Raw genomic sequence first — 525,430 nt, forward strand, 5'->3', positions numbered from 1 at the left:
CTGGGAGGGAGCCCGGCCGCGCGCGTCCGCCTCGAGTGCATCCGGCCCGGTCGAGGTGCTGAGGCTCGGCCCCGCGGCTTCCCCAGGCTCGCCCGAATACCCGCCAGGCGTCGCAGCACTCGGCGTGCGGGAGCCTGCGCGTCCTCCGTCTCCAACTTCAGCCCTGTTTCCTCGCAGCCTGCTGTTGCCCGCCGTCCTCCGTCGCACGTTGGCAGAGGCCACGGTGCTGGTGCTCGCTTCGGTGGTGCCAGTGGCCAAGCACCCGGATATCCTGCTGGCACGGAATCAAATGGGGAATGGTGAATGAAGGCGAAATAACCGGCACGCGCCCGGAGTCGTTCGACTAAATCATCACAAGTAATTACAGAGCCGCCTCTAAGGGTTGATGTCCTGAAAGCCACGTGCCAATTGACCAGTGGTGGCAAGGCTAGATGTAGATCGCAGGACAACACTGTGTCACTGGCCAGATACTGTGGTATAAGTTGAGAGATCCCAGGCATTTTTTACTTACATGTAAATATCCTTTTAATAAATTCTAACACGTAGCCGCAGTATTTGCACAGAAATTAATTGGTGGCTGAATGCAGTGTGTAGATTTTTTAGTTTGATAATATTGATTTAGTGTCACACTCTCACAAGTTACAGACTTGACTTCTAGAAATAATAGTTTTTATTAGAAGGTCTCAGAACTTTAATTTCAGGAAGTTATTTTGGGTAAGGTGAGTGCCTATAATTAAATAATTTGAACCTCTTCCAAGAAGGTTGAGAAATTCTCCTGCCATTATGTCATTAGAAATAGTTTCTGCTTTCCCAGGGAGAGGGATTCTCCTCCTCCCACTCACTCCACCTATTAGGCTCTGACTATCCCTGCCCTCAAGATGCCCACAGTATTAATGGGCCAGAGAGTGGGGCCCACCTTTAGAGTACAGAGAAAAGTGCTGAAATAGAGGCATATACAACATGCCCTGGGAAGAAGAAACAAGTTCACTAGGACAGCAGGAAAGGTGTTAAAAGTGATCCTGTTGAGATAGATTGTAATTAAAGAGCAAAATACCAATAGGCAGGAAAACTGTCCTCAGATGAGGATTTTAAAAAAAAATTGGTAGAGAAGTCCATTTTAGGAAGAGAGAAAATGAGTAAACAGGAGATGGAAATGTGTAAAGATGTATTTGGTAAACAATTGATAGCTCACAGAGTGCAGAGTAGGAAGGTAAGTGATTGGAATGGAGTTAGAAAGGGAACATAGGACCAAATTGTAAAGGCCTTGAACGCCAAGCTGGAGATTATATTTTGTAGGCATAGGGGAATATGCAAGACTTTTAAGCAAGGGAGTGACAACATCAGAGCTGTGCTTTAGAAAGATAACTGGGAAGAAAATTAAAGAGAAGTTGCCAGCTGTCAGAGACCAAAGGCCAGGTAAACAATTAGAAGATGATTGCAGTTAAGTGAGAGAATAAGGGCCAGAACTAGGACTGTGGTTCTGGGAATTGGAAGGAAAGGGATAGATTTGAACAGGATTTCAGAAGTAGGAAAATAAATTAAAGCACTTCATTTGAATTCCTAGGTCTGCAGGACATACCTATATCAAATCATTATGTTGTACACCTGAAACTAATACAGTGTTCTATGTCAATTATACCTGGATAAAACGGGGGAAAAACTGTTACTTAATAAAAAAATGATAATATTTAAAACGGAATATTCATTAATGTTAATTTATTTTCTTTGCTTCTCTGGTACCCAAATTAATTTCTTGGTTTTTTTATCCTCACCAGAGGACATTTTTGCATTTTTTTTTTTTTTTATCCTCACCTGAGGACATTTTTCCATTTTTTGTTCAGGTAGAGTGGGAGGGAGAGAAAGGAACAGAGAGAGAGAGAGAAACATCGATGTGAAAGGAACACATCGAGTGGCTGCCACCCGCACAACCGACCAGGGCCGGGGGCAAACTGCAACCGAGGTACGCGCCCTTAGCGGGAACCGAACCCGGGTCTCTCAGGACCACAGGCCGACGCTCTAACCGCTGAGCCAAACCGGCCAGGGCCATTTTTGCATTTTTTGTTCAGACATAGTGGAAGGGGCAGAGAGAAACATCGATGCGAAAGGGACACATCGAGTGGCTGCCACCCGCACAACCAACCAGGGCCGGGGACAAACTGCAACCGAGGTATGCACCCTTAGTGGGAACCGAACCCGGGTCTCTCTGGACCGCAGGCCAACGCTCTAAACACTGAACAAACCAGCCAGGGCAATTTCTTGTTTGTTGACTACAAAATGTATAAATTGCAAACTATTTACCATAAATTATTACTATCACTAGAATGTTTTTGACATGTAGATGTCAGTACATAGCCCATTATGGATACCAATAAATGGTGATTATGAATTTGTTATTTTTGAAAGATTAAACTTGTTTATTAAATTCTTACATATACACCTAATGATTTTATCCTGCATCTTTGACTAGTTTTAAGATTTCCTATGAATTCTCAAAAAGATGCCTATGATGCCCTGGCCAGTTTGGCTCAGTGGTTAGAGCGTCGGCCCGAGGGTTTGATTCAAGCCAAGGGCACATACCTCGGTTGTGGTTTGGTCCCCGGCCCTGGTTGGGGTTGTGCTGGAGGCAACCAGTTGATGTGTCCCACTTGCTTTGATGTTTTTCTCTCTCCCTCCCTCCCACTCTATTTGAGGATAAATAGAAAAATATCCTCGGGGTGAGGATTAAAAAAAATAAAAATAAAAAAGATGCCTATCATATTTCTCCTTCTCTTACTAGTTAGTGACCTAAATTTTAAGTTTGCTCTTTTGTAGGGAAAAAAAGATGCCTATCATAGCACAATATAAATAAAATGTAGTAAATATACATAAAATATATAATTAATAGATATATAATGAGTTTTCCATTCTCTCTTTTCTATGCCCCAACCTTTTAATCACCTATCCCAAAGATTCTTAAAAAGACAAAACAAAACAAAAACCTTACAGAAAAATAGTGAGAGTATTCCAGGCAACAAAATAAATAGTCTCTCACCACCTTTATTTCTAATCCACGTAGGCTGAGATGACCAAGAAATTCTTTTCTTAACATACAGATTATTAACACTCAGTTTTAGTTTACCCCAACTCTGTAGTACTTTAAAAATTTTTTATCTTAGGACTTCCGGTCAAGATGGCGGGTAGGTAAACGCAGTATCACATCCTCCCACAACCACATCAAAGTTACAACTAAACTACAGAACAACCATCATTCAAAACCGCCTGACATCAAGCTGAATGGAAGTCCTACAACTACGGAATTAAAGAAGAAGCTGCATCGAGACTGGTAGGAGGGGCAAAGGCGGAGGGGCGACGGGTTGGTCTCACACCCACGTGTGGCGGATAAAAATCAGGACACCTCAGCTGGGAAGGTCCTTCCTGAGGACTGAGGGGTCCCTGTCCCACACCAGACACCCCACCCAGGTTCCAGTGCCAGGAAGAGAAGTCCCCATAACTTCTGGCTGGAAAAACCAGCGGGAACTGAGGCCCAGGGAGACTGAGGCAGTTGGAGCCCCAGGCAGCTCCTTAAAGGGCCCGCGCATGAACTTATCAGACTCACTCCCTCTAAGCTTGGAGGGGAGGCAGCTCGAGGGGTGCCAGAGACATACACGGAAGAACTGAGCTGTTTGGCATTAAAGCGAGGGCTGGAGAGGCGGCTTTCTTTGGGACAAACGTGCTGTCAGAGGCCTTTGTTCCTTTGGTGAGCCCTTCCCTGGGGCAGCAGACAGCCGCCATATCTGGGACTCCAGCAACCTGGCTCACACTGGTAGCCCTGCCCTGGTGATTCTCTGAGGCTCTGCCCCACCCAACTTTCAGGCCCACCCAAGCTGTTGCCAGTTGCTTAACCATAGGATTGGCCTGTCTTGGATCCTGCTTCAAGTTTTCCTAAATTCTTTTTTTTTTTTTTTTTTAATCCTCACCTGAGGACATTTTTCTATTTTTTGTTCAGGTAGAGTGGGAGGGGGAGAGAGGAAGAGAGAGAGAAACATCGATGTGAAAGGGACACATCGAGTGGCTGCCACCAGCACGACCAACCAGGGCCGGGGACAAACTGCAACCGAGATACATGCCCTTAGCAGGAACCGAACCCAGTCTCTCGGGATCGCAGGCCGATGCTCTAACCGCTGAGCCAAACTGGCCAGGGCGAGGTTTTCCTAAATTCTTTCAAACAAGCAGCATCTGGTCTCAGATAGCCCCATACCTCTCGTTAAGTAATACACAGAAACAAACACAGGGAGGCAGCCAAAATGAGGAGACAAAGAAACACGTCCCAAATGAAAGAACAGAACAAAACCCCAAGAAAAGAACTAAGCGAAATGGAGATAAGCAACCTAACAGATGCTGAGTTCAAAATACTGCTTATAAGGATGCTCAATGAACTTAGTGAGAACCTCAGTGAACTTAGTGAGGGCCTCAAGAGCATAAAAAAGGACCAGTCAGAAATGATGTATGCACAGTCAGAAATGAAGGAGGCATTAACTGAAATAAAGAATAATTTACATAGATTCAAAAGTAGAGTATGTAAATCCAAGAAGCAAACCATTGATTTGGAATATAAGGAAGCAGAAAACGCCCAATCAGAACAGCAAAAAGAAAATGGGGGGGAAATGAGGAACATCTGTAATAAATTCAACAATAAAGATTTTTAAAAAATAGAAAATAAATTTTTATTTTATTGTTGACAGTATTCAGATATCTCTCACGTTCTCCCTTTTTGCCCCTCCACCCAACCCCTACCCCACCCCAGACCTTCTCCATGCTATTGTCTGTGTCCATGGGTTATGCATATATGTAGTAATTTTTTAAATCATTTTTTTCTTTCTAAGGTTTTCCTCCTTTATCTGTTAACATCTCTTATTCCAGATCCACTTTTTCTATTCCTAAAATCTGATTAATTACTTTTTTTTTTTTTTTTTTTCACAAAAATGATTGGAGCCCTGGCCGGTTTGGCTCAGCGGTTAGAGCGTTGGCCTGCGGTCTGGAGAGACCCGGGTTTAGTTCCCGCTAAGGGCACATACCTCGGTTGCAGTTTGTCCCCGGCTCTGGTTGGGTCGTGTGGGTGGCGACCACTCGATGTGTCCCTTTCACATCGATGTTTCTCTCTCTCTCTCTCTCTCTCCCCCTCCCACTCTATCTGAACAAAATATCAAAAAATATCCTCGGGAGAGGATAAAAAAAAAAAAATGATTGAAAATACAGGTGTATATCCAACACAGAAGACTTTTTTTTTAAGTTTAGCACTTGAAATCTCCACCCACATCTGCCCATTCATCATTCCAGACATTTTGGTAGGTGTTGATTTGTCCCTAATATTTTTATGTTTGCAACATACTAAACTCTCCAATAATCAGAATGGTTAATTTAATTTCCTAAAGAGCATACAGTGTTTTTATAAACTTTAGCTCTTGGTGAAAATATTTATAAAATGTATTTGCAATATTTTCAAATGTATGTTTTTGAAAGTACAGTAGAACAAACAACTTATTCTCTTCGGGGGCTTTTTTTGTTGTCAAAAATACATAACATAGCCCTGGCCAGTTTGGCTCACAGGTTAGAGCATCGGCCTGAGGACCAAAGAGTCGTGGGTTCAGTTCGGGTCAAGGGTATGTACCTCAGTAGTGGTTCATCCCTGGCCCTGGTCGGGGTCGTTCAGGAGGCAGCCAGTCGATGTGACCCTCTCACATTGATGTTTCTCTCTCTCTCCCTTTTTCTCCCTCCCTCCCACTCTATCTGAAGATAAATGGAAAAAATTTTCCTCAGGTAAGGATTAAAAAAACAAACAAACATAAACTTCACCATATTAACCTTTTTAAAAACCTATATTTTGTGTGTGTGATTATTTGAGGACTTTGAAGACTTAAGATCATGTTTTAGAAATGAACAGAGAATTGTAGAACTAGAAGGGGTTTAGAAATCATTTTATTAATTAACTAATTTTATGAGAACCACTTCATTTATTAGTCTGGTAAATTAAGCACCAATTGTGCTAGATTCCCTGGAGATACAGTGTTATTAAGGCATCTGCTTTCAAGATGCTTATATTCAAATCGTCACTGAGATTGCCATTAAATGCTATCATTCTTCTAGGCTCCTAGATTAGATGAGTGAGTGTTATCTTTTGAATTTTCCTTCTCTGAGTTCTCTCACCCATTATTCTTTATTCCCACTGCCACAACCCTAAACCAAGTTCAGTTGACAAGGAAGGAGCATTCAAGGACATGATTGAGGATTTGTTTATGTTATAAACTAGGATTTCAGAGTCACAGGTGAATCTGTACAAGAAACCTATAATGGCTGCTTCAACTAAAACAATTCTTTTACCTTTTAGTTCCATCATAATCAGTTTCTGCCTTAGAAAACCAATGTTACTGTCAGTGGGAACAAGGATATAGCCTCCACTCCAATCAGCTTGTCTTTCGTTCATAGACCACCTCGATCATTAATTCAAAGGCTCCTCCCCCTACCTGGAACACTGGCTTTCTTTCCTTCTACCTAACTATATCATGCCCCATATTCAAGGTTCATGCTTTTCATAAAGTACCTAATAAAATGAACACCTGGGAAAATATTGCTAGCACTCTGTGGAATTGAGTCCTCTGGTGACCACAAATTGAGCACCCACCTTCTGTGGGGCCAAGAAAATAGATTTCCTGCCCTGGTGGGTTTGGCTCAGCGGTTGGAGCATTGGCCTGTGGTCCAGACAGACCCGGGTTCGGTTCCCACTAAGGGCATGTACCTCGGTTGCAGTTTGTCCCCGGCCCTGGTTGGGTCATGTGGGTGGCAACCACTCGATGTGTCCCTTTCACATCGATGTTTCTCTCTCTCTCTCCCCCTCTCTCCCTCCCTCCCTCCCTCCCTCCCACTCTATCTGAACAAAAAACGAAAAAAATGTCCTTGGGTGAGGATTTAAAAAAAAAGAAAATAGATTTCCTGAGATTTTTTTGTGTGTTTGGGGCAAGTGATAGATTAGGGTGATCCTTCTCCAATGGCTAAAGCTTTAATTTATATACTCAGAAACATTGTAGACATATTTTTACCTTTAGAGAAAACTAGTTAGCTAGCAGTGAGAGAAAGTGAAACTGCCGTATGGGTAGCAACAGAAACCAAAGGTTCGAAGACTCCTAACAAAGTTTGAGCCCCTCATTCCAGTTGTTCTTAAGGGCCACTTCTGCAGCCCCATTTTTGTTAGTATTGTTGTTAATTCTCACCCGAGGATATATTTCCATCAATTTTTAGATAGAATGCAAGGGAAGGAAGGAAAGAGAGAGAGAAACATTGATGTGAGAGAGACATATTGATTGGTTGCCTCCCACACAACCCTGACCAGGGCCAGGGATTGAACCTGCAACCCAGGTACATGCACTTGACCAGGAATTGAACCTGCGATCCTTTAGTCCTTGGGCCAACACTCTAACCACTGAGTGAAACCGGCCAGGACAGCCCTGCCTTTCTTGACACTTGACTGTTCAATCCTTTTTTGGATTTTATAAGCCAACAAATTACCTTTCTGTTTAAGTTTGAGGTTGGGTTTTTATTTTTCAAATAAAATATAATCATGCAGGTGGTTATAGGCATAATTAGAACCAGAAGCCAAATCTAATTGCTGATCTACAGCTTTGCCAACAAACAATGCTGCTGTTCCTCAGAGGCAAGGACTTTCTAGTTCTTTGTTATTTCTACTAACATAGTGCTGGGAGTCAAGGAGACAGTGAACAAAGAGTTGATGGGTAATGTAAATCAGCCATCTTCAACTGGTGTACCGCAAGAATTTTTAAAACATGCAGTACCTGACTATGTAGTCAAGGGCACTGACCCTCTTTTCCCATAGATTGTCAAATAAAACATGACTATAGCCAACACGACAAAAGCCATCTGGTATGAATGAGTAAAAATTCTTTCTTTTTTTTGGTCAGATCAGCAAAAAACAGAATATATTTTTTGGTGTGCCTCAGAATTTTAGTAATAGTTTATGTGTGCCATGAGGTGAAAAAGGTTGAAAGTTGCTGCTATAAATGTATGCACTTCACTACTATGGAGAGAATACTATCTTGAGTCAGAAGAGCTAGACCTGCCTCTATGAACTTAGGCAGATAAATTACTTATGATCTCAGAGGTATAATCCTTATTGCAAAATGGGAAGAACAACAGTCTCATCTACTTTATAGGATTATGGAAAGGCTAAAATGACCTTATATAGGTGAGAAATTTTTAAACTATAATATGAATTAAGAACCACAAACAAAATTGTAGTGATAATAGGAAATTGCACTGAGAGTGTGCTGAGGACAGACTACACCTTGGAAGTTTTATTTAAAGAACTGAATCTGATACCTTACAATCATCTTAACATCATTCATATACCCATTATTATCTCAAACTCAGCATATTCAGAAATAATGCCGCCGTCTTTATACTTCTGCCTTCATTCACCAGTCCCTCAACTCTCTTCTCCACAGTGCTTTCAAAACTGAAAAACAGCGCTGAACAGTTTGCTCAGTGGTTAGAGTGTCAGCCTGAGGACCAAAGAGTCTTGGGTTCAATTTCTGGTCAAGGGCACATATTTGGGTTGCAGGTTTAATCCTCAATCCCAATCAGGGTTGTTGGGGAGGCAACCAATCGATGTGCCTCTCTCACATCCATGTTTCTCTCTTTCTCTCCCTCCCTTCCACTCTATCTAAAAATCAATGGAAGAATATCCTCAGGTGAGGATTAACAAAAACAAACAAACAAAAAAATGAAAAGCAAATTTGATCACAGTTCTACCCAGCTTAAAGTCCTCCAGTGTTTCCCTTTTGCCTTCCGGATAAAATTCAGGTTTTGCCTTGGCATTCACAAAGGACTAAGTTTAGGTCTCTTAGGGTACATTAGGAAAAACAGATGATTGAGGTGTAGTTTACTCAGAACTTTGGTTTTACAGAGGCTGTTTGGCAACCTACTTGGCTTTTAGTTTTTTTCTCCCACTCCCCATGAGGTATGTGAGCTGGGGGGACTTTCACAGACAGAGTGAGGTGAAGCCCGGTGCTATTCAGGCTTCACATAGAAGATCTTCATCATCCTGACCTTGCCTCTCTCCTACCACTGTCCTGATACCCTCACTCTGTATTTATTGATTCTGAAATGGAGTTCCCTGAATATTTCATGCTCCTTAGTGCCTCCGTGTGTTGGTTCATATCATTTCTGTGTTGATCTCACTTCTCTTTCTCACCTGGCTGAGTCTGAAGACTGTCTCCTACACTAGACAATAAATTAGCTGCAAATGAATAGTATTCTTGATTTCTGTATTCCCAGCACCCAAGTGTTTACTGAATAACTGAATGAAGAAATACTAACAAAATAGCTTTGGAAATCCATTCCTATAGAACTCCCTAGAAAGATACTAAAGTGTAAAGAGATTGAACTTGATAGTTGAACTTGATTATTTAGCTTTGGCTCATTCCCAGCACAGCTGCAGGTTATAAGAGGTCATTCCCTTGTCTGATCCTTAAGCAAGTCTTTGAGGAGACTTGATAATCCTTAGAGATGGCACAGGTTCTAATCAAACCAATGTGTCCAGTGGCTACTTTGTAATAAATTCTTTGGAATTATTTGACTTAAATGATCACTAAGAGGCAACAAGAAAGGGAAACTTTTCCTTTTTGGATAACCAATTTTGATAAGAAAGATAACATAAATTGGATCTTATGAGACATGTACTATTTGATGTGCTTTACAGATTGTAACTAATTTAATTTTCACAGCCTTGTAAAGTATATGTTCTTTCTGTCTTCATTATGCATATGAAAATTTAAGGCACATGCCTGGCCGGTGTGGCTCAGTGGTTGAGTGTCGACCCATGCACCAAGAGGTCGCCAGTTCAATTCCTGGTCAGGGCACATGCCCAGGTTGTGGGCCCAATTCCCAGTGGGAGCATGCAGGAGGTGGCCAGTCAGTGTTCTCTCTCATTGATGTTTCTGTATCTCTTTCCCTTTCTCTTCCTTTCTCTCTGAAAACAATAAAGAAAAAAAAAATTGAGGCACAGAAACATTAAAAAATATGCTCAAGGTCACAGAGCTATTAAGCAGTAGAGCTTGGTTTCAGATAGCCTACACTCTTACTACATTATGCTTCATTGCCTCCCAAGAACTCTTAAAATCACCAGTTCAATTTTTGCTATTCCCTTATTATCATCATTATTTAGAAAATTTCATCTTCTGCCATATGGTAAACAACATCCAGTTGTCTTCTGAGTCTGCAAGTCTCACATTATATTAAGTTGATCATTAAGATATAATGAACATACATTACACAAAATGTTACATAGAGCCACAGAGGAAATAGAATAGTTTTCAATTCATTTTAATTAAAAGAATAAATATTGAGAGCTTTCCAAATGCAAGGCAGTCGACTAAGAGCTAGAGAAGATACACAGAGGAATAAGGCACTGTCTTATAATCTATAAGGAAAGGTAAAAAATGTACAAAACTTCCTGTAATAAAAGACAACTGTGTCAAATGCTTTAATGGAGGTATAGACATAGTGTCCAGGAATAATAATGGAAGACATTAATTCCCAAATTAAGAATAACATTTGTGTTGCATAGAAATTCAGAGTAAGGAATTTTGTAAGAAAAACATTCAAGGTACATAAAGATAAAATGGGCAAACATTATGAGACTAGAAAAAGGAAAACAGGTTTTTAGAAACAGTTTAAAGGGTTCCTGGGATGAAGAAGAGATAAGGTTATACCTTAATGGAAAGAAAAGCTATGCTAGGGAATTTGGACTTTATTGTGTGTGTGTGTGTGTGTGTGTGTGTGTGTGTGTGTGTGTGTGTGTGTGTTAGGATATTTTTCCATTTATTATTATTTTTTAGATAGAGTGGGAGGGAGGGAGAGAGAGAGAGAAATATCAATGTGAGAGACAAATTGATTGGCTGCCTCCCACAGGACCCTGACTACATGACCCCCACAGGGGTCAGGGATTGAACCCACAACCCAGGTATGTGCCCTTGACTGGAAATTGAACCCGTGACCCTTCAGTCTGTGGGCTGACACTGTAACCACTGAGCCAAACCTGCCAGGGTTCTATTTTATTCTTCGAAAGAGCATAAAAGAGTAATAAGAGTGCAAAAGAATGCTGAGATTAGAGTAGTAATCTTTAGGAAGATTCATTTGCTAGCAAAGTGAAAAATTAAATGAAATCGGAGGCTGAGGAGGCCAGTTAATAATGGGCAAGGATGAGTTTAATGAGGGTCTGAACAAGAGCAGTGACGATGGAAAGAAGGTGGCAGATGTAAGATATTCAGTTAGGATGAAATAATGTGAAATCCATTTTTTAAATGTCATATTCAAAGACAGATTACATCAAATAAAAAACAAATCTGAAAGGATTATCCAGGTGAAGGCGGGGGAAACTGTTGCAATAGGGAGAACCCTGGGACCTTAAGACCTGTGAGCATCAAGAGTTGGATGAACAAGGAGTGAACAAGGCCCGAAGGAACCAGGTTAGAAATTTGGGATGAAAGGATGGTGTGATGAGAGGTAGATGAGAGAATTTTTACCCTGAGGCCAGCTTATTTTCAGGGAACTGCCCTAAGGAGTGGCTGTGCTGGCTCAGGCTGATGGTGGACCAAAGGTTAGGGTCATGGGGAAAGGAAAAAGGCATACTCAAAGTTTGGTTAATATCATTTTTTTCCTGTTGATCAGTGGGGACAAATCAGTTCAGTCATTTATGAGACAAGGAATGGGAATTTGGCCCTGGCTGGTTTGGCTCAGCGGTTGGAGCATCGGCCTGCAGTCCAGAGAGACCCGGGTTCAGTTCCCGCTAAGGGCATGTACCTCGGTTGCAGTTTGTCCCCAGCCCTGGTTGGTTGTGCGGGTGGCAACCACTCGATGTGTCCCTTTCACATCGATGTTTCTCTCTCTCTCCCTCCCACTCTACCTGAACAAAAAATGGAAAAATGTCCTTGGGTGAGGATGATGAAAAAAAAAAAGGAATGGGAATTTGGAGGGTCTGTGTCTGGCTTTGTCATAGGTAAATACGCCAAGAATCTTATCTGCGTCATATGAGGCAGAGTGGTTCCTAGTAGTAAGCTATTTTCACAAATGGGTGCATAGACTTCTTAACCTTCAGGTAAAGTTCAACATTGTCAAGTAAAATAAGGAAGCATGCCCTGCCTGGTTTGGTCCAGCGGTTAGACCATCAGCCCAAAGAGTCATTATGGGTTCAATTCCCAGTCAAGGGCTTGTACTTCGGTTGCAGGCTCCATCCCTGGCCTCATTGGGGTCATGCAACTGGTTGATGTGTCTCTCTCACATCAACGTTTCTCTCTCTGTCTCTCCCTACCCCCCTTCCACTTTATCTAAAAATCCATGGTGCCCTGGCTGGCTTGGCTCAGTATTCAGAGTGTGGGCCTCCAGACCAAAGAGTTGTTGGTTCAATTCTTGGTCAAGGGCATGTATCTGGGTTGCAGGTTCTGGGGTTGTGCGTGAAGCAACCAATCAATGTGTTTCTCTAACATCCATGTTTTTCTCCCTCTTTCTCCATCCCTTCCTTCCACTCTATCTGAAAAATAAATAAATAAATAAAAATCAATGGAAAAATATTCTCAGGTGAGGATTAACAACAAAATTTAAAAATAAGGAGGCATTACTATACACTCAGATTTCTTTTTAAAATTTTTTAATTGATTTTTTTTTTAGAGAGAAAAGAAGGGAGAGAGAGATAGAAACATCAATGTGAGATATACATTGATTGGCTTCCTCTCGCACGCCCCCTACTGGGGATCGAGCCCACAACCCAGACATGTGCCCTGACTGGGAATTGAACTAGGACCTCTCAGTCCATGGCATGATGCTCAATCCACTGAGCCACACAGGCCAAGCCACTGATATTCCTTTTGAGGAGTGAAAGGGTTAGTATCCTTTGAATGTCAAGCCCAAACCTATCTGAGTTTCATTTCAACACCTAGACATAGTTATTTACTCTGACACACCCACATCTAGTGCATATAGGACAAAAACTTCAGTATTTAAAATTTACTTGGATCATAGTCATTTTATTGTTTTAGAACTGATTTTATTACTATTTATTGCCCTGGAATAGTCACTAAGAATAGGAGTGGTTGCCAGATACTAAAATTGTTGCTTAAAGGTAAACAGCAACAAGGATAACAACAAAAGTTGGCATGAAGCAACCTTAGATTTTCTCAACGTGAGGCTGGTGTGGACAAAAAAGGTACCACGTACTAAACCTGACAAACTCTGGAGGCCTGCATGGTGACCTTACAAACTCAGAGACCTAAAGCAACCACATGGAATGGTCTGAAATGAAAACTTCCTGGCTGGGTAATCACATTCTAGTTCACTATCTTCCTTGCAAAGGTTAATCTTTAATTGAGCCTGTCTATCATCTATTTGCACCTAAAATAACATACCTTTGGAATGTCAGAGTAATCTCCTTTTCCAGACCCCTCAAGGCACAGTCTCCTACTAGAGCACTAGACCCAGAGATCAACCTCTCACTGTTATCTTGTTGCTGGCATACCATCTTTAAGTGCTGTAAATGTTAATTGATTAACTATCCTATATCCACCAATGTAAAAGAAATATGTGTCTCTCCATTTTTACTCTTTATTCATTCTCTAAGATACCTCCTCCCTTTGCTTTTTCCTGCCTCCCTAATCTACCTCCAATGAATTTTACATAACCCACCCCTTAAGTTTCCTCCTTTGATTGTAATGTATAAAATAAGCAGCAAAACTGCCATTCTCTAGAACATTTTTTTAGTCTGTTAAGATTTTGCTTCCTGGCAGTTGTCAGTTGGGCTCAAATAAACTCATAAAAATCTTCTACAGGAGAAGCTGATATTTAAACTATCAAATCAAGAGACATATCACAGCCCCAGACAGATTTTCTCCTTGACCAAGTCTGAGTTGGGCTCCTTGAGCCCTCTTCTCAATTAGGTCTCAAATTTGGGATCTGTCCTCTACTGCTTAGTCCAGTTTTGGCTAGAATCCTGCTGAGTCAGTTTAGTTAAAATCACCCACCGGTGGTTCTGATCACCCTCTATATCAGATCAAATTCACCATCCTGCATCCTTGAAATCTTTTTTTAATCATTTATTAAATTTTTCTACATTTGACATACATCATTATATTAGTTTCAGGTGTATACACCAGTGACCAGACATTACATAATAAGTAATCACCTCAATAAATCCCACACCCATCTCTGGCCTATTGAGTTGATATAGCAAGAATTTCTCTTAGGAATTTTTCCATCCACTGATCTCTGCTCTCCTCCTTGGCTATAAATCCCTCCTCATCCTTGCTGTATTCAGAGTTGAGCCCACTCTTTCTCCCTTACTGCAAAACCTCCATCACAGTAGTCCCTCTTGAATAAAATCTTCCTTACCATCTTAACAAGTATCGTGAAAACATTTTAACACCACAAATAAGTTCATGTGTAGAACAGAAGTGGGATAGCACTTCAAAAGCAGGTTTCGCCCTGGCCGGTTTGGCTCAGCGGTTAGAGCATCGGCCTGTGGTCCAGAGAGACCCAGGTTGGGTTCCCGCTAAGGGCACGTACCTCGGTAGCAGTTTGTCCCTGGCCCTGGTTGGTCGTGCGGGTGGCAGCCACTCGATGTATCCCTTTCACGTCGATATTTCTCTCTTCAATCTCTCCCTCCCATTCTATCTGAAGAAAAAATGGAAAAATGTCCTCTGGTGAGGATAAAAAAAAAAAAAACAGGTTTCTATTGCTTTCTTACCCCAATGTTGTTGTTTTTTTGTTTGTTTTTTTAATCCTCACCTGAGGACATTTTTGCATTTATTTTCAGATAGAGTGGGAGGGAGAGGGGGGGAAGAGAGAGAGAAACATCAACATGAGAGAGACACATCCACTGGTTGTCACCCACACAACCCCAATTGGGCCAGGGACAAACTGCAACCAAGGTATGTGCCCTTAGCGGGAACTGAACCCAGGACTCTCTGGTTCGTGGGCCAACGCTCTAACCGCTGAATCAAACTGGCCAGGGCCCCCCAGTGTTTTTCATATTGTTTTGATTGTTTGGTAAACAAGATTATTTACTTTCATGTATAAAGTATGAGTGCTATTAATTCATACCATTTCCAATACTGTCTGAGGAAAACAAAACAGTCTTTGGCTTCAAATCTTCCATTTTTTAAATATATTTTTACATTACCTCTACAACTAATTTTAGCCACTTTAGATTTTCAAAAGTAGGTGCGTTTTCATCCGAAAATATATTTAATTGAAGAAGTTAAATGACATACTTTTATATATTGAGTTATCAAGAATACCACAATATAGTCCTAGCTGGTTTGGCTCAACAGTTAGAGTGTCGCTCCAGGGACCAATGAGTCATGGGTTTGATTTCGGTCAAGGGCAGGTACCTAGGTTGCGGTTTGTCCTTGGCCCTGGTCAGGGTCATGCAGGAGGCAACCAGTCAATGTGTCTCTCTCATGTTGATGTTTCTCTCTCTCTCTCCCTTTATCTCTCTCTCTACCTGAAGATAAATAGAGAAATATTCTTGGGTGAGGATTAAAAAAAAAAATTAGAGCCATCATGATGGGGCTGTACTTCATTATACCTAAGCAAAGGCTATGACACATTTGCTAGAGCTTACAGACTCCTGATGTGCAAGCACCTGAGATTTTAGTAATATCTGGGTATTATTGTATTTATGGTGTATACTGATAGTGAACCTAAGGTCAAGGTTCTCTTCTGTTTGCAAGTAGGAGAACCCAGTTCAAACTAGTTTAAACACAAAAGGGCTTTTATTGGCTGTGTAACTGGGAAATGCAAGATTGTTTCCAGCTTCAGCTACAGCTAGATTCATCTCAAATGATGTCATTGGAATGCTGTCACACACCCACTCCCAGCATTTTTATCTCCCTGTTCTTGGCCTTATTTCCCTGCAGATTTTCTCCAAATGATGGTGAAGATGGCCATCTGCAGCTCGAAGCTGGCAATCCCAGCAACATAAGAGAGCCTCTTCTTCAACATTGTGGGCAAATGTCCTGAAGAGGACTGTGATTACCCCTGCTTGGTCTCTCCTCATGGCCAATCGCAGGTGCCACAGGTATGCAGTACCATCTGTTTACTCCTAAAGTGATGGTGGTGGTGGTGGTGGTATATGTGGAGGCGTATGTATGATGAAGAGGAAGTATGGAATTAGCCCCATCCAAACCACAAAAAATGGAGTCCTCACAAGAAAATGGAGTAAATGTCTCCTGGGTAGTAAAAAGATTTTAACTATGACATTCACTACCAATATTAAAATGGCCTGTCATGACCAGCATGTTACATTTGTTGCTCACAAAAAAATAAATTTCAGATCCTCAGTATACACTTATTGTTCAAATTCTTTTTTTTTTTTTTTTATCCTCACCCGAGGATATTTTTCCATTTTTTGTACAGATAGAGTGGGAGGGAGAGAGAGGAAGGGGGAGAGAGAGAGAAACATCGACGTGAAGGGACACATCGAGTGGCTGCCACCCGCATGACCAACCAGGGCCGGGGACAAACTGCAACCGAAGTACGTGCCCTTAGCGGGAACCGAACCCGGGTCTCTCCAGACCGCAGGCCGACGCTCTAACCGCTGAGCCAAACTGGCCAGGGCTATTTTTCAAATTCTTAAACTTTGGAATCATCTCCAAGAAACTGAGCTTAGAAAGTACTCAGCAATGTTATATAGTTCGAGGATCAGCTCTATTAACAGAATTTCTTAAGAAAGTTATGTATTGCTCTGGCTGGTTTGGCTCAGCAGTTAGAGCATCGGCCCGTGGACCAATGAGTCACGGGTTTGATTCCGATCAAGGGCATGTACCTTGGCTGCGATTTTGTCCCCGGCCCTGTTTGGGGTTGAGCAGGAGGCAAATGCTCAATGTGTCCCTTTCACATGGATGTTTCTCTCTCTCTCTCTCTCTCTCTCTCTCTCTCTCTCTCTCTCTCTCTCTCTCTCTCCCTCTTTCTTCCTCCCACTCTATCTGAACCAGACTACTTAATTTAAGTAACTCCGCTCTGACCAGCAGTTTTTACACATACAAATCCTGACTCATCTAAACACCATGGCCTTAGGAAACCCAGAGGAATGATAAAGATAAAGGGGTTAGTAGTAGCCTTGGGAAACCCACAAAAATCATAAAGAGGTTAATGATTGCCCTGATCTTTGTAACAGCTCCTCATGCCCCCTATTGTATCAGTTCCCCTCTTAATGACACCAAGGTGGCATCAAGAGGATGTGGTCTAGTCGTTAGTCTTTATAAATGGACTGCAAGAATGTTTGGGGCTGGCCCTGGCCAGCTTGGCTCAGCGGTTAGAGCTTTGGTGCTCGGACCAAAGAGTTGTTGGTTCGATTCTGGTCGAGGGCACGTATCTTAGTTGTGGTTCACCCCAGGCCCAGGTCTGGATCGTGCAAGAGGCAACCAGTCAATGTCTCACATCGATGTTTCTCTCTGTCTCTCTCTTCCCTCCTCCCACTCTATTGAAGATAAATGGAAAAATATCCTCGGGTGATGATTAAAAATTTTTTTAAAAAAAAATCAAGCTAAGAATGTTTGGGGCTGTTGATTTGGGAGACTATGCCCCCACAGCCTGCTGGTGAATACAATGCAGTTGGGGTCGAACTGCAACCAAGGTATGTGCCTTTCCAGAATTGAACCCGCAACTCTATGGCTCGTGGGTGGATGTTCCAACCGCTGAGCCAAACTGTCTAGGGCTGAAGTACTCATACTTTTAAGTTTTCTTCCTTTTTATTTTAATTTTTGTGTGTGTGTTTGGTTTTTTTTTTACTGATTTTTAGAGAGAGAGGAAGGGAGGGAGGGAGAGAGAGAGAGAGAGAGAGAGAGAAACATCTATTGGCCACCTCCTGCATGCCCCCCACTAGGGATTGGGCCCACAACCTGGGCATGTGCCCTGACCCGGAATCAAACTGGCAACCTCTTGGTGCATGGGTTGACGCTCAACCACTAAGCCATACCAGCCAGGCAAAGTTTTCTCATTTCTTAACATCTCTTATTCTAGCTTCCTATATTTTGGTCACTGAAAGAAAATTTATTTAGACAATGAAAGATCCTAAAATAATTCAGTAGTACCTCTCTTGAAGAAAAACTGGTTTAGAGAATAAAGTGAATCTGTCACATCACTTTTGTTTAGAGTTGATATTTAAAATTGTTAGTTATGAAGTACGTGGTACATATAGAAACAGCCTGTCGATAAAATATATTTTAAAAAACCTCAGCCAGTGTGGCTCAGTGGAATGAGCATCACCCCATGGACTGAGAGGTCCTGGTTCCATTCCTGATCAGGGCACATGCCTGGTTGCAGGCTCAATCCACAATAGGTGGCGTGCAGGAGGCAGCCATAGATGTTTCTCTCTCTTATTGATGTTTCTATCTCTCCCTTCCTCTCTCTCTAAAAAAATCAATAAAACCCTGGCCAGTTTGGCTCAGCAGTTAGAGCGTAGGCCCTCAGAACAAAGAGTCTTGGGTTTGATTCCTGGTCAAGGGTATGTACCTTGATTGCAGGTTCGATCCCTGGCTCTGGTTGGGGTCATGTGGAAGGCAACCAATCAGTGTGTCTCTCTCACATGGATGTTTCTCTCTCTCTCTTCCTCCCTTCCGTTCTGAGTAGACATCAATGGAAAACGTATTCTTGGGTGAAGATTAACAGCAACAACAAAAAAAACATAATTGGTCCTGGCAGGTTTGGCTCAGCAGTTGGAGCATCGGCCTGTGGACCAGAGAGTCCCAGGTTCTGTTCCCGCTAGGGGCACGTACCAAAAATAAATAAATAAATAAATAAAACATAATTGTAAAATTTTAGAAACTTATAGCCCAGAGGAACCATAGGTTGGATTCCTTTATCATTGTTGCCATGAAAAAGAAAAACAAGTGAAAAAGGTATATTATGAAAATAAAGGAAACATAAAATTTTAAATATTTAATTGCCACACTAAAGAATTAATAATGTGCCCTGGCCGGATTGGCCCGGCGGTTAGAGCGTTCACCTGTGGTCCAGAGAGTCCCTGGTTTGGTTCCCGCTAAGGGCACGTACCTCCGTTGTGGTTCATCCCCAGCCCTGGTTGGGATTGTGTGGGTGGCAACCACTCAGCGTGTCTCTGTCACGTCGATGTTTCTCTCTCTTCCTCCCTCTCTCCCTCCTGCTCTATCTCAAAATAAATGCAAAAATGTACTCGGGTGAGGATAAAAAAAGAATAAAGAATTAATAATGTGTATTTGTGTGTGCGTGTGTGGTTTTTTTGGTTTTGTTTTGTCTGGGAACAGTTGTTTTACTCAATTCTCAACAGGTTCCTCTAGGTCCTTGTATGTCAGTTCCATCACCTTGCCCACATACCGTGAACACTTTATCTGCAGATACACCCCGAAACAGGCACACACCCATAGGCAGCTGGGGTGTCTCTGGTTCAGGTCCAAGCCTTGCTCTTCCTGCTTGTGTAACTTTGGGCATGTCCCAGCCTCTCTCAGTCTCAATTTCCCATCTGTGAATAGGGAGCAGAATCTCCACCTTGCAGGGAACTCCGGGGCACAGGTTCATTGCACAGTCCTTCTGGTTTCCTACCTTCTTTTCTCCTTGGTCCTAGCAGCCATTTTAAGCACTAAGGTAATTCCTAAAAGCTGATTCCTCATCCCCCAAGGGTGTATTAGTTTTTTATACTGCATAACAAATTACCATAAATTTACTGACTTAAAACACCACCCATTTTCTATCTCACAGTGTCTGTGGGTCAGGTGTCTGGGTATAGATTACCTCATCCTCTGCTTGGTGTCTTCCCAGGCTGAAATCAAGGTGCTGGGTGGGGCTATATTCTTATTTGAGGTTGGATCCTTCTCCAAGCTCACTGGTTGTTGGCAAGATTCTGTTCCTATAAGTATAGGATTAAGGTCCCCATTTTCTTGCTGGCCGTCCATAGAGCACCCCTCTCAGATTCTAGAGGTCACTCTCAGAACTTCATCATGAGGTCCTCTAACAATGTGGCAGCTTACTTCTTGACAGCAGGCTGGAGAACTTCTCTCCAGGCTGCTATGAAGCACAGAGAGACTCTAATAAAATGCAGCCAAGAACTAATTATGTTTTTAATTGGAGTTGTGCAAGGGTTCAACACCTGTGTGATAAACTTTCTGTATTGAATTGATTAGGTACCATACGTGCATTTAATTTAACTTGAGAAATACTGCTCCAACTCCATATAGTACATTAGTTTATACTTTTTTGCCAGTAAATTGAAACATATGCAATTAAAGGTGTCAAGTGTTACTACAATATTCTTATCATTCTGTGTCTATTATTAAAATAGTTTTAGAAAACATTTCTGATGCCATTTAAGAAAAGAACTTTGGCAAGTGAAGACTCCCATTTACTTTTATTCCTTTGGTTATATACAGTCACATTCTAGTGAGACTTAATTGTAATTTTCTATTAGTATTTCACATTTGTTGAACACTGTAAATTGGAAAATTTTGGATATTATTGGAGTATCCAAACATTGAAAATGCTGGAAATTATAAATTGTAAAGGATAAAAAACTTAGTCATGTCTCTCTGATCACTGAGTTTTGCTACTAGAGGAGTGAAAATACTTCAAGTCATGTTTGTTCAAAGAACCTAATGTTTATTGGAATAAAACTATGTTGCCATGCATATTAAAAATAATTGGGCTGAGATATTAACTGAATTTCATACCTGTTCAAAAATGTATCCATTAAATGCTGGTAAAGTTGTTGGCCTCACCTCAGCTTAGTCAAAAGCTAAAAGGTTAATTCAGTTCAGCTGTCTCTTGTCAAGTATTTGTTTTCAGTAATTTAGGCAAATGACCGGAGAAAGGAATACACAGCTTTAAAGGATTAGAGTGGTGGAAATAGATGTTTCATGTTTCAAAGGATGCTTTCAATCGCTTTTACTCTTTATAACTTAAGCTGCTTATTTTGTTTGACATGTTTTTGTTTTTTCAGTGACTGCTGTTGATAGCACCTCTTTGTTTTGGCTCTGCTTTTTCTTTCTTTCACTTACTTTGTGGACTTACTATCTTTTGTAATGTCAGCCTTTCCTCACCAATGCACCCCCACCTGGCTTTAAAATTTTTTTTTAATCCTCACTCGAGGACACTTTTCCATTTATCTTCATATAGAATGGGAGGGGAAAAGAGAGAGAAATGTCAATACAAGAGAGACATCAATTGGCTGCCTCCCCCGTGACCCCAACCGAGGCTGGGGACCGAACCGCAACCCAGATACGTGCCCTTGACCAGAACTGAACTCAAGACTCCTCTGTCTATGGGCTGACACTCTAACCGCTGAGCCAAAACCCACTTGGCTTTTGACATTCCCTTTCTGTTGCTCACACTGGAAGGCTAAGTTTGTTATTGTTTGTTTGTTTGTTTACTTTTTTATCCTCACCCGAGGACATTTTTTTCCATTTTTTGTTCAGATATAACGGGACGGAGAGAGGGAAACATCGACGTGAAAGGGACACATCGAGTGGCTGCCACCCGCATGACCAACCAGGGCTGGGGACAAACTGCAACCGAGGTACATGCCCTTAGCGGGAACCGAATCTGGGTCTCTCTGGACCTCAGGCCGACGCTCTACCGCTGAGCCAAACTGGCCAGGGCTGTCTGTTTATTAATAGAAACTTCAGCCAATAACTTGAGGGCACAGGTGAAAGAAATATAGTTGTAATGACTCCATGGTTACATTCATTGTGCCTTCAGACCTCCTGGAAAGAGATACAAAGCCTCTGGTCTAATAGACTCTCTCTTTGGTGTGTGTGTGTGTGTGTGTATGCAAATATATCAGAAACAGAAATATAGATGTGAAATAAAATCTTCACACAACAAAAGCACACACATCTAATTAATGCCAGCTTACTATAGAATATCATGTCTTTCTAAACAGCATGTTAAAGAAAGGCTTATCTCATATGAAAAACTAAGCAAAACATCTGGGATGGCCCTGGCCAGTTTGGCTCAGTGGTAGAGCATTGGCCCAAGGATCAATGAGTCACAGGTTCGATTCTGGCCAAGGGCACATACCTTGGTTGTGGTCACGCAGGAGGCAACCACTGACGTGCCCCTCTCATGTCATGTTTCTCTCCCTCTCTCTTCCTCCCACTCTATCTGAAGATAAATAGAAAAATATCCTCAGGTGAGGATTAAAAAAAAAAACATCTGGGATGGGTTTACTAGATGTATTACCAGCGTTATAATTCTTCCTGCACATTAGTTTTATTTCAATGTTTATGAGGGCATATGTGTGAAAATGGGCTGTTACGCAATCATTAAAGTTTATACTTGTGAATTTATTATCTTATATATTCAAATATCTTGACTATTTATAAATGTATTTTACAAGTGAAAAATGAAGGAAATTTATCTTACATATGATTTCTTTTTTTTTTTTTTTTTTTATTAAGAGAGAGAGACAGAGAGAAAGAGAGAAACATCAACGTGAAAGGGACACATTGAGTGGTTGGTTGCCACCCGCACGACCAACCAGGGCCGGGGACAAACTGCAACCGAGGTACACGCCCTTAGCGGGGACTGAACCCGGGTCTCTCTGGACCGCAGGTCAGTGCTCCAACCGCTGAGCCAAACCGGCCAGGGCTCTTACATATGATTTCATCTATATGTTGTAGGCAGCGGGAACAGCACCAGATGTTAGACCCATTGCATCAGACTGAACGTGGGGTCAGCAACCTTGGTACTGAGTTCTGGCTAGGAAAGAATTCAGACCTAAGACTCAAACTATAAGAGAATATTTATTTGGAAAATCATAGAGGTAGAGAAGTAATTTGTAGAAGAAATGGGTTTAGAAAGCAAGTTATAGAGGTAAAGGAACGTGCCCTTGGAGCTTGGGAGTGAGGAAGATCATGGTAATGTGCCTGCAGGCACAGAGGAGGGGGAAGGGAAAGATTGGCTTGCAGCCTGGAGGGAGAGCAAGCTCTGTCCTGTCCCTGGGGTTTTAAGGGTGGAGATTTTATGGGAGGTCCTAGGGGAAGATCTCGGTAGAATATTCAGCAGCTTTCCAGGTGTGTCCTTTCAGGGTGAGGTCTCCATTGATTGATTGGTCAGTGCCAGGGCAGGGGGTCATTAGTCAATGCATCTGGTCCTGAGGCAGCTGTGTCTGGTTTTGATGCTTTTCTGGGTCTGGAGCTGAAATACAACTGAGGCCTAAATGTTATCTCTACGGAGGAAAGTTCAGGGAATCCAAACTGCAGGACCAGTGATATGTCACAGGAGGAAAGGTCACCCCCTACAATTGTCCTTGCTAGGCATCCAGGACACCCTGGATGACCTTCTGTACCTGGCCCATTGTCCTTGCTCTGCTTATGTCTGTCTAACTGCCTACCACATATGTAAAAAAGTGGATAAAAAAGATGAAAAGAGCCCTGGCAAGTTTTGCTCAGCAGTTAGAGCATTGGCCCGTGGACCAGAGTCATGTGTTAGATTCTGGTCAAGAGCACTTACCTTGGTTACAGTTCTGTCCCCAGCCTGTGGGAGACAGCCAATCGATGTGTCTCTCACATGAATGTTTCTCTCTTTCTCTCCCCACCCCTCCACTCTTTCTGAAGACAAATGGAAAAATATCCTCAGGTAAGGATTAAGAAGAAAAAGGTGAGAAGAAATTTCAAAGGTTATAGTCCATTTGCAATAATTTAACATTTTATATCTAGCTCTCAAAAAGTTTACTCCTTCTGAAAATGAAATTTTACCCCACAGCTTTCTCAGAAAATGAAAAAATGTACTAAATCAAAGTGTGTAAACTTTAATGAAAGAATGGTCTCCAAACTTTTTTGCATATTCTTTATTTCTACATTATTGTAAGGTAGCCAGGCGCCGCCAGTGGGAGGTGGGAAGAAACCGAAGAGCCAAACAGCCAAATAAGCAGAAATCAGGCTTTATTGGGTACACTCCGGGCGGGTTCACAGACTCCGGGGGTCGAGTCCGAGAAGCCGCGCCCGATGCTGGGGTTTGCGATTTATATATCTGCGCCTATGGCAGCGGGAATTTGTTGTTAGGGTTAGGTCCTGAGGGGCTATGCATGGGGGCCCCTGGAATGTGAGTCTATTGTCCCGGAGCAAACAGTTCCTGGACTAGGACAGGAGAATGGGACAGGAGTTGATCTATGAGTTCGGGGCAAACAGTTCCTGAAACAGGTGGGAGTCTAGGTTGGGTAAGCGAGGTAATGGCTGAACAGTTTGCCTGGCGCCAGTTCCCAGGCTATCGGACAATTATATGTGTGTATTACTGTACTAATATATAGGTACGTTATACAGTACAGACTTTTTTATCCTCACCCAAGGACATTATTATTTTTTTTTGCATTTATTTTCAGATGGAGTGGGAGGGAGAGAGGAAGAAAGAGAGAGAGAGAAACATCGATGTGAGAGAGACACATCGAGTGGCCACCACCCATACGACCCCAACCAGGGTTGGGGACAAACTGCAACCGAAGGTACATGCCCTTAGCGGGAACCAAACCTGGGCCTCTCTTGTCCACGGGCCGACACTCTAACCGCCAAGCCAAACCAGCCAGGGCTATTACACAGACATTTTAAAGGATGAAATAAAAATGTAAATAGACATTTATTTAATAGTTTCTTTCCATACCCTAATGGATTGCCTTGCACAGTCATGAAGTACGCATACCAGATTTTGGAGACCATTGCCTTAGAAAACTGAAAAATCAAATAACTGGGGGTATTACCTTTATTTACAGGCTTTGTTCTTTTCCATTAGTTTATTAAGTATTTATTGATTTTAGAGAGAGAGAGGAAGGGAGAGAGAGAGATTTGTTGTTCCACTTATTTGTGCATTCATTGGTTGATTTTTGTATGTGCCTTGACTGAGGATAAAACCCACAACCTTGGCATATCGAGATGATGTTCTAACCAACGGAGCTACACAGCCAAACCTCTCCATTATTAAAAATAAATAAATAAATAAATAAATAAATAAATAAAAAGATTTGAGAGTAAATAGTAGAAAGAAAATGAGATAAAAAATTTGCATGCCTTTGATGCTAGATTTTTGCATTCAGTTTTTGAGGATTGTGTTTGCTCTTCAGGTTCAAATGATAGCATTTGCTACTTAACCTTATGTTTCATAGAATTTTATAGGAAAGGCTGGAAGTGTACATGAAACTGTCAGGCACAGCCCACAAAGTAAGGAAGTGGGCAGAGCAAGGATAGGCCATGTCCAAGACTCACTATAACACATAATCTTGAACTCTGTCATTGTGCAAAGACAAGCACTACTGCTTATTATAGGTTTGTAGGACACTATTTCTCAGAAATAAGCAAATCATTCAAGAAATTCAAGCAAGATCTCAAAAGATATTTCCAATCTCTGTAGTCTCTATTTTAGGGCAGGCATACAGAAAGAGGATGGGAAATTAATATTGAGCCATATACAGGAGAGAAAAATTTAATGTCCCTGAAGAAAAGCAATCTTGTTCACTGATATAAGAAAATACTGGGGAAATTCCAGTCAAGATGGCTGCTTAGGTAAACACAGTATCGCGTCCTCCCACAACCACATCAAAGTTACAACTAAACTACAGAACAACCATCATTCAAAACGACCTGAAATCAAGCTGAATGGAAGTCCTACAACTACAGAATTAAAGCAGCAGCCACATCCAGACTGGTAGGAGGGGCGTAGACGCGAGGGGTGGCGGCACGGGCTGGTCCCATACCCAAGTATGGGGGATAAAAATCAGGAGGCTCCTGCGGCTGGGAAGGTCCTTCCTGAGGACTGAGGGGTCCCTGTCCCACACCAGGTGCCCCACTCAGGGTTCCAGTGCAGGAAGAGAAGTCCCCATAACTTCTGGCTGGAAAAACCAGCGGGAACTGAGGCTCAGGGAAGCTGAAGCGGCTGGGGCCCCAGGCAGCTCCTTAAAGGGCCCACGCGCAGACTTATCGGACTCTCTCCCTCTAAGCTTGGAGGGCAGGCAGCTCCACGGGCGCCAGAGACACACAGGGAAGAACTGAGCTGTTTGGCACTGGAGCGAGGGCTGGAGAGGGGGCTTTCTCTGGGACAAACGTGCTATAAGAGGCCTTTGTTCCTTTGGTGAGCCCTTCCCTGGGGTGGCAGACAGAAGTCATATCTGGGACTCCAGCAACTTGGCTCACACTGGTAGCCCCGCCCTGCTGACTCCCTGAGGCCCCGCCCCCACCCCAATCAACTTTCAGGCCCACCCAAGCTGTTGCCAGTTGCTTAACCATAGGATTGGCCTGTCTTGGATCCTGCTTCAGGTTTTTCCTAAATTCTTTCAAATGAGCAGCATCTGGTCTCAGCTAGCTCCATACCTCTCGTTAAGTAATACACTGAAACAAACACAGGGAGGCAGTCAAAATGAGGAGACAAAGAAACAGGTCCCAAATGAAAGAACAAAACAAAACCCCAAGAAAAGAACTAAGCGAAATGGACATAAGCAACCTAACAGATACTGAGTTCAAAATACTGCTTATAAGGATGCTCAATGAACTTAGTGAGAACATCAGTGAACTTGGGGAGGGCCTCAAGAGCATAAAAAAGGACCAGTCAGAAATCATGGATGCACAGTTAGAATTGAAGGAGGCATTAACTGAAATAAAGAATAATTTACACAGCTTCAATAATAGAGTACGTAAATCCAAGGAGCAAACCATCGATTTGGAATATAAGGAAGCAAAAAATGCCCATTCAGAACAGCAAAAAGAAAAAAGAATCCAAAAAAATGAGGGTAGTGTAAGGAGCCTCTGGGACAACTTCAAGCGTGCCAATATTCGCATCCTGGGGGTGCCAGAAGGAGAAGAGCGAGAACAAGAAATCAAAAACCTGTTTGAAACAATAATGGCAGAAAACTTTCCTAACTTGGTGAAGGAAACAGACATACAAGTCCAGGAAGCACAGAGAGTCCCAAACAAGATGAACCCCAAGAGGCCCACATCAAAACACATCATCATCAAAATGCAAAAGGTTCAAGACAAAGAGAGAATCTTAAAAGCAGCAAGAGAAAGGCAGCTAGTTACCTACAAGGGAGTTCCCATAAGGCTGAGAGCTGATTTCTCAAAAGAAACTTTGCAGGCCAGAAGGGAGTGGCAAGAAATATTCAGAGTGATGAAAAGCAAGAACCTACAACCAAAATTACTCTATCCTGCAAAGCTGTCATTTAGAATCGATGGACATATAAAAACTTTCCCAGACAAGAAAAAGTTAAAGGAGTTCATCACTACAAACCGTTATTATATGAAATGATGAAGGGTCTTTTTGAAGAAAAAAATAAAATGTATGAACAAATAAAATGGCGATGAATACATATCTATCAACAATGGAATCTACAAACAAAATGAACAGGTAGAACAGAAACATTCTCATAGATACAGAGAATATTTTGTTGGTTGCCAGTTGGGAGTGGGGTTGGGGGAATGGGTGAAAAAGGTGAAGAGATTAAGAAGCACAAATTCATTGCTAGACTGACAAACCTCAAAGGGAAAGGGGTTGGAGGGGGGTGGGAAGAGATAAACCAAAGAGCTTATATGCATAACCAATGGACACAGAGAATAGTGTGGGAAAAGGCGGGAGGGGGGCGGGAGTGGGGAGGAGGGGGTCAATGGGGGAAAAATGTGGAACACATTTTATTTTTTTATCCTCACCCGAGGACATTTTTCCATTTTTTACTCAGATAGAGTGGGAAGGAGAGAGAGGAAGAGAGAGAAACATCGATGTGAAACGTAAACATCGAGCGGCCGCCACCCACACGACCCAACCAGGGCCGGGGACAAACTGCAGCCAAGATACATGCCCTTAGCGGGAACCGAACCCGGGTCTCTGTGGACCGCAGGCTGACACTCTAACCGCTGAGCCAAACCGGCCAGGGCATGTGTAATACATTTTACACTCAAAGATAAAGATTTAAAAAAAAAGAAAATACTAATAGTTTATGAACTATTAAATTTATATTTAATAAACCTATCAATGTGAAGTCAATATGCTAAATACAAAGGATCAGGTAGGTAATAAACTGAAAGAAATACACAGTCATTTTCTGGTTTTTATTGAAAATGTTTAGTCCACATTTGTAGTGTGAACACATGAATAAATTTGTGGATGTAAAAAAGGGGTTGATGGAAAGTAACCTCCCGAGGTGATCTGATCATAAATTACCAACTGGGCAGGTCATGGTGGGTAGTCATGCCTCAGACATACAACTTCTTTTACTAAAAGGTTTATTTTTACCTTAAGCCCTGTCCAATGTTTCTGTGCATCTAAGTTCACATAACTTTGCCATAACCACTCTCAAGAGAGCACATAATTTTATTAACTGTCCTGTAATCCAATCCCCACCTTATTTCTCCTATCTCCCTGTATTCCCTCCTTAATTTCAAATGCATGAGAAGCTGCTGGGGCGGGGGAGTGGGAGCAGGAGGAGAGTGTTAGCGGGGAGGCGGGGGTGTGGGGATGGGGAGAAACATCTGTAACAAAAATAAAATAATTAACAAAAAAAGAGTCTGGCAGGTGGGGCTCAGTGGTTGAGCGTCAACTCATGCACCAAGAGGTTGCTGGTTTGATTCTCGGTCAGGACATGCCCAGGTTGTGGGCCTGATCCCCAGTGGGGGCATGCAGGAGGCGGCCAGTAAATGTTCTCTCTCATCAATGTTTGCCTCTCTTTCTCTCTCTTTAAAATCAATAAAGGGAAAAAAATATTTTTTATAAAAAGAAGAAGCTGAAAAACTTATTCTCTGGAGCATTTGAGATCTTGCTCCCTGGCATTGTCATCAGTTTAGCTCACATAAATTCTTATAAACATTCTCTACAGGTTTGGATATGTCTTCCGTGGACAGAGTATCTCTAAGTCTAAGTTAAATGAATAATGAACCACACTTCACTTTTTAGACTTTTAGTCAAAATTATTATTATTATTATTACTATTATCCTTACCTGAGGACATTTTTCCATTTTTTGTTCAGATAGAGTGGGAGGGAGAGAGAGAAAGAGAAACATCGATGTGAAAGGGACACATCGAGTGGCTGCCACCTGCACAACCCAACCAGGGCCGGGGACAAACTGCAACCGAGGTACGTGCCCCTAGTGGGAACCGAACCTGGGTCTCTCTGGACCGCAGGCTGACACTCCAACCACTGAGCCAAACCGGCCAGGGCTTATTATTTTTTAAAAGTATGTTTTTACTGATTTTTGAGAGAGAGAGGAAGGGAGAGAGAAATAGAAACATCAATGTAAGAAACAAACATCAATCAGCTGCCTCCTGCACACCCCCCACTGGAGATCGAGCCTGAAACCTGGGCATGTGTCCTGACAGGGAATCAAACCTCAGTCCACGGGATGACATTCAATCCACTGAGCCACACTGGCCAGACTTCCAAGACATTTTAAAAGGAAGGCAATGGAGATAACTCAAAAAGAATTTGCAAAATGAGATAATAAAAATTGGGGGGTACCTGCTCTAAGTTGGAGGGAGGGGCTGTTCCAGGATTCTGGAGCTACCTAGGAGACAGCCACTGCCACAGAAAGGGAGAGAAATTTCTGCCTTCGCCCCTCCTCCCCTTTGACCTTTCACCAGTGCTTCCCAATGACCAATCCTATGGGGCAGTCAAGGGAGTTTGGGAAAAGCAACTTCTTGTGATAAGGAGCAGAGTAGGGAAAGGGCAAGGAATAGATCTGAGAGCAAGCCGTAAGAGAAGAGGCACACTATTACATCTTTTTGCTCTTTTGCTGAAATTTCTCAGATTCACAGTAATTTGTGATGGGCTTTTTAGAAACAATAGGATATGTGAAATTGTAGTAATAATAATTGTTGAGTTGATTTAAGACTAATGAGAAAACAATTAGAAAATAATACATTCTAGCTATATCTGAACTTAAATGCAGGGTTGTTGTTTATATTTGAAATATCAATTCATTTTGCATCTTCAGTAAATAGTCAAATATTTTTTATAATTTTATTTGCCATTAGTGTTACCTAACTAATGTATAAACAAATATCTCTGAAGACTGGAATTAGGCCCTGACTGGTTTGGCTCAGCAGTTAGAGCATTGGCCCGCAGACCGAAGCATTTCGGGTTCGATTCCTGGTCAAGGGTACGTACCTGGGTTGCAGGTTCGATCCCCGGCCCTTATCTAGGTTGTTTAGGAGGCAACCAATTGATGTGTTTCACATCGGTCTCTCTCTCTCTCTCTCTCTCTCTCTCTCTCTCTCTCACCCTCTCTTCCTCCCTTCCACTCTATCTAAAAAAATCAATGAAAAAATATCTTCGGGTGAGGATATCTTCAGGGAAAAATATCTTTGGGTGTTGGTGTTAACAACAACAACAAAAGACTGGAGTTGGTTTTCCAGGAGAATTTAGTCTTAAATGTTGAGTACCTATTTGCCAGAGGTAGAAATTCATTCTTACGATATCGAAACAACTTTTGGGACAACTGGTATAAACTGGGGAACAGTTTCTTTGTTATTGTATCGTTAATACCATACTATATTCAGTTATCCACTGGTCAGGGAATTGTACAATATTACAGAAGCACAAATTAGGCAGTGGTGATGAGCTCTTTTAATTATTTTCTTCTAGGTGGACCATTCTCTAGAAAGGGAAAAAAATTCTGTGACAACATTTTTTTAACTTTCCAGTCTGTAGATCACTTCAGGGGAAGAAAGGGGAAGTAAAACAGGCTTGCATTTTACCTGTCCTGCCTGTTTCCACTTCTCTCTGTAGAGAAAATTTCTCTGGGAAGAGGGGGACAATGCCCTTTGACCTACTTCCTTTATCAGTTAGATCACTTTAAGATACTAGAAGCAGGTGAATGAGGATGGGATTGAAGGTTGGTGGTAGAATGCAGGAAGAGATGAGTGAAATAGGAGAGTGTACAAGATCTAGTGGGTTCATGTTTTGACGGGAACCGAACCCAGGACTCTCTGGTCCACAGGCGGATGCTCAACCGCTGAGCCAAACTGGCCAGGAGTGGGTTCATGTTTTGAAAGTCAAGTGATGAATTTGTGTTTAGAAAGTTTTCATGAAATGCAGTCTAAATTAAAAATCTCTAAAAGGCAGAGACGTTTTATTCAGCTTGCACAATTATTTTTTCAAGTTTTATGTTATTTGTAATTTAAAATTGAGAATTTCATTTAAAAATCTAAATTCTAGCTTCTCTTATAAACTAGGATGCTCTGGCCACTCTGTGCTATCATTCCTGTGTGGCAAACTTTTGCTGGAGCAGGCCCTTTCTGGTTCTCTACATCCAGCTTTACCTAGTTCAGATGCTAGAACAAGACCCATGGATGTCACTTGCCTGTCCTCCATACGCAATTAATCCTTTTTTCTTCTCTTTATTCTAGACAGGCTAAGGATTTGCACTAGCTCTTACCCTCACATTCTGTCCTTTCCTGTTGAATCAGCTTCTATTGCACTAAGAGTTCACTTGTTAAGTCAGTAGTTACATCAATGAAACCCCCAGCTCAGAAATTCCAGTAAATAGTCCCATGAAGCATCATCTCAAATTCTTTGTGAAAGAAGGGATGTTTGAAAGTGATCGTGTGGCCCTGGCCGGTTTGGCTCAACTGTTAGAGTGTCGGCCTACGGTCTGGAGAGACCTGGGTTTGGTTCCCACTAAGGGTGCGTACCTTGGTTGCAGTTTGTCCCCAGCCCTGGTTGGTCATGCGGGTGGCGGCCACTCTATGTGTCCCTTTCACGTCGATATTTCTCTCTCTCTTTCTCCCACTCTATCTGAACAAAAAATAGAAAAATGTCCTTGGGTGAGAATAAAAAAAAAAAAAGAAGAAGAAAGTGATTGTGTGATTACATGCACAAACATACCTTTGCCTGCAACTAAAAGAACTTGCATTGACTTGAAATAAAATTAGACTATAAAACCAAAATAATTTTAATAACTAGAGTAAAAGGAAAATAATAATAAATGTTAACTAGCTAAGGTTAAGTCCTCATGTTGTAAGCTTACTTTCATTCAGTTTTTCCTTTTGTAGCACTTACCCAGTTACAAGTTGTTTGATTCCTTGCACTTATGCCAGACCTTAAGGTCCTGATGGCAGGGATTCTGTCAGTCTTTTATATTGCCATATGCCAAAGTTAATAGCAAAAAGGCTCACTGATTCAATAAACAGATAAAAATAGATCAAGAAATGTTTTCGCAAAGCTGTAGTCATCAAACATAAAATGATTTTTCAGATTCCTAGCAACTAGGATTAAGGGAAAAGCAGCAGACCAATGTAGCGTGTGGCCTGTCCAATATTTTAGGATTAGCCTCTGTCCCAGAATTCAGTGTGGAAAAAAACAAAGAAACAAACACTCCACCTTAAGAAAGCCACTCTGCATTCCAGGCTGTTAGTGCTCTGAGGAGCGGAGTGACAGGGTCCGCATCACTGCCCCGGGCTTCAGGACAGGACTTAGGTCTCCTGGAGGAACAGTCATAGAGGTACTCGTTTTCAGATGGGAACCCAGATGATGAAGAATAGAACACAAATCTTGTTACTTGCAATGAGGGTTTAGGAGATGGCAGGATCTCATTACTAGTCTTGGCCAACAAGATTAGAATAAGACACACTTAATTTGTAGGAAGTGACCAGAGCCAATGCACCAAATTTCCTACCTTCAGAATTAGCCCAACAGTCTAGGGAGGGGCAAGAGTGTGGTGGCTGGAGACCTCGAAAATAGAGCAGTGATTTTCAACCTTTTTCATCTCATGACACACGTAAACTAATTATTAAAATTCTACAGCACAGCCCTGGCCAGTTTGGCTCAGCGGTTGAGCATCGGCCTGCGGACCAGAGAGTCCTGGGTTCGGTTCCCGCTAGGGGCATGTACCACAATAAATAAGTAAGTAAATAAATAAATAAAATAAAATAAAATAAAATTTTACGGCACACCAAAAAATATATCTTTTCCTGATCTGACAAAAAATAGGTATAATTTTGATTGAGTTACAAAAAATAATAATAGTAATTACCTACCTTTTTTGCTCCAAAGTGACTTTTTAAAAAATCAGGTGCCTATGCTTGTATATAAGGATTTCTAGTACCAAGAATTAACCAGTCAGACACAACCTTATTATGTGAGGTAACTGGTAAGATACAACTCTGTTATATGACCTATATATTTATAGTTCAAGACAGGACATTCACAGCAAACAGCTATTGTTGTGTTGGCTGTTGTCATTCTTCTTCTTTTTTAGTGTTTTTGTCAATCTTTTAGCAAGAGACAAAGGGAGAGGGAGAGAGAGAAAGAGAAACATCAATGTGAGAGAGAACCATCGATTGACTGCCTCCTGCACGTCCCCTACTGGGGATCAAGCCCACAATCTGGGCATGTGCCCTGATCAGGAATCGAACTGGGATCTCCCAGTCCAAGGGATGACGCTCAATCCACTGAGCCACACCAGCCAGGCATTGGCATTCTTTTATTTGACAATCTAAGGGAAAAGAGGTCAGTTCCCCTGACTAAATAATCAGTTATTAAAAATTTTTTTGTTTTAAAAATTTATGTGGTATACCTGTTGAAAATCATTGGAAAAGAGAATCAGGAGGGCCATTAAAAATCCTACTGGGCCATCTTCTCTGAGTTTTGTACTTGTAGAAATTGCGATGCCTCATAAAAGCCAAAGCTGCACCTCCCAGTTGGCCCCTCCACCCAGCCAGGGACCTCAGATGACAGCTGTGCCCAGGCCAGCACCAGCAGCTCCGCTGCCAGCAGCAGCTCCACCATCTGCTGTTGGCTCACCTGTTACTGCACCCTAGCAGCCAGGTCTAATGGCCCAGATGGCAACCATTGCAACTGGTATGGCTGTGGGCTCTGCTGTCAGCCACACACTAGATCATGCCATCACTGGGGGGCTTCTGTAGAGGAAGTCATGCTGAGCCCTCAAGGCCTGACATCACTTACCAGGAGCCACAGGGAACCCAGCTGGCATGCCTACCAGCAGCAGCAGCAGTTTGGCCTGTGTCACTATGAGATGAAACAGTTCTGGAGTGTGCCCAGAACCAGGGTAGCCTTGAGCTTTGTGAGGGTTTCATTGAGGTGCTGAAACAGTGCAGATTTGCAAATGGGTTCGCCTAATCAAAGACATGGAAAATCACCTCTTGGTTTGAGGCTGCAGGCTTTCCATCCTAGAACCATGGCCCAATTTGTCCATAACCTCACTGCTGTGACTTACTCAAAGCCTTGATTGGCCACTAGGCCAGGGTTGAGCTGGTTCCTTCAACCCCTGTTGAGATCCCTACAGCTATTTAGAGCTTGAAAAAAATAGTCAATGGTCCGGCCAGTATAGCTCAGTTGTTGAGTGTCGACCCATGCTCCAAGAGGTCGCTGGTTTGATTCCAGGTCAGGACACATGCCCAGGTTGTGGGCCTGATCCCCAGTGGGAGCATGCAGGAGGCAGCCAATCAATGTTCTCTCTCATTGATGTTTCTATCTCTCTCTCCCTCTCACTTTCTCCCTCTCTAAAATCAATAAATGAAAAAAAAAATCAATGTAGTTTCAAACAACTCACAGTTAAGGAAGTTCTGCTGAATGGTGGCCACCAAGTTGTGGATGTGGTTTTATGTGTGTGAGATCATGGGCAAGTGTGGCATAATTGGCTATAATGTTTGAAAACCCATCTTTAACGTCTGTGTGTGTGTGTGTGTGTGTGTGTGTGTGTGTGTATGGGGGGGGGGTATTATTTGGATGATCTTGGACCATGAGTGATCAGAATGGTATTTGAATTAAAAAAAAAAAAAGGCCCTGGCCAGTTTGGCTCAGTGGTTGGAGTGTCAGCTCGTGGACCAAAAAGTTGCAGGTTCAATTTCAGTCAAGGGCATGTACCTCAGTTGCAGTTCAGTCCCCGGCCCTGGTTGTGGTTGTGCAGGAGGCAGCCAGAGTCAATGCCACATCGATGTTTCTCTCTCTCCCTTCCTTCCTCCCTCCTATTTAATGGAAAAAATATCCTCAGGTAAGAATTTATTTTTTCATTTTTAATTATATCTTTATTGTTGAATGTATTATAGATGTTCCTCATTTTTCCCCCACTGACCCCCTCCTCCTTACCCCAACCCCCCTCCTGTCTTTTTCCACTCTGTTGTTTGTGTCCATTGGTTATGCATATATGCATATAAGTTCTTTGGTTTATTTCTTCCCACTCCCCAACCCCCCTTCCCTTTGAGGTTTTTCAGTCAAACAACCAATTTGTACTTCTTAATCCCTTCACCTTTTTCACCTATTCCCCCATCCCCCCTCCCACCTGGCAACCAACAAAATATTCTCTATATCTATGAGAATGTTTCTGTTCTGCTTGTTCATTTTGTGTGTACATTCATATGTTGATAGCTATGTATTCATTGCCATTTTGTTTCATATTTTTCATCTTTTTCTTCAAGAAGACCCTTCAACATTTCCTATAATAATGGTTTGATGGTGATGAACTCCTTTAGCTTTTTCTTGTCTGGGAAACTCTTTATATGACCATCGAATCTAAATGACAGCATTGCAGGATAGAGTAATCGTGGTTGTAGGTTCTTGCTTTTCATCACTCTGAATATTTCTTGCCACTCCATTCTGGCCTGCAAGTTTCTTTTGAGAAATCAACTGACAGCCTTATGGGAACTCCCTTGTAGGTAACTAACTGCTTTTCTCTTGCTGCTTTTAAGATTCTCTCTTTGGCCCTGGCCAGTTTGGCTCAGCGGTTGGAGCGTCGGCCTGTGGTCCGGAGAGACCGGGGTTCGGTTCCCGCTAAGGGCACATACCTCGGTTGCAGTTTGTCCCGGACCTGGTTGGTCGTGCGAGTGGCAGCCACTCGATGTGATCCTTTCACGTCAATGTTTCTCTCTCTCTCTCTCTCTTCCTCTCCCTCCCTCCCACTCTATCTGAACAAAAAATGGAAAAATGTCCTCTGGTGAGGATTAAAAAAAAAAAAAAAAAAAAGATTCTCTCTTTGTCTCAAACCTTTTGCATTTTGATGATGATGTGTCTTGGTGTGGGCCTCTTTGGGTTCATCTTGTTTGGGACTCTCTGTGCTTCCTGGGCATGTATGTCTGTTTACTTCCCCAAGTTAGAGAAGTTTTCTGCCATTATTGTTTCAAATAGGTTTTTGATTTCTTGTTCTCTCTCTTCTCCTTACCCCCAAGATGTGAATGTTGGCACGCTTGAAGTTGTCCCAGAGGCTCCTTACACTATCCTCATTTTTTGGATTCTTTTTTCTTTTGCTGTTCTGATTGGGTGTTTTTTGCTTCCTTATATTCCAAATCGATGGATTACTTCTTGGCTTTACCTACTCTAATATTGAATCTGTGTAAATTATTCTTTATTTCAGTTAGTGCCTCCTTCATTTCTGACTGTGGATCCTTCATTTCTGACTGGTCTTTTTTTATGCTCTTGAGGCCCTCACTAAGTTCACTGAGGTTCTCACTAAGTTCATTGAGCATCTTTATAAGCAGTATTTTGAACTCAGCATCTGTTATGTTGCTTCTCTCCATTTTGCTTAGTTCTTTTCCTGGGGTTCTGTTCTGTTCTTTCATTTGGAACCTGTTTCTTTTTCTCCTCATTTTGACTGCCTCCCTGTGTTTGTTTCTATGTATTACTTAATGAGAGTTATGGGGCTAGCTGAGACCAGATGCTGCTCATTTGAAAGAATTTAGGAAAACCTGAAGCAGGATCCAAGACAGGCCAATCCTATGGTTAAGCAACTGGCAACAGCTTGGGTGGGCCTGAAAGTTGGGTGGGGCGGGGCCTCAGGGAATCACCAGGGTGGGGCTACCAGTGTGAGCCAGGTTGCTAGAGTCCCAGATATGGCGACTGTCTGCCGCCCCAGGAAAGGGCTCACCAAAGGAACAAAGGCTTCTGACAGCACATTTGTCCTGAAGAAAGCCCCCTCTCCAACCCTCACTCCAATGTTAAACAGCTAGTTCTTCCCTGTATGTCTCTGGTGTCCCTCGAGCTGCCTCCCCTCTGAGCTTAGAGAGCGTGAGTCCAATAAGTCCATGCGCGGGCCCTTTAAGAGGAGCTGCCTGGGGCTCCAGTCACCTCAGCCTCCCTGTGCCTCAGTTCCCGCTGGTTTTTCCAGCCAGAAGTTATGGGGACTTCTCTTCCTGGCACTGAAACCCTGAGTGGGGTACCTGGTGTGGGATGGGGACCCCTCAGTCCTCAGGAAGGACCTTTCCAGCCGAGGTATCCTCCTAATTTTATCTGCCATATATGGGTGTGGGACCAGCCCATCTGCCCCGCCCCTCCTACCAGTCTCCATGTAGCTGCTGCTTTAATTCCGTAGTTGTAGGACTTCCATTCAGCTTGATTTCAGGCGGTTTTGAATGATGGTTGTTCTGTAGTTTAGTTGTAATTTTGATGTGGTTGTGAGAGGACGCGATACCACATTTACCTATGCCACCATCTTGATTGGAAGTCGGTAAGGATTTTTTGAAAAGAAGGATATGTCAAAAAAGATATGAGTATTGGGACTACCGGTCAAGATGGCGGCGTAGGTAAACGCGGTATCGCGTCCTCCCACAACCACATCAAAGTTACAACTAAACTACAGAACAACCATCATTCAAAACTGCCTGAAATCAAGCTGAATGGAAGTCCTACAACTACAGAATTGAAGCAGCAGCCACATCCAGACTGGTAGGAGGGGCGGAGGCTCAACAGGCTGGTCCCACCCCCAAGTGTGGCGGATAAAAATCAGGAGGCTCCTGCGGCTGGGAAGGTCCTTCCTGAGGACTGAGGGGTCCCCGTCCCACACCAGGTGCCCCGCTCAGGGTTCCAGTGCCAGGAAGAGAGTCCCCATAACTTCTGGCTGGAAAAACCAGCGGGAACTGAGGTTCAGGGAGGCTGAAGCGGCTGGAGCCCCAGGCAGCTCCTTAAAGGGCCCGCACACGGACTTATCAGACTCTCTCCCTCTAAGCTTGGAGGGGAGGCAGCTCCACGGGCACCAGGGACATACAGGGAAGAACTAAGCTGTTTGGCACTGGAGCGAGGGCTGGAGAGGGGGCTTTCTCGGGGACAAACGTGCTGTAAGAGGCCTTTGTTCCTTTGGTGAGCCCTTCACTGGGGCGGCAGACAGCTGCCATATCTGGGACTCCAGCAATGTGGCTCACACTGGTAGCCCCGCCCAGGTGACTCGCTGAGGCCCCGCCCCACCCAACTTTCAGGCCCACCCAAGCTGTTGCCAGTTGTTTAACCATGGGATTGGTCTGTCTTGGATCCTGCTTCAGGTTTTCCTAAATTCTTTCAAACAAGCAGCATCTGGTCTCAGCGAGCCCTATACCTCTCATTAAGTAATACACTGAAACAAACACAGGGAGGCAGTCAAAATGAGGAGACAAAGAAACAGGTCCCAAATGAAAGAACAAAACAAAACTCCAAGAAAAAACTAAGCGAAATGGAGATAAGCAACCTAACAGATGCTGAGTTCAAAATACTGCTTATAAGGATGCTCAATGAACTTAGTGAGAACATCAGTGAACTTAGGGAGGGTCTCAAGAGCATAAAAAAGGACCAGTCAGAAATCATGGATGCACAGTTAGAATTGAAGGAGGCATTAACTGAAATAAAGAATAATTTACACAGCTTCAATAATAGAGTACGTAAATCCAAGGAGCAAACCATCGATTTGGAATATAAGGAAGCAAAAAATGCCCATTCAGAACAGCAAAAAGAAAAAAGAATCCAAAAAAATGGGGGTAGTGTAAGGAGCCTCTGGGACAACTTCAAGCGTGCCAACATTCGCATCTTGGGTGCCAGAAGGAGAAGAGCGAGAACAAGAAATCAAAAACCTGTTTGAAACAATAATGGCAGAAAACTTTCCTAACTTGGTGAAGGAAACAGACATACAAGTCCAGGAAGCACAGAGAGTCCCAAACAAGATGAACCCCAAGAGGCCCACACCAATACACATCACCATCAAAATGCAAAAGGTTCAAGACAAAGAGAGAATCTTAAAAGCAGCAAGAGAAAGGCAGCTAGTTACCTACAAGGGAGTTCCCATAAGGCTGAGAGCTGCAAAGAAACTTTGCAGGCCAGAAGGGAGTGGCAAGAAATATTCAGAGTGATGAAAAGCAAGAACCTACAACCAAAATTACTCTATCCTGCAAAGCTGTCATTTAGAATCGATGGACATATAAAAACTTTCCCAGACAAGAAAAAGTTAAAGGAGTTCATCACTACAAACCGTTATTATATGAAATGATGAAGGGTCTTTTTGAAGAAAAAGATAAAATGTATGAACAAACAAAATGGCGATGAATACATATCTATCAACAATGGAATCTACAAACAAAATGAACAGGTAGAACAGAAACATTCTCATAGATACAGAGAACATTTTGTTGGTAGCCAGTTGGGAAGGGTGTTGGGGGAATGGGTGAAAAAGGTGAAGGGATTAAGAAGCACAAATTCATTGCTAGACTGACAAACCTCAAAGGGAAAGGGTTTGGGGGGTGGGAAGAAATAAACCAAAGAACTTATACAGACAATAGTGTGGGAAAAGGTGGGAGGGGGGTGGGAGTGGGGAGGAGGGGGTCAATGGGGGAAAAATGTGGAACATCTGTAATACTTTTACATCCAACAATAAAGATTAAAAAAAGATATGAGTATTGCTACCCCAGCTTTTTTTTTTCCTTTTCATTTGCTTAGAAGAATTTTTTCCATACCTTCACTTTCAACCTCTGTGAGTCTTTTGTTGTGAGGTGGATCTCTTGTAAACAACATATGTATGAGTCATGCTTTCTTATCCAATCAGATACTCTGTGTCTTTTTATGGGAGCATTCAAGCCATTTACATTTAAGGTGATTGTTGATATGTACTTATTTATTGCCATTTTTGTTTAGTGTGGTTCTATTTTTCTTCCTATTTTTCCTGCTAATTATAGCATTCCTTTTAACATTTCTTGCACTGCTGGTTTGGTGCTAATGTATTCCCTTAGCCTTTTTTGTCTGGGAAGCTCTTTATTTGACCTTCTATTTTGAATGATAGCCTTGCTGGGTAGAGTAGTCTTGGATTCAGATCCTTATTTTTCATGACCTTTATTACATCATACCATTCCCTTCTGGCCTGTAGTGTTTCTGTATCCTAAGTGAAACAAGCCAAACAGAGAAAGACAAGTATCATATGATCTCACTTATTTGTGGAATATAATGAACATAACAGTCTGAGGAATGGGGTAGTCCCAGAGATGTGGAAGTGGGGTACAGACTGACAATCCCCAGAAGAGGGGGTGGTGGGTGAGAGATAAACCACAGAACTTATATGCATATATGCATGAACAATGGACATGGACAACAAAGCTGGGGACAGGGCGGGGAGGGAGGGGAAGGGGTGAATCAGTGGGTGAAAAAGGGAAACATCTGTAACAGAAATAAATTAATTAATTAAATGAAAAAAAGAAAAAGGAAATCATCTCTCAATGTCAAGTTAATTTAGTATAAAAATATAACTGATAGTGAAAGTATAAAACTAGCAGACAATAGTGTGGTGAAAGTAAGGTGGTTGGGAGTGGGAACCGGGAGGGGGAAAAAGGAGTGACATCTGTAATACTTTCAACAATAAAGATTTAAAACAAAAACAAAAGAAAAAAACCTAGCAATTAAACCTCTCCTCTATCATTAATAGTTTCCTTGCCTCAGAGAAGCAATGGAAGAGGGTGTTCTTACTGTATAGAAGTTCACTGAGATGGCATTGTGTTGAGGGTGGGCGAATGTTTGTATGGCCTCCTTAAACCAGCTTTTGTGATGTTATTGTTTGTGAATCATTAGAATAAAGTTATTCCCCCCCCCCAAATTCTGTGCAATAGTTATTTCATCTCATGAGGTATCTTACTGTGCCATAGTGATATGGGAAAATTATGGAAAAATAGTAAAGTTTTGGAGGGAAGGGAGACATGCTGCAAAAAATGCTTTAAAACCTCAAATTCTTGATGTAAGCAATGGTGAAAAATGCACATAGCCCTGGCTGGTTTGGCTCAGCAGTCAGAGCATTGGCCCGTGGACCAGGGAGTCAAGGGTTTGATTCTGGCCAAGGGTACGTACCTTGGTTGCAGTTCGTCCCTGGACCTGGTTAGGGTCGTGCAGGTGGCAACAAATTGATGTGTCTCTCACATCAATGTTTTTCTCTCTCCTTCCCACTCTGTCTGAAGATAAATGTAAAAATATCCTCAGGTGAGGATTAAAAAGAAAATGCGCTTAAATTGCTCAGTAAAACTAGATGCCCCTACCCTTCACTGCTGTGCTGCACATTCATAGACCCCTTTGGGCGCCCTCTGGTGGCACACTAATCCTCAGTGATTACTGAGTATTTTCAAGAACTTCACTGAAGCTTTCATTGAAAATAGATTTTTGGCAGACCAGCCTAAAAAAATAAAATCAAATTAATTAATCCAAAAATATATCCATGGATATAGGAAACCTGATGGAAGACAGAGGTGGCCTGACAAATCAATAAAGAAATACAGTGTGGCCGATGTGGTTCAGTGGTTAAGCGTCGACCCATGCACCAAGAGGTCGCCAGTTCGATTCCCAGTCAGGACATATGCCCAGGTTGTGGGCCCAATCCCCAGTGAGGGGCATGCAGGAGGCGGTCAATTGATGTTCTCTCTCATCAATGTTTCTATCTCTCTCTCTCCCTCTCCATTCCCCTCTCTCTAAAAATCAGTAAAGAAAAAAAAAAGAAAGAAAGAAAGAGTAAATGAGAAAGGAGAGAGAACTTTTACAATAGAATACTAACTAAAAAATGTAGAAGAAATGAAGTTAGACACTATAGTGGTTGTTAAACCATGGGTAAGCATATGACAGAATATTTACATAGTATCAAAGTACTTCCCCACCAACTACTTAATATTTGTATAGGGAAAAATATTAACTTCACAATGAAGAAATGTGGTGGCTGCTACCTTCACCTAGTGATTAAAGTTAAATAATATTAACAATTTCAGGACAATTTGACATCATGTGTCTCCTGATATGATCCTTTAAGAAGGATATGGCATAATTTCTGTGTTATTCTTTGAATAACCTGAGTGTAATTATGATGAAACAGACAAATTCAAGTTGAATAAAAATTTACAAAATATTTGGCCTGTACTCTCAACACTGAGGAACTGTTCCAGATAATAAGAGACCATTGAGTCATCACAACTAAATACAATACGGAATCCTGGAATGGGTCCTAGACAAGAAAAAAAAAATATGTATGAAGAACAGTATTTGGACAATTGAAATTTTATGTGGATTTCAGATTATATAATAGTGTAATATCTGTGTTAAACTTTTTTATTTAGATGATTGTAATGGTTATGTAAGAGAATGTCCTTGTTCTTAGCAAATACATAACTGTTTAGGGGTAAAGGGCACAATTGCCCTCTCTATACCTGATAACTTAATTTTAAATGGTTCAGATAGAAAAAATAAATAAATGATTCAGATAGAATATACATACATATGTATGCATGCATGCGTACACGCAGACAAATATATATATGTATATATGTGTGTGTGTGCAGAGAGAAAGAGAATGATAAAGCAAAGGTTACAAAATATAAATAATTTGTGAGTCTGGTGGATATATGGGAATTTCTTTTACTATTCTTGCAATATTTTTATAAATGTGTTAATTATGTCAAAATAATTTAAAAGGGTATTTACATTACCGGCCTATGTATGTATAAGTATACCTACATGTTTGTGTTTATCTGCTAAATTCAATGGCTCGCTGTTATTGTAAGTGTAGGAAAAACATGAGCTCTTAGTGTTAAGTTTGAAACGGTGATACTTATTCTTTTTCTTTTTTTTTTTTATCCTCACCGAGGACATTTTTCCATTTTTTGTTCAGGTAGAGTGGGAGGGAGAGAGAGGAACAGAGAGAGAGAGAGAGAAACATCGATGTGAAAGGAACACATCGAGTGGCTGCCATCCGCACAACCGACCAGGGCCGGGGACAAACTGCAACAGAGGTACGCGCCCTTAGCAGGAACCGAACCCGGGTCTCTCTGGACCGCAGGCCGACGCTCTAACCGCTGAGCCAAACCGGCCAGGGCGTGATACTTATTCTTAAGAACAAACCCTTTCTACTGATAATTCCCACCATTCTCTATTCCTCAAATTTGGTGGTTGTTTTATTTAAGAAATACTGAGAAGTTGGGAAAAGATAGCCCACGTTATTTTCACCCTTAATTAAAACTAGCAAGGCTCGCCCTGGCCAGTTTGGCTCAGCGGTTAGAGCGTCGGCCTGCGGTCCCGAGAGACCCAGGTTCGGTTCCCGCTAAGGGCACGTACTTCGGTTGCAGTTTGTCCCCGGCCGCGGGTGGCAACCACTCGATGTGTCCCTTCATGTCGATGTTTCTCTCTCTCTCTCCCTTCCTCTCTCTCCCTCCCACTCTATCTGTACAAAAAATGGAAAAATATCCTCGGGTGAGGATAAAAAAATAAAAAAATAAAAAAAAAAACTAGCAAGGCTCATGTCCAAGATGTACTCAGTATTAACTTTGCCTGGCCATAACTTCAAACTGTTCATGAAGCAATTTTATCTCTGTTGACCTGCTACTAAGGAATTAACATAATCCAAAAAAGGACAATGTGTGTCTGGTGTGAAAAATCTGTCCACAAAAATCTACAAGATTCAATAGGTGGAAATGCTTTATAATCCTGAATAATTATGAAGCATTCTTGTTTTTATCATTATCAACATTATACATGCATTTTGCCTAAAGGGTCAAGGAATTCAGCCTGGCCAGTGTGGCTCAGTGGTTGAGCATCGCCTCATGCACCAAGAGGTTGCTGGTTCAATTCCCAGTCAGGGCACATACCCAGGTTGTGGGCCCAATCCCCAGTGAGGGGCATGCAGCCGGTGGCCAGTCGCTGTTCTCTCTCATTGATGTTTCTATCTCTCCCTCTCCTTTCCTCTCTCTCTAAGTCAATAAAGAAAAAAAAAATTTTTTTTAAGAAATTCGACAAGTTGTGTTAAGAAAAACAGTAAAATCCAGCCCTCCTTACCCTCTCTTCAGAGACAACCCCTTTCATTTCTTATAGATGATCATTTTGATATTTACTGTCATGTCTAAACAATATGCTTAATTGTTATTTCTTGATATTGTCTGTTTTATAAATGACCTGTTTCTTATATGGAAGATGGGGAACTAACTCTCTTTGCTCTTCCTTCCCCACCACATAGGTGTTCACCCTTCCCCTCCTTCTATCCTCCTCTGGCCCCCATTCATCGAAAAGTGTTCTATCAAAATTTTGGTTAGCCCTGGCCGGTTTGGCTCAGAGGTTGGAGCATTGGCCTGAGGTCCAGAGAGACCCGGGTTCAGTTCCCGCTAAGGGCATGTACCAAGGTTGCAGTTTGTCCCCGGCCCCGGTTGGGGTTGTGCGGGAGGCAGCCACTCAATGTGTCCCTTTCGCGTCGATGTTTCTCTCTCTCTCTCTCTCTCTCTCTCTCTCTCTCTCTCTCTCTCTCTCTTCCTCTCTCTCCCTCCCACTCTACCTGAACAAAAGTGGAAGGATGTCCTCGGGTGAGGATAAAAATAAAATAAAAATAAAGTTTTGGTTAGATCAATATTGAGGGTTTACATGATTATGACTGTATAAACACTCTTCACAGCGGAGACAAGCAGTATGCCATGATTCCTTATTCTGAACATGTCTTTATTGTCCCTCGTGTTAATAATTTCAAGTTTTTAAATTGGTTTAGTTTTTTATGACTTATCACTAATTTCAGCCTGAAATTCTTTGACAGTAGTTTGAATCTCCTTTCAAGAGGTTCTAACACATTAACTATTCTATATTTCACCTTCCAAAAAAAGGCTCTCACGGTACCTGTGATCTACAGTCTGAATGGGTTTGGTCTGGTGCCTGGTGACAGCTGTCATCCTGGACTCTCCCTTCACTACCATCCAGGTGAGTCCTTTCATCTCTGCTTATCTAAACCTTCTGTTTCTTGTGCTGTCAGTCGTTTTCATTTTTAGTTATTCTTTTGTGTTAGCAGAGCACATTTTCTAGTAACATCCTAAGAAATAGATAAAGGAGTTTTGTTTTGGTTGTCTTTTGAGTCTTTGCATGTCTGAGGGTATCTTTATTCCTTCCTCGTACTTGACTTGTCAGGAGTAGGACCCTCACCAAAGACAGAAATAAGAATAAGCGAATGTGGATGTGAAAAACTTGTAGGAGAGTTAAAGTCTGAAAGTTCAGGAGTGGATTCCTGACTGTCCAAATACACGTAGTAAAATGAGATGTTGAAACAGGAAGAAACTGAAATACCTTTAACTGGCAGGTTTACATTTCTACTCCACTGTCCTCCATCTGAAGAATGAGAACTCAAGAGGATGTTTAAGTCAGTCACAGAAAATAAGGAATGTTGTATTTCTGTATATCTGAGTTTGTGAAAAGTTAAACCCTCTATGTACATTTCTTTTACTTTTTCTTCACCTAGAGTGTCTTTGGCTTTTATAATCAGGAAAAACAATATTGGTGCTTCCATTGGTGCTTTTGTGGCAAAATGCTGTGGAAAACTAAAGGAAATATTGTAGGGGAGCATGTCTAAGGTATTGTTCTCAACACAGACCCAAGGAAAAGCCCTGACACTGAAAATCTACCTCTGTAAACAGAGGCCAAAGCTGGCCACTCCAGTTTGGTAATTAATAGAGCTTATGAAGGGAAACTTACATAGAAGGTAGGAGGTACGTCTTGGGCAGCTGCAAGATGGAATGGATCCCTGTGCTGCTTAACAGGCAACAAAGAATTATATAGGGAAAAGGGATAGTCACGCGTACTAGTATGTGAATACTAACAGGTACGGGAAATTATTTTACACACTTGACCAGGTCAGGACAATGGCCTGTCTCAGGAACCAGCAGGTGGTGGGAGGTAGAGGAAGGGTGCTGATTTATGTCAGAATGAACATTGATCATAATCAGACAATCTCTAAGTGGGTTTTGCAGTAAGCAATCTCCATTCTGGTCTGGCTCCAGCTCCAGGTCAGACAATGGTCAAATCATGGAACCATTTCTCCTTCTAATCAATGGAGAGAGAATGAGCCTGATAAATGGGATGGTCAGGCCCTGGATGGTTTGGCTCAGCGGTTAGAGTGTCGGCCTGCGGTCCAGAGAGACCCGGGTTCGGTTCCCGCTAAGGGCACGAACCTCGGTTGCAGTTTGTCCCCGGCCCTGGTTGGTCGTGCGGGTGGCAACCACTCAATGTGTCCCTTTCACATCGATGTTTCTCTCTCTCTCTCCCTCCCACTCTATCTGAACAAAAAATGGAAAAATGTCCTCGGGTGAGGATTAACAAAAATAAATAGATAGATAGATAGATAGATAGATAGATAGATAGATAGATAGATAGATAGATAGGATGGTCAGTAAGGGGATCATACTATTGAACATGATTTGACACTTTCCCGAGGTGTCTGGCCCTGTGCAGAAAGAATTGCCACACTTTTTCAAAGTGCAACACAAGGACATAATAACTTTATTTTGCCACTTGTTTTCCTCAGAGACTTCATTCTCACAGGCCCACTTCTCACTCTCCTGTCTAAAAATGTACAGAGCAGGAACTATGGAGTAGCTATTCCCCATTCTGATGTCAGGATTGTAGCTATTGAGAAGATATTTATCTAACTTTGTTGAGGTTTATTTTCCTTAACACTATTTTTTTCTTCTGGATTCTATAATTGCTTTTTTAAAAAGCCTACTTACTGATGAAAAGTCTATGTCAATTTGATTATTACTTTTTTAATAATCTGTTCCCATACTCCTACCCTCCCACCTCTCATCCTCAGTAGTTTTAAAGATTTTTGTCAATTATCTTTGATTTCTGCAGTTTAACTTCAGTGTGTCTTAGTGTTGATTTTCTTCTATTTATCCTGATTGAGACTCACTGGAGTTTTTCAATTTTAGGATTCATGTCTAGGAAAATGCTCCACCATCATGTCTTTGAATATTGCTTCTCTCCCATTCTCTCTACTTTTTCTTTGTAGAGTTTTTACTAAGCACACATTCTATTTTTCTTTTTCTTTTTAAGACTAGTTTATTGCTTTTTTATTTTTATTTATTTTTTCTTTAACTTGTTATTTTTGAATGTATTACAAATGTCCCCCCTTTCTTGCCCCATTGACTTCATCCTCCCCAATCCCGCCCCCCTCCTGCCTTCCCCACACTATTGTCAGTGTGAACAAATCTTCCAGGTTGGGAGGGTGGGTGTTCTAGTGAAAACATGGCCTAGTTGAAAGGGTAGGGCTATAGCATCATGCAGATCTGAGTTTACAGGCTGACTTGAGCAGTGACCTTGGGCAATTTACTTCATCTCTCAAGTTTTCAGTTTCTTCATTAGCAAAGTGGATACAATAACACTCATCTAATATAGCTGCTGAGAGGATTAAAGTGATCATAAAAGCTAATAGTAATTGAGTATTTACGATGTATTCAGTGCTCTTCCAGTGCTTCACTGGATTATCTCTTAATGTATGTGAAAGTTTTAGTCCAGTGCCTGACACGTAGCAAATGTTCACTAAATGTAGCTATTAGTCTCATGTAAGTTAACTAGGCTTTGATCTGCCTATGACATCCTTTATGCCCACCCCACCCCACCCCTACCATCACTCCTGCAAGCCTCTCCTTGAACAGAGCAGTCAGAATCCCGGCTTTAAAGTCGGATTCCATGGATTCAAATCTGCCACTTTCTAGCTGTCTGGCCTTGGACTAATACAGTCAGTTCTTTCCTGTGAAATGAGGATAATAGTGAAATGAGGTCATGGGTCTAAACTTTCAGTTGAAGTTAAAATGAGTTAATTCTTAGAATGGTGCCAAATACATTGTAAATCCTGAGTAAGTCATAGCCATTATTTTTTAAAATGTATTTTTTATTGGTTTTTTAGAGAGAGAGGGGAAGGGAGAGACAGATAGAAACATCGATCAGCTGCCTCCATGATCTCCTACTGGGGGATCGAGCTGAGCCCGCAACCTGGGCATGTGCCCTGACTGGAAATCGAACTGGGACTTCTCAGTCCATGGGATGATGCTCAACCCACTGAGCTACACTGGCCAAGCACAATTATTATTATTATTATTATTATTATTATTATTTTATCCTCACCTGAGGACATTTTTTTTCCCCATTTTTTTGTTCAGATAGAATGGGAGGGAGAGAGAGGAAGAGAGAGAGAGAAACATCGATGTGAAAGGGACACATTGAGTGGTTGCCACCCGCATGACCAACCAGGGCCAGGGACAAACTGCAACCGAGGTATGCGCCCTTAGCGGCAACCGAACCCGGGTCTCTCTGGACCTCAGGCCGATGCTCTAACTGCTGAGCCAAACCGGCCAGGGCACAATTATTATTATTATTTGTGTGTGTGTGTGTGGTACGTGTCCCTAGTGGAAACCGAACCCAGGACTCTCTGGTCCACAGGCCTACGCTCAACTAATGAGCCGAACTGGCCAGGGCTATTTTTATTATTACTAAGAATTTGATATCTCCTTAAATTAAAAAAAAAAATCTCAATTTGAGCTAAAATCTGCCTCTCTTGTTATATACCAAATGGCCCTACTTTTGCCCTTTGGAGTGGCACAGGAAAAATCTGATTCTCCTTTTACAAGATAGTACTTGAAATACCTTTTTCCCCTCTGGAATAAACACCTCGGTTTCAAATATTTTTCATAGGCATGGTTTTGAGTCCCCTCACCATCCTGACAGCCTTCTAGCCAGCGTGCCTCAGTTTGTGACTCCTACGGTGGGAACGCTACCCTCCAGGCATTGTCTGATGAGCCTGGAGTACTCTCACACTTCCTTCTAATGAATATTGCATATTTGTTTAAACTATGATAAATTTCAGCTTTCTATTATATATAGCCAAACTCATTCCTAACTGGCATAATGTTCATTTATGTTAAATTTTAGCTCTCTTGCCCTGGCCAGATAGCTCAGTTGGTTAGAGCATTGTCCCGATAGCCAAGGTTGCTGGTTTGTTCCCCGGTCAGGGCACATCTAAGAATCAACCAATTAATGCATAAAGAAGTGGAACAACAAATCACGTTTCTCTCTGTCTCTCAATCGATTTTTAAAAATTTCAGCTCTCTTATTTTGCCTCATTATTTTAGCCTTCTGAATCTGGATTCCTGGACTGCCATCTCATATATTATCATGCCTTCTAGTTTCATGTCGTTTCCAAGTCTGATGGACAGGCTGTCAAAATCATTCAACGAGAGAATTCCTTGGTAATCTACCTGTGTGATATATCAGTTCAATTGGTACTTTTGGGTAGTGTTACTGTCAATTACCTACTGTGTTCTGCCTGTATGAATTTTATTCAAAATTACCCCTCTATTGGGGTTTTTGAGGAACCTCAAATATTCTCATCTGAAATAAACCTATTAAAACAAAGAAAAGTAAATTAAGTGACTTATTAATTAAAAATTAAGCACCTTAATAATTAAAGAGTAGTAATAATTTTTTAGAGTGACTGTTCTGGTGACAAGAAAGTTAATGAACATTGAGAAAAGGAGATACTTATAATTAGTCTATAAGCTACGGGGAGGATTAGTAAAAAGACACTGATTGCCACAAGCTTCCTTTGAACTCTTAGCCTAAAACTTACTCCTCCTTTATTTACTCAAGCTATGAAAAAGAGGAAAGCACACCCAATCTAGTTTTTTTCTCTTTTTCTTCATCCATAATATGAAGGAACTAACTAATCAACCGATAAATAAGGTTACGGCAGGAAGGAAAAATGAGCCTGAGATACCATGGGTCACATTGACTTACATGATTTTGCACACAGTGAGTCCCCAGCAGTTGGAGTTCATCACATTGGAGGTCTATAGGCTACAGATAAAATATGTAAGGGCTTCAGGGTCTGACCCCTGACTCTTCCTGAGAATTCACAGAAACTACATTGGGAAATCAAGAAAAACTCAGAGGGAGGATCATGGAGATTGGTTCAGTCATGCCTTCCTGAAATTGATCTTCTACATTGCTGTTAGAGTGCTCTAACTGAAAGGTAAATGTGACCATGTCTCTCTAAATTTTAAAATATTTTGTGCTCGTCCTCCCCATCGCCCAGTGACTTAACATGGTATTCAAGGTACTTCCTGATCTGGCCCTTGTTCAGTTCTCTCTCACTTTCCTATTGCATTTTGTTTCTTGATCATGCCTTTGCTCATGTATATTCTTTTTCCAGAAGATAGCATTTCTTTCCATTTTTTACTTTCTATCTTGTTAAAATTTATGGGACCTTTGCAATCATCTGTCTCGATTTGTTCCTTCGTTATTGGAGGAGGGAGAAAATGAAGGTATATCAGAGCAAGTTTGCTATATTTGACCAGAATTGGTCAGTACCTGAAGTAGATTGTGATAAATTAAAGATACATACCATAGTCTTTAGAGCCACCAGTAAGAAAACAACTTAAAAATAACTTAAACATGAACAAAGGAATTAAAATGATACACTGAGGAATATTTGTTTTAATGCAAAAGAAGGCAGTAAAGTTGGAACAGAGAAATAAAAATTGCATAAGACATAAAGAAAAATAGAAACATGACATAAATCTAACTGTGCAAGTAATGACATTAAATGTAAATGGATCAAGTACTCCAATAAAAACTCAGAGATATAAGCCCTGTTCAGTTTGGCTCAGCAGTTAGAGAGTCAGCCTGCAGATGAAAGAGTCTCGGGTTCAAATACAGTCAAAGGCACGTACCTTGCTTTCGGTTCAATACCGGCCCTGATCAGGGTCATGCAGCAGACAACCAGTCGATGTATCTCTCTCACATTGATGTTTTTCTCTCTCTCTCTCTTCCCCGCTCCCACTCTGTCTGAAGATAAATGGAAAAGTATCCTCAGGTGAGGATTTTTTTTTTAAGTCGGAGATATATACGGCTGGCCAGTGTGGCTCAGTGGATTGACTGCTGTCCCAGGGACTGAGAGGTCCCAGTTTAATTCTCGGTAAAGGCACATGCCTTGTGGGCTCGATTCCTGGTGGGGGGCATGTAAGAGGCAGCCAATCAATGTTTCTATCTCTCTCTCCCTAACAAATCAATAAGAACATATTTTTAAAAAACTAACATAATAACTAGACAGAAAATCAGCAAGGTTATAGAAGTTTTGAACACTACTAACCAACTTGACCTAAGTGAAATCTATATATTTCAACCAAACTAAAGTAGAATTTACATTTTTTTTCAAGTACATGTGGAGTATTTTTTTTTATCCTCACCAAAGACATTTTTCCATTTTTTGTTCAGATAGAGTGGGAGGGAGAGAGAGGAAGAGAGAGAGAGAGAGAAACATCAACGTAAAAGGGACACATTGAGTGGTTGCCATCTGCAAGACCCATCCAGGCCAGGGACAAACTGCAACCAAGGTAGGCGCCCTTAGCGGGAACCCCTTAGCGAGAACCGAACCCAGGTCTCTCTGGACCGCAGGCTGACGCTCTAACTGCTGAGCCAAACTGCCCAAGGCTGGAGTATTCTTCAAGAGAGAACATATGCTAGGCCAAAAAATAAATCTCAATACATTTGTAAGGATTGAGATCATACAGAGTGTGTGTTCTCTGAGCTCAACAAAATCAAATCAGAAAGAAGTTTGGAAAACCCACAATGTTTGAAAATTAAACAAACATTTCTAAATAACCTGTAGGTCAAAGAAGAAATTACTAGGGAAATTAGAATGTATTTTGAGCTGAATTAAAATGCCACAACGCATAACAATTTATGGGATGGAGCTACAGCAGAGAAAAATTTACACGCTTATATACCTATATTAGAAAAGAAGAGCAATCTCAAAGTCAAGAATCTACATTTCCTCAAAAAAATTAGAAATATACAAGTAAATAAGAAATGACCACAGGGAACATTTTAGGATGATGGGAATGCTCTGAAACTGAATTGTGATGATTACACAATTCAGTACATTTACTAAAATCTGGTAAAATAGGTGGATTTTATGTTATGTAAACTATACTTCAATAGAGTTGTTTAAAAAAATAAATTCAAGCCCTGATCAGTTTGGCTCAGCAGTTAGAACGTCAGCCCACAGACCAAACAGTCGTGGGTTTGGGTCCGGTCAAGGGCATGTACCTCAGTTGCCGTTCGTCCCCAGCCCTGGTCAGGATCATGTGGGAGGAAACCAATCTTAGTGTGTTTCTCTTTCACATAGATGTTTCTCTCTCTCTCTCTCTCTCTCTCTCTCTCTCTCTCTCTCTCTCTCTTCCTCCCACTCTATCTGAAGATAAATGGAAAAATGTCCTCAGGTGAGGATTAAAAAAATAATAATAATTAAAAATAAATAAATAGGGATTTCCAAAATGGCAGCAGAGTGAATGGAAGCTACACAGACCGTCTCCCATGACCAAACTGGAATTACAACTAAAACACAGACAAATCGATGGGAAAAAGCAACAGAAAAGCAACTTGCAAGGACCATATAACCAGGGACACTGACTCGATCCTGGTAGGATTGCAAAGGCACGAGACGGGGGCTGGGAGCCCATGGTCAGCAGCTCAGCAGCGGCCTTAGCTGTGAGCAGCGCCCTCGGGTTACACTCCCAAGCGGCTCCACAGCGCAGAGCCAGGACAGAGGCTAAAATAGCCACAACCACTCACCTTGGGCACCCGCAGAGGGAGGGCAGACTGGACTGGAACTGTGTGGGCACACTCAGGATTTGGAGGGCGCTCAGAGCTTTTGCTGAGTTGCAGCCACGCAGGACGGTGGCCATATTGCTCCTTCCCAGGGTTCTGGGGAGAGGCAGCAGCCCCTCCCTCGGAGATTCAACCCCACCCTGTGGGCCTTTGAAATGCAAATTGAGGCTCATTAACAACCAGTATCTGCCCCACCCTCGGGAAATTGCCTTATGCTGAGCACCTGAGGGAGTTTTTCAATCAACTGACAATCTAAAACTCTTCAAGGAACCTTGACTGATAGCCTCCAGGCAAAAAGCTAGAGGATAACAGTACCATTCCTGGGCGAGCAACTCTAACCAGGAAAGTAAGACTTGACAGTGGTGTTTAACGTGAGTCCTCCCTTGTTCATCTAAACCCAGGAGAGGGAGCCACAAACAGCAGAACACCAATACCCACAGGAAAACTTGGCAGGCTCCAAAGCCCACTGTGATAGCCAGAATGGTGAAACACAGAAACAAAAGCCAAATGGAAGAACAAGGAACCTCCACCAAAGATGATATCAATGTGGAGCAGTTAGGCATGTTAACAGAGCTAGAATTCAGAGCCATGATCTTGAGGAAGCTCAACAGCATGAGTAAGGACATAGAGATGCTGAAAATAAACCAATTGGAAATTAAAAACCACCAGGAAGAGATCAAGAGTGACATATCACAAACAAAGAACACATTAGAAGGTCTAAAGAGCAGAGTAGAGGAAGCTGAGGACCGGATCAGCGAATTAGAAGACTCAACCAATTAGAAAACCAAAAGGAAAAACGATTAAAAAACAGGAAGACAGCTTAAGAGAACTGTGTGACAACTGGAAACGTAATAATATTTGCACCATAGGAGTCCCCGAAGAAGAAGAAAATGAGCAAGGGATAGAGAATATATTCAAAGAAATAGTGACAGAAAACTTCCCTAATTTGGTGAAGGAAGAATGCATTCAAGTTCAAGAAGCACAGAAAGCCCCAAGTAAGAAGAACGCAAACAGGTCCACACCAAGACACATAGTGATTAAAATGCCAAAAATTAAAGACAAAGAGAGAATCCTAAAAGCAGCAAGAGATAAGCAACAGGTTACCTACAAAGGAAACCCCATAGGGCTCTCAGCTGACTTCTCAGCAGAAACACTACAGGCCAGAAGGGAATGGCATGAAGTAATCAAGGTCATGAAAAACAAGGATCTGAATCCAAGACTACTCTACCCAGCGAGGCTCATTCAAAATACAAGGTCAAATAAATAGCTTCCCAGACAAAAAAGGCTACGGGAATACATTAGCACCAAACCAGCACTGCAAGAAATGTTGAAAGGACTGCTGTAATTACTAGAAGAAATAGGAAGAAAAATATAACGACACTAAACAAAAAATGACAATAAATAAGTACATATCAATAATCACCTTAAATATAAATGGATTGAATGCTCCCATAAAAAGACACAGAATATCTGATTGGATAAGAAAGCATGACTCTTCTATATGTTGTTCACAAGAGACCCACCTCACAACAAAAGACTCAGATAGGCTGAAAGTGAAGGGATGGAAAAAAATTTTCCAAGCAAATGGAAAGCAAAAAAAGACAGGGGTAGCAATACTCATATCTGATCAAATGGATTACAAAATGAAAGCCATAACTAGAGACAAAGAAGGCCACTACATAATATTGAAAGGATCTATCCAACAGGAAGATATAACCTTGATAAACATATATGCATCCAATATAGGAGTACCAAAATATATTAAAAATCTTTTGGAGGACTTCAAAGGAGAAATCAACAGCAATACAATCATAGCAGGGGACTTCAACACTCCGCTGACATCACTGGATAGATCCTTTAGACAAAAAATTACCAAGGAAATGGAGACTCTAAATGAAGCACTAGACCAAATGGATTTAATAGATATTTACAGAGAATTACACCCCAAAACTACATTCACATTCTTCTCAAGTGCACATGGGACATTCTCAAAGATAGACCACATGTAAGGACACAAACTAAATCTCTACAAGTTCAAGAAGATTGATCATATCAAGCATCTTCTCAGATCACAATGGCATGAAACTAGAAATCAATTGCAACAAAAACATGCAAAGGCATTTGAACACATGGAGGCTAAATAGCATGTTATTAAACAATGAATGGGTTACCGAGGAGATCAAGGAAGAAATGAAAAACTTCCTGGAAACCAATGAAAATGAACACACAACAACACAGTATCTGTGGGATGCAGCAGAAGCAGTTCTGAGAGGGAAGTTCATAGCACTACAGGCCTACCTCAAGAAACAAGAAAAAATTCTAATTGACTGTCTAACCTCGCAACTTAAAGAATTGGAAAGCAAACAAAAAGAAAACCCCAGAGCAAGTAGAAGGAAGGAAATAGTAAAGATCAGAGCAGAAATAAATGACATAGAGACCAAAAAAACAATTCAAAGGATCAATGAAACAAAGAGCTGGTTTTTCGAAAAGATAAACAATATTGATGGACTCTTAGCTAGACTCACCAAGAAACAAAGAGAGAGAACCCAAATGCACAAAATCAGAAATGAAAGAGGAGAAGTAATAACTGACACCACAGAAACACAAAAGATCGTTAATAGCTACTATGAACAATTATATGGCAACAAATTCGACAATCTAAGCAAAATGGACGAATTTCTAGAAACACACAGTCACCCAAAACTGGACCAGGAAGAGATAGAAAACTTGAACAGACCAGTAACAACTAAGGAAATTGAAGAGGTAATCAAGACTCTCCCAGCAAACAAAAGCCCAGGCCCAGATGGCTTCACGGGGGAGTTTTACCGAATATTCAAAAAATAACTAACACCCATTCTCCTCAAACTATTTCAAAAAATTCAAGAAGAAGGAAGACTTCCAAACTCATTTTATGAGACCAGCATAATTCTAATTCCAAAACCAGAGAAAGACACTACAAAGAAAGAAAACCACAGGCCAATATCCCTGATGAACATAGACGCCAAAATTCTGAACAAAATACTAGCAAATCGGATCCAGCAATACATCAAAAAAATTATTGACCATGACCAAGTGGGATTCATCCCAGGGATGCAAGGCTGATACAATATTCGCAAATCAATAAATGTGATACACCACATAAACAAAATGAAGAATAAAAACCACATGATCATATCAATAGATGCTGAAAAAGCATTCGACAAAATCCAGCATCCATTTCTGATAAAAATGTTCAGCAATGTGGGAATAGAGGGATCACATCTCAACATAATAAAGGCTATATATGAAAGACCTACAGCCAACATCATACTCAATGGGCAGAAACTAAAAACATTTCCCTTAATAACAGGAACAAGACAGGGATGTCCACTTTCACCACTCTTATTTAACATTGTACTGGAAGTATTAGCCACAGCAATCAGACAGGAAGAAAAAATAAAGGGATCCAAATTGGAAAGGAGGAAGTGAAACTGTCATTATTTGCAGATGACATGATATTATACATAGAAAACCCTAAAGACTCCATCAAAAATGAACTAGACTTAATAAATGAATTTGGCAAAGTAGCAGGATACAAAATTAACGTCAAGAAATTGACAGCATTCTTATACACCAATGATGAACTCACAGAAAGAGAAACTGAAAAAACAATTCTATTTACCATCGCGGCAAAAAAATTAAGATACCTAGGAATAAACTTAACCAAAGAAGTAAAGGACCTATTTGCAGAAAACTACAGGACATTGAAAAAAGAAATAGAGGAAGATATAAAAAAGTGGAAGTACATACCTTGTTCATGGATTGGAAGAATTAACATCATTAAAATGTCCATATTACCCAATGCATTCTATAGATTCAATGCAATCCCCATCAAAATACCAATGACATATTTCACAGAACTAGAAAAAATACTTCAAAAGTTTATATGGAACCAAAAAACACCCGGAATAGCAACAGCAATTTTGAAAAAGAAGGACAAAGTAGGTGGGATCACAATACCGGATATCAGGTTATACTACAAAGCGACTGTAATCAAAACAGCCTGGTACTGGTATAAGAACAGGCATATAGACCAGTGGAACAGAATAGAGAATCCAGAAATGGACCCAAGGCAATATGTTTTGTGTTTTTTTTATCCTCACCCGAGGACATTTTTCCATTTTTTTGTTCAGATAGAGTGGGAGGGAGAGAGAGGGAAAGAGAGAAATATCGACGTGAAAGGGACACATCGAGTGGCTGCCACCCGCACGACCAACCAGGGCCGGGGACAAATTGCAACTGAGATACATGCCCTTAGCAGGAACCAAACCCGGGTCTCTCTGGAATGCAGGCCGACTCTCTAACCGCTGAGCCAAACCAGCCAGGGCCCAAGGCAATATGTTGAATTAATATTTGACAAAGGTGGCAAGAGCATAGAGTGGAGTCAAGACAGCCTCTTTAATAAATGGTGTTGGGAAAATTGGACAGCTACATGCAAAAAAATGAAACTAGACCATCAACTTACAACATACACAAAAATAAACTCAAAATGGATAAAAGACTTAAATGTGACCCGTGAATCTATCAAAATTCTAGAAGAAAATGTAGGCAACAAAATTTCAGACATCATACGCAGCAGAATTTTCACTGATATATCACCTAAGGCAACAGAAACAAAGGAAAAAATGAACACATGGCACTACATCAAACTAAAAGCTTTGCACAGCAAAAGAAACAATCATCAAAATGGAAAGGCAACCCACTGTATGGGAGAACATTTCCAGTGATATATCAGATAAGGGGTTAATTTCCAAAGTATATAGAGTACTCATACAACTCAACAAATTAAGTCAAAGAACCCAATTAAAAATGGGCAGAGGAGCTGAATAGACACCTCTCCAAACAGGACATACAAATGGCCAAGAGACATATGAAGAAATGCTGAACATCACTAATCATCAGAGAGATGCAAATTAAAACAACAATGAGGTATCACCTCACCTGTCAGAAAGGCCGCCATCAATAAATCATCAAACAAGTGTTGGCGAGGGTGTGGAGAAAAGGGGACTCTAGTGCACTGCTGGTGGGAATGCAGACTGGTGCAGCCACTATGGAAAACAATATGGTGCTACTTCAAAAATTTTTAAATTGAACTTTCATTTGACCCAGTGATCCCGCTTCTAGGAATATACCCTAAGAAGCCTGAACCACCAATCAGAAAGAATATATCTACCCCCATGTTCATAGCAGCACTATTTACAATAGCTAAGATCTGGAAACAGCCCAAGTGTCCATCATTAGACGAATGGATAAAAAAGCAGTGGTACATATACACAATGCAGTACTATGCAGCTGTAAGAAAGAAAGATCTCTTATTCTTTGAGATGACATGGAGAGACCTGGAAAGTATTAATCCTAAGTGAAACAAGCCAAGCAGAAAAAGACAAATACCACATGATCTCTCTTATATATGAAATATAATAAATATAACAGTCTGAGGAATAGGGTAGACCCAGAAACACGGAAGTAGGGTACAGACTGACAACCTTCAGAAGAGGGTGGTAGGGGGTGGGAAGCAATAAACCACAGAACTGATATGCATTTATGCATAACCACATGGACAACAAAGCCAGGGATGGGGCAGGGGGGAGAGGGGGGAGATGGGGAGGTGGGTGTCAATGGGGTAAAAAAGGAGAAACATCTGTAACAAAAATGAAATTAAATTTAAAAAAATAATAAAATAAAAATAAATTAATTAATTCAATTACTCATCAGTTTTTCATATACTAATAGAAGTAATGTCAACAATAATGATGTTATTGAGTTCTTGCTATGTTCTAGGCACTGGTCTAAGCAATTTACTTAACCTTCACAACCACCTATGAAGTAGGTAATATCCCATTTTTTAAATTTTTTTAAATTAAAAAAAATGTTTTTATCCTCACTGGAGGACATTTTTTCGTTTTTTTTGTTCAGTTAGAGTGGGAGAGAGAGAGGAAGAGAGAGAGAAAAACATCGATGTGAAAGGGACACATCGAGTGGCTGCCACCTGCACGACCCAACCAGGACCGGGGACAAACTGCAACTGAGATACACACCCTTAGTGGGAACCAAACCCGGGTCTCTCTGGACTACAGGCTGACACTCTAACTGTTGAGCCAAACTGGCCAGGGCTTATTATCCCATTTCTAAAAGAAGAAACTGAGTCCCAAAGAAGTTAAGTAACTTGCTCATGCAGCAAATAAACTGGTAAGCCAGGATTCAAATCTAAGCAGTTGGTCCCCATAGTTATGTTCCCACCTCTCTGTTAATGTAAATCAATATTTGGTGATGTTTTTAATGTTCCAATGAAGCAGCATCATTGTGATTCTTACCTGAAGTTGAAAAATATACACTATCCCAAGTTTGGTTGTATAATGCAGGGAGGAATATATTATTTTTCAATTTTAGAATAACAGTAAAAGTACTTCATCAGTCTTCTAGACACTAATGAAGAATAGCTTCCACTTTCTTTTTCTTCCAGTAGTATGGCAGTAGGCATATATATATATATATATACTGAAAAGATAATGGGCTTTAGAATGGAAGTAACAGATTTGATCTCTGATTCTGTTACTTAAGTTATGTAACTTTTTTGGAGCCTCCTTTTTCTTACCCATAAAAATAGATTCCACAGTGCCTACACATCAGAATTGTGTGTATTAAATATGGTATGAGTTAATGTACATGAAATCTTAGCACAGGTCTTGCTCGTATAGACACTGGACAGTGGAGCTTTCTTTAGCCATCAGTATCAGTGTCCTTTTATGCATCCAAACGAGTCGTGTCTTCTAGAGAAGGGCAGGGCAATTCTCTAGGACTTCTCAGAAAGACTAAGCTTGAACGAGAACAAAGAACAATATCAAACTTATGGATAACTTTACTTGTTAAGTTATATTTGCTCTAGGTTAGTATATTAAAATATAGAATTGAGAAAATCCTCTTCCTCATGCACATATCTTACCTAGAAATCTTAACTATAACCCTCTTCTCCCATGATGGACGCTAACCAGACTCTAATCCTGACCTCTAAGAGATATTACTTCACTATTATCTCCAAGTTACTTAAATTTTTTTTTCCTTTATTGATTTTAAAGAGAGAGGAGGGGAGAAGGAGAGAGAGAGAAACATCTATGAGAACATCGATTGGCCGCCTCCTGCATGCCCCCCACTGGGGACTGGGCCCACAACCCTGGCATGTGCCCTGACCAGGAATCGAACCAGTGACCTCTTGGTGTATGGGTTGAGGCTCAACCACTGAGCCACACCGGTTGAGCTCCAACTAACTTTAATGGGTATGATCAGAGCTTCTCCTAAAGTGTAACTACTGTCAGACACCTCATTAGAGTTCTAGTGGAGGGAAAGAAGGTGGCTGGGAACAAGTCTTGTTGCCTTGCCCGGACAGGTTCTGTGAATGCCGCATATTAACTAATATCCTGCTGAACAACTCTGTGGGGCCCTGGTCACACAAGTCACTGAGAGCCTTTTTAATATAAGTGTGGGAAATGTCACTGACCTTTATTTAGAGGAAAAAACATTTATGAAGGGACAAATTTTAAAAAGCATATTTTTTGTCAATGACAAATAGAAAAGGTTTAGTTCATGTTTGGTAAATTACTGAAGTATTTTGTCCACTGGATGTCACTGTTGCACTTGAAAAATAAACATGGTCTTGCACTTTTAATAAGGTTAGGTTCTTTCGTCTTTTTTTTTTTTTTCTTATTTTCACCCTGAAGACATTTCTACAGTTATCTTGAGATAGAGTGAGAGGGAGAGAGGGAGGAAGAGAGAGAAGCATCAATGTGAGAGAAACACATCAACTGACTTGCCATCCACACGACCCCAACCAGGGCCAGGGATACTCTGCAACCGAGTTACGTACATGCCCTTAGCAGGAACCGAACCCAGGTCTCTCTGGACCACGGGTCAATGCTCTAACCGCTGAGCCAAACTGGCTAGGGCAGGTTATTTAATTTATTTAGTCTTTGGATGGCATATTTCTTTTCCTCCAACAGAAGAAAATATCACCAGATGACCTGTTCTAATCTTATCTCAAGAGAAGTTCCTTCAGAGGGAAATGGGGAAGGAATCTATTGTACAGAATTTAGGGCTTGGCCAGACCTTGAAGCATCCAATGCCTGCTGAGGAATGAACCCTTTCAAAGCCAGGTCTAGGGATGAACTTTTCATTTTTCTGTTAGCCTGTTCATTTGGGGGCAAGAGGTTCTTTTGACAAGTTCTCTAATGCACTGTCCTGTTTCCTACCCAGAACCAGCTTTTTTCGGAGGATGGAAGAGCACTTCTCCATTATTATTTCTCTCTTTCACATTTCAACCCTTTTTGCGACCCAAGTCCTCAAATCATAAAGTATAATAATTATTTCCACTTAAAAAAATGATAACACTAAACATTTCTTTATTCGAGAAATTTACAAAGGTAAGTCAGAATTTTTGTTTCTCTTTCCGTGTTGTGTTTATTAACAAAATAGAAACAAAAATCCCACCAGTATATTCCTTTTGAGCCCCTGAATGTTTCCCTGTCCCTGAATTTATGCTGAAATAGAGCAGATGGAAGCACAGTGGGATCTGACACACATGCTACACAGAGAGCAGAGTCGGGCTGTTCACGTTTTCCACGCAGATGCATGAAAGCAAGGACGCAAGGAAGGAAGGAAGGGAAAGAAAAGTGACAATCCTTGATGTGTGGCTGACACCATGTGGCTCATTAAGCCTTTTTTTTCTTTTTTTAAACCCTCACCCAAGGTTATTTTTCCATTTATCTTCAGATAGAGTGGGAGGGAGAGAATGAGAGAAATATCACATCCACTGGTTGCCTCCCGCATGACCCTGACCAGGGTCAGGAACTGAACAGCAACCGGAGGTACATGCCCTTGACCAGAATCGAACCCGTGGCTCTTTGGTCCACCCTCCAACACTCTAACCACTGAGCTAACCGGCCAGGGTGCTCATTAAACTGTTTTGAGGAGAAAGTTAAGCCCCTGGAAAAGAAGCCACTCTCCACATGTCACTTTAATGATCTTTAGTTTAAGGACTCCTTTACTTCCCATGTGAGGGTTCAGTGTAATGAAGAAAAACGGGAAAGCAACTTTGGAACTTCTATCAACATTACATTCTAGCTGCAAAAGACTGAGTAAAAGTTTAGAGATTCTCCACAACTGATCTTCTATTTGCCAATTTTTCCTGCCCTAAAAATGACTCAAATTAATTAATTAAGCCCACCCAGTGTTTCTCAGTGGTTGAGCATCGACCCATGCACCAAAAGGTCGCTGGTTTGAGTCCTGGTCAGGGCACATGCCCAGGTCAGGGCACATGCCCAGGTTGTGGGCCTGATCCCCACTTGGGGGCATGCAGGAGGCGGCCAATTGTCCTCTCTCATCAATGTTTCTATCTCTCTCTCCCTCTTCCTTCTCCCTCTAAAATCAATCAATAAAAAAAGTTTTAAAAAAATATTCCCAGATGACAAAAGAAAATACAATGGAAATCTTAAAATATTTTGAATTAAATATAACAAAAGTATAACAAAATTTGTGGGCTATAGCAAAAATAGTGTTTAGAGAGAAAATAGCTTTAAGTAGAATGTTAAAATAAAAGAAGGTTGAGCCCTGGCTGGTTTGCTCAGTGGTTAGAGTGTCCACCTGCGGTCCAGAGAGACCCGGGTTCAGTTCCCGCTAAGGGCACGTACCTCGGTTGCAGTTTGTCCCTGGCCCTGGTTGGGTCGTGCGGGTGGCAGCCACTCGATGCGGGTGGCATCACGTTGATGTTTCTCTCTCTCTCTCTCCCACTCTATCTGAGCAAAAATGGAAAAATGTCCTCATGTGAGGATTAAAATAATAATAATAATAATAATAATCTCAGCAGACACACAACGAAGTCTAGGAGCTTTATGCGTCTCAGTGATTGAGCCCTTGAATGTCTCCCTCACAATGGCAGGATCCTTGTGAAAGGTTTTTACCCTTAGTGTGCTCGCTCAATCTTTTTTAACTCTTAAGTAATTATAAAAAAATTTAAGGAAAACACTAACAGCATAACTGCTGATTTAATTTCCAATGTTAAGGTATTTTGCTAAAATCACATCATATTTTCTGACTTGAGGAATAAGGTTTTCTTTTATATAGTGGCATATTAGCAACCCCAAGAAAAGCCAGTGCATTAAGAATTAAGGTCTGCTCTTGCCGGTTTGGCTCAGCGGTTGGAGCATTGGCATGCAGACCAGAGAGTCCCGGGTTTGGTTCCCACTAGGACATGTTCCAAAAAAAAAAAAAGAATTAAGGTCTTCCTAATGATACGCTTAATATTTCTGAATGCCTCATGAAATACCTCTGATGCCTCATTCCAGATGATAACAACCATACTTCTAACATATAACACTGAGAATTGTTAGTAATGAATGATATGTCAAAACATACAAACAACGCAAACATCAAAATCTGTTTTAAAGAAAATAATTACACTTAGTGGAAATAAATTCTTAAAGAGTCAACTAAAGCTTTTACAGTGTCTTTAAGTATAGTTTTGTATAATATATCCATAAAAATGCAACAAGAATAGGTGCCTTCTTTGCTTTTATCTCCATATTTTCTGACATTTTGCTTTTTAGCAGGAGCCTAGCCCGAGATTCTTCTGTACAAAGATCACTGGTATTAGGATTCTTCAGGCTGGGTTTCCAACTCTTTCGCCACAGATCACTGAGATTCACTCCAGCAGAGTCCTGCAGAAGGACATCCAGCGTATCCAGTCAAATGTATTCTAACTCTTCTTTGGGGCTAGACCCCTAATCCTTGTGCCGCCAGCAGGCTTGCCTTCTGCCAGCGCTGCTGCCTGCTGCCTGTGGGACTCTGGTGAAATAAGAGCATGAAAGTGACAACTGGCCGTGGTAGCCATGCTGCTTATCCTGCTTGGAAAGTCATCTTCTTGCCTTTAACAAACTTCTTCATGTCTCATCCAGGGACTCGTCCCAGTGAAGAAGAGTGCTTGCAGCCAGGTCTCTCTCCACTTCCTCTGCCACAGTGTTTCAGCCTCTCCGAGCAGCAGGGTCTGCAACCCTTCAGCGTTCACTTCCTTGCTGTTAGTGCTGCCTCTTTAATTCCACAGGTGGAAAGGTGTGTCTGAAATTCTTCTGAGCCATGAGGATTCTCTGTAAATGCCAAGCAATTGCTCTCTGTTGTCCCAGCATGTCCTTGTACACAGAACAGCACCTTAGAGATCGGAAAAGATGCTGTCTCCACATTGCTGGACTGGTCTGTGATTCTCACAGAACCTTCTGGAACATTTGGCACATACAGAGTAACAGGAAAGGGGTACTGACTGGAAGACTTCATAGTTGCCATTGCCTATACAGCCTCCATCCACTTCATTACGTGGGGAAGGAAACTTCATACATCCCAAGAAGGTCAGTTTGTTAAATAAAACACTATCTCTTCAGGTAATCCACTTGGAGAAGATGGTCTGGATGTAGAAATTTCGGTATTTGATGGATCCACAATTAACTGAAGAGATGGCTTATTTGTTTGGCTGGCTGAGACATGTCCAAGTAAATGGTCCAAAATCTCACTGGAACTTTGAAGACTGCTTTGCCCTTTCTCAGAATCTCTCAAAATCTCCTCCATGGCTTTTCCAACTGTTCATCACCATTAGAAACTATCTTCAGTTCAGGTTTTCCATCATCTTTTGTAGAGGTATCTTCTGCATACTGAGAAACCAAAACACTGTTCAGTGTAGTCACAGAATCTGATGACCCAGTAACCCTATGCAATGAAGCTCTGATCTCCATTTCAGTCCTGCAAATGTCTCTTCCCACATCCACCTGACTCTGTATTCATGGGTAGACACTAACTCGGGTCGGAATCGGTCTAGTCACAAGGAAGGCCAGATCTTGTGTTTGTTGGGAGAAGAAATGTCCTTTCCCTTTTACTCTAGCTGGTGCAATGAGTGGATGTGAGTCCTGTGGTTACTGCAGCCATTTTGCTACCATGAGGGAAGCCAGCCTGAGGATAAAGCAAAAACAGTTTTGCCATCCCTTGTGGCAGGTGTCTGAAATTCATCTCACCATCAGCCTTCTTCAGTTTGGAGCAGCAATCCTTGGTTGCAGTTTGGTCCCGAACTTTGATTGGAGTCATGTGGGAGGCAGCCAATCAATGTGTCTTTAATGTGTCTCTCTCACATCGATGTTTCTCTCTCTACTCTCTCAATCTTTTTTTAAATAATTTTTTTTTCTTTATTGATTTTAGAGAGAAAGGAAGGGAGAGGGAGAAAGAGATAGAAACATCCATGAGAGAGAACATCAATTAGCCTCCTCCTGCCCCCCCACTGGGGATTGGGCCCACAACCTGGGCATGTGTCCTGACCAGGAATCAAACTGGCGACCTTTTGGTGTATGGATCGATGTTCAGCCACTGAGCCACACCATCCAGGATGCTCTCTCAATCTTATATCCACATCATTAGCCGTTTTGATTAAGTAGTCTAAGTACTTTTGATGATCAATCATTTCAGACCCATTCTTTCTTTTTGCCCTTGGACTTGACAGTTTCAGACTACTTTTGTTTCCTAGACCAAAACTTAAGATACTGGCCATCACCCCTAATCCCACTTCTCTTTTATTTATTTATTTATTTATTTTATTTTATTTTTTAATCTTCACCCAAGGACATTTTTGCATTTATCTTCAGATAGAGCAGGAGGGAAAGAGGGAGGAAGAGAGAGAGAGAAACATCGACATGAGAGAGATACATCGAGTGGTTGCCACCTACACGACCCCAACCAGGGCCAGGGACAAACTGCAACCGAAGTACGTGCCCTTAGCGAGAACCAAACCCAGGACTCTCTGGTCCACAGGCTGACGCTCTAACCGCTGAGCCAAACCGGCCAGAGCCCCACTTCTCTTTTAATCTCATCTCACAAGGCCCTAACCTAGTCCAAAGCTTCAGGCCCAGTTTTTGTTTAAGAAGGGATTTGGGGAATTTCAATTCTGTTTGACTTTGCCTTTTTAAATGAGTTTCTGACTCTTGCCAGGTTAGTTACTGTCTTCTCAGGTCTTGGTCTATAATAACTTATTTTTGTTTTTTTGTTTTCCTCCTCAAACTATTGAATAGCAGATTATATAATGAAAAAAGCACTTGTACCCTGGCTTGTCTTTCCTTTTTTCTTCATAGGCACGTGTGTGGCACAAAACTTTTTTATCTTAGTTTTATAATTGGTCACATAGAAAAAATAATATCTAATATCTACATTTTATTTTTATTTATTTATTTTTTTTATCCTCACCTGAGGACATTTTTTGAAATATTTTGTTCAGATAGAGTGGGAGGGAGAGAGAGAGAGAGAAACATCGATGTGAAAGGGACACATCGAGTGGTCGCCACCCACATGACCCAACTGGAGCTGGGGACAAACTGCAACCGAGGTATGTGCCCTTAGCGGGAACCGAACACGGGTCTCTCCAGACCACAGGCTGCCGCTCTAACCGCTGAGCCAAACTGGCCAAGGCTAATATCTACGTTTTAAATTGTGTGTTTTCTACTCTCTGAGTGGAGGAAATCTGGCTAAGGTGCTTTTTGGGTGATTGTTGTAGAAAGTAGTATAGCAGAGTAGCTAAGAACATAGAGAGCTTCACTGCCCTATACAGTGGCCAGAATCCACATGGGGATAATAAGCACTAAAAATGAAGCCACAGTTGAATATAATTGAAATATAAGCTGGGATATCCTTTAAATTATAATCAATGTAATAAACCAGTGTAATTTACCATGTTAACAGACTGAAAAACAAAACCTGTGATACTCTCTCAATATATGCAAAAACATTTTAAATAAAATCCAACATCCATCTGAGATTAAAACGGAACTCTTAGAAATTAGGACTAAAAGAGAACTTTCCTAACTTAACCAGGTAAAGAGCACCTACATAAAATATACAGCTAATATACTTAATGGTGATTGAATGTTTTTCCCTAAGTGCAGGAACAAGGCAAGGATATCCACTGTCACCAGTTTTCTCAACATTGTACTAGGGGCTCTAGCCAGTAAAATAAAGCAAGAAAAAAAACCCACTACAGATCAATATGTTTATGATTTTCTTCAGCATATGTTGAAGTATTCATCTATTTTCATTAATATGTTTTCTTAAAACACATACTTCCCATTTTTTTACAGAATCTTAATGATTATTGAAGTCATTGAAATATTATACACTGGCTTTAAAAAAATGGCAGTGGAGTGAAAAGATTATCTCCCAGGACCAAACTGGAATTACAACTAAAATGAAGAAAAGTAATCTGGAATAACCAACTGAAGAGCAGCTGGGGAAAACCCTTATAACCAAGGACATAAAGAGGAGCCCAAATTGAGACTGGTAGGAGGTACTGAGGTGCAAGAGGGCTGGCAGGGCTCCCTCAGGCAGCAGCTGAGGGCCACCTTAGTTGTAAATAAGTTCCCTCTGAGAAGTCGGGGTTTTAACCACAAGCCAGCTCCCCAACACAGGGTGGCGGTACAGGGAGAGGCACCCACATAACACATGGCTGAGAAAATACCAGAGCAGAGGTTCTGTCCAGCACGGAGAGACGCTGGGAACACCAGCCCTTCCCTGAAGGGCCAGCATGCTAAATTATAGCTACAGCCACTTACATTAGTCTCTAGTAGAGGGAGAGTGGACTGGACTGCATGAGAAGAGTCGGGGATTTGTGGCACTAAGAAGAGATCTGGAAAGAAGACCATCAGGAGCCCTATGCTGAGTCATTCCTCCACACTGAAGTAGCCATTTTTCTTAGGCAGCCCATTCCCAATAGAGTGGCTTTAGCCAGGGGGAGAAGCAACAGCCTCTTCCTTTGGAATTTAACTATGCCCAGCCAGAGAAGTGCAACCTAAGGCTCATTAACTTCCAGAGACTACCAACAAGCCAGTAGGCAGAGATGAGTTTCTGAAGGCTTTGAACCTTGGACCTGGCTCTTGGTTGTTGGGTTTTGTGGCTCTGGGGACTGAACTATGAAGGCTGAAGCCTGGATCCCTGTGTTGAGCCATTAACCCATGCTGCAGGAAACATTCTTCTCAAGAAGAGTTCTCCCATCAAAGCACCTATAACCCAGGAATGTGGGGGAAGCAATGGCCCCACCCATTGGAGTTTAACCCTGCCCAGCTGAAAGGAGTCAGCCCCTTTCAGCCTGTGAAAGTAAGACCAGACATTGGTGTTCAACTGGTCCCTTCCATACTCATCCAAACCCAACAGAGAGAGCCACAATCTGGAACATTGACACACACAGAGATTTTGGCAGGTTCCAAACCCTGCTCAGACAGCCATAATGGTGAAACAAAGAAACAAATCCCACATGAAAGAACAAGAGAATTCTACAGAAGAAGGGCTAAATGAAATGGAGATAAGAAAGTTATCAGTGTAGAAGTAAGAGTAATGATTATGAGAAAGCTCAACAGCATTAGTAAAGATATAGAAACAATGAAAATCAACCAATTGGAAATGAAAAACAACCAAGTAGAAATGAAGGATAACATAGCAGAAATGAAGAACACACTGGAATGAATGAATACCAGCAGATCAAAGGAAGCTGAGGATTGGATCAGTGAAATAGAAGACAAGGTCGAAAAAAATCACTCAATCAGAGGACCAAAAAGGAAAAACCATTAAAAAATAGAAGGACATTTTAAGTGAGCTGTGGAACAATATAAAACATAACAACGTCCACATCATAGGGGTACCAGAAGAAGAAAATGAGCAAGGGTTAGAGAATGTATTTGAAGAAATAATGACAGAAAAGTTCCCTAACTTGGTGAAGGAAAAAGGCACACAAGTTCAGAAAGCACAGAGAGCCCCAAGCAAGAAGAATACAAAGAGGGCCATGCCAAGAGACACCATAATTGAAATGCCAAAAATTAAAGACAAAGAGAATCTTAAAGGCAGCAAGAGAAAAGCAACAGGATACCTACTAAAGAGCCCTGATAAGGCTTTCAGCTGATTTCTGAACAGAAACAGTACATGTCAGAAGGGAATGGCATGAAGTATTCAAGGTAATGAAAAACAAGGATCTGAATCCAAGACTACTCTATCCAGCAAGGCTATCATTCAAAAGAGACTGTGATATAAAGAGCTTCCCAGACATTAAAAAAAAAAAGGCTAAGGGAATATATTAGCACCAAACCAACACTGCAAGAAATGTAAAAGGGACTGCTGTAATAAGCAGAAGAAATAGAGAAAGAAGCATAGGAATAATAAATTAAAAAGGCAGTAAATAAGTACATATCAATAATAACCTTAAATGGATTAATGATCCAATCAAAAGATGCAGAGTAGCTGAATGAATAAGAAAGCATGACTCATATATGTGTTATCTACAAGAGACCCACCTCACACAAAAGACTCACACTGGTTGAAAGTGAAGGAATAGAAAAAAATTTTGAAGCAAATTGAAATGGAAAAAAAAAAGCTGCGGTAACAATACTCATATCTGATCAAATAGACTTCAAAATAAAGGCCATAATAAGAGACAAAGAAGGTCACTACATAATATTAAAAGGGTCGATCCTACAAAAGGATATAACCTTGGTAAATATATATACACCCAAAAAAGGAGCACCAAAATATATTTTAAAACTTCTGGAGGGCTTCAAGGGAGCGATTGACAGCAATACAATTATAGCAGGAGACTTCAACGCCCTGCTGACATCATTGGATAGATCCTCTCGACAAAAAATTAACAAGGAAAGAGAGACCCTAAACAACACATTAGATCAGATGAATTTATCCCTTTTTTTATCCTCACCAGAGGACTTTTTTCCATTTTCATTCAGATAGAGTGGGAGGGAGACAGAGAATGAAAGAGAGAAACATTGACATGAAAGGGACACATTGAATGGCTGCCTCCCACATGATCCCAACCAGGGCTGGGGACAAATCACAACTGAGACGCGTGCCCTTGGCTGGAATGAAACCCACGACTCATTGGTCCATGAGCCAATGCTCTAACCGCTGAGCCAAACTGGCCAGGGCCAGATGGATTTAATAGATATTTACAGAGAATTAAACCCCAAACTGCAGAATACACATTCTTCTCAAGTGCACATGGGACATTCTCAAAGATAGACTGCATGTTAGGACACAAACTAAGTCTCTACAAGTTCAAGAAGATTTAAATCATATCAAGCATCTTCTTAGATCACAATGGCATGAAACTAGAAATGAATTACAATAAAAACACTCAAAAACATTCAAACACATGGAGGCTAAATAGCATGTTATTAAAAAATGAATTGGTTACCCAGGAGATTAAGGAAGAAATAAAAAAAAACTTCCTGGAAATCAATGAAAATGAACACACAACACAAAATCTATGGGATACAGCAAAAGCAGTCCTGAGATGGAAGTTCATAACATTATAGGCCTGCCTCAAGAAACAAGAAAAATTTCTAATAGGTTATCTAACCCTCCAATTTAAAGAACTAGAAAGTAAACAACAAGAAAAACCAGCTGATTTGGCTCAGTGGTTGAGCATTAAAATATGCACTAAGAGGTAGCCAGTACGAATCACAGTCAGGGCACATGCCCAGGTGGTGATCCCAATCCCTGGTGGTGGGCATGCAGGATGTGGCCAGTCAATTTTCTCTCTCATTGATGTCTCTATCTCTCTCCTTCCCCCTTCCTCTTTCTCCAGAATCAATAAATATTCTTTTGAAAACAGAAATATTCTTCAAAAATAAAAAATAAACAAACAGAAAGAAAGAAAAACCCAGAACAAGTGGAAGGAAAGAAATAATAAAGGTCAGAGTGGAAATAAATGATGTAGAGACTAAAAAAATAATTCAGCTCTGGCCATTTTGGCTCATCAGTAGAGCGTCGGCCCTCAGACAAATAAGTCATGGATTCGATTCCAGTCAAGGGCACGTACCTCGGTTGCGGTTTGTCCCCAGTCCTGGTCAGGGTCATGTGGGAAGCAACCAGTTGATGTGTCCCTCCCACATCGAGGTTTCTTTTTTTTCTTTTTTTATCCTCACCCAAGGACATTTTTGCATTTATCTTCAGATAGAGCAGGAGGCAGAGAGGGTGGAAGAGAGAGAGAAACATCAACATGAGAGAGATACATCGACTGGCTGCTACCTGCACAAACCCAACTGGGGACGGGGACAAATTGCAACCGAGGTATGCGTCCCCAATGCGAACCAAACCCGGGACTCTCCCATCCGCAGGCCGATGCTCTAGCTGCGGAGCCAAACCAGCCAGGGCTCACATTGATGTTTCTTTCTCTTGCCCTTTCTCTCCCTCTCTCCCCCTCTGTCTGACGATAAATAGAAAAATATCCTCCAGTGAGGATTAAAAAAAATTTTTAAATAATTAAAAAGATCAATGAAACCAAGAAATGGTTCTTTGAAAAGGTAAACAAGATTGATGAACCTTTAGCCAGACTCATCAAGAAACAAAGAGAGAGGACCCAAATAAACAAAATCAGAAATGAAAGAGGACAAGTAACAACTGACACAACAGAAATACAAAGGATTGTTAGAAAATTTTATGAACAATTATATGCCAACAAATTGGACAACCTAAGTGAAATGAAAAAATTCCTAGAGTTACACAGTCTCTCAAACTGAACTGAAAAGAGTCAGAAAACTTGAACAGACCAATAACAACTAAGGAAATTGAAGCTGGAATCAATACACTCTCAGCAAACAAAAGCCAGTTTCAAAGGGGACTTTTACCAAGCATTCAAATAATTAACACCTATTCCAACTATTCCAAAAAATTCAAGAGGAAGGTCTGGCCAGTGTGGCTTAGTTGTTGAGTGTTGACCCATGCACCAAGAGGTTGCCAGTTCAATTTTTGGTCAGGACACATGCCCAGGTTGTAGACCCGATCCCCAGTGGTGGACATATAGGAGGCTGCCAATTGATGTTCTTTCTCATCGATGTTTCTCTCTCTCTCTACCTCTCATTTCCTCTCTATATAATCAATAAAGGAAAAAACATTTTTTTTTTAATTCAAGAGGAAGGAGGACTTCCAACCTCTTTTTATGAGACCAGCATAATCCTAATTCCAAAACCAGATAAAGACACTACAGAGACAGACAACTACAGGCCAATATCCCTGATGAACATAGGTGCCAAAATCTTTAACAAATATTAGCTAAATTGGATCCAGCAATTTATTAATAAAAATTATTCACCATGACTAAGTGGGATTCATCCCAGGGATGCAAGGCTGGTACAATATTTGCAAATAAAAAAATGTGATACACCACATAAACAAAGTGAAAAATAAAAATTATATGATCATATCAATAGATGCTGAGAAAGCACTGGACAAAATCTAGCACTCATTTTTATAAAATCGCTCAGCAAAGATGGTTTAGAGGGATCATATCTCAACATAATAAAGACCATATTATGAAAAACCTACAGCCAACATCATACTCAATGGGCAAAACCAAAAAGCATTTCCCTTAAGAACAGGAACAAGACAGGGATGCCCACTATTGCTACTTGTATTCAACATAGTACTGGAAGTCTTAGCCACAGTGATTAGACAAGAAGAAAAAATAAAAAGCATTCAAATTGGAAAGGAGGAAGTGAAACTATCATTACTCACAGATGACATGATAATATACATAGAAAACCTTAAAGACTCCATAAAAAAAATTACTAGATTTAATAAATGAATTTGGCAAAGTAGCAGGATACAAAATTAACATCCAGAAATTGATGGCATTCTTATACACCAATAATGGACACTCAGAAAAGGAAATTAAAAAAACAATCCTATTTACCACTGCAACAACAAAAAAATAAGATACCAAGGAATAAACTTAACCAAGGAGGTAAAAGACCTGTTTGCAGCAAACTACAGGACATTGAAAAAAGAAATAGAGGAAGATATTAAAAAGTGGAAACATATACCATGTTCATGGATTGGAAGAATCAACATCAATAAAATGTCCATACTACCCATAGCTATTGACAGATTCAATGCAATCCCTATTAAAGTACCAACAGCAAATTTCACAGATCTAGGAAAAATACTCCAAAAGCTTATATAGAACCAAAAAGACCCCAAATAGCCACAGCCATCTTGAAAAAGAAGAACAAAGTGAGAGGGATCACAATACCAGATATCAATGTATACTACAAAGCTATCATAATCAAAACAGCCTGGTACTGGCATAAGAACAGGCATACAGATCAACAGAACAGAACAGAGAATCCAGAAATCTACCCAAGACATTATGTGCAATTAATATTTGACAAAGGAGGCAAGAACATACAATGGAGAAAAGACAGTTTCTTTAATAATTGGTACTGGGAAAATTGGACAAGTACATTAAAAAAAATAAAACTAGACCACCAACTTACACCATACACAAGAATAAACTCAAAATGGATAAAATACTTAATTGAAACTTGTGAAACCATAAAAATCCTAGAAGAAAATGTAGACAGAAAAATCTTAAACATCACACGTAGGTCAAGATAAATAAAGGAAAAAAATTAATAAAAGGGACTACATTAAACTAAAAAGCTTCTGCACAGCAAAAGTAACTAGCATCAATATGAAAAGGGAACCCACTCTCTGGGAGAATACATTTGCCAATGATACATCAGATAAGGGGTTAATATCCAAAATATATAGAGTATACATACAACTCAACAAAAGGAAGACAAATAATCCTTTTAAAAATGGGCAGAGGACCTGAATAGACTCTATTCCCACCAGGACATACAAATTTCCAGGAGACATATAAAAAAATGCTCAGCATCACTAATCATCTGAGAGATGCAAATTAAAACAACTCTGAGATATCACCTCATACCTGCCAGAATGGCAACCATCAACAAATCCTCAAACAACAAGTGTTGATGAGGGTGTGGAGAAAAGGGGACTCTAGTACACTGCTGGTGGGAATGCAGACTGGTGCAGCCACTATGGAAAACACTATGGTGTTTCCTCAAAAAATTAAAAATGGAATTGCCATTTGACCCAGTGATTTTACTTTAGGAATATATCCTAAGAAGACTGAAACACCAATCAGAAAGAATATATGCATCCCTATGTTCATAGCAGTGCTATTACAATAGCTAAGATCTGGAAACAACCTAAGTGCCCATCAGTAGATAAGTGGATAAAAAAGCTGTGGTACATTTACACAATGGAATACTATGCAGCTATAAGAAAGAAAGATCTCTTGCCCTTTGAGATGACATGGAAGGATCTGGACAGTATTATGCTAAGCGAAATAAGCCAGTCAGAGAAAGACTAGTACCACATGATCTCACTTATTTATGGAATATCATGAACAAAATAAGTTGTTGATCAAAATAGATCCAGAGACACAGAAATAGTGAAAGATCGACAAACCTCAGAGAGAAGGGGGCTGGAGGGGCTGGGAAGAGATAAACCAAAGAATATATATATATGTGTGTGTGTGTACATACACACACATATATATAAAACAAATGGACACAGACAATAGTATGGGGAAGCAGGAGCAGGGTGGGAGCGTAGAGGAGGGGGTCAATGGGGAAAAGGTGGGGGGGCATCTGTTATAACTTCAGCAATAATAGAAAAAAAATTATACATTATTTTTAAATTAACTAAAAAATCATTTTTTTTGATAATTTTTATATTTAAGAAATCAAATTTTCATGGGAACCATGTTTATATTTTTTATTAGTTTATTCTTGTACCTCACAATGATCATCATTATTTTGATTTATAATGGCCTGCCAATGGCAAAGAGATTTATGGATAAATGTTCCAAATAAGTATAATGGGTTTTAAAAAATAAAGCTACCAAAGTATGATTTTCAAACTAATCAGGTGTCTAGAACAAAATATCACAGGAAGAGGGTTAGATTAGATAAATTCACCATCTGTTTTACAGTGTTCAACTGTTATCATAGAAGAGAAATGGCCAGAGGAAAGTCATAATTATTAATAAGTTAGAGCTTAGCAACTCACTTAAAACATACCAAAAATATCGTTTAATAATAATGCATACATAGATTTCTAACTGAACAAAATGATAGGCGGCTGCCCAGGAAAAATAAAGGGAATAAAACCCATTGCTGTTGAAATTCAAGGTGTTTAAAACAGAATTTTAGCCCTGGCTGGTTTGGCTCAGCAGTTAGAGCATCGGCCTGCGGACCAGAGAGATCAGGGTTTGGTTCCCGCTAAGGGCATGTACCTTGGTTGCACGTACCCGGTTGGGGTTGTGTGGGTGGCAAACAGTCGATGTGTCTCTCTCAAGCCAATCTTTCTCTCTCTCTCTTCCTCCCTTTCTCCCGCCCGCTCTATCTGAAGATTAATGCAAAATGAGGATTAAAAATAAATAAATTAATTAAATAAATAAATAAAACGGAATTCCTGCCCGGTCGGTGTGGCTCAGTGGTTGAGTGCCAACTCATGCACTAAGAGGTCACTAGTTCAATTTCCAGTCAAGACAAATGCCCAGGTTGTGGGCCCAATCCCCAGTGGGGGGCATGCAGGAGGTGGCCAATCCATGTTCTCTCTCATCGATGTTTCTATCTCTCTCTCCCTAAAATCAATAAAGGAAAAAAAAAAAGCCACCAGAATGCTATATAGCACTCCAGAGATAATAGTCTAATGGTAACCCCTGCCTCCATATTGAGGGAGAGGAAAAAATAATATAAGAAATAAGCTCAGTTATTTCACATGTAGATTTTTAAAAATTAAAAGCACAAATTATGAAGTTCTTTATTTTTTCATAGTGCAAACTCAAATTGCCTCCACTACCACAAATTATCCAGTCGAATTTCCCACATTTGGGGAAACGCAGGGGTCAGCACATCTGGAGCACCTTTGGGACCATGGCATCTCCCCTGCCAGGTAAGTGTGATGAAGTTGTAAGATATGATATGGCATGAAATAGTGATGAGTAGTCAAGTGTTCAGGTAAAAGTTTAGGCAATGCAGATAGTTTAAAAACAAAAGGTAAATGATGTTTAATGGTTTTGTTCCATTTGTGAAAATTCACTGAACTATGTAGTTATGATATATGATATATTTTTTCTGTATTCATATTTTTTTCAAGAAAAAGTTGTTTCTGAATTAATCATATGTACCTCTCTTTCATGAATATTAAAATATTTATTAAACATCCACCTATAAGCTCTGCTCTGCCAGATACTAAAGGAGGTAGACTACAGACGTAGTCCCAATCTTGTACTTTGCTTTCTCAGTGGATAATGTATGTGAAGACAGACATGTAACAGATGAGGACATTCAATGAGCTGACCACTGATGGACACAAGTGCTCCCTATCTCTGTGTATGTTAAAGCCACAGCTAAATTCCAGCACCTTTTTCTTACAGCATCTGTTTATCCTTTGTCCTTGAATCATTGTCTGTGGATCATTTAGAAGTAGTATCTGTCCGGATTCACAATTCCCTTTCCAAATCTCATCAAATTAACAAAAGTTTACTTATTTATTTTTGTTGATTCTCACCTGAGGGTAGTTTTCCCATTGATCTTCAGAGAGTGGAAGGGAGGGAGAGAGAGAAGAGAGAAACATCGATATGAGAGAGACATATGGGTTGATTACCTTCTGCATGACCTTGACTGGTGCCAGGGATGGAGCCTGCAACCCAGGTAGGTGCTTTGACTGGAATCAAACTCCTGATCCTTGGGTCCGAGGGCCGATGCTCTAACTGGCCAGAGATAACAACAACTTATTAATGGCATACAATGTACTTTATACGCTTCCTTATCTCTTAAGCCAAAGTTGCTAAACTTCAGTCTTTCACATACTATCTTCACAACTTTTGCAATATCATCATTATACCAACTGGGCTATTGTTTAAAAATTAATGTTAAGTTGACTCATATTCTTTTTTATTGTAATACCTACTTAACCTAGCCCTAAGCATTAATATCCATGGAATTGCAGATTTGTTTTTTTAAAAAGATGTGTGTGTGTGTGTGTCATCAACTAAAATAATCATGTAAATCCCTCAGTGGTATGCTAGCTGCACTTGAATAACCACTGTGTTAATCGAGTTAGCTTTGCTATCACCTGGTAAGAATGATAAATGTATCAACATAGAATCCTGCCCTGCAGAACATAAGCTGCTTTATCCTCTATCTCAAAGGTAGCCTTATTTTTGTAATCTCATAAGTAGACACATCCAAAGATACTTATAACATAGGGTATTTAAGGAAGTCTTCTGAATTTCTTAATTTAACTTGCTCATATTTCACAGATTAAAATATCTCTTTCAGAAAATTCATCTCTGGGTTTTTCTTTGTTTAAAGTTCTTTAGTTTGATTTAGTAATAACTGAAATTTACTCTGATAATGATGCAAGTATATTGCTGTCTCTTAATTTTTATCATGCAGAAGAATAGTGTCAAACATAGTATTTGTGGAGTTTAAATAATAAGTAAAGGAAAGAATTGGACCTGGAGAATAAATAAGACTCTCTGTTTATTTATTTAGCAAATGTCTACTGAGTACGTATTATGTGCCTGATCTTTTTCTAGGTGCCGAACATGCATCAATAAAAAAAAAATTATTTAAAACAGCTAAAACCACTATTATTCATACATAATTTTTATAATACAAAATTTTATAGGAAAGTTTTAAAGTAAATGTAATCATTATCTTTGAGATACTCTCACAGGTGATTTTTGGTATCTCATTCCTTGAATATTATTCTAATTTTGAAAATCTCCAAATATTTTCATTAAGAGTTTAATTCATATTCATAATTCTTATTTTAAAAGTTATTAATTCTCAGTATTTATGTGTTATAAAGTATTTATGCATTTATGGAAAAGTACAGACAATAATATGGCTTTATTATTCCACTTGTTCAAATTAAAAACATTGGGGTCACTGACTCCTTTTACTTACTATGCCTCACAATTTTTGCAATATCATTATATCAATTGTGCTATATAAATAGATAATTAGATAGATAGATAGATAGATAGATAGATAGATAGATAGAATTTATTGGGGTAATGTTGGTTAACAAAACCATACAGGTTTTTTTTTTATTCTCACCTGAGGACATTATCTTCAGAGAGAGCAGGAGGGAGAGAGGGAGGAAGAGAGAGAGAGAGAAACATCGATGTGAGAGAGACACATCGACTGGCTGCCACCCACACGACCCCAACCAGGGTTGGGGACAAACTGCAACCGAGGTACATGCCCTTAGCAGGAACCAAACCTGGGACTCTCTGGACTGTGAGCTGACACTCCATCCGCTGAGCCAAACCGGCCAGGGCAAAACCATACAGGTTTAAAGTTTACAACTCAACAAAACATCATGTACATACTGCATCATGTGCCCATCGTCCAAAGTAAAGTCTCTTTTTGTCCCCATTTATCCCCACTTTGCCCACCTCCACATACCCGCCCACCCTCCTTCCCCTTTGGCTATCACCACACTATTATCTGTGTCTATGTGTTTGTGCTATTGTTTTAAAATATACTTTAAAATGGACTTCTTTTCCTGACATTCTAATACCTACTTGATTTCTCTCCTTCACTCATATCCCTCAAAATTTTTTGGTTGTACCTTCAAAATGCATCCAGAGTTCTAACGCTTCTCATCACTCCCAGTACCACCATCTGGGTCCAATACACCATCATCCAGTGCCTGAATTATTGCCTCGCTGTGGATCTGCCAATTTCTATCTATGCCCCTCACATTCCATAGTCTGTCCTCAATGCAGCAAGCACCCAGAAGAATCTTGTTAAAATGTAAGTCAGACAACACAATTCCTCTGCTCAAAACACCACAAGGAATTATTGCACACAGAATAAAAAACAGAGTTCTTAATAATCTAGTTCTACAAGTTGTCTGTGTTTTTGTATGTAGTTACGGTAGATAAATGTTCACTGTTAGATGATACTCTATTATAAGAAAATAACTCATTTTATTCATCCATTCTTTCATTTATGGATATTTTGGGGCCTTTCATTTGTTTTATTTATATAAATAATGTTGCCACAACAAGAAATGCTAAGGGAAAATTTTTAAGGGTGGAGGAAATGATATAAAATGTAAATTCAGAAGCACAGGAAGAAGTGAATAACTCTTACTACATTTATGGTCAATTGATTTTCAACATGGGTGTCAAGAAAATATGATGGGGAAAAATAGTTTTAATAGATGAACGCAAAACTCATTTCAATGTAAGAGCTAAAACCATAAAACTCATAGACAAAAACCTAGATATCTTCATGGCTTTAGATTAGGCTTTGGTCTCTTGATATGACCCCCAAAACACAGCTACAGGAAAATAGCTAAATTGGACTTTATAAAAATTAAAACCTTTGGTATTTTTTTTTCTTTTTTTTTTTATCCTCACCTGAGGACATTTTTCCATTTTTTATTCAGATAGAGTGGGAGGGAGAGAGAGAGAGAGAAACATCGACGTGAAAGGGACACATCGAGTGGCTGCCACCCGCACAACCCAACCAGGGTCGGGGATAAACTGCAACCGAGGTACATTCCCTTAGCAGGAATCGAACCTGGGTCTCTCTGAGCCGTAGGCCAACGCTCCAACCGCTGAGCCAAACTGGCCAGGGCAAACCTTTGGTATTTTTAAGAAAATTATCAAAAAAATGAAAAGATAATATATAGAATGAGAAAGAAAATATTTGCAAATCATTTATTAGCTAAGGCACTTGTATTCTGAATGATTAAAGAACTCTTACAATTCAACAATAAAGACACAAACAACCCATTTTGTAAATGAGTGAAGTATCTGAATAGAAATTCTGCAAAGATATGCAGATGCTAATAAACACATGAGATGTTCAATATGCAAATCAAAACCACAACGTGAAAATATGAAGAAATTGGAGCCCTCATACATTGCTGGTGGGATTATAAAAATGGAACGTTATTTTTCTCATTTATAAAGTAAAAATGGTACCTCTTTGTTGATAATTTATATCTTCAAACAATAACAACAAAATCCAAATCTTTGGCTTTCCAAAAATATCTATAAGAAAATAAAAAGTCAAGTCACAGACTGAGTGAAAATGTACGATAGTACATAAATCTGATAATAGACAATATAAAGAACTCAGACAATAACATGAACAATCGCCCTGGCCGGTCTGGCTCAGCAGTTAGAGTGTCCACCTGCGGTCCGGAGAGACCCGGGTTCGGTTCCCGCTAAGGGCATGTACCTCGGTTGCAGTTTGTCTCCAGCCCTGGTTGGTTGTGCGGGTGGCGGCCACTCGATGTGTCCCTTTCACATCGATGTTTTCCTCTCTCTCTCTTCCTCTCTCTCCCTCCCACTCTATCTGTACAAAAAAAAAAAAATTAAAATAAATAAATAAATAAAAAATTTAAAAAAATAAAATAAATAACATAAACAATCTAATAAAAGTGGACAAAATAGCCCTGGCCAGTTTGGTTCAGTGGTTAGAGCATAGGCCCATGGAACAAAGAGTTGTGGGTTTGATTCCAATCGAGGGCATGTACCTCTGTTACAGTTCGTCCCTGGCCCTGGTCAGGGTCGTGTGGGAGGCAACCAATCAATGTGTCTCTCACACCGATGTTTCTCTCTCTCTCTCCCTCCCTCCTGCTTTATCTGAAGATAAATGAAAAAATATCCTCAGGTGAGGATTTTAAGAAAAGAAATGACCCTGGCCGGTTTGGCTCAGCGGTTAGAGCATCAGCCTGCAGACCAGAGAGTCCCGGGTTTGGTTCCCACGAAAGGCACGTACCTCGGTTGTGGTTTGTCCCCACCTGGGTCGGGGTCATGTGGGAGGCAACCAGTTGATGTATCTCTCTCACATCGATGTCCCCCCGCCCCTTCCTGTTCTATCTGAAGATAAATGCAAAAATGTCTTCTGGTGTGGCTCAGCGGCTGAAGTTTGAACCATGCACCAAGAGGTTGCCACTTCGAGAAGTTGCCAATTTGATTCTCAGTCAGGGCACATGCCTAGGTTGTGGGATTGATCCCCAGTGGGGAGCATGCAGGAGGCGGCCAATCAATGGTCTCTGTCATCAGTGTTTTTATCTCTCTCTCCCTCTCTCTCTAAAATCAATAAAGAAAAATTATTTTAAAAAAAAGTTGATGAGGGCTGGGGAAAAGGATTAAGAAGTACAAGTTGATAGTTACAAAGTAGTCAAGGGGTTGTAAAGTACAGCATAAGGAATATAGTCAATACTATTGTAATAACTATGTATGATGTCAGATGCATACTAGACTTATTGGGGGGGGTTCACTTTGTAAGTTATATGAATGTCTAACCACTATGCTGTACACCTTAAACTAATACAATATTGAATGTCAACTATAATTGAAAGAAAAAAAAATTTTGTTTTTTTTTTATCCACAAGGACATTTTTTTGGTTTTATTTTTGTTCAGATAGAGTGGGAGGGAGAGAGAGAGAGAGAAACATTGACGTGAAAGGGACACATCAAGTGACTGCCACCCGCACGACCCAACCAGGGCCAGGGACAAACTGCAGCTGAGGTACATGCCCTTAGCGGGAACTGAACCCGGGTCTCTCTGGTCCACAGACCGATGCTCTAACTGCTGAGCCAAACCGGACAGGGCGAAAGAAAATTTTTTTTAAAGATTGATGATACCAAGTATGTAATTGGAAATTTTGTACATTGCTTGTGCTTTGAAAAACAATATTAGAACTTTTTAAAAACCTAAGCATACATCTACTCAATGTCCCAACAAATTGCATTTCTAGGTATGTACCCAAGAAGAATGAAAACATATGTTCACAGAAGGACTTGTACAGAATACAGGTGGGGCTAAAGTAGGTTTATGGTTGGTTGTATGGAAAATAATACAAAAATTAATAAATAATAATATAATAATCAACTCTGTGTTTTTCGTACTCACAACTGTAAACATGCTTTTGCTCACCCCTGTATTTACAGCAGATGTATTTATAATAACCCCAAATGGAAACAACCCATTGACAATCATCAAATGTGATATTTTCATACAGTGTTAAATTAATTAGCAATAACAATTCATTTGAAAATGAATCTCAAAAACATTATACCGAGGGAAAGAGCAAACACAGAAGGATGCATGCTGTATGATTTATTTTTATGAATTCTCGAACAGATAAAACATGTCTATGCTGATAGAAAACAAAGGAGTACAGAAAAATTTTGGACAAAATATTTGAACAAATATAACTTCTCTAGTCAATAATATTATAATAATTATGTATGATGTCAGATGCATAGTAGACATATTGGGGGGATCACTTTGTAAGTTGTATAAATGTCTAACCACTATGCTGTACACCTGAAACTAATATAATATTGAATGTCAACTATAATTGAAACAAATTTTTTTTAAAGATTGATGATACCACGTATGATACCAAAATGCTTATATTTTGAATGGGGAAGTGGTAGTTCAGGTACATACATTCATTAAAACTCATTGAGGGACTTCCGGTCAAGATGGCGGGTAGGTAAACGTGGTATCACGTCCTCCCACAACCACATCAAAGTTACAACTAAACTACAGAACAACCATCATTCAAAACCGCCTGAAATCAAGCTGAATACAAGTCCTACAACTACAGAATTAAAGCAGCAGCCACATCGAGACTGGTAGGAGGGGCAGAGGCACGAGGGGCAGCGAGCGACTGGCTGGTCCCACACCCATGTGAAATCAGGAGGACACCTCGGCCAGGAAGGTCCTTCCTGAGGACTGAGGGGTCCCCGTCCCACACCAGGTGCCCCACTCAGGGTTCCAGTGCCAGGGAGAGAATCCCCATAACTTCTGGCTGGAAGAACCAGCGGGAACTGAGGCTCAGGGAAGCTGAAGCGGCTGGAGCCCCAGGCAGCTCCCTAAAGGGCCCGCGCACGGACTTATCGGACTCTCTCCCTCTAAGCTTGGAGGGGAGGCAGCTCGAGGGGCGCCAGAGACATACAGGGAAGAACTGAGCTGTTTGGCACTGGAGCGAGGGCTGGAGAGGAGGCTTTCTCCGGGACAAATGTGCTGTCAGAGGCCTTTGTTCCTTTGGTGAGCCCTTCCGGGGGGCGGCAGACAGAAGCCATATCTGGGACTCCAGCAACCTGGCTCACACTGGTAGCCCCGCCCTGCTGACTTCCTGAGGCCCCGCCCCACCCCACCCCACCCAACTTTCAGGCCCACCCAAGCTGTTGCCACTTGCTTAACCATAGGATTGGCCTGTCTTGGATCCTGCTTCAGGTTTTTCCTAAATTCTTTCAAACAAGCAGCATCTGGTCTCAGATAGCCCCATACTGCTCGTTAAGTAATATACAGAAACAAACACAGGGAGGCAGCCAAAATGAGGAGACAAAGAAACGGGTCCCAAATGAAAGAACAGAACAAAAACCCAAGAAAAGAAATAAACGAAATGGAGATAAGCAACCTAACAGATGCTGAGTTCCAAATACTGCTTATAAGGATGCTCAATGAGCCCTGGCCAGTTTGGCTCAGCGGTTAGAGCGTCGGCCTGCGGTCCAGAGAGACCCGGGTTCGGTTCCCGCTAAGGGCACGTACTTCGGTTGCAGTTTGTCCCCAGCCCTGGTTGGTCGTGCGGGTGGCAGCCACTCGATGTGTCCCTTCACGTCGATGTTTCTCTCTCTCTCTCCCTTCCTCTCTCTCTCTCCCACTCTATCTGTACAAAAAAAAAAAAAAAGGATGCTCAATGAAGTTAGTGAGAACATCAGTGAACTTAGTGAGGGCCTCAAGAGCATAAAAAAAGACCAGTCAGAAATGGATGCACAGTCAGAAATGAAGGAGGTATTAACTGAAATAAAGAATAATTTACACAGATTCAATAATAGAGTACGTAAATCCAAGAAGCAAACCATCGATTTGGAATATAAGGAAGCAAAAAACGCCCAATCAGAACAGCAAAAAGAAAAAAGAATCCAAAAAAATGAGGATAGTGTAAGGAACCTCTAGGACAACTTCAGGCATGCCAACATTCTCATCTTGGGGGTGCCCGAAGGAGAAGAGCGAGAACAAGAAATTGAAAACCTGTTTGAAACAATAATGGCAGAAAACTTTCCTAACTTGGTGAAGGAAACAGACATACAAGTCCAAGAAGCACAGAGAGTCCCAAATAAGATGAACCCCAAGAGACCCACACCGAGACACATCATCATCAAAATGCAAAAGGTTCAAGACAAAGAGAGAATCTTTAAAGCAGCAAGAGAAAGGCAGCTAGTTACCTACAAGGGAGTTCCCATAAGGCTGTCAGCTGATTTCTCAAAAGAAACTTTGCAGGCCAGAAGGGAGTGGCAAGAAATATTCAGAGTGATGAAAAGCAAGAATCTACAATCAAGATTACTCTATCCTGCAAAGCTGTCATTTAGAATTGATGGCCATATAAAGACTTTTCCAGACAAGGAAAAGTTAAAGGAGTTCATCACCACCAAACCGTTATTATATGAAATGATGAAGGGTCTTTTTGAAGAAAAAGATAAAATATATGAACAAACAAAATGGCAATGAATACATATTTATCAACAATGGAATCTAGAAACAAAATGAACAGGTGGAACAGAAACATTCTTATAGATACAGAGAACATTTTGTTGGTTGCTAGATGGGAGGGGGGTTGGGGGAATGGGTGAAAAATGTGAAGGGACTAAGAAGTACAAATTCATTGCTAGACTGACAAACCTCAAAGGGAAAGGGGTTGGGGGGTGGGAAGAAATAAACCAAATAACTTATATGCATAACCAATGGACACAGCAATAGTGTGGGAAAAGGCGGGAGGGGGGCGGGAGTGGGGAGGAGGGGGTCAATGGGGGAAAAATGAAGAACATCTGTAATACATTCTACATTCAACAATAAAGATTAAAAAAACAACTCATTGAACACTTAAAATCTGTGTGTTTTATTCTAAGTGAAGCATTCCTGATAAAGTTTACTTTTAAAATAATGATACTAGAAATGTACATATGAGTTATATACATTTTTGTACATGTTACATACATATACATTGTATATATATCCAAGATATACATGATGTATACCTGGAAGTGGAAATCCTTTGTCTTAGAGTTTGCAAATTTTTAGTTTTACAAGAAATGTGAGATTGATCTTCAAAATGATTTTACCAACTTACGCTTGTACTAGCAATGTATGGGTTCCTATTGATCCATATCCTCATCAAGAACTTTGTAGTTTCCGATTTCTAGATTTTGCCAATCTACCAGATAAAAATGTTACCTCATTATAGTCTTAATTTAAATTTTTCTGATTAATAACAAGGTGGAACATTTTCCCCGAAGTATTGACAATTTGGATTTTCTATTCTCTAAAGTTGTAATTCAATTATTCTATCCATTTGTCTACATTTTCTCAATGATTTTGTAGAAGTTCTATATATTCTTATTTTTGTGACTTGTCATGTATTGAAAGTATCTTCTTTCTATGACTTGTTTTTTTCCTTCTTTAATGGTGTCTTAGATAAACAGAAGTTCATAGTTTAAATGTGTTCTCTTCCCTTTATGGTTAGTGCTTTTCATGACTTTCTTCTTTAAGAAATAATTCCAGCCGTGGCTGGTTTGGCTCAGCTGTTAGAGAGTCGGCCTGCGGTCCAGAGAGACCTGGGTTTGGTTCCCGCTAAGGGTGCGTACCTCGGTTGCAGTTTGTCCCTGGCCCTGGTTGGGTTGTGTGGGTGGCAGCCACTAGATGTGTCCCTTTCATGTTGATGTTTCTCTCTCTCCCTATCTCTCCCTCCCACTCTTATCTGAACAAAAAATGTCCTTGGGTGAGGAGAAAAAAAAAAAAAGAAATAATTCCAGCATAACTACTCATAACTACTCCCTTAAGCATTAAGCACCCAGGACAGTGAGGTTCTGGCCCTCATCAAACGATCTTGGAAGCTGAGTCTTGAGTCTGTTGACCACAGAGACAGAGATTTGGTCAAACTAGAGATAACATATAAGCCTCACTTGTTTCTCAGCTCCAGGCCCAGAAAAGCAGTAAGGCCAGGCAGGGAGACATCAGGACCTGCTGTGATGACTAATGAACCCCCAGCCCTGGCACTGACCAATCAATGGAGACCATGACCCTGAAAGACAGACCTGGAAAAGCTGATGAATATTCTATTGAGATCCTCCCCTGGGATAAAAACCCTCAGGATGGAGGACCCAGCAAGTCTCAGCCTCTCTCTCTCTCTCTTTCTCTCCCTCTCTCCCTCCTCCTCCCCACTCTTTCTTTCTCTGAGGAAGATGATAAGCAGTGGAAGCTGTAAGTGCCAAACAGCCCAAAGCTGAAGGTACAGCTGTCCTCATGCTGGTGGAGGCATCTCATTGCAACTGGAAACAGGAGGCAAGTCCTTCTCCCCTTCTGCCTTCCTTTCTCTCTCCTATTAGATATTGCCATTTTTTCCCCTCTATATGAAGTTGAACCATTTTGCGTTCTTAACAACAACATATAAGAGTGTTTTTCTATAGAGCCACATGAAGAGAGTGCTTTGTCAAACTTCTGAATTTTGGCCAGACTAATAGGTACTAAATGATATGTCACTGTAGATTTATTTTAGATTTCTCTTATGAGGTAGAACATTGTCTCATATGTTTGAGACCCATTTATGTATCTTTTTCTGTTAATTATTTGTTCATGTCTTTTGCCCATTTTTCTATTGGATTTTGATAATTTTATTCATTTTAAACATACAATAGGGCTGTTAGCCCTTTGTTTGTCATATAAGCAGCATTTCCTCCCAGAATGTCACTTGTCTTTTGACTGTGCTTATCAAATTAACAACAGAAAAAAATCATGTTAGTGTAGTTTATATTCATGTATTTATATATTAATTTTGAGGAAAGTTGACATCTTTGATTTTATTTGTCTTACCTACGAACAAGGGATCCTTCAAGTTGACTACTGTGTCTTTCAAGAATGTGTTAATGGCCCTGGCCGGTTTGGCTCAGCGGTTAGAGCGTCGGCCTGCGGTCCAGAGAGACCCGGGTTCGGTTCCCTCTATGGGCATGTACTTTGGTTGCGGTTTTTCCCCGGTCCTGGTTGGGTCGTGTTGGTGGCGACCACTCGATGTGTCCCTTTCATGTCGATGTTTCTCTCTCTCTCTCTCCCTCCCACTCTATCTGAACAAAATATCAAAAAATGTCCTCTGGTGAGGATAAAAAAAAAAAAGAATGTGTTAATGATTTTCTCATATAAATTTGCATAGCTTTTAAGTTTACTCTTAAGTATTTTACCTTTCCATTACTTTTGTAAATGGGGTTTACTTCTGCAAAAAGTCTTCTATCTTATTGTTTAATATGTATAAAGGGTATTTTTGTATGTTAATTTTAAAGCTAGCAACACTACTAAGTTCTTTAATGTTTGTGTTAATTTTAACATGGATTCCTTAAGTTTTCTAGGTGTCTTCTCATAACACCAGCAAATGTAATTTCACTTTTTCTTCTCCAGATTATGCCTTTAATTAAATTGTTTTGTCTTATTACATTGGCTAATATCCATTCAAATAATAAGTTATAGTGGAGATAGTGAGCATCATAGGGTGTCTCTAATGTGTTCTCTGTGTTAGGAAGTATTTATCAATTCCTATTTTATTGCATTTAAAAGCAAACACAGAAATAGATATTGAATTGTATCAAAGGCCTTTACAACACCTGTGGAAATAATCTTATAATTTCCCCCTTATATCTATTAATATGATAAATTATATTAATGGTCTTCTTAATATTGAACTATCCTTCTTACATTCTTAAAATAAATTCATCTTGGTCATAAAGTTTGTTTATGTTTTAGTTTTAACAGACTTTATTTTTATTCATTTATTTATTTTTTAATATTTATTGTTGAAAGTATTACAGATGTTCCCCCATTTTTCTCCCATTGATCCGCTCCCACCCCCCTCATACCTTCCCCCACACTATTGTCCACTATTGTCTGTGTCCATTGGTTATGTATACGCATATAAGTTCTTTGGTTTATCTCTTCCCACCCACCCACCCACCATCCTGCTTCCCCCTCTGAGGTTTCAGACTTTATTTTTTGAAGCAGTTTTAGGTTCACACCAAAATCAAGAGGAAGGCAAGGAGAATTCCCATATACTTCCTGACACCCCTACACACAAAGCCTCTCCCACAATCAATATCCTCCACCAGAGTGGTACATTTGTTAAAATTGATGAACCTACACTAACACATCATCATCATCCAAAGTCCGTAGTTTATCTTAGGGTTCACTCATGGTGTTGTACATTCTGTGGGTCTGGATAAATGAATAGTGACATTTATCCATCACTATGATATAGTACAGAGTATTTTTACTGCTCTAAATATCATCTTTGCCCTGCCTATTCATGCCTTCTTCCCCCAAACTCCTAAAATGACTAATCGTTTTTACTACCTTCATAATTATGCCTTTTCCAGAGTGTCATATAGTTGGAGTTATAGCCTTTTAAGATTAGCTTCTTCCACTTAGTAGTGTGTGTGTGTGTGTGTGTGTGTGTGTGTATTTATAATTTCTCTGTGTCTTTTCATGGCTTGATAACTCACTTCATTTTTAGTGATGAATCATATTCCATTGTCTGGATATACCACAGTTTATTTATCCATTCTATTGAAAGATGTCTTAGTTGCTTCCAAGTTTTGATGATTATGGATAAAACTGTTATAAACATCCACGTGCAAGTTTTAAGTATTCAACTAATTTGCATATAGTTTTTAAAATGTGCTTTTGGATTCTGCTTCTAATATTTAAAGAATTTTTTTTAAGTGTGGGTATTTTATTTATTTATTTTTTATCCTCACCCGAGGACATTTTTCCTTTTTTTTTTTTTTGTTCAGATAGAGTGGAAGGGAAAGAGAGGAAGAGAGAGAGAGAGAGAGAGAGAGAAACATCAATGTGAAAGGGACACATTGAGTGGCTGCCAACCGCACAACCCAACCAGGGCTGGGGACAAACTACAACCGAGGTGCATGCCCTTAGTGGGAACCGAACCTGGGTCTCTTGGGACCGCAGGCTGACACTCTAACTGCTGAGCCAAACCTGCCAGGGCTGAAGAAATTTTTTACATCTATATTAATAAGGGAGGGTGGTGCAGTCTTTGTTATATTTTGGAATTGAAGTTATACTGACTTGGTAAAAACAATTTGGGAGGTTTTTCTCTTTTTAAAATGCTCTGAAACAATGTATGTAGCGTTTAACTATCAGATCTTTGGGAATATAGAAGTATGTCCTTGTGAACCAATCTGGGTGTGGTACGTTATTGTGTGGGTAGTTATTTGATATATTTCTTTATTTCTTTAATAAAATGGGTTTATCTAGGCTTTATATCTTTATTAAGTTTGATTTTGGCTTATTGCAATTTCCACTAAACCTAAGTTTTCAAATATATTTTTATAATACTATGAAAATAATTACATAATACTATGCAATTTTGTTTCATATACTATGTAATTTCTTGTTTCAATGGCTATATTTCTCTTATCATTTCTTACTTCAAACATTTCTGTGTTCTTCCTTTTTTTCTGGATTAGGTTAATTGTTTTTTTTTCAAATAATTAGTGTGTTGATTTATATATTGGTCTTATTTTTCTCTGTATTTGACCTCATTGATTTCTGCTTTTATTTTCTTCCTTCTGTTTTCCTGCTTTTGCCTTTTGTGTAGAAACTCTAATCCCTTTGTAGTCATTCTTTTATTTTCATTGTATAGAAATTTGAAAGCTATAAATTTTTTTCTCTAATCACTGATTTTTAATAGACTCTAATATGTATTGTTTCCATTATCATTTTAAAGAAATTATTCAAGTTCAATTTGTATTTTATTTTCCATTTCATCTAACACTTTTTTAGCAAACTTTAAAATTTCCAGGTGGAAAAAACTGTTTTCTGAATGTGTTATCAATTTCTAGTTTTATTATAGTATTTAAGTACTATTGTTTAATTAAAATACTGTTTGCGCCCTGGCTGGTTTGGCTCAGCAGTTAGAATATGGGCCTGTGGTCCAGAGTGACCTGGGTTTGGTTTCCATTAAGGGCGCGTACCTCGGTTGCAGTTTGTTCCCAGCCCTGGCTAGTCGTGCGGGTGGCAGCCACTTGATGTGTCCCTTTCACATCGATGTCTCTCTCTCTCTCTCTCTCTCTCTCTCTCTCTCTCTCTCTCTCTCTCTCTCTCCCTCTCTCTCCCTTCCACTCTATCTGAACAAAAAATGGTGAGGATAAAAAAAACAAAAACTGTTTGCATTATTCCTACTTTATTCTATTGAGGAGTTCTTTGCGATATAATTAAAGCTAATTTTCATGATTGAATCCATATGTGCCGGAAAAGAAAGTATATTCTATATATTTGTTTTTCTCCCTAGGGTCTCCTATTGCTTCTATTCTCTAGTTTTGAGATGCAAATTTCAATATATCCATGAGCTCAACTTTATTTATTATGTATTTTAGTTTTTATCTATTTCTGCTTAATTTGATCCATTTAGATCTAAAACAGTTAGATTTATTGTTTTGTTTTATTTTACTATAAGCTGAGAATGATTAATTCAATGCGAAACTAGAGAGCAAAAACAAACAGTAAGGTATACGACAGGTTTCCTCTAAATGATAGTTATTTCTGCCAAAAACTTTTCTAGGTTCTAATCCAGGGATTGCTACCACTAGTTTTATGCCTTTAGGAATATAGTTTACCCTAAGGCCTCAATCTTCTCCTGTGTAAAATGAGGTGAGTTATAAAATTTAAAAAATCCAATACTTTAATTTACTATTTTAACAAGAGTACTTTTGAAAATAATTTTAATAACAGCTGTCATTTGTTGAGTCCTTGTTGTATGCCAGGCTCCATGCTTAGCACTTTACATATATGATTTCACTGATTCATGGCATTTGTTTTAACTTTTCTTCAAACTCTAGAATGTGGAGCTCTGACTCAGTTGGCAGAAACTTGTTGTATTGGTTCAGTATTTTAGGAGACCATCTACTGCATAAATTGGCAGTGCACACTTGCATGTTGTTGGACATAACTTTCTATTTGAATCAGGACAATGGTCAGAAAGATCACATTGGTCAAGGGAGCAATTAGCCACTTATTTGTGTTAGTTTCCAGGTTTGGCAGGAAACAAGACCAGAATGAGATAAGGAGCTCAGGCCTTCACAGGGTGTGATTGGACTCTTGGACAAAGGAATGGAGCTGTTTTCCTGGCCAGCTATTTTCATCCCAAGCTTATACAAGTGCTCCAAATGTAGTTAAAAAAAAAAAAAATACTGTAGCAAAAGTTTGTTCCTTGAGGTCCTGAGAGTTAGTAGCATCCAAACAAGGAGAGTTTACCTTTAACCCAAACTCTTTTTGTCTTTAATAGTAACATTGTTAATAAAATAGAGGCAAGTGGAAAGATGGTCTCATCTTGCTTCAGATTAATATTATACCTGTCTCTTTGGGTAAAGGTACTTTGTGTTGTTCTTTTTTTTTTTTTTTTATTTTAATTTTTTAAAAAATGTTTTATTCCTTACCTGAGGATACTTTTTTTATTTATCATCAGATAAAGTGGGAGGGAGGGAGGGAGGGAGGGAGGGAGGGAAAGAAGGAGAGAGGGAGGGATGGAGGGAGGGAGGGAGAAAGAAAGAGAGAGAGAGAGAGAGAGAGAGAGAGAGAGAAACGTCCAATGTGATAGAGCCACTTCGACTAGTTGCCTCCCTCAAGACGCCAACCAGGGCCCAGGACGAACCACAACTAAGGTACGTGTCCTTGGCTGGAATCGAACCCGTGGCTCATTTATCTGTGGGCCGATGCACTAACCGCTAAGCCAAACCAGCCAGGGCCTTTTTGTTGTTCTTAACTTCACTTTTTCATCCAGCCAATCATTTAACATTATTATCTCCTATTACTGTCAGGGTTGATGAGTACATGATACTAGTGTTAATATTCCTCCTTCTGTGCCCATGGCAGAGACTCAATTATTAATCACCTTGTATTCTCTCTTGCCAAACCTTGATGCAACCCCACAATCCTTCTCAATGTGGCATTCAAGTACAAGAGCACAAGAGTAGAATTTGCTCCCAGGATAAAATCTGTTGCCTTTCTATTTAGACACTACAGATACAAAGACAAGGAACCACCCAGCCAATGTGGCTCACTGGATAGAGCATTGTCCCATGGACTGAGAGGTTCAGGTTTAATTCCTGATCAGGGCACATGCCTGTGTTGTGGGCTCGATCCCCAGTAAGGGCCATGCAGGAGGCAGCTGATCAATGTTTCTCTCACATTAAGGTTTTTATCTCTCTCTCCCTTCCTCTCTCTCTAAAAAAATCAATAAAAACATTTTAAAAACAAACAAAAAAGCAAAGACAAAGAACCCACAAGGAATGTAACACAATTCTAGTTCAGAGAAATCCATGCTGTAACATAGGAGTTGCTGCCTAACTTAAAGAGTGAAGAATTTAGTTCCTTTAATGGCATGAGGATGTCCAACTTACTTGAATGCCTCAGACCATGTTTTTTCTCCTACTCAGTACAGTGTGGCACTATGTATTAAATGTCTGCTTCAGTAGTTGTCACCATATGCCACAGCATGTTTGTATACCAAGTCACAGATGTTTGTGTATCAAGTCACAGATGTGCTTCCAGTTTTTTCCTTTTATCTTCAGATAGAGTGGGAGCTAGAGGGAGAGAAACATCGAAGTGAGAGAAACATATCGATGGCTGCCTCCCACAGGACCCTGACCAGGGCTGGGGACTGAACCACAACTGAGGTACAAGTTTTTGGTTCACAGGCCAACGCTCTAACTGCTGATCCAAACCAGCCTGGGGCCTATGTCTGTGTTTTGGTGCATGGGAGAATGTGGGCACAGCTGGGTTCATGGTAACCCTTACTCTGCCAGTCAGAGATGTAAGCATATAAGCCATCCATTCACATGCTCAGTGTTGTGTTTCAAAAGAACCAGGTGTGTCTTTATTTGGCTTAGTATTACATTTTATTTTCATTTCAAAGCGTGGAGAATCTGCTTCAGTACTCAGTCTAATTTGCTGATTTAAAAGTAGGTATTAATTTAATATCCAAACTGGCATGGCTAGAAGACACCACATGGCTTGGGGACATCTGAAAACATTTTGAGACATTTTATTCTGAATTCTCTTAAGTGCACTAGATACAGTATGGAACAACAACCCCTTCACTTTGAGGACTTGTAGCATAGATACCTAGAAGGGAACAATAATTAAGAAATTATTAATGTTTTCTTCAGAGACCGTTGCCACAATACCTTTGCAGTATTTACCGTAAAGGAAGCAACTGATATAAAATGGAAATGAAAAGAATGAATAGAACAGAGAAGGAAAATAGCAGACAGTGTTTTGTAGATAACTCCATGAACCCTGGAGCCCAACTTCTCCTCAAAACTGGCTCTTTGATTTGCATGTATTGTATCAGTTGAAGTGGTCTTTTCAATGAAAAGACATCCCAGGACCAGAATGGTCCTCTTGTTTTATAGACCTTTGCTGTGATCCAGGCCATTAATAATAAATAATGCAAATGTAGGTAGATCAAGAAGAGAAATTATACTATCAGAGCGATTCTCTTGAAATACAAAGAATGACATGTAGACTGGTAGTGTGCTGTTTTGATAAGAATTGAGCTATTGATCATCAGTAAAATGTGCATTTAAAATAATTTACCTGAATAATCTTGGTACTCACAGAGGTACAAGTTTTTGAAATAACTGTCCTAAGCTTGAGTACAATTTACAAATATTTTTTCATTAATGTACATTAACTAAATTCATTATCCAAGCTCTCATCTCTTTATCATTTAGTTTGAGTCCTAAGCACTAAATTTAATTAAGTAATTCAAGCAAGATTCTTTAGCCATACAGTATACATTAAATTGGACCTTTAAGAATCTGATTGCGATACAAGCTCAAGTGATAAATATTTTGAAGTCACTGCTTCTTTATGTAATAATAATGAGTTGATAAAATGCCTTTCGTTTAGGACCTCGAGTGCCTTAGTAACACTGTGGTAGCACAACAGGGAAGTGGGAGGTAAGTGATGCCATTCGGAGTCCAAAGGCATTGAGTAATTTGCTGGAAAATCACACTGGTACCTGCAGGAGTATTCCCAAGGATTCAGTTTCCGCTGAATTCCAGTCCTGGAATTTGTATATCAAGTTATAAGACAGGCTCTTTCCCACTCCCCAGCGTCCAGTGGGAGGGAGGGACCCAGTAATCAGAGTTAATAAGCGCCTCCCCTTCCCTCCAGGTGACCCAGAAGTCTGGACCACGCTATCAGAGTTACTGATCCAGATCCTTAAAACCAACTAATCTAAATTCCTCATTTTACAAAGGGTACACAAAGGTAAATGACTTGATTAAAGTGTGATGGCTAATTAAAGATCTGCTCTTACCTGCACACCCCCCCGCCCCCCCGCAAGACCCCGAAGTCCAGGGATGTTAGCAAAGTTCCTCATTGAAGTTATCCAGAAAAGCTTATTTGAATGAGTCTGTGGCTCTCCCCCAATCCCCACCCCCTCCCTGGTCGAAAACCTGCTTTCTGAGTTAGCTTGTCCCTCACCGAAAGAAAGTTGCCTGCCCTGCGCTGCCGCGGGGCGTGCGGGGGAGGCGGGCTGCTCCGCCCCCGGCGCTCGCGGGCAGGCTCGACACTGGCCGCCGAGCGGCGAGCGCGGGACTCGGCGGCCCACGGCGGGCGGGGAAGACGCGGGGCGTGGTTTGCAGCTTTCCGAGCGATAAGGAGGGGAGCGCGCTCTGCTGTGCCCCGAGCCTTCGGCTAGACCGAAAAAGCGAGCGGGAGACCGAGCAAAAGGGGCGATCGTTGGAGCAAAGCCAGCGGGGCGCCAACCTGGGCTGGCCCCAGCCCGCGCCTTCGCAGGGACAGCAGCGGGTGAGCGCGGCCGCGGGGCCCCAGCACCCTGGTGCGCCCCAGAGTGAGCGGGCTGAGGTGGGGAGGAAAGGAGAGCGGGAGGGAGGGGAAGGGGCGGGGGCGAGGGAAGGTAGGTGCTCGAGCCGGGGGCGGGGGCGGCGGGAGACGGGAACCGACCCGATGCCAGGGTCCGAGCCCAGCCACGGGAAACTTTGCCGGGTGGGGAGAGCGGGGTGAGTGGAGGGCGCCGCGAACTTGTCAGCGGGCGGGGCGCTCCGGGATTGGAGCGAGCGCCAGCGGGTGGCGTTTGTCTCTCTGGCTTCTTTGTGTCACCTCCGGGCCCCAGCCCGCCGGTCCGCGGGGCTGGGAAGGGGCCTGTGTAGAGGTCTGCGCAGGGGTCTCGTCCCCGATTTCTCCCTTCGCCGCTGTTGGGCCCAGGCCCCAGCGCTCGGGGTCCGCTGATTGTTTTCGTCCTTCGCGTCACGCCTGGGCGGGAAAGATTTTGAACGCCGCGTGAGAGAACGCCGAGAGCCGCAGAGATTGCCAAACCGTGGGCGGCGTGAGGCTCGCCCGGGACCCGAGGACCGGCGGGCGGGGGCGCACCCAGGCTGGAGAGGGCGCCGGGACCCGCGGGCCCCGGCACTCGAGGAACGCGGCGGGCACGGCAGCCTAGCGCTCGGACGGCTCGGATTATAATTCCATTTTGATTGCTTGGGGTCTTTGTTGTCTGAAATTGCCTTGAGGGTCTCATGGTAGCACCTTCTCCTCCTTAGGTTATTTTTCTTATGTTAAAACAAAAATAGCGCGGGGCATGGAGAACTTGTGGGGAATCGGGGCCGCTCAAAACAACATTTGTCACTTTATTTGATGGAGGTTGAGAAGTCCTATGTAACATTTGCCTTTGTGGACGCCTGTTATTTCCGAAAGTTATTATTTGCTCCTCCCCTAGTGGAAGGGAGCGTCTGAGCTAGCTGCCAGCAGGCACGATTGTGTGCGAGCAGCAGCAAGTCTGAGCCAAACCGAGCAGGTTCTTTCTAGCCGCTCAAAACGTTTGCATCACCCTTTTCTTTTTTAAAGTTTGATTTCAGGCAACTTTCATATACTCTTCTAAAAGTTTCCTTAGCTACGAAGCCCCCTTTGTAGGTATTGTGTTAGAATAGGCTCAACCATGTTTAGGGTTGGGGATTACAATTCTTTACCTCTCGGGTGCTATTGAGACATTGTAAACTTTGGGGGACAGTGTTCACGTTTTATGAGATGAAACATCAGTGTGTTTTTATACTTGCATGCGTAACTCCTTGCGTTTTCTTTCTGGAAAACTGCTGAGACTCCCAAGGGCCTTACTCCCGCCCATCCATTCACACCAAGAGAGAAGGGAACAGGTGTAATTAATCCTCATTAAGTTTTTTCGTGGTGAGGACTTTGGATATGTCAAAATAAGTAAAAACGGGAAATTCTTAGTTTTTTGTCCATATGTTTGAGTTAAGTATCTTTATGGGAATTCAACAACAAAAGCAAACCAGTGTGAGTCAGTTTGGCCTTGTACATTAAGATTGTTTTAAAAAAAACATGTGAATAAGTTTACCCAATTAAACATTTTACAAGCACTTCAATGCATTAGTACTAATTGGATTTGCAGGGTATTGCAGTCTGTTTGGAGAACTGAATCACAGGGTGTTTATTCTAGGTAGTGGCCTCAGTAGCGTGGGTGAAAGTTTAATGTAAAACTCAAAAATGGAATAAGTCATGTCTTAAGTAAGGGAAAGGGTGAAAGCAATTGGTTCATTGTGTCATTACTCATATGTTTTAAATACAGATTTTTAATAATTTCACAAAGTTATTCGTTCATTTACTGAAACAAGCTTTTACTATATGCCAGCCACTGTGCTGGACTCTGGGGTGCCAAATAATAATACCTTTTATGGAATGCTTATTTTATACCAGTAAATGCTTTACATTCATCTAATAAATATTTATTGAGTGCCTGCAATGGACTGTGTGAGGTGCTGGAGTTATAACACACAGGAGAGCTGTGGTTCCAATGCTTATCTAGTGGGTAGACAGGCAGGACATAAAAAAACATTACCAAGCTAATCGCAGGTTTTAGGATGTAAATCAGATCTCAATGGCTTCCCATCACCTTCTGATGGGAAGTGGCCCTCAGAGTTTACCCCATCTGGTCCTCCTCAGCCCCCCATCCTATCACCTTTTTAATCTTACATGCTGTTCTTATGCATATTCTATAGCTAAAACTAGCTTCCTTGCTTTTGAGGACCTTTGGACTTGCTGTTTCCTCTGCCTGGAATGCCTCCTCCCCTGCCTAGTCCCCAGATATAGAAAACTATATCTGTATAGTTTTCTCTTACTCCTTCACTTTTTTTTTTTTTTTTAAGATATCTTTTTAAAAAAATTTTTTAATTGATTTTAGAGAGAGAGAAAGGGAGAGATAGAGATAGAAACATCGATGAGAGAGAACATTGATTGGCCGCCTCCTACATGTTCCCCACTGGGGTTCAGGCCCACGACTAGGGCATGTGCCCTGACTGGGAATTGAACTGGTGACCTCTTGGTGCATGGGTCGATGCTCAACCACTGAGCCACACGGGCTGAACCCCTTCACTTTTTTACTCAAGCAAGTAAAATCCTCAGCAAGTCTTCACTAAACCCCAGATTTAAAATTACAACCCCCCACCCCACCTTTGTAACTCCCAGCCCTCCTTTCACAGCTTATTTTTTTCTTCACAGCACTTATGACCATCTAACTAATGTACTCCATAGTTTATTCTTTGTTTATGGTCTGTCTTCTCCCACTCGATTGTATACTCACTCCATCAGTACTGTTGTATTCACTGGTGTAGCATCAGAATCTGGAACAGTGCCTGGCATACAGTAGGTCCTTAAAAACTATTTGTTGAATGAATGTTGTTCAGTGGAAAGAAGGGGCAACAGAATGCTGAGACAGAGTAACCAGGAATTCCTATGTTCATTGTGAAAAGGCTTCTCTTTGGAGGTGTCATTTAAGCTGAGACTCTGATAAGAAGGAGCTAGCCATGTTGTTGTGGGGTAGGAGGTTGTGGAGAGGACAGAGGCATGGAAGAAGATCAGCAGAGAAGGTAGCATGAGTCAGGAAGGAGCTCTAGTGTGTGGATTTATTGGAGTTGAGGAATGGTCCATGTGGCTGAGCACTGACAACCGGAGGGAGAGAACTCTGTGAAGGTACAGTGGCAGTCAGGTGAAAGATCATGCAGGGCCTTGCAGGCCAAGATTTGGATAAATTTACATTGAATCCTCATATATATACCTTATTATCTCTGTGTTGTCGTTTACAAAACTAGACTTCAAGGAGATTAAGTAACTTTAAAAAAAATAATATTTTTTCTTTATTGATATTAGAGAGAGAGAGAGGAAGGGAGAGGGAGAAAGAGATAGATAGAAACATCGATGAGAGAGAACATCGATTGGCCACCTCCTGCATGCTCCCCACGGGGGATCAGGCCCACAACCTGGGCAAGTGCCCTGACCGGGAATCGAACCGTTGATTTCTTTGTGCATGGGTCGATGATCAACCACTGAGCCATACCACCTGGGCAAGATTAAGTAACTTTCTGAGATTACACAGTAGGTGAATAGCACAGCCTAGGGTAGGGAGCCAGATTTTCAGACTTCAAAGCACTTACATTTGACCACATTATGCCAACAACAGAAGACATCATCCCCATTCTGATGGAGCTGTTCCTCTAGTGGGAAGATAAGCTATTGCAGTATACATGTGGCACACTATAAAAGATGTATTCCTGCGAGGCTATGGTAGGAGGAAAGCACTTGGTTCTGCCCGGGAGCAGGACTGACCAAATTGGAAAAAACAATCAGTTTTCTTTTTTAAAAAATTATTACTATAAAATATTTAGATTGGCTACATTTTAATTAAAAAGTAATGTTAATGTCAAATGCCTATTCTTCAGGGCTTCATTATGTTCGGTTTTTTTCCCCCTCTCCCTTGCTTATTTCATGCCCAGCAATGACCTATGTCATATGCCCTTTTTCCTGCTTTTACCAAATAAAGGACAGTGTCTGGAATAGTGTAAAATCATGACTGTATAATGGCTGTAATTCTTCATAAATTGCAGGTTATGTTCTTCATTTTTCTTCCCCTGTGATGAAAAAGATCGTCAATTCTTTGACAGATAACTTAAATATCTGCATGCATTAGGCAGCATAGGCTAACTGTTGTAACAAACAATCCTGAACATGGTTATGTAAGAGTGTATTTTCCACCCTCCCAGGAGTTCATTATTGGTGTTTCTGGTAGGACTGCTCTCTTGAGCAGCTCCAAGCAGTGACTCAGGGACCTATGTTTCTTCTATCTTGTGGCCCCTCCACAAGGAGTTTTCATGAATGTATAAATGTTGATTCTGGGGGCTGGGAAGTCCAAGATCAAGATGCTGGCAGGTTTGGTTCTGGGGGACTGTTTTCTTGGCTTGCAGATATGTTCTCACGTGACAGAGAGAAGGTTCTTCCTTTTTGATTATTACTATCTTAAATTGTCTACACTTTTCAGTTTTATATGATGATTTTTAAAACAGCTCTGTTGAGTATACTTGGCATTCAGTAGTCTGCACACATTGAGAGAGTAAAATTGTTAATTTTTAAAAAAATATATAGACCTGCAAAATCATCTCTCCCTTTGGCCCCTCTCTCCACCCTTTATCCTCCTTCCCCAGATAACCAGAGATAGCTTTCTGGCCCTGTGTATGGGTTGAAGTTCACTCTATTGCAACCAGGAACATTTGGCAATTTCTGGAGACGAGATCATGTCTGGAGATGATGTCTTGAGTGTGTGTTGAGGGGGGATGTTTGCTATTGGTGTCTAGTGGGTAAAAGTTGGGGATTCTGCTAAAGATCCTACAATGAACAGGAGAGAGCTTCTCAATGAAGAATCATTCAGACAAAATGTCAGTAGTGCCAGGGCGGAGAAATTCTAGGCTACAGCTTTATCAATTTTATTTACCTTCTCAATGAACTAGCTATTGATTTCATTGATATTCTCTATTGTTTTTCTATTTTCTATTTAATTGATTTTCACTCTTATCCTTATTATTATTTTTTTTCTTACTTTTGGTTTAATTTGCTCTTATTCTAGTTTCTTTAGGTCATTGATTTGTGACCTTTCTTCTTTTCTGATGTAGATGTTTAGGCCTGTAAAATTTCTCCTAAGTACTACTTTATTGACATCTCACAAATTTTGATCTGGTGTCATTTCAAAATACTTAAAATTTTTTTTAAAAATTTACTCTTTGACCCTGAGCCATCTAGAAGTATATTATGTAGTTTTCAGATATTTGTGGGTTTTCCAGAGATCTTTCAGTTGTTGATTTCTAATATAATTCCATTCTTGCCACAGAACATACTTTGTATGTCTTGAACCCTTTTACATTTATTGAGAATTATTTTGTGGCCCAGAATACAATTTATTTTGATAAACGTTTCATGTGTACCTGAAAAGAATGTGAATTCTAATTAACTATGTCAAAGGAACATACTATCAACATGACTTGTCACTATTCATGTTAACCAGTGGCTGCAGCAGTGTTTTCGGGTTTCGCACTGTAAAGTTACTCTTTTCGCTCCCTTCTGTACTGTACTCTTTGGGGAACGAAGTCTCTGTGTGCAGCCCACTCTTAAGGAGTAGAGAATTATGCTCCATCTCCTTGAAGGGTATTGCATTTTTATCCAATGTGAAAATCTCGGCCTTTAAATTTGGATGTTTAGACCATTTATAATGATTATTGATATGGTTAGGTATAAATCTTGCTATTTATATTCTGTTTTTCTCACTTGTTGTTGGTTTCTTTAGTCCTCTTTTTGTTTCTTCATTTGGATTTATGGGATTTTTATCATTCTATTTTATCTTTTTTTGGCTTATTAAGTATTCTTTATTTTTTATTTTAGTGGTTGCACTAGGATTTATAGTATATATCTTTAACTTATCAGTTTACCTTCAAGTGTATTATATCATTTCATGTACAGTATGAAAACCTTGTAATAGTGTATTTCCATTTCTTTTCTTTTGACCTTTGTACGGTTGTCATACATTTTGTTTTTGTTTTTTTCTGTTATGAACCCCACACTACATTATTATTTTTGTTTGAGCAGTCAATTATTTTTTAAGGGGATCTAAGTAATAAAAATGGAGGCATATATTTACCAATGAAGTTACACAGGCTATAGTTTTATTTTACTGTTGTTAAATGAAAATAACAATCACGTACTGAGGTTATTGGATACATATATATGTAGAATTAACTTTAAAGAAGTAGAGAAATTCTTGGCTGGTGTGGTTCAGTGGTTGAGCATGCACCAAGAGGTTGATGGTTTGATTCCCGGTCAGGGCACATGCCCAGGCTGTGGGCCTGATCCCCAGTCGGGAGGCATGTGAGAGGCTGCCAGTACATGTTCTCTCGCATTGATGTTTCTAGCTCTCTCCCTCTCCCTTCCTCTCTCTCTCAAATCAATAAAGAAAACAAAAATAAAGAAATAGTGAAATTCAGAAATCAGAGTCTGGTTCATTTTCTTAAATGAAATTCACTGAATTATCATTGAGTAGATCATTGCTGTGATAGAAAATACTTCAGGATCCTATGGGGTATTACAACATTCAGAACACCAGGACTTGGAGAACTTCAGACAGGCACTGCTGAGTGTGCTATGCTTCCAGTCTTTCCTCTGAGTTACATTAGGAGACGGGGGGTGGAGGGGGAGAAGGAACCTGTCTGCCCCTGCCAATGTCCGGACCCTGAGAAACTTTGAAAGATGAGTTTGAAAGCATTTCTTTCTTTTGATGGTGTGTGAGATGAAAAACACTCAGTAATGGCTCCTCAGGTCAAAGTAATACATTTGACAAAAGGGAGCCTCAAGCTTCTGCTTGTTAGTGTTCATTCATTGGAAACTGTGGTGTGAGGTGCAGTTCTTGGCTTTCTAGAATTTGTCTTCTCCTTGTTCCTCTGGTTCCAGTTGACTTTTAGTCTTCCTGTAGGTGCTGCTGTCAATGAGAGCTGCTCTCCATCAGGGTATGTAAACGTACCTCTGTTCTGAATGTTAATACCTGTACATTGACAAATACTCAACTGTAAATGAATAGGGAAACTCAATTCATTCAACAAGTTAATTTATTTTGTAAATATTTACTAAATTTGGGCTCTGGCACAATGGTGGAAATTGATGTCCCTTGCCCTTGAAAAGACTAATGATTGGTAAGAGAAAGGTCCACAAGCAGAGGAACACGCACTTCAGTGTGGTAACTGTGATCACTACAATGGAGACACACACAGGGTGGTGGGAATAAGCTAAGAGCAGTGGTTCTCCAACTGTGGTCCAGGGACCAGCAGCAGCAAACCTACTGAATCAGAACCTTGAGGGCGGTGCCCAGCAACCTGTGTTTAACAAACTTTCTGAGTGATTCTGATGCGCACTCAAGGTTGTGAAACCACCAGCATAGAGGCTTAGATGATCTCTGAGATTTTTTCCCAGCTCCTAAAATCTATGAGTACGGATAAGAAATGTGCTATTACCCTGGCCACTGTGGCTCAGTTGGTTGGGCATTATCCCATGCACCGAAAGATTGCTGGTTTGATTCCTGGTCAGGGTATGTCTGAGTTGTGGGCTTGAACCCTGGTAGGGGGAGTGCAGGAAGCAGCCCATCATTGTCTTGCTCTCGTATGGATGTCTCTCTCCTTCTTTTTCCCCCTTTCTCTCTCTCTAAAAATAAAAAAAAAATTTTTTTTAAATGTGCTATTTCCTCCATTGTACTGTTGAACAAATTCAAAAAGAGTCTGGAGGCTTGGCTAGAAATAAACGATAAAGGTTTATTCAAGGGTCTTAGGGTTTGCAAACCAGAAATGCAGTTAGGCAAAAACCAAGATATGTTCTGAAGAAGAAAGAAAAGCAAAGAGTTCTTATAGTAAAAAGTACATCCATGAGAAGAATCAGTCCTGCATTTTTAGCCTCTGGATTGGTAACCCTTTAGGTGATTACTGGTCTGGATACATGAACATTCTTTCCTTAGATTTTTAGGGGGTAGGTAGCCAGAGGATTATCTGAAGGTTTGGTATATCCAGGCACTGATGTAGGATTGGAAAGTTCAAAAGTTTACGTTCCCAGGCTCATTAATACAAGAATAGAATTATTTCCTCATAACTCAACCTACTTGATTTTAATAATTTAGCAGCTTGACTATAGTGACTCCATTTACTCTGTTTCTCAGTGCTTTAAGAGCAGTGTTGGCACCAATGAAGTGTCATGTAAAACAATTGCTATGTGGGTAAAACAGAAATTGGTGAAGTTATACCTGACACTGGAGAAATAGTAAATTAGATTAAAATTTTTTATTATGAAACATTTTCAATATATTCAAAAGCAGAAATAATAATGAATGATAGAAATAATAGTAAATGAGTACATTTACTCTTATGTAAACATTACCCAGTATTAATACTGATCAAATCCTGCTCATTTAGTTTTACCTATATCCTCACCTATCCTTGCATGCTAGATTATTTTGAAGTAAATTCTACACATCATATAATTTCATTTATCAATAATTAGGTTTTAGTCCGGCTGGTGTGGCTCAGTGGTTGAGTGTTGACCCGTGCACCAAGAGACTGCCAATTCAGTTCCTGGTCAGGGCACATGCCCAGGTTGTGGGTCTGATCCCCAGTGAGGGGCATGCAGGAGGTGGCCAGTTGATATTCTTTCTCATCGATGTTTCCCCCTCTGTCTCCCTCTCCCTTCCTCTCATTCTAAAATAAATAAAGAAAAAAATTTTTTTTTAAATTTGATTTTAAATTATTTGAGCTGTTATGGTGCTAGATATGAATTTGAAACTGAATCGTATCTGGGGAAAAAAGAGAAACATCTGTAACAAAAATTAATAAAATAAAAAAGAAACTGAATCACAGCTTTTTTATTTTTATACAATAAATTATAAAGTTTATCTGGACTTTATTTGCACAAAAAATGAGTAAAACAAAAGAGTAATGTCACTTGTGTACATATATTTCTATTAGCATAAAATTCATTAAAAATAGATATACCGGTTATAACAATGAAAACATTGTATTAAAACATTTTAATTTTTTGGTTAATCCTTACCTGAGGATATATTTTTTTTTCCATTGCTTTTTAGAGAGAGTACAAGGGAAGGGGGGGGGCATCAATGTTAGAGAAACACATTGATTGGTTGCTTCCTGCACCCGCCCTGACCAGGGAACAAACTGGCACCCAGGTAGGTGCCCTTGACTGGGAATCGAACCTAAGACCTTTTGGTTCAGGGACCGACGCTCTACTACTGAGCCACACTGGCCAGGGCTTATCAAAACATTTTATGTACCATCATAATGATAACAATATATACATTGTGCTTATAAATAATATTCTAGAGTAGTAAGAAAGAATATATACCCATACATTGCCAAAATTGAAATATTGTGCCAGAAGGAGAAACATAAATTTGAAAGGCAAATTTGGGGAAGGGAGATGTTATAAGTTTTTGCAGTTTTCTAGGCAAATTTTAATACATTAAAAATCTACATTATAGCCCAGCCGGTGTAGCTCAGTGGTTGAGCGTCGACTCATGCACCAAGAGGTCACCAGTTCAATTCCTAGTCAGGGCACATGCCCAGGTTGTGGGCCTGATCCCCTGTGGGGGGCATGCAGGAGGCAGCCAGTCAGTGTTCTCTCTCATCAATGTTTCTATCTCTCTCTCCTCCCTTCCTCTCTCTCTAAAATCAATAAAGAAAAAAATTTTACATTATAATAACCCATCATAAATTCTCATTATTCATTTCAGCAATTATGTTACCTCATTTGGAAAGAAGAGGTATTCAGCATTTAGGGAGGAACAATACATCTTCTAAAAAAAAAATCTATTCAGTCAACATTCTGCACACAGTTTGTTCATCAAGGTTAGAGATAACCTGTTAGTTGGAGCTCAGGCTATCAGAGTTCATATTTGGAGAAGGGGCAGATTCATGTACACAGACATGCTACCTGTTTTCTCCCACTCTTTGCAATACAACTTATGATATCCTGAGGAAAAACCGTGTGTGTTATGACTGAAATGTTTATTTTTGGCTGTGACAGTCTGACACGTTAATGGGTCATACCATAGATGTTAGCTACTTTTCTTTTTTTTAATCCTCACCCAAGGACTTTTTCTCCAATTTTGGTTCAGAGAGAGTGGGAGGGAGAGAGAAGATGAGAGAAGAGAGAGAGAGAGAGAGAGAGAGAGAGAGAGAGAGAGAGAGAGAGATGTGAAAGGGACGCATTGAGTGGCTGCCTTTGGCACGACCCCAACCAGGGTCGGGGATGAATCGCAACTGAGATACGTGCCCTTGAGCGGAATCGAACCTGCGACTTACTGGTCCATGGGTCGATGCTCCAACTGCTGAGCCAAACTGGCCAGGGCTAGCTACTTTTCATTTTAAAAATGCTAATTGCTTAGAAGTAATTTTTACCTTAAGTGTAAATTACAACAAAAGAAGTAAAGCTGAGCCCTGGCTGGAGTGGCTCATTGTTTGGTGTGTCATCCTTTACACTGAAAGGTTGCAGGTTTGGTTCCTGGTCAGAGCACATAGCCAGATTGCAGGTTCTACCCCTGGTTGGAGAGCATACGGGAGGCCACCCATCCATGTCTCTCTCTCACATTGATGTTTCTCTCTCTCTGTCTGTCTCTCTCTCTCTCTTTTTCCCTCTCTTACTCGCTCTCTTAAAAAAATTGTGTACATAAAGCTTCAAATGTTAATAAATATTTTTAAAAAGGAGTAAAACTGAAATAAGTCAGAGAAAGATAAATACCATATTATTTCATTTATATGTGGAATCTAAAAAAACCAAATAAACAAAGCAGAAACAAACTCATAGATGGAGATAACAAACTTGTGGTTGCCAGATGGGAGAGTGTTTGGGGGCTGGGTGAAAGGTGATGGGATTAAGAAGTACAAATTGGCAGTTATTAAAACAGTCACAAGGATGTCAAGAACAGCACAGGGATTATAGGAAGTAATATTGTAATAACTATGTATGGGGCCAGGTGGGTACTAGACTTATGGGGGAGGCAGGAATCACTTTATAAGTTATATAAATGTCTAACCAGTGTGTTGTATACCCGTAACTAATATAATATTGAATGTCAACTATAATTGAAATAAAAATAAAGTTTTTTAAGACTCTTCCCCATGCCTCCAAAACAAGTAATTACATAAAAAACCACCCACAACTCAAATGCATTTAAGCCATTAGTGCTATGATAGGTTATAGCCAATGTATGATGACATTGATAGGATAATGCATGCTAGAGGTTTAAAAAAAATTTTTTTTTTCTTTCTTGATTTTTAGAGAGAGAGGAAGAAAGAGGGAGAGAGACAGAAACATCGGTGAGAAAGAACATCGATTGGCCCCTCCTGCATGCCCCCCACTGGGGATTGGGCCCACAACCTGGGCATGTGCCCTGACCGGGAATTGAACCAGTGACCTCTTGGTGCATGAGTTAATGCTCAACCACTGAGCCACACCAGCTGGACCATGCTAGAGTTTTTAGTTCAAAATTTTGAGCAAGTTATTCTGAGAAAAAATTTTTTTAAAGGAATGACTCTTATAAATTATGTTTATAAAGAGTTAAAGGTGTGTTTTATTATCCGCACTTGTATGCTAACAGAAGAATGTTACTAGCATTCTCTTGTTTGAATATCCTTTGTAGTCACTTATTATAACAAGCTACAGCTCAGTTGGGTCATAATTAACTTTATAGGTAGTGTTTAGTCCAGAACTGACTAGATATCCTTCTGAGCCAAATGAAAGGAAACTCCCAAATGCTTATAACCACAGGCTGATGATTTGATTACAAGACTGTTGGTGGTGGTTTCTGAGGCTTGGAAGGTAAACTCGCTCCTGTCTGAGTCATAGTGTTGTCTCACAGTTGACTGTGTTTTCTTAGCAACTGCTGCTGATTTCAGGCTTGAGCAGGGAGAGTCTGTTTTGAAATGATCCAACATATTCTTTCAGGTTATATGTGCCTGTTAAACCATGTAAACTTACTGTTAATATTGTGTGTTCCACAAAAAGGAAAGATTTAATTGCAAATAACTTTTCAAGGGTTTGGGGGTGGAGGTAAGGAGAAACATAAGTAAATCTGGGAGACTGTGGACTTGCTTGTTTATCCCCCTGGACTAGAACAGAACCAAAATGGCTTCCACGTGCTGGCAGGATAAATATAATATCCTTGATCTTGATAATTACCTTGTGTCAGTATTTATGGAACAGGAGAATTTTAGAAATGTCTGTGGTATAGTGTAATGGTTAAGAACATAGCTCCTGGAGTCAGACTGAGCTTGGTTCAAATCCTGGCTTTACCATATACTAGCTGTGTCACTCGGGCAAATCACATAACCGGTCTGAATTTAGGAGTGTTATGAGGATTGCTGAGATAATACAGGTAACAGACAGTACAGTACCCTCAGTCGAACACTGCAGAACACAGTAATAAGTGCTAGTTATTACATTCAATTCAGGGAGTGGGGAACAAGGGCTAAGTGCTGGGTGTTCAGGGGTGATCAGAAATGATCAGATGTGGCCTCTGTTCTTCAGGAACTGGGGGAGATCACCTTGTAAACAAACTACTTTACTATGATGCAGAAGAAAAGAGGTGCCAATGGAAGTGCAAGCAGAGTGCTGTGGGCGCACAGTAATGGCCATTGATGCCAACTTTGGGGAATTAGGGCCAGTTTTGTAGAACATTGACATCTGAGCTGGGCATACAGCTCCATCTAGGATAATGAGTAGGGCTTTCATGGGTGGAGGGTGGAGGAGTGTAGGTTGCATGCTGAAGAAGAACAAAACTAAGGCACAGGGCTTATAGCAGGATGTGCGGGAGAGCTCAGGATAGGTACTTTATGGTTAGATCTTGGGGAGTTTTGCACACAAAAGTGTTTGGACTCTATCCTTCTTGTCACTGGGGAGCCAAAGCAGGTGCTTGGTGTGAGCTCTATTTCATGATAATGTTCTGAAAGATGAATTGGAGTGTCAAAGAGTCCAAATACAAGGATATTTTCAGAAATCCAGGTGAGTGATGGAGAACAGAGTTAGAGGGCATTAAAAGAAAATGGAAGAGAGAATTCTCAATCGGTGCCAAAGACAATGTTGGTGCCATTACTTAGGGAGAAAAAGGGGGAGAAAATGAAGATTTGGCCATGGGGTGGACTGACGGGTTCTTGGAGCTCAAAGATTAGCAGACATGTAGCTGGTGATTGGAAATTTAACATTCAGTTTGCACCTGCTGTGCCTCAGGGTTTATGCTGAGTATCCTCACAAATCACTGTTGGAAGCAAATCATATTTTTATTGATGGAGAAGTAAAGGCTCAGCAGGGGCCTGATATTATTTAAACATATATCTTAATTTCAAAGCATTTCTCACTTTTATTTTTCTCTTTACTCTCTTTGGAGCAAGAGGAGAGCGAGAGCTAGGAAGAATGAATGAGTACTGAAGGCAGCAGGCTGCTCTCTGGCATTTTCCATCAGTTTCTACACTTAGGCTCCCATTACATTTTCTTTGCCATGAGGAGAGAGAAGAACCCTCTAACTGGGAGGTTTGAATTTGTTACCTAAGGAATGTCGAGGGAGTTTCATACTCAATCTTAATTCTCCAGTTCTGGTGTTACTTTCCTTTTAGAGCTGCATGGAGGGTGAAGTCCTTCAAGATTTTTTTCTCTTGCTTCTGATGAAATGGAAACATTTGGGTAGGAGTGGGTAAAAACTTTATAAAATGAGCCTTGTTTTAGTTGAATTGAAGAGGATGAGAAGGGCAGAGTGAATGAAGCTTTTCTCCTTAGTGTTATCCCCTTTGTTAGACGATGAAATGTGGAATGTAAGGTCAAGGTCATGGATGCAGATAAAAATTAAGTCTGGCAAGACTTTGATCATTTCTTAAAAGTTATTTTTATTATTACAAAAATCCAACAACACACATACAACACATATTTAAAAAGCAAAAGCCCTTCCTCATATTATTTTCACTTTCCATTTCTGCAGTCTCGGTCCCTAGAGATAATCATTATGGATGGTTGTATGTTTATCCCATTTGAATGTTTCAGAACACTTGGAACCTTGGCAAAATAGTAATTATGCAATGTAGTTAGGATTTGTGCTTTTTCCTTTTTAGCCAGACATTTGGTATCGGTACACTATTGAGGTTTTGTAAATATGGGTTCTTTTAGACTTTCTGAAAGTCCCATAAACATTAACTATAACTTCAGTTAAGTGGTCTTGATCACCTTTCAAATCAGTGACATACCTAGGGTTAGAATTTAGAGACTTTGGGCTTCTTATGTGTTGCTAAAATCAGTTCTGTTAGTTAATTTATTACACAAGTTTGCCACTTAACTGCCATTGCAACAGTGGGCAAAAAGCATGTTTCATGTGATTTTTTTTGTACAGAGGAGAAAGGACAGAATTTAAATGAACATAGGCCCACTTTAGTTTGGTCATTCTGTTAATATGTCAATTTCTTCCTATGTTGAGTGATCATACAATATGTGTCCTGGTAAGTTTCTCTGTAGAATTATAGGATATATGAGTAGATTCGATAGATCTTGCCTCTCAGGAGGTTTCTCTTAAGGACATGGAATGTGGAGCCTGCATAATTCTGTTCAAGCAGGTCTTCCCGGTAACTTGCAGTTTGGTCTTGGGCAAGTTGCTTAACTTCTCTGTTTCCCCAAACAGTGTAGATGTATCTATTTTATGGACTTGTGAGGATTAAAGAGATGGTACATGTGAAATGCTAGCACAAATTAAACACTAAATAAATATTAACTCTTCTTATTACCGTTTTATCATCATTATCAGATAAAGAACCTACAAGTTTAGTCACCTATATAAAGAGAATTTATCTGTTCTTACTTTCAAGCTAAAACATTTTTATTACCCTGTAGATTATCAGAAGAAATAGGCAAATATTGAGATAATGCTTTTAATCAGATATAAATCTCAGTACTATACTGAGTCAGTCAGCTTTTTTTTTTTTTTTTTTAATCCTCACCCAAGGACAGTTTTGCATTTATTTTCAAACAGAGTGGGAGGGAGAGAGGAAGGAAGAGAGAAACATCAATGTGAAAGAGACACACCGAGTGGTCGCCACCCACACGACCCCAACTGGGGCCAGGGTCAAACTGCAACCAAGGTACGTGCCCTTAGCGGGAACTGAACCCAGGACTCTCCGGTCCACGGGCCGACACTCTAACCACTGAGCAAAACTGGCCAGGGCTGTGAGCACAATTTTAAGATCTGATACAAGATCACATCATCTCAGGGAAAGAACAGAATGCACTTCTGTGTACTAAATTACCTTTGTTGTTAAAACAGAGGTAAATGACTCCATTACAGATTTGTCTGGATTAAAACAAAACTATTTCTATCTACTTCTGAGATTGCTTTTTCTTTAATATATCTTCTAGTTCATTGAAAAAGTTAGAAATTATGTACTCTCCTTGAAGATAAACTTCCAAAAACATGAATAATCCTTCTGACCTCTTACCGCCAATAACTCAGATTACAAAATTCTTAAATTTTCTTTCTATGTAATTTCAGACTACAGCTTTGAGAGTTCCAAGAAATATTTTTCCTTTCTCTTAAAGCCTTCTCCCTGGAAATATTTCTGACCTGTCCCCAGTCCCCAAAACACATACCATAACCCCCCCCCCACCAAAAAAAACCCCTGACAAACCTCAGAGGGAAGGGGGATGGGGGTCCAGGAAGAGAAAAACCAAAGAACTTACATGCATATAGGCATAACCAATGGCACAGACAACAGTGTGGTGGTGGGGGAGGGGGGCCAATGAGAGGGAAAGGAGGGACATCTGTAATACTTTCAACAATAAAGATATTTAAAAACAAAAAACACCACCTAAATTGATTTATCCCCATCATTGAACAATTAGAATACTCCCCCCAAAATGTCTTCTGCATACCACAATATTTTCCTGAGGAGAATCAAAACTAGAACCACGGAAGGATCTCAAGAAGTAGGGCCACCAGTCGATGTGTTTCTCTCACATCAATGTTTCTCTCTCTCTTCCCTCCTCTCTCCCTCCTGCTCTATCTGAAGATAAATGTAAAAAAAAGAAAAGAAAAAAAAAAATTGCGCTGCCCTGGCCGGTTTGGCTCAGCGGTTAGAGCGTTGGCCTGCGGTCCCGAGAGACCCGGGTTCGGTTCCTGGTAAGGGCATGTACCTCGGTTGCAGTTTGTTCCCGGCCCTGGTTGGGTTGTGTGGGTGTCTCCCCCCTCCCCCCATCTGAACAAAAAAATATCCAAAAATGTCCTCTGGTAAGGATAAAAAAAAAAATTGTGCTTACAGGAATGGCAAATATGTATCTTTAGGGATAACTCAGAAACAAATAATTCTGGTTGTTTCTCTTAAAGTGAGAAATTTGTGTCATGTTTAGAAATGAAATGGAAACTAGTTTGCAAGCTCTCTAGCAAGTCTCTAAGGAAGCCTGGGGGAGGGGATCATTTCACAAAGCTCTGCTATTTCAGAAATCAAATCCGTTTTTCTGAGACACCAGCTATTTCCATAGCTTGATTCAACAACTTTTTAAACAGTTGAATACCTGTTAAAGAGTTGCACTGCTGGCTGGCACCCTAAAACATAACAGCTTCTACACTCCCTCTACCCTCCCTCCTTGTATTTTATTATTGAAAGTCAACTTCCAGCCTGATTTACTTTCTAGGTAGTGGGTTGGAGGTGGTATCTGTTTGTCATCTACAGTGCACCAGGCATGTTACCCAGTCTGGGCCAGGCATGCTTCCCACATCGGATAGCTGAGGAGAGATTTACCCAGGGTCACAGATAGCATGCAGGCAAAGCGGTCATGAACACTAGACTGTAAGCTCCTTGAGAGCAGGGATCCTTGTTTTGTTTTCTGCTGTGTCACAAGTACCTGGAACAATATCTAGTGCATGATAGGCACTCAATAAATATTTCTTGAATTAAAAAAAAATAAATAAATAACAGCTTCTAAATTATACCACAGTTAATTTTTCATCTGTTTTTTTTTTTTTTTTTTTTTTTCCTCATCTACTTTCCCACTTACCAGTCAGCATGCTAAGATTTAATGGTCAGGTAAGACTGGGTGTTAAGTACTTAGTTAGAATTCCCATTTTATCAGTAAAGTTGCACAGTAATGGATGGTTCTTTGGAAGTAAAGAGTTAAAGAAAAATACAAATTCCAAAAAGACAGAAAAGTACTCTAATTTTGAGATTTAAATTTTTAAGAAATTCCTTTAGAATAGTTTCCTTAAAATTCTAGTATAAAAACTGTAATCTGAAGTAATTAGAGGAATGCATAAAATTTTTAATTGATTTAATTAAAATTTTTTATTTATGCTTTTAATTTTTTAAAACATAGTTTTCAGTGACAGTTGACATATTATATTAGTTTCAGGTGTACAACATAGTGACTAGACGTGTATATATCTTATGAAATGATCACTTTAAGTGTAGTACCCATCTGACACCATACATAGTTATTACAGTGTTATTTTTTATTTTTATTTTTGTTAATCCTCACCTGAGGATTTTTTCCACTGGTTTTTAGATAGAGTGGGAGGAGGAGAGGGGGAGAGAGATGTAATGTGATAGAGACACATCGACTGGTTGCCTCCCTCACAATCCCAACCAGGGTGATGGAACCTGCAACCCAGATAGGTACCCTTGACGCTCTTAACTGCTGAGCCAAACCAGTCAGGGCTTATTTTTTAGTTTATTTTTAATTTTTATTTATTTATTTTATCATCACCTGAGGACAGTTTTGCATTTATCTTCAGATAGAGCGGGAGGGAGAGAGGGGGGGAAGAGAGAGAGAGAAACATCAATGTGAAGGAGACACATCAACTGGTCGCCAACCCGGGTGGGGACAAAGCACAACTGAGGTATGTGCCCTTAGCGGACACCGAACCCGGGACTCTCTGGTCTGCGGGCTGAAGCTCTAACTGCTAAGCCAAACCGGCTAGGACTTATTTTTTATTTTTAAACATAGCACCTTTAAAAACAAAATTTTATGTACTAGATCTATGATCTACAGATTAAAATCTACAATGATTTACTGAGTAATCTAAGTATTTGCTAGTTTATTTACTTTGTGCACTGTGCAAGTCTTGGTCAATAATTAAATAAAGTTGGATTGTAGGGACTAGAGTAGGACTCTTTAAGAGCAGTTCTTGGGGGAGTAAGAAATAATGGTCATTCATGGGAGAGAGAAAACATTGAGTAAGTACAATGCCTCTTGTAACATACCAATTATACATTATAATCCTGGATTTGTCCCAGACAATTTTATGCTCTTTAATATATGACTAATGTTAATGGTCTCAGTTTCCCCACCTCAGGAGTTATCACAATTATATAAAATAACCACCCCGGCTGGTTTGGCTCAGCAGTAGAGTGTCAGTCCATGGACCAATGAGTCCTGGGTTCGATTCTAGCCATGGGTTGCGGTTTGTCCCCGGCCCTGGTCGGGGTCATGCAGGAGGCAACCAGTTGATGTGTCCCTCTCAAGTCACTGTTTCTATCTCTCTCCCTCTCTCTCTCTACCTGAAGATAAATTGGGGAAAAAATATCTTTGGGTGAGGATAAAAATAAATAAATAAATAAAATAACCTACAAGCACAACTAAATACAAGGGTGCTTTGTCTTGGATCAGTTAAACTGCCCCCTTTTTACTGATATTGATTCTATTTCTCAAGCCTAGCCAGCCTACCCTCAAAGGTCTACCATCCTCAAAAAGGAGAGCAAAGGAGACGGTGTGGTGGGATTACTTTAAATGTACCTGCGCTATCCATAGTGAGTCAGTAAGCCTGCGCTCATGTATGATTTATGCCTTGTACAGTGACAGTAGTGATGGGTTGTTATTAGAGTCCAAAGTTCAACACCCATTGCGTTGAATTCAGTTCAGAATTTTAGGACTGAGTGATGTCCAAATCCTCTTATTTCACAGAATAGGAACCAGGATTCAGGAGTGGCAGGGTCCCACAGGTAATGAACAAATGAACAGGCAGAACCAGGAATAAAACTAATCTCTAGATTCCAGGTTCAAAGCTCTTGCTGCTGCTGTTGCTGCTACTACTGCTGTGTGTGGGTGATATTTAAATTGTTGATTATTATTTAAGACCTATGGGAAAGTATTTCATCATACAGTATTTATGTGTTTTAGCATCCTACTTAAAAAACAAAATATTTATAACACGGTGTGACCCTTTCTTCCCCCTCAGAGGTAGCTGATGTCTTGAATTGGGTGTTTTATCATTCTCAGGTATTTCTTTACAATTTTGTTGAGTATGAATGTTAAGGGTGATTTTCAAAGTCTTTAACAACTGATAGTGCCTGGGCACTGCCACATGTAATGGGTGCTGACCATTAACAATGGATCCTGCCAGGTCATGGTGTACTGGCTCAGTATCAGGCCCGCCATGGGTCCGTAAGCAGTATTTCTAAGATTCACATCATTCTGTATGTATTCTTCTGCAAGTTGCTTTCTGTCCCTTCGACTTTATTTTTGTGAGATGCATCCATGTTGATATGTGTAACTCTGATTCCTTCATTTTCATTGTTTAATATTCTGTGTGTGATTATGCCACAGTTTATTTGTCCATTCACTTGTTTTTGGATATTTAATTTTTTTATGTCCTCTTCTAGGACTTGCCTGTTTTGCTTATTTTTCTATCAGGTTATTTGTCTTTTCTTTATTGATTTTCAAGTATATTATTTCTGTATATTCTTGGAAACTATTATTTAATAAACAAATACTCATTAATATTTGTACTTGTGTCCCATAAAACCTATCATAGCTTTGCCTTTCCAATATATTGGAGCTATATATGTCTGTTTGCACTTGAAAAGGGAATTTCAATATCCTCTGATCAGACTAATATGAAGTACACAGTGGAGTCGTCTGAGTGTTAATATGCCTATGACTGTCAATATGAATGGATTTAAAATGGACTTGGCAGTCTTTGCATCCTTTTTTTTTTTTTTTTTTCCTTTCTATTTATCTTCAGATAGAGTGGGAGGGAAGGAGAGAGCTGGGGTGGAGAGAGAGAGAGAGAGAGATAGAGAGAGAGAGAGAGAGAGAGAAACATTGATGTGAGAAAGACACCCCTGGTTCACTGGTTGCCTCCTGTATGACCCTGAGCAGAGTCGGGGACAAACCACAACTGAGGTGCGTGCCTTTGACCAGAATCGAATCCGAGACTCATTGGTCCGGGGACCAATGCTCTAACCACTGAGAAAACCGACCAGAGCAGTCTTTGCATACTTGATTGTAGAGATTGGTTTAATTTTCCCATACTTACATGGTTATGCAGGTAAAGGGGTTGACTTTGTCATACTCTAAAGTGTGGGAGGAAAGCCTGTATGGGAAATTATAAAATTCTCCCCCCTCCCCCCGCCGTCACTAAATAAGACTGGATAATGGATGGCACCCTTGCTACCTCAGTGGCCTATGGAGGGGCCACAGATTGTAACAAACTATAAAGTGAGTGGGAGGACTCAGGCCATTGCTCAGGAAGTTCCTTTCCAGAACTTTATTTATTTAAACTCTCTGGGTTGTTGATGTTTTGGCTATCTCCTCCTTTTTCCTCCAGTGAACAGGGACTTGACAGAGATACATGTTAGGCTATTTATCTTTTGTTGACCACTTGTATCTCTTTCTGGCAGGTTATTGTTTCAAGGGCCTTAACCACCAGGATTAGGACAGTTAAATCTTTCCTGGGTTTGGAATGTAATCTTCCTATTCATTCTGCTTTCCTGGTTTATTTGCTTTCCTCTCTCCCTTCCTTGTTTCTTTTTACTTACAAATCACTTGCATCTACTAGACAGTCATCCTTCAGAGCATCTAACATTTTGTTCATTTCAATTTTTTAAAACTTTTTGTTGTTGTTGTACAAAAGGACATAAACATTTTAAAATACTTTAGTAGTAGAGGTTGCCTTTTCCCGGAGCATCGCTTCCGGTTCCCCTTCTCCTCCCCGCATTAATAGAACAGATCCCACAAAGGCGGTAGACTTCCCTGCAACCCCACCCTCCTCCTCTCCATTCCCACCCTCCCTGCTCTGTAGGCCTCTTTTGTTGGGAGCTAACAAGTACTGTAATTTGCTGGATGTTGCGGTGAAGGACAGGCCAGGAGTTCCTGGCAGAATTTCTGTAACCTGCCTGAGCTCTCTTCTCTAGCAAATTACTGATTAACTAGTGTCTTCTGTCTTGGGAATAATTAGAACTTTCAAGTTAAGATTGTTGTCCAAAAGAAAGATGTTTATTTTTAGAGGCAGAAAATATTCTGAGCCCATTTGTCATAACTGTTTTTTTAAAGAAACAAAAACTATGAACTTTAATCCCAAAGCAAGAACAAAAATCTTCCTGGAAGAATTAACAGTATGTAAACATTTTGAAAAAAAAAGCTGTATTTTTATTTTAGCTTTCTGTATTTGCTTAGTCAGAATTAATATTGCCACAGTTCTGAAATTCTCCTTTTCTTTGCATGTCTTGCCATATAAAATTGATTTCATGACATAGAAGATAAAAAATGTCAAAGGGGAAAATTGTTTAAAGAAATTTTGTTAGGCCTTCACCGGTTTGGCTCAGTTGGTTGGAGTGTTGTCCTGTGCACCCAGGGTTTGATTCCGAGTCAGGGTGCATACCTGGGTTGTGGTTTTGATCCCTGTTCAGGGTGCATATGGGAGGCAATCGATGGATGTTTCTTTCTCACATCAATGTTTCTTTCTTTCTCTCCCTCCCTTTGCCTCCCTCTAGTCCCCTTTCACTTCCTCTCTCTTTAAAAATCAGTAAACATATTCTCAGGTGAAGATTAAAAAACGAAAGAAAGAATTTGTTAGTGCAAAGGGCATGGTGTTAACACAGTAGCAGACAGTCCTCAGAGATGGTTCATGCAAATTAATTTTGATCTTCATAATCGCATGAATGAAAAGAAACCTTTCAAGTTTTAGGTGTTTTTTAAATTTTTTTTATCCTCACCTGAGGACATTTTTCCATTTTTTGTTCAGGTAGAGTGAGAGGGAGAAAAAGGGAGAGAGAAGAAGAGAGAGAGAGAGAAACATTGACGTGAAAGGGACACATCAAGTAGCTGCCACCCGCACGACCAACCAGGGCCGGGGACAAACTGCAACTGAGGTACGTGCCCTTAGCGGAAACCGAACCCGGGTCTCTCTGGACCGCAGGCCAGACGCTCTAACTGCTGAGCCAAACCCGCCAGGGCAAATTTTAGGTTTTTTTTTTTGAAGTCCTCACCCAAGGATATTTTCCCATTGATTTGTAGATAGAGTGGGAGGGAGGGAGGAAGGGAGAGAGAGAGAAGCATTGATTGGTTGCCTTCCACAAAACCCCAACAGGAGCCAGGGATTGAACCTGCAACCGAGTTACATGCCCTTAACCAGGAATGGAACCCACGACTCTTTGGTCCAAGGGCCGATACTTAAACTGCTGGGCCAAACAGGCCAGGGCAAGTTTTTGATTTTTAAAGGATCCTGCTTTCATTTTTTGGGGGGTAGTTTTCACTTTGTGAGCCCAAGTTGCTAGTAATAAGGTGGCATAGGATGTAAATAAATTCCCAAGAAGGGACTAGCAGCACTGACCTTCCCACAGGATCTTTGTGACCAGAACCCTAAACCCTTTAAAGACACAGAAGTCTATTTAAAGGTTCAAATAACAATGACAACAATCTAGGGCTCTCTTCCAGCCCCATCACTTCCTCCTTCTAATGGGAAGTTGAGCCTGGGGTGGAGGAGGTACGGTGGTGTCACCGGACCAGTGCACTCCAGTTGTCACCTGCTTTTGTGGAATCACAAGTTTTTATGGGACTTTGTACAGTGGGATGGAGGAAGTGAAAGTTCTTCAGCGGATTTAGATGAACAGAATAGAAAAGAAAATTGAGACAATTAAGAAACACACAGCAGCCAGAACATGGGGAAATAATCTTATATCTTAATAACAAGAAAAACTTTCACAATATTAATGTTTACAGTAAATGTGTTTTTTTTTTTTTTTTCCGGTTTTTGGTGTGGATCTTTAAGCAGGTGTATTTGAGGGACTACCAGCATGTTACCAAGGTGATGCTTGACTGCTGAGGTGGAGGAGCCGGCTCACGCCCTCTCCAGGGTCCCAGAGCTCCCAGACCATGCCTGAGACCTCAGCACCGAAGAGGATCTCTGGCCAAAGTGCCTGTTGCAAAGGGTGTATCCTAGAGGACTCCTCTGTTGGACTTTCCTGTGCTCTAGGGAGGTCTGTGGATCAGGCTGATCCCAGTGATTCTGGTTTACACTGTGCCTGAGTGTCTTACCTGTGTCTTTTTTTTCTTAAGTCAGTCCCAAGAATTTGCTTTGGATTAATCTTAGAAATCTAAAATGTTTCATTTTTTGAGTGTTTCTTCTTCCCTTTTTCCAATAGGATCTCATAAGAGGGCTCACACCTAGGGGCCTGGATTCTCCAAATAGTCCCAGTGTGGATGCCTCTTAGGTAGACCCTGAGCCCCTAAGGACTTGAAATAGACCAAGGCCTGATCTCATTCAAATCTTGGGGTGTTTCCAGCAGCCTTGATACACTAGAGTCCTCATGGAGCCCTGCACACCCTGATGCCCTGACATTGGGAGTTCTTGATGGGACCCCGGATAATGAGTACCCCAAACCCTCGTGCAGCTGCAGATGCTCAGGTGCATTTAGTAGGGCCTACCTGTATACTGATTCCAGGGCTCCAGGAAACTACATCTCATTATGAGTGCAACTGGAGAATACTCTGTTCTTGGTTCCTAATTCCAGTGTGCTAGGCTGTGTTTCATATCCTATCATATGAGGATATGAAAATATCCTCAGGTGTGGATTGGATAGCTATGGATTGAGTTGATTGCTTAAAACCTATATAATTTCAGTAGTGGATACCATTATATTTGAATTATTTCTCAATAAAAAAAAAAAAAACGCAACAAAATATATTCCTTTGAATGCTTTGGTAAAAATGATCTTGTATGGTCAGAGAAACTTAGATAATATAGTGAGTGACTTGTTTAAGGCCCCCCAGTGAGTTAGTAAAAGAAAAGGGGATCAGAACCACTATCCCTGGGTGCCCAGTCTGTTACTTAGTCCAATAAACCCGTTATTGAGGATTAACATCCACTCAGAGCCAGAAATAGACCAGTTGAGCCCTAAATCAGTTTTCATCATTGGTCTCTAAGGATGAGGGATACATTAATTTGCTGGACAATTGATATTCCCTTAGGATAAGAGATAAACAAAACCAAAATTGTCAGTCACGAAAATAGCACAGTAAATTATGTTTGGGTTTGGAAAACTTTCAGTCCTATAAATAGACTGTAGGAAGCCCTCAGGGAGAGAAAAAAGGTGCATGATGGCTATTTTCATATATAAAAACAGACCCAATGCAACTTGGAGAAAAAAGAAAGGTCTGTAACTTTAATCAAAATAAAAACTATGATTCATAACCGAAACTTCGCTTTTTATTACCACTCACAGCCAAGAGTTGGTAAGTTGGTAGGTCAAAAGTTTGGCAGGAGGATTTTTGGGAAGAATTTGTACAAACAAGGTTTCTGAAAGTTCTCATTTTTCCCCGCTTAGAGGTGGTAGGTTTGGTCGCCTACCTTCACACTTTGCCTTAATAGAGATTAAGGAAACCATGGAAGTAGAAAGAAGAACTAGTTCTACATTTTAATGTTGTGATTGGAATAGAGTTACAGAATGCTTCAGAATATCTACAGGTGTAAAGTGACAGCTCTAATTTTCTGGGCTAATCATGGTATTGATAAAAGCCAGGGACTGGCCCTGGCTGGTTTAGCTCAGCAGTTAGAGTGTCAGCCCGCAGACCAATGAGTCGCAGGTTTGATTGCAGCCAAGGGCACGTACCTCAGTTGTGGCTCATTCCTGGCCCTGGTCAGGGTCGTGCGGGAGGTGACCAGTCTATGTGTCCCTCTCACGTCTATGTTTCTCTCTCTCTTCCTCTCTCTCCCTCCCACTCTATCTGAAGATAAATGGAAAAATATCCTCAGGTGAGGCTTAAAAAAATAAAAATAAAAAGCCAGTGACTGGAGTTTGGTATTTACCAGTGATGTTTGGGATCAAAGAGGCATATTTCCTGTTTCATAATGAATGTGTATGTGTTTTCCTTTGTATGTATGCCTTTGTTTTCTTTCTCTTTCTCTCTTTTTTTTTGTTAATCCTCACCCAAGGGTATTTTTCCATTGATTTTTAGATAGAATGGAAGGGAGGGGGTAGGGAGAGGGAAAGGGAAATGTTGATGTGAGAGAGACACATCAATTGGCTGCCTCCCGCACAACCCCAACCGGGGCTTGGGATCAAACCTGCAACCCAAGTACCATGCCCTTGACAGCGAACCGAACCTGTGACCCTTTGATCTGCAGGCCAATGCTCTAACTGTTAAGCCAAACCAGCCAGGGCTTTCTTTGCTTTCATATTCTCTGCGTCTACCTCTTTTCCTATGCCTCTCCAACCATGCTGTTTTATGATGTCTCAAGGTGTGGCTTTCAGCATTTTACAGGCTGGGCCATTGAATTGGCACACACGGTCTTCTTTGGATCATGAGTATGTGGGTGAATATAAAATGGCACATGTGGGAACTTAAATGTGACTCTCTACCCTATGGAGCTGGCATGTCTAGACCTCAGTGGTCTGTACCTGATACACCTATACTACCCGATGGAGCCCACAGCTCCAGTAACAGCTGTGCCATGGGGGCGATGCAAAACCTTATGGTGAGAGTGCGGGAGGTATGGGGTAGGAGGATTGGTTGGTTATCTAGACAGTCTGTTAATATCACTTATAGTTGGGGCTACACTGGAATCATGATAATGATTTGCTGACACCAATTCCCTTGGGTTTTTGGCCTTTCAGTTTCTGTTGTGGAAGACCCTTTTTAAAGCAGCAATTAAGAAAATTTAGGCATAACCCGTAAGTATCTGACCCAACGCATTAAGTAATGCAGTCTGCTTCATTTGCTCAGTGCATGTTGTTGGTTCTTTTAACATATAAAAGACCCCAAATCCTTGAGGAATCTACTTTTATGTTAAGGACAGAAGGAACTGATGGATGTGCAGATACTAATATGCAGGCAGTAAAAGGGCCCTTCATTTTGGGATGATAAACCAAAGGGAAAAAAGGCCTTTGGTCTATAGCCAAGGATTGTAGGGCGGGGAGGATTCTGTTACATCAGGAGTAATGGAAGTCTCTGACTGCAGAGCAGGGAGCTTGAGAGCCTTCTGACAGACCTTTGGGTCTTTTGCTTATTTAGAAGTAATAAAACTGGAGAAAGAATGACCTTGCCCTCAAATGTATGTAAGAAAAGTCTGTTCTGGCCCTGCCGGTGTGGCTCAGTGGTTGAGCATCGACCCATGCACCAAGAGATTACTGGTTCGATTCCTGGTCAGGGCACATGCCCGGGTTGTGGGCCAAATCCCCTGTGGGGGGCATGGTGGAAGTGACCAGTCGATGATCTCCCTCATTGATGTTTCTCTCTCTCTTCCTCTCTCTCTAAAGATCAATAAAGAAAAAAAAATTTAAAAAAAGGAAAAAGTCTGTTCTGTACCTGAAAGATGCTGAGGAGTTTAGAGTACTGTTGCCTCATAAATCAAGAAGACTGTAATGGGAAAAACTGAGTTAGGGTTAATTTGTTTCAATAATAAAAGATATGGAAAAACCTCCCTTCATTCCAGTTTTATCAGAAGATTAAATTTTTTTTTTTTAAATTCTCACCCAAGGATATTTTTCTACGTATTTTCAGATGTAAGGGGGGGGGGGAGGGGAAGAGAGATAAACATTGATGTGAGAGGGAGACATCGATTGGCTGCCTCCCACATGACCTGAATGGAGCCAGGGACCAAACCGGGGACTGAACCCTACTGAGGTACATGCCCTTGGCCGGAATCAAACCTGTGACTCTTTGGTCCATGGGCCAATACTCTTAACTTCTGAGCCAAACCGGCCAGGTCCAGAAGATTTTTCTTGTTGCAAATATGTCTCCCCTGTCAGGCAGGGAAAAGAGACCTAACACCACTAAAAATTACCTTCTGCAGTTGAGAGGCCATCTACCCCCAGAGTCAGCCCCGGCGCATGCTCACCTGGGGTAGAGGAAGGAGAGCGGCCGAGCCCCAGAGATCCACAGAGGGGTCCATCCCCTGAATTCTGACAGTTTCCTTTCCTCTAAGAAAGACTCCCCAGGGGGCTAGTGCATCCTAGAAAGGAAGCAGGGGAAGGTGGAAAAGCCAATTCGACATAGACCAGTTAATTGCTTGCAGAGAGAAAATAGAGAGTGATAATATGTAACTCTACTGAGCAGCAAGGGGGGTCCAAAGTTCATCTTCCAAGGTCTCAGACAAAGGAAAGTGAAATGTTTTCAGAAATGAAAAGGCCGAAATATTTCTCTGTTTTCCCTTTAGTACTCCACTGATAACATATTTTACAAATACCACAAGATGTAGTTCTTCAGTTAGTTAGTGTGGAAAACAGTGCAGAATTCAACAGACTCGGACAGGTTATTATGAGAATTCACAGGTTTGTTAGTACCAACCAGTGATGGACGTCCCAGGGGCACTGAAATGACTTAAGTTTAGTATTTATTTTTATTTTATTTTTTAAATCTTCACCCGAGGATATTTTTCTATTTATCTTTAGGTAGAGAGGGAGGGAGAGAGAGAGAAAGAGAAACATCAATGTGAGAGAGACACATCAATTGGTTGCCCCCTACACGACCCCAACCAGGGCCAGGGGCAAACTGCAACTGAGGTACATGCTCTTGACCAGAATCAAACCCCCGACTCTTTGGTTCAAGGGCTGATGTTTTAACCTCTGAACCAAACTGGCCAGGGCAGGTTTATTATTTTTATTTTTTATTTACTTTCATTTTTTTGATCCTCACCTGAGGATATTCTTACATTAATCTTCAGATAGAGCTGGAGGGAGAGAGGGAGGAGAAAGAGAGAGAGAGAGACAGAGACAGAGAGAGAGAAAGAGAGAGAGAGAGAGAAAGAAAGAGAAAGAGAGAGAAACAGAAACATCGACATGAGAGAGACACATCAATTGGTTGCCACCTGCACAACCCTAACCGGGGCTGAGGACAAACCTCAACTGAGGTATGTGCCCTTGACTGGAATTGAACCTGGGACTCTTTGGTCTGTGGGCAATGCTCTTACCACTGAGCCATACTGGCCAGGACAGGTTTATTATTCTTTTAAAAACATGTTTTTATTGATTTTAGAGAGAGAGAAAGGGAGGAGGGAGGGAGCGAAACATTGATTGGCTGAGTCCTGCACGCCTCCCGCATTGGGGACTGAACCTGCAACCTGGGCATGTGCCCTGACCAGGAATCAAACCTCATGGTGTTTGGGATGACGCTCAAGCAACGGAGTCACACCAGCCAGAGTCAAATATTGATGTTACTAAAAGAGGAAATTATATGATTCCTTGAAAAGTGTACTTACTATCTTATTTGGGGATTATATGAAATAGGGCTTGAGACTGGATGCAGGAGTGAGACAGGTACAGCTCTGGGACCCAGCTCACTGGCTAAGCCACTTGAATAAGGTGCTCTGCCCCTTACCCCAGCCTTTGTTTCGTCTGTAAGCTGGTGATAGTAGGATCCCTGTCAGATGTTTTATGAGGCATAAATGCATATGTATGTAAAATGCTTAGTGCCTCATAAGCACTCTATTTTATCCCGAGTTAGGTGTTATTTATTGATAAATATACTTCAGTTTTTCTTTATTCATTTATATTTTAAACTCCGTGTCAAGCACATGCTTTCTTTACTCTAATTTTTTTTACAGTATAAAGGTTAGAAATAAGAAACAATTGTCCTGGCTGGTGTGATTCAGTGGTTGAGCATGCACCAAGAGGTCGCTGGTTCGATTCCTGGTCAGGGCACGTGCCCAGGTTGTGGGCCCAATCCCCAGTGGGGGGAATACAGGAGGCAGCCAGTTGATGTTCTTTCTCATCGATGTTTCTATCTTTTTCTCTCTCTTCCTCTCTCTCTAAAAATCAATTTAAAAAAAATTTTTTTTTTTAAATCCTCAACCGAGGACGTTTTTATATTCATCTTCAGATAGAGTGAGGGGGAGAGAGGGGAGGAAGAGAGAGAGAGAAAAACATCAAAGTGAGAGAGACACATTGACTGGCTGCCACCCACATGACCCCAACCGGGGCCGGGGACAAACTGCAACCGAGGTTCGTGCCCTTAGCAGGAACCGAACCCGGGACTCTCTGGACTGTGGGCCAATGCTCTGACTGCTGAGCCAAACCAGCCAGGGCAAATGAAAATATCTTAAAAAAAACAAAAACAAATAAACAATTGTTTTTTTTTCCCCTCACCAGAGGATAGAGTGGGAGGGAAGGAGAGCAGCGGGAGAGAGAAACATCGATGTGAGAGAGATACATTGATTGGTTGCCTCCCACATGACCCTGAAACCCAGGTACTCGCCCTTGACTGGGAATTAAACCCGAGACTCTGGTCTGAGGCCAATGCTCTAACCACAGAGCCCAACCAACCAGGGCAGAAACACATTCCCATGTAATAAAACTTATTTTATTTAGCCTTCTGTTCTTTCAGTGGAACTGTACACATTGAGTAAATGCAGATGTAGAGAGGCACACTCTATTGACTGGGTGGATCCTCACTGTGATCTTGTCCTTTCAACCATGTTGAGTGTATGAGTTGAGCCTCAGGAATTATCTGCATTCCAAGAGTTCCATTTGTACATGAATCTTTGTGAGCAGTGTTTTGGCCTTTGATATTTGGAATGAAGCTTTTTGTGGATATTTTATAATAACGATCTGTGTATAACCAAATTCAGTTTCAATAAACACAGAAAAGGGCAAAATATATTTGATATAGGAGGGGTTATAGTCAGCTTTAGATTGCCTTTGTTTTATTCTTTACTTGTACTTCCTGGGGGATGAGACGAGAAAGACATGTTTTCACTTACCAGCATAGCCAAAACTTTCATGAATGTAATTTGTCTAAAGTGGGTCTTCCTGTATGTAGATCTGCGTCTTTAACTTTCTCTAGCGGTTTTCTGCCATGACTGAGGAATGAGATGACCTGTATTACCTCATATAGTATTTAATGGAGAGTAACTAGACCCAGTGTACTTAGACTGCTAATTCAGAGCTTCAGAGTTTTTAGGTTATTGTAAATACAAACTTCATTGTATTCTAGTTATGAAGAAGTGTCAGTTAATAATAAAGGCTGAAAATGTAAAAAAAGAAGAAAGGAAGTTATATTAGACCAGAGCCTGATGTTTTCTGCAGTGAAATGTAAATGTAGCCCTGTCTCTGTTGCTTAAAGTATAGAAGCTAGTGAATTATTTTGAAATGAAAAAATTAGATTGCGATATCAGGAAGAGACTCTTGTGAAGGGATACTGAGTGGTGGTAGATGGCCCAGTGGAGAGGCGAGGGGTGGGTCCCTTCCTGTCCTCTTAGCCTGGACCTTGAGATAGAAACAGACACGCAGGTCAAAGTTCACAGAAGAGACACAGGCAGGATGTCAGGGCCAGAGAGCAGCCTGAGCGTCTTCCCACTCCTAGACCATGACAGACAAGGCACAACATTGAGGGTAAATTAAATGGAGAGAACAGGCCCTGTCACGGACCACAGTGGAGGTAAAATTTTTAGGATTAGAGAGCAAGAGGGTACAGAGCCTTGTGGGAGACGGGGGAAGTGATTCAGCACATTCAGATAGGAGGTACCTGGTGGACGCTGCTTAATGATTTTATACCTCCCTCCCTCCATTTTCTCCTTACACATTTGTTTAGTAGCTACTTTGCATCGGACTTGGTGTTTGGTGCTGTGGCTACAAAAAGAAATGGTATGCTCAAGGAGCTCACGCATGTGGAACTGACAATTGTGATGGTGGTGTGGAGTCTGAGGTGTGGGCTGCATCGTGAGCACAGAGACAGATCACCTCACTCCAGTAGGAGAAAAGCAGGTGCAAAGACAGAAAAGTGAGAGAGCACTTGGGACATGCAAGAGAGCGTCCATTCACTCGCTGTGTTTGTGGCCTCGGGCCTATGAGAAGAGTGTCAGGAGATTAGGGATTAAGTAGGAAGAGCCTTGCATGCTGTGCAGTTGATGAGGAACCTTTGAAGTATTTTAAGCAGCAAAATAAAATGACTAGACCATGATTCTAAGAGCTCGCTGTAGTGGACACTGTTGTGCCGTCCAGATCGCCCTTTAACGAGGGGCTTGTCACCCAGACTCTGGGAGTGTTTTCAGCCTCATCCAGAGCCTCAGTGGCAGTGTACCACCTCCCCAGGGTTATGCCCCTTCCCAGGGGTGGGGTGGGGATGGAGGGTCCCACATCCAGTGAGTGATGAGGTGAGAGTGTATGGGCCAGGCCATGCAGGCCCAATTTAGGACAACGCTAAGGCCCGTTTACTCTCCAGAGCTCACTGTGGGTTGAGAGAGGTGGTTTGGGAGCTTGCTTTGCGGGTCAACTTCTTCCTCTACCTAACCTTGCTTCCTGCTGGGCTCCAACCAGCTCAGCCTTTCTGAATTCCTGTCCCAGTGAGGTTGCCAGGCTCCGTCTGGTGTTCCCCTGGAGCGCTGAAGTCTGCACACCCACTCCAGGTGGAACGCACAGGCAAATGTGGGCTCATTTCCCTTTGCGGAATGATGACACTCTACTGCCTGACACTCTACTGCCTGTGCAGGCTCAAAGTAATTGTGTCCACTGTTTCCTGAAACTTTCTAGAAGACAGTTTACCCAGACCCAGTAACTCGTCTTGGCCGGAAGTGAAGTCACCGGCATGCTGCAGGTTGTTGAGGTAGAACCGTTCATTATGCAGTCAGCTGCAGGTTCCTTCCAGATATTCAGCTCACATCTATCAAACACTTAATGGAAGTTGAGGGACCACCACATTCCCAGAATAAGCCAGTTGAATGGACGCTGATTTTCTTAGTTTTCCTGAGCACCCCCACCCCTGTGCCCACAGGGGACCCTGGTGCTGTATAGTGAAGTGGCTGAGCCCCTCAACCACCTGCGCTGTGCTAGCACAGACATTTCCCAGGATGCAATGGCCGTAACACACCCCTGCCTCTATCTCAGATGAGATTCCAAATACACTGTAGGGCGGACTTACACCTACAAAGGCATGCATACAGGCAGACACACGAACTTATCACCTCTGTTCAATGCCCTTGGCTGAGGGAGGGGCTATGACTAACACCCCAGAAGGAATGTGTGAGTTTGTGTAATTGAGAGCTGGTGGTACTTTTTTTTTGGCTTCATGATCTTCAGATAAGGATTATTTTGTAAGAATAATTCCTGTAAGGCAGGGTAGAATGCAGGCTCTGTTGTCCACTTGTTTATTACATGGAATTTTCTTCCTTATAAACAAAATCATAGACTTTAATTTCAAGAGGTAGATAGAATAGAGGTGATTTTAAAAATGCATTGTGATGTATGGGGCCAGGTGGGTACTGGAAATATGGGGAGGGGGGCTTTGTAAAGCATGTGATTGTCTGACTACTATGCTGTATACGTGAAACTAACACCAAATAGTATTGAATGTAAACTGTAATTGAAAAAATATATTAAAAAAAGAATATAGCCCTGGCCAGTTTGGCTCAGCGGTTAGAGTGTCAACCTGAAGACCAAAGAGTTGTGAGTTTGATTCCTGGTCAAGGACACATACCTGGGTTTCGGGTTTGATCCCTGGACCCAGTCGGCTCATGTGGGAGGCAACCAATCAATGTGTCTCTCCCACATGGATGTTTTTCTCCCTCCCTCCCTCCCTCCCTCCCTCCCTCCCTCCCTCCCTCCCTGTCTAAATGTCAATGGAAAAATATCCTTGGGTGAGGATTAAAAAAAATTAAAATGAAAAAAGAGGGGATTCCAAAATGGCAGCGGAGTGAATGGAAGCTACACATCTCCCAGGACCAAACTGGAATTACAGCTAAAATACAGACAAATCGTCGGGGAAAAAGCATCTGAAAAGCAGCTTGCGAGGACCATATAACTAGGGACACTAACTCGATCCTGGTAGGATTGCGGAGGCGCGAGAGGGGGACTGGGAGCCCACATTTGGCAGCGGCCTTACCTGTGAGCAGTGCCCTCAGGGTTAAACTCCCAAGCGGCTCCACAGTGCAGAGCTGGGACAGATGCTAAAATAGCCACAGCCACTCACCTTGGGCTCTGGCAGAGGGAGGGCGGACTGGGCTGGAACTGTGTGGAGACACTCAAGATTTGGAGGGTGATCAGAGCTTTTGCTGAGTTGCAGCCACACAGGACCATGGCCATCTTACTCCTTCCCTCGGCTCTGGGGAGAGGCAGCGGGCCCCTACCTCAGAGATTCAACCCCACCCAGGTGGGCCATTGAAAGGCAAATTGAGGCTCCTTAACAACCAGCATCTGCCCCACCCTCAGGAAATCCCCTTACACTGAGCACCTGAGGGAGATTTTCATTCAACTGGGAAGCCAAGGCTCTTCAAGTAACCACTACTGGTAGCCTCCAGGCTGTAGGATAACTGAACCATTCCTGGGCTAGCAACTCTAACCAGGAAAGTAAGACTTGAGAGAGGTGTTTAACGTGGGTTCTTCCTTGCTCATCCAAACCCAGGAGAGGGAGCCACAAACAGCAGAACACCAACACACACAGGGAAAATTTGGCAGGCTCCAAAGCCCTCTGTGATAGCCAAAATGGTGAAACACAGAAACAAAAGCCAAATGAAAGAACAAGAGACCTCTACCGAAGATGAGATAAATGAGGAGTAGTTAAACAAGTTAACAGAGCTAGAATTCAGAGCCATGATCTTGAGGAAGCTCAACAGCATGAGTAAGGACATCAGTACCATAAGTAAAGACATAGAAATGTTGAAAATCAACCAACTGGAAGTTAAAAACCACCAAGAAAAAATCAAGAATGACATATCAGAAATAAAAAACACATTGAAAGATCTAAACAGCAGAGTAGAGGAAGCTGAGAACCAGATCAGTGAATTAGAAGACCGGATCAGTGAACCAATCAGAAAAATAAAAGGAAAAAACAATTAAAAAACAGGAAGACAGTTTAAGAGAACTGTGGGACAACTGGAAACATAATATTTGCATCATAGGAGTCCCCGAAGAAAAAGAAAATGAGCAAGGGTTAGAGAATATATTCAAAGAAATAGTGACAGAAAACTTCCCTAATTTGGTGAAGGAAGAATGCATTCAAGTTCAAGAAGCACAGAGAGCCCCAAGTAAGAAGAACCCAAACAGGCCCACACCAAGACACATAGTAATCAAAGTGCCAAAAATTAAAGACAAAGAGAGAATCCTAAAAGCAGCAAGAGATAAGCAACAGGTTACCTACAAAGGAAACCCCATAAGGCTCTCAGCTGACTTCTCAGCAGAAACACTACAGGCCAGAAGGGAATGGCATGAAGTAATCAAGGTCATGAAAAACAAGGATCTGAATCCAAGACTACTCTACCCAGTGAGGCTCATTCAAAATAGAAGGCCAAATAAAGAACTTCCCAGACAAAAAAAGGCTAAGGGAATAATACATTAGCACCAAACCAGCACTGCAAGAAATGTTAAAAGGACTGCTGTAATTAGCATGAGAAATAGGAAGAAAAATAGAACCACACTAAATAAAAGTGGCAATAAATAAGTACATATCAATAATCACCTTAAATGTAAATGGATTGAATACTCCCATAAAAAGACACAAAGTAGCTGATTGGATAAGAAAGCATGACTCATCTTGTTGTTTACAAGAAACCCACCTCACAACAAAAGACTCATGTAGGTTGAAAGTGAAGGGATGGAAAAAAATCTGCCAAGCAAACGGGAAGGAAAAAAAAGCTGGGGTAGTAAAACTCATATCTGATAAAATGGATTTCAAAATGAAGGCCATAACTAGAGACAAAGAAAGCCACTACATAATATTGAAAGGATCTACCCAGCACGAAGATATAACCTTGATAAACATATATGCACCCAATATAGGAGCACCAACATATATTAAAAATCTTATGGAGGACTTTGAAGGAGAAATCGACACCAATACAATCATAGCAGGGGACTTCAACACTCTGCTGACATCACTGGATAGATTCTCTAGACAAAAAATTAGCAAAGAAACAGAGACTCTCAATGAAGCACTAGACCAAATGGATTTCATAGATATCTACAGAAAATTACACCCCAAAACTGCAGAATTCACATTCTTCTCAAGTGCACATGGGACATTTTCAAAGATAGACCACATGTTAGGACACAAACTAAATCTCTACAAGTTCAAGAAGATTGAAATCATATCAAGCATCTTCTCAGATCACAATGGCATGAAACTAGAAATCAATTGTGACAAGAACATGCAAAGACATTTCAACACATGGAGGCTAAATAGCATGTTATTAAACAATCAGTGGGTTACCGAGGAGATCAAGGAAGAAATGAAAAACTTCCTGGAAACCAATGAAAATGAACACACAACAACACAAAATCTATGGGATGCAGCGAAAGCAGTTCTGACAGGGAAGTTCATAGCACTACAGGCCTACCTCAAGAAACAAGAAAAATTTCTAATAGACTAACCTCACAACTTAAAGAACTAGAAAGCAAACAAAAAGAAACCCCAGAGCAAATAGAAGGAAGGAAATAGTAAAGATCAGAGCAGAAATAAATGACATAGAGACCAAAAAAACAATTCAAAGGATCAAGGAAACAAAGAGCTGGTTTTTCAAAAAGATAAACAAGATTGATGGACCCTTAGCTAGACTCACCAAGAAACAGAGAGAGAACCCAAATACACAAAATCAGAAATGAAAGAGGAGAAGTAACACTGACACCACAGAAATACAAAAGATCGTTAACAACTACTATGAACAATTATATGGCAACAAATTCAACAATCTAAGCAAAAAGGACAAATTTCTAGAAACACACAGTCTCCATAAACTGGACCTGGAAGAGACAGAAACTGAACAGACCAGTAACAACTAAGGAAATAGAAGAGGTAATCAAGACTCTCCCAGCAAACAAAATTCCAGGCCTGGATGGCTTCACCGGGGAGTTTTACCGAACATTCAAAAAAGAACTAACACCCATTCTCTTCAAACTATTTTAAAAAATTTAAGAAGAAGGAAGACTTCTAAACTCGTTTTAGGAAGCCAGCGTAATTCTAATTCCAAAACCAGAAAAAGACACTACAAAGAAAGAAAACTACAGACCAATATCCCTGATGAACATAGACGCCAAAATCCTGAACAAAATACTAGCAAATCAGATCCAGCAATACATCAAAAAAATTATTCACCATGACCAAGTGGGATTCATCCCAGGGATGCAAGGCTGGTACAATATTCTTTCGCAAATTAATAAATGTGATACAGCACATAAACAAAATGAAGAATAAAAACCACATAATCATATCAGTAGATGCCGAAAAAGCCTTCAACAAAATCCATCATCATTTCTGATAAAAAACGTTCAGCAGTGTGGGAATAGAGGGATCACATCTCGACATAATAAAAGCCATATATGAAAGACCTACAGCCAACATTATATTCAATGGGCAGAAACTACAAGCATTTCCCTTAAGAACAGGAACAAGACAAGGATCCCCACTTTCGCTACTATTATTTAACATAGGACTCGATGTCTTAGCCACAGCATTCAGACAGGAAGAAAAAATAAAGGGATCCAAATTGGAAAGGAGGAAGTGAAACTGTCATTATTTGCAGATGACATGATATTATACATAGAAAACCCTAAAGACTCCATCAAAAATCTGCTAGACTTAATAAATGAATTTGGCAAAATAGCAGGATACAAAATTAACGTCAAGAAATTGACGGCATTCTAATACACCAATGATGAACTCACAGAAAGAGAAACTGAAAAAAACAATTCCATTTACCATCGCGGCAAAAAAAATTTAGATACTTAGGAATAAACTTAACCAAAGAAGTAAAGGACCTATTTGCAGAAAACTATAGGACATTGAAAAAAGAAATTGAGGAAGATATAAAAAAGTGGAAGCACATACCTTGTTCATGGATTGGAAGATTTAACATCATTAAAATGTCCATATTACCCAAAGCAATCTATATATTTAGTGCAATCCCCATCAAAATACCAACAACATATTTCACAGAACTAGAAAAAATACTTCAAACGTTCATATGGAACCAAAAAAGACCCTGAATAGCCACAGCAATCTTGAAAAAGAAGGACAAAGTAGGTGGGATCACAATACCGGATATCAGGTTATACTACAAAGCGACTATAATCAAAACAGCCTGGTACTGGCACAAGAACAGGCATATAGACCAGTGGAACAGAACAGAGAACCCAGAGATGAACCCAAGACATTATGCTCAATTAATATTTGACAAAGGTGGCAAGAGCATACAATGGAGTAAAGACAGCCTCTTTAATAAATGCTTTTGGGAAAATTGGACAGCCACATGCAAAGAAATGAAACTAGACCATCAGCTTACACCAAACATAAAAATAAACTCAAAATGGATAAAAGACTTAAATGTGACCTGTGAATCCATAAAAATACTAGAAGAAAATGTAGGCAACAAAATTTCAGACATCATACACAGCAGAATTTTCACTGATATATCACATAAGGCAACAGAAATAAAGGAAAAAATGAACACATGGAACTACATCAAACTCAAAAGCTTCTGCACAGCAAAAGAAACAACCATCAAAATGGAAAGGCAATCTACTGTATTGGAGAACATCATTGCCAATGATCCATCAGATAAGGGGTTAATTTCCAAAATATATAGAGTATTCATACAACTCAACAAAAGGAAGGCAAAGAACCCAATTAAAAAATGGACACAGGAGCTAAATAGACACCTCTCCAAACAGGACATACAAATGTCCAAGAGAGATATGAAAAAAATGTTCAACATCACTAATCATCAGAGAGATGCAAATTAAAACAACAATGAGGTATCACCTCACCCCTGTCAGAATGGCCACCATCAACAAATCATCAAACAAGTGTTGGTGAGGGTGTAGAGAAAAGGGGACTCTAGTACCCTGCTGGTGGGAATGCAGACTGGTGCAGCCACTAAGGAAAACAGTATGGTGTTACCTCAGAAAATTAAAAATTGAATTGCCATTTCACCCAGTGATCCCACTTCTAGGAATATACCCTAAGAAGCCTGAAACACCAATCAGAAAGAATATATGTACCCCCATGTTTATAGCAGCACTATTTACAATCGCTAAGATCTGGAAACAGCCCAAGTGTCCATCAGTAGACGAATGGATAAAAAAGCTGTGATACATATACACGATAGAGTACTATGCAGCTGTAAGAAAGCAAGATCTCTTATCCTTTGAGACGACATGGAGGGGCTTGGAAAGTATTATCCTAAGTGAAACAAGCCAAACAGAAAAAGACAAATACCACATGATCTCACTTATTTGTGGAATATAATGATCATAACAGTCTGAGGAATAGGGTAGACCCAAGGACGTGGAAGTAGGATACAGACTGACAACCCTCAGAAGAGGGGGTGGTGGGGGGAGGGAAGAGATTAACCACAGAACTTATATGCATGTACACATAACCAATAGACATGGACCACAAAGCCGGGGACAGGGTGGGGGTGATGGGGAGGAGGGTGTCAATGGGGTAAAAAAGGAGAAACATCTGTAACAAAAATAATGTAAAATAAAGAAAGAAAATAAATTCAATTTAAAAAGAATACATTGTATGAGTATTAGATGTGGTCAGTTATTAAGTGCAATGTTTGTTTACCTACTGGAAATATATCAATTTATATTATATTTTGGATTATATTTTGTCAGTATGTGTCTAAAATGTTTGTCGGAATATTTTGTACTTATTGAGGTAGTCTCATTAATGTTTTTTTATTTTTATTTTTTTAAACTTTTTTTAAAAAATAAATTTATTTTTTTTGTTACAGATATTTGTCCTTTTTTACCCCATTGGCACCCCCCTCCCCACCCCACCCCTACCCCATCCCCAGCTTAGTTGTCCATGCCCATTGGTCATGCATACATGCATATAAGTTCTGTGGTTTATGTCTTCCCCCCACCCCCCACCCCCTCTTTTGAGGGATGTCAGTCTGTGGCCTACTTCCATGTTTCTGGGTCTACCGTATTCCTCAGACTGTTATGTTTATTATATTCCGTAAAGAAGTGAGATCATGTGGTATTTGTCTTTTTCTGCTTGGCTTGTTTCACTTAGGATAATACTTTCCAGGTCCCTCCATATCATCTCAAAGGATAAGAGATCTTTCTTTCTTACCGCTGCATAGTACTCTATCGTGTATATGTACCACAGCTTTCTTACCCATTCGTCTACTGATGGACACTTGGGCTGTTTCCAGATCTTAGCTATTGTAGATAGTGCTGCTATGAACATGGGGGTACATATATTCTTCCTGATTGGTGTTTCAGGCTTCTTAGGGTATATTCCTTGAAGCGGGATCACTGGGTCAAATGGAAGTTTAATTTTTAATATTTTGAGGTCACACTGTATTCTTTTCCATAGTGGCTGCACTAGTCTGCATTCCCACCAGCAGTGTATTAGAGTCCCCTTTTCTCCACACCCTTGCCAACACTTGTTGTTAGATGATTTGTTGATGGTGGCCATTCTGACAGGTGTGAGGTGATACCTCATTGTTGTTTTAATTTGCATCTCTCTGATGATTAGTGATGTGGAGCATTTCTTCATATGTCTCTTGGCCTAATGTGTTTTTTAAATGGTATGGACTATGCTCTCATTATTAAAGAATTTATAAAGAAAACCCTGACAGCACTAGCTTGTTTTGCTCAGTGGTTAGAACGTCGGCCTGCGGTCCAGAGATACCCGGGTTCAGTTCCCGCTAAGGGCATGTACCTCAGTTGCAGTTTGTCCCCGGCCCTGGTTTGGTTGTGCAGGTGCCAACCACTTGATCTGTCCCTTCCACGTCGATGTTTCTTTCTCTCTCTCTCTCCCTTTCCCATTCTATCTGAACAAAAAATGGAAAAATGTCCTCAGGTGATGATTTAAAAAAAAAAAAAAAAAGAAGACCCTGACAGCATGGAAATAATCACTCTGAGAAAACTGAAAACGATTTTTCAATAATAAAGATACTTTTCCTCTAGTTTCCATATTGTCAGAGAATGTTGTATAATGTGAGTGTGACCTATAGTCATTTAAGGTGATACTGGGAACTTATCCATTAGAAGGCAGATTTGATCTGGCCAGATACCCTCTGTGGGTCCATGGGGAAGGTGTTACTTGTGGTTGTGGATGAGAACACAGCTGGTTGTCCTTCAGGAGGACCCAGAAGCTCAGAGCCCCACTCTGGCCTCGCTGGCACTAGCAGCCAGACTGGAGATTGATCACAACTCGGCACAGCTCAGTAGCTGACCTGGAAGATATATAACTTCTAGAGCAGCAAGGAACCGTTTTTTTCTTCATTCCTGGTGTTTGGAGTAATGCTTAGAAAGTGGTAAAATGGTTGGATTTGGTACTTCTGGGGACTATGAGTCATGCTTTTTATAGCATCCTAAAATCACAGATATATTTAGCCAGAAGGGCTCTTAGAGAATGTGTAGCTCTACCCTGATGTTATGGATGAGAAAACTTAGGATTCAGATGTGTGAAATGCATTCTCTGTGCTTGGGCTAGAACGAGGACTAGAACCCAGGTCTACCAAACCGCTAGTCCAGGAGTTTTCTGTGTCATGGCATTGCCTGCTCACAAGGCCGTCCAGCTTCCCAGACTACCCTTAGTGAGGCGGAGGTAATGCAGGCCAGTGTGCGGCTGACCTGTGCTGGTCCTGGCTTCCCTTGCTGTGGGCGGGGATCTCGGTGTGGTCCAGCTCAGATGAGTCTAGGTTCCTGTTACTGCTGCTCATTCATCATGCCTGTCCTACTAGAAATTAGTGTCATAGTATAACTCAATTAATTGATTTAATCTGCATAGAACAGAGCTGAAGCAGAGTGGTAACAATGGCCAAGAATCAAATAAAGTGAGGGAATATGTCTCCTTGTTTTGGGAGTCATTATTCCAAGGTCTTGCTGACCACCCTGCATAGTGCCTGAAGCAGACAAGCTGTACATTAATACACTTTGGGTAAATAATAACTGAATGAAGGCTGAACAATAATAGGACACCTTTCTGTTTTTGTTTTCTTTTTTGACAAGTTTTAGGAGACACCATGATATTTATGGAGATTAATAACATGGAAATGCTGATGCTTAATATCAGCAGGATAAATAATTTATTTGTGATATTATTGCAACTCTGTACAAACAAAATTAAAAAAAAAACCTATGTTAGAGATTTAAAATAGTCTAAAAAATTCACCAAAATGCTAGGAATGATGGTATTTGGATGGCTTTTAAGTTTTCTGTAACATTAAAAATTAATAAACCTTATTTTATAGTACAAAATCCTCTTAAAAGTAAATTAAAATGTGTATTCCATTTTATAGAAAATAAATTTGAACTATAGTTCAGCCTTTTGTCTTTACAGGATGAGTAATTTCGATTTAAAGGATTTTTTTTTCACTCTCTAAAAATACCTGGATCTGTTATTGGTGGAAGTCTATCGTGGTGGTGGATTGGAGGAACACATTTTTGCACCTATTCATGGTTCATAATTTGACAAGATTTACTTGTCCTGGGCAGCCTTCTCATCCACCAGTTTACATTTGCTAGATTCTTCCTGCTTTAGCCGGAAAACTTTGAGGGTATGAAGTTAAAAATTGCTCCTTTCTCATTTATGTCCGTTACGGCAAGCTTTGCTTTTTCAGATTCCCCAGGTGGTTAGTTATTGTTGTTGTTTAAGCTTCCCAAGCACTCTGCTTCTGTCTCTGGAAAACCTTTCCTACCTACTCATCAGTGTATCCCCAACGCCTGGTAGATATGATACATTGCCTGGCAAGTAGGAAGCACTCAACCAGTGTTTGTTAAGTGAATAAATGAATATGGTCGCATCTAGGAGTCTCAACTCTCCTTGAATTTGATTCCTGTTTTTGTATTTATCTTAAGACTGAGGATTAGGATAAAATTGGGTGAGAAAGCTTCTAAATTAATCAAGAAACTTAGCAACCATGTATATGTGATTGAAGGCTGTAGTGGCGCGTGGTCATCATAAGACAAAATGGACCCTTAACCTGAAAAAGGTTGCTTTTGCTAATTCCCAGTGTGAGTGGACACAGTTCAAGAGAACCATGGGTATCTGGCCAAGCAGCAGCTGGTACATCTGTTGATAAAGGCATGTGTAATTTGGGTGGATTATAGGAGTGCAGGCCAAACGGAAAAAGCAAATCACTCAGCCTTTGCCCATTTTTAATAGTAAATTTATTTGAGTGTGAGAAGACTTCTGTAGCTGCCACTGAAATTGGCAAGTATTATTCTGAAGAAATAGTACATTTCAGAAACAAACTTCTCATCTTAACAGCCAACATATTTTTTTGGCTGTTGTATTTGTTGGCAGAAACTTCAAATACAGAAATATTTCTTTTAAATATCCTGGAGAGACTAGTGTTTGGAAATTTAACAAATCCTTCCTCAGTGGGGAAATGCCACCACCAGAAACATGTGTAAAATGCTGGCACAGTTATGTTACCTGAAACACTTGACAAAAACATTGTTATAATCACAGTGAGATTCTGCAAATATTTCCCAAACATTACAGTCATGTCTGGTTTAAGAATTCTGCCAGTGTACATGCAACTGTTTCAACCACAGCTCAGTAGTTCAGCTTTGTAAATTTAACAGAATTTCTTCGTCCCCCAACCCCCCTTTCTTTCCCAGAATAGTTTGGGATTGAAGTTCCTGTGAAACCTTGCAAACCCAAGAAAAAAAGCATTACAAGTAGAAACAGGCATTTTACCTTAAGTACATATAGGAAGACAATTTGAAGGCAATTCAGTTTTCCTATAGTCAAGAATTATGGCCATTTGGGAGAAAAAAAATCTTGTTAAATGGAAGAAAAGGGAACAGTTTAAGTGGAGATACCTAGGGACAAAATTATAACTGTCCTTAAAACAAAATCCTGCTACTTGAAAAGTCCTGAGTTTAAAAATTATTTTTTTCATGTGTGTATAAAAAAAGTCCTTGTATGCTTTGAGTCTTGGTTTGCTTGCTTATTTATTCATTTAGGTGTTTTAATTTGCTCATTTTCTACTTTATTCACAAAAGATTTAATATGACCAAAACAAATATGTATAAAACCAGGTATTATATGTTAATAAGAAATAAAAACAGCCCTGACCAGTATGGCTCAGCTGGCTGGGCGTCATCCCATGCACTGAGGTCCCCGGTTTGATTCCCAGTCAGGGCACATGCCCGCGTTTTGGGCTCCATCCCTGGTAGTGGGCATGCAGGGGTGGCCGCTCCACGTTTCTCTTTCTCTCCCCCTCTCCCTTCCTCTCTCTCTCTAAATATCAGTAAAAAAATCTTTAAAGAAAGTTCTTTTTTTTTTTATCCTCATCCGAGGATATTTTTCCATCTTTGTTCAGATACAGTGGGAGGGAGAAAGAGAGAGAGAAACATCGACGTGAAAGGGACACATTGAGTGGTTGCCACCCGCACAACCCAACCAGGGCCGCCGGGGACAAACTGCAACCGAGGTACGTGCCCTTAGCGGGAACCGAACCCGGGCCTCTCTGGACCGCAGGCCGACACTCTAACCGCTGAGCCAAACCGGCCAGGGCTAAAGAAAGTTCTTTAAAAAAGAAATTAAAACAAAAAACAAGCTAGGGAAAAACAAACATACTGAGGACCTACATAACTGCTACAGTTTGACCTCGAAATTAGCTCTGCGTTTCTGCAAAGTGAAAAATAAAAATTAAGTATGTGGTTCTTATGTTCAGTAAGAAAAACAACAATAAAAATAAAACAACAACAAAAACAAAAATCCAACCTGTTTCTCCAAGGAAATAAAGAATTTTTTAGCACTAAATACTAAAAAGAAAAAGAAAAAAAACGTAGGGAGCTGCGTTCAAGGGGGAGCTGAGACTTGTAGAATGTGTCCTCAACAACATTGCTGGTCTTTTCATTTATTTATTCACTCTTAACCTTTCCTCAAACATTTACTATGTACTTACTATGTGCCATACACTGTGCTAGATGGTAAGGATACCACAGCAAACAAGACAGGGAGCTCAATGTCTAGAATCTGAAGATTACCCAGGGCCAAGGGATCTACTCCAAAGGGACAGGCGGGCCTAGTGGTGGAGTGTCTAATCACTGGGTTTCTCCATATCAGCTGGCATTTCACGTTGCCATTCAGGACCTACAGCCTCTAGGTTGATGCCAGGGATGTTTACAGTATATTCCAGCGTAAATGCCAGGAAGAAGCTAACAGGAACTGGGCTATGGGAGGCAGGGCTCCAGCCCGCTTGGCTGGGGCACAGGGCTGAGGTTATTCCTGGAGTGAGGACCAGAGATAAGTGATCTCTTAGTTACACAGCTACTTCTTTGGGGAACAAGGCCAATTCCCCGTAAAGCCAATTTACTGAATGGCAAGCTGGCCTAATTACTTATTTCTATTCATTATTTGGAAAGTTTAAGCAATTCATGTATGATACAATGATTTTTAATAGCCTTTTGAAGACTTATGTGATGTTTAAGGTATTTTCTTTTTGTTGTAGTGTGCTGCCATTTTATGGAATATACAGTTTGTATTTGCCCTGCTGTGATGGGAACAGGCTGGGGCAGAGAGAGAGAGAAAAACACCTTGCAGAGCCTAGATTGCTAATCTACATGAGAGAAGAGGTTGAGGGGCAGGGCATGGGGACATCGGGAAGAGGCAGAGTCAGAATATATTCACAAATTGTATAATCATTAATAATTTATATTCTTGAGTGCAAAGAATTCTTAGGGATATATTTTTTCTTATGAATAATAATAAGGCAATTTATTATGCCCCTCAGTACCCACTCCCTCTCCCTCTCACTATTCCACACCCCACTGAAGGCATTGCTAATCTATTGCTTCTAGGAAAGACTCCATGGGGTCAGGGTCTCCATGGGAATGAGGACAGGTGACATAACTTAGTACAAGACGATGGGGCAGGGGCAACAGAAACTGGCAGAAATGATAGAGTAGGTTGCAAAGTCATTCTTCGTGTTTTAGGGGTGATAACCATGTTGTCTACACGTTAGATCTCTTCCTAGACCTTAGAACTGGAATCTAGATGTCTTCAGGTGACTTGGCATTGAGAAATATTTTAAAAATCTTATTTACTGAAAGTACATCAATTTCCATTTTCCAATAGTAAGTTTTTCTTTCTCAGCAATGAGCAATTTGCATTTGTATCTCATTTTGTAATTTTCAACATGCTACATGTTATCTCATCTTGTCCATACAGAAAATCTGAGTAAATTTAACTCACTTATTTGTACCCTCCCTTATTCCAGAGAAAGTATGAAGTAGTTTACAGAGAAACATAAAATTTAATAGAATAAAAAAATAAATGAGGACATTGCAGTGAAGAAAAAATAAGGGTAGGTGAATAAAGCCAGTAGAAAAGTAACTTGTTTTCCATAAAGTTATTTGTAGTTGCTAGAGCTGGGCTATCCACCCCCCACCCCCCGCCAAAAAACAAACAAACAAACAAAAAAAAAACGAAAGGGAAACTTTGTTTATAAAAATAACATGGTCATTAGATTAAAAGAATAAATGCTCAGGGCCACAGTCTCTCTTGGTACTGGGACAGAGAATTTTCCACAGTGTGTTCTCATAAAAGGAACACTGTGTGGCTTGCAGACTGTACTCCTGAACTCCTGTGGAAGAAGTACACGGTAGACTGTTTCCTAGAATAACCTGCTTGGTAAGGCTTACGGGATTATACCAAAATGCATTTTAATAAAAGTAGTTTTCCGAGAGGGTAAAACAATGCAGTTCAGGTTCACAGCTCCCTGATGGTTGGACAGGATCCAAAGACAACATCCAGGAATGAGTGGACTCAGTCTTTCAGGCATTTCTCCATGAATATTATTTCTTGTAATCCAATGTTTTTAAATATGCAGAAGAGACTGTCAGGTTAGATACTTTGCCAGGAAACTGAAAGGCTATGAGTTGGCTTAGACAAAATCATTATCCTCATTTCACAGATGAAGAAACAGGACCTTGGAGAAGAGAATGATCATCCAAGGCTGTGTGGTCGGTCAGTGGTGGAACCAGGACCGACACCAGTTTGTCTGACTCTAAGTCTGTGACTCTTTCAGCCATTTCATCTCTTTTCTCTAATTTAAGTAGAGTTCTGTTACAGTTTGAAAGTGTTAAAAATGAATATTTTCAATATCTACATTGTACTTGCTGCTTAAATGTTAAATACTTAGAAGAAAGAAAACATTCACCATTGAGCTGAAGTCTCATCCCCTCTGAATTTGGTGGGTTTTATTCCTGAGCACATTTCTGTTTTGTTTTGTTTTTTACCTCATATGTATGTTTGTGTTTAAAATTTACAGAAAGTACATAAGTGAGTCATAGTATATCAGTACTTTTGCACTACCCCCACGCCCAATTTATAGTTTTGATATATAACCATATTGATACTGGTTGTTCATTCATTTTATTTTATTATTTATTTATTTAATTTTTGTTACAGTTTATAGTTTTGATATATAATCATGTTGATACTGGTTGTTCATTCATTTTATTTTATTATTTATTTATTTAATTTTTGTTACAGTTTATAGTTTTGATATATAACCTTGTTGATACTGGTTGTTCATTTTATTTTATTATTTATTTATTTATTTATTTAATTTTTGTTACAAATGCTTCTCCTTTTTCCCCTATTGACACCCTCCTCCCAATCCCACACCACCCCAGCATTGTTGTCTATGTCCATGGTTACACATACATGCATATAAGTTCCGTAGTTTATTTCTCCTCTCCACTCCCATACCCCTCTTCTGAGGTTTGTCAGTTTGTACCTTACGTCTATGTTTCTGGGTCTATTTTGTTCATCAGCTTGCTTTGTTCATTATATTCCACAAATAAGGGAGATCATGTGGTATTTGTCTTTCTCTGATTGGCTTGTTTTGCTTAGCATAATGCTCCCCAGGTCCCTCCATGTTGTCTCAAAGGGTAAGAGATTTTTCTTTCTTACAGCTGCATAGTACTCCATTGTGTATATGTACCACAGCTTTTTTATCCACTTATCTATTGATGAACACTTGGGCTGTTTCCAGATCTTAGCAATTGTAAAGAGTGTTGCTATATTCTTTCTGATGGGTGTTTCGGACTTCTTAGGGTATATTCCTAGAAGTGGGATCACTGGGTCAAATGGCAGTTCAATTTTTATTTTTTGAGGAAACACCATATTGTTTTCCATAGTGGCTGCATCAGTCTGCATTCCCACCAGCAGTGGACTAGAGTCTCCTTTTCTCCACACCCTCGCCAACACTTGTTGTTTGATGATTTGTTGATGGCAGCAGCCCTCTGGCAGGTGTTGTTCATTCATTTTAGCTGTGGAATAGTCTTCCCTTTTATGACTCAACCACCCACAGTTTATCCTTTCTCTTACCAATAGGATTTGGTTATTTCCCGTTTTTGTTTTTTTTTTGTTAATTCTCACCTGATTAATTCTCAATGATTTTTACATAGCGTGGAAGGGAGGGCAGGAGAGAGAGAGAAACATTGATGTGAGAGAGACACATCTATTGGTTGCCTCCTGCACGATCCCCACTGGGGCCGAGGATCAAACCTGCAACCCAGGTATGTGCCCTTGACTGGGAAGCGAACCCGTGACCCTCCTCGGGCCCATGCTCTAACCTTGGAACCAAACCAGCCAGGCCTGCAGAAATTTATTAAGTCACCAATGGCTGCTGCTCCTGTCTGAGCATTCGTGTGATGCGGAGGTCTCCTGGGAAACCTGGCACCCAAAGTGCTGTTTGGGTCCCTTTGTAAGCAGTGCTGCTCTACCTGCATGGGCCTTCACTGCCCTCTAACTCCCTGCATGTCTCTCTGGTTGGTTGGTTCGGATTCTTGTCCTTGGCCTGTTCTAAGCACCATTTGTTTCTTTTAAAAAATATTTTTTTCTTTATTGATTTTAGAGAGAGGAAGGGAGAGGGAGAGAGATGGAAACATTAATGAGAGCGAACATCGATTGGTCCCCTCCTGCATGCCCCCCCACTGGGGATTTGGCCCACAACCTGGGCATGCGCCCTGAGCCGGACCTCTTGGTGCATAGGTTGAGGCTCAGCCACTGAGCCACACAGGCAAGGTAGCACCATTCATTTCTTAAGTGCCCTACCTTACGCTGGCTCCCCCTGCTCCCAAGAGATGACCTCACTTATTATTTTCCTGAGAAAAAGAAGGTCATCTGATGAGAGCTCCCTAAATCCTCTCTCCCAAACTTCTCAGTATTTCCACCCAGAAGAAGAATCAATGTGTTTTGCAGACCACATATTCTTTATGTAATGAATGGAGGTATATATTTTTAAAAAGCTTCTCAGACAGCCAAAGGGAGCTTTGTCTTACTAGGAGCTACACCATCTTCAAAATCACTCATTCAAATATCCCTCTTCTAGCGTAATTCCTACTCTCACTGTAACGGTCCTTGATCAATCGGTGTGCGCCCTCATGCTGTCTCTTCACTCCTTCCTGTCTTTGCATCCTCTTTTTCCACGTCACCCCTCCCCTCCCACTCCCACGCTGCCTGCCTCTCCCAGAGCCCGAAACTTTCCTGCATTACTCTGCGTGGCTACCCTTCTGGGAACTTTCCTTTATTTCTCCTAGGTTCAATATCCAGTCTCTGTGTTTCTCATTTTTAGTTTAGTTTTCTATTTTGCAAAATACTTTTTTTCCTCTTGTTTTATTTTCTTATTTTGTTGGGACAACTCTTCCAGTAGCTCTCTAAGGGTGAGTGCACAGTATATAACTTTTCTGAAGTCTTGTATGTCAGGAAATGACTTTTTTCTATGTCTCACACTTAATACATAGCTGGGCATAGAGTATAGGTTGAAAATAATTTCCTATCTCATTTTTAAAAACAGTGGTAAAATATACATAACAAAATTTACCTTTTTTTTTTTTATCCTTACCTGAGGACATTTTGCATTTATCTTCAGATAGAGCGGGAGGGAGAGAGGGAGGAAGAGAGAGAGAAACATCCATGTGAGAGAGACACATTGACTGGTTGCCACCCACACGACCCCAACCAGGGCCGGGGACAAACTGCAACTGAGGTGCATGCCCTTAGTGGAACCGAACCTGGGACTCTCTGGTCCACGGGCTGGTGCTCTAACCGCTGAGCCAAACTGGCCAGGGCCCAAATGAACCATTTTTAAGTGTACAGTTTGCTGCATCAAATCAGTCAGGAAACCTTGTTGGCACCATCGTTAGCATATTTTCAGAATCTGACTACTGATCAGTGCTCCTGCACTCTGGTCCCTGCTATCATCTGGATTACTGTGAGACCCTTTCCTCCCAGCATTTTATTATGAAAATTCTCAAACACACAGCATAGTTGAAAGAATTTTACACAAATACTCAACACCTAGCTTTCACCTTTAACATTTTTCCCAACTTGCTTTCTCATTTATTGATTATCCAGCCCTTTGTCCATTATTCTATAATAACCTTTTAACTAGTCTCCCTGCTTCATTCCTTGTCGTATCATTTGTTCTCAGCACATCAACCTGGGCAATAATTTTGAAACATAAGTGAAATGGTATCAAAACTCTGGTAATGTCTACCTGTTTCACTTCTACCAAGTTGGCAGTCTTTATGATTCTAAAAGGGAAAATTGCCTTGGAAACTTTCAGATTTCTGTGGAATTGTGAGTGCATACTGAATTTCTGTGCAGTGTTATAGCAGTTGCATCCCTGAGGATGAGACCGACCTTTGTCTTTTGGAGGGAAGAAACTGTACTGCTTGTTCAGGAGGCTAAAATCTTTAAGCATCTGTTCCTGCGGAGGAGGTTTTCTTGCATTTTGCTCTCCATTTGAGCATGTGTGTGGGCGTGGATGTTTATAAACGAGACTAAATCTGATTTCATAAGGGCTTTCTAAAATTCTGTCCAATAGAATATGACTTTTTGCTTTGATATTATTAAAAACCTAATGAATAAAGAAAAGCTAGTGAAGTGTCTTAGCAGCATGCAGAACAAAATTTTTTTTTTCTTTTAATTTTTTTTCTTTATTGATTTTTAGGGAGAGAGGAAGGGAGAGGGAGAGAGAAACATAGATGAGAGAGAACATCGATTGGCCGCCTCCTGCATGCCCCTCACTGGGGATTGGGCTCACAACCTGGGCATGTGGCCTGACCAGGAATCGAACCAGTGACCTCCTGGTGCATGGGTCGATGCTCAATCACTGAGCCACACTGGCCAGGGCAGAACCCAAACTTTGAAATCTCTCTTTATAAAACTTTAACATATATCTCTCATTATACATTGTCAGGTAAAGGTGTAAAGTGGAAGAACTTGTTGATTCTGTTTGTAACTGATACTGTGAAGCCCTTTATGACTTTAAAATCCAGTTCATCTTATGGTGTCATTTCCGGAAACATTCAGTTGTTAGCAATTTTTCTTTTGTTGCCTACTTTTGCCAGGTCCTCCAGGTGCCTGTTTTGTGTTTGTTTTGACTTCTTTTTTTTCATTATTAGAGGATCTCCGGAAAAGATGTGATCATCTTTGGCTGTCCATTCAAATGTAAGAGTGAGGAATGTAAAAGCCAATTAGTGGAATTTCACAGTAGGGTTATTTGGCAGGGAACATACTTTTCTCTAGGGGATCCTCAAATAGCAGTATCTGGAGGTCTTTTCTAGGATGCCTTTTGTCTTCTCCAGAAAAGGATGCTTTGAAATCTGACCTGTGGGCGGAGCTAGGGTTCTGGGGAAATAGGTCTGGTGGCCAGTGCTCTTGGGATAGGTAAGGGCTGGGGGCCCTACTACTGTGTCCATGCAACCTTGTCTAAAGTCTTGCTGTCAGCCCTGATCTCCAGCACATTCATTTTCAGACCTATGTCTCATCCTTAGCTTCTGCAGTATCTCTTGCTTCCGCATCCCAAACCTCTCAGGGTTTCTTCAAAGATAGGGATGGGGAAGCGGGAGTTAATACGAAACACTGGAATCTTTGGTAGCAATTTAGGAACAAAGTACAGTGATACCTCGGTTCTCAAACGCCTTGACTTTCGACCAAATCGGTATTCGACCAGGAGATTCGAGAAACTTTTGTCTTGGAATCCGAACAAATATTTGGAACTCGAACTTCCGAGATGAGCCGAGTTCAGCCGAATGGCGTTCATTCGGCCCAGCGCGCCTTGCTTGCGTCATCAGTGTGAGTGCAGAGAGAGAGTCACGCTTTGTGGAGAGAGTCACGCTTTACACTGAATTTAACCCTTAGACATACTGTACACTTTTATTTCTTGTTGAGACTTATGTTTTTCTACATATTATATACAAATTAGGCCAGTAAATAGGCATTTTCTGGGGCTTGGAACGAATTAATCCAGTTTCCATTATTTCCTATTGGGTTTCATTGCTTCGGTTCTCGAACAATTTGGTTCTCGACCGTCCTCCTGGAACGAATTATGTTCGAGAACCGAAGTATCACTGTAATGGAGTCACAGGGAGAGGTGATAACAAAAGGAATGAAGAGACATGCATGGGGGGGACCCCAAACCATTGTTAGTACTTTGAACTTAAAGATGCCATCAAGCTTTTTAGGAGGCTGGTGACACCGTGGTAGCAAAGGCAGGAGACTTTGGCTGGGGAAATTATGAACTGTAGAAAGTTTGAGCGTGGAGTGCAAGGGCAGAATATCTAGGTTAAAATGTGCTGATGGAAATTAAAATAATTACTTCCTGAGTACATGCCTTCTAGATCTACGCCGATTTAACACGTCCGATTTTGTAGCGTTGGAAGTTTTCGTCCTGAAGTTTTTTCATTCTTTATCTAAGAATTGTGGCTAGCTTTCATTTTAACTGCTGATTAAGAAATAGGATAATCCTGATAAATTATTTCATAGATTATAATACATACCATTTATATCCTGTAATACCTCTCCCTGAGTAAGGACTCAGTACATGTTAGTTGTTACTGCAGTGCTTCGATTTCACGTGCTTTTTCATGGAATTCCTACAACCCCCCCATAAGTGTTATCATCCCCCCTTTGCTGGCAGTGGGCATTGCAGTTCGGAACGTTTGGGACTTAGTCAAGGCCAACAGACAGCTCTTGGACAAGTGGCTGCATTCACTCAGCTGCTTTTATCATGGTTGAAGTGGGTGGTTTGGCGGCACTGTTGGTATTGGCCAGTGACTGACACGGCTTCATTGTGAGGTAGCTTGATAGCGAGCACAGCGGTATTACATCCAGAGAGCTGCTACATGTTTGTTTTCCAAAAGTGTAGTGAATAGATCGGATTGATTGTTCTGGCATTTTGTGGCGGTCATTAGAAAAATAAAGCGCCGGAAAGGAGACAATAGAGTAGACTTAAAAAATCATCTGGTCTGGGAATTGGTGGCAATTGCTTCTGGTTAAATGATGATGAAAAAATAAGTAATAACAGAGTCAGGAAAAGTTAATGGGAAAAAGATGAAGAAACTTACTGTGTGTGTGGCACCGACTTTATTCTGTGAGCTCGTAAGCAGATCAGTGTTAATAGTTGTCAGCTGCTAGGAATAGCTCTATAACTTAACTGACAGGAGGGAGATCCTTCAGATTCCCTGGGTGGACCATAAAGAGCATGATACAGCAACAACAGTGGGGAAAAAAGGATGAGGGAGGCACTCCAGGGAAAAAGCTACCATTTAAATCACTCCGTTAAACAATAACCTGAACGTCCTTACTGCGTCCTGCCGTGGTACACTGCTTAGCCTTTGAAGATAAGATAGATGTCTCTTTCTCCCTGTTGCTTTATACAGTGATTGTTGAGTGCTACGACCCTGCCAGGGCTTGTTAGCAAACTGTGTAATAGTGAGAAAATAAGAGCCTCGAAGAGCGACCAAAAGACTTTCAGGAGTCTTTACCAGAAATTTTTGACAAATTCAGAATTTTTGTAATTTTATTTGTGTCAAGAGAGTGTTTTTGTTTTTGTTTTTAAATGAAGATACAGTTATACAGGTTCCATAGCATATGGATCAGAGAACTGCTCCTGAACCAAATAATACCTTTGTCCTTATTTTGTTAAATAAAAAAGTTTTCTTTTTAAAAAAATATTTTTTCTTTATTGATTCAAAAATTTTTGAAATATGTTTTTATTGATTTTTTTTTTTTTTTGAGAGAGAGAGAGGAAGGGAGAGAGTTGGAAACATCTGTGTGAGAGAGGAACATTGATCGGCTGCTCCCTACTGGGGATCAGGCCTGCAACCTAGGCATGTGCCCTGACTAGTAATCAAACGCAGACATTTCAGTCCATGGGACGGCACTCAGTCCACTGAGCCACACCAGCTGGGTTCTTTTTTGGTTTTAGAGAGAGAGGAAGGGAGAGGGAGAGAGAGACAGAAACACTGATGAAAGAGAACATTGATTGGGCGCCTCCTGCATGCCCTCTGGGGATTGGGCCCACAACCTGGGCATGTGCCCTGACTGGGACTCGAACCAGTAACCTCTTGGTGCATGGGTCGATGCTCAACCAATGAGCCACACCGGCTGGGCAAAAAACAGTTTTCTTAATGCAGCAGAAATATGCATTCATCTGAAAATTTTAAAATGCAGATAAAACGAAGAAAATAAAAACCACCCATAATTTTATTTATTAGAAACAATATTCAAATTTCATTTTGAGTTGACAATTTTCTAGTCATAGTAATGCAAAGTAAATGCCAAGATTTCTTTAAAAAGGGGAAATTCTCTAGTGTTTGAGGTTTTAGAGATACCAGAGGCATATTAAGATGTATTACATAAGCAAACCACAGTCCTTTCAAAATAGCTTATGCCATTTTTAGACATATGTATATTGGTTTAATCAGTGGTTCTCAACCTTCCTAATGCTGCAACCCTTTAATACAGTTCCTCATGTTGTGGTGACCCCCAACCAAAAAATTATTTTTGTTGCTACTTTATAACTGTAATTTTGCTACTGTTATGTCTTAGGCGACCCTGTGAAAGGGTCATTCGACCCCCAGGTTGGGAACTGCTGGTTTACATGAATTTTAAAAATGCAATTACACATGATTCCACTTGATCGTAGGCTCTCCAGTGCCACTGCATGAACCCTTCACCCAGTCTTTGGTATGTGCCTGAAGATGGTCCCTTATTTACTTTTAGGAATAGTCTCATTTATTTCCATTCTAAAATAAATGATATTTGTTACATAATTGTGTGTAACTTTTATTTGAAGAGGAAAAGTGAAGCTGTGAGGACGGACTCTTCTGTGCTGTGATTCCACCTAGAAGGCCGCGCTGTGCCCGGAATGCAGTGAGTGGATGGCCCTGGAGATTTTGGTTGATAGACAGCCCTTTTGGTTTAGCCAAGCCCTCATTCCTCTTTCTGCTTTCACACTCTTTTTTTTTTTTTTTTTAATCCTCACCCGAGGACATTTTTTTGTTGTTGTTCAGGTAGAGCGGGAGGGAGAGAGAGGAACAGAGAGAGAGAGAGAAAAACATCGATGCGAAGGGACACATCAAGTGACTGCCACCCGCACGACCAACCAGGGCCGGGGACAAACTGCAACTGAGGTACATGCCCTTAGCGGGAACCGAACCCGGGTCTCTCTGGACCGCAGGCCGACGCTCTAACCGCTGAGCCAAACCGGCCAGGGCTGCTTTCACACTCTTTTTAGCTTCTCAATTCAGACCCTGGGAAATCTCTCAAAACATTCTTCTCTACTCTGTTTCAGTTTTTCCTGGGCCCTATTTGGCAAGTAAATTCCTCTCCAGAGATTACTCACCAAAGACAATTGTGTTGGAAATGTCATCCCAAGTTTTCTTCTGTAGCGTGTTTTGATAAGTGATTGTACCAAGACAGTATTTGGGTCAATAATGTAACGCTTCTAATTGTTGAGTCAGTCTTCAAAGTTTGGTTTTACTTTTGACGGACATTTTTAGAAGGCCTAGGATATTCTTTAATAAATAAAAAATTATCTTGTTAACTTGTTTGCTAATAAATTTTCATTAAAAGCAAAACTTAGATAAATAGTTATTTTTAAGGTCTAGACCAATTTTTTTTTTTTTTTTTTTTTTTTTACTAATATAATTATTTTAAACAACTTTAATATGCAATATAGTGATTCCCACACATTAGTCTGACACAGCACAGGAACATTTCATTTCCTTTCTAAAAAGTAAAAAAAATATTTTTTTGTAATCTTCACCCAAGGATATTTTTGCATTGATTTTTAGAGATGGAAGGGAGTGGGTGGGGAGAGCAAGAAAGAGAGAGAGAAACAAACATTGATGTGAGAGAGACCCATCAATTGGTTGCCTCCCATGTGACCCCAACTGGGGCGGGGGGTTGAACCTGCAACCTAGGTATGTGCCCTTGACCGGAATCAAACCTGAGACCCTTCGGTCTGAGGGCCAACACTCTTAACTGCTGGGCCAAAGCAGCCAGGACCAGGAACATTTCTTGATTTTCTGGTTATCATTTTATTGTCTATTGTTCTGTTTTTATTTATTTTTTATTTTTTTATTTTTTCCTCACCCGAGGACATTTTTCCATTTTTGTACAGAGTGGGAGGGAGAGAGAGGAAGAGAGAGAGAGAGAGGGAAACATCGATGTGAAAGGGACACATCGAGTGGCTGCCACCCGCACGACCAACCAGGGCCGGGGACAAACTGCAACCGAGGTACATGCCCTTAGCGGGAACCGAACCCGGGTCTCTCTGGACCGCAGGCGGACGCTCTAACCGCTGAGCCAAACCGGCCAGGGCTGCTTTTATTTTTAATATAAATACACTCGATACCTTGTTTTTGATGAATACTGAATGTCAGTGAGTGGTGTTTAGAGATATTATTAAATTCAAAGTTTCTGAATAATGCTAATAGGACTATTTTGGGTGAAATTCTGGTTTATAATAAGTACACTCCTGACAGTCACATCTGATTCCAGCTTCACATGATGGGCACTTCTCCTTTGTTTCTGTGGCACCTTCTACCTGCATCTCTAAGAGGATTTTGCTCAGCATTCTATTCATTTGTTATTCGAAGAAGATGGAATTGCTTGAAAGCAGGGTCTAGCATATATAAATATTTGTTGAGTAAATGAAGGACAAAAAAATAAAGAAAGAAAAATAAAGAAATCTGACTCAGTGGTAGCTAGCTTTATGAGGTACCAACCTGTATTGGTCAAAAGCATAAAATCTGAAGCCAAAACCACCTGGGTTCAACTGGTAGCTCCATCACTGATTAACTGTATGTCCTTAGACAACTGCATGTGACATTTATATGTCTCAGTTTTGTCTTTTCAAATATGGGGATAATTACAGTGCTTGACTCATAGAGTTGTTATAAAGATTAAAGGAGGTTATATGCAAAGTTCTTAGAATAGAGCCTGTATATAGTAAGTGCTATAACAGCATTTACTACTATTATTATTTTTTGTTTGTTGGTTGGTTTACTTTTTTTTTTTTAATCATCACCTGGGGATATTTTTACGTTTATCTTCAGACAGAGTGGGAGGGGGAGAGACGAGAGAGAGAGAGAAAGAGAGATGTGAAAGAGACACATCAATTGGTTGTCACCCACATGACCCCAATGGGGCTGGGGACGAACTGCAACCGAGGTACGTGCCCTTGGTCGGAATCGAACTTGGGACTCCTTGGTTCGCAGGCTGATGCTCTAACTAACCTCTAATCCAAACTGGCCAGGATTGTTCATTGGTTTAAATAGCCCTGGAGTGGAATAGAGGGTCTCCATAGGAAATTCACTCTGGAATTCAGTTTTTCTTCCTGTGTGATGAAGTACTTTGTCTTCCCTTTGGGTTCAGGAGCCCTTGGGTATGGAATGGGGAGTGGAGGTCCTCAGTACATCAAAAGCTAAGGACATGTGTACCTTGATCAGTATTCAGGCTGCACAGGCTCACTTAAACAGCTTTTTATTTTTGTATAGAATCCTATCAATTTAGTATAGTAACACTGTTACCTCAGGCAGGCTCTGATTCATTTTAATTCACGGGATAAAACAATTAATTATTAATTAATAAATAGTTTATTTGGTAGATAAAATCTTTTTTTCATCCTCACCCGAGGATATTTTTCCACTAATTTTTAGATAGAGTGGAAGGGAGGGGGGGGGAGTAAAGGGGGGGAGAAACATCAATATGAGAGAAATACATTGATTGATTACCTCCTGTAGACCCCAACCGGGGCTGGGGATCGAACCTGCAACCCAGGCACATGCCCTTGACTGGAATGGAACCCAAGCCCTTAGGCCCACAGGCTGATGCTCTAACCACTGAACAAAACTGGCCAGGGCTGGTAGGTAAAATCTTTAACAAGTGATCTGTGGGAGAGATAAAGAAAGAAATGTGTAGGTGGAAAGACAAGTACTTGGGAAGATAATTGACTCTAATAGATAACCCACAAAGACATTCTTTTTGATATAGTTGTTTCTTTTTTTAGTTTCACTTTGTAAGATATGCTGGGTCAGCTCTTACTGTTTCCAGTAAATGGCAACATTCATGGAGAAGAAAAGGAATTAAATACAATGTTTCAAAGAAGAGCCTTGCAGGGTGAAGGTTGACAATAAAATACACAGAAACACCTAAGATACCAGTTTGTGTCAACTTGACTTCCTCTAGACCAGATATGGAATCTAACTGCGTAGCTTCTCTTTGCACCATGAGTTTAGAATCCACAATGCTGGCTTATTTGGAGTTCTGCCAGCAACTCCAATGAGCATGAATAGGTCACAGGGCAAAATCTTGATTATGTTTCAAAAAAGAAGGCGTAGTCACTTTGTTCCTTGTGAAGGAAGGAAAACTCACTAGAAACAGCTTTCTTTTGGAGGTCAGTTTTTGGTTTCTGTTGTTCTCTGGTGATGTGTGTTCACACGAAATGCAGAACTGCAGAGTTACTAATGAGTACTTCTCCCTTTCACTTTTAGTTCACTTCTTTAACTGAGATGGACATGATATAATCTCCATTGAGTTGAAGGATGGCATCCAGTTCTGTGCTTCCCACCGAAGATGAACAGGTTTCCTTGGGCATTGATGATCTCCATATTTCACTGCAAGGTAATTGAGATTGGGCCCCCACCCATGTCTGCTGTGGGAACCCTCATCGATTCATGAATCATGTTGTTTTCTGTCTCTCTTAGGTATTTTTCTAATTGTAGAACCTTTCAATATGCTACCTAAATGTTGTATTGCTTTCTCAGCTCTTTAGAAAGTAAGGCATGCCTGGAAGGAATTTGGTATCTCAGTTTCTCATTCTAAGAGTATGAATTTTCTTTGTCTTGTTTTTTTTTTTTTTGGGGGGGGGGACAGTAAAAATTAAATAGTTACCAGAGTTTGCTTGGCATTGTTTACACTTGTTTTGCATCTTTACATATAGCCTCTTTTATTCATTCATTCATTTAAAATTTTTTCAGTTACAGTTTACATTTAATATTGTGTTAGTTTCAGGTGCACAGCATAGCAATTAGACAACTATACACTTTACAAAGTGTTCCCCCCTGATATTTTCAGTACCCACCTGGCACCCCATACATAGTTATTACAATATTATTGACTGTAACTATCAATCTGTACCTCTAAATCTCTTCACCCTTTTTACCCAGTCCCCAAATCCCCCTTCCCTCTTTTAAATATACACCCTATTTTGCACTAATAGAAAAGAATGTAATATAGTGAATGATGATGTTTCAGTCATGTGAATTGTAAGTGCTTCTTGTGGAGTTTGGCAGTATTTGTTTTGTACTTTGAAAATTCATTAGCCACTAGACTTTCCACCTTTGATGATAAAGCAAATCTTGGAGCTGAGTAGTTAGCTAGTATAGAAGAAATAATACTATGGCAAGTTTTTGCAAATATTTATGTAGCAAATATTTAAAGTACTTTTAAGATTTTGAACAGTATTATGCAGCATTCTCGAAATGTTACTTAGAAACCATAGGTTTTGAGTCATTTATTATTTTAATTTAAATTTTATTTATTAATTTTTTTCAATTCTTACCTGAAGCTATTTTTCCATTTATCTTCAGATAGAGTGGGAGGGAGGGAGAGAGGGGAAGAAAGAGGGAGAGAGAGAGAAACATAGACACATCCACTGGTTGCCTCCTGCATGACTCCGACCAGGGCCGGGGACGAACCGCAACTGGGGTACGTGTCCTTGGCTGGAATTGAACCTGAGACTCTTTGGTCCATGGGCCGATGCTCTAACTGCTAAGCAAAACCAGCCAGAGCTATTTATTAATTTTTAATTGAGGTATAATTGACATAAAACATTGTATTAGTTTCAGATATACAACATAAGGTTTTAATATTTTATATATTATAAAATGATCACCACAGTAAGTCTAATTAATATACAACACTGTACATATTTACAGAATTTTTTTCTTGTGGTTTGCACTTTTAAGAATTACTCTCTTAGCAACTTTCAAATATGCAATACAGTATTGTTAACTCTAGTTTCCATGCTGTACATTACATTTATTTGAGATATTTATAAGATCCTCACATGACTTTCTGATATTTTCTTTTAATTAAAAATGTGTTTTTGTCCTGGCCGGTTTGGTTGGCCCGTGGTCCGGAGAGACCTGGCTTTGGTTCCTGCTAAGGGCATGTACCTCGGTTGCAGTTTGTCCCTGGCCCTGGTTAGGTCGTGCGGGTGGCAGCCACTCAATGTATCCCTTTCACGTCAATGTTTCTCTCTCTCCCTCCCACTCTATCCGAACAAAAAATGGAAAAATGTCCTCAGGTGAGGATTTAAAAAAAATGTGTTTTGAATGATTAGATTACTTGACTTTGAGGTCAGTAGCTATTGCAATAGACTAAACCTATATGTATCAGACTTGTAAAAATAATTATCATGTAATTTATATAGAAACATATAATATGTTGAGAGGTGGTACTTCAGGTGAGAATTCTTAAAATTCTCAGTAAGTACTTTTTATTTTTTTTTATCTTCACCCGAGGGCATTTTTTTTGTTCAGATAAAGTAGAAGTGAGAGAGAGGAAGAGAGAGAGAGAAAGAAACATCGACCTGAAAGGTATACATCGAGTGGCTGCCTCCCACACTACCCAACCAGGGCCGGGGACAAACTGCAACCAAGGTACGTGTCCTTAGTGGGAACCGAACTCGGGTCTCTCTGAACTGCAGGCCGATACTCTAACCGCTGAGCCAAACCAGCCAGGGCTAGAATTGTTTTTTTAGAGGCAGATAGATGCCTATTTAATTTATAATGCCTACTTTATTTTTGCCAAAACTTATCTAAGGTGAAATAATTATGGCCATACTCTGACTCAGAATGATATGCTCAAGAAAAGATTAAGATGTCTGCATTGAAATGTGGTGATTCATTGTTGATATGTTATGAAAGCAGATATCCCACATGTGCAGGACCTACCACGGATCAGGCCTAAGGAATCAGGAAGTGCTTTGCTGAAATTCATAGAGCAGGACAATAAACAAGTGACTTCATCTTTCTTTTGCTCATCTTTTATGTGGTCTTTAGAAAATGTTTCTATGAAGGGATTTTTGAGGGCCCATTTTGTAGGAAGATATTTGTGTTCTCTTAGTCTAGTGAGGAGAATAGCCTTGAAATGGTTGGATTGTTGCAGCAAGAAAGAAGTTGCATTTGTGAATTTTAACAGGTTAATGTAAAAATAGAATTCAGTGCATTTCCTACTATGGATGGTCCATGTTTTATTTTATTTTTTCACTTTTTTTTTTCCGTCCTCACCCAAGGACATTCTTCTATTTATCTTCAGATAGAGTGGGAGGGAGGGAGAGAAAGAGAGAGAAACACTGACACGAGAGGGACACATCGATTGGTTGCCTTCTGCACAACCCCAACCACAGCAGGGAATGAACCGCAATCAAGGTACATGCCCTTGGCCAGAATCGAACCCACGACTCTTTAAATCTTTCATGGAGTTCTTAACCTGGCAGAATAATAGATCATCTTTCTCTTTTATCCTGAGAAAAGTAGTAAATGCATATTTTGTCTGAAATGACATTTCTCCTAAGATCTTCAGGTGGGAAAGGTATGTTTAGGGAACAATTCTTTGAAATATTGGATTAAGCCTCACCAGTGTGGCTCAGTGGTTAAGCATTGGCCCATGGACCAGGAGGTTGGTAGTTTGATTCCTGGTTGGGACACAAACCTGGGTTGTGGGTTTGATCCCCAGTGGGGGTGTGCAGGAGGCAGCCAATTGATGTGTCTCTCTGATTGATGTTTCTGTCTTTCTCTCCCTCTCTCTTCCTCTCTAAAAATCAACACAAACATATTTAAAAAAAGCATTGGATTGATATGATTAAAAAAATAGTAAGGGGAACAAGATGGATACATACCACAGAATTTTGAAGTTGGAAAGGACTTTCTTTGCCATTCAATTTCATTTGAGACCAATATAGGAATCCTTTCAGAAGTATTCCTCATACTAAGATCCTTGAGGGAATTGAATTCAAACCCATGAAGTTTGGGGATTTTGCTTTTAGGCAGTAGGTAGCCATTGAGTCTTGAGAATGAGACTGTAGTACATGGATAGAGGTCAGGGTTGTGCGTTAAGGATATTAATCTGTTTTGGAGGTAGAGGAAGACTTGTGAAAGGCGAGAAAATGGAATTGGAGTAACCACTATGAAAGCTTTGCAAATATCTGGATGTTAGACAATATTTGCCTGGATTAGAGTTATAGCGATTAATATGAAAGTATGGACAGATAAGAAAACCATTAAGATGGATGACTCAATAGGACTTTGTAACTATTGAGGTTTAGAAGCTGAGTTGCTTAAGATAGTAGTGGTAGCACATATAATGTCCAAATTATTAGCTGTCTTTTTATTTAGTCTGTTTTCACTTAGCATTTTAATAGTATCAAATAATAAGGCCATTAAATATTATTTTATATCAGTGTGCTTAAAATAAAATTTTGTTGATAAAAGATACTATTTACAAAGAAACTCATGAGAATTTCCTATGTCATGGAAACAATAAAGGCATGATACAGGTGGAGGACCCATTTAAGTCAAATTAATAATAAATAATTTCACTGATTGGTTGACTCATCTTACAATATTTTCTTTTTAAACTTCTCTTTATTATTGAATGTATTACAGGCATCCTACCTTTCTCTCCCCCATTGACCCCTTCCTCCTGGCTCCCACCCCACTCCCGCCTTGCCCACATTATTGTCAGTGTCCATTGGTTATGCATATAGTCTTTGGTTTGTCTCCTTCTACCCCCCTTCCCTTTGAGGTTCATCAGTCTAAAAACCAATTTGTACTTCTTAATTTCTTCACCTTTTTCACCCATCCCCCCAATTCCTTCCCATCTGGCAACCAAAAAAAGTTCTCTGCATCTATGAGTCTGTTTCTGTTCTGCTTGCTCATTTTGTTTATAGATTCAGTTGTTGATTAATATGTATTTATTGCCATTTTATTGTTCATATTTTTGTTCTTCTTCTTCTTCAAGAAGACCCGTCAGCGTTACATATAATACTGGTTTGGTGGTGATGAACTCCTTTAGATTTTTCTTGTCTGGGAAACTCTTGATATGTCCATCGATTCTAAATGATAGCTTTGCAGGACAGAGTAGTCTTGGTTGTAAGTCCTTGCTTTTCATCACTTTGAATATCTCTTGCCACTCCTTTCTGGCCTACAGTTTCTTTTGAGAAATCAGCTGACAGGCCTATGGGAGCTCCCTTGTAGGTAACTGCTTTTCTCTTGCTGCTTTTAAGATTCTTTCTTTGTCTTTAACCTTTGGCATTTTGATGGTGATGTGTCTTGGTCTGAACCTCTTTGGGTTCATCTTGTTTGGAACTCTGCTTCCTGGACTTGTATGTCTGTTTCCTTCACCAAGTTAGCGAAGTTTTCTGTCATTATTTTTTCAAATAAGTTTTCAATTTCTTGCTCTCTCTGTTATCCTTCTGGCACCCCCATGATGTGAATGTTGGTATGCTTGAAGCTCATTACACTATTCACAATTTTCTTTTTTTAAATTCTTTGTTCTGATTGGGTGTGTTTTGTTTCTTTATATTCCAAATCGATGGTTTGCTTCTTAGCTTGACCTCTTCTAGTATTGATTTCCCTATAAATTATTCTTTATTTCAGTTCGTGCTTCCTTCATTTTTGACTGGTCCTTTTTTATGCTCTTGAGGTCCTCACTAAGTTCCTTGACTTTCTTAACTAGGTTCCTTGAAATTCTCTCTAAGTTCCTTGAGCATCTTTATAACCAGTGTTTTGAACTCTTCATCTGTTAGATTGCTTATCTCTGTTTTGTTTAGTTCTTTTCCTGGAGTTTTGTTCTGTTCTTTCATTTGGGTCATGTTTCTTTGTCTCCTCATTTTGGCTGCCTCCCTGTGTTTGTTTCTATGTATTAGGTAGAGTTGCTATATCTCCTAGGCTTTGTATGGTGGCCTATATTGTAGGTGTCCTGTAGGGTCCAGTGGCACAACCTCCCTGATCACCCCAGCTGGGCCCTCAAGGTGCACCCCTGGTGTGGACTATACACACTTCTGTTGTAATTGAGTCTTTTCTTTCTTTTTTTTTTATATCCTCACCCGAGGACATTTTTCTATTTTCTGTTTAGATAGAGCGGGAGGGAGAGAGAGAGAGAGAAACGTCGATGTGAAAGGAACACATCGAGTGATTGCCACCCGCGCGACCCAACCAGAGGCAGGGACAAACTGCAACCGAGGTACGTGTCCTTAGCAGGAACCGAACCCGGGTCTCTCTGGACTGCAGATTGACGCTCTAATCACTGAGCCAAACCGGCCAGGGCTGTAATTGAGTCTTGATTGCTGTTGGGACATCAATAGGAGGGATTTACTCAGGCTGATCAGCTGCAAGGACTGGCTGTGCCCACTGACCACTGGCATCTGAGTCCCTTGGAGGATCAGCTGTGCAGGGGCCCACCACATAGAGCAAGATTTACTTCAGCAGGGCTTTGGTACCCACTGAGGTGGTTGGGTGGTGGTACTTCCATGTGGTCTGAAGCTGTCCCCTGGGTGTGTTGGCTCTGGAGCATGGTCAGCCACTGCCTGTGTTCCACCCAGGACCACCACGCATAAGGTACAAATTGATCTGCAGATGGCTGCTTCTAGTGCCAGGCCTGGGGCTAGTTAGCTAGAGGTATGGGGCTCACTGTGACCAAATGCTGCTTGTTTGAGAGAATTTAGGAAACTCTGAAGCAGGATTCAAGACAGGCCAATCCTATGGTAAAGCCACTGGAAACAGCTTGGGGAGCCTGAAAGTTGGGTGGGGCAGGGTCTCAGGGAATCACTAGGGTGGGTAAACAGTATGAGCCAGGTTGGCGGAGTCCCAGATATGGAGGTCGTCTGCCTGCCCCATGGCGGAAGGGCTCATGAAAGGAACAATGGCCTCCACCAGTGTGTCTGTCCAGGAGAAAGCTGCCCCTCTAGCTCTCACCCAGATGCCAAATGACTCAGTTCTTCCCTGTATGTCTCTTTCAAGTTGCCTCCCCCACACTGGAGCTCACAGAGAGCTAGTCTGAGTAAGTCTGTGCATGGGCCCTTTTAGAGGAACTGCCTGGGGCTCCTTCAGCCTCAGCCTCCTTCAGCCTCAGTTCCCGCTGGTTTTACAGCCAAAAGTGATGGGGACTTCTCTTCCTGTCACTGGAACCCTGAGCTGGGAGCCTCGTTTGGGATGAGGACCCCTAACTCCTCAGGGAGGACCTTTACAGCCGAGGTGACCCTCCTGATTTTTATCCGCCACACGTGGGTGTGGGGCCAACCCCTCCGCCTCTGCCCCTCCTACCAGTCTCCATGTGGCTTCTTCTTTAATTCCGTAGTTGTAGGACTTCCATTCAGCTCGATGTCAGGTTGTTCTGTAGTTTAGTTGTAATTTTGATGTGGTTGTGGGAGGAGGCCATGCTGTGTTTACCCACACCGCCATCTTGACTGGAAGTTTCATCTTGTGATATTTTAAATGAGAACTATGGCCATTTTGAACTCTTTTTGGACACTTTATATATTTCAGATTTAAGTGATTTCTTTTGAATAGGAAAATATAATAAAAGACAAAATAAATTTACCTAACAGAAACAAGTCATCTTGTTTAAAAAAATGAGGTTGGGCTCTGGCCGGTTTGGCTCAGTGGTTGGAGCGTCAGCCTGCGGACCAGAGAGTCCCAGGTTCGGTTTCCACTATGGACATGTTACCCGCCCACCCCCAAAAAAGTTGGTGGCCTGGTCGGGGTCGTACAGGAGGCAACCAGTTGATGTGTCTCTCACCTCGACGTTACTCTCTTCCTCCCTCCTTCCCTCCCTCCGACCTTCCCTTCCACTCTAAAAAACTCAGTGGAAAATTATTATTATTTTTTTATCCTCATCTGAGGACATTTTTTCATTTTTGTTCAGATAGAGTGGGAGGGAGGGAGAGAGAGAAACATCACCGTGAAAGGGACACATTGAGTGGCTGCCACCCGCACGACCCAACCAGGGTCAGGGACAAACTGCAACCGAGGCACGTGCCCTTAGTGGGAACTGAACCCAGGTCCCTCTGGACCGCAGGCTGACGCTCTAACCGCTGAGCCAAACCGGCCAGGGCTGGAAAAATATTTTTGGATGAGAATTAAGAAACAAAAAAAATGAGGTAGGCCTGTGCTGTAGAAAAACAATCTACGTATTGAATGTTATCATTAATTAGACACAGGCTAGGAAGGGGTGTGTATTCTATTACCTTTACCACCACACGGTTAACTTCCATGCAGTCCTGCCAAAATGCTGGTGAATGGTTAACTGCCTTCATGGTTAACTGTATAAAACTATGTTTAGCCCAGTCACTGTGTCATTTCAAACAATGCTCATATGTTTTATTTAGTGCCGTTATCGTCTAGATGACATATTTTAAAAAATTAAAAAACCCTTCTGTGCCCTCTGGGTGGATATCATTACTTGGTAGGGCTCAGTAGTGAAATGTGAGTCTCTCTGGTTAGGTTATTCCTCTATTTAAATTTATTTATTATTTATGACTGTTCATCTGAAGGGAGGCTTTCAATTTATATATTATTTTTAGTAACATTAGCAATTATTTGTGTTCAGTGGGTTAGATTAGAGCATAATAATGTGATGTGATGTTTCATTTTATTCAGTTATTCAGTATGTGCCATGGGCTGGATGTTAAGGGCACAAAGACAAATAGGTTGAGCACCTTCGAATCATTCTTACCAGACAAGTTGACGTTTTTAAACTATTCAGGATCCTATTCCTAGTTTTGGTATCCGAGATACGAATTCAAAATATGACTAAGAAGTTATCTGGAATATCTTTTCATATTTCAGTTTTAGGGAGGTGAAGAATAAGAATGGACTCTATATAACATATTATTTGCAAGGTGAATTACAGATTCTTTTCACCGTAAAAAAAACAAACATTTTGGTAAAACTTTCTGGAGTTTGTCGTCCCTTTAAATTACCCCCTGTAATTGTTCCTTAACCTTGCGTTTCTGCTCTTATTTGGACATTACCTGCTTTAATCGGCCTTCTGAGCTCCTCCAAATGTGTGTGAAGTGCCCTGCATAGGATACTCTTGCGTCTTTTTTGCCAGTGAAGTTTCAGACATATGTTAGGCTTTCAATAAACAAATGTATAATGAGTAAATTAGTGGCTATTCCAATGTTAGAAATATATAAAATTTGAAGAACTGTTCATCGTTCAGGAAGATCAGTTAGAATAGAAACGTGAATTTCTTTCAGCACGAAGCAGGGAGGCATGTCTGTGGTGTTTGGGGGCCCACTAGTTCTTCAGTATCGTGTTTCTGAGAGAAATTGTGTATGCCTTATGACAGTAAGTGAGGGAAACCATGTGAAGTCGGAGAAAGAGGAACAGGATTAATAGAAGGCTTCTGGGTGGAGCTTCTGCCCAGTCTGGAATCTTGGTGGAAATGACTGAAGAGTAAGAAGAGGACATGTATCAGCAGGCATTGTTTTGGCTTTCCTATTCAATTTAGACTGCTTAGTTATTATGAATAAAAGCAAATCATCTGTGGGGTCTTTTTTTTGGCTAATTAGGTGATTATTACACCCACAAGAAATAATCATGTTATAGCTTCACTGGCTATCCATGCTGTGAATAGCATGGTTGTCCCAACACAAAAGCTTCTAGAAAGTCCCTGATATCACAGTAACAATTAATATATTTTTCTGGAAGATTATTTGCCTTGCTATTGTAAAGCTTTATAATCTTAAAAATATTTCAGTTGTCTTTCTCTAACTGGCTTATTTTGCTGATCTCACTTATAAGTTGACTCTAAAGAACAAAATAAACTGAGAAACAAATTAGGTCCAGAAGCATGGATGCATGAAACAGACAGACAGATCTCAGGGGGTGGGGGGGGGGAAGGGGACAGGAAGAGATTAGGCAGACAACATATATGCATGTATGCATAACCCATGGACACAGACAGTAGCATGGGGAAAGCCTGGGGTGGGGCAGTGGTGGGATGGAAGGGGGCAAAAGGGAGAAAATGACAGACGTTTGTAATACTGTCAACAATAAAATAAAATTTATTTTTAAAAAAAACATTTAGAGTATGGACATTAAAAATATGTATGTATTCCAGCTAAATAAAAAATAAAATAAGAGCTCTTTGAACAGTGGTGTTTGCACTGTATAGTGTTTTTCAGAGAAAATTTTTTTCTTAAGTTGTACATAGTGTTTTGGCTTCTGGGAATTTTGCTTCTGTTTTTTTCCAGGAGTTTGGGGATAAGCTTACGTTATTCTGGGTCAGTTACATTTTGAAAACTAGGGCAAGATAAATCCAGGGTCATTTAGACTCCTGTTAAAGTAGGTTAACAAAGATCTCATTCATTCCTTATAGAAATCAGAATCCTTTTTAATTAGCCCCTTAGGAATACGAGATTTTTTCTGAGCTTTTGTGTATGCATATGTGTTGGGAGGGGGTGTAATTATTCAGAGCTTGAAGTAGTATATTAGGAAAAATAAAACTCAAAATAATTTTCCCTTAAAAAGAGGAAAGTAAGAAGTCAATATAATAGATTATTTATAAACACTGGATAGGTTTAGTGTGTGACTTTACACTCTAAAAATTGGAGTTCATTATAAATGTGCCTCTTCAAGAGATTACTTTCCTCATCTGATTTCAACATTAGGGATTACAATTTCTCTGAATGACTGGTTTTCTAAAACATTCAGGGAAATTTTAGTAAAAGATAAATTACATTTTTTGTTCTTAATGTATGTGAGAACTGATGTTGACTTTGATCAGGTATTTGTAGAGTCCTTTTGAAGTGGTAAATAAAAGGATATGAATGATTTATCAGAGAGACGAAAAGTTTGAAGTTCTAAATGTGTATATCATTGGAGGAGAGACATGAGATTCTGGCAAATGGTCTCTCCTGGTCAATGACGGTCTGTGCAGTGATGCATGTTGAATGAGCATAGGCAGCAAATGTTAGAAGAGGAGCCACACACACTTACTGTCCACCTCTAGGGTGGAGCAGCACTCACTGGTTATGCCTCCGTCTTTTCAGTCTTTACTGCAGAGGGGACCACCAATCACATTAGCAGCGAGGTGTTATAAGAGGAAGAGCGCCTGGCTCAAATACAGAGCAGAAAAGCCCTTCTCAAATACACAAAACATTTAGGATCTTTCCAGAACATTGGGCTGGTTGGCTTTGTCTTCAGTTGAGCAAGATTATCAATAGTGGGAACTAGTTCTGCTGTGTATCTCTGTCTGCCTCGGTCTGAATGTTTTCTCCGCAGAACTTCCAAGGGGCCTGGTATTTTCAAAGCAAAATATTTCTAACATTCAGGTAAACTCATACAGCTTCATCACATAATTTGGTTTTCATGAGTACAGGTAAATCTATTTATGGATTTGTTTAGGCAACATGTGTTTCTGAGGCCCTATCCTATATTAATTACTGTTTAGGTTAAGAGAATACTGAGGCTAACAACTCCAACAAGTTTCATGTGTCCATGATGCTTGCATTGAATTCAGACAGACAAAATAAATTATCAAGAAAAATTTCAGCACATGGTAAGCTATATGCAGGGTTGAAGATGGATTTACATGATAGCGTCTGGGTGTCTTTAGATTGGGTGGTCAGAGATGTCCTTCCCGAGGAGGAGCATTTAAGGAGCCTTTGAGTAACACAAAGGAGCTGCCTGGCAAAGAACAAGAGAAGAGCGTCCCATTCTGAGGTAATAGCTCAAGGAAGGGCTCGAAGACAGAAACACATTTGGTGAAATCATGGAGCAAAGGAAACCTGGTGGCTGGATTGTGGTGGACCAGGGGTGGCCTGAGCTGGTATTGGAGAGCAAGGCAGGGCAGGGCTGAGTGAGGCAGGGATTCATGAGCTCTAAGCTGAGGTGTGTGGACGGGAATGATTGGCAGATGTTAATCAGGGGAGTAACATGATCTTATTTATGTTTTCCAAAAGATCACTCTGGCTGCTAGGTGGTGAGGGAGTTATCTGGGAGCAAGCGTGAAATAGGAAACGTGGTAGAATGCATGTATTATAGTTCAGTTTGATATCATGATGACTTGGACCAGTGTGGTAGCAATGGGATAAGAACTACAGATTAAAAAAAAAAAAAAAAGATCTTTGTGAACACTGGGAATGCTCACAAATAAGGAATGATTTCTAAATTTTGCCTTGAGCAACTGAGTAGTTGAGCAAAGAAGAAAACGGGTAGATGAATAAGTTTGGGGGAAATCAGGAGTTTATTTTGCCATGATTGATATGAGACGCTTATCTGGTCATCCAAAATGGAGGTGTCAAATACACAGTTAGATGTCAGGATCCAGAGTTCTAGGAAGAGGTATAGATTGGGGATTCATCAGCATATGGCTGGTATATTTACATTTAAGGCCACAGACTGGATGAGGTCACCAATGGCATGTGTAGCTAGAGCAAACTTTTGGGGTCTTTCAGTGTTTAGAGGTCAAACATAAAATGAGGAGCAAGCCAAGGACACTGAGGAGTAGCCAGGGAAAAGAAGGAAATCCAGATGGCGTGGAAACCTCTGGATGAAAGTGTTTGAAGAAGGTGGTATGGTCCGAGAGAAGTGGCCACTGGATTGGGCTCATAGAGTTAGCTGGTGGCCCTGATTCGGTTAGCCAGACTCAGGTGGTAGAGATAGTGGCCTGACCGATGGGTTGAGGAGAGAATGGGTGGGAGGTGAGGAAGAGGAACCACTGACTCAATCAATGCTTTTAAGACATTTTGTCATGAAGGAGAACAGAGATACCAGGCACTTGTTGAAGGGAAGTGTAGGATTTTTTTAAGGTAAGATATATTCCTCCATTACTTGTTATGCCTTTTCTAAGTATAAGTTAATTTATGCTTAGAACCCCATTCATTTATTTTTGTTTATTCATTATTCAACAAGTGTTTCAGAACACCTGTTGTGTACAAGGCACTATGCTGAACATATGGGATGGCACATGCTGACCTGAAATGTATGTTCTCATTACAGGGGTACAAACAAGTACATAGACTAGTACAGTATCATATGATGTGTGCTTCAGGAGAGGGAAGACATGGTACTATAGAAGATCAGATTAGGGTCGGGACCAAACTGCAACCAAGGCATGTGCCCTTGACTGGAATTGAACCTGCGACTCTTGGTCTGCGGACCGATGCTCTAACCCTGAGCCAAACCAGCCAGGGCAGAGGACATGATTTCTAAGCTTAAACTCAAGTGTGTTAGCAGATGAGCAGGGTAAAGATGGGAAGAGTGCTCCAGGTAGTGGTAATAATATGTAAAAGCCGGAAGCTGAAGCTGAACAAACTGAATGTGGTACATTCAAGGAAGTGGATGGTCGGTGAGACTGGTGGGTAGAGTCTGCAGGAGGATGGTGAGAGATGAAGCTATAAAGGCTTATGCAAATACAGGGGGGCAGAAGTAGGTTTACAATGGTGAGTGTGCGAATCCGTCTATTCTTGTATTACTATTTAATTGTTGTATTATTTATTTGTTACAATTGTAAAACTACTTTTGCCCACACTGGTGTATAGGGGTTTGAAAATTTTCCTAAGACCAAGGAGATGCAATTGAAGGATTCTGCGTAGAGACACATTCAGAACTGGTTTAAGAAGTCACCTGGGCTGCTGTGTTGGGTGTGGCCTTATGGGAATGAGTCTGAAGACAGAAAGACTAAGTTTTTTATGGTGGTCCAGCTGAGAGATAATGTTACCAGTAGGAATAGAGAGAAATGCATATTAAGAGATATGTAAAAGGTACAACTTTCAGGACTTTAACATTTTTTGTTTTATTTTATTTTCAGCTTTATTGAGGTGATTAGCAGGGCCTTTAGATTGGGATTGATAACATGAGGGAGAGGGAAGCATCAAGGATGACTCATGTCTGTTCTCAAGCAAATGAGTGGATGATGGAACCATTCACTGGAAAAAAATGCAGGAGATCAACTTTGGTTGGGAAGGAGTTGGTTAGAGTGATGACCCAGTTCTGGAAATGTTGAGTTTGAAGTGTCTATGGAGTAACTGAATAAAGATACCCTGGAGATAACGGGGTATATGGACACGAAGCCCAGGAGAAACTGACACCCGGCTGAAGGTAAAGGTTTGGAAGTCATTAAAATATAAATGGTAATTTTTTTCCCTTAGAGTAGATGAAAATACTTAGAAAAAGAGAAGGGCATAGGCAGAACATCAGACACAGGGAAAAAAAAGTCACAACATTGCCTGAGGAGGGGTGTCAAGACAAATAGGAAGACCAGGTGACTGTGGTGTCACGGAATCCGAAGAGGGTAAGGATGTGAGCAGTATTAGAAGTTTCAAGATACCCAGTGAGTTCTGAGAAGTACCCATGGGGTTTGCCATGGGAATATTAGAGGTGGCATAGGTGAGATTAAAATAGAGTGGTTGGGGTAGAAGCCAAGCTTTTAGTGGGTTGAGAAGTGAATAGTAGCTAAGTAAGTGAAGACAGCCAGTGTAGACAATTGTTTCAAGAAATTTGGGTGTGGCTCAGTGGTTGAGCATTGACCCATGCACCAAGAGGTCACCAGTTCGATTCCTGATCAGGGCCCAGACCCAGGTTGTGGGCCAAATCCCCAATGGAGTGTATGCAGGAGGCGGCCAATCGATGTTCTCTCTCATCTATGTTTCTGTCTCTCCTTCTCCCTTCCTCTCTTTCTAAAACCAATAAAGAAAAAAAATTTTTTTAAATTTAAAGAACATGAATTTTGGCATCAGGCACATCTGGAATTGAATTTCTCCTCTGCCAGATATGAGATCTAGAGCCTGGTGGTTGGGACATAGTAGGCTTTCAATAAATATTGAGTTACATTATATTAATATTTGAGTTTGTTATATCATCACAATTTTTGTCAGGCCCTTCCTGTTCCCTTATGTTGTCTCAAGAATAAATCACCCAGGTAAATTTGCCCAATATCTTTAGAGAGGTATTTCTCAAAGTGAGCTTTGTGAATCCCCGAATCAGGCTCTCTGGGAATTAAACTCAGAACCCTGCACTTCATGCCCCTGAATAATTTTCAGCCATTCAGAATGTAAGAATCCTAGATTTGTAATCACAGCACAGATCTCTTCAGCTTATCTGGTAGTTTTGCATTCAGAAGTTGGAGGTGCTTGGACTGCTGCCCTAGTGGAAGGTGTTCAGGCTCATATGTCTTGATTTTCAAAAGACAAGCACTCACAGTTCTATGTAGTAGATAAAAGGTAGGAAGGAGTAAGAAATATGTGTTAAAAGAAATGTAGTTATTTTTTTAATTTATTTGTCCCACAGGTATTTATCGAGAAACTCAGATGAATCAGAAGAGGGATGAGAAAGAGGAGAGACAAATAGCACCCGAGATCTTAGGCATTTTATCTGCATTGTGAGCTCATTCTCATGTGCCAGAAATATAAGATTTGCTTAGTCAGAGAGCCAGGAGCTATGTTGGCCAGTGAGGTTGGAAACAAAAGCCTCAGTGTGAAAATCTCAGGTGTTCGCACAAGGGTGTGGTTCACTCATGTGGCAACACGAGGTGCTGGATTCACATGCTGAGGCCCAAGTGGATATCATTTGGTGTATGTCATATATTTTCCTACCTAAGCACTCAAACCTCTACATTGGTTAGGGACAAATAGCAACAAAGCTCCACTCCCTCCTCCACCAGCCATTCAACCAGTCATTCAACAAATATTTTCTGAATCTATACAACATGAACTGCACCGTGGTAGGTGCTGCAGACAATATGAGGAACAAAATCAGACTTGATTCTTGTTTTCATGGAGCCTATTGGCTAATGAGGAGACAGATATTAGCTAATATTTTTGGGGAAACAGCTTTATTGAGATATAATTCAAGCCCTGGATGGGTAGTTTAGTTGGTTAGAGTGTTGTCCCAATATGTCAAGGTTACAGGTTTGATCTCCTGTCAGGGCACATATAAGAATCAATCAATGAATGCATACATAAATGGAACAACAAATCAATGTTTCTCTCTCTCTCTCTCTCTCTCTCTCTCTCTAAAATCAAGAAAAAAATATATAATTTGAGATGTAATTCACAAATTATACAACTCGCTCATTTAAAAATGTAGCATTCAGTAGTTTTTAGTCTATTCACAGACTTGCGCAACCATCACATTTATTTTTAGATCATTTTTATTACTCCAAAAAGAAAACCCATATACTTTAGCTGTCATTCTTAACACCCCCCCTCACACTTGGCAAACACTGGCTTACTTTCTGCCTCTCCAGATTTGCCTATTCTGGACATTTCATACAAATAGAATAATATAATATGTTGTATTTTGTGACTGGCTTCTTTTACTTAGCATGATGTGTTTGAAGTTCATCATGTTGTAGCTGATACTTGTTTGTGTAGATTAATCTTTTCCATGCCTGGGATTGCAGCTTTTTCTGTGAAGGGCCAGGTAGTAAATATTCCAGTCTTTGAGGTCCACGTGGTCTGCATAGTTTCTGAACCTTGTCAATTTAGCATGGAAACAGCTACTGGCAGTATGTAAACAAATAAATGTGTCTGTGTGCCAGTAGAACTTTATTTACAAAAATAGGCTGTAGGCCAGATTTAACCTTTGAGTGAGTTTGTTGACCTCGGATCTACATCAGTGTAAGTAGTTAATTCTCCTGATAGCTCTGTGAAGTTATTATCCCCATTATATAGAAAAGACTAAGGCACACAGCTAATAAGTGGCTGATATGGGATCAAACCCAGGTAGCTGGCTCTAGACCCAATGCTTTTAACCTTGACAATGATTGCAAGTTGAGGCAAGTGCTAAATACAGGGCAGAAATTCATGATTCTGTGAAAGCAAATAACAAGACACCTTGACTTTGGTTTCCTTCAGGATGCAACAGTTGAGCTGGGACCTAAGCACAAGGAGAAGTTAATTAGGTGAAGGGAGGGTGGGCAGGTGGTACAAATGACTGTGGCAGAGGGAACATAGTTCATAAAGGCCCTGAGAGAAGACAGAGTGACAATCCTGGGCTGGGGGGGGGGGAGTGGTGTGTGCTGAGACCATTGAGATGCTCTGCTTTGGACCACGCAAGGCTTCCAAGGCTGTTAGGGGTTTTGCTCTTGATCCAGAGCAGAGAGAAACCATCAAAGGGTGGAAAGGGTAATACAGTCGGCCCTCGTTTATCGCGGTTAATCAGTTCCAGACTCTACCACAATAAATGAATTTCCGTGAAGTAGGATTCTTTCTTTATAAATCAAATATTTTCGCAGTTAGAGAATAGAAAACCTGTTTATGACCTAAATACGGTTTTTAACATTATTAGAGCCCTGTAGACATGAAATAACACCCTTTAGTCACCATAACACTCATGTTACCCAATATATTAGACAAAATAAGAGAAAATAAGACAGACATTACAAATATATTATTATAGTACATTTAATTACACACACAGTTCTTACACACAACCACTAACCTATGAAAATAGTGCAACTTGTTCGATGATGAAGTGATGAAGATGAAGAGATGTACTGCATAGCAAAGAAGAGCAAGGTTGCTTCCGATGCATAGCAATATAGAAGCGTGTATGAGAGAAACAAACTTGCCTGAGGCTGAGCCTATCAGTGGCCAGGATAGGAAGAGGATAGGATAGCCAATCAGTGAACAGCACGCTCTGATTGACTTGGTTTCACCACACTTGATTTTTTGGAAAAAAGTTATTGCGCACACACACACTAGGAATGATCAAGCAGTTGCATCTGGCGTTGAAGGATTCCTGGGGTGCTCGAATACATAGGCCTATAGTCCATACGTACAGTAATTTTAATTGTAATTGTAATACAGGGGTGTATAATTGACTCAGACAACCGAGCCCGTGCTGTATCATTTTCACTGTCTCGATCAACTTTTTAATGAATATATTTGAAAACACTGCGATAGGGTGAAGCCGCAAAAGTCAAAGTGCGAAGTGGTGAGGGACGACTGTAGGTTCAGATTTACTGGTTGAAGTAGAAAACAGATTGAAGGGAGTGGAGTAGACCTAGTTGCTCACAGAAGTTCTAGTCCAGGACAGAGCTGATGGCGGATGGTGCAGGAGGGCTGGGGGAAGAGAGATGTAGAGAAGGAAGTGGATGCCAGAGCTGTGTGGAGGTAAATTTGGCAGGGTTTGGTGTTAGGCTGTTCTTAGGGACGATAAACGATGGTGGTGTCAAATCCAAGAGATGGAACCATGAGTGAGGACAGGTTTAGGGAGTGAGGAAAGTAGAGTTTGATTTTAGCCCTGGAATGCTGAGTTTGACAGACAGGATTCTTGGGGGAAAATATGTAAAATAAAAGAATTTTGAGGTTGCAGACTGTGCTTATAAATTACTTTAGCTAGGATTTACCATCTAACCTCACTTTTCTAGTTCAGTACATGGGATCTCAGTCTTGGTCCTACAGTATGTATTTTTCTTTCTTACTTACTTGCTTGTTTTCTTATGGTTGAGGGCAAAAATATGTATTATAAGTTGTCTCCCTGCTTTCTCTGCTAGTTAATAGTCTGCCTTTTGTAGTTAAGTAACAGGCCTTTTCCTGTTTATTCTTCAAATATTTTAGCCTTTTTTTTTTCTTTTACTGTGTGTGCCTGTATGTTTTTATTCCCTTATTTTGTTTTTTCATTTATTTCTGTTTGTTATCATCTCCGCGAGAAACAATAGAAGAGGTGGCCTTAATATTTTTAGTTCCCTTTCTTCTTGATTGAGATTCTTTGGGGTGGCTGTTGGAACACATGGCCAAAATGTGTTGCATTGTCTTCTGAGTTTAGTTGTCCTTACTGTTGTCTGTCCCAGGGCATAGCGAGTTGGCAGTATTGTTTTAGTGTATGGCAACAGGGTCTCATTAGTATGTACCCTTTTGTTCAAGACATTTTATTAGTTGAAGCAAGAAATTGCTCAAGAGGCATTTAAACAAGGATTAGAGTAAGACATAGGCCAAGTAACTGTTGCCAGTACATTCTTTTCCATAGAATCAAACAAATCAGTTTGATTCTCCACACTTTTAATATTTACTAAGTCTTTGAATCAGCAAATATTAATCGAGTGTCTCTTCTCTACTTGGCATTGTGCTTAAGGGGATGCAAAAACACCAAAACACAAATGTTTAAGGTTCATACATTGGGTATGAGAGAAACCATGTGCAGGTATATGATTATTAGAACAACAGCAGCGCCCTGGCCGGTTTGGCTCAGCGGTTAGAACGTCGGCCTGCGGTCCTGAGAGACCCGGGTTCAGTTCCCGCTAAGGGCGCGTACTTCGGTTGCAGTTTGTCCCCGGCCCTGGTCGGTTGTGCGGGTGGCAGCTACTTGATGTGTTCCTTTCACATCGATGTTTCTCTCTCTCTCTCTGTTCCTCTCTCTCCCTCCCACTCTACCTGAACAAAAAATGGAAAAATGTCCTCGGGTGAGGATAAAAAAAAAAAAGAACAACAGCAGCAAGTGGTAACCATAATATAGAAATAAGGTGTTGGGTTATACATATAGCGATCCTTTAATAAAAATACAGGTAAAATTAAAATAATATACTACTTTTATAACTTGCTTTTTTCACTTAATATATCCACATCAGCACATATATGTCTACTTTGTTCTTTTTTTTTTAATCTTCACCTTATCTGAGGATATATATATTTTTTTATCCTCACCTGAGGACATTTTTTTGCATTTATCTTCAGATAGAGCAGAAGGGAAAGAGGGAGGAAGAGAGAGAGAAACATTGATGTGAGAGAGACATATCGACTGGTTGCCACCCACACAACCCCAACCGAGGCTGGGGACAAACTGCAACCAAGGTACATGCCCTTAGCGGGAACTGAACCCGGGACTCTCTAGTCTGTGGGCTGACACTCTAACCGCTGAGCCAAACTGGCCAGGGCTAAGGATGTTTTTTTAAATTGATTTTTAGAGAGAGAGGAAAGAGGAGGAGGAGAGAAAGAGAGAAACATTGATGTGAGAGAAAAACATGAATTGGTTGCCTCCTTTATGCTCCCCAACTGGGACTGAATCCTTAACCTGGGTATGTGCCCTGACTGTAATCGAATCTGCAATCTTTCGGTGCATTGATGTTCCAACCAACTGAGCTTAGGTCCCTGTGCTGTCTCAGTGCCTATTCTAGTTTGGCTAGAGAAATATATGAGTCAATAAAGGATATGAGTAAAGAAGTCATGGGAGATGAATCAGGAAAAAATAGATTGGAGTCAAATTATGAATGACCTAGAATGTTAGGCTGAGAATTTATAATTTATTCATTACGAATTAGGAAATGATCAAAAGACTTTAATGAGAGTGAAAGGTCAGAGGAATGAATCTGGGGCAGAGTGCAGTAAGTCTGTTGTCAATAACCCAATACTAGAAAGGGAAGAAGAGGAATTCCTGGATAGAGCAGGTTGTCAAGTGTCTTCAGAGACCTTATGCAGTAGAGAACATTCTTGGAGAGGCCACATGGTAATAATGCATTGCTCTATGTTTAACTGAAAACATAAACCAGTGATTCTCATCCTGAGGTAACTGCTTGTGCCCTCTTACTATCAGGGAGGACTACTGGAGTCAACATTTCAGATGCACTTCTGTGAAACTGGACCTTTCTGAGACCCAGTAACCACGGTAGTTTTATAATGAGCTTTATAATGAACTTAAAATTCATCCTCTTTAATTGCACTTAACTCAGCGTTTTTATTTAAATTCCCTTCCAGCTAACAAATAGGAGTTGCCAGCTCACAAAAGGGAGATTGAATAAAAACAGAGTCACAGATTACATGTATTTTTATGGTAATGACATGTAGAAAAAATCTTTTTCTTCCATGCCTCATTTCTCAAATTCAGTCAGATACTTTCTAAGAATGATTATGAAGGATACTTGTATGGCCCAAATAAAATTCACTGAGTATATTTTCCTACATTATATGTATTTTCTATTTGCCTTAAAAATCAGCATAGAGAATTCCTCTTTCTCTATTTCTTGGCATTTTAAGACACTTCGCGTTTAAATAGATTTTATTCCACCCCCCCCCCCCCCCCCCGCTTTTCTGTCCCTAACATCTGCTGATTAAAAGGTCCTATTCTCTACATGCCATTTTGAGAAGAGTTTTATTATTTTATTAGAAAGTTACCCTGGGAATCAAAAAATAAAATCCAACAGTTAAAAAAAAAAAATCTCTCCCACTCAAATTAAGTAGCTTAACTTAACTATTTTTTCCTCCAGTGGATCCCACTTTTAAAAAGAACAAAAGATGACTTATCCTGCCGTGGGGTGAGCTCTTTGGCTGTGGTTCCTGTTGAATTAATACTGCTTTCAGGGATCACCAGTGTGAAAGCATGAGAGACGTGCGTCAGGGACAAACAAAACGGCACATTCAAGACCATTTAATTGAGCGGCTACAAAGCTATTTAATTGTACCTGGGACATCTTTGTCTGGCATTAGCAAAGGGCCCTTGTTAAATTCTAAGGGTTCTGATTTCCAGGATGACTAGGTGTTAAGTTTGGACAATGAGTTAGTTAAAGGCGAGTTTCCTTTCTACATTTTTTCCTGAAGGTTTCATTTGTGCTCTGTTTCTTTTGCTAACTGGAAAGTACCAGGTGGCGATCGGATCTGATTGCTCCTCTTAGTGTTTTTTTCCTTGTTTCTGTTAGATTTTAATCAAATTAGGACAGGGATAACTTAAGATTTTCATTGGAAAATTTTGGGTTATTTTAAATATAAGTTTATGTCTCTGCTGGGGTGGGGTGTTCCTCAGTCCAACCTCATATTAAGTTGGATGCTCTAATTTGAACAGCCCAGTTAGGGTTGTTCTGCCTGTTTTTCTGCATGTTTATTAAGCCTAGAAAGTTATTTCCTAGTCCTCAGTTTGCTCAGTACTAAGATCCCTTCTGTCCAGCATCACATGGAAGTGAAATGATCCCTCATCTTGGAAATTGTTCAGAATGACTGAGGTGTGCAGGTGGATATGGAATACTAAAGCTCCTTAGGCACATAATGCTCTTCTTATACTCAGTTTTGTGCCAGCATTTCACCCCCTCCATGGTTATTTAACAGTGCCACCTCTTTACCCCTGAACCCTCCAAAGTTACTGCACATTCTATCTCCTGGACCTGGTAGTGTTCCCGATTAGTTTCTTTTGAAACTCTGTCACCTGGAAAGAAAAATCTCTCTTGGTCCCTTAAAGGTAGAAAGAGAATGATCTTTGTTTTGTTTGATTCGAATCTCTGCTTTATTGTTAGAAAAATGATAGGTCCTCCCTGCTTTTTTTTTTTTAATTTGGTTAATCTCCCCCCCAAGGATATTTTTCCATTGGTTTTTAGATAGATTGGAAAGGAGGGAGGGGGAGAGAGGGAGAGAGAGAGAGAGAAACACCTGCTGGTTGCCTTCTCCCGCACAACCCCGATGGGGGGCCAGGGATCAAACCTGCAAGCCAGGAGTGTGCCCTTGACTGGGAATTGCACCTGACACCCTCCGGTCTGCAGGCTGATGCTCTAACCACTGAACCAAACTGGCCAGTGCCCTCCCTGCTTTTATACATGGTGTTGAGTAGTGTATATTATGTGCATGTAACTTGATCCTGGGATCATTAAAACTTGTTCTCTAGTTTTTTTCTGTTGAGGAACAAAGTAAGCCCTCAGTACATTTTTTTATAAGCTTTGGTACATGTTTAAAATGTTTGCCTTATCTACTGATACTAGAGGAAAAAAAACAGTGAAAACATATCTCAGAGATTCCAGAAGATTTAGTAACATTTTAAATTATAGGACAAAATTGTATTTGTAATTCTTTTCTTAAGTGAAATTTATATAGAATAGAAATAATTCTGAAAAGCCTGAACTATCCAGTTGGCTTCTCAGGACTGAATTCAGTTCAGCGAACAATTATTGAGCACCCTACAGTATAAAAGTCACTGAGCTATAACTAATTTAAATTGATAATACAGAAAAAATGAAATGGGTTTATTTTTTATTTTTTTATTCCTTACCCGAGGATATTTTTCTATTTATCATCAGATAGAGTGGGAGGGAAGGAGAGAGAAAGACAAGAGAGAAATATCGATGTGATAGTTGCCTCCATGTCACACGACCCGACCAGGGCCGGGGACAAACCACAGCCGAGGTGTGTGCCCTTGACTGGAATTGAACCCGTGACTCATTGGTCCGTGGGCAGACCCTCTAACCACTGAGCCAAACTGGCCAGGGTTGAAATGGGTTTAGAAAGATTAAAAAAAAAAAAGATTCGGTGACACCAAGTACAGTTTTAGTATCTAATCAGTCACAATACTTGCTAAAGAATTGTAAATACCCTAAAATTCTACTTACTCAGATTCTCTTCTGTCCCTCAACCTGAAGTCTCATCAGAGTAAAACAATTTTTGAGAACTCAAAATAATGTCATCACCAACTATCTCAGTCTATTACAACTGTTAGATGGAGATTTGTAGGAGAATGGGAAGAATCAAAGGAAAACACGGTATATAATTAGAAGGTAGAACAGACAACTTTCACAAAAACAAGTGTAAACACTTACAGGTAGATTTGACCTCAGCATAGTAAACAAAATGTACCAGTAATAACTACTAAAATTATTATTCTTCCAGTAAATATTTATTTAGAACCGACTCTGAACTAGACTCTCCCAGACACCTGGAATATATCACAGGCAAAAACATCTTTGCTTATGTGGTGTTCACTTTCTTTTGGGAGACAAGCAAGACATTAAATAATATATATACTATATATATAACTTACATAGACTGTTAAAAGGTGATAAGTACTATGGAAAAAAATAGAGAAAACAAAGAGGAGCAGGAGTTGGGGATATTGCAGTTTTTAATAGGACTGTCCAGATAGACCTTACGGATGGAGTGCCATCTGAGTCAAGATTTGAAGGAAATGAGGGAGTTAGGCATGTATGTCTAGTATAGAAGCCCTATGGTGAGAATGTGTCTGGAGAATTTGAGAAAAACAGGGAGGTCAGATTAGTTGGAGTAGAATGAACAAGGGGGAGAAGTTGGGGGGCAGATGGTGTCTGGACTAAAGCCAACATAAGGAGTGAAGTGAGGAGCCCTTGCAGGGTCTTGAGCAAAGGAGCTTCCTGATCTGAGTTAACATTTCAGCAACATCACGCTGATGATTTTGTTGAGAATAGTATTAAGAGTTCCCTTAATACTATTCTCAACAAAATCATAGAAGGCTGGAAGCAAGGAGACCTGTTAGGAATATATTGCAGTAATCCAGGTGGAGGTGGATGTGACTTGGACCTGAGTGGTGAGAGGTGGTCGTATCCTGGATATATTTTTAAGGTGGACCCCAAGGATTTCCTGAGGCGTTGGATACAAAGTGTGAGAGAAGGAGAGAAGCCAACTTGACATGTAGCAGGAACATGGATGGGGTAAGATCCTGGGAGCAGGACAAGAGAGTGATCATTTGTATCCCACGCTGCTGATTGCTCCGGGAAGATGAAAGCTGACAATCGACCAGTGGTTTTCGTGATTAGTCATTGATGACCTTGATTCATGGTGATCTTGATGAGAGAGTAGTTTCAGTGGAACAGCGAGGGCCTGGTTGGTGTGGGTTCTGTTAATAGAGAAGGAGGGGACCTAGGGACGGTGAACAGAAACAACTCTGCTTGAGCAGTTTTGCCACAGGGAGCAGCAGGCAAACGAAGCACTAACTGAGGGGGAGCTGGGGCCGAGGAGGTTTGTTTCTGTTATTGTCTCCAGATTGGTGAATTAATTGCATGGATCTAGACTCATGGGAATGGTCCAAGACAGAGAGGAAAAAAAGAGGATGATACAGGAGAGAAAGGAACAAAATATCCTTGAGCAGCTTTAAAGGGTTGGGATCCGATGAATGAGTGAAGGGATTGGTTTTAGGTGTGAGCAAGGCTAGTTCATCCATGCTGACAGGTTGGAGGCAGAACGCTGTGATAGGTTATTAGATGAGGGAGTGGATGATTCCTTAAGTGTTCCGAGAAGCAATGTCTCAGCTAAGTCAGGATGGGAGAGTGGGTGTTAATTAGAATCGTTTGAAAAAAATGTATGAAGAGTATGACCCCTTCAGTCCTTGGGCCGATGCTCTAACCAGCTAGGGCCTGGGGTTTTTCTTTAAATACTGCATGGTGTTGGCTTATATTGCAAGTCTTCCTGGGTTACGAACTCTTCTCTTTGCCTGTGGTTTCTTGTATAGCGCTGTTAAGGCCATGTAGAGACTTAATTCTTTTGTCAGTAAAATGTATTAGAAACCTTTGTGTCTTGTCAGCTAACTTGTGGCTTTAAAAAATAACTCATATCAACAAGCTATTTCCAAAATAGCTTGGATGAACATCTGAAATTTAGACTAAGTCTTTGAAGGTCTGTAAAATTGTGAAACACGGACACATATCAGAGTGACAGACCTTTGAAGCTTTGATTTGTTCAAATGGTATCTGAGGCTTGTTTTATAACTGCTATTGTCCTTTTTAAATAGCTGAACAGGAAGACACCCAGAAGAGAACCTTTACCTGCTGGATAAATTCACAGTTGGCAAAGGTGAGGAAAAAGAGCAAATTCAGCTATAAATTTATTTAAATTACTTCTCCTACTGCCTTAGTTTGAGTCCCCAAAATAGCACTGGTGACATGTAAAAGGTTGAAAGCATGTGCTAAATGTCACCTTGATCTTGTTTTCATGTATTTGTTATTCTTTCCTAATGCACAGAAAAGGTATACTTTTGTTAAAGACATGGGAGATGGTGTTATAAAAGTATTTAAAGCAACAATAAATCTGCTATCAAATGAAATAATAATTATGATTCATACAAATTGAGTATTATGCATTAGACACTGTCCTGTTATTCAAATGTATAGGTGCTCTTTGATTTATGGGGTCCATCCCAACAAACCCATTGTAAGTTGAAAATATTGTGTTGAAAATGCATTTAATACACCCAGCCTACCAGACATCAGAGCCTAGCAAAGCCCACTTTATTTATTTTTAATCCTCACCTAAGGATATGTTTGTTGTTGTTGTTTTTAATTGATTTTAGAGAGAGGAAGAGAGAGAGAGAGAGAAAGAAACATCAATGTGAGAGAGAAACATCGATTCATCTATGGTTTCCCAGTATACCCCCTCACCAGTAATCATACCTGAAACCTGGGTATGTACTCTGACCGGGAATCGAACCTGCCACCTTTTTGGTGTACAGAGCAATGCCTAGCTCACTTTAAATGTACTTAGAACATTTACACTAGCCTACAGTTGAGCATAATCATCTAACATAAGGAATACACTATGTAGTATCAGTTATTTACCTTCATGATCTCGTAGCTGACCGGGAGCTGTGACTCACTGCCGCTGTCCAGCATCATGAGAGAGTATCAGATGCATATGGGTAGTCGGGAAAAGGTCAAAATTCCAAATTCAACATATGGTTTCTCCTGAATGCGTATCGCTTTTGCAGCATTGTCAAGGTGAAAAATCGAACTCGAACCGTCATGAATTGAGGACTACCTGCACTGACTACTGGTTTCACAACAGCTCTATGAGATAGACAGTGTTGTTCCTTTTTGCAGAGTAAGGCAACGGAGGCTGAGAGCTAAGGTCACACAGCTTGTAAGTGAGGGTGCTGGGATACAAATTCCAGGTAGTCTGGACCCAGAGGCCTTGATCTTAATCACTGTGTTAGTCTGCCTCTCAGTGATGCCAAGTGCCTGGAATAACCTAGATACAAAATGCATGAGTCTCTTCTCACAGGCCAATACAAGGCTCGTAATTCTAAAAAGGGTACATTCATAAACAGGTTACTGTAGAAATATAATCTGCTTCCCAAATGGGTCACTATTGGCTGATTCTAAATGTCTGGAATGCCACCTCTACACACAGGTTTAAAGCTGTCAGTGAAAGCTCAAATAGTGTTACTGGAAATTTGCCATGAGATAAATTAGGTTCGTGACTTTTCTTATTGTGTTTGATATGGAACTTTGTATGTTTTGTATCATTCTGTTGATTAAGAAGAAAATCACATGCCCGGCTGGTGTGGCTCAGTGGTTGAGCATTGACCCATGCACCAAGAGGTTGCTGGTTTGATTCCCGGTCAAGGGCACATGCCCAGGTTGTGGGCCAAACCCCCAGTGGGGGGCATGCAGGAAGCGGCCAGTCGATGTTCTCTCTCATCGATGTTTCTATCTCTCTCTCTCTCTCCTTTCCTCTCTCTCTCTCAAATCAATAAAGAAAAACAATTTAAAATAAAACGGAGAAAATTGTTACCAATTCTTAGCTTTTGCAAGATATAATGCACATTTGTGAGATTCTTACAGGTACCGTGGTTTTGGACTGAAGTTTGAGATTATTTTTCTTGTGACCTTTTGCAGCACACTCCTCCCTCAGTTATATCAGACCTATTCAAAGACATTCGAAAGGGACACGTCCTCCTGGACCTGTTAGAAGTACTTTCAGGACAACAGTTGGTAAGCTCTTAAAATGACATTAAGAAACTTTTTGTTGACTTTTAAAATAAAATTTATATTTCTGAGGAATATATTTTGCTGGAATTTTATAGCCTCGAGATAAAGGATCTAATACATTCCAGTGTAGACTCAATATAGAACATGCCCTGACATTCCTGAGAAGCCGATCAGTGAGTATGAATTTCACTTGGAAATTTATCGGAGAGATTAATACTGCGAAATATTTTCTCCTTTTCACCTGCATTTTTTTTTTCTTTTCCAGATCAAGCTAATAAATATTCATGTTACTGATATTGTAGAGGGGAACCCATCCATTATTCTTGGCCTGATTTGGATAATTATACTGCACTTTCATGTAAGTAGTTCAATGATATGAAAATTATTTCCGTTCTAATTACCACAGTATGAAATAAGTGTAATGCGGTGAGTGTGACTTGATGCCAGGTTCATTCCTGGGCTTCTTCCAGAAATAGGACATGCTGGAGATCTTGCCAGGTGGAAAATATAAGCAGCTCTTTGTCCATTTATGTTATTTTTGAATTGAAAATGGAAAACTGAATTACCATGACATCCTGAATTATCAATGATATCAACACCAGCCTGAATAGAACCTGTCATGGTAAATTTTTCCTTGTTATTGTTTATTTACTTGGATGGAAAAGAGAGTAGTAGAAAGCTCCCAGAGTTTTAAATTCTTGAAAACTAACCCACTAAACTTTGTAAAAATCTCCCCATTTTTGAGGACTCTTGCCCAGACTAATAATCCTGCAACATCCAGTTCTGTTCCAAGACTAACTCATAGGTTTATTTCATTCCACAAATATTTTTGAGCACCAACTATGTGCTAATTTTTGTGCTAAGACACCAAGAAAATGACAGTGAATAGGACAGTTATAATCCTGGCTTTGTGACACTTACTCTTTCAGGTCTGGGATTCTGAATTAGTGCAGGTTTTCTGCAGCTTATCACGAAAGTCCCATGTTTCGTATCTCCACAATTCCTTTAAAAATAACTTAAAAATTTTTGTGGGCAACAAATGCTTGTTTTGGAAAGTAACATATCTTATATAAAATTTAGAACATGTAAAATGAGACTGTCATTTCTGGATACCTACGTTTGTAGTTATCTTAGAATAATGTGCATGAGGGTAATGAAAGGTAAATTCAGGATTGTGGTTTTCTCCCTCTCAGAAAGGAGAGAAATGGAATTGAAGAGGAAAAGACAAAAGGCTTAAACTTTATCTGTGTTTTATTTCTTTAAAAAAGAAACAAATGTAATAAAATGTTAAAATTTGATAATTCATAGACATTTATATTATTTTCCATTTTCAGGGCATTTGAAATATAATTTAAAATTCTAATATATAATAAAAAGAAAATATCTTTAATTCTAGTACTTATAGATAACTACTGTAAGTAATTCGTTGTGAAGTCTTCATTATATATGTGGCAGGAATTAACATATGTGGCAGGAATTAATATACATATATGTATATTTTTTAAATGAGGTCATACTCTTCATACTTTTTCAACCTATTCTAATTAGCATCCTTTTTTTTTTTCTTTTTTCTTTTTGTTAATCCTTACCTGAGGATATTTTTTCATTGATTTTTAGATAGAGTGGAAGGGAAGGAGGGAGGGAGAGAGCGAGAGAGAGAGAGAGAGAAACGTCAATCTGAGAGAGACACATCAATTGGTTGCCTCCTACATGACCCCAACCAGGGCCAGGGACTGAACTTGCAACCCAGGTACATGCCCTTGACCAGGAATCGAACCTGAGACTTTTTGGACCGCCAGCTGGTACTAACCACTGAGCAAAACTGGCCAGAGCTAATTAACATCCTCTTGAAATTTTTATATATACATATTTTAAATATGTTTTTATTGATTTTTTTTAGAGGGAGGGAGAGACAAAGAGAGAGAAAGATGGATGTGAGAAAGAAACATTGATCAGCTGCCTCCTACGCACCCCCTACTGGGGATTGAGCCCAAAGTCCAGGCATGTGTCCTGACCAGGAATGGAACCAGGACCTCTCAGTCCATGGGATAATGCTTAATCCACTGAGCCATACTGACTGGGCTGAATTTATATATATTTTAATAGAAGCATGGCATTCTATTTTAAAGTATTGTACTTCAGTAATGAACAGTCAGAATGCTCACAATTTTTTTGTGACTGCAAGTAATTCCATAAAGACTACCTTAAGATAAAACTTTTGCACATAATTGTAACTATTTCCATAGACCAAATTCCTAGAAGTGGGATTGTTGGGTCATAAGGTTTGCAAAATTAAAGCTTTTTTCTTGTTTTGTTTTAATATTGTAAATAAACATTTGTTGAAGTATAACACACAAATCATCCATGTAACCATACGACCAAGATAAAAATACAGAACACGGCCAACATCCCAGAGTGCCCAGGTGCTTCTCCCAGTCACTGCCGTCCTTCCCTAAAGATAACCACTACTTTGATCTTTGTCATTGATTAGTGTAGCATCTTTAACTTCATATAAAAGGAATTATAACTGAATTCTCTTGCATACACTAGATTCTCTCTTTTTTTTGTCCTCACCTGAGGACATTTTTGCATTTATCTTCAGATAGAGCAGGAGGGAGAGAAGGAGGAAGAGTGAGAGAGAAACATTGATGTCAGAGAGACACATTGAGTGGCTGCCACCCACACGATTTCAGCCGGGGCCAGGGACAAACTGCATCCAAGGTACATGCTCTTAGCAGGAACAGAACCTGGTCCTCTCCGGTCCGCGGGCCAACACTAACCACTCAGCCAAACTGGCCAGGACTAGATCCTCTTTTGTGTGCGACTTATTTCACTTAACATCTTGGCCATGAGATTCATCCTCTTGAAGGGTGTTGCTGATGGACATATATTTTGTTGCCAGTTTTTAGCTATTATGAATAAAACTACTAGGAACATTCCTGCATGTGCCCTCAGTTCTGTTGCATATGCTCTGTCTAGGAATGGAGTTGCTGGTCCATAGGGTGTGTAATCTTCAGCTTTAGAAGGTACTGCCAAATAGTTTTTCTAACTTGTTCCGATTTGTACTGTCACCAGAGTTTGAGAGTTCTTTGCTCTAATCTTAATACTTGACCTTAAGATTTTATTTTAGCTATACTGTTTTGTGTAATGATTTATGGATGTTTTAAAATATATTCTGTGTACACATCCTTGTTGGGTGTATATAAGCCGCAAATATCTTCTCTGACTGTATGACTCCCCCTTTTAATCTTTTAAGGAACAGACACTCATAATTTCAATGTAGTTCAAAGTTATCAACTTGGGGGGTGGTTCCTAGGAATTTTATGTCCTTTAAAGAAACCTTTTCCTTTGCCTTCGCCAACATCATAGCGATATTTTCTTACATTATTTTCTAGAATAGTTCTGTTCATTAGGACTTGCTGTAACGATGGAAGTGTTCTGTAGCTGCACTGTAGAAAGCAGCAGCCACTAGCCACTGTGGCTATTAAACACTTGAAATGTGGCTCTTATGACTGAGGAACAAAATTTTAAATCTTATTTAATTAATTTAAATTTAAATAGCCACATGTGGCTAGTGGCTCTCATTGGACAGCACCGTCCTAAAAGCCAAATTGCTCTACATTTTACATTTAGATTTATAATTTTTCAAGGGCGAAGTGAGTTTTGGGGGGTATATTAAGTTAAAGCAATCACAATTTACTTTTTTCCATAGCTGTTCAGTTGACCCAACACTGTTTACTGAAAAGACCATCATTTTCCTACTGTACTGTAGTATTACCTTCATAAATCAAGTAACCACACGTGTGGCTCCGCTGTCAGACAGTCTATGCTGTTCTGTTATTTATCCTTGCACCAATATTCTATTACATAATTTCTGTGGCTATGTAGTAAAATTTGATATCTGATAGTATGGTTGTCCAAATTGTTCTTCAAGATTATCTTGGCTACACTTTGCTCTGTGCATTTTCATATACATTTTTTACTGAGATGTAATTGACATATACCATTGAATAAGTTTAAAGTATACAACATGTTGATTTGATATTTATATATATTTTATAAATAGATTATTAATTTACATACACAATCTACTGGAATTTTTTCTTGTACTGTAATTTTAATGGGATTGTATTGAATGTGCAGAACAATTTGGAAAAAGTTGACATCTTTAAAATATTTTACCTTTTAATCCATGAATATAATATTTTCATTATTCTGTTCAAAATACTTTTCTAATTTTCATTATGATTTCTCATTTAACTATGGGTTCTATGACAAGCTGTTGCTTAATTTTTAAATACGTGGGTCTTTGTTTTTTATATCTTTGTTGCTGATTTCTAGCTTAATTCCCACCTGGTCAGAGAATATAATCTTTGCTTTCAGTTCTTCGAAATTGTTGAGGCTTGCTTACTGGCTCAACATGGTCAATCTTAGTAAATAATTTATATGCACTTGAAAAGAATGTGGATTCTGCCATTTTAGGTACAACGGAGAATGCCAATCAGTTGACATTTGTTCATTGTGTTGGTCATATCTACTATTATTGGTTGTCTGGTGAATCTGTCAATTATTAAGAGAAGTATATTTCTGTGTTTGTGGATTTATCACTTAAAGTTTTTCGCAGCTATTATATTACCCTCCAAAAAATCTGAACCAGTTTTCGTGTTTACCAGCAATATGTGAATATCCAGTTTTTAATATTCCCACCATTACTGGTTGCTAACTTTTAAATTTTTTTGACCATGTTATATGTGAAAAATTGTTTTCTTGCTGTGTATGTTTAGATTCTTAAATGGTGAATGAAGTTATTTTCATATACACAATGGTATTTTTTTCTCTTTCCTGGGACTTAACTGTCCATGTGTTTTGACTTTTTTTCCTTTATGCATATTTATTACTTAATGGTTTATACTCAAAGATAACATTTTAATTGACCCAATCTCTGAAGATACTCTGGACTAGGAGCTCAATTTAGTTCTGTCAGTGTAGATTGACAGATGTTAAGCAACAGTAAAACACTCTGTAAGCACTTTGCAGGGGTGAATAGATGCTGGCCCTCGATGTGGAACGCCATGCCTGACGAGGGCAAAGAGTGACCCAACTCCGCTGCAAGAAATGCAGGGTGTAGCACCAGATGGTAGATGCCATTATTTGAGGATTTGGCTAGTTCTCATTTCACCACAAGTGAACTGTCGCTAGTATATGATATTTCTTAGGTCTTGTTTTGGCTGACGGTTTTGCCTCAGTGCTGTGCTAAATTATGATCCCGTATACGTTAACTATTACTATGTCTTCTTTAGATTGAGGAACTTGCCCAGGCTCTTTCTTGCAATTACAATCAATCTTCTGTGGATAATGCGAGTGTGGTTGAGACATCTCCTACCTCAAGTCCTCCAGCTAAGAAATGCTCCAAAGCCCAAGAAAGGTGGCAGATGTCTGCAAAGAAGGCTCTCCTCTTGTGGGCTCAGGAACAGTGTGCCACGTAAGTAGTTTGGTACCATCAGAGGAGACGCACAGGGCAGCTGTACCCACCAACACAATGTTACTGACCTCTATGTCTGAAATTCAGGCCAACTGGGTGTAACACCACCTGAACACTTCCCTCTCATAAAAAGGAATACTCACTACCCCCTTTCTCTCGGTGCGTCTTCCAAATGTAAAGTACATGAGCTCAGCCACTCCTTCTTTTGAAGACCAGAAGGTGGTATCACCTGGTGACTTACCTCACTCCCATCCGCATGCATAGGTGGCCTCTTATGGTGTGCAAACAAAATGGGTTTTCAATATCCTTGTCTTTAGGCACAATTCCCATATGCATCTGGAAGGTGGGCTTAGATTAAAAAGTTTTACCACACTAAGAGATCTTTAAAAGCCAAGACTATGTCCTAATTGATTGTGTATCCTTAGAACTAAGCATAATGTGAGTTCATAGTAAGTGCTCCATAAGTGTGCGCTGAATGGATGAATGAACAAATAAGTGACTAGCTAACCAATTTATAAAATTATCTCCTGGAACTGTATGTGATGACATTAAAAGACCACAGTTCCCGTTGTTTAGAAACTCAGAGCTCAGTTAGGAAACAAAGAGACAAGAGAGTGTACATTTTTTAAAAGGGGGTGATGAAGGGAAGTTAGCACTTAAAATTTTTTTTTTTAAACAAAGAAAGATTTTTTTTTAATCTTGGGAGACATTTGCTTTTTCATTTTAACCAACTCCTGGGATGGAGGTTAGGAGAAGTGAAGAGTTAGGAAGCAGGAGAACTCACCACGAGAAGAGCTGTGCACTTCAATAGGCGTTCCTTGTCACATCGTAGTGTTGTCTGCATAAATGGATAAATATTTTCTAAGCCCTTTCAGAGAATGTTGGGTTTTTCAGTAGGTCCTTCCTAGTGAAAGATGAAGGTGTCATTCATCCTCTGTTCTGTGAGGGACTCAAACATATGTATGTATGCCCTTCCTCTATTTTCAACTATAGAGTTTATGCTAAACCTACTAAGATGTAGTAATTAATTATTAAGTAATTCATCAGGAGCTTGTCCTACGTTTGGCCACCATTGGTCATGTTATTAGGTAACTTTTATTTCCATGTTCTGTGATTATCTAGGACTCAGATATATGGCTGTGTTGTAAGAAACATTACGTCTTCTTATATCTGAAGGAGATAAGTGGGGCTCCCACTTGAGACTTCCTACCAGATCCTACCGGTCACCTGGGAGCCTGACCCCGCCCTTGCTGAGACCTGGCAGCAGCATGTTCTTTGTGGCACTGGTGTCTGCTCCTCAGTGCAGAGCTGACCTCGTAGCCTGGTGCTTTATTGAGTACGGTGCCTGCCAGTTAGCACTGAGCTGGCTCGACCTCTCAGCTCTCTGAAGGTGGTCTGGCCCTGCCCTTAGCCCAGCCCCTGTCCCTTTAGCTGTCACTTTAGTTTAGTGTCTAAGTGCACACTCTGAAGCTGGAATACCTGAATTTGAGTCATGGCTTCCAGCCCTTCTAACTGGTGACCTTAGACAATTCATGTTTGCATTTACTCAGTCATAAAATGTAGACTATAATAATTCTTTTCTTTTAAAAGCGTTTGGAACAATTTCTGGACACAGTAGATATCTCATAAGCATTTGTTAGGACAAAAATCACAAACTACTATGTCGTTTATCATGGTCATAATTTAGGCTTTGTTTCTTTGCTTCTTTTTCTTTTTTTTTTAATCCTCACCCGAGGACATTTTTGTTTGCATTTATCTTCAGATAGAGCAGGAGGGAGAGAGCGGGGAAGAGAGAGAGAGAAACATCGATGTTAGAGAGACACACTGAGTGGTTGCGACACACACCGGGGCCGTGGACAAACTGCAGCCGAGGTACGTGCCTTTAGCGGAAACCGAACCCGGGACTCTCTGGTCCACAGGCCGATGCTCTAACTGCTGAGCCAAACCGGCCAAGGCTAGGCTTTGTTTCTTAAGGAAAGCCCAGGTCGTCTGAAGCAGCCTTTCTTGAGTAGCTTTTACAATTTGATTTATACCTTAAATTAGTCCACTGAATTTTCTTGTGTTTTTTATAGGATATTAAAGGAAACTATAGTTGTCCTGGAATATTTCCCATACTTTGTAGGCAGCTATACTGTTTCATAATATCTTCATCCCTTGTCAAATACAAAGTAATGATTTCCTTGTTAGATAGATAGATAGTTTGAGTAATTTGATATATATTAAGCACCTTTATATACCAGCTGTTGTTTGTGGGTTGAGTCTACTATGATGGACAAGAAAGACAAAGCACCGTAGTGGGGGAAGCAAGTGAGTAAATATGATAATTAGTTGGCAGTAAGATTGGGAAGGACTTACAGTGAGAGCATCAAGCATAGGAACAGGGTCATCTGTCTTAGGTGGGTATGGAGCAGCTTTCTGAGGAGCAGACCTTTGAGCTGAGGCTTCAGGTGTATGACGATCTGGAAGAAAGAGCTTTCTGCCAGAAGGGTTAAAAAGAGCATGACTTTGGGGATATAAAGTACAGCATAGGAAATATAGGCAATGAGATTGTAAAAACTATGTATGGTGTCATTAGGGTACTGGAAATATCAGGGGGAACACTTTTGTAAAGTGTATGATTGTCTAACCTCTGTGCTGTACACCTGAAACGAATACAAAATAATATTGAATATAAACTATAATTGAAACACACACACACATACATTTATCAAATGCCCGCCTCCAAAACAAAAGAGCATGATTATTGAAAAACAGGAATGAGGCCGGTGTGGCTAACACATTGTAAGGAAGGGGAGAGACAAAGGCGGGAGAGGGAGGCAGGGCAAGAGCTTGTAAAGCTTTGTGGGCCCAAGTGAGAGATGGTGTTTTACATACAATGACAAACTACAATGCCACCCCCCCCCCAATTTTGTTATTGTGGTGAAATACACATAAGATTTACCATTTTTTTTAAGCAGAAAAGAGATTTATTTTTAAAATATGTTTTTTAAGATTTACTATTTGAAATGTATAGTTTAGTGGCAATAAGTACATTGTTGTGCAACCATGACCACTGTCTAGCTCTAAACTTTTTTCATCTTGCTAAACTAAAACTCTTTTATCTATTAAGCAACTTCCCCATTTCTCCCTCTCCTCAACCTTTGGCAACCAGCGGTCTACTTTTTGAATCTATGAACTTCACTATTTTAAGTACCTTAAATGAGTAGAATTATAAAGTATTTGTCCTTTTGTAACTGGCTTATTTCACCAGCATAATACCTACAAAGTTTATTCATATTGTAGCATGTGTCAGAATGTCCTTCCTTTTGAGGGCTGAATAATATTCCAGTGTATGTATACACTACATTTTGTTTAACCATTCATCTGCGATGACCAGTTTTGTTTTTTTTAAATCCTCACCCAAAGATATTTTCCACTTATTTTCAGATGGAGTGAGGGGTGGGAGGTGGAAACATCGATGTGAGAGAGACACATCAATAGCCTGCCTCCCGCACAACCCCAACTGCGGCCAGGGACCGAAACTGAACTGAAGAGTTCTTGTATCGACACCTTAACTGCTGAGCCAAATCGGCCAGGGCTGATGACCAGTTTTAAGCAGAGGAGTGACAAGGTCTATGTATCCAGTGAGCTATTGGCCACTGTTTTGCCATAATATATCATTTAATTTGTTCCATTGAGGAGGAAAATTGTTTCCCCTTGTGACAGGAACTTAACTATATGTAGAGGTTCAAAGTCAGTCCTGAGCCAACAGATTGTTGAGTGAGGAGCGTTAAACTTGAGTATCGTTGTCACTTGGCGGGCTTTGAAAGACACAGACTTCAGGTCCACCTCTAGAGTTGACTCAGTAGGTCTGGGGTGGGGCCTGAGAATTTGCATTTCTAGCATTTGCAGCCTAGGTATTGCTGCTGTTGCTGGTCCAGGGGCCACACTTTGAGAACCAATGTTCTGGAGTATTGTCAGCCTCATCAAACTTGGCATTTAACTTCAATTAGACCACAAGATTAAGATAAATCATTTTCCCAGGATGAGTTATGATTTATTTGATTCACTCAAATTTGTTTTAATTACTGTTGAAGAGAGTGGGGTTGTATTGATATGTTCTTTTAAATAGTATGTATCATGTTTTTGTCCTCTTGTGATAGGCATGAGTCTGTCAGTGTGACCGATTTTAAGTCAAGCTGGAGAAATGGGATGGCTTTTTTGGCTGTCATTCATGCCTTGCGACCAGACCTGATTGACATGAAGAGTGTGAAACATAGATCCAACAAAGACAATCTGAGAGAGGCCTTCAGAATTGCAGAACAAGAATTAAAAATTCCCAAATTGCTGGAACCAGAAGGTAAAGAAGCTTCTTTTTTTAAAACAATGTCAGGTGTGAAGTTGATTTAAAAATATTAGTATCTATATAGAAGCAAACAGGACAGCATAATCTTTTAGTCCTGGAGAGTCTAACGTAAACTCTTTACTACATTTTGTGAAATTAAGAATTTCTGCCAGTTAGTTAACTTCAGTTACTCTTTGCTTCCTCTCTGTACTGTACTCTTTATGTGGACGTCTCTGTGTGCAGCCCATACTCTGGACAGTTATATTCGCCTTCCTTGAAGGCAGGTTATCTAAAGTTACTTGGAATTCTGCACAGGAGGTTTGTCTGTTCTCCATTTATTTATTTATTAACCATTTATTTATATCAGTATGGACTCATGGATATTTTATACTTTGGGTTGTATCGAATACCACTTTATTGCTCAAATTAAAAAAAAAAATTTTAAACCTCAAAGTTTTGGTCATTGGGATCTCTTTTAATAGTATCCTGTGCTCTTTTGACACATCTTCATTAATGTGGTGTTTGCTTGTTTGTTTTGGGGCATGTACTTACTTTTTAGCACTGTCAGGTTCTCTGAGCTTATCTTGTGTATTTTCTACCCTAGTCCTGGGGTCAGCCACTTCTCTAATGACCCCTGGTTCCTTCTACTGGAGAACGGTGTGCTCATTGCTATGGATACTTAGCCTTTTTGGACTTCATTTGTTTTTAGGAGTTGAATTAGGTGATATTTCTACGTTCACAAGGATTCCATTTCCCTATATATCAGATTTGCCATTAGTCTGGTCCCATGTTGCTTGTTATTAATTCTTAACTTTTTCTCTCAGATCCTGGCTTGCTTCTTTCTTTCTTTTTCTTTCTTTCTTTCTTTCTTTCTTTCTTTCTTTCTTTCTTTCTTTCTTTCTTTCTTTCTTTCTTTCTTTCTTCTTTCTCTCTCTCTCTCTCTCTCTCTCTCTCTCTCTCTCTCTCTCTCTCTCTCTCTTTCCCTTCTTCTTCTTCTTCTTCTTCTTCTTCTTCTTCGTCGTCGTCGATTTTTAGAGAGAGAGGACGGGAGAGGGAGAGAGAGACAGAAACATCAATGAGAGAGAATACCGATTGGCCACCTCCTGCATGCCCCCCACTGGGGATTCGGCCCATAACCTGGGCTGTGCCCTGACCAAGAATTTAACTGGTGACCTCTTGATGCATGGGTCAGTGCTCAACCACTGAGCCATACCGCTGGGCTCTTTTCTTGTTTTTATTATTAATATTTTTTCTCTTCAATTTTCACTAATTATATTTGTTACAGATGTTTCTCCCTTTTTCCCCCCTAGACCCCCCCGCCCCAGCATTATTGTCTATGTCCATTGGTTATGCATATAAGTTCTTTGGTTCATCTCATCCATTCCCCCCACCCCCCTACTCTGAGGTTTGTCAGTCTGAACCATACTCTTTTCTATGTCTCTGGGTCCTCTTCGTTCATCAGCCCTCCCTGTTCATCATATTGCACAAATAAGTGAGATCACGTGCTGAGCCAAACCGGCCAGGACGAGTCTCCAAATCTTTATTATTAGTACAAAATTTGTTGTCTATTTTAATGTGTGAAAATAACTAGACAATTAATAAAATAGCTAATATAATAAAAACAAATTTCTACTCTGTGAATGATTGCCCATAATTCATTTTAAATAGCTTAAATAATAGATAAAGAATGTGAAATATATCATGATTATTTATGCAAACCAAATACCATAGTCATATTTGAATGAGAATTATCTTTTGACACAATTTTGTTAAAACATTTAATCATTATGCATAGCTTCATATAGAATGAATTAAAATATAGCTAGTTAAGCCCTGGCCGGTTTGGCTCAGTGGTTGGAGCATCAGCCTGCGGCTCAGAGAGACCCCGGGTTCGGTTCCCACTAAGGGCACGTACCTCGGTTGCAGTTTGTCCCCAGCCCTGGTTGGGTTGTGCGGGTGGCAGCCACTCAATGTGTCCCTGTCACATCGATGTTTCTTTTTCTCTCTCTCTCTTCCTCTCTCTCCCTCCCACTCTATCTGAACAAAAAATGGAAAAATGTCCTCGGGTGAGGATAAAAAAAAAAAAAATAGTTAAGCCAATATCATTATTTTATGTATCTCTTGATATTTATATGCTTATTGCCTTGAATTTTATTGTTTGTCTAGAAATTAGACTTACTTTCTCCTTTAGCTGACTGAGTGTACTCGTTGGGTCTTTGTATAGTGTGCAGTGTTTGCTGTTTGTTTTTCTCCTAACTGGAAGCTCCTTGAAGGGAAGATGTCTTAAGGCTCCTGGCATCTACTCCAGTGTCTGTCATCTGCTCGATGAGTGATTAAAGGGATGGAAGGACTGAGCTGTACAGTAGGCCCTTCTTGGACTTGCATTTGTTGGCTCACTATAAATATTTATTGAATTGAGTTTAACTGAATTAATAAACAGAAGATTTTTTTTTTTTTTTAATAATCTTCATTGATTGTTTTGGGAACATACCAAAAGACATCCCAAAATTATTTGTTCCTTTTGTCTGTGACATATTGCAATTCTTTCATTGTGATTTTGTGACCTACCTAACTTATTATATGTCTGAGGAAGTTCTGCACTTAAAGAATTTATAATTTTTTTTTTCCAATTTTTGTTTAATTCAGCATTTTCCAAATTTATTTCACCATGGGTTCTGTCAATGCAACACAGAAGTTGGCCCATAGAAGGCTTTCAGTGAATATATTTGCTCCGTGAATGAATGATTAAAATCTTGCGGATGTCTTGAGCAAGTCTTTCTTATGGTGCATACTTTTGGAGAAGCATTGCCGAGTACATGCTGAGACGAGTGTGTCAGGATTCCAGCTGCTTTATGTTTCTGTACTCCTGGCGGAGTTTCTGTACTGTGTCTCTGGAAAGAGGAAGGCTTTCTTTTCTCCTTTCCACCCTCTCTCCCTGCTGCGCTCTCCTGCATACCATATGCATAGTAGTCACTGAGGCTGTGCCTGTTCAGCTGCCAGGACTGAGCTGGCTGTTTGACTCTTCGCCACTGCGGTTTCAGAGCAAGGGCGAGTGACCAGAGGTTGCCTGGCTGGTTGACTACTTCGGTTCATTTCAGGGCTGGTATGACATAGCCTGTTCTTGAGTATTAATTACAGTAAATCACTTCTATATCTTAGTGATAGTGTGGCATATCTTGCAGATGTGGATGTTGTCAGTCCTGACGAAAAGTCAATCATGACCTACGTGGCACAGTTTCTTCAGTATTCAAAGGATGCACCTGCGACTGGAGATAAAGCCAAGGTATGTCTATAAGTACAAATCAAGCTTATGTTTGTCATACCCTACTAATGGTTTAATTTTTTAAATTGAGGTAAAATTTGCTTATAGAACTTAAATGTGCAGTTTTAGGGGTCTTGACAAATGCATATACAGCATAAACCTTACTTCAATTGTGATGTAATACATTTCTATTACCCAGAATGTTCCACAGTGCCTCTTTCCTGTCTGTAGTCCCCACCCATGCAACCAGTATTCCAGTTTCTTTCACTATAGTTTAGTTTTTTCAGGCTTTTTTTTTTTTTGGTTAACTTTTATAAGAGTTTACTTGTGCCAAACTGACAACAAGTATCAGGGAGCAAGATCTCAAATGCTCTTGTCTGTTCTTAAGTTGAAAGTGGTAATTTATTAAACTTTGCTGAATTACCTAAAGGAACTTTAGATAGACCCTATATGGTACAAATTAAATTAGCAGGCTTTTAAAAATTCTAGCACTATCAAATTTTTGTTTATTCTAATTTTTTTTTATTTTTTTATACTGTATTAAGATAGAGTGAACCACCTCAGTAGCTTCTGAGGCTAATGCATTTCTCTATCACCACAATTACTTTAGCAAACCTGGTTCCCTTCACTCCTGCAACATGTTTATTCTAATTTTTAACAGCTTTATTGAGGTACGATTTACATACCATAAAATTAAACCATGTAAAATTACAATTCAATGATTTTTAGCATATTGACAAGGTTGTGCAACCATCACCACAATCTCATTTTACCATATTTCTATTTTACCTGTTCTTTATTTCTATATAAATTGAATTATGTAGTTCATAAAAGTGGAAGCATTGTGTTCTACTCTTAATTCTTATTTGTTGAGATACTTTTGAATTACCATCAGATTGCCATTTAATTATTCACTTTTTTCCTTTGACTTTTTACACCATTTATGCCATTCTGGAGAAAGGAGAGGGAGGGAGGGGACTGGCATATTCAAGGAAGGCAGGCAATTTATGGGTAGAGGTAAAAGAGCAAATGTATGGTAAACAGTTCTTGCTGGGCCACCCAGAAACAATGGGATACAGAGGGGAGTCTAACAAACAGGCTTTGCTAGATTTTTTTCTGTCTGCTACATTTACTTTTTGTGGTGATGCTAAGGTGATGAGTTCTTCCTTTGAACAGGTTTTCCTATCTGAATCCTTTAGACAGGTAAGTGGGAGAGTCAAAGGTTCTTTCTGGATCTTGTTTCTTATTAACCAGCTTAAAATCAATATGACATAAGGCATATTTTGGGGTGGCAAAAGTTTGACTCCCCTCAGTTGGAAAGCAGTATTCTCAAATCCCTATTATAAATAAGTAACATAGAATAGTGTTCTCTAAAACTGAAGAACAAGGGAAATGGATAAGGCAGAAAAAAATAGGGGGCTTGTTTGCTATGTTTTGTTTTGTTTTTGTTTTAGCATATAATCTTCAGATGCTAGTTTCAGTTCATTTTAAAATTTAAGGTGTTATGTTAACAAGCAGATCTTCTCTTTGGCACAATGAATCACTGGTGTGTACTGATTGCAGTATTTCGCTGATATTTGAAGTTGTTCATTTTATTGTTAAAAAAAAAAACAACCAAGTCCATTTAGTATAGAGTTTTAAATGCGTGTGCCTGTGTGTGCGTGTGTGTGCGTGTGTGAATTTCAGGAGAAGATGAAAGATGCCATGGTCTGGTTAACTCTACAAAAGGAAAAACTGCAGAAGATACTAAGGGATTCAGAAAATGAGACTTACTGTAAAAAGTATGAAGTAAGTATGATGTTTGTTTTTTAAAAATATATTAACTCATTTAATTCTCATCAGCAGGTATTACTATTATTAATGCCAAGTATGTCTTTAAATGCCCATGTATTTGTAGTTTACTTTTATGGAGTAAAGGATGTTTTTAGTCTGTTTTTAGAAAAAATCTTTCAGAGTTAATTATTTAAATACTAAGTTAACAAGTTTTAAGGCTGAATTCTAAGACTTTCAAATTTTTTTTTTTTTTTTTAATCCTCACTTGAGGACGTTTTTCCATTTTTTGTTCAGATAGAGTGGGAGGGAGAGAGAAAGAGAGAAACATTGACATGAAAGGGACACATGGAGTGGCTGCCTCCCTCACGACCCAACCAGGGCTGGGGACAAACTGCAACTGAGGTACAAGCCCTTAGCGGGAACTGAACCTGGGTCTCTGGACCGCAGGTCGACACTCTATCCGCTCTAACCTGCTGAGCCAATCCGGCCAGGGCTAAGACTTTCAAATTTTAATGTGCGTATGAATCACCTGGGGGATCTTATTAAAATGCACATTCAAATTCAGTGGTTCTGGGGGTGGGCCTGAGATTCTGCATTTTTAATAAGCTCTCAGGTGGTACTGATGCTGCTGGGTTCAAGAGTACTTTGAGTAGCAAGGTTTTATTTATTTATTTTTGTTGTTAATCCTCACCTGAGGATATTTTTCCCATTGATTTTTAGAGAGAGTGGGGTGGGGATGGGGGGTGGGGGATGGAGGCGAGAGAAATATCGATATGAGAGAGACACATCGATTGGTTGCCTCCTGCACATGCCCCCACTGAACCACACTGGCCAGGGCTTGAGTAGCAAGGTCTAGAGAGCGAAGATTGGCAAACTGGTCTGTGGACCCCACCACCTGTTTTTGTAAATACAGTGTTATTGGAAGATTGCCACGACCATTAAAGGATTGTCTGTGGCTGTTTTCATGCTACAATGCCAGAGTAGAATAGTTGTTACCAAGACCATTGGTCCACAAAGCTGAAGATATTTACTCTCTCGCCTCTACAGTAAAAAACTTCCAATCCCTGGTCTAGAGCAGAACATGCTTTCTAGAATGAGTAATGAATGAAAGAAAAGTCAGGAAATCGGGAATGGGGCCATCCTACAATTACCAACAGGAACCAAAGTGAAGGTTCCACAGTCCTGTTTTCTTAGAGCCCACTGTCCCTGTAACTCTGTGCTCCCCAGTTCTACTCCTGAGTAAGGCGGAGATGCTCTTATGTCCCTACATAGCACTTGGCCCCTCCAGGCCTCCATTTCTCTCTCTGTTAAGTGAGGAAGTTGGATCAATCCAGCCTTTCCAACACTGACATTCAGTGGATTGTGTGACCTGCCCACCACACCATCCTTTTTGGTTTGGAGCCATTGGGGAAGGAAGGGCTCAGACATTCTCACCTTTCTTCCGTCTGACTGCGCAGACTTCTTGTTCTTTTTCCCTCTTCACTCTGCTACGTTGTTCATTGACAGGATGCGCAGCGTCCAGTGAAGTCCTTTGCTCTCTCATGTCTTTGATTTACTAATCTACCACCGATTCAGCTTTTTTAATTTTTATTTTTATATCCTCACCTGAGGACATTTTTTCCATTTTTTTGTTCAGATAGAGTGGGAGGGAGAGAAGGAGGGAAGGAGGGAGAGAGGGAGAGGGAGGGAGAGAGAGAGACAGAGAGAGAAACATCGATGTGAAACGGACACATGGAGTGGCTGCCACCCGCACGACCAAACCAGGGCCGGGAACAAACTGTAGCCAAGGTACGTGCCCTTAGCGGGAACCAAACCCGGATCTCTCTGGACCGCAGGCCAGCGCTCTAACCGCTGACAGGGCCCAATTCAGCTTTAACTAAAAGGCTTTATGAAGTTAATAAATATCAGAAAAAATTAAAATAATTATCCCATGCCTGACTGGTGTGGCTCAGTGGATTGAGGGTCGTCCCATGGACTGAAAGGTCCCGGTTTGATTCCTAGTCAGGGCACATGCCTGGGTTGTGGGCTCAGTCCCCAGTAGGAGGAGTGCACATTGATGTTTCTATCTCTCCGTTCCTCTCTCTCTAAAAAAAAAAAATCAATAAAAACATATTTAAATAAATAAGTAAATAAATAAATAAATTTTCTTCAGTTTGCTCATAAAATTTAATTTAAAATACTGCCAATAATGGTAGATAATGTTTTATGGAATTGATGACTAATGCATCAGTATTTCACACAAATATGAACCAAGAAAAGTTTTTTTATTAAAAATTTTAGGGCAGAGACAAAGTTTTTTTTTTTCTTTATTGATGTTAGAGAGGAAGGGAGAGGGAGAGAGAAAGATAGAAACATCGATGAAAGAGAACATCGATTAGCTGCCTTCTGCATGCCCCACCCCTGCTGGGGATTGGGTCCACAATCTGGGCATGTGTCCTGACTGGGAATCGAACCGGCAACCTCTTGGTGCATGGGTCAGCACTCAACCACTGAGCCACACTGGCTAGGCTAGACAAAGTCTTTTCTAGTCTGTATGAAATCACTTGAGAAGAATTGGTTCAAACTTAGTTAATCATAAGCACCTCAAAAACCATTTATACATGATGACTGCTGTCATGTAATTCTCACTTTCTCTCATTTTTTTGTGAGTACATATTTGGGAAGGACAAACAAACTCACATTTTTCATGTGGCATCCTGACTTGTCCTTTAGAGCTGAGTGTCCTTGCCTCTCCATTCCAGTAGAAATCCAATAGTACTGACGTGAGACCAGTCTGCGACCTATGTCACTATGCCAGCACCTGAATTATCAGGGTGCACTGAAGAAAAACTGGGTCAGTGAAGGGATCCTGAATTTAGGGAATTTTACCTTTATCTAGGTAAAAATTTAAATATAACCTATAGCTATGGACCTTATAACTGCAGGTTACATTTTGTAAACAAATTTAAACATTTCAGTCTTTAAAATATTCTTCTAATTGTAGGGCCTGCTGTCCTTTTTGGAGTCCTTCAGTGAAGGAAAAAAACCAGTTTTGGACATCCTGTTGATGAAAAGGAATCTGGATGAGCTGACTGAAGATCAGTTACAGTTGCGAAAAACCTGGGACGGCCTCAACTACCAGGTTACTGTGTCATGTTGATTAGAACATTTTCATGGGGCAAGTTTGGTTGTTGGAAGAGAACTTCAGATTTCCATGAGGAATTCTGTAAAAGACAAAATAGATGTTTCAACAGAAAGTTGGGAGAGTATTCTTATATTTTCTACATGGTCTCATCTGGGTAGTGACTAATATTTAATTAGAAATTTATAGTATTCCACTTAGAAAAAATTGCATACTTATCCAAAGTTTTTATATTTGCCATCAATTCTTGGCTTGTCATAGCAGATGATCTATGTTCTGATTCACCTGCAGCTTCCCTTCTACCATGGACCAGTGTCTTGTGTCATTATCAATAGGTGTTCAAAGGAGGTCAGGACAAACCCAGAGAGAATGTGTAAGGATGAATGTGTGTATGTGTGTCTGAATATATCTGTGTGATTTCAGTCATTTAAAGTTTATTGTGTTATGGCCCAGGATATGTTGAATACTGGTGCACATATTATTTGCACTTGAAAAGAGCATTCATTTTGTAAGTTATTGGATATAGTGTTCTATAAATATCAATTATGGTAGTTGATAGTGTTTAGATTATTGATGGCCTGACTTGACATTTTGTCCAGTTTTATCAGTTGCTATTGAATCCTTCCTTTAATTCTGTTAAATATTGCTTTGTGTATCTTACACTTTGTAATTAGGTGTATACATTCATAAATGATTGTTATATCTTCCTGATGAGTATCTTATTTTCACATTGAGATATTTCTGTTTATCTCTGGCAATATTGTTTTTCTTAATGTCTACTTAATCTTGTATCAGTGCAATCATTATAGTTTTCTTATGGTGATTGTATGGGACATCTTTTTTCATTTACTTTCAACCTGTTTGAGTCTTTGTATTTAAAGTGCATTTTTTTTTTTTTTGATATATGTAATTTTTATTTTTTTATTTTTTTTTATTTTTTTATGAATTTTTATTTTTTTGTTACAGATATTTTACCTTTTTACCCCATTGGCACCCCCCACCCCACCCCACCTCCCCTCCACCCTGTCCCCGGCTTAGTTGTCCATGTCCATTGGTCATGCATACATGCATATAAGTTCTGTGGTTTATCTCTTCCCACCCCCCCACCCCCCATGCCCTCTTCTGAGGGATGTCGGTATGTGCCCTACTTCCATGTGTCTGGGTCTACTGTATTCCTCAGACTGTTATGTTCATTATATTCTGTATATAAGTGAGATCATGTGGTATTTGTCTTTTTCTGCTTGGCTTCTTTCACTTAGGATAATACTTTCCAGGTCCCTCCATGTCGTCTCAAAGGATAAGAGATCTTTCTTTCTTACAGTTGCATAGTACTCCATTGTGTATATGTACCACAGCTTTTTTATCCATTCGTCTACTGGTGGGCACTTGGGCTGTTTCCAGATCTTAGCTATTGTAAATAGTGCTGCTATGAACATGGGGGTACATATATTCTTCCTGATTGGTGTTTCAGGCTTCTTAGGGTATATTCCCAGCAGTGGGATCACTGGGTCAAATGGAAGTTCAATTTTTAATTTTTTGAGGTAGCACCATATTGTTTTCCATAGTGGCTGCACCAGTCTGCATTCCCACCAGCAGTGTATTAGAGTCTCCTTTTCTCCACACCCTCGCCAACACTTGTTGTTTGATGATTTGTTGATGGCGGCCATTCTGACAGGTGTGAGGTGATACCTCATTGTTGTTTTAATTTGCATCTCTCTGATGATTAGTGATGTTGAGCCTTTCTTCATATGTCTCTTGGCCATTTGTATGTCCTGTTTGGAGAGGTGTCTATTCAGCTCCTCTGCCCATTTTTTAATTGGGTTCTTTGTCTTCCTTTTGTGGAGTTGTATGAGCACTCTATATATATTGGAAATTAACCCCTTATCTGATACATCATTGTAATGATGTTCTCCCATACAGTGGGTTGCCTTTCCATTTTGATGATTGTTTCTTTTGCTGTGCAGAAGCTTTTTAGTTTGATGTAGTCCCATGTGTTCATTTTTCCTTTATTTCTGTTGCCTTAGGTGATGTATCAGTGAAAATTCTGCTCCGTATGATGTCCGAAATTTTGTTGCCTACGTTTTCTTCTAGAATTTTTATGGATTCACGGGTCACATTTAAGTCTTTTATCCATTTTGAGTTTATTTTTGTGTATGGTGTAAGTTGATGGTCTAGTTTCATTTTTTTGCATGTAGCTGTCCAATTTTCCCAACACCATTTATTAAAGAGGCTGTCTTTACTCCATTGTATGCTCTTGCCACCTTTATCAAATATTAATTGAGCGTATTGCCTTGGGTCCATTTCTGGGTTTTCAGTTCTGTTCCACTGGTCTATATGCCTATTCTTGTGCCAGTACCAGGCTGTTTTAGTTACAGTCGCTTTGTAGTATAACCTGATATCTGGTATTGTGATCCCACCTACTTTGTTCTTCTTTTTCAAGATTGCTGTGGCTATTCGGGGTCTTTTTTTGGTTCCATATGAACTTTTGAAGTATTTGTTCTAGTTCTATGAAATATGTCGTTGGTATTTTGATGGGGATTGCATTGAATCTATAGATTGCTTTGGGTAGTATGGACATTTTAATTATGTTAATTCTTCCAATCCATGAACAGGGTATGTGCTTCCACTTTTTTATATCTTCCTCTATTTCTTTTTTCAATGACCTGTAGTTTTCTGCAAATAGGTCCTTTACTTCTTTGGTTAAGTTTATTCCTAGGTATCGTAATTTTTTTGGAGCGATGGTAAATGGGATTGTTTTTTCAGTTTCTCTTTCTGTGAGTTCATCATTGATGTACAAGAATGCCGTCGATTTCTTCATGTTAATTTTGTATCCTGCTACTTTGCCAAATTCATTTATTAAGTCTAATAGATTTTTGATGGAGTCTTTAGGGTTTTCTATGTACAATATCATGTCATCTGCAAATAATGACAGTTTCACTTTCTCCTTTCCAATTTGGATCCCTTTAATTTTTTCTTCATGTCTGATTGCTGTGGCTAAGACTTCCAGTACAATGTTAAATAAGAGTGGCGAAAGTGGACATCCCTGTCTTGTTCCTGTTCTTAATGGAAATGTTTTTAGTTTCTGCCCATTGAGTATGATGTTGGCTGTAGGTCTTTCATATATGGCCTTTATTATGTCGAGATATGATCCCTCTATTCCTACATTGCTGAGCGTTTTTATCAGAAATGGATGCTGGATTTTGTCGAATGCTTTTTCAGCATCTATTGATATGATCATGTGGTTTTTATTCTTCATTTTGTTTATGTGGTGTATCACGTTTATTGATTTGCGAATATTGTACCAGCCTTGCATCCCTGGAATGAATCCCACTTGGTCATGGTGAATAATTTTTTTGATGTATTTCTGGATCCGATTTGCTAATATTTTGTTCAGGATTTTGGCGTCTATGTTCATCAGGGATATTGGCCTGTAGTTTTCTTTCTTCGTAGTGTCTTTTTCTGGTTTTGGAATTAGAATTATGCTGGCCTCATAGAAGGTGTTTGGAAGTCTTCCTTCTTCTTGAGTTTTTTGAAATAGTTTGAGGAGAATGGGTGTTAGTTCTTTTTTGAATGTTCGGTAAAACTCCCCCGTGAAACCATCTGGGCCTGGGCTTTTGTTTGCTGGGAGAGTCTTGATTACCTCTTCAATTTCCTTAGTTGTTATTGGTCTGTTCAAGTTTTCTATCTCTTCCGGGAATAGTTTTGGGAGACTGTGTGTTTCTAGAAATTTGTCCATTTCGCTTAGATTGTCGAATTTGTTGCCATATAGTTGTTCATAGTAGTTGTTAACGATCTTTTGTATTTCCGTGGTGTTGGTTGTTACTTCTCCTCTTTCATTTCTGATTTTGTGTATTTGGGTTCTCTCTCTTTGTTTCTTGGTGAGTCTAGCTAAGGGTCCATCAATCTTGTTTATCTTTTCAAAAAACCAGCTCTTTGTTTCATTGATCCTTTGAATTGTTTTTTTGGTCTCTATGTCATTTATTTCTGCTCTGATCTTTACTATTTCCTTCCTTCTACTTGCTCTTTTTATTTGCTTTCTAATTCTTTAAGTTGTGAGGTTAGACAGTCAATTAGAAATTTTTCTTGTTTTTTGAGGTAGGCCGGTAGTGCTATGAACTTCCCTCTCAGAACTGCTTTCGCTGCATCCCATAGATTTTGTGTTGTTGTGTGTTCATATTCATTGGTTTCCAGGAAGTTTTTAATTTCTTCCTTGATCTCCTCGGTGACCCATTCATTGTTTAATAACATGCTATTTAGCCTCCATGTGTTGAAATGTCTTTGCATGTTCTTGTTGCAATTGATTTCTAGTTTCATGCCATTGTGATCTGAGAAGATGCTTGATATGATTTCAATCTTCTTGAACTTGTAGAGATTTAGTTTGTGTCCTATCATGTGGTCTATCTTTGAGAATGTCCCATGTGCACTTGAGAAGAATGTGTATTCTGTAGTTTTGGGGTGTAATTCTGTGTAGATATCTATTAAATCCATTTGGTCTAGTGCTTCTTTTAGAGTCTCTGTTTCCTTGCTAATTTTTTGCCTAGAGGATCTATCCAGTGCTGTCAACGGGGTGTTGAAGTCCCCTGCTATGATTGTATTGTTGTTGATTTCTCCTTGGAAGTCCTCCAGAAGATTTTTAATATATTTTGGTGCTCCTATATTGGGTGTATATATGTTTATCAAGGTTATATATTCCTGTTGGATAGATCCTTTCAATGTTATGTAGTGGCCGTCTTTGTCTCTAGTTATGGTCTTCATTTTGAAATCTATTTGATCAGATATGAGAATTGCTACCCCAGCTTTTTTTTGCTTTCCATTTGCTTGGAAAATTTTTTTCCATCCCTTCACTTTCAACCTATGTGGGTCTTTTGTTGAGAGGTGGGTCTCTTGTAAACAACTTATAGATGAGTCATGCTTTCTTATCCAATCAGCTACTCTGTGTCTCTTTATGGGAGCATTCAGTCCATTTACGTTTAAGGTGATTATTGATATGTACTTATTTATTGCCATTTTTGTTTAGTGTGGTTCTATTTTTCTTCCCATTTCTACTGCTAATTACAGCACAGTCCTTTTAACATTTCTTGCAGTGCTGGTTTGGTGCTAATGTATTCCCTTAGCCTTTTTTTGTCTGGGAAGCTCTTTATTTGATCTTCTATTTTGAATGATAGCCTTGCTGGGTAGAGTAGTCTTGGGTTCAGATTCTTGTTTTTCATGACTTTGATTACTTCATGCCATTCTCTTCTGGCCTGTAGTGTTTCTTGTGAGAAGTCAGCTGAGAGCCTTATGGGGTTCCCTTTGTAGGTAACCTGTTGCTTATCTCTTGCTGCTTTTAGGATTCTCTCTTTGTCTTTAATTTGTGGCATTTTAATTACTATGTGTCTTGGTGTGGGCCTGTTTGGGTTCTTCTTACTTGGGACTCTCTGTGCTTCTTGAACTTGAATGCCTTCTTCCTTCACCAAATTAGGGAAGTTTTCTCTCACTATTTTTTTTAATATATTCTCTATCCCTTGCTCATTTTCTTCTTCTTCGGGGACTCCTATGATGCGAATATTATTACGTTTCCAGTTGTCCCATAGTTCTCTTAAGCTGTCTTCCTGTTTTTTAATAGTTTTTTCCTTTTGTTTTTCTGATTGGTTGATTTTTTCTACCCTGTCTTCTAATTCACTGATCCGGTCCTCAGCTTCCCCTACTCTGCTTTTTAAACCTTCCAATGTGTTTTTCATTTCGGCTATGTCATTTTTTATCTCTTCTTGTTGGTTTTTAATTTCCATTTGGCTTATTTTCAGTGTCTCTATGTCCTTACTCATGCTGTTCAGCTTCCTCAAGATCATGGCTCTGAATTCTAGTTCTGTTAACATGCCTAATTGCTCCACATTGATCTCATCTTCGGTGGAGGTGTCTTGCTCTTTCATTTGGCTTCTGTTTCTGTGTTTCACCATTTTGGCTATCACTGTGGGCTTTGGAGCCTGTCAAGTTCTCCCTGTGGGTGTTGGTGTTCTGCTGTTTGTGGCTCCCTCTCCTGTGTTTAGATGGGCGAGGGAGGGCCCACGTTGAACACCACTGTCAAGTCTTACTTTCCTGGTTAAAGTTGCCAGCCCCGGAACTGTACTGTTATCCTCTAGCTTTTTGCCTGGAGGCTAGCAGTCTAGGTTAATTGATGAGTTTTGGGTTGTCAGTTGATTGAAAAACTCCCTCTGGTGCTCAGCCAAGGGGCTTTCACGAGGGTGGGGCAGATGCTGGTTGTTAGTGAGCCTCAATTTGCATTTCAATGGCCCACAGGGTGGGGTTGGATCTCCGAGGGAGGGGCTGCTGCCTCTCCCCAGAGCCCTGGGAAGGAGCAATGTGGCCACAGTCCTGAGTGGCTGCACTCAGCCAAAGCTCTGAGCGCCCTCCAAATCCCCGAGTGTCCCGACACAGTTCCAGTCCAGTCCGCCCTCCCTCCGCCAGAGCCCAAGGTGAGTGGCTGTGGCTGTTTCAGCCTCTGTCCCGGCTGCGCTGTGGGGCCGCCTGGGAGTGTAACCCGAGGGCGCCGCTTACAGCTGAGGCCGCTGCCGAGCTGCCGAGCTGCCGACCCTGGGCTCCCAGCCCCGTCTTGCGCCTTCGCAAGCCTACCGGGATGGAGTCAGTGTCTCCCGTTGTATGGTCCTCCAAGCTGCTTTTCTGTTGGTTTTTCCCATCGATTTGTCTGTGTTATAGTTGTAATTCCAGTTTGGTTCTGGGATACGGTCTGTGTAGCTCCGTTCACTCCGCCGCCATTTTTCGGTTCTATCTAAAGTGCATTTTTATAGGCAACATATAGTTGGATCTTTCTTTCTATGTACGCTGATACTCTGCCTTTTAATTGGAGTGTTTAGTTAGTTAATAGTTAATGTACTTATTGATAGGGTTCACTTTAGGTTACCATTTTATTCTTTTTTCTTGGTTTATTTTCTCTGTTTTTTGTATTTCTATTTTTTTTCTTCCTGCCTCATTTTAGATTATGTTAATATTTTTAGAATTCCATTTTAATTTATCTATTGGCTTTTTGGCTCTAATCTTTCTATCATATTTTTAGTGGTATTACAATATACATTATAAAATTTTTACAATCCACTTAGAGTTATACAAGTTGTATAACTTTAAAAACAGAAATTTGCAATTAAATTGATTTATTTATCTCATTTTTATGCTATAGTTGCTTTATATATATATATATATATATGATACAAACATGTGTTTTAAAGTCCCCAACATCATGTTATATATTTTTGCTCAAAACAGTCATATATTAAAGAAATTAGTCCAGCCGGTGTGGCTCAGTGGTTGAGCGTCAACCCATGCACCAAGGGGTCGCCGGTTCAATTCCTGGTGAGGACACATGCTCAGGTTGTGGGCCAGATTGCCAGTGTGGGGGTATGCATGAGGCGGCCAATTGATGTTCTTTCTCATTGATGTTTCTATTTTTCTCTGCCTCTCATTTCTTCTCTCTCTAAAATAAATAAAGGAAAAAAAATTAGCTTTTTATATCTATCTAGATATTTACCATTTCCAATGTTCTTTGTTTCTTCCTAGAGATTTGAGTTTCCATCTGAACTTACTTTATTTCAGCCTGAAAACTTTCTTTAACTTGTAACACTGGTCTTGGGTAGCAAATTCTTAGTTTTCTTTGGTATCTAAGTATCTTTATTTTGACTCTATTCTTTCTATTTTCTATTTTTATTTATTTTTTGACATCTTTATTGTGGGATAGTTTACATACCATAAAATTCATTCATTTTCAATGGATAATTAAATTATTTTTGTGAATTTACAGAGTTATAACACAGATTGCATATGATCTGCAAGTCAAAAATGCTCTTTGGCCCTGGAAAAGTTTGCCAATCCCTGCTCAAGTCTCTTGGCCATCAGCAGCGATGGCCTGTTTTAGAATACAATTTTTATTTTAAGTATGAAGAAGGAAGATTTATTTCTGTAATCCCACCACCCAGAGATAGCCCCTGTATAAACTTGAAATTCATTTTTTTATTCAAATACATATTTTCTTAAATAATGACAGAGTTATATTGTACATCACCCTTTAGGAGTTGCTTTTTCACTTAATTATCATGACCATCATTCTGTGCCAGTTAATTAGTAGAATACATTTTCACACCATTTATGAAAACTGTTAAATAGGTGGCGTAAAAACGCTGCCCTGTCAGAGCACCTAATTCCGAGAAGTGGTGCAGCTCCAGAAATCTCCCCACCGCGGCCCTGCTCACTGCCTTCTCAGCTCGTGTTCTGATCACAGCTTTGGCAGTGACCCTGTGAAGGACGGAGCTCTCTGTTACAAATGCTCGACAAAAAAAAGGGATATTGTCTTTATAGTTCAGACTGTCCCAGGCCACAGAGACCTGGCCTAATTTTCTAAATATGATTTGGAAAAATTACTCCAAATAATGAGAAAAACCATAAAAAGAACTTTTTTTTTTTTTTTTTTTTTTGCAAGATTAAGTGCTGCAGATTGCTAGCAAGTTCAAAATCCATTCCTTAGGTAGAATGCAGCCCATTTTCTTGGTATGGGAAAATGGGACGTATTAATTTTAAAGTCATCAGGCGTGCCCTGGCCGGTTTGGCTCAGGTGTTGGAGCATCGGCCTGCGGACCAGAGAGTCCCGGGTTCGGTTCCCACTAGGAGCACGTACCAAAAAGTAAAAAAAATAAAGTCATCAGGCGTATAAAGGAAAATACCAGCTAGATAGTCCTGGTTCAAGTAATTGAGAACACAGATTCATTTTAAGCCTGTTATACGGAATAGCAATATTATGTTATTTTGACCTGACAAGATCTTACAGAAATTTTCAGCCAAATTCAAGAGTAATTTCCAACAATGAGAAAGAAAGGGCGGAACCATGTTATTATCTATGTTAAGTGAGAAAAGAAAGGATTGAAAGGTAAACATGCCTTTTATTTTTCCTCTTCTGACTGCTACCTAGAGGACAGCCCTGACTCCCAGCACACATGTGGCTTCGTTCCAAAAATATGCAGCTTTCCTTTAGTTGTGAAGAGAGTAACAGTTGAATTAGAGGTATTATTCATAGCCTCTCTTTAACTCAATCATTTATCAGTTTTCTAATTTATTTTTATTTTTTGGCAAATGCACAAATAATTTAGATATAATAAAAGTACATGCAACTTGTTTATATTAAAAATTTGTAATGAAAATATTTTTTCATTGTTTTTTTAATTGGAGGTTAGTGGTATATCATTAATGATTTAAGATTATAGGGTTGGCTTTTGCCATATACCTTTGTGATAAAATAGACTTGCAAGACAATTAAAGCAAAACAAAATACTGCAAACTTATTTATATGTGGAATCCAAAAACAATGTGAAACTCAGAAACAAAGTAGAAAACGATTGCAGGGACTGGAAGGTGGGGAAATGGGGAGAGGATGGTCATAGGGTACAAACTTTAAGCTAAGATGTATGAGGTCTGAGGGTCTAATGTAAAACATGGTGACTATAGTTGATAACACTGTTTTATTATATCATTGAAATTTGCTAAGATAAGTAGAACTTAATTGGTGTCACTAAAATTAACTAACTAAGTAAATAAAGCGATGGATGTGTTAATTACCTAGATGGTGGGAATCACAATGTATACATATATCGAATTACCACAGTATACACTTTAAATATTTTACAATTTTGTCGATTATACCTCAAGAAAGCTGAAAGAACAAAATGCAAAAACTATAATATTTAATGCTTCTATTTTATGAATTGTTCCATTTGACTGGTTTAGAGGAGACTAGCTTTGTCCTCATTTAACATCTTTATTCTTGGCTAGTTGTTTAAATGTTTTATTTTTTTTTAATATTCTCCTTGCATATAGTGGGTACCCAGTAAATGTTTTTGAAGGAATGATGAATCAGATAACCCATATAATATACAAACTTTGCCTATTTTCTCTATAAAAACAACTTTAAGAATAGTGGCATTGCTTTTATTAGAAATATAATGGAATGAGAAAGGACAGAATTAAAACTCATACTTTCATTGGAGGAAATCATTTGAGTGAAACAAATTTGATTTTTGCTTGATCTTCACAGGGGTGTCTTTGAAATGAGAATATAAAAAACACCGTAAAAGAACCATGTGAATTCAGATAAAAGGCCACATTTTTACTGAGGTCATCAGGATAGGTGGTGGCCTCGGAGCTGAATTTTTATTTTACTGGAGAATTCTGGTCATTAGTGTGTAGTTCATGTTCTTCCAAAGTTTTCCCCTGGCCCCTCTGCCTGGCTTTATTATATTGCTAACCACACTTTACTGTAACTATGTACTTGTCTGCTTCCTCCACTAGGTGGTCCGGGCAAGAGCTGTAACTTTTATTTATCTGGTTGACCCTCAGATGTAGAGGATTGTATTAAACTTACTCTCTTTTGTGGCACATGGATCTGGGCCAATCCCAACTCCTGTTTTCATTCACTTGTTTAATTGTATGTCTATTTCCTTTACTACCTATCTCCTCCTTTCATTCTCTTTTCTCCTTAGGTCACCACTGTGATGCGCTTAATGTGTGTACTTTTATTTTATAATAAAAGTATTTTATACTTTTATTTTTTTTCTTATTGATGTTAGAGAGAGAGGAAGGGGGAGGGAGAGAGAAATAGAAACATCGATGAGAGAGAACATTGATTGGCCGCCTCCTGCATGCCCCACACTGGGGATCTGGCCCTCAACCTGGGCATGTGCCCTGACCAGGAATCTAGCCGGCCACCTCTTTGTGCATGGGTCAACACTCAATCCACTGAGCCACATCAACCGGGCTATACTTTTATTTTATGTTTTTGAAAAATTGTGTGTCCATGTATTTTTAAACTGCATAAGTTGATGTTACATGTTAGTCTGTTTCTTACTTTCATTTTTAAGCACATATATTTAAGGTGCTTCCGTGTTGCCCTGTGTGCACATGTAATTTGTGTCTAGCTGCTGGAAGTGCCCTATGGTATGTGATCACCACATGTCCCCAGTCCACTTCAGAAGCCTTCTGTATCTGTATCCCCGGCGCTTAGCACAACAGATTATACATAACTGTTTGCTTGGTGAATGAGTGAATGTGTGAATGATTTTTGAAGGTGCTTAGTAGGGGGAAAATCCAGGTAGAAGGGGCAGCAAGAGGGAGACCTGGGAGTGCAGTCAGTGTTTGAGGGAATCTGGAGTTGGCATTTCTGTGACGTGTGCAGGTAGGGAATGGTGGGACGGCCGAGGAAGAAGGTTGCCTGCATTGTGGGAGGTTTCAGTGAAGGACAGATAATCAGGGGATATGTAGAGATATCTAATGTGCACATATAATTAGGGCACATGAGGAAAATAACCTATAAATCTGTTTGCAAGGTGTAGTTGTAATGTCAGAGAACATAGAGAATACAACATTTGAATCCGTGGTCTTTCAATACAGTAGTCTACCCATGCTTTGGATGTGCTTCAAATATTTCTAATTTTCCTCTCATAACTGACTGGGGATTTACTAAAATGTTTGGTTTTATCCTTGTGCCCTCTTCTCCTGCAGCTTTTTTTTTTATCCTCACCTGAGGACATTTTTCCATTTTTTTATTCAGATAGAGCGAGGGAAAGAGAGGAAGAGAGAGAGAGAAATATTGATGTGAAAGGGACATATCAAGTGACTGCCACCCACACGACCCAACCAGGGCCGGGGACAACAGCAACTGAGGTACATGCCCTTAGTGGGAACCGAACCCGGGTCTCTCTGGACCACAGGCCGACACTCTAACTGCTGAGCCAAACTGGCCAAGGTGCTCTCCTGCAGCTTTTAAACAAATTACCTTCTTGATCAGCAGGTAGCCAAATGACATTTAGAACTAAGAAGTTTCTCCCTGGCTGGTTTGGCTCAGCAGTTAGAGTGTCGGCCTGCAGTGCAAAGGGAACCCAGGTTTGGTTCCCTCGGTTGCAGTTTGTCCCCGGCCCCAGCTGGGTCAGGACCGTGTGGGAGGCAGCCACTCGATGTGTCCCTTTCACAACGATGTTTCTCTCTCTCCCTCTCTCTCCCTCCCACTCTATCTGAACAAAAAATGAAAAAATGTTCTCGGTGAGGATAAAAAAAAAATGTTTAAGAAGTTTGCCCATTGATAAAGATTTCCAAGACTAATGGAGCAGAGAAACTTGAAAGAATTAAACATAATATGTGTGAGGAAATAAACTAGAAGAATGTCTACTGAAGAACATGTTCCCCCCTTTTTTTTCCAGATTAATGTGTGGAAAACAAAGCTTAATGATGACTTGCCCTCCCCCCTCCACCAGGTGGAAGTGTGGCTCCGGGAGGTAGAGGAGCTAGCAGATGCCAACCCTCCAGCCTCCCAGGACTACTATGAAGCCATAGCTCTAATGGAAGAGAAAAGGGCTTCATTCACGGTCAGAAAAGAAGAAAGACACATGGAAAAATCTATACTTTGTTAGGACGGTTCTTGAGAGAAACTTTCTCCTAGCAGAAAGGGAAGGAAATAGTGTGGATATTTGAGGATGGTTTAGAATTGTTCCCTTGGGGATATATGGGACCTGGAAGATACCTTCACATTCTGCATGAGCATTGTGCTAGTTTACGGTGAAAACAGTAACAATAGAGTCAGTGAGTTCTAAAGCTACAGAAAGTCTGAGAAAAAAAGGGGGGGACACTGGTTTAAAATGTGGGGGATTGGGTTTTCACCAAGATAGCATGAAGAATTTGGTATATGAGATTTATAGCATTTGAGCACATGAAGGAATGGAAAATACATCCAAAAGCAAAAGATTTTAATAATACTTTCACCAAAGAAACTGCAGTCTGCCTCTCTGTAAAACTGGTCTAGTTTAAGACATTTATGATGAAAATATTTATTCACAAAATCTTAGTTAAAAAAAACTTTTTATGATTTTTTTTAAAAAAAGATGAAATGCATGAACAGAGCAAATGAGATGAACAAACCCTCAGTTACCATGTTTGGCAATAAATCTAGTTCATATCATGTTAAATTTCTTTTCAGAGTCTCATGGATAAATGTGACTGTCACTCAAACACTCTCCAGGCATTTGAAAATAGAGATGAAAACCAGTTGCCATTGGTACCAGCTTACAAATTGGAGGAAATGAAAAGACGGTCTGTAACACTACCCCTCACAACTCTGATAACCATTCCTGTTTGAGAACCAAATGGTGTAATAGGGACCAGCAAATAAGATATTCAGATAATTTGTGACAACTATTCTTTAAATCTTGATAACAGTACCTTCCTGTTTGATATAATAGTAACATAATAGTAACTAACAGACTTTCTCTTTTTTGAAAAATTTTTTTTCTTTATTGATTTTAGAGAGAGAGAAAGGAAGAGGGAGAGAGAGATGGAAACATCGATGAGAGAGAACATCGATTGGCTGCCTCCTGCATGCCCCCCACTGGGGATCAGGCCCACAACCTGGGCATGTGTCCTGACCAGGAATCGAAACGGCTACCTCTTGGTGCATGGGTCAATGCTCAACCACTGAGCCACACCAGCTTGACCAGACTTTCTCTTTTTATTGGATGGTAGGATGCGGTGGTAGAAAAAGTTCTGGACTTTCAGTTAGAAACCAAGCTCCAGCCCTGGCTGGTTTGGCTTAGCGGTTAGAGCATCGGCCTGTGGTCCAGAGAGACCCGGGTTTGGTTCCCGCTAAGGGCACGTACCTTGGTTACAGTTTGTCCCCGGCCCTGGTTGGGTCATGCGGGTGGCAACCGCTCGATGTGTCCGTTTCACGTTGATGTTTCTCTCTTTCTCTCTCCCTTCCACTCTATCTGAATGAAATATGGAAAAATGTCCTCAGGTGAGGATAGGAAAAAAAAAAAAGAAACCAAGCTTCATATACTGGTTTTAGCCAAGTCTGTCTTTCTGAGCATGTTTCCTCAATTGTAAATATAGGGTAATGATGATCAGCCTTTTCCTATCTCACAAGGACACTGAGTGAAATGGGAGGAGGTCCATGAAAGCACTTTAAAATAAACACTAATACTACAAATATAAAGATTATTTAATTAATGGTTGTCCACATCATCTTCTTTTTTCTCATTATTTATAAGTAACTTATTAGAATGATAATAAGGTATTTGCCTTAATGGAAACACTTTTTAATATGTAAATGTTGAAGTTATAGTTGCATTATGTTATACAGAACTTTTCAAATGTAAAATATTTTGGAGATTAACATTTTATGATAGGATTTTAATAGGATTATAATGTCTTCAGAAAATGCTGTTAGATGTTTTCACCTTAGAAATAGATTTTATATATCTAGCCACATTGTTTGTTTTATTTTATTTAAAAAAATTGAGGATGCATCTAAGTAACGTGTTTAAAAGGAAAAGCTAGAGCCCCAGTGTTTTTTAAAATGACACATAGCTCACATTTGGTCCATAATACTAAGTTAAATTCTAAAACCTGCACTATTTTCCAGAATCAACAATATTTCGGGGGAAAAATTCATTCCACTTCTAGAATTTCAGTACTATAAGTGCTCAGTCCTTGGTTTGCTAGATGAAGTGAAATCAAAATTGAATGTTTGGAACATCAAATATGGGAGCAAAGAATCTGTGGAATTACTTCTGGAAGATTGGCATGTAAGCTTAGAAAACTGTTCTCCATGTCTGTATGCTGGGTTTGCATTTTACTGGGCACATTTCCCTTGACCTTTCAGGTTTTCCGATGAGTTGTTGTTGTTTTTGTTTGTTTGTTTGTTTTGATAACTTCCATTAGTTTAAATGGAGAAAAGAATTACAGGTGGTTAAACCTCATGAAAGAGTAAGAGAGAAAAAGTGTTATTTACTACAACAGGGGAGATTGAGTTAACCAAGCAAATTCACATAATAAAGTTTCAATGTGATTTCCATGAAAAACTTCTATTTTCACTTAGTGGGCATCTTATTTAATATTTTTTTTCCCACCCAGATAAATGGTTTTATCCAAATATTATTTTTTCTCTTAGAACATTTTAATCTTAGCCTTTCAGTTTTTTGTTTTTTTTTTTGTTTTTTTAGTTCTTTCTGTTTTCTTTTCTTCTTTTGCTCAATTTAGCCTTTCAGTTTTAAGGGTGGGAAAAACAGTACATTTTTCATTGAGGCCTTTTTTAGGAGACGGCTTAGCTCTTGAAATCTATAGGCGAAAATGTTGCAAATGATTTAAATGTAAGTGTGGTCATTAGTAAATTAAAACTAAAGTACCCTAGGAATATTTCTACAATCAGGCCTTATCATTGTGCTTTTTTTTTGAAATGGGGGTGGGGGAGACAAAAAGAAAAATCCAAGGTTGTAAATTTAATTGCAAAAACTGAAAAGCATGAAGAGAGATTTGTTTTTAAATATGTTTTAAACACTGTACATTCTCAAATAGAGAGCATTATTTTAAATTAGACTTGACTTTGCATATTTTTCATTCATTTGATTATTCATTTTTCCATTTAAATCATGTAATCACTACGTAATAAGTGTACAATAAATATCAGTTGTTAATTAACTTTGTATTTTTACGTAGCATAATTTGCTTATATAGGACATATAATTTAGTTATAAGTAATTGTAATTTCTCATATGTTTTTGCAAGATGGATGGTATCTATTTGTAACATTCTAATATATATGTAAATAAAAATTAATATTAATAAAAATACGTGAAACAGGAGAAACTAATATAAATTATGCAATATTAGTAAATATGTCAGGTAGGAGATTTTGAAATTGCTATAAATACTTAACATGCCTTTTCCCACTAGAGGAAAACCATTAATGAACCACATCACCACATTAAGATAAACTTTTCAGGTTTTATACCTATATAATGTTCATACTCATGTTTACATCTCCTAGAACTTAACTCTCTTCATCAACTATGCTTCTTTCCCTACCCAAAGGTAGGGACTAACATTAGTTAGTCCCTAAGTGTTTCATCAATGTTTATATGTTTATATCTGGATTTCTTGGCACATTTTAAAAAGTATAAACTGTCAATATGTTTTTTTCCTCCCCCCCAGAAATTTATTGAAGAAGAAGAATTCCTAGCTCAACTTGAAACTTCTTTTAAAAAATGTGAAGAAATTCATAAGAATTTAGGTAAAGCTATAGTTACTTTTTTGATGGAATGCTAACTTAAAAATAGCATTTTATCTCTTTCACTTTCTTTATATCTTAATATTTTATTTTTTTATCTTAATTTTTTTTATTAATTGATTTTTAGAGAAAGAGGAAGGGACAGAGAGAGAGAGAAACATCAATCAGTTGCCTCCCATACTTGCCCTGACTTAGGATCAAACCTGAAACCTAGGTGTGTGCCCTGACTGTGAATTGAACCCGAAACCCTCTTGGTGTATGGGACAATGCTCCAAACCAATTGAGCCACCTGGTCAGGGCTACGTTAATGTGCTATGTGCACGTGTTCTTTGGAAAATTCTTATATTTACTTTTTTTTTTTTTAATTGATTTTAGAAAGAGAGGAAGGGAGAGGGAGAGAGAGAAATATCGATGAGAGAGAACATTGATTGGCTGCCTCCTGCATGCCCTCCACTGGGGATCGGGCCCACAACCTGGGCATGTGCCCTGACCAGGAATTGAACCAGTGACATCTTGGTGCATGGGTCGATGCTTAACCACTGACCCACACCGATCGGGCTTGTATTTACTTTTAATATTGTCAGAGTACATATTTATTTTGCCACTGTTGATATGCAAATAGTTTTCTTAACAGCATTTTATTAATAAAAAACTTTTCTAAAATTACTTTTTGTTTTAACATTATAGGTAGAGAATATCAGAATATGCATGAACAATATATGATGATGGAACATAATATTTCTGCATGTAGAGAAAGCATATATAATGTGAAGTCTACGCTGCAAAAAGTTCTGGCATGCTGGACTACTTACACGGAAAAACTTCGCTTCCTAAAGGCTTGTTTTGAGGAGACAAAGAAGAAACAAATTACAGAGGTATTTGCAGTCTAAATAGCACCTGCTCAATTGTACTTTTTTGTTTTGTTTGGAGATCCTCATTTTCACTCCAAAAGTTAGATGCCAGGGAAGAGTAAGCGCAACTATTGGGAAATTCTCCAAGGTCTGGAAAGAGTGTATTTTCTTTCTAATAAAACTGCCAAAGGAAGTCTTCTCCTCATTTTAGGTTTGAAACACACACACACACACACACACACACACACACACACACACACACAGAGCTTAATTGCGGTATCATTTACATACACAGTAGAGCTTTTGGAAGATATATTACTACATTTGTTGAAAGAAAAGACTTGGAGTACTGGATATCATATAGACATTTAAAATAAATAGATGTTTGAAAAATAATTTTTCTATTCAGTACTTTTCCTTTTTATTTAATTTATTGGAGTGACACTGGTTAACAAAATTAAACAGATTTCAGGTGCACAATTCCACAGCACATCATCTGTACACTGTGTTTTGTATTCACCACCCCAAGTCAAGTCTCTGTCCACCACCATTTACCCCCATCCCCTGCCCCAACAATTACCACACTGTTTTTTGTGGCCATGCTTTTTTCTCTTTTTCTTTTCTGCTAAATTCTTTTACCCCCTCCATTCAATACTTTTGAGCTCTAAAACTGAGTTGTGTTTTTTTTTTTATCCTCACCGGGGACATTTTTGCATGTATCTTCAGATAGAGCGGGAGGTATAGAGGGAGGAAGAGAGAGAGAGAGACATCGATGTGAGAGAGACACATGGAGTGGTTACCACCCACACGACCAAAACTGGGACCTGGAACAAACTGCACCTGAGGTACGTGCCCTTAGTGGGAACCGAACCTGGGACTTTCTGGTCCATAGGCTGACGCTCTAACCACTGAGCGAAACTGGCCAGGGCAAACATTTCTGAGATTCCAGAGGAGGAAAATCAAACTACCTCAGACTTCTGTGGAGAGATGTGGAAGAAATTTTAGTGTAAGTTATTATTATTTTCATTTGCTATTCCCATAACAATCTGCCTTATGATTATTCTCTAAATACTTTTTTTTCTTTTATTTAATTTCCTCTGTTGCAAATGAATATAGATAGCCTCTCAGACTAAATAATTTCCAGGTAGAGACTAAAATTACTTAACACAAAATAGACTGTTTACATGACAGTAAAATTTGTATAAATGTGTGAGTACAAAGAATATTTGAGCCCAGCCGGTGTGGCTCAGTGGTTGAATGTCAACCTATGTACCAAGAGGTTGCTGGTTCCATGGCATGAGCCCCGGTTGCGGGTCTGGTCCCCAATGGGGGGCATGTAGGAGACGGCCAATCAATGTTCTCTCTCATCAGTGTTTCTATCTCTCTCTCCCTCTCCCTTCTTCTCTCTGTAACATCAATAAAGAAAAAAATTTATTTAAAAAAAAGAGTCTTTGAAGGGTTAGTGAGACATTACTTTTCCTTGTCACCCATAGTAAGACTAGAAAAGCACATTTTTGGCTTCAGCGGTTTTTCTGTTTTTAAAGTTTTTTCATTAAAATTCTCATAACTCTGAGCAAAATGACACTTTAAGCCTTGCAGTTCCTAAACTCTGTGCCAAGGTGCTGTGGCTGCCAAAAAGACTTCTTTAAAATTAAAAAAATATTTTAATTTAAAGGTAATTTAAATTTTAAGGGAGACACAACAAGACTTGTCTGTTCGACATTATGCAAATTACTACTGAGATATTTGGACCTGACTACTGAAAAATGAGATTTTTTTTTTATTAATTAATTATTTTAATCCTTACCTGAGGACAGTTTTACATTTTCATTATCTTGAGATGTAGAGTGGGAGGGAGAGAAGGAGGAAGAGAGAGAGAAACATCAATGTGATAGAGACACATCGAGTGGTTGCCACCCTCACGACCCCAACAGGGGCCGGGGACAGACTGCAACCGAAGTACGTGCCCTTAGCAGGAACCGAACCCGGGTCTCTCTGGTCCGTCGGGCGACGTTCTAACCGCTGAGCCAAACCGGCCAGGGCTAATTAATTTATTTTTGCTACAGATGTCTCTCCTTTTTCCCCCCTGGACACCCTCCTCCCCTGCCCCCCAACATTGTTGTCTATGTCCATTGGTTATGCATACATGCATGTAAGTTTTTTGGTTTATCTCATCCCTCCTCCCCCAGCCCCCTCCTCTGAAGTTTGTCAGTCTGAACTATACTCCTTTCTATGTCTCTGGGTCTATTTTGTTCATCAGCTTTTTTTGTTCACTATATTCTGCAAATAAGTGAGATCATGTGGTATTTGTCTTTCTCTGATTGGCTTGTGTTGCTTAGCGTAATACTCCCCAGTTCCCTCCATTTCATCTCAAAGAATAAGAGACTTTCTTTCTTCCAGCTGCATAGTATTCCACTGTGTATATGTACCACTTTTTTTTTTATTTTTAATCCTCACCCAAGGACATTTTTGTATTTATCTTCAGATAGAGCAGGAGGGAGAGAGGGAGGAAGAGAGAGAGAGAAAAACATCGATGTGAGAGAGACACATTGAGTGGTCACCACCAACACTATCCCAATCGGGGCTGGGAACAAACTGCAACTTAGGTACATGCCCTTAGTGGGAATCGAACCCAGAACTCTTTGGTTTGTGGGCAAACAGTCTAACTGCCGAAACAAACTGGCCAGGGCTGTACCACAGCTTTTTTTTCTTCTCTTGCTCATTTTTATTTATTTATTTTTTTAATTTTATTTTTGTTACAGAGTTTTCTTTTTTACCCCATTGACCCCACCTCCCCATCTTCCCCGCCACCTCCCTGGCTTTGTAGTCCATGTCCATTGGTTATGCATACATGTATATACGTTCTGTGGTTTATCTCTTCCCACCCCCCACAGACTGAGGGTTGTCAGTCTGTACCCTAATTACGTGTTTCTGGGTCTACCCTATTCCTCAGACTGTTATATTCATTATATTCCATATATAAGTGAGATCATATGGTACTTGTCTTTTTCTGCTTGGCTTGTTTCACTTAGGATAATACTTTCCAGGTCCCTCCATTGTCATCTCAAAGGATAAGAGATCTTTCTTTCTTACAGTTGCATAGTACTCCATTGTGTATATGTACCACAGCTTTTTTATCCATTCGTCTACTGATGGACATTTGGGCTGTTTCCAGATTTTAGCTATTGTAAATAGTGCTGCTATGAACATAGGGGTAATATATTCTTTCTGATTGGTGTTTCAGGCTTCTTAGAGTATATTCCTAGAAGCAGGATCACTGGGTCAAATGGAAATTCAATTTTTAATTTTTTGAGGGAACACCATATTGTTTTCCATAGTGGCTGCACCAGTCTGCATTCCCACCAGCAGTGCACTAGAGTCCCCTTTTCTCTACACCCTCACCAACACTTGTTTGATGATTTGTTGATGGCGGCCATTCTGACAAGTGTGAGGTGATACCTCATTGTTGTTTTAATTTGCATCTCTCTTATGATTAGTGATGTTGAGCATTTCTTCATATGTCTCTTAGCCATTTGTATGTCCTGTTTGGAGAGGTGTCTATTCAGCTTCTCTGCCCATTCTTTAATTTGGTTCTTTGTCTTTCTTTTGTTGAATTGTATGAGTACTCTGTATATTTTGGAAATTAACCCCTTATCTGATGTATCACTGGCAATGATGTTCTCCCATACAGTAGGTTGCCTTTCCATTTTGATGGTTGTTTCTTTTGCTGTGCAGAAGCTTTTGAGTTTGATGTAGTCCCCATGTGTTCATTTTCTCCTCTGTTTCTGTTGCCTTAGGTGATGTATCAGTGAAAATTCTGCTGCATATGATGTCTGAAATTTTGTTGCCTACATTTTCTTCTAGAATTTTTATGGATTCACGGGTCACATTTAAGTCTTTTATCCATTTTGAGTTTATTTTTGTGTATGGTGTAAGTTGATGGTCTAGTTTCATTTTTTTATATGTAGCTGTCCAATTTTCCCAGCACCATTTATTAAAGAGGCTGTCTTTACTCCAGTGTATGTTCTTGCCACCTTTGTTAAATATTAATTGAGCATATTGCCTTGCGTCCATTTCTGGGTTCTCTATTCTGTTCCACTGGTCTATATGCCTGTTCTTGTGCCAGTACCAGGCTGTTTTGATTACAGTCGCTTTGTAGTATAACCTGATATCTGGTAATGTGATCCCACCTACTTTATTCTTCTTTTTTAAAATTGCTGTTGCTATTCGGGGTCTTTTTTGGTTCCATATAAACTTTTGCAGTATTTGTTCTAGTTCTGTGAAATATGTCGTTGGTATTTTGGTGGGGATTGCATTGAATCTATAGATTGCGTTGGGTAATATGGACATTTTAATGATGTTAATTCTTCCAATCCATGAACAAGGTATGTGCTTCCACTTTTTTATATCTTCCTCTATTTCTTTTTTCAATGTCCTATAGTATTCTGTAAATAGGTCCTTTACTTCTTTGTGTACCACAGCTTTTTTATCCACTCATCTACTGATGGACATTTGGGCTGTTTCCAGATCTTAGCTATTGTAAATAGTGCTGCTATGAAATTAGGGGTACATATATTCTTTCTGATTGGTGTTTCAGTCTTCTTAGGATATATTTCTAGAAGTGGTATCACTGGGTTATATGGCAGTTCAATTCTTAATTTTTTGAGGAAATACCATATTGATTCCACAGTGGCTACACGAGTCTGCATTCCCACCAGCAGTGTACTAGAGTCCCCTTTTCTCCACACTCTTGCCAGCACTTGTTGTTGGATGATTTGTTGATGGCAGCCATTTTAGCAGGTGTGAGGTGATACCTCATTGTTGTTTTAATTTACATCTCTCTGATGATTAGTGATGTTGAGCATTTCTTCATATGTCTCATCCATTTGTATGTCCTGTTTGGAGAGGTGTCTATTTAGGTCCTCTGCCCATTTTTTAAATTGGGTTTTTTTCTTCCTTTGTTGAATTGTATGAGTATTCTATATATTTTGGAAATTAACCCCTTCTCTAATATATCATTGGCAATTATGCTCTCCCATACAGTGGGTTCCCTTTCCATTTTGAATTGTTGTTTCTTTTGCTGTGCACAAGCTTTTTAGTTTGATGTAGTCCTGTGTATGTATTTTTCCCTTTGTTTCTAAAAATGAGAACCTTTAATGAATTTTTTAAATAATATGTTTTATTGATTTGTTTTGTTTTTGTTTTTTAGAGAGAGAGGAAGGGAGAGAGAGATAGAAACATCAATGTGAGAGAGAAACATTGATCGGCTGCCTCCTGCACAGTCTCTACTGGGAATCAGGCCACAACCCAGGCATGTGCCCTGACCGGGAATCAAACCTAGACCTCTCCATGGGGCGACACTCAATCCATTGAGCCACACCAGCCAAACAAAAATGAGAACTTTTAGATCATTTTGCTGACCTGGGAAATCATGAAATTTTACTGAGACATTAAAAGAGCCATGAGGTGAAGAAGTTTGAGAACCTTTGTTCTAAACTCATCAGCTACTTAGAATGGTAGATCACATGCCTCCTAAAAATCCAGGAAAAGGAATGTTGCTCTTTCCAGCTAGTGCTCAGGGATGAAGAGCTAGATCAATAGGGATGGGAGAATCCTCTGAAGGGGGAGGGAGGGTTGGATTCTCTGCAAGAAGCCTCGCTTTTGTTTACAATCAACCTTGCTAAAGATTTGTTTGTAGATAATAGACAAATATTTTGTCACTTGTTATGTAGATCCCCTCTGAGACATTATCCCAGTGGAATCATGGACATACTATGCTAAACGAAGTGGGAAATTTCTTAATTCAAGTCAGCAATGATGAATTTGGATCATCTATTTCTAAAGAACTGAGAAGGCTGAATAAAAGATGGAGAAAGTTTGTTACAAAAACTCAGCTTGTAAGTTTTTGGATATTTTTTATTCTTTTGGTAACAGCTTCTTTGAGATCCGAAGTCACGTAGCATGCAGTTCACTCAGTTACAGTGTTTCACAGTGGTTTTTAGTACATTTAGAGCTGGGCAAGCATCACCATAATCAATTGTAGAACATTTTCATCACCTCATAAAGAAACTCTGTACCCATTAGCAGTCACTCCCCACTTTTTCCCACCCTCCCCAGCTCTAGGCAAAGGCAAATCCACTTTATGTCTCTATTTTGGACATTTCACATAATCAGGATCATATAATATGTAGTCTCTTGTTTCTGGCTTTTTTCACTTAGAATAATCTTTTCTTTCTTTTTTTTTTTTTTTAATCCTCACCCAAGGACATTTTTTGATATTTTGTTCAGACAGCACGGGAGGGAGAGAGAGAGAGAGAAACATTGACGTGAAAGGGACACATTGAGTTGTTGCCACCCGAACAACCCAGCCACGGCCGGGTACAAACTGCATCCGAGGTACATGCCCTTAGCGGAAACCGAACCCCAGTGTCTCTGGACCGCAGGTCGACATTCTAACTGCTGAGCCAAACTGGCCAGGGCAGTATAACATTTTCAAGGTTCATCCATGTTGTAGCATATATTAGTGCTTTTTCATTCCTTACTGGCAAATAATAGTCGCCTATATGAATATACCACATTTTATTTATTCATTGATCAGTTGATGCACATTTGGCTTCTTTTCGCCTTCTTGACTGTTATGAATAATGTTGCTGTGAACATTTGTGTACAAGTTTTTGTGTGGACACATAACATACAGCTTTCTAGTTGAATTTCTTTTACCATTAATGAATAAAGTTAAGTCATATATTTAAATTATGAAATTATTTTTTTCTAATTCTTAATTTGAGCCTGAGATGTTTTATGGAAAATGCTTATATTTTAAAATATATTGAATATATTATGTCCATTTACTGTTGGTAATAATATATCTTAACATAAAAAATATATAAGCATTAAATTTCATGAGATTAATTTTTTATAGGAAATGAAACTGCCACTTATAAAAAAGCAGGATCAGCCTATTTTTGACATTGCTGAATATATTCAGCCATCTAAAGAAGGAAAACCAACAACTGTTGACTCTTCAACAGATATGCCATTAGAACTTCCTGAAAATCACAATCAGAATATAAAGGTAAAATAGTCATACTTTATTCCATTTGTATACAGAAATAATTTATCTTGGCTGTTTTTCTTTTGGAGAAAACCATATTGTTGACACATGGTAAATATGATTATTAGATAATATTTAATGTATAATAATTTTCTACAAAAATGCTTAAGTGGTTCCCTTCATGAAGTAGCCTTTGAAGTCCTGGGTCCCTCGCTCAGGAGGAGGAGTTTCCCAGACATGCCAAAGCAGTCATGAGTTCTCAGTGTGGAAAGGGAGCTGATATTTTCTTCTGATGACTTCTGACTAGTGCTTAGATATTGTCTAGCTTTAGACTAAGGCTCTAGCCTATGTCTTGCTTCCTTTCTGTAAAATGGGAGGAAATGTAGTCTTTTTTTTTTTTTTTTTATCCTCACCCGAGGACATTTTTCCTTTTTTTTTTGTTGTTGTTGTTCAGGTAGAATGGGAGGGAGAGAGAGGAACAGAGAGAGAGAGAGAAACATCGATGTGAAAGGAACACATCGAGTGGCTGCCACCCGCACAACCGACCAGGGCCGGGGACAAACTGCAACCGAGGTACGTGCCCTTAGCGGGAACCGAACCCGGGTCTCTCAGGACCGCAGGCCGACGCTCCAACCGCTGAGCCAAACCGGCCAGGGCAGGAAATGTAGTCTTTATTTGTTGCTTTGTTGGGTAATTTAGAGGATAATTTTTTATTATAGATAAGAATATGGAAAAGGAACAAAAACATAAAAATAATACACAGGTATTATGCCTGTGGTTTTGGAAAGTGCCTCCTTTTTTTTTTCTCCTTTATTGATTTTAGAGAGAGAGGAGGGAGAGGGAGAGAGAGATAAAAACATTGATGAGAGAGAACATCGATTGGCTGCCTCCTGCATGCCCCCCACTGGGGGTTTGGCCCACAACCTGGGCATATGCCCTGACTGGAAATTGAACCGGCGACTTCTTCGTGCATGGGTCAACACTCAATCACTGAGCCACACCGGCTGGGTGCAGTGTGCTTCTAGAATAGGAGAATAGAGAATAGTATATTCTTCTAATACTTTTAAAATATGATCTGGTAAAAAACAGCTTTAAGAATGTATCTATCATGTAAATCTATAGCATATCAACTCACAGGATATTGAGAGATTATTAATGGGAAAAGACTTAATTGTGTTGAAATTTGATTCTGTCTGTTCTTGAGAATGTTTTGCATTCACTATTGCCAATAACTGTATTTAGATAAATTGTATACTGGTTTAGAAAAACGTGTATGGAATCAATACCCTAATTTTATAAGATTTCATTTTCTTATATATAAAATAGAGAAAATAGTAAATAGCTGATAGGAATAATACTATCATTAAGAAAATATCTGTGAATAAACCTTTTAATATTCAAAGTTATAACTCCTATCATAAAATGTTATTATCATTGACCAAAAACTAAGTTCTTAAATCATTAAAATATGTTGAATTAGCACTCTTTGGGGAAAAAAAGAAATAACTTTTTTAAATTGAAAATTATTTTATGATGTAAACATTGTCCTTAGTGATAATTTTGAATGTTGTAGGCTGGGGAAGATGGTGAAAAAGAAATTGAAGAATTCACTGGGCAACTAAAAGTAGCTGAAGAGGTCGAAAAACTCACTGGAGGAGTGGAAATCTGGGAGGCAGAAACCAAATCTGTTTTGGATCCTCTGAGACATCAAGATGATATAGATAATTCAGTGAAAGCATCTTTGCAGGTATGCACGTGAACATATTAAAAGGACAGCTTTCATGGTTGTAGACATGTATTAAGATAAATGAAAAGTTTTAGAGTAAAGAGTTACATGACTACTGTTTGAATTTTCTTAGTTGGGAGTTTTTTAAATAGCATGGATTCTCATTCCTGAATCATTTGCTGTGCTTTTGCTTGAAGACAGAGGATAGACTGGAAGATGGTTAATAATACCTTATGTGAGGCTAAGTTCTTGAATTAATTTTCCCATCTACATAGTGGAGATTAAAATATTTTCTTGTATGAGAGGGTGATGAGAAGATAAGTGAGTTCAGTATCACATAGCTCAGTGCAGTATCATACAATCTGTGCTTTCAAAGCTCATTCACTGATTAAGCCACTTTTCCTCCTTGACGCAGGGAGGGTGACGGATGTTGTTAAAAGTATTCTGTCTTCATTTTCAGGCAGGCGACTCATTGAAAAGCAATGAGGCAAGATTGTATTTTAATATCACTGAGTTCTCCTGGGAATAAAATTACAATTGTGGTTTTACTGAGTTCCAAGCTTAGCTATAAAAATCTATAGAGCATGTCATAAATTGCAACAAGATAGAAAGTTCCCGGAATAAAGGAACATTTACGTAATTCTTTTAAGCCTACATTTCTGAAATGGTGTATATATAACATTTTACGTTTTCATTGTTTATCAGAATGATACTTTTTATTTCTTTGAAATATTATATAAACTTACCTGTGCCATCTACCAGTGGTTTTCTAATTTAATTTTTATATTTATTTATTGGCTATATCTGGAGTTCATTTTAGTAAAAGAAATGACTGAGAAATGAGAAATTCAGTATTTAAAAAATATTTAAAAAACTAACAGTGAACATGCAAACATGCTAGAATATACTTCTATTAAGAAGCAATTAAGTAGATCTTTGTTGTAAAGTGAGAAATGCAGGTTGCCGAACTGTTTTTAAAAGTTGCTTTTTTATACTTTATGCTTTGATACCCGTAGAAACATTTATATAAGAGTATACAAATAACTCTGTCTTGATCCTGCATTATGCCCAGCTCTTAGCACATTTCCTGGTACATAGTAGACATAAAGTACTTTTTATTTATATTTATTTTTATCCTCACCTGAGGACATTTTTACATTTATCTTCAGACAGAGCAGGAAGGAAAGAGGAAGGAAGAGAGAGAGAGAGAGAAACACCAATGTGAGAGAGACCCATCGACTGGTTGCCACCCACATGACCCCAACCGGGGCCAGAGACAAACTGCAACCGAGGGACAAATGTGCCCTTAGCGGGAACCGAACCTGGGACTCTCTGGTCTGTGGGCCGACACTCCAACTGCTGAGCCAAACCGGCCAGGGTGATATAAAGTAGTTTTTAAATGAATGTGTGAATGGTTGATTAAATGACAGCTAAGGGAGGGATGGGGAAGAAGAGGAACTTTATCTTTATGTACTTACTTTCTGTGCTTATTCAAGTTTTTTTACATGAGCTTTTGGTACTTTTATAATTAAAAAAGGTAAAAAGTTGAAATTATAAAAGAATGGACTCATTTTAGACATTTAAATACTGCATTAAAGTATAAAGAAGAAAATAAAGATCACCATAATTCCACTGCTCTAAAATAAATGAGATCATCAAACATAGTTGATATCATACAGTACAATTTCTATTTTATTATACCCATGCCACCTTTGAGTGTAAGTAAAAAAAATTTTTTTTGCTAATTTGATAACTGAAAAGTGATACCTCATTATTTTAATGCGTACTCACTGTGTTTGTTACATGTAAGAGTCAATTATTAAATATTCATTAGCCTTTCTTTTGTGATTTCTATTTTCTGAGTTTTCTTTGGGATTTTAGTATTTTTCTTACTGAATTTATAAACTCGTTGAATCATGGCCCATTATCATTTGTGTAGCAAATATTGTTACCAAGTAGTTGACTTTTAGGTTTTTCTATTTTACATAGAAAATGTTTATGTTTATGTTGTCTGAAAAGGCTCTCCACACACAGAGCAGATCAGTTTTCACAGATAATCTCTTCTTTTTGTAGTTTTGTATTTTATATATAACTTTCTGATGTATCTGAAATTTATTTTTATATGTTGTATAAAGCATGGTTCTAAAAAAATTATTTTCCAATAGTCATTTTCTCCAGTAACATTTATCGGATTCCCTTGTGATTGATTTGACTTACAGCAACTTAATTTTAAGGTTTATTACTACTCTCTCAACTTCTTTTCTCTCTATTGGTATTGTATTACTTCTAGTCTTTTTTTTCTTAATCCGCACCCAAGGATATTTTTTCATTAATTTTTAGATAGAGTGGAAGGGAGAGAGAAGGGGGAAGAGAGAGAAAACCATTGATGTGAGAGAGCACATTGATTAGTTGCCTCCCACATGACCCCAACTATGGCCAGGAATCGAACCTGAAACCTAGGTACATGCCCTTGACAGGGAGTTGAACCTGAGACTCCTCGGTCAGTGGACCAGTGCTCTAACTGCTGAACCAAACTGGCCAGGGCTCTAGTCTTTATTTTATTGAAGTGCTCAATATATAAAGAATAATCTATGAAAGACTGTGTTTGCTTAGAATCTGAATATATAAATATAAAATTTCAAGATGAAATTTAAAAATAACATTCTTTAGAATATAAATTTGCTTCATTTTGGATTAGTAATTAACCTTTTGTGACTGTAGGTGAGATTGTTAAGGTGAATGTTTAACATATAATCAGAATGTTCATTGTGATCTCACTTTAATTTGTTTCAATAGCATCTTCTTGCCAAAGGCTCTATGTATGAAGAACTTGTGTCCAGAATAGAAGACTCTCTACAAATGGATGTACAGAGTATTTTAAGCCAGGAGTCCCTCGAACATGTTCTCACAGCTGGGCTTCAGGCAAAGATTCAAGAAGCTAAAGAGAAAGTTCAGGTCTCTCTTTAATATTCCTATTCAGTGAATTTAGTCTCTAAAACCAAGCAGTCAGTGGGAGGATGGGGAAAGGGAGGGGGGGGGGCTGCCTTGTAGTTTGGAAATTGTTTTTATCTTCACCCGAGGACATTTTCCAATATTTGGAAATGTGTATATAAGTTTTATGTTATATTTTATTTCTTTATAATTTAGAACATATTAGAAAAATATCAATTAATAAATAAGATAACACTCTTATGTCCAGTGGGAAAATGGAAGGGGCAACACAAAGAAGTATTTGTTAGCTTATGAATTTTCTCAGAAGCTGGGACAAGTGTTAAGGTGAGAATTTTTTGTCTTCACAGATCAACATGGTAAAATTAGTTGCAGTGTTGAACAACTCGAGTGATGTCTCACCAGATCTGAATGCCCGGGCGAAGGTGGAGGCATCCCTGAAGGAACTTGAATCATACATTACGAGAGCTGAGCAGGTACTTGGCCAAAGAGAGAGCCGGAGTGGACTCATTTCAAACTACAAGGTGAGACTCTTTCAACTATCAAATGTAAGGTATTTATTATTAGCCAACTATCTAATTTGAAGTCAAGATGTTTCCATTGCTGTGATTATACACAAAGTTATTGTACTTTAAATTTTTCCCCAGTTTTATACGCTGTTCCCCAGAGACTCTTAAAAATCAACATTAAAATGAAGAATTTTTAAAAATTCACTATAGTGCTCGCTTCGGCAGCGCATATACTAAAATTGGAACGATACAGAGAAGATTAGCATGGCCCCTGCGCAAGGATGACACGCAAATTCATGAAGCGTTCCATATTTTAAAAAAAAAATTCAATATACTACTGTAGATCTGCCAATAGACTCAGTGATATAGTGTAAAGAGCACAGATGACTCTGTGACATTGAACAAGAATTTTATTTCTCTGGCTTTTTTAATCAATAAAATAAAATGGGCATAATTCTAGCCCTGTCTGGCTGCCAAATGTGTTGTTAAGGCTTTCACTGAAAATCAGGCACATGAAGACACTTTGAGTAGTTACAATTTTTCAGCTATAGGGTAACATTCTTATTAAAATGATACAAGTTATTTATGGACATATGCATATTGGTAGAGACCCAATATATTTTGTATGGAGACAGTTTTAGGTTGACTTTTCATGGTTTGATAGGCAGCTTAAGATGTATCCGACTCAGAGACTCACTATTAATGAATGCAGTGGGAGGTACTTGGGGAAGGGGCGGGGATGGGAAGTACTTGGGCCATTGGAACAGTTCAGTAATAGATGTTCTTTTCTTCATTCATTATTCTAGAGTTAACACACTTCTTGAACATACATTCATTCATTCATTTATTCATTTATATCCTCACCGGAGGACATTTTTGCATTTATTTTCAGATAGAGCGGGAGGGAGAGAGAGGGGAAGAGAGAAAGAGAGAAACATCGATGTGAGAGAGACACATCGAGTGGCCGCCACCCATACAACCCCAACTGGGGCCGGGGACAAACTGCAACCGAGGCACGTGCTCCTAGCGGGAACCAAACCCGGGACTCTCTGGTCTGAAGGCCGATGCTCTAACCGCTGAGCCAAACCGGCCAGGGCCACTTCTTGAACATTTAAAATGAGCAACGCATTTTGTGGGAGAGAGAGATGAAGTAAAGCAATACAGCTCCCAGTGCTACTGCTCCCGGTTTTATTGGGGAAAGAGCACCTACTGGAGCCTCTCTCTGCCCACTGTGGCCTCCTCTGTTTTTTTCTGGGCCTCAACTCTGTGTCGGTTTTCAGGGTTGATACCCGTACTGGCCCTGTCACCGGCCTTTTCAGTGTTGCTTTTCCCACAGGCATCTCATGTGTTTATGCTTTGCTAACCACCAGCTTTGGCCAGTCCCCCGTCCTTTCCCCCCACTTTTACTCCCAGGTGGCTGAGAGTGCTGAGCTGACCTTAAATCACTGGTTCTTTTAAATGATCACCAGGCTGGATTTTAGGAGGACAGATGTGGTCTGCTCAGGAAAGAGAGAAGGAAAAGGAAAAGTAGACGCTCTGGGCCCTTCTCGACCAGAGAGAAGAGTTAGAAGGGTCAGTTCTCACCCCATTTTCCTCTTCCTGCCCACCTTCCTTTTGGAATCTGAGGCCATGGAGGTTTTTTTTTCCTCTGGCATTTAGTGAAGTTGCTCTGTTTTTATAGCAGACACAAGGATCCTGCCTCCCAGATACTCCCTGAGACCCCTGGGACTCCAGGGACACACTGGGGCAGTGGGAACCCCCACCTTCATATAGGGTTAGAATATCCCTCTGCCTCATACATACATCTAGAAATCCAGGGGCCTTAGAGAAGGTCCCTGGGGCTCAGCATTGTACCTTTTCTGCAATAGGCCTCTAATAAATATATAATGAGTATAAGGACGGATTTCTACTCTGCTTGCTTTCTCCCCAAATATTACTTTTATCTTGTTTCCTTATAGCTTTCTGCCTCTTTCACAGGCCCCAAACTATTTTTCTTCTGTCATTCTCTAGTTACCTAAGCCAGGATTCTCTTCTTATAAAGTGTTGCCAGGTAATACTCAATAAGAGCCAGCAAGACTTTTCCCTTCCCTATCCACTGCCTCTCCTTCCCCACGATGGCACTGCCAATGTGGCTGGCCCTGGGCAAACTTAGAAGTCCATGGTAAGGTGATGTTGCCTTCTTGCAGCATTAAATGCTTACATACAATGATAAATATCTGCCATACTAACCCTACTGTAAATTGTTTTTTATTGCAACACTAATCTCTAATATATGCTGGTAACCTCTTCATATTGTTTACTTAAGAAGTGTGGTCATCTGCTCAATACTGAAGAGAACTTTAGAGGAAACCTTGTCAGTGGCTCATTGCCCTGCACAATAAACCTTTTAATTATTTACCAAAGGGGTAACAAATTATTTTGAATAGCATAAGTATGAAGTCTCAAATGTGTAACTACATTTAAATAAGAAATATTCTGCAATATTTTTTCCAAAGAGATTTCAAGAAATGCAAATGGGCTATCAACCCCAATTTACAAAGAGAAGTTTCCCAAAGTCTTTAAACAGTATTCACAGAGTCCTGTTCCTAGTTCTACCTGTGAAAGATCTACTCAAATCAGCTTGGAGGACGTGGCAGTAGAACGAGGAGTTCATGTTCTTGTTTGCCTCTTTTTTTTATATGTATATATATAGGAAGCACTATTAATTTTTAATACTAAAAGTCTGGCCAAGTATTTGAAAGCTGTCGAAGAACTGAAAAATACTGTAACTGAGGATGTGAAGCTGTCTTTGGAAGAAAAGAGCAGAGATGTCTGTGCCAAGTGGGAGGTAAGGACATGTGTATGTGTCTGGGGCTTGTGCTAATACATGTGACCCTGGATCTGTTTGTCATCAGAGCCATTCTTGATTATCTCTCCCTGGAACCCCCCACCCCGACTTACAGAGGGCTGCTGGTTCTGGGTCCTGTAGCAGGTGGCTTCTGTCTGTGTTCAACCAAGGACAACACTGGAGATTATAAGGAGATTGGATGGGGGTATGGAGGTGAGGGGGGTGGGGAACAGGATAGTCCAAAGACTTTCTTGTCTTCTCTTTCTTGGCCAGCGTCTCTGGCGGCTGTGTTTCCCCTTAGCTGCAGGTTCCATGGTTCCAGCCTCTTGTTGGTGACCCTATGGCCTGGACTCCACTGAAGCTCCCAGCCCAGCGGTGGTAGTAGCTTTCTGCTGGTGCTGCTCTCTGGGTTGCTTTACTGTGCCCTCCATGGCTTTCATCTCTTATGTAATCAGTTCCCAGCATGTAATTCCCTCTGAGTTAAGTGTTTAGTGTTTTCTGGTTTCCTGGTTGGATCCTGACTGAGATAACATATTGACACTCATACCCAAAGTTTCAGCAAAATAGGTGTAGACTTTGGTGGCAGGCAGACTTGGATCCAGCGGCTGTGACCCTGGGGAAGTTGCTTAACTTCTAGGAGCTTCACTGATAACATGGGAATAATCCCACTGACTTGGCATGATTGTTGCAAGGGTTTATGTAAAGTACCTACCAGAGATTGTATTCAATAAGTGGCATTTATTACTGAATATGTCTTTTTGGGAGTATGTGTGCATGTATATATGAATATGTGGAGCGAGGGAGAGAATAAAGTAATATAATTGAATATCTACTGTTAAAGATCCTCTTAAAACACATTAAAATAAACCTTATTTAGAACAATTTTATATTTACAGAATTATTACAAAGATAGTATGAGAGTTCCAGTATACCCCATGCCCAGTTTTCCCTGTTATTAACATCTTCCATTAATATAGTACCTTTGTCACAATTAATGGACTAATATTCATATACCTTAATAACTGAGTTTACACTTTATTTGTAGTTCCACAGTTTTTCCCTAATGTGCTTTTTAAGTCTGTTCCAGAATCCCATCCAGGATACACATTATAGCATCTTGTTATTTCTGCATTGGCTTAGATGTGTGTTTTATAAATATTTTCTCCCAGTCTGCAGCTTGTCTAATTCTCGTAACAGTGTCTTTCCCAACTAAAACACATTCTAGTTATTGGAAAGGGTAAAAATATATACTTATGGGTCTGATACATTTTAAAAACATCCTTCCCAAAGACACAAGGATGAATCAGAATTGTATAAGGTCTATTTCTATCATTTGCTACAAGTATGTTTATTGTGTTTTTAATGAAAACCTTTCAGTTTGCTCCCATGGTTAATATGTGTCTTTTTGTTTACAGTCTCTTCATCATAAAATGGGTTTGTATATTCAACAACTGAAAATAGACATTGAAAAAGGAAAAATTAGTGACAATATTTCAAGACTTGAAAAACAAATAAATAAAGAAAAGAAACTAATTCGCAGAGGAAGGACCAAGGGTCTCATCAAGGAGCATGAAGTAAACCACCTGTTTTCTATTTACATTTTGTCATCATTTTGAGGTTTTCCTTAAAGGGTTGTGTTTGTCTTTGGCCTAGGATTAAATCTGCTCTGAAAATGATTTCAGCTGCTTTGTTCCCTGGGGATTATCCCTTGTGCAGTTCAAGTTCTAACTAGAGCCTACGATTCTTGCTTTCTAGAAGTGAACACAGTTTAGCACTGAGTTAATCTAATGGTTCATGGCTTCCCTTGATCTGTTTCAGTGACCCCTGTCCTTGAGTCTGGTGACAGACTGTTGCTGAAGTACCCACAGTTGCTTTTGTAAGGAGGGCTCAGTGTCCTCAGAAGTACAGCTTTTACGAAAGTTCAAATGAGGATGTTCACCAACTGGGGCAAATCTAATGGTTTCAGTCCCCATCCTGTTTGGTTGCTTCCATGTATTTGACAGTCCTAACCCCTGTTTTCATTTCTTTTTTCTTTCTTTCTTTTTTTTTAATCCTCACCCGAGGACATTTTCCCATTTTTTGTTCAGATAGAGTGGGAGAGAGAGAGAGAGAGTGAAACATCGATTGAAGGGGACACATCGAGTGGCTGTCACCCACACAACCAACCAGGGCTGGGGACAAACTGCAACCGAGATACATGCCCTTAGCAGGAACCGAACCTGGGGCTCTCTGTACCACAGGCCGACGCTCTAACCACTGAAACAAACTGGCCAGAGCTATTTTCATTTCTTGAATTCAAACTTTCTCCTGCTGTGGCTCTTCTAATGTCCATTTCTCTTGCCCTTTTCTATTTTCTTTTCTTTCTTTTTCTTTCTTTTTTTTTTTTTTTTGAGGGCTGGGCTTCTTTGAGTGTACTTCACAAATTTCCCTTTTCAAAAAATTTGAGTTATCTTACTGTTTTAGCTTTGAGAGTCCCTGCTTTTGGCTAATTTCATGATTGCTCCAGGCGATTTCATGCATTCTGGGGTTTTGGCTGCCCTCTCTACAGGGATGGCGCCTGATTCTTTTTTTTTAATCCTCACCTGAGGACATTTTTGCATTTATCTTCAGATAGAGCGGGAGGGAGAGAGGGAGGAAGAGAAAGGGAGAAACATCTATGTGAGAGAGACACATCCTAGTGGTTGCCACCCACAAGACCCCAACCAGGGCCAGGGACAAACTAACCAAGGTATGTGCCCTTAGAGGGAACCGAACCAGTGACTCTCTGGTCCGCGGGCCGATACTCTAACCACTGGGAAAGCTGGCCAGGGCTGATTCTTGATCTCACACCAAGTCCTATGCCTTGAGCTTCAGGCTCTGTCCCTAACTGAGGCACACCAGTGTTCTTTAGAGTCCTCACATTCAGCACGTCCAAACACGAACCAATATTTCCTCTCAAACGCTTCTGCCTCTTATGTACCCTGGTTTTGAAAGGCTTTGCTGTCTCAGAATCTCCTTCCTCTCCTTCCCACGGTCCCATCTGTTTCTCTTCAGAACAGCTGCTTTTCCATCCTTTCCATCAGTGTTGCCTGGGTTATTTTTTCAGCATGATGAAGGTTGCGTCATCTTCCAACCCCATCACCAGAGCGACCCCTTTGAACCACAGATCTTGTCACCAGCTCTCAGGACTTCTCCAAACTCCTTAGGAGGCCTTTCAAGTCCTTCGCCATCTGGCCCCAGCACATGCCGTCAGCCTCTCTTCTTCTCCGCCATGCCCTCCGCACACAGGACTACTGTCCTTTCAGAACATCTGGAGCTTCTCCCTTCTTGGCTGCTCCTTCCGCTAAGAATGTCCTCTCTTCCCCTGTACCCTCAGGACTCCTCACTCTGCTGTCATCTCAGGTGGTTCCCTCATGTGAGCTAGGCTTTCTCTGACTCCTTAAGGCAGATGGTAGCTCTGACCTGTCACTGCTGTAGGGAAGGAAACAGTTTCCCCTGACCCCCTCTTGGTCCCCGGTTGGGTCTGGAAATTAAACAGATAAAGGTTAACGAGGAAAGCGTACACGTTTTATTGAATTTTCACGTGTTTATGAGAGCCTCCACGAGAGATTGAAGTCCCGAAGAAGTGAGCAGAGCAGGCAGCTGATAGCTTTTAGACGACAAGAAGGAACATTAGTGTAGAATTGACGAGCAGAAGGGTTTGGGCTGGGGTGCAGACAGTGAGGAAGTGACCAGAGGACAGAGGTTAGTCTAGCAAGGGTGGTGCACACATTCTCTGGTGCCACGTCTGGGCTGAGCAGTGTTTAGCTCCAGTAAAAGGAGGCTTTAGCCCTGTCTGGTTTGGCTCAGCAGTTAGAATGTCGGCCTGCGGACCAGAGAGTCCTGGGTTCGGTTCCCACTAAGGGCACATACCTCAGTTGCAGTTTATCCCCAGCCCCGGTTAGGATCATGTGTGTGGCAACCAGTCGATATGTCTCTCTCACATGGATGTTTCTCTCTCTCTCTTCTCCCCTCTCTCACTCCCACTCTATCTAAGATAAATGCAAAAATGTCCTTGAATGAGGATAAAAAAAAGAAGCATCCTAAAAAAAGAGGAGGCTTTATTTCCCATCTCTAGGCAGAAAATGGGAAGCTTTTTCTTTGTTTACTACTTCTTCATTTTTTTTAATAACACTTTAATATTTTATTGATTTTAGAGAGGAAGGACGAGGGAGAGAGAGAGAGAAACATCGAGGTGAAACAGGAACATCAGTTGGTTGCCTCCTGTATGCACCCAACCAGGGATTGAACCCACAACCTGGTATATGCCCTGACCAGGAGTCAAACCTGCCACCTTTGGGTGTACAGGACGACACCCCAACTATCTGAGCCACACTGGCCAGGGCTGTTTACTGCTTCTTAACCGCCTTCAGCTCAAAATAATTTTCGTGTCAAAAAGGTGTATTTTGGGGTGACATATTCTGGTTTCCACATTACTGTGGCAACCCCTTCAGGGCCGACTGCCTCATCTTTGTTTCTCCGTGCCCATCACTGCACCAGGCACATGGTGGACCGGCTCACAAAGATCGTGGTGTTCAAGTCACACACATCTGGTAGTGTCTAATCCTCATGGACTAATTATGTAAACTCATTTGAAACACATTTCCTGCTTTATTTTCTCAATTAGGCCTGCTTTTCTGAGGGAGGCAGCCTGTGCCAGCTTGATCACCACATGGATGTCCTGCGGGAGCTGTGTGAAGAGCTGACTTCACAGAAGAGTCAACAAGAAGTGAGGAGGGTGCTCAAAGATTATGAACAGAAGATCGAGAGACTTAGGAAATGTGCTTCCGAGATTCACACGACACTGCAGCCCACAGTGGGAGGCACGTCGAAAAACAAGTTAGTGCCTCCTAAGAATAGCTACCGTCAGGGATAAACTAGATAAAGCCTCTTGCAAAATGAAATAACATTGAGTCTTATTATGCCTTCTCCTTCAGGCTTCATTTTTCCTCCCTCCGTTTCAATAGGCATTTGTGCTTCCTTCCTAGGGGGACCGTGAACACATCTGAGAACGGAGGGAGGAATGCCCACAGTGAGGTGCCATCTGCAAACTCCGATGATCAGACATCAACCAAAAAGGTGATCAATGTGCATAATGTATTTTATTTATTTATTTATTTATTTATTTATTTATTTATTCATTTATTTATTTATTTTTAAAGACTTAGTGGGACTTTTTATTTTTATTTTTTATTTTGGTACGTGCCTTTAGCAGGAACCAAACCTGGGACTCTCTGGTCCGTAGGCTGATGCTCCAACCACTGAGCCAAACCGGCCAGGGCTGCATAATGTATTTTTGAAGTAAACTCAATGAAAAAGGCCAAGTGTGTGATAATCCACTTCTCATTAATTAAGTGATGGTTTTAATTATCTGATAGTTCCCAGCAGCTGAGAATTCCCACTTAAATCATGCAAGGTTGCTTTTCAAAGAATTAGAATGAAGTAAAGCTATAGCGAGCATAGCAATTTTCCATTGAGGGTACAAACAGTTTTTGTTTTAAAAACAGGGATCATTTTGAACCATTGGGAATACATATTGACTGTGCATATTACTATTGAGGGTATAAGAGGTTAAGTTTTTTGTATATGTTTTTTTTGTTACTACTCATTAGAGGATGTTTTTCCATTGATTTTTTTAAGTAGAGTGGAAGGGAGGGGAGGAGGGAGGGAAAGAGAGAGAGAAACATTGATGTGAGAGAGACACATTGATTGGTTGCCTCCCACATGACCCTGACTAGACATGGGGATTGAACCTGCAACCCAGGTATGTACCCTTGACCGAGAATCAAACCTGAAATCCTTTGGTCCTCAGGCTGATGCTCTAACCACGGAGCAATACTGCCCAGGGCTCAGAGGTGAAGTTTAATCAGTACAGATGCCCCAGTGTCACTGAGATGAGCTAGTTCATTTCCCATTTGTCTTTCTCATTAAAATGTCTTTTACTCTCCTTGGGAATTGAATTTTCATTTAGAATCCTAGGTAAGTGGACATGTACTATATCACAGCCTGAATGGCCTGTCAGAAGGCATGGGAGCCCTGGCTGGTTTGGCTCAGCGGTTAGAGTGTCAGCCTATGGTCCAGAGAGGCCCGGGTTCAGTTCCCGCTAAGGGCGCGTACCTTGGTTGCAGTTTGTCCCCGGCCCTGGTTGGTCGTGCGGGTGGCAGCCACTCGATGTGTCCCTTTCACAACGATGTTTCTCTCTCTCTGTCTCCCTCTCTCTCCCTCCCACTCTATCTGAACAAAAAATGGAAAAATGTCCTCAGGTGAGGATAAAAAAAACAAAACAAAGAAGGCATGGAAAAGGAACAAGGTGTATTTGTTTTCAGACCTCTGCTTCTGTATGCTAGGCTTTTGTTTACTTTTGACGATCCCTATGTGGTCGCAGTCAGCAAGAGTATGTAGAGATTGGAGACCGCCTTGACCTGCTGACATACCAAGTAGAAGGTGAGACTCGGAGTAATAAATCTCCTCTGTGCCGTGGGAAGACCTTTCTCTGAGCTGAGAGGCCTCAAATAAATTGTATTATCTTCTGGTATGGCATATAAAGAATCAGTAATATGCTTTTGTATCAAAAAGTGTTTATCTGTTCTAGACAATTAAGTATATTGAAGATATTATGTTTACTATTTTGCATATTTGTTTAGGCAGTGGCATCAGTTGAGAATTTGAGCGTGGAACCAGAGTGGAAGCCTGAACAGGAAGAAAACGTGGAGAAGGATAAAAAGAACCACAATACATCTATAAATAGTTTACTAGAGAGGTAAACTTTTTAAAACAACTGTAGAGTCCACCAAAAATCTTTCATCAATGCAAACATGTTATACTTTATTAAATTCTTATCCTTTAATCATAATTTTTGCACGTGGTCCAGTAACTGCAACAGAAATTCCCTGGGATTTTCTTCTGCATAATTGACAGTAATTGAAATATTTTTTTGTATTATTTTTTAAATGAAGTAATGTCACATTTAATTTTTCCCAGGTATGATACACACAGAGAAACTCTTGAACTACACCTGCAAAGCAACAAATTTAGGATTACTTCTGATTTCCCTACTGATAGGGAAAGGAGCAGTACTTGTCTGCAGGATAAACTGAAAGAGCTACAGGTAATTATTGAAAACATTATTAGAGTTTATCTTTTATTAGAAAGTAATACCACCATGAAGTGCTGATTTCAACACTTTTGTTGAGGTCCCATATGCTAGATGTTTCCACGAACTTAGTCGGATTGCATGTCTAATGACACCTGATTCCAGAAAGAGATTTGCACCCAGGAAAGACTTTGGTTCAGGGTCCTAATTTATTGCTCATCCTCTAATCTGATACACTGGATATTGTGGCTCGCAAAACTTTGGATTGTGCTTGGGAAGGGAATGAGGGCTTCAGGTGACTTGGTCAAAACAATGTGGTCGAAGGCAATTCTAACCAACACTGCTTGCTTTAAAATTAAAAACCAGTGACTCCAGCCCTGGTGGGCTTGGCTCAGCGGTAAGAGCGTCGGCCTGCAGTCCAGAGAGACCTGGGTTTGGTTCCTGTTAAGGGCGCGTACCTCGGTTGCAGTTTGTCCCCGGCCCTGGTTGGTCGTGCGGGTGGCAGCCACTTGATGTGTCCCTTTCACGTCGATGTTTCTCTCTCTCTCTCTCCCCCTCCCACTCTCTATCTAAACAAAAAATGGAAAAATGTCCTCGAGTGACGATAAAAACAAAAACAAAAACAAAAAACCAGTGACTCCAACTATTTTCCAGTTGTTCTTCATCTTAACCAAATTGTCACAATGTCTATCTGATGCTATTGAACAATAAAGACGTGGCAGGCACTGGTGGGAGTTTTCACTCTAAGTGATGGATGGTCTTCCTGGACAGCATCCGAGGAAGTAGTGCATTTGATTCAAGAGCTACGGGAAACACAGTCCAGCTAGTGCATCAATTGTACATTTCACAAATAAAAGTCTTCCTTATTTTGAAGATTATCTGTGCATTGCAACGCAACACTTGTATGTTTGGAAGTGCCTTAGAGTGAACCCTCACAGAAAACCCATCAGGCAGAGAAAGCACTGTGGTGGGTGGGTCCTCGAATACCCTCCCATATTTTCTAGTTTCTTTCTTCCTTTTATGATGCCATTTCCGGAGTCAACCTCTGCAGATTGGCTCTGCTCTATTTTCTCTCTGAATAAGAAAAATTTATATGTTAAAATCTGTTGTTCAAATGATGGATTTAACATGTTTTCAACACAATTAAAAAACTGTCTTAAGACCTTACTCCAGGGACTGAATAATGAGTTGGTTAGAAAAGCTATACTAATCCTTGGGGAAAGTGAAGAACAAATTATACTGGTGAGTCTGCATTAAAATCTGTAGTAATGCCTTTTTTTTTTTTTTTTCTCAAGAATCAATATAAGGTGCTGAAATGGTATAGCATTTTTAGTTGTTTACCTATAAATCATAAATAAATTTTATTCACTTCTCGTTTGTTGGAAATAATTTGGTTCACTCCAATTTTCTATTAGTTTAGGGAGAAACAAAGATTTATTATCCAGAGAAAATAGAATGTCTATTCTCACAACTGTATGTGTCTTTCTGAATTGTATTCTGTGCACCCAAATTAGGGGAAGGAAGTTTGGATTTGGATGAAAGCCATATGGTTGACTCCCTGGACTTCATTAAAAGGGTCCTCTGACAGCACAGTTAGTGTCATTGTTCCCTGATAGATCCTTTACTTACTGATGGTTGGAAAATATTTTTTTAATGTATTTTTGTGTGAAATTTTGTGCCCACAGTTGGTGGCTGTCTCATTTTGTAAGAACAGAATAATTGTGTCTATTAACCTGTAAGTTGATAAATAAATTTATGTGTTTCATCTAGGTCTTAAAAGATGAAACTGACGCTTGCTGGAAAGAGTTTGAAATCACGTCATTGCAGTTAGAAGAGCTTGAAAGTGACATAAAGAAGCCTTTTCTGATTAAAGCAAGAGACAGATTAAAGGGAAAAGAAAGAGAGTTTCAGATGACTCTTAATACCAGGTATAATTCTGAGATCTATTAATAATGAATTTACTATATTAAAAATTTTTTGTTTGTTTGTTTTTGTTGATTTTTAGAAGAAAGAGGAAGGGGGAGGGAGCGATAGATAGAAACATCAATGAGAGAGAAACATTGGTTGTCTGCCTCCTCCATGCCCCGTACTGGGAATGGAGCCAAAACGCAAGCACATGTCCTGACCGGGAATCAAACCAGTGACCTCTCGGTGCACAGGTTGACACACGACCACTGAGCCACACCAACTGGGAAAATTTACTAAATTTTTAAATGCCATTTTAAGCTAGGCTAGTACTATGCTAGTATGTTACTTTATTTAGCTGTCACAACAACCCTAAGAGAAGCTGTCATTATGATTGCCATCTTACTGATGAGCAAACTGAGAGGGTGTTAAAAGAATCTAACCAAGCCACACCACTGGCCAGAGACTTACATGGAATTTAAAGTCTGTTGAGCCGGGCCAGTGTGGCTCAGTGGATTGAGCGATGTCCCATGGATTGAGACATCCTGGTTCAATTCTCAGTCAAGTCACATGCCCGGGTTGAGGGCTCGATCCCTAGTGTGGGGTATGTAGGAGGCAGCTGATCGATGTGTCTCTCTCACATCCATGTTTCTATCTCTCTCCCTTCCTCTCTCTCTAAAAAATCAACAAGAAACATATTTTTTTTAAAAAAGAATGCTTGTATAGGAAACAACTCATTCTTTGGCATTTTGGATCACTGGGTTTGGGATTTAATGTGATGATCTGTACATATCATTGTATGTGTTTTTATCAGACAATTATTTTCTGTTCTTGGTTAAGTAATGGCGCTTAGGTGTATTGTAGGGTATCTTTCTGCTGTTTTTCCCTCACATCTGGTTTATTTTTCACCTAGAATGAAGTCTTTGGAGACAGCGCTACAGATTGTGTTACCTGTGGAGAAGGAATCGCTCCTTCTCTGTGGCTTAGACCTGCTTCTCCATAAAGTGGCTGTTCAAGAGTTTCACCTTACTGATGCTGATGGCATTTGTCAAAACCTGAGGGTAGATATACGTCCTCACAGTATATTCATAGAATAATCAATTCCTTGGAGATTTATACATGTTTATGCATTTTTAATTATATGTCAGCATGTATTTAGAATATAAGCCATGACAGAAAAATCTTCAGTAATTTAGACTTGTTATTTATTTCTCAACTCTTTAATTCCTTTCAAATTTGAAAGTAGGTACTGTGTAGTATATAACAAGGTATTTTCTTTGAATTAAAAATGAATGGTTCTGCCCTGGTCGGTTTGGCTCAGCGGTTTAGAGCCTCGGCCGGTGGACCAGAGTGTCCCCAGTTCGGTTCCCACTAAGGGCACATACTTTGGTTGCAGTTTGTCCCCGGCCCCGGTTGGGGTCATGTGGGTGGCAACCACTCGATGTGTCTCTCTCACATCGATGTTTCTGTCTCTCTCTTTTTCTCCTTCTCTCCCTCCCGCTCTGTCTGAAGATAAATGCAAAAATGTCCTTGGGCGAGGATAAAAAACAAAAACAAAATGAATGGTTCCTGCCTTGGCTGGTGTGGCTCAGTAGTAGAGTGTTGCCTGTGAACCAAAAGGTCATGGGTTTGATTCCCAGTCAAAGGGCACATACCTGTGTTGCAGGGTTGATCCCTGGCCAGGGTTGCCTCCCTGGCGCATGTGGGAGGCAACGAATCAATGTGTCTCTCTCACATTGATATTTCTCTCTTTATGTCCCCCCCCATTCACTCTCTCTCTAAAAAAAAAGTGGAAAAAAATATCCTCCAGTGAGGATTACCCCAAAAAACCCCCCCAAAACCAGCAAGAACAAAAATGAAGGATTCCTCATGAATGCCTTCTCCAATGACTGAAATTTTAAATATCATGCTAGACTTGTATGCTTATATGGGCATATTCCACAGGTTACTTATTCCAAATCCCATCATAAATAAAAAATAGTTAAGTTTTATTTTTCCGATTATAAAGAGATATCTCAACAGTCCAATCTCTAATTATTTTCACTGAAACAATAGATTTATGTACTTGTTTTCTTTTGGGGATTGAAACCTCAGGAAGAAGGCTATCAGATGATAAAGTTCCTGGACCATCTGGTCATTTATAATTAAAATGTTGAAATTGTCAGCCTTGGTTTAGCTGAAAAGCAGTTTTCTAGATTAAATCTAGTTATATAACTTGAGATTAGTTTCTGCCATGCATTCTTTCTTTTTTTCTAGCTCAGTCTTTTCAGCTTTTCTTACCTTAATTTTAGGATATCCAAGATTCCATAGCAAAACAGATAGACATATGTAACAATTTGGAGCGGTCAGGCAACTCTGCATTGAAGAAGAACTTGCACCCACCTGATCTACATGCAATGGAGACCATTGTCCTGAAACACAGATCACAGCTCGAGGAAATGGACTGCAGGATCCAGAGCAGTAAAGATGCCCTCAGGGCTCTGGACGAGTTTTTGGCTTCTCTGCGAACAGCTGCACTCCCTGTCCAGCTTGGTACAGACCCTGCAGCCCCAGATGCACAGGGGGTACCAGGAAATACTTCGACAGTAACAAATAAAGAGGGAGGAATTTACCTGATGAAAGAAAAGGCCAGACATTTGGATAAACGTTTGAAGATGCTTGATATAAGCTTTAAAGATGCTGAACGGGATGAAGACACGTCCTGTGAAAAACTTCTTGGTGCTCTGTTCAAACCTTTACTTGAGACACGTGGCTCTGGTGGACAGGAAGAATTCACTGAAGAAGACAAATTACTAGAGACTTGTATTTTCAAAAATAGTGAACTCCTGAAGAATATTCTAGATGTGCACAGTCAAATCGGTAAAATTGGTCTGAAGGACCCGACTGTTCCAGCTGTAAAACAACGGTAAGTAGTGTTTCCATCAATCTCCATCCAAGGTGACGCTTCTCTGTGTTTTCAAATATCTGTTAGATGAAACAGATAGGTCCTGTCTTTCTGTTTCTGTTCCATTCCTCTCTGCTCTGCATTCTTTTCTGTAGACTTTTTAGACAGGCTTCCTTCTTGTTGATATTGTTCCTCTACAGAATGTTATATAATTCTTCTTTAAAGTTTTCATTCTCATGGACAAAGGGAACTAGGATATGGATAAAGCACAGGAGTTGCTTCAGTGTTGCTTTAGTGCTGTGTATTTATCATGGTGCTCTCTTGACAGGGGAAGGCCTGGGCCTCTCCGCATTTGCTAATGAAGAAACAAGTGGAGCAGGTGCACCTGCCTCACCTCGTCCCTACGACTTCCTTTGTTATTTGAGTTCACCCTTCCTTCCATCAGGATTAGGGTGGGGAGTGAGTGGGAGGGCATGGGATTGAGGTAAACTGTTGATTTTAGAGACAGCAGAATTGGGGTAAACTAAGGTTAGCAGCCTTTGACATGAGTGCTGCTACTTTAATTCTGCCATTTAGAGCCAGCTCTCTGTCCTGATAATGACAATGTTAGGAAGAGTCACTTTGGTGGAGCTCCCCTCCCTCAGTAAATCTCTCCCACTTTCTGTCTCCTCCGCTTATCTCTAGTCCTTCAGGTTCAATGCTCTCTGGAGGCTCTTCCCTCTGCGATGTCCCTGTGACCCAGTCTCCACGAGACTTCCATTCCTACAGAGCCCCGGTTCTTCAGGAGCTGTTGAATTAAATACTGAGTTATTAATTCATTGTTGATAGATGTTTATATTAGATTTAGAAAGATTAAGTACATAAATATTAATCTATAAATGAAAACTATACATTTATAAATGATAAATTTCTTTCATTTTATGTAGCAGTTAACAAAATAGATAAAAATTTTTGCCCCTCAGCGCTTATTTATTTATTATTTTTAATCCTCACCTGAAGACATGCCTTTATTGATTTGAGAGAGAGAGAGAGAGAAACATCAATCGGTTGCCTCTCGCATGTACCCTATCTGGAGATTGGAGTTGGCATTAACTGAAGTGAGAGAGACTGAATTCAGTTGATCAGGTATTGAATGAAAGATCAGGTGTGCTCAGTTCTAGAAATGATAGATTCAAAATACGTGTTCGACTTTCAAGTATGGATATCAGTACAACTTAAAAATAGATGGCGTCAGGAGCCGGGAGAGAGGTGGGTTACAGTTACACATTTGAGAGTTGCTGGCATTTTGGAATGCTATTTAAAGCCACGAGTAACGTGAGTTCTGACAGACAAGTGAAGAGGTCAGTGTTGTCACTGGGAGCAGAGGGGGGCGTGGGAGATGAGGAGGGACAAGCCAGAGATGCTGAAGAGTGGTTGGGGTAGTAGAAGGAAAATCAAGAGTCCTGGAAGCCCAGCCAGAAGGCCTTTCAGCAAAGAGGATGTAAGCAACTGTGTCAAATGCTGCTGATGAGTGAAGGAAGAAGATTGAGACTGGAACGTGGATTCAGCAAAGTGCTGGTCACTGGAGGCCATGATGAGCAGTGTTCCGAAGAGCCTTAGGGAGTGAAAGCCTAATGGGAGTGGATTCAAGAGAAATCAGAAAAGCAGAAGTAGAGACAGGGAGAGTCTGATAAAAGCAATTTAGACCTCTGTGAATGGAGTTGATTCCTCCAGGATTAGCTTGCACATGAACACTCTTAGCTCATATGACTCTTTGTCTTGATATGGGAGAACTTTTTGTACACAGGGTAGGCATACCAGTTTTCCCTGCCTCCTTGGACCCCGCACCCCTCCTCAGAGCCTGTAGTGCTCTACCGTTTATCTCCTCTCCACACCGTGCTCTTGTTGACACACTCGTTTACACACACATACTCTTTCTCTTTCTCCTCACATGCATCTGCACCCCCTTTACAAGTGTGTTCACCACAGAAAAATGTTACTGTTTTTGGTTGTGTGTACTTAATTTAATAAAGCACCATATTAGTATTCTGGAAATGCAAAGAGCCTCCTGCACTCTGTAATAGAAATGTGTAATTTTTGTCTTCATAAACCTCAGGAGGACCAAGTACAGTTGGTGTGCTCCCCAAATTCCCCGTATTTGTATCACATCACATTGGCTAATGGTTGACTATAATCTTTTCTCTTTCATAATCAAGGAAAAAATCACTAATCAGACTGGATAAGGACCTAGATGACTATGAACAAGAGAAGAAACACTTGCAAGAAATGGTCAGTTCCCTCCCACAGTTCAAAGATGGCAGAGAAACAACTCTGAAGAAGCAGTGCCAGGATACAGCCCTCTTGTGGGAGAACACAAAAGTTTGCATCATTGAATGGTAAGGACAAAAATCCCTCCTAAATCTGCAAAACGATGTGTAGCACAATTAAAACACTTTCCCGAGGACCTGGTGGAGGAGTAGACCGGAGTTTCACATTGGAAGCTCACGGGGCCAGTCTGGGTAGACCTGGAATCACAGATGTGGCTTGAATGCATTGGTTATCTCAGAAGGATAACAAGCACAATTCGCTTTCTATTGCTGCTGTAACCGGTTACCATAAATGTAGTGGCTTGAAACATCACAGACTTAGATTACAGTTCAGAGGTCAGAAATCCCAAAACAAACTTTGTTTATTTCTGGAGACTCCAGGAGCGAATACCTTTCCTTGCCTTTCTGTCATTTGGAGACCTCTTTCTACAGTTCGTGGCTGGTGTCTCTTTCTTCCATCTTTAAAACCAGCTGTTTGGCATCTTCTCATTTCCTTCTCCCTGCCTCCTTCTCCTCTGCTTCTCTTGTCACATTGTCCTCTCTGACCCTCCTGTCTCGCAGCAATAAGGGCCCTTCTGATTATAGTTTGCCCACTTGGACAATTCAGGATAATGTCCCATTTTAAGACCCTTAACATAAGCACATCTGCAGAGTCCCTTTTGCCATGTCAGGGAACATAGTCATAGGATCCAGGGATTAGGATATCAACGTAAGAAACATTCAGACCTGTGAAGAATTTTTGTGAGTTTATTTGAACCCAAACTGTCAACAGTTGTTGGGAAGCAAAACCTCAACGGATTGAAATAATGTTCCAGAGAATGGCAGTTTTGCGCCTTATTTTATGCATTACAGTCAAAAGAGGAGACATAAGTGGGTTACATGAAATCCATGGTGATAGATTAGGTTGAAGGCAAAGGGGGAGGGGGCTCTGGGATTAGATAAAAAGTAAAACTGATAGACACATGCTGCTTTTGCATAGGTGGGTACAGGGTAGTTAACAGTCAACAGTTAACATGATAATAATGAGGGGAGCCCTGGCTGGTTTGGCTCAGCGGTTGGAGCATCAGCCTGCAGACCAGAGAGTCCCAGGTTTGGTTCCCACTAGGGGCACGTAATTAATAAAATCACTATTGTAAATAATAATAAAGTGAGATTTGTGGTCTTTGCCCTGGTGCATAGGTCGTGCCCTGAGGGGTCTGGAAAAAGGAAGTTAGCCTGACATGCCAAAGGTGTGTTATCATAGATGCAAAAAGACAATAGGCTCACTTAAGGTGAAAGTTGACCTTTGTCAGGGAAAATACCAGTCTATCACATGACTACCTGCCTTAACCTGCTTTTAGTTAAAAAGTTTTAATTTTAGGCCATCTTTTGTGGCTATTTTAGGTCTTTGAGTTTGCAAGGCTGCTAAACAGGCCTCCTGAGCTTGTCAGGTTAGCATGTGGCCCCTTTTCGTCCACAAGGACATGGACATCTTTGGGGGTTGGGGCATTATTCTACCACACCACCTTTCTTGAATGGCAGGTGTTTGTTGCCTGTCAGTTGCCACCATCTCTCCTGTAGAGCTAAGGCGAGACTTCCTGTGTGACGGCCCTTACCTACAGTCCCAGGTGGCAATTCTGCTGAACCTTGCCTTCCACGCCTTCTCCCCCTTACTCTCTGCCTGGGGGTGGGAGTGGTCAGGACCGATCCCTATCCCTGTACCGTCCAGGCCAGGGGTTCCACTTGGGCCAAGAAGCGGGAGGTGTTAGATCACCAAGGGAGGAACGCACGAGGCCAAAGTGATGCTGGACTAGAATTTTATTTGGGGCATCTGCCTAGCAGGCAGGCTCAGTCCAAACAGGCGTCAGCCCTGAACTGGCCGGGGCTTGCCATTTATGTGGAGTTTTTTGGGCAGGCTCTTTTGGTGGGCTCCTCAGCTGTTTCAGGAACAAAGACCTGGCAAACAGGTTATAGGTTGCTCATCCGTAACTGCAAAGGGTCTGGTTTCCATACCAGTGGCGGGGGGGATGTGGGGGGGTGGCGAGGTGGAACAAACAGAATGTTCTGATGAGCAAACACAATGAAAGGCCATATCTACAGAGACACCCCCATGGTGTGGTGCTCTCTGGCCTAACAGCAGGTTCTAGTAGATTAGAGGACAAGAAGAGAGAGGTCAGGGTGATCTTAACTGTCTCACGCCCTATTCAGCATGTGGTTCAGCAGCTCCTACTGGATCCCCCTCTTTGACTCATTCCCTCTTTCCCCTGAGGCCAAGTGGCAGATCAATAAAAAGCTACGGCTGCTGTTAGTCCCTCAGCTCTCTGGTGATTTCCCCGAACTCTGCTGTCAGTCAGTGGTCTTCTCACCTTGGAACTCCCTCTGCGTACACTTTTCCCTGGGACCTGAGTGTATAGTAGTCAGGATAAAGCCTGTCTGTGGTGTTTGATCTAGTCTACCCTTCGATTTTACAGAGGAAAGAATTGAGGTTCTGAGACCTCAAGTCACTTATCCGAGGTGTCCTGACTGACCCATAATCTGTACTGTACTTTTTAAAATGAACTAAATCTAGAATGAGTTAAATAGACATAAACAACTTGTGACTTGCTTGGAGATTGAAATAATCTCCAAAAATGATTCTAGGGAGGCAGTTTTCCAGGATGTCTCTTGGTTAAGGATGGAATTGAAATGCTGATTCCTTAAGATTATGGATCGTGTGTTTCTTTCTGGAGCATACATCTGGCGACTTCTTAATATTGATCAGGTGGAAATACTAACCCAGTGGTTATCTTAACCATCCACCTGCCAGCTAAATCTATGTGCCATAGTTCTTAGGTTAAATTGGTAAAACTATTATAACGCTTCAAGAAGAAAACTTTCTATCACTTACTTATTAGTCATTATTGTAGGATAGTTAGAAAGAGAAAGAATGGCTTTGTTATTTTCAGACATTTAGCTGTTTTACTTTTTTTTTTTTTTATAGCCTTGACCAGTGTGAAAGAGTTTTGGAGCTCTTAAAGCAGTATCAGAATTTTAAAAGCGTCTTGACAACTTTGATTCAAAAGGAAGAGAATATCATCTCCCTTCAGGCTTCGTACATGGGGAAGGAGAACCTGAAGAAAAGGATAGCAAAGGTGAGTCCGAACTCCAGAGGGAACTCTGCACGGCCTTGCTCACAGCCTGGCGATAAGGAGGATGTCATAAATGGAGACATTTTCAAAACTTTGTTTAAAAGAAGTTACCAGTGACTCTGTTTTACCAAATAGCTAAGAATTTATTGAGCACATCAGCAGAGCTTAGAACAAAAGAGCCCCCAGTGGATGCTGGGTCACTTCTGTTTGGGTTTGAGACGGGCTGAGAGGCTGTGTGGTTCTGTTGAGTCTGGGGTGGCCCCTGCTCTCTGTCTGTGAGGTGGTACAGTCTGTGTGTGCACTGACCTTCTGCCGGAAGGAACCTGGGGTGTCACTGACCTTCTGCCAGAAGGAACCTGGGGTGTCCCTGCAGTCTTGAGGGAATGAAGGTGGTGGGAAAATCCCCTGTTGTTAGTGGACAAAGGAAAAATTACGACTTTATGAATTCGCTTTCTGCAGAGGTGGGTGAGCTGACCTCCAGATTGTTCTGTCTTTGTTCACAGCCTCACCGATCACAACTACATAGTCTAAGACGAATAACATTTTTGGACACTAGGTGTCATTATTTTCTATGATTTCATGTGGCTGTCAGTCAGAGTGTCAGAAAGTGAGATAGTTAGAAAAGAGTACGCTACACTGTGCAGTCATTCACCAGAGCGCTGTTTGCCTGTTGGTTATGAGCGCGATGCCACAGTCCCGGCAGACGGTCAGAGCACCTGTGAAACTTCGTCTACTTGACTCAGCTGGTTGTTAGAAAGCAGTTTTATTGAACTTCCCAGTTGCTGAGAGTAACATCAGTAGAAGCTTACATAGACCAGGTTCTTGCAGACAATTTATTCCTGTCCCTGAAGCTGCCATGACACAGATGAGGAATAGCTCGTCAGGGACCCACCTTCTCAAACTAATTTCTTGAAACTGACCAATCAAAAAGAGGCTTGTTTAGATACTAGTTTCCTATGAGACTGAATTGAGAGAGGCCACCAAGACCATGAGTAGACAGTCAGTTGGAGTTGCTCAGATGCAACCTGTCTGGTGCTGTCCAGCAAAGATAGCTACTGGGTGTCGTGGTCTCAGAGTCTAGGAGGATTCTGTCCTCCTTCCAGGGGCTTTAAGGAGCTGTGGTTCCCTTGGTTCTCAGAAAATCCAGCTTGATCAGCTGTTCAGGATCCTCAACCTTGTGTTCCAGTCCATGCAGTTACTCTTCTGTGCCTCTGATACCAGTTTCCTACCTGGTACTCCTGTTTCAGAATCAGGGTTTCTGTCTTAGTCACAGACCCTCAGTCCCTGCCTTGTGTCCTGACCAGGCGTATCCAGCCCCTCTTGCTTGCAGCAGTTCTTGTTTGAGCTAATTAATCCTCCTTTGTCTTCAAGTCCTATCTTTGTCCTATTAAATGGGATCCTGTTGTCAGCAAAAACTCTGTCTGTCCTGTTTGGCGAGGTAGCACAGGAAACGTGCTGAGCAGAGTGCTGGGACTTAACCTCTTACTGAGGGCCAGTCATGATGCCCCTCTGTGTGTGCGTTATAGGGGAGGAAAAACTTTCCTCTGCCCTCAAGGGTTTTTTCAGCTGATCTGATCAAACCGACATGAGACACAGTTGTAAGAGAAAAATAACACATTTGATACATCTGTTTGGGAACCCTGCCTACCTGAGACAGTCAGCGATCCCACAAGCGTGAGAGGTTCAGAGTCAAAAAGGGAAAATAGGTCCATAGGACATTCTGGGCTAGGGATGGGGCAGGTGCCTTGGGGACTTTAAAGGGTTATTGCAAGATGATAAGTAGAAAAGACATTCACTAAACAGAAGTTTACTCTGCCCAGTAGATAGGTCAAAAGAGGTCATTGTTGATAATCTCTTTCTATGGGCAGGCCCCTAATTCAAGTTTATGTAGATAGTTAAGGGAGGGACAGATGTTTTTCTTGAGTCCCTCCACTAAAGTTGACTTTAGCTCAAAATAATCCACATGCCACAGAGGCACACTTGGGGTGACTCATTCTAAACCCCCATATGGCCTATCTGCAGTTGTCAGTGCTCCCTCTTCTCAGGCGCATGAACATTCCTCCCACCACCGGTAACTATATAACCAGCCCTGTAACTGTAAACTGTATGCTTTCCGATCAGTAAAACTTCCTTCCATCACCTTCAGGCAGGCGGCCCCTCTCCTGGGTGGACTCCCTAGTGAAAATCTAAGTCCAGATATTGACCTTTCTGCCATCATTAGTGCCTCTGTGGCTGTCGTCTCTGTTTGTTTGTGCTTTTGTAACAAAAATACCATAGACTGAGGGGCTTATAAACAACAGAAATTTATTTCTCACTGTTATGGAGACAGTTCTCACTGTTTATAAGATTCTGCTGTTGAATCGCCCCTCCCCCCCCCATTTGTGTTCTTACATGAGAAGTATATTCATTCCATCCCATCAGTCCCCAAAGTCTTAACCCGCTCCATCATCAATTCTAAAATCTAAGTCCAAAGTCTCATCTGCAAATCATCTAAATCAGATGTGGTTGAGACTCAAGGTACATTTCATCCTGAGGGGAGCTTCTCTCCGACTGTGAACCCATGAAACCAAACAAATTAGGAAAGAAGAAAGAGGTGGTGGGTCCCAGGTAAGACCAAAACCTAACAAGGCAAACAACATTAAACCTTAAGGCTTGAGAACAATCCCTTTTAGCCTGATGCTCTGCCTCTAGGCCCACTGGGATGGCCACATCACCTTCTTGGCTTGACTGGATGACCACCGCCCCCAGTGGCTCTCCAAAGGAGTCCCTGCAGCTCTCCTGGTCTGAGGTCCTACACCCTCAGTGACCCTGGCCTGAGGTCACACACTTGTGGCTGTCTTCTCCCTGTGTCCTCACATGGTGGAAAGGTCAAGATAATTCTCTGGAATCTCTTTTATAAGAGCACTAATCCTGTTCATGAGCACCCCACCCTCATGGCTTAATTATTTCCCAAAGGCTTCACCTCCTAATACCATTACATTGGGAATTAGGATAAGAGCTTCTTAGAGTTTTTTATTAAATAATATTTAAACTTGTGGCTTGTTGTTTTAACCATTGATGAATCAAAGAATGAGGGCTTTTACTAAGTTATTTCTATATTTAGTATGATTTCATGTATGTTAATATTTAGTAATAATATCATTCACTTAAACATGCCATCATAGATGGAAGTGACTACTAAAATCAATTTTAGTCCAGCTGATGTGGCTCAGTGGATTGAGCATCGCCCCATGGACTGAGAGGTCCTGGTTCAATTCCTGATCAGGGCACGTGCCCAGGTTGTGGGCTCAATCCCCAGTAGGTGCCATGTAGAAGGTAGCCAATGGATGTTTCTATCTCTCTGTCCCTTCCTCTCTCTCTAAAAAGTCAATAAAAACAAATTTAAAAAATCAATTTAAATTTTTTTTATTTTTTAAAAATAACTTTTTTGCCTTTTGAGAGTCAATGAAATGAGCACTCAACATTGCTGATGAAAGCGTGTATTGATACTTCCCTTTTGGAAAACACTTTGACAATGTTATTGAATAACCTTGAATATCTTTCTACCATTTGAGAAAATATATTCTAGGAATCTATCTTTAGGATAAAATATATATATTTTTTAACTTTTTTTTTTTTAAATGTTCTTATTGATTTTTCTTTATTTATTTATTTTATTTTTAGTTTTTTAATCCTCACCCGAGGACATTTTTCCATTTTTTTGTTCAGATAGAGTGGGAGGGAGAGAGAGGAAGAGAAAGAGAGAGAAACATCGATGTGAAAGGGACACATCGAGTGGCTGCCACCTGCACGACCAACCAGGGCTGGGGACAAACTGCACCTGAGGTACATGCCCTTAGCAGGAACCGAACCCAGGTCCCTCTGGACCGCATGCCAATGCTCTAACCACTGAGCCAAACAGGCCAGGGCCTTTAGGATAAAATCTTAAAGATATAAAATTCTTAATGTCAAAAATAGTCATTGTAGCACTTTACAAATTTACTAATTTCCTTCTTTCTTTAGTGGTCTAACCATATAGCCTTCTGCTCCAATAAATGACTTGCCCCAGAAGCTGAAAAAAAAAATTGAAATCAGAAAAATTGTTTTATCTACAAACAGGATTATCATGTAGGCTTTGCACTTTTAAGTTGTACTACTACTTAATAATAAAAATATTAGCCCTGGCCCTGGCCAGTTTGGCTCAGCGGTTAGAGCATCAGCCTGCGGTCCCAAGAGACCTGGGTTCAGTTCCCGCTAAGGGCATGTACCTTGGTTGCAGTTTGTCCCCGGCCCTGGTCGGTCGTGCGGGTGGCAGCCACTCGATGTGTCCCTTTCACATCGATGTTTCTCTCTCTCTCTCTCTCTCTCTCTCTCTCTCTCTCTTCCTCTCTCGCTCTCCCACTCTACCTGAACAAAAAATGTCCTCGGGTGAGGATAAAAAAAAAAAAAAAAAAAATTAGCCCTGTCCGGTTTGGCTCAGTGGTTAGAGCGTCGGCCTGCGGTCCAGAGAGACCCGGGTTTGGTTCCCACTAAGGGCATGTACCTCGGTTGTAGTTTGTCCCCGGCCCTGGTTGGGGTCATGTGGGTGGCAACTACTCGATATGTCTCTCGCACATTGATGTTTCTCTCTCTCTCTTTCTCTCTCTCCCTCCCTCCCTCCCTCCCTCCTGTTCTGTCTCAAGATAAATGCAGAAAACATGTCCTCTGATAAGGATTAAAAAAAAAAGATACTGATGATAGTGATAACTTTAACCATTGATGCCTTGATTGTTGTGTGCCAAGTACTTTGCATATCATTTCATCCTCACGATAACCCTGTAAACTACGTATAACAAAACAACAAGTTATCCTTGTTATACTGGTGAGAAAACCAAGGCTTAGAAAGCTTGGGAAGTAACTGTAGCTGGTTTAATGTTAATAAAATGGTGTTATGAAAAGAAGAAAGAATTTTCAACCCTGACTCTCCAGTTTTCATAATTTGTTGTGGGACTGTCAAGGGATACATATAATAAAAAAAATTTTTTTAAAGACCAAATGGTACCACTTTCTGCATGTGTGTCCAATACCCCAGCAAGGGCTCTGGTGAAATAATGGGTTCAAGCATACAGGCCAGCCTAAATGTTTATGAGGCCTTTATGTTGACCAGATCCCAGTTCAGATCTTGGAATCTTATCACCCTTTGTTTGGCTGCACAGGGGAGCTCAGATATTGATGCACTGACCTTGTTTCTTCATCTCCCGTGAAGAGAGGTGCATAATGGTGGTCTCAAGGGGCTGTACTTCATCTTACCCAGCACCAATAAGGAAGCAACACGAAGCAGAAAAAGAACCACATCCATGTGTTGAATCTTACATGCATGCTGATTCAGCTCACTGGTAAATGTGGTCCAATTTATATCTTGAAATTTGGACAGTCATATTAGCAACATTCTCTGTAAAAATTGGGGAGGGGGAAAGAGGGGATAGAGGTTAAGTAAATTACCCAAGATTATATGGCTAATTAATGAATGGTGGAATTATTATTTAAGCCCAGGTCTGTCTGACTGCAAAGTCATGTTTCAGTCATCATACCAGTGCCTTCCCTGAAAACATATTTGCAGTATGTATATGGCAGAAGTAAAAATTGGTTAAACCTTGCTTCATCTGTACCCCTTTCTCAACTGTAATGGTTAGCTCACAAAGGATATTTTTAAAATTAATAAAATAATCATCTTTAGGAAAGATATGAAAGTCCAGACTTTATTATTATTATTATTATTGTTATGTTGAGAATCTTAAATCTAGCATATGGGCACTTCATCTATTTGCTGAAATAATATATTATTTTGTATAGAAGACATAGAAGTTCTGGTACACTGGTATTCAATTTTCCCCCCAGACACTTTTTAAACAGGATAAAAGCAAATTTTAGTACTGATTGTTAACACAAATTTGAGTTCATTTGTGACGACCTAGGTGCTGTCTTCAGAAACCATCAATTTCTATAGCATGTATTGTCATGATGTTTTGCACCAGTGGCTGAAATAGGATACCACTGAGAACATTTGTTCTTCAAAACCATAGAAACCTGGATGTTTATCTAGGATATGGTGCCAAATTTCTGCTCTTTTTAATGAAAGACAGTGTAAAAGTAAGCCTAGAAGGTTAAACTGTCAGGGGACTATTAAAGTTTGGGAAATGTCAGAGGGGACCTAGTTTTCTTTATTTTCCCTCTTCCATTCATTGTAGAACAAAACCTGCAGTTCCTGTCAATGCTAAAGCACCCTCTCCTGCTCTTCCTTGTCTCTTCACCTGCTTTTGTCAGTTTAACAGCCACGTTCTCTGAATGTAATAAGAATTAGGGTGGCTATACATATATATTTTCAAATATGATTTTATTGATTTTTTTAGAGAGAGAGGAACAGAGAAGGGGAAAGAGAGAGAGACACATCTATTGCCTGGGATTGAACCCGCAACCTGGGCATATGCCCTTATCAGGAATTTAACCGGTGACCTTTTGGTTCATGGGACAACACTCAACCAATTGAGCCACACCAGCTCAATGGAAAAAAAGAAAAAAAAAGGGGGGGGGGAAATATATATATATATATATATATATATATATATATATATATATATATATATTTCATTTAATTGAACAAACATTTATTATTCTGCAATGCAGAGTCCTAAACTAGGAGGAAAAACACCTAGTTTGCATTTCAACTCTTGCAAATGTATTAGTCAGTGTGAAGTCCAGAGATAGAAACCTCTCAGTAATTTTTTTCATCAAATTTTTTAATTTTTTAAATTAAACTTTTTATTTTGAGATCCTTGTAGAGTTGCATGCAGTTATAAGAAATAATACGGAGAGAGCCTGTGTTCCCTTTTCTAGGTTTCCTTAAGGCTAAGCTCTTACAATTTTGTCATTTCAAAAATCTGATGTAAATGAAATACAGATCGTAACCTTTTGGTATTGGCTATTTTCACTCAGCATAATTCTCTGAAGATTCTTTCAAATTCTTGTATGTGCTGATAATTTGTTTCTTTTTCTTGCTGAGTTCATTTAACTACTCACCATTGAAGAATATCTGGGTTGTTTCTAGTTGTGGGCTATTATGAATAAAGTTGCTCTAAACATTCAGTAGGGAGTTTTGTGGGAACGTAAGTTTTTATATCTCAGGGATAAACACCCTGCAGCATTGTTGCTAGGTTGTATGTTAGTTTATCTTTTGTTTTTAAAGAAGATGCCAAACTAGTTTCTAGAGTGACTGCACCATGTTACATTCCCACTAGCAATGTAGGAGGGATCCAGTTTCTCTACATCCTTCCCTGTATTAGATATTGTCAATTTTTCATTTTAGTGATTCTGATAGGTATGTAGTGGTATCACATGATGACTTGAATTTGCATTTCCCTAATTGCTTATGATATTGATCTTGTGCTTGCTTGCCATTTGTACGCTACCTTTGGTGAAATACCTCTTCAGATCTTTTGCCCATTTTCTAACAGAGTGATTGATTTTTTTACTGTTGAGTTTTGGGAGTTCTTTACATATTCTAGATACCAGTTATTTGTCAGATGTAGTTTGCAGATATTTTCTTTAAATTTTTAGTTTGTCTTTTTATTCCCTTAATGGGGTGTTTTGCAGACAGAGCAAAAGTTTTTAATTTTGGTTAAAGTACAGTTTATCAATTTTTTTCTTTCTTCAGTTGTGCTTTTGGTGTCAAAATCTAAGAATTCTTTGACTAGCTCAAAATCCAGAAGATTTTCTCCTTTTTTTTCTATAAGTTTTATAGTGTTTTGGTTGACATTTAAGTCCTTCATCCATTTAGAGTTTGTTTTAGTAGGTGTGAGACTTAGGTTAAGGTGCTTGTTTTTGTCTATAGATGACTGCTCCAACACCGTATGTTGAAGAGGCTCTGTTTCCTCTGTTGAATTGCTTTTGCACCTTTGTGAAAAATCAGTTGGGCATATTTATGTGAATCCATTTGTGGGTTCCCTCCTCTTTTCCATTGATCTGTGTGTCTATTCCTTGGCCAATACCACATAATCTTGATAAAACCTCTATCTAATAGCACATAATCATGATAGATTTTAAATTCTCACTTTGTTATTTTTTCAAAAGTTTTAGCTATTCTAGTTTTTCTACCATTTCATATAAATTTTGTAATAATTTTGTCTATATATACAAAATAATATTACTGGGATTTGATAATTGCACTAAACCTGTATGTCAGGATTTTGAGGGGGGGAATTGACATCTTTACGATATTGAGCCTTTTAATCCATGAACTTGGTATTTCTCTACATTTATTTTGACCTTCTTTACTTTCTTTTATTAGCATTTTATAGTTTTTAGTATATAAGTCCTATGCATGTTTTGTTAGATTTACACTCAAGTATTTAATTTTTTGAGTCATTGAAAGGGTGTTATATGTTAAATTTCAGTGTCCATGTATTCATGTCTAGTATATAGAAGAACAGTTGATTTTCATATGTTTATCTTGTATTCTGCAACCCTCCCTGAACCTACTTATCAACTGCAGGAGTACTTTTGTAGATTCAGTGGGCTCTCCTATATAGATACTCATGTCATCTGCAAACGGGATAGTTTCTTGACACAGGAGATACGGGTCTCCTTATTATTGCTGGTTGGGAGTAACAGTTCTGGCTCCTCACTAGGCCTCCACTGATCACCCCCTGGCTCTTCCTTACAGCTCCCTGTGTGGCCTCAGCTGCCATCATGTGGGCAGGTGCCTTGTTACTGCCCAGCAGGAAGAAAGTCCTGGCCCTCTCCTTGGCCTTCTCTGACATTGGGTGAAGGTGGGGTTGCTCTTGCAGCCTGGTGATGGTGGAAGTCTAGGCTGTACACGTGATCTTTGCTGATATGGTGGGGGTCTGGCTACATTTTTTTCTATACAGTCGTCCCTCGCCACTTCGCACTTCGATAGAGTGAAGCCGGGAAAGTAGAAGCGCGAAGTGGCGAGGGACGACTGTGTATAAATAAAAAATCCTACTTCCCGGGAATTCATTTATCGCAGTGGAGTCTGGAACTGATTAACCACGATAAACGAGGGCCAACTGTATTTGTCTTCATTGAGCGATTATTTTCTAAAAGTTTTCTGTCTTGTTAGGTTGTCCCATTCCTGGTACTTTGGCCGAAGAGAGCAGGCCTTTCTTGGGACTTTTTTGTCTGTTGTTACCAGATGCTGGCTTCTTCAGCACACAGTCTGGGAAGTTGGAGGGAAAAAGAAAACACAGAGAGTGCACCAGCAGGTTGTTCCTTAGGAGCGGATGCTGCAGCCGCTCTTCCTTCTTAATCTCCACTTTTTAGTCTTCTGAAAGTAGTTTTGTATGTGATGTGTAGGGTTTTAAATTTATTTATTGGGAAGAATAGGGAAAAGTATGTCTACTCCATATTCCCAGAAATAGAAGTCCTCCTAGGGTGCATACTTTTTAGATTTTTATTTATGAGAAATTTATTTCCAAATTTTATGTAGTCATTAAAAATGTTTGTGTAAGCCCTGGCTGGTTTGGCTCAGCGGTTGGATCGTCAGCCTGCAGACCAGAGAGTCCCGGGTTCGGTTCCCACTAGGGGCACATACCAAGAAAAAAAGTTTGTGTAAGATTGAGTGAACATTGAGTGAAATGTTTGTTATATTAGTCCACACTCAAATTTCATTTTATAGTCTAAGATCATTGACCTTTTCATAAAACAGTGTTTCAGCTTTCATGTTAGAAATGATGTTGGAGTTAGACTCATGGAAAATTAAGCTGGAAGTCATATTAAAGATGTTTTAGAGTTCTGTGTGTTTTATTCAGATGAGAACATTCTTTTCTTTGACATTACAAATATGATTCCTATTGGAGGAGTCTAGGAACTGTCATTTTTTATACCATTGAATGGATGTACTTTTTTTTGATAGAATATTATTCCCCATGAACAAAAACCATGGTTTTAGACCATATTTTATTATGCAGAGTGGGAACAAAGTTGGTTGTAGAATTACTGTTAAACTAGATGGTTAGGATTATAAAGTCTTTTTATTGGTCAAGTGGGACAATAAAAGCCAATAATAGAATCATGTTTCTTACAGTTTGTCTATGTCAGGTCAAAACATGTTTTATACCTTTCATACAGATTGAAATTGTCAAAGAAGAATTTAATGAACATTCAGAAGTTGTAGACAAGATTAACCAAATCTGCAAAAACCTACAATTTCATCTAAATAAAATGAGAACCTTTGAGGAGCCTCCTTTTGAGAAAGAGGCTAATGTTATTGTGGACAGATGGCTTGATGTAAGTGATCATTTAATTGACTAGAAGTTCTGTTCTGTAACAATTAAATTGAATTTTTCTGTTGTATTTTTAGTATTTTTTATCTAATTACAAAAACCAAAGTGCTCATGGTAAAAATGTTCAAATAATATAAAGTTTATGACTTAGGAATTACCTTCACACCCAGAGTTTTAGGCAGTGCTAACAAATGGGTCTTTGATTTTCTGGATGTAAAAGTGCAAGCCTAACTTATTTAAAATAAACTAGTTAATATGTTCCTTATTCATAAAAGATATTGATGTTCAACTATGTAATTACCTAATACATTTCTAGTTGAGAACTAATGGTTTATTACAAATTAAGAATTTGTGTTATATTTTCATCTGGTTTTTTAAAATATGTTTTTATTGATTTTTTTTTTTTTTTTTTTTAGAGAAGAATGGATATATATATATAGAGAGAAAAACATTAATGTGAGAGAGAACCATCAATTGGCTGCCTCTTGCACACCCTCCACTGGGGATCGAGCCTGAAACCTGGGCTTGTGCCCTGACCGGGAATCAAACTGGGACCCCTCAGTCCATGGGACGACACTCAGTCCACTGAGCCACACCTACTGGGCTCATCTGGGTTTTTAAAAACACCTTTTATTTATTGTGGTTTAGAAATTAGGAAGGCTATTGCTTTCATTGCACATAACATGAAGCATATCAGCTAAGATTTTTTGTTTTTTTGTAGAAAAGAGAAGTATATGATATGTTAAAACAAAATTTTTGTTGATTAATAAAGCAAAATAGCCAGTAAAGGTAAACAGATTTTTCTCTGGCCTTTGTTTCTCAATGGTTAGACCATCAACTCTTGGACTGAAGGGTCCTAGGTTTGATTCCCAGTCAAAGGCACATACCTGGGTTGCAGGTTAGATCTCCGGCCCCAGTAAGGGTTGTGCGGGAGGCGACCAATCGATGTCTCTCTCTTGAATACATGTTTCTCCCTCTCTCTCCCTCTCCTCTCTTTCTTTTTTTCTCCCTCTCTCACCTTCCCTCCGTTCCTCCCACTCTCTCTAAAAATCAATGGAAAAATATCCTCAGGTGAGGATTATTGGGAAAAAGAAAGGTAAATTTTATTTAAAAATAGTGTTTGAGCCCAGCAAGTGTGGCTCAGTGGTTGAACCTCGACCCATGTACCAAGAAGTCGCTGGTTCGATTCCTGGTCAGGGCACATGCCCAGGTTATGGGCCGGATCCCCAGTGGGGGGCATGCAGGAGGCGGCCGATCCATGTTCTATCCCATCGATGTTTCTATCTCTCCCTCTGCTCTAAAAATCAGTAAAGAAAAAAAATTTTTTTTTTGCCCTGGCCAGTTTGGCTCAGCGGTTAGAGCGTCGGCCTGCAGTCTGCAGAGACCCGGGTTCGGTTCCCGCTAAGGGCACGTACTTCGGTTGCAGTTTGTCCCCGGCCCTGGTTGGTCGTGCAGGTGGCAGCCACTCGATGTGTCCCTTCACGTCGATGTTTCTCTCTCTCCCTCTCCCTTCCTCTCTCTCCCTCCCACTCTATCTGTACAAAAAATGGAAAAATGTCCTCAGGTGAGGATAAAAAAATAAAATAAAATAAAATAAATTTTTTTTTTTAAATAAAAATAGTGTTTGACTGAAACAATGGTTTTCATACTTTTTACTACTAAATGTTAATTATGTGTTAAATATGGCAGATAAATGAGAAAACAGAAGACTACTATGAAAATCTTGGTCGAGCTCTAGCTTTATGGGACAAACTTTTTAACTTGAAAGATGTAATTGATGAGTGGACTGAAAAGGTCCTTCGAAAAATGGAATTACATCAACTCACTGAAGAGGAAAGAGAAATTCTGAAGGTAACTGAAAAGAGATCAAATATATGCTCTTTTTTAAAAAATTTTTTTACACATTTTAATAAGGAGTTTGCTTTCTTGAAATGGGGTAGAAAAATCACAAAGAAAGCTTATTTCTTTCATTATTCCTTGAGTGGGACCTGAACTATGTTGTATCCTTTATGATATGTGGGAAGGTGTTAGCAAATATAATTAATCTGGGGTTCACAGACACCCAGGGGATTCATAGATGCAATGACCTTACATGGGAGAAATTGTATCTTTATTTTCATGAATATCTAAGTAAAATGTATTTGTTCCAATTATAAATATGGTCGATAAACATAGTAGCATAACAAAATCACAGGTATTCTGAAATCATTATCTGGCTGTTGCAACTATAACTATTATCACTACTTTGAAAGTATGTCATTCAATAGATCTACTAGATGTTGTTATTCAAGGTATTAACAGAGAAACATACATATTACTGTAGTATAAGTATGTTATTTTTAATACATTGATAACTGTAACCCAACGTAATTTTTTTCTTTATAGTTCTACAATATTTATTTTATATTTTATTTTTAAGATATTATTATTCAACAGGTCCATAGGATTCACCAACCTGCCAGAGTGGTTTATGGTATATAAAAGCTTAAGAACTCCTAACAGAAGTCCCATCAAAATTCATAGTTGTTCTTAAGTTAGTTAGTAGGCCCCTTGATTAGGTAAACTTTTCCTAAAGGGCCAGATAATAAATATTGTAGGCTTGTAGACCATATGATCAATATCACAGATGCTCAACCCCTGATGTCTGTAGTAGGAAAACACAGTTATAGACAATACTACACAAGTGCTTAAAGTATCTGGGTACCAATAAAACTTTATTTATAAACACAGACCACCAGCCCTTAGACAACTTCTGATGTAGATCGTGATTATGGATGACCTTTATAATTTGAATTAAGCAGTCCCTCAAAAATATAGAAAGCACATGAGGCTGAGTGTCAGCATATTTAAAGAGCTTCACAAAAGGCTAGTTTTTAAAATAGTCATCACAGGTTTTGCCATTTGGAATTAAAGTTATATTTTTTTTAACTCCAGGAAGAGATTTTTTCTAATTGTTTTGTTTGTTTCCATATTATTTTGGATATATAAAATCACTTTCTTTTGTAAGGTCAAAAAGAGTGATTCAGAGTAATATAAAAATGTATGTATGTGTGCATGATGGGTGTACAGTATGCCAGGTCTAATGTTTCAAATCTTGTTGTATTATTCTAATTTCTCATTTAATTTTAAATTCCAATATCTATTTTTGTGCATTTGGAAAAGATTTCCAAAATATGTGGAGATTTATGAGTTTCCTGGGTTCATGATGATAGCCATGAAGTTAAAGCTATGGATTTTCTAAGTATGAATGAGTTATCATTGTGCTCCTTAAATTTGTCTTGAAGTATAGGATGTTTAAAAATGTTAAGGATTATAAACTGCCAGCGTGTTGTTAAAATTCCACCAGTGAGTAGTACTGTGTGTATGTGTGTTGACACATTTATATGTACAGATCTATGAAATGTAGAGACTTTCGGCAGGCCCCGAATGCTGGAATGGCCTAAGCCTGGTCACTCTCTGTTGTCGTACAGCTAGGACCCTTCACTCAGTTGTAATGTTTGCCTTATCCATGAAGGCACCTGGGTTTGTAACTCCCAGGGCTCTGTCAAAAAACAAGTGATTAGGGGCAATCAAAGGCTCTCTCATTTTCTGTGTATTCACAATAGCAATCATGGGTACCAGAAAATAAGGTATACAATAAAAATATGTTTTTTATTAAAATTATGTGTTTTAGGCAGAGTTACAAGTCCATGAACAAAAACCTTCAGAATTTTCTCAAATAGTGGCTAAAATACAGTTTCTACTTCAAAGCAGTGAAATACCTCTTGAATTGCAGGTAAGGAATTTTTATTTAAAAGTCGCAATAAAAGTACTCTAAAGTAATGTTCATAAACCAGAATTCGAATCTTAAACCTAAAGTAAACTCAGGGTCATTATTTAATTCACCTTTGTTCAATTCCTATATTAAGTGTAATCAAATTTTTAGTTGTCATCATAGTTTATCATCTTTGTTCCACTTTTAGAATGGATAATGTTATTTTTTATATCCTTTAATTCTTTTTTATTTATCCTCGAGGACATTTTTTCCTTTTTTGTTCAGATAGAGCGGGAGGGAGAGATAGGAAGAGAGAGAACCATCAATGTGACAGGTACACATCGAGTGGCTGCCACCCACACGACCCAACCAGGGCCGGGGACAAACTGCAACCGAGGTACATGCCCTTAGCGGGAACCAAACCCCGTTCTCTCTGGACCGTAGGCCAACGCTCTAACCGCTGAGCCAAACTGGCCAGGGCTCTCCTTTTATTCTTTTTTTTTTTTTTATCCTCACCCGAGGACATTTTTCCACTTTTTTGTTCAGATAGAGTGAGAGGGGGAGAGAGAGAGAAACATTGACACGAAAGGGACACATCGAGTGGCTGCCACCCTCACGACCCAACCAGGGCCGGGGACAAACCGAAATCGAGGTACGTGCCCTTAGCAGGAACCGAACCTGGATCTCTCTGGACTGCAGGCCAGTGCTCTAACCGCTGAGCCAAACTGGCCAGGGCTCTCCTTTTATTCTTATTTTACTCATTTCACAGGCCTGTTGTGCAGAGGGAGAGATATCCCTGTGAGTCCATGTGAAGGAACAAGGGTCTCCTCATGAGTTGTCTGTCACGGGTGTAGGAAGGAAAATACAGCTCCAGTGACTAGAAATCCAGTGTGGATTTCTGTTGTGTGAAGACAGTTTTATGAGATCAAAGTGCATAGTGGCTGAATAGAAATGTTCATGTAGCTGAATATGAGTCAGGCTTCCTGGATGAGGTCCTGGTGCTGCCACCCATTAGCCGTCCGATCTTGGGCAACCTACTTAACCTTCTTAAGCCTGTATATTTGCACCTTAAGTGCTTAACATGATGCTGTGTACATAATAAACATTCAACAAATGCTGGCTGTGTAATTTTTTCTATATGTTTTCAAAAGAGTGCTGTGAAGTAACACTTCAGTTGGTATGCTAGATAAAACTGGTTTTAGGGGAAGGATTCAAATTAGTCTCTTATAAAAAGTCAGAAGTTCAATTTCAGTTTTCATATTACTCTTTTTCTTTAAAGGCACCATTCAGATGGTCGTATCAGTGATGTAGAACAATGAAGAATTATAAGTAGAGCAGAATTTATTTCATATTGAAATGAAACGGTCTCAACTCATTTTCTAGCAATGTGGTTTGTCTCAAAATCTAGTTCAATAAAATCTGTAATCGCACTTAACATGTTTCATGATTTCAGGTCATGGAGTCCTCTATTGTGAACAAGATAGAACATGTAAAAATGCTTTTAACTGGAGAACCCAGCTGCTCTGCACTGAGTGCAAACACAGCTGAGCTAAGGGAGGACCTCGACCAAGCCAAGACCCAGATCGGGGTGACCGAGTCCCTCTTAAAAGCCCTGTCTCCTTCCGACAGCTTCGAGATCTTTACAAAACTAGAGGTACTTCCCAGCTTCTTATCTTCTGTGGTTCAGATTTATTTTCACACTCATTTCTGATGGCTTTGACCTCTTGAGGTTAATAAAAATAGTAAAAGTGAAAGCTTGGGGGTAAAAATCTCAGAAAAGCAATTTATGTACATTTAGCAGTTGCACCTGTGACTTGCTCTGTGGACAGTAATTATTTGCTATTAAATTACCTTGCATTTATACATTTACTGGCTGAGAGAAAGCAAATCCACCCAATAGAAAATCATCTGTATTTTTTAAAAAAACAATGCAGATCTAATATGTGTTGTATAAATTGAGCTCATTTGAAGACTTAATAATGGTTGTTTATATATTTAGGAGATACAACAGCAGATTCTACAGCAAAAGCACAGTATGATATTACTTGAGAATCAAATAGGTTGTCTGACTCCTGAACTCTCTGAATTGAAAAAGCAGTATGAAAGTGTCAGTGATTTATTTAATACCAAAAAAAGTGTTTTGCAAGATCACTTTTCTAAGTTGTTGAATGGTGAGTACATTGTTTCTTCTATTGTTTTTGAGAATTTTGAAGTATGAATAAATGCTATGAACACAAAGGCTATCTAAGCTTTGCTTAGAGATGGTTGCACAGATTATATTTGAAGAACAGGATTGATTGATTAAGGATTTATTCAGATAAATCTTTTGGGGGGATGCTCTTACTAATCTATGCATCTCATAAATAACATCTATTTCTTTCACGTGCCAAATCTTTATTTCACTAAGGAAAGTCATCACTGTCCTTGTGTTTGTTCACTGTGGTGAGTGGGTCTGGGGATGTGCCTGTGAGCAGGCTGCCCTGCTGGTGTGTTTGGGTGTCCTGTATGCTTGGAAAGGAGGGTTGGTATAGAGAATACACTGCGATTACTTTCTAGACTCTATTAGCCCTCAAAACTGGGTTTCAACTTACTACTCTACACAATGATTTGTATCCAGGGCAGGGGAAGCATGTTTCAGAATCTCTCACTTTAACTAGATCTATAAAGCCTTTCTTGAATGATACAGCTTTCCCCTCCCCCTGCAGATCAGTGCAAGAACTTCAGTGACTGGTTCAGCAACATTAAAATAAACCTTGAAGAGTGCTTTGAATCATCAGAAACAAAAAAGCACATGGAAGAAAAGCTACAAAAACTTTCTGTAAGACATATAAATTTCAATCAAAATTTATCAAAACTAAAATACTAGAGGCATAGAACTGTATTTAAGTAGATAGGGTAATAATTACTTTGACTTATTCATTTGCCTACATAGAGAAATATTTCCAATTAATCTGGCTTCTCACAAGTATTTTGAAACTGTTTACTGGGTAATGGGGCACATGATTTAAACAAGTTCTGTTTCTCACTTATTCTAAGACACTGTTTATTTGACTGTTTGCTGGTGAATTCAGTTGTGTTAAAGTCATATTTGATAAAAAGTAAAAAATTTATCTAATTTGGACTTCGACATTCTTTTACATTCTTGAAAGAGGTCTCTTGATTTTTTATGTCTTTTCAGGCATATTTCTTTTAAAAATTGCAGCTGAACTTGAATACACTGCTGGTCAGAGTGTAATGGAGGGTGGTCTGAAATAAATGGCCAAGTGCCTGCACATTTACAGTGCACATCACACCCTTAACTCGTGATCACTTTGGGGTAGATTACCTAGTGCTGTAGTTTTTATAAGGCATGCTGTCAAGCTATTGATGGTATTTAATATTCTCTGATTTGTTGCTTTGATGATACCATTCTTCATTGATAGAACTGCCTTCTATTTTTTAAAGTTCTGACTTTATTTATTTATTTTTATATTTTTCTTTATTGATTTTAGAGAGCGAGGAAGGGAGAGGGAGAGGGAAATAGAAACATAAATGAGAGAGAACATCAATTGGCCGCCTCCTACATGCCCCACACTGGGGATTTGGCCCACAACCTTGGGCATATGCCCTGACCAGGAATCGAACCAGTGACCTCTTGATGCATGGGTCAACGCTCAACCACTGAGCCACACTGGCTGAACGTGACTTTTTTTGTTTGCATTTAACTTTGCTCATTGCATGGTGCTCGATAATTGATGCTCAAACTTTTTAACACAAATATTGAAATAAAATTCAGATTTGGACACATTTAAATAGAGACGAGTCTGTTTAGTTTTACATATTGATTACAGAAAGGAACAAGTATTTAGAAGAAGTTGTAGTATAGCCAGGCAGAAAACATGCAGCTTCTCTGGTCTTAACTTCTACTGACCTTCATGGGGGCACTTGATTCTTTTGCTTGATACCATTTTCAGAAATTCAGATGTGTACACACATTGTAGAACTAATAATACATCTTCTTTGGCTCATTTGCCATTGAAGTTATTTATATCTCCATAGGCTTTCTTTTATATAAGATGTTAAAAAGATGGTGTGTCTGTGTACTGGCTTAGAAAGTGCCGTCGGGTGGCAGAGACCATACTTAGACTTGCCAGTAGGGCATAACTGATGTTTGTCTTTTTAAAGGATTTCTTGACTCTTGAAGGACGAGGCAGTGAAATACAGCAGGTGGGAACTGTACTGAATCGTGTAAAGAAGCATCTGCCCAAAGCACATGTTAAGGAGCTGAACAGTTGGATCGTAAGTCAAGAAACTGAATTAGAAAAAATGGAGTCTGCATGCCAGGTGCGAGCAACGGAGCTGGATGGCTGCCTGCAGCAGCTGCTGAGGTAGGAAATAAAGTGGCATCTAAACACATCTCCTAACCATGTCTGCATAGGTACCCTGCCTCCGTACAGCTTAGCACGGGTACACGTAATACACACAGAGTTCACACATAAAGTGCATACCTTCCCCTCTGGGTTTGGCTCTAGGAAGACAGAAGTTTGGAGAACCCTTTAAATTATTGAATGTGGGAAAAGTTTAGGGGGGGGGTCTGAAATGTTTGTTTCTGGTTCTCTAGGATACCTTTGTGTGGCTCACTGGTTTACAGAATGGCACTATAATACAAGCCATTATTATTCAGATTTTAATGTTATAAATTAAATTTTCTCCAAAGAATAACAGAAACATATAGTAAAAACCTGGTTGGTTCCCAAGATTTGTGTCAACCTTCTCTTCAGAAACACTTGTTGCTTATTTTATATTCTGACATATATAATGTTCTCTTAGACTCCAGGATGACCACAGAAACCTGAGTAAGTGGTTGACTGATCAAGAAGAGAAATGGAAAGAACTGGAAGGATCAGGAGAGAAAACTAAGTTGTTTTGCCAAGCTCTCGTGAGAAAGAGGTATAACTGATCTGTTACACAATTTATTTCCTGTGAATACGGTTTCTGACATGGTGTCGTGGCTCCTGTAAACTGTCAGTCATGTTTGGAATTTACAGAGAACAGTTCGAATCCATGGCCCAGTTGAACAGCTCTTCAAAGAAATGTGGGCTTACTGAAGAAGAAGAAATAATACTGGAATCAACACGTTTGATTGATAGATACCAGGCACTGTTGAGACAAATATGTGAAATTGAGGAAGAGGATAAGTTGCCTTCTGACGAAGACCAGAGCTTTAATGATCTTGCACAAGATGTAATTCATTGGATAACAGGGATTAAAGAGTCCCTTATGGTTTTGAATTCATCTGAAGGCCAAATGCCACTTGAGGAAACAATCCAAAAAATAAAGGTATAACCATGGAAACTAAATTTCAGAGGTCAGAGTGAACTCTAATTTTGAGAAGATTTAGAGGGAAATGGCCAAGATCTGTTTCTTAATGGAAAATGGAATCACTATAGAACAGTTGACGATGGTCAGATAATTGACCTTCCAAAAGAGAAGGGCTGTGATGGATCCAAAATTATTTTCATGTAGAGGGAAGAGAGAAAGTAACTCCTCTCTTTATGAGGGCAATGCCCCGTTACTGTCCATCTTCACTAGTGCAGAGGAATTGAAATAGAGACAATAAGTTGGAGCTGTGGCAGGTGGGAGTTTGCTAGGGTGTAAAAAGGTATCAGCACAGCAGAGACATCAGCAGTGTCCAGGGCAGGGCCGGAGAGGAACTCCTTCAGAGTGGAGCCGTAGGGTTCATAAAGGCTATCAGATACTGAGTGGGTTGTGGAGGGCAAGGAAATCTCAGTCTCCCTTCTGCTCACTTTTTATCTAAGGGAGCTTCAGTAAATATTGCTAGTTTAAAATGTAGGAAAGAAGATACTTAAAAGAAAGTCGGGAGAAGTGAAATCATGTTAAGCGAAGCATCATTGTTAGAGGAAGAAATGGTTAAGAATAGTGAGCTGTAAGAGTTGGTAAGACTTAATGAAGTCATCAGAATCTTTTGGGATTGTATATGAAAGGTTTCTAGAGAACGTGAATCTGGAGTAGTTTCCAAGAAGAGCAGAACATGATACTTCCGAGAAAAGGAGAGAAAGAGAACAGGGAATGGGAATTAATTGTGCCATGGTGGAGAGACAAAAGTTGACAGTAGGGACACTGCATATTCCTGTGGGAAGCCATAGTCTCATCTTGTTGTATAAAAATGTCTTGTTCAGGTTGTTACCTAACTTTCCATCTAGAAATAACAGAGTAGATAGGAAGGTGAATTTGCCAGGGTTTTTTGTTTTTTTTTTTTAATCCTCACCCGAGAACATTTTTTTTTTTTTGCATTTATATTCAGATAGAGTGGAAGGGGGAGAAGGAGGGAGAGAGAGAGAGAAACATCGAGGTAAGCGAGACACATGGAGTGGGTGCCACCCACACGACCCCAGCCAGGGCCGGAGACAAACTGCAACCGAGGTATGTGCCCTTAGCAGGAACCGAATCCCGGACTCTGCCGTCCACAGGCTGACGCTCTAACCGCTGAGCCAAACTGGCCAGGGATGCCAGTTTTTTTGTTTTGTTTCTGTGGCATATAATTTATTTCAAGGCAGTTGAAAATCAAGAGGAAGTCAGGGCCCAACTGGTGTGGCTCAGTGGATTCTGTTTCATCCCATGGACTGAGAGGTCCTGGTTCGATTCCGGTCGGGGCACATGCCTGAATTTTGGGCTCAATCCCCAGTAGGGGGTGTGCAGGAGGCAGCCGATGGATGTTTCTCTCTCGCATTGATGTTTCTCTCTCTCTAAAAAATCAATAAAAACATTAAAAAAAAGGAAATCAGGAATGCAGTCAGATCAACCTGACAAATGTTTATTGAGAACCAGTCCTGTGGCTGGAGATATCTTTGTCTTTTGGGCTTATACATAGATAGAAAGCAGGCAGACAGCTCTTGGTGGTTAAGTAGTGGAGCGATTGAGAAAAAAAACACACAGACAAAAGAGAGAGAACTCATGGACATGGTCAACAGGGTGGTGATTGTAGAGGTGGAGGGGAATGGGTGGAAGTGGTAGAGGGCACAGAGGGGATAAAAGGTGATGGGAAAAATTAATTTAAATTTTAAAAAATGAAAGGGCAATTTTGAAATCTAATCTGCAGTTAAAATCTCAATATAATTTTTATAAATAGAGATTGTATGTACTATCCTTTAGAAATATGAAAGGGATTCTAAAATTTTTTTTAAATTTAATTCAGGAAATCATTTTATTAAAACCTGAAGGGGACGCTAAAATACAGAGGATCAGGAGTAAGGCTTCGAACAGTAAGGCTCCATTGGATTCAGAGACCGTTACTGATATCGAGAACCAGTGGGTCAACACCCTCCATTTAGCCAACACGTATCTAAGGTAAAGGACATGTCTTCACCACTCCATGGATTTCATGGCACAATGAAGCCATTACAAGTATGATTTGTCTGCTTCCTGGATTCAGATAGAGTATCTGTTGGAAAGAAGTCAGTAGGTCAGGGACATCCAAAATGTCAGAGGCTGAAACGAAGAGGAATAGTTCTCTGGATCAGATATAGAACACACTGTCATACCTCTGTGGCAGTGTTTACTTTGTTTGGTACATCAACCCATGGGGTTCTCGGCAACAAATTAACATCATCTGTCATTACGCTTTTAACAATCCACTTCTACACTGAAACTCCCTTCCAGCAGACAGCCTCAGTATCTGCATGGTATTAGTGTAGAATAATTAATGCTTTTAAATATGTATTCTCAGAGACTCTTACATGTGCAAACACTGGTAAATGTCTAAAGTCAATGGACATAATTCTGGTGAAAACTCTTAATTCAGACCACATCTTAAATGATAAGTTTGATGGAAATGTGAATTTTATATTTTTCAAAGAGATCATCAGATTAAAGCTAAATTCAAGATATAAAAAGAATAAACTAGTCAGTTGGCCAGTATACTTTTTACTTATATGAAAAAGAAAATCATAGAGTAATATAATTACATTTAATTATAATAAAAACAAATAGTTTGAAATCTAAATTATTTAGTATGTATTCTCCAGTCAAATTATATAACAAAAGCAATAATTTTTTAGTAATACAAATAATTTTTGTCTTATTTTCTGGACTAAACTTAGTACTGTTTAAAATGTTATAATGCCAAAAAGCCTCTGTAGGAATAATGTGTGTTAGTGTTATTTTAATGCTTTCTTATTATAGTGTATGCTGTATTATAATATGCAAAATGCTATTCTGTTTGCTAACTGTCATTTCCTTTGTAAAATATATTTTTCAATTTAGCCATCAAGAAAAACTTCTACTAGAAGGAGAGAAGTATTTGCAAAGCAAAGAAGATCTGAGGTTAATGCTCACAGATCTAAAAAAGAAACAAGAAGCGGGCTTTGCTCTGCAACCTGGTTTGCAGGAGAAGAAAGCACAGTTAAAAATTTATAAGAAATTCCTCCAGAAAGCACAAGATTTGACATCCTTGCTAAAGGAGCTAAAATCTCAAGGAAATTACCTCTTAGAATGCACTAAAAATCTCAACTTCAGTGAAGAACCTTGGCTAGAAATAAAACATCTACATGAAAGTCTTCTTCAACAACTACAGGTGAAGTGGTGAAAATAAAAATATAAATGATAGTCGTAATCATGAAAGATTTGTATACAGAACATTTTTTTTGTTCTTTTGGTAAACCAAAAGTTTTTATTTTTAAATTGATTTTAGGGAGGGAGGAAAAGGGGGGGTGGAGAAAGAAACATGGATTTGTTGTTTCACTTATTTATGCATTCATTGGATGATTCTAGTGTGTGCACTGATCAGAGATCAAACCCACAACCTTGGCATATCAGGATGATGCTCTAACCAACTGAGATACTGGGCCAAAAAGCTCCAAAAGCTTTTTAAATCTAATTGATCACTTTTAGATAAAATTATTAACTCCTCAAGGATGAAGGAATCAAACCAGTCAGTTTTGCTAGAAGAATCCATCATATATTATTAGATGATGGTGTTATTTCTCTCATTGGAGTTCCCCTCTTCAGGAATAGGAAGAGTTAAGATTTCTTTTAGACATCTCTACAAAGGTGATTGTTTCAGTAAATTCATACATCATTCTTATATCCATCTATCTGTATATTGATACATCTCTGTATTCATCTATCCATCAATCCATCCATCATCTATCATGATAGTTCGTATTCCTTATTCTGTATAAAACTTCTTATCAGTGTCTCTCCTTCATGTCTTTCTACATGATCTGCAGTAAAAGAGGTAAGAGGTGAAATGTCAACTTGTCACGAGGGAATGTATTCTCTTAAGAGAATTGTTTATAATTCTTTGCACATTGAGAGACAGCTTCAAGGTAGGAATTATCTGGGTAAGAAATCCCACTTACACAGAAGAGTTGTGCAGGGGTGAAGATATATACCCACTTGGCGGTAAATTGTTTAGTTTAATAGTTGCTACTTTTCTGATTAAGTGTGCACCTACTTTCTTATTCCAGGAGGAGAACCTGAAGATGGTTTTGCTCTTGAGTTAGGATTACTTTTTCCCAGCACACAATTTTGGAGTTTGAATCTTATGAATGGAATTGGGGGTTAGGTTGATTTCATATAGTCTCATTTGTAAGTGTGGGTACTTGGTTTTAGTAAGAAGGATAATTAAGGGACGTGCTTTATTATGGATGTTTGTGATTTGATGATATAATTTGTAAGCATTTTATTTTGTAAGCCTCTTGACAAATAAATTGTCTTCAGGAATAAAAGGAAGGCAAAGAAGCATGGGGGAAAGGAAGTGGTTTCAACAAGAGTCGCTATGGGGAGAGAAGGGAGGTTTTACAGTGAAATATCTCAAACACTAAATTCAAAAAGAATTCTGGATGATTATGGCCATATTCCTGTTTCAAGATGAAACCTCATAAAACAAGTATTTATGAACAATTTAATTGTTACCTGAGTGAGAAAATTCAGAGAGAAATAATTCATATATTGTCAATGGTTTTATTTTTAGGATTCTGTGCAAAAATTGGAAGGTCATGTTCAAGAACACCACTCATACCAGGTTTGCATCACAGACCTGAATACTGAATTGGACAATATCTCCAAGGAATTTGTTACTTTTACTGACAGGCCTGTGGATCAAGTAGAAGTTGAAGAAAAACTGAAGGAACTGCAGGTATTAAACAATGTCCAGAAACGATAGACATTTAAAAAACTCAATTTTAATTATAACTGTACTAATCAATGTCTTTAGTTTGAAATTCAAGTGTTATTCAGATTATTATTAGGTAAAGTTCTGACTAGTCATTAAAAAAATGAGAATGTTCTTCTTTAGTGACCAAATCCATTTATAACTTGTGTTATAGTGGTTCCTGCACTAGGGACCCTCAGGGATGATTTCACGTGACATTCTGTAGCTTCTGGAGATCCTTGTTTCAGAGATAACACTGTGATTCTAGGAGAGATTGGCAAGGCCAAGGATGAATCTAATTTAAGACGCAGGGGGAAATGTTTCAATTTTGCATTCTTCATTATGGGTGGATAGCAGCTGTGTAATTTTTATTAATTTTTAGACTCATGGGCTGCATTAAAGCTTTCTCCCAGATGTAGGGCTTCCAAAAGTCTCACGCTAAGTCCAACAACACCTAGCCTTTACCCACATTCTCAAAGCACAGTCTTTGGATTCTCACTGTTTGCACAGACAACATAAACAGGCCCAAGTGGTGTCTTCTAGAAGAAAACAAAGTTCCTCCTTTCCTAATTCCTGACTGGATAGCTCATGGGGTGAGTCTCAGGGCAGCACTGTTGGCATGAGCTTGGGAATGTCTCATCTTTTCCTTTTAGGGACTTGGGAATCAAGCCAGAGTTCTCAAGAATGGCCTGCCATTAAGACAAGCCGACCTCCCCTTTTAGCAGTGATAATTTGACACTTTGAGGCCTCATCATGTCCTAGGTACTGTTTGAGTGCCATAGATACTGAGAAAAGTAAAAGATATAAGCTTCACCCTGAGGAGCTCACGCTCCAGTTGAAAAATTAAAGACTTTTGCTATACATAGATGGAACCACAGAGGCCATCGCGGTCCGATCCCTCAATTTATACTTAATAAGCTGAGTTGTGGCAAGGTGAGGGACTTACAAGGTCAACCAGGTTAAATGACAGAGTAGGGGCTACACCTCGAGTCTCTGACCCTAGTCTGGTGACTACTTTTTCTGACTCTCCTCTAAACATCTCTACATGATTGTCTGAACAATTATTTGTAGTCCAGCACATCCAAAAAGTAATTCATCTTCTCTTTTCCTTTCTCCACCTGTGGGGGCTCTCCGTCTACTCTATGCTTTGACTCCATCCACATCTCCACCATTTCTCAAGGCTTTCAGGTCAGAAACCTGATATCTTTTCTCGGGCTTTCCAATCTAGTCAGACATCAAGTGTTATCTCTTTCATCTCTGGAATAGCTCTATAATTCGTCCCTCCCCTGTTGCCCTTGTTACTGCTAATTTAGAACAGGCCCTCATCTCACCCATCTGCAGTAGGTTCAGATGGGCTCCCTGCCTGCAGGTCGCTCCCTCCAGTGCACCTTCCCGGACCTCTCTAAAATGCAAATCTAGAACTCTCTCCTTTCGGTTTAAAATATTTCAGTGGCCTGTGCATATTCGTTAGCATAGATCTTTTCACATTCAGTTACAAGTGTCGTGTTTAGGTCTGTGTCTCTCTCACTGGACTATAGGAACTTGAAGGGACTGGATTTTTACTCGTCTGTGTAACTTCAGAACCTATCAAGTACTTGCTGTTAGTTGAATGAATGAATGGTTTCTGTGTGTTCTGTTAAGATAGTGACTAATAAATCCTATGTTGTTCACCTAGTAACTTTAGGCTTACTCTATTTCGATTGTAACATCAGCACCTGCTATAGAACCTCAAATTACTTTTGAGTCTAGAGTTCTCATATTAGCTCCCTCATGCATGCATACATTTAGTAAATGTTGATTGAGCTCCTTCTACGGCTGAGATGTTGCGCTAGAAAGATTGCTTTAAGCTTTGCTCTAAATTTTAAATATTAACACTAGATTCATGTGGGCACATTTTAAATGATTTTTTCAATGTTTTGCAAATAGTAGGCACTCATTATTTAGTGTTTTGATTATGTCAAAAGGCTGTATCTTGAATTAAATATATACTCAACAAGTATGTATTGACTACTTCCAATATTCCAGGAACTGTGTTGTGAAAATGTGTTATGTCTTATAAATTTTTAGTTACATATAAAATCTGTTTGAGAATTTGATCTGGGTTGCTACCTTGGTTTAAATTTTACCCAAAGTTTCTTTTTAGTGATATAAATTGATACATGTTTTTATACTTCCCACTAGTGAAGCAGATTATGCTGTTATTTACAAGTCAATTAACTCTTGTGACAATCGAACAGAGATACTTCTTGTGACAATCTTTTCTCCACTCATAGGAACTAGAGAATAGACTCCGTTTACAAGATGGCACATTAGAGAAGATTTTAGGGTTAGCGAAATCCATCAAGCAAAATACATCTTCAGTGGGACAGAAGATTATTAAAGAGGATATAAAATCACTTAAGTGTAAACAAAAAGATTTGGAAAACAGGCTTGAATCTGCTAAGCAGGAGATGGAAAATGATCTCAACAGCATTCTCAAATCAAAATGCTCCACAGAAAAGAAAAAGGTTCCTCTGCCAGGCAGAGAGAAGCAGGTCACTTCTGATGTGCAGGAGTCCACTCAGGACGCAGCTGCAGTGGAAAAGTTGGGGGAAGACTCGGAAACAAACAAGGTAAGTGCTTATGATTGCATCTCCGAGACATCGCGTCTGAGAATGAAGAGGTGTTGGGATTTGAAAAGAGGGTCGTGAATCAAGCCTTCTGATTTCATAATTAAACCCTCAATGTGCTGGCTATTTGTGTTGCCCACTTATAAAGAGAGCCCTTAGAAAACTGTCCAAGATTTCAGTGGAGAAATATTACTGTTCAGTCTGTTAAAATGTCAGTCATCAATTTAGGTTTATTATTCTCTTTGATGTGTAATCAGATATGGTTTCTTGGGTCAAGAGCACAAAGGCAGATTTAAAAAGGCATATGAAAAGAAAATGAGCTTTACCCGTTTGCTTAGAAAAAATTCCAAGAGCCCTATTTTTTTTTTTTTTGGTTGATTTTATAAATGAAATCAGAGACTGTTTGAAAGCCTAGATCCCTTTCTTTTTCTTCTTATGTTAACCCTATACTGCAAATGTATTTTTAAATGTTGTCAGATCATTTGGTGTGAGAATATCAACATTCAGGATCCTAGTTTTCCCCGGGGAGAAGAAAGAAGAACAGTGGTTTTGTTTTCATTCTAAACAACCAAATGGGTGCATGTTGCTGTGGCTGTTAAAGTGCTTTCTTACCGCTTAGAAATGACAATGGAAAAGGTGCAAAGAGTCGTGTGGGAAACTGAATGTGGAAGGGGCTACCTGGTAGGCAGCATCACAACCAGGGTCTAGTGAGACAATAGCAAAGGTTAGACCATTCTGGTGTGAGTTCTCATCAACAGCAAGGGAGAGAACGCGCCCTTCTGTTGTCTGCCTACAACACAAGTGCATGGGGGATCAGAGGAGCCAGATCGGGTTCTCCAGAGAGTGTAGTACAAGGTTGCATGCCAACGGAACATCTCTCTGGCCAGGAGAAAAGACTTAAATCCCACTGTTAGATATAGCTAAGGAGCCCTGGCCGGTTTGGCTCAGCGGTTAGAGCATCAGCCTGCGGTCCCAAGAGACCCGGGTTCGGTTCCCACTAAGGGCACGTACCTCGGTTGCAGTTTGTCCCCGGCCCTGGTTGGTCGTGCGGGTGGCAGCCACTCGATGTGTCCCTTTCACGTTGATGTTTCTCTCTCTCTGTTCCTTTCTCTCCCTCCTCTACCTGAACAAAAAGGAAAAATGTCCTCAGGTGAGGATTAAAAAAAAAAAAGATATAGCTAAGGAAATATGTCTTAAAGGATTAAGAAATATGTCTTAAAGGATTAAGGGTCCTGTAGATGAGACTGTGGATGTATCTGTAAAAGAAACTTTCTTACCAGAATTTAAACATCAGTAGTTAAGTAAAAAGACCTGAGGACTTTCCGTCCAAATACATGACCTTGCTAAAGGGAGTTGTTTAGTAACCTTAAAATTAGCTTCTTAGATCCACTTTGGCTCTGAACCCCCAAAATTCAATAGACTATATTGAAATCTAAATAAAGGTAATCCAGTAATGATTTTTAAAAATTTTATTAAGGCCCTGCCTGGTTTGGCTCAGCAGTTAGAGCATTGACCCACAGGCCAAATAGTCGCGGGTTCAATCCAGTCAAGGGCTCATACCTCCGTTGCTGTTTGGTTGCAGGCCCTAGTCAGAGTGATGTAGGAGGCAACCAATCTCTCTCTCTCTCTCTTTCTCCCTCTCTCCACCCCCCCTCCCTCCACCTCATCCCCCTTCCTCCCAGTCTGTCTGAAGATAATGGAAAAATTATCTCGGGTGAGGATTGAAAAAAAAATTTACAGTTGGCCCTCGTTTATTGCAGTTAATCAGTTCTAGACTCTACTGTAGTAAATTAAATCCTGTGAAGTAGGATTCTTTATTTCTAAATCAAATATTTTTGCAGCTAGAGAATAGAAAACCTGTTTGTGACCTAAATACGGTTTTTAACATTATTAGAGCCCTCTAGACAGGAAATAACACCCTTTAGTCACCATTACACTCATATTACCCAATATATTAGACAAAATAAGAGAAAAATAAGACATATTAGATGTTACAAATATCATATTATTATTATTGTACATTTAATTACAAACACACAGTCCTTACACACAACCACTAATCTATGAAAACAGTGCAACTTGTTCGATGACGAAGCGATGAAGATGAAGAGATGTGCTGCATAGCAAAGAAGAGCAAGGTTACTGCTCCTCTGAAGGCACGACCTCAGTAGGAGAGTCTTCAGGTGGTGCAGTATCTTCAGCAGGTGCATCATCGTCTTCTTCCACTGAAGGAGCACTAGGAGTAGGCAGTGGGTGTCTGGGTGCACGGCTGAAGAACATCGTGATAGGCAGTTGCTGGCACTGTCTTTTCATATAATGAGGAGGCTTTTGTAGGGTTCTGTTGCTCCATCAAGTGCATTCCATAACCGCAATGCACACATCATTTGTGGGTCCCATTCACCAATCGTGTCCTATACTACCTTAATAGTTCTCACGACTTGCGAGAGATGCTAAAGTGTAAGGCCAACTTCCTCCTCCTGACACCCAGGAACCTCTGGCTGCTCTTCCTCCTCCTCACTCGCAGACTTAATCATCTCCACCAGATCCTCGTCAGTTAAGGGATCTGAATGTGTCGCCAGCAGCTCATCCACATCATCGCGGTCATATCCGTGAAACCTTCTCCTCCCAGCATCCGGGCTAGCCTGCCGTATCCACTGCCGAGTTGCTTATATCCTCTGGGGTGTTGTTCACGGAGTCCTCTGCTGCAGCTGGTCAGCAGAGGCAGCTTCTCCGTGGAGAACGACACTCCACGTGATACCTCTTCTGGAACTTCTCAAACCAACCCTTGCTTGCCATGAAATCCATGAATGTTGCAGAAGAGGGTCCTGCTTGAGGTTCGTCTGCCATAAAGCGCTGATAACGCTACCTCGCCTTCTCCTGGATGACCCACAGATCCAACAAAATGTTTGTCTTGTGGCTGCCGCTGATCCAAATGGCTAGGGCAGACTCTGTTTTCACTATAAACTTATTACGACTTGTCACGATGCGCTTTACTTCCTTGTTGAAAGAGATAGTAGCCATTGCATGGATATTTTTTTCATCTTTACGGATGGAGCAAATGGTAGACTCGTTCAAGTCGTAATGGTGGGCAACCTCCGCGATTTTCTTGCCATCTGTGATCATATCCAATAGTTTCACCTTCTCCTGGATGGTAAGCACCTTCCTCCAGCACTTAGTTTCATCGTCAGAAGGCTTAGAAGAAGCAGCACGTTTAGGAGCCATCGTGGATCTTAGATAAAAGTTCTCAGAAATCGCAAACACTTACAAGAGCAAAGATGCTTTCGATGTGTAACAATGTAGAAGTGTGTATGCGAGAAATGAACTTGCATGAGGCTGAGCCAATCAGTGGCCAGGATAGGAAGAGGCCAGGATAGCCAATCAGTGAACAGCACGCTCTGATTGGCTTGGTTCACCACACCCGATTTTTTGGAAAAAAGTTATTGCCCACACACAAGGAGTGGTTGAGGAGCTGCACCTGGTGTTGAAGGATTCCTGGGGTGCTCGAATACATAGGCCTACAGTCCATACAGTCAGTAATTTTAATTTTAATTGTAATACGGGGTATATAATTGACTCAGACAACCGAGTGCACACTGTATCATTTTCACTGTCTCGATCAACTTTTTAATGAATATGTTTGAAAAAAACCGCGATAGAGTGAAGCCGCGAAAGTCAAGTGTGAAATGGCAAGGGACGACTGTATTAAGCTTTTACTTAATCTTGAATGAAAGTTATTAATAATTTATGATACTTCATTAGAATGATTCCCCCCCCCCCCCCGGAGATGTAGGGACTTAAGTTTTTATTATATATTGAATTTATTGGTTAATAAAAGTATAAGTTTCAGGTGCACAATTCTGCAGTACATCATCTGTACACTGTATTATGTGTTCACCACCCCAAGTCAAATCTGCTTTCATCATCATTTATTTCCCCCATACCCTCTTCTACCTCTCCCAGCCCTCCTTTCCCACTGGTAACCACCATAGTATTGTCTGTATCTATAAGGTTTTTGTTTTTGTTTGCTTAATGCCTTTACCTTTTTCATCTAGCCCGCAACCCCCCCACACACACAGCCCATGACAGCTGTCAGTCTGTTCTCTATCTATGAGTCTGTTTCTGTTTTGTATGTTAGTATATGTATATTTTTTATCCTCACCCAAGGACATTTTTGCATTCATCTTCAGACAGAGCAGGAAGGAGAGAGGGAGGAAGAGAGAGAGAAACATCTCGACGTGAGAGAAACACATCAATGTGAGATAGACACATTGACTGGTTGCTACCCACACAACCCCAACCGGGGCTGGGGACAAACTACAACTGAGGTACGTGCCCTTAGTGGGAACTGAACCTGGGACACTTTGGTCCTCAGGCTGACGCTCTAACTGCTGAGCCAAACCAGCCAGGGCTGTATGGTAGTATATTTTGTTCGTTAGATTCCACATATGAGTGAAATCATGTGGTACTTGTCTTTCTTTGACTGGCTTATTTCACTTAGCATAATGCTCTCCAGGTCCATCCATGCTGTCGCAAAGAGTAAGATTTCTGTTGTTGTTGTTTTTTTTATGACCAAGTAATATTTCATTGTGTAAATGTATCATAACTTTATTATCTACTCATGTACTGATGGACACTTGGGCTACTTCTAAATATTGGCTATTGTAAATAACGCTGCAGGGAACATACAGGTGCATATATTCTTTTGAATTATTATTTCAGGTTTCTTTTGATAGATTCCCAGGAGTGGAATCACTGGGTCATAAGGCAGTTCCATTTTTTTAAAAAAATATTTGTTCTTTGTTGATTTTAGAGAGAGAGAAAGGGAGAGGGAGAGAGAACCTCGATGAGAAAGAACACTGATTGACTGGCTCCTGCATGCCCCCCACTGGGGACTAGGCCCACAACCTTAGCATGTGCCCTGACCGGGAATCAAACTGGTGACCTCTCGGTGCATGGGTTGACGCTCAACCAGTGAGCTACACCGGCCGGGCTCATTTTTAATTTTTTTGAGGTAACTCCATACTGCTTTCCACAGTGACTGCACCAGCCTGCATTCCCACCAACAGTGCACAAGGGTTCCCTTTTCTCCACATCCTCTCCAACACTTGTATATTAATTTATTGATAATAGCCATTCTGACAGGTGTGAGGTGATATCTCACTGTGCTTTTAATTTGCCTTTCTCTAATGATTAGTAACATTGAGCATCTTTTCTTATGTCTCTTGGCCATCTGTATGTCCTCTTTGGAGAAATATTTATTCAGATTCTTTTCCCATTTTTTTTATTTTTAATATGTTTTTATTGATTTTTTTTTAGAGAGAGAGGAAGGGAGAGAGGGAGAGAAATGTCGATGTGAGAGAGAAATGTTGACCTGCTGCCTCCTGCACACCACCACCAGTGATCGAGCCTGAATCCGGGGCATGTGCCCTGACCAGGAATCAAACTGGGACCTCTCAGTGTATGGTAAGATGCTCAGTCCACTGAGCCACACCATCAGGGCCTTTGCCCTTTTTTAAATTGGATTCTTTGTTTTTTTGGTGTTGAGTTTTACTAGTTCTTTATAAATTTGGATATTAACCTCATATCAAATGTATCATTGGCAAATATGTTCCCCCATTCAGTGAGTTGTCTTTTCATTTTGTTGATGGTTTTCTTTGCTGTACAAAAAAATTTTAATTTGCTGTAGTTCCATTTGTTTCTTTTTTCTTTTGCCCGGAGTGATATATCACAAAAAATATTGCTATGAGAAATGTCTGAGATTTAGTGCTTATGTTTTCTTCTAGGATTTTTATGGTTTCAAGTCTAACAGTTAAGTCTTCAATCCATTTTGAGTTGATTCTTGCGTATGTTATAAGAAGGTGGTGTAGTTTCATTTCTTTGCATGTATCTGTCCAGTTTTCCCAACACCATTTATTGAATAGACTATATTTACCCCTTTGTGTGTTTTTGCCTCATTGTCAAATATCAATTGACCATAAAGGTGTGGGTTTATTTCTGGGCTCTCTATTCTGTTCCATTGCTCGATATTTCTGTTTTTATGCAAATACCACACTGTTTTGATTACTATGGCCTTATAGTGTAGTTTGATATCAGGTAGTGTGATTCCTCCAACTTTGTTCTTATTTTTTCAAGATTACACTGGTTATACAGTGGTCTTTTGTGGTTCCATATAAGTTTTAGGAAAAGTTTTCAAATAATTTTCACAGGTCTGGATTGCAGGAAATTAGTTTTAGTTCTATAGAAACATTTTATTTTTTTACTCTTTTATAACATATATCTTTTTTTCTGAATCTGTTCTTCTTATTTTGTCTACTCTAAGTACTGGCTCTATTTACTTAATTTTATATAATATTAGACTATGTAAGACCAAGAGAAATTTTAATATTGAACCACAGCTAGTAAAAGGAATCAAAATATGCATGGAAAAATATATAAATATACAAGTATAATGTGACATATATAAGACAACTTAAATTACTTAGGCATGGTTTTCTATGTAATGAATACATAGAACACATAAAAGCACAATTTACTGAAATACAAATCTAATCAAGAACATTGGGATTTAGATAATAAGCACTTAATCCATTAAAAACATTTATTAAGACATCTTTTGTGCTAATCGTTCTGCTGGAATATAGGAATACAGGTGTCACATTTTATAACCTAACATTAAATAAATATCTAATTAATGTTCATTTCATATACCGTTTTGGAATCTAGAGGGACTTTTCTGAGATTATTTAAAATTGCCTCAAGAAAGATTTTTAGGAAGTTTTTATTTTCTTTAACAGATTTCATTTGATTGTAGACTTTTCTTGAAAGTGTGCTTGCACTTTTCAAAAATTGCCATGACAGCAAGTATGTATTTGTATCCACTGCCAAGAGTTCCACTTTAGATGAAATGTAGGGGATATTTTAGATCTAGACCTTTGGCTGACTTTTTCTTTAATATCAAAACTCTTAAGGCAGTCCTGGCCGATGTGGCTCTGTTGGAGCATGGTCCCATACACCAGAGAGTCTCAGGTTCAATTCCTGCTCATGGCACATACCTAGGTTGCAGGTTTGGTCCCTGGTTGGGGCGCATACAAGAGGCAACCAATCGATGTTTCTCTCTTACATTGATGTTTCTCTCTCTCTCCCTCTTTCTCTGCTCTGTCTCTCTCCCTCTCTTTCTAAAATCAATGAACATGTCCTCGGGGTGAGGATTGGAAAAAAAAAATTAATACTGAGGCAGACTTCGAGGCACAAAATGTAGTCTGAAGAGTATGGGTGCTTATAAGCCAACATTATACTGGATATTTCTATAGGTATTAATTATAGGATGTTTTAAGTAGGGGAAGGTGGAACTGTCTTCCATCTCTTCCTTTTGTATAGATATTGATGATTTATGATACGTCATAAGATGATTTAAAAATTTATTATTGCCCTGGCTGGTTTGGCTCAGCGGTTGGAGCGTCGGCCTGCGGTACAGAGAGACCCAGGTTCGGTTCCTGCTAAGGGCACGTACCTCGGTTGCAGTTTGTCCCCGGCCCTGGTTGGGTCGTGCGGGTGGCAGCCACTCGATGTGTCCCTTTGCATTGATGTCTCTCTCTCTCTCTCTCTTCCTCCCACTCTATCTGAACAAAAAATGGAAAAATGTCCTCGGGTGAGGATAAAAAAAAAAATTATTCAAACATATATAGGTTAAGTGAAGTAACAAATTAAATGATGAAAAGTGAGGACTTATTCATCTCTTAAGATTTTAGGTGTTCATTAAGTACAATGATGAAGAGGAAAAACAGGTAAATCAATAGATTCTTAATTTATTATTTTTCTAAAAACACATGAAGCAGCATTATATCTTAACAGGTATTGAATGATCTTCCTTGCCCCATCCTTCCCAAATGTTAACCTACATGACTTCATTGCACCTAAAAGAAAATCTTTTCTCTATAATTACTTCTTTAATTTTCTTGTCATTACGTTAGTATGACATGTTGTTAGTATGTCTGAATCCTTTTTTGTTCTTTTCAAAAATTTCTGAGCATTTATAATTTTATTGTTTAAGAAGGCACCTACAGAGAAATCCGGAAAGGCAGATGATCACAGAAACAGGCACACGTGCAAGGCATCCAGCTGTGGTGGGCGACCAGGAACATAGTGAGTTAATACTAGAATGAGAAGGAAAACCGCATATTGGAGAAAGAGTATTTAGTCATGGGGTAAATGATGTCTATTTCTGGTGCTGTTTATCCTGGTAACATCTCAGTAAACATTTTTTTGTCATGGAACACATAGTTGGGCCATGTGTGAACTCTGTCTTTGAAGTGTGTGTACTACTTCACTCCTTTTGGGCAGCATGCAAATCATGCTTCTCATTCTGAGGTATTTTTCAGAATCCAAGATTCATTCCTGTACAAGACAAGTGATTATTTATGTATTTGTTTGTTTAATTTTTATCTTTATTGTTGAATGTATTACAGGTGTTCCTCATTTTTCCCCATTGACCCCCTCATCCCAACTCCCACCCCCTTCCTGCCTTTTCCCACACAGTTGTCTGTGTCCATTGGTTATACATATAAGTTCTTTGGTTTATTTCTTCCCAGCCCCTGAACCTCCTTCCCTTTGAGGTTTGTCAGTCTAGCAACCAATTTGTACTTCTTAATCCCTTCAACTATTTCACCCATTCCCCCAACCCCTCTCCCCTCTGGCAATCAACAGAATGTTCTCTGTATCTATGAGAATGTTTCTGTTCTACCTGTTCATTTTATTTGTAGATTCAATTGTCGATAGATATGTATTCATTGCCATTTTGTTTGTTCGTATATTCATCTTTTTCTTCAAAAAGACCCTTCAACATTTCATATAATAACGGTTTGGTGGTGATGAACACCTTTAACTTTTTCTTGTCTGGGAAACTCTTTATATGGCCATCAATTCTAAATGACAGCTTTGCAGGATAGAGTATTCTTGGTTCTAGGTTCTTGCATTTCATCACTCTGTATATTTCTTGCCACTCCCTTCTGGCCTGCAAAGTTTCTTTTGAGAAATCAGCTGACAGTCTTATGGGAACTCCCTTGTAGGTAATTATCTGCTTTTCTCTTGCTGCTTTTAAGATTCTCTCTGTCTTGAACCTTTTGCATTTTGATGATGATGTGTCTTGGTGTGGGCCTCTTGGGGTTCATCTTGTTTGGGACTCTCTGTGTTTCCTGGACTTGTATGTCTGTTTCCTCTACTAAGTTAGGGAAGTTTTCTGTCATTATTGTTTCAAATAGATTTCGATTTCTTGTTCTCTGTTTTCTCCTTCTGGCACCCCCAAGATGTGAATGTTGGCATACTTGAAGTTGTCCCAGAGGCTCCTTACACTATCCTCTTTTTTTTTTGGATTCTTTTTTCTTTTTGCTGTTCTGATTGGGTGTTTTTTGCTTCCTTGTATTCCAAATCGATGGTTTGCTTCTTGGCTTTACCTACTCTACTATTAAATCTGTGTAAATTATTCTTTATTTCAGTTAGTGCCTCCTTCGTTTCTGACTGGTCCTTTTTAATGCTCTTGAGGCCCTCACTAAGTTCATTGAGCATTCTTATAAGCAGTATTTTGAACCCAGCATCTGTTAGGTTGCTTATCTCCATTTTGTTTAGTTCTTTTCTTGGAGTTTTGTTCTGTTCTTTCATTTGGGACCTGTTTCTTTGTCTCTTCATTTTGGCTGCCTCTCTGTGTTTGTTTCTGTGTATTGCTGAATGAGAGGTATGGGGCTAGCTGAGACCAGATGCTGCTTGTTTGAAAGAATTTAGGAAAACCTGAAGCAGGATCCAAGACAGGCCAATCCTATGGTTAAGCAACTGGCAAGAGCTTGGGTGGGCCTGAAAGTTGGGCAGGGCGGAGCCTCAGGGAATCACTAAGGCGGGGCAAACAGTGTGAGCCAGGTTGCTGGAGGCCCAGTGGCTGTCTGCTGCCCCAGGGAAGGGCTCACCAAAGGAACAAAGGCCTCTGACAGCACGTGTGTCCCAGAGAAAGCCCCCTCTCCAGCTTTTGCTCCAATGCCAAACAGCTCAGTTCTTCCCTGTATGTCTCTGGTGCCCCTCGAGCTGCCTTCCCTCCAAGCTTAGAGGGAGTGAATCTGGTAAGTTCATGTGCGGGCCCTTTAAGAGGAGCTGCCTGGGGATCAGTTCCCGCTGGTTTTTCCAGCGAGAAGTTATGGGAACTTCTCTTCCTGGCACTGGAACTTTGAGTGGGGCGCCTGGTGTGGGGCGGGGACCCCTCTGTCCTCAGGGAGGACCTTCCCAGCCGAGTTATCCTCCTGATTTTCCACCACACATGGGTGTGGGACCGGCCTATCTGCCTCCACCCCTCCTACCAGTCTCAGTGTAGCTGCTGCCTTAATTCTGTAGTTGTAGGACTTCCATTCAGCTCGATTTTAGGTGGTTTTGAATGATGGTGGTTCTGTAGTTTAGTTGTAACTTTGATGTGGTTGTGGGAGGACACGATACTGCGTTTACCTACCCGCCATCTTGACCGGAAGCTCAAGACAAGTGATTTAAATAGTGTACATGGTATTAACATTTGTGAGCAATATGCATTTGCGAACATTCTCCAAAGTCCTGAAATCTGAGGCTTAGACACCTTAGAAAACTTCTAGCCCAACTTGCATTTCAGGTGAGGGAACTGAGTAAGCGACATTAATTGGCCAAATTCTCGTGATAGCAAAATTAGAACTAGAACCCAGGTGTCTTCTACCTATCTGACGCACAGCGGTTACCCCACCATTTTATCGATTGTGTTATGTGGCTTATTGATTGCAGTTTAATATGCTAATAAGTTACCTGACCTTAGTGGACCCTTTATTGATTTTTTGTGGGTGTTTGAACCTCCTCTAGTCTTGTTAAACCCAACAAACCCTGTTCCTAATATTCCTGGCGGATGTCTGGTCAACAACAGGTTGATTGGCAGGTCCTCAGTTTCTTTCCACTCTTCTTCACAGCCCACTGTTAAGCTTGACAGTCGAACACAAAAATTCTCATGTTTTTTCATTAATATGAATTCATCTATACATCCATTAAGTAAAAATTTATTGAACGGTCAGTGAGAGTGCAATGGGGAGCAAAAATAGCCGTGGTCTCTATTCTCATAGAGCTTCCAAGTCTAGAGGAGGAGACATACATTAATCAACTGATTAACTAATGAAAGATTAAGTATAGGAGCTAAAGGAAGGAGCACAGTTCCGTGATCGTCTCTAATAAAGGAGTCTGCCCTGAACTATAGCCAGGGAGAACTTCTCTAAAAAGACAACATTTGAACTGAGATTGGAGTTAAATGAGCTCAGGACTGGGTGTCGGGACATTCTTGACAGAAAAAGTAGGATTTTCTCTTATAGTGGGAGAGAGCATGAACAGTCAGAAACTGAAAATAAGGCCACTGCTTAGAGGGTGGAGGGCTGTATGAGGCCTGAGAGGTAGGCGAGGCTGGCTGAGTTGGCAGTGGAGGTCGCATTAACATTTTAGACCTTCTGCTCAGATAAAGATGCAGCCCCTGACAGTGTTGACCTGCCTTTCGGTTTTGTCTCTAATGCTGATGATGGATGCATATGCTTAGAATTGGTTTTCACTACTTCATATTGAAATGCTCTAGAGAGGAAAAAAATATATTCTGTAGAATTTGTGTGACACTGTCCTACTGTTGGTTGGCAGGTTACAAGTGATAAAGTTGGGTTTATCACGATCTCAGAATTATTATAGCCGTGGGGCCATTGCTCTGAATGGCACAAGGGATAGTGAAGCAGTTATGGACTTACCTCTTTTGGTTGTGCTGATAGGTTTACTAATCCCGAGACAATGCTCAGTTGTTTAAAACTCAGTATTAAAGGAAAAAAATTTTTTTTGTGTGTGTGAGCTAATCAACACGGTGATAAAAATGTCATGGTCCTGTCCTTTAGGAGAGTTCATAATATTCTTTCTCTCACCTCCCATTTTTTAAAAAAAAAAATGTTTTTATTGATTTTTTTTTTTTTTAGAGAGAAAGGAAGGGAGAGAGAGAAACATTGATGTAAGAGAGAAACATCTATCAGGTGCTTTATGCCTGGGGATTGATCCTGCAACCCAGGCATATGCCCTGACCAAGAATCAAACCAGAACTTCTCAGTCCATGGGACAATGCTCAATCCACTGAGCCACACTGGCTGGGCTCACCTCCCATTCTTTGCTAAACAGGCCAAACTCTAAGGAAAGATATGTGGATGAAAAAAATAAATATTTATTTATTTGTTATTATTTTTTTGTTAATCCTTACCTGAGGATATTTTTTCCATTGGTTTTTAGAGAGAGTGGAAGGGAGGCAGGGTGGGGTGGGGAGAGATGGAGAGACAGAGAGAGAGGGATAGAGAAACATCGATGTGAGAAAGCCATTGATTGGTTGCCTCCCACACACAAGGTTTAAACCTGCATCTCAGATACGTGCCCTTGACCAGGAACCCATGACCCTTTGGTGTGTGGGCCAATGCTCTAACCACTGAGCATATTGGCCAGGGCTTAAATTTTTTTTAAAAGTAAACATAGTTGGCATTGTAACTCAACCAGGCTTTTGACAGAATGGTACATTTATTATTAACTTTGAAAGTTCTGTTTTTGTTCAGAGGATCAATATGTACACTTATTACACTGTTTAAAAGTTATATTTTGTCTTAAATTTATGCTAATCATAGTTTTTGTTTTTTAAAGAGACATTCCAGCAACATTGAAAAGGGAAAGAATCAGGAGTCCCAGAACTTAGAGTTGATAAGGGCTCATGAGAGGCCCTGCATTGGGATGGGTCCTCCAGTAGACGCCTTTTGGAAACCTCTTGCACTGGGGGAAGGTAGACTAGAACATCTCTAGCCAGAGAAAGGACCAGGATTAGCTTATTCTTTTTTTTTTTTTTTTTTTATCTTCACCCGAGGACATTTTTGCATTTATCAGACAGAGTGGGAGGGAAAAAGGGAAGAAGAGAGAGAGACAGAGAAACATCAATGTGAGAGAGACACATTGACTGGCTGCCACCCACATGACCCCAACCGAGGCAGGAACAAACTGCAACCAAGATATGTGCCCTTAGTGGTAACCAAACCCAGGTCTCTCTGGTCCGCGGGCTGGCGCTCTAACCACTGAGAAAACTGGCCAGGGCAGGATCAGCTTATTCTGACAGCAGATGGGAAGAAAGGGTCTGTCTTGAGAAATCTAAACCAAATCGATATCTCAAATATCTTTAGAGTCTAAATCTATAATACTACTTGCATTGTGGAGCAGTTCAAGTCAAGAAATTAACATGAAATTAATCTGTCCAAGTATGTATGTATGTATGTATGTATCTGTCTCCCTTCCTCCTTGGGGTACTTGGAAGAAGCAAGCAGGAATCCACACAAAGGGGTCACTTTTACCAATCAGGCCAAAGGAATTCCCACAGTGGAATAAAAAAAAAAAAAATCTGATAACTGCATTCGTATCAATCAATCAATTCATAACGCACATTGGAACACTCAGGTACATTGAAGAGTTCTCATCACTACAAATGAGAGGAATTACTACACTAAGAAAGTGAGATAATGAAGCAGTCAGGAAGACACTATACAATAATATGTTTTAAAAGATTAGTGATATAAAAGAAGGATTTGAAATCACAAAGAAAGAATAAACTACTTTGAGAAAAAAGGGAAGATTTGCAAAGAATTATATGAAATTTCAATAAGTAAAAAACTAGTCATTGAAATTCATATTACTATGGCCAGGTTAAGCAGCAAACTTGGCACAGCTTGAGGCTAGAGTATGTGATGGAGAAAATTACCCATAAGCCAACACAGAGCATAAAGAGATGGAGAATAGGAAAGAGTTCTTAAGAGACCCAGAGGCTTTACTGAGATGGTCTATCACAATTTTGATAAGAGTTATAGGAGGAGAGAATGGAGCAAAAATAAGGCTGGGAATTTTCCAGAATTGAGGGAAAATATGAATCCCCAGATTCAGGAATTAGAGATTTGAACAGGCTAAATAAACATAAATTATTGCATAACTACATTGTAGTTAAATAGTAAATCACCAAAGCCTGAAAGTAGAATCTCAGAGGCAACCAGAGAAGAAAGAACAGTTGTGCTGCCAACAGATTTCTCAACACCGAAAGCCAAAAGGCAATGCAAAAGCATCTTCATGGGACTGGGAGAAAAATAGTCAGCAACTTACACTTTGATAGCCAGCTAAACTGGACCATCATTCTAGAATGTGGTAAAATACTTACATTTTCACAGAAACATCATCCTAAAAATATATTACAGAAAAACTTAAATGTGAAGAGAAAAACTTTAAAACCTTTGCCAGAAAATATAAAAAATATTTTTGTGATCTCAGGGTGTGTGAAACTTTCTTAAACAAGCTTTAAGAGCAGAAGCCAAAACAGGAAAAGATTGATTAACTTGACTGCATTAAAACATTATCTTTTGTTCAACAAAAGATACCTCGTACAAAGTTTAAAGACATAAAATATCACAAGTATCTCAATACAAAGTAGGCAGTGGAGATGCAAAAGTAATTCACAGAAGGTAAGACCCATATGGCCAATGAGCACATGACAGATAGCTCAGTCTTGTTAGCAGTCAGGAAATACCTTTGAAACAATAATGATATCAATTTCACATCCATTATATTGGCAGAAATTAATGTCTATTAGCACCAAATATTGGAGAGAATTAGGGATAGTACAAATTCTTTTACCATGCTAGTGGGAATAAAAACTTCAATTCAGTTTGGAGAAAAATCAATTAGTATGTATTGATAATGAAAAGGAGCATATTCTGTGACTAGGTCAAGGAAAATATCCTAAAGAAGCTCACTCATTTGTGCGAGAAGACCTCACAGGGTGTTTATTACAACAATATGTATAATAGGAAATATTGGAAAAATGTTATTGTTCACAGTAGGCTGACGAATAAATAAGTCACATTAATGCAAAAAGCAGAACAGTACACAAAGCTATAAGGGCTGTACCAGGTTTATGTATGTCAACTTAAATAAAAACTCAAAACATGCTGCTGAGTGGTAAAATGACACATTATAAAATGATACGTGATTCCAATTTTATATGAATTAAAAATACATAAGACAATACACAAATACTAAGATGTGTATTAAAGTATGAACATGTATGTGTGGACTTTAGTGATTCTGGGGGAGAAGAGATGATAAACGGATGAGGATTGGGCTTTATATTATATTTTTAATATGGGTAATGAGTATCTGTTGTATTTCATTTAAGTATGTTTGAAATAGCTCATAATTTAAAATAAAATATTTCAAGTAAGCCCACAAAATCAAAATAAAATATAACCATGGGTGAGGAGCAAAGGATAACTGCTTATGAAAGAATCTTTCCAGGAGCCAATCACGATCTTGCCTCTGTGTTCCAACCTCTCTGGCATGAGCAAAGGAATGTTACCTTTTAAATTTGAAATGTTCGTTTGAGGGATTCTGTTGGGTTTTCTTCCAAGGTGGAAAGATGGTGTTTGGTGTTGGTAAACAAATGGTGTTTTGCAGTAATGTCACGTTTTTCAGGATGCTTTCTCTGACCACTAAGGGCAGATTACAAATGATGTGTTACAAATGTTGCTAGTTCTCATCACTCATCCATCAGGTAAGAGAGATCAAGGGCTGTGAATTCCTAGTAGATAATTAGTAGTAAGTAAAGTTTTCTGAGAGTCTAGACCTTTAGCTCTTTGCTCACATGTGCAGTACGGGGATTCTCTTAAGTGACAGTAACCATCAGGTGGCAAAGGGCAGAGTCCACCCCTTATACCGTGGCTTGTGGGGAAAAAGCCCCCGTCAGCGATGAAGCCTGTGGTGGGGCACCTCTCCTTTCCTCTCACAGTCTTCCCAGATCTTTCCCCCTGAGACGTCGCCCTCCGTAAACCACAGTGAATGGTTGAACTGGAGGAAATTTCCAAAATCATTTCAATCACTTGAAGCTGTTTTAAAGAAGTGACTTGTGCCAAGTGCCAACTACGTACTTCAAAACAAGTAACACTGGTCAGCTGAATTTTTTTTTTTTTTTAACCAGTTAGTAATGGTGAAGCTCCAAATGGTATCTGTTTTACTTAAATGAACTTTTCATTTTAGAATAGTTTCACACTGATAGAAATGTTGCGAAGATAGTACAGAAAGTTCCCATGTATCCCTTACCTAGGCCCCTATTGTTAACATATTACATTACTATCTGGACAGTATTTTTAAAACAATAAATGCATCTTTGTTTGGGGATGTGGACACATTTTATTCATAAACTAGCTACCTCAAAGATTTTACTGACATGAAAGTATATAGCAGAATTAAATGATATTTCATTTATAAAGTAACTGGAAAATAAAAACTAACACCTTCGGAAAATTGTGGAAATTTTTACAATTACTGTCATATGGTGCCGAGTACATGTAAGTGCTCCAGAAATATTGGTTGAAAGAATGAATAAATGAGTGCAGATGCTGTCTCTACCCTATTGAGAATCTCCAGTTCTTAGAGCCCTCAGAAAAGATTCATTTACTCTATACACAACCCGTTCTGCCTTACTCAGGCAGAAATTCTTACTAATTGATATAAGGCATAATTAATTCATTCTTAGTATCATGAAACCTTGGTGTTTCCTCTCTCTATCCACTTATTATTTTAAACTATCAACAGGTAACACTGAATGCCTATTATTTGCCCTGCCCTCCGCATCATTTTGAATACTAAGTATAAACTTTGGAACTTTTCCTTTTTCTATATCTGTTTTCTTTTTTTGACTACATAGATTATACCTCTGTGTATAATTGAGCATTGCTAGATCCTATACTATCTCAAAAAAAGTTTAATTTTTCTTGGGATACCAACATCGACATTAAATATTGCATAAAAATGGTCTTTGGTAGTGTTCAGATATACTTTTTTAAAAAAGTATTTGAACAGAAGAAAGTGCACTGCTTTCATCAAGAAAAATAAAAGTTATTTATTTGGAAGGTAGACTATTCAACAATTAATCTTTTTTATGTTTTCAGAATTCAGCAGTGAAAATGCTTTTGTCAAAACAACTTTCTCTTGATGTTCAAGAAAGCGTAAACAACACTGAAGATGAGCAGAGAGTCAATGAGCTGCAAAATCAACCTTTAGAATTAGATGTTATGTTAAGAAATGAACAATTAAAAGAGATAGAGGTACGGAAACAAGAAAAACAGCATGATTGCATCATTTATCCAGTGCAATACAATGTATTGTAATTACCAAAAACTTGCTTTCACAGAGTGAAAAGTCTCATTTAACCTTTGCTTGATGATCAGTTTGGTAACTATATAATTGTGTACTAATCAGTAAGTTGTATAAATCTTTCTATTTAAAAAGTGGAAAAGTTTAATGAACATTATTGTTCTTTCTGTTTCACAAAGTTCCTAAAAACTTACTGATTCAGTAACAAAATTTAGAGATTCTGACTTATCATTCCTTTCTTAGTCATAAGTATTTTTCTGATTCTGACAAATTCCATTCATTTTTCTAATTATCACAGTACAGGGTACCATTTCTTTGTTTTTACAGCTCTGTTTACATAGCTGTGTTTATGTACTTATAACCATGTAAACTTATCTAATAGGGCAGTGTATCACCATGTTTTTTAAAATGACTCCTATAATTTTAACTAAGCTTACATAATAGTAAACATGTATCTAAGACAGGAAAGGGGATAATGTATGTAAATAATAGAAATAAGATAAATCTTCCTTTCAACATTGTAGAACCTTTTAACACAATAGGCTGATCTAATTGCTATTAAATGCTAAACCAATGGTACCGAGTCCAGATTTTAATATAATTCAAGTGAAAAAACCTTTTCAATGTCAGGATTTAACTTTGTATGTAAATGAAATCTTTAAAATATCTTCTTGGGATTGAGTACGTTATTGGAAGGAAAGAGGATGGGAAAGAAAATTAATGAATGAAAATTGTATACTTACTGAAGTCTTTGACTTGTGTTTAGGAATTATATACACAATTGCAAGCAAAGAAAGCAGCCATCGAACCACTGGAACAAACTGAGTCTCTCAACAAAGCAGAAGCAAGTGCCTTGGCTCTCCACCGTGCAAGGGCGTCAGTGCAGTGCTTGGACCGTCTGCTTCAGTCACTTAGTACTTTGAAGAAAAAGAAAGCAAGCCAATACCGTGTCCTTGAAGATTTTCAGGAACACCTTGCTGCAGCTGCATCCTCGCTGAAAGCCTTGTTAACAGAAAAGGAAAGTCTAAAAGTGTAAGTGTAAGAATTTAGGACTTGCATTCATTTTATTTCAAACATGGGCTCTATTACCATGAACAGGCCCAGGGTTTTACGAATTGATGCTACAACGGATGTTATGATTTTAATACTACAGTATGGAACTTAATTCCATATGGAAGCCATTAAAGAAAGCTCTGTTGCTTTCATGCAAAAAAAATTTATATTAGTTATATTAATTATATAATTAAATTACATTAAGTTTGTAAGTTAATTTGTTAAGCGTCTAATTCATACAATAAATACCTGCAAAATATGTTAAAGTTCTGTGGCATACAGTATTCTTTTTGTCAAGAATTTATTCTAAACTATGGGATGAAAACATTTACGTATATAATTGTTTAGTATCAGCGTAATTGGTTTACATTGATTGGAACATATTTTATATATGTATTGTACTGGTTTCTTTTAAAACAGATGTACTCCTTTGGGCTTTGAAAATGACGGTGAATGGTTCTAGATATAGTTTTAGTGTGGAAACAATTTTTTCATTATTAGTATGTACTTTGTGCAAGTACTTTACAGGTTACAGAGTACTTTTACATACACTGTCTCCTTCACTCTTTTTAAAAAACTTTCTTCTCTATTATTTTTTTAGAGAGAGAGGAAGGGAGAGGGAGAGAGAGCGAGAAACATCGATGAGAGAGAACATCTACTGGCCGCCTCCAGCATGCCCCCCACTGGGGATTTGGCCCACAACCAGGGCATGTGCCCTGACCAGGAATCGAACTGGCGACCTCTTAGTGCATGGGTCAGTGCTCAACCATCTGAGCCACACCGGGCTGTCCCCTTCACTCTTTGCTCTTTTCCTGTGGTACTGATTTTTTATGATACTCATTTTATAGACGAGCTCTCTACCTTGTCACAAACTAATTGAAAGTCATAGTAAACAAGATTCTGATTTTATTTTAAGGACAGAGTGACTTATAGACAGTCTAAGCTTGTCTTTTGTGAATTCAAAACAATTTCTATTTGATAACGTCAAACCTCGAGTTGATATATAATAAATATTAACAAGCTCCATTTTTCTTTGTTTTCTAGGGGACCACTGGACAGTGCAACCTATGTGGTCAAAATTCAAAAATTACTGGCATCAATAGAAAAAGAGAAAAATTCTTTAAGCAAGATGAAAATTGAATGGGAAGATTTATCAAACTGTCTGAATGACATGGATAAGAAGTTATTGGAAAGCCAGGTCAAGCAACTTGAACAGGAGTGGAAACAAGTAGAACAAGTGGTTCAAAAGAAGTATTCTCAGCACATGATGGAACACGAGGAATTCACATACCTCATGAGTAATATCCAAGACCTGGCCATTTCTCTGCAGCAGCAGCAGCAGCAGCGTCTCCGGTTAAGGCTGGGCTCTCCGGAAGAACGGGAAGGGAACCAAGGCGTGGTTGCCTTGGCCACTGAACTCCAGGCTATTAAGCATAGATTTTCTGTTTTAAAGGGGCAGGCTGAACTTCAGATGAAGAGGATTTGGGGAGAAAGAGAAAAGAAGATTTTGGAAGATGCAATAAATAATTTGCAGAAACAGCTGGAAGCTTCGGAGCCATTAAACATAGAAGTGGAAAATGAGATCAAGAAATGTGAAATAAGGAACAAGGTGAAAGAGACTATGTTATGGGTGAAGAATCTGTTAGGTGAGCTCGTTCCTACCATTTCCCTTCTACCAGACCACATTCTTTCACAGATCAGAAAATGCAAAGTGATGCATGATGGCATCCTGGACAAGCAGCGGGCGGTAGAGTCACTGGTGGAAGAGGTCCCAGAGAATATTCCTAACCTGACCGCACACGAGCATGATGAATTAAATAACCTCCTTCGGGACTTACAAGATCAATGCCAAATGCTTGTTTTAAAATCAACTCAAAGATCACAGCTGTTAGAATTTAAATTGGAAGAAAGAAGCAAATTTGTTACAGAAATAGGGAAGGTTCAGCTTTCACTTCAAGGAAATGAAATACAGATAATTCCCAAAATGGAAGCAACCTCCACAGAAGCTGAACTGGAACATCAGTGTGTCACACTGACAACGTCTCAGAAGGAATTGCAAGAAATCGAGAGTGTAATCTCATCACATCTTCAGGAACTAACAAACAGCTGTAAAGATCTAAGTGTGTTCGAAAGATTATTTCTGGATAATCAGTTGAAAAATCTGAAGACTAGAGCCAATAGAACACAAAGATTCATTCAGAATAAATGTAATGAAGTAGAACACAAGATAAAAATGTCCAGAGAATTTCATGAGCAAACATCTTTGCTTCAGAAGGAGCTCGATAATATACAACACAATGAACTGCTACTAAGTCAAGAAATAAATCAGGATGTTAAAGAGGTGTCTCATAGTCTTCATGAGCGACTCAGTGGTGTTCAGTCTAGCATCCGACAGGTATTGAAACTCAAAGAAGTGTTTGACTATCTGGGACTCAGCTGGGATTGTTCCCAACTTGACATGTTACAGTCTCAAGTATTTGAAAAAGAAAAAGAACTTGAAGAAAAAATTAAGCACTTGGACACATTTATGGCAGAATATGGCAAATATCAAGCATCACTAAGTAAATTGAGGGCGATGGATTTGCAAATTAAGAAAAGGGCCGAACCAGTACTAAAAAGCCCTGATATTTCACCAGAGAGCCGTCTGCTCAATGCTCAAATTTTGAATCAGAAACTCGAGAAAGCCATGTGCTTATATCATGAGATAATAAAGAAATTAAATGAAAATACGGCCTTTGATGACTCCTTCAAAGAGAAAGAAATACTGCAAATAAAACTGTATGCAGAAAAAAATGATAAGTTACATAAGGTTCTCCAAAATATACTGCTAGAATCCCAACCAAAAGAGATGGATGAAAAGAGTTTTCAGGACAAACTGGAAAATTCCTTACATGTTTTAAACCAAATAAAATCTCAGTTACAGCAGCCTTTCCTTGTCAATTTGAAAATTGAACATATTCAAAATGAAATGGATACTTGTGAAGCGTTTCAAGAACAAGTTCAGGCAGAAATGTGTAGCATTAAAGCTGTAACTGTTATTGAGAAGCAAAAAGAGGAAATCTCTTCTGAAGCTAGTGATTTGGAGACAAAATTACGTGACATTGAAGAGTTTCACATTCAGCTTAATGCAAGTATTGATTTGCGTGCAGTAAGTTTTTTTTTTTTTTTTAAATTAGGTGGTTGATGCATCTATTTTTGTTTCATGATTTTATGTTTAGCTCTAGTTAATATCAGCACTTCTCAAAATAGTACAGGTTTTACAGGGAAATTCTCCATAGGAAAATAGCCGTTTGAACAAATTGCTAAGAGCCAGTTTATAATCCCGATTCATTCTACATCTAAATACAATGCCCTATCATTTGGAAAAACCAAGTTTGACACCTTTATTTCTGTATCCCTAATAACCTCTGTTACACAAAGCAAAGCTCTGTTGTTTTTGTTAAAGGATATGTTTTTTGAGGACCTGAGGATATTTTTTTATTGATTTTTTTAAAAGATAGAATGGAAGGGAGGGAGGGAAAGAGAGAAAAAAAATCAATATGAGAGGGACACATCCATTGGTTGCCTCTCCTATGACCCTTACCAGGGCCAGGGATCAAACCTGCAGCCCAGGTACATGACCTTGACTGGGAATGGCCCCTCAGTCCTTGGACTGACTTCTAACCACTGAGTCAAACTAGCCAGGGTGAACAAAATTTTTTGTTTGTGTTCTAGAGCTAATAGGGCACAGTGGGAGAAATATAGTGTAGAGAAAAGAACACAAAATAATATTTACTTAGAACTTATTATGTACTAAACATTTTACCTTTAATCATCATAGCAACTCTGTGAAGTGGATGTTATTATTAGCCCCATTTTAAAATCGGGAAATTAAAGTTCAGAAACAACCATTTTCTCAGGGCCTTGCCACAGTAACAAAACCAGGATTCAAGTTGAGATATGATTTTAGAGCGTGGGTCATCAAGTTAAGGCCCAGGGGCCAAATCAGCCCATAGCGCCTGATATTGTAAATCAAGTTTTATTGGCACGCTACAGCCCTGCCCCATTCCCTTACGGATTGTCTGTGGCTGCTTTTGTGCTACAACAAAAGGACTGAATAGTTGTGATAGTCCAGATGGCCTGCAAAGCCTCAAATACTTCGTCTGACCCTTTATAGGAAAAATTTGCTGGCTTCTGTTACAGAGTGACTCCTACATACTCTCTCCTTTCCTGCATTAATAGGGTAGATATCTTGGGTATCATTGGAACACACTGTGCTAATATAATGCTTTTTACTGTTTTCAGAATTGTCACATTAAATTTACAGAATGCAGAACTGAGCTCCCTTTTTTAATTCAGTGAATTATTAGATAATATATTTGCATGCTTTGATAGATACAAATTCTTTAAAAATTTAAAGTCATATTATAAACCCTAACATGCTCTTTAAATTGGAACTTACCAAATGTAGAGCAAATTGAGTACTTTCCTACTTAATTTATTTATTGAGGTATAATTGACATATAATATTCCTTTGGTGTGTACACATATTAATTCTGTATTTGTACGTATTGTGAAATGATCATCATTAATAAGTCTAGTTAACATCTGTCACCATACTGAGTTACAAAATATTTGTCTTGTGATGAGAAATTTTAAGATCTATTCTCTTGGCAACTTCAAATATGTAATACAGTACAATGCACTATAGTTGCCATGCTATAATATCCCCAAGACTTAACTTATTTTGTAACTGGAAGTTTGTAGCGTTTGACCCCTGCTTTCCTCATTTCAGCTCCACTCCCATCTCTGCCTCTGACAACCAGAAATCTGTTCTCTGCATCCTTCTCTACTTGATTTTAATACACTTTCCAGAAGCAATGTACATATGTATGATTATGATTATACTGTATGATTAGAGCTGGACTGGAAGGGACCTTTAAAGTTATTTACTTCATGCCCTGGCCAGTTTGGCTCAGTGGTTGGAGTGTCCATCTGCAGACCAGAGAGTCCCGGGTTCGGTTCCCGCTAGGGGCATGTACCAAAAAAATAAAATAAATAAAGTTATTTACTTCAACTATTTGTTATTTCAGGGAGAAGACATTAAGTGATGTGCTCAAAACTAGTTTGTTGGCATAACCATTAATTTAAAAACATAAGAGGTCTGGGGTTTTTGTTTATTTTTTTTTCATCTTTTTTTCACAAGTATTAATTAAGGTTCTTATACATTAAGTACGTTCCATTGTTTAACTTATGTCTCATATAAGAGTTCTAGAGCAAGAACATATATCATTAGACATGATTCATAAAATTTATTTTTGTATTTAGATTAGATTTCCTTAGCACATCTGGCAGCAATTTTTCTTTATGTAAACATTTTTAAACAACTAGTTCAACTGAAAGTATGAGATGCTTATGAGTTATATATTATGAATATATATATATATAGTGTTGTATATTATGAATACAACACAAAAATTCAAGAATGACAAAAATCCCAGAAGTTTGACAGTTTTGTTACAGCATTTCATCCCCTTTTTGCCAGAATATCTTGAATGATGCTTATGAAAACTTGACATGCTACGGTGAGGCAGTCACCAGGGCAATGGGGATTATCACCGCCCTCGAAGCCATCATTGCATCCCGTAGAGTAGACCTGGATCATCCAGGAGAATCACTGGCGATGCCTCACTGCAAACTGGAGGAATTAGAATCCACAATAGCAGACATCCAGGACCTCACCGAGAAACTGGGGACTGTGTCCAGCCCTGAAGCCAAGCTACAACTTCAATGTGCTTTACAGGACTTAGTTTCTAAGAACTCAGCCCTGAGCGCGGCGGTCAAAGTAAAGCAAGCAGAAATAGAAAGGTAGGTACTTCTTTCGAAAGGTAATTCTTTAAGAACATAAAATATAGGTTTCTTTACAATTAACATGTACATATTAGAAATAATTTAGACAATAGGGAAAAGTTATAAAAACACTATCTAAAGGAAACCATAACAAATATTTTATTGTATTTGTTTATTTACTATTGAGTGCATGCAATAGAATGTTTGTAAAAGTCTACATACAGTCAAGTAATTTTTTCCCCCCTAACTCACTAGGTGTCTCGAGAATTACAAATGCTATGAAAAAGTTAAAAAGAAAATTGGCACTAATCTCAACCAAATGGAAACAGTTCTTGTGAAGTCCATGTCCCCATTGCCAGTGTCTTACAAAGAAGCTTTAGAACGCTTGGAACAGAGCAAGGTAATAGTACTTGCAAATCTCCGGTAAGGCCGGTGTAAGAAATGTCAGAAAGCTGGTGGGGGCAGCAGGGAATGTGGCTGGGTCTGTTATGATCCACAGACGTCTTCAATCTGACTTGTACGCTCAAAATTCTCCCAACCAAAAGCCAAGGAGAAAAATGAAGCAATGGTTCTGAGAGATGTAATTAATAGTTGGGTTCAGAGGATAGTCATCTCCCTACTAGCATACTGTTCTTATTGATCACTCTTTCATAAGCTTTACCTTTCATATTCTTTTTCTGGACATTATTGGATTGATGACATAAAATTTAATGCAGCTGTTATTAGTGCTAAATTCTGGTTACTTCTTATACTCAATTACCAAGCAGTTTTAGTTTTTTCTTATTTTTATCTGTTAAAATCTATGGCATTATGTTATTTGGATTTGGATGAGAACATTCTGAATTATCTGTGCTTAACATCCACCCCCCCAAAAAAAACACAAAAACAAAAAAAATGAAATAAAGCCTTGGTGGTTGATACAGTACATATAATGCAAATTAACTAGTAATATATGACACGATGTAATAACAAAATGAACTTTTAGGATATTTACCTTTGAAAACACATTTTTTCTTGGAAAAAATTGGTTTGTGGGTCATTATTTGTCCCCATCGTTTCAAATTCACGCGCAATACAATAATACATAGGTAATTCTCATCTGTCTCCAATGGGCTTTCAAAAGGACTGAAAAATAGGTCATGAAATATTTGTGGGTGATATAAAATCATTTATTGTTCAAGATTTTTAAAAGTGTATAACTTTCAGACATTCTATTCCTCCTATCTCTCTTCTTTCTTAAGGCCCTGGTGTCAAGTCTTACATCAGCTAAAGAAGAGTTCATGAAACTACGACGGGTCCTCAGACGCCTGAGACCCGCAGTCACAGAGAATGACGGCCTGGGTTTGCTCCGAGCCCTGTTGGCTCTGTGGGAGAAATGGCTGCGTCTGCTGGAGGCTGCGAAGGAATGGGAGATGTGGTGTGAAGAGCTGAAGCAGGAGTGGAAATTTGTCAGTGAAGAGGTGAGTGCTTCATTTTCAACAGTCAGACCATACACTTTTCCTAACAAGCATCTTTAAATTGTTTTATTACTTTCATTTTGCTTTTATATACAACAGGTCTTCAACCTCCATCATTTGTTTATATCACATATGTGTAACACATAAATGTTTATAGGGGTCACGTACAAGTAAAATAACCTCCAAGAAATGATTCAAATTGTTTTATAATGGTGGGATATTTTTTTGGTATCAGACAATTCTTAGTGACAAGTGACTACTTGTTCATTTGAGCTTTAAAATGTTTATTGTACAGCAAAAGTCATACATAGTTCTAAACTCTTTACATGTATAATAATTTATCCTCACCAGAATCCTATGAGATAGATATTTTTATAATCCTCATTTTATTTAGAGGAATGTGAGACAGTGAAATTGAGTAACTTGCCCAAGTTCATAAGTAAGTAATAGAAGCAAATTCAAATTTATACTCTGGGGTTTAATTGCTAAACTATCAACTTAAATGACATTTACACACCAAGTTGATGTAAGATTTAAAAATAGCTTTTATCCATTTAGTAAAAACTGTATCATCTAGCCCTAGAGGTGTGGCTCAGATGGTTGAGCATTGTTCCATGCACCAAGAGGTCCCTGGTTCAATTCCGGTCAGGGCACATGCCCAGGTTGCAGGCTCAATCCCCAGTGGGGGGCATGCAGAAGGCAGCCAATGGATGTTTCTCTTTTATCAATGTTACTCTCTCCCTCTTCCTTCCTCTCTCTCTAAAATCAATAAAAACATATTAAAAACAAAAATTATATCATTTAAAGAGCTATACATACAAGATCCTGTTAACATATTTGTACGTTTATATGTGACAAAATGAATTTTTGTCTTTAAAATGTCAATAGTTTTCCCTGGCCAGTGTGGCTCAGTTGGTTGGAGTGTCGTCCCATACACCACAAGGTGTCAGGTTTGATTCCCTGTCTGGGCACATACCCAGGTTTCTGGTTCAATCCCAGTTGAGCATGTGTGGGAGGCAACCAATAGATGTTTCTCTCTCTCTCGCTCTTGCTCTCGCTCTCGCTCTCTTTCCCTCCCTTCCTCTCTCTAAGATCAATACAAATAAATAAAATTAAATGTCTGTATTTATACAATAATTCAGTGTCTTTATGGAATAAATGTTTCGCCTAAGTAGACTTTTAAGAACAACTTCTGTTTACATTTACAAATTAAACATCAATTTAAAGCTTGATTCATTTTCCCTCATAAAATCTTACCATATGTTTTCTTAAACAGAACTTGCTTGATTTAATTATTCATTTCTGGTTGTTCAGAATCATCATTTTGTGCTTCAGTGATCATATTGCTAGAATAAAGTCATATCTTCAAAGATAATGGGAGGCATAAAGCTGGCTCTTTCCCCCTTACATCGGAAGTCCAAAAGGCATTTTCTGTATTAGTTTCTCTTTCTTCCGGTTACAAGATGTTCAGTCTCCTTCACTGGGCTTACTTATGGTTCAACTATAGTTTTTTCTCCCTTTCTAGATTCTACTTTATAATTGACTGTGAACCTAAAATTTTATAACCAATTTTGTTAGAATTATGTGTCCAAGGAAAATTATCCAGGGGCTGCAAAGCCTCTTGTAGGTAAAAGATTAGATGCATAATCTTTGCAGCAACTGTTTTCCTGATTTGGACTATATTCACTCTTTCTGGTGTAAAGTTTGTTGACAAATTTTTTTATTGATTTTTTACGGAGAGAGAAAGGGGGAGAGAGAGGTGGAACATCAATGTGAAAGAGAAACACTGATCGGCTGCCTCCTGCACGGCCCCTACTGGAGATCGAGCCCACAACCCGGGCAAGTGCCCTGACTGAGAATTGAACGGGGACCTCTCAGTCCATGGGATGATGCTCAATGCACTGAGCCACACAGGCCAGGCAAGTTTGTTGAATTTCGACAAGCGCATACGGTCATATGACCACTAACAAAATCAAGATTTAGAACATTTTCATCACCCCAAAAAGTCTCTTTGTGCCCCATCATAGGCATCTCCTTCCATCACCTCTAGCCTGTGGCAACCATGAATCTGTTTTTACATTTCCAGAATGCCACATGAGTGGACTTGGATAATTGTTGGTCTTTTGAGTCTGGCCTCTTTTCACCAAACATGATTCGTGCAAGATTCATTCATGTTGCTGCTTGTATCAGTAGTTCATTTCTTTTTATTCCTGGATAATATTCTACTGGGCACATGTATGATAGTTTGTTTATCCATTCCCAAGTTGGAGAATTGCCTGGCTTTTGAGTAAAATTATTGTCCTAATAAAAAGTGTTCTTTCCTCCCTGGCCAGTTTGGCTCAGCAGTTAGAGCATCAGCCAGAGGACCAAAGAGTCACATGTTTGATTCCAGAGAAGGGCACGTACCTCAGTTGCGGTTCATTCCTGGCCCTGGTCAGGGTCGTGCGGGAGGCAACCGTTTGATGTCTCTCTCTCTCTCTCTCTCTCAATCTCTCCCCCCCCCTTTCTTCCTCCCTCCCACTTTATCTGAAGATGAATAGAAAAATATCCTTGAATGAGGATTTTAAAAAAAATTATTTTTCCCCCTTGTATTCCTCTCCTTAATCATTTACCAACTCACAGCAGACAGCCGAGCCTAAGACAGGGACTTGCAGGCAGGTGGCTTATTTTGGAAAGTGATCCTAGGGAATAGGAGTGGGGGGCTAGGAGAGCTGAAACAGGAAAGGTCAGAGCTTCGAATTGCTTTACTCTTATTGGGTCCTGGTTGCTGCAGTTGCCCATTTGTGGTTCTCACCAGGCACAGAAGCACCAAGAGATGCTCCGTTAAGCCCTGGTTTATAGACATAGTTCTTTCAACCTGGATGCATATTGGAATCCCTAGATGTACAATTACCTCTGCCAACAGAACTGTTCCTTTCTTTGCATTCTGGTTCTTTGTCAGAGAGGCTGCAAAACAACCCCATGGAACCTTTTTCTCAGTCCCTGGTGGAAATACAGCTGGCTGCATGAGAACCAGGACTTCTGTACAACTGAATTTATGTTTGAGGGGACAGAAAGCACAAATACCGTAACAGGTCCTCTTGGAAAGGGGCCAGTCTACACCTGCACCCATGTATTCTAGCAGCTGGGACTTAACTGGATTACATGCCTCAAGTGGCAGGGTAGCTTACAGCCCAGCCCCAGGACAATGTCTTCTTTTTTCCAGACCCCCTCAACACTGGCAGCATTCTGATGAATGGATCTGAGCAATATCCAAATGTAGCATATACTGCCTCCAAAATCCCATAGTGCAGTGCCTCTGAACAACTTGATCTTTATTTTATAGAGGTTTTGCCATGCCCCTCACCATTGGACCCCTCAGAACTTAACTGATGCTGGAATTCCTAAATTTTCATAGGTTTTATTTCCTAAACCCTAGCATCCAGGTCCCTGTTCATCACTTGCGTTAGCATGATATCATAAATGTAGTTGACCAGTATGATGCCCAATAATGTCAAGATTGCAAGATGCCTGGCTCGAAACATAGAGGAGGGTCCACAGCACTAGGGCAGACGTGATAAATGGGCGGTGCAGCTGAGGGGAGAGCCAGAGGTTTGAGGAGACGCAGAAGCAGGATCTGCTTGTCTGCCCTCATTCTGAGTTCAGGGCTGATAGAACTCTAATTTCCATTTTTGTGATGGATTAGGAAACACATCTCTGGGTTCTGCACATAGCTGTTGGAAAGTACATGATTAGCATTTCAGTAATGCGGGCTGCTTTTTCTTTGGTGGTAGGGTAATGAGGACATAGTGGGCTTACTTTTTTGAGCATAGAGGGATCAGATGTGAAAGAAAAGGAACTGTAAAAAGTATCCAGTGGTTGCCCAACCTCATAGTTAGTGGGTGCAGTTTGCTGGAGCTCATTCTAACTACCTCATGGGTGTCTCAGGAGAAGAGATTGCTTTATGCAATTGAAGTCTGAAGGGGAAATTATTTATGAAAATACTCAACATTGTTTCCTTCAGCTCACAACAGCAGTAGTACTTCATTTTAGTCACACATCTACATGGCCCATAGCTGGGAACTATGGGATTCCGGTAGTGGAGGTATAATATTCCGCACTGTAAAAAGACAAATGTTATTTCAAAGTGGAATATGGCATCAGGAGCTGGTGTACAGACATTGTGGTTGCCAAGGTACGTTTCCAGTTCCGAAATGGTAAGATTGTATTTTACTTATTTCAGTTCTCCCTTCGTGTTTGTTGAATTAGGTTGAACGAGAAGCAATTATTTTAGATAATCTTCAAGAAGAGCTCCCTGAAGTTCCCAAAACAAAAGAGGCAGCTACCACGGCGGAGCTCTCTGAGCTGCTAGACGGTCTGAGCCAGTACGAAGAGAATGTGGAGAAGCAGCAGCTGTTCCTGACCCTGCTCCTTCAGCGCATAAGAGACATCCAGAGAGTTCCCGAGGGCTTGGGCGCTGCCGGCACTGTCCCTGCATTTCAAGAGATCACATCTATGCAAGAACGAAGCAATAAGTAAGATTTTATGAAAAACTGTTAAGGAAACATGTTTGACAGCTCAGGTTTAAAATTTAGAAAATGCTGAATTTCAAGAATATAAAATATAGGATAATGACAAATGAAATGATACAATTGAGTTGAGTCAACACCGATAGGTATAGAAAGAGATAGAAAAGATTAATAATGATCATTAAAACAAGCACTTGTTCTTCATCTTGGTATTACTGAGGACAAATACACTTCATTTTGTTTTTCTGTTTGCTGTTTTTCCAATTTAGTAATGCATATTTATTATAGGAAGTTTCGAGAATGTGGGACATTACAAAGATTGATATAAAACCCACCATTAACTTTACCACTCAGCATCGACCACTGCCAATCACTTCTTTTTCATCACTTTTAACTATGATTATATATATGTTTTATTGATATTTTTTTTACAGAGAAAGGAAGGGAGAGAGAGAAACATCAGTGTGAGAGAGAAACATCTGTTGGCTGCCTCCTATATGTCCCCTACTGGGGATGGAGCCTGTAACCTGGGCATGTGCCCTGACAGGGAATCGAACCAGGACTTCTCAAGCCCTTGGGATGATGCTCAATCCACTGAGCCATACTGGCTGGGCAACTATGATTGTATTTTTAAAGAAATTGCAAACTTAGTACTATACTATTTGGTATTCTGTTGAATTATTTATCAGCATATCATGTCTGTTGGTCTATGCATAAATGCTTTCTAAAACATAGCTGTATAATTTTTCATCTTGTCGATATGCCATAATTTATTTAACAAGGCCACTTATATAGAACCTTTAAGTTATATGTGATCTTTTTTTTTTTTTTACTTTTACACTTCAGTGAACATATTTATACTACAATCTGTCTGCATCTATAATGAATTCATTAAGAAAGATGCTGAGAGCCCAGCTGGTGTGGCTCACTGGTTGACCATTGACCCATGCACCAAGAGGTCGCCAGCTCACTTCCCGTTCAGGTCACATGCCCAGGTTGTAGGCCCGATCCCCAATGGGGGGCATGCAGGAGGCAGCCAATCAATGTTTCTCTCTCCCTTTCTCTCTCTGTTTCCTTTCCTCTCTCTCAAATCAATAAAGAAAAAATACTTTTAAAAAAAGATGCTGAGAAATAGTCATTGGGTCAAAGGATATAGTAAATTTACAGCTAGAGACACTTACCAAATAGCTCTCAGGAAAGATTTTACCACTTAAACTCCTCTACTGATACTGTGGCTACATTCACAACAAATGGAGTGGATAAGATAAAAAGGCTAGTGGGGCCCTGGCTGGTGTGCTTGATGGTTAGCGCATCAGCCTGCAAACCAAAGAGTCCCGGGTTCAATTCCCCATCAATGTTTCTCTCTCACATTGATGTTCCCGCCCCTTTCCATTCTATCTAAAAAAATCAATGGAAAAGTATCCTCTGGTGACGATTAACCAAAACCAAAAGGCTACTGGGGTTGTCTATCCTCCAGAACCTACCCATGTCTCCATTCACACCTCTAAGTCATGTTCAGGGGAACTCAAGGATTATATGAGGAAAAAAAGGTGGAGATGGCAAGTGTTACGTAAAGTGGGAAAAGAGGGTATTTTGGGATTAAAGTTTTAGAGAGGTTTTTGAGTGAGTGATAGAATTTGATATTTATTAGTATATATGCAGTATATAAATCATTGAAACTGGCACTTTTCTCTCAGAAAAAAATCTTTTGTGAGCTATACAAACATTGTGTTAGTTGTTGAAATACGATTATTTCACAGATGTGCAGGGTAGAGGAACAATTTATTTATTTATTTATATGTAAAATTATCTATATTGTTGAAAGTATTACAAATGTCCCCCCTTTATTTATTTTATTTTTTATTCTGATGTTATAATTTAGGCTTTTTCAGAAAGCTCAAAAAAATAAGGAATTGATGCAGAATGAAATCCAAGAGAGACAATCTTTCATAAAAGAACTAATTACATTGAAGAATTTATTTCAACAGACCATATCTTCTTTCCAAAATATGGAATTACAAGACTGCCCAGAAAAGGCAGAACAGTTTGAGGTAAGTCAGAAATGAACTTGTGAATGTAGCTGATACAGGTTTGTAGTCTTGCATCCAGAGTCCTTGGGACAAAGGTAACTCAGTGAGTAGAGTGGAGGGAGATGTCCAGAAGCAAGGAAAGCACGTGCTAAGGCCCTGTGGCATGGTGTGGGCAGAGCCACAGCAGAAGATCAGTGTGGATAGAAAGCAGAGAGCAGGGTTGAGTCCAGATTGGGAAGTAGGCTTGTCTGGACCAAGCAGCCCCTTTTAAACCATATTTGTAGTGTGTTCGGTGAGTAAGAGCCTCAGACCACTCTTGAGTAGCATGTTAGACAACTCACATTAGTAGGATGTAATAACTTCCCTCTGATAGAGTGGAACTGCTTTTACTTCCAACACTTCTGACAGCAAATGTGTGCCCCCCTCCCCAAACACACACATACACACCAACCTATTCTCCAAATTCCTGTACACCAACTGGGTGTCCTATAGTTTGATTCAATTCTGACACTAACTACCAGGAGTATGGACCCCACAGGTTAAGGGCTCAGTCCCACAAGACTGCCCCCACTTCACACACCAAATGGCATGTCCCAGGCCTCTGGTACTTCTGCCTGAGAGGCTGTATGTCAGGGGTTCTTATAGTCCCCTCCTCAAGTTCAATAATTTGTTAGAATGGCTCACAGAAGTTAGGCAAACACTTTATTTACTATTACCGATTGATTATAAAGGATACAGCTCGGGAACAGCCAAAGAGAAGAGATGCATAGGGCAAGGATGAGGAAAGGAGCTGGAGCCTCCATGCCCTCGCTGGATGTGCCCCTCTCCTAGCACCCCAAGGAGCTGGTTGTTTAAGGGATTTTTATGGTGGTTCTGTTATGTAGGAATGATTGATTAAATAATTGTTCATTGATGATGAACTTAGCCTCCGACCCCTCTCCCCTTCCTAGTGGATAGGAAGTAGAGCAGAAATTTTGTTCCAACTGTTACCAAACTAAAGGGGTTGATTCACCTGCACACACACAGCCCAATCAAACGTGGACGTGAGTTTGCAGCAAAGAAAGTAAAGGTTGATTAGTTAAGGGAATGGCGCCAGGTGAGCATTGCTCTGAGCCTGGCTCCCGGATGGCTTCTGGGAGGGGTTATATGGGGGGAAATCATCCATCATGGTGATTAAGGGAGTTAGGGTCCTGTTTGGGGTTGTGGTCTTATTGATTAGTCTGCAGTAGGGTAGGGGTAGTGGACCATTGCATCTGGTCCTGATGTCGGCCAGGGCATCACTTCCTCTGGTTTTGCATGGGTGTGGTCGGGGGAGAAGGTCCGCTTTTCTGGGTCTAGAGCTGAAACACAGCTGACCCCTAGGTGTTATCTTTAGTTTGTCTAACTGTCTCTGTGGTCAGAGACTCAAGGCTTTGTTCCTAAGATTATTTGATGCCGACAAGAACCTCAGTGTTGCCCTGGCCAGTTTGGCTCAGCGGCTGGAGCATCGGCCTGCAGACCAGAGAGTCCTGGGTTTGGTTCCCGCTAAGGACAGGTACCAAAAATAAAGAACCTCAGTGTCCTGCAGGCTTAATGACAAAGGAGAGGGAAGGGGATGAGTCAGGGTGCTCCTAGGCTGGACAAGACCAGTTTGAATCAAAAGGAAAGAAGAAAAACCGGTCAGATTAAAGAAATGACATTTCTGTGCCATGACAAGTGGTTGGTTCCTCTGAGAACCAGCCCCCATCCTGAAGCTGTCTAGGGACACCCCAAAAGTTATCTCATTTGCAGAAACTCAGGTTTTGGTTGAAAATAAATAACCAAAGATACTACTTTTACCACATTTAGGAAATGTCAAGAGTTTTAGAAGCTTTGCCAGAAACCAGGGATGAAAACCAAATGGATATATTATATCACAGTATCCCAGGGGCTGTGCACATGCCCTCGTGTCACTGGGAAACTCATTTTTCAGGGTCATCTCTTATTCTGGTCCAATGATAACAGGCAAAATGACTTTGGGAAGTTTCTTCAAAAGTCATATGCGGTTGTTAATCGGTTGGTTATCAATGTTGAAAAAGGAAACTTACTCTCCCTCCCAGACACAGTCTCCCTGGGGAAGCAACCTATGTGTGGCTCTGAATGAAGACCTGTGCTCCTGGACTCGGTCTAGAAAAACAGGATGACCTGTCCCTCAGACCCCACCTTGTCTGCCTGGCATTCTTCTTTCCCTTTCTCTAGATTAGTTCTCTGCGTGGTGGAGTCATTCATTCTTCAGGGCTGTGACTCCACCCATTAACAGGGATAGCGCTGCTCAACAGCTGCTCTAAAAACAAAACCAACCCCAAAAAGCCACAGCAAAGTCAAAAAGTATTTTTCCACTTGATCTTTGGGAAACTTTCCCAAACAAATGAGTTTCTCCTTTATAATTAGTGCAGGAGAACGTAGATCAGATTTTGTTTCTAGGCCACAGCCAATGGACTGTTTGTTCAGGTTTCTTTTATCTCCTGAAACCCACATTCTTTGCACGGAACTGGAACCCTCCTCTTTGAGAGAAGCTGAGCTCTGCTGGGCTGTCTAATTACATGAAAGCAGACACTTCTGCTTCAAGCATAAGAGCTTTTAGTGGCCTTGACTCATTGTGATGATAATGTAGGAAGAAGCAGAAATGGCAACAAGTTAATAACAACAAAAAAAACTTCTTTGAAACTTTTTGCTACTTGCAGCTTTTTAGATCAAGGATGCCACTGAGATACAGTTAAATCCCAGAGGTACTTTAGAAGCAGGAGATGTTGTAATGTCTTTTCAGAACAATGGTTTGACACTGTGAAGAGAGATCAAGTTTAATTCTTACAAATTAGAAAGCATCATCTGACCAAGAGGAGTATCTCTCAGGCTTAATCAACTTGTATCAATACTGAGGTTTTGTGATGCAAAACGTGCTCATTTAAATCATAAGGATGTGCGGGGAAAGCGGCTTTTATTTTTGGAGTTAAACTCTTCCCCCATCCTGTGAGTATTGAAACTCTCTTGATGTTTTTAGGAGCTTCAAAGCATTTTTAAGAAAGGGAAGCTAACTTTTGAGAATATTATGGAAAAGCTCCGAATCAAGTATTCTGAAATGTACACCATAGTTCCCGCAGAGATTGAATCCCAGGTGGAAGAATGCAGAAAAGCTTTGGAAGACGTAGAGGAGAAGGTAATAATGTTTGTACTAGTGTTATTATTTATGGAGTTGAATGAATACAAAGAAGAAAATATTTAATAATTATATTTCTATTTGCCTTGATTCCTGCTATAATTTCTCATAAAGTTTGGTTAAGTGGTAATTTTGTGTATTAAATACTAAGGTGAAATTGCTCTAAAAAGTGACATAAAAAACAGAATTAGGTAATCTGTTTATTTTTTTTTTAAGTGTCATGATGCTTAGTTTTTCTCTTGCATTTAAAAAATAGTTATGGATTATCTCTCATTTGACTTTTTAAAAAAGAAAATGACAGTCACTTTAAAATTTTGGACATTAATAATACTTTGTTTTAAAACAAATTTCCTGTGTACATTTTGAAACAGCAAAAAATACAAATTTCACAAGTCATTAGGAATAGCACTTAACACATGGTCTTTCTAATGATAGTGGTAGCACAATTCTCATAAGTCATTTCTAGGCACATCTTGATACCTGAAAGTCCAGGTTAGAGGGGTGGGCAATGTTTCATGGTGTAGGTATAGGAGTTTAGCAAGGCATTGTTATTGAATTGTAAAAAGACAGCCCAAATCCAACAGAACAAAATTCTGTTTGATTCAGCGTTCACGGAAGGATTTTTTGTATTGCTTTTTAAAGCCTAGAATACCTCTAACTTAGTAAATAAAATAGATATTAAATGCACACAAACTAAGATTTCAAATTTAGTTAACTTCTGTGCAGATTTCTTAGGAAAATCTAACCTATGTCAAAAGCATGTAAACTCCTAATATATACTTATAAGAAATCATGTTGATTTAGCACACTAAATATCTGTTATGAGGTACTTTCCCAGGAATCACGTACTATTGATTTTATTTTAAGAGAATACTAAATGGTTTGAGAGAAAACTAAATTTGTTCTTGTGAATACTTCATGTGAAAATCCCTAACGAAGTGAATTCATAATCAAAATTCGTCCTTTTGTTGTAGACCAATGAGACAGACCAGACTCAGACTCCGAACTGGGTTCAAATTAAGAGAGCTTTATTAGCCACACTGCGACTGTCCCATCCTATGCAGAGAGAGCAACCTCGAGTTCTGGGGGAGGGCTGCTTATATGCTTATATAGTTGTCTTAGCCCTAGTTAAGAAATTGGGCTAAAGGTTTGTGAGCAAGCAAGTAGGTACAGAAGCAGGTATCTGTGGTTAGCTGTTATGCCTGAGGGATGAATTAACTATACAATGGGTTAACTCTGGCTGATGTGTATCTTCTTCCTTTCTTAATGGAAAATTTTTTACTGTATATTCACATATCATGTGTTTGTCCTTCACACTTTGAATTTAAGGTTGAAAATTTCAACTGCAGCTTATGCATTTGTTGCAAACAGTAACTGATTTTATTGTGTGATGTGTCTAAAGGACCCAGGCAGCAGGCGCAGGCAGTACCATTCTGTATGATTCAGACAGCAGCGTGTTTCCCTGAATCACGATCTTTCCTAATGTTCCTAAATGATGTACGTTAACTGCCAGTGGAATAACTGCCCAGAATATGAGAAAACTTTATTGTGTGGTAATTGTCACATAGCAGTGAAAAGTTACAGCAATAAAAAACCCAACACAGGCTTATTTCCCCCTCAAATTCTTGACTGTGGTATATAGCCTGTGAAATAAAAACATTTTATAAAATTATCAACAGATTGATGTAAAAAGAGGCTGGACTCTGGAGTCTGGCAATTCGGGGCTTCCAGGGATAAGTTTAACCACTACCTGACAAGCAACCTTAATTTAAACAAGTCATTTAGCTTGTGTTTGGTTTCTGCATCTGAATACTATTTTGGGGGGATGTTCTAGTCTCAGTGGTTATCCAGATATAGTGGTTTTTAAAAGAGTTAAAGGATTAAACAAAGGCATTAAGTATTATTTCATTATTGAGTGGTTGTTGGTAGAAAACCTTATCAACATAGCCTAAAAAAACAATAACCATGAACACAAACTAATCAGGTATTTGAAAAATAACACATTCAACATTCATTTATTATCTTTTCTAGCCCAAGTTATTTTTCTTAAGAAAATCATTCAGGTAAAAAATTACACTGTTCAGCAGCTAGATTTCTGATTGTTATGAAAACACACTAGACACATTCACACAGAGAAAACTAAGCTCTGTGCATCCTCAAAGTCATTTTACCCTAATGACTATTAAGGTGGGAATTACCTTTTTTAAGTAGCTTGAAAATAATTTTAATTTTATTGAAAACAGTTCTGTACAGAGGATTATCTCATAAAATGGAGAGACTATAATAAATAAATTTATCTCAGGAATTCTTTCATATTGTTTGCTCCATTGGGTATGTTTTTTTGTTTTTGTTTTTTGTTACGTGCCCCTAGCGGGAACCAAACCCAGGACTCTCTGGTCCGCAGGCCGGCGCTCCAACTACTGAGCCAAACCGGCCAGGGCTCCATTGGTTATGTTTCAAACAGTCCACTCAGTAGTTTTGTCGAGCATAGCATGTATCTATAAGTATATACTGTGGATTATATTCAACAAACTTGTATTGGTTGGCTTCCTTTTCTCTCTTTTTTTCTTTTGGTACGTGCCCCGTGTGACTAACCTTTTTATCATTTGAACCTGTGACTAGACTACAGAAAACGTCTCTAAACCAAATGTGTCTGTCTCCCATTGTTATAGATTAGCAATGAAGTCTTGAAAAGTTCACCATCATATGCAATGAGTAGAAAAATAGATGAAATTAATAACGGGCTTCATAATGTTGAAAAAATGTTGCAGCAGAAAAGCAGAAGTATTGAGAAAGCTCAAGAAATTCAAAAGGTAACATTCTCCTTTAAATTTCTTTGGCATTTGGTATTCTCCTGTTCGTCCGTCATCACAGGGTGTGCGCTTTGGAATAATCTGAACTGCAGAGATCCTAACCCAGCTCTCCAGGGCCCCCTTTACTGAGGTATCACCTGCAAAAGCACGGTATAGAAGGTTGCGTTTAAGAATTGTTGTCTGCCCTGCCAGTGTAGTTTGGTTGGTTGAGTGTTGTCCCATGTACTAAGAGGTCATGGGTTTGATTCCCCATCAGGGCACATACCCTGATTGTGGATTTGATCCCTAGTAGGGGTGTGTATGAGGCGGCCACTCAGTGTTTCTCTCTCTCCCTCCCTTGACCTCTCTCTCTAAAATCAATAAAAACATTTAAAAAAAAACAAAAACCAATGCTATTGGAGATTTTCGCATTAAAATAAAAAAGAATTGTTCTCAGTTTTTTTATGGTAGAAATATACTCTACCCCCTGAGAGCCTATAATTGTGAACTGGCCTTTTCATTAGTAAAGGAGTGTAAGGATCTTGGTAAGACTGATATAAAAATATTATAAATAGCCCTGGCCAGTTTGCCTCAGTGGTTAGAGTGTCTGCCCACAGACCAGAGAGACCCAGGTTCGATTCCCGCTAAGGGCACGTACCTTGGTTGCCGTTTGTCTTCTGCCCCGGCTGGGGTCATGTGGGTGGCAACCAGTCGATATGTCTCTCATGTCGATGTTTCTCTCTCTCCCTCCCTCCCTCTCTCTCTCCTGCTCTATCTGAAGACAAATACAAAAATGTCCTCGGGTGAGGATTAAAAAATATATACATATATTATAAATAAATGTAAATATATAAAATAAAGGTTAACATGTTTCTGTGTTAGAGCATTTTTTAGAGTCTTTGGTTTTGTAAAGTGAAATAATATTGGGGAATAAAATATGGAACATTTATGAAACTTACTTGATTAAAGAACATTTTACCTGGCTGGTATGGCTCAGTGGTTGAGAGTTGACCTGTGCACTAAGAGGTCGCCAGTTTGATTCCTGGTTAGAGCACATGCTCAGGTTGTGGGCCACATCCCCAGGAGGTGGCTAGTCGATGCTCTCTCTCATCAATGTTCCCATCTCTCTCTACCTCTCCCTTCCTCTCTCTCTAAAATCAATAAAGAAAAAAAAATTAAAACAACAACATTTCAATAGGATGTCAACTGTAATTAAAAAATAAAAATACTCTGTTAGGTGAATAAAAATACAATAACAATAAAAATATTTCAATAGGATCTGAATAGTATTAACTTTTCTTTAGACTGCAAGGGGAAACAGGAAAATAGAAATTCCAATTTTATTTTCCTTGTAAAGTGTCTTAAGAAATAAAGTATTAGGTAAAACTACATTAACATAATATTGCCCCTTTCACTCCCAAGTAAACTCTGCATATAGAGAATATCTTATTCTAGTCTACATTTTAAGGAACTGTCCTGATATGAATGGAAACTTTTAAAAATAGCTCAGAATATGGTTCACTAATGGGCAACATTTTGGACTCTTAATAAATAGAGGAATATAATTTAAGCAATCAGATTTCCCCATTTCTAGAAATTACATTCTTAAGCAAATATTAAGTAAGAATTCACAATTTTACCTGTAAGATATCCTCTGGCCAGACAAGTCCAGGTTTGAATCCAACCTATCAGTTTCTTGAGCCAAAAGCAGTTGCTACTATTACAAGGGGCTAGAATTTGCTGCTACTGCATTAATCCTGAGTTAGAGCAGATACTTTCTTTTTTTTTTTAATCCTCACCCGAGGATATTTTTCCATTTTTTGTACAGATAGAGTGGGAGGGAGAGAGAGGAAGGGAGAGAGAGAGAAACATCGACGTGAAGGGACACATCGAGTGGCTGCCACCCACACGACCAACCAGGGCCGGGGACAAACTGCAACCGAAGTACGTGCCCTTAGCGGGAACCGAACCCGGGTCTCTCCGGACCGCAGGCCGACGCTCTAACCGCTGAGCCAAACTGGCCAGGGCAGAGCAGATACTTTCTTTTGGTTAGTTTTATTTTTGTATTTGATAAAAATTGTCTTCTAGAAAGTACGTGTATGCACTGGTGTAAGTTTAACTAGAGTCCTTTTAGACATAACATTAACTCATCACTCTTGAAAGATTAGGGTTGTGTTGACCTTGTTTGGTGTCATTCATCTCTGGAAACGGCCAGGTCTTTCTGCTCCCTTACAGCTAATATGTACTGAAATGAATTAATACTGTTAGAGTTAAGAGGCCTCAGGAAGAGCGTTTTTTAGTCTAGGTCACAAGTGACTGCTGGGCATACGTGAATAACTGTGACTGGTGTTTTGGTGGCATTTACAAGTGCAGTTAGTGTGTGAACACTAGGAATAAACACAATATGCCATGACACCTGCATTCAAGTTGACTTATGATCTCTTTCTCCAGAAAATATGGGATGAGCTGGATTTCTGGCATTCCAAGCTCAATGAGCTGGATTCTGAAGTTCAGGACATTGTTGAACAGGATCCAGGACAGGCGCAGGAATGGATGGATGACTTGATGGTTCCTTTCCAGCAGTATCAGCAAGTATCGCAGAGAGCAGAATCTAGGACCTCACAGTTAAATAAGGTGCGATGGTAATACGTGGTAACTACACATAGCATGTAGTGGTATTGAGATGGATTTAAAACAAATGTATTCAGAAGCATCCATTTTCCCTCACAGCCACGCATAAGGTCCAGGTGGGCACCGAGAGGACAGATTTCGAGGTTGGCATAAGCAGGAAGTCTAACTGGGCAGCATAAGCAAGTATCCAAAAGTCAGACCCCAGCACAGCATTTCTGGTAGGCAGTCTCTCGAGTCCAGGGAGGGAGCCAGCAATAAGAAAGAATGACATTTGGAAAAAGACACCTCTCTTTCCCTTCTAAATGTGGGTTGTGAGTGGGTGACCGGTACATATGACTTAACTAGCATGGGACAGGGTCCTGGTGTCGGAAGAACTGCAGTATTATAGGACAAGTCCCTGTGTAGCAGGACAAAATAGAATTCTGGTTTTCAGAATGAAGCATACAGTGGGAACCAGGGTAGTTGCAAGGCTAACTCAGAACCCTTGCTCAGAACCGTAGCTTTGGGGTGGAACTTCTTATGTCCTTACCAGCTGTGATCAGGATTAGTCTTAAAAGTTGAAAAGATCAAGCCCTGGCTGGTTTGGCTCAGCAGTGGAGCGTCGGCCTGCAGACCAGTGAGCTGCAGGTTTGATTCTGGTCAAGGGCACGCACCCCAGTTGCGGTTCTGTCATGTGGGAGGCAACCAGTTGATGCGTCTCCTTCATGTCAGTGTTTCTCTCTCCCTTTCTCTCCCTCCCACTCTATCTGAGGATAAATAGAAAAATATCTTCAGGTGAGGATTTAAAAAAAAAAAAACATTGAAAGGATCAGAACTGGAGTCGGGGTGGGCAAGTCCCTCTAGCCATGGGGAGTGGAGCCTTGCAACTAACAGCCACGAATTCTTCATTCAAGAAATCATTCAAACTCAAGTAGAAGACATCACTCAGACTAAGTTGGGTGCCACCTCTCTTTCATAGGCTACCATTAAGATGGAGGAATATCATGACCTTTTGAGGAGTACTGAGGCTTGGATAGAAAACACCAGTCGTTTGCTGGCTAACCCTGCTGACTACTCTTCAAAGACACTGAGCCACTATGCCAGCACCCTTCAGGTAAGTGTTCCTTTGATGGTTCCTGGGTGTCATAGAATCTGCATAATGATCAGTGGCTTAGCTAACCATCATGGTGGCCCCCACACACACACCTGTACCCCTTTATCTTGAAAAACCACCTTATCCTCAACCATGCCAAATGGCGGAAGGAAGTATGGAAGAGTGGCAGGCTCTAGACAGGGATTTTGGAGACCAGGATCTTGTTCTCTCGGTCCTGATAACTACTACATGACTTTTTGGGTAATTTACTGTACCCTCCATGGGCCCCAGTTCCTCAATCTGTGAAGTGAGAATGTCACTCCGAATGGTGATGGTTTTGGTTGGCAGAATTCTAAGATGGCCCTTAGTATTCTTGGCCTCTGGTCCCCTGGTGTACATGACCTGTATCATCCTCTCCCCTGAGAGTGGGAAGGATTATGAGTATGTGATGAAATGGTCACTCCCTCGATTAGGTTACATTATCACATTGCAAAGGTAATGGGATACGCACTCCCATGAATACATGATTAATCATGGTTATGTGATTATAAGACTGCCTGGTAGCAGACTGGAGAGAGACTATCTTACTGGCTTGAAGAAGTAAGCTGCCATATGATGAGAGGGCCATAGGGCTAGGATCCCAGGGGGGGCCCCTAGAAGCTGAGAGTGGCCTCCAGTCAACCACCAGCAAGAAAACTAGGATCTGATTCCTAGAACTGAGTTCTGCCAACAGCCTGAGTGAACTGGGAAGAGAAACTGTGCTCCAGATGGCACCTTGATCACAGCCTTATAACATTTTGAGCAGAAGGCCCACCTACTCTGTTCCTGGACTCTTGAACTATGGAACCTATGAGATAATAAATGTTTTATTTTGAGCTGCTAAGTTTGTGGTAATTAGTTACACAGCACTACAGAACGAATCCATGCTTCCTTCCAATTCTAGCATGCCGTCGTTCCAGATCCCCGTCCTTCCTGGTGCTCCCCAGGGCCCGGTGTCTCCACGCTAGCTTACAAAGACAGAACAATTTGCATGTATTTTTCTGCTTGAGGCCATGACCGCGAGTTCTTCCTGGTGCCACATATTGGCTTACGTTTTATGATGAAGGCATATTTCACTTCTATTGTACTAGTTAGCCATGAGTAAGAATCTCTTAGAAAAAAGTTTATCCTATAACAATTCTTAGAGTAATCAGACCTCAAAGTAGATCCAACTGCTTTTTACATCTTTAGAATAGCACAGTGTGTTCCTAAGTGAACAACTGACATCCTGCCTCCCTGATATTTGAGATATTTTTCAACTATGGCAACAGTTATAAAGATGTTACCATTTGTTTGTTTCTTCCCCCTTGCCTGTGATTTCTGCCCCCACCTCTTGGGTTGACTTTCCACATCCCCCTTTATTTTAAATTTCCTATATTTTTTTTTATCATTTTAAAGAGTTTGCAAAGACATAAGAGAGAAATGATGCCTTTTCCCTCAAATGTTTATTATAAGTTTTTTTTTAGGCCTTTTATTTTGATTTTTTAAATTAATTAATTAATTTTTATTATAGATGTTTCTCCTCTTTCCCCCCAGACACTCTCCTCCCTATCCCCCCCACCCCAGCATTGTTGTCTATGTCTATTGGTCATACATGCATATAAATTCTTTGGTTTATCACATCTCCCCCCCCCCCCCCCAGCTTATGTTGTTTATTATATTCCACAAATAAGTGAGATCATGTGATATTTGTCTCTCTCTGATTAGCTTATTTCACTCTACAGATCCCTCTGTGTCATCTCAAAGGATGAGATCTTTCTTACAGCTGCATAGTTTTCCATTGTGTATATGTACCACAGCTTTTTTATCCACTCATCTATTGATGGACACTTGGGCTGTTTCCAGATCTTAGCAATTGTAAATAGTGCTGCTATGAACATGGGGGTACATATATTCTTTCTGATTGGTGTTTCAGGCTTCTTAGGATATATTCCTAGAAGTGGGATCACTGGGTCAAATGGAAGTTCCATTTTTAATTTTTTGAGGAAACACCATATTGAGTTCCATAGTGGTTGCACCAGTCTGCATTCCCACCAGCAGTGTATTAGAGTCCCCTTTTCTCCACACCCTTGCCAGCACTTGTTGTTTGATGATTTGTTGATGGTAGCCATTCTAGCAGGTATGAGGTGATACCTCAGAGTCATTTTAATTTGCATTTCTCCGATGATTTGTGATGTTTTTTATATGTCACTTGGCCATTTGTCTTTGTTTTTTGGTTTGGAAATTTTTTTTTTTCTTTATTGATCTTAGAGAGAGAGAGAGGAAGGGAGAGGGAGAGAGATAGAAACATCGATTGGCCGCCTCCTGCATGCCCCCCACTGGGGATCAGGCCCACAACCTGGGCATATGCCCTGACCGGGAATCGAACCGGCGACCTCTTGGTGCAGGATTGACAGTCAGCCACTGAGCCACACTGGCCGGGCACTCTTGGCCATTTGTATGTCCTTTTTGGAGAGGTGTCTACTTAGGTCCTCTGCCCATTTTTTTTTTTTTTTTTTTTATCTTCTCCCGAGGACATTTTTCTACTTTTTGTTCAGATAGAGTGGGAGGGGAAGAGAGAGAGAGAGAGAGACAGAGAGAGAAACATCAACATGAAAGGGACACATCGAGTGGCTGCCTCCCGCATGACCCAACCAGGGCCGGGGACAAACTGCAACCAAGGTACATGGCCTTAGTGGGAACCAAATTCGGGTCTCTCTGGACCACAGGCCGATGCTCTAACAAACTGACCAGGGCCCTCTGCCCATTTTTAAATTGGGTTCTTTGTCTTTCTTTTGTTGAGTTGTATGAGTACTCAGCCACAGCAGTCTTGAAGAAGAAGGACAAAGTAGGAGGGATCACAATACCGGACATCAGGTTATACTACAAGCCATTGTAATCAAAACAGCCATTGTAATCAAGAACACGCATATAGATCAATGGAACAGAACAGAGAACCTGGAAATTGACCTAAGACATTATGCTCAATTAATATTTGACAGAGGTGGCAAGAGCATACAGTGGAGTAAAGACAGCCTCTTTAAAAAATGGTGTTGGGAAAATTGGACAGCTGCATACAAAAAAATGAAACTAGACCACCAACTTATACCATACACAAGAATAAACTCAAAATGGATAAAAGACTTAAAAGTGACTCATGAATCCATAAAAATCCTAGAAGAAAATATAGGCAACAAAATTTCAGACACCACACGCAGCAGAATTTTTACTGATACACGCCTAAGGCAAGGAAACAAAGGAGAAAATTAATACATGGGACTGCATCAAACTTAAATGCTTCTTCACAGCAAAAGAAACAATCATCAAAATGGAAAGGGAACCCAGTATATGGGAGAGTATAATTACTAATGATACATCAGATAAAGGGTTAATTTAAAAAATATAAGATTTTTTCAAAACACTGTACAAGACTGAACTGGGGCAAACACAGTTGAACTTTTCTACCTTCTACTGACACAAATGTAAAAGTGTGAATGAAAGTATCTCTTATTTGCTGGCCTTCAGAGCTAGAGCTGAGTAGATCTCTAGCCTACATTCAAGGGAGCTTAGGATGATAAGAGCATGAATAGCAGGAGATGGAGATCACTGGGGCCAACTTAGAAGTTTCCTGCCATAAGCCATTATGAGCAAAGCTGCTATGAACATTCATATTTAAATCTTTGTGTGGATATATGCTTTCATGTCATCTCATTAGATAAATACCAAGGAATACAGTTGCTGGCTTTTATGGTAAATATTTAACTAGATAAGAAACTGCCAAATTATTTTCCAAAATGGCAGTAACATTTTTCCAAAATGGCAGTAACATTTTTCATTCCCACCGGCAGTGTGAGTTCCAATTTCTCCATAGTCTGGTTTGCACTCAATATTATGTCTTTTAAATTTTAGCCTGACATAGTGGTATCTCGTGATTTAAATGGCATTTCTCTAATAACTAATGCATTTCTCTAATTACTAATGATTTATGTATTTGAGAGTGTTTTCATGTGTTTATTTGACATTTGTACACTCCTTTTTGAAGTGTTAGTTCAATTTTTTTTTTGCCTATTTTAAAATTTTTTCTTTGTCCTTTTATTTTTGAGTTGTAAATTTATTTTAAAAATATTCTAAAAACCAGTCCTTTATTAGATAAGTGATTTACAAATATTTTCTCCCAGTCTGTGACTTCTTTTCCTCATATTGTCTTTCAGAGAATACATGTTATTAATTTGATGAAATCTAATTTATTAGTATTTTTCTTTCATGGATTATTCTTTTGTATTGTATCTAAGAAATCTTTAACCCAAGGTCACAATGACTTATTCCTATCTTCTAGAAATTTAGTTTTAACTCTTCCTTTAGGTCCATTTAGGACCATTTAGGTCCATTTTGGTCCATTTAATCCATTTCAGGTTAATTTTTGTACATAGTATAAAACAAGAGTCAAGGTTCATTCTTTTTTCTAGAGGGATATCCAGTTATTCTAGCCCATTTGTTGAAAACAGTCACCATGGAATTACTTCGGTGCTTGTTGAAAATCAGTTGACCCCCATGTATGTGGGTATATTTCTGGGCTCTCCTGTTCTGCTGATCTGTCAGTCTGTTTTTGACCAATGTGACAAAGTCTTGATTGCTATAGTTTTTATGGTAAGTCTTAAAATCAGGTAGCATAAATTCTACAATTTAGTTCTTTTTTCATATTTTTTTTTGCATTTCTAAGTCTTTTGCATTTCTTAATTGATTTTTTTAGAGAGAGGAAGGGAGAGAGAGATAGAAACATCGATCAGCTGCCTCCTGCAACTCCCCTTCCCCCACTGGGGATTGAGCCTGCAACCCAGTCATGTGCCCTGACTGGAAACGGAACTGGGACCTCTCAGTCCATGGGATGAGGCTTAATCCACTGAGCCACACCTGCCAGGTGCTTTTTATATAATTCTTAGAATCAGCTTGTCAATATCTACGAAGGTCTGTTGGAATTTTGAGTGTGACTGCATTTATTCTGTAGAACAATTTGGTGAGAATTGACATTTTACCTATATTGACTGTTCTAATCTGGGAACATAAAGTATCTGTTTGTTTATTTTTGTCTATTTAAACTTTCTCTCAGCAGTGTTTTGTAGTCTTCACTGTGCATGTCTTGCTTATAAATTGTTCAGTTTATCCCTAAGTAATTAATGTTTTTGATACTATTGTAAATAGTATTATTAGTAAATAGCATTAGTTTTAAGTTTTGTTTTGCTTAAAGTTTTCTCCTTCTAGGATTTTGAATAAGGCCAATATAAAATTGTAAGTAAGCTGATAAATTTGAGAGGTTTATAACTAGAATTCTAGTTGCATAAGTACATTTATTTTTTCATATCAGTTATTTTTAATGGAATTACCTACTGGAAATGTTCATCCTACATTAGCAGGTTGGACATTTCCAGTAGGTGGCTGAGATATTTTGAAATCTTAAGTTTGAAAGTTAATACATTATAGTCATTGAAAGAAAATTGAGGAATGTCTAAGTAGTTCTAAAAATGGATGTTTTTCACTTCTATTTGGTTATATCAGATTCAAGTCTTTTAGTATCAAGTTGTTCAAGTTGACTCAAGCTGTAGGGGCTACTGACGGAGTCAGTGGCCCCTGAGGTGTGGCCCACAGAGGCCCTGACACGAGGACAGGGGCAAGTCACGGGAGCGCCCTTTATTTCTCGTGCCCACTTCATTTACCTGCTTCTCTCAAACTCACCTGCCCAAAATTACAATTCCCACCAATCAGAAAGAGCCCGAATGGCTTTCTTGGCTCCAGTTCCACTTTCCAGAGGGGTAGACTGCTGGTTGGTGTTCCGGGTCCTGTTCGCGATGGCTGGAGGAGCAGGGCTGTGGTAGCAGAGGCTGCTGCAAGCCCACCCAAATCGGCAGACGCCCTGGAGTCATCCCCTGCCGCCAACAGTAGTGTCCAGTGTTTTATTAGGAATCGGAAAGTGACCAGGAGTTGGATATGTTGAGAAAAGTGTACTTTTTCTCTGATTTGAATTTTAATAAACTTTCAGTATCTTAATGTCCCCCCCGCCTTGTTTCCTATTATCTAGATGGCTTTGGAAGATTCAGAACAGAAACATAATCTTTTACATTCAGTTTTCACGGATCTAGAAGATTTGTCAATAATTTTCGAAACAGATGATTTAGCACAGTCCATACAGGAGCTTAGTCGTCAAGTAGCAGCTTTACAACAAAACATCATGGAAAGCCTCCCACAGATCCAGCGAATGGCTGATGTAAGTGGGCACTATGAAGATGTGATCTCTTATCTTTAATTTATATTTCATTTAGTAAATTAGAATTATACTGCTAATCAACAACTAATTATAGAAAGACGTTGATCTGGTACTGTTTATTTTTCATTTATGTTCATATTTCTTGAATTATTTTTTACTTGACTTTGCAACCCATAATACAACTACAACAAAAAACCATTTCCCCATTCTCAGTCCAGGAGTGGACTAAAGGGAAGAATCCTGCCCTGGCCGATTTGGCTCGGCGGTTAGAGCATCGGCCTGTGCACTGAAGGGTTGTGAGTTTGATTTAAGGTCAAGGGCAAGCACTTCAGGGGCAGGTTCGATCCCTGGCCCCAGTTGGAGTTGTGTGGGAGGCAACTAATCAATGTGTCTCTCACATTGATGTTTCTCTCTCTCTCTCTCTCTCTCCTCCCTCCCCCCCACCTCCTTCCCACTCTATATGAAAGTCAATGTAGAAATGTCCTTGGGTAAGAATTACAAAATAAATACTGGGAAAAATCCTGATCAAATAAGCTCTATGTTTTCTCTTTTTCAGAGAGGAGATATTGTTGATTTAAAAGCACAGCTTAGCAAAGAGGCAATTAAAACAGATAGCCTTCCAAGTCTTCACCAATAGCAAATATTTATTGAGGGTCTGCTGTATGCCAGCCAATGGATTTTTAAAATAATTTTACTTATTTTAGCTTGAAATGTGCAGTATTTATTTAAGGATTGGGTACCATGGCAAAAGCAGTTCTGGTTAGTCTTAATTATTTACCTTTACCTTCTTAGTTACATTCCCTACACCACTCTTACGTAGCTTCAGGGAATAATAATCATTAAATATTCTTGGTTAGTGATGCTTATTCCAAAGTTTTTAAATGCTTCTACAATTTTTGATGGAAACTATTCTAAAACACTGTATGCTTTCATATACCTTTTTCAACATAAAGTGTAGAAAATAATTTCAATATCATTGAACTTTTTCTTATAATTTGGATATATCACTTGTAAAGTTACTGTACTTACTGCTTTACTTGTTTACAGTTATGTTTGTCCTGCTTGGCCAGTGTGGCTCAATGGATTGAGCGTTGTCCTTTGGACTGAGAAGTCCTGGTTCAATTGCTGGTCAGGGTACATGCCTGGGTTGCCGGCTTGATCCCCAGTAGGGGGCTTGCAGGAGGCAGCTGATCAATGTTTCTCTCTCACATCAATGTTTCTATCTCTGTCTCCTTTCCTCTCTCAAAAAAATCCATATAGTTATGTTTGTCCTACATTGAATGGCTCTAAGCTGCTGTAGTTTGAAACCCTCAGTCTCTTTCTGTATAGTGATATCTGTCCCCTTCATTAACTGAACCTTTTTGTTGCTACAGTGTATCAGTCTTGAGATCTAAGAGAAAGGCCTAAAGGCCTCTTACAGTGTGAATGGACTTCAGTATGTAGCCTTAATGGCACACATTGCGGCATTTTCACAAGGTTCTTGGCCAGATTCCAGAGGTTGACATTGATGAGAGAATAACCACTGAACAAATGATTTATTGTTTAAATTAATCTGAGCAAGTTATAAAGTAGTTGAGTGACTACTTTGCATGGCAATAAGCGCATTAGGGTATTGGCAGGAAAATCCTGTCCATTTTCCAGCTCCTTGTCTGTGTGTGTTTCCCAAGGGTGACTTTATCATTTTACTTAAAGTCATCAGAATTTTTTAGATGCTAGACCCACTTGTATTCAAATGTTTAAACACATTCCAAAGATAATTCTAAAGTGATTGTAGATCATTGTGAATTTACAGCTCAGCCGGTGTGGCTCAGTGGTTGAATGGCGACCTATGCACCAAGAGGGTTACTGGTTCGATTCCCGGCCAGGACACATGCCCTGGTTGTGGGCCCAATCCCCATTGCGGGGCATGCAGGAGGCGGCCAATTGATGTTTTCTCTCACTGATGTTTCTGTCTCTCTCTCTCCCTCTCCCTTCCTCTCTCTCTCAAATCAATAAAGAAAAAATTAATTCAGATGTATACTACAGATGGTCCCCAATTTACAATGGTTTCACTTAAGATTTTTTTGATTATGAAATGCATTCAGTAGAAACAATACTTCAGGTTTTGAATTTTTATCTTTTCCCAGCTAGCAATATATGATAAGATATTCTATTGTGATGCTGGACCATGGCAGTGACCGCCCGTCTCAGTTAGCAACCCTACAGTGTATTCATTATGTCAGATGATTTTGCCCAACTGAAGGCTCAAATAGGTGTTCTGAGCACGTTTAAGGCTCAGTTATGATGTTTAGTAGGTTAGGTGTATTAAGTGCATTTTTGACTTTCCCATTTACAGTGGGTTTATCAGGATGTAACCTCATCCTAGGTCAAGAAGCATCTGTACTTTTGTTCTCACAGTATAAGTAATTGAAAATTGGCTTTATGAGGACCTTTAACTCAATAATGTGTAAGCAATGCTTTGTAGTGTGGTGTGTTATTAATAGAATAACATTTTTTATCAGAAACGATCAACATGATCTGAGTAGCACTTGTTTAGTTTTTAAGAGCTGTATAAATGGCAAACATATTTTGGTTAAATATCAGAATAGAATGAATGGCAATAAATTGTCTTATAGATTATTAACATACAGCATATACTGCATGAGCGTTTTTGTTTCTGAAACTCTAGGATGTGGTTGCTATTGAAACTGAAATAAAATCAATGGAGAAAAGAGTTTCAAAAATCAAAGCTATCCTATTATCAAAAGAAATATTTGATTTTTCACCTGAAGAACATCTTAAGCATGGAGAGGTAAGCTTGGATTCATTATTTAAAGTATTTTTCTCATACTACTAACTATGCTTACTTTTAGATGTGTAATAATACGATGTAATAAACAGTATTTAATCTTGCAAGAGTAAAGCACAATAAAGTTGAAAGAGATATTATGACTGTAAATATCATGTTTTAAATCATATAGTACTATCTATATAAAGACAGTTTTCCTATAGGTTATTTTTTCATTTACTTTCTTCCAACAACTTCGAAGTTTAGAAGTTTTGCCTTCAAGTCAAATCTAGTTGTTTAATAGTCCAAGAGCTTGAGGCTCTGAGTCCGGAGAACTGAGTCCCAGCCCCAGCTGAGCTGCTTACTGGCGCTGTGACTTTGAGCTGTTGGTTAGCATTTCCTGGATTGTCTTTCATGTCTGCATATTGGCCTTGCAGAGATCATGTTGGACAATTGTAATGTATAAAGAGGCCCTAGCACTAAATAGGACACAGATGTTGATTCTTCCCAGTGGTTAGCAGCATGTGCTTTGGGGTCGAGCGGCCTAGGTTCTCATCCCAGCCCCGCTTTTTACAATCTGACCTCACCTCGGTCTTCTGACTTCTGTGAACCCAATTTCCTCACCTGTGAAATGGAAGTTCTGATACCTAATTCAATAAGGTTTTTTTTGAGAACCTCCCCTGTGGGAAGTCCCGTGCTAGGTGCGGCTGCTACAAAAGACGCAGTACCTGCTGTTACATAGCTCACCTCCTGGTGACAGTACACAAAGCAAAACACAGTTCTCCGGGGTGGGGGTAGGGTGGGGAGCAGGAAAGGGTTATCTAAGTGCATAAATTAGTGCTAGGAGGTTACCCTTACCCAGGCATTTTTTTCCTGAGAATTTTAACTACCAATCATAAGTGATACAATAATCCTTTTTCAGTCTGAGCTAAGGAAATGTTTTAAAAATCAAAACTATAGATTAGAGCCTAAATTATGCACTATTATAATTTTAAATAATTAGATTTAACAGTGGACATTTTTTTCACTTGTGAACCATGCTTATCTGATATAATCAAGGTCATACTTGAAAATATACATCCTATGAAGAAAACCATTGCTGAAATAATGTCTTACCAAGTGGAACTGAGGTTACCCCAGACAGGAATGAAACCTCTGCCTGTGTTTCAGCGGACAAATCAGCTTTTACAAGATATTAAACTGTTGGAAAATGTGACTCAGGAACAAAATGAGTTATTAAAGGTGAGTTGTTTATGAGGACAGCCAACTTATTGGATGACAATATTCAGCAAAATATTTTTGTTTCAGTGGTTGGGTAGATCAGATTCCCATGACAATAAGATGCTGCCTGTGTTTCTTCTCTTTGGTCTCTTCCAGTACTGTGTCCAGGAAGTGGCATTTGATATCAGAGTGTAGATCTTCTTGTCACAGGGGGCTAAGGTTGTTTCTCAGTTCTTACCTTGTTCTGGTTGGAGACATTAAGGCATAGCTATGGTCTGTTTAACTCCATTCTCGTTATTGCAGACCTACACAAGTAAATGCCGTGGGACGAGGTTCAAACTTGAACAGAGTATTTGCAATCCCATGAGGCCGACAGACTCAGACAGTAATCCTACCCTTAATGATCTCTTTTTGTATCTCACTTTCATATTAATCATCTCATTTTGTTCTCAAACATTGGATACAATAAGAGTAGGCACTTTACCTCCTTACTTTTACCTAGGAGGAGTCTAGTGTCAGAAGGTAGATGGCTCGGTAAAAGAACACTGAGTTAACTTTTGTTGAGATTCATTTATGTACAAATAAGATAAGAATTTGAGTTTCTAGATTTTGGCCTCTTCTTTTAACTGATAACCTCTTTTAGTCTTTCCCCAGATTTTTTTTTGTCTTTTTTTCCTTAACATTTTGTTTGATTTCCAGTCTCAAGTCAGGCGTCATCAATAGATAGAAATTGCATTTCACTTTGGTTTGTATTCCTCAATCAACATCCACTCTCACAAAGAACAGAAAGTTGCTGCCCTGGCTGGTTTTTCCCAGTGGTTAGAGCCTTGGCCTGCTGACGGAAGGGTTGAGGGTTCGATTCCCGGTCAAGGGCATGTACTTGGGCTGCAGGTTTGATCTCCAGCCCTGGTCTGGGTTGTTTGGGAGGCAACCAGTCAATGTGTGTCTCTCATATCGATGTTTCTCTGTCTCTCTCTCTCTCTCTCTCTCTCTCTCTCTCTCTCTCCCCCCTCCTCCCTCCCTCCCTCCCTCCCTCCCTCCTTCCCTCTCCCCCTCCCTTCTTCCCTTCCTCCCTCCCTCTCTCCCTCCCTCTCTCCCTCTCCCTCTCCCTCCCTCCCTCCCACTCCATCTAAAAATCAATGGAAAAATATCCTCAAGTGAGGGTTAACGACAACAAAAAAGTTGCTCAAGAGCCTTAAATTCCACAGACTTTTCAGCCCTCTTGGTAGAACCCCCTGCTTGCATTTCCAGATGGGTCAGGGTAGAAGAAACGTTTTGTTTCCCCTTTTTCAGAGCTACCACCTGATCATAGGAAGAAAACTATTTCTTTCTCCCTCTTAAATTTCATTCACATTTAGATGGCCACTCTGTTCTCCTGAGATTTTGAGGACACTGTAATCTCTGGTTTGAGTCTTAACTCACATAGTCTCTGGCCTGGCTACTGATCTGACATTATTTCCTAACACCCACTGGGAGAAAAAAATCTGGCCTCAGTGTACTAATTTTTAATAATATAAAGAGAGGAAAAGAGAAAGATGTAAGATTTGATATATAATTTTTAATTTTTTTGTTTTATTTTGGTCTCCTGGCCAGGAAAAGAAAATAACAGTCCTAACTATGCTCAAAAGTGACTTCTTTAGAAGATGAAAGGGGGGCCTTGGCTGGTCTCGCTCAGCAGTCAGAGCATCAACCTCAGACTGAGGGGTCAAAGGGTCGATTCCCGGTCAAGGGCACTTACCTGGGTTGCAGGTTGAATACCTGGCCCCTGTCAGGGTTGTGCGGGAGGCAACCGATCGACCTCATATCAATGTTTCTCGCTCTGTGTGTGTGTGTCTCTCTTCCCCTCCTTCCCACTCTCTCTTAAAAAAAAAAAAAATCAATGAAAAATATATCCTCGGTTGAGGATTAACACTATCAACAAAAAACGATGAAAGGGGAGAATAGAAGACAAAGTAATATTTTATGCCAAGTTAGATATCAAACTGTACTGCTACAATTTTCCATCTTATTGTGTTGGTGGAAATCAGATGTCATCTCATATAATTCAAAGCTAAGTAAACCAGTGGTCACGAAAGCATTAGAATACGGTACGTTTATTTTAATTCCTCATTTAGATATTGGAGGTACCATTGTTGTGGAAAGACAGATTACTTTTGGGAGGGGTAACGGGATGTTGCTCATTATGGAGGACTGGGGAACAGGTGTGTACAGGGAACATAGTTATTCATTTCCAGCCTGCAGCTAAAAGTATGGTTAAATATTAAAGAAAATACAAGGAAGAATTCTGTGTTGGCCAGAAACTTTGTAGTTTAAAAGACATTTTGCTTCATTGTGAAGCATACCAAGGACATATCTAGACTTCTTTTGAAGTCCATTTCTCTATTTCATCATGCTTTGATCAGATCACTTGGTCCAGAAATAGCTTCGAGCTCCACTGCTCGCTTAACACTGATTCCACGTATCGTTCTGGTTAGTGTTGCTTTATTCTTCCAACTCAGACTGCTCTCGAACCCTCAGTTTTTTACTCATAAAATGTACAGTACTAATCCCAGTGAATACCAGGTGAGGATGTGGCTGGAATGGGAAAATTTGTCATGTCTCAAATTAAGTTCTCTTCTTACTCTGATTCAGTGATGTCACCCTTTTGTGGAAAGCCCCACATAGAAAATGTTTTTAAATGTATTTATAAAACTTAGCAATTTTATTTAAAAAGTGTTTTTTTTTCTTTATTGATTTTAGAGAGAGAGATAGAAACATTGATGAGAGAACACTGACTGGCCCCTCCTGCATGCCCCACACTGGGGATCGGGCCCACAACCTGGGCATGTGTCCTGACTGGGAATCAAACTGGAGACCTCTTGGTGCATGGTTCGATGCTCAACCACTGAGCCACACCGGCCGGACAAACTTAGTAACTTAATATTAACCTGCCATAAAATGCTTCCCAGAATAAGCCCACTAGACTGGAGCAAGGGTGTGTCTAGTTAGACCTCTACTCCAAACACTGCACAAGGTGCCCGGGCATCCAGTAGAGCAAGAAGATCCGGTGCCAGATTTGCCAGTGTTGCCCTCTGTGTAGGCTGCCATTTCCTACTGAAATCTATGTGGGTGCATATTTGCTGTAATTGGTTGGAACTTGTGTTGGGGCTGGACATTGGAAGCAGCCCATTGATCTGTTAATTAGATATGACAAAGATTCTTCTTTTGGGGGGGTTTATTTTATAGATAGTCATAAAACAGACTAATGAATGCGACGAGGAAATAGAAAATTTGAAACAGATCCTAAATACGTATTCAACTGAGCTGTCCCGTGGAGGTATGTCACCAGCCCAAGCTGCCACTGTGCCACAGGTGAAGGTATGTTTCTTTCATTCATTCATTCTGCAGCCCAGCAGTTCGCGCAACGGTCACTTACTAAGCTGGTGGTGTCTAGAAGCTTGTGTGATGGTATAGTCTATTCTATTCCCTACTTTTTTTTTCTAATTGAAGGTATTCTATGAGTGTATTTACTTTCCGTTCCTATTTTATAAAATATGTGACCATAATTATGGTAATAGAAGGCCCTTCACGTTCTCATCCTCAGCTTGGTGCAAATTGGTCTGAATTTGCTCTGGGACAGAAGCTCATGTAACACAGGATATGTGGACAGCCTGACTTTCTGCTGGCTTTCTGGGATGGGGGTCATGCAGTGTGGGCTGGCCTTAGAGGCACGGACCCTGGGCGCTGCTGTAATGAAGAGCTCCCTATGCTATACAGTCTCTCCGTGTGCCATAACTCAGAGTGTCAGGTGACCCAGTTACAGTGGTGGCATGTAAATCCTCTACTGCTTGGAGTTTTGTGCTTTTTTTTTTAAGGTTTTTGATTTTGAATCAGAACAACTATAAAGAAAAAACCTTTTACAGCAAGGATTATAGAGAGCTGCTTTTTCTCCAGCCATTAAGTTCAGGCAATTGCTCTGGTATTCAAAGCCAGGTTACACCGCGTATTAGCTGTGAGTCCTAGGGCAAGTTACTTAACCTGAGGGGTGAAGTACAGAGGAATCCAATGGACTCAATAAGGCAGACTGAATAATCAGGAATCAATATTCTGAAATGTCAGATTTCTGTTTATATTAAAAGATTTAAGGAACCCTCCCAAAGAGCTTTAATTGATATAAATTGTATCTACCAATAGCAGAAGAAATTAAAACACAGAAATGTAAAAATATTTTAGTTTATTTTAAAATGACAATAGTAAACCCAATACATGTTAATAGAAACAACATAGTTTTGTGGAATAAATTGTATTTTCCAAAAAGAAAAGATAGTGAGAAGTGAGACACTGTTTCACAATTTTGCAAATCTCTTTCCTGTCTGGCTCCCCAGGTTCCCATCGGCTGCTGCAGTCTGTCTGCTAAGCTGCGTAGTTTTGTTTCAAGTGTGTGAAACAGGCTAACCCCTCAAGACATGTACATAGAAAAGGGACTGTTTAATGACCCTTCTGAATAATTGTAGATAGTCTTTGAAACCATACTAAACTCCAACAGGTAGAAGTTACACATTCAGAATCGGAAGCCACGCCAATGAACTTTTCAAAGCTGGTCTGTAGGTTTCCAGCTGTGAGCATGCAAAACAGAGTTTATTCTTGTATTATTACTTATTAATTATTGCATTATTTTCCATTCAAACAACTGTGAACCTACCTTTGCCCCACCCTTCCTTTGCATGGACCTTTTCACCATGTGTGACTTGATGACATCCCACTTGGTCATTTGGAAAATGTTGTTTCACTAGTTACGCAGCCTCTCCTAATGTTTACATACTTCAGTAATTGATATTAACAATTTTGCAGTTTTTAACATCGATCTTTTTAGGAAAATCTTTTAGTATCTATCTATCTATCTATCTATCTATCTACCTACCTACCTACCTACCTACCTACCTACAGTTGGCCAGCTGTTTCTTTCAAGTAAAAATAGTGTTCTATGAAAAAACATATCTGCAGTTCCGCTTGAAACTCAAGTGCTTTTCCTCAACCCTCATACTCCGGTATGTGGCTGAGTGCCCTAAGCATGCTTACCACTCTGTCACACAGAATAGAAAAAATACGTTCTTTATCAAGGATATTCTTAAGTGAAACTGGCTTTTATATATATATATATATATTATTATAAGTACATGACAGTGAAGAATTTAATAACTACTAAAATAGTTCCTTAAAAAAATCAAGTTGTTGCCGCCCGATTCGTACAAGATGCCAGAAGTTTTATCCACCATTGCTTTTGCGGTGAAAACTCACACACTGAGAAATGTCAACACAGTAAAGAAGGCAAATCACTTCTCAGTATTATTATAACGATGACCCTGGCCTCTTGAGTGTCCGTGGGGGCCAGCTGAGGTGGCTCTGTTCCTCCAAGTGTCTGTCGTTCTGGTGGCTGTGGTATTACTTTCGCTGGTAGGCACTATTCCTGCGCAGCTTAGTGTTCACGCATATTTAGTTCAGTCGTCATTACAAAGTGATCACAGGAAGTTTAACTTCGGACAGAAGGAAGGTGTTGGTGTTGGAGTCGGTGCAGTGGGGGGGGGGGGCATGGGGGCCCGTGTCAGGAAGTCCAGGTCTGCTCTGTCACCAGCTGCAGCTCCGGAAAAATCACCTCCTTTCTCTGGACCTCAGAATTCTCACTTACAGGAGCAGACATGGTACGTTTCTCTGTCCATAAAATAATGAATGATTCTATAACTATCTGTAGGATGGGTGGATGGAACAAGGGAATGAGGAACAAATGAATAGGGGTCTAAGGACTCCATAGGGAACAAAATTCGCGTGCGTGAAGGTTTGCTAAACAGCAGGATGTCTCTGATGCAGCGCTTACTGCAAAGAGCAATGCCTTTCCGGGGGCTAGAGAGGAGGATGCCAGGCTAGAAGACACCTGCTGTTTCTTCCAAATCTATAATTCTGTAATCCCCATAGACAGACGGGGGCATCTGCATTCTACCGTGTATGAGAAGTTTTATTCCCACACAGCCATCATGCAAAGTTTTCAAGTACTGTTATAAAGCTTAGAATCATCGGCCTTTCATTCCCATAGCAAGTTACACTTCACGGTACCTTTGTTTACGTGTTCCCATTTGATAGGAAGCTTTGGCCATGGTAAAATCTGAATGAATTCAGAAATATTAAAGAAGGCTTTAAAAGCAATAGTAAAAGTGTGAGATTTCTTACCTTGTTTTCCAGTGGTTCCCAAATGATAGTATGCTCTTGGATCTCCCGGGTGCTTGTTAAAGTGCATATTCCCAGGCCCTGACCCCGTGGATTGTGGCCAGTCAGTCCCTGTGGCTACTAGGGCCGTGGCTACCAACCATGGGCATACATCACAGTTACCTATGGAGCTTACCCCCAGAGATTGACTGGCACGGTCAAGGTGAGGCCAGGGCATTCTATAAGGAAGCTTGTAAACCCTCCACTGGGAAACACAGCAGGATGCAGAACTATACTGTTCCAGAGAGCAGCTCCTGACTGCGAACCAGCAGCACAGACAAACCTTCATCGCGTGAACCCACCGAAGCAGCCTCCTGCAGGCACGTCAAGGCCTCAGACGTCCTAAAGCGATGCAAACATTGTCTCTGCACAGGGAGAGATCGAAGGTGTTGAAAAGCAGATTGTGAGTCTGAACCAGAAAAAAGAAGACCTGTTGGTGGACTTAAAGGCTGCTGTACTAAACCTTCACCGGCATTTACAACAAAAACAGCAAGAATTAGAAAAAGAAAAGGAAATGCTGTCAGCAGGAGCATCAGAAGAGGATGGAGTGGCCGAGAGGGATGTTTCTGAGCGGAAGGTGGGTATGACTTTTGTTAATGTCGGCCCCACAGTCCAATAAGAGCTTTAGGTGGGTAGTATTTTTCTCCTGAAAAATGTATGGCATCTGTGTCCATGGCCAAGAGTAAAGAAATTTTAAAAAGGGAACTCCTCTCCTGAAGGTGGTTCACTAGTGAATGTCATTCTTCAGGGTGTGTCTGTACTGGGACTCAACAGAATTCTTATGCCTGAGTTTCCTAAGGAGCTGCTTCTGAAATTTCACAGGCAGGTGGGTGGGAGCCACCCTTTGAAAACCTTCTTACTGAGAACAGCCCATTACAGACTCCCAAAATGAGTCCAGCACCTCTCTGAGCCCACTCTGCATCCAGGTCAGGGAAGCACACTTTTGAATTGTTTGATAAGGAGCCACACGAAAAGGATATAAGATTTGACTGAGTCATGATAATGGGCTGGATGAGCTGAAGTTGCCAGACCCAGAGGGCTACTCGTGTAGGCGGTCATCTTGGAGAAAGTGAATAAAATATTAGCTACATAAAAATGCAGCCCTGCCCTGGCCGGTTTGGCTCAGCGGTTAGAGCGTCCACCTGCGGTCCGGAGAGACCGGGTTTGGTTTCCGCTAAGGGCATGTACCTCGGTTGCAATTTGTCCCCGGCCCTGGTTGGTCGTGCGGGTGGCAGCCACTCGATGTGTCCCTTTCACATCGATGTTTCCCTCTCTCTCCCTTCTTCTCTCTCCCTCCCACTCTGTCTGTACAAAAAATGGAAAAATGTCCTCGGGTGAGGATAAAAAAAAAAAAAATGCAGCCCAGCCTGGCCCCGGTGATGCGGAGTGGCAGCTTGGCAGTGCGTGTCTGTGTTGTGCCTTTCAGTTGGACAGAAGAGGCTCCATGTCCTTCCTGCCAGCAGTCGAGGAAGAGGCGGAGGAGAGCTCCCTGAAGAGTCAAGTAAGGAGAACAGTTTCCTCGTTAAATTGTGTGAGAACTGAAACCTTCTACAAGGAGGTCAATGGGAAGATCTTGAAATGAGTGAGAACGTAAAGATTTTTTTAAATTAATGCCTTTATTTTATAAGGAGGATAGAAGTAGTTCTTCTTTGTTATTAACATTGTTTAAGTGCCTCTAATCCTACTTCCCACCCGCGTGGGATAAATGTTGGCGTAAAGGAGACGATGAGGTTCTTTGTCCTTTCCTGACTTCCGAGTACTTTCTCTGAAGTTTCGAGAGTGTGCTGTTTGGTTGGCACTCCTGCTGTGCTTTTTAGAACTTCGGTTTTTCATATTTGAATTACTTTTTTAGTCTAAAACAGCAGTGCCAAGGACACGAGATGTGTTAGCAACTAATACAAATCCTTACTATTTCATTAGAATTAGTTGAATGAGACATTTACAGTGCTCTTTCCTGATACTGATTTCCATTTCGTGCTTTTAAAAACTGAAGTTATAATGGGTCTTGTGCCAAAAGGAAGAAAATTATAGCAATTTATAGTTTTGTCTCAAACGTGACCACCAGTCATTCTTTCTGTTCATTTTATAGAATAGCAAACAGCTCCACTGTCACACAGAACCACCTGCTGTCCTCTGGTGTGTCTCTAGGACCTGGTGGTGCTGAGCTCAGGTTTACCATGCTCTGACCACCAGACAGCTTTGTAGTCTGAGTACACCCTTCTCTGCAGAAAGGGTTGTGAGAATTGAGGGGGACCAGGGGCCAAGAAAAGAGTACATGTCAGTGTGATTCTAATTTGAGCCCTGTATTTACCTTTGAGTTGTATGTTTATGACATTCTCTGTTTCTGTTTGACAACAACAGCAAAAATACACTTTCATCAGGCTGTTCTATTAAAATGAGCATTCCAGCCTCCATTTACCAAAGCAGATTAAATTCCTAAAGCAGTTTTAGAGATCCCCTTTGTGTGATGTGAGCCGACTCCCAACTTTTTTTTTTTTGTTAATCCTCACCTGAGGATATGGTTTTATTGATTTTTTTAGAGAGAGAGGAAGGGAGAGAGAAACATCAGTGTGAGAGAGAAATATCAATCGCTTGCCTTCCCATATGTACCACGACCAGGGATCGAACCTGCAACCTAGGTGTGTGTCCTGACTGGGAATTGAACCAGCACCTTTTGGTGCATGGGATGACGCTCCAGCCACCTGAGCCACCTGCCAGGGCTGACTTCTAACTTTTCAAAGTGCTTTGTAGGCTACAGGAAGAGCAACCCTGTTTGGAGATGTATGGTTTAGTTAGCCAAAGAAAGATGAAAATAGGGAGCAAGTGGAATTAAGAGCTGCAGTTACGCTGCCTGGGAAGCTGTGTTTTGTGTGAAAGGGATGAGTAGGATGCTGGTTATGATGGCAGAAAATCGCTTCCCTCTGCTGATCCGTGGATTACTGTGTTAGAACGGAGACAAGAAAACAAAGCCATCTTCTGGGTCTTGGACTTTACTCTGGAAGCATGACAAGGACATGGAGGAAGATACAGCGTCCTCGTCCTCTGGAACGATCATTCAGGTAATACTGGCCCTCACACGTGTGTGGGAAGGGGGATTGGGATGATAAGGGTTAGTAAGTCAAGGAGAAGAATTTCTTATTTGAAAGAATGCTTAGGAAAGAAACCTGCTTGGGCTGGAAATTTTGAAAGCTTCTCACCATTACCTCTCCACAAATGCAAAGACAGCCGAGTACTTCCTTACCATTTATTTGCGTTTCTGTTTTGCACTCAGTGATAATTTTTCCGAGGAAAACTCAATATGTGACAATCCAGACAGACAAAATAGATAACTCAGAGGAGCACCTTAAAAGCTCACCATAGTGTTTCGGAGCATTTAACACACCTCTCTTTTGGGAGTAGTTGTGGGAAAGTTCTCTGCATAATCCTCTGTTTGAACAAAGTGGTATATAAGAGAAATGAATTAATAAGTTTTTTGTTGCTAATGACCTTCTGAATCTTCTCCAATCTCTCAAAACAGAAGGCAAATGCCCTCACTTTAGAAAATCATAAGCTGATGTGAACATGATGCTTTTCCCTTGCTCCTGAAACATGTCTTTATCCTTCTGACCCATGCACCTGCCCACCCCTGCCTCCTGCTCAGCTCCAGCCCTTCCCGCCAGTCCTCTCATTTCACTGGCCCTGGGCTCTGCTTGTACCGCATCTCCAGTCTCTGTTTTTGGCCAGGGTCCTCCCCTCTCTACCTCAGAAGAATTCAGTTTTCCCTTTCCTCACAAGATCCTTTTTTCATGCCCCTACCCTCCAGATAAGCCGAGTGTCCCAGAGCCCAGACTTGTAGAAGCTGCTTTGTATCCCTGCAGGGCCCTTCTCTACATCTGCCTGTAGACTTCCCGCCTGTCCACCAAGGCCCATCTCAGTGTCCACCTCCACGAAACCCTGACTCTTCCCCGTTGTTTGCCCGTAGTGTTCTGCGCCTCAGTTATGACCTGCCACGTTTTTATGCATACACTTGACATGGTTTCATAAATGGCAAGAACTCTTTTCGTGTCTTGTACTGTGCTCAGTTGATACTTTAGTGCATTGACTTTCTTGATCTTGCTTCCCAGGTCCATCACTGTGCTTCTTCTCATTTATGGCTAATTGTCTTTACCTGATGCTCCTCACCCTTGGCCCCTTTTGTAATCAAGTTTTTACTCCTGGCGATATTTAAATTGCCATTGACTTTTGGAGCATCGATTTATGCCCTTTTATTAATCCTAATCCTTACTGATCTCTCCAGCATCAGACATTATCAACTACCTCTTCTTGAAATGCAGTGGTCTTTGGACTTTCCTAATTCTGCACTTTCTTGTCTCACCTACCTGCAGCCCCTCCTCCACGTCCTTTTGCCCCATCCCTGTGATGGTAGGCATCCCCCAATGTTTCATCCTCTTCCTTCTCTTTTATAGCAACCCCTCCGCCGCCCATTGATTTAGTAGTCACTTCTATGTCAGGGACTCCCAAATCAAGTATCTAGTCTTGACTTTTCCCTTAACTCTGTTTCATATTTCTATATTACTGATAGATTTCTCTTTTTGTTATCTAAATTTTTTTTGTTAATCCTCACCTGAGGATACTTTTTTCATTGATTTTTAGATAGAGGGGGAGAGCCCTGGCCGGTTTGGCTCAGCAGTTAGAGCATCAGCCTGCGGTCCAGAGAGACCCGGGTTCGGTTCCCGCTGAGGGCATGTACCTCGGTTGCAGTTTGTCCCCGGCCCTGGTTGGGGTTGTGTGGGTGGCAGCCACTCGATGTGTCTCTCTCATGTTGATGCTTCTCTCTCTCTCTCTCTCTCCCTCTTTCTCTCCCCCTCTATCTGAAAATAAATGCAAAAATAAAAAAAATAGATGGGGAGAGAGAGAAAGAGAGACATTGTTGTGAGAGAGACACATCGATTGATTGCTTCCTGCACGACCCTAAATAGGGCAAGGGATCAAACCTGCAATGTGTCCTCGACCAGAAATTGAACCTGTGATCCTTTAGGTCCACAGACCGACACTGAGCCCAGCCAGGTCAGATTTCTCTTTTTGGATATATTTTGTCATCTCAAACATATTTTTACCGTTTCCTTCAAACTTGTTCTTCCTCCTAATTTCTCGGTGTCTGTCTTTTTTTCGATCCTCACTCAAGGATATATATATTTTTTGCATTAATCTTCAGTTAGAGCTGGAGGGAGAGAGGAAGGAAGAGAGAGAGAAACATTGACGTGAGAAAGACACATCAATTGGTTGCCACCCGCACAACCTCAACTGGGCCGGGGATGAACCACAACTGAGGTACATGCCCTTGTTCAGACTCAAACCTGGGACAAGTTTCAGAGTCGTCTTAGATACCTCATTTCTCTTGCCTTTCTTGTCTTATCAATGGTCAAGTGATATCCAGTCAGTCTGGACATCTTCTCCCATTATTTTTGCCACTGTCGTATTCCAGGCAATTATTACTTCTGTAGCCTTTTGGAGTAACTTCTCATTGGGTTACAGCCTCCAGTCATTTTTTCTAATCTGTCTTACACATGGCTTTGTACGGATGGCTTTTCATGAAACCACTGACAATCTGCAGGCTTTCGTGATTCTGATTGTGTACTGAGTAAAATGCAGACTTCTTACCCTGGCAGTCCAGACTTTTCATGATTCCCACCTACCTTTCCAGTTTCCCCTGTAGTTAAAAGTTCAGCCAAGGTAGCTAAACCCAACTTTACTTTAGTTCTTGGTCCATCTTTCTAATAGCAGGTACTGTTTTCAGTACAAGGAACTGAAAAGTAACATTCTGTTATGAAATTCTGAATGCTTTATACTATATGTTATTGTTTAATAATGGCAAGCATGAGTGAGGTAGATTATATTCCCACTTTAAAGATGAGGTAAATGATACAAAAAAAAGAGAAAGAAACAAGAGAAAAGAAAAAAAAGATGAAGTAAATGAGACTCAGTATCTAGGTTCACTTGTCCAAGATCATACAACCTTTAAGTAGAGCAATCAGATTGGTTGAGACAATATCCGTACTTTTCCCACCCCATTATATTAATTATTTGTGTATATGACATTTTCCTATTTTTCAGCCGTGGTTAGTCTAGTAAGTGGAGGTGCTGGATCAAAGTATACGTCCATCTAAAATGTGACACACATCCAACTGTCCTCTAGAAAGACCCAGTTTTACTCCCACCTGGAGTGCACAGAATTGAATATTTTTCATCTTAGCCAGATTTAGTTAGTAGTTTAAATTAAATTTATATTCTAGGAGTGTTGCATATCTGTTTAAGTGCTTATTGGCTTTTATATTCTTTTGTGAATTGTTTATTTTTGCCATTTGACTGGTTTTCTGTGGAGGGGCTGATGCTTCCCTATTTGATGTATAGGAGTTATTAATATATTAGGGATATTACTACTTTGAAAGTTGTTATCCAGATCTCTTATTTCTCTTTCAGCATAGATTTTTAGTGTGCACTATTATTATTATTTTACTTTATTATTATTTTTAATCCTCATTTTCCATTGATTTTTTTCAGACAGAGCGGGAGGGAAAGAGAGAGAGAAAGACAGAGGAACATCGATGTGAGAGAGACACATTGACTGGTTGCATCCCACACAACCCAACCAGGGCCGGGAATCGAACCTGCAACCAAGGCACGTACCCTTGACTGGAATTGAACCTGCAACTCTCCAGTCTGTGGGTCAACGCTCTAACCGCTGAGCCAAACCAGCCAGGGCTATTTTTGTTGTTAATACTAACATTCATTCCTTTATTGTCATGCTTTAAAAGTCCTTCCCCATTCCTATATTAGAAAAAGATTCAGCCCTGGCCGGTTTGGCTCAGCGGTTAGAGCGTCGGCCTGCGGTCCTGAGAGACCCAGGTTCGGTTCCCACTAAGGGCACGTACCTCGGTTGCAGTTTGTCCCCGGCCCTGGTCGGTTGTGCGGGTGGCAGCCACTCGATGTGTTCCTTTCACGTCGATGTTTCTCTCTCTCTCTGTTCCTCTCTCTCCCTCCCACTCTACCTGAACAAAAAATGGAAAAATGTCCTCGGGTGAGGATAAAAAAAAAAAAAAGTCCTGAGAAAAAGATTCACTCATATTTTCTTCAAGATTTTTTATGATATAACTTTTACATTAAATTGTTCAAAGTGAGAAAAAGATCTAGTTAATATTTTTCATGAAATGCCTGGGTAGTTCTTCCCAAGTTTAACAAATTCACCTTTTCTCCCATTAGTTGAAATGTAGCCTTTATCATATAATTTAATTTTCATAATCACCTAAATACATAATTCTCTGGATTCCTTATGTGCTCCTCATAAACTAGAGGACAAACCTGAAGAAGGTGATTTTTTTTTTCCTAATGAACAAACTTTTTCTGAATGCACCTGACTTCTCTGGACATTTCTACAAGCAGGTGATTTGTGAAATGAGCAGGTGCGGGAAGAATGAGTTGCATGGCCATAGAACAGGACCTTTTCTGGACCTCTGATGCTTTTCTTCACAGGAGACGGCTGGGAAAATTAGCACGTGTGATAGCTCCATGGCACAGGTCCTTGCACCAGACTCACTAAACACGGAGCAAGGCTCAGCGTTTTCTTTGCGCCCCAACCAAACAGAAGGGGTAAGTCCCTGTTGGTAACAAGCCAGAGCTCACGTACCTGAGCTCCTAGAGACGGCAAGCTTTCTATGTTTTACAATGCCGCGTATTTCAAGCCCAAAGTTCTTTGTGAACCTTAACATCTTCGTATGTGTTGTCAAGTGGAAGAACCGGAAGATTTGCCAGCAGATGTTCACATGACACTCACCATTTGTCAGAGTGAACTCGTCTCTCCACTAACCACTACTTCTTTTTTCTGTGGTTACTACTTATGGGGGCAGTGAAAGTGGAGGGGAGTTAATATTGATTAACAAATGCCCATTATGTAAGAGGCACTTATATTTGCTGTTTAATCCTCAGATTAAATAAGGTAGATTAATACCTGCCATAAGTTTACAAATGAGGAAGTCAAAATTCAGGGATTAAGAGTCTGGCTGGTAAGTGGAGGAATAAGGAGTCCAACCCAGAATATTACAGTCGGCTTTACTGATTTGAATATTTAGTACTGAAAGATGTGAAACCAAGATAGGTTTGGCCTCACACAATAAAACACCACCAGCCTGTTCCAGCAGCAAGTCTAGTGTCTGTGCAGCATGACCAGGCAATTGTGCATTTTATAAAAAGAGCACATATGCCCAGCTGGTGTGGCTCACTGGTTGAGCGTCAACCCATGCATCAAGAGTTCACCGGTTTGATTCCTGGTCAGGACACAGGCCCAGGTTGTGGGCCCAATCCCCAGTGGGGGGCATGCAGGAGGCAGGCAGTCGATGTTCTCTCTCATCAGTGTTTCTGTCTCTCTCTTCCTCTCTCTTCCTTTCTCTCTAATATCAATAAAGAAAAAAACTTTTTTAATTAAAAAAAAGCACATATGTGTATATGTGTGGCAGGGGGAGATATGCATATGTTTTTTAGAATTAACTGTGAAATATTTAGTAAATTTAAAGGGTTGGCAATTTGGCATAAAATATGCACAGCTACGGCCAGAAAATGAGCTTATATTTTAAATGGATCCTGTTACTTAGATTAGTGATGTGTTGATGCAGGAATCGAGCCGTATGACCTTCATGAGAGGCTAACTTGGATCCCCCTAGAAGGTGGGCTAAATTATGTCAAGAATGTGTCCTTGTAGACTCTAAGGCATCATGAAATCAGGGATTAAATTTTGGTTCTACTTACTAGTTGGGTGGCCATAGGCAATTTTTATAACCTCTCTCAGCCTTAGTTTCCTCATGTGTCCATCAGGAATGATAATGAGCTCGTGGTGTGTGACGCTCAGGTGGTCTGTGCGTCACACTGAGCACGATCATGGCTCATCATAATCCAATGGAGGGTTAGGTATTATGACTTTACAGTCATGCTATAGGGGTGATGTGATTCTGTCACAAATACTGTGATGATACTTTTTTAGCCCCCCAAGATGTGTAATGATAAAACATTCATTTAAATAATGTCTGTTTTTAGAATTTGGGGCTATCATTTAGCAGGGGAGCTATTGTGGAAAAAACTGTGGACTCAGACTTAAAAGATTGCAGAGCTGTGTGACCTTGGGCAAGTACCTAGTGTCTGGGCCTGAGCTCCTCAGAAGCCATGTGGTGATGGAGGAGGTGTGTGACTGGTAAAACGTTAAATGCACTTGGGTTTCTTTGTCTATAAAAAGAGGCGGATAAGCTGATTACTGGCCAGTTCCCCAGGGCACCTTCAGCTGTTAATGTTCTATGGTTGCACATACTCTTTTTCTCTTCTGTTTACCTTTGTATTTTTTGTCAGGTTCAAATAACTAGCAAATAAAGCCCAGCTTAGTTATGGAGCTTCCTGTTTCTTCATTAATTCAGTGAATTAGTAAGAAAGCAAAGAAACTAAATCTTGTTTTAAAAAGGTGTGTGGCGTATGGTGGGTACTCAAATAATATATATTTTTATTGATTTTAGAGAGAGGAAGGGAGAAGAGAGAGATAGAAACATCCATGAGAGAGAACATCGACTGGCTGCCTCCTGTATGCCCCTCACTGGGGATTGGGCCCACAACCTGGGCATGTGCCCTGACCAGGAATCAAACTGGCAATTTCTTGGTGCATGGGTCGATGCCCAACCATCCAGGTGTGAAATAATATATATATATATTTTTTTTTTTTTAATAAAGTTTTTTATTCCTTTTTGCTTTTTTTTTTTAATCCTCACCTGAGGATATTTTTGCATTTATCTTCAGATAGAGAAGGAGGGGAAGAGAGAGAAAGAGAAACATCAATGTGAGAGACATATTGGTTGCCACCCATACGACCCCATCAGGGGATGAGGATAAACTGCAATCGAGGTACGCATGTCCTTAGCAGAAACCAAACCCAAGACTCTTCAGTTCACCGGCCAACACTCTAACCTCTAAGTCGAACTAGCCAGAGCTGAAATAATATTTTTAAATAAATAAGGAAGGTGGATGATAAATCTGTTATACAGATATATTAATATTAATAGATTGTTATCTCAGGTAACTAAAAAAAGGATTCCATAATCTTTGCCACTAAGACAAAAGCCCTATCTGAACTCTACGAAACAATCAGATGACTAGAAATTGGTGTCTGGCAGCAAAATCACACAACTGTTGCTTTTTTTTTCTTCTTTATTGGTTTTAGAGAGAGAGGAATGGAGAGGGAGAGAGAGACAGAAACATTGATGAGAGAGAACATTGATTGGCTGCCTCGTGCATGCCCCCCACTGGGGATCGGGCCCACAACCTGGGCTTGTGCCCTGACCGGAAGTCAAACTGGCCACCTCTGGTGCATGGGTTAATGCTCAACTACTGAGCCACACCAGCCGGGCACAGCTGTTGCTTTTTTAAAATGAAGATTGAAAAAGAAATTTAAAATAGGTAAAGCCATGTATAAAGCTAAGTATGCGTGAACTGCAGAAAAAACAAGGGAACACTTTCTTAAGAAGGTGATTCTTGAACAAAATATTGATGAGAACTGGGGAAGAGTAGCGTTTAGGTAGGAAGAGCGAATGTGACATTTATAGATGGTCACGGGGAACAAGTATAACCCAGAGACACTCTCGCCAACACAGCTTTCGTGACGCTCATTGGTATGTAAGAAAATGAGTGGCATTGTCGTACACTGCGTGTTTCTGTTACCACTTGCCAGTTTTGTTTATTTCAGTGGTACTAAAAGTTCTATGTTTAAACAAAATCCCTCAAACATTGGGAAATGTGCATTTGAGTTGACTTAGGGTGTACGTTTGTCAGTAACTCCCATTAGAAGTTTGTCATTTGGCCAAAACCGTGCTTTATTAGATGCTCGTGTGTAGTTAGCAAAGTCTTATATAGAAAACACTGTATTTCATCATAAACGTAATGAGATACATATTGATCAATAATTTTGTAGAGCAAAACACAAATCCTTATTCCTAAAGGAAATTTTTCAGAAGGGTTGATATACTCTTTCAGTATTTTGGAAAAGGATGTGGGAAGCAAATATAGTTTTACGTCAGATCATGTTTTACCTCCAAATTGAAAATATCTATTATGGGATTATTAGAATTTTTTCATCTGTTATCTAGAAGAAATTTTTCTGCTGGATTAAGAGCAACCTTGTTGTTTCAGTATGAAAAGAAAACCTCAAACTTTTTTATACTCTACTACAAGCAGCTGGTTCTTAACTCAGTAACATTTGAGTTGAGGTGAAAATTAGTTTTAGGGGTTCCCTCTGAAGGGTAGGAGGAAACTTTCCAGATAACCTCACTGAAGCTTATTACTAGACTCAAGCTATTTTTAATAGATATGTAGATGAGTAACATCATGTATGTTAGGGGGTAAAAAAACAAAACAAAAATATTTTATAATCTAACTACCTGAGAAGATATTAAAAGGCTGTGTACATTTTCTTGTTTGCCAGTCGGTGTGTAAAGATCTTTTTGTTTGACTAGAGCGCACAGCAATGTAAGCATTGCGCAATCATGTCTCACACAACTTTAAATACTGGCCAGTTCGCTGAAGTGTGTCAGACACACACCCCCACATGCACACCCTCTCACAACACTCACCTGTCTCCTGGGGCTGCCGCTGAATGCACTGGGAGTCTGTTTGCGTCCTCTGTGGTCGGGAACACTGTACCTGTATACCTGCGGATCGGCTGCTTGGAAACCTGGGGCGCCAGGTCACGTGATTGTTGCTATGAGTGTGGAGGTGCAGTTTTCTTTTCTTTCTGTGTGTGTGTGTGTGTGTGTGTGTGTATGTGTGTTTCTATTCTTTTAACTGGGGAGATGCTGCAAGTTCACAGGTCTTTGTGAGCCCAAATCTGAAAACTTTGGACTTCTGACTTTTCACTACTGGATTATCTGTGGATTTATCTTAGGGTGCCACACCTCCTATCAAGGCTACAGCCCTGGGCTTTTCTGCCGAGCAAGGAGCTTTTCATTCCACTGTGGAGAAACCTAGACCTGAGCCTGCTGAAGTCCTCCATGCCTGCAAGACCCAGGTGGCCGAGCTGGAGCTGTGGGTGCACCAAGCCAGCATGGCATTTGAGCCGGAAACATTAAACGCAGACATGCAGCAGGTGGTGGAACAGCAGCTGGTAGGGTGCCAGGTAAGGCTGATGGGTCGGAGTTCAGGGCTTGCCTCTTCACCAATCGCCTGGTCTCTTGGCCAGTTTCTCTTAAAGCAACAGTGTGCTTCTGTTACTCTGACCACTGCATTTATCGTGGCCTCAACTTTCTGTTCTCAGGGTAATTATTTGAAATGACTCATGTAAAACAGAGTATTTGGGAAACAATAATAGTGGATAAGAGTTCAGAATCTAGAGTCTCCATCCAGGTCTGTCACATTAACTGTGAATTTGAGGAAGTGAATTTCTCACCTCATTTTCTTCATAAGCAGGTGTCTTAGGACTTTGCCGAGATTACATGAGCTGTAAAAACCATGTCGGGGGTGTAAAGGATAAAATGGTGTTTAATAAATGCTGTTATTTTTATTCGGGATAGTAAGTTCTTTGAAATTGTATTCATCAGAAATGAAACCGAAAATCCTGATTTGCAAGATTGCAGATACAGCATAAAAGGGCTTTGCCGCCCTTTTACTATGACTACTCCTGCTGTTCCCTGGGAGGGGCAGGAATAGAAACTTCCTTGCCTTTAGTCACTTTGAGTAACATGTGCAGGCTCAGCCTAAAGGTAGGGAATCCCTATATCTGTAGCCCTCCGGGGAGGGATCAGAATGGCAGTTTCACAGCAGCATAGTCAAGGGTCCCAACAGCTGAGACGCCTTCCCCAACAGTGCTGAGACCAGCCTTGGACCACCGTCTCTGCCTGATTGGCGCATTTGTGTGCTGCAGTGGTCCCCAAGGATAAGGACATCCTCTCAAAGTACCCCATATCACTGGCCCACTCATAGGGAGCTTTTCCCACTATAAAGCCTATAAGGGGGTGGTGGATAACACACCCCAGCTCCAAGTCAGACACACTTCCTTTTTTCATTCAGGCCCACAGTCTTACAACATCCAGTGCCTGCCTAGCAGGGGACCCAGTTAGGCAGGCTGACCTCCTTCCCTGGATGGCTATGCACCTCTGACCCTAATAGTCAGCTCTCAGGGGTGGGTTCACCCAAATACTGTCACTGCCACCGTGCCTGTTTGAGGAGGTGTGAAAGTCTGCACTTGACTTTAGCCAAAAGGCTGAGTGATGAGGTATGGGAGTCTAGAAAAGACCATGCTACAGCACAGAACAGCGCCGTGCTAAACTGAACCTGTGGCTTTGCACATGCCGAGGACCAGCCTCTTGAGGTCATCCAGGGTCAATTTGCCAATTGATTGTCCTGCTGACTGGGCGGACCTCATACTAATTCCTTGATTATCACTGAAATTCCTGCTTGGACCACTTGTGAGTTCAAGGATTTGGGGGCTGTTCAAGGAAAAGATAAGACCACAAGGTGGCGGTAGCACACTAGGAGCTTTATTTGGGCAGGATCTTGGTGGACTGGGACGTCCCTCACCGCAGGAGACCGTGGGCTTAGAGGCATGGAATGGAGGTAGGGCCAGCACCAGGAAGGGGAAGAGGACAAGGACTCTCGGTGGGTGGGAATCCAGAGGAGTCGTGTGTGTCTAGGTAATTGCTGAGAACTCTGAAGGGCAGCACAGCTGAGGTCTTTATTATTATTATTATTATTATTATTATGTGTTAATCCTCACTTAAGGATATTTTTCCATTGATTTTCAGATAGAGTGGAAGGGAGGGAGGGAGGGAGAGAGAGAGAGAAACATCAACGTGAGAGAGACGTCGATTGGTTGCCTTTGCTCTAAGAGCTGAGCCAACCAGCCAGGGCGAGGCTGGGGTCTCTTAGAGCCCCGAGTCTGTCTGACCCATGGCTAGCCAGTGTGGGCTCTAGCTTTGTATTGGCACCAGTGGGATGTGAGGTAGTGGTCCTGGCCTGCTGTGAACAATTAAACAACATAGGGACCATCTTTGGCTTATTTACCTAACACCATGGCACATATAGTTTAATATTGAAACATACAAAGCCTCTCAGTGGTCTGTAAAAATGCTAAGTTCTCAGTGGGAAAATGTCCAGAGGACAGGTGCAAACAGACTAGTCAAGAAAAATTATGTATTAGGTAATTTGAGAAGAAATGTTCAGCCTTGATTATTAAAAACGGGTGAATCAAAACAGCCGTTGTCTGGTTCCTACATCACATTGGCAAATATTATATCATCCCGGAAAACTCTGGGGAAATTATTGGTTCAGTGTTTTGGGAGGTCAGCTGTCAGCACATAAAATGATCATCTTCTTTGACCGTTACTTTAAATTTATCCTCTGAAAATAACCCAAAAAGGAGAAAAATGTTTATGGCAGTATTAATTACGAGAGTGAAGAACTGGAAATAGGTTAAAGGCTTAACAGTATTCCTATTGTTAAGTGAATCATGGAATATCAACTTGTAACTGTTAAAACTGGAATCATGAAGCATATGTATGTAGACACATGAAAAAGTAGATAGAAAATAGCTAAGTGGAAAAACCGAGTGCAAAATTATGTTACACTGTTGTTTACAGCCGCTCTAAAATCTGAGTACATATTATTTAAGCTTAGAAGAGTCTATGTAGGATACAAGTAGTTTGCTTGGATGGAGGAGTTATAAGGCATACTATTTGAACATTTGTTTTAAGGTTAGAGTTTTTCCTTAACTTTCTCTCAAAGAACTAAACTTGTTCATAGTCACGCACTGAGTTTTTAGCACAGATGATGCCAGTGCTGGGGGGTGCGTTCGAGGGCTCCCACTGCACTTGTGTGCCCAGCCAGTTGGCATGACTGTTTGGGCTCTGGAGCCCCAGAACAGGGCAAACTTGATCTGTCCAGGGGGAATACAATGACAGTGACTAATCGGGAAACTTATTTCATCCAGCTGAGTTATTTTTAGACCCATGTGTAAGTTGGCCAGTTGTATCAATGACTTAGTGTTTTAGTTCCAAATTATTTCCTCTGTGGTCTTCTGATATTTTGTAAGCTTATTTGGCTTGAGAAAGAAAAGAAAAAAGAGTTCTGTGGAATTCTATTTTTAAATTACTACTCAACACTTGCATTGCAACAGAAAGAGGTTAGGAAGGTGGGGAAAAAAATAATAGTTGGCACAGACTATGTATCAAGCACTGGCCAAAGTACATGGATTTAACTCTCACTCGTCAAAGTGACCCCAGGAGGTACATTCTGTTATTATCCCCATTTTACAGATGATTAGAGGTACACTCATACAATGTGAGGTGCCTGAGTTTACCTGGCTACTGAGTCTCAGGGTTGGGATGTGAACCAGGTAGTCTAGTTCCAGTGTCTGTGTTCTTAACCACTATGTTGTGCTGGGTACATTCAGCTGTGTTTTCTAAAGTGATTGTAGAATCACTTATTTTAGAGAATGACAGCTGCAGTTTGGGATTGGTTTGGTTGCACCCCTGTTGAGAAGCACAGAAATTATGTGGAAGTTTTTTTTCCTCCCACAAGGTCCCTTCCAACCTGTGTTTCTGGGACTTCTTATACATTTAGATAGAGAAAGTGAATCTAACTGATATTGGAATATACACTCTTTCAAGACCAAAACTTGGAATAATGACATTATTTTCTTTCCTAGGCTATGCTAACAGAGATTGAGCACAAGGTTGCCTCTCTGTTGGAGAATTGCAAAGATCAGGGCTTGGGAGATAGTGGAGCCACTCAACAGGAAGCCGAAACACTTGCCTTGAAACTGAAAACTGTGAGGTGCAATTTGGAGAAAGTCCAGCTTATGCTTCAGGAGAAATACAATGAGGACCAGGTAAAATATGCCTGTGTATAGACATGTATGCAGATATACGATTACAGTAGTCCCATCAGAAGGATCCCGGGGTGTAGATGCTGAAAAGCTACAGAGGAATTACACTAAGAAAGAAAGAATTGAGCCTCTTCAAACTGTAAAGGACAGTTGCACTGCCTTTTGTTACCGGTTTCATTTCGCTGTGCACTTTTCATATCTAGATTGTTCTTAGTGATGGCATGGGTTTGGTTTGGGTTGGTTTGATTGGCTTGATCCTTGTAGGCAATGAGGTCTGGTGTAAGCCTTCTTCATAAAAGAAGGATGCATTTTAAAGGCATTTTGTGACTCTAATGGACTGGAAAACAAGGCCTTTATAGAAAAGATTAGCATTTGACATCAGAAACACAAAACTGTTTCTAGGGTACTTTTGTTATTCATTTACAAATAGTTACATGTACTGATCACACTATCATATAGTTAAGGTGTTCTTGTGACTTAAAAGCATTCTGTGTTTATAAATACAAATGTACATCTTGTGAGTAGAGTTTTACTATGTAAGACTTGCTCCCATACTTATGTGGCGGCTATTCCTACGTGGAGGGTTTATATTCACAGAAATAAGACAAGTGGCAGATACATGAGCCATATGGTCCCCCGTTTATCCTAATAGTTTCCTTTAAAAAAAAAAAAAATCTATGTTGTAGACGTAAGGGAAATTTTAATTTACAAACATAATACTATTTCGCCTTTTGATTTATTTATTTTTTTTACTTTGTTCTTAAGGGGGAAAAAAAAAATAGATTTCCAGGCTTTTACTAATTGATTGGATGAAGTAAGTTGATGAAATGATAAGATGATCTCTTCCTCAAACATAGTGGTTTTTGAAGTTGTTATGAAATAAGTACATTAAATCATAGTATGTAATTATATTGAAGAACAGAATGCACTCATTTACTTCATGTAAAATGTTTCCATTCTATAGTCTCATGATCAGAATTGAAATGACATGAGACCTCTTTTTAAATAAGGAATCTACCCTCATACAATTTTTTGCAGCATTCTACCATTCTAAAGAAACCTTCTGAGCATCACAAGGTTCTCCAACCAGATAACCTTTCTGAGTTTGACTCTGTTGTCATGGAAAGGCCACAGTTCAGCAGACACAAAGATTTCCAGCAACAGCAGGTAATGTGAGCCCCTAATAGTTGTGAGGATAAGAATATAGGGAATTTGCCCTTGGAGTGCGTTCTGTGTGCCAATGGAAAGTGTGGTGTGTGGTGATCCTGGGTGTGCAGCAACTCTGAGTTTTGCTTTCGTCGGCCACAGTTGCGGACTTTGGCTACTAACTTGGCTACTTTGTTACCTTGCATCTTATATCAAACAAAGAACGTAGCTTCAGAATGAACTTAGCTGTCACTGCATCACCTCTGGCCCTATTTCAAAATGTGTTGGTATATTTTTGGTGACTTTCTATGTGTGCTCTATGTATAAACAACACTTGGTTGTTGTGTGAAATATTTTAAGAAAGTGTTTGAAAGCTAAAAGATAGTATGAACAAACTAGCAAAAAAGAGAAACGGTAAATAATGATTTAGGACGGAGTTCAAATTCAGATGATCTGAACAAAAGAAACCCTTGGGTAGTAACTGAAAACCTTTATTGATTAGACCATTTGAATAATATTTAATTATAGGTACTGGAGTTGAAACCAATGGAACAGAAAGATTTCATCAAATTCGTAGAATTTAATGCTAAGAAAATGTGGCCCGAGTATTGCCAACAGGATAAAGTTACAACTCAGAAATCATCTGTGAGGTAAAATATTTTTAAAGAGTTGGACATCCAGCCCTGGCCGGTTTGGCTCAGCGGTGGAGCATCGGCCCGCGGTCTGGAGAGACCCGGGTTCAGTTCCCGCTGGGGGCACATGCCTCCGTTGCGTTTGTCCCTGGCCTTGGTTGGGTTGTACAGGTGGCAGCCACTCGATGTGTCCCTTTTGCGTCGATGTTTCTCTCTCTCCCTCTCGCTCCCCACTTTATCTGAACAAAAAAATAGAGTTGGACATTCAGTAGTTGGATGGTTGGGAGAACTAAGAGTATTTCTTGAAAAACATTGTTTGAAGGTAATAACATTTTTGTATGTTGATTCTTCTTTGCACCTGTTGTTTTCTCTTGAAAGCAGGGAGGCATCTAGCCCTGAAAATGATGCTTCAGACTCAGTCTTGTCAACCCGGGGCTGGAATGGGGAGAAGTGGCAATATTTACATCACGAACTCTCAGCAAAAATACAGCAGCCTCTCCCTCAGCGTGTGGAGCCTCAGGTCAGTGTGTTACTGCACGCAGGGTAAATAGGCATGTTTACCTTGGAAAGTCCAACATGCATTCGTTAAATACACAGGGATGTTCTGCGTTATGAAGCAATTTATTTTCAGAAAGCAGAGATGCCAAGTGGGTTTTTCTCTTGGCTGCCCCTTCCCACCCTCCTGAGAATCAGCCTTACTTAAGTGCCCCTCCTTTTGCTTCTATAGCACCCTGGAGTTCCTTGATCATAGCTCTTACTATACTGTGCACCTGTTTATTGGCTGTGTTCCCCATGGGATGGTAGGAGAAGAAAGACCGGGTCTGCCTGATTCACATTTGAATGCCTGGCACAGCACCTGGAACTCATAGAATCTCCATTACTGTGTATCAAATGAATGACGTGTGGACAAAAAAGGGGCCACATACTGAACCGGATGGGCTCGGGGGAGGCCAACGCGGTGGCTTTACAAACGTAGTAACTATATGGGATGGTCTGAACATATCTTTGGAATGTCAGTCTCCTTTCCCAGACCCCTCAGGGCACAAGCTTCACCAGAGCACCAGACAGCAGAACCCCTCATGGTTATCTTGTTCCCCGGATACATCTCTGTGTGCCGTAAATGTTCATTGTTAACTGTGCTCTACCCACCAATGTAAAAGAAGTGTGTGACTCCCTGTTTTGCTCTTTATTCAATCCCAGAGATTTCCCCACTTTGCTTTCTCCCACCCCCTAATCCTACCACCAGTGAATTCCACATTACCCTCCTTACATCTCCTCATCTGATTCTCATGTATCGGATAAGCTGCAAAACTGCCCTTCCCTGGAGCATTTTCTCAACCCAGTCAGATTTTGCCTCCCAACAATTGTCAGTTTGGCTCAAACAAACTCAAACATTTTCTACAGGTTTGGGGACGTTTCTTACATTTACAAAAAGAATGAACAATATACTATGTAGAAAATACTTTAAAAAATAATGCAGTGCTATATGCATGTCATCCATTCATCAAAAGAGCGTTTGGAATCTGCAGTGTGCTGGCCCCTGTGCCAGCAGGATCTGTCCATTGGTACTTCCACCACACACCTTATTGGTGCCATTTCTGGTTTTTCATTGCTGTGCCGACTACTGCTGGATCTCCCCTAGACGGGGGACCCCGGGCAGGAGCATCGTTACTCACGGCAGTCAGGCTTCTGCCTTCAGCCTGGCACTCAGACTCCCCAGGCCACGGTTACTGATGACGTCCCAATTCCCCCGTCTGGTGGGAACTTTTCAGTTCTCCTCTCCTGCAGAGAACCTTATTCGACCAATCAAAGTTGAATCAAACTTGTTGGTAGGGCTTTAGTCTTGATTTCCCGTTCTATACCTGTGACATGTTTAGCGTTCTCTTTCCAAGAGGAGAACGCCATCGGTAGTTCTTTCCCCAAGCAGAGCCCTCTCTCACCCACCCTGTTCTTTTATGTCAGTTTTCCCATTTGAGAAAGATAGTCACTCAGAATCATTCTCCCTCCTGAAGTCACAGCTCATTTTCAGTACTTACTTAGCTTTTCAACAACAAAGTCAAGATACAGATCTGCCCCTGAGGTGACTATGTTTTATTTTAAGAGTTGTCTGTATACCAGGATTTTACTAGTAAATGGGAAGAGAAGCAGCTAACCTGCTAACATGGATAGCATTGCTACTAAGTTGAAAGATTAGTGATTTTTCTAAATATAGCTTGTTTTTCCTTGTTTTGCTGTCTAACTCCCCCAAGTGTCTAAGTGAAGCCTGTCATGACTTTTCCAGCTGTCCAAAGTGTTTAAAATTTCATTGTTTTTTCTTACAAACCAAGAAGGTGACTTGGAAGGTAGCATGCTGATGCTAAGGCATTTGCTATTTTACATTAACACCAGCAACATCTCAAATGGTCTCTCATAGTGTTTTCCCTACTAAAAATAGGTTGCCACAGATATGAGTACTCTACCTAGTGTGAGTGTGTACAACTTTAGATACCCAACAACTGAAGAGCTGAAAACTTACACCACCCAACTTGAAGACCTGCGTCAAGAAGCAAATAATCTTCAGACACAGGTAGCGGCTACACGTTATCTATTTTTCTCATTGCAGTAACAAAAAAGGGACATGTGGGCTTGTAACTTGGTCATAATTTTCTTTACAGACAAATAAGAAAACATAATGGAATGGGTCTTAGAACTGCGAATAGAATGTATCGCTCTTACCAACTCTGACAGATTTAGTAGTGGCTGCCAAGCACCAAGTGCAAGTGCTTCTGAACCTGAGCCCAGGATTAGTAGGAACGAGGATCATGATTGATTAGTGCTGTCTGCATGGTGCTCTGGGGTTGGAAGGGCGAGGAGGGAGAAGGGGGAGGGATCTGCAAGGTTTCCAACCTTGAGTAGGCAGAATGCTGAGTAATGTAGGTACCTGTGAGAGTCCAAATTAGGGTAATTACTAGCTCCTAAATCACTTGTAACTGGTCAAAAATTCAAGGTGATCATGGGCAAAGAAATAGAGGTGGTTCCAACAGCTTGTGCTAAAACTGACCTGTGGCCCTTACACTCCTCAGGGCATAATTGTACAACCTTAGCCCCCCCGCCCCGCCCCTATGGAGTTCTACACCTAAGGGTGGCCTTATTCTTATAATCAGCCCATAAATGACACTTCTAACTCCCCCGTTTCACAGCTCATCCCTTTCCCTTTAACCGAGGTGTAATTGACATACAATGTTACATTAGTTTCAGGTGTACAACATAATGATTTAATATTTGTATATATTATGAATTGCTGACCATAATAAGTCTAATTAACATCCATCACCAAAGTTACAATTCTTTTTCCTTGTGATGAGAACTAAGATCTACTCTCTCAGAAACTTTTAAATATGTAATAAATTATTGTTGACTAGTTACCCCTCTGTACTGTCCTTATTTTTCAGATGTTATACTTCTTTCTAATCAACCCCTTCAGCTTGCTTGAGTTCTTTCCTTTCTCCAGGCCATGCTTGATTTCCTTGACCTTCGTTCTCCTACCTTAAAATGAGGGAGGCAGGAGCAGGGGAGGAGGGGCAGTATGATTTCTCTGGGACCACACTTCCACGTGGATGACCCCACTAGCCAAGTCCTTCATCTTGTGATTTACCTTTTAATTCAGCTTCCTACCTAACACTGAGTTTCCGTTTTTTCTTTCTTCATTTTAAAAACAGGCACAACAGTAAGCCTCTGGCCTGTTCTACCCCTGTACCAGCTACAGATGCTTGCTCGGCCTCTGAGGGGAACAGAGTTGCTTAAACTTGTTTCTCTCAGAGTTGACATTTTAATTTTATTTATTCTCCTACATTGTTCACAAAGTGTTTGAAATGATTAATTATAAAAAAGGGTAACATCAATTGTAAGCCGTAATGGGAACCAGGGGTAATATAGGCAGAGAAGTCAAGGAATCCTAATGATTTTTTTTTTCTTTTCTCCTCTTGATTCAGGAAAACATGACAGAAGAAACATATATACATTTGGATAAAAAATTATTTGAACTATTTCTGACCCTCAGTCAGAGCCTTGGCAGTGCGGAGGAGATGCTGCAGACTCCTGGGCTCTTCAGAGAGGATGTTTGTGCCCAGCAGGTGTACTACGAGGTGGGGAACTTGCACAAGCCCATGTACTGGTCTTTACCAGCCAGCCCCCAGTGTAAACCAGAGCCGAAGCCTCTTCCCCTCTGAGCTCATTCGCTGCCTTCCTGCCTCTCCTCTTTGCAGGCACTGGCTCTTGAGCTGAAGAAACTTTACTTAGCTATGAGCGACAAGAAGGATGATCTTTTGAAAGCCATGACGTGGCCTGGCAGGAATGCCAGCTTGTTCCCCGAGTGTTTGGACAACCTCCAAGTTTACCTGGAGCACACGCAGGCTACCGCTGCGTCCAGAAGCAAGTCCCTGAAAGCTGGCCTCGACTATAACCGCAGTTACCAGGTGGGGTCCGGCGCTCGCCTGTGTGGGCACTGGTTTAGGTTACAGCAGGCACCCCTAGTTCCCATGAGCTAAGGAAAGCGGCGAGGCTTTCTTGCTGCGAAGGTCTTTTGGTTCTGCTGCTCATGGTTGGAGACCATTCGAAAGCCAGGACCTTCCCAAATTCTCGGGTATGAATTTATGTTAAGCTGAAGTACTCTTTCTATCCTGTACTCGGTGCGTGTTGTGTCGGAGGATTTCTAGGTAAGAGGGAGCCATCAAAGTTTTTTAGCAAAGAAACGGCAATTTGTGTATGAGTTATGTAGACTCGTCCGGCAGTTGTCTCGTGGACTGGAGGACAGACTTGAAGCAGGCAGACTAGATGAGAAGTTACTAAAATTGTCAATGAAACAAAGAAGCACAGCACCTCTTGTGGAGGAGTCTTGCCCATAAATCCAAACCTGAACCTGATAAAGCCTCCAGAACTTAAGTAAAATAGACACAGGGAGAAGAACGTGTTAAGCGTCACGGTGGGAGTGCCGTCAGCCAAATCCAGACGGTGGGAAGCTGTGCAGAACAAATGATCCGGTTTCTCCCCACTCTCGCAGAATCCAAGAAACAGAAGAGAGGAGGGGGAGGGGGAGGCGGGGGAGGGCGGGGCAAGCCTGCAGGTTACAGGAGACTCGGGATCCCTGTTAATGCATTGCAACCTATTGGGCCTCATTTAGATCTCAATTCAAGTAAACAAAACAAAAATAAATTATAGGCAATTAGAGAAATGTGAGCCCTGTCTGGACTGTTAATAATCCTAAGGAATTGTTATTGATTTGTGGTATTTTTAAAGGGAGGAGACTTGATCTTTTAGAGATACATACTGAAACATATACTGATGGAATACTGTGATCTCTGGGATTTGCTTTGAAACAATCTGAGGGAAGAGAGGTTACATCGAGTCAGGAGGGCTCCAGGGAGACACAGAGGAGAGATGAGCAGCCACAAGTCAGTTAAAGCTGGATCGTGGCGATGCAGGGATTTCTCTATTTTGGTGTATGTTTGCAATTTCTGATGGCATACAAATTAAAGGACAACTGAATCTTTTTTAAAAAGTTATTATTGAAGCCCTAAATGAAATTTTCACTGTTTCTTGGATTTCTCTTTTTGTACAGAATGAAATAAAGCGATTATATGATCAACTTATTAAGAATAAAACATCTTTACAACAGTCTTTGAATGAAATTAGCGGCCAGAGTATTGATGAACAGCTTCAGGTAATCAAGTCAGCATCTGCCTTCACCGCGGACCGAGAGTCTCGGGTTTGAGCTGCGCTTCTGAGCCGCCTCCCTTGCAAGAGGTGGCAAGGCTTCAGTCAATAAATAACAGTGAAAACACTGATGTTGGCCTTTAGAAACATCTCTTCAGTAGTACTTTGTGAAGTGTAACTCAGAATAACAGACCATTGTCACCTGTCACCTGGGCAAAATGATAAGTGTGTGCATGCTGGGAGGTAGCACCCGTACCCTGTTGGTAGGGATGCTGGCCTGGACTGACTCAGAGTTCAGAGTTTTCAGCGTAATTTATTCAGCAAGTATTAACCGAGGACCTACTGTGTTTAGGCACTGCTCTAGGTGCTGGGATGCACTGATATGAAGGAAATAAGCGTATATAAAGATAAATGTGTATGTAGATATTCAAGGATGGACCAGGCAGCACTGCTTGAATTAAAAAAAAAACCTCTGCATAGCCCACAAGTTCTTTAAGAACAGACTGTTACAAGCATAGTGTGCAGCCTTGTAATGGCAAACCATGTGTCTGGAAGGAGCCAGACATGTTTGTGCTGATTTTAGATGCTGAGGGTCTAAGTGAGCCGTGCAAACTGCAGAATAGAAGGATGTGTGCAGTTCAGTGTGTTTAAGGACGTGCACTTGTGTCCCTGCTGGTACGTGATGAGAACGCATTAGGAACCAACTGGCAATTGTGGATCTGGGGGGAGAGCTGGAGGTGAGGGAGTTTCGAAAAGTGGGTCTTTCATTTTCCCTTCACTCTTCACTGTTTAATTTTTAAACAAATATATACACTTCCCTAACTTATTTAAAGTGTTTTCCTTTTTGCATTGTCTCTTTAGAAAGCAGATGCATATACAGTGGAGCTGCAGAACTCTGAGAGCCGAGTAGCAAAGCTCAGAGCCGAAGGGGAGAGGCTTCATTTACCTTATGCTCTGCTCCAAGAGGTTTACAAATTAGAGGTATGTCTGAGCAGAAAACATTCAAGCAGTGAATTCTTGTGATTCTTTATAAGGAGTAAAATATTTTTCCTCCTGCCAAGGGAGTTTAGATTTGTTCCTTTGATTACGTTCATGGTTGGATGAAAACGTGCACACCTGCTCCTTCTTTTCAGGATGTGCTTGACAGTATGTGGGGTATTCTGAGAGCCAGGTACTCAGAACTCAGCAGCCCTTTCATCACTGAGAGCCAGCAGGATGCTCTGCTACAAGGCATGGAGGAACTGGTGAACACTGGGAAGGACAAGCTTGCTCGTGACCACTTGCAACAAGCGAAAAGTAAAGATGCCTTACAGGCTCAAATACAGAATCACAAGGTGAGACACACGGGTCGGAGCATGTTTTCATAGATGAAGTTTCTCTAAGTTTGAACAGAGAGCATCCATTTTCTTCCTTGGGGAAATATACTTCATTCCTTCTTTTAACAGACGTCTATTAGAATGCGTACTGTGGCTGGAGCCCTGCTAAGCTCTAAGAATATGATGGAGAATGAAAGCAGACGCAGTTCCTTAACATTTGTAGAACTTTTAGTTGATGGTGAAGACATTTGTCAAGGAGTCAGTCAGACAAATTTAAAAATAAAATTGGGATACATGCTTTGAGAGCATTTAATAGAGGAAATTTAATTTGGGAGGTTAGAAAAGGCTTCCTGAGAGCTGAGATCTAAAGACATGTTATTTAAATATATAAATGTATAGCTAGTATAATGTTACAGTAAACCCTTTAGCTTTTCATTTATTTCATTAAACAAAATCTCATGATCACCAACAAAAGACGTGCAGTGACAATAAACTATGTAAGACTTAGTTCCTTCCTCCAACAAGCCTAAGTCAAGGCCTTTGATAAGTAGACCGTAGTCTAAGAAATTCAGAGGTAAATATGTATAAAGGATGGAGGGGAAGAGGTGAAAATAATATCAGTTGATGGGCCCTGTGCTAGCTGCTTCTTAAACTCTCCCTGTATCCTTCATGGGGAATCAGAGAAGGGACTCACCTAGAGGTTCCTCCAGGTTAGAGAGCACAGCTCTTATAAAGGGAGAAGAACCATGTGAAAGAAAACTTTCCCCAGTAAAGGCTCTTAAAGTGCCATTCTGGGGGCCTTTATATACCTGGATCCCAAAAGGTCCCATTAACAAATTCCCTTTATTTAGCCATTTTATTGAGTAGAAGTTAAGAGTCAGAGTTTAGGAACCCCGGCTGTTGAATATGTGGGCTCCTTGGGATAACACATCTATCTATCCAACTTATTGTCTTGAAATTAATCAGCCATATTATTATCTACCTTCTTGTGAAGTTTCTTAAACCTTAGAATAACCAATTTAGGAAGATCTCACTGGAAATTCAAATTAACTAATAATGGTTACCCTTTGACATGGACTTTTTTATGGAAAATATTACTTAGGATGGTTTTTCTTTATGATTTGTTAAAATGGCATTAATGCTCAAATATTTAAGGGACACGTGGTTTTCTTTTTGTTTTCTCGTGTGTTTTACTCTACATGGCTATCCTGGGATTTGGTGTTAAAAAAGCAAATGTAGTAGTATAAAAAGTTAAAGTAACTTGGTTTTGAAGATTTTACAGTGCAGAAATATTAAAACCTCCATTTCACAGCTTTTTTTCCAGAAGCTTGCTGCTGACCTGCTATTAATCCAAACACAGTCCCACAAGATGCCTCCTTCTTTATTGCAAAAGAGAGAGACATCTTGGGCAGAACAAATGAAAGAAGTTAAATTACTAGAAGAAAGGTCACTCCAGTGTGGGCTAAAGCTGCAGAGTTTGTTGCAGGTATTTGGGTTACATAAACTTTGTACTCCGCCAGGAATTCCGGATTGTCAGTCACTACATTAGGTGTCAAACACAAATATCTAGATGACACCAAGCAGTGATGAAATGGGAACAACAGTGAGGAACGTGGAACTGTTCTGGTTCTGACTGCTCCTCCCTGGATGGAATATTAGGTGAGGTTTCTCACATGTCAGTTAGGGATGGCACAGCATCTTTCTACCTTCGAGGTTTGTGAAGTGCACACAAAGCAGCACGTTGAAATCCTGAAGGAGACCATTTGGATGAAATAGTCACTGGTTCAGAAACTGCACTTCCTGAATCAGATGATCTTTCTGTTGCTGAAGCGGATTCATGACAACCTTGTCCAGATTCCAAGAAAAAAATTAATCTCTTTCTTAATTTTAAAATTTTCTCCTGTAACTTTTTAAATGCAGTGGATGCTAGCACCTGAAGGAAATAAACAAAAAGCAAGGAAACATTCAATTATATAATGTGATATGATATGGTGTTATTTTATGCTACTAAAATTTTCTAGTTAGTGTGTCAGATGGATATTATAATATTTCATGGCATCAAAAATAAGACTTTATGATCCCAGTGAGTGCCCCTAATAGTCAAGTGACCCACTATTTCAGTATATATGAGAATTAGCAACATATACTATTGAGTGTCCATAAGTTGGCTCTGTGATGTGTGGAGACCCTAGAAGGGGGCTTCTGTGGGAACAGAGAGCCAGGATAAGACACGATTCTGACGAAGGCGATACTGCGCCTCCAGATGAAGGGTAAGCAAGCCACCACCACCTCAAACGGTGAGAGGATGCTTTAAGCACCATGGTAGGGTGATGTTCGTGGACGGGGTGGGGGCAGGCAGGAAGGAAGCAGTCTAACAGGAGCTTCTGTTGAGAAGCTTTCAAAGTGAACCCTTTGCTTTTGCAAATGCAAGAAGGGGTTCTCTCGTGTCTCAAAAGCCTCCGCTATGGTGTCTGCTGAGAATATCATTTTAACATAATCATTCCAGTCCCAACTCAGTTTGACGAGACAAACGTAAAATGCTAATGTCAACTGGATTTTTTTAAAACCTTCTCCACAATGGCAGTGGGATTTCCATTAGACACTAAGCTCTTAACTAGAGTGGGTTATGTCTCTCAGAACCCCCTAGAATCTGTGCTTTAATTTTATGTACGTCTCAGAGTTCATTTTCAGTTTTATGATTAATTTTGTCATAGTCTGGATTTAAGTAAGAGGTCTCCTATTGTGGTTTTATGTTCTTGATTCTCTAGAAATGGGAAGAATTTGATGAAAACTATGCATCTCTTGAGAAGGACCTGGAGATCCTTGTATCTACATTGCCCTCTGTGAGTTTGGTGGAAGAGACAGAGGAAAGATTGGTGGAAAGGATTTCACTTTATCAGGTACTTTGCTTCTACTTAGGCTGTCAAAAGCATGGTCTGTAGTACTTCGTGTGTGTATGTGAGTGGTGTGGGATTTTGAACTTTAAACATTTTCTTGTGTAACTTTTAGTACTGTTATCAAAGTGTGTGTCTCAGATTTTGATGCCACAGAAAAGATAAAGCCTTAAAATCATTTTTGAGTGGCACTGAGAACATGGCCGACAAGGTGAAAACGAGTTTCAAAATCTCAAGTTTTGCCCTGCCTGGCGTTGCCCAGTGGTTAGAGTGACGGCCCGAGAACTGTAGGGTCACTGGTCCGACTCCAGTCAAGGGCATGTACCTGGGTTGCAGGTTCAATTCCCAGCCCCAGTTGGGAGGAACTAATTGATATGTCTTTCTTACATCGATGACTCTCCAGCCCCTGTCCTCCTCCCCCACCTTTCTCCTAGTCTCTCAAAATCAATGGAAAAAATGTCCTTGGGGGAGGATTAACAATAACAATAAAAAACTATTAAGTTTTCACTTTAGATTGTAAGTAAAGAGAATCTGAATTATGTGCCCAGAGGTAGTTATCACATACCAAGTTTAAAACTTCAAAGCCAGGTTCGTTGCCTGAGTAGACTGGATGGGAAATGAAAGTGTGGCATACTTGGGAGGGTCCTGCCATTCCTCAGAGGCATTTAAGCTCCTGCTGGAAACATACTCCAGAGGTTCGAACGCTGTTCAGTTCTCTAAACACCTAGGAAGCTACAGCTGACCTCTTGGCCATCTTGTTGTATGGAGCCTGTCTCTAAGGTAAATAAATGTCAGTCTTCCGTAGGCAGGCAGCTGCCGTTTGGATGTTTGTTAGCCGAGGGAGACAGAAGGTGCACCTGCACAGCTCAAAGAATGCAGTTGCAAACAGATAGCATTTTAAACCTCATTCTATTAAAAAAAAAAAAACCAGTTAAAATTAGCCAAACTAATATAAGCCTGATTATTTTCCAAGAAGTGACTATATCCCTTAAAATGTAACCTGTGATTCTATTAAAAATGAAATCATTATTCTAAGACATTTAAATAAATTTGCCAGACTAAAAGACGCCTTGTAAAGCCACCTTCTCGCAGACTTCTCAGGGTCGTTTTCGGCCTTGTGTCTCGATGAGTGCAGGTCTGTGGATGTGGAACGTCGGTGTCAGTGGTGTGTCCTCGAGTCAAAACAGACCTGTGTTCCAAAGCTGGCTCGGAACCACACGGGCCGAGTGACCAGTGCAGTCTGACTCCATGTACGAAACGGGAAAATTAAAACTTATCAGGGATGCTCTAAAGATGGACAGTCTCCCACTGAAGGCTTAGAAAATTAGAACCTTTCTCTTTTTTTAAACTAATGTTGGACATTTTATTCTAGCCTGCAGGCTGGGGCAATGGGATGGGGAGTCACAAATGCGAGTGACAGGAAGGACATTGGAAGTAAAATTTTGGGCTTTAAAAAGGCTTAAGTCAATTGGAAAATGGCAAAAGTTCTACTTTGATCATAATTTATTTTTAAAGATTAAATTTAAATAGCTGTCAGGATAAATGTCATTATCTGAACCCAGCAATGGAAGATAATTGCCTTAGACAGAGTTCTCTTCAGGGGGTCATTGTGTTCACAGTTGTGGAGAATTTTATTTTTCTTCCCAATAAGTTTTGTTAATGATGTGCTGTCTGCTTTAAGTTAGTCTCCTGACGTCTTCATTTCTCCCTTACTGAATCTTGACATTTAGAAGACTCTGGAAATGAAGTTTTCCCTCCTAGTTGGGTCTAAAGGATAATAAAGAAATATTTTCTTATTGAGCCCCTTCCTATCTAGGCTGCAATATAGCAGGCTCACAGGGACCAGGCAGGAGGACAGAACTAGGCCCCTGAGTGGTCTGTAGTGAGGGTGGTGGGGACTGGGCGGAGGGGGCTGGAGAGAGCAGGCTCTTCGGCAGGAGGCTGTGGCTGCCCCATGTCACCCCACGAGAATACAGACCCCGGTGGCTCGATCTTCCAGTTTTCCCAGAGTCGCAGGAAACCCCGATTTCTATGTAAAATTTCCTACGTTTTCAAAATAATCTTCAGGTCACACAAAACCTGTCTACAAACAGATGTGCCCCGTATGTAGACTGCTGGCTTTTTAAATTTTTAAATAGGTCTGTGAATTTGTTTTCTGTGTATATGGCTAAGTCTGTAGATTTAATCTGTGCAGTAGAAATACATTAGTCGGAAACTGTCATTGTGAAACGTGATCAATAAACCATCCATCCTGTTTGTCTAGCCAGACTGCAGGGTTCTTGAGGGTTAGGAATGGGGTCATGTTTCTTCAGTAGACTCGACTGTAGGTCTTTTATGAAGTGTCTGTGAGTAGATTGCTTGTTTCATTTTGAAATAATTCATTCTATGACTTGACTTTTATTAGCAAATAAAAAGAAACATTGACGAGAAGCATGCCCGGCTTTACCAGACTCTGAATGACGGCAAACGGCTGGCGGCGTCGGTGCGCTGTCCTGAACTGGAGGGCCAGACCGCAAGACTGGAAGAGCAGTGGTTGTCCCTGAACAAAAGAATCGACCATGAGCTGCACAGGCTGCAGACGCTGCTCAAGCACCTGCTCAGGTGTGTTTTCCGAGGGATCGACTGGCGTCACATTTTGCTGTGGAGAAAGACCTCAGGGATTCTGAAGCCCCTGGGTTTCATGACCTGGTTCCCATTGTACAGTTTCTTTCTGACCATCTAAGGGAGCCAGGTCCCTCTTCTGGGCTCCATGGGATCTGGAGGCTCGGATACTGGTGTGCTAGACTCAGGTTAATATTATAATCAGTTCTGTGGAAGCTAGGAATTACAGAATTATACACGTGACCTTTATGGCATGATATTGCTCTTTCCTCTTCCAAAAGTTTTTTTTTTTAATCCTCACCCGAGGACGTTTTTCCATTTTTTGTACAGACAGAGTGGGAGGGAGAGAGAGGAAGAGAGAGAAAGGGAAACATCGATGTGAAGGGGACACAAACTGCAACCGAGGTACATGCCCTTAGTGGGAACCGAACCCGGGTCTCTCCAGACCACAGGCGGACGCTCTAACCGCTGAGCCAAACTGGCCAGGGCTCCTCTTCCAAAAGTTTTAAAACTTAAGAGAAATTAAATAATTTTAACTAACAGGATAGTTTGAGAAAGACTTTGGAGTTCTTCGGAGACTTTTTTTGCTTAGTTGATAAAATCTAGAATCCCTTGGGGAAAGGAGAGAACATAGAACATTTAAACCTCATTCTCCTCCCTCAAGGGGCTGTCTTAACCTAAGGAAGTTTAAAAGTTACAAAAGGGAATTTGCTTGGGTAAACTATCAGATAAATATGTTGGCATCTGGGCAACTGAACTTTGCTGTTACATAACTTATACAAACGCTGATTATATTTTTACTATTAACACATCTATAAGGGGACATTTGATGGATAAAAATCTGTCCTTACCCTATGCGTTTACTTTTGTGTAGCTTTAATAAGAAATTTTAAAAAGAATGTTTTAGGCTTTAAAATGCCTCTTTCTTCTTGATTAGTCATAATGGAGAGAGTCATAAAAATGCCAGGAGCATCAGGTTTGAGATAAAATGATACACTCCTTATAAACATGATGATTTTCTGAATAATGGGGCTGATGAACACAGGAACACATACAGTACAATAAAAAGAAAATATGCAGGTGATGCACATCATCAAGAGTGTTTCTAATTTTCTTTCTCTCACTTTGCTCTTGGTAGTTATAACAGAGATTCGGACCAGTTAACCAAGTGGTTGGAATCTTCTCAGCAAACTCTGAACTACTGGAAAGAACAGTCTCTCAATGTGTCTCAGGACTTGGATACAATCAGAAGCAACATAGACAGTTTCTTTGTAAGTTGTAATAGAATATGCTCAGATAATAATCGGTCAGAAATAAATATCGGGAAAATGTTCAGGGCTGCTGTGATAGTCTCCGTAATCGTTTGTGGATAAGGAATAAGATTGTAGCAGCTGCATTCTCCAGACACAGAACTATTTGTATATACTGCTTATTTATGCATTTATAATAATGAAGTATATTTTTATTTTTATATTTTTTTTCTTTATTGATTTTAGAGAGAGAGGAAGGGAGAGGGAGAGAGAGAAATATTGACGAGAGAACATCAATTGGCCGCCTCCTGCATGCCCCCTACTGGGGATTTGGCCCACAACCTGGGCATGTGCCCTGACCAGAAATTGAGCCAGTGACCTCTTGGAGCATGGATCGATGTTCAACCACTGAGCCACACCAACTGGGCATGAAGTATATTTTTAATTGACCCTATGACATATATATAAGTTTAAAACTTGCTCTGAGATGGGGTATGTTTAACAAATGAAAATAATAATAACTCTCCTACCCCCACAAAAACCAGAGGAGTATTAAGTCATAAATGTTAATGTTAATAAACACATAGTTTTAAATTATATAGACCTGATATTTCTTCTAAAATGTTGTTATTCTAGCCATGGCTGAGTAGCTCAGTTGGTTAGAGCATCGTCCCCATAGACCAAAGGTTGTGGGTTCAATCTCTGGTCAGGGCACATACAAGAACCAACCAATGAATACATAAATAAGTGGAACAACAAATTGATGTTTTTCTTCCTCTCTAAAATCAATACATTTTTAAAAAAATGTTATTGTCCTATTGTTTTGAGATGTTTCTTAAAGGAAAGTATTACTTTTGCAATATAAATTATAGTCCAGCCTGTGTGGCTCAGTGGTTGAGCGTTGACCCATGCACCAAGAGGTCACTGGTTTGATTCCCAGTCAGGACACATGCCCCAGGTTGGGGACCTGATCCCCAGTGGGGGTATGCAGGAGGCAGCCAATCGATGTTCTCTCTCATTGATGTTTCTATTTCTTCCCTTCTTCTCCCTTCCTCGCTCTCTTTAAAATCAATAAAGGGAAAAAAATTTTTTTAATTACACTTTTGAAAACTTTAAGTATTTTCTCTTTGCATTTTTCATATTTTATAGCTATGATTCACTTTGGTATTAAAATATAGATATTTTAAAATATACTTTAAAAACCTATAAGTGCACAGGAAAGATATCAAATATATTAACAATTTGTTGCATTTAGTTTATTTAATATGAACTTTGTTGTGCCCCATGCCTTCTTTTTTAAAGTTGAAATAATGATTTGTCTTTTAAAATATTAATCCAGTAGCTTGTAAGCCATTCAAGGGGCAGGAGTTTCACCTTTTTGGTTTCCTTCCACATGTCTAATGTCTGGAACAGTGTGTGACCCTTCATAGGGAAAGTGCATTTGTGACACGCTCGTGTGTGCGCACGCGCTCACATGCACACACATACATGCATATACATCCACATACAGATATTATTTGAGTTGAATCCAATTATTTTGTTTTGGACTCTAACCAGTTACTCTGGCTCTTGGCTACCCTGTTCTATATTTAAGTTTTTAAGGGTTCTAACTTTTAAAACTGTCTCCTCTAGGAGTTTTCAAAGGAACTCGATGAAAAGTCCTCCCTGAAGACCGCGGTTCTAAGTACCGGGAACCAACTTCTTCATCTTAAAGAAGCGGATACGGCTGCACTGAGAGCTTCGTTAGCACAGTTTGAGCAGAAGTGGACAGTGCTCATAACTCAACTTCCAGATATTCAAGAAAAGCTTCACCAGGTAAGTATTTAAAGACCCAGCATTTAAATTAGCATTCACTTGTTAGCTCACAACTATTTTAAAATTCTTTCTTTGACTCAATAATTTACATTGACACTACCTATTTTTCCCTGGCACCACTGAATATAGGTCTTAATTACTGGACTCTCCTCCAATGGGATCTTTCTTGAGAGAGAAATCAGGCTTAATTACTTTATTTCCCAGTTTATCTGCACCACTGTGTTAGTTTGTATGAAGGTCATTGTCATTGTTTTGGGGTCGTTTAGTCTCAGCCTGAATTCTGGGTTTGTTTTTGTGAGCAACCTACATAATTATGTAGCATGACCTTTTATCAGACCAGATAGCATCTTCAGCAATGCCGTGATTCATTTTGTTAACTGCAGGTAATTAAATGGAAATCATTTTGTCCTTGTAGCTTCAGATGGAGAAATTGCCGTCTCGTAAAGCAATCACAGAGATGATTAGCTGGATGCACAATGTGGAACATCAGACTGCAGGTGAAGACTCCGAGCCTTCACTGAGAACCGCATCTCAAGTTAAAAACCGTCTACAGAAGTACAAGGTAATTATCCGAAAGGAGCCAGAAGTCTTATTTCATCAAATAAGAAGGCAAGACGATCGGAGGGGAAATTCTAAACAAAGAAAAACATGTCGGATATAATTTAGAAAAACTAATTCGGGGGGGGGGATGGGGTGCTGGATGGTTCTTAAGAAAGAGGATTTAGTAGACTTGTTCTTACTCTGCTTAACTTCCCGCAATAGCTCTCATCACCCTCGGACAGTATTCAGTCGCCTGTCCAGCCTCCTGGTCTCATTCCCCCATACAAACTCCGGGCTCGGCCTGAGCACAGTGACTTGTGCTCCCTCAGCTGCGCTGGTGCTCTCCCTTCTCATGCTTTTCTACATGCTCACCTTCGCCGACACCCCCGTGCCCCCCACTTACCTGTAGAAATCCTCCTGGTCATCCTTCAAGAGTCAGCTCAAGTATCTTCTCATTTGGAAATCTACTCCTGACTCTCCCTGCTGCATTAGTTTACTTTCAGGGATTAGGTGTCTCCACGGCACTATCAGTGGCTCCTACCAAATGGTATTATAATTATTTGCTTGGTTGCCTGTCTCCCCCCCTTGACAGCTTTTTCAGAGCAGAGGCTGTGCTTCACCTCCCTGAAATAGCACACCTAGCCCTGTGCCTGGCAGCCAATAGGTGTTAAGTAACTGAGCTTTGAATAAGAGAATAAGTTGATACAGGGAAATCAGTGTAAGGAAAAGTTGATATCCTACCAATAGATATGAATGTGGCTTTGTCTGTGATACTTGATTTCAAGTAGATTTAAGTAATATTGAACAAGCCACACAGAAACATTTATTGTGTGCCAGGCATAGTGTTCGCCCCTAGAAATAGAGATGAATGAAGACCCTGGTCATTGTTGCTGGCTCAAGCCTCTGGTGGGCAGAAGATGAATGGCTTAATCACAAACATGATGTTGGCAAGGATTTTATTTTTGTATTCTATCCCATGCTAACTTCATGAGTAGCAGAATCTTTAGAGGATCCATGGTAATGTATTCTTGCAGACTCTAGTAACCTAGCATGTAACACCTGGTTTTCCCCTTTGGATATCTCCTGAGGAAGTTCTGGAACTTGCCAGAATAAACTCAACAAGTTGCAGGCTTGACAGAAATGTGTTTGGTCCTAGGTGTCTTTAGGGTTGCTGTATCACTTAAAGTCATCCAACCAGGCAGCCAAGACCATCCCCAGAGAAACATAGAAGCTGCCTAAACTGGTCAAGTTCCCTGAAGGTGTTCTGGGTGTTCTGGGAGTCTTAACTTCCGCTTTCCCCCGCGTCATTTCCACGAGCCCGCAGGATGGCTCTGAATTCCCGGGTAGCTCTCAGGTAGCCCCTCACAGGAACCCTCCATTAGTCCCTGGGTCCTGACTGTGGTTCAGATGATGCAGCCACCACACTGTGCTGCCTATGACTTTTCAGTCTTTTTGGAAGCAGTGAGTCCGTCTGTTCCCAGGAATGTGGAATTTCTAAAAAGCCTCTCCACTCAGATAAAGCAGACCACTGATGGGGGAGGTTTGAGAAGGTAGACCAGAACTCCTGACAGGTGCCCCTTGGTTAGTGGATGAGAGCTCGGAGCCTTCTTGAGTGCACCAAAGGGGAACTCCAGTTCATCTCACCATCTTGTTTGTTTGTTTTGTTTTAGGAGTTTCGAATGGAAATGGACTATAAACAATGGATAGTCGACTTTGTTAACCAGTCATTACTGCAGTTAAGCACCTGTGATGTAGAAAGTAAGCGCTATGAAAGAACGGAGTTTGCAGAACACCTGGGAGAGATGAACCGCCAGTGGCACCGGGTACACGGAGCACTAAATAGAAAGGTGTGCTCTCACCTCATTCCGATGCAGGGTGTGGCTTTTGCAAAATACCACTCTCTGAAAAACTTGCAAAGACATTCACATAGTTCATTTCCAGTGTGGCCTAATGATCATCGTGATAGCCCTTAATATGTTTTAGCATTCTCCATAAGAGAGTATGAAAGTAGTTCTTTGGAGATTTCTTAGTGGAAACTTGAGTTAGGCAAGTGAAGAGGATAAATTTTTATTTAAGATGTCAAGTATTATGTGAGGCTACTAACTGGTCAGAGATTTTGACATTTTCTGTGAAAGTAGATATTCAAAAGCGGCAAAGTATTTCCATTTGAAAAAGATTATAAAAAGGAAGAAAAATGTATGTGGCCTTTTTTGTAGATTTTTATTTCATGACTGAAAAGATTAAGAGAACATATTCCTGGAAAAATATTTAATCTTTGTATGTAATTGGTAGGGACAATCAGTTGATTTCTTTATTGTGTAGAGAATGCATACAAATGGATTTATACAATTAAAGATTCAAGTATGTGATAAACAAAAACATGAATTCACAAAAAAGAAAACTATAATCAACAAATTGTTATCAGACATTTAAAATAAACATTAATGTAGCATTACCCCCTTCTTAAATTAGAAGAATTTAATAAGATAAAGATAAAAGCCCAAGGCTATCACATTCACACATTTCAGATAATGGCTTAAATACCCTTTTGGAAAATATTCAGAAAATTCAAGAACCATAATTATCATCTTATCTGTTTTATCTCTTAACCCAGCAGTCCACCTCTTAAACATTTATCATATATAGCCTCTCAAAAAGGGAAAGATATGTGCACAAAGTATTAAATTCACAATTATACTGGGGAAAGTTGAATGCCTTAATTTTCTAACTACAGAGGAATAATTAATCAAATTATACTGTGTCCATTCAATGAAATATTGGGCAGCCTTTTAATAAAGCAAGCATCCATGACATATTAGAAAACAAATACAAATTTTACACACACACACACACACACATATGCATATGTAAATATATAATATTGTATATGTATGTATAATATATAATATTGAGTGTTAGCATGATTTTATTTTGTTCAGATATTATAGAACTTTTTAAAAAAATCTTTTTTCTTTATTAATTTTTAGAGAGAGAGATAGAAACATTGATGAGAGAGAACATCAATTGGCCATCTCTTGCATGTCCCCCACTGGGGATTGGGCCCACAACCTGGGCATATGCTCTGACCAGGAATAGAACCTGCACCTTCTTGGTGCATGGGTCGATGCTCAACCACTATGCTACACTAGCCAGGCTAGAACTTTTTTTTTTATTAATCCTCATCTGAGGATATCTTTCCATTGATTTTTAGATAGAGTGGAAGGGAGAGAGGAAGAGGACGGAGACACATCTATTGGTTACCTCCCACCAAACCCCAATTTCCATTTGGGGCCAGGGATCGAACCTGCAACCCAGGTGCATGCCCGTGACCGAGAATTGAACACCCAACCTTTCGGTCCACAGGCCAACACTTTTTAACTGCTGAGCCAAACTGATCAGGGCCAGATATTATAAAACTTTAAAACAGACAGCTTTCTTAGCAGATTAGGGTTCATTTGAAATGTTAGAATTATTTTTTAAAGAGGATTTAAATTCTGTTTTCTGATTTGTAAATTTCTGTTACAAAAGTTATTGGGAAATCTTACACCTACTAAAAATCTCAGAAGAAAAATATGCTATTTAAAACATCATATCATGACATTTACATTTTAAAGCATGTGGCTTAAAATAAGAACTGGTCTTATTCAACACTTGTAGATACAACATTTAGAACAACTTTTGGAAAGTATCACTGAGAATGAAAACAAAATACAGATTTTGAACAACTGGATGGAGGCGCAAGAGGAGAGACTGAAAACTTTGCAAAAACCTGAAAATGTGGTCTCGGTGCAGAAGGTGCTCCTGGATTGTCAGGTGAGCCGAAGCACCTGCCCAGCGCAGGGTGGGCTCTCCAGTCCGCGCAGGGCGAGCCGTGGTCGCTTCTTGGGACTTGCCTCCAAATCCCCATGTACTCACTTTTTTATGCCAAACAGATCATTATTCATGGTTGTTTTCTCCATGGTAAAGAGAACAAAGTATTTTTCATAGTTATTGATATTCTTAAGAGGTGTTAAGGAAAAAATGTTCAAAGGGAATTTTGACGTAGATGTTTTCTAATTGTTGCATCTTTTTAACTGTTGGTTTTTTGTGTTTTTTTTGTATATTGATTTTTAAAGAGGAAGGGAGAGGGAGAGAGAGACAGAAACATCGATGAGAGAGAACATCAACTGGCTGACTACCTCCTGCATACCCCGTACCGGGGGACCGGGCTCACAACTCGGGCACGTGCCCTGACTGGGAAGTGAACTGGTGACCTCTCAGTGCATGGGCCGATGCTCAGCCACTGAGCCACACTGGCTGGGCTGTTATGTCTTTTTTCAAATGTACCAAACATTCACAAAATGACTCCAAAATTTCACTGATTTGGGGTATTTCATACTGTTTCTCCAGAGGACTGCTTGTCCTTTGGAACCACTGTCTAAATCACATTTGGGCTTGAGGATGTTGGCCGTGCCCTTTTTTGTTTAGTTGTCTGTGGGATGCCCTTGCCCAGATGGAGGTTAGTCCTCCGTCCGCGCTGCCCTGATTGTGCTCCTCCCTGTCCCTGTGGCTGCGGATGGCGCAGGGTCTGCTGCTCTGCACCTTCTGCCTGGAGCTGAGCACCACTCGTCCGACCCACTTCTGCTTAGAAAGTTACAGAATGGTGCTGGATGATACCGGAGCAGCGGCGCCACTCTAAGAGAGCTCTCCCATGGTCCTGTCCTGTCCTGACTTCCCACTAGCCACTCCACTTTAGCATTTTTGTAGACACCTCAGACCCAACATGGCTCGTGGCTGGAAGCCTACATCCCACAGCTCAGTGCTCCGTCCCCGACAGGCCACCCTGGTTTCACTTGAGTTCCAAGCTGTGCACAATGTGGGGTATCGTCACTATTTTCCAGTTGAGAAAATGCGAAGTTGGGGGTTTAATGAACTTAAATGCCTGGTCCAACAGCCAGTACAGATGGACATGGATGGGGACTGTGTCTGCTGGATGGACTCTTTTCCACTTTACCATGATGATAAGCACTTGTTATCAAGACGCTTGTGATGAACAAAAGAGACCCAGAGACATAGAAGTAGGGTTCAGACTGCCAGACTTCAGAGGAAGGGACAGTGGGGAGGGAAGAGATGAACCAAAGAACTTAGCATATAAGCATGACCAATGGACATAGACAGCAGTGCTGGGGCGGGGTGTGTGGGGATGGGAGGAGGATGTCAATGGGGGGAAAGGGAAAAACATCCGTAACAAAAATAAATTAAATAAAAAAATAATAATAAATAAAATCTAGACCCCTATAATAATTGAAATTATTGTAAAAAATTCATATTGTAATGTGACTTTATATTGTAATAGTTTATTATAAAAATGGAATTCAGAGAGTGTTATGATTAATGCCTTTGGTGTAATGTTATTTAATAATATACTCTAATATCATTTTTCCTTGAAAAGAACAAACTCCTATCTCTTACACCTTATTGTTTTGTGATGTTGTACATACGAAAGCTATTTTCTCTTGCCCGTCTAGGATATAGAAAATCAACTTGCCGTTAAATCCAAAGCTCTGGACGAGTTGAGACAAAGTTCCCTGACTTTGGAGAGTGGGACATTGCCGTTGCTAGAAGATACGGCATCCAGAATTGATGGGTTATTTCAGAAGAGGAGCAGTGTCACCAGCCAGGTACTAGGATTCATTTGAAGTGCGCCAGTTCTCTTCATGTCCATATTTTATCTTATTTGTTCTTGTTTAATCACGGAGAATTGCTCTGTACCAAAAGCTGAAAACTGGCTGAGAAAAAATACTGAAGTAGAGAAAAGCATGTCAAAGCCTCCACACTTTTTTGCACTGGATACTTAGAGACAAAGCCACCAATTCCAACATCACTGGCAGTCTAGAAATCCACTTGGTTATCTTTGTTTTGTCTAATGTAGTCACACAGCCCAACCATACAGCATCTGGCTTTGTGTCCTGGCCAGATGTGCGGGAGCAGCTGTGCAGGAGTGGCCGAGTCCCTGCCGCCAGGGAGATGCCTCAGGGAGAGGCTGATCCTGCCTCCAGTGCCGTGTGAAGCTAAAAGCATGGTCAGCATAGGGAGAACGGCAGAGGTAGGGAGAAACAGCACCTGTGAGGAGAAAGAACAGAGGAAGGTGGAGGACAGCGGGTCATTTACCCCTCCCAGGAGGAAAGCTCCAAAAGAGAGAGGACAGGCATCTCCAGACATTGCGACCTTGATGTTTCCCCACTACCGGAGGGAGAAAAGTGTAAATACTAACCAATTATAGGTGTGTCCATATTTCCCAGAGAGTCCTTATTGTGTATTATTTGTCGTCTACTCAAGTCTTTGTTTAACCACTTGTCCCAGGAGGGAATTAGGAATAACCTGTACGAATAAAATTCACAGGTGACCTGCAGCCTAATGCCTCCCCCAGAACCCAAGCAAGAACATAGGGGTTAAGCTTAACATCCCTTGTGTGTGAGTCATTTGTTAAACGTGTCTTGAGTGAGGCACTAGACTCACTGCAGAGGGTACAAAGAAAAAAGGAAATAAATGTGTCTACCCTTAAAGAGCCCACAGGCTACTGGAGGAAACACTTGAACAGATCATTACAACACAGTAAATTACAATATAATAAAACTGTAGAGGGCAAAAAAGATTAAATGAGATAATGCATGTAAAAAACATGCAGGTAGAACTAGGTAAGGATAAACATAGATAAATGGAATAGAATTGAAAATGCAGTAATAAACCCTCATTTTATGGTCAATTGATTTTTGACGAGGATGCAAGACAATTTTAGTGGAGGGGGAACAATCTTTTCAAAGAATACTAGGACCACTGGATAGCTACATATAAAAGAATGAAGTTAGATTCCTACATTTACATTATATACAAAAATTAATTCAAAATGGATCAAAGATATAGATGTAAGAGCTAAACTACAAACTTAGATGGAAATATAGGTATAAATCTTGATGACCTTGGATTAGACAATGGTTTCCTAGACAGAACAGCAAAAGCACAGACAATACCCTCCCCACCCAAAAACCAGATAAACTGGACTTCTTCGAAATTAAACACATGTTTCAAAGGACACCATCAAAAATGTAAAAAGACACCCTGGCCAGTTTGGCTCAGCGGTTAGAGCATTGGCCTGCGGTTCAGGGAGACCTGGATTCGGTTCCCGCTAAGGGCACGTACCTTGGTTGCAGTTTGTCCCCGGCCCCAGTTGGGTTGTGCGGGTGGCAGCCACTTGTGTCCCTTTCACGCTGATGTTTCTCTTTCTCCCTTCCTTTCTCTCCCTCCCACTCTATCTGAACAAAACATGAAAAAATGTCCTCGGGTGAGGATATAAATAAATAAATAAATAAACAAACAAACAAACCCATAGAATGGGAGAAAAATATCTGCAAACTATATGATAGAAGACTTGTATCTAGAATATACAAGGAACTATTACAGCTCAGTAATCAAAGGACAGATAACCACATGAAAAAAAAATGAGCAAATTATATAAATAGACAGTTCTCTTAAGAAGATATACAAATGGCCAATAAGCACATGAAAAGATTCTGAACATCATTGACTCAGGTAAATTCAAATCAAAACCACGATGAAATCACTCCATACCTACTAGGATAGCTATAATAAAAAGTAAGGTGACCACAGGTATTAACAGGGACATGGATGGTGAATGTGAAATTGGGCATCTGCTTTGGAAAACAGTCTTGCAGCTCCTCAAATGGCCAAGCATAGAGTTACCATACGACTTAGCATTTTCACCTCTAGGTATCTACCCAAGAGAAATGAAAACACAGCTGTATCAAAAACATGTTCACAAACGTTCATAGCAGTGGGATTCATAATAGCCAAAATGTCCATCAACTGATAAATGGATACAAAATGTGGCATATTCATACAATGGAATATTATTCAGCCATAAGAAAGAATGAAGTACTGATACAAGATACAACATTGATGGCCTTGAAAACATTATGCTACATTGAAAGAAGCCAGTCACCAAAGACCACTTGTATGATTCCATTTTGTGAAATATCCAGAATAGGCAAGTCTATAGAGACAAACAGTAGATGAGTATCAGGGGGAGAGGGGGTGTGTGAAGAGTGGTTGCTAATGGGTATGGGGTTTCTTTTAGGGGTGATGAAAATATTCTAGAACTAATTATAGAATAAAGCTATTTTTAAGTAATACAGAGGACACAAACCCTAGATCATCTGTCTATAAGAGCAAGGGCTTTGCATTCTCTGCCTGAATAATGATCTTGGCAGCACCACTATCTGTCCTAGTGTCCTAGGCAGGCACTTAACCTCTCTAAGCCTCAATTTTCTAGTCTATAAAATGGAAGTGATGATACCTCCTCTTATTTCTACCTTGGCAGTGATGCCTCTGCAGCACTCGATGAATGCTGCCCCACTGGCTGAGTCCACTTCTAACATTTTGAAAACATTCCTTGTTTCTAGTGCAATGAATGGTGCTTAATGATCTTTTTATCCTCTCCTTCAGACCACATGTGCCATTTCTTCTCTATGAAGCTATATCCTAAGCGGTTACCCTTAAGAGCACCAGAAATTGCACCAACTTTTCATTTACTCATAGATTGAGTCCTTGTCCACTGTTCTTTCCCTGGGCTGTTCCTCCCTAGGCTGACCTCTCTCTATGGTGATCCTTCTGGTCTCTGAGCTCGTTTCCATTCATCTGTTCTATTCTGCGGCCTGAACCTTGGCAGTGCCTTGGGTGCCAAGTGCCCATAGGCGCTTTTGTGTCACAGCTACCCCTGCCACCTAGACAGGTCCCAGCTTCCCAGAGGTACATCTGTGAGGAGTTTCCTTCCTGTCTCCCTTTCTTTCTTCCAATCTTTTCTTTTTAAATATAATGCCTCTGGGTTTAAGGAAGCCTCCCATTCACCATGAATTTGCAGTAACCCCTGTAGTTGTTAAGCAGAGAACAGAGGGCCTGAACCTGGGCTTTCGTGGCTACATCCAAATCTTGACCTCATACTACAAATAAAGACATCTGGTGGGGCCAATATAGTGATCACACTTTATTTCTAATCAGATCCTTATTTTAAATTGGGATATAATTTGCACCATAAAACTCACCCTTTTGAATATACAACTCAATGGTTTTTAGTATATTCACAGAAATTTGCTACTACTATCACTGCTATCTAATTCTAGAATATTTTATTCACCTCAAAAAGAAAGCCCCATACCCATTAGGAGTCAATTCCCCTCTTCCCCTATACCCTAGTCCCTGGAAACCGCTAATCACTAAGCTGCTTTCTGTCTCTTGGATTTTTCTGTTTGAGACATTTCATATTAATGGAATCATACAATATGTAGTCTTCTATATCTGTTTCACTTCGCTTAGCATGTTTTCAAGATCATTAATATTATGTAGCATGTATCAGAACTTCATTTCTTTTCATGGAGGAATAATATTCCATTGTATGGATATATCATGTTTAGTTTGTCCATTGATGGACATTTGGTTTGTTTCCACTGTTAGGCTATTATGAGTCATGTTGCTATGAACATTTGTGTACATGTTTTTGTGTGAACATATACTTTCAGTTCACTTGGGTATATATCAAAGAGTAGACTTGGCAGGTCATATGGTAATTCTATATTAAACTTTTAGAGGAGATGCCAAACTGTTCTCTACAGCAGCCGCACCATTTTATGTTCCCACCAGCAGTGCGTGAGGGAGGGTTCCAGTTTTTCTACTCATTTACCAACACTTGTCTGTAACCCATCCTAGTGGATGTGAAGTGGTATCTCATTATGGTTTTGATTTACATTTCTCCGGTGACTGTGGGTGTCACTCATCTTTTCATATGCTTACTGGCCATTGTATATATTCTTTAGAGAGATTCAATCCTTTGCCCATATTTTAGTTTAGTTATTATTGACTTACATGTTTTTTATGTAACATATTTATATATATTTATATATTCTCGATTTTATCTGAGGTCATTAAAATGCTTCAACCTTCATCCTTTAATGATCTTGAACACATTAGTGATTAGAATATGCCCACTGTTGCATTTCCTCCTAATTAGCACTTGCCTGTCATTTTGGCCAACCACGTTTCGCTCCAGTTTTGCTTTGCTCACTAGTAGTGATCAGACTTAAGCGCCATCTGACACAGGTAACATTTTGCATTTACAACGCTTTTCAGCTTTCAGAGCATTTTCACATACACTGTTTTATTTATTTATTTTTGTTTATGATCTCTGTTTTGTGGATGAGAAAACAGACCCAAGGGTTAAATAACTTATCCAAGGTCAGAAAGCCAATAGACTGTCTCTGGAGTGTATGCACAGGTTCGATTCCTCACCCCGTGTCCTGTCCGTGGGCTGTCCCTCCCGAGGCTGAACGCTCTCCGTGCTGAGCCTTCTGGTCTCTGGGGTTTTCTGTTACCTGTTCTGAAACGCAGCCGTCTTTGGTAGTTTCTGTTCATTGACCTAACCTTCCCACCTTCAGTTAATCACTGAAACTCCTCCAATACCTGCCGATTAAAATGCCTAAATGGTAGTTAGAGTCCTTGGAAAGGAAAAAAATGATGACGAGACAGCCTCTTCATCAATGGTTTTCTAAATACGCTTCCACTTTTCGCGTAGGTCGATGAGCTCAAGGCCTCCATGCAGTCCGTTTTGCAGGAGTGGAAGATTTATGATAAACTCTATGATGACGTGAACATGATGACCATTCGATTCTGGTACTGCATGGAGCACAGCAAGCCTGTGGTTTTGTCATTGGAGGCCCTGAGATGCCAGGTGCAGAGCCTTCAGGTAAAGAACCAGGTCTCGGTGTAACACATCATTGGCAGATAATCTCCAGTGGAAGCAGACACAGTAATGGACACCATTGCATTCGCCCTCTCGACAGAAAAGCACAAAACATTGATGCTGTTTTAGACACCAGCATCAAAAGTACAACTTGAAATTCCAAAATGAATCACATGCGCCAAATAAGTGAAACTTAGTATTTACATTGAATATTTCTTCATTTTTAATGTTCCTATTATTTTACAACATAAAGGTTTGGGGTTTGGGTGGGCGTTTTTTAAGTACGCTTTTAAAAGTTTGTGTCTCAAATAAAAGAATGTCTTCTCAGTTGTTTTCTTCTTCACATTTCTAATCGTTCATCCCCGTCCTATCGAGGTTTGTGTTGTTATCGCGATATGCAGCAAATATTAAAAAGCTGCTGCCGTCTTTGAAATGAGCCAGGCCATTCTGGAACTGACATCCCCTGCTCTGTTCTCTTAGTCTCTTCAAGACGAAGCTGAGAGCCGTGAAGGACGTTGGCAGAAGCTCCAGGAGGTTATTGGAAAACTCAAAGGTTACTGCCCCTCGGTTGCTGAAATAATTGAAGAGAAATGCCAACAGACTCACACAAGGTACTTATCGCATCAGGTACCATTGGAATAATAGATCAGATGTCTTAATGACATGTGGTAAATGAAGTGTCGTGGGCCTTGGAAAGTCTAATCTTCTTAATCATCCAAGATGACTGGTTTCATACTATTCTGGCCTCTACTGTTTGGAAGGATGAATCCATGCATGATTTGATGTTGTGAAGGCTTTTACCTGCCCTGTTCAAGCATTTGGTATAATCAATCTAGAAATACCATAATTATAGCCCCAGAGTAGAAAGCTACTATTTTCAGTCTAAATACCCAGTGTAATCCTCAGGGACACGAAAATCCCAAGCAGAAACAGACTAAGGGGTGGGCCAGATGGGCAGCCAGTTCCACTGGAAACATAAGATTGAAGACATTCATACTACAGTTGATATTTCTTGCCAATCACAAATTTTGTAATTTTTGTTGAGAATTATAAAGTCAGTGAAATACTCGGAGTTGGACTTCTGTTTATATATTGATGGTGCAATTAATGAAAAAGGCCTTTAACAGTGTTGTGTTAATGATCCATCTGCTATTAACTTGCCGGGGGAGTGTGTACATCGAGCTTTTGCTGCAAGGGAAAGGATGGGATCAGGACTCACTCGAGTTGTCCTGACAGGTGGACCCAGGTAAACCACGACATTGCAGACCAGTTGCAGAAGGCCCAGAGTCTGCTACAGCTCTGGAAGGCCTATACCAGTGCTCACACTGAGGCTGTAACGAGGCTGGAACAGCAGGAAGCCAAGTACCACCAGCTTGCAAACATCAACATGTCTGGAAACAACCTGACAGAGATCCTGACCCCGGCCCTGCGGGACATAAAGGTGGGTGCAAGGCCCATTGGTCTTAGTTCCGAGGGCTGAGACCCAGGGACTGGACAGACGGGTGGGTCAGGATAGGTGCATGAGCAGGCTGTGCAGGACACGGGCCAGGTGGAGGCTCAGAGGACACGTCCAGGCATCAGGTCGCTGGATCGGGGACACCTGACCCTACCTCGTTCCAAGTCTCCCCTTTCACTCTAGCAGGTAAATCTCTAAAGCAAAAGTCTCATGCAGCCTGGCCTGAGTGGATCAGTGGATTGAGCATCATCCCATGGACTGAGAGGTCCTGGTTCGATTCCCAGTCAGGGCACGTGCCCAGGTTGTGCAGTAGGGGGCATACAGGAGGAAGCCAATCCATGTTTTCATCTCTCTCTCCCTAAAAAAATCAGTAAAAACATATATTTTTTTAAAATCTCATGCAAAGTTTTAAATGAAAGCAAAAGTATCTCAACTGATTGTGGTTATCTAAGAATAATAGATGTTGAATCTCTTGCTTTGGAAATAATCATGGAAAAAAAAGATAATTATGGACTTGCCTCCATGTTAATGTGGCTTTTCTGTAGTTATAGTTATAACTATAAATATAGTGACTATATTTAAGAGCTGTATAATTTCCACTGTGGTTTTATCTTATTATGTTAATAAAGGCCCCAAAAGTAAGCTTTTTCAAATTTTAAACTGGATGATCAGCTACCTTTTGTGTCTTCTGATACTATAGGACAGACCAAAAATTATTAACCAATTTAATGAGAGACAGGAATCCGACAGATATGATCTGTACTTCTTTTTTTTTTTATCCTCACCCGAGGATATTTTTCCATTTTTTGTACAGATAGAGTGGGAGGGAGAGAGAAAGAGAAACATCGACATGAAGGAACACATCGAGTGGCTGCCACCCGCACGACCAACTAGGGCTGGGGACAAACTGCAACCGAAGTACGTGCCCTTAGCGGGAACCGAACCCGGGTCTCTCCGGACCGCAGGTCGACGCTCTAACCGCTGAGCCAAACTGGCCAGGGCTGATCTGTACTTCTGATCAACTTCTACCTGATCTGTCATTTTAAAAAGAAAACCAAAAGACACATTCACACACATAGTATTTCCAAAGTAGCCTCAAAACCAGAGTCTCATTGTTTAATGAGATTCTATAGTCTCTGCAAATAAATGCATTTATGTTGCGGAGTCTCAGAGGATAAGGTTGCACTGACCCTTAACATGGCATCAAAGCAGATTCCTAAAGTGTCTGATGATTAAATAGAAAACACAAGACCCACCCAAGTGATCTCCAGATTCTAAAAACTAGAAGCCCCAGTTCTGCTGGTCAGTGTTCTCCTAGAACTGGCAGGTTTCAGATCAGCACCAATGATGTGTGTCATGTAAAGAAAGCTTAGCTTTTCCAGCTCTTTGAGATAAATAATAACAAAAAGCCAAGCCCACAATTTCCAGGCAGAAATTCTTCTAGATGTTGATGGAACACAGGGGCTGGGGATCCTTGCTGTGAAAGGGGGAGAAAATGTTTTGGGCTCACTTTTTCTTATCCAGGAGCTGCAGCAGGATGTACAGAAGACCAAAGAAGCCTTTCTCCAAAATGCCACTCTCTTGGATCGACTCCCACAGCCCGCGGAGTCTGACACCCACGTGCTCCTCTCTGGTCAACTGCACTCCCTCCAGAGGGCTTCCTACTTGGAAAAGATGCTGCTTGTGAAAGCAAATGAGTTTGAGGTTCATCTTATTTTTTCATTTCAGTTGTACTTGCGGACATTTCCCCACTACTTACTCTCAATTCCTTGTATCCTATGAAGTAGTAGTAATCCACGCATTGAGGACTGTTCCTTGGGGCAACTACAGAATGAAGCTGCCCCCCAAATATGTGCCATTTGATGTGATTCTTCAAGTATGTAATTGTTCTGTCAGCTGGGCAATGGGCAGATCTTAAGCAACCATTTCTTCTTTATGGGCCATGTTAGTGCAAGAAGTCATGTGTTTCATACACTGTTCAGATCTCAACAGTTCTTTAGACCTCCAAGTGGGGAAACTGCGTCATGGGCCATTTGTTCTCTGCGTTCACTTTGAAGAGCCGTTGTGCCCTGTCACAAAGCTGCATAGAAGGCCATGGAAGGCCGGTGTCACATCTCAGTAGCAGGAGGGGGAAATATGTAGCAGGGCTGAGGGTCAGAGTGTACTGACCTTCCTCTGGTGGCCCCCTCGGGCAGGTGAGCCTTTCCTCCGGAAGGCCAGGGCTTTGCCAGAGGCACAGAGGGAATATCCGGAATCTGGATAGTGATGTGCTGCTGGGAGTTGAAAACTTGACCTGTCAGCAGCTCCCAAGGTTGTGCTTAATTCTGTTCGGTAGGCACATGAACATTGTTTCTAATGAAAATTTCTTTTGTTCTAGTTTGTTCTATCACAGTTTAAGGATTTTGGGGACCGGTTGGAATCTTTGAAAGGTCTTATTATGCACGAAGAAGAGAATTTGGATAAACTCTACCAGCAAGAAAAAGAAGATAATCCTGACTCATTCCTGGTATTGCCAGTATTTATCATTTCTAAGTGCTCAAACCCAGCATAGGATAAAAAAGAGTTGTGATATAAAAGATAAAAAGAAGCTAATTACTGTCGCATTATAGAATCTGTTTGTATCATAACTCTTACACACAGTAATTTATGTCATTCATTCTTGCCCTGTTTTTCCTAAACTCTAGAAAAGTATAACAACATAGGGATCTATTGGTAATAATACACAGAAATTTTAGTAGGTGTTTAACTTTTGATGTCTTTACTAATTAGCTTCAGTCAACTTGAATAATCTAAGAATTGGCTGTTGTGATTAAATAAATTTTTCTGGTTAGTTAAAGATCACAAGTAAGATACCCTAGCCCTGGCTGGTTGGCTTAGCAGTTAGAGCATTGGCCCACGAACCAATGAGTCGCAGGTTCGATTCTGGTCAAGGACACGTACCTTGGTTGCGATTCGTCCCCGGGCCTGGTTGGGGTCTTGCGGGAGGCAGCCACTTGATGTGTTCCTTTCACCTCGACCCCCCCCCCCCCCGACTCTATCTGAACAAAAATGGAAAAGTATCCTCCGGTGAAGATTAAAAAAAAGTAAGATACCCTTTTAGACTAATTGCATATATTTCATTTACTAGTTTAGTAAGGTGAGTAGAGTTAACATAAACGAATGGGAGATTTAAAGACTGCTGGATCCTGCGTACTCCTAAAGTACTAATCCTCGTAACGTAGATCGGGAGGCAGGAGCCTGCGGCCCCCTCTCGGCACCCACTCGTCCCCTTTCATTGATGTTTGGTTCATTGGAATTTTCATGCTACAACGACAGAGGTTGAATAGTTGCAACAGAGATCATATGAACCATTAAGGGCTTAAATATTTATGATCTAGCCGTTTACAGAAAGTTTGCTGACCCTGACCTAGACTGTTACAGCCGAGGTTGTAGTGACAACGTGGGTATCACAAAGGATGTTTGCTTAACATATTGTTGACCTAGAAGCTGTCTCTGGAATATCATTTTAAAAATAAAGTCCTGATGAGTTTGTATTCTTATATGATTTTAGAGTCTACCAAAATACAGATGTTTAAGGACTATGCTTTACAAAGGTTATTTTAAGGATTAAATTTCCATTTGATTAGTAGGTAAACTGCATGATCTGTTGAAGGTCAAGTTGTTGGCAGACCAAATGAAATTTGAAAGTCCAGAATGGGTCCTTAAAAAAAAGCCCTGGCCGGTTTGGCTCAGCAGTTGGAGCATCGGCCTGTGGTCCAGAGAGACCCAGGTTCGGTTCCTGCTAAGGGCACGTACTTCAGTTGCAGTTTGTCCCTAGCTCCAGTTGGGCCAGGGCCGTGTGGGTGGTGACCAGTTGATGTGTCTCTCTCACATCGATGTTTCCGTCTCTCTCTTCCCCCCTCTCTCCTTCCCGCTCTATCTGAAAATAAATGCAAAAAAATTGCCCTCAGGTGAGGATAATAAAAAAGAAAAAAAAGCTTGTTTTCACCTTCCTCAAGCAAGACAAAATCTGAGATCACTTTCTGTTTGCTGGGCTGTTGAGGTTCTGGCCGTGTGTGCACCCTGTTGTTCTAGAGAAGCCACAGGACGGAGACCTGGGTTCAGGCCGGGGCCAACACTCACTAGCAGTTTGACTGGGCAAGTCCTTCATACACGGAGGCCCAGTTTCCCCTCATCTTTGAGATGAGGATGGTGCACGGGATCTCTGCGACCTTCCCATCGTGTGGAAATCTGTCGTCCACAAATCTGGAATTTGTGTTTGTTTCTCCAGAATCATGTGCTGGCACTGGCAGCCCACCTACCTGATGCTGAGCGTCTGAATGAAGTGAGCCTCAAGCTCCCGCTCAGTGACATGGCTGCAAAGACACTGCAGGCTCTGAACCGGCAGTGGACTCGGGCCACGGCGACCGCGCTGGAGCGCTGCAGGTCAGACAGCCGTCTCCACGGTTCTGTTTCCGTTTCGGTAAATGAACGGCTTGAACTCAGTAATGCCATTCTTATACCGCTCTGTTTTATTTGTTTTTTAAACCTTTACAGTGAGCTTCAGGGAATCAGATTAAATGAAAAGTTTCTTTACTGCTGTGAAAAGTGGGCTCAACTCCTAGAGAAGGTGGAAGAGATGCTCAAGATAAATGTTGCCGACAGCCTCCCAGCCCTCCTGGAACAGCAGAAAGCGTATGAGGTAAACCTGTCTGCCAGCCTGGCGGCCCTCACCCTGGGCAGGAGTCAGGGAAAGACAGACCTAAATAAAATACAGAGAGGACCTGTCTTCTGTGGTCAGGTGATTGCATGTAAAAGTCTAACATTCCATAGTTTTCGAGATTTTGTTTTATTGCTGTATTTTATTAATGACAGGACTAGATTTTCTGCAGTAAGTGGAATCTTCTAGCACAACCTCACTTCCACTGAATGCAAACATCATACCACTTGACCACAAGCCTGTTCCAGGACTTCAACTCATCTTTGCATTTTCACTGAACAACACTCTAAAATATGGAAGAACCTGGTCTTATTATAATTGTATGGCTAATAACTTCACAGAAGAGCTTCCCCACGCTTGTGCTGATGTATATTTGGAAGTACTCCTGGTGGGCCCTGGCCTGTGTGGCTCAGTTGGTTGAGCATTGTCCCATGTACCAAACGGCCACCTGTTCAATTCCCCATCAGGGCACATGCCCAGGTGTCAGGTTCAGGGTGTCTACAAATTGATTGATGTCTCTCTCTCACATTGATGTTTCTATCTCTCTTTCTCTCCCTCTCCTTTCCTCTCTCTCTAAAATCAATAAAAACATTAAAAAAAAAAAAAAAAGAAATACTCTCAGTGGTTATAGGCAGACCCTGCCTTTCACAGTGGGCATGCTTAATTCACTGGAACTTCTTAACATAACTGATGTGTCTGCATTGTCACACAATCCAATGAAATGAAATCCACCCAGCCAAAAAGCTTAGTGACCTTGGATAAATTACTGAACTTCTTTAACCTTAGCTTCCATCTCTTTAAATGGATATTACAATAGTATTTAAGTCTAAGTTTGAGGAATAAACAAGATAATGCAGGTTTTCCACAGTGCCTAGCAAATAGCAAATGCCCAATAAACAGACATTAATCATAGTTATTGTTGGATCTTTTTCCTTCTAAGATTATATTTATAGGTGCAACTGAAGTGACGCTTGAGTATTTTTTTGCAGTTAGGCTCAAATAATTTGAAAACTGATTGCCTCAGGTGTCCTCTGTGAGCTTAGATTTTAATAGTAGATATCAGGTCCAGATTTATAAAGTGAATTCTACAAGCTGATATTTTATATTTTAATTCATACACAGATGTTAGAAGCTGAAGTTTCTATAAACCAGATGATTGCTGATTGCTATATCACCCAGTCCTTACAACTCTTGGACACAACAGAAGTAAAGAAGAGGTAGGCTGTCTGGGGGGTGTGTGATGGGGGTAATGCATTCGGGGTAGGCCTTCCATCCACCGGGTGACTCTTGACCACGTCAGTACCCTGTGGCCATGTCAGTTGATAGACCACCACAGGGTCAGTCTTCTGACAGTATTTGAATGGAGTCTTGCTATGTGGCCATAAAAACATGGTGGTACTCTCCCCTGCGGTAGGTGAGTGGGGTTAGCAGACCAGACCCACTCGCCAAGTACAGTTAACTCATTTTTTTATTCCAAACGAGTCATCTATAGGATGTTTTCTTCTCTACCTTCAGCCTCATGATGATTTTCTATTTAAAAAATAATTCTGGCCCTGGCGGTTGGAACATCAGCCTGCGGACCAGAGAGTCCCGGGTTCAGTTCCCGCTAGGGGCACATACCAAAAAAAAAAAAAAAAAGTTTAGAAAATAATTCTGGCCCTGGCTGGTTTGGCTTAGCGGTTGGAGCGTCAGCCTGTAGTCCAGAGAGACCCGGGTTCGGTTTCTGCTAAGGGCATGTACCTCGGTTGCAGTTTGTCCCCGGCCCTGGTTGGTCGTGCAGGTGGCGGCCACTCAATGTGTCCCTTTCACGTCGATGTTTCTCTCTCTCTCTCTCTCCCTCCCACTTTATCTGAACAAAAAATGGAAAAATGTCCTCGGGTTTGGAAAATAATAATAATAATAATTCTGTAAGTGCTGCTGTTTCCAGCAATTAGCTTTGTCACAGTTGTGACGGAACCCCCTATGCTGTGTATATGGGGTTGGGATCACTGGGCAGTGCCAGTCCAGCTGAGCAGAGCCCAGAGGGGTCCTGGCCCATTGAATACTTCTCCAGATGTCCTGGTAGGGATAGATTTTCTCCCCATCGTCTCCATACACCTCTGTATCTTTCAGCATAACTGAGAAATATAAAGCCCATTTCTTTCTAGCTCTGAAGTAATAAAATCAAGCCAGTTGATGATCAACTAGTTTGGATTTGCTTAGTACAGCAAAGCATGAATTTCCCATAATAAATAAAAAGGGCCTTGTTTTTCATGTGAAAGGGGTCACTTATCAGGAAAAGAACTAATCGAGTAGTTGCCGAAAACATGTTTTTATTACTGAAATTACATAAAGTATAACCCTCAAGTAATAAATAACGTTAGCAGGTGCCTGACTGTTCATCTCTTTCCCACCTGTCCAGTGTGTAATTTTCTGTACAGCATTTGGCATACTGGGTGTTTAACAGCTTGCATTTGTTTAGGGAATGGCTGTCATGCATGCTGGCAAAGTACCCGGGTCATGTGCAGCTATCTTTTGCTAAAACGTTTTGCCAGCCACACACCGCCTCTGCTCTGATTCCAAGTTCCCCATCATACTTAAGTTAAGCGGTGCTAAGATTTCAAAAAGTTTGTCTGTCATATAAATTGTGCATATCAATAGCACATCTGAGTTTCTATGATGTTGTGATAGTTATTTTTTCTACCTGTTCATGTCTGATTCTCTCACCATCCTTTTTTCCTCAAGACCGGAATTTGTTTCGAAGTTCGCGAAGCTGAAGGCCCAGTGGCAGAGCGCTGCCCGGAGCGTCCGGCAGAGGAAGAGCGCGGTCGCTGGGCTGGTGAGGCAGTGGCAGCGTTTCAGCACCTCCGAGGAGGACCTGCTCCGCTTCCTCGCCGACACCAGCCACCTGCTGTCTGCAGTCAGGAGCCAGGACTGCTACGGTCTCTGCCGAACCAGGAGTCTGATCCACGAGCTGAAGGTAGTGCGCGCACAGCAGCAGTGGGGGTCCCAGGGTGGGCATTCGTGGAAGACGTGCATTCACTCCAGGTTTTATGGTTACCATGATGTCATGGTTCAGGTGTGCTTTCTGCAATGGGAGACCAGACGGCTAGGGTCCCTAGCCTTGCAGGGTCGGAAACCCAGTCTTACCCATCCACCCAGAAGGAGTGAGGCTCTCTTGGGCTGTGGGAGTAGGGATGGAGTAGAGATGGGGGGGTTGGGGTGACAGACTCACCCCACCCAAGGTTTTATGCTACAGAGCAATGTATAAATTGGCCACCAGTGTGGTAGTTTACAGTGGCACTCTTGTTTACTTGTGAAGGGCCGATTTCATTTAGGCAGCAGAGTTTTCCATCAGAAAGTGGCTTGACGAGCACGGGACTAGAGTGATTAGTCGGCAAGTCCCAGGGCACGTTCCACGGAGCTACGGAATCACTCTCTGGAGGTGCAGCTTCGACGAAACACCGGCCCTCTGAAATCCTGTGCTTTCCTCATTCACTGTCAGTCCCCACCTGGGTGCCCGCCCCTGCCAGCCACTGGTCTGTGTGCGCGGAGAGAGGGCGCCCATTCTCCCGGGGCCGGCAGGCCGGTTCGTGAACAAGAAAGGAGTCGTCGGTCTGATTGGAGGGGGCAGTCAGACAAATTAATAAATAAGAAAATATCAGATCGCAATACGGGATCTGTACGTAATTAAAACAGGGCCAGTGGTGGAGGGGCTAGGTGCTACTTTAGATTGGGTGACCTCTGGGATTGTGACATTTGAACGGGAACCTGAACGACGAGGAGCCAGCCGAGGAAGGAGCCTTTCAGACAGACGGAACGGCTTTCCCAAGATCCCCACGATGAGAACACGCTTATCAAAGCAGAAAGAAGGCTAGTGTGACAGGAGCATAGCCAGTGAGGCCAGTGATAGGTGGATTTGAGAAGCAGGCAGGGAGGGGCATTTTGTAGGCAAGGGTGGTAGCTGGATGAGTCTCGGTGTAATGGGAGATTGTTGAAGAGTTTCAGTTGGAAGAGGGGGCAGCACGATGCTGTTTGTATTTTTTAAAGATCCTCTGGCTGCCCAGAGGAGGGTGGATTGTGGCGGAGCCAAAGGAGAAGAAACCCCAGTGCATTTCCTGTCCATTGCTGCGTAACAACCATCATTGCTACTGTCTCTCAGTGCTGGGGGTCTTCGGCACTCAGCTAGGGGATTCTCGCTTAGAGTCTCAGGCAGTTTCAGTCAGACAATGGCTCGTGCTGGACTCCCTGAGGCCCGCTCACTCTCATGTCTAGCATGTAGCTGGAAACACTCAGATAAGCTGGAAACTGGGGCACCTGGGGTTCCTTGGGCATCATTCCCTGTGATCACTCCACAGGGAAGCTTCTGGTAGCCAGACTTCTGACATGGCATCTCATGGCTTCGAAGGCATATGTCCCAAGAAAGAGAGATCCAAGGGCAAGCTCTACTCCTCTTAGACCTAGCCTTGGAAGTCACGGATGTCACCTCCACCATCCTCTCGTTTGCCAAGGCCATCACACCTGCCCACTTGGGGCTGCGAGGAGGGTTGGAGGCACGCCACCTGACGGCCAGTGACGAGGTTCTGGGAGAGCATGTGGGACAGGGGATGTGGCTGTGAACTTCTTGTGAAAAACAGTCTGCCAAATCCAGCTAGGCTGTTTCAGTGCTCCCAAGAGGATAGATAAGACAAGGGTGATCACAGTGAAGATACAAAGGGATATGTGTGTAGGTGGCATTTATAAGACCTGCTAATGGTTTGGACATGCACGTAAATAAGAATCTAAATCAAGATGACTCCCGGCTCCTGGCGTGAGCACCATGACGAATAGGGTGCTGTCGACCAAGTCAGAGAAGACTGGGGAGGAGCAGGTATTTTGACCAATCAAGTTGAGATGGCTGAAACAAGTTACTTGTTTTCTTTTTTTTTAGAATAAAGAAATTCATTTTGAGAGACGGCAAACGACCTACATGCTCACCTTGGAAGCTGGGGAAGAGTTACTGAACACAGCTAACCTGGAAAGTAAAGAGTCTGTCGGCAAGAGGATCAGTCGACTTCAGGACAACTGGAAGGACACAAAGCTCCAAGTAGGAGAGATGATTAAACACTTCCAGAGCGTCATCGAGGTAAACGCACCATTTGCCTTCCCACAGGGCACCGAAGTGCAGTCCGTAGAATTTTGTTTGTAGTGTGACAGTGGGAATGATTATGGGGTGATACTGTGAGTTCCCCAAAGGACCTTGAGTGCTGCTGCTCCGTGAATCATGCCAGTTACTTAATGTACCATAATAATAGCATTGAAAACCTCAATATTGAAATATATAAATACTTGAGGTTCTATTTTACATTTACTCTTATGAAATAGGGAACTTATTTTTTAAAAAAATTTTTTTAATCCTCATCACCCAAGGATATGTTTATTGATTTTAGAGAGGAAGAACATCAGTTAGTTACCTCCCAGACCCCTTAACTGAGAATCGATCCCAAAACCTGGGTATTTGCCCACAACCTTTTGGTGTACGGGAGGCCACCCAGCCAGGGCAAAACAGAACTTACTAATGTTCAGTGGAAGCTCCATACACAAACTTAATGTTCCACATACAGTCTGTCCTTGGGGTATAGTATATGAAAATAAACAGCAGTACTTCATCTTTCTGTTATCATAAAATGCATTTTTGCATATGAGCGAATTTTAGAGGTAATTTATGATTATATCTTTAAGAACTGAAAGGTTCTTCTGAGTCATTAGGAAAATCATTATTTTGTTAGGCTAAAATACCAAGTTTTTAAGCTGCTTTGAACCTAGACCCTACACTGCTGTGCCCTTTGAGGTCTTGTGTGGTTGTGATGGTTTTCCTCTCTCTCTTTAGTGTGAAGTTGTCTATTTTTACTTTTCATTTCTCTGAGCATATCTACCCCTTATAGCCCAGTCTCCTCTCTAGACGTGTGTGTGTGTGTGTGTGTGTGAGAGAGAACCAGGTAACCAAGCTTATGAGAGATGTTTTTCTGAATAAAGAATAAGTATGTCCTGAGTTAGGGCCTGAGCATCTCTCCTGTGAACAAAGTATCTGAACTTTCTTTGACGTACAGACTGCGAGGTTCTTTCACCAGTGAACGTTTGTTGCACACCTGCCACGTCTGCAAGCATGATGGTGACATGCAGTTACCTGTTTGCTGGGGGAGATGAGGATTCTTCATTTTGTTTCTCTATCTGTTCTCTGCCCGACCAGTGTGGCTCAGTGGGTTGAGCATTGTCCCATGACTGAGAGGTCCCAGTTCAATTCCCGTTCAGGGCACATGCCCAGGTTTCAGGCTTGATCTCCAGTGGGGCATGTGCAGGAGGCAGCTGGTTGATGTTTCTATCTCTCTCTCCCTGTACAAAGATCAGTAAAAAACCCACATATTAAAGTGAACTTTTCCAAAATTAAAATAGAAATAACATTATATAGATCAGAGTTATGGGAAGAGAGGAAGAAATATAGTTGACTCTTGGACAACATGAGTTAGAACTACACAGGTTCACTCATTTTTTCAATAAATATAGAAGGCCCTCTGTATCCCTGGGTTTTCCTTCTGTGGATTCAACCAACTGCTGATTGAAAACTATTTTCTTTTTTTTTTTTTTTTTTATCTTCACCCGAGGACACTTTTGCATTTATCTTGAGATACAGCGAGAGAGAGGGAGGGAGAGAGAGAGAGAGAGAGAAACATCGATGTGAGATAGACACATCCAGTGGTTGCCACCCACACGACCCCAAACAGGGCTGGGGACAAACCGCAACTGAGGTACGTGCGCTTAGCAGGAACCGAACCTGGGACTCTCCTGTCCGCAGGCTAATGCTCCAACCGCTGAGCCAAACTGGCCAGGGCTGAAAACTATTTTCAATCTGTGGTTGGAAATCTGTGGATACAGAGGGTCAACTTAAGTTACGTGGGGATTTTCAACTCCGCTGGATGGGAACCCCATCCACCATTACCACACCCCATGTCATTCGAGGGTCAACTGTATTTTGAAGCAAAAGCCAACCAACCCGATGGTTGAAATGAGCCACACGTGAATGCAAAGAGGTGTCGAACCAGGCTGGTGTCGCATCTGCCCTTTCAGACCATGGTCTGTTCAGGAAAGGAACGAGGTTTCTGTGTGATTTACAAAAACATTTAGCAGAGCAATTATATGGATTAAATGAGTTACTCTGGTTCTACAGTTCATTCTTAAATAGCAAAGTACTTACCAATTTTAACCCTGTTTTCGAATAGACCTGGGACCAGTGTGAAAAGAAAATCAAAGAGCTGAAAAGCAGGCTGCACGTTTTGAAGGCACAGAGTAAAGATCCTCTTCCCGAGCCTCATGAGGACCTCCAGAAAGAGAAAGAGCGGACAAAGGTACTGAAAGCTGAGGTGGTCTCAAGATCTCCCTTAGTTGTTTTCTGAGAAGCTAAAGTATCTGTTTGCCCTTTAGTTTCTGTGTTGGAACCAAGTTTTCACGTTCATTTGGAAAACTTTTTTTTTTATTTTTTTTATCCTCACCCAAGGACATTTTTCGATATTTTGTTCAGATAGAATGGGAGGGAGGGAGGGAGAGAGAGAGAGAGGGAGAGAGGAACATCGACGTGAAAGGGACACATCGAGTGGTTGCCACCCTCGTAACCCAACCAGGGCTGGGGACCAACTGCAACTGAGGTACGTGCCCTTAGTGGGAACCGAACCCCGGGTCTCTCTGGACCAGAGGCCAACACTCTAACCGCTGAGCCAAACCGGCCAGGGCTAGAAAACACTTTTTCTGTCTTTTATCTAACAAAGCATCCTGGTCTCTAAAGGAATTAGAACCTGTGCTTTTTGAGATCCATGTGTGAAAATGAGAGACTTTTGCAGAAATTCACTTCTTAGGATCTGGAGGGTTTGCTCCTCAGGAGCTCTGTCTGTCTGGTTCTCCTCTGTAATGTAAGACATGGCCTCTTAGATAACCTTGAAATCTGTTCCCTTATCTAGTGATCTTGTCTTTGAAATGAGAGTAAGGTATGACTAAAGAATTCCTTTTTTAAAAGCCAATAGGTTGAGTTTTTGCTCAATTATAACATTTTTATAAAATCTTCCAGACTGTATTCTCCCTAATTGATATCACACTAGCAAAATTTCTGCATATTTTAGGCCTCTGCAGACAAAACAGAGGAATTTGCATCAGTAATATTTTCAGGTCAGAAATTTCTTGTGTCTCTTCCCTATTTGCAGGGTTGGTGTTTAAAAACACATCAAAGCCACCCTGGCTGGTTTGGCTCAGTGGTTGAAGCCTCCGCCTGCGGTCCCGAGAGACCCAAGTTCGGTTCCCACTAAGGGCATGTACCTTGGTTGCCGTTTGTCCCAGGCCCGGGTTGGTTGTGTGGGTGGCAACCACTCGATGTGTCCCTTTCACGTCGATGTTTCTCTCTCTCTCTCTCTCTCTCTCTCTTTTCCTCTCTCTCCCTCCCACTCTATCTGAACAAAAAATGGAAAAATGTCCTCAGGTGAAGATTAAAAAAAAAAGCCCTGGCTGGTTTGGCTCAGCGGTTAGAGTGTCGGCCTGCGGTCCAGAAAAGTGTTCCGCTGCAGTATCTGCTCTCATCCAACTTTACTAGAATTGTGAGGCTAAAACTAGGTAACAAACATTTTAAATAATGATTTTTTGATAAAGATGTTTTTTCCTAATCTCCATGCAACCTTTAAAAAGAATTCTCCAGACCACTTTATTAAACGTAAATTCTTGTCTGCAGCTTGTATGGTCATACCAGTGTAGATTTTAGAGCATTGAAAAATCAATCAGAATTCACACACACACTTTTATTGTTGCCACCCCTCAGCCTTTTTCCTAGTGTGAATAAGTAGTTGCTTCTTTCAGGAACCTGTAGATAGGTGTGAATGAATGGACACCCTTGAAATGTGCCCGAGTATGAAGAATTGTAAACACAATAAAAATGACTCGGGTGTGCTGGCTGTTTCCTTTTACTTCCGCTGTTGTGAAAGTAATTTTCTTGATTAAGTCCTGGAATTCAAAAAGTTTAAATTTGACAATTTATTTAAAAAAATAAATGTCTCCAGGGCTGGAGGAAGTTCTCTGCTAACCAATCTCCACCAATTATTAGGGAACAATTTATTTTTTGTCTCATTATGTTTAACTTTCTTTTCTAAAGTTAACCCAACTAATTCCCTTTGAACAGAAGCTGTTGCTATATGGTAGCAACACTGCATTTCTTAGGTGTTTTTAAACATGGGAAGTCACACTCTACATTTCCATGACATAGTTGCGGAATTAAAAATGTGTGTGTGATTGTTGCATTCCTCTAAACAAAGGTAAAGACCGACAGGACTTTAAAGTAGAATTAATCATATAAAAATCTGAGCTACCTGAGAAAATGAAAATAGAAGTAGAAAATAGTTTTCCTTTGAGAAGAAGGTGGTGAAGAACCGGCCAACCGCAACTGCAGACGCTCGCCCGGGGCTGTTTCTCATTCAGGAGGTCCCGCCCCCTTCCGGGTCTCCCCTCCCCCCAAGTCCAATCAAAGGATTAGCCTACAGGTTTGGAAACAACAGCAGTTTGAGTTGAAGGTTTTGTTGTTGTTTTTTTTCCTCCCCGTTGTGTTTAAATGCAGGAACTGGAGAAGTCTTTGGCCAACTGGACCCAGAACTTGAAAGAACTTCTCACTATGAAAGCCGACCTAAGCCAGCACATTCTGGTGGAGGACGTGATGGTTCTGAAGGAGCAAATAGAGCATCTGCACAGACAATGGGAGGACCTCTGCGTGAGAGTAAGTCAGCTCACTGCAGGGCACGGCCATTCGGGAGGTTACTGAAACGTCTCTGAAGGCCCGGCAAAGTAGAAAGAAGCTTAATTTCACTGAACCGGAGGCCCTTTTCCGCTGGAGCCCGGCCGGCTGCTGTTCCTTTGGTGGCAGCAACACGGTCTAGCAGGTTTGACCCTTTGTTTCTCCAGCACTCAGGGCTGGGACTTGGCACATTTTTAATGAGTCTTTTAAAAAATCATGTTAAGTGTGTGCGGAGGACAGGAGGAGGCTGCAGTATGATTCCCCATGTGGGCTGTGCTCTCTGTCTTGTGCAGATGACAGGCACTAATCTGTGTTAGAAGGAGGACTCGGAAGGGACCTCTTCTAGACTTAGAGCATCTCTCCTGGGCCGAGTCCTACTCAGTGCCCCGCACAGGCCGCCTGTTGTCCCAGAACTCTGTATTCATGTGCACCCGATGTTTATGTCAAGTCGACGGTTTTTAAAACTTTGTAGAAGAAAGGATCTGCCGCTGTGCTCACTGTGTCGGGCTCGCTTCCGGCTGAGGGTGGGTTGTGGTTAGGGTATTCTGCCAGGTTTGTGACAGGTCTTCATTTTACTAACATGTAATTCTAAGAAAAATAAACTCCTGAATCTCATTTTTGTGAATTACAAGATGTCTTTGTGTTGAAATTCAGACACTTTCGAATGCATTTTAGTAAAAAATAGTTTTCCTTCTTGATTTTAATAATTAATATTCACAATGTACTTTACTTTTAAATGTCCTTTCAGAATTTTCATTCAACTTTTATATAAAAGAAAATATTTAGAGAATGTGAAAAGTATCCTGTAAGTTAAGCCGACTGGGGTCCAGATGTTCCTAATTGTTACCATGATGAAGCCTACAAAGTGAGGCCGAGCAAACAAACTGCCAGGGTTTTGTAGAACCAAGATGAATAGATGCCCTGAGGAACAGAAACACTAAACTTGGTGTGGGGGGCATAGTCCTTTGTGCCTTTTAACACATCTGGTGGGGTGGGCGTGCAGGCGCTAGACATTTTGCCTCGCCCTGAAAGGAGCAGAGGTGTTTTTGACAGATCTCTGGGAGTTCAGCCGTAGTTTCCCTGTCGCTCCTGTGGGTGCTAGAACTGCCAGAAGAACTCTTTAGCTGCCCCTTTTAACACTAGGATTCAAAAGATTTTTAACACCTGAGAAGACTTACTTTTAGAAAGGCTGATTTCATTCTTTAAATTTATTTATGGAAGGAGTAAATTTGAATCTTGGAAGGAGGAAGACCTTTACTGATAGCAGCGCAGGGGCTGCTTGTGTATAATGGAGCACTGGGTGTTTGGGGGTCAGCCTGCTCGCTGCAGACCAGTATTCTGTCCCATCCCCGTGTTTCTCTCCAAAGCGGTAGCACACTGTGGGAAGGGGAATTACATGAGTGATGTACACTGTTTTTCAATCTTATTTTGCTTTGTTTTTGTTTTGAAATACAATTTAGACTAGAATGTCTAAATGACTTTAATTTTCATGGTCCATTTTAATTACAAATGTTAGATTTATAATTTGATCTATAGTATAGTTTTTTTTTAATCCTCACCTGAGGATATTTTTCCATTGATTTTTTTAGAGAGAGTGGCAGGGAGGGAAGGAAAGAGAAAGAGAGATCAGTGTGAGAGAGAGACATCCCCACAGGACCTGGCCGGGGATCAAGCCTGCAACCCAGGTACTTGCCCTTGACTGGGAATCGAACCCGAGACCCTTTGATCCAAGGGCTGATGCTCTAACTGGCCAGGGCCTGATGTGTACTATAGTTGTTATTGTTTTTTTAATTAAATAGGCAATGTCATTGTCCTAAAGTAGGTAGAAAGACTTGATCATTTTTAAAAGGAAAAGGATTTGGGTCATAAAGTTATAAATTAGCATGTAGCAAACATCCAATGAATGTATACTGAAAGAACAGGAAGAGAAGAAATTCAGGTGATGCTTCAGGTATTCTTCTAACCTTTTCTGTTTCTAATTTTTAATAGAACGTTGGTCAGACAATTTAGGTACAGTCTTTATTTTGTTGCTTTTTATGACATTTATCAAAGGAGTAAGACAATTCTGTTGTTAAACCCTAGGAGTTTAAGAGGCAAAAGCAGTAATTTAAGTCTGTAGGACTACTGATTAAACTGAATGAAATCCGTAGTCCTTTTGATGGAGTAAAGGGAAGGGACAGGCTTTCCTTCCCGCCTGTTCTCAGCGGCCGCATGCATTTCATTTCCAGGTGGCGATACGCAAACAGGAGATCGAAGACAGACTCAATTCATGGATTGTGTTCAATGAAAAAAATAAAGAGTTGTGTGCATGGCTGGTGCAGATGGAAAACAAAGTTCTGCAGACAGCAGATATTAGCATCGAAGAAATGATTGAGAAGTTACAGAAGGTGAGCAACAGTAGCCGGATGAACGCAGCTCCCCTGCAACGGGATTCTCTGCCCTTCTCTCTGCCCTCCTCTCTCCCTGCCCTCCTCCCTGCCCTCCTCTCTCTCTGCCCTCCTCTCTCCCTGCCCTCCTCCCTGCCCTCCTCTCTCTCTGCCCTCCTCTCTCTCTGCCCTCCTCCCTGCCCTCCTCTCTCCCTGCCTTCCTCTCTCTCTGCCCTCCTCCCTGCCCTCCTCCCGCCCTCCTCTCTCTACCCTCCTCCCTGCCCTCCTCCCGCCCTCCTCTCTCCCTGCCTTCCTCTCTCTCTGCCCTCCTCTCTCTCTGCCCTCCTCCCCTCCCTCCTCTCTCCCCACCCTCCTCTCTCTCTGCCCTCCTCTCTGCCCTCCTCTCTCTCTGCCCTCCTCTCTCTCTGCCCTCCTCCCCGCCCTCCTCTCTCTCTGCCCTCCTCTCTCCCTGCCCTCCTCCCTGCCCTCCTCTCTCTCTGCCCTCCTCTCTCCCTGCCCTCCTCCCTGCCCTCCTCTCTCCCTGCCCTCCTCTCTCTCTGCCCTCCTCCCTGCCCTCCTCTCTCCCTGCCTTCCTCTCTCTCTGCCCTCCTCCCTGCCCTCCTCCCGCCCTCCTCTCTCTCTGCCCTCCTCCATGCCCTCCTCCCGCCCTCCTCTCTCTACCCTCCTCCCTGCCCTCCTCCCGCCCTCCTCTCTCTACCCTCCTCCCTGCCCTCCTCCCGCCCTCCTCTCTCCCTGCCTTCCTCTCTCTCTGCCCTCCTCTCTCTCTGCCCTCCTCTCTGCCCTCCTCTCTCTCTGCCCTCCTCTCTGCCCTCCTCTCTCTCTGCCCTCCTCTCTGCCCTCCTCTCTCTCTGCCCTCCTCTCTCTCTGCCCTCCTCCCTGCCCTCCTCTCTCTCTGCCCTCCTCTCTCTCTGCCCTCCTCTCTCTCTGCCCTCCACCCCGCCCTCCTCTCTCTCTGCCCTCCTCTCTCCCTGCCCTCCTTCCCGCCCTCCTCTCTCTCTGCCCTCCTCCCCGCCCTCCCCTCTCTCTGCCCTCCTCTCTCTCTGCCCTCCACCCCGCCCTCCTCTCTCTCTGCCCTACTCTCTCTCTGCCCTCCACCCCGCCCTCCTCTCTCTCTGCCCTCCTCTCTCCCTGCCCTCCTCTCTCTCTGCCCTCCACCCCGCCCTCTTCTCTCTCTGCCCTCCTCTCTCTCTGCCCTCCTCCCCGCCCTCCTCTCTCTCTGCCCTCCTCTCTCCCTGCCCTCCTCCCTGCCCTCCTCTCTCCCTGCCCTCCTCTCTCTCTGCCCTCCTCTCTCTCTGCCCTCCACCCCGCCCTCCTCTCTCTCTGCCCTCCTCTCTCTCTGCCCTCCTCCCCGCCCTCCTCTCTCTCTGCCCTCCTCCCTGCCCTCCTCTCTCCCTGCCCTCCTCTCTCTCTGCCCTCCACCCCGCCCTCCTCTCTCTCTGCCCTCCTCTCTCCCTGCCCTCCTCCCTGCCTTCCTCTCTCTCTGCCCTCCTCCCTGCCCTCCTCTCTCTCTGCCCTCCTCTCTCTCTGCCCTCCTCCCTGCCCTCCTCTCTCTCTGCCCTCCTCCCTGCCCTGCTCCCTGCCTTCCTCTCTCTCTGCCCTCCTCTCTCTCTGCCCTCCTCTCTGCCCTCCTCCCTGCCCTCCTCCCTGCCCTCCTCTCTCTCTGCCCTCCTCTCTGCCCTCCTCTCTCTCTGCCCTCCTCCCTGCCCTCCTCTCTCTCTGCCCTCCTCTCTGCCCTCCTCTCTCTCTGCCCTCCTCCCTGCCTTCCTCTCTCTCTGCCCTCCTCTCTCTCTGCCCTCCTCCCTGCCCTCCTCTCTCTCTGCCCTCCTCTCTGCCCTCCTCTCTCTCTGCCCTCCTCCCTGCCCTCCTCTCTCTCTGCCCTCCTCTCTCTCTGCCCTCCTCCCTGCCTTCCTCTCTCTCTGCCCTCCTCTCTGCCCTCCTCCCTGCCCTGCTCCCTGCCCTCCTCTCTCTCTGTCCTCCTCTCTCTCTGCCCTCCTCTCTGCCCTCCTCCCTGCCCTCCTCCCTGCCCTGCTCCCTGCCCTCCTCTCTCTCTGCCCTCCTCCCTGCCCTCCTCCCTGCCCTGCTCCCTGCCCTCCTCTCTCTCTGCCCTCCTCCCCGCCCTCCTCCACGCCGTCCTCACTGCCAGGCTTAGGATGGTGTGTGGTGGGTGTGCTTCCAATAACATTTTAAGAATGTTAAGGGACTGTCTCTCTCTTTCTCTTCCTTCTTAGAGAAGAGCTGGTAAGTAGGGATTCCAGAAAGATGGGGAGTGCGGGGCCATTCTAGTGGGCGTGGTGCCGTGTACCAAGGGGAGTTCTTTTCTCTCCCGAAGTCTGGCCAGAGCAGGGGCTCGCATCTCCTTAGCATCTGTTCCAACCCTGAGTGAGTTATGGCTTTTCTGGTCGGCGGTATACAGAGCTCCCCTTGCCTAAGGGCAGAGGCCAACAGTAATGGGGCTCATAACTTTGAAACAGTTACTACCTCCCCCAGAGAAAGGTAGAAATGTTCTTGTCCCCCAGGAGAACTCTTACTGATATTAGGCTCATTTAGTTGTACTCAGTTGCCCTCAACGCCCAACTGGTGAGATTAGAAGAAATCTGTGAGGGGAAACCAGGGCTGTTGAATTAAGACAGTAACTCTTGTCATACAAACTACATGTGTGCTGAATGGGCATTGTTTGAATTGTTAGCTACTCACTGAAGAGTTGTGTTAACAGGTGTGATGCCCTGGTCAGTGTTGTTTAGTGGTTAGAGCGTCAGCCCATGCAGCACAGGGTCTCGGGTTTGATTCCCGGTCAAGGGCATATACCTGGGCTGCAGGTTTGATCCCCGGCCCAGGTTGGGGCACATGCAGGAGGCAGCCAATCGATGCGTCTCTCACATCAATGTTTCTCTCTCCCCATCTCCCTCCCACCTCCCTTCCACTCTCTTTAAAAAAAAAATTTAATGGAAAAATATATCCTCCATGAGGATTAAAAACAACAACAACAAAAACGGGTGTGAGAAGTTTTTTAATTAAATTTTTTTTCAAGAAGTAACTGTATTTATTGCCTGGCAAAGAAGTGAATTTGGGGCAGTAACTGAAGCTTTGTTTTGGTGCCTTTGCCAGGACTGCATGGAAGAAATAAACTTGTTCAGTGAGAACAAGTTACAGTTAAAGCACATGGGTGACCAGTTGATCAAGGCCAGCAGCAAGACCAGAGCAGCCGAGATCGATGACAAGCTCCATAAGATCAACGACCGCTGGCAGCATCTTTTCGATGTCATTGGGTCAAGGTAAGAAATGTCCTAAAAATAGTTATGACTGCCGGTACAGTGGTTTCTCCACCCATCTAGAAACTGAGCCCAGTCTTCCTCTGAGGTGGTCCAGAAGTTTTATAAACTTACAGATAAAGGTAAAGTTTGGTAAACATTAGTGGAAATTCTTGCTTCAACAATATAGAAAGATGATATTTTAGTATACCCCACTTTGATACGTGTTTGGTTTGTTTTTTTTCCCTTTAGCTTAAAATTTCACATGAATTAGATTAGGTTAAAACGAGAGTTAGAAACTTAATTTGAAAAGAGATCCTGAAGGTATTGTTTAGAAATTCTAACTCGGCTTTAGGACCTGCTTGTCCCCAGATGAAACCATGCCTGCCAGTCCCTGCTGTGGGTGGCACATGCCGCAGGTCAGGGCACTGGCCTGACCTCTCGGTGCTGGTCCGGAGGCAGGGGCTTGGCACACTCGAGGCGGAGGTCCTCCATGAGTGCCAGGTGTGCCGAGTGCCCGTGGGCATCTGGTCCGAAGGCGGGGACTTAGGAGGCACGGCTGTGGCTACAGATCAAAGCTATGTTCTCCAGAGCAACCTTATCAGACACAAGACTGATCATTTTATCTGCTCCAAAATGATGGTGATGATGCCACGGGAAGCTTTGAAATGTTTTCTGTTTTCAAATTCTTTCTCCAAAGACAGGCCCCAATCAAAGTTTTTATTTAACTACAACCTGACATCCAAAAAAAAGTCTCTCCGCTTCAGGCCCACTCGTGCAACTTTGTGTTGCCTGGTCCAGCGAGTCTTTGTTTTGAACACACAATAATGGGGAATATATGAGAGAACTTGTAAGGTGACGGAAGTATTGGGGTGTAATGAAAATAGATACTCTTAGTACTTTGGCATTTCCTTTACCTCACTATTTACCGTCAACGATAAGTAAACTTGCAGCAAAGGCACCAGGCTAAGTACCGTGAGAATTACAGACAGGAAGTGAGATGAGTCAATTACATCAATGGGAGCCGACATCTGAGCAGCTATTAAGCCAAGTGGTTTGAGGGCTCATATCTCATCTTCCTGAAGAGAGGGCGGGGACTAGGAAGAGCCTCACAGAAGAGTGCTCCCCGATGGTCAGGCGTGACAGTTGGGGTTCCTGAGAGTTACCATGTGGAGAGAGACGTGAGCAGAAAGTTGCAGGAGAAAACAGTGTGGAAGTTGTTCAGGAAGCCTGGGGCGTGGGAGATGAAGCTACCACGGCAGACTGGAGCTAAGCCCTAGAAGACCTTAAATCTCAACTTCAGACCTGCGTCCTAAATCAACTCTGAGTCATTCGTGGACTTTTAGCAGTGGGGGGGTCTGCCGAAGACAAGTATTAGGGCAGCTTGGCTGGCAGCATCAGCTGGGCTGAATCCAGCTTCTCTCTACTGCCAGTTAAAAAATAATCTATGGCAGTCCATGGCGGTAAGCCAAGTCAAGACCAAGAGCACAGGTTCCAAGTCCATGCTGACTTGATCACGTACTCATCGTGGAAACTTGAACAGTGAGTTAATCTTTCTAAGCCTCAATTTCCAAATCTGCATAATGTTCTTAACAGCACTGTTCACAGCAGAGGCTCCTGTGAGGACGAATGACAGGTGTCTGGCGTTCGGCACAGGGCCAGCGTGTGGGGGCCAGCGTGTGGGAGCCAGCGTTTATTGAGTGGTTATCATTGTTTTCCCCTAAAAAGACTTTAAGACTAAGGAGCGTGTTGAGGAGAAGAGGATTCCCCTAGCTGTGCCTAATAGTGAGAGAGGTCTTTCCCCCATGAGACCAGTGTCTTTGGCTGTGGCCTTCACAGCTCTTAGACAGGGCTTCGGATATTTGTTGAAATGAATGAACATTTTGGTGCATAAGAATAAGATCATTTCTGCTGGGTAAACTGTATCTAGTATGTCTTTGTGGACATTGTCTTTGTATCTTAAGTCTTCTTGGGCTCCTGGCACTAACTGAGGGTATGGTGACATTGTACCTGGTCACGGACTCTGCTTCCTGAAGACTAGAGTGGCCGTCCACTCTTAATTATTAATGATTTGGTTATATCATATCACTTCGGAGTGTAATAGGCCATTTGCTTTCTCTCTTCTCTCTGGCTACCTGTCTTCAGCCAGTTTCTTGGTGAGAAAGAAAAAGGTAGTAAGTAAAATTTCAGTGGTCTTTTTGAAGGAGCGAAGGAGCAACTGGTAAAACAAGGAGTTGAAATAAATGGCAAGTATATTGTCTGCCAGTATTTTCTTAACAATGTGCTTGATTTTATTTAATTTTCATTGAAATTCTGAAAGGTAGATACCATTATCCTGTTTTACAGATAATGAAACTGAGGCACTCGAGTTAAATAATACGCCCATAGTTACAGCCAGTATGCGAAGCAACCAGGACTCCAACTCGGGCATTTGTGTTGCTTTCCCGTAACCCCAGGCCCTTCTAGTTTGTTACGTTGAAATGACCCAACAACCCTTTAAAACTTAGGAACTAGGGAGGGAATAACTTACTTCCCTAAAGCCAAGACGAGGCTGAGAAAGCTGGCTGGGAGTCTAGGAAGCCGAGTTGAGTTTGCCCTTCAGGTGAATCTGTGGATTGAGGCAGCAAGCTTGGATCTGCCTTACATCAGCCTCTGTACAATCAGCTCCGTGTCTGGCCTCTGACACTGATCACGCCATCATCAGGGAAGTTGGGGAGCATAGCTGCAGAATGTGGATTTGAACAGTGCCGACTGGAACCTGCAACCCTGCAGGGTGCACTAAGGCTTCATTTGCCCAGAGGATTCTGGACACTGTTTAACTTTCCCCCCGCTCACGGTGCCTGCCGTTTCACTCCTGTGGGAGGGGACAGCATGGCTCCTTTAAAATGGTGAGCTTGGGGGGGGACCCCACACAGGTGCCCAGCCCCATGATTTCAGGATTTTAATTTCAGGCCTTTAATACGAATGGTATTCAGAAGTCCAAGACCTCAATAAATCAGGTTTAATTCGCTGGAAAAAAAAAAAAAAGACCTGTTGTTTCATGTTCATTCTCAGCATAATAGAGGAGAATTCCAGGGTTACTTAAATGCACATTAAATTCCTGATCATTTCAGGTAGTGAATAGGGGCAGAAGCCAGTGTTGTGTACTTGTAAGTGCAAGTGTATATGTGATTTCATCTCCTTCTTTGCAAGGTCGGGGTCCTCCAGTTTTCAGAGAGGAGCATTCAGCTCAGGAGGGTGTTCATTGATGCAGGGCACCGTGTGGGCTACACACGGCAGGGGAGCAAGGTCCGTCGATCCCCCCGCACCTGCATCAGAGGAGCACTTGGCTCCTTTGAGACCTTGGCTTTTAAAGGGAGTTTATCAGAATTTTTCTGAAACGGAGAACTCCATGTAGAATTCACCGTTTGTTGTAGAGCAGTGTTCTCAGTCTTAAATGTGCATCAGCATCCCGAGGGCTCATGAAAACATGGGCTCGCGTCTGTGGGGCCGGGTGGGGCCGAGAGTGTGCCGTTCTAACAAGTGTCCAGTGTTGCAGGGGCGCTGGTCTGGGAACACAGAGCGAGCATCAGGGAGCAGGGACATGGTGCTACACCTGGTCAGACGTCCTGGACCTGCCCCTTCCTGTGAACAGGTCCTGTGGCCACTGTGTGCCTCGGTTTCCCCATTACAAGATCCTGGGTGAAAAGCACCAGGACAACGATGCGTATGCTGGTAGCCTCTGGCGAGGTTTAATATGGCTACACAGGGTGGGGCAGAAGTGGTTTACAGCTGTTCATATGGAAAATAATACAGTAATTGCCCTGGCTGGTTTGGCTCAGCGGTTAGAACAACAGCCCGCGGACCAGAGAGACCCGGGTTTGGTTCCTGCTAAGGGCACGTACCTTGGTTGCAGTTTGTCCCTGGCCCCGGTTGGGGGCGTGTGGGTGGCAACCACTCGATGTGTCTCTCACGTCAATGTTTCTCTCGCTCTCTCTCCCTCCCTCTCTCTCTCCTGCTCAATCTCAAGATAAATGCAAAAATGTCCTCAGGTGAAAATAATACAATATTTAATAAATAATAATACAAGAATAAACTCTCTCTCCCTGGCCAGTTTGGCTCAGCTGTTAGAATGTCACCCTCAGAACAAAGGGTCGCAGGTTCGATTCCTGGTCAAAAACATGTACCTGGGCCCTGGCCGGTTTGGCTCAGTGGTTAGAGCGTCGGCCTGCGGTCCTGAGAGACCCGGGTTCGGTTTCCGCTAAGGGCACGTACCTCGGTTGCAGTTTGTCCCCCGCCCTGGTTGGGTTGTGCGGGTGGCAGCCACTCGATGTGTCCCTTCACATCGATGTTTCTCTCTCTCTCTCTCTGTTCCTCTCTCTCCCTCCCACTCTATCTGAACAAAAAATGGAAAAATGTCCTCGGGTGAGGATAAAAAAACAAAAACAAAAACATGTACCTGGGTTGCAGGTTTGATCCTCTACCCTGGTCAGGGTCATGTAGGAATCAACCAATCAGTGTGTCTTTCTCACATCCATCCATCTTTCTTTCTTTCTTTCTCTCTCTCTCTCTCTCTCTCTCTCTCTCCCCCTCTCTCCCCCTCTCCCCCTCTCCCTCTTTTCCCCCCCTCCCCCATTCTATCTAAAAATCAGTGGGAAATTATCCTTGGGTGAAGATTAACAAAAAAAAGAAAAAGAATAAACTCTGTTTCATGTACTCAAAACTATAAACCTACTTTCTCCCCACCCTGTATATAAATAAGGGGGGTGGGGCTTAGATCCAAACAACTGTTTTTCTTCTACTGATAAAGGTTCTTCAGCTTCTATAAAACCCTTAAGGCAAAGAACCTGAAGGATGCATGTGAAATAACCAAATAATCCAGGCGGGTAGTGGAGCCCAAGTCAGCCCTGATGCTGACTTCTCACTATGGCCGCGTAGGCCTGGTGTAGGCACTGACGTTCTCGGCTCGGCTGTCAGAACTGCAGGAGCCCTCCGAGTCCTCGTGGATCCGAGGGCCGCGTCTGAGCTTGTGACATCTGAGCTCGCATGAAACATGCTGTTAACTTCGTCAACAGAAAGGCCACTTGGAGCACTTGAATGGTGTGAATATTCTAAAACTGAATCTGATTTGATGACGTGAGATATTAGTTATAAACCGCTGTGCTTCTTTGACAGATTAAATGAAGAGTTAAAATTTTTTTTAGTTGTAGCTGCTAGCGTCTTCTCTTCCCCATGTCATCTTAGATCACATCTTTGAAAAGCGACCGGCAAAACCTAAATGCAGGAGATAGAACTAGATTGCAGAAGCTGTTTTTCAAAACCAGCAATATATGTGATCCTCTGTTGTGGAGGAAGCTAGGTTACCTATTGAGAACAGTTCAGCCCTGGCCGGTTTGATTCAGTGGTGAGAGCGTCAGCTGTGGACCAATGAGTCTTAGGGTCAGTTCTGGCCAAGGGCACGTACCTGGGTTGGGGTTCATCCCCAGCTCTGGTTGGGGTTGTGTGAGAGGCAGCCTGTCGATGTGTCCCTCTCACGTTAATGTTTCTCTCTTCCCCTCCCTCCCACTTAATCTGAAGATAAATAGAAAAATATCCTCCAGTGAGGATTAAAAAAAAAAGCAATTTAGGCACAGGATGTTGGCTGATGGTCAAAAAGATGTAAGTTCTCTTGATTCAGCCCACAGACCAAAGCTCTGGAAAGAAGTCCCCGGCCACTGTCCCTTCGGTGGGGCTGGTGGCAGAGGAGACTCAGCCCAGCACGTGTCTCTCCTTTGTCTACTCTTGATTTTCAGAATCCCAGGAACTGAACACCTTAAAAACTCATCTGCTCCTGTTTCCTAGAACCCCCTCCCCAGTTATTAATCAAAGCCTTACCTGTGTCCTGTGAAGCCGGGGTCCTGTGTCTATAGCGAGTCACTTTGCTGGTTGTTCCTCTTGGCGGAGCCTCTTCAGACGTGTGTGGGGCAGGGGGGCTCTTCCTGGCAGCGTGTGAGAACCATCTGGTCAAAGCTTGCGGTGCCCAGAACAGATGAGAACGCTCGGCGCAAAGACGTGACCCAGAGTGCGTACATGGCTCACCTGTCGGTGTTGCCATCGTTGGTGATTTTCATTTCCTTCTGCATACCTCGATTTCCTAAATGTTCATTGTGAGAAAAGGGACATGGAGCCTTTGTCTTTTCTTGGGAAATGTTATACATGTTGTTACCTTTTTCCCAATTTCTCTTTGATGGTAGCATCATTAATAGACTTGGCGTCCTCAAGCCAGTGCTATGTTGGAGGGATGTAGACATGCTACTGTGTGGCTCCTTCCTATTTAGACTAGGTGGCTCTGTCACTATCAGAAGGATTGTTTGTGAAAAAACTTTTTAATAAAGCACAATTTTCACATTTGACCTACCAGTGTGAAAAACCCACCTATTTTATAATAGTAGCAATTAAAATGTTGTCATTTCAAACTCAGCAGTTGCTACCATGGCAACTGTGTGTGAAGATTGTTTTTTCATTTCTTGCAAAATGGGCAGGGAGATGTGTGCCTTTTTAAACTGATAAAGATTTCTGTCGCTGTCCCTTTATCAGCGTCTTCTCAAGGTTATTTTGGAAGACCGGACAATGCTGCTAGTCATAAAGTTGACTTGCTTGGTCTTAGCAGGTTGCCCGATCCAGTGGGACTGGAATTAGAGACGCTAGCACAAGGAGAGCCAGATGTAAGGTCAGCCTCCTGCCTGTTCTTTCCCCTTCCCATCAGCCCCATCATTCCACCTCTGGAGCAGGTGGCTGCTGCTCCCAGACCCTGCAGAAATGCCCCCCTGCAGGCCGGGGAGCTTCCCCAAGGAGACAGCAGCCGTCATCGACTGGGTCAGTGGACAGTCAGCCTCTGTCCAGCATCAGACAGGTGCAGGTCCCAGGGACAACCACACACGTGGGCGCACATTGGTCAGATGCTTCATTTGTTTCCAAATTTGCACTCACTTCACCAGTCTGGAACGTAATTGCTGTGTTTCAAGGTAAGAAATGTAATAATGACTAAGTGTTGGGCTTTAAGGAGAAACGATTGATATTGTCGAGTCTCAAAATAAGGCTGGTCCTAAGCCTAAATGGGGCTGGACACAAGCCCTGGTGCTCCAGGAAGCAGAGCGTCTCAGAGAGAACTGCAGTTAGGTAGGTGGAGGGATTTTTAAATACGTACGTTATGGTAAACCTAGGAGGAGCTAGCAAGGAAAAATTGCAAAAATTTCTTCCTCTGCAAACTCTTGAAGTCCGTTTATACTACAAGAAATCATGTTTTCTGCAAAAAGCAGAGGAGTGGACTAAATGAACTCTGCCCCGCCTAAGCCAGGACGCACAGGGCTGAAAAAGGCAGGCAGAGGCCCCCCCTCCCTGCCCCCAGGGCAATTGCTGCTTTAGGAGTACTGGAGGATGGCGTTCCTGTTGGGCTCAGATTTCTTCATTTCTTTTAAACCTGAAACAGAAATTTAATTTGATGAGAACAGAAATCCTCTTGTCTGCCCCAATCTAAAATGTTCCTTCTCTCAGTTTATAGCACTTCATAAATAACCCATAGCCAAGATAACACTGTGACTTTCTTCCCCAGCATTGCAATCCTGCAGCATCAGAACAAAGACTGTGTGTGTGTGTGTGTGTGTGTGTGTGTGTGTGTGTGTAAAGAGCCGGAGATACTAGTTTATTGGAATGGAGAAAACTGAGATTAAAAATTGCAGTTAGCAGAGAAGCAGGTCTCTTCCTCTCCTGAGGGCACAGCTTTGTGGGTGTGAGAGGAGGGTGGCCTGTGGAAGATGCTGAACCAGTGAATGGAGAGGCCTGCGGGCTGGGGGAGGGGCTGCCGTGTTCCTGGGAGGTGGAGGTGCAGCCCGGAACTTGGAGCTCTCGCTAAACATCAGGGATGATTTTTTTCTCATCAACAGTAAGTGCATTTTCAGTCATCAGCTCTGCCTGTGGCCGAGGGGAGGCTGCTGTCTCTGTGTGTCTTGCTCTTTCGCTGCCTCATTTTGGTTACAATAGAAATTACCGAAGAGATGGTGGCTGTGGAGTGTGTGCTCAGCCATCGGGGGATGGGTTCTTTCCCAGTGTCAGCTTGTGTGTGGTGTCCGCAGCCAGCCTCTGCCGAGCTGGGGAGAGCGAGCGTGATTACACTGTGTGCAAAATGGAAGTCCTCGGCCACAGCAATGCTTCAAAGAGGCAATTAGCTCAAATGTATTGTAATGCCTGTGCCCCCAAACCAGGGCTTCAGGATCCTGGAGCAATTGATTATCTTACTATAAAGATGTTTAGTCATTTAAAAAGGTGCAATTGTATAGAATGTGTACAGTGTTTTAAACCACCGAGAGCTGTCTACAGGTCTGAGTATCTGTTCATTTGGAGACAAATTCACATCCTTCAACCATCTCAGTTTTCCTGAGTATATTTTAAGTATATTTCCTTAGTATATTTTAAGTTAAGCTGGCCACATTGGCGTTGAGATTGTTTTAGCTGGTGCTGATCTAGGGCCTTATCATTTAACCGTAGACCCTTTTGCAGGTAAGAGAATAGGGCTGAAGTGTAAATTATTCCATGTTTGTGTACTGGATATTTAAAGCCTCCGTCACACATTGTAAGACTGTGGCTTGATACGTGGCATGATACGAACCTGGTTTGGTTTGGTTTGTTTTGGAGGGAGAGCAGGGTTCTTAGTATTATATTCTGGTCCATCACCAGTGAAGATAAAAGGAAAACTTGGTTCACCTTGATTCTTTTTTGCATTTCTGCCCACAGTCCCCACAGAACTTCTCATGTGTAGCTTGCTCAGGCAAAATTCTTATCTTGTTTGGGTTTCATATAAAAATGTTTTATTGGGGTCTTCCAAGAGGCCACACAGATGACAAACTTCCCCTGTGCCCCCTAATATTTTGTTTTTCCAATTCTTGGACCAGAAATTCAGCTCAGAAAGTAATGCTCATTTTTTCTGGAGAAATGTGGTTTGATGAAATATATCCGCGAGCAATGTTAGTCCAGCGCACCTGGACGGAGCGTGGTGAGGGCAGAGGCGGCGGCCGCGGCAGTGGCCTGGGCGGTTGCTGTGATGCGGTGTGGTGGTTGCTACCTTGTGCCAACAGTCTGGTTTCTGAATGGGTTTCCTTGTTGCTCAGGATTAACTCAAGATTTACATTCTTTTAAGAGCAATATTAATGAGGCCTGACATGGAGGTTGGCTGCCTGGGGGGGCAAAGGAGAGAGACTTCCTGACCTGGGAAAGGTGATAATTAGATCTCAGTGTCTGTGCAGAGTAGAACGATACAAACTCAGCAGAACATCTGAGGGTTCCTAGAGTAAGTTGTAACATATTAATTCGAGGAACAACATTTATTTCTATCACTGCATTTTTGGACAAAGAAACATGTTAAATCCTGACCGGATGAATGTTTTGTAGCTTCTTGGTGACCTTCTTTTCTTTCCCTCCCACTTTAATTTGCTCTAAGGATGCCCAGGCCGGTTTGGCCCAGCGGTTAGAGCGTCCGCCCGTGGACCAAAGGGTCAGGGCGTTCGATTCCAGTCAAGGGCACATACCTCGGTTGCAGTTTGGTCCCTGGCCCTGGTTGGGATTGTGCCGGAGGCAACCAGTGTCTCTCTCACATCAATGTTTCTGTCTCTCTCTCCCTCCCTCCCTTGCACTGTATCTGAAAATCAGTGAGAAAATATCCTTGAGTGAGGATTTTTTAAAAATTTAATTAATTCGCTCTAAGAATGTGTGTGGTTTGTGTGCTCATCTGTCCAGCCCTTCACTTGCCCAAAATGGAACCAAGGTTTAGGAGCATGTGTTTTTGTGGCAAGATCACCCGGAGCTGCTCTGATCTTTAACATATAACATCACTGCCTCATTTATGAAAAAGACAAAGTTGAAAGTATGAGTGAACATCATTTCCTCATTCAGAAGATATGTATTGAGCACCCCGATATTATATTACATTGTCTACATTAGAGCAAAACTAGATCATGGGCTCTTCAGGAAGAAGACTATTGCCACCTCAGGATCCACAGGACCCCAAGGCAAAGCAGATGGTTCAGTGTTTATTGAAAGGAAACCACGGAGAATCAACCGTGGGCACCCAAAGTTCAGCACTTGTTCATCCCCTGTTCATGCTGGAGCCATGAGGCTAGACTTCTGACCATGTTCCCCGACAGGAACAAAAACCACCCGGTACCCCCAGATGTGCACGTAGCACGTGCAGGTTTATATGTGGTGCTGCGCGAACATGCTGAGGAACTGCAGCTCCGGACGGACTGCGCAGCTTGGAAGCTACCTCTGCCACTTAGGACCACGTCACGGGGGCGAGTTGTTTAAACTCGGTACCTCAGTTGCTTCATCTGTCAAATGGGGATGATGATAGTGCCGATCTCATAGCGTTTGGGAGGATTAAATGAGTTGCTAGCATGTTAAGCACTACAGGCCTGGTTCCCAGTAGATGTCAGTAAGTTCTATAGATGGCCCATTTGAATAATAAGGTTTGCAAATTATAAAGCATACCCAGTGTAGAAATTTAAAAAGAATGGGATAATAATAGAAAGTCTTAATGTTTTATTCCCATACCCCATTGGTGTGTCTTGAGCCCTCCGTATTGGACACCCCTGGAGTACCAGGTCCTGGGGAAGCCAAGCAAGCGATTCCTCTGCCATCTGCATAGTCCCCCCACTGCTCACTGCACACCTCACCCAGGGACTAACAGGACTCAAGATCACTGCATCTCTGTATTGTTTGCACCCAGGTTATTTTGTGGCTTGTTAGCTCCCTTCATTTAAAAGCCTGCATTCTAGCCCTCTTGGGCCGGAATAGGGTCAGGTGCTGGATGGAGCAGTGGGGCTTCCGTTCTGGGAGAAGCAGGGCAGGAGAGCTGTGCAAAGGCCCCTGGGCTTGAGCGCCTCTCTCCACCTCTGGGGAAGCTCTCAGGGCTGGGCTGCTCCCCCCCCCCGCACCGTCCATGTAGCCCCCTGTAGACTGGAAGAGTGCTTCTTCCGTGGGGTTCCTGGCTGCTCAGCCCTGTCTGGAGTGTTCTTTCTGGTCCCTGGGCCATCAGGGTGACAAGACATTGGCGTGAGGAGGGTGTACCTCTGAAGCCACAGGAACAAAGAAGGCATCTAGGTTACAACTGCTTCTGGGCCTGGCCCTGGATTCTGTTACTTCCTTTTTTTTATCCTCACTCAAGGACTTTTTCTCCCCATTTTTGTTCAGATACAGTGGGAGGGAGAGAGGATGAGAGACAGAGAGAGACAGAGAGAGAGGCATCGACGTGAAAGGAACACATTGAGTCGCTGCCTCTCGCACGACCCCAACCAGGACCGGGGGACGAATCGCAACTGAGGTGTGTGCCCTTGGCCAGAATCGAACCCACAGCTCCTTGGTCTGCGGGCCAAGGCACAAACTGCTGCGCCAAACCGGCCAGGGCTCTTACCTCCTTTTTAATAAATCATCTTGTGGCTTTGAAGGGAACTCCTCCTTGTGATGTTTCCAGTAAGAATGTAATTTGGGAAACATATTCCCTTGAAAAAATTATGCCATAGTTTCTGGGCATCAGTCTCTGTTAAGCACTGTGCCAAGTGCCTTACATGTGTTGATACCTCATTCAACCCTCTCAGCCACAGTTGACTCTTGTTGACACTGTTTTATAGATGAGATAAACAGGATTCAAACCCAGACCCTGACCACAGTCTGTGCTTTTTATCACCAGACTCCACAGCCTGCTTCTAAGCCAGCCTACTTCATGGAACTGTTGAGAATGAAATATTTATGAAAGGATTTAGTGAGGTCCAATGCGGTATAAATGAGGCATCATTGTAGCATCATAGTCCCAGTCAGCAGTAATAAGAGCTAATATCCTACTGAGTGCTTACTTTATGCCACCTGCAAGGTGGATAATTTTGCAGATAACAAGGAAACTGAGAATCAGGAAAGTTGGGTACCTTGCAAGGGTGCGCAGCTTACAGATGGTGCAATGGGACTTAGAGATCTGAGTCTGTCACCTCCAGAGTTCTGGCCTTAACTTTACCTGGATGTTACCACCTCCCAGAAGCCTGAGCGGCCTCAGAGGCCTACTAGCGATGAAGGGGCTTGAGGTAAAAGGATTTTTCCTAAATTGTAAAACTAACTGGTGATAGAGCTGGAGCAAGAAGTCCCAGGGTTGAATTGGTCAATTCTCAGATGCAATAAAGACACACGCAGACAACTCTGTGGTCCATTTAAACAGCTGTGGTGGAAGTCTTACACACGTTTATTCATTCAACAAAAGTTTGTCAGCACTTCCTGCCCATCAGTTTGGGAGATGCTGAGCATGCAGAGGGAGCAAGCCCCGCAGTTTGTGATGGGTGCAGGCTCAACACCGGGCAGGAGGGCCCGGTGCTCCGGAGTATGGGGCAAGGGGCAGCGGCTGGAGCTCGGGAGAAGGGAGGAGGAGCTGCTTTGCAGAGCGCAGGGTGAGGCAGAGAGGGCGCTGGCCGCTTGAGGACCTGAAAACTCAGGAGACTAAACTGATTTGTCAGGGTAGGGCAAGGACGGCGGAAGATTCGAGCGGGGGATCAGACTCGCCATCTCAAATGTATACTTTGCGACAGGACCGAGGTGGGTAGGAAGGCACGCAGGGTGGTAGGAAGCTGCTTACGGGAGGTCAAGGAAGAGATGCTGGTGGCGGGGAGCTGGGTGCGCTTCCTGTGAGTTGGGGCCAGTGCCCCAGTTTCTGCCCGGTGCCACAGGATGAAATTCTGACCGCACCTCGCAATGACAGCATTGATGAGTGGGAGCTTCCCAGTGTAGCCATTACCTTGAGTCTCTGGTTTCACCCAAAATCCCTCTGGTCTCCAGGAAAAGCCCTCACTCACTGTACGTTAGGACTTTCATGGGAGCATTTTATTTCAGGATCTGTATAAAGATTGTTTTCCCTCAGCAGCTGTCACTTGCCCGTGACCGTGAGCTCACCAGTACACTGAGGACCCCTGTGTCAGTTCAGAGCTCCTCCGTGCCCAGTCCGAGGATTGGTGAGGCTGATGGATTTAGAACTGTGCTGGGAGACCATCTTTGCCCCACCCGCTCCCTCTTTGGCTGACACGGTTGCCCCATAAAGGGCTGGTTCTGTGGGTGCAGCACCCTTAGCCCCTCAGACTGGACATGGTGGGGTTTGGTGCATGTTCTGTGCTTGCTCAAGAGGGCAGTCCCATGAGAGGCCTCTTGGGCCAAACACCACCAAGAGAACCAGGCGTGTGACAGCTCAACCCGTCAGGGAAGGTCACTGGCTGCTGCAGCTTGGATGCCCCAGGCAAGCAGGTAGAAGTCAGACGAGGCCATTTAACCTAGAGAGAAGGAAAGGCACCCCCTCTCCTCCGGAGCCCTGAAGATGGCCTGGGTCCCAGGGGGTCCCACTCTGGGAAGGATAGGACTTCATTTTGCCCGGGTGGGCTAACTCTGAGTCCACTGGAAAATCACCAGAAACAGCAGTTTTGTAAAGCGTCACGTATTCTGTGAAAACTTCTGCCTGGAGAGTTGTTCTCGCTCTAAAATCAATAACCAATATAGGTTGTTTTTTTGTCCTCCAACACACTTATTGGGGCATCCTCACCACTAAGTGTTGCCCGTTTGTGTTCCACCTTTTTTCCCCTGCAAATGTGTCTAGGGTGAAGAAGCTGAAGGAGACGTTTGCGTTCATTCAGCAGTTAGACAAGAACATGAGCAACCTTCGCACCTGGCTGGCTCGCATCGAGTCCGAGCTCTCTAAGCCCGTGGTCTATGACGTCTGTGATGACCAGGAGATCCAGAAGAGGCTCGCCGAGCAGCAGGTGGGAAGTGGGAAATGGGTGTGGGTGTGCCTGGTACCTTCCTCACGTGGGCTGTGCCCCGACGGGAATCAAACCCACAACCTTTTGGTGTACAGGATGACGCTCCAACCAGCTGAGCCACCTGGCTGGCACGATTCCTTGTTTATTATTTCAAAGTTAAAAGGGATTTTTATCAGTATGGGTAAAGGTTAGGAAAGCCCGTGACAATTCTGTGAACCAGTAAGCACTCTGTGTCAGCCTAGTCATTGCTCGGTGGGTCCTGGCACCAGCTGCAGGAACACTTCCCCCTGCGCATCCCAGCCGTTTGTCCTGGGCTGCGGAGCCGACAGTACATCCCTTCACAGCACGCACAGGGTGACGAGCCGAAAGACACATTTCCTCCTGAACATAACTTTCAGGTGTTCATTTTTAACCAGGATCTGTGTTGTTAAGAACTGCTTGATTTAAAATATATTTGCATGTTAGCATTTTGTTCTTTCATATCCACTTGAACACAGGATGATCCAAATTGTGCATTTATTAGAAGAAAGGTAAGAAAATATTGGCCCTATCTACGAACACAGCAGTAGTAACCTCCAGAATCATTGCGCATTGAAGCCACCTGGAGCGAACACGCTGCCTCCCTGTCCATGGCGACAAGCACTGTTTATCAAGTAGTTCCTCCTGTAAACTGAACTTTGTTGAACCCAGGGAACTTGAGTACCATTAATAGCGGCTTATTTAGCTGTGTTTCTGCCGTTTCGCAATGTGCTTCGGATGCCAGGATTCGTGGTGTCACCTCACCAGCCTATCGCAGAGCGTGGATGTCCCGAACCCTGACTCGCCCAGAATGGCAAAACAAACGGGCTCCTTACCGCTCCCCTCCCAACTCCCATGCTGTGCAGAAGGAAATATTCTCTGGATAATACCTGAAAATACCATGTTTATCTCCCCCCCCCCTTAGATTTTGGCTTTTTTAAAATTGATTTTAGAGAAGGAGGAAGAGAGAGAGAGAGGGACATCAATCAGTTGCCTCCCTCACTCGCCCCCACCGGGGATCGAACTCGCCACCTTTTGGTGTATGGGACAATGCTCCAACCAGCTGAGCCGTACTGGCCCGGGCCATGTTTATTCTTAAACAAATTTTGGTTTTTTCCTACAACATGTATATTCTCTTTATGAACGTTCTTCTTCCCAAATTAGGGAACTGCTTCACTGTCACCATCACAGGACATGATTCCAGAGACCCTGTCCCCTCCCCGAGCTTAGCTAGGCCCCATCAGTGGGGTCGTTTGTACCCCCAAATCCTTCCCTGGGGCTGTGGAGCCCGAGGACAGACTCCTGGGAGGCTGTGGGCACCGTGTGCCGCATGCACCCTGGGGTGTGCGTGAAGATAGCACAGAGGTCTTAGTGGATTTAAGGATCCTGTGACCATAAAAGGTTAAGAGCTTCTGTTGCTGGAGTTTCAGACCCTGCTGAAAAGACTCGGTTTTCCACAGAAGACCTCCCAAGTCTGCCCTTGGAGTCGGGCAGTGTGGAATAGATCCCATGCCTCCTCGGAGTCCGTGGGGGGAGGGTCCCCTGCTCTTCCCGCCCTCACATGGGTAGCAGGTCCATCCCAGCTGTTGCCAGTGCTTAGGTTCTGTGCCAGGGCCTCCAGCACAGGGTTGCAGAGAGATGAGAGAGACTCAGCCTGTGTTGCTGCTTCTATGGAAATGCACCCAGGACTGCGTACCCTGGGCTGGGACATGGAGAGGGTGGGTGGGGATCCTTGGATGCAGAACCTCCCGCCACCACCATCTCAAGGTGTTTCTCACTCTGTTGCAATCACAGGACCTGCAGCGAGACATTGAACAACACAGCGCGGGGGTGGAGTCTGTGTTTAACATCTGCGATGTCCTCCTGCACGACTCCGATGCCTGTGCCAACGAGACCGAGTGTGACTCCATCCAGCAGACCACCCGGAGCCTGGACAGGCGCTGGCGGAACATATGCGCCATGTCCATGGAGCGGCGGATGAAGTGAGAACTGGAGGCTGCGAGTGTGGCCGCCGAATGCGGTGCCCCCCTCTGACCTAGAAGCACCTGTTCTGTTCCCCTCAAAGGCTCTTGGCAGAGAAGGTTCACTAGGTGGAACAGTGCTTATTAAAGAAATTATTCAAGGAGAACATATTTGGGGTAATGTCTCTGGCCGTGGCGCAGTGGAGGGAGCCCTGTCTCCGCTGGTCCTCTCCTCCGAGGGGCACTCCTAAGAGGAAGGTGCCTGACCCAGGAGCAGTGTCCCTGGGTTTTCCTGGAAGGGGAGGAGGGTCTTCCCGCCTGCGTAGGGCCGGTGCTGGGGGCAGCTGGGGTTGGGAACAGGACCAGTCAAGAGTGAGGAAAAAGGTACGAGAGCTCTGGTCGAAATGGATGGCTTGTCCTGAGCTGCCTTCTCGCCTTCAGAATCGAGGAGACGTGGCGCCTGTGGCAGAAGTTTTTAGACGATTACTCCCGCTTTGAGGACTGGCTCAAGTCGGCCGAGAGGACGGCAGCCTTCCCCAATTCCTCCGAGGTGTTGTACACAGTTGCCAAAGAAGAGCTGAAGAGGTTTGAGGTAAAGACCCCCCCCGCCCAGTGCTGGTGACCAGGTGGGGCAGGCTCAGGACCAGCTGGGATGACTCTCTCGGGGCATCTCCCCCACCCCTGCCCCGCCCCCGGACACTGCCCGCTCACCCCTGTTCCCTAGCGGGCGCCCGAGGAACAGGTGGGGGTCCCCGCTGCCCTCCCGTGCGGTGGCTGGGTCGGGGTCCCGTCCTGACGCCGCTCTGGGTGGCGCAGGGCTTCCAGCGGCAGGTGCACGAGAGGCTCACCCAGCTGGAGCTGGTCAACAAGCAGTACCGGCGGCTGGCCCGGGAGAACCGCACCGACACCGCCAGCCGGCTGAAGCAGATGGTCCACGAAGGCAACCAGCGCTGGGACGGCCTCCAGAGGCGGGTCACGGCCATCCTGCGGAGGCTCAGGGTAACGGGCTGCGTGCCGGTCTCGGGGGGAGGGCGGTGCCACGCAGCTTGTCACAAAGCGGCGCCTCGATTTCAGGGCTGAGCTGCCTTCACATTCTTGCTTTTGTTCTAGTCCAGACCTGCCAGCCTTTTGGGGTTTTTTTTAAAGCTGTATTTTGCCCAAGAGCAGGCTTCTTGGGCAGAGCTTGTTTATGTGATTTGTGCTATAAACACACCTCTCTTTTCACCCTCTGGAACCCCTGAAGGTGTGCACGCTAGCCCACAGGCTGCCCACTGGGCGGGCACTGTCCTCACTGGGTCTGGACCTGACTGAGCCTGGAAGGAGGCCCCCTGTGCCCACCTGCCCCCTGTGCCCACCTGCCCACCTGCCCGCTGTGCCCACCTGCCCCCTCTGCCCACCTGCCCGCTGTGCCCACCTGCCCCCTCTGCCCACCTGCCCACTGTGCCCACCTGCCCATCTGCCCGCCTGCCCGCTGTGCCCACCTGCCCCCTGTGCCCATCTGCCCGCCTGCCCGCTGTGCCCCGTTGGTTCTGTGCAGGTTGGGGACAGTGGTTCTCTGAATTTCAGACCGCACCGACCAACCTCAGAGGCCGCATCTGATTTTTTTTAGATTTCTGTGACCCAGAAGGCACGCTAGGTCACCCTCTGTGAAGCGGTGAACTGCCAGGACCTGCGTGCACTGTCCGCGGGCGGTCATTTTAATCCCTGCTTCTGCTTGCAGGGCAGAAGGCTCTTGAAACCATTCTAAAGAAATGAAAATCGGGGCCTCTGTGGTTGTTTTTAACCCTCTCAGGAAGACGTTGGCTAGTTTACCAGATAACCCCCGTGTTTTAATTTACCTCCTGCTGACTTGACTGGGACAGTCCAAACCACATGTAGCTCCGAATGCAGTGCTCGTTGGGGAGTTCGTTGCCCATCTGTGACGTGCTGACCTGAGCGGTGATGACGCTCCTCCTTGGGGGGTCTTTCTCTGAGGAAACACATCCGGGATTGTATCAGTGAAGGCACACGGGGCTGGTCCCCGCTCAACCCTGAGAGCAGTCAGTCTCCATCTTAAAGCCCTAAATCCTTCTGTCAACCAGGCGCTTCCACAGACAGCTAGTGGGTGAACACGGGCCAGGCGCCAGGCCTGGACTTTGAGCGGCTTCCTCAAAGAACAGGTTGGAAAAATCACTGACCCAGACTAGAGAAGCAGAGAGTTTTGAATGCTGAAGGGACCTTGGAGGCCATAGCCGACATTCCTGTGCCCTCCCGTGCCAGGGAAGAGGCTGAGACGCAGAGAGCTGGGAGCTGGTTTGGTCTCACGTGGTCCTGTGGGCCCCCGGTACCTGGACAGGCTCCTCTCCGAGTACCCCAGCCAGAAGCAACCTTGCTGTTACCTAAACTCTCAGGTGCCATCAACACAAACGTGGTTTCTCCCCCACTTTGCAGCATTTCACCAACCAGAGGGAGGAATTCGAGGGCACCAGGGAGAGCATCCTGGTGTGGCTCACGGAGATGGACCTGCAGCTGACCAACGTGGAGCACTTCTCCGAGAGCGACGCCGACGACAAGATGCGCCAGCTGAACGTAAGGCTTTCTCCCTCGGCTCCTCGGAAGAAGGCCCCGCGCAGAGGAGCGCGGGCCAAGGAGTTTCACCGGATACCCTGGGAGCCGATTCCAGGACTGTTAGGGCAGCCAGGCTGCGTCCGCCTTGTCCAGCCCTTCTCCCGAGAAGGGTATTGTTCCCTGCAGCCAAGGGCCGGTGGCACGAGGCCCATTTTTCTCTTTGCCGTTTATAACCATCCAAGGAGAGAACAGAAGTTCACGAGGTGCTGTGTCCCCAGCTGGGGTCTGAGTGCACGTGTGGAATAATGGGGAAAAGCTACGGGGTGGGGCCGGGAACAGACGTCTTCTCTCCCACTGTTGCAGTGATCTGTATCACACTGGGATTGCACATCTTTCCCTCCTTGGCGAGATTTTACAAGAAGTTGGGAGTGGAAGTTTGTCTTCCCTAATATCGTGGCACAAATGAGCAACGTTATTGTGTCAGCAGAAGCAAATGCCCGTTGGTGACTTTCTGTGGGAAATTTTCTGTTTCTGTTTCAGTAAGACACGTTCTCTCCCTCACACCCAATAACAGTACGTGGCCATCCATGTCAGACTTTCAGGATTATTTTAATTGGAAAAGTCAGTGCCCAGTACAGCGGTTTTAAATTATTACCTCTTTGTCACCTTGTTAAAAATAGATGAAGCTAGAGTACTAGGTGTAGGAACAAAACAATAATGACATGTTGATGCTTTTTCTGTGGCTTGTTATAAGAATAGACATTGAATCCCTAAAGAAGTTTCTTTCTTTGAAATCCTTTCTCATACTCTACATAGGGTTTCCAACAGGAAATTACATTAAATACCAACAAGATTGATCAGCTCATCGTGTTTGGGGAGCAGCTGATTCAGAAGAGCGAGCCCCTCGATGCCGTGCTGATCGAAGACGAGCTGGAGGAACTCCACCGATACTGTCAGGAGGTGTTCGGCAGGGTCTCCCGGTTCCACCAGAGGCTGACGTCCCACGCCCCGGTAAGGGGCGCGCCGCCCGCAGAGGGCTTCTGGGCCACTCAGACTCCATGTTGGACCAGACTTATTGTGGAGTAGTTAATGATTTAAAAAAGAAAGCTATGTTGAAAAATGTTATTTTCACTCGTATGAAGAGCCACAGTTACTTAGAAGCTCCCCTTTCCCAGGGGACAGGATAACAGACACTTCTGGGAAGTCTTACCGCTTCCACACTCCTCGCCCGACTCAGTGCCCCAGAATATTTGTAAAACTTGTTTGGTTTTGCTTACAGTGTTTCCTGGGGGTGTGCTGGCCTCTTCCTCCCTCTCAGGGTCTGAGAGCTCTTAGCGTTTGTGCCTTTCCGGTGCTTTGTTCTCACCACTGAAAGCAATTGTGATGTTTCCCTTGACAGAGGGACCTTTTGGGCAACTCAGGTGGAGCTGAGGCCATTATTCAGAGCCTCTGCCTTTGTGTGCCTGGAGTTTTAATGCCAACGGTTCACCCACACAACCTGGACACCTTTTCCTTTGTGTCTTCAACTGCCCAACCTCAAACACAAATTCTTCATCAGACACGGCCTCAAAAATAGCCTACATCACTCTCATTTTTATTTTATTTTATTATTATTATTTTTTTAATTTTCTTTATTGATTTTTAGAGAAAGAAGAAGGGAGAAGGACAGAGAGAAAGAAACATCGATAAGAGAGCACATTAATCGGCTGCCTCCTGCATGCCCCCCACTGGGGATCGGGCCCACACCTGGGGCATGTGCCCTGACCGGGAATCAAACTGGCAACGTCTTGGTGCATGGGTTGATGCTCAGCCACTGAGCCACACAAGCCGGGCATCACTCTCATTTATAATGATAGCAATTTATAGTCATTTTTCTTAGTCATGGTAGCATAGGGAGAGTAAGACTGTATTTTGAACAGTAGGATTGGGGATCAAAAGAAAAAACCTGATACATATGGTCCTTGAAGGTGTGAATCTTATTCAGAACACGAATTGCCTTAATTTTTTTTTTTTTTTTTTTTTGGTAAGTTTTTAATTTTCTGATTCTTGGAGGAAGCTGCCATAAAAAAAAAAAGAAAGAACGAAACTTTGGCCTCCATTTCTTTTCTAGATAAAGTTGTTTAACTTAGATGATCAAAGTTAAGATATTTTTCCTAGGAAAGAAAATACAAATTCTAGGCCCCGCACTAGAAGGTCTAAATAGGAAGAATCATAAACAGGGCCCGGGAACCCCAGGCTTTTTAGTTCCCTCGGAAGTGTTGACGGTGCCGTTTTCAGGAACCGTTGGGCAGGCAGCCTCCCTGTGCCTCCTCGCTGCAGCAGCCTGTGATCTGGTGGCTCTGAAAGCTGGGTACTCCCATTTCAGGGCCTAGAAGATGAAAAGGAGGCTTCTGAGAATGAAACGGACATGGAAGACCCCAGGGAGATCCAGACGGACTCCTGGCGGAAAAGGAGGGAGAGCGAGGAGCCCTCGTCCCCTCAGGCGCTGTGTCATCTGGTGCCCCCAGCACCCGGGCCCGAGCGGTCTGGCTGCGAGACCCCTGTGAGCGTGGACTCCATCCCCCTGGAGTGGGACCACACAGGTGACGTGGGGGGCTCCTCCTCCCACGAAGACGACGAGGAGGGCCCGTACTACAGCGCACTGTCAGGTAACAGGCCGGGCGTTCTGGAGCCCTGGAAACTGGCCCATGATCGAGAGTCCAGCTTGTGGCTGACCCAGACTTCCTGTGGCTTCCTCTGTTCTGTCCTGTCCACTCTGCTTACCTGAGAGTCGGCTCACTCTGTGGGATGCTGGGGAAAAAAACGAAAATCCATGTTGGGCCGCTGAGTCTGCTTTCACTGACGGGTCTGGCTCATCAGTGAACTTTCTGATTGAGTGTTTCAGAGTATCGTGGATAGTTTTCCATTCTTTCTGTGCACCGCCCCTCCCCTCCCCCACCACTGCTTTGGACAGTTGGGAATTGGCTGAAAAACATCCTTCTGGTTTGTGTTTTTTTAAGCTTTTTAATAAAACAGGTAAAGGGTAGTTACCTTTCTCCTTCCAGCTAACAATGTTTCTACTGTTTTAATTTAATACTGGGGCATTCCTGCAGTGAGGAAAATGACATTATTCTTTTGCAGATGTAGAAATCCCTGAAAATCCTGAGGCATATCTTAAAATGACCACAAAAACTTTGAGAGCGTCTTCTGGTAGGCCCCTGCCGTGCATGCGTCTCAACATGGCAGCACCCTGTGGCACACGCTGCGTCCTCAACCCGCTCCATGTCGTGTCTGACCTCTGCCTTCTGCGGACACCATGCCGTGTGTCATGGTGTATTCACACTGCCATACTCACACATACCTGCGTGCTCCTTACAAAACCACCCCGACCAGAGTCCCGCCATCCCTCTGCTCCCCTCAGGCCTGGGCAGAGGGGACTTCTTTGTGGTGCCTTCTGACGTTTTATCTTCCCGCCATCTAACTCGAGTCCTTTGGCACGAGCCAAGCTTTCTTCATGGTGGCTTGGTTTGGAACTGTTCTCCTGCTTATGGTGATCTCCTGGGAAGAGGGTGGGTGAGTGGTAGGTGAGGGCAGAGGTACTGTTGCATCTGTTGCAGAAGAAACCTCCCTTTCCTGGACTTGCAGCTCTGATCTTGATTCCCCACCCCACCCCATCAGCAGTAGGGTACAGCCACGAGCAGCCCTCTGGTCCCCAAGTCCATCCTAATGGTTACTCTTCCCCTCCTGAAAGACCTTCAGTCCTCGTGGTCCCCAGACCCAGCTTGCTGCCAGTGTCTTCACGACTAGAGACCCCAGCTCCAAAGCGCTACTCATCCCGCAGCAAATCCTGTGTTCATTGTGCTCCATGGTGAACCCATCTAGTGAAGGCCCAGTGTTGCTGTTGCATGACTCTCATTTCGTTCCCTTCTGGGACATACTGACATTTTGCAAACATGCATGCTTTGCAAGAAAGCTGCAGAACTCATGTTGCACCGTAACCTGATGCCATGTTCCCCATGACTGTTTGTGTCACTAAACATGAATCCTTTGGTTGGAGAGAATGGACTGTCACTTGCTATTTTTTGTTTCAGGTAAATCCATTTCTGAGGGCCACTCCTGGCACGTTCCTGACAGTCCTTCCTGTCCCAAGCATCGCTACAAACAAGTGGGAGGTGATAGGAATGTACAGCCCATCCCCTCAGATTCCAGTACCCCTTATAAACCAGCCTATGTAAGTCTTTTATTTTTTTTAACTGAATTTATTGGGTGACCTTGGTCAATAAAATTACATAGGTTTCAGGCATACAATTCTGAATATTGTGTGTTCACCACCCCAAGTCAAGTCTCCTTCCATCACCATTTATTCCCCCTTCACCCTCTTCTGCTCCCCCACCCCCACCCCAGTAGTCACCATACTGTTGTCTGTGTCTATGAGGTTTTTTTAACTTGGTTGTTTTGCTTAATCCCTTCATCTTTTTCACCCAGCCCTCCAATCCCCCTACCCTGTGACAACTGTCAGTCTGTTCTCTGTATCTATGAGTCTGTTTCTATTTTGTTTTCTTAGTGGGTTTTTTATTTTCCATTAGATTCTACATATAAGTGAAATTAGATGGTATTTGTTTTTCTCTGACTGGCTTATTTCACCCAAGTGCATGAGTAAATACTTAGAATATTTCCGGAGAAGAGTTTTGGTGTCTGGTATGTGTGCTTGTTACCCAGGCACATTTTGAGTGGGTTTTCCCGTGATGACAATATCTCTGCTGAGCTGTCCATACTTCGCCATAACCCTGGCAAAACTGACCTGAGTTAAAAATAGGTGTCTGGCCAGAATCCATCTGTGTGTGTGGACCTGGTGCAACAGTGATTATCACCTTTGAGTCGGTCATCCACGCAAATCATGGCGAAGCGCAGTGCAGACTTTCCTGAGCTGCACCTGAGCTCCAGACCTTTGTCATATTTACCTTTGACCACACATCCTGTTCAAAAGGTATGACTTCAATCCAGAACGATGTAACCGTGTGCTGCGGCGGACTGGGTTCGATTCCCAGCCCTGCCCAGAAATCGCTCTGGATCCAGAAGCATTTGGCCCTGTCCCTGTGAGCCTTCCTCACCCGAGGGTAAACACACCTTAGTTGTCAGGATCGGTGTGTAGGAAGTTATGAAGAAGGCCCTCGAATTGGTAGCTGTTGTTATTGCTACCACCACCACCACTGCTGTGTGTATGATGTGTTGTTATTTATAACGGTGACTGCTCCTCCTCAGTTACGTTCCCCTCTAGCCACAAGCGTCCTTGGCAGGCCTCAGGCGGTGCAGCTGTTCGGGGCAGCCAGCCTAGGATTTACTGTTGGCCCAGGTCATTCTCAGCACAGGGCATTAGTGGTGAGAGAGCTGAAATGCAAATGCCTTGTGCGTGTTTAGTGTCATCTGTTAAAGAAGCAGAAGCAGTGTCGGCGTCACCGACAGGATGAGTCCTCACCGTGCCCTCTGTGTCGGCGTGAACAGTGCTCGACCGTTGGAGAAGAGTCTCCGCTGCGCGTGGTCAGACCACAGTCATTTGATAACGGACTGCCCGTGCCCAATTCAGAAACTTGTTTAGCAAGCAGTTGTCATTTTTAATCTGTCTCTCTGTGCAGAATAAGACCTAACAGTCGGTGTGGAGGGACCCCAGCACCTCACCTTTGCTTTACACCCATAGTTCTGTTGACGACGCTTGTTTGTGGGCCTCACCCGGCCAGTTTCTTTCTTTTTTTAAAAAATATGTTTTTATTGATTTTTTTAGAGAAAGAGGAAGGGAGAGAGAGATAGAAGCTTCTATGTGAGAGAGACACATCGATTGGCTGCCTCCTGCCCGTCCCCCACCAGGGATCGCGCCCACAGCCCAGGCATGTGCCCTGACCTGGAATGGAACCAGACCTCTCAGTCTGTGGGACGACACTCAGTCCGCTGAGCCACACCGGCCGGGCTCACCTGGCCAGTTTCAACTGCTCAGCCCTTTGTTTTGGTGTCTCAAACCAAGCATGTCACCACCAATCTGAAGTTTTTTTATATTTTTTTTCATTCCACACAAAGAGGTCATATGGGCACAATCCAAAGAAATTGTGGCTTTTTTTAAAGGATACATTTATCTTTGGAAACCTGAGCTAATAGCCAGACCGGCTCTCTGATAACACACGAGCCATGAGAGATCAGTGCTCGGTGACGAACAGCCCAGGAGGCAGGTTTGTCCTGTGTCTCTAGTCCCTGGTGACAGTGGTGCCACCAGCTGCACAGAGGGACGGGGAGGGCACCGGAAATCTCGTGAAACCCGGTCCAGATGTCAAGGCGCTGACGCAGGGACTGTCTGGTAAGCTCAGTGATGGTTTTAACTCTGCCTGGTTCATTGGGTAGTGTTAGGAAGCCTCACATCAAGTCAGTCACTTTATTCCCAACATGGACTTGCCGCTGCCTCCCCTCCCTGGGCCTCTGCCGTCAGCTCTGCCTGCTCGCCACCCACACTCTGAAGCTCTTGCATTTCCAGCAAGTCGCCCTTGGAAGGAAAGGGCTCCCGTGTCCTCGTCTCTCCCCTGATCACATGAACCAGGATGCTCTTCGGCCTTTTGCATTTCTAGAGGATAACATAAAATTGGCTCATTCTAGGTAAAGCTGCTGCTGTCTCCAGGTACGGATGGTGGCAAGGAAGGCCCCCAGCAGGAAGACGAGGGGCTGGCCTCCCGCGCCGGGCAGCAGTCAGGTAGTTACCTCAGGCGGTGTGAAGAGGGTTTGAGTCTGCATTTGGGGCGAGTCGGGGATTTATTTTAAGGCTCGACAGACCATTAATTAGGAATTCCCCAGCTAGATAATTCACAAAACTGCTGCACTTACCCTTCAGCAGCCAAGTTATTTTAGAATTAGCTGACTTGTATTTAGGAACACACTCTTAGGCTGTTCAGTTTACTTTCATAACTAGTCTTTAAATATAAACAAAAAGAGCCTCAGGTGATGAAATGTATGTTTCAGTGGCTTCACTTGTATGGGAAGATCAGACACAGGAAGATGATGTGCCCGGTGTCTCCTCACGAGACCAGTTCAATGATTGTAAAAATAATTACTCACCTGGTCTACAGTCAGGCTGGGAGCCCCGACCTGACCATTCACAGAGCAAGGAGAGAGCCCTGAACACGGCATGAACTGCACTGCTGAACGCGCGACCAGAACGCACACTGGCCACCTGCTGGGTCTCCGACCCGGCGAGCGCCTCCCCGTCCTCGGTGGGAGTGTGGCACTGGCCTTGCTCCACAGCAAGGGGATGGAAAGTCATGACTCCCAAAGGCTAGCCTCTGGCAAAGAGCATCCCCTGCAGGCCTGACGCCCTGACCCTGCAAGAGCTGGGGCAGAGAAATCTGCATGACCGCTGCTTTTTACCCCAGGTGCCTTTGACAGATGGGAGCTGCTGCAGGCACAAGAACTTCGCAAGAAACTCAGAGTAAAGCAAGACTTGCAGCAGCTGAACTCGGATATCGGCCACATCACCACCTGGCTGAGGAAAACTGAAGCGGAGCTGGAGACATTAAAGATGGCAAAGCCTCCCTCTGACGTCCAGGAATTGGAACTCCAGGCGAGGAGACTGAAGGTGAGTCGGCGGTGGAGCGGAGCCGTGCAGAGCACGCGCGATGCTCTCTGAATGGACAGGTCAGGCCTGTCGGCGGGGCAGGTCGCAGCTTGCTGTGGTGTGAGGCGGCCAGCGCTCTCTTCCTTTTCCCTTCTGTGACTGCCAAGGACACGGAGGCAGGTCTTTGCTTTCATTCAGAAGAGCATCTTCAAATGGTCCCCTAGGCTGCAAAAATCTGACTTTAGAGGTACCTGTAGGCTCTTAATGGAGGTGCCAGTGGCCACTGAGAGGCAGCTTGAAAACACTCTTCCATCCTGGCCGGTGTGGCGCAGTGGTTGAGCACTGACCCATGCACCAAGAGGTCGCTGGTTCAATTCCCAGTCGGGGCACATGTCCAGGTTGCAGGCCAGATCCCCAGTGGGGCCTGCAGGAGGCGGCCAGTCGATGTTCTCTCTCTTTGTAAAACCAATTTCAAAAAGCATATATATATATATAAACAAACGCTCCTGTAGACTGTGACCAGTCCAGACTGGTGGAGTGTAGAGGGGAGGACCAGCTTACTGATGAATCTGTGGACTGATTTGGCTGCTCTACTACATGGTTAGGATTTGCCACCCACACAGTCACCCTTCACCCCACTGCAATGCCTGGCCAGGGACCAGCGAGGGGCTGCTTGGGCCTTGCACTTTGGGTGCCGTGAGCATGAGCCTGTGCTTCTAAGAGGACCAAGGGCAGGGGCTGGGGGTCCAGGCAGCCTTCACATTTGTGCTGCTGTTTTCCTGGTGCATTAACATACCAGGGTAACCTAAGGAATAACACCCTTGTGATACCGAGGGGCAGATGCAGGATAACTAAGTGTACTTTATCTGGGAGACGTTTAATCTGGTCCAGAAATGTTAAGCCAGCCAGAGCTCAGCGGGGTCCAGTTGAGTCGGCCTCGGGTTGAGCCGGCCAGCCAGGAGACGGGCCTCTGCGGCCAGCCTGGCGGCCAAGTCCCCTGACCTTGTAAGGCAGCTCCCTCCCTTGGCCCTTCCCAGCCAGTCACAGGCGAGGGCGCTCTGGTTTCTGTGGCCTCAGCTTGGAGAAGTGTTTGGAAGCTCCGTTGCCCGCGGAGGTTCAGAATGAATCCCACATCGCTGTCCTCAGTGCCTCACCCAGGCTTTCCTTCTGCGGTAGGAGATGCTGAACGCCTTTGATACCTACAAGGCATTAGTGGTCTCTGTGAGCGGGAGCAGCCAGGAACTTCTGCAGACCGGGAGCAGCGAGTCCAGAGAGCTCCATGAGAGGGTCGGCCAGCTGAGGCTGCACTGGGACGCGGCGCAGGGCGCGGTGGAGAGCTGGAGAGAGGGCTTACGGCAGTCGCTCATGCAGTGCCAGGTACGCCACCCACAGCCGGCGCCCAAGGCCCCGCTCTGGGCCCAGCCAGGCCCACGTGGGCAGGAGAAGCGGATATTTTTATCATCATTAGGCTGCTTTGGTGCAGCCAAATATGGCTTGTGTCAGGAAGCATGTGCTTTACTGTTTGTTTCCCAAGAGCCCCACCTGCTGTCTCAGGCCTGACGCATGCCTGTGTCTCCTGCTCTATTGCCCCGGCCCCTCATAGTGTAAGGGTTCCAGCAAGCATCCCAGTGGTCAGAAATGCCACTCCCACATTGTCCCATCTCTGTCCTTTTGCCAGGAAGGCTGTATAGCACAGTGATTAAGACACCTGGTCCTGGAACAAAGAGCAATTTAACTTGCTCCACAGCCTAAGTAGCTGGCAAGGCCCTAAGGCTGACTTTGGGCAAATCAGTGAACCTTCTGGACCTCAGTTTTCCCATCTGAAAAACAGGAATAATTTTAGTGCCTCCCTTGCAGGGTTCTTTTCAGGATTGCATGCTTGTAATCTTAGCCCAGCACCCCACACATAGTAAATGGTCAGTCCGTGTTACCTCTGACCCCATCTTAGGGAACATGAGCCACTAATAAGCCCACATGCAGCCCTGTCCTTGGCCACCGCCTGTCCCTACTGGGTTGTCTACTTTAGCCACTGAACCCCGCATATCTGTCGAGTAATTTGTGTGGTCGTCCTCTGTCATGCCGGGTACTCTGACAGCACTTTTCATGGCAAAATTCATCATGTCTCTGCGGCTGTGCCAAATGCTCTCCTTCCCTGCTTCTCCTCCTCGTTTTGGGGCCTTTTAGTCACTGGATAAGACAAGCACAGATGACTGATAGACTAGAAACGGCAAGCACACCTTACTGCATGGTTTTATTGTGTCTTGTTTTTTAAGGACTTCCACCAGTTGAGTCAAGATCTGCTACTGTGGTTGGCGAGTGCGGAGAGCCGGAGGCAGAAGGCTCATGTGCCTGACCCCCAGGCAGACCCCCAGGCTCTCCTGGAGTGCCGGGAAGAACTCAGGGTAAGTCTGCGAGGGGCTGTGCACTGCCCTCCGCTGGCCTGTCAGGAGCCAGTACTTAGCCCTGCCTGGTGCTTTTGGGAACAGCCGTCAGTGGGGGTCTACTGAGCATCCTTTGTATCTGAAGCAGGCTGGTCTGCAGGGGTGAAGAGCATGGCCAAGAGCAGGTCTTCAAGACTTTAATTAGGGACAAAGGTGTTGAGCAGTATCCTGAGACGCCCGTTGTTTCCCCTCGTGAAGACGGCTCATGTGGAGGGGAAATAGGATGCTCAGGCGTCCACATGTGTGAGTTCTGAGCCCGCTTTAGGAAAGCCCCACTTCATGGAGGGCACCTGTGTTCATACATTTATTTCACTGAGTTAGCATGAGACCTCACTTGCACTCAGGTCAACATTTTTATCCATGTATTTATATGTGGTTTAATTTTAAATATTTTACATTTCATCCCAGTGCTGGTCCTGAAGTCTCTAACACCGCACTCTCCCGGGGAGCACGGTCCCGTGGAGCTTTCTGTGGGGAACGTGCTCCGGCCGGTGTGGGAGCTACGGCCACGGGCAGCTGTGAGCACCTGCCATGTGGCTGCTGTGGCTGAAAGTGAACTTTGTTTTAATCCATTTACACTTAAATAGCCACATGTTTAGTGGCTACCAGTGCATTTGCCAGCTACCTCCATATTTCCAGATAGTACGCGTAAGCTGCTTTCTCTCAATCCACTGCAGGTGTCCCCGTGACCTCCTGCGTTTAGTGGATAGGGCCTTATCTCCCCTCACTTCCTTGCTCTGGCTCTCCCAGCGCCAGCTGTCTCCAGAATGAGAAGGAAGAGAACAGGTAGGGTGTAGCCAGCTTGCTCTGGGAACGCTGCTGGGCTTGCAGGCAGGCAGGCGGCGGAGCGCCGGCGCCGTTCTTCCGGGACGACTGAGAAAGCCTCATCCAGCCACCCTGGCTCCCCTTTGCCTAAACCAACGGTCTCGCCCTTGTCTGTTCTTAGCAACTGGAAAAGGAGCTAGTGGAACGTCAGCCTCAAGTAGACTCCTTACAAGAGATTTCAGACAGCCTCCTGGTTAAGGGGCACGGGGAAGACTACATTGAGGCCGAAGAGAAGGTTCACGTTATTGAGAAGAAACTCAAGCAGTTACTGGAGCAAGTGTCCCACGACTTAATGTCCTTGCAGGTGAGCCCCCTTGTGGCTTTTTACTGGAAAGATGTCATATTAGATGCAGACAGGAAGGTGCCCCCCGCCCCCGGGGGTCTGGAGTCATCTCCCTCTCTAGCTGTGGCCTTAAAAAGTTACGTAAGCTCTCTGGAGCTGCAGTATCCTTGGTAGTGTCAGAGGGATACAACAAGAGTACCTTCCATCGTCTCCGCCTGGCTTCGTGTGGCGCAGACTCCAGGCTTCACTTCTCTCACGAGCCACATCTTCAAGTCCTCTCCTCTGTCCTGGTCACTCTCTTCTGACCACTCATTTGGCTACTTTCTGATCTTTAAAATTGGTTCCAACTCAGTACAGACAGATACCCAAACCATGGCTGAACTCAGTCTGCCCCACCATGTGCTGTGGGTTTTTAATGCAAGAGGTTGGCCTTGTTCACACTCCCTTGTCTGAACAAGTCCCCGTTAGAGTGGGAGTGGAGCAACAGACGTGCCCTCTTCCGGGGAGATCTGAGCTGGGGGAGGGGAGGATGGTGCAGTGAAGAATCTCCTTGAAGCCCATTTTTGGGGTGTTGCGACTATGCAGAACCTGAACTGAACTTGGGATATGGGTTTCAGATCCCAGGCTCATCGCTGCCCAGCTTGGATGAGGTAGATGCTGGAGACCAGCCCCCAGCAGCGTCCATGCCAGCTCCCCAGGCAAAGGTGAGAGCCCTCCCTGCCGTGAGAACCACGCTGGTCCGTTTTCAAAGTCACTGAGATGACAGGATTGTCATCTTTAATGATAAGTTATCATTAGATAACTTGTGACCCCATAGATTGCTTCAACCTGCTGGTCAGTGGGGAATAGCTTACTCCTAAGATCTAAAAAAAAAACCCAATCACACTTTTAAAGATCCAACTCAGAGGTTTTTCTCTGGGACTGTAGCAGGCTGGGAAGGGTGGGAATCCTCCTTTCATTGAAGAGGCTTCCTGACCTGCGTCAGCAACAAATCAACAAACCCAGTTATTTCTTACCTCAGTTTAATATCAAAAGTATTACTCTAGTCTCAAAAGCTTGTCAGGAGGCCTACCTAAGGAAGCATGTTTCATCATGATGTAACTAACTGGATGTTTTTACCCAGCAGTCCCGGGCAGAAAGAACTACAAAAGGCAAGAACAAGGCGGACAGCAGGTAACAAAGCCCTGCGGCCACAGCCCCGAATTCCCCTCCCGCTCACCTCACCAATGTGACAATCGCAGTCTTTGTAAAAACCCAGTTTTCTTTCATCTGGAAAGGGCTAGGCTTCTCGTCTCTCTGAACCCCAGCTGTTGGCCCCATTTTAATCTCAGGTCCTGGGTGTCTACTTGCGTAAGCAGGGGGTCAGGTGAAGTGACTGGGTGTCTCTGGAGCCTCCTGATGAGCTCTCACCCTTCTCTGTCGACAGCGTGCCCGGCCCTGCCAGCCCAGGCAGCTCGAAGCCACAGCGCTCCTTCCTCTCCCGGGTCATCAGGGCGGCACTGCCCCTCCAGCTGCTCCTCCTGCTGCTGCTGCTCCTGGCCTGCCTGCTGCCCTCCTCCGAAGAGGACTACAGCTGCACTCAGGCCAACAATTTTGCCAGGTCCTTTTACCCCATGCTGAGGTACACCAACGGGCCGCCCCCCACATAGAGGGCTCGGCCTGGCCGGCAGCACCACCCCACCAACCTGCTTACGCGGGAGCCCAGCTCTTGGCCCCAGACCAACCTGTGAGTGAGTGAGCGAGCGGTAGGCGGTCCAGGGACCTGCTGTAGACGCTGCCCTCAGGGCTTGGCCAGAGAGGACTCTTGGCACCCAGGGCAGGGAACCTGGGCAGTTTGGCAAAGCTGATTGAATGGTTTGGGGATCTCTGGTAACTGAAGTTTCCCGAAGAGCCAAGCACTTTGTAAATTCTGATTCATTTGTAAAACAACATTATTGAAATGTAGCTAATATGGTCAAGTGAACAGTAGTGTTCATCACCTAGTATATGCTCTAGAAACAAGCAAGCAGACTCCGCCTTAAAAATGGTTCAGAAACCCACATGCACCCTTGGCTAAAACAATCACATTAAAATTTTTAGAATTAATTTTATTCCAATCAGCTAGCAGTTTTGAGCTACAGGTTGTAAACGAAAATGCTCTATTCAGTACTTAGGTCTGCTTTTTTATATTGCTTTAAATTTTTTAAGAAATTCTATTGCATGGATGTGGTGATTTGTGCATATTTTTTAACAATGCTGAATCTGTATGAATGTAAACTTTGATTTTTTTAAGAAAGTCAGATTTTAGCTTGAGCTTTTGACTAATGTACAGTAAATGCCAAACTACATACTTGATAGGGACATTTTTGTAAGTTAATTTTATAAGACTTTTCACATTTAAAGTGATGCTTCAGGTTTTAACTGTTTGGCCACAGGGGGGTTGGTACAGATACCTGAAGCTGTTTGTCATATGTACAACTCAGATGTTTCTCATTAAAACAAAAAATAGCCTACTTTTGTTGTGTTGGATTATATTAAAAGCAGCTAAATAGCATGCATAATCTTCTAGAGAACAAAAATTATTTTTAAACTATTTGGGGGGATTTACTGGTTTTAGTTCCAAGCTAAGCTTTATATTCTACTTACTTAACTTTGTACAGAATAATCTAGAAACCCACACCTTTATGAGGCAGTTACCCGATGTGTGACCCTCCAGAGCCGTAGGGAGCAGTGAGGGCAGCCTGGTTTGGGAGGTCACAAAGAGACGGATCATTCACCCAGACTTCATTATTCCCAGCTCTCTCCAAAGAAAACTCATGTTTAACAAACATTACGGGCAAAGCCACCTGCTTTGCATACAGTCCCAGTATTTTTCACCTAAACAAAGAGGGTGATTCGAAGTTTCTGAACCAGTTCCTCGTTAACCACTCCTACTTGTACCTTGGGAGACACCACTGACAACAGCGATGTCAGGCCCCTCTCTGGGGGAGCCCAGTCATCCCCAGGATGCAGCTGTGTGCTAGCAGCTCCACAGAAAGGGACGAGCTGAAAAGAATCGGGTTCACGTGACCCAATTGTTAGAAGAGCTATGGGGAGAAAGGTTTTGTTTTTTTTACCATGTAACTTCAGTCTTTTAGCTCTTTAAAATAATTCACCTCTTTTCATGAATCACAATAATCCCAGAGGAAAACGTAAGTGAAAATTTACCCAAACTTTTTTTTTTATCCTCACCCGAGGACATCTTTCCAATTTTTGTTCAGAGTGGGAGGGAGAGAGAGGAAGAGAGAGAGAGAAACATCGACGTGAAAGGGACACATCGAGTGGCTGCCACCCGCACGACCAACCAGGGCCGGGGAAAAACCAAGATACATGCCCTTAACGGGAACCGAACCCGGGTCTCTCTGGACCGCAGGCCGACGCTCTAACCGCTGAGCCAAACCAGCCAGGGCTTACCCAAACTCTTTAAGCCACTGAGTTGGTTAGAAGGTCTTGGCGCCAGTCTTGTGGGATACAAAGGCAGAGTCTAGATCTTCTCTCTAGAGACTTTTTTCTGCCCTTAAGGAGGGACTCGAGCAAGTCAAAGTTGAAAATGTTTTTGCATTTTAAAGCCTAATGTTGCACATCAGTTCTCAGGTTTCTTGGGGTGAGGGTCTGTCCTTTCCATACTCAGTGCGCTGTGTCAGCCAAGGCTCCTTAACTGGTGATCTGCTGGGCACTGCCCTAGGTTTTTGCATTCCCCACCGCAAGGGAAATTTTCAAATGACTCTGAGCATTAAGGTAACTTCAGTATGAATGAGTGATTTTCCCCTCATCCCTAACATGGGGTTTAATACGAATTGACTCGGATGAGATAATTACACAAAATCTACCCAAGTTTATATATTTATGTTTGTGGGCTGCATTTTACTTGAGCACAGGGCAGCGGTGGTTTTAAGTTACAAGTGTGAGATGAGCTGACTGAAAATTAAACCGCTGCTGTTTAAAAAGTGTTCAGCAGCGTAAGTCAGAGATTCTTAGCTCTCTTGAAATTGTCCAAAAGCATGTGTGTTTATGTACCTTTTTCCAGGAAGAATGTCCATGGTTTTCACCAAATACTTAAAAGGCTCTGCAAACCTAAAATAGAATGGAATTCAGAGTAGAATGGAACACTACTTAGCCTAATCACTGACAGTTCATATACTCAATTTCCAACAGATACATTTTTAAAACCAACATTATGAAAAAACACTTTTATTTAGCTTATGTGACATGAAAATTCTTCCTGCAACAGTTCCACAGACATTAAAGGGACATAGCAGAGAAGAAGTAGTAGCTGGAGGACGGAAAGAAGATCTCATAATCTCCTTTCACACAATAGCAACATTCGTTTGTAAAAAGGTCCGAATTTAAAAGCCTGCTAATGGTACAAAGCATTCATCTGAAAAAATGACCAATTATAGCCAGCCAACAGTCTCTGAGGTACAGGACCGAGCAGCATGCAGACACCCAAGGCACAGGAACAGGTGCAGCACAGGTTGGGCAGTTGGCAGGAGCTGTTCTGGGCCAGCATCCACAAGACTTTGCCCTCCCCTAAAGGAAACCCATCAGCACCTAACAGTGACTGGCCCACAAATGAATAGGATCCTCGACTCCAAAGCAACAGAAAGGGTTATAAGATCACATATCTTTAGAGCTGCCACTAGAGCTTAAATTCCAACTTTGAGAGCTACAAAGAATAAATGGCGTAAATTTCACACTGTGGGAAACCAGACCCCACAGGGAAGCATCAGTGCCCAAAAGATGTGAGAATTTTACATGGGTAAATTTCCAAGGAATTGCACTGAGGTGATGGCAGTACTACCTATTCACTGATGAGCCCAGAATGGGAATAATAAAATTCATTTTACTTTTTCCACCTGTCAGGGCTGCTATTCTATAAAGGTTCACGTGGACCCCATCTAAGCTGAGAGGGTAAGATCTCAGGTCAACTGTAATTCAGCCATCTGTCTGTTATGCACCAAGATTCAGCTCGAGCAGCAGAAACAGTGCTAACCAGGCAGGCAGAAGACTTGAATTCTGGCCTAAGCTTTTTCAGATGTAGTTGTATTGACCTTGAGCAGGTCAGTTTACCCCTCTGGGCTTTAATTTACACATGTATAAAAGATGGGACTGAACTTGTATGTCTGCAGGGCTGTTCTGGAAATTGGGGCCTGCTCGTGGCACCCCCACCCCACTTAAACCAGAGCATCCATACTTGCACTTGATGAATGGAAGTCTAAATATGTTCTTGCCTGGTGGTGTGGCTCAGTGGTTGAGCATCGACCTATGCACCAAGAGGTCACCGGTTCGATTCCTGGTCAGAGCACATGCCCAGGTTGTGGGCCCAATCCCCAGAGGGGGGGGGCATGCAGGAGGCAGCCATTTGATGTTCTCTCTCATCGATGTTTCAATAAAGAAAAATTATTTTTAAAAATTTATAAATATGTTCTTTAGTTGTCTTTTTAACTAGTCAAACTGCATGGTTCCTTTCAGCACGAACTTCAACCGCCTGTGTTCAGTTGTCACTTGCATAGGGAGTGAGGTTGCTTAGACTCTTCCACAGCCAGAGAGAGGACAACAGTAGTCACTGTAAGGATGAAGTGTGGAGGGATGAGGCACTGAGAACTGTCTGGCACGTAGTAACTGTTCCTCAGATACTATTTTTAGGCACTAAACAATGAATTTTTACCATTTCCTTCACATAACCTTTATTACATTTTTAAAAGATTTATAGTGGTTTACAGAAATGTATCAAATCTTATTAAATAAAAATATTTTGTTTCAAAACAGACCTAGAAACAGAAGGTTCACCTTGAATTTCAATTGGTGTCAATATATTTAAATCTACTAAGGGGCTTGTATCACAACCAAACTCAATAGTCACTTGCTGGAAAATTCTAGAATTGCTTCAACTTAGCTTATATCTATGAATATATAATATAGCTCTGTCAAGAACTGGAAATGTTGTTTTTTACTGCCATCTAAAATAATTGCTCTTCCAGCTGAGCTAGCAGGTGAAGTCATCCAAATACTCTCTCACTGCAGAGCTTCTGATTTTGCGTTGTTTGGTTTTTAATACAAGTAACCTCCAGATCTGTTTTCATTAGGCTGACAATTAATACTCTTCTGTTCTCACCTCAATGTCTCATGAAAAAATTTCTTCAAGATTATTTTAGGGTTGACTCCTTTGTAGGCAGTCCTGGTGGACAGTGAGCCTGCGACAGGCCATGGGGGAGTGGTGAGGGGGCAGGACGATGGGTCAGAACAATGTGTGAAAACACTGCAGCTCCCGGCGGGTGCCCGCCCCGGTCCTCTTTAGGAACTGCCAGCTCTCTCCAAGGAACCTGAGTGAACTCTTCTAATGTCCTCTGTGTTAAGAATATTCCATGGTAATTATGTAGTTGAAATTTGTCTGTATGACTCCATATTAGACCCTCATGTTTGGAAATAAGCCCAAATCTCACTTATTTCCCATAAATTAAGTTTTTCATATTAAATGGTCACTTAAATATCAGAACGGAGGACAGGAATCTTGCACATAAGTCTGTGACAAAGCTGCGGATCACTGTCCCATCACACAGTGTAGCTGGGTGGGTTTTTGTTTTTCAGTACTCAGTTCCTGTGGATAGTTGTCAGATCCTACTCCCCCTAGTTAATTCCTTGTAAAGACTGAACTTGCAAACACTGAAATCCTTGCACAGCTACGGGGGAATTTTATGTGGCCCATAGACCTTTTGGGGGAGGGAGACCCTCCAAAAAGACGATATTTAAAAGAACGTGCTATTGCCCTGGCTGGTTTGGCTCAGTAGTTAGAGCATCGACCTGCAGTCCAGAGAGACCCAGGTTCGGTTCCCGCTAAGGGCACGTACCTCGGTTGCAGTTTGTCCCCGGCCCTGGTTGGGTCGTGCGTGTGGCAGCCACTCGATGTGTCCCTTTCACATTGATGTTTTTCTCTTTCTCTCTCTCTCTTGCTCACTCTCCCTCCCACTGTATCTGAACAAAAAATGGAAAAAAATTGTCCTCAGGTGAGGATAAAAAAAAGAAAAGAAATGACTGATCTTTAAAACGGACACTGAGGGCCCTGGCCAGTTTGGCTCAGCGGTTAGAGCGTCGGCCTGCGGTCCGGAGAGACCCGGGTTCAGTTCCCGTTAAGGGCACGTACTTCGGTTGCAGTTTGTCCCCGGCCCTGGTTGGTCGTGCGGGTGGCAGCCACTCGATGTGTCCCTTTTACATCGATGTTTCTCTCTCTCTCTCCCTTCCTCTCTCTCCCTCCCACTCTATCTGTACAAAAAAATGGAAAAATATCCTCGGGTGAGGATAAAAAATAAAAAATAAAAATAAAACGGACATTGAGGGGTTTACTCAAAACATAAAAATGGCAGCCTGACCTTGCACACTGGTTTCTTTTTAGAAATGTCTTAGAGGACATTTTTGGAGCAGATGGGCACAGAGACTTAAAACACTTCATCTGAAAGGGAGAAAGGGCCCTATTCAAAGAAACACAAAGAACACCTTTACACTCTATAGACCATGATATTTCAACAGCCTGTTTGGCCCAGACCCAGTCAATGACAGTACTGAGGAAGCCTCTCAGGTTGGACTGACTAACCTGTATCCCCCTGCACACGCAAGTGAGACCTGAGCCAAGGAGTTACCAAAACGTTACATCCTCCTGGTGGGCTAAATCCAAATGCATGAAAGGAGCAGCCTCGAGAAGCATGCAGGAGTATCTGAAAAACGAGGGACGGGCACGGATGAGTGTTCCTAAGAGCATGCACTAGTCTAGAGACGCACAGGATTGGCACAGAAGGGTTCCTGGGCACCTGAGTCCAGCCGGTGCCTGCCTCGGGCATCAAAACTCAACCTGAGGAACTTTACTGCATACTAATGTTGGTGATGGCTTAGAACTCATTCTGGTTTGTTGTTGTTGTTGTTTTGTGTGTGTGTGTGTGTGTGTGTGTGTGTGTGTGTGTGTGTTTAACCTGTTACCTCTTTTATAGATACAATTAAGAGAATTTTGTCAGCAAATGATTGTTCAAGGCTGCCTTTGCCTCCACTTCCCACTCCAGCCTCACATCCCCTGTATTTGTCATGGGGGTGGGTCTGAGCTACCCAGAAAGAAATAAAATTGACCTGGATAACACTGGTTCCCTGGTCCCTATAAAATCAAGCTTATTTTCTGTACTGAATCTCACTAAGTCAATGACACTGAGTCACTAAGAATAATTTCAGACCATCTCAGCATATAGACAATGGTGCGTTCTCCAGGTAAATGCCCCATGTTTCTGAAACAGTTCTGCTTAACATTTAGTAAAATTGCACCGACATCAAAATTAAGACTTATTCAAGGTCTCACTAGCAGAAACCAACCTTTGTAACACTGAATTAGCCTAATGACTTCGTAAGTACAGAGCATGCTAGCCAAAGTTAACCTATTTTCAAAAAAAAAATGTTTAATCTCATATCACATGGTAATTTTTTTAAAATCACAAAAATCGCACATGATTACTTAATTGATCACTTTCAAAACATAGATGTAACTCATTTGACACATTCACTATGTTCCTGAAAATTTGTACAAAAACTTCCATTTTTAAAATGTAAGTTAAAATTGTAATTTGAGAGGCTTTACCATCATGTCCTATTTATGTTCCACTTGGAATAAGAACTAACATTTTACTAAGTTTCTATTTCACCCAGGCCACCATATAAATATTCTGATAAGAAAATATTTTAAAAGAGCCCTTGGGTGCAAAAATTCTTTCTGGCTATAAATAATTACTAAATATTCTCTTCAAGTTCAAGCACACCACTTGAACCAGGTCTTGTTCAAGCGGTGTGCTCATCAAGTCTACACAATATGACCCTGAACCTGACACACTAGCTAGTCATCCTTCCATGCAACAGTGTGCCTTGCACACAGCCTGTCTCTGGATGGCTGCTGTGCAGCCCCGGGAAAGTGTCTGTCACTCATGCCCACGGGACAGAACCCTAGTCCTGCAAACACAGCACCTTTTTCCAGCACACACACAGGGTCCCTTGGGACAAGAGAGTTTTGAAGGAAGGGCCATTCCAGGGGCAGAGAGATTTAAATCGCCACAGTCCTCCGTGAAAGTGATTATACATGTCAACAACCCCCTCCCCAAATAAGTAGCAGGCTCTCCTAGAGCACATGGACAGGGAATGAGGATGACAGCCAGGTCTGGGGAGGAGCATGGCTCCATCCCAGCGTGACCACTGGCTCCCTAGGTCACTGTCCTCCAACAGAATGAGTTCTGACATCAGTCTTCAGGCCTGGGAGGCAGGTGTGTGAAACTCAGTTGATTGCCATTATGGTTTTCAGTCCTACAATCAAGGGTCCAGAGAGAGTTCACAAAGATCTATCCTAAGAGGCAGTTTAGGTCACACAATAAAGGTCAGTCCATGTCCTATAAGTGCCCTGTTCTCTCAGCCCTTCCAGGTCAGATTTCCACCCTTCATTCCAAAACCTCTAAGATGTTTTTTTTCCAAAGGGGTGGAAGAGAGATGGAAAGTAAAAAAAGGGACCACACTGATAATCTATGAGGCCCCACAAAACAAACTGCATTCCAACACACCCCGAGTAACAGGAAAGCTGGCTCTCTCGCCCGACTCCTGGGAGGCAGGAGGTTGGGAAAGGATGGTACAGACTGAACCCACCATAACTAAGGAGGGACCAAAGGAAAGAAAGTTTGCACTGGAGTTCACGCTTCAGCCGCTGACCTCTGCAGCCTGTTCTCCTCAGGGCTGGTCATCCCTGAGAGGGGTTCTGGCTTCCTCTTTGCTCTTACTCTTCTCTGCTGGGCTGCACCCAGACTCCATGACCAAGGACCTGCACCCACGAAGTGTATGGGCGTTCAGCATCTCCAGCAGCAGGTCGTAGACGGGGACCACGTTTTTGCACTTCATGCTGAGCAGGTGTTCCATGCCCTTGTTACTATGGAGACAAAAAGGTACTGAGATTCCTTCCTGTGATGCAGCCACAGGAACTTGGACATGTTCCCCAACATAAACAGTCCATGCACGCTCCTCCCTGAGCCCTTCGTTCTCTGCGTCTTGCACCTGGCTCCTTGGACAATGTCCTGTGACCTCTGTGTCCCATCAACCCCCACAATGGCCTGGCAGGGCCTGGCAGGGCCTGGCAGAGTGCAGCTGATTCTTGTTCACAGCAGTTACATTCTTTAGAGTCACCACAAACACTGAGCTGACGGATGCTGAGCCATTGCTCCTGAGGGAAATACAGGGTTAGGGTCCTGACAGCCTCTGCTCACATTTTCATTGGCCCATTAAGACATAACCTTGTTGTGTCTGTGTTTTTAAAGACACCTTAATATACAGTGTTGATTCATTAACATTTAACTCCCGGCCTATAGCACCATGGCTCGTGCTGAAGCTTCTCCATAGGGCACATCACAGCCTACCTGCATCAGAGACTCTGTACAGCACTTTAGCACTATGCTCGGAGGCCATTTGGGGACAATGAAATTTCCCACAAAAAGCCACAAACATGGCACTAAATAGGCCACGGAAGGACACTTGTTACAGTGTGAGAGCTGAAACAAGAAGGCAGAGTGTTACCTTGTTTGACCTCAGCTGGGAATGTAAGCACAGGCACCTCATTTTTTTTTTTTTCCAATTCTCACTTGAGGATATATATATATATATATATATATATATATATAAAATTTATCTTCAGATAGAGTGAGAGGGAAACAAAGGGAGGGAGAGAGCAAACCATCGACGTGAGAGGGACACATCGACTGGTTGCCTCCTGCACGACCACAACCAGGGCTGGGGATGAACCGCAACCGAGGTACATGCCCTGGATTGGAATCGAACGCTCGACTCTCTGGTCCACGGGTCGATGTTCTAACTGCTGAACCAAACCAGCTGGCACCTCATATTTTTTTGCCACTCTGTGAATGTCTCCAAATGACTATAAAAGCACCATGAGTAATCAATTTGGAGGTTTACAAATAAAGTTTAGCAATCAGGCAAATTCGCAAAAACAGAAACCATGAATAACGGTAGACTGTGCTGCAAAGAGTTGTGTGCTGAGTAATCATTCAACAGAGGCAGAGGACGTTTTCAGTTCCTAACCCTTGTCAGAACTCTTGAAGGGGGTATTGCCTCCCCACAACCCCTAACTTCCTTCTTTCTCTCTCCTCTTCCAGCCCCAGGGCAGGCTACCCTTGTCCTGGGTGACACAAAGCCACCATCAAACATCACACACCATTTGCCAGGCCCTGCTTTCCAAAGAACTGTCGGCTCACCAGTTTCCTTAGTCTCATCCGTAATGCCCTGGTGCCATCACAAGGAAAGAACGGCTCTCAGGGAAGGCTTTCTGCAGTTCCCCAGACCACCAGCCTCAAGAGTTGATCTAGGAGAGCTGGGTTTAGCCTCTTCAAGAAAATGACCTCAGGTCTCCAGCCCTAGGGGTGCAGGGAAGGGCAGCAGCTCCCTTTAAGGAAGGCCCTGCCCCTTTTAGAACTCCGTAAACAAGCTAAAATCCCCAGCGACCAAGAATTAGATGAGCCACCACAGGATGCCGTAAGGATCCTAGAAGGTGCCACATGCCAGTCACCTTGCTCACTATGTGCTGACCTGTGGTAACAGGAGTGCACTGAAGAAGAACCCCCCCCCCCATTCCCTTTCAGGGCTTCATCTTCTTTTAAAGATAACAATTTTACGTTATCCATCTCAAACTTGAAAACACTTCTCCCAAAGTTCTTTACCTTCTGAGCATGCCGCCCCCCTCCTCCCCCCGCCCTGTGTACTCAGGGAAGTGGCCCCGCAGGGACTGTACCTGGCGTGCCTGACATGAGAAAGGAGCATCAGGAGGTTAGCCAGGCGGACGGACTGCTGCTGGGAGGGGATACCACTCTTGGCGATCACCCAGACCAGAGCATCGGTCACAGCATTCAGTAAGTGAGTCAGCTTCCGACTGCTCTCGGCCTCCTGAGTTGCTGCAGCTAAAGGGTACATACCTGGACAAAGAACAAAGGCCATGACTCATTGCTCTGTGGAAAGGAAACAGGTGTGCTCAGGTGTTAAGTATGCCAACGTTCTCCTGAAAGGAGGCCAGATTGATCAAATGGGTTCTGACGTCTACACACGGGGTGAAATCTTAAAAACACCACTTTCTCTCCCCATGGTGTCCCAAGAACCAGCCCCATGGCCGAGTGGGAAGGGTAAGCCCGGCTGTACTGGGGCAGACCAAGCTGCCCACCTGGCGCAGAACTGTGGCCTCACCTTGTAAATCTATCTAGTTGCCTCAAACCATTACACGGTGTATCACATTTGCAGCAACAAATACACATAGAAAGATGGTCAGGAAATGAAATTAAGCCTATGCTTAGCCCCTTGGAGGGCCCTCATTAAGGGGAGTTCAATAAACATAAACTAATGACCCCTGCTATGCAGCCTCTCCCGCCCACCCTGTGTGCCATGTGCAGACAGCACAGTGGGCCCACAGCCACCTCTGTGCAGGCCAGCAGCATCCAACCTCTGGTGGCATCTTGCTGGGGACAGGAAGGCCACCAGTTTGGAGTCAGACAGACCTGCTTTATGTCCACCATCTGCAGTCTCTGACCCTGGACCAGTTTCCTAGTTTCTCCAGCCTCCGCTCCTCACTGAGCAAAGCTTGCAGGCACATGTCTCCTGAGGTCTCCACGACCTTCCCTCCAGGTGCCCTGTCTTGAATTCCCCTCTGACTTCAGGATCTGAGATACTGTGGCCTCCCAATGGTTGCAAAGTAACAGCTCAGGTTGAGTTCCTTATCCCCACAGCCGACTCCTTGATTCCTGGAAGCAGCAAAATGACTAGCTTCTCTTCTAGGTTTTCAATTTCAAACTAAGAATAAATAGCAAATATGTGAAACCAACAGGGGAACTGCCAACTTTTGACTGTAATGAGAATGAAGGATGGCTGGCACTCCATCATCCACAGAAGCTGTTTTGGCAATTTTTGTTCTGTTTTTATTGGCACTTCGCTTTAATTAAGGCAACTCTGTTCAATTAAGCCTTAATTATTAAGGCAAGGGACATATCAAACCACAATCATGCGAGAAAATTCTCCACCACATCCCTGAGGCACATCCTCCATAATGTCTCATGATGCAGATTTAAAATATTCATCTTTTACACCGCCCAGAGCTGCTGCTCCAACCCACCTGCTCACCTCCACAGTGACTGAGTCCTCCCACTGTCCCCCACAGCAGATAACCGTCTGAGAAAACGTGCCCTGACCTCAACCCAACAGGCCCTTCGAGTGGCCAAAATGCAATCTGCTCATGTGGCTCTTTCATAAGGTCTCAGCTCTCGGGGTGGAGTCCGAACTACCTGGAACAGTTCTCAAGGGTACGGGGCTCTCTCCCTGCTCTTTTCATCCTCAGTTCCCACACCGCACCTTCAACCTTAATTTCCATTCCTTGAACAGGTGATGCACTGAACATGCTAAACTTTCTGCCCAGGAGCTGTCTTCTCCTCCTCCTCTCTCCCGTCGTTTGTTATCTATACCCACTCCTCCTTCAGATCCCAGCTTGCCTGAACTGCCTTCTGGAAGCTTCCCCTGACCTGAAAGCTACCCTCCCACCCTCAAAGAAATCGGACACAAGCACTTCAAGGGCACAGGCCCTATTGTTTGTCAGTTTATCCCCATCACCTAGTGCAATGACGGGTGTGAAGAAACACTCATATATGGAAGAATTAGACTGAATTCCCATAGGTTCACATTTTTGCATTTTTTTTGCCAATCATAATTGAAATGATAAATATGCATGTTAACACATGTTTTAGGTATACCACAGAAAATTATTAATGAAATGAAAGTACAGAGAAAGTTGTTTTAAGCTTTCTTTCCTTAAAACTGGCCCCAGCTACGTTAACAAGTGCTTTCTTTTCACTGTGCGTTCGTGTGTTCTGCTCTGTGGCATGTGCTCCATGGATTTCTACCACCTTAAAGAAATCTGTCTTTGGATTCTAAAACTAGCCAAAATTGTGTACCTGTACATGGCTCAGTCCAAAGCGACAAAGATTGAAAATATAAAAATAAATCCTCAGCTGCCCTGGCCAATGTGGCTTAGTGGTTAGAGCATTGGCCCACACACCAAAGGATTGGGGCTCATTCCCAGTCAAGGGCACATTCCTGGGTTGCAGGTTCAATCCCCGGCCCTGGTCAGGGCACACGCTGGAGGCGACGAATCGATGTGTCTCTCTCACATCTCTCTGTCTCTCTCTTCCTCACCCCCCTTCCATTCTCTCTAAAAATCAATGGAAAAAATATCCTTGGGTAAGGATTAACAAAAAAAATAAGTAATTTTTCCTAGCCAGTTTGGCTCAGCAGTTAGAGTGTCGGCCCGTGGACCAGATAGTCCCGGGTTTGGTTCCCACTAAGGGTACATACTTCAGTTGCAGTTTATCCTTGGCCCTGGTTGGGGTCATGCGGGTGGCAACCAGTCGATGTGTCTCTCTCACATCAATGTTTCTCTCTCTCTCTTCCTCCTTCTCTCCCTCCCACTCCGTCTGAAGATAAATGTAAAAAAAAAAAAAAAAAAAAGTCCTCAGGTGAGGATATAAATAAACAGTTCATCAGCTTATATATAAATGTTCATAGCAACATTACTTGTAATAGCCTATAAATGGAAATAACTTAAATTTCCATCAGCTGGTGAATAGATAAACAAAATACGGTATATTCTATACAATAGAATATTATTCAGCCATCAAAAAGAAATGAAATACTGATTTGTGCTACAACATGGATGAACTTTGGAACATCACGCAAGGTGAAAGAAGCCAGTCACAAAGGACCACATTTTGTTTGATTTCTTTTATGTAAACTGTCCAGAATAGGTAAATCTATATAATAGAAAGTAGGTTAGTGGTTGCCTAGGGGTGTGAGTGGGACAGAGAGTGGGGAGTGATGATTAAGGAGTACAGTGTTACTTTTAAGGTAATGAAAATGTTCTAAAATTGATTATAATGATTGCATAAGACTGTAAATACACTAAAAACCATTGAATTGTGTACTTCAAATGGGTGAATTATATGGTGTCTGACTTCTACCACAATAACGTTGTTATTAAAAGCAATAAAGTCAATCCTTATAACCAAAATTAAAGTGACATAAAAGCCCCCTGACACCTCCCTGTGTCTGACCAAGGCTCCCTTCAGATAGCATGTGTTGGATGTGGGTCACTCCTTTCAAAAGAAGTAGTCATGCCTTGGCTGGTGTGGCTCAGTGGTTAGAGTGTTGGCCCATGCATCTAAGCACAGTTCTATCCAGGACTATCTCTGTCAAGCCCTGACAAGGGTTTGGGAGCAGGAGTCACTGCAGTTTTGGAAAGGTATAAGCTGTATGAATTTTACATGTGGGAAAGCATGGTATACCCAAGAAAATTAACCTATACAAAACCATCCTGGGAAGAAATTGGGTGAAGAGTACCCTTTGCTGCCTGACACTCTCTGGCAGCTGTGCTGAGCCTGCCCTAGGGTATTCACATACCCTCTTGCTCACCAGACACATATGTAGATAGTAACTGGTAAGTGGCAGGTCCTGGGCAGGTGCAAGTGACAGGCACAAAGTCCCTGCCCTCAGAATGCTCACTGCCCAGACACAGAAAGCAATCAAAACAACCCTCCACTCCTCAAAAGTAAAAATGTCAGGATTCATTTTAGAACCAAATTAAATTACTTTTCATGAAACTAAATAAATACAGCAAAAAAAAGGGGGGGGGGCAAGGTCTTGGCACCATGCCACCCACACAGACCAAAGAAAGTAAAATAAAATCAAGGACATAATCTCCTCTCCTCTTTATCGCCTGGGAACAGCTGCGTGTTTCTCTCACGAGCCCACCTGATGACATTCTGAGCAGCACACGGTGAGAGGTGGGCCACCTCCTAAGTGTTCAAAGGATGAAGATACTAGCTTTCCTTGACTAAAGGCAAATAAATCAGATCTGTTGTGTTTACTAAATTCCAGACCAGTAACAGAAGGAAAATGTGCTAGCTGTTGAGAGGTACAAGTGGTGTCTGCCTGTTTGCTCTGAGGAAAGAAAGCTCTACCTGTGACTGACCCCTTTATCATCCCTCCTGCCCCAGAACCATGAGAATGGACTGTAGTTCAGAAGGTGCCAGTGATGTGAAATCAGCAGACGGATGTCCACAGAGCTTTGCCTGTTCCTAATCAACAAGAAAGGACACCTTTTCAGCATGCTTCTGTGTGTCCTTCCGTGCCTTTCCCTCCTCCACCCACTCACTACATGGAAACTCTCCTCATGAACTCACAGTGAACTAGAGCTTGGGTTGGTACTTCTCAGTAATTTTCTTAACATAAAATAGGATTGCCTGATTCTAACTCTCTGTTTCTTTTATTTAATAAGTCTCATCCTTTAAGTATTAAAATTTTTTAGATAAATAGACCTATTTTGAATTTTAAGTATTTTAAAAGACTCCTTATTTGCAGATTGACTCCACTCTTATATCCTAGATTTGATAGCTTCTAATCTCCAGGTTTCTAGGTGATCAGATGGTTGGTCCCACTACTCTTAATTTGAATATGTTGTTACATTCATGTAACACCTTTGAGTTTCTAAATACTTTAATAAACATTGTAACAGATTGTTACATTGTCTCTAAATTTCAGGAGCCCCATCAAATGGTGATTGTAACACAGTAATTCCAGGTACCCCCACATCCTATACAAGTATGATGGAGGAGGATTTGCTGAAAGAAATTAGAATGGTGTTGCCCTGTTCCCATCCCTCCCCACAGAGAGGAATATGTGCTTTGTCTACTCAAGTCCAGCAAGGATCAGACCCCCAATTAACTGTTTGAGGGTATATCCCTATTTTAGAATAAAAGCATTGTATCTAGTTCAATTTGACATCATTTTAGTATTTAGAACTCACAGATACATACCAGGAACTCAAGAAATATTTACTGAATGGAAATGTAATTGCATAAAAAGTTAATTTTCATTCCATATTATACCCTTCCTTAGAAGAGAAAAATAACCCAGAAGTGTGCAGCTATTTAAAACATAACTACTGACAAACCCTGGCCACCTACTATTGCTGATACCAGTGCAGACCTGATTGAGCAACCTAATCCCAACTTGAGCTTGTCACATATGCAGGAAAACTAGCAGCCAATCTCTGCCGGAGACCACCTCCAGACAGCCCAGTGCTTACCTAGTCCGACAAGGCAAGCTAGCAGCAGCCCAGTAGCAGCCCTCAGAGGCTCTGGAATTTTAATATAGTACAGAAAACATTCACAGCCTTTTTATTTATTTTTTTATCCTCACCTGAGAATATTTTTCCATTTATTTTTAGACAGATTAGGAGAGGGAGGAGGAGAGGGAGAGAGAAACATTGATGTGATGAGAGAAACATCAACTGGGGCCGGGGACAAACCGCAACCAAGGTATGTGCCCTTGGATGGAATTGAACCCGGGTCTCATTGGTCTGTGGGCCGTCATTCTAACCGTTGAGCCAAACTGTCCAGGGCATAGCCTTTTTATTTTAAGAGACCTACTCCATTTCTCCTCTCCGGACTCTCACTCCCACCCCCACCAAACCCTCCACCCTATGCTGGATTGGTTCCCTACTGGGTAGTATATCTTTTCCACTCAGGCTGCAATCTTTGCTCTCTTCACCTTTCTTTTTGTTTTCATTCCATGTTTACAGACTCACTGAGATATGACATACAATAACCTGCACATAATTAAAATGTTCGATTTCATGAGGTTTGACACCAGTGAAACCATCACCACAATCAAGATAATAAACACATTTGCCACCCCCAAAAGTTTCTCTGTGTCCCTTTGTAATCTCTCCCTCCCTCTCTCCCAACCCCCATCACATCCCCCGGCGTCTACTGATCTGTTGCCACCATAGAGTAGCTTGCTTTTTCTGAAATTTTATATAAATGAGGTCTTACAGTATGTGTGCCTGGCTTTTGCGTTTGTCTCCTTTCACTTAGCACCATTATTTTGAGATCCACACACAATGCTACACCCATTAGTACTGCAATCCTTCTTATTGCCGAGTAGTATTCTGCTGTCTGGGTATGTCACACTTTGTTTATCCTCTCACCTGTTGGTGGGCATTTTGGTTGTTACCAGTTTTTGGCTACTACAAATAAAGTTGCCCTGAACACTGTGTACAACTTTATCTCCTCAGTTCAGAAAGACATGGAGTCTACTTGAGTTCCCTCTCCCTATGTTGCAACCTGGAAACTGGCTCCAGCTAGTAAACTGGGCAATCAAAGGGTTCGCCTTGTTTGCGTTCCATCTTTTGTGGACTGTTGTACCATGTCTGCTTTATATATTCTATCATAGTTTTTAAAATTTAAGGTGGGATAGTAGATTCTGTCCTTGTTCTTGCTTTTAATTTAATGTTACAAATAATCCAGAAGGAAAAAGCCTATGCCTTCAAATGCCTAAAATCGAGCATAGAAAAGACCCACCTCGAAGTAGGATCACTGGGTCAAATGGCAGTTCAATTTTTAATTTTTTGAGGTAACATCATATTGTTTTCCACAGTGGCTGCACCAGTCTGCATTCCCACCAGCAGTATACTAGAGTCCCCTTTTCTCCACACCCTCGCCAACACTTGTTTTTTGATGATTTGTTGATGGTGGCCAGTCTGACATGTGTGAGGTGATACCTCACAGTTGTTTTAATTTGCATCTCTCTGATGATTAGTGATGTTGAGCATTTCTTCATATGTCTCTTAGCCATTTGTATGTCCTGTTTGGAGAAGTGTCTATTTAGTTCCTCTGCCCATTTTTTAATTGAGTTCTTTATCTTCCTTTTGTTGAGTTGTATGAGCACTTATATTTTGGAAATTAACCCCTTATCTGATGTATCATTGGTAATTATGCTCTCCCATACAGTGTGTTGTCTTTTCATTTTGGTGGTTGTTTCTTTTGCTGTGCAGAAATTATTGAGTTTGATATAGTCCCATGTGTTCATTTTCTCTTTGTTTCTGTTGCCTTAGGGGATGTATCAGTAAAAATTCTGCTGCGTATGATGTCTGAAATTTTGTTGCCTACATTTTCTTTTAGGATTTTTATGGATTCAGGAGTCACATTTAAGTCTTTTATCCATTTCGAGTTTATTTTTGAGTATGGTGTAAGTTGTGGTCTAGTTTCTTTTTCTTTCTTTTTTTTTTTTTTGCATGTAGCTGTCCAATATTCCCAACACCATTTATTAAAGAGGCTATCTTTACTCCATTGTATGCTCTTGCCACCTTTGTCAAATATTAATTGAGCACAATGTTTTGGGTCCATTTATGGGTTCTCTGTTCTATTCCATTGATATATGTGCCTGTTCTTGTGCCAGTACCAGGCTGTTTTGATTACAGTAGCTTTGTAGTATAACCTGATATCCGGTATTGTGATCCTGCTTATTTTGTCCTTCTTTTAAAGATTGCTGTGGATATTCGGGGTATTTTTTGGTTCTATATGAACTTTTAAAGTATTTTTTCTAGTTCTATGAAGTATGTTGTTAGTATTTTGATGGGGATTGCATTGAATCTATAGCCCTAAGAAGCCTGAAACACCAATCAGAAAGAATATATGTACCCCCATGTTCATAGAAGCACTATTTACAATAGCTAAGATCTGGAAACAGCCCAAATGTCCATCAGTAGATGAATGGATAAAAAAGCTGTGGTACATATACCCAATGGAGTGCTATGCAGCTGTAAGAAAGAAAGAGCTCTTATCCTTTGAGATGACATGGGGAGACCTGGAAAGTATTATCCTAAGTGAAACAAGCCACATAGAGAAAGACAAGTAGCATATGATCTCACTTATTTGTGGAATATAATGAATATAACAGTCTGAAGAACAGGGTAGTCCCAGAGATGAAGAAGTAGGGTACAGACTGACAATCCCCAGAAGATGGGGTGGGGAGAGATAAACCACAGAATTTACATGCATATATGCATAACCAATGGACATGGACAACAAAGCTGGGGACAGGGTGGGGAGGGAGGGAGAGGAGGGTGTCAATGGGGGAAAAAGGAGAAACATCTGTAACAAAAATAAATAAATAAATAAAATAATTTTTAAAAAAGAAAAGACTACCTCTCTGGACAGTGGAAACTTTACAACAGAAATAGAATCCCATTATCGAACAGCGATGCTGGACAGAATAAATTCATTTTGACAATTGTTATGACTACTACTAAGAAAGGAACTTTCTTAAAGAAAGACTTCTTAAATTTGAATTTACCGTAAACAAATTCTAGTCATTTACTGACACAAGTGGTAATTACAGACATGCTGGCCTCACCCTCCGTAATGCTCTCGGCTGTGGCAGTTCTGTCAGATGGCTCAGTCTTCTCCATTTACACAGACGATGCTTTCAGCTTTCACAACACAATATGATGTCTTGCAGGCTGAATGGCTATAAGGAGCTTGCCAAGCAGAAGGCTTTCCACTACAAAATGTTGTAGCAAGAAGCAAACTGCTTTCTAAGGAGCACTTTGCTGCATAGAAATGCGTTCTAAGTAATTTCTGACAGGAAGAGAAGCCCCATAATGTGGCATTTGAGGACCCTGCTGTGCCGGCGTGGGACTCTGCTTCCCTTTAACAAAGACAGAAGTGTCAGTACACATGTCGGGATGTATGTAGGTGGGTTGAAAGGGAGAATCAGAAAAAGTTTATTGTTTTCTATGACCAATTCCAAATGTCCCAGTTGGACATTTTCTGTACTCATACCAACTTAACTGCTGATGTAAGCTGAGCCTTCATGTTGTTTTATAAAGGTGAATAGTAAAAAAAATGTCAAGAGGTACCAGAAGCCCCAGAGCATTTAGGAGTCTTCTTGACTTTCTCTACAATTTTCATGTGTCCAACAAGTTACCATTTCTACTCACAAACTGCTTGCTTTCCAGAATAAGGGTAGGAAGTGTATTAGGTTCCAGGGAAATGTCCTGTCAGGCAGGTAAGGCCAGATTGACCCAAATAGAAACCACCCACTGGTGGTCTTCAGGGTCTCTGAATCTCACATGACCTTCAGATTCCTTCCCTCCTCTCTCTGCTCTTTTCTTCTCTACTCTCTTCTTCAAGACTTAACCCCACCCCGAGTCCTGTCCATTTATCTCCTGGACAGCACCTATTGCTCTATGCCAGGGCTACTCAGAGTACGGTCTGCTGCCAGTCCACAAAGAGACAAGTAGGATTTGAGGGTAAGCATTTGGAAACTTTTATAGCAATTGGCAGAGTGATTTTAAATGAGTGGAATGTAATAATTTTTAAAAGTAGGGCTTGTATTTTATACTTTCACTTCACTTTTCTAATCATTTATTTTTATTACATTTTACAAAGGTAACTATCTGTAACAATTTGGAAATTGAAAAAGAAAATAAAATCTGGTTCTTCCCCACAGAGAGTTTGAGAAGCACTGCTGTATAATGTATCCGTTTCCCTTCATCAAAACCAGTGCCAGCGTCCCAGAGTATGTCAGAGTGCTAGAGAGAAACGAGTGCGGGCTGGAGAGGGAGAGTTCAGCTGGCCCCAGACCAGGAGGCAGCCTGGGACTCCTATGGCCACAGGTTCTGCACTGAGTTCTGGCATCAGAACTGCTGCTTTGGCTCTGATGAACAAAATAGAAACAGAAGCATGGTTACATGGAACAGACTGACAGCTGTCAGAAGGGAGGGGCATTGGGGCTGGATGAAAGAAGGTGAAGGGATTAGACAAAAAAATTATATATCTATATCTATATACATATATTATATATGTATATATACACACATTATATATGGCATTACATATGTATATATATACATAGGTAGGTAGATAGATAGATATACAGATACACACACACATATGAGAAACACATAAACACAGACAACAGTGTGGTGATAGCCAGAGGGAAAGAGGGTGGGGGAGGGGGGGTGGGCAAAGGGAAATAAATGGGGACAGAAAGAGACTTTGCTTTGGGCAATGGGCACACGATGCCATGTGCAGATGATGTTTTATTGAATTGTACACTTGAACCGGTATGGTTTTGTGAACCAATGTTACCCCCAATAAATTCAATAAAATAAATGGATGCATGGACAACTGAACATAAAAAAGTTTTAAAAGTGGCATAATATGATCTCACAAATTCCTGTTGTTTCAAACATTAAGCACTAAGATTGGATAAAATCTAGGTAATAAAGCCCCAGATGTTGTCCAAAGAAAGGGATCTGTAAGTCCTTAGTTGAGGATTAAAACATGGACATACATATTATTTGAGAAAGAAGAAACAATAACAAGAGTACATAGCTAAGCAAAGCAATCAATACTGGGTATAGCAGGTGAACCAAATAAATGCCAGGTAGATGGTAAACTGAACAGTTTGGAAATTATATAGAAACTTAGAAATGTGTACAAAATAATACATCTCTATGTACTGTGGCTATATTTATAAAGGTAGGAAAAGGGACTGCATATCAAGTAAAGGCCTGTTGCTAGAGACGTGATTAAGCAATTTAGAATATGCCCTCATTGGAAAGATTAATTTAGCTCTCTCCTCTTGACCTGAAGGGATTTCACAGCATCTTGAAAGGTAAAAAAGCAAGATGCAGAGAAGTATTTGTATATAGTGTCCCAATTTTTTAAAAACGGAAAGCCTACCTGTGTATATAAGTAAAGTATTATTTACTTTAATTTAATTTCTATTTTTTAAATTTTTTTAGTCTTCATCCGAGGATACATTTTTATTCATTGATTCTAGAGAGAAAGGGAGGAGGGAATGAAAAAGAGAAGGAGAGGAGAGAAAGAAAGAGACAGAAACATTGATCAGTTACCTTCTATACATGCCCTGATTTAGGCTCCAATCCACAACCTGGGTATGTGCCCTGACTGGGAATAGTACCTCACAGTACCTCACAGCCCTGGCTGGCATGGCTCAGTCGTTAGAGTGCTGTCCTGCCACTAGGAGACCACTAAGCCACACCAGCCAGAGCTGTGAGGTGTTATTTTAAATGACTTTTAAAGAATGGGAGAAAATATGAAGTCCACCTTCTGGTTAAGATTTGGTGTTGGGATGGAAAAGTCCAGCAAAAGATATGCTCAAAGCAAGCCTCTTTCAGAGTATCCATAATTTTTTATATAAGATGCTATGTTGTTTGTGTAAAATTATGTATATAAGCATGTGCATATATTTCTCTCTAAATATATAGATATATTTCTATATATATGTCTATATCTCTAACTATCTGTCAATCGGCTGAGAGAGCTGTTAAAGAATGGTCACCAAAGTTATGGTGGTTATCTTGTGGGGGGGATTCCTAGTGATTTTTATTTTCTTCCTTATATGTTTTTCTTTTGTTAGAATGTTTACAATAACCAGGTATTATTCAAAAATAAGGAAAAAACCAGCAAAGCTACAACATAAATATATCTTAGATATCACCTTCCTCATTTCCTACCTCTAACCCCCATATTTCCCTCAAGTCAGGCCCTTTTCCCCTGGCCGCTCTGCACCACGTTAGTTTAGGCTCTCATTGTCCCTCACTCTGACTGAGCACCATGTCTCAGTCCTTCCCCGTTTCCAGTCAGTGCTCCAAGTGGGAGCCCGAGTAACCTTCCAGGAACGCCTGTCTGTCCATGATACTCCAGTCTGAACCTCTTCCGGGGCTGCTCATTGCCACAGGCCGTAGTTCCCAGCCCACAGCGTGCAGTGATTCTTCTTCGCTGCATTTCGCAGCCGTGCCCACCTTGCTCTGCTCTGCCACTGCATGACGCGCAGCCCCTGGTTCACTCGTGTCCTTTCATTCCTCCACGCCTACTCCTTCCTCCTGCCCATCCCTGAAGACTCATTCAAACATCATCCCGTCTACAAGCACCCCAGCATCTCTCATGTTTTCCTGTAGGACTCTGTACACACTTGGTTATAGCACTCCCTCCTTCCACTTGAAGGCAGGACTAGGACTATATTTTCCCCCCATTACAGGATTGTATTTTTTTTTATCCTCACCCAAGGACATTTTTGCTTTTATCTTCAGATAGAGTGGGAGGGAAAGAGGGAAGGAAGAGAGAGAAACATCGACATGAGAGAGACACACCAAATGGCTGCCACCCACACAGCCCCAACCAGCGCCAGGGACAAACTGCAACTAAGATACAAGCCCCCAGCGGGAACCAAACACGGGACTCTCCGGTCCACAGGCCGACGCTCTAACCACTGAGCCAAACTGGCCAGGGCAAGGACTGTATTTTTAATGTCTTTACTGAATGAATCAATGAGTGAACAAATGAATCCGTAAAAGCAGAACTCAAAACAGTAAACATAAATGCATGTCAATCAGGTAAAGTGTCTACATAAACACTGAAAAAGGCTGAAAGGTAAACATTTTAAAGTTCATTTTTCCTTTTTCCAGCAAAGTGGCTTGAGCCACTTTTTAAATTTCTACTAGTAATTCACCCAATGAATGACTTATATTCAAGTTAACTACAATTTAAATCCCTATCGACTGAAACAGAGAAGTCGGAAAGAAAGCCATTTCTACCATTTTAAATAAAATAAGTTCAATTCTCTTCTATAAACAGCGTTCCTCCCCAACACGCCCCACTTCCCGATCAAACACAGCCCAGCTGCATGGCTACTTACTGGAGTTCAGGAGGATCATGGCCTTGACACAGAGATACTCCTTGTGTTGGAGTTTTAACTCACGAAACCTTGAAGTTGTTGCCAGGAGCATGTCAAAGATTTCCAGAATTCCTTCCACGCATTTCCCTTCATCCCTACAAAAGTTTATTTGGAACTTTTAACAAAACTGCAGCTTTAGGCAACCATCAAAGGCAATAAGGAGGATTTTCTTTTTAACCTTAAATTTCATTTTGTACGTGCTTTAACTTTAACAAGGTGGTGATGAGGCCACATCCAGTGATATGAAATTACTACAATTATCTTATAAAGAGGACAGGACATTTCCTATAAATCCCTAAAGTAAGCATTTGAATAAGTACTATTCAGGCAAAACTGTGCATTGGAACTACATTTTTCTTCTACCTGTTCATAAATGTTATTGTAAAGGTATAACATTTTTGTTGGTAATCTAAACCATTTCAGCCAACCAGCCTGAGATATGACACATAAAATAAGACATTCCATGTTTCCTTCAGAAGACTCTGAAGTCTTAATGAGGAAGATTGACTGTTACAGAGGCTAATATCCCAAGAAGAAATAATCTTTCATATCTAGAGCTAACTCTCATTTCCTCTTGGTCATTTAGAAACTAGTGGGCCAACTTAGAGACATGTGAAAGTGATTTGAAAAAAAGCTAACATGTCCCGGTCAGTGTGGCTCAGTAGTTGAGCATCGAACCATGCACCAAGAGGTTGCTGTTTCAATTCCCAGTCCAGGCACATGCCTAGGTTGTAAGCCCAATCCCCATTGGAGGGTATGCAATCAATGTTCTCTCGCATCAATGTTTTCATCTCTCTCTCTCCCTCTCCCTTCCTCTCTCTAACAGCAATAAGAAAATAGAGGGGAAAAAAAAAAAAAAAAAGGTAACATGACATATAAAGATATCACAATTAGAGCCCTAGCCAGTTTTTCTCAGTGGATAGAATGTCGGCCCTCGAACCAAAGAGTCACAGGTTTCATTCCGGTCAAGGGAATGTGCCTTGGTTGCACTTCAATCCCCTATTGAGGTCATGTGGGAGGCAACCAATTGATGAGTCTCTCTCACATCGATGTTTCTCTCTCTCTCTCTCTCTCTCTTCTTTCCTCCCTCCCTCCCTCCCACTTTATCTGAAAATCAATGGAAGAATATCCTCGAGTGAGGATTTTTTAAAAAATCATAGAGAAGATGGATTAGAATCAGGAAAGGCAGAAACATAGACAGAGAATTTTTGACTTTCCAAAGATTATTTTTAAGCAAACATTTTAGACAAACTTTGAACCATAAAATCAAAATTCTCTTGAGTACTCCTTATAGAAATATCTTTAAAAATATACTTTTGAAATAAATTACTTTAACTACATCTAGAAAAATACCAGCTTCAATTAACTCCAGCCAGACATACTATTCTGCCTCATTGCTCCCCAAAACTTCTGTCATTATCCATCTTAGAGTTGTTGCAAGTCCTTGACCATCAGTTTGATGACTGTGCCACAAAACTTTCATTTGCTTCTAAAAGCCTGTGGTACACAGTAAGGGCAGGCATGGGTTCCTGTGAGTTTCATTTCCCTCTCTAGAGCAGCCCCTGAGGAAACCTGAGCTCTTCAAAGAACTGGCTGTTCCTCTCTTCCTTCCCTCAACCCCAAGTCAGGATAGTTCCAGTGACGATAGTGGTTGGGGAAGGGCCTGTGTAGAATTCAGATGAACAGAGACACTAGTGGGTACTGCCAAGCTGGTGAGGCCATTCCCAGTTGGTGCTACACTAGGAGCTAGGACAGCAGCCAGGACTCTACATTCTATAGCATTCAAACCCCTACCCTCCAAACCTACTGACACAAAGCTACAAGCATGTAAACTGCTCATTTTGGCAAGCAAACTTGAACAGTCTGCATGCTTATCGTACCAGCCAAGGCTTTCTGAAGGTGCACACATTAAATAATAAAATACCAGTGCCCCTAGAAGTCACTCACAGGGAAAGGCCACCTTGGAGAATTGGAGCCCTCAGCAAAGGGTGCCAAAATCAGCCTAGCCAGTGTGGTTTCGTTGTTTGGGCGTCGTCCTGTGCACCCAAAGGTTGCTGGTTCAATTCCCATTTGGGGCATGTGCCAGGGTTCCAGGCTCAAGCCCTGGGAGGGGTGTACAGGAGGCAGTGGATCGATGTTCCACTCTCACATCAATGTTTCTCTCTCTCCTTCTCCCTTCCTCGCTCTCTAAAAATAAATTTAAAAAATATTTTTTTTAAAAAAAGGGTGCCAAAAATCTGTAGGAAACCCCCAACCCTTCCCACGCCCTATCCTGTTACCTCCCCTGCTCTGCATGTCCCCAGGCAGCCTGCTGCAAGTGTCCAATAAGGAAAACGCACGCTCTGCACGTAGCAGAGGCACAAGAAATACTTGCTCATTAATTACTCCTCATGCCACATCATCAAATCACTCTGCCTGGGGACAAATAATATCGGAAAATTTAATTGTTGGGCTAGAAGACATACTGGGAAAAGCTGGTTTTAAAATATCTCTGGAGGCAAAACCAAAAAAATCTACCAACTCCTGCATTGATGGTTTAATAGCTGGTTCTTTATTCCTGTGAGATTCAGTCAGAGGTGAGCTTATGCACACACAGGCGCACACATGTGCATGCATGCACACACACACTCCCCCATAAATAGTATGATGAGGGAACTCATCTGAAATTAACCCTATTTTGCAGAAGTTGCCACTTGTGTCAATAAATATTGAAATTAGTACCATTTCCTCATTAAAATACCTGCCATTTTTAATGCAAATTCATATTTCAAAAGTGGAGGGAGAATTTACATCTTAGGGCATAAGCCCTGACAAATGCTGTCACTAACAGTAATCAGAACATGTCTACCTCATGAAAAAGGTGAATTTCTAAACCAGCGTTAAAGAACCAGGTATGATTGCTTTTAAGGTATGAAAACCAACCATTTCATTCAAGGGGTGGCAACATCAGAATACTTTACTTCACAGACTATAGAAACCAAATACATTTCTAGAAAATAAATAAGCAATATAGAAGCAATAAGGTGCAATGCCTCATAAATGATGCCCTAATAAAGTTCTACATGAAAATCAGTTATACACAACAGAGTAAGGAAGGAAGTTAACAAATTAATAAGCTCTATATCATTTATTTTGTAATGCTCAATTAAAAAGTAGTTCCATGGAAGGAGACTTGACTTTGGGTGGTGAACACACAATACAATATACAGATGATGTATTGTAGAATTGTATACTTGAAACCTATATAATCTTATTAACCAATGTCACCTAAATAAATTCAGTAAGATTTTTCTAAAAGGTGGTAGTTCCCTGTGGACTAGCATAGTATTTGATGACCACCACCCCTTTATAAAAGAAAAAATCTGTTTGATACGAAGGATAAAATGTTGAATGAGCAAGCCTCACTTTGGGGTACATTGTAGTGTGTGTGTGTGTGTGTGTGTGTGTATCCACTGCAGCACCCATGTGGCTACAGACCTCAAGTTACCTCAGTGTAGGTGGCAATGGGAAGGGAGCTCAAGTCTTAGCACATGGAAAAGACTTAAATATTGTACTCAAGCAAAATTTATCTGACTACAAAAGAGAACTGAAAATTTTAAAGTGAAAATTCTGTTAGTACCTCGAAGAAAATTCAGTACACAAATAACTAACATGGATGCAAATTGGAACATTCACAATTTTGTATATGATGTCACAAAATGCTATAAACATCCATAATGGGGTCCAAGCCCAGATCTAAACTTCCTCTGACATTTTTTTTTCTTTATCCTTACCCGAGGACATTTTTCCATTTTTTGTTCAGATAGAGTGGGAGGGAGAGAAAGGAAGAGAGAGAGAGGGAGAAACATCAATATGAAAGGGACACATCGAGTGGCTGCCACCTGCACGACCCAACCAGGGCCGAGGACAAACTGCAACCGAGGATATTTTTTCTATTTATCTTACATAGACTAGAAGGGGAGAGAAACACATCAATGCGAAAGAGACACATCGATTGATTGCCTCCTGCACGATCCCAAACGAGGCCTGATGAACTGCAACCAAGGTACGTGCCCTTGGCAGGAATTGAACCTGCGACTCTTTGGTCCATGGGCCAATGCTCTAACCACTAAGCCAAACCGGCCAGGGCTTTTTTTGAATATTTTTGAATAAGTAACTCCTCCAAAAATATACCCATTACATAAAAACATATTTATCTGTATATTAGATGCATTAAAAATCTTAGATTTGAAATTCTAGACTTTATAGAGTTAATGTGTTAAAAACAATAATAGGAACTACAACAAAAATAACCACCTGTAGGCACTCTAAAATAAATTCCTGCCCAATGTGTGCATTTACAATTCCCAAGAACTCCACTTCTATAGTCAAATAAACTAGATTTATATGTTGTAAACATAAGACTTTCAAATATTTTTATTTTTTCAACAATTTTATCTTTTTCTTTATTAAGTTTTAGAAAGAGAGGAAGGGAGATGGAGAGAGAGAAACATCGATGAGAGAATATCGATTGGCTGTCTCCTGCATGCCCCCCACTGGGGATCGGGCCCACAACCTGGGCATGTGCCCTGACTGGGAATCAAATCGGTGATCTCTTGGTGCATGGGTCAGCACCCAATCACTGAGCCACACTGGCTGGGCAAGACTTTCAAATATTTTTAAAGAATAATGTGAGTCTGTTAAAAATAGTTTATATAAAAAAAAAATGACTTCTTTGTTTTTTTCTTCTATTACTTAACCAAAAGCTACACCTAAAATTTATCTGAGATTTATGTCTATTTATAGTAACTTATATACATACTTACAGAAGTTAAAGAGCCCATACAAAGAGCAGGAGGGAAAGAGAGGAAGAGAGAGAGAGAAATATTGATGTGAAAGGGACATGTCAAGTGGCTGCCACCCACACCACCCAACCAGGGCCAGGGACAAACTGCAACCAAGGTACGTGCCCTTAACGGGAACTGAACCGGGGTCTCTCTGGACCGCAGGCCAACACTCTAACCGCTGAGCCAAACCCGCCAGGGCGAAAATAGAATTTTTAATGCAGAAAAATCTAAGTTGATTTATATACATTTGGTGGACACATACCCTGCAGAACATAGGCCCCAACTATGGCTGCCACTCTAAGAATGAGTCACAGAACACTGAATCCTTGTATGCATACTCTCATTTTGGGTTCTTGACCCAGTGAAGGAGCTGTGACATTATAATCCTCTTAACATTATAATCCTCTTAACTGTCCTTACAGGTGTGAGATTTTAATTGCAACACCCAGGACTCAATGCTTCACTCGAGTCAGAGAAGAAACACAATGCATTTTTCTCACCTGTCCAGAATGAGGTCTGGAGAAAAGATAAGCTTGCCGGGGTGGTCGATAGAGCGCCACATCAGCCCCACCATTAGCACCTCCATCCAGCAGCTCTCCAAGAGCCGCACTTGGTCGTACAGGCTGAGTTCCACAAAGCCTGGGGAAAGCAAGAGGCTGTGAGACACACCCACCCTCCTCCTCAGCTCCCTGTTTCTCTAGAAACAGAAGAGCAAGTTTTCAAAAGCTTTGAAAACACAAACAATATAAAAAACAATCAATATTTTAAAGATGTGGTTAAATAGTGACCTAAGAAGATTTTGAACTTAAGGTATGCAAGTCACAATTTGTAATCCTGGACCCCTTCTAGAAATAAATATACTTCATTTAGAATTTATAAAGGACTGTTACAGGTTTATACAGCTCTCTAAACAGATGCTAGTAAAGAACAGAAAGCTGGAACCAATCATTGTTGGTTATATCCTAATCAATGCCCTGCTGACAAAGATAACGCTGGGCTGCCAGCCAGAGGGGCTGCCTGTCTGGCCAATTAGGGTTAGGAGGAGTGAGAGGCACACGGAGAGAGTGGGGCCAGCCCTTGCAGAAAGTCAAGGCTTCAACTAAAGAATTTTTCTGAGTGTTTAAAATTTCCCATCCAGAGTTAGAATCACTCTTCTCTGCATAGCAGCACCAACTCTAGCTATTCTATCCTGAAGAACAAATATAACAACTGAAGCAGGTCCCAACAGCATAATAGCCTAATCGCATGTATTGGTCAAAGAACTAGAAAGTAAACAGGTAATCTCTAGGGAGGTGAACATTTCAGAAGCAAAGCAGAGATCTCTAGTGCTTTTTCCACAAGCATGATAAAAGGAGGAGGCAGTGTAATATAAAGACAGTCACCAAACCCATGGCCTTGGTGTGCAATGGGCTCCAGTTAAAATTCCAGTTCAGCCTCTTTCTAGCTAGTCACTTAATCTCCTTTTAAGTCTTTGTTTTCTTATAGGCACAGAGGTGGTAACAATGCCTGCCTCAGAGAACTTCCTACAGGTAGGATCTCATCATCCTCACTTTACAGATGAGGCAACTATAGCACAGAGAGCATGTGGTTTACATCTTTGACAATTACAATGTAAATATGCACATAGGAGAACTTTATGGAATAACGAATGGAAAGATGGATAAATCCTTTCCAAAGCCACATTCTATGCTCAGTTCAGGTTCCTATTATGTGTACACATTCCAATCTCACACATAGATGATAAGCCTGCCAAGGGAGACCAAGCTTTTTATACTTGTAGATATTCAACAAGATCAAGGCTAGGTGATTATTTTAATATTTTTTTTGTTTGGACAATGACTATATCAGCTGAGAGGTGGGAAGAGTGGGGGGCAAGGAATCACACCACCAGGCTATGCCTAAGTTTTCTGAAAACTTTAAAAAATAGCAGGCTTGAAGAGGGCCTAAGCAGCTTCAGAATTCAGTTCTGTTATGGCACAAAAAAGCTGCACAACTCTCAGTAATAATTAATTTCACCACTACTTTCAATGCGGGGTTCTGAAAATAGTGCTGTTTTTTTTTTTATCCTCACCTGAGGGCATTTTTCTCATTTTTTGTTCAGATAGAGTGGGAGGGAGAGAGAGGAAGAGAGAGAGAGAGAGAAATATAGATGTGAAAGGGACATATCGAGTGACTGCCACCTGCATGACCCAACCAAAGCCAGGGACAAACTGCAACCGAGGTACGTGCCCTTAGCAAGAACCGAACTCAAGTCTCCAACGCTCTAACCACTGAGCCAAAATGGCCAGGGCTGAAAAACAGTATTTGTAATACATATAGAGCAAAAGCTAGAGGAAAGTGCATCGGTATTGTCTCCTATGAGTAAGAACAGAGAGCATAAAATAATATAATTCTGGCAAAGGTGAAAATGCTAGACTACCAAAACAGAGCTGGAAACCAGAAACTCCTCAGAAAGCTCAGGAGCCAACAAATGATCTCAAAACCATTTGGCTACTCTAGGCCTGGTCCCACAGCTCTTTACTCACAACTGCTCTTTACCCAGCTTCTTGATACTCCCAATCTTTACAGTTTGCCCAGTACAGTCGCTGCCCCCTAGGCCATGGGAATTGGCCCTAGTGGCTTAGAACTTGGAGGGAGACCTCAGTTTTTAGATGTCTGTAAAGATGTGCAAAGAGAAGCCCTGTTGGAGTGTGATGGGTTGCTGCCGGTCTGTTCGAATCCTAGGTTCACTCTTACAGAAATACCACTTTGAAGAACACTTAGACAGTAGTTTTAGCACAATGCAGTATTGCAGGTATGTATTACCAGCTGGCCTGGGGAAGTGATCACATTACAGAATGGAAAATGCAGGTTACAAATAACTTCTACTGAATCATCAAACCCATTTTTAATTTGATGGCATTTCGGGTTTATTGATGATTCATGTTATTTCAGCTGCAGATTTACTTCTTGTCCATATATATTTATTCATGTACACACTACCAATTCTGTCTCCACTGGAACAGTTTACAAATTCCTATTTAGCATCTGGCAAACCTTTTATTTTCATATTGGACATACTGCACCCACTCCACCTTCACCTGCCTACACCCTCCTCTTAAGATGAGAAGTCCAGAGCCAGAAGACTGGTCAATGTGGAGCCCAGATCTTTTCCTTTTAGACCATGTTCCAGGTTCCAGAACCTGTGAATTTCCTGCCCAAATGGCCCCAAGCCCATTTCTCGAGCCTGCTGGGTCTCTTCTGTGGTCTATCCTCCCAGACCAGATGTGAGAGGTGGCCAAAGGACAGGTGGACATGCAGGATAAGGTGTGCACAAGGCTATGTGGGATGGACCTGGGGGTGGGAAAAGAAGAGAGTTGGAAATAGAACAGAAGGGGACCTGCCATGTCTGGTACTCAGGGGAGTCCAAGAATTCTAAATGGGAACCTGGTCATCTAGGCCATGTTGAAGGTGTGTATGTTGAGATAGGAAGAAAGAACATATTTCATTTACAGATTATAAATCAAGCTGTCAAACAGTTAAATTCAGAGACATCTTTTATGGGCCTCCATTATTTTGTACGCTTGCCCCATAAATGTTTAGGGGCAGGCCTTCCTACAAATACATGGAAAGCTAAGACCCAAAAAGCCCTACCAGGAATTTTCTTGGCCCAGCCGATCATGTGCACCAATTCCTTGTCGGCCAGCTTGGTCAGGGACATCATCATAGAGGCCTCGGTGAAAGGCATGCTGGGGCGGCTCACCAGCACGTTGGGCGGCTCTGCCTCGAGGAGTGTGAGCACCAGTTGCTCCGGGCTCAGGGTGCTCAACAGCAGCTCCTTCACTCGGCTCACATGTCCACTATTTTTCTTGGCTTTATTCAGACAGTGCAGCTGTTCGTCAGAATTTCTCTGCCTTCGTAGTATGCGGTACCCACACCTTTCTCTCCGGGAGCCTAAAGTGGAGAGCAGATAACAGTGCTTTCCTCTGTCTCTTCCCCAACCCAGCATTCACGTTCTCCAAGTAGCCAGGGTAAAAATGAAACAACAACATCATTGTAAGACCTGAGTCTATTGTCCAAATGTATCTTAGAGCAGAAGCCTGCCTTTTTTTCTGGAGCCCACAGGGCATGATTATTATATTTGTGACCGTGTTAGCAGAATCAGTAACATGACTTTTTAAGGACAATAGCCCAAATGATCTTAAGTTCTCCATTTCAAGGTCATCTGTGGATACTAAATCCATTTCTCTTTTAAAGAGTGATGACATACCTCAGTTTCCAAACCATGAAATTAGGAATTTTCTTCAGTCAGAAAATGAGGAAAAGTTAGGAAATGAATACTGATATTTCCAGTTATCAAATAATACACTTTTATAATACATTCTTAAAATGTTTACACACGTGTTTGTGTGTCTATATGTGTGTTATATATTCTTTTTACATACACATATTTCAAATAATTAATTGAAAAAGTCTGAAAAATATACATGAGCACAAATTTTGGAATATGCTTTGTTTTTTAATGCTCTTTTACTTTTCCATATTTCATATACAAATTTATGATTATAGTGTATACACTATTTAATAACTTGCTTTTTATTATAAAATGTGCCATTTTACAACTTAATAATCTATATAGCATTCTGTTTTATGAGTATAGCATCATTTATTTAAAATGCCCCCTGTTGATGGAAATCAGGTTGGTTATAATTTCTTTGTTAGTATAAATATTGCAATGAAAATGCATCTTTATACATGTATCCAATTACTATTTTCTTAAAATAAATTCAAAGACATCAAGTTATTGTAACAGAACATATATACATTTAAAATGTAGATACATAGTGATAGATTACCTTCCAAAAGTATTTTTAAATTTATAATCTAAATAATACTTTAAAGGCTACCTATTTTCTCATAACACCATTGAGCATTAAAGATAATTTTTAAACTTTGTTAATCTGACAGCTGATTAACCAATCTCATTTTACTTTGTAGTTTTTAATTACTAGCATGGTTGACTAATATATTTGCCCTTTGTATTTATTTTACTTGTGAACTGCCCGTTTTTGTTGTGTGTGTGTGTGTTTTTTGTTTGTTTGTTTTTTGTCCTTTTCCCCCTAATAACTTTACTCTTTATATAATAGCAATAAATAACTTTTGTTATATGCAATATTAGTCTTGTTTGTTATATACCTTTTAATTTTGCTCATGATGTCTCTTGTCACAAAGGTTGTAGTACACAGTCAAATCTATCTTTTTGTTTCACATCAAAATTATATAAATATTCTTCTGTATCTTCTTTAAGACTTTTGTAGTACAAATCTATCTGGAATTTCATGTATATTTGTATCATGTCATATTGCTATTTTATGTTATATTTTTCCAAATGGATATACAACTTTCTCAACACTATTTATTGAATAAGTTTTTCACATTGGTTTATTATAAAATGTCTTGTCATAAAAAACAATTGTACGTAAAAGTGTCTCCTTCTGGATACAAGTGTTGTCTTCTGGATTCTCTACTCTGTCTTATAGATCTATTTCTATTCCTATGCTGGTATCAAAATGTTTCAGTTACTGTACATTTATGGACCAAAACAGCATGGGATAATGGCTTTAAGATGGTGGGAGAGGGGAAAACCCTTCAATTTAGAATTATATTCCCAGATATACCATTATTTAAGAGTGAGGATAAATTAAAGACATTGTCAGTTAAACAAAGATTTAGAAGATATATCACTCACAACCCCTTTGAACTAATTATTATTGTACTAGTTTGTTGCAGATGGAGAAAAATGCACTAGAAGAAACCAATGAGATTCAAGAAACAATGGTAAAAAAATAAATTGGTAAATATGAGATTGAATATATAAAGCACTGAATGAATAAAGTAATAATAATCAATTTTTGGAGGTAGAGAAACAAGGTAGAACCAAAACACTAGACAGTTACATAATATGTAAAATAAGAGAGGAATGATTTTGGTTAGAACTTAGTTTCTTTATTTGAGATGAGAGGTTTCTATTACAGAGACTGACTTGAGTTCTCAAATTAATCAAAATATATGTTAAAAATAGAAATATTGTCACTAAAAAAATTGAAACAAAAAATATGACTTCTAAACTAGCAGAAAAGAAAAAAGGAAGCAAAAGTGTGTGATCAACTCCAAAAAGGAAAAAAGTAGAAAATGCATGAATTTTTTGAAAGCACAAAATAATATGACAGAAATTAATTTCAATGATCACAATAAACATAAACAGACCAAACTGACCAGTTAAGATTCACTCTGAAATTATACATATTTTTAAATCTAGACATATACTTGTTATAAGAGATACATCTAATATACAGAAAAATTGAAAATAAAGGGTCAGAAAAAGATATCACAAGAAAAATTAACCAAACAAGTTATAATTACTCTATCAATATCAAACAATATAAACTTTAAAAATCATTAGAGATAAAGAGGATCATCAGTAGAACATAAAAGATAAATAATTCAGAACTCATATACATCAAAACAACAAAAGCAACAACAAAACCTAGCCCACAAACGTAACACCAAAAAGGTATTGAAAGAAAAATAGAAATTGACAAATACACTAATATCATATGGGATGTTTTAACATCTCTCTCTCAGCACTGAGAAAGCAGGAATATCGGAGAAAAGTCAGAATACAGAACATCTGAATAGCACAGTGAACAAAGCTCATCTACAAAAATTCATGGACATTTGCAAAAATTATGACGTACCAGGTCGTGAATAAAATCTAACTAAAAATGTTATCATATAAGTTGTATTCTCTGACCATAATACAATAAAAATAGAAATTAACAATAAAAATATAACTTCCAAATGTTTATAAGTTTGAACACAAAAGTATTTCTAGAGATTGACTGGTGAAAGACCAATGTGAAATTATAATTAAAGATGTTATAAGTCAGGATGTCACTAGCATGGGTACAATTTTATATGAACTTTCCCTAAAAAAAAAAAATCTAAAAGTTAAAATCTGCAAAATGTCTAGTTTCTATATTCCCATTATATTTTTTCACTAAATTCAATTGTCCACATTTAAAAATATATATATTAATTAGCATGTATGAGAAAATTTAAATTATTTGCTCCCAAGAAAATGTATCTGAATTTCCCCCTATTCTTGGCTAGTTGCAGTAGAAGGAAGGACTCTATCCATCAGAGATATTTGAATCAAATGTATTACTAAAAGAATTAAAAGCCTAAAACATAATTCATTTTATTAGTAATCAGATAGAGTGTCATAGATAGTTAAGATAGATTATTACCCCCACGGTAAAATGGAACAAAATGTATGGTTTCAGAAAGTACCTTTCTGATCACACATTTCTTTTTTTATAGGGTATATAAGGATATTTACAAAACAGGTTTATATACAAAGTGAAAGGTTTTGAATCCATACATTCAAATTTATTTGACCAATTTTTACTGACAAAGTGGTTATGTACCAGGTCCTGTACTAAGTTATGGGGATTCTAGGATCGATAAAATGAAGCCCTTTACAAGGAACTCACATTTTTCTACCAAGGATATTACCAGTGACACTGTAATCTAGGCAGAGTCTCAATGTGCCTGTGAGTGAACGTAATGAGAAACTCTACCAAATGAGAGTGCTCCATATTAGAAAGTGCCCCAGAGAAAGATGATGGTGATGATGACGATGACAACGACCACAATGGTAAATGATAATAATAGCAGTTATGATCTACTAGAAGCTTCTATGTGTCAGACATTGTTTATAACACATAGATTATCGCATTCTGGCAACCTCCCTAGAGGATGGGTGCTGTTATTTATCTCCAACACACAGAGGAGGAACCAGGCACAATAAATCTCAAATAACTTGCCCAAGATAGAAAAGCTAGAAATTAGCAGAAGCAGAATCTAAACCCAATCAATAGTCTGAATCCAGAACTGGAGCTTTAAATCACTATTTTATACACCTCTCCATCAAACTTCTTTCACGTATATTCACCTATATGAGGAGAATAAAGAAACGGCATCTGAAAGATGCTGAGCTATTGTCCGAACCCAGGGATATAGATCAAGCACATGGCTATTCACATTGTTTTTCTGTCTAATTTACATTTCATTGTATCCTTCTGGTGAAGCCTTACCCCTGAAGTTAGTCTGAGTGGGTATCCTCCTGCCATTTAAACAACCATATTAATACCTCAAAAGAAAAGAAAGAATTGGAAATGCAGAAGAAAAAAAAAGTGATTAACAGAAGAGATATGACTTCTGAATAAAAAAGGAAAGTGGAATGGTGTAGGAGAATCCAGGATGCAGATAGGATCCCTAATTCTCTAAGACTGGATAGAAGGAAGAATGTGGCTAGAAGGTTTGGGGGAGGGTAGATGAGAAAAGTTCTGGGAAGGGAGGAAAGCAGAGTTCAGAAAATTCATCCCTTATTGTTTTTCTCTGGGTCAGTGAAGGGCCAACTATCCACTGTCTGCACATTAACCCATCTCATTTCTACTGTAATCTCCAAAGATAATAAAATATTTTTTTCTTAGAGAGGCCTACCCACGGACTTTTTTGGCCAAATTCAATTTTCTTTTTTCTCATTCCCTTTTCCATGGAAGTTTTTAATTATGTACATCTCTATACTCTACCTCATGAGACTGTATTGTATCAAACTTACAACTGTATGAGATTTTCAATGAGAGAGGGAGAAAGGAACACTAAAATTTAGTGCCAGACACTGTGTTTTCATATGTATTTCTCACAAAACTCAATGAAGTAGCTACCTCTGTTTCAGCGATAAGAAAACTGAGGGCCAGAAAGGTCAAGTCGTTTGAGCATAGTCACAGTTAGCCAGAAGTAATGAGACAAAAAAAATGCAAGTCAGTCTATGACAGTCCAATCTTCCTGTTCTTCTCTCCACATACACTGCCCCCTACAGGTGGAGTGTATATGTGCTGCTGCCCTGGGCTTGAACCACCAGGCTCAGCCTCCCAAGAGATCCTAGTATAATGAAAGAATTCTTATCTAAAGACTAAATTGTAAATCATTTCTTAAAAATATATGATCACTTTAAAATACCGTTCAACTTGGCCTGGCTGGTGTGGCTTACTGGTTGAGCATCAACCCATGCACCAAGAGGTCGCCAGTTCAATTCCCAGTCAGAGCACATGCCCAGGTTGTGGGCCCAATCCCCAGTGGGGGACATGGAGGAAGCGGCCAATCGATGTTCTCTCTCATCAATGTTTCTATCTCCCTCTCTCTTTCTCTCTCTCTAAACCTTTCTCAATAAAGAAAAAAAAAATTTTTAATAAAATAAAATATTGCTCAACTTAAACCATGAAGCATTTATTTGCAATCTTTTGTCAGAGCAAGGCTTTCTCTTTGAGCACCTCTGCCAATTAAATCACGTTATTTTCCTGCATAAACCATACCCATGATACACTGACACTGAATTTTCAATTTCAGCTTTTTTAAAACAGCAAAAGCCTGGGCACTCATAAAGCAATCTGAATTCAGAATCTTTCTAGGTTTCTAACTTCCCCAGCCAATCTCATGCATACCCACCTAACAATCACTACTCGTCCTTTATATAGCTTTATTCAAAGCTTTCACAGAAACAATTGTTTTCCCACTCATAGTCCAGATGTTTGCATACGTTTAAATTAGATTTTATAATTTAACAATGATGATGAATAGAAACAGGTTTAAGAAGCAGCCCATCCCTGGCCGGTTTGGAGCAGAGCCTCGGCCTGCAGACCACGGAGTCCTGGGTTTGGTTCCCACTAAGGGCACGTACCTGGGTTGCAGTTCGCCCCTGGCCCTGGTTGGGGTTGTGCAGGTGGCAACCAGTTGAAGTGTGTCTCTCATGTCTCTTTCTCTCTCCCGCTCTTTCTGAAGAGAAATGCAAAAATTATCCTCAGGTGAGAATAAGAAAAAAGAAGCAGCGCACTGGTTACTGATAAGGATATCACTGAAGTGGTGGGAACAGAAATGTTTGAATGTTTCAGAGAATAATCAATACACACTGGGAGATCATGGGCTTTGAGAGGATGTTTTACAGAGGAAACTGAAAGCATCAGAGATTCTGGGAAGCCAGAGAACTGTGCTGAAATGAAAAGTACTTATGCTATAATTCTGAACTAGGTAAGGTATTATCTTGCCCATATGGAGAAAAAGAGAAGGCCAGAGAATGTTAAAGAGACAGAGTTACTAAGAGATTTTCAGAGAGAAAAGAGAGAGGCCTTTGTTTTAAATTTTTCAAATAGTTAAAAAAGAGAGAAATTACCACTAACCACAGGCAAAAATTTGGCTAGCAGAAGAGTAAGAAAAGTAGAGCAGAGCTAGCAGGAGGGTATGGAAACAAGCATGTGTGTACAGACAAGTGCATCAAAAGTTAGACAGGTGGAGAGGGCAGGGTGCAGGCTTCACTGTCAGTTGTTATAGTGATGTGCTCATTTTCCTTTGCTTTTTTTTGTATGTGAGTGTGTGTGTGTGTGTGTGTGGTGTGCATGTATATATATATGTACATACATACATATATATGTACACACATATATATACACATGGGCTTTATATACATATATATGTGTGTGTGTAGATATATATATACATATTTTTTTTTACACAGGTATATGCACATGTACATATCACCATAGAACAAAATCTATTCTCTATGGTACCTTCCATAGTTCTATCATGTTTCTGACTCCTACATATTTTTTCTGCTTCTAGAAAGCTATTGGAGGGATAGGTATAAATCTACACCACCCAAGTAACTCACAAGATATGCTACTTTCTTGTCACAGCTTAAACTGTGAACATTTACCACACCTTCAATCTCAGACTTTTCAAGGCCCCAGGCAGATGGCCATCCAGCCCTGTGTGAGCACATCAGTGGCTAGAGTTCCCTAATTCATGTGGCAGCCTATTCTGCTGTCAGACTATTTGAATTATAGAGAGTTATTCAGTATATTGAGCCAAAATCTCCCTCCTGAAATTTTCTCCCAATCACTCCAGCTCTGCACTCTGTGGGTACAGGGCATAAATCAATTCCCCCTTCAATGCGACAGCACACAATACTTGAAGATAATAAATAAACCCTAAATCTCTTCTCATCCAGACCATAGGCCCCTGTAGCTTTCAGCATGTCCTGCAACAGTAGAAAGGGAAGCGAACACTCACCGCACTTCACCATCCCGACTTTATAGCACTTCTGAAGTCGGCATGCTTGGCAGCTTTTGCGCCGGTTCTTATCTATTGTGCACTGATTTGTAGCTGGACAAATATAATCATTATGTCCTATAGCAAAATAAGAAAAGAAAGGTTATTGTTACAATATTTTGGTTAAATATCTTCCTGGTCAACAACACTGATTATGTTACCCAGCTGAGAGATAAGGGACATCTTCTTGACGACAGGCACAGGTACAAAGGCAAAGTTCAGCCTCATCCATGCCTTGTTAGTAAAGGAAACCTAGGAATATTTTAATATCCTACTTTTTGACTAATAGGTTATTCTCTGCATGTACTTATAATTCTCAAGAGCTACATTTAGAAATATTCTCCTTTGGACACAGAAAGTGAGACAGTCACCTGGAACTGATTTGCTCCAAATCACAGAGCTCCTCAAGTATCGATCACAAATTCAACTGCCCATATTCTTTTACATTTATCCCTTTTTGAGATTTAACATGATACTTTTTATAGGAATTCATAGTCAAATAAAAGAATTAAACTAGTCAATAAGAGGATAAAGAAACTAGCAAACTAAGAACAGAAAGAACTGCTACTTAATAATGGTTGTAGATTAGATTATTCTCAGTTCTTCACTCCTTCCCTCAGGGGCTTACAGTGTACTAGAGTGGGCAGAGTACACTTCCCCACCAACTGATGATGGACTTGGCCATGGGACTTGCTTTAGCCAATGGTATGTTTGTGCCACTCCAACAGTTTGGCTTGGCTTCTTGAGTCCCCATAAAAAAATATCTCAGGTAGCCACTGGCCCAAGGAGAATATGGAGACATATGGAGCAGATGTGAACTCAATCCAAGACTTAGAGCCGAGCTTTATGAAGAGAGGCATCCTAACCAACTCATAGACCTGCAACTAAGAAAAATAATGCTCACTGTAGTAAGATACTAGTCATATAGCAATATCTGACTAAAGACAATGGTACTCCTTTTAATTATTTTAAGTAAGGAAGAGATAAGAACATTTCCATTTCAGAAATTGTTTCAGATGCTACATGGAGGATGGATCAGAAGAAAGGAAACTGATGGAGTCCAGGAGAACAGGTGAGAACCTGCTATAGCTGTGCAAACCAAAGATGAAGTTGTCTGGACTATGTAATGGTATGGAGAATGAAGAGAGCTATATGGATCTGAGAGATTTAGAGGGGGAGGTAAGAGGAGGGGAGAGAATGAAATGGAATTATAATAAAAATAGGTGAAAACTGAAAGTGCATAGTATATTTTGGTACTCCTTTTTCTGTACTGATTGATTTTAGAGAGAGAGAGAGAAAGGGAGGGAGAGAGAAGGAAGGAGGAAAGAGAGAGCGAGAGAGACAGTGAGAGAGAGAGAGATTTGTTGTTCCACTTATTTATGCATTTACTGGTGGATTCTTTTTTTTTCTTTATCCTCACCCGAGGACATTTTTCCATTTTTTGTTCAGATAGAGTGGAAGGGAGAGAGAGAGAGAGAAACATATACATGAAAGGGACATATTGAGAAGCTGCCTCCTGCACGACCCAACCAGGACTGGGGACAAACTGCACTGAGGTACATGCCCTTAGCAGGAACCGAACCCAGGTCTCTCTGGACCGGAGGCCGACGCTCTAACTGCTGAGCCAAACCGGCCACAGCACTGGTTGATTCTTGTATGTGCCCTAACTGGGGGGTTGAACCCTCAACGTTGGCAGGACAATGCTCTAACCAACTGAGCTTTTCAGTCAGGGCAGTACCTCTATTTCTTAATTGTGTCTTTCTAATTAACAATATGTCCTGAACTTTTTACATTAAAGCAACAATAGTCCAGAATTTCAACAAGGGAAATGGATTAATCTCAATAATAAACTAAATGGGCAAGTCATAAAAGAAATAAATCACACACACACAAATAAAATAAAGGAGAGGATTTCATTTATGTAAAGCTCAAAAGTAGAGAAAACTAAACTATATTGTTTAAGGAAGCATGTTTGGGTGGTAAAACCATGGCAAGGAAGATAGAAGTTAGGATTGTCTTACCTCTGTAGGAAGGGAAGGAGCTGTGACCAAAAGGACCACCAGAGGCATCCTGGGGCTCTGAAGATATCCTATTTCATGGCCTGAGCACTAGTTATATAGGAGTTTGTATTCTTTAAACTGGATATAAATAAATACTGGAATACATTCCTTAACTCTATCCTCTGAGAGAGCCTGTAAGCAGGGACATCAGAGAGCATTGAGTACTCAGATCTTGGTTTATAAATATCATTTTCCTTTAAGAAGAAACAGGATTCTCTGGAGAAACTGCTTATTTCAGGACTAGGGCAGAGAAAGTAGAAGATGAACCTGAAATAGCTTGTTGTACTGGGAAGTAAGGAAGTGTCCAAGAATTATGGGTACATTAGAGAGAGACAGAGAAAGAAAGAGAGAGAAACCAGTTTAAAGGGATCCTACTGACCAAATCTGGGATAATTTGGATATCCATATAAATAATGATAGTAATAAATAATAACCAAATGTAGAAAATGGGAAATGATAAGTTATACCAATTATACTCATATAAATTAAAGGCTTAATAAGAATAGGATATTTACGTTCTCTCAAAGAATCTCAACAAAAAATATTCATAAATTACAAAGTGTGAAAGAATGCCTCACAGTATAGAAGCCTGGCAGACATCACCCTAACCCAAATACACATCACTAGTAATGGAACAAACAGAAATCAGGCCCCACATGAAAAGGGCCAGTCAGAAGAACATAGCATCACTTCTGTGATATGAGCCAGTCAGAAGAACATAGCATCACTTCTGTGATATGAGCCAGTCAGAAGAACATAGCATCACTTCTGTGACATTCCTGCCAGCAGTGTGTAAGCTAAATCTACTGATGAGGCAACACCAGACAAACTCAAAGTCAGGGGCTCTCTGCAAAATAACTGGCCTATAAGGTTCAAAAGTGTCAAGAGCATGAAAACCAAGACTAAAGAACTATTGTGGAAAGACAGAGAGAGGCTAACGACATAACAACTAAATACACAATGTGATTCTGAACTGCTTCCCTTTGCTATTGAGAACACTGTTGGGATAACCAGCAAAACTTAAGTTTGAGGATTAGAAGGTGTAATGTATCAAAGCTAAGTTCCCAGTTTTGACTGTTGTATATAGCTATATAGGAAATACATGTTAAAGTATTTGGGGGTGATGGGGCATAATGTTGGCAACTCACCTCAAATGATTCTAGGGAAAAAAGGTTTGTTATATTGTATATACATGATTTTTGTATGCTTGAGAGTCCAAAAAAAGCTTCCATTAGCTACTCAAACAACATAGTTGCTAATTCACACAAATAAGATAAACACTTAAATACAGATACATTTAGATTTATTTATATTTCAAATGCTATTGTTTTAAGTCCTAAAATTAACTTTCCTTTCTCCAACTCATCAGATCTTAAAGAACATTTCCAAAAAGACATGGTTCTCCATTTGGACCATAATCAAATTTCATAATTCTCTCCCATTTTAGGTAGAATCCAGTAACATTCATTCAACAAAACAAATTGAAATGCAGTTGTCTGTGGTTTCACCACCATGCCCTGAGTTGGCCTGGGCTGCCAGCACAGCGCAGTCTGGACAGTTCTAGAGTAGGAAGACATCTCCCTCGGAGATGCAAAAATCACTCTCTCAAGTGGCCCTCCATACTGGGCATGCACGGGAAGCAATGTCTGCCCAGCCCAACACACCAACATTTCTGACTACCTACTGATTTCTAGGTTCTTTTCATCAACATTCAATCCTATAACTTCCCTATAAAAAGCTATAATCCCCATTTTACAAATGAAAATACGTAAACTCAGTTCAGTAATCTCCTTAAGGCTATTAGTTTTAGTTTTCTATGTTGAATAATAAATTTCTATAAATTTACAAGCTTAAAACAAGACAAATTTATCTCATAGCTTTCAGAGGTCAGGGTCCAGGCACAGTTTGGATGCTCCCTAGGGTCTCACAAGGCTGCAATCAAGGTGTCGGCTGGGCTGTGGTCTCACCTAAAGGGTCCTCTTCCAAGCTCATTCAAGTCGACAGAATCAGTCCCTTGCAGTTGTAGCAGAGACACTGCTCTCAGCTTCTAAAGGCAGTTCACAACATGATGTTTGCTCTCTTCCAGGCCAGGAGGAAAGCATCTCACTAACCTCTCTCTCCTGTCTGCTATGATAGAGACTTATATAATCACAGCATAATCACAAGAAACTATCCCGTCAGCATTTGCTGTGTAATGTAACCTGACAAAGGGAGCAACACTGTCATATTTACAGGTTCCATACACACTCAAGAGTAGGAGGTAATATAAGGTGTGCTGAAAGAACAGATAATTTATCTTGTTATTGCTTTTATCCTTACTTATAGTACTCAGAACTAAATTATATTTTAAAAGCCAAAACATAATTATAATCAGAAATGTTCTATTATACTTTAGAACATATGCTTTATAATAAAAGAAAATTTTAATCTCACAATACTTTCCATAATAGTAGCAAGGTTCAGTACCTTCTAAAAATTCTAAGAACATTACATGATGTCATCCTTATCAGTTTTATAAAGAGGTTTATAACAATAAGAATTTAAGGAACAATAGAGGTTCCCCTTCATTATTTTTTTTCCTCAGTTTATTTTTAAACATAAATTTACATTTAATAAAAGAATCAGGAAGCACAATAATATGAGCACACTCAATATAAATAGCCTAGAAAATGTCTTATGCAAGAAGGTCATGGTAATTCACTTCACTTCTGGCAAAAAAGAAAAAGAAAAAAGTCCTCCTCAAACTGCATTGACTACTTCATGTATTAACTGGCTTCTTGTCCCATGCAAGAGTGAGAAGCATGCTACTCCAAACTAATAGAACAGAGAAAAGTTCAGAGCAAAATTAGAGGCAAAATATGTAGCTGATTCTTCTGGTTGACATATAAAATGCTATAGGAAAATGTGCTTTTTATAATATAAAGTATGAAAGATTGTCCTCATTCTCTCTGAAAAATTACATCTGTCTGAGTTCATTCATTCATTCATTCATTCATTTATTCATTTATTCATTTTCAACTGCCTGGAGGGCAGAGACAGCACTGTACTTGGAGTCAGAAGTTCTGGTTTCAATCTCAGCCTTCCAGTGTTCTTATTTTAATAACAGAGCCATTTAAAAATAATAAAAATAAATAAATAAATAAAATAAAATAAAAACAGAGCCATTTTTATCACCCACACCCTCCCTGACACTCATAGACTGCAACAGCAGGCATCTACCTTCTGTTTTGTTCCCTCAGGACATTCTTCCTAAGTTCACAGACAAATAAATCCCAAGTAAGGGAATATATGCCTCCCAGGTAAAAAAAATCTTTTATATTCCCTATTGGCTGTTATAGCTTCCCATTAAAACTCAGCCTAGCCCTGGCCAGTTTGGCTCAGCGGTTAGAGTCAGCCTGCGGTCTAGAGATACCCAGGTTCAGTTCCCGCTAAGGGCATGTACCTCGGTTGCAGTTTGTCCCTGGCCCTGGTTGGTTGTGCGGGTGGCAGCCACTCGATGTGTCCCTTTCACGTCGATGTTTCTCTCTCTCTCTCTTCCTCTCTCTCCCTCCCACTCTATCTGAACAAAAAAGTGGAAAAATGTCCTCAGGTGAGGATAAAAAAAAACAAAACAAAAAACGCAGCCTAAAGTCTTAAAAAACAGAGCTGAAGATTCATGAGTGGCAGTCAAATCAATTTTAACTTTCAAAGAACAATGATAAAAAGTTATGAACATCAAAATGAAAGTGGATAGAATATAATAGTAATAAGTACTATTATATATGGATATAAAATAACTAAAAAAATGAAATTTATAAAACTATCATTGAGAAATGTGCCAGACACATATTTTAAAAAACTAACCACACCTTATGAGATATAAAACAACTAAATAAATGGAGACATAATATCTTGATGTAAAGATTATTACAAAGAATCTTTCCAAAATAATTCTTAGGTTTAACAAAATCTCTACTTTTCTTAACATTAAAGATGGGAGTCCACTTAATAAAATTATTCTAATATTGCTACGGACAAATAAATAAGAGAAAATAGCCAGGACAGTTATTTAAAAAAATTTTTTTTTTAAATCCTAACCTGAGGACACTTTTGCCTTCATCTTCAGATAGAGTGAGAGGGAGAGAGGGAGAAAGAGAGAGAGAGAGAAACATCAGTGCGAGAGAGACACATCAAGTGGTCACCACCCACACGACCCCAACTGGGGCCAGGGACAAACTGTAACCAAGGTACATGCCCTTAGCAAGAACTAAACCTGGGTCTCTCTGGACCACGGGCCGACGCTCTAACCGCTGAGTCAAACTGGCCAGGGTGCCAGGACATTTTTTAAATTGAAGGTATTTATACTGGTATATATGAAAATTCATTATTAAACTATAATATTTAAAATAATGTACTTATACAAGAATGGTGTGATAGTAAAACACGTATATATCAATGAATATGTGAAAAAAATGCTCAAAATTATTAGTAATCAAGGAAATGCAAATTAAAACCACAATGAGTTACAACTACATTCCCAACAGAATGGCTAAAAGTTAAAAGACTGGAACTCTCATACACTGCTGTTGCAAATACAAAATGGAAAACAGTCTGTTAGTACCTTTTAAAGCCAAACATATGCTTATCATACAACCAGAAATTTTACTCCTAGGCATTTACTCAAGAAAACAAAAAAGATGCCTACACAGGGAGATACACTCAAACATTCATTGCAGTTTTATTCAAAATAGCACAAAAGTAAAAACAAATGAACAATAAAAAAACTGGAGTAGATCTACATTGGAATATTATTAACTAAAAGGAATGACTTATTAATGCATCCAACAACACAGATACATTTTTTTTAAATCCTCACCCAAGGATATATTTTATTTTCATTATCTCCAGGTAGAGTGGGAGGGAAGAAGAAGAAGAAGAGGAGGAGGAGGAGGAGGAGGAGTAGGAGGAGGGAGGGGGAGAGAGAGAGAGAGAGAGAGAGAGAGAGAGAGAACACATCCATGTGAGAGACACATCGACTGGTTGCCTCCTGTACAACCCTGACCAGGGCCAGGGACAAACCACAACTGAGGTACATACCCTTGGTTGGAATCGAACCTGTAACTCTTTGGTCCACAGGCCAACACTCCAACCGCTGAGCCAAATCAGCCAGGACAACACAGATAAATCTTAAAAACATCATAAGTGAAAGAAACCATACATAGATGGTTACATGCTTATAACTCAATTATATGGCACTCTAGAAAAGGTAAAACTACAGAGACAGAAAATGGATCAATGGTTACCAGGACCTGGGAGGCTGGGGGGAAATTAGCTACAGTGGGCATGAGAAAACTTTTTGGAGTGATGGTAATGTTTTATATATTAATTGGTTGTGGTTACTTGACCTCATGCATTTTCAAAATTCATAAAACTGTTCAATTAAAATACAGAAATTTATTATATGTAAATTATATCTCCAACGCAAATAAAAATAATAAACTCCTACCCTGGCCAGTTTTGCTCAGTGGTTAGAGCGTCGGCCCTCAGACCAAAGAGTCATGGGTTCGATTCTAGTCAAGGGCACATACCTCGGTTGTGGTTTGTCCCCAGCCCTGGTCTGGGTTGTGTGGAAGGCAACCAGTCAATGTATGGCTCTCTCTCTCTCCCTTCCACTCTATCTGAAGATAAATAGAAAAATATCATCAGGTGAGCATTTAAAAAAATAAAATAAACTCTCATATTTTTAAAAGTCAATGAAAACAGCCCTGGGCAGTTTTTAGAGTGTCAGCCTGCAGACCAGAGAGTCCAGGGTTCAGTTCCCACTAAGGGCACATACCTCGGTTGCAGTTTGTCCCCGGCCCTGGTTGGGGTTGTGTGGGTGGCAGCCAGTCGATGTGATTCTCTCATGTCAATGTTTCTCTCTCCTCCACCCCCTTCTCTCGCTTTATTTAAAGATAAATGAAAAAAAAAAACTTCCTCGGGTAAGGATATAAAAAAAAAAAATCAATGAAAAGAGATAGATTTATTCAATAAAACAATGTGGAGAAATTTGAGTATTTAAGATAAATACATTTAATTATTATTTCATTCAGTATCTCAAAAGAAATTGTGTGGCCACTTTCAGTTACTGCAATGCATTTATATCAGAGGGTGCCAAAAATATGAAGAGTCCAAAGAAATAATCATTTGGGCATTACGTAATTGTAAGAGCACTAACTCTTATTCTTTTGCAGATTCAGAATGTGACATTCCTTTCCCCCTTCCCAACAGTCTCTTGGCATATACAGTAGGAAGGAATGACTTGGGGAAAGCAAAGGAAACTTACTTTTCATTGTTGTCAGCTATTGTCTCAGGGTTCTAAGGTATCTGATGCAGAGAGATTTTTTTCCCCAACAGCAAATAAGAAGGATCTTTTTTTTAAAGGATGTAGTCAGTTGCATTGGGTCAGAATTTCCTTGAGGGATAAGATTCTAGAACCTCAGCAAGATACAGAATTGTCGTCATATCAAGAGTTTGGTTCTAAATTTCAAACAAAAATCTGAAGTATTCTTATGAAAAATATCAGGGAACTGGATCTGGCCTTAAAATCTACTACTAAAATTATCATAAATAAAAATATTCAAGCACTGAATATGTTCAGTGTAGAATAAAAAGCTTTGTATGTAAAGGCAAAAATAAGCAAACACCATGATTTATGTTTTGTAATATTTGATTACGTAGGCTTCTGTTATCTATGTTGTTTTAACGTTTGATAAGAAAATTAAGTTTGGAATGGCAGAGGGTCCTCATCCACCTAATTATGAAGATCTTAGAAGAGGTGGGTTTAAATAAGATGAGGATTAGAAGAGAAATACAAGGACGAAAAAAATATTGATATCTGAATATGGAAGAGTTTTTCTTTTTAAAAAAAACTAGACGATCTTGAATGCTAGTAATTAATGCTATTGTAATTAACCCAATATTTTCACATAACCAACCTCATTTTGTTTTGGGGACAATTCTGTGAGTATCTCCATTTCACAGAAGAGGAAACAGGCTGAAGATAAGGTCAATGAGCTACTAAATGTAGGATCTAGGACAAATGGGTTGTCATCTATCCAGGGGATCTGTAGGAAGGTGATTCTTTACCTAATAATACTCCATTCCACCCTCCCTCCTCTGGATTCTACCAGTGTTTCTGCTTGAAATAAAATGTCCTCTTAATCTACAGTTATCAGTGGGTAAGTTAACTTAGTAAATTGCTGTTTGCCATATGCACACTATAAATTCCTTAAAGGTTGCTTTTCTTTTTCATTTCTTTCTTTTCTTTTTAATCCTCACCCAAGGATATTTTTTCATTGATTTTTAGATAGAGTGGAAGGGAGGGGTGAGGGAGAGAAGGAAGGGCGATGGGGAAAGAGAGAGAGAAACACCGAAGTGAGGAAGACACATCAATTGGTTGCCTCCTGAAGGACCCCAACCGGGGCCAGGGATCAAACCTGCAACCCAGGTTCGCTCCCTTGACTAGAATCAATCTTGAGACCCTTTGGTCCGAGGGCAGACACTCTAATTGCTGAGGCAAATTGGCCAGGGCAAGGTTGCTTTTCTTAACCAGTTAAGAACAAGACACTGAGGCTTTGACAGAAAGGGGAAGGGAGCTATAAGATGGGAACATAGGATGTTGCCTAGGAGGAGGGTTGCCAAGGGAGGAGTTATTAAGCAGAGAGACAGAAGAGAGCACAAGTAATCAAGAAAATGAATTTAGCCCCTCTTCTGGGTATCTATCGGAAAAATTTGGAAACATTTGTCAAGATTTATGTACCCCTATGTTCATTGCAGCATTATTCACAGTAGTTAAGACATGGAAACAACTTCAGTGTCCTTTGATGGACAATTTGATAAAGACAATGTAGTACATATATGCAATGGAATACTACTCAGCCACAAAAAAGGATAAAAGACTACCATTTGCAACAATATGGATGGATCTTGAGAGTATCATGCTAAGCAAAATAAGTGAGACAGAAATGAAATAAATAAATAAATAATAAATAAAATAAGACAGAAAAGAACAAGAACCATATGATTTCACTTGTATTGGGATATAAAACTAAAAGCAGCAAATGCAAAACAAAGCAAATAAACTCATAGACACAGACACAATATGGTGGTTACCAGAGGGGAAGATGGGTGGGGAGAGGATAAAGAGGGTAAATGGGGCCAACTATACAGTGATGGAAGGAGACTAGACTTTGGGTGGTGAGCACACAATGCAATATACAAATGATGCATCATAGAATTGTACATCTGAAATGTATATAATGCATTTACCAATGTCATCTCAATAAATTTAATTCAATTAAAAAAGAAAAGAAAGTGACCAGCAAATTTGGGCTGGCAAAAGAGGGATAGCATGGCCAGGACAAGTGAGGCAATGGCCTGACTGGTCTTTTTTTTTTTTCTTCACCCGAGGACATTTTTTCATTTTTTTGTTCAGATAGAATAGGAGGGAGAGAGAAGAAGAGAGGGAGAGAGAAACATCAATGTGAAAGGGACACATCGAGTGGCTGTCCAGGGCCGGGGACAAACTGCAACTGAGGTACGTGCCCTGTGGGAACCAAACCCAGGTCTCTCTGGACCACAGGCTGATGCTCTAACCGCTGAGCTAAACTGGCATTAAAACCAGGTGTGCACAATTTGAGACTGATTAAAAAGGTGATTAAAAAAACCCAACTCAACCCAGCAGGATTTTCAAGAAGAGTAGGGAAATAGTCTAAACCCAGGCCAGAAAACAAGGAGATTGTGAGTGAAGGCTCCACTAGTTTGAAGCAAGACATGCCTCTAGATCAGTGGTTCTCAACCTTCCTAATGCCGCGACCCTTTAATATAATTCTTCATGTTGTGGTGACCCCCAACCATAAAATTATTTTCATTGCTACTTCATAACTGTAATTTTGCTACTGTTATGTCTTAGGTAACCCCTGTGAAAAGATCGTTTGACCCCCAAAGGGGTTGCGACTCACAGGTTGAGAACCGCTGCTCTAGATCAATTCTCAAAGCCCACTGGAGTTGAAATCCTGATTTCTGACCATTTCCACAAGATGTATTTATTCTCTCTTCCTCAGGAGCCAGCCCACCATCATGACTGTAATGCATGCCAGGCATTAAATATAAGTCAAAGGAAGAAACAATCTGTGCAATTCCTAATGAACGCACATTTTCCCAAGCTTTATCTTGGCAAGGGTTGTAATTAGACATCTTTTCCCAAGAAGATGGTGATAGATAATGGGAAGGCATGACATATTTGAGTTCTGGGGTGGAGATCCACAACTTATAAAGTGCTCTACACAAGAAACAATCCACCCCACCCCCAAACACACATGGTCCTCTGAACTCCTCATCAAGCACTTAGTTACCAAAGAGACCAGTGGTGAAATTTTTGCCAGGTCATCTATAAAACTATTTGAAAGCAAAAGTGGAAAACTAAAGAAACAGCTAACAATACCCTTGTACCTTGAATGCTTCTTTTAAAAAAGGCCTTACATCCTTCACACGACCAGACTCCGTAGTGATATCCTGACGCATAGTCGCTGCAGACAGCGCAGACGTGGGCATCCCTTTTTGAACTTGGACTAGTAACAGGGCTGGCACAACTGCTCCCACTAACCTTCCTTTTCAGTGTCTCTCTGAAGGCAAAGAAAACATTCACTGTAATAAGCATTAAGAGGAAAAGAGAGACTTTCTAGGAAAAAAACACACAAAAAAACAAGCATGAATATTGCTTTATTTACCCCCTGCAACAGGATCATGATAAGTATATTCCAGGAAATATAATCAAGCCAAACTTTTGATTTGATTTGAATGGCTGTTCCTAGTATCAGATCTATGAGGAGTCACATTTATTGTTGGGAATGACTGATGTTTGAAAGTGGTGAGGCCTGTTTATGCCCATCCATGAAGTGCTGATGAGCACTAGTAACTATAGATGGCCGACTGTAGCCTTTGGGAATGCACATCTCTAAGTGTAATAAGTGACCAGACTGAGTCTTACCCATAGTTCTGAACCATAAGCAGCATATGCCGTGACCTTCCATAGTTACTGGAGCTCATCAACCCTGTATGGAGGGGCCTAAACTCACCTAACTTTTTCAAGTATCAGCCATTTCTAACAGTATCACTAAATAGCTCTTCAGAGTTCCCATTTAAATGAGACAAAATCTTTCATTCTGTAATTTAAGATAAAGGCCTAAAATAAAAGTAACTTTAAGAGAAATAACAAATGGACTTTAAGTTAGATTAAGGTGAATACTATACTCTGGTTTAGAGAGGGGGAAATAGATGAGAAGGGGAGGGGAAGGGAAGAGAATGGAAGGGAGGAGAGGGGAAGGGAGGGACTAGAAAAGTGGAGAGAAAGGGAAAGAGAAGAGTAGGGGAGAGAGTGGACACATGTCGGTCCTCAGAGAAGGCTTTGAAGGAAGCAGGCACTCACTGTTGGGGGGAGGGGCAAAGACTTCTGTAGAGGAAGAGAAAGCCCATGGAAGGAGCACTGGCAGGCACCAAAAACACACCTGGCTAGTTCCTAATTTTGCTAGGGTATATTTCCTTTGGAAGAAAAATAATAGAGGTATAATTGGTTTATAAATGAAGGTAATTATACTATGGTTTAAATTACCCAAATTTTAGCAGACCTCTGATTAGAACTCATGTTCAGAAACAAAGTATTTCTTCCACTAAAAATTGAATGAAAAAATGTTACTTTGAAAATTATCTACAATTTTTATATTCTCTTTTATTTTGCCAACAAACAAAATGTTTTTTAAAGAAGAAAAATAAAAACACTGTTTAATATGGCTTTCTCAAAGTTTTATAACAGCATTTAAAAGTAATGAATTTCAAAATGTTGTAACTTAGACTTTGGTTGTTTTAGAAGTTAATCTCCTTCATGCTTCTCCTATTCTACCCATTCCCTCCATAGCCATAACTCTCATTAAAAATATTACAAATTAAATTAAAATAACTACCATGTTATCTTGCATTTAAAGAGTACTAAAATTCTTTTTAATTTCTAGAATTTTCAACTAAAGTCTACATTTAAATAGTTTTTCATTAATCTTTAAAAAATATTATTTTAGTTCATTGTTTAAAAGTTTGTACAGATTCTTATCTGTCTTTTCTGGCTTCACATGTCTAGTATTTCATTTAAGTTGTAATACTACCACAGTTACTTTTATCCCAGAAACAATTTGTCATGAACACAAAATTGTGATTTCACTTACAAGATAAGAAGGATCCAAATAGAAAGTAAAGCAAAAATTTCCTTTTCAAACCCAAATCTTAACTTAAAGTGATTTAAGTTCAATCTTATGTCATGAAGACAATAGTCATGATAATGAGTTCTCTCCACAGCACAGATCTACAAGATCAACTTTTAATGAGAACTCGAATATCAGAATAGATATTCTAGAATATCGTGTTTCAGGTCCTCTAAGTAATCATATGACTAATAAAACCATTGTATAACACTTATCGTTCTTCTCACTAAATCATAATGTGATTTGAATAATGCCCATGAACTACAATAAAAATTAGATTTACCTGTTTACAGGTAAGGTGTGTTCTAGTGATCTTGCTTCACACCAAGGACTCTTTTGAGGTTCTGCATACAGAACTGAAGACTGGCAATGGATTGCTACAGGAGAGAGGTGTCCAGGAGTTGGCCACAACACATTTGGGCTTGTGGTCTGTTGACCAGGTCCACCTTCCGAGCTTTTGACACTGCTGGTAATACTGTAATTCATCATAGCAGGGCTATAGAAAGTCACGGCTGAATATTCATGGCGGCTCTCTACATAGGAGGAAGGTGTATATATGGGGCTGTGCTCCAGGGGAAGGATGGATTGACTGCAGTTGTATGAGGCAGGAGAGTTAAGGCTAGATGGTGAGTTTTTTATATCCATGTCTTGAATAGGCAACATCTGAGAAAACTCCTTGTGAGAAGAGCCACAAAGGGACATTATAATGGTCTCAGTCTCATGGGCAGGTATAATGGCTATAAAGAGTAACAAAAGGTATTTCTAAGTTAGTTAGAGATACAAGCATAACTATTAAAAATGTTCACGCATTTTTATTAAACACACACACATTGGGAATACATCCTGAAAGATATACATGAAAATACTAACCTCAGAGAGATGGGAACATGAGTCATGGAACTCTCGTTTTCTACTTCATTCACTTCTTTATTGCTTTTGTTGTTAAGCACAAGAATGTTTTACCATGAGAACTTATTATAAAATGCTTTTAAAAATTAAGATACATAGGATTATATTTAAAAATGACTTTTTAAAACCTGGAACTAAAGTTGTTATGAAGAAATAATCAAGAATAATCAGGAAAACCCTGAAAGAACAGATCAATGAGCAGGGCCAATAATAAAGAACAAGGAATCGACAGACCAATGTAACTGTGTCAGTTATCAATTCACTCAGCTTCTAAATGCACACGTCAATCCATGCTCTATATAAACAATCAAATTCTCGTAGTATTTAAAATGCCCCAATGCTAAACTTTCTCGGTAGAGGGTGCTGCGGGGCACCGCAGGAGGAAGAGGATGCTGTGATTTCTGGTCCACTCCTTATTTCCAAGTTGTATTAATGACAAAGCCCATTACAATGATCCTTGACTTGTCTTCTTCATCCAATTACCTTTAACCACCAAGGCACACTGGTTTTTTTCTCCATAGTGCCTTTTCCCATTCTGTCTTTTCCATCATCTGAGCAAGCTCTCATTACTTCTTATCTGTGCATCTACAATAGGCTCCTTACTACCCTTTGTCCCCAGTTAGCTCCTTCTCCAGGAGGAGCCAGATGAACATTCTTTAAACCCAGCTCTGATCAGCCCTCTGCTTCCCACCAGCCTCAGTAGTAAGTTAGTTTTCTAACACTCAAAGCCTTCCACTATGTTGTCCTATCCCATCATTCCATTGTGATTTGCTGTCTTCCTACAGGAAACCATGTCCATAAGGAATATGCAAAGTTCATTCTGAAGTGGTTGGCACTGTATGCCATAGCAGTTTTCTCACTCTTAACACCTCTATAGTTATTAACATACAAATTTAATCCTTTTTATTAGATTACAACTAGATCAAATCCTTCTTGGAAATGGTAGAGGTGGGGTGGAATTTCAATTAGATTTTAAACTCCTTGAAGGCACCCACTATATTTTATTCACCTTCCACCACAACTCAATAATTATTTATTATAAAGAAAGAATGAGGAAATGTTTAAAATATAAGACTTCACCAAGTCAAGGATATTAAACAAAGATGGGAGCACTTTTCAGCAGGCATAGTACTGTGCTGAGACAGGGGATTTAAAGGAGTCCCAAGACATGCACCTTGCCTTCAGGGAGACACTGTGCCAGGTAAAGAAGGCAGGACAGACCAGGTGAAATGATAATGAGCTAATACAAAAGGTGCTACCACTTCTAATCAACATTGATTGACCACAAGGGACAGGAAAGAGAATGGTAGCTGGAGAATATAGGATAGAGAAAGTTTTTGTTTTGTTTTTTAATACCTATGTGCACTTATTAATCATGAGTACATAATTTTATGTTTCAATTACTTAGATTCCAAATCAACATATACAATCCCTGATTCCTAATAGAAAATATGCAGGATAAAGCTAACTACTGTCAATATTAGCAGTTTCCAAACTTTTTTTTTAAGTTGTGGTAAAAAACAAACAAAAAATACATAGCATAAAATGTACCATCTTAACCATTTTTAAGTGTACAGTTCAGTGGTGTTAGGTACATTCATACTGTTATGCAACCAATCCCCAGAACTCTTTTCATGTTGTAAAATTAAAACTCTACACCTGTTAAACAATAGCTCCCCTGTTCCCACCTCTCCCAGCCCCTGGCAACCACCATTTCACTTTCTGTCTTTATGGATTTAACTACTCAGTCCCTTATATAAATGGAATAATACAGTATTTGCCTTTTTGTGACTGGCTTATTTCACTGAGCACAATGTCCTCAAGGTTCATCCATGTTGTGGCATGTGTCAACGTTTCATTCCTTTTTAAGCAGAATTCCATTGTATTTATGTATTTTGTTTATCAATGAAGAGTTTTAAACAGAGATGCTTGAAAACATTTATAGATCCATGGAAATGACCTAGGTTAGAGTGAGTGGTTGACATAGGACAGACCACAGGAGTTGGTAATTAGGTCACTGGATGGCAGATCCAGGACTGACAGTACTGTTAGGAGACATTTATCCCTCAATCTACCCTGCAAAAACGTCTCTTATTTCAATCCACCTACACATACATCTACTCACGGTACTTAATGTTTTCAATATTGTATCTTGGCAACTTCATTTTAGTGCATTGCTTTTGCTATAAGAGCTGAGCATATCTTATACAGCCAAATACTTAATCAAAAGATATTTAAAGTAGTTTAACAATACAACTTAAACCGTATACATTATAATAATTGAAAGAAAAATACTTGTTAACACGTGTAACAAATTATATCTATGCATAATAAAATGTAACCTGGAGGCAATATTTAAATTTTATATTTATTAAACTTTTTTTTTAAACCCTCACCCGAGGATATTTTTCCATTTATCTTCAGATAGAGCAGGAGGGAGAGACAGAGAGAGAGAGAAACATCAATGTGAGAGAGACACATCAGTTGGTTACCTCCTACATGACCCTAACCAGGGTGGGGGACCAAACTGCAACAGAGGTATATGCCCTCGACCGGAATCAAACCCACAACTCTTTGGTCTGCAGGCTGGTGCCCTAACCACTGAGAAAAAACATCCAGGGTTAAACTTTTTTAAAAAGATTTAAGAAACAGGCTGGCATACCCAATTAAATAAATAAAAAGTATATCCAGAGTTAGTGTGATCACGGTGTTGAGTGTACTAACTTCCTTATACAGAGTACTACTCAAGGTAAACTTATGTAAGGGTAGATTCAACACTCTCAATCACCAAATGAAGACTAAATTGGAGAGGAAAAAATGGCAGCGAAGTGAACAAAAGCTACACGGACTGTCTCCCAAAACCAAACTGGAATTACAACTATAACACAGACAAATCGACGGGAAAAAGCAACAGAAAAGCAGCTTGCGAGGACCATATAACCAGGGACACTGACTCGATCCTGGTAGGATTGCAAAGGTGTGAGAGGGCGGCTGGGAGCCCACAGACTGCAGCGGCCTTATCTGTGAGCAGCGCCCTCGGGTTACACTCCCAAGCGTCTCCACAGCGTAGAGCCGGGACAGAGGCTAAAAAAGCCACAGCCACTCACTTTGGGCTCCGGCGGAGGGAGGGCAGACTGGACTGGAACTGTGCAGGGACACTCAAGATTCGGAGGGCGCTCAGAGCTTTTGCTGAGTTGCGGCCACTTAGGACAGTGGCCATCTTGCTCCTTCCCAGGGCTCTGAGGAGAGGCAGCAGCCCCTCTCTCAGAGATCCAACCCCACCCTGTGGTCCATTGAAATGCTAACAACCAGCATCTGCCCCACCCTCAAGAAATCCCCTTACACTGAGCACCTAAGGGAGTTTTTCAATCAACTGACAACCCAAACTCTTCAAGTAACCTAGACTGCTAGCCTCCAGGCAAAAAGCCAGAGGTTAACAGTACCTTTCCTGGGCTAGCAACTTTAACCAGGAAAGTAAGACTTGACAGTGATGTTTAACGTGGGTCCTCCCTCGCTCATCTAAACCCAGGAGAGCGAGCCACAAACAGCAGGACACCAACACCCACAGGGAAAACTTGACAGGTTCCAATCCCACTGTGATAGCCAAAATGGTGAAACACAGAAACAGAAGCCAAATGAAAGAACAAGAGACCTCCACCGAAGATGAGATCAATGTGGAGCAGTTAGGCAAATTAACAGAGCTAGAATTCAAAGCCATGATCTTGAGGAAGCTCAACTGCATGAGTAAGGACATAGAGATGCTGAAAATAAACTAATTGGAAATTAAAAACCACCAGGAACAGATCAAAAATGACATATCAGAAATAAAGAACACACTGGAAGATCTAAAAAGCAAAGTCGAGGAAGCTGAGGACCGAATCAGTAAATTAGAAGACAGGGTAGAAAAAAATCAACCAATTAGAAAACCAAAAGGAAAAAATGATTAAAAAACAGGAAGACAGCTTAAGAGAACTGTGGGACAACTGGAAACGTAATAATATTCACATCATAGGAGTCACCAAAGAAGAAGAAAATGAGCAAGGGTTAGAGAATATATTAAAAGAAATAGTGACAGAAAACTTCCCTAATTTGGTGAAGGAAGAAGGCATTCAAGTTCAAGAAGCGCAGAGAGCCCCAAGTAAGAAGAACCCAAACAGGCCCACACCAAGACACATAGTAATTAAAATACCAAAAATTAAAGACAAAGAGAGAATCCTAAAAGCAGCAAGAGATAAGCAAAGGGTTACCTACAAAGGAAACCCCATAAGGCTCTCAGCTGACGTCTCACAAGAAACATCACAGGCCAGAAGGGAATAGCATGAAGTAATCAAGGTCATGAAAAACAAGGATCTGAAGCCAAGACAACTCTACCCAGCAAGGCTATCATTCAAAATAGAAGGTCAAATAAAGAGCTTTCCAGACAAAAAAAAAAGGCTAAGGGAATACATTAGCACCAAACCAGCACTGCAAGAAATGTTAAAAGAATTGCTGTAATTAGTAGAAGAAATAGAAAGAAAAATAGAACCACACTAAACAAAAATGGCAATAAATAAGTACATATCAATAATCACCTTAAATGTGAATGGATTGAATACTCTGATAAAAAGACACAGAGTAGCCATTGGATAAGAAAGCACGACTCATCTATATGTTGTTTACAAGAGACCCACCTCACAACAAAAGACTCACATAGGTTGAAAGTGAAGGGATGGAAAAAAATTTTCCAAGCAAACAGGAAGCAAAAAAAAAAAGCTGGGGTAGCAATACTCATATCTGATCAAATGGATTTCAAAATGAAGGCCATAACTAGATACAAAGAATGCCACTACATAATATTGAAAAGATCTATCCAACAGGAAGATACAACCTTGATAAACATATATGTACCCAATATAGGAGCACCAAAATATATTAAAAATCTTCTGGAGGACTTCAAAGGAGAAATCGACAGCAATACAATCATAGTAGGGGACTTCAACACCCCGTTGACACCACTGGATAGATCCTCTAGACAAAAAATTAGCAAGGAAAAAGACACTCTAAATGAAGCACTAGACCAAATGGATTTAATAGATATCTACAGAGAATTACACCCCCAAACTACAGAATTCACATTCTTCTCAAGTGCACATGGGACATTTTCAAAGATAGACCACATGATAGTACAGAAACTAAATCTCTACAAGTTCAAGCAGATTGAAATCATATCAAGCATCTTCTCAGATCACAATGGTATGAAACTAGAAATCAATTGCAACAAGAACATGCAAAGACATGTGAACACATGGAGGATAAATAGCATGTTATTAAACAATGAATGGGTTACCGAGGAGATCAAGGAAGAAATTAAAAACTTCCTGGAAACCAGTGAAAATGAACACATAACAACACAAAATCTATGGGATGCAGCAAAAGCAGTACTGAGAGGGAAGTTCATAGCACTACAGGACTACCTCAAGAAACAAGAAAAATTTCTAATTGACTGTCTAACCTCACAACTTAAAGAACTGGAAAGCAAACAAAAAGAAAACCCCAGAGCAAATAGAAGGAAGGAAATAGTAAAGATCAGAGCAGAAATAAATGACATAGAGACCATAAAAACAATTCAAAGGATCAATAAAACGAAGAACTGGTTTTTCGAAAAGATAAACAAGATTGATGGACCCTTAGCTAGACTTACCAAGAAACAAAGAGAGAGAACCCAAATACACAAAATCAGAAATGAAAGAGAAGTAACAACCAACACCACAGAAATACAAAAGATTGTTAACAGCTACTATGAACAACTATATGGCAATAAATTCGACAATATAAGCAAAGTGAACAAATTTCTAGCAACACACAGTCTCCCAAAACTGGACCGGGAAGAGATAGAAAACCTGAACAGACCAATAACAACTAAGAAAATTGAAGAGGTAATCAAGACTCTCCCAGCAAACAAAATCCCAGGCCCAGATGGCTTCACGGGGGGAGTTTTACCGAACATTCAAAAAAGAACTACCACCCATTCCCCTCAAACTACTTCCAAAAATTCAAGAAGAAGGAAGACTTCCAAACTCATTTTATGAGGCCAGCATAATTCTAATTCCAAAACCAGAAAAAGACACTACAAAGAGAGAAAACTACAGGCCAATATCCCTGATGAACACAGATACCAAAATCCTGAGCAAAATACTAGCAAATCGGATCCAGCAATACATAAAAAAAACTATTCACCATGATCAAGTGGGATTCATTCCAGGGATGCAAGGCTGGTACAATATTCGCAAATCAATAAATGTGATACACCACATAAACAAAATGAAAAAAAACCACATGATCATATTAATAGACGCTGAAAGAGCATTAGACAAACTCCAGCACCCATTTCTGATAAAAACGCTCAGCAATGTGGAAATAGAGGGATCATATGTAGACATAATAAAGGCCATATATGAAAGACCTACAGCCAACATCATACTCAATGGGCAGAAACTAAAAACATTTCCCTTAAGAACAGAAACAAGACAGGGATGTCCACTTTCGCCACTCTTACTTAACATAGTACTGGAAGTCTAGGCCACAGCAATCAGACGTGAAGAAAAAAAAAAAAAATCAGACATTAAAAAAAAAAAAAGGGATCCAAATTAGAAAGGAGGATGTGAAACTGTCATTATTTGCAGATAACATAATATTATACATAGAAAACCCTAAAGACTCCATCAAAAATCTACTAGACTTAATAAATGCATTTGGCAAAGTGGCAGGAAACAAAATTAATGTCAAGAAATTGACGGCATACGTATACACCAATGATGAACTCACAGAAAGAGAAACTGAAAAAACAATCCCATTTACCATTGCGGCAAAAAAATTAAGATACCTAGGAATAAACTTAACCAAAGAAGTAAAGGACCTATTTGCAGAAAACTACAGGACATTTGAAAAAGAAATAGAGGAAGATATAAAAAAGTGGAAGCACATACCTTGTTCATGAATTGGAAGAATTAACATCATTAAAATGTCCATACTACCCAAAGCAATCTATAGATTCAATGCAATCCCCATCAAAATACCAATGACATATTTCACAGAACTAGAGCAAATACTTCAAAAGTTCATATGGAACCAAAAAAGACCCCGAATAGCCACAGCACTTTTGAAAAACAAGGACAAAGTAGGTGGGATCACAATACCAGATATCAGGTTATACCACAAAGCAACTCTAATCAAAACAGCCTGGTACTGGCACAAGAACAGGCATATAGACCAGTGGAACAGAACAGAGAACCCAGAAATGGACCCAAGGCAATATGCTCAATTAATATTTGACAAAGGTGGCAAGAGCATACAGTGGAGTAAAGACAGCCTCTTTAATAAATGGTGTTGGGAAAATTGGACAGCTACATGCAAAAAAATTAAACTAGACCATCAACTTACACCATATACAAAAATGAACTCAAAATGGATAAAAGACTTAAATGTGACCCATGAATCCATAAAAATTATAGAAGAAAATGTAGGCATAAAAATTTCGGACATCATACGCAGCAGAATTTTCACTGATACATCACCTAAGGCAACAGAAACAAAGGAAAAAATGAACACATGGGACTACATCAAACTAAAGAGTCTTCACAGCAAAAGAAACAATCATCAAAATGGAAAGGCAACTCACTGTATGGGAGAACATCATTGCCAATGATACATCAGATAAGGGGTTAATTTCCAAAATATATAGAGTACTCATACAACTCAACAAAAGGAAGACAACCCAATGAAAAAATGGGCAGAGGAGCTGAATAGACACCTCTCCAAACAGGACATACAAATGGCCAAGAAACATATGAAGAAATGCTTGCCCTGGCCGGTTTGGCTCAGCGGTTAGAGCATCCACCTGCGGTCTGGAGAGGCCCGGGTTCGGTTCCCGCTAAGGGCATGTACCTCAGTTGCAGTTTGTCCCCGGCCCTGGTTGGTCATGCGGGTGGCAGCCATTCGATGTGTCCCTTTCACATCGATGTTTCCCTCTCTCTCTCTTCCTCTCTCTCCCTCCCACTCTGTCTGTACAAAAAATGGAAAAATGTCCTCGGATGAGGATTAAAAAAAAAAAAAAAAGAAATGCTCAACATCACTAATCATCAGAGAGATGCATATTAAAACAACTATGAGGTATCACCTCACACCTGTCAGAATGACCGCCATCAACAAATCATCAAACAACAAGTGTTGGCAAGGATGTGGAGAAAAGTAGACTCTAGTATACTGCTGGTGGGAATGCAGACTGGGGCAGCCACTATGGAAAACAATATGGTGTTACCTCAAAAAATTATAAATTGAACTGCCATTTGACCCAGTGATCCCACTTCTAGGAATATACCCTAAGAAGCCTGAAACACCAATCAGAAAGAATATATGTCCCCCCATGTTTGTAGCAGCACTATTTACAATAGCTAAGATCTGGAAACAGCCCAACTGTCCATCAGTAGATCAATGGATAAAAAAGCTATGGTACAGCCCTGGCCAGTTTGGCTCAGCGGTTAGAGCATCGGCCTGCAGTCCGGAGAGACCCGGGTTCAGTTCCCGCTAAGGGCACATACATCGGTTGCAGTTTGTCCCCAGCCCTGGTTGGTTGTGCAGGTGGCAACCACTCGATGTGTCCCTTTCACATCGATGTTTCTCTCTCTCTGTCCCTCTCTCCCCCTCCCACTCTACCTGAACAAAAAATGGAAAAATGTCCTCGGGTGAGGATGATAAAAAAAAAAAAAAAAAAAGTGTGATACATATACACAATGGAGTACTATGCAGCTGTAAGAAAGAATGATCTCTTATCCTTTGAAACGACATGGAGGCACCTGGAAAGTATTATCCTAAGTGAAACAGGCCAAGCACAAAAAGACAAATATCACATGATCTCACTTACATACGGAATTTAATGAACATAACAGTCTGAGGAATATGGTAGACCCAGAAACATGGAAGTAGGGTACAGACTGACAACCCTCAGAAGAGAGGGTGGTGGGGGTGGGAAGAGATAAACCACAGAACCAATGGACATGGACAACAAAGCCAGGGGTGGGGCCGGGGGATGGAGAGGAGGGTGCCAATGGGGTACAAAAGAAGAAACATCTGTAATAAAAATAAAATTTTATAAATAAATAAAAGTTTTTAAAAAGATTAAATTATATGCAAGAAATTATGAAGCAGGCAAGCAATGAATTTTAAAATAACAATTTCAATAAGCGATTTCAAATTAATACTCAATTAGCCCTGGCCAGGTGGCTCAGTCAGTTGGTTATAGAGTCATCCATACACCAAAAGTTTCAGGCTTGAGTTTGGGTTAGGGCACATCTGTTTCCCAGTCAGGATGCGTACGGTAGGCAACTGATCAATATTTCTCTCTCACATGGATGTTTCTCTCTCACATCATCGATGTTTCTTCCTCTTTTTTTTCTCTCTCTCTCAAATCAATAAAAACATATCCTTGGGTGAGGATTAGAAAGAAATTAATAATTAATGAAAATAATCCATTAAACTGATATAACAAACAAAAAACATTCTCTTGAACATTTTGGTTAATGAAGGTTTTACTGAATTTCATGTTGTTTCAAGTTTACATTGCCCAAAAGAAATGTATTTAGCATTTTAGCATAAATATTTCAGCAAAGCCAATACACCAAACTGTCAGAAAACAACTTTTATCTTTTCCTTTTATTAGGCCTCTTAAAAACAAAGCTTCTACTGACACAAAGTGATAAATAGTAGCATGGAAATTCATGAACTTGAAATAACACTTCCCTTTATCTAGTTGGAAAGTGATCACACAATTTTAAATGAATATGACATCTCTCTCCGAAGCAGAGAATCAGTCTCATCACTCATTTTCACCTATAAGTGAAATGTTCATTCTCAGCCCAAAAATGCTGAAATGACCTGTCAGACACACACCACCAAATGGCAAATGCCAGGATTCATCCAAGTAATCAATCAGGTACCATGGTGACATTGCTTAGAAAATTTGGATTTCACATACATACTCCAATCAACCTCTCTAGAATTTCCACACATCCCTGTACCATGATAATTAATGTGAGAGAAATGGTTGCTGGACAGAGATCAAAAGACTATAAGTTGTTTTTTGGCTGGATATAGTTCAGATGTATCCAGATTCGTGTGACAACTATCTGTCAGTGGAATCTCGTAATTAGTAACGTGGTAGCCAGTGAAAAAGGCTTTTCTTCTTAAGCAAAGACTCAACAAGGGGTGATGAACTTAATTATTGTAGTGGACCTGGGAGACAGGAAAATAGGTAGCAAAAGGGAAGTCTTCTCCACTGCAGGTCTATAAGTGTGAAGGTGAAAAAAACACCTGTCTGGTCATTTAAGTAGTCCTACTCTAAAACAGGGATATAAATGTGTTGAAGAAAAGAATTTGCAAAAAATCAAATTTCTTCAACATTACAGGACAGGATTTTCCCATTCACTTGTTTGAACACCCAAGCATTGCCTCAGGACTACAATATCTGGTAGAACAGGAAAACATAGTCTCTAAACAGTTTCATTGTTGGGACTGGTAGGCATGAAATTTCACCTGGGGGACAAAGGAACATATATCTGGACATCCTGATTCTAAGAATGAATCATTTCTTTGCATGTCAATTTTCTTAAATTAGTCATCACAGCCAAAAACAGTTGACCCATATCTTTTGTGACGAACAGCCCTGTCTTCTGTCCAGACTTCTCTCTCCCACTGTCCCAGAACACACACTTGTGTTTAACCCTCTTGGGTCACATCTGTGTTCAGCAGGAAAGCGTTTTGTACACAAAGAAACACAGCCAGTACAATAGAACACAGTACTGGCTCTTAAAATGAAATTTAAAAAAATACTGACAATGATTCCTTGGAGAAGGCAAAGACAGGCCTTAGAAATAGCAGAAAGAACCCTGGCCAGTTTGGCTCAGCAGTTAGAGCGTCGGCCTGCGGTCTGGAGAGACCCGGGTTCGGTTCCCGCTAAGGGCACGTACTTCGGTTGCAGTTTGTCCTCAGCCCTGGTTGGTCGTGTGGGTGGCAGCCACTCGATGTGTCCCTTCACGTCGATGTTTCTCTCTCTCTCTCTCCCTCCCACTCTATCTGTACAAAAAATGGAAAAATATCTCTCGGGAGAGAATAAAAAAAAAAAAAAAAAGGAAATAGCAGAAAGACACTCCAAAAGACTAGACTGATTTAATTAAAGTATCTGTCAAATCTAGTCAAAGAGTAAAGAAGCAGTCACTACCTGACCTGTTTTTACATATATTCTGGTTCAGTGGACAGAGCAATACATGGAGTCCTAGTCCCAGCTCTGCCAGAAAGCCAGGTGATCACAGATAAATTATGTCAATTTCCTGAGCTTCCATTTTCCTGTCTTCTTCAGCAGAAACAAGCACCTTTTCAAAGAGCTTGGAGATGAAGTGAAATGATGTGTGTGGATGCATTCTGTAGGTATTACTACACATCCAAGAGGACGAAGTCAATCTGTCGGCATGCCACTAATAGGCCTGAATGTTGGGCAGACTTTTTAGACAATTTAGGTTAGAATGCCTGTATGGACATCCTGAAGATTTTTGCCTCCTATTTTTCTTAACTTCTATTTTATAATCCATCACCACCAGTCCAAAAAGTTAAGCTGCCGGTAGCCTGTCGGCACTGTGTGAAGCACAAAATGCCATGTTCTCCTTATGCTGTATTCTCAAGCCCGTCTATCACACCTGCCCAAGCACTCAGTTCAAACACCTCATTATCTGTGTGCCCCACAGAAGTCATAAATTCACACTCACAAAGCAGATACTAGGAGGAGTTTCATGGTACAAAATATTTCTTAGATGTCAAGCATCCTTGATATGTGTGAGTGGCTATTTGCCGATCATCAGCCTTAAGTGTACCTTTTCCAAAGAAAAATATGAATGCTTTGTCAATTTAATATTAATTATAAAAAAGAAAAACATTCCCATAATCACCACAGAACTGATTGTTAATAACTGATTCACATGCAACTCTTAAGAACATGTATCTTCCAAAATGAGAAAAACCTAATTCCCCTAGTAGCTCACTGGAGCTTACTGAGCTGGATGGGAAATAGAATTTTGAGGGATTGAATAGAGGAAGAGGACAGAGCCTCAGGCTTAGGGTTATCACACACTAAGGGAGGGGTGTAGAGAAAAAGCCCATCAATCTTCTCTCATCAGCAAGTCTCCCTGATACCAACAGTTAGAGACAATGCTTCACTCTTAGGAAACTAAACCATATTCAAATATTCATTTGGGGCAGGATGGAAAAGAGCTGTGGGTGAAGAGATTCAAGAGGACAAAACCACTGCAGAAATTAAAATGAATCCACTCAATTCCCCTCCCAGTCCTGGGTTTGATAGAACACTAAACATTTACTAACAAAAGCTTTCAGAAAACACAGACAAGTCCAGTAGTTTGTCTCTCCAGGTGAACCTCACTCTCCTGTCCATTCTCAAGTACACTCACACAAAGATTCCCTACTAAAGGCCCTTAATTTATCAAAAGCTGTAACAGTTCCAGTTACAAATGCCAACTATCCAGTTTACTGGTGCTAATAAACTTGCCTATCTGCATATCCTAATTATTGTCACTGTAGTTCTCTGAAAGTTGTGTATTTAAATACATATTCTTATTTTTCATAGCACAAAGGAAAAATGAAAAAGACATCATCTGACAAATCTTTATTGGGAGTGAACAGCGATAACAGGCTCCTATTTACTGAATTGAATAATGTATTAAACAGTAAAAAAATATTAGTTTGTGCCCTGGCCAGTTTTGCTCAGCGGTTAGAGCATTGGCCTGCAGACCAATGAGTGGTGGGGTTCAATTATGGCCAGGGGCACGTACCTAGGTTGTGGTTCGTCCCCGGTACTGGTCAGGGTCATGTGAGAGGCAACCTGTCAATGTGTCTCTCTCACCCCCCTCTCTCCTTCCCTCCTACTCTATCTGAAGATAAATATAAAAATATCCTCTGGTGAGTATTAAAATATATAATTAGCTTGCAAAAGATTTTCCTCTATCTCCTATAGGAAAATCTAGATTTCAAAGCATAAACACAAAATGAAGAAACCCGGTTATCTACAAATAAATTGAACACAGACCTTAGCTCCTATTAAGGAGACTACTTTAACTTAAGCAGTCACAATTACTCTATATTTTAAATGTCTACAAATTGTCATTTTCAATTTCTCTTTTGCTCTTCTCTATTTGATAATATGTAATTCCAGGTAACTTTCTTAATCTCAAATATAATAAAAGTATTTCTTAGATTATAAAAGAACAACACATTCTATTAATATTACATAAATTTGAAAAAAATGCTAAATAGCCTTATATTTTAGTTTGGGATAACTAATATTACACTAAAAACAAAAACTTTAACTACAATGGAATCCAAACTTTCTAAGAGTTAAATCTATTAGCCCAATATGAAGTGAACACTTAGTCCAAGTCTCTAGTTTCCCCTTTACAAATAGTTTTGTCCTTGCCTCTACCTGCGCAGGATTAAAACAAAATACCACAGCCTGACTCACTCCTCCCGCCCCAAAAGTGGTTTTCTTTAAGAAAAGGGAAGGATGACAATTACTTCTAAGTGAAAACATAGTGAAGAGCAACACTATAAAATCAGCTAACAGATCAGTGAATTCCAGAGGTTAAGGATGAGTGGAGAAGGTTGGTTACAAAGGCTCAAAGGGGTGTGTGTGTGTGTGTGGGGGGGGGGGTGATGATAAAACTGTTCTATGTCTTGATTATGGAAGTAATTATAGGACTGCATGAACTGTCAGAATTTAGAGTAGTATAGCTAAAGAGGCTAGATTTTACTGTATGTAAATTATATTGCAATAAGCCTGCCTTTAAAAAAAATGCTATTATGTCTAAAACAATATGCTAGGTACTGAATTATCAAGTCTAACTTTCAAGTACATACATACTCCTCCAGGCTTCTAGATGTAATTATCAAAAAGTTACCAGTAGCCCAGCTGGTGTGGCTCAGTGGATTGAGCATCGTCCCATGAACTAAGAGGTCCTGGTTTGATTCCTGGTTAGGGCACATGCCCGGGTTGTGGCCTCCATCCCCTGTAGTAGGCGTGCAGGAGGCAGCCTATCAATGTTTCTCTCATCAATGTATCTATCTCTTTCTCCCTTCCTTTATCTCTAAAAAAAAAAAAAAAAAATCAATAAAAGCACATATATTTTTAAAAGTTACCAGTAAATGATTCAGGTTCAGCCTTTGGTATTTGATATAATTATCTTATTATATATTTATAGATATATAAATTAACTTAAATATGAACTAAAATTAACACAATATGTATTTTGAATCATTACCTATTGAATACACATTTATAGAAAATTGCAGTCATTCTTAAAAATGGGCAGACATATCAATATCTATTAAATGCTAATTATATTTGTAAGGGTTAAATTTACTACTAAATTTTATCTTTTCTATATTGTAAATAAATTTTGAGAAATGTAAAAGGTGATTAGATTCATGGAAGTTCCTCAAAACCCCTATGAAATGTGTCCTAAATATGTTTTATAATGATTTCAGAGACTTACATGCATCTTAAGTGTTACAGAAAAATTGGCAGCTTTTAAAATAAGAATTTTCAGTAATTCAACTGGAAAAAATGCTCTAATATAAAATGGAATTCTAGGGTTTATGCTTCATCACCTACTGATGAACAGATCTTTACGTTTTTCTTCTTCTAGAACATATGCAGAAACATAGTGATGTCCTGCAGGAAAAAAACAGGAGTCAAAGAATGTATGTAATGTTCTTTTCATAATCACAGTACATTTACTTTTTACAGTGCTCTCAGCACAAACCTTTCTTTTCACTTGTTCACTTTTTAAACAACAAACATCCTTCTCCCCACACCAAGGAAAATAGCCACAGTGAGTTTAGAAACTTATAACAAACGTGAAAATTCCTAATGGAATGCCCATGTGAATACCAGAAATCTAACAAAATAAGATGAAATCCTTCTTCCAAAAGGTTGTGTGCCACAAGTTACTTTTTTAAAAGCTGGTAAAATGGAGTCAAAATTATTTTCCTAAGTAGATACTCACTCAAATCCAAAGTTCTGTTTTTCACAAAATTAATATTCCCTTGATTTAACTGTATACTTCCAATATGAAATTAGGCACAAATAGTAACACACACAGTTAAGAAACAACCTCTGGAATCCTTTTCAGCAAATAAAACAGCCCAGAACTTAATCTCATTCAGTCAGCCCAGGAGAAGTCAATCTACTTTTTCCTAAGACAAAAGGAATGCCAGTTAATACATTTTAAACACTGGTCACCTGCCTGATACACGTACATCTTCCCAGGCCCACGCAACTCCAGCATGAAGAGCTTTGTTCAACTTTTCTACCGTCAACATTTCACCACTGTCCAGAAATCCAAAGAGAACATCTGGAGGAGTGTTGTTATTTTTTTTGGAAGAAGATATGTATTATTGGCACAATCAACAGGCACAAGCTAGTTTACATAAGTTAACTTGCCTGCATCTTGGATGAAAATACTTGATCAGAGCATGACATTTCTGTTTCCAGTTTTCAAGACAGTTGGAATGGGGTGCGGGAGGATGGGGGTTGTCTTTTATTCTTAATATTACTGATTTCCCACTGCAGAATTTCAAACAGAAAGTCTGACAATTAAATCACACCTTCAGCGAAGGGGCACTTACCTTGCAGGCCTAGAAGTCCCTAAAATGCCGACACGTGCTTTCCCCGGAGTAGTTCTATTCCCCGCAAGTGGCTGGCAGACACCAGCTGCGGAGAATGGGCGCACCTAGCGCAGCCCAGACCCCAAGCTCAGACCCCAAACGCCAGCCTTTCCCCGAAACACAGGATGCCAGTCACATCCCAAGAGGGTCCCTTTCCCGCCTCCTCCTCTCTGCCCAGCAAGTTTCCATAAGCAGTCCTCGCAGCAGGAGCCGGAGGCAGGAGTGTCAAAAAGGTCCTGTAGCCGGAGACACTGCAAAGATCACAAATGACTTAACGCGGAGCCTCTTCCTTTTAAAGACCCGGGAGAGGGGGGGTGGAGGGGGAAATCCAAGAACCCACGTGACTACCAAGCGGGCGGCAGGGAGATCTCTGGAGGACTCGGACTCCCTGTCTCCAGATCCACGTTCACCTGGGCCGAGGGGAAAGTCCTAGGGACGAGGCTGTCTGAGCGCCTCACAGTCACCTCCAGAGGTAGCAATGTACAGCTGGCGCCCCTCCCCCTGTCTCGGGTTTAGGAAGTCTTGCGGCGGGGGGAGGGGGCGCTGCTGAGAATGTGCATTTCTAACCAGGTCCAGGGTGATGCTGAAACTGACGCTGCGGGCCTGGGGACCACACTTTGGGGATCATGTTCCTAGACTCTGACCCCACGTGGGCCTGAGAGAGGTTGGATGCTTCGACATCATTAAGTACGGAAGTCTGACTAAGAATCTAGTGGTTAAACTAGAGGCTTTGGGTTTGCCCAATCCCCAGCTGCAAGAGCAGCCGCGTGCCCCTGGAGAGGCAAAGCCACACGGCAACGGGCAGGAGACGGGGGGCATGGTTTCTCAGTTCTCAGGGGCTGACTGGGAAGGCCTTTGACTTAGATCAAAGATCCCAGGAACCTCCTCATACTCACCTAGTGTAAAAGAAAGCATCCGGGGAAACATCTGTGCCTCCTCTGCAGCGGTGCCCCCTTGGCCACGCCTTGTCAAACTCTTGTCGCAGGCGAGCGTCCCCTGGTGGCAGCTCCAGTTTCCCTAACTCTGCGGGGTTCCCAAGTTCTGCTCACCCACTTGGCAGTAGCCCACAGTTTGTAGACTAGGACTATACTACAGTTACAAAAATGTTTTTTCTTTATTGATTTTTTAGAGAGAGGAAGGGAGAGAGAGAGAGAGATAGAAACATCGATGAATGAGGACATCAATTGGTCACCTCCTGTATGCCCCCCACTGGGAATTTGGCCCACAACCTGGGCATATGCCTTGACCAGGAACCGAAAGGGTGACCTCTTGGTGCACAGGTCGAGGTTCAACCACTGAGCCACACAGGCCGGGCTATATTACAGTTTTTAAGAAGCAACTGGCTTTAGAGAAGCTGTTGATGGTGAAAATCAAAAGGAAAGTAGCAGATATCTCATAGGTCATCTCTAGTGTGCTCTCAGTTTCTGTGAGTGAGGTCCACAGGTGGTGGAGACAGGCTCCAAATAGACCTACTTTATAAACAAGGTTATCAAAAATCTCTACTCCACCCTACCCCAATTTTCATTGAAGCCAGGACTCCTGGACTACAGGACTCTCAAGTTGTAAGGCAGAGTTTCTGATCCTTGAGGCAGAGAAGTTAGTTTGGACAGGAAGGAGAGTGTGTTAGCTGACCAAATCCCACCAGTGAAGAACTGTAGAGAACAAGATATTTACCTCTGCCAATCTCAGCTTCCCTGTTTCCTCTCCTGGGTGCCTCTCCAGGTACCCAGTACCGATATGCTCCTTCCTTCTTTCCAAGTTAAAGAGAAAAATCTTAAATAATGGTTTAAAATATTAGTTCCATTTGGCAGTACTTACTTGTTAACGAGATATGTATGGAATCAAAATTAGTGTGAAGGAATTTCAGTCATGAGCCAACAAGCAGACAAAGATGACTTGAGGGTGAAGAAAACTGACATCTATCAAGTATCTCTATCATGCCAGAGCATGTGCTAAGTGTTTGCTCAGCATCTCACTTAATCCTTATTAAATTTTGTGAACTAAGTAATAATGACCCCAATATTCAGATCAGGAAACTGAGGCTCACAGAACTTATATCAGCCACACATAGTAAGAAAGGAACCCAAGATAAATAAAAATAAGGGAACCCAGTAGCAACAATGCTCTTGTAGACAACTACTACTCACTGGGTAGTTAGCCATGCTCCACTTTCTACATATCTCTTTTTATATACAACAAGTCTATGAGGTAGATCATATTGTTAATTATCTTCATTTTACAGTTGAGAAAATGACCAGTCAGTGGCTAAGAAGGATTTTAACCCATGTCAGAGTCCAAGACTCTCTTTTCTTCCATACCATGACTGCAATCAATGGGAAATGAAGTTGGCTTGAAGACTGTGACAGCCCAGTGAATGTGCACCCTGCCTCCATCACGGTGCTCATCCTAGCCGTGAACACTGCCTGCACCGTGATTGCATAGTACACGTCTAGTATCTCTAGCATCCCCTCTGGTAGCAAAGTGCTCACAGCACCCACCCAGTATAAACCAGGCATTAAACAAATACCTGCTGAAGGCTTCAACTTAGAAAGATCAAAGGGAAAGGGGAGGGGTTTCCCGTAGCAAAGAAACTACCAAGAGGCAAAACAAACAAAATCCTGCAGAGCCGTGGCCAAGTGGCTTAGTTGGAGTGTCATCCTGTACACCAAAAGGTTGTGGGTTTGATTCCAAGTCAGGGCACATACCTAGGTTGTGAGTTCAATCCCTGGTCAGGATACAAAGGAACAATGTTTCTCTCTCACATTTATGTCTCTCTCTCTCTCTCTCTCTCTCTCTCTCTCTCTTTCACATTGATGATTCTCTCTCTCTCTCTCTCTCTCCTCTCTCAAAACAAAAAACAATAAAAAATATTCTCAGGTGAGGATTAAACACACACACACACCCCTGCAGAAGGCAAGAAGGCAAAAGTTAATGTGAAAAAGCAGAGGGGAGGAAGCATTCCTACAAATGGCTGGAAGAGGGTAGGGCTATAAGAACAGCTTTGGGTTGACACTTTCTCTCTTCTGAGCTTGAGGTCAACTGAGAAGATCTAGGTCCTGCGATGTTCTTACCTGCTCCAGAGTATAACAGCATCAGACTTGTTCTTCATATTATGTGGCTATAAATTGGTCTGTTTTAAGCAAATCTGAGAGATGAAACCCTAAACTTATAGAATTAATAAAAGAGAAGAGAAAGACTTGTTGAACCTGCAATAACACCTTTATTTGGTGGCAATAAATGAGGAAGGTGAGATTACTAATGTGATACGTCAGAGTTATCTCAGCTGCTCATAAGTCATGGTTCATAAAATAGAATTTGATATTTGAAAGTTGAATTTGGGTGCAGCTCTTTAGGCTCATGTTTTGTTTTGTTTTTTGTGGAGATAAAAATGGACCTAATATTTATGCATCTTTACAGCCCAGGTACCATAGCAGGCAGGTTTGCACAGGTTGGTTCATTTTTATTTCATTTAATCCTCATGGCTTCCCTACATAGATGGGAAAACTGGGACTTGGTGATGACATGTCTTTTATAAAACACCCTTGTGCATGTGGCAGAGTGAAAGTTCTTGCTTTCTCCACTATTACCCTGTGCTGCCTTTTTTTTTTTTAATCCTCACCTGAGGACATTTTTTGCATTTTTGCATTTATCTTCAAATAGAGCAGGAGGGAAATGGGGGGGGGGGGGGACATCAGTGTGAGAGAGACATATTGACTGGTTGCCACCCACATAACCCCAACCTGGGCTGGGGACAAACTGTAACCAAGGTACATGCCCTCAGCGGGAACCGAACCTGGGACTCTCCGGTCCTCAGGCTGATGATCTAACCGCTGAGCCAAACCAGCCAGGGCTGCTTTTCTTATTTGTTGTGTAAACAGAGTATGTTTGTCCTGAAGGACCCAGATATTGCTGAATGAAGTTTTGCAAAGTTCTTGTCTAGCCATGACTACCTGCGTGCATATTTATATAACTTTATTCTTTACTGACATGACTGGAGCCCTTAGTTAGGTGACCAAGGACACAAGCAGAAAGTAGACCTAACCTGATACCTGGGTACCCAGACCACAAGACAAGGTTACTCTGACCTGTAGCTGAAATGAACCACCTGGCAGCCAGAATGTGCAGCCAACTAACTCCTTATAAGTCACTCTCATTTGTATCAGTCCTTGGTCTTTGACATTTGTAAACGTACAGGTAAATGTTTAGGCCTGCCTAATGCTCCTTGAAGGTACTGAAATTCCACACAAATCTCTCACACACCTTGAGTTTCTATTTTTCTATCCATTTTAACAACAACATAAAAATATATGTTCGTGTCCTCAGTTGGCTTTACCCAACTCTAACTGAAGCAATTGTCTCTTGAGCTAAAAAAGAAACTAGCCCCTGGAGGTCACTGGCATGAATGTGAACACCCAGCTGAGAAAGAAAATGTTCAAGAACTGTTAGAAATGGTGGCAAATTGTAACATGCAATTTCACAAATGACAAATGCAATTCTGGAAATGCAGGTTCCTTACCTCTTCTGGCACAGAAGATGATATTAATAATAGATCAGACATTGCAATATTCCCAGAAATGAGGTAAAAAAGGAAATAGCATATAAACAGACATGGTTTAAGAGGCCACAGATTCTAATAATATTGTCTGATTGCATTGAGTTTAGAATTCAAAAAAATTGACCAGTTTTTTTCTACTGGTTGTAAATGTATTTAACATTTTCGGGTCCTTTATTCATATCATGGAAAGTTACTAGAAATGTCTCGTTGTTTTTGGAACCACATTAACTAACATGCTAAGGATTCACATTGCATTAATGGTTCTTATAAAAACACAGACCCCATCTTTTGTGCACTGACTTGGAATCAAACCCACAACCTTTTGGTGTACAGGATGACACTCCAACTAACTAAGCCACTTGGCCAGGGCTCTGCAGGGTTTTGTTTGTTTTGCCTCTTCGTAGTTTCTTTGCTACAGAAAATCCCTCCCCTTTCTCTCTTTTTTTTTTATCCTCACCCGAGGACATTTTTCCAATTTTTGTACAGATAGAGTGGGAGGGAGAGAGAGAGAGAAACATCGACGTGAAAGGGACACATCGAGTGGCTGCCATCCGCACGACCAACCAGGGCCGGGGACAAACTGCAACCGAAGTACGTGCCCTTAGCGGGAACCGAACCCGGGTCTCTCCGGACCACAGGCCGACGCTCTAACCGCTGAGCCAAACCGGCCAGGGCCCTCCCCTTTCTCTTTGATGCTTCTTCTACATATGTTATTCCTTGATCTGATGAACCTAACCAGAGAAAGGAATGGTATTCTTCATCATTCAATCCCCTCCTTTATTGGGAATTACAGCAAGGAAATGAACTGCTGCAAGTAGTGCAGACAGCTTCTGAGGGATTGCCAATGTTGTTCAACGTACTAGGATCCCTGCATTCTCCCCTTTTATCTCTTTTTACATCTCTATTTTTTTTTTTTCTATCTGTCCAGGCAGTTTTGCTCACTAATCTCTCCATGGTTCCTTACTAAGAGAACCGCCACCCTAGGATGACACTGGCTTTTACAGTTAACAAAGCACTTACATGGTCATGACTTGATTCATTTTCACACCAACTCTGTGATGATTTTATCCGCATTTTACAGTTAAAGAGACTTAAGTGAGTTCTTCAGACTTACACTAAGAGGACCCAGGTCAGGTCATGTAGATCCATACCTGCCTCCCAAGGGAGATTCATTTCCTGTGTTTGTTGGTAGCTCTGGATTCTCTAAATCTCTGTCATGTTACTACTGCTAGTATCTGTAGGTTACTAGCAGTATTTGTAGGTTTGTGTCAGCCTGACCCCGTTCTTTCTTCTGCCCTTCTTATGCTGTTTTGGCCTAAAATACCATTCAAGGAAGAAAATTATGTATAGCTCTTAATTTTTTTCCCCTTAAAATTATTCTCACATGACATTACATTTGTTCTTTCATAAAACACTCTTCTTTGAGAATGCTTCTTGCCCTCATGCATTTATTTCTGTGAGAATGCCCCCTTAACGCTGAAAACCAGTAATGCTTTAAGTCCCTACCTGAGACAAGAGAATAGGAAGGTGTTCACTCTCAGATGACTAGGTGGAGGAGGAGGAGATGACTGCCATTCATTCAGCAATTACGTATAAATCCTTTCTCTGCACCATTTCATTTAATCTTCAAAACAATCTCACAAGGTAAGTACTATTCATGTTCTCATAAGTAACTTGCCCAACATCACACAACTAGTAAGTAGCTCAAACTAGTAAAAGGCTCAAACCAGATCTGTTTCACCCTAAGGCCCATTCTCTCTCAACTGCTATTCTCCCTAAAGCTATATACTCTAGTTGAAGAGAGAAGACAAATGCCTAAGAAATGGTCTACAAAGGTTGCAGGTTCAATCTCTAGTCAGGGTACATACAAGAAGCAACCAATGAATGCATAAATAAGCAGAACAATAAATCTCTCTCTCTCTAAAAGTCAATAAATAAAAAATAAAAAGAGAAATTATCTACAATACCTGTTACAAATGATAGTGACAAATGCATGGTGGATATGGGAGGGGAGGGTTGTGGACATTCAGAGGAAGAGAAGTCACTTCCCTACTGGTTTGGGTTCATCTTAGAGATTTACATTACCCCCCACCCCCCCAACTCCTTACCTGAGCTGACTGCCCTTCAGACAGAAAGGTGCTGATCTCTCCTGGGGTCTCCTCTGAATTTTACGGGTACCCAGGCCAGCCTTGCATCCTTCCCTTAGAACCCCTCATTCTTCCACTCCAGCCTCTGGAAGCTACATTCAGGACACTGGAATTCTACAGATAGGGTGGAGAATAGGAATGCACCAGTGTGGGGAGCCAGAAGCACCCACAGCAGAATGGAGCCCAGTGGGGTCCAGGATGGGTTTTCAGCCCAACCACTTACCAGCTGTATACACTTGAACACTTTCCTGGCCTCTTTGATCTTCCTCTGTAAAATGGGAAGAACATAAAAATCTAATTTATACGATGATTGTGAGAATGAAAAGAAAAGATGAGTAGTAACATGCCCGACATCTGGTAAATTCTCAATAAATGCTAGCTTAAAAGCAACCCAGAAGTGCTTGGAACAAAGGCTTCATAGATGTAGGGAGGACTCGGCCTAGGAGAGGGCAAGGAGCAGGTTTCTTATTTAAAATGTTTGGGGTTTCCTCTGAGGGTGGAGGAGGTAGTAGGGACCTTAGATGCCCTACCTGGAGTTAGTCTTAGAACTCTGTGTAGTCTCTTCAGGCAAGCCCAATGGGGAAGCGAGTCAGAGAAAGACCCACTGACACACTGCCTAGTTGTAAGACCAATTTAGAGCAGTGTTTCCCTACATTCCTGGATCATAAAAGTCACCTGGGTCACTGTTTAAATACAGATTCCAATGCCTCTCTTCCCTAGCAGGCTCTGAGTCAGGAGCTCAGGTCCTAAAAATGTACATTTCCACAAGATACTGGGTGAAGTTATGATCAGGGAAGTTTGAGAAACATTGTTTTAAAGTACTGCCCTGGCTGGGTGGGTCAGTTGGTTGGAACATTTCCTATATGACAAAAGGTTGCAAGTTCAGTCTCTGGTTGGGGAGCATATGGAAAGCAACTGATTGATGTTTTTCTCTCACATCAGTCTCTCTCTCTCTCTCTCTCTCTCTCTTTCTCTCCCTCTCTCTCCCTCTCCCTCTCCCTCTCCACCACCCCCCTCCCTAAAAAAATCAGTTAAACAACAGCATATCCTTGGGTGAGGCTTAAAAAATAAAGTGCTCAGAGTGCTTATGTGTCCACTATATAATGGAATCTACATAATGGGTGATTTATCATTCCATTTTATAGGAAAGGTAACTAAGGCCCAACAAGGCTCAGCAGTGAGCAGAAGCCTGCTCACACTGGCTCGGGAGACACTACTGTTAAGTGTCCAAGGAATCTGCACTTCAGTTAAACCAATCATAGCTTAAAATCAGTCACAGTGAGTAGTTACACTACAGAGTTCTCTTGGCCAGAGAGGAGTTCAGGGATGCTAGGCTTGTTTCTTTCAGAATAACACAGGCATAGATTGACATAAACACTTCTTGACTGTTCTCTGGTTTTTTGGTTCATGGCTCACTTTGACTATGGTCTTTTTTTTACCCCCTAGGGAATCCATAAACACTACATATAAAGCAGGACTTTTTTTAAGGAGCTGAGTTATTATCATACTGCCCAGTAAAGGTAATTAGTCTTGTTTTTAGTAACTGAGTGGAGTTCACCTGGGTCCTTACTCCTTTCTCATCCTGCAATTAACTTCCTTTATCATCCCTAAAACCTCCAGTCCTAGATTAATTTATTAGGAGCTCAAATTCTATCAAGGGTCACGTGCTATAGAGTTGTTTCAGATTTCCTAGTTAGAGAATCTAAGTGTTGGCTTTACACAACAGGTTCATGTCTCCCTCTAATGGATGGAAAGGAATAAGACAAATCAGATTTCTTTTTTTCTTTAAAAAAAATTTTTTTTTCCCTTTATTGATTTTAGAGAGAGAGGAAGTGAAAGGAAAAGAGAACTAGAAACATCGATGAGAGAGAACATCGATTGGCCGCCTCTCGCATGCCCCCCACTGGGGGTCGGGCCCACAATCTGGGCATGCGTCCTGGCCAGGAATCGAACAGGCAACCTCTTGATGCATGGGTCGATGCTCAACCACTAAGCCACACCGGCCGGACCAAAACAGATTTCTATCTGTTGTTAAATCAGAAGACTGTATGATTTATCTATGTGATGTATGATATGTGTAATATGTATTGAAACAATATATAGTAGCTTATTTTGCTAATTTCCAGGAGCAGCACAAACGTGTCTTTTGTTTTCATTCATTTAACATTTCATTTATTCAATACTTATTTACTTAACTATGTGTCAGATGTTAAGGTATAAAGATATAGCCCTGGCCAGTTTGGCTCAGCGGTTAGAGCGTCAGCCTGCGGTCCTGAGAGACCTGGGTTCGGTTCCTGCTAAGGGCACGTACCCCGGCCCTGGTCGGTTGTGCGGGTGGCAGCCACTCGATGTGTTCCTTTCACATCGATGTTCCTCTCTCTCTCTCCGTTCCTCTCTCTCCCTCCCACTCTACCTGAACAAAAAAAGGAAAAATGTCCTCGGGTGAGGATAAAAAAAAAAAAAAGATATAAATAACACCATGCAATGGCAAAAAATAATAAGAAAACTCATTTTATACTGAGATGGAAAGATTGCCAAGTTATACTAAGGGGAAAAAAAAACAGTACAAAATGGCATAAATAATATGCTACCATTTGTTTATAAAGGGGGGAAGAAAGAATACACACACACACACACAATATTTCCAGAAAGATACACATACACACACACAAAAACTATTAGCATTAGTTGGTTCCCTCCTAGAAGAGGAACAGAGTATCTGGAAAACAGGAGAGAGTTTTCACTGTATCTATTTTATATATGTTTAATTGTGAAGGAATTTCCTAATAAAAAACATGAACAGACATTGACATTAATAAGACAGAAATGAATGAGGCAAGTCCTGCGTTCAGTTACTCAGGAGGATACTCACACACTCAAACAATACCATGTGATCAGTGCTGGGATAACACAATGCACACTGTGTTAGCTGCTAGCAAGCACCAGGAAGAGGCTCCTCCTACCCTAACCAGGAAGAGGGAGGGCATGGGAGCAGGAAAGGTCATAATGGTTATTAGGTCAGGGAGGACCTTCTGTGCCAACCTAAAGAGCTTTCATTTAACTCTAGGCAAAAAGCCATTCAAAGACTTTAGCAGGAAAGTAACAAGTAGATTGACTCATAGTAAAGTACCATCTGGCAACAATGTGGGGGAAGGATTCAAGGTGGTCCAGACCAGAGCATGGTGGAGTCAGAGCACTTTTCAGTAATTTTCCTGCTTTGAAGATCTGTTATCTAGGGTCAGAATGCCTCAGGATAAGAACAGGAGTAGGCTGGGCTGAGTCCGTCTAAATTAAAGATTATTTACGGAGACTTTATATCATAGATCATTTGTTCTTGGTCTGGGGAGAAGAGTAAATTACTCAATAACTAGAATTTACTTACAATGTGCTAGGATCACTACCAAGATTTAGCAAATGACACCTCATTAGTCTTCACAATATTCCTATAAAGTAGGTCCTCTTATTCTGCTAATATTTACAGATGAGAAGACTGAGACTCAAACAAGTTAATCAATTTGCCCAAGGTCAGATAGCTCAAAACTGTCTGATGGATTTGAGCTCATCTGTCTGATTCTAAAGCCCATGTTTTCACATATTGGAATACATGGGTTCCCTCTAAGCTGTCCAACAGAAAGCCTAGCTCCCTCTCACCTCCAAAACCTGCCTTGTAAAATATTCTCCTTCCTTCCAACCAGGCTTAGTCAAAACAGCAAAAAGGGCAGGTGGGCTTTCTCTTTATTATTTCCTCTCCCAACTCTATCCCTGTTCCCCTCATCTCCTTCCCACCTGTCCTCATCTCCGTATCATCGTCCCTAATCTCCTACCCAATTCCCCTCATCTCTATTCCAACTCCCTATGCTTCTGTGGTTTTATTCCCTGTTGCATTGGAGACCCAGGTCTTCTCTGCTTTCCTTCCCCAAATCAAATCTAGCCTCAGGAAATATCAACACATGAAGACAGAGAAGGATTAAAAAAAATTTTTTTTTCCTTTATTGATTTTAGAGAGAGGAAGTGAGAGGGAGAGAGAGATAGAAACACTGATGAGAAAGAACATCGACCGACCACCTCCTGCATACCCTCCACTGGGGATCTGGCCTACAACCTGGGTACTTGTCCTGACCAGGAATCAAATCAGCAACCTCTTGGTGTATGGGTCAATGCTTAACCACTGAGGCACACTGGCCAGACAAGATTGCAATCTTAAGATAAAGTTTTAAGGGTGGGATTTCGGGCATACTCCAGCATTGAGAAGAACCTTGTAGGCTCATATGTCCTGTAAGGCTTCCCAGGAGCCTCTCTGCCATGCCAGACAACTCACCCACTTTGAGTCTCTCTTGGAAAGGGAAACTGTATAAGTTGGTCTCCCAGAGATTCTCCCCCCACCCCCTTGTCCAGTTTTCTACAACAAAAACAAATATTTAATCTATCATCTTGTTAATTGTTTTTTATTTGTCCCATGAGTTCTTTGGGTTTTTTTTTCTCCTTTTCTATTATGTTTTTTGGAATTGAGTATCTTTATGATTTTATGTTATAAACTCTATACTACATTTTGTTTATTTCTTTAAAAGGTCAATTATCTTTTGAAGATATTTAAATTTAAAAATCTTACACATTTACCCATACAGTTACCATTTCTGGTATAGATATGGATTCCTTTGTGTTGATACAGATGACCATCTCGTACCATTTTCCTTCTGCCTGAAAAAAAGTACATTTCAGAGAAATGAGCTATCAAGCTACAAAAAGACATGGAGGAATCTTAAATGAATATTTCTAAGTTCAAGAAGTCAGCCTGAAAAGTCTACATATTTTGTTGCCAACTATACCATGTTCTGGAAAAAGTAAAACTATGAAAAGAGTAAAAAGATCAGTGGTGGCCAGGGGCCAGGTGGAGGAGGGGGAGGACAGAGCATTTTTAAGGGCAGTGAAACTATTCTGTAAGATACTATAATAGTGGATGCATGGCTATGCATTTGTTAAAACTCACAGAACTGTACAACACAAAGAGTAAACCCTAATGTAAATTGTGTACTTCAGTGAATAATGCATCAGTATTGGTTTATTAATGATAATGAATGTACCAAACTAATGCAAGATGTGGGATAGGGGAGGAGGTATAAGGAAACTCTGTACTTTCTGTAGTTTTCCTGCAAACCTAAAACTACTCTAAAAATTAAAATAAATCCACTTATCTTTTTTGTAATACAGATGTGCTGGTGATTAATTCTTTCAGTTTTTGTATGTCTGGAAAATATTTGTTTTACCTTCATTTTAGAAAGATGGTTATATAATTTCTGTTGACAGGTTGTTGTTGTTTTTTGTTTTTTTAGTACTTTAAAGATTTTGATCCACTGTTTTCTCACTTGCATGTTTTAATGCGAAATCTGCTGTCATCCTTATTTTTACTTTCTGTGTATGTTTCTTTTCTGGCTTCTTTTAAGAGTTTCTCTTTGTCACTGTGTATCAATCAGGATTCAAGCAGAGAATCAGACCAGTAAGAGAGATATATTAAGAGATTTATTGTAAGGAATTGGCTTATGCAATTATGGGAGCTAGCTAGGCAAGTCTGAAATCCACAGGGCAGGCCATTAGGAAGAGTGCTAGAAGTCTCAGGCATAGCCTGAAGCTGCTGTTCACAGGCAGAATTTCATCTTCTTCCGGGAACAAGCTACTGTACATCTAATCTCTACTTGGAGAAGACAGTGAGGGCTGTGGTCCACTTCTTTCCTTGACCAGTTTACTTTACTTCCAGCTTTTTCCTGATCTGTTTCAGATCCTTCTGGCCTTTTGGAACTATTGCTAGAATCTGCAAGCCTACCTCCATTCCCAGTGTATTTTGTGGAGATAAAGACAGAAACGGACAACATTAAGAAACATATATCAATATCTAGCTACTTCCAGTGTATCATGGTTCAATGTTTGTTTCAGAGTCTTGAACAGAAACTTCAATGGAACTAGGGTACTTGACATTGCCATCCAGAAGGACACTGAAGAGAGAATTAATCAGACTGTTTCATAGAATTTATGGGCTGAGAGTCTATTTCTCTCTTAGAAAGAATCCTGAATGGAAATCTTGGCTAGATCATCCCTAGGACCTAAAAATATGCTTCCATAAACCTGTCATGGGTTCAGTTTCATCTACATCCAGAATATTATGTTTAATTATGCCCACCATCTGTAACTCCATTTGCTTTATTTTGAGAAAACTCAGTTTAGTAGTCTCCCTCCACATGATTTTCCCCTCTCACTTTTAATCCTGCAACAACAATATGATTCCATGGGCTCCTGGTACTCTAATCTGATGGCCCAGGCATTGTAGAAGCACTCATTAACACAACCCAGGCATCAGAGCTCAGGCACAGCCATCACCCCATGTGACTTTCCCATCACAATCATCTCTCCTTCTCACCATCACACATCATTTGGAAACAATAGTAACAACAGCCTTAGGTGCCTGCTTTCTATAGTCCTTTGTCATGCACTTTTTTTCTCCTGGGTAGAAAGTCTTCAGGATTTTCTAAAACTACAAAGCAATTTTTACTTTATCTCTTTTTATTCTTAATGACCAGTACATCATGTTCAATAAAAAGCAATCAGCAGCCCTGGCCGGTTTGGCTCAGCGGTTAGAGCGTCAGCCTGCGGTCCGGAGAGACCCGGGTTCGGTTCCCGCTAAGGGCATGTACCTCGGTTGCAGTTTGTCCCCGGCCCTGGTTGGTCGTGCAGGTGGCAGCCACTCGATGTGTCCCTTTCACGTCGATGTTTCTCTCTCTCTCTCTCTCTCTTCCTCTCTCTCCCTCCCACTCTATCTGTGCGAAAAATGGAAAAATGTCCTCGGGTGAGGATAAAAAAAAAAAAAAAAAAGCAAAAAAAAGCAATCAGCAGCCCTGGCCGGTTTCTCAGTGGTTAGAGCATCGGCCCGTGGATCAGAGAGTCCTGGGTTTGGTTCCCGCTAACAGCACGTGCCTCAGTTGCAGTTTGTCTCCGGCTCCAGTTGGGTCATGTGGGTGACAACCACTTGATGTGTCTCTCTCGCATCGATGTTTCTCTCTCTCTCTTCCTCCCTTTCTCCCTCCTGCTCTATCTGAAGATAAATGCAAAAAAAAAAAAAAAAAAAGTCTTCTGGTGAGGATATAAAAATAAAAAAGAAATCAGCAAAATTAGGAGCATAAGTTTAATTATAAAGAGACTTCTGTTTAGTCCTTTTCTAGCTCTTCCTAGTTTTTTACATTGGGCAAGTGGTTTAAATTTCTTAAGTCTGTTTTCTTATTTATTAACAAAATGGGGCGGGTGGACAATACTTAGGTATTGTGTGAGAATTAGCTGAGATAATATACCTAAAGCATTTGGTACAGTGCTTGACATACAGCAGGTGTTCAGTAAATGGTAGCTTTATTGTCAACTCTTTTTATCACCACAATAGTGTGAAAGTGGAATTATCTGGTATTTCTAGACTCCCTAAAGAATACACAGAAATCCCCCATAATTGATATGCATTGCTGCTTAAAAGCAAATGTTATCTAAATAGATGATGTTACATAAACCAAGGACACTGTGGTATGATATTATTTTAACAGGACCTTTTCAGTTGCAAGTAATAGAGAATCTTAACTCAAAATGGCCTAAAGAGAGGGAAATGTAACATCACACTTAACAAATCTGGGTGCAGGACAGCTCCAAATTTCATTCAAAATTTAGAAGCTCGGCATCATCGAGTCTGTTCTTTGCATCTTCTGCTCTGCTCTCCTTGGTGTGACCTACTTCATCCTCAGGTCAGCTCATTCATCATTTCAGACAGCTGTAGAAGTCAGTTCAAGAGTCACATTCAGGCATAATATTCAGTAGAAAAGAGAATTATCTGTTCCCTGCATCTTTTTTGAGCAAAAAAAAAAAAAACTTTCCAGGAGTTCCTCCAGCATATTTCTCATGTCTCCTTGATCAAACTGGTTCACACACACCTCTCTAAACCAATCACCTCCTAAGGGAGAGGGTCACCTCAACTAGTTTTATCTCTCTATGAGCACAGGATTTATCTCTCTCTGAGCACAGTACTGCAAAGAAAGGGTGGAACCCTAACAAATATGGGACGACTCTAGTAGCAAAGAAAATGGAAATTGATGTTGGGTAAGGAACCAAGAGTATCTGCTACACTTAGGATAACAATTTCTTGAATTTTATTCAGGGCTGCTTAGAATTCCTGTATTTGAATGAAGTATAATAAAGTAACCTCAGTAAGTTGGCATCCAGCCAAAAGCCGTTGTGGAAAACTCACTGAAACTCCAAAACCACAATTAAAAAACAGTAAGATATTCCAAGGTGAAAATTAGCATCATGTTTACTGCAATAGTATTTAATATACAACTAAATACTATTCTAAAAGAAAAGGTATATAAAACTGCAGTTTGCTCCTTTCAAGAAATTCTGGGGAACTTTTACATACAACACTTCCATTTGCTTTAGCAGGGCTAAATAAAGCAGCATTACATCTTTCCATCTTGCCTCTATCCTTAAAAGTCCATATCAAATGCAATAAAAATGGCAAATTGATTTCAAAATCTCGTTTATAGTGCATTCAAAACACTTAATTCAATCTGTCTGACTTAATCCTATGCCTATGTTCCTGGTCATTCTCTGTTAATAACCCAGTATGTCCTTCCCTGCAAAATAAAGACTTTTGGTGTTTTGTTTTGGTTTTTTTGTATTAAGTTTCTGCTCACAGTTCTTTAAAATCATTTCAACTTGCAGCTGTGCTTAGGAGACTGAATAATGCTAAAATTTCAGAGAGAAGATATTGACTTGGGGATTGATTTAAAAATAATTATGGAGCACTATTGGGTTAGATTGTGTTAAGGGATACTAAATAAAATTATATTAAAATGCATTAAGAGGAGAACTATAAAACTCTAATTTAAATTCATATTTAGGCCTCTTGACATCTCAAAACCTCCTGTTTGATTCCCAGCTAATAGAATTATTTTGCTTTACATTATAAGAGCCTACATTTCCCCCCTTACTTCTACATTCTCTACTAGTTATTGCACAAGATCAATGATGATTAATACTGGAGACTTCAAGAACTCTCACACCTGTGCTGTGAATCATAATCAACTCTAGGTGTAGAACAATCCATTGTTTATGAAAACACTGCTATAAAGCTATGTGAACACAGAGGGGAAATTATTAAAAAAAAAAAAAAAATAGAACATGGACTTTTACTTGCTCAGAATAGCCATATTTATTTCATACAAGTATGTGTGTTACATAGTCACTCTCTCTTAACTAAATTGAAAAAATTTTTAGCAAGACTGGTGTGACTCAGTGGTTCAGCATCGACCCATGTACCAAGAGGTCACCAGTTCAATTCCCAGTCATGGCACGTTCCCAGATTGTGGCCCTGATTCCCAGTGGAGGGCATGCAGGAGGTGGCCAATTGATGTTTTCAATCATCGATGTTTCTATCTTAAATGTAAACTCACAATCTCAGGCCATTTATTTTAGATTACTGGACCAAACAATTTATCTATGAGAAATGCATGTTACATTCTTATCAGAAAGAGTTGAAGGCATAATTTAATTATTCAAGTCATATTTGAATGCATATTTATATTCCTTGCTTGCAATATTTCTCTTCTACTGAGTCATTTGTCTGTGAAATCAAACACAGGGTTGAAACATCTGTAATTATCCAACAGCAGGTCTGTCTGTAAACTGCCTCTGAAGAATTAAATTACTATATTTTATTTGTCAAATAAAATTTTATGTACAAATATCTACTCACAAATGAAATCAGACAAAATCTTTTGCTATCATATAAGTAGTCTGACCTATGTCAATACTTAAAACATTTCTACATATTCAGAAGTCGTATTCACCAAGCATCTCAGGCCACTGAATATGATTAAGATTTACCAAATAGACAACAATAATCTCATAGTAACAGTGATACTTTATCTTGTTGAAAATGACTTGGCCACAATATCTTAGCAAGATATAAGCCATACAATTATATCAAAATGGAACATGGGCCCTGGCCAGTTTGGCTCAGTGGTTAAAGTGTCAGCCTGTGGACCGGGGCGTCCTGGGTTCGATTCCTGCTAAGGGCACGTACCTCGGTTGTGGTTTGTCCCTGGCACTGGTTGGGGTTGTGCTGGTGGCAACCAATCGATGTGTCTCTCTCACATCGATGTTTCTCTCTCTCTCTCTCTCTCTCTCTCTTCCTCCCTATCTCCCTCCCACTCTATCTGAAAAAACAAACAAACAAAAAAAAACGAACATGGGAATTTGTACTTCTGGGCACTAATCCCATTCATGAGCACTCTTCCCTTTATGACAGGGGTTCTCAACCTGTGGGTTGCGCCCCCTTTGGGTGTTGAACGACCCTTTCACAGGGGTCGCCTAAGACATAACAGTAGCAAAATTACAGTTCTGAAGGAGCAACAAAAATAATTTTATGGTTGGGGGTCACCACAACATGAGGAACTATATTAAAGGGTCGCGGCATTAGGAAGGTTGAGAACCACTGCCTTATGACCTAATCATCCCCTAAAGGTCCCACCTCCCAGTACCATCACATGAGGCATTAGGATTTCAACATATAAATTTTGGGTTGGGGGTCGGAGGGTATACAACATTCAGACCATAGCAATTACAAACAACTCCACACATGCAAATAAACTTGACAACTTAGATGAAATGGATTAATTCTTTGAACACCAGAAAATACCCCAATTCACTGCATATTAAATCATCTTAATTGCCTTGTAACTATTAAGAAAATTGAATTTATAGTTTAACTCCACACCCCCCAAAAATCTCCAGATCCAGATGACTTCAGTGGATAATCCTACCAAATGTTTAAATATCTTTTAAAAAAATAGGAAAAAAGGGAGCACTTCCAAATTCATTTTCATTTTCTTTTATTTTTTATCCTCACCTGAGGACTTTTTTTTTTTTGCATTTATCTTCAGATAGAGCGGGAGGGAGAGAGAGGGAGAGAAAGGAAGACAGAAAGAAACATCGACATGAGAAGGACACATCAACTGGTTGCCTCTTGCACGACCCTGACCAGGGTTGGAGACGAACTGCAACGAGGTACATGCTCTTGGCCGGAATTGAACCCATGACTCATTGGTCAGCAGGCCAATGCTCTACTGCTGAGCCAATTCAGGGTTGAATTGCATATTTTAAAACCAGTAAATATTATGGCATGTAAACTATATCTCAATAGAGCTGTTTAAAAAAGAAACACACATAAAAAATCAACCATTAAACACATTCAACTGATTTCCTGTGGGAATGGCGAATGAAGGCAAAGAATAAACAAAATAAAATAATGGGCCTTTCATGGCTCAAAATGATGAGACATGAACTAAAAGCTTTAAACTCAATTTCTGCACTGAAGATCCAAATTATGGAAAGTAAGAAAGTGAGCTGTAGAAGAGGAAATCCAAGTGATTAACAGGCATATAAAAAGATGGCTGTTTTTGTTCAGTGGTTAGAGCATCGGCCCTTAGACCAAAAGGTTGCAGGTTCAATTCCCAATCGAGGGCATGTACCTGGGTTGCAGGTTCAATCCCCGGTTCCAACTGAGGCTGTGCGGGAGGCAACCAATCAATCAATCTATGTGTCTCTCATTTGATATTTCTCTTTCTCTCTCTCTCCTTTCCAATCTATTGAAAATAAATCAATGGAAAAATATCCTTGGGTGAGGATTAACAACAACAACAAAAAAAGATACTTATCCTCGTTAGTAGTCAGGGAAAATGCAGATAAACTAACAAGGTACCATTCTTATTCATCCAACTAACAAAAATAAATAAATAAATAATGACAGTATTCAGTGCTGGCTAGGATGTGAAGGGGAGTGAGTCACTTCAACCTTTTTGAAAGTAGTTATCTGGCAATGGCTGTTAAAATTTTAGATATTCATATACTATGACACTATCACCCAACATTTGCAATTTAATCTTATATAAACAAAAGCACCATTGTGGCAGGATATATGTAGAAAGATACTTATTTTTATATTATTTGTAGTGACTAAGAAAAAGAATTGTACATCAATAGCAGAATGATTGAATAAATATATGTACATACTATTATATTAAAGAAATGTTATATCTTTTTACATAAGGCACTATTAAGTAAGAAGAGGAAGTTGCAGAATATTATTATAATGAGCCTAGTTTTGCAAGAACACCACCACCTATATATATGTACTTATTTATTTCCATAATCATGGTGATTGTAACATTGGTTACTGAGGTGAGATAGGTAGAGAGAAAGTTGGAGATTATTATTGTTTTCTTCAAACCCTTAAACATAGTTTTATTGAACCCTTTAATAGAATTTTAAGGCTTGTGATAATAATATGTTACTTTGAAGATTCTTAATAAAATTTAATAAAGAGTATTTTTATTTGCATAAACAAACCATTCAGTGCATCATTTCCATACATATATTTTAGAGCAGAGGTGGATAGTGGATCAGAAAACATACATCTTTAAATTCTATGGGGTTTATTACTGACCTCACTTCATTAAGAGCTGTACATTTTTTTCTATTTTTATTGTGATAAAATACACATAAAATTTACCCTCTTAACCATATTTAAGTATACAGTTTAGTGGTGGTAAATATATTCATATTTTCTATAACCATCACCATCATCTATCTTCATAACTCTTTTCATCTTGTACATGGGAACTCTATACCCAATAAAGAATAACTCCGCATTTCCCTCTCTCCCAATCCTTGGCAACCACCGTTGTACTTTATGTCTTTGTGATTTTTGACTACTTTAAGAATTCCATACAAGTGGAATCATACAGTATTTGTCTTTTTGTGATTGGCTTATTTCACTTGGCATAACGTCCTTGAGGTCCATTCATGTTGGAACATATGTCAGAATTTCCTTCCTTTTTAAGGCTGAATAATATCCCATTATAGGTACATGCCACATTTTGATTATCCATTCATCTGTCAAAAGATGCTTGGGTTGCCCTGGTCGGTTTGGCTCAGCGGTTATAGCGTTAGCCTGCGGTCCACAGAGACCCGGGTTCGGTTCCCACTAAGGTCATGTACCTTGGCTGCAGTTTGTCCCCGGCCCTGGTTGGGTCGTGTCCCTTTCACATCAATGTTTCTCCCTCTCTCTTCCTCCCTCTCCTTCCCGCTCTATCTGAATAAAAAGTGGAAAAATGTCCTCGGGTGAGGATAAAAAACAAACAAACAAACAAAAGATGCTTGGGTTGCTTCCATGTTTTAGCTATTGTGAATAATGCTGCTATAAACATAGGTTTACAAATATCTCTTTGAGACCTTGCTTTCGTTTTGAGGGTATATACCCAGAAATAGAATTACTGGGTCATATGGTAATTCTATTTTTAATTTTTTTGGGAAGCTCCTTATTGTTTTCCACATAGTTATATCATTTTACATTCCCACCAACAGTGCACAATGGTTCCAATTGCTCCAAATCCTCACTGACACTTTATTTCTGGTTTTATAGTAATCATACTGCCATACTGCTTATCAAAGGGGATATACCATTCTTACTTTCTGCCAGCAGTATATGAAAGTTCCAATTCTTTTACATCCATGCCAATGCTCAGCATTCTTTTTAATTTCAGCCATTGTAAGAGGTGTGACTGGTATCTCGCTATGGTTTTAATTCACATTTTCCTAATGACTAATGGTGTTGAGAATCTTTTTATGTGCTTATTTGCCATTTGTATAACTTCTTTGATTAAATGTCAATCAAATCTTTTGCCCACTTTTAAATATGGTTGTTTGTTTCCATGTTATTACATTTTGAGAATTCTTTATATCCTTTTTCATACCGGTCCTTTATCAGATGTGACTTACAAATATTTTCTCTCATACTGTGGCTAATCTTTTTATTCTCTTAACACTGTCTTTCAAAGAGCAAATGGTTTTAATTTGATGAAGTCCGATTTATCAATTTTTCTTTTTTAATGTTTTTATTTATTTTTTTATAGAGAGAGGGAGAGAGAAACATTGATGTGAGAAAGAAACACTGATTGGCTGCTTTCACCTGGAGAGTATTATGCTAAGTGAAATAAGTCAGTCAGAGAAAGACAAGTATTCACATGATCTCACTTATTTGTGGGTAATGAACAAAATAAGCTGATGAATAAAACCAATCCAGATACATGGAAGGAGGGAACAGACTGACAAACCTCAGAGGGAAGGGGGTGAGGGAGGGCTGGAAGAAGTAAACCAAAGAACTTATATGCATAACCAGTGGACACAGACAACAGTGTAGAGAAAGCGGGGGCAGGGGAGCTGGAAGGAGGGTGTCAGTAGGGGTAAAAAGGAGGGACATCTCTAATACTTTCAACAATAAAGAAAAAGAAACATAGTTTCCATAAATACCCAAAAGGATGTGATTCAGAGAGCTGCCAGGTTGATAAACCAGAACTTGTCCATGTTCTTCATGCTCAGCCCGAAACCCCACGGGCCATGGGGACAGAAGCTCCTTTGCTTGTGACCTTGCCCTAAGTAGCTCTTCACTGGCCTGTTGATTCATATCCTGTAATACCCTTTGTAATAAAGTATAATCTAGTGAGTAAACTGGTTTCCTGAGTTTTGTGAGATACTTGGCAAGTTAATCAAACCCAATGAAGGGTACATGGGAACCTTTGATATATAGCCAGTCAGTCAGACGCATGTAACAACATGGATTGGTGATTGGGTCTAAACTGGGGACCGTCTTGTGGGGCTGAGCCCTTTACTTGTGGAATCTGATGCTATCTCTAGGTATATAGTGTCAGAATTGAGTTCAACTGTAGGACACCAAGTTGATGTCCAAAAATTGCTTGGTGTAGGGAAAAAACCCATACATTAGAACTGGTGTTAGAATCTTACTCCAAAAGTCCCACCTCCAAATACCTTCACAATGGGGGTGGTTAGGGCTTCAACATATGAATTTTGGGGATATATAGTCTACAATAGTTATCTTTCATATCTACACATAAACATTTGTACTTTCTGTTGTTCATTCTAACCCAAGGATATTTTTCCATTGAATTTTAATAAAGTGGAAGGAAAGGAAGGAGAGTAACATCAATGTGAGAATCATCGATTCGTTGCCTCCTACACAACCCCCACTAGGGATAGAGATCAAATCTGCAACCAAGGTGCGTGCCCTTGACCGGGAATTGAACCTGCAATCCTTTGGTCTGTGGATCTATGCTCTAACTGCTGAGCCAAACCAGCCAGGGCAAAAATTTGTACTGTACTTTAAAAAATGTTTTTTAAATCCTCACCCAAGGATATGTTTTCCATTTATTTTCAGACAGAATGGGAGGGGGAGAAAGAGAGGAAGAGAGAGACACACATGTGGGAGACTTTTTGCATGGCATCAATTTTGTTAAAATCTGCTCTGCCATCGCCTGCCCCAAGGCAGGGTATCTCTGCATTCTGCATTTCTTTATTTCTGCATTTTGCATTTCTTTAAGTAACCATTTACTCAACAAGCCAGTCTTTGCTGACCTTTTGTTCCTTTTGTGGTATTTCCTGGAATTGCTTCGGGCAAGCTTGGTGCTTGGCAAAAGGTGCTTCTTGCCCTATATATTGTGTGAATTACCCCTGAATAAACGAGACTTGATCAGAACCCTGTCTTGTCTCCATTTCTTGTGTCTCTTGTCCCTCTTCATCCTCACTCCCCCTCTAGAGTCCTCGTTGCTCGACCTGCGGGACGGTGGTCACACACACCCCCCCCCAAACACGCATCAATTGGTTGCCTCCTGCACAACCCCGACCAGGGCTGGGGACTGAACCTTAACCAAGGTATGTGCCCTTAACTGGAATTGAACCCGTAACTCTTTGGTCCAAGGGCCATCACTCTAACGGCTTAGCCAAACCAGCCAGGGCAAAAAAATTGTACTTTTTTAAAAGACTGTGAACAATGCTGTGATAAACACCTTTATGCATATATCTTTGTTTACATGTATAAATATTTCTGTAGGATAAACTCCCAGAGTCATCCTAAGTGGTATTAGTTGGTCAAAGGACATTTACATTTTAGATAATATAAAACTGCCTGCACTTCAAAAAGGTTTAAAAATGGAGACTTACTCGAAAAGAAGAAAAAACTGTTTCTGCAGTAACTACCAGTAAAACATTTGTATCAAAATATCTTACATATTTCTATTTTCTTACAACTGGGCCATCCTTAGCTTTCAATTTATTTTATCAATTTGTAACATTTAAAATAATTATCCCTTATTCCACCAAAACACTTACCTCACCTTCTAAAACTACATGCATGTCTCAATATCTAAAATTAAATATATGTATTTTTATTATCTCTCCATCAAAATATTAGATGTTGGAACTTGGCTGGTTCACTACAGTATCTCTAGTATCGATAGTGTTTTTGTTGTTGTTGTTGGCATAGTGGCCATTCAATTATTTGTGCACTAATGAATTGTATAAGTCGTATAATAGATACAATAATAATAAAGCTGTTAAGGTGGCTAAGGCAATACATTTGGAGATAAAGCGTCCAGGGTTGGGTCATAACCCAGGCACAGCTAGGCAGCTTTAGGTAACTATCTTTCAAAGTCATTTTCCTCATCTATAAAATGAGGCTTATATCATAGTCCTCAACAAACCAAACAGCCGAAATGGTCAATAACTATTTGGTATTACAAGACACACATTTCACTGCCTGCAACGACTAAGAAAATGTTGCCTCGATTGGTTTTCCACAGATTTGGGGTTGAGGGCGGGGAGAGAGAGAGAGAGGCTGACAGACATCAACGTAGAGATGCATTAGTTGGTTGCCTCGGAGGGCCCAGGCCAGGGCAAACCGGAAACCTAGGTGTGTGCCCTGACCGGGTGGAGCCCCCGACCTCGGGCGCCGGGACAACGCTTCGACCAGCTGCGCCACAGCAGCTTAGTCCTCCCGTTCTCGCTCAGGTGCGCCCCGTGAATGTACGTCAGAGGCTCTTACGTTGTATCTCGAAAATGTCTCCCTAAACCAAATCTCCGGCATTCTCCAGAGTGGCCGCCTACCGGGAGGCCGTGTCCGCCCTGGGCGCTGCCGACCCTCTCCGCACTGGCCAACCGGGGTTACCGGACGCCGCGGCGCCCCGGGCCTTAAACAGCGGGCTGGGCTTCAGCCCCGGCGGAGCACCAGTCCCCTGAGACCTTGAGTCACGGGCGCCACCCAGACCCTCCGACTCAGCCTTGGAGTAGGGGCCCCAACAACAATCAGTCTGAGGGACGCTGGGGGGCGAGGACGCCGACAGCCGACCCCACTCCACAGGCAAGCCCTGTGCTGCCTCAGAGTTTCCCACAAGGGCGCCTGCCCACAGCTCCTGGGAGGCCCCGCGCCCTCGGCCCTCGGCCCTCGGCCCGCGCCGCCGCGCCCGACCGGTCCACACGGCCACGCTCAGACACTGCCCGCGAGACCGCCCCTCCGGCTTCGCCCCTGATAGGCTGGAATTGAGCCCCAGGCTCCTCTTCAGCGGGTTCCCCGCCCCACACGGAGGCGGAATCTGAAACGGTTCCTTCCACCGGCCAATCATTCCCGCCAGCCAGGCTCCGCCGAGGTACTCTGCGCCATCTTCGCCCTTTCCCGCCTGACAGCAACGCCCCCAGCCACGAACCTCTCTGTCCGCGCCTGCGCAGCGCTGCGCGGACGCGGCTGCTGGGGGAGCGCGCTCACCGCAGGGTCGTAAGCGGGTGATGTAGGCTCTGCTTCTTCTGCAGCCAGACGGAGCCTGCGGTGCAGGGAAACCCTGAGTGGGGTCGGGCAGAGGAAGGTTGACTCCACACGGGCAGCTGCACTTGTCATGCTCTAATGGCCCCTCTCTTGCTGAAGTGAACACCTTTAGAAATGTGGGAATATTTATTTTTTCAGTCACACAGTTTGCGATACTTTGTTACAGAAGGATCAGGAAACTAATGCACTGCCAAACCGTTTTTCCAAAGTAATTTTATCAACTTACACACAGCTTTGAAAAAATATCAGTACTTGGAAACAGCCCAAGTGTCCATCAGTGGACGAATGGATAAAAAAGCGGTGGTACATGTACACAATGGAGTACTATGCAGCTGTAAGAAAGAAAGATCTCTTGTCCTTTAAGACTGCATGGGGGGACCTGGAGAGTATCATCCTGAGTGAAACAAGCCAAACAGAGAAGGACAAGTATCATATGATCTCACTTATTTGTGAAATATAATGAACATAACAGTCTGAGGAATGGGGTAGTCCCAGAGACATGGAGGTGGGGTACAGACTGACAATCCCCAGAAGAGGGGTGGTGGGGAGAGATAAACCACAGAACTTATATGCATGTGTGCATGAACGGTGGACATGGACAACAAAGCTGGGGACAGGGTGGGGAGGGAGGGGGAGGGGGGAATCAGTGGGGGGGAAGGAGAAACATCTGTAACAAAAATTAATAAAAAATAAATAAATAAAAATAAAAAAAATATCAGTACTTCAGCCTCACACTACACTAACTAAACTGTAATCTCTGGATAGGCTCAGAAAAAATTGATTCTGACACATCTTGAAGGTTGAGAGCTGCTTATCTAAATCTAAATCCAAGAAGGGTGTCAATGGGGGGAAAGGAGAAACATCTGTAACAAATATAAATTAATTTAAAAAATAAATCTAGGCCCGGCTGGTGTTGCTCAGTGGTTAAGTGTTGACCAGGAGGTCGCCAGTTCGATTCCGGTCAGGGCACATGCCCAGGTTGTGGGCCAAATCCCCAGTGGGGGCATGCAGGAGGCAGCCAATCCATGTTCTCTCTCATGGATATTTCTCTCTCTCTCAAATCAATCAATAAATAAAAAACTTTAAAAAAAAACCATTCTCATCATTGAAGAACAGTGTGCCAGTGGTTTGGCCATAGGACTGAAAGTAGTTCTAATGAAGATTGTTCCAGATATTGGTAGGATCCCTCTCCCTTCTCTGCTCAGAGTTAACATAGCTAACCATTATACTGCTCCGTGGTTGAACAATCAGTTCCTACTAACACAATTCATAAAGGAGCATTAAGACTAAGGCCTCTTTTTTTATTTTTTTAATCCCCACCCAAGGATATTTTCCATTTATGTTTAGACAGAGTAGGAGGGAGGGAGGGAGAGAAACATCGATGTGTCACATCAACTGGTTGCTTCCTGCATGACCTCGACCAGGGGACCAACCGCAACCGAGGTATGTGCCCTTGGCCGGAATCGAACCTGGGTCTCATTGGTCCACAGGCCGACATTCTGCTGAGCCAAACAGGCCAGGGCACTCAGGCCTCTTTTTACTTACAGAATATTTTCTTGAATATGCTAATAAAATGAATCTTTCAGAAACTGCCACACCTTGGCACCTTGGCCTTCGATGGAGAGCTTGCTTCTAGGAGCTGTTAGTACTCACAATTCCTCAGGGAAGAGTAGCTTTGGAAAAGGAGAGCTAGCCAGCCTGGCTCGTGGGATAGTTCAGTCCTTGCAGCTCCTTGTGCTGAGGCTGCAGCAGGCAGCTGCCCCTTGTGGAGTCCCGAACAAGAAGGTAGTTGAGCAGGTTGGGCTACAGGTGGAGGGTCTACTCTTATACCAGTCCCAAGATATTCTTGAAGGGTAAGTGAACTTCTTACATTGCAGACACTAATCCAGGGAATGGATTCCTTGGTAGTGATACTACCAACTGCTGGGCCTCTACTTGGCAACGAAGTTACAAGCCCTGAGAAACCCTTTGCAGTTTCCATCACAAAAATATATCATCAAAATGAATGAAGAGAAATCCAGTGTTGAAACTATAAACTACTTGGAGCTAATAGTTGGAGTATTTTCCTGACAAATGTTAGGTATCACTGTTTGCCTTTAAACATTAAAATACTCCGTGGCATGCTGAGATCCCTGCAGTGGCACTCAGTTTGAGAACTATAGCTATGATGATTTTGAAAATGAGTGATTCTCATTTTTTTCCTTGAATGAGTATTCAAGATAATAATTTTCTTCCAAAATGCTACTACTGTAAGCTCCAATGTAATCTGACTCTTTCTACCATCTAAAACTAAGTCCCACAGAATATTCTTTTTGTTTTTTTTATCCTCATCCGAGGACATTTTTGCATTTTTCTTCAGATAGACCGGGAGGAAGAAAGGGAGAAAGAGAGGGAGAAAAATAGACATGAGAGAGACACATTGACTGGTTGCCATTCACAGGACCCCAACCGGGGCGGGGGACAAACTGCAACTGAGGTACGTGCCTTTAGCGGGACCGAACCTGGGACTCTCTGGTCCGCGGGCCAATGCTCTAACTGCTGAACCAGACCGTTCAGGGCAGGATATTCTTTTAAATGATCACAGCAGGCATTAATACTCCACAGGGCTGTCCAGATTCTAACCTATTCCTACAGAGGACATCTTGGATAAATCTAAAAATCCCTTGGAAGAAGAGCAGTTAACTATTTTTAATAAAATAAATGAGAAATTATACTATTTTTAAAAATAACCCATTAACTTAGAAATTGGCCTACTATTAGGCAGACACTATTAAATACTAAAAAAATTTTTTTAACACAATGCAGTCTATTGTACATTTATAAGAATTTTTGATGACTTTTCTACCCCTCAGTATTTCATATCTGATTTTTATACTCAGTTATCAAAGATATAAATTGTTCATTCTAGAAACAGGCTGTTAACCAC

The 525,430-nt window shown here is 41.0% G+C and overlaps 2 protein-coding genes, 1 long non-coding RNA gene, 1 other non-coding gene and 3 pseudogenes across 6 annotated transcripts; 3 read left to right on the forward strand and 4 right to left on the reverse strand.

The window, feature by feature from the left end:
* Positions 1-33,643: 33,643 nt before the first annotated feature.
* On the forward strand, positions 33,644-34,115 carry LOC118620690 (annotated as a pseudogene).
* Positions 34,116-75,399: 41,284 nt separating this feature from the next.
* LOC118620882 lies at positions 75,400-75,529 on the reverse strand (annotated as a pseudogene).
* A 65,341-nt stretch (positions 75,530-140,870) lies between these two features.
* On the forward strand, positions 140,871-429,836 carry SYNE2 (spectrin repeat containing nuclear envelope protein 2). Of its 2 annotated transcripts, XM_036246314.1 has the most exons (117): positions 140,871-140,924; positions 148,827-148,903; positions 152,530-152,659; positions 177,502-177,563; positions 179,384-179,479; positions 179,572-179,649; positions 179,742-179,834; positions 184,777-184,958; positions 189,101-189,297; positions 192,465-192,565; positions 194,231-194,332; positions 197,301-197,438; positions 209,666-209,830; positions 210,439-210,551; positions 211,879-212,041; positions 213,447-213,525; positions 214,210-214,397; positions 220,106-220,270; positions 221,296-221,448; positions 223,001-223,174; positions 225,950-226,108; positions 226,453-226,626; positions 229,304-229,438; positions 230,854-231,012; positions 234,084-234,295; positions 234,445-234,535; positions 236,101-236,216; positions 236,438-236,564; positions 238,320-238,477; positions 239,368-239,515; positions 240,746-241,359; positions 243,534-243,713; positions 246,604-246,754; positions 256,853-257,011; positions 258,697-258,858; positions 260,681-260,782; positions 262,215-262,415; positions 262,761-262,932; positions 263,467-263,579; positions 264,926-265,128; positions 265,571-265,690; positions 265,789-266,080; positions 267,957-268,108; positions 269,024-269,333; positions 270,735-270,899; positions 273,188-273,526; positions 290,548-290,703; positions 291,519-291,784; positions 292,850-294,953; positions 297,330-297,652; positions 297,890-298,034; positions 298,876-299,094; positions 303,340-303,605; positions 305,482-305,650; positions 308,649-308,804; positions 311,477-311,617; positions 314,048-314,230; positions 315,186-315,320; positions 321,391-321,576; positions 324,245-324,367; positions 325,403-325,585; positions 328,790-328,921; positions 332,175-332,378; positions 333,228-333,302; positions 334,750-334,860; positions 339,311-339,427; positions 343,746-343,976; positions 347,502-347,684; positions 348,720-348,848; positions 349,356-349,477; positions 349,838-349,979; positions 351,894-352,025; positions 353,431-353,583; positions 353,704-353,913; positions 355,056-355,157; positions 356,012-356,131; positions 356,284-356,484; positions 357,779-357,952; positions 359,235-359,366; positions 361,765-361,961; positions 363,100-363,232; positions 364,844-365,026; positions 365,442-365,588; positions 367,237-367,413; positions 369,224-369,379; positions 371,074-371,226; positions 376,188-376,358; positions 376,836-376,966; positions 377,592-377,796; positions 379,336-379,515; positions 380,189-380,317; positions 382,082-382,236; positions 382,348-382,492; positions 383,633-383,727; positions 385,235-385,469; positions 387,420-387,614; positions 389,746-389,871; positions 392,112-392,267; positions 394,514-394,672; positions 397,778-397,944; positions 411,548-411,710; positions 413,523-413,710; positions 414,131-414,281; positions 414,506-414,688; positions 416,120-416,257; positions 417,053-417,247; positions 418,602-418,884; positions 419,357-419,425; positions 420,307-420,446; positions 422,852-422,945; positions 423,622-423,824; positions 424,980-425,180; positions 426,077-426,205; positions 427,191-427,373; positions 427,970-428,056; positions 428,476-428,525; positions 428,779-429,836. In XM_036246314.1, exons 3-117 carry the CDS (start codon positions 152,581-152,583, stop codon positions 428,999-429,001), a joined length of 20,742 nt encoding a protein of 6,913 aa, XP_036102207.1. In that variant the 5' UTR covers positions 140,871-140,924; positions 148,827-148,903; positions 152,530-152,580; the 3' UTR covers positions 429,002-429,836. The 2 variants fall into 2 exon arrangements, with proteins under 2 accessions (XP_036102207.1, XP_036102210.1); XM_036246317.1 differs by lacking the exons at positions 140,871-140,924; positions 148,827-148,903; positions 152,530-152,659; ... (95 more) ...; positions 394,514-394,672; positions 397,778-397,944 and adding an exon at positions 398,291-399,462.
* LOC118622177 lies at positions 193,078-193,228 on the reverse strand (annotated as a pseudogene).
* LOC118621133 lies at positions 226,821-226,927 on the forward strand. The gene has a single exon (XR_004957631.1). It is a non-coding gene; the product is annotated as a U6 spliceosomal RNA (small nuclear RNA).
* A 7,226-nt stretch (positions 429,837-437,062) lies between the features above and the next one.
* ESR2 (estrogen receptor 2) lies at positions 437,063-482,123 on the reverse strand. Of its 2 annotated transcripts, XM_036266899.1 has the most exons (8): positions 481,669-482,123; positions 479,587-479,759; positions 468,017-468,133; positions 460,481-460,780; positions 457,348-457,486; positions 451,983-452,116; positions 439,174-439,354; positions 437,063-437,304 (listed from the first exon to the last, which is right to left on the reverse strand). In XM_036266899.1, exons 1-8 carry the CDS (start codon positions 482,085-482,087, stop codon positions 437,109-437,111), a joined length of 1,659 nt encoding a protein of 552 aa, XP_036122792.1. In that variant the 5' UTR covers positions 482,088-482,123; the 3' UTR covers positions 437,063-437,108. The 2 variants fall into 2 exon arrangements, with proteins under 2 accessions (XP_036122792.1, XP_036122800.1); XM_036266907.1 differs by lacking the exons at positions 451,983-452,116; positions 457,348-457,486 and having other exon boundaries at positions 481,669-482,116.
* Positions 482,124-503,855: 21,732 nt separating this feature from the next.
* On the reverse strand, positions 503,856-512,482 carry LOC118624761. The gene is made up of 5 exons (XR_004958438.1): positions 512,408-512,482; positions 509,385-509,453; positions 504,979-505,023; positions 504,717-504,869; positions 503,856-503,923 (listed from the first exon to the last, which is right to left on the reverse strand). It is a non-coding gene; the product is annotated as an uncharacterized LOC118624761 (long non-coding RNA).
* Between the last annotated feature and the right edge of the window lie 12,948 nt (positions 512,483-525,430).

Source organism: Molossus molossus, unplaced genomic scaffold, assembly GCF_014108415.1.
Source record: "Molossus molossus isolate mMolMol1 unplaced genomic scaffold, mMolMol1.p scaffold_m16_p_1, whole genome shotgun sequence".
Classification (NCBI taxonomy): domain Eukaryota; kingdom Metazoa; phylum Chordata; class Mammalia; order Chiroptera; family Molossidae; genus Molossus; species Molossus molossus.

Excerpts from the sequence above, each read along its gene's own strand:
- ESR2 (XM_036266899.1), bottom strand. The coding sequence starts at position 482,087 with ATGTCCCTTTGTGGCTCTTCTCACAAGGAGTTTTCTCAGATGTTGCCT. Across the intron at positions 460,781-468,016 it reads AGTCGGGATGGTGAAGTGCG|GCTCCCGGAGAGAAAGGTGT; the intron begins GTGAGTGTTCGC and ends TCTCCACTTTAG. Across the intron at positions 452,117-457,347 it reads CCAGACCTCATTCTGGACAG|GGATGAAGGGAAATGCGTGG; the intron begins GTGAGAAAAATG and ends AAACTTTTGTAG.
- SYNE2 (XM_036246314.1), top strand. The coding sequence starts at position 152,581 with ATGGCATCCAGTTCTGTGCTTCCCACCGAAGATGAACAGGTTTCCTTG. Across the intron at positions 179,835-184,776 it reads TAATTATACTGCACTTTCAT|ATTGAGGAACTTGCCCAGGC; the intron begins GTAAGTAGTTCA and ends TGTCTTCTTTAG. Across the intron at positions 427,374-427,969 it reads ACGACTTAATGTCCTTGCAG|ATCCCAGGCTCATCGCTGCC; the intron begins GTGAGCCCCCTT and ends TATGGGTTTCAG.